General features: G+C 40.7%; 2 protein-coding genes, 1 long non-coding RNA gene and 1 pseudogene across 4 annotated transcripts in view; 1 reads left to right on the top strand and 3 right to left on the bottom strand.

The window, feature by feature from the left end:
- SNTN (sentan, cilia apical structure protein) overlaps nt 1-14,483 on the bottom strand; it is a 16,262-nt gene extending 1,779 nt beyond the window's left edge. Inside the window, exons 1-3 of the mRNA XM_068559442.1 lie at nt 14,374-14,483; nt 12,318-12,352; nt 3,937-4,076 (exon numbers count right to left, since the gene is read on the bottom strand). Coding sequence (XP_068415543.1) covers nt 3,937-4,076; nt 12,318-12,352; nt 14,374-14,483 — 285 coding nt within the window. The remainder of the gene's footprint in view (nt 1-3,936; nt 4,077-12,317; nt 12,353-14,373) is intronic.
- A 15,885-nt stretch (nt 14,484-30,368) lies between these two features.
- SYNPR (synaptoporin) lies at nt 30,369-327,054 on the bottom strand. Of its 2 annotated transcripts, none has more exons than XM_068557841.1 (6): nt 326,854-327,054; nt 326,672-326,737; nt 145,380-145,504; nt 72,874-73,072; nt 35,987-36,178; nt 30,369-31,989 (listed from the first exon to the last, which is right to left on the bottom strand). In XM_068557841.1, exons 1-6 carry the CDS (start codon nt 326,869-326,871, stop codon nt 31,732-31,734), a joined length of 858 nt encoding a protein of 285 aa, XP_068413942.1. In that variant the 5' UTR covers nt 326,872-327,054; the 3' UTR covers nt 30,369-31,731. The 2 variants fall into 2 exon arrangements, with proteins under 2 accessions (XP_068413942.1, XP_068413943.1); XM_068557842.1 differs by lacking the exons at nt 326,672-326,737; nt 326,854-327,054 and adding exons at nt 229,325-229,407; nt 320,576-320,605.
- On the bottom strand, nt 103,027-103,641 carry LOC137773988 (TM2 domain-containing protein 2 pseudogene; annotated as a pseudogene).
- Nucleotides 214,658-220,896, top strand: LOC137773291 (uncharacterized). The gene is made up of 4 exons (XR_011075662.1): nt 214,658-214,852; nt 219,000-219,125; nt 219,665-219,725; nt 220,603-220,896. It is a non-coding gene; the product is annotated as an uncharacterized lncRNA (long non-coding RNA).
- Nucleotides 327,055-576,716: the final 249,662 nt, after the last annotated feature.

The raw sequence follows: 576,716 nt of genomic DNA on the forward strand, positions 1-576,716 counted from the left end.
GGGCGGCATTGCGCCGCGGTCTGGCTGAGTCCGCTGCTAGCGATCCCAGAACGGCTGCCTTTCCCGGGTTTAGCCTACACTGAGGGACACGAGGCTGAAGGTGTCTTTCCTGGTGACTTTGGTTTTAATTCTTTTCCTCTGATGTTCTCAGAGGGATGGTGCATCACACCAGGATGATCCGTCTACTAGGTCCTCATTTTCACACTTGTGAAAAGCTCACTGAGGTTTTGCCAGGTACGCGCAGCATTCTTTTTCTCTCTAGGATCTGTCATTTCTTTCGGCCTCTGATGTAAGCTGGTGATATAGCATTTGTTCTCCCACCCTCTCTGTAAAGACTCCCCAGAACTTTGTATCTCTTGTCTAATTCTGCCTGATGTTTCTGGCTGAAAAAATAGCTTTTCTTAAAAAAATTATTTCAAAAATGATATGTGTTTAATATTGGACATTTAGAAAAAATAGGAGCATGTAAAAATAACCCTTTACCCCATTACCCAAAGATAGCTTACTATTATTAACATTTCTTTCCAGTCATTTTTCTGTGTCTCACACTGTAGTACTCTGTCTCTTTCTCTCTCTCTCTCTCTTTCACACTCACAGACACACACACACACACACACCTTTTTTAAAAAATTTATTTTAATTAATTAATTAATTAACATCTTTATTGGACTATAATTGCTTTACAATGGTGTGTTAGTTTCTGCTGTATAACGAGTGAATCAGCTATACATATACATATATCCCCATATCTCCTCCCTCTTGTGTCTCCCTCCACCCTCCCTATCCCACCCCTCTAGGTGGTCACAAAGCACCGAGCTGATCTTCCTGTGCTATGCGACTGCTTCCCACTAGCTGTCTATTTTACATTTGGTAGTATATATAAGTCCATGCTATTCTCTCACTTCGTCGCAGCTTACCCTTCCCCCTCCCCATGTCCTCAAGCCCGTTCTCTATGTCTGCGTCTTTATTCCTCTCCTGCCCCTAGGTTCTTCAGAACCTTTTTTTTTTTTTTTTTTTTAGATTCCATATATATGTGTCAGCATACAGTATTTATTTTTCTCCTTCTGACTTACTTCACTCTGTATGACTGTCTCTAAGTCCATCCACCTCACTACAAATAACTCAATTTCATTTCTTTTTATGGCTGAGTAATATTCCATTGTACATATGTGCCACATCTTCTTTATCCATGCATCTGTCGATGGACACTTAGGTTGCTTCCATGTCCTGGCTATTGTAAATAGAGCTGCAATGAACATTGTGGTACATGACTCTTTTTGAGTTATGGTTTTCTCAGGGTATATGCCCAGTAGAGGGATTGCTGGGTCATATGGCAGTTCTATTTTTAGTTTTTAAAGGAACCTCCATACTGTTCTCCATAGTGGCTGTATCAATTTACATTCCCACCAACAGTGCAAGACAGTTCCCTTTTCTCCACACCCTCTCCAGCATTTATTGTTTGTAGATTTTTTGATGATGGCCATTCTGACTGGTGTGAGGTGATACCTCATTGTGGTTTTGATTTGCATTTCTCTAATGATTAGTGATGTTGAGCATCCTTTCATGTGTTTGTTGGCAATCTGTATATCTTCTTTGGAGGAATGTCTATTTAGGTCTTCGGCCCATTTTTGGATTGGGTTGTTTGTTTTTTTGATATTGAGCTGCATGAGCTGCCTGTAAATTTTGGAGATTAATCCTTTGTCAGTTGCTTCATTTGCAAATATTTTCTCCCATTCTGAGGGTTGTCTTTTCGTCTTGTTTATGGTTTCCTTTGCTGTGCAAAAGCTTTGAAGTTTCATTAGGTCCCATTTGTTTATTTTTGCTTTTATTTCCGTTTCTCTAGGAGGTGGCTCAAAAAGGATCTTGCTGCACACACTCCTTTTTAACTTTATTATGGAATAATTGACAAATATAATTGTATATATTTAAAGTGTACAGTGTGATGGTTTAATACACATGCGTTGTGGAATGATTACCAAGATCAAGATAATTAACACATCCATCACCTCACAGAGTTAACTTGTGTGTGTGTGTGCGTGTGTGTGGGGAGAATGCCCAAGATCTACCTCAGTGACCTTCAAGCATGCAGTACCGTATTACTAGCTATAGTCACCATGCTGTGCATTAGAGCCTCAGAACTTATTCTTCTTAAAATTGGAAATTTGCACCCTCTGACCTATACCATGCCACTTTGCCCTCCCCCTAGCTCCTGGCAACCACCAATCTATTCACTGTTTCTATGAAACAGGCTTTAAAAAAAATCACTTACTTGTGGAATTAAAAAAAAAAGCCGATTTCACACACACTCTTTTGAAACAATCATAGATTCACGGGAAGTTGTACCCTTGACCCAGATTCCCCCAGTGGGTGGCACCTTATTTAACTGTGGTAGGCTAAAACCGTATATATTTATATCTTAAAGGAACTATAATACTTCTCTTTTAACCGTCTCAGAATACACATAGAACCTGAGAGACTGTTTACTTTTAAGTTTTTTCTTGCTCAATCTACCATTAAATGTTGGTGGTTTAGGTTCTGTGTGAGGCCCTCCTTTTTTCTTATGCATTTTCCCTAGGCTAGTATTTTCCAAAGTTTGAACATGTACTGCCGGTAGAATGTAACACAATTTTAGGTGATGCAAGAATAAATATTAAATAAGAATGAACAGTCATCTATATATTTTTTTACTACCTTTCACTTTTACCCACTGAATTTACATTTAAAATGGTGATCAAGGCTCCTTATAAAATAATTTAAGTAGAGTGTTCTCTTAACAAGTTCTAAGAAAATTAGAATACAGGCTATAGGCAGGTATGGGGAAAATATTGAAGATGGTATTCAGGTGGCTGAGGTTTGAGAAAGATGCCTCTAGACGGTTTAGGTCACTCCCTTCTGTTCAGTAACCATGTTCACATGGCTCACTCTCACTGTTACAGATCTCTATTCTGACCTTCCTGCTCACGTATCCTGTTGCTGTCCGAGTTTCTCCACTTGACAGTTTCAAGGACATCTTAAACTTGACACGTGCTAACAGGACTCATCACCTGCCCCCACCTCCCACCCCACCTCAAATCTGCTTATTCTCCAGCCTTCCTCTTCTCTGGAAATGGGACCACCACCCACTTCTTCCCACAGTCAGAACCGAGGTATCATTATTTGTCCCCCCTTGTTCTTCAGCCTTCATGGTTATCAGATCCCGTTCATTCCACCTTCCAGATGCCTCCCATATTTGCCACTTTAGTCCAAACCAACATCTTTTGTTTGGATTCCTTCCCCACAGTTCCCCTTTTCTTCGTTTCACTCCCCATCCCAACCATAGTCTCATCTCCTACTGCAGCTGGTGTAATTTCTTCAACCTGGATTTAGAAACTTCCCTGGCTTCCTCCTGCCCTCACGCTATGCCTCTGTAAGAAGTGGCTTCTCTCCACCTCCCCGGCCTCCTCTTCCACTGCTTCCTACTTCCCTCTCTCTTCTCACCAATACTTACTGGCCCTCGTAGGTCTTTGACACGCTTTATGCCAAATCCTCTGCTGGGAATGCCATCATTCTCATCCCGCACGCACCCCGCCCCCGGTCCCTGCTCACTCTTGAGCTCGTTCTTCAGATCTTAGCTATACCTTAATTTCCCAGGAGCTCTTTTTTGACCACCAAGCCCAAGATGGTCCCTCTGTTTTATTCTCTCACTGCATGTTCTACTCTTTCACGATTCTCTATTTCTAATTACTTTTTCAGCACATCTCTCTACTCTGCTGCATTGTTAGCTTGTTCACTGCATTAACCCCAGTGCTCAGGTCACTTCCTGGCATAGGGTAGGTGTCCAATAAACATTTGTGGAATGAAGCAACATAATGGTGCCTTTGAGCTGGAGTTGTTGACTCTTCAGGCCAGCCGTTATGGCGTGGGCCCCTGTTTCTTGGTACCTGTTAGTTCTCTTACCTCTGTGAAATTCCTAAATTGGGTTTGCAGTAGGTTTTTGGCAGTAGCTTTCCCAAGTTTACCATCAGGGTCAGAAAAGTTTCTGAAAATCATAGCGGCAGTGGCGATGGCTTTTTCCAGATCTGAACCCTTGCGTAGAGCTGTGAGAGAAGAAATGTACAACTGTGTAGCCTAGGTTAGAAATGACCCTTCCCCAGACATGAGGCTCTACCTTCCAGGGGAACTTAGGGAACAGGGCTGGAAGGTTTGTGTCAATGTGATCCTGGCCTTGGGCTCTTTGCCACCTATCTGGGAGTGGGACATGGGGGTGTCTGATCCTTGATCTTTGAACCATGGAGAACAAAAGTCCTGCAGTAGCAATTAGAATTAGTAGAATTAGGATGAGATTTATCACCCTCTTCCCCTGTGACCTTGGGAAAACACCTGACCTCTCTAAGCCTTGGTCTTCCGATGTGTAATTTCATTCAGTTAGTCAACAAATATTTATAGAGTATCTACCGTGTGCTTGGCTCAGTCCCTGGCATTAAGGATACGTCATTGAATAAGACAAAGTCCTGCTCTTGTGGAGTCTATATTCCGTGTCAGATAGAGCATCACCACATGCCAGTGTGATAAAGGAGAATGACATCCAGGACAAGTCTTTTGATACCATGATAGACAAGGAATCTCTTTGAATCATGGCCTCAATCACAGTGATCTAGCTGGTTTCTCTGATTTAAATTCCTTGAAAGGCTGGTACTAGCTCAGTCCCTTCCAGTGGGTAGCACACAGTGAACTCTGAGAACTGCACAAAGGACAGTGAAGAAATTCTTATCCTCTCTGTTCTCTCAGTCCCCAATATATCCCCTATTATAGAACTTTTCCTGCTTTACAGTTATTGCATGTTTAATCATCTTTCTCTCTAACTAGAATACAAGCTCCATGAGGCCACAGATCATAGCTTTTTTTTATCACTATATTCCCAGTGACCAGCACAAATGCCTGCTATGAAGTAGGTGCCAGTAAATGCTGTTGAATGAAAGAATAGGAAGAAGAGAAGAGAAAAACAAAATCCAACAGCTTTCTGCACAGGTAAAGTGCAACAATCATGGATTCAAAGAAAGATGATCAGTCAGATATTTGTGACTTTTGTATCAAGCACTTACTGTGTTTCTGGTACTTTCTGAGCTGTTCAGCACATAGAAGTGACACAACCAGATGTGGCCTCTGCCCTCATCTATATTACAATCTAGTGGGGTAATAAATAATAATCAAGAGGATATGTGTGTATATATATATTTGTTTTATACATATTTGATAATTATTTATTTCTCCATATACACATATATTATGCATATTTGCAACTTGTATGAGGCAAAGAAGGTATAGAAACAGAAGAAATAGAAAATTACAGAGTGGGTCTCGGAGGAAAAGTACTGAGATAGGTTGTCTTGGAGGCATCTATTATATAAGTAGATTAATATTTAAGCTAAGACCAATACGGTGGGAAGGACCTGCCATCTAAAGGGTGGGGTGGGTCAGCCTGGAATTAGGGTTGTGTTGAGTGTTGCAGGCTCAGGGAACAGCATATGTGAAGGCTCAGATCAGGAGCCTGGCACATTGGAGGAGCTGAAAGGAGACAGTTGTGGCTGGATTCTAGAAGCTGAAAGGGTGTTTCATTAGAAAGGTTGGCAGGGGCTAGACCATGCAGGGCTCCTAGGTTGTGGAAAGGAATCAGGATTTTCCATCACATGTACAGAGAAGGCTTTAAAAGATTTTAAGCATTTAGTTGTTGTTTTTTTAAAATTAAAGTTCAATACACAACATGGTTAATCAACTATACCCCAATATAAAATAAAAATTAAAAAAAAAGTTAGATGGAATGACAAGAGTTAAGAGGAATGGATGAAGGGAAAAAAACTGTGGACCTTCTCAGTTTTTACTGTATCTCTGAACAGGACTCCGACTAAATGGTAAATTGTGTATATAAACATCTGCCAAAGCATTCTAATCAACGTGTTGGCCTCTCTCTCTCTTGCAGGAGGAAATGTGTGTCCTCTCCATCCCCCCATATCATTTCACCCACAATTACACCGAAGCTTGAGGCATTCGGACTTCCTGGTCCTGCAAATGGATAACTCTTTTTTGCCCCTCACTCAAGAGTACCCACTTATTTGCTCGCAAGCTAGAGCAAGTCAAGGACAAGCTAGAGCAAATCAAGCAATCTGGTTGGGATAGGAAGTTGGAGCTACCATTTATTGTGCATCTATTGTGTGCCAGATACTTTAATAAGTTGTATATTTACTTCTCATAACCACCATAGGGATTATTATACCATTTAAATTTTTATTGTGTTTTTAAACTTTTAATTTTGACATGATTATAAATTTACAGGAAATTGCCAATAAATATGCAAAAACAATCTCCTGCACCGGTTCCCCCAAGAAACATCTTGCATAATTACAGTACAACATCCAAAGCAAGAAACTGACATTGATACGGTCCACAGTTTGTTCAGATTTTACCAGTTACATATGCACTCATCCTGTGTGTGTGTGTGTGTGTGTGTGTGTGTGTGTGTGTCTAGTTCTAGGCAATGTTACTAAATGTGTACCTTTGTGTAACTATCACCACAATCAATATACAGAACTGTACCACCAACACAAGATTCTCTCATAGTAACCCTTTATAGTTACAGCCAATCTTTCTACCTGCCCCCTCCCCCATCCCTAACCCCTGGCAATCATTAATCTGTTCTCCATCTTCATATGTTATGAAACAACAAATGTTCTGTGAATGGAATCATACAGAAGTTCTCTGAGAATGGCTTTTTAAACTCAGCATCATTCCCTTGAGTTTTTTTTCTGTTTTTATTTTTTTATTTGGGTATAGTTGCTTTACAATGTTGTGATTCCCTTGCGTTTTTTTTTTTTTAAATAAATTTATTTATTTATTTATTTGATTTTTGACTGTGTTGGGTCTCCGTTGCTGCGAGCAGGTTTTCTCTAGCTGCAGCGAGCAGAGCTACTCTTTGTTGCGGTGAGCGGGCTTCTCATTGTCGTGGCTTCTCTTGCTGTGGAGCACGGGCTCTAGGCGCATGGGCTTCAGTAGTTTGGGCACACAGGCTCAGTAGTTGTGGCGCACGGGCTTAGTTGCTCTGCGGCATGTGGGATCTTCCCGGACCAGGTCTCGAACCCATGTCCCCTGCATTGGGAGGCAGATTCTTAACAATTTCGCCACCAGGGAAGCCCCTCCCTTGCGTTTTATCCAAGTTGTTGCATGTATTGATGGTATTTTCCTTTTCATTGAGTAGTATTCCATGATATGAATGTACCACATTCACCACCGAAGGACATTTGAGATGTTTACAGTTTTGACTATTTTAGGGCTTTCCCATTCCCACATAAAGTTTAGAATAAGTTTGTCTGTTTTTTTTTAAAAAACAACTTGAATTTTGTGATATTTCATTAAACTTAGAGAGCAACTTGGGGAGAACTGATATCTAGTATGTTGACTCTTCCAACCCATGAACACAGTGCATCTCTCCATGATTATACCATTCCATAGATGAAGAAAGGATAGGATCTTGCTGAGGACACATTAATAAGTGGCAGAGGTTGAATTTGAATCCATGTTGAAAACATAAGCCTCATGAAGATAGGAATGTTTTGCCTGTCTTCTCTTCTGTGGAAACTTCAGCACTTAGAACAGTGCCTAGGACCTAGGAGGTGCTTCACAAATATCTGTGGAATCAATGTCTGCAGAACCTGTATCCTTAGCTTCTTACTCCTTGATTTCCTCTTTGGTCTCTGATCCTCAGTCTCATTCTGACCTGTGGCTTCTGTCTGCTAGTCCAGTGGCTGGCCCTCCATCTAGACTACTCTCCCAGACTCAGAAAGTTCCCTGTTTCTTTGCACTCAATTTTTAGCTCTTTTCCCTCCTATCCTTATCCACCTCTTCCCTTCACTTCTGCCACATCCTGAAACCCACATTGAAAATTGGGATGTTTTGGCTTCCCTGGTGGCGCAGTGGTTGGAGGTCTGCCTGCCAATGCAGGGGACACGCGTTCGAGCCCTGGTCCGGGAAGATCCCACATGCTGCGAAGCAACTGAGCCCGTGTGCCACAACTACTGAGCCTGCACTCTAGAGCCCGCCTGCCACAACAACTGAAGCCCACGTGCCTAGAGCCCGGGCTCTGCAACAGGAGAGGCCACCGCAATGAGAAGCCCACACACCGCAACAAAGAGTGGCCCCCGCTCACTGCAACTAGAGAAAGCCCACGCGCAGCAACGAAGACCCAACGCAGCCAAAAATAAATAAATTAATTAAATAAATTAAAAAAATAAAAATAAAAAGTAAAATTGGGATTTTTTTCCTCAATCACCCAAGACTTTCCTGCTCATCAAAAACAAGGAGATGGCATATTTCTTTTAGCTCATGTCTCCCTTTCCTGGGAGGTGGGGTTGAGGTGGTGAGGAGCTGTATGGTGGTAACTTGGCATTTACGTGGCTAAAGAATAAACTCTGTTTATAAATAGTCTTGTTTTTAAGAAGCAAAGTGCTTAGAAGAAACACCTTAATTCCTTCGGAGGTAAATATCCCTTCTGTAACTTTTATCAGTTGATTTATTTATTCATAACCCAGAATAACTAGACAGGGCTTTAGTATGGGCCTGAGACTTCTCATGGGGGACAGTAATCTCTTCCTCTCCTGGCTGTGCCCTTCTGGAAAGGAACGGGTGAGCTTCCAAGCTGTGAGTGAGCTTGCAAGTAATGATAGACACCTTTCTTGTTTACTGTGTGCCAGATGCCTTTCAAACATAAGCTTATTTAATGCTTCATAAACCCAGAAAGGTAGGTACTATTTGTGTCTCTATTTTACATATTGGAAACTGACACATGGAGAGATTAAGAATCTTAAGGTCACATTGCTGCCAGGTGGCAGAGGAAATATTCGAAAGTCTGTCTGCCTTCAAAGGCCATAGAAAGATCTGCCACTTTGGAATAACTCCTTTTAAGAGCATCTCCATGGAGGCTGTGGAACCAGACATTTCCCAGTCCTCTGATGAAGTTCAGGTCTGACTGCTCTCTAAATGGGGACTCCATCTGGACTAGCCCACTTCTCTTCCCTCTCCTCCATTCATTTTAACACAGCATGCATTTTCCCTGACTATAAAATAACATATGCTCGTGGTAAAAACCGAACTAGAAAAAAATTTAAAATAAAAGATAAAAACGAGCTCCGGTTATCCTACCGATACTGATGAGACTTTGTGAGGCGTTTTTTGGTTTCCTCTTTTTATGGTTGGGTTCTTCCCTTAATAAACTCAGCGTGTTGCCTCCTAACTCCTGCCCTGTCTGCCTCACAGAGTTGTGAGCGAATATGTGAAAGCATATTGTAAAGGGCGAAGTGCCATTAAAAATGCAAAGGATTGATGTTTCTTTTTTGGGCGTCTTTTATGGCCTCTCTTGCCTTTGGAATGGGGGTGGGGGGAGGGTGTTAATCTAGGCACTTCATGTCCACATTTCCTGCTAGCTCCTACCGCACTTTTTATGCTTTAATAATACTAAGCTGTCTGCAGCTCCTTACACACTCCGTCCTCCCAGCAAGTACTTATTGCCGGGCCTTGTCCTAGTTCTGGGGAGAGAGCAGTGAGCCACGTTAAGAGAACAACTCCTTGGTTCCTGGAGCTTGCATCGTGATGGACGATTACGGAGCCCACGCTCTGTATGCCAGCCACTTCTTTACGGGAGGCATATGATTTGACTCATTTAATTCTTACATCAGTCCTCCGAGGTGGGTTCCAGTATCACCTCCACTTTATAGATGAGGAAACTGAAGCACAGAGAGGTTAAATAGCTTGCTCAAGGTCACACAGTCAGTCTGGTTCCTCACCGTGACGCATGCTGCCCCTAGATCTTGCTTTTCAGGCAGTGTATCCTGCAGGATTCTTTCCCAAACCCTGGGATAGGGCTACCTGCCCCTCCTTTGTGCTTCTCTACTTCCCTAAACATAAGCTTGTCATAACCTTCAGACTGAAACACTGTTTATCTGTCTCAATTACCTTCTAGATCAGTGCTATCCAAAAGAAATGTAATACCAGCCCGAATTATAATGAAATTTTTTCTAAGTAGCCACATTAAAAAAGTAAAATGATGCAGATAAATTTATTTTAGAAATATATTATTTAACCCAATTTATCAAAATATCATTTCAGCCTGTGATCAACATGAACAAATTACTCAGATATGTTACACTTTTTCTTACTAAGTCTCTTAAATCTGTCATATATTTTACACTTACAGCACATTTCGATTCAAACTAACCACACTTTAAGTGTTCCATATCCACAGGTGGCTAGTGGCTACCATATTGGACAGTGCAGCTCTAGGCTGTATGTTCCCTGAGGGCAGTCACTGCATCTTATTTATCATTGCATTCATTCCCAGGCCCTGGCACGTTGTAGGCCTTAGCATAGACGTGTGCTGAACTGAGCTGACTTGAACTTAGAACAATCCCTGCCTCTTTCTCCTCACCTGCCTTGGAAAGTGGAACCTAAAATGTGAAACATTTCATCTAGTGAGTTCCTAACACTTTAGTGTAGTAGAAGCACAAACCTCAGTACAGCAAAGTGTCAGAATCACCTCATTTTAGAACTTCTCTTAATATTAGTTATTTTTTCAAAGGAAGAAATGAAGACCTACAGGAGAAACGTGGTTTTTCCCAGTTTGCATCAGTCATGTATGGCAGAACTAAAAATTAGATCTCTTCTGTTTTCTTGCTAGATCGATAGTTTCCCCAATACTCTAGCACTTTTCAAACTTTTCCACTATAAAACTACTTCGGATGCTACAGGCAAATATGTACTCAACACCCATTTCTATCCACCTCCCCCAAGAGATCAAGGGCATAAGCCCAAACAGCCAGAAGTGAAAATGTGGGTTGGTACTGACTTCTATTCCATGATCTAGCCCTGCTTGATTTCAGTGAATAACACTTAAAATTACCATTGAATAAAATACATTCTGGCAAGGTGAGCCATATTTATCCTGTGTTTTCTTAAGCCATGGGAATAAATGTGGCCCAATTGTCTACTGGAAGGAGTCTGGTGCCAGGAATGATGTGTGTGTGTGTGTGTGTGTGTGTGTGTGTATTGGTGGGCAGTGTGGATGATAGAGAGTTACACTCCCCCCTCAGCCTCCCAGAGGGGGCTGTTATATGAGAAATGTCATGGATATTTATCATGTCATGGACATGATATTTTGTCATTGACATTATCAAAAGTGCCTGAAAAAAAAAAAAAAAAAGTGCCTGAAATTGTGAAACAGAAATCATGGGTCTCTTGTGTTGTGATAGTGTAACAATAATATTCTCACCAAGTTGAAGATTTATTTAAATAGAAATATAAAGCATCTCCTCTGGAGACATAGACCAGCCATCTAGGAGGAAAAATAACTGCAATATAGTAGAATCCAGCTGTGCTTGTTACTCTATAAAGAAGCCACATGTTTTGGAATAAGATAATGATCCCAGTATATGAGTGTATTTTTTCTTATATTGTTATTTCCATGACAGTATTGTTGGCTCTAAAAATATTTTACCTATAAAATGGAGTGCTGAGGGCAAATGTTTACACCTTGGGAGTTTGCCACACTATGTTTTGCTCAATCAACAGAGGCAGTTGGGGACTGATTGCACCCTGAATACCACTGAAGGTTTATGAGTCCGATGCTGATGGTCTTGCTCTGGACACACTGAGGATACTGCCCATGGAGGGCCAACTGGCCATGGTGGGATGAACACTGAATTAGGAGTCAGGGATCCATGCTCCTATTATAGCTGGGCCTTTAAATTTGGGTGAGCTAATTCCTATCACTGGACCTCAATTCCCAAATGTTTAAAAAGAACATCAGGGACTTCCCTGATGGCGCAGTGGTTAAGAATCCGCCTACCAATGCAGGGGACACAGGTTCGAGCCCTGGTCTGGGAAGATCCCACGTGCCGAGGAGCAACTAAGCCTGTGTGCCACAAGTAGTAAGCCTGCGCTCTACAGCTCGCAAGCCACAACTATTGGAGCCTGCATGCCTAGAGCCCATGCTCCACAACAAAGGGAAGCCACCGCAATGAGAAGCCTGCACACCGCAAGGAAGAGTAGCCCCCGCTCGCCGCAACTAGAGAGAGCCCGCACGCAGCAACAAAGACCCAACGCAGCCAAAAATAAATAAATAAATAAATTTATAAAAAAATAAAAATAAGAATAAAAAGAACATCATAAATGCTTGATGATTTATCTACAAGCTCTCTTACATCGTTGGCGTTCTTTGGTGTCCTATTATTTTTAACTCTTGGCATGCTCTCATGGTAGAGAAGCAACACAGACGTCTCTGTCACCCCAGGCCTTACCTTTTTTTGAAGCCAGTTGTTTGGATATTGAAATGCTGCCAACAAAATGATAGAAACATAATGATTCTGGGAGTTTGGGTATTGATATCAGCATCTAAAGTAGAGCAGTATAATGATTTAAAAATTAATTTATTTTCAGTAAATCTGCCCTGAGTGTTCTGGTGGAGCTGCCATCTGTCTTTCAAAATCCTTTCTCCCCTTGTCACATGGTAAAGAAGTACAGTACTTGGCAATGGCTGGCCCACATATCCTAGCCTTTTGTGTAGCCTTTTGTGACCATATGACCAAATGCCCTCCAATGGAAAAGGAGCAGAAGAGAAGTGGTCACCTTCTACGCAGCCTCTTCCGTGCCCTTTCCTGTTTCCAGCCAATTAACACAGAAATTATCAGGAGTACTTTGGAAGCCGCATCTTGAAGCCACAAGCCACATCAGCCTGTGTCCCTACATGGTGGCATGGAGTAAAACTGTCACCAACCTGGAACCCCAACTCTGAACTGTCACATGAAAAAGAAAAAAATAACTTCTTGCTCTGTAAAAGACTAAGGATTTGAAGTGAATTTGTTCCAGCAGCTTAGCCTGCCTAAGAATCTACGTACTGTGCTAGGGGCTGGGGACGCATCAGTGAATGATTGAGATGTTCCCACACTCTTGGGGCTTAGAGTCTAGTGCAGAAGGCAGATGTTCAACCCGTGATTCAATACAGAGCAATGGCAGAGCGCATACAGAGGGCAGGGAAGGACTAACCCACTCTGCAGGTCAGGGTAATGGTATTTTATCCGAACCAAATGAATCATTAGGTGAAGGAGGAGGAAGAGTGTTCCAAGCAGAGGGAAGAGTGTGTGCTGAGCCCCGGAAGCGGGAGAAAGCATGGCAAGATTGAAGAACCAGAGGAAGAACAGTGTGGCTGGAACATGGAGAGGGAAGGAGATAGCGGTGGAAGAGGAGGCCGCAGTCAAGGGTCAGGACCAGAGCACTTGAAGTGAGCCTTAGGATGGACCCAGGTTGCTAACCTAAGGGTAGTGGGAAGGAAAGGGGCGGCATGATCAGATTTGCATTTGGGGAAGTTATTCCACCTGATATATGGGAAGGAGAGTGGAAAGGGACCAGATGGGAGGCAGGGAGATGGACCTTGCTGCTCCCTTATAAAAAGCAAACAACATCTGCTTGACACTTCAACCCCCAGTGGCTGGAGTGGTTTGGAGAAAGCCAGTAAGAACAGTATAACTTGGTCATATCTTTGACAGCTCTTTAAAGGGAACTTTTGGGTTCGAGATCTGGTTTGGCACTAACTAGTCAAGAGATCGTGACCTTTGGGGGCCTCATTTTTCTTCCTTGTGAAGTTAGGAAGCTGGACTCTATGATACCTTTGACCTTTCACGGTCTTCTCCATGAGCTACTCCTAATTTTCTAAGAATGCACCCTTATTACCTTTCTGCACCCTTATTATCTCCTTCATAGGATAAAGGATGTGCACTTTATCCTACGTACACTTTACACGACGTACACTTGCAACATGGCTCGTGTTATTTTCTTTTGCCACGATCTCCTCCATCAGAGCGTGAGGCCCTTGACAGCAACAGTTCTGCAGATTCTCCATATCTCCTACCCCTGGCCCAGCAGAATACCTGGCACCTGTCAAGTGTTCAAAAATTTTTTGAACTATAGCAGGTCCCCTAAAGGGAATTACGTAGGAAAGAATATTTTTCATTTATTAGGCATAATTTCACACATTTGCATGATCCGAAACCATTTCCCTCTCTCATGGATAATTTGAAAGCATATGTCATACCCTTAAAAACATTACCAATTTTGATTTACAAATGTTTTTCAAGAGGCAATCAAAGACATTTGTGTTAATTGTATCACTTTTTCAGTTTGCAATCAAAGCTGCAAATTTGTTCTCTTTAATTTTCCAACTCAATTGAAAGCAGGATTGAGGTGGGTAACAGGCACCAAACTGGCACCATTTGGGCTACCAAGTTGTAGCCATGAACTCTGGAAATAGACCTGCAAGCTTAAATGAAACTCGATAAAGGAGAGCCAAGCGCCACTGACCTTCTGGGCATTGTCCTAGGTGCTAAAGTAGACGTTGCGGCTGCAGAAGGATTGGGCTCCCCTTCCAAGTGGAGTGCTTGGTCCTGGGTACTGTGCATACAGCCACACATACTCTGGTCTCCTGTTGTGTGTCGGCCCTTCCTAAGCGACAGTTACTTGCCCACTGTTACTATTGTCATTCGTTCCATGGCAACTATACAGTGGCCCTTGTAGAAGAGCCTTTCCCTAGTGTTATTTGCAGGCAGACATTAAACCAGTTATGCAGTCAACAAATATTTGAGTATCTGCTGTGGGCCAGACACCGTACAAGGTACTGGGGACACAACAGTGAGAAAACTCAGACATGGACTTTGATCCCAGGGAGCTTAGTGGTCAAGGCTGATATTAATCACGTTATCACAAAAGAAGTCACCCCTGTGACAATACCGTGCAAGGGGGATGCTATGAGTTTGGTGTCAGTCAGGGAGGTGAGGGAGACATCCCTGGGGAGGTGATGTGTGATGCCGAGTAGGAAGGAACAAAGTAGGTGAGAGGGCAAGGGATCCACGTGGTAGGCAGATGGAACAGCCTGTGGGAAACCCAGTGGCAGGAGGGAGTGTGGTGATCGGGAGGGACTGAGAGAAGGCCAGGGTAGCTGGACCAGAGAGGCTGAGGGGGAGGGAGGCTCCAGGTGAGGAGGAAGAGGAGGCACGGTGACTGGACGACGCAGGAACTGGGAGGCCACGGTAGGGAATTTTCACTTATGTCAACAGAATAGGAAACCATTTGTGAGTTTTAGGCAAGGAGGCTGATAAACTTAGATTTACAGTCTGGAGACATCACTCTGGCTTCAGTGTGAATAATGGTTTAGAGAAAGGAACAGAGTAAATTCAGGAAGACCAGCAGGAAGGCTATTTCACTTGTGTTTGCTTAGAGCTTGTTCTGTAAAAGCTGGGGGATGTCAGCTCAGTCAAAAGAGTCTGGGTCAGGGAAGACATGACCAGCGATTACTTAGATCACTGCTGAGTTGATGGGTGAGAGGAGATAGATCTCAAGAGAAGCCAGGAATAGTCATTGTTCCAGCTTCCGCTTGGCTCCAGGGACGCTGCTGTCGTTACTGCATCACTGGTCACTGCTCCACCATATGGCCCCTCCACTTGCTCATTGCCTGCTTCCCTTTATGGTTTTCTTTTCTGTCCTCCCTCTACCTCCTAATTTCCTTAGCATTTTTCATTTAAATATGGGAGGGAGGGAGAGTTTGATTGATCTCACTAATTACTGTTGCCCATAGTGGTCAGAGTTTTAATGCCAGCCCGCCCCATCGGTTGTCAATTAACCTATGCAATTAGCTCCCTCGGAGCAGGTGATGACCCTAAGCCAGCTTCACTGCCCACGTTAAAACCAACAGCTGGTTTCCTCAGCGGAGAGCTCTGAGTAGGTTTCTGAGAATCTGGATTTGTAAGAAACACGCCAGATGAGTCTGACATGGACTGTATTGCAGAACTGTTGGCGGTGGTTAAACAGAGGCTCTGGAGTAGTTTGAATTCTGACTCTGCCATTTACTAGCTGTGTTACCTGGGATAAGATCTTTAAAATGGCTAAGTCTACTTTCTCATTTATAAAATAATACTTTCCTCATGGAAATACATTTCTCGTGGAAAGCACAGTGTCTGATACACAGGGAGCAATCAATAATAGACACGGAGAAGATGACAGTAGAGATGACGTGTCATCAGGATCCTGGCAGAACACAGACTCAAACTCGGATGGCATCAGAGACACCCATGAAGGGATCACTCAGCGGTCACGGTTAGGAAAATAAACATGGATGTCGAGGCACCCAGAGACTAGAAGCGATGGGAGACTTACCACTCTTGTCCCGAAGGAGCAAGGAGAGGAAACCAGATGATGGAGCCCAGAGAGAGCAGGATTCTTGGAGCAGGGGCCACTTGACAGAAGCCGTGGATGAAGGGAGACAGCCGCGGCTGCAAATCAGGCAAATCAGGGAGGGAGTGGGGAAAAGATACCCCAGGCTCTGATCTCCAGCCTGTGCCTCCCATTGACCAAACCAATCAGGGAACCAGCAGGAAGGAGGCCTGGGAGGTGGAGTCTGAGGAATCAACCTCCTGGGGCAGAGACTGGAATAGGAGGGTGGGGTAAACAAATGGGCAAGAAGCATGATGTTGATGGTGATGATGGTGACGATGGTGATGATGGTGATGACGATGGTGCTGATGGAAGCAAAATACTGGGAATCAGGTTTATTGATAACCTTCTCCTCAAGACTGAATCAAACTTAGGATCAAAAAGGCATAGCAGGGCTTCCCTGGTGGCGCAGTGGTTAAGAATCCACCTGCCAAGGCAGGGGACACGGGTTCGAGCCCTGGTCCAGGAAGACCCCACATGCCGCGGAGCAACTAAGCCCGTGCACCACAACTACTGAGCCTGTGAGCCACAACTACTGAGCCCACGCTGTAGAGCCCGCGAGCCACAACTACTGAACCTGCGTGTCACAACTACAGAGCGTGTCACTACAGAGCGTGTCACAACTACAGAGCTGGGCTCCAGGCACTGGGATAACGGGTATTGATTTTTTTTTTTCAAGGCCTAATCCAATTCTGTTATTCTATAGGCAGCTCTGTTCTTTTTCTGCAGTAAAAGGAGACGAGAAACTTACTTTCTTTCCTGCTGAGACAGCGTCTTATGTAGCCAGGCAATAGCAATCTAACTTTGAGATGGAAGCGTCCTTGCAGCTACTGGCACTGGCCCTTCCCTGACACTCCCCTTTTTCTTCGTTGATTTTGCCAAGCTGGTGCAAAAGGACTGTGAGGCCTACTTCTATAGCTAGATCCTCTTTCGTGAGACATAACTATAGGCAAGAAACACAAGGTGGTTCTGCTATAAATTTTATACTCCATCTCTGTACTCTATCATTTAATGAGTGTTTACTATGTTGTTGATATGGTGCAAGGTATGTTTTTAATGTATAAAATTATGGTAAAATAGATGTAACATAAAATTTACCATGTTAATCATTTAAAGTGTGCAGTTTAGTGGCATTAAGTGTGTTCACATTGTTGTGCAACCATCACTGCCATCCATCTCCAGAACTCTTTTCATCTTGCAACGTGAAACTTGGTACCCATTCAGCAATAATTGCCCACTTCCCCTTCTCCCCATTGTACGTACGTACCACCTTTTGTTTACCCATCCATCCATCAGTGGATACCTGGGGGGCTTCCACCTTTCGGCTGTTATGAATAATGGTGCTCTGACTGTGGTGTACAAATATATGTTTGAATCCTTGTTTTCAACTCTTTTGGGGTTTATAACTAGGAGTGAAATTGCTGGAGCATATGGTAATTCCATTTTTAATTTTTGGAGGAGCCACCATACTGTTTTCCATAGCAGCTACACCATTTTACATTCTTACCAGCAGTGCACGTGTTTTTGTTTCTCCACCTCCTTGCCAATACTTTATTTTTCTTCCCTCTCCTCGCTTTTTCTTTTGATAGTAGCCATTCTAATGAGGCGTTATCTTATTGTGGTTTTGGTTTGCAATTCCCTAAGGATTAGTGATGTTAAGCATCTTTTCGTGTATTTATTGGGCATTTGCCTATCTTCTTCGGAGAAATGTCTATTCCAGTTCTATTTAAAGTGTCTATTTAAAGTTCTCAACTTTAAACTGGGTTGTTCTCTCTCTTTTTTTTTTTTTTTTTTGTATTGTAAGAGTTCTTTATATACCCTAGGAAAGTTTTGTTTTTGAATATTATCTCATATAATCTTCATAATAACATGGAATAGAAGTGTCATTAACTCAACTCTATAGCCGAGGACCTTGCAATACACATAGAGAAATGAACTTGCAATTCATTCCCCCCCAAAATATTTACTGAGTCCTCACTATAAGTCTGACACTATTAAAAGTAATGAGGATACAACAGTGAAGAAACGAAACAAAGAACACTGCCCTCCTACAGCACACATTTGAGTAGGGAGATTAGATCTGCTGGCTACTAGAATTTGTTAATTCTCTTAGTCGGCATGGGGAGGGTACCTCAGTACCACCAGGTGGGGTAGAAGTCCAGGGTTCCCACATGGTCTCAACTGACACCATGCCAGGTGGGAGGACTCATTAGCGCCTTTGGAGGATCAGTGTCCTAACCGCTTTCTCAGTCTTCTCTGATACCACCTGATGTGCTGGCTGAGACCCCTCGTTACAGCCTGGGGGGTGGAGTCTAGGTTCATCACTTCATCTTTGTTGGTTTGGTTGCGGGTAGGGCATAGTTGTAATGGTGCCTGGCTGCAGTAGAATAGTTATTTCCTAAAAGTATTTTGTCCTGCTGGGCTGTTCTTTTCCTGCCCCTTTGGCTACAGAGAGACCGAGCTTTTGTTGGGGCTATTATTGTCTGTGCCCTTTGGTGTTTCAGGTGGGCGGCACCCAGCCTGGAATATATGTGGCAAAAAGAAACCCCAGGGAATCCAGTGCCTTGTGGTTCGAATCCTGAAGTCCCTTACAGTCTGTCTTCTCTCCTCCATCTTTTACACTTGTGTTTGTTTTACGTATAATGTCCAGGGTTTTTAGTTGCACTTAGTAGGAGGATTAGGGAAAATATGTCTACTCCATCTTCCCAGAAATGGAAGTCCCCGTGTAACTTTAGAAACATTAGCTTATTTAAATACTTGCAGTGTAATTACGAACAAGCTCAGAGAGCTTAAGTAACTTGCCCAAGAGCCTGTTTTCGGACCTGATACCTACAGCTTATATACCCTCACTCATGATGCTTCTTTGCCAATAATGGTACCCGCCTTTATGGAACGCCATGCATCTCGGTCAGTGTCCCAGCTGCCTCCACATACCGTGTAGCTGGGTCCTTATTTATTTATTTAGCCTCTCTAATAACTTTGGTATCTACATTTCGTTAACCTATTTCTGTCTGTCCGTGCTGTTGTGATGCCCTAATGGTTGGCACTGGAATGATCCTGTCTTTATAATGGGACCCTGCTATTAACCCCCTATGGTGACGGCCAGCACACTCCCACAGAAGGGTAGAGATTCAGGCTTTCTGAAAACACAGTTAGTACGTAGCAGAATTTGACCCTCACACGTTACATATTTTACGCGATACCTTTTTCGTCCGTCTGTTTTTAATCAAACAGTTATTTTGGATTTGTTATCCACGAGCCAGCAGGCACTGGGGCCCCAAGCTCGTCAACAATGCAAGGGGCTCCCTTGTCAGACGCTTCTCCTCTCTTTGGTTGGTCATTGTTGGCAAAACCACCTGAAAAAAACAAAACAAAAACAAAAACGTGGTTCTGCTATGGGCCGGGCTGGTGAAGTTGCCAGCAGATGGCTTAAAGCATTTAACTACCTGTCCTGATGTAGTGAAAATTGGATTTCTGAATAAGAATGCTCGATGTTTTATTGGTCTGGGCTTTAATTATTTTACAATGTAATGGGAGAAAAAGCGAGAGCCTTTCATTTTCCACTGGTGACTGTCATTTTGCAGACCTTTCTGACGCTTGCTTGAGAGGGAGAAACTGCTTCTGCTGGTCACTGGAGCAGCCTGCGGGCCCTGCGTGAATAAAACATGCCAGGTAATTTCTGTGATGCGGCCAACACACGTGTATGTAGAACGATGCTTATTATCCCGTCAATTAACAGAGATAATTAAAAAGATTTTAAGCTTTGTGATTGTCAGGAATCCCCCACTCACGAAGAGGGTCTCTAATTTCTTTGGTTAATCCTTGGGTTCTTAATTTAGGATTTTAATGCCCACGGGGCGAAGAAATCAGACGAAAATGCCCAGCTCCAGAAAATATGCTTAAAGAGGTTTGACGTTTGAAAGACTGAAGGAATTGTTCATCCTGACGATGAAATGCTTGCTTGTATTTTCTTGAGATGGTAGCTTAGGTGGGGAAAAGGCTTGCTTTCAAAGTCATCTGAGAGTGTTTAATGATATACATTCAAACTTTTGATTTATTTTTTGAATAAATATCACATTTTCAGGCTTTAAACCAAACATATAAAAGGCATAGAGTAAAAATTTCCTTGCTGTTCCTGTGCCTCATTTCCCCAGTTTTTTTCTTTCCCCTTATAACCACCTTCATCTGAATTAGTTAGAAAGTCTGAATTTTTTTTTTTTTTCTCAAAAAATCCCGTGCATGGTTCTCATACAGAATCGTGATTGTCTTACATCCTTTAGGGGACCAGGCACAGAATAAATGAGGACATAAATCCCAAACTATAAAACCAAGGATCCAGGGGAGACATGATAGAGTGATGTTTTCCCCTCTCTCTACCTTGTGGACATTTCAGAGGCTGTGTGCCTGCTGCCTGATTTCTAATAAGCCACTTCCTGTGTTTCTGAGAGTGGGAGAAGTCATAGCACTGCTCAGCTCAATAATTGGGAGTGTTTTGAGCCTTTGCTATTGTCCTGGTGGGGATCTTGGCCGTCCCCTCTGCTGTTTCCTTTACTCTTTTTTTTCACTTTTTTTTTTTATATTGAAGTATGGTTGATTTACATTGTTGTGTTAATTTCTGCTGTACAACAAAGCGATTGTTACACAAATATATACATTCTTTTTTTTCAGATTCTTTTCTATTATGGTTTATCATGGGATACTGAATATAGTTACCTGTGTTATACAGTAGGACCTTGTTGCTTATCCATTCTATATATAATAGCTTACTTATCTACTCCTGACCTGCTCTAGGGAATTGCAGGGCTCAGCCTTCATTCAGGCCTTTCTTTTTCTCAGTTTATGTCTCCAGCACATGAATTTTCAAACCCAATAGAAGCTTTTTTCTAGGCTGGTGTTAGAGTTTGAAACTAATCTGCACTGAAGAAGTAAAATACAGTATGATATAAATCTCCACTGGTGCTTCTGTGCTGAGGGGAATGTGATTTAACCTGGAGAGACTTGCATTCCCAGAATACTCGCAAGATCTATTTTCCTTTAGCACTTTTGTTTTACTCTATTTTGGACCACATTCTCACCATAGTGTGTATATGGGGTTTAAATACATGTTGTTGATCAAACTGTCCTTTTAAAACTTGAAACAGCTGGCAATATGTCTTTCTAGTGGTATGTTTGAAATTGGACGGATACAAATAAAGATAAGCAAGTTGTAAACAGAAATAGCCAATGTTGAGCCCAGCAGAGACATTAATACACTGAAGAATCTATTTGGAGGGTTCTAATCTCCCTAACACAGTATATTTCCTCCTGAGCTCTGACTCTGGGAAGTGGGGCATCAGCAAGTTGCCTTGAACCCCTTAGCGCCTGTCATGATGATAAATTGTTACACAGCATGTCTGCTTGAGCAAATCCCACTAGCAATTTTAAGTTGCTAAGCCCTTTGTAGGATTCACAGAGCACAGAGTATACCTAAAAATAACACCTAAATAAAAATGAGCTGATACCTCAGTTACCTCCGCCTGACTGTCACCGACACCACTGATCATCAAGAATTCCTATCTATTCGTACACTCTGAGATCACCTCTTTTCAAATATCTAATTTAGAACAAGTGTTACGTTTGGAAGGAACACACTTTGGAATCATTTCTTTATAGTTGCATGAGTGAGAAGAGATTCTTGCTTCATATATATATGTCCATCCATCCATCGATCCATCCATTTACAGAGTCATTCATCATTTGACGTTCACTAACCAACACAGGTTGGGTGCCAATTGTGTACCAGGCACTGTGTCAAGGGCTTAGGGCTATCTAAACGCAATAAAGTTAATTGAAAGTAAAAATTCAGTTCCTTCGTCACATTTTAAGTGATTAATAGCCACATGTGGCTGGAGGTTACCATATTGGACAGTACAGAAGTTGAATGTCTTTATCATTGTAGAAATTGCTATTGGACAGCACTGCACTAGATTTTAAATTCTGTGTTGATGGAGAATGTGTCAACTTTGTTTACTGCTGTATTTTGGGTATTAAGCACATAGTACTTAGCATACGGGTACTCAATAAACACGAATCAATTGATTGTTTAATTGGTTGAAAGGCTGTTTTGTGAGGAGAGTCAGCTCCACTCAAAAAATGAACCGAGGCTGCATAGTTACGTGTAGATAACAAACATTCAAAACATCTCTCTTATATGTGTCTTTCTAAAAGCTAATTCTGTACTGTCTGTGCTATTTCAGATGGGAATGATCTGAAACACCTGAAGGATTTAATAGCTTTCATGTTTCCTTGGCAGTCCTTTCCCTGAATGTTTTCATGTTCCAGAATTTCCAAACAGTTGTGACTAAGCAAGTCGAGACATGCTCGGGTTTGTATGTTTGCAGCAATGCATGGAGTTGGTGCTTTTCCTAAAAGCCTCTAAGCATGAGGAAAGGCCTAGCTATAAATTCAGTGAATATAAAATGTTTAGTAATCATACACTGTCACTAAAAGAAATAGCTTAAGTGTTTAAGAGCCTCTATTACAGATCACAGAAATCTGGATTTGAATCGTGGCTTCACCACTTAAAACCAATAGCATAAAAGCCCTAGTTTATTTCCCGACATCACACTATAAGGTGAATACTATTGTTACTCTCATTAAAGAAGAAAAAGGAAACCGAAGCAGAGAGGGGTTAAATTACTTGCCCAAGGTCACACAGCTAATAGTTGTGGTGGAGATGTGGATGAAACCCAGGTAGTCTGATTCCGAGGTCAGTTTTTTTAACTACAGTACTCCCATGGGTCTGATCTCAACTTCTTTGTGCCTCAGTTTCCTCATCTGTAAAATAGGAATAATGCTACCTAGCTCACATGAATTGTTACAAAGATAAAACTCTTGGACACAGTATCTGCCAGCTACTGTTGGAGTTGTTTTCTCTTAAAGGAAGGTATTCATTAAGAAAAACACTCAATCTCATCACAAAATAAATATATAAACAACAAGGTTATAACAGTTTTCTTTTACCTATGAAACTGGCAAAAACTGAAAATGAGATAACATCCTCATTTGGCTAGGGAGAGATAAAAAGGTATGCCTGTACATTGCTGGTGGGAGTATAAATGATGTAACCTCTAGGGAGGTTACATCAATTACAGGGAAGGAATTGGAAATATCTATGAAGATTAAGAATATACATATCTTTTGGCCCAAGAAACCCACTCCCATGAATTTATCTTTTAGATATTCTTGCAAATGTGCTCAAAGATATGTGTCCTAGAATATCAGTTGCTGTGATACTCGATGATCTAACAGTACAGAATTGATTTGGTAGAGAATAAACCAGGGCTTGGCACACTTTTTCTGTAAAGGGCCAGACAGTAAATGTTTTAGGCTTTGTGGGTCACAAGGTCTCTGTCATAGTGTGAAAGTAGCCACAGACAATGTACAAACGAATGGCCATGGCTGTGTTCCAATAAAACGTGACTTACCAAAACACGGGGTTGACTGCATTTGGCTGTGGGCTATCATTTGCTCACTCCTGGCCTGGATAAATTATGGTATGTCCATACAAGGGAATATTAGCCCTGCCTTCATCTCTCCTGGACCCCAGAAATCCCCTCATGACAACAAAGCAACCTCCCCACTTATTCTTTGTTTCCCAACAAATGAAGCCTCTGCTGGATCCAATAGTATATTTGGGGGAAGAAAAGCAGCCGTGGCAAAGAGAACTGGTTAGTACCAGGATAAACATCTTCTTCTAGGTTCTAAGCTTTGCTCTTTTGCACTAAACCACACCTCTGATCTGGTGTCAAAACTGTGTGTGTCATGGAGACTCAGGGCCCCTAATGACCTGGCTGAACCATTAGGGACCTTTTAGTGCACGTGAATCAAGTGAGTGAAGAACAGCATTAAAAAACAAATGAAGTACCATGGAATGGGACAGCACTGAATTTAGTGGAAAACAGAGTGTCTCGTGTGGTTAAGGTAAGACTTGTTTTGTGTAACTTTGAGTTTAGGGCTCTATGTACTGGAACACATTCAAAATGTATTTAATTGTTAAGAGTGCCTGTACCATGGAGAGATGACCCTTGCGCTTTGATGGTCCTTTTGTGATTGCCTGTAGCTTCCATATAAACATCTCACCCCTCCAGGAATCCTTTATTCCATCCCTCTTTTTCATCTCCTCCATGGCTTATCAATATCTGCAATTTGCTTACTTGCAGCTTATTGGGGGGTGAGTGGTGCAGAGGGACAGGAATGATACCATGGATAGTCCTTAACCTATGGGCTTCAGGTCATTCCTGGCTTGCGATCTGGGGGTGGTGCAGTTTGCAAACAGGGGAACGTGAGTCGGTGAGTCACGAGGGCCAGGAGTTGCGTGCCCCGCTGTGAGCTATCTGTAAACATGCTGGAAACTTTTCAAAGGAGCGTTAAGATTCTTCTTCCTCTCTGGCGAGTCGATCTGTTATATCACCTCTAAGTTTGCATATTCAAATGTATCATATTATAGTTGTTCAACAAATATTTACTGAGTACCTAGTATAGTCTAGGCACTGTTCCAGGTGTTGAGGACACAGGTGTGTACAATCTAGTAAATAAAGTCCCAGCGCTTAGTGGAGTTTATATGGGAGCGGGAGAGATCTAAGATACAAGTAAACAATGAATACATAATGTAATTTCAGGTCTGTAGGTAATCTCTCCCACTGGGCTGTAAGTACACTGAGGCAAGCATTGTATTTACCCAGCTGTTTCTCCAGTCGTGAGCTGGGCTGAAGGAATATTTGGCACCTCAAGGATTCCATCTGTAAACAATGCCTTTTAATCTACTCCAGCACCTTAGCAGGGAATGCGATAAACATTGTTTACCTGATGGGAACTCTGTCAAAGTTGGTCTCTCAGTACCCGAGCACTGAAAAGCCCTCAGTTGCCCCACATTAATGCTACAGGCCGGGTCATTTTTTCCCAGAAAAGGTAATGCTACTGATTGGAACAATTATCAGTTTTAATCATCGTTATCAGCTATTGAGCACTCTGACGAGGTGAATCTGCTATGAAATTTGCTTACGTTATATCATTGTACCCTTTACTGGTGGGATAGTGTGGCAGGTAGAATAATGCTCCCCTTCCCGCCCCCAGGATGCCCACATTCTAATCCCTGGAATCTATGGATATGTTAGGTTCTGTGGCAAAGGGAACTAAGGTTGCTGATGGAATCAAGTTTGCTAGTCAGTGGACCTTAAAATCAGGAGATTATCCTGGATTATCCAGGTTGGTCCAATGTAATCACATACTTCCTTAAAAGTGGAAGAGAGGCCAAGAGGAGGTCAGAGTGATGCAACACGCAAAGAACTTGACCTGCTGTCGCTGGCTCTGAAAATGGAGAAAGAGGGCCATCAGCAACGGCTTCTAAAAGATGGAAGAGACAAGGAAATGAGTTGTCTCCTAGAGCCTCCAGAAGGGAACAGAGTGTAGCCCACCCCTGGATTTTACCCAGTGAGACTTCTGCTGGGTTTCTCCTACAGAATAGTATGATAATACATTCGTGTTGTTTAAGCTACTAAGTTTGTGGTCATTTGTTTCAGCAGTCAGAGAAAACAGGTTGATATCTTTATCCCCCATTGTATGGATGAGAGCCGAGGCTCAGAGACTTTGGGGCACTTTCCCAGGATCACACAGCCTGGTTTCAATGATGGAACCAAGATAGGAATCTAGGTCTATCTGACTACAAGCTGATGCTTACCCACTGGTGGTAGGAATTTACATGATCAGTTAACGCTGATAAAGCTAATGACAACATCTACCAATGCCTGAAGATGTGACCCAGCTCTAAGCTCCTAGAACACAGATCTGGACCTCAGGTCTTATCTGAGGAAACTGTGATTAAAAACATGTTCCTCCTGAGTGTGTGTGGCGCCGTGTTGCAAAGTTCTGTGGAAACGTATGTCATTACTCACTGTGAAATTTTCACAGAAGGTCTAGGAGCTTTCAGAGAGCGAGATTAACAATGGACTTGTAGAAAAGGGCAGCAACGCTCAGGGCAACGTGTAAGCTATGAAATGTATCACATTCTAGAAGGAAGATGATAGTGGAGATCAATCAGAAGAAACCTGAAGGTCTGAAGAGACTAGGGGAGATAATATCAGGAGAAATGTCAATTCACAGGCAAGAAGGGAAAATACTTGAAGTAAGGAAAACTACTGAGTTTGTATTTTGCTTTTCTCTCGCTCACCAAAGTGGCATGAAAGCAAGTAACGTCACATGAGATTGTTTCTAGTAAGTAGGGAGATGACTTGAAGTTCGTATGAGCCAGTGAGTCTAAGTTCACAGCACAAGCCAGTTAGATTCTCTTAAGCTCCAAGAGGTCAGGTAATGAAAATATAAATAAAATAGCAGAGGCTCAAAGGCAAATCCTTTTTCAGCCACCAGGAAACCTATTAGACTTATTACAACCTCTTTCAAGTGTTTTGTTTGATAAACCAGGGGGCCTGCCCATTTAAGGAAAATATTCAACTGGACTTAAAATATTTCCCACAGAAACACAGGACTTCCAGGAAGCCTTCTTCTGTTCTCATCTTGGCCTTTTAATGTCCAATGTCCATTATTCATGGAGGTCCAGAGAGGACTGGAGAAGCCAGGGCCATTCTTGGAAGCACTTGCTGCCAACAGGCTCTGAAGAGCATTTAGCTGAGCCCGAAACCCCAGCAAAGCCTCAGACTCCAAGTCAAGCAGGTTAAGAAATAATTCTTCATTCAGCTGGACCTTTCACACTCTTAATGACTTAATGAACTTATTCAGTGAACTGAGTTTGATTTTATTCACGTTGGCAAATGATTCTGACAAAAGCTATCCTTATATCTATGAGGGACTCAGCATCCCTATGGAAGGTCAAATGAAGCACTTGATGGTCTGGGTTATTGTTGAATGTACCCCAGTTGGACAGACAAAGCACATCTGGCTTAAAATGTAGGAGAACAGTGGGGGGTAGCACTGTCGTGGTTTAACAAGGTTTAGAGCAAGTTGTTTTGGATGCGGAGACCTGGATTTGAATTTGGCGTCTTCCCACTTCCACTCAGTCACCTTGAGCTAAGAGGTTCCTTGATCTTTATGCATCTCAGTTTTCTCATCTGCTCAACTGGTATAAAAATAGTACTTGATCTCGCATTAAATAGGAAAGTGGAGATAAAGCGTGTGGCATTGTTCTCTGTGTAGACTAGATGCTCAGTAGATAGTAGCAATTAAGAATGATTTATATTACTGAAGGTACTCACAAGGATTTTGTTGTTATCTCACTTCCCTGACCTTTGGTTTTCTAACCTGATACATGGGAGTACTGCTAGCATCTATCTCATAGTGCTGTTATGGTTAAGTGCAAAATGCTTATCAGCTCAGGGGCTGGCACACTGTACGTGCTCAATAAATGTTAGTTGTTACTTGATAGCTGTTATTAAAAATTCTTATCTTTGGACAGCCAGATAAAAATCACATGGCATATTGAAATTAAAGTCTTATTTATATGCTGCATAGATGGGAGTTAATGGGAAAAAAAATCTCTTAGGAAAGGGAAAAGTTCTAGTATTTTTCCTGGCATTACTTGTCCATTATTTGAGCCTTTCAATCTTGAGCTCCAAGACGCCAGGAGCTGTATTTTGCTCACCTCACTGTGATTACAAGTCTTTGACTGATAAGATCTCAGGCATTTATAAGTGTGAAGTAGACATTCAATAGACAACTAATATTTGTAGAGTGCTGTACAGTTCATCAACCTTTCCCGCACACCACCAGGTCGGTTCTTGTCATTACCCTATGAAGCAGGATTATCTGCATTCCCATCTTACATTCTAAGCAATAATAGTAACGTTCATCGATCACTGATCACCGTAGTAGGTGATTTTGATGCTCTGTGCTGTTTTCTCTTGGCCAGTCTCTAACTTCAGCCGCAGTTGTGAGCGGTAGTTCCTGCTCACGTTGACAGTGACCTGCACCTTCTGTGGCTCCCCCCTTATCCTTCCTCAAGGCCACTGTCCCCAGGAATGGGGGAAATGGGGAAGGGGAGGGCGGTGATAGCACTCATGTCAGTTCCCCTCCTCCCACTGCCAGCACGCTGCCTAATAGCTGTTAGGACTCAAGGTCACAAGAGCCTGCTCAGTCTACAGGCAAGTGCAACCTGGAAACGTGGGAAAGTTATTAACCCTTTCGGCAACTCTCAACCAGTTGGGGGGACAGAGGTTGGTAGATAAATATTCCCACTCTTGTCCCTTGCTTGAAAATTGCCGGAGCCATTCTGAACACTAGTCAGAGATCCTGACGGAACTGAGCTCCTATTGTTCTTACCAGCAACAACTAATGCGCTCTTTTATTGGATGGATTTTCCTCCTTTCCTGTCTCACTCTCCCCCCTTGTCAGTCCTGCATCCTAGAATCACCTAGAACCCAGACTGAGAATGTGCCTGCTGTATGCCAGAGGCTGCTACGATGTCTTTACACGGCTTACCTCCTTCATCCTGATACCAACCCTATGAGGCAGAGCTTATCTTCATTGTAGAGACAGGGGAACTGAATGAATGAGTTTAGCATCTTGCAAAGGCATTTATTGACCTGCCCACAATCCCCAATGATCGAAGGTGGTCCCTAGGGTGTAAACTCCCCTGCGTTCCAGGGTGCACCTGCCTTCAGGTTATGGCTCCAGAGGAGCCCCTGGGCTTTGGAGAAGGCGCGGAGGAAGACAAAGGACAGGCAAGTAGATGGCAGCACAGGGATTCTATCCCAGGCGGTGGGATCTCAGAGCCCACTCTTTTTATTTGGATGCTTTACCTCCTCCGAGGAAACGAAGGCTCAGGAGGTGAAGTCACATCCTGAAATACAGCTACTGAGCAGAGAGGCTTCGAGGCCAAATGAGGTCTTCTGGAAACATAGACCCGAGGTCTCCTACCACACTGATTACTCTCCTTTTCAAAAGGCCAGATCTACTGTTCTTTTTCTTGAAACCAGAAGGAATAAAACCAGCTTAACGAAATCCCCGTTGGACTACAGCAGCATTTTACTGCAAATCTGCAGTGGACTCTGGAAGCATGCCTCTATCTGGACCAGGGCGGATAGTGCTTTCCATGACAGAGCCCCGATGTATTTTGGGACTGTTAAGGTTGGTAAAAAGAACTGCTGATTCTGAGGATTTCTCCACTTTGGAGAATTCATGACAGCGTAAGAATCAGAGGCCACTCTGTGCCCCTGGACAGTGCTGAAGAAAGCAGTCCAATCCAGCTGCTATCCCAGGAAATCAGAGGTGGATGTGGGGAGAACTCATGCCTGTTCTCCTTCTCCCACTCCCAGCCCACTGCCTAATGGGTGTTAGGTCAAGGCTATTTCCTATCCCCAGGATGTCCTCCACTCTATCCCGCACCCACCGAGATCTTGTCAAAATGCTGATCTCATCACGTCCCTCCTCTGCTTAAATCCTTCAGTGCTTTCCCTTAGCTTCTTTAGGATAAAGACAGAATTCCCGATTGTGGTGCCCAAGCGGGACTCCCCCCACCCCCATCAGCAGTGACACCTCTCTCAAAGCCCCCCTCACACATTACGCGCTACATATCCATCCTGTCTCCTGCCATCTGACAGCTTTGCAAGCCTGCTCTCTGCCTGGGATACTCTCCCTTCCACCTTGTCCTTGTGAAATTCTGTGCTGTCTTGAGGCAGATTCAAGCTCCTTGACTTTCCCCTAAGCAGCTCGAGTCCCTCTGATAAACATTCTCATGGAATCCTGTGTCTTTGTTGCACACAGTGTAACTGGGGTATGATTATTTTACTGTCTGTCTCCTCAATAGAATGTAAGCTTCCTGAGGTGGGGCATGTTTCTGCTTTCGCTATCGTATCCCCAGTGCCTGGCAGAGCAGTGGGTATACAGGAGGTCCTGGAGTGACGGAATCAACGAATGAACAGCCCTGGGCTCATAAAGCAAGGTCAGGGTGAGAGACTGGAAAGACTGTGCACTTGTCCTTCGTTCTCTCATTGTTCAAGCTCACCAGGTTCTATTGCTGTAATTCTCCATTATCCAGCCAGCACTGTATGCAATAACTTTATTAAGGTCAAAGAGATATCACAATACAGATTTATCCAACAGGATCCAGAAATGGCTTATACATATCATCTAAGACACACAGCTGTTTTGGGCTGAAATGTTTCCAACATCACAGATCACACAATGAGTTTATACATCGATAACGACTTTTATCTGGAAATACAGATGCTCAGCTTGCTCTCACTGTTGGGCCCTGGCATTTCAATTGAGTTAAAACAAAGAGGCGAAGATTAACATTTTCTTGATAATGAATACATTCTGGGGAATATTTAATGAGAGGATAGAGAGGAAGTCATTTTAAATTTATGGGTAACATTCAAATAAGACTTTGTAAGTTGAGCCGAGACTGGAGAATTTTTAATAATTGGATCTAGGACATATTAACTTTACAAATAAACAGGATTTAAAAGTTTAGCTGGTAGTGTAGGTTCCACAGACTACCCTTCATAAATCAACATGTTAGCACTATATCTTGACTATGGTGTCTGATACCTACATCTCCATTATTCTAAGGAAACAAAACTCCATCCACACTCATAGTTATTGGGCCCATTGTTCATGGTCCATAGAATAAAAGCCACAAAACACCACAGAAAGTTACAAGAATGTAAATATTTAGCTAACTAAATAAATATTGGGCAATTTCCATCTACAACACTGAATATCTACTAATCAGGGAAAAACAAAAACCCCAAACCTTAGTTACAATGCATTCAGAATTGGATAAAGCCAGAGAGACAAATTTGCAAGTATACAAAGTAGTGAATATATTTCTTTAAACGTCCATTTAACAAATTCGTGGTACAAACTGGAAAATTTTCATAAATACAGTTCAAATGTTCATTTTGTGAGAAAATGCTTATTCATGCACTAAATCATATGAGCACTGATTCATCAAATAAAAAAAAATACAGAGTAATTGTCTGAAACCAATACTTAGAGACTCACAATTCTACAGGGTCTGCAACTAAAAAATAATAATACATGCACGTTGTGATGCACCAAACAGTATTAGAGAAATCATTAAAATGTCTTTCACGTCAAAAACTGTAAGAAAACTCAATGCTGTTTAATTTACTTTATGCACATTACATACCAGAGACTTTAAGCTACAAAATACTTCTACTATCTCAACACGCATACAAAACGACCATAAAAGTATCTGTGTATATAACAAGGTGCTCTCCAATTAGCCATCTTAATGAATCATGTATCTCCTCATGTCATCTCATCTCTAAGTACCATTCATCACGACCCAGGCCTTTCTGCTTTAATGAGGACTACAGATCTCTTATTTACATTCAACACTCCCTGAATTAATAACTGATTGAAACTCTTAAATTCTCCTGCCACTGACATGGAAGGTGGTGAGGCTGTCTTTGGAAGAATGCCAACACTACCCTGTTAAATCTCATTGGTAAAAGAAGCAGGGCCACCGGGCTGTTGGCCAAACTCATCCGAGGATGGCCCCAAACTCGCCTGCTGGTTGTACCCACTGCTTGAGCCATAGCTGTCTTGGTTGTATCCGCCTTGGTTATAGCTACTGGAGTGTCTCTCCACTGGGTCTGAAAGATATCTCTGGCTCGAGGAATGCCAGCCGGTCTCCTTGAAAACAAACCAGATGTTTCCAGCCCAGAGGATAAAGTTCAAGAATCCAAAGACCTGAAGGAGGATCAAAGCAAGTGAGTTGATAGACTGGACAGAAACCCCAGAAAAATCTCAGTTTCAGAAAACTCCTTCACAACACAAAACGTCACTTTTCACCTCAATGTGGGGGCCTCTTCCAGTTTCACATTTGGAGTCACTGTTTCATTTAGAATATCTGACTTTTCATGAAGGCTTGCTACAATACATGTTAGGCACTGCATAAAAGGCTTTATGTATATCCATTCATTTAGGCAAAGAAGGTGCTATTATTACACCCATATTAAAGATGTGAAAACTGAGGTTCAGCAAAGATAAGGACCTTATTCAAGGTCACATGGCGTGGTTAGTAGTAGACCTGGGACAAGCCCTGTTTCATCTAACTCCAAAGACAGAGCGCCTACCTAATCCATCACTACCTCCCCAGATGAGGTAATCCTCATGGTGTGTAAGATATCTTCAGGGGACACAGGGTTGAGTATTTTCACTTTAATGATGGTGCATTAATTTATAAGGTTACCTTCACTTTAATGCTAGAGTTACTACTTTTCCATTTACTGAAATGATATAAATAAAATGAGTCAACCTAAAAAGTATGGAGTAAGCAATGGTACAGGTGGAATGCAGACAAGCACACGCATGGTAGTGTACACAGAGGTTGTGCTTCTTTGAATAATTGTACTTTCTGTGCCTCTCACAGTCAGAAGTGAACGTCCAAACCACACTCTGAATGAAGTTCAGGTTGCAGAGAGGTATGAAATGTTTTCTCAAGAACTGAATGTGAGACTTTCCTATGGAAACTCCTCTCACTCTCCAGAAGGGTGTCCTCGGTGAGCCAGAGAACCGGGTGTCACTTCCCTGGGGCCTGAGTGTTTGACGGAAGCAGAACTGTTTGCTTCTGTAAGAGGCCCAAACAGAACAGTTGTTCTGCAGCCTCTTCCAAGGTGGACTGATTGACTGGGAATTAAGCAAGGCAGTCAGTTTTAACAGCCCCCTTTTGGAGACAGACAACGATAGTGTGGCACAAAGCTGTGATGACATTAAAGTATATTTAATAGCCACTCCAGCACGATGCTGACCAAACAAAATGGACTTGGGCAGAGGCCATAGCTCTGGAGTAGGCTTCTAGAAGTCCCCTGCAGTGTCAAAATAATTTATCCCTTATTTGTTGGATGGTGGGATGCTTCAGAGTGCCCTGGGGGTGGGAGTAGCAGGCTAGGTAGTCAAGATGAGGGACTTCGGGGGCTTGGAACACGGGCTCCAAGCTTCAGAATTTTAGCAGCAAGTGGATCAGGGCACACTACCTGAATCTCAGCCTTGGAGCCATCCCCTCTGGCTTTGGAATTCGAGCGGCCTGGGCTCTGCAAATTTTTGCTTTATGATTCTGGACACGGCAGTTAGCCTCTGAACATCAGCATTTTAAAAATTCTATGAAATGAAGACAGTTATTCCTTCCTTGGGGGATAGTTGTGAGGATTAAAGCGGATGTGTGTGAAGCAGCTAGACAGTGCTGGACACGTTAGTAAATGCTTACTGATTGCTAAGCTGTGCTGTGAATCACTTTCTAAAATATTTCCATGAACTGTATTCAGTTGACTCTTTTGCTGAGGCATAAACTGAAGCAGGGCTTTGAGGCCATATTCTTGAGGTGTCAAGAGCCAAAACTGAGCATCTAGGCTCCTAACCAATCTCACTGAAGACTGCTTTATCCAGACCTCCCTCCCTCCCTTCCTTCTTCTCTCTCCCCATCCCATCCTTTTTTCTTCCTGTAACCTTAACTGAGATTTATTTAACATAATTTTGTGCCATGCTCTAGGCTCCTTGCTGAGGGAGATACAAAACACAAATAAGGTACTTATAGTATAATAGTTGCATGATCAAAATGAATTAGGTAATCACTGATACAACTCTAATTTACATATAGGACCTTTTAACCATGTGTACAATAGCTAGGATATTTTCCATCAAAGGGGAGAGCTTGATTAAATTACACCTCTGTAAGTATAGGTTGATATATGAGCAGAAAAAATGATCTTGGAATCTTTTCAGATATGAAGGGATGGCTCTACCCAGGACTATAATTTTACCTGTTTTCTATTCCTTGGTCCCTCCCTTTCCCCTGATGCTACTTCGTTTCTAAAAAAGGGATGTTCGAGAAGAGCCTAGAAATTAGGGAAATGCAACTTAAAAGTAAGTACATAAACAAGGCATTGCCATGGGCCTATTTAAGGAGCGGTGATGTCTTTATTGTCATCACAGAGGTATCACAGATCTCTTGCCTGGCACATTTTAGGGGCACATGAGCCCTCGAATTTGTTCTTGCCATTTTGTTGCAGCTGAAGTCAGAGTAGGGATTTTGAGTCTAGCCTAGATGTGGGACAACAGAAAGAGAGACTGGAAAACACAGTACATAACATGAGAAAGAATGAAGAGAAGACATCTAGATTATCTGAGGACATGTACCAGCATTGCTTCCGTGAAGCTGGAGGAACAGAAGTAGAAATTATGGATGGTTCATCCGTTCCTGTTACTTGTGACCCAACCATTATACCCCATATAGACATTGGTACCAGCAGTGGGATACAAAGAATGGATTTTAGGGATACGAAGACTGTTTTGCTTTAGCCAATTTAAATGGAGTTTTCTGCCACTAGGAACTGGAGCACACAAACATAGATCCAGAACGATAACAGCACCAGACCTGCCCTGCCACACACGACGTGATTTGCTTTCCATCCATTCTTCTTTTGATTTTTAAGACATACGTCACATTGTTTCTCATTCCAAATTTGCATCTCCTAGTCTAAACTTATTAGAGACATCAGAAGCAGAATTAAATGGACTGTGCAGGATGTCATAATTTACTAGAAGAACTAACAAACACACTGAATGATTTTATCTTTGTTCTCTTAGAGTCTGAGATCAGGGTTATAATAACTTTTATTAAGCACTGCCTGTAAACAAACTACAGAAGTAGTAAGAATGTATTTTAATGTACACCTCAAAGTATTCATCCATAGCTGTGGCCAGAAGTAAATAAAAATTACTGTGAGACCCTAATATATAGTTTATTTCAATGTTTACTATCTTATTACTAAGGCAAGATTCACAGTCAAATCACCAGCAGCTGATTAGCCACACTTTTTCCCTTCTTAAATGCCTTCTCAGATTAAATTCCAGAAAGCTGTAGAAACATAAGTTAACCTTGAAGCAAAGATAATTAATTTTTAAGGTTGGCTAAAGAATGTCGATCCTTTATCAAACACGGAGCCCTCTATTATTTGGTAACTACTGCTTTTTGCTGCTACTATAGCTTCTGTTTCTCAGATACAGTTTCTTTCTTTGGAATAACACAAGTTCTTACACTCATAAAATAAGAATCCAATTTAGTGGCCCTGTTATCTGTCAGGTGTTCTGTCTCCCTGTAAGAGCCATACACTTGAGGATAATATTTGACTGTTCAACTAATACAGTTCGGCTTTTCCAAAGTTATCAAGCAACTAAACCAGAAGCATGGAGAAGATTAAAAAAAATTACCATAACTATTACAGGTATTTTTTATACTTTGCATTTCTATCTGTACCCTACTGGGTCTGCGTATTTTTCTCTAGACAATCAACTGGGTGTATTCTAACTATGTGTGGCTTGAACAGTGTTTTCTTCCCAGGAAACCTCTATGCCATCAAATATTCCTTTTAACTTCCGGCAGACTTCAGACTTAAAGTTCAGATTTTATATCTGCTTCTGGCTTAGAATTCTGACTTGACTGTCATCCAAGCAACAGCTGCCAGTACCTGCTGGGCTCTTATTAAGAACTCTCTAATTGGCAGCATTAAAGTCTATGGGTAGAAAACTGGAAGGCCAAAGGATCATCTAGCCTGTGGAGTGAACTATCACCTTTTAGACTGGACTCATTTCAGAGGCAAAAATTCCCCAGAAGACTCCTGAGATGTTTTTCTGATTCCTGTGACTGGCAAACAAAGATCTGGGAGGTAAAGCATAGAGGGAAACGTACCACAGAAGTGTTTAGGCTGGACATCACAGGGCTATGGACAGCCATGCATTTGTTGGACGGCTGTTTGCAAGCTGACATCAGTAACAATACTTCTTTGGGATCCGTAGCAACCTTGACATCAGACAGCCCTTTTGCCCAAGCTGATGAACCCACCAACCACAAGAAAGAAAAGACTACAGTGACGATGAAGTCCTACAGAGACAAACAGAAAGATAAAACAGGAAGAGAAAAGTGAGTTCTAGAAACAAATTGATTCGTTTATACAACTCTTCGGTTTGCCTTTTGAAAAATTCCAAGACCCCATAGCATTGGAACCATGTTGAGAAACGAATAAAAGAAAGTTTTGTGATACTGTATTTATATTTCTAGAAAATAGACTTATTAAAATCACAATAGTAATAACTTTTACTGAGCACTTATTATGTGAAGTATTATTCCAAGTTTACATGTATTAATTCATTTGATCCTAACAACAGCACTATGAAATAGATGCGAATCCTATCCCCATTTTACAGTTGAGGAAACTGAGGCACGAAGAGGTTAAAAAAGATTCTCAGAGTCATGAGTTAGTAAGTGGTGGGGGGTGGGGGGGGGGTGGACAGGATTCTAAGCCTGGCCATCTGCTTCCAGGACCAGTGAGCTTGACTATTCTATACTGCTTTTCATGTCTGCTTTAAGGAACATTCATGTTTTTATTTAAAACAAGACATTAAGAAAGTTAAAAAGATTGAGGTCCTGCTTAAGTTAAATATGACACAATAGAATCATTTTCCATAAACAAACTTTATGGCTGAAGTTAGGACCTATGTCCTTGGAGTAAATATGTTATTTTGGGGAGCTAATGCAACCCTTTTCCCCCCTAGTACCATTTTATACAGAGGGATGGTATATTGTACTAAGGTATCTCATATGAGTTAAAAGCTCAGTCTGTCATCTATAGGCCTGGGGATGAATCCTGACTTTTCTGCTTAAGAGCTCTGTGTCCTTACGCACTTTGCTAAACTATTAATACTTGAAGCCTCAATTTAACCCTCTGTCAATTGGGATAATAACAGTATCTGTCTCACTGGATGGTGGTGAGGAGTGAAAATGTGTATGTTTGCCTCTTTTCCCCAGTAAGATGTCAGCTCCACGAGGGCAGGGCCTGTCTCTTTTGCTTATTGTTGGGTATTGGCAGAAGAGGTGCCAGCAACATTTGTTGAGAAAATAAATGAAAAAAAGAATAAATGAGTATACAAAATGGTCCCAATTGGGTTCTATAAATTTCTGTATAGGAGTTTACCAGGTGGTAATGGTAGGATTAAAGATGACTTTTGTTTTATATAAACTTGTATATTTTAAAACATTTTATAATTAGACCAAATAAAAACAGCATGGCAATGTGATCAAGGCACTGATTGATTATATCAATGGCTCGCCCAGACAGAACTTCAGGTGGCCCTATTTGTCCTTACAGCAGCACCAGGATTTATAATTAGACCAAATAATAAATGTCATTAGAATTGAGAGTTTTAGCATCAAAGGTTTCAGAAAGCAGCCTCAAGCCAAGTTCCCTATACCTGAGCAAAGTGTGACAATCTGGCAACTATGTCAAAATTCTAGCTAGAGTATAAATTAGCTTCAACTTTTTTTGGGTCTTTTGCTAAGCCTAAGTTTGAAGCTACATTCAGGGAGAGATATGGGAGCAAAGCCCTGACCCCACTTTCCTCCCATTCTTTAATCTACCAAACCAGGTTCATTTTGCCCAATGCTCAGCAAGCCAAAACCCCGACAGGCCTAGGACTGCAGCAAAGAAAAGATTTTTTTCCGCAATAGAGCCAAGCGCAGGGACGGGAGAACAAATCCCACACGCACCACCCCGCCCCCCCAGAAAGCAAGGGGCTGCTGGGTGGTGGGGTATTTATGGGATGAGGAACAAAGCAGCAGGGCGGGCAGAGGCGTGCGGGGCGTGGGGAAAGGTGATTGGAAAAAGGTGCAGGAATCCTCATTCTGCGCAGGCGTAACGAGGCTACAGGCCTCTACACGTGGCGTTTTCGACCCTCTGACGTCAAAAGATCACCTAGAGGACACTGGCGCATGCCCAGTTGAAGGGTTGTTGGTCCCATCCTCTCTTGGCCAGCCCATCTGGAACTAGACACAGCTGACTCCAAGTTCCTTCTGCCTGGAGGACAGGCAAGTCTTAAAACAACTTTGATTAAGGAAGGCAGGTGAAATGGATTTAACCCACGGTTTCCCTCCAACTGGCCAAACCCAATTGGAACCCCATGTGATCCATGCAAGTCACCTCTTGGACATAGAACGTGGTGGACAGGGCAGAGCGTCCATCAAAAGCTGTCCCAAACTAGTGGCTGTCTTAGGAAACAGCTGCTGTCACATTAAATGTGCTGTCACATTTAGAGTGCTTCCTATATGCCAGGCACTCTGTTAACCACTTACAGACATTATTCGCCTTACAGCGAGGTACTGAGGTTAGCCCTGCTTTTCTTAGGAGGAAACTGAAACACAGACAGGTCAAATACTTTCCTTGTAACTAGTGCCTGGCTTGACAACTGTGCCGTATCATGAGCTCACCCTCACCCTCAGTGTAGCTGGATTCACTTTGCTAAGTCAGCTTTCAGGAATACCAGAATGAAGCTGTGAATCAGGAAACACAGAAATCAAACAGCAAGATAGAAGCTCAGCTCACAGAAGAGCTTTGGACTTTTTGAAGAGAGTATCGCTAAGCAGTGGCTAGATGGGATAACTTTCTGGGTCCACTCACAGATTTATTTCATTATTTCATTTGGAACACTAATAAAAGTGACATACGACTTCTAGAGAATGTCTAGTTTTTAACACACCATGGCAGAAGATCATTTGATCTTCACAATAACTGCATGAAGGCGAAGACAATTATACCCATTTTACAGATTCAGGGAAGTTAAATATGTGTCTGAGTTGTCATAAGTAACAGAGATTTGAATTCAGGACATTGGGCTCCATGTTTAATGAGTGGTTTTCCATTACGCCCAGGTGTTCTGAAATTTGGGCTACCTAATTGTGGAGACACAGACATAGCAATAAATAACACTGAGCTACACAGGAAGAAATGCTTTCTCCTTCACAATTCTCTTGTAATCTGAGTAGTAAAGGAGAAAGTCTCAGCTGTATGTTAATATGTCTCTAACACCTATTTAACAAATATTGAATACCTACCTATCAAAGAAAATTGGCCCCAGGCTCAGAGCCTTCAGGCAAACAATGGTACCTGGCCGGAATACAGTACTCTTTATTTTCCAATGATTCATTTCTATGTTTATCTTCTAATTATGTCAAATAATACTGGATTTCTGTATCCAGGAGTGGTACAGGAGTTTCTTAAAAAATAAATTTTATTGAAGTTACCAAATAACTTAATTTAAAGAACAACAGTAAATAATTTCTGGCCCACGTGACAGAAGCAGGGCAGAGAATGTCTGAGGTTTGGAAAGATCTGCATGGCCACATCCTGGGCTGGGAACACTGAGACTCTAACCCAGTACTATCTCATAGGCACAGAATGGGAGCCAGAGATGCGAGTCACATATGTAACTTTCAGTTTTATAGTAAACACGTTAAAAAAAAAAGCAAAGAGAGATTGGTGCAATTAATCATATTAATACATTATATGTATTTATATAACACAGCTCAATATATAAAAATATTATCATTTCATAGATTATAAATTATAAATAAGACATTTTACTTTTTTTGGTATTAAGTCTTTAAAACCTGGTGTAATTTATACCTACAGCACATCTTAATTTGGTATTAGCTCCATTTCAAGTGTTCAGCAGTCACATGTGCTACGGGACAGCATAACTCCAATCCACAATTAACAAGTGGAAGCACTTGTTGAGGGTCCACTGAAAGTGATGCCCTTTGTCTTGTTTTGGGTCACTGATGTCACAATTTTTCTTGGTACTTGAGTCTGAGATGGCCCTGGTAGCCATCTTTCAGCTTAGCTTTTACAAGGCCAGCACTCCTCTTGCATCTGTCCTGGCCTATAGGATTTCTTACGTAGGTTGATAGGATGGCACAATCCATTGCCCCAGTGGTCTGGTGGAGGACTGAAGGCAGATCAATGACCAAAGGGAGGCGTGGGTTTTTGGTACTGGCAGCCAAGGGAAGAGATGGGCCCACAGAAACAGCTCCACTAAGTGGGAGCTACATTTCAGCCTAGATGTAGGGGGAAAGTCTGACTTGACCCCTCTATTCTCAACACATGTGCCAGGATGGTGACTGGTGAAATGGGATGAAATATGGAGTCCCATTTTACAGATGGGATAAATTACTTAAACCCAGCTTGAAAGATGCAGAACCAGGATTCGGACCCAGGGAGTTCGGCTCCAGAATCTGTGTTTTTCTTCTAAAATATTTATTGGAGGACAGTTGATTTACAATGCTGTGTTAGTTTCAGGTGTACAGCAAAGTGAATCAGTTACACATGTACATATATCAGAATCTGTGTTCTTAATCTATTATAAAAGCACTCTGTTGCTTTTAGAGGCCCATGATTTTATTGACTCATAATAAAAATTAAGTTGCAATATTCATAGTTACGGCTATCATTTACAGAGCAGTTACTACGTACCAGACACTGTGTATTTCATGTATCACTCATTTAAGTCTCATAATAACACTTTGAAGCGGCTATTATTGACCCCACTTTACAGATGAGAAAATCAATGTTCAGAAAGATCAAGTGAGTCGCTGGAGGTCTGAGAGTCACTAAGTTGCTGAGCTTTGTTTGCGACCAAGGTTTGCAGGGCTTCAAAGTCTGTGTCTCTCATCGGAAGGTGAACCTCATTATATTCCAAACCAGCTTTGACGGGGGGCGCATGGTGTGTCAGGCCTGAGGTTGATGTGCTTTACACGTTTAGCCTCAGTTCAGCCTAACCACAGCCCTATGGATTAGCGTTAGTTTTTCTATTTTACAGATGAAGGAGGAGGGCTTAGAGAAGGTAAGTGATTAGAGGAACTGGGTACCAAACTCAGATCTGACTCCAAATCCCATTGATTCGTTCATTGGTCCATCATTTTACTTGTCCCTTTTCCCAATCATATGTTCAGTATTGATTATTTTCCCACTCTGGGCTGGGTACTGTTCTAGAAATGGAGGAGGGGCTGGCAAACACTGGCCAAAGAACTGTTCTCGGCCCTCAGGTGGTTTACATCTCTGCCCTTTCTGCACTGTCTGGGTTGTTTTATGTTATTACTGCGAGATACACTATCAGCTAATCAGGATCTTGCAGAAAGAAAGCTGCAGTGGATGGGGTTGTTCTGTTACAGGGGCTGAGTAATAATCAGTCATCTGGTTCCACATGTGAAGAATCTGGCTGACAATGGAGAATCAATGTAGGATTTCATTTCTTTTTCTCTTAAGTTAAATTTGATTATGATCGACACACTGCACTTTTTCAGTCTGTTCCCAGAGAACTTTATCAATTGATTTGTGGTTGTTCAGCTGTGGAACTGAGGCCTTCTGTTTCTTCTTGTTTTAAACTTTCCTTATGAAAAGAAAAAAATTTTTTATGCATCTCTCCCTGTAGCTCAGTGAGAGACAACTGATTTCATAATCTGGGTGCAAGAAGGAGGTGTTCTTGGCTGTTTGGCGATCTTGGAGTAGATGCAAGCTCTTCCGTAGCTTGCTGCAATGCTGTTGTAAATCACAGGTTAAAAACATTCCTTACAACCTGCTCTGAATTCCAATCGATCCAGCCTAAACCTTTCATTACAAATAGCACAAACATTTCCAAACAAGTCCATAATAATATAAGAAAATTAGTAACTGCTCAAAATAAATTAATAGTAATAATATTACTAGTAGTAGCTGCTATTGATTCAGTGTTTACTATAAGCCAGGCACCGTGCTAAGAACTTTACATACATTATTCTACTTTCTTCACCAAGAATTTGTGAGGTAGGTCTTATATATAGGTTTTTAGGAAAGAATCACCTAGTAGTTCACTCTACAGTCTTTGGAATCTGGTAGCCCTGGGTTCAAATCTCAACTCTTTCTAAGTAGCTCTGGGACCCTTTAAGCCTCAGTTTTCCCATCTGTAAAAAGGGGCAATAATAACATATATTTTCATAGGGTTTTTGCTAAGGATAAATGAGTTAATTCAATAAAATGCTTTGCTCAGTGCCTGACACATAGTAAGCCCTCAATGAATTTACACACACAAACACATATATAGGCAAATTCTATACATAATAATTAAATATATAACAGTATAGAAAAGTGTATTAGTATTATTCAGTGGGTTTTGATGGTCAAATTAGGTGGTTCATTCATTTATTCAACAAATCTCTAGTAAGAACCGATTAGATGCCAGGTCTTAGGAATACAGTAGTTCATAAAAACAGACATGGCCCCAGTATTCATCCTGTTGGAGGAGAGAAACCTGACTCGCATAACCACAGAAGAATGTGTAATTGCAAATGGTGATAATGGCTTTGCAGGAAAGGGACTTCGTGTTTTTAAAACAAACAAAAAATGCGTGTGGGTCACTGGCCAGTCTAGAGGGATGGGGAAAGCTGCACAGATCTGGTTGTATCCAGAATTCTTTTAGGTTTGTTCCTTGGGTGGCTCTCAAAGCAGACTCATGTTGAATAATAAACACACTGCAAAATGACTTATCTGGAAGGCCTATGAATTGGCGTGTAGAGGGAGCTTTGGGCTTCTCTTTACTACCTGCTTAATCCATGCCCAAGAAGGATGCATGCTGACATTGGTCAGGACCAAGAGGGAAGTTTGAGTGGGAGGCGAGGAAGCTTGTTTATTGGGAATTTTGGTGGCCCACATGTCTGCTGAGGCTATCAGCTTTCTGCACTTGCTTACCTGTAATTCTCTCCCTCTAAGAAAGCCAAGCAATAAACAGAGTGAGACCCAGGGGTAAAAAGATCTAGGATGGATCTGCTTATATATCTAAATGTTGGCAGAAGAGTATTCCTGCCTTTCCAGACCCTTGTACTCTACAAGTTTGTAAGCCTAGGGAAACAACCAGGGATTATTCCTGCCTTTCCGGACCCTTGTACTCTACAAGTTTGTAAGCCTAGGGAAACAACCAGGGGTGCTACTGTTTCCAGGTGAGTCGCTAGCTTACGTAGAAAATGACACTCTTTCCAAATAGTTGCATACTGGTTTTGACACATCTACCAGTAAGTACAGAAACAAGTAAGATGCCCAAGTCTTAGACCAGAGGTGAGGCAACTGCTGAAACCAGTTTAGATGTCTTAAAAATAATTGGGAAAAATCATATTTGTAGAGTTAGTCAAGGATAAGTCTGGAAATTTAGAGATGCTTATTGAGCATCTTATCAACCTTTTTTATTTTTATGTATTATTTAGCATTTCTAAAATATTTTTGGGCCTGCCATCGAAGCAACTAGATGAAAATACTAAGGTTTAAACAATTAACCAGCTTTGTCTACTTAACATGAAACATCTGGGCATAGTAAACATATCTGGAAAACACCAGATGTCAGGCAGCATACAGATGAAACATCTGGAGGAAATGCAGTATATAGGAGACACGGTGGGAGGCTTGAAGTCAAAAGCAGCCCGATTTGAACTTCATCACTCACATGTACCTTGGACTACAATGTTCCTTCAATGTGTGAACAGATAGATAGATAGGTAGACAGATAGATATGACTTGGGAGTCATATATATGTGATAGCACATGCACACTTTTAAAAAAACAGATGACACACAACTACTTTTTTTCCTCCATACAATGGCAAACAGCAGAGACATGGATAGTTAAAATACGAGGCAATCCAAAGTAATTTCTTAAACTGTCTAAAAATTTAAGTTGCCCCACCACCAACCTACATTTAAGAATGGATACGTTTTATAGGAAATCATTTCAAGTAAGCTACACTGAGAAACTGTGACTCAGAAAATGCTAGCAGACCTTTAAGGGGCCACCTTCCGAAACAAGTCAGCTCCTTTTTGAACCCTGCTCTGTGCTCTCTTGCTATCGCCTTCCCTGAAACTGGAAAAAAAAATGCTTCTCTGGAATTACATAATATTAGAGTGAGAAGGAACTGCTGAGGAGATAAATCCGGGCTGTCAAATACTGCTTTGAAAACATAATCCTATTATTAACTTACTATTCTACACTACTGATATCTCCAGATAGGACATGGAAGAATTGATATGCATGGCTGGAAATAATACACAGACTTAGAAATTCTCTGGGCTTCAGTGTTGACATCTGTAACATGGAATAGGAGTGCCTACCTTACAGGATTGGTGTGAGGATTAAAATTAAATACAAATGTTAATCATGGAGACTGGAGTGTTTTCATTGTTGCATTTATGAAGGTGGTAAAGATGATGTAAGCTTCAAGAGACATGGCCTGATTATGTCATGGTCAGTGATATTTGACAATGAATTCAGCTGTAATGACTTGCTTTTCCCCCCTTCCCCACTCTGTATTCTGACGTTCTTTCAAAAATAGATTCACTCTGCTGAGGTTAAATTCATATGGCCAAAACTTTGTATTTTCTTAATACAGTCTAAAGTTCGAGTCAGTGGTTCTCTGCGGATAGAGCTTCAAACCTATTTGGCAACGACCAGGAGTGTGCCTGTGCGTGTGTGTGTGTGTGTGTGTGTGTGAATATATCATCCGGTTACAATACATGATAGAAAAGAACAGGGATAATTGTGTTAAGACATGAAAGGCCATTTGAAGAAGTTCTGCCTGGGATACACTGGTCACTGCTACATTCTCAGAAGGCACACAGTATGTGCTATTTAAATTCTGTTCATATGTTGACCTCATTCACTGGAATGTGAGTTCCTTGGGGATGGAACAGTCTTAGCCACCTGTGTCCCTGTGCCTAGCCAAACGTCTGGCGTGACTTCTCATCTATACCCACTGAACGCAAGAAGAAAGGGAAGAGACTTCACATTTGGCAGTCACCCAGAGTGGAAATCATTTGGATTTCAAAAATCTCACGTTTTGTAAATTATTTCAAAGATATAAGAAACTCCTAACACTGGCTGCCTATAAAAAATTACATGACTGGAAGAAAGGGATGGAAGAAGGGTTTGGGGGGGTTGTTTTTATTATTTTTCTTTATAGCTATCCCCCCGTACACCCTTTCAAATAACTGGATTTGAAAACTTTAGTATAATTTTAGAATAGGCATACTTTACTGGATTTGACCTTCGGCAATTGTGAGAAACTTTCTGTTTAGGGGAATGATTATGATTATATTTCACACTTCCCTCCCACCGACTTTTTTTTTTTTTTTTTTTTTTTTTCAAGTGAGCAAGCGGTGTTAGCACAGTTAGGTTCATGAAAAGAGCTGCTATTTTTCAAGCATTCCTTCTGCCTTCCTAGAATTGAAGACCCATTATTCTGTCATATATCAACCCATCTGTCAGCCTGCAACAGATGGTTAAAATGAAGAACTTCCAAAATACCAACGAGGAAATTATCCTGCACTTCACCATCCACAGCTTAAATTCAGCCTGACTTAAGAAAATTCCTTCGCCACTTCCCCGCTCATCATACAAAGTGAAAACGAGGGAAAATACTACATTTGAATTACAAATTAGAAGCCACTTCCCGAGAGGATGGTTATTGGATTCATCGATGTTGGCTTCACTCTGCCAGTTGGGGAGAAGACAGACCTGGGTTCAAGTCTCAGTTATGCTGGTTCTCCGCTGCGTAGCCTTTGGCAGTTTATTTGACCTTGTGGGTCCTTATTTCCTTAACTGAAATAGTAGACAGTTAATGGCCTGTCTTAGAGAGTTACTGCGGGAATGAAAAAGAATGGCTAATCTGTGGGACAATATCTTGCACAACTAGGTACCCAATAAATGATAGGTATTATTATTTTCATCATCAGTTCTTCCTTCTGTTCTTAGCCTATTTCTCATAAGTCTATTCCAGATGGAAGATTCTGTGTCTCTGGCAGGCAAGATTTGAGCAGGTGCCTAAGGACAGAAGGAAGGCAAACATGAAAAAGTGGCAAGGTGTGGATGAATCTGAGTGTGTGTCTGTGTGTCTGTCTGCAATGTGTGCTGCGTGCATAGTGTAACTCATGGAAACACGGTGTTGTTGTTTGGTGTGTGTTTGAGGAGAATGAACAGGGAGATGCGTGGAATTGAAATGTCATTGCCTTCTGCAGGAATCCGTATTTTGTAAGCCTGAAGGGACCAGGGACTTCTGCCCAAACACTCCCCCAAAGAGTCATCATATGTTTTCTTGGTTTTCGTTTTCAGTCTGGATGAAATAAATATTTGTGATTTATACCCTGTCGAGGCATAAATATTAATGGAATCATAACTTATGTTTCTTGCTTTATTTAGCTGATTCCACTTATTTTTGTCAGTTCTATCATATTCCCAACATATAACTGTTAGAATGTAACACTCACAGTTTTTTTGCAGTGGGAGTTTTGGGGAGGATAGCTTCCTTTTCCCCAGTGCTATTCTTTTCTAAGTGCCAATGTGCGTGATAAGAGAGAATGGCAGGCCTGAAAGCTCTGAGAAGCAAGGTGTGTCCAAGAGCAGAGCTTCTCCACTTTAGGTGCCATGGATCACCTGGGTATCTGGTTGAGATGTGGATTCTGATTTTGGTTCAGCAGGTCTGGCATAGGTCTGAGAGTTTGTACTTCTAACAAGCTTCCAAGTGATGCCAGGGCTGCTGTCCAGGGACAGACTTTGAGAAGCAGGGTCCTAGTCTGTGTGGAAACTTCCTCCCTAAAAGCGGCCCAGCCCACACCAGAAGCCACTGCTCTCCACTTCTGCTCTCAAGGGCTTTCCCGCTATTTTGTACACATTGCCACCCTGCCTCACTTTCATATAGGTTATGTCTCATTTTCCCACTTCAATTTTAAGATAACTTTCTTCTTATTTTCTCTCTTCCGGCATTTATTGAGTAATTGCTATCCACCAGGCACTGTGCTGAGTGTTAACCTCATTTAATTCTCAGTGATAAGGTAGGTACTATTATTACCATCAATTAACAACTGAGAATATAGAGGCACAGTGAGTTGAAAGAAATTGCCCAGGGTCACCCAGCAAGCAAGTGGTAGGCCCAGGACATATACACAGTTTGACTCCAGAGCCTGGGCCCTCAACCATTATGGCTTTGCTAAGATTATGTCTTATTGAAACTGTGTCAAATATATTTTTATACCTACTGCCACACCTAGTCCAGTATTATTTTTAATAGATATAAGCAGAGAGAATAAAAATCTATTATACAAATAAAGAAGAAACACGTATGCTCTTTTTTCCTTTTTTTTCATTTTTGCTTCCCAAACTGATGGCTTAATGAAACCTGTGGAGCTGAGTATCAGGGGATTAGGACTAACATTATCATACGAAAGTCCAATAATAGGCACTTAGCTAAAACTGCCTATTATTAGAATCTGGTCTCGAGAAGTTATGCTATCTGGACACAACTTGACCTATGGTATATTAAAATCTGCTATAATGAGATCTCATTATATACTATATTGTATCCTGTTGATGAGAGGAAGAAATGAGCTGTTAAAAAAGTGAAGGTTCTACATAAGATATTCTTAGTCACAAAGAGGACCATGATTCCACACAAATTTGCAGAAATTAGTTGAAGATGTAATAATCTCGCACCAGTTTGCAGAGCTGCCCCTGCTAAGTGCCACTCATAATATTCTTTTTTTTAAAAAGAAAAAATCTTTTCCACTATTACAAAAATGAAGCCAAATAGAAAGTAGGTTTTTATTTTGGAGCACAAAGAAAGCTGCACCCTGTTCTGGAAGTACGTATATAACACCCTGGTTCCAGATTTCAGGAACCACCCTCATTCCATTTATGCACCGTGGCAAACAGTATTGAAACTAGCGGAAAACACCTGGGAAATAAACATTTTGCAAGTACCTTGTTTTGATGATTTGGAGAGAATCTGAAAGCTAAATTACGGTACCTGTTAAAGTAATTGTGTGTAGCTTAAGGTAAAAAGAAATCCACACTTGCAATAATAATAACCTTTTAAAATGTGTTAGAAATACGAGTTGAATCATGCACAATTAGAGATGGGGTCTAAGATTTTTTTGTAATGAGAAAAATCACCGAGAGTGGAAATAATCCTTGATAAACCTTTCAAGTCTCCCACACTGAGGGCCGTCCTAGCTGTTGTGTATGCATAAGGTTGTGGGCTTGTGTTTGGAGGCCATGTATGAAACATACGGAGCTCTGAGCCCTGGAATTTCTTCAGTTCAGGGAGATGTTCCCACTGAGATGGACCATATTGCTGTGTTGATGCTTTTTGGTTGGATGGAAGACCAAGTGCCCGCAGGTTGGAAATGTTTTATGTTTCTATGTATCTTTCTTATATGTGGGCACACATTTTTTTGTTTTTGAATTGATCATTGAATGATCATATGTCAGATGCACATACAGTGCACTCGGCTATGTTGTGGGCTTGGAATGGCCATCAGGTCTGTTTGTTTGTTTGGTTTGGTTTTAGTGACAACTCCCTGCCCCTACCTTACCCAAAGGTTTCAAAACAATGGTTCCCAACCTAGGGCTCCCTTGAACCACTTTGTGAAGTGTCAATTTGGAACTGAGACTGGATAAGTCTTGTTTCTGGTTTAGTATGTAGCTTTTCTGACAATATTCAGGACAGTGGTAGAAACACACCCCTTGGAGGTCACTTCTTTACCATTTTCCCATCTCCTTAGTTTTCATTCTTTAGAGGGTCAGGAGGGCACAGGGGTTAATTGCTATAGTTTTGAAGTCAGTGCTGGATTCTTCATGGCTGATTCACTGTGTGACTTTAGCCAAGATCCCTGAACCCTCTCAACCTCAGTTTCCCCATCTGTAAAATGGTGGGACAATACCTACCTCCAAAAACTTTTGTGAGGATTAACTGAGATGTCACACACGAAACACTCATTACAGGATGCCTGACTTTCATTAACTACTCAATAAATATTGACTGTTAGCATTATTCCTTCCTAGTTCTTTGGGTGAACTAGACACAGGGCAGAATTGTTTAACGAGGAGACGTACTTGTCAAGAACGAGTTCCCAGAGCAGATCACTGGTGGCAGAGGTGCAGCCTTTCTGGAAGTGAGACTGTGGATGCTGGATGCCAGCCCACTTGACTAGAATGAGAGCCACCCATTGGCTTTCAGGGCCAGAGACTGGCTGAGTGGTAACTAAATCTAACTAGTTTTGACATCACTTTAATGAAAAGACTGACATTGGCTTCGGCTTCTTGGATGCTCAGCAGCAGTTGCCCAGCTGAATTCCTCCCACTGAGGCACCTGTACCGCACTGTGTGCCTGGCTCTTGTGGGTATTTCTTTCTGCTTATTCTGAGAGCGACACTGCCTTTTAACTCTCCACAGGCCATGCCTGACTTAGGATTTGTATTGCTATGAGCAAAGAATAGTTATTAAAGTATTTTTCCGAGTCACAGTTTCAGTTGCCCCAAGGCACTTAATTCCATGAATTTGGGAAAAGAAATGCAATCTTTCCCACAGATACTGTTGTGTTTGCTAAGCCACCTGCGTTTTATCAGTACACGTATTTTCCACAAGCAAGGCAAACTTTCTCACAACGGTGAGTCTGTCCTAAAGAGGTTTTGATTAACTTTGCTCATAAAAAAAGTAGTGAAATAGAGAGCTTTCTTTTTCTAGCATTCACCAACTTCTTCGTTTCTAAATACAAAATGGATGCAGAGGCTAATTTCACCTCAGTTATTTGGGAGCACCTACCTCCATTGGGTCATATAATAGCTATTTATGAATTTAATGAATGGGAAGACCTTGCAAATGAAAATTCCTAATTCATTTTTCATAATTTTAAATGGAACAGTCCTCTAATCCACCCCACCCCTGCCATGCTTGGCATTCAAAACTAAAGAGAAATACCAGAGTGTTCTTCCTTAAAATGATAGACATCAAGTATTCTGTTTGTTTGTTTTTGTAGCTTAATACGAGGAACCAACCTCAAAAAGAATTTGAAATTACTTACTCACTTCAAATGAGAACTAGAAAAATTAGCTAGATAATCCAGGACAATAAAAAAAACAACAAAAGAAACAAAAAAATCAGTAAACATCATTGATCATTCATTTACTTTCCACCATGTATCAAGTGGGCTCCTAGACCCTAGAAATATAGGAGTGGACAAAAGCAGACAAAAATCCCTGCCTTGTAGAGTGTACTTTCTTGTGGAGGAGACAACGAACAAGGTAAATAAGTGAAGTATGTAGTGGTTTGAATAGTGGTGAGCGTTATGGAGAAAAAATAATGCAGGGAAGAAGGAAAGGAAGGGCTGTGATGGGGATGTGGATGCTGAAATTCTAGCGGGGGTGGCCAGGGAAACCTTATTAAGAAGGGAGGTTTTGAGTAAAGACCTGTAGAAAATAAGGGAACCAGCCACGTGGACATCTGGGTAGAACTTTTCAGGCAGAGAGAAGAGCAGGCACAAGGGCTCCGAGATGGGAGAGAGCCTGGTGGGCTTATCAATCCAGAAAAATGAAAGCTTGGAGTAATTCACTTTAAATGAACAGTGGTTCTTTACCATTTTAGGGTCAGAGACCCTTTATAAGGATGTGATAGCAAATGTACATGTATTGCTCCAGGGAAATTGGATCTGGTGAAGGATGAGGAGGGGAAGTAGGAGATTGTGGTCACATTGTCAAAAAGAAGTGACAATAGTCTGAATTAGGGAAGTGTCGGTTGGATTCAAGCAAAAGATAATCAGATGGATTTAATGGAGTTTAGTGAGGGATTTGATTTAGAGGTGGAGAGAAGGTGTCATAGTAAGTACCCAGGTTTCTGGCCGGGAAGATGGGAAGTCCATTTACTGGGTACCCAACTCTGAGAATCTATGATTCCAGGATATTTCACAATAGCAAATTCTACCACCTCAGTATGTTGGCTTGGTAGACCTGCCCTGCTGAACTCAGTAAGTTTTGGGGTACGGGCGGGTCAGGCTCTTGGATGGTCATTTAATCAAGATACAGGTTTGGGATCTGTTTACCTCATTAAAATTACATGAAAAAAAGTACTAGCATATTTCTAAATGTTCTCTTTGAATAGGGATGATTCAGGAAAACCTCTCATTTATTCATTTTAAAATCTTTTAGATGGGAGGCCTTCTGATGGTCAGTTCTATTAGCTTAAGTTCGTAAGAGTTCTCTTTGAGGGCCCTTTTCTTATTTATCCCTAAAATATGGGAGTTTGTAAGGTCATAACTTCTCTTTTCACTCCCCTCTCTCCACACTCTCATCCACTGTCATGACCTCCTCTGAATTTCAGATCCGCATCCCCTTTCTTTGCTACTAGCCGCGTATGGATGTCCTACACTCCTTCAATTTAATTTGTTGGAAAAAGAAGTCCGTCTCTTTTCTAAACCTACTTCTCCATCTGCAGGTATCAGCTTGGCTGAAGGCAAAATCTCATGTTACACGGGGAAGCCTTCTTAAGCTCCTCCTCCCTATCCCTGCCTTCCTGTGGGATAGTATCGGGTGGTGACTGCCAGCCCAGGCCCTGGATCAGGCAGATCTGGTTTCACTCTTGGCTCAGCCATTCACCAGCCATGTTACTGACCTTGGACCTCTCTTGAAATGGGAATAAAAACATTTAGCTCATAGGGTTTCTGTGAGCTTTAAATGAGTCATGCATGTGAAGCCCTTGGTTCCCTGCCTGGTGCTCAAGAAAAGTTGCTCAAGAAAGAGATGATGTTATATTTAGGCTCTTATTGCTTCCTCTTTAGACTATTGCAACTGTCTGCTCTTCAGCCCCCCATCTCTAGTACCAGCATGTTATTTAATTGTTAATATAACCTTTTACAAAACACAGGTTTGCTAATACCCTTCTCTAGCTGAAAACTTCCAATTGTATAGGTAAGTGTATTAGAATTCATCGTGCCTTGGGAGTATTTTTGGGGGGGCAGGGGAGGAGGAAGGGACAGAGATCTTTTATAGAATGTAAATCTATGCTCCACAATTAGGCTCATCCCACCTCTAATAACCTCAGGTCGTACTAATCCCCCACTTTTAAATACACTCACCCTCACTCACACGTACCTACACTCACACATACACGCTCCTTTCTGCTCTCTTCTGTCTGGCCCCTCACTCCACGTCTCTCCTCATAGAGGAAGCTTCCCACCATATTTACCCATAGAAGCCAACCTATGTTCCCCTCTTTGACCTGCTCCTCAAAAAAAACTTCCCAAGTTTTTCCAGTTGAAATCAATCCCTTGTTCGTTCTTTCTTCCTCATTGCTTTTCCCTCATTTGCTTTCCCCTTATTATAGCCCTTGGCAGAGTGAATCAAAGAACTCTAAAGCTAGGACTCTATATTTCAGCTTTCTCAGAACCTAGCACAATGTTTTGCACATAACAATTTCCCAATAACTGTTTGTTGAATTCAATTAGGATGATTTCAGTTTCTGAGAGCTAAATGTAAACATCCAGACAGCATTTAAGCATTGCGTTTACCCAGCCACCTGCTGCTGCCTGGTTCACAGTTTACCTTACAACTGAGTGTGAGAATCCTATTTGCATAGCCATCTGTCTTACACATTGCCAACAGGCCCGGATTTACCCCGTCTTTGCATCACTACACCTTATGTTTAGTTCTCCCCACCAGTGAGCCTTTTGGGTGTGATTTGCCACCTGACAGTTTAGACCAGAGATTAAAAACCAGTTCATCCAGTTTGACTCTCTAAAAAACGGTATCGGTTAGGGGCAGAGGGAATGTGCAAACAGGTCACGGGTTTCTGAGGCTCACCTCTGTCCTGGTCAATATGTTTACCGATGATTGGGAAGAAGACTTAGCTAACATGTTTTCTATGCATGGGATACTGTGGTCTGGCCTGACATACTGTTAAGCAGAATGATAGCACAGTTTTAAGAAAATCAGACAGGTGCTTTTCGAAACCTGGAAAGTCACTCCAACTGAGAATTCCCTTCCTAACTCTGGGTGAGAGAAATGGCCAAGAACTTTCCAAAATTAGCACCGATTGATTCCCTTATCTTTATACAAATTACCATCTGGTGTTTGTTTCACGTACTCACAGAAAGCCAACTGGAATAGAGTATATCAACTACCAGTAACATTTTATTCTGAAAGGTCCACCTGATATCAAACTGATGTACAAAGTTGTGAAATCTCTAAATCTATACAAGGGTGATGACCTCTGTTGATTTTGTGTCAAGGAGAATCTTTTTAATCTAGTGTAGGAAGAGGCAGTGCATTACAGGCTCAGTTGGGGATTTCTCTGCTGCAGTAGTGTGTCAGATGGATTACAGAATAAAGGAAGCTATTTTACCTAAAGTTAAAGATAGTAACTTTATTGTCCCTAATATTTGCTCAGATATTATGACACTCTGGATCATAATAAAGTAGGTGTTTATTTTCACAATCACTGTCCTAAAAATTATAAACAATTGGTTCTTATTGAAAAAGAGTTTAGTATAAAAGCAAAATAAAAAGTTAACTTGAAGCCTCAATGTCTTTCTTTCAAAGCCTAGGCTTTGAGAAATCACAAACCAAACTCGTCATTTACCTTACTCTTTAGCAAGTTGCTACATAAGATCTTCCTGATCCCCCAACAAAGAATGCCTGTGGCTGAAGATAACTTTACCTACCCAGAAAGCAGGAGGCCCAGACCTTCTGTCAGGTTTCCATGGGCTTGATGATTCAATTTCCTTTGAGTAAACTGACCGCAGAGCCTGTTTGAACATTGTCTCTTCTCTAAAGTTTCTCCTTGCAATCCTAGCCAAGGTTAACCTTGCTCTTCTGTCTGTAGCCACAGTACGGCAGAAACCCCAACTGTAGTTTGGAGCCGTGAAAACCACATGTGGGAAAGGTTACTGTTTTTAAAAAAAATTTTATTTTATATTGGAGTATAGCTGATTTACAATGTTGTGTTAGTTTCAGGTGTACAGCAAAGTGATTCAGTTATACATATACATACATCTTGTTCAGGTTCTTTTCCCATATAGGTTACTATAAAATATTGAGTAGAGTTCCCTGTGCTATACAGTAGGTCCTTGTTGATTATCTATTTTATATATAGTAGTGTGTATCTGCTAATCCCAACCTCCTAAATTATCCCTACTCCACACTGGGAAAGGTTACTTTTATTTACAATCTCTAACTGGTTCCCGTGCAGGGAGGACCCCCTCGGTGACTGCGCAAGGCTAATGGGTTTGGGGATGCAAGCTGAGAGAGAGCTGCATGTTTGTGATAAAAAAGGGGAGCAGGGGGACCATGAAAGAAGCACCCTCTGGAAGGCTGGAGAGGCTGGTGGGGGGAAGTTCAAGAAGCGGAAGAGACAGGTGCTGGCCTCAGAGCACCTGCCAGAGGGTGGGCATGAAATGGGGGCCTGGGATGAAGACCCAGCCTCTGACAAAGTTTTACTTATTTATTGACATTAACTTTTTGTTGTGTGACATGCAGTGTAAACTTCTCCAGCAACTCATGCCGTCTTCCCTAGTCGAATCCCTCACGAATCCCTCATGTGTGTGGTGGTGGATTCTGTGAAGCAACAGCGCCTGCCTCCTCGTGGGTTCGCAGTAACGTGGGGGCTGTAGAAGGGTTTCACCTGTCGCCCTGCCTCGGATATTTGGAAGTGCTCACTTCCGTTCTCAAAAGTGTATCTGTTTGGAGGATAACTTACAAAGTCACACAAAATAGCTCTCTTATCTGACCATACTCTGAAGACCAGACACATTTTGTCCCTGAATTGCCTGTTTACTGATCTCCATTTCTGAGATCATGGGCTCTCTCAGGGATAGGATGCTGTCTTCATTAATTCATTCAACACTATGTATGGAGTTCTGGATTACATGTGTCAGGTACTGGGACACAATGAAAGGTAAGTGGTTTCTGCACTCAAAAATCTTACAGTATGATGAGGGAGACTGATATATCTGACATATAACCAAACAATTACAAACCAGAGAGAGCTCACCACAGGGCTCCTCTACCTCGGCACCACTGACATTTTGGACCAGATAATTCTTTACTGTGTTAGGGTGTCCTGTGCACCCTCGGATGTTTACAGCATCCTGGGCCTCTACCACTAGATGCCAGTAGCACGCCCTCCAGTAGTGACAACCAAAAATGTCTCCAAACATTACTGGATTTCATACTCCCTTTAGTCCCCCCACCCCCAGGTCCCGCCATTGAGAACCACTCGTCCCATTAAGGTTAGTCCCGAGGCATCCTGGGAGGAGCACCTAACTCAGACTTGAGCACAGTCTTGTTAATTCTTCATGCTCAACACCTAGTCAATCCTCAGTGAGTACTTGATAAGTGAATGGAATGCATAATAGCATGCTACCCTTCAGGAGTCTTAGAATGAAGTCTAGTAAGTTAGGGGGATGTTTAAGTATGAGGCCTTAGGCAGAATTTGGCCAATGAATTTCACTCCGAATCATCGGCACCAACATTGTTCCCAGACACACCCTACGTTGCCCCCAAAAGGACTGGCTGCCTAAATGTCATAGTGCAGATTTTCTAGCAGTTATTTTCCTGTTAATAAATACTGATTGTCAAGCACTTGGGCAAATATCAGGTGCTAAATATTAAATGTTAACTAGTCATTATAAAGCCACATAAATATTTTAGATTTCATCAGCCACAGCAGGGAAAGAAAAGAACCCAGATTCTAAGAGGGGAAAAAAAAAAAGCCCTGACATTCAACTAATGGCTTTACCTACTGATGCAACCCACCTGGTAGCTTGAAACCTAGTGCATCTTGGAAGTAAATGTTCTTTGCAAAATACAGTTAAATCTGTTCCAACTTTGGCTGAGGCATTCGTCCCCGAGTCAGATATTGTTTCAATGTAAATGAGGACAAAAAAAATTCACAGTACAACCCACATATTCCTTTCACACAGCCTCTGCCCTGAACCAGACTGACATGAGGAATGGGACAGCAGGGCTGATTGGCAAGACAAGCTTGATCCACATGTTGGCCTGTCTTCATGGACTTGGACGTGCTGAACAATAACGGAGCTTTCCAGAACAAGCTATGTGACTCTGGGCAAGTGACAACTTCTCTGGGTAAGACAGAGGGTGTAGAAAGCAGTGATTTCAAAGCTGCTCACAGCACTCAAGATTATATTTATAGTTTTACATCCTTAAAGATTAATGGAATTGAGGGGTTCACAGCATTAATTTTGATTTTGGGGGTGGGGAAAAAATGTCAAACAAAAGCCAGCCTGTCAATAGTCCTGACATCCCTCCTTAATAATGTAATGTCAAAACTACAATAAGGTATCACCTCACACTGGTCAGAATGGCCATCACCAAAAAGTCTACAAACAATAAATGTGGGAGAGGGCATGGAGAAAAGGGAACCCTCCTACACTGTTGGTGGGAATGTAAATTGGTACAACCACTATGGAGAACAGTATGGATGTTCCTTAGAAAACTAAACATAGAAGTACCATATGATCCAGCAATCCCACTCCTGGGCATATATCCAGAGAAAACCATACTTTGAAAAATACATGCACCTCAATGTTCACTGCAGCACTATTTACAATAGCCAAGACATGGAAGCAACCTAAATGTCCATAGACAGAGGCATGGATAAAGAAGATGTGGTACATATTGGCCAACTCTATATATATATGTGTGTGTGTGTGTGTGTGTGTGTATACACACACACATATATATACATACATACACACAATGGAATATTACTCACTCATTAAAAAAGAATGAAATAATGCCATTTGCACTAACGTGGATGGACTTAGAGATTATCATACTAAGTGAGGTAAGTCAGACAGAGAAAGACAAATATCATATGATATCACTTATATGTGGAATCTAAAAAAAATGATACAAATGAACTTATTTACAAAACAGAAACAGACTCACAGACTTCAAAAACAAATTTATGGTTACCAAAGGGGAAACACGGTGGGGGGAGGGATAAATTAGGAGTTTGGGATTAACATATACACACTACTATATATAAAATAGATAATCAACAAGGACCTACTGTATAGCACAGGGAACTCTACTCAGTATTGTGTAATAACCTATATGGGAAAAGAATCTGGGAATGAATGGATATATGTATATGTGTAACTAAATCACTTTGCTGTACATCTGAAACTAACACAATATTGTAAATCAACTCTACTCCAATATAAAATAAAAATTAAATTTAAAAAAACAGTGTGACGTGACATCTGATGAAACCTCACAGAACAGAGTTCTGAGGTCGGCAGCCACAGAGAATGAATGGGCGTGATGACTTGCTTAGTCTGAGCTAGCTCCCAGTGTCCTCTAGCTGGTATGGAGTTGACCATTATGGCACCCATGGACCGGAACATGATCCAGCTGGTAGCCCTGGGCTTTAGGTTAACAAATCTCTGGGAATTCTCTGAAACCTCTTCTTTCTCCCAAGGTAAATATTCCCAGCGACTGCACGGAGACCCACTGATGTTATTTAGAAGTTGCAATGAGTAATATTTCCCCCCTGGAGGAATTAGTTGTCCCCCTAATCGCCAAATCATCATTTCTTTGCTGACTCCCCAGAGGTTCATTTTATTTGTAGCACTGTCAAAGCACACACAAAACTGAGCAGAAGAGCTGCTTCTTTGTTTTAATATTGCTGCTAAGCTTAAAAAAAAAAAAATCTTCTCCCTCCTTTAATTCCTTCAGGAAGCATCTCATTCTCAGCATTTATTAAAAATGGGGAAGCAGTCCTAGGAGGCTTTTGGAGGTCTAAGTTCATAAGGTGAATATGCATAAAGGCAGCAGAATATCAATTTTTTATAATTATACCTTTTCATGCATACAGTTCCTGGAGTGAAATTGGCTTTGATTTAGGCTGATTTAATATAGCCTTTCTAATTTAAATCTATCCCTTCACTTCTACTTAGCTGTTTTAGACGGGAAAAATGGGTTCCTATTTCTCACTTTAACAAACCAATAAGAATTCTGTATGTCTAAACAAGAGTGATGAGATAGCATTTAATATCTGACCTCTTCCCCTAATTCAAGAGCTTTGGGGAAGGGAAGTATTTCTGTTTTGCAGAGATAAACTATTAAATGAGAGGGCAAATGAGGATGCAGAGACACAGGCTTAGGTGATGGTGCCTTGCATAATGCTTTACTCAGAGTCAGCAGGCACTAATCTTTGTTGCAAGAACAATGCCTAAGACAGGAGCAAAGGCTGAATAATCTCAGAGCAATGAGGCAGTTAAGAGCACATACAAAGAATGCACAGTTAGAAATGGAATTTTGATGGAAATGAAGGCCTGTTAGAGTAATTTGGTTCAGTAGGTAGAAAAAAACCAACTGGAAAGACTTTTGAGTTGAATTACAACGGAAAGAGCCATCTGTTCTGCTAACGCAGCACCTATGGTATAGCATGGAGAACTCTCACATAGATGTAGGATTGCCTTAAACAGACAGACAAGTGGATGTAGGGGTCGGAATTCTAGTTAAAGGACCACGTACACACACATTGGAGCTTGGAGTTCATTCCATTAATAAGCACTTAGTGAATTCCTGCTCTGACCCAGTTAGTGCTGGTTCTTCAGAGATAACAAACTCAGTCCTACCTTCAAGAAGCTCTTTTTCCAGCATAGGAAACTGACACACAAGCAGACAACTGAAAATGTGGCACTGTCCTGGGATCAGAGATGTGGAGAGAGAGGGTCACCCTGTCCTGCCATGAAAATTTTTTCTTCCAGGGAATTTCACTTGTTTCAAAGAAATAAGTTGACTTAATTTCCACTCACCCCAGCAATCCATTCATATATATATATTCTGTCATCAAATTACTTTATATCAGCAAGAGTATAAAGTCTTGGTGAATTAGCTTTATTTTATTAGGCGTGATAGAAAAGATGTTTCTTTTATTTTACAAGCACTTGGAAAAGAGCTGAATTTTGAAGATAGAATATTACCAGATCTCGACTTCTTTGTGGAGAAAATTCATATCTGAGTCTTTAAGAGAATCGCGCTTATTCAAGAGTAATTCTTTAGTTTTCCGATTACACATTTCCCAAATAATCTCCCACAAGCACAAAGCAGATAGGCATCAGTAACCAGTGGCTGAAAGGATGCTTCAGAAGTTTATAAATTTGAATTTGCCTCGATGAAGCACAATTATAAATACCTCTTTTAAATGAACAGTATGAATTAAGGCCAAGTTTCACATTTCAGAGAGGAACAAAGATGACAGGGAAGCTAGTGTACTATATTTTGATTCCATTTCCCCCTTACAAAATGCCTAATCAGAACAAAGTACATGACAGAGATACCTTAAGCTACTTTGGTTGGGCAGACTCCTTGTACGTTGTAGTATGCTTGCTGCAGGAGGAATTTCAGAAGAGCTAGGGCCCAACATTTTGAAACAGCAAGCTCAGTTTCTTCTGAGCTGAGGGATTGTCTTCGTAACAATGATGCTTATTTCGATTTCTGGGATTCTGTTGCTTGAAGTGTAGCAGTGCCGATGGATACCTCCAATATCTAGAGACCCAGATCTTGACAGACAGTGCATATTCTATATTTCTGGCGGTTCTTCCTGTGTCTCTCTTGGAATACACATTTGCTGGGTGCAGCCGGTGCTAACCACAGTTCCTGGCATACAATAGGAACTCTCAACAAATACGTGTTGAAGGAATGCACACAACAGACCCTATCCTTGATGACCAGCTTGGAAGGTCATTCGTTTCACTTTCATACTGACTTTAGGGAACTATAGCTGTGTTAGAAATAGCCCTTGCCCTTCAGATATTTGAGGTTTAGTCATGGAATCCGACAAAACAACATCTAACTCAAGTACAAAGCAGTACTTGTACAAAGAAAGATTTCCACACGGAGGTATGGAAGTTTGAGGAGGGAGAACTCAGATATCTTCTGGAGGAAGGATGTGGATGATGAGGAAATATTGCAGGGAGCAGATAGCGTTTGAGCTGGGTCTTTGAGGATGAGTCAGATTTTGATAGGTTGAGAGGGGAGGAGAGGAGAACCTTCCAGGTGGCAAGTGCTCAGTAATTATGCAGAAGTAGGCCTGTAAACAGCATGTTTAGGGAATGGTGAGTCGTCCAGTTTGGTGAAAACTTGGGATATAGGGAATGGTAGGACATGGCTCTGAAGAGTAGGTGAAGGGTTATGGCTTAGGAGGGCCTTGAAGGCTGGAGTGAGGAGAGGTGAGCCAGAGATGGACCATGGCATAAACGCAGCTGTGTTTGGAGTGATGGCTGGAAGAATGCAAGACGGGAGGTGGGGGACCACTTCATTGAGAGTCTCCACAAATATGACCTAATACGAATCAATTCTCTCCTTTCCAGAGCCCCTCTCCCTGCCCGTTCCCTATAAACTTTGCCAATCCTCCAGGCCTGAGAGTTTCATAAAGCTCAGAATGGGGTTTTCAGCAGCCAGATCTTCTAATCAGGGACACGAATCCCATATAGTTTGGTCTTGGTTTTTTTCAATCCTGAATCAACAATTTATAGAACAAGTGAAAAAAAAAAAGGGAAGGAAGGCTGTGGGATATAGCTTAACTGGGGGTTTGAAAGAAGCCACCAGATTTACGCAGAAGCTCATGGGAGGCCGAGGGCAGCCGGGCAGGGCTGGGCACAGATGCCTGCTGAGCCTGTTGCTGCCCGGCTATCTGCTGGCGTGCCACACACAGAACTGCAGGCACGAGAGACACCCCGGGATGAAACTTATAAAGCGCTTCCTTATTTTAAAAAATCATCACATGCAACTTCTGTATGTTTGTTTTCTTCTTCTGTGTGTGGCCAGAGGAGGAGTTAATGATCTTGAATTTCACTTACTGAGCCTCAGTGAGAAAGGAGATTGCCAAAGCTAAAGGTCTGCAGAGCCCAGCTCTGGGGCCAGGTGTACGCTGCCATGCAGGTTAATGCCTGCCTTGGGGATTCTCCCTAGTAATTAAAGCCTGAGCTTCTGCATCCTTACACATCGCTTGAATTGAATTTTTGATGTCCCCTTAGTATCCCAAGTTTCAAAGCAAATGTTTCAGTGGCAGCCTCCTTAAAGCAAGTGGTTTTATTTTTTCCCCCTCAGAAGAAAATATTCTCTTTGCAGATCGTTTTTGGGAGAGCTCTTCTCCAACAGCGTAAGATTGAAGGGTCTATGGTAGAATCAAAATCTGGAATCCAAATTTTTCATTCAGATCAGAGGTAATTTGTTAGGGATATATTTTATATGGACTTAAAATAGAAACTTCTATAAAAATCAAGAGAACAATCAATTTCTGAGTTTTTATCCTAAAGAAATGATTTAAAATACATGTCAAGCTGGGCATATACCCTGAGAAAACCATAGTTCAAAAAGAGTCATGTACCAAAATGTTCATTGCAGCTCTATTTACAATAGCCAGGACATGGAAGCAACCTAAATGTCCATCGACAGATGAATGGATAAAGAAGATGTGGCACATATATACAATGGAATATTACTCAGCCATAAAAAGAAATGAAATGGAGGTATTTGTAATGAGGTGGATGGAGTTAGAGTCTGTCATACAGAGTGAAGTAAGTCAGAAAGAGGAAAACAAATACAGTATGCTAACACATATATACGGAATCTAAGGAAAAAAAAAAAAAAAAAAGGCCATGAAGAACCTAGTGGCAAGACGGGAATAAAGACACAGACCTACTAGAGAATGGACTTGAGGATATGGGGAGGGGGTGGGGTGAGATGTGACAGGGTAAGAGAGTGTCATGGACATATATACACTACCAAATGTAAAATAGATAGCTAGTGGGAAGCAGCCACATAGCACAGGGAGATCAGCTCGGTGCTTTGTGACCACCTAGAGGGGTGGGATGGGGAGGGTGGGAGGGAGGGAGATGCAAGAGGGAAGAGATATGGGAACATATTGTATGTGTATAACTGATTCACTTTGTTATAAAGCAGAAGCTAACACACCACTGTAAGGCAATTATACTTCAATAAAGATGTTTAAAAAAAAATACATGTCAAGATCGAAGCACAAGGCTGATCATCACAGCATTGCTGAAGAGAGAGAAAAATTCAAAACCACACAAAATTCAAAATACAACAATGAGAGGTTGGTTAAATAGTTCGTATTATCTCGTGATAATGGAATATTATGCAGCCATTACAAATGGAAAGAACTAGAGTTAAATAATAATGAATATTGAAGTACTGCCAGAGTTATTCTATCTTATTCTTTCTTGGTCCTATGAATAAGTAAACTGTTTTTAAGCATCTACTATGTGCTTAGCACCTAACCATCATATTAGACATTTGTTATTTAATCTTAGCAAATATCTTTTGACATATGGGTTCTTATACCTTTTTTATAGAGGAGGCAGAAATTATGTATAGGTCAAGATTATTTCATTCGGCAAGTATGAGAAACCCCAAACTAGCAAGCATAATGGGAAATTCAGTAACTTACAAAAATGGATAGTCTAGAGTGTGTCTGGCTTCAGGTATGGCTAAATCCAGGTGCTCATTTTTGGTTTTGGTCAAGTCACTCTGTCTCTCTTTACCTTTCTTTCTCTCCATATCTAGGATCTGCTTATCTCTGCTCAGCTTTATTCTTTTCACAGATTCCTTCCACATTGTGGGCAGTGTGACCACTATCAACTAAACTCACATCTTCCTAGCCTCACAATTCCAGAGGAAGAACTTCACTCCATAGATAAATCCCAGAGGAGACTCTGACTGCCTGGCTTGAGTCACCTGACCATTTTATGTTATTGGGTGAGGCACCATGACTGATAGTTCAGCAGGACGATATAAGTCTACGAAGGAAGGTGGCAGGCCAACAAAAATGTCTACTATTATATTATTTCCCCCTACATTCTTGCTCAAGCCATTCCCCTAGTCAAAAAGCCCTCCCCTCCATCCAGCTGGTCTCTACTCTTTGTCAAGTCTCACAGACTCCAAAACCTTCTCTGACCACTCAAGCCAATAAATGGCACTTGCTGTTTCCCATTGATTCCTAAATGATGTCTCTATCACCAGCACTAGTAAAACACACTTCTCTTGTGCTTTTATCATGATGTGTCTTTGTCCTGTCTTATTGACTTGACTGTCAGTTGCAGCACAGTGAGGGTTTGTATATTTCATGCCCCATAAGTCTTGCACATAGGGGATGCTGAATAGGCTGATAGACATTCTTGGATTTCATTTTCATACTTCCAGGTAAAAGTGGGGTGGCAGCAGAGTACCATGATGAAGAGTGTGTCTCTGAAGCCTCACTCTCTGTGCATCACAGTACAAGTTGCTTAACCTCTGTAAATCTGATCCAGTATCTGTATCTGTAAAATGGGCACAATAATACCCGCCTTAAAGATGTTTGGAGAATTAAATGAGTTAACTACTATCTAATTTAATTTCTGGCCTGTGGAAAGTGCTCAAGAGTAAATGGCAGCTCAAAGAGTGGCATTTTAGCCTTTTTTTCCTTAGCCTCAACTGCAATTTTTCTAAGTTCTTTTTCCATTATAATAATTCCCCCCTTTTTTTTTTTTTTGGTCTTGTAATTTCTAGGTTATCAATATCTACATACTCTTCTGCCTACAGGGGTGGCTAGTCAATTGGGTAGTGGACCCACAAAGCTATAAATAAGTCACTGCAATTCAGGCTTAGGTGTTCTTGAGGCAGTATATGAATCAATTAGATCTTTCTTAGACATTTCAGAATAACTTAGAGACAGATTCCAAGTTGCAGGTCTCAGATAAGTGGGTGTTTGAGTGAAGGGGAGATCACAGCTTGCCCAGGCTCTCAGGTATTTTCAATTAACCATGTCCCTCATAAGGGATCCAAGCCAGTTTTACCTTGAGTCACATTCTCTTCTGTTCCCTGGGCAAGGTTTGAAGCTCTCCCTTGCATGGCTCTGTGGCTTTGATTAGAGTCCTGCTAATAAGCAATGGAAATGAAGATGTCCAGCTGGGAGAAAGAGCTAAGAGGGCTGCAAAAAATCCAAGCTCTGGACTTTGTGCCAATTATTTGAAAGTTTAATGAACCGTGGGTATTAGCGCAAGACATTACTGAACTGCTGAAAGCCCCAGTGAATCCAAGCTGCATGTGTGAGTGTCTGCTTGTTCTGGAATCAAAGAAATAAACTCAGCAAAGAGTAAGGATATTTTTGCCATCATGGGGGCGGGGTGAGGTGGGCGATATTTCACCACTTTCAAAAAATGATAGGAGGAGGGTAAAAGTCTGAATCTAGTTTCTCAGTTGGATGCCCCCAAACAATCAAATTTTCCAAGTTTCTACCTGTTACACCACTTTGCTCTTCACACTCCGCTATTTTCAGACTTGCCAACTGACAAGGGATTCAAGCTCCTGTTCTCTGGAGCCTGGCTTATTTAATGGAACTGTGTTCTTTCCCCCTCTTTCCCTAAAATATGAGATCTGAGTGCCAGGATGGGGGTGGGAGAGCTGAAGGGAGGGGACCTGAGTGATGGGGACAGAGTGACCCCATCTTAGGGCTGACTGCATCTGTCTCAAATGACAGCAGCTTATACTGAATTTGGAAGCTCTAAAAAACAACAAAAACAATATATAAGAGTGTTTGATGTCAACAGTGCAACAAGAAGCCTTCCAAAGCATTTCTCAAGATGAGAGTCAGTGGAGTTCGTATTTATCCACTTTGTTTTTTAGCCGATCAGTCCACTGAAATGTAATAAACTCTAGCTGCATGGACAGCACAGTATGGACACCGGGCTACATGATGGAAGATAATGGCGTGCATTCATGAGCACTTGCTCCTGTTCTAATTGCTTTCTGTGCAATAACTCATTTAATCTGATCGACGACTTTACAGGCTGGGAACCATTGTTACCTCTATCTCACAGGTGAAGAAACACAAGTACAGAGAGGTTCTATAACCCGTCCAAAGTCACACAGGTGACAGACAGTGGTGCTGAGATTTGGACACAAGCAGTATGGGTACAGAGCCTGAATTCTTAACTACTGGTACCCTACTATCTTCCCATGACAGATTTGGCCTTCAAGGGTAATAGGAATAAAGCAGGGAACTTGAGGCCAGCAGCTAGGTCTTACTCTGTGGTGTGTCCTTGGTGCCTAGCACAGGGCCCGGGACCCAGCAGGACTTAGACAGCCTTGATCATTACTCTTGAATCCAAGGAAGAGCTTTGTCTTGTAATCAAAAAGGAAACACATTTGGGGCTTTGCCAAATTTCCACTAGGTTCTGGTTTGTCTAACTGAATGATGAGTTCCCTGGAATGAGAGGAAATCTGACAAAAATGGATGGAGTTTGGACACACACTCTCTGCTAGTCCTCTGAAGGCACCGGCTCCAACGCAGGACAGGAAGAGCTCTGGGCCCCTGAAGAATCACACTAATTCCGTAAGCAGTTCACTGCTTTGATTAAGGCTATCGGACTACAGCTCGTCTCTTTGTTTAACTAGTTAATTGGAGAAATGTGGTACCAAATACGGTGGGAATTAACCCTGATCTAAACTTTAATTAAGAATCTGCTAATCATAAGAAAGCTGGAAAAGAGCTGAGGATGTAAAATCTGATCAAACGTGTAGACGTTGTGCTGGGAACATTTAAAGTGGATTAATTTATTTGCCTTCATCTGTGGTGCCGATTCTGGAACGATGTATTTGTTGATGCAAAATATATAGTAGTTTAGATTAACAGTTTGCGTAAGGTTAGGTCCATGCCCTTTTTTTTTTTTTTAACATCTTCATTGGAGTATAATTGCTTTACAATGGTGTGTTAGTTTCTGCTTTATAACAAAGTGAATCAGTTATACATACACATATATCCCCATATATCTTCCCTCTTGCATCTCCCTCCCTCCCACCCTCCCTATCCCACACCTCTAGGTGGTCACAAAGCACCGAGCTGATCTCCCTGTGCTATGCGGCTGCTTCCCACTAGCTATCTATTTTACATTTGGTAGTGTGTATATGTCCATGCCACTCTCTCACTTCCTCCCAGCTTCCCCTTCCCCTTCCCCGTGTCCTCGAATCCATTCTCTACGTCTGCCTCTTTATTCCTGTCCTGACCCTAGGTTCTTCAGAACCATTATTATTATTTTTTTAGATTCCATATATATGTGTTAGCATACGGTATTTGTTTTTCTCTTTCTGACTTACTTCACTCTGTATGACAGACTCTAGGTCCATCCACCTCACTAAAAAAACTCAATTTCGGGGCTTCCCTGGTGGCGCAGTGGTTGAGAATCTGCCTGCCAATGCAGGGGACACGGGTTCGAGCCCTGGCCTGGGAAGATCCCACATGCCGCGGGGCAACTGGGCCCGTGAGCCACAACTACTGAGCCTGTGCGTCTGGAGCTTGTGCTCTGCAACAAGAGAGGCTGCGATAGTGAGAGGCCCGCGCACCGCGATGAAGAGTGGCCCCCGCTTGCCACAACTAGAGAAAGCCCTCGCACAGAAACGAAGACCCAACACAGCCAAAAATAAATAAATAAATAAATAAAAATTTAAAAACCAACCAACCAAACAAACAAACAAACAAAAACAAACTCAATTTCGTTTCTTTTTAGGTCCATGCCCTTTTGTACTGCTAACACTTCTTGGTTTAAAGAGTGAGGAAGTGGAAACTACACACACACACACACACACACACACGCACACCCCACAAGCCAGAATGTCAGATTCTGACAGGTATGCCTACCCCTAAGAAGATATACATTTGGGAGGCTTCAAATGATGTTATTCTTTTTTTGCAACAAATACATTATACTTGAGGCAGAATTTCTAAATAATCTCCTCCGTTTATCCTCTCATCCTCCACCACATGCTGTGAAGTTGTCTTTACTATTAGCCCAGCCCACCTGGGGAGGGAGTGCCTTGGCTTCCGGGTGGAGGTTCACTTCCTCCTCCTGGTAGGTCACCAAAGCCCAACTACATAACCTCTAGCAGGTCATTTGTAGGAGAGTCATAATTATTAAATAATTTTCCTCATCAGGCTGGATGCTTTTAGTTCACCCATATACACACATTGCTTGGCCTGTTGAAGATACAATTTAAGTGAAATACACTTAGACATGAAGTATAACTAACACGATGAGAGAAGAGAGAAGAGAGAGGGAAGAAAGAGAAGAAAAGAGGGAAAAAGGGTGAGGAAGGGGAGGAGAGAGAAGAGGAGAGGCGAGAGAGGGGCTTCTCAGCAATTGCTGAATAGCTCAGAGACTGCAATTCTGATTTCCATCTCTAATGACAGCCAAGAAAGATGCAGTTGAGAGTAGGAACACGCGTTGGATTCTCTGAGCAACCAGCTCTGTGCCTGCCTCCTATTCTCCTCTCAGTGATGGCCTCAGCCCCTACTTGACAATGGGGAGCCCTATTTTGTTAGGGGGTTAAAAATCCACCTTCCAATCATCTCATAGAGCAGGTTTCCAGAAACAGAAAGGTTAACTGAAAGGCTCAACCTAGCAATTGCGATCTTAGAAGTAGTCCTGAGTCAAGCTTGATCGTGTGGGACTTGGCAGCGGGTCGGGGGCGAGGGAAGAAAGTGCCTGGGGTAAGGGGACTGGAGGAGAGTAGGATTGTGAGGGCTTCAGGCAATTAAAGGAAGGCGCCTGTAATTCCTCTTTAGGGGGCTAAGGTACTACCTAGTAATGGGCAGGAGAAAAATTAACATGGATAACAACAGGGCTACAATTAGATACCATTAATCCATCACTTGCTGGTGTGCCTCTCCCTGTGCAAAGCGCTCTGTAGGCATTAACTCTTCCTTTTCTTACAGCAGCCTTGTGACATGTGTATTATTATTAGCTTCATTCTATAGATAAAGTTGTATGCTTCCAACTGTTAAATAACAGGTCATACAGGGGGATTAAAATCCAGGACCCCATAGTTTAGCCACTACCCTCAAGATCACTGGCCTAAGAGTCTGAGTCCTTGTTCTGCCGTTAACTTCTTTGACCACAGACAAGGTCCCTAATCTCCCAGGGATTCATTTTCCCATGCCTGGTGCTTGATAAAGAGGAGTCAGTGAATCTGTAGAATGAGGCTGATTGTAATCGCTCCACGTCTCTCTCAGGATTGTTTTGAGGCTGGATGGGAAATATGAAAATATTAGGAATGCATCAGGCATAAAACAAACGTGAGCCATGGTACCACCGTGTGACCACAATGGGTAAACACTTCTAGCCCCATAAACTGCCTCTGGTCAACCTGGTCTCCTTTATGGGAAAAGGAGAGCTTCAACAACACAGCCACTTCCTTTCCCACAAAATCTTAAAGTGAATATTGATTCTACTTGACATTTAGAGTAGTTACTTTAAGCCAAATCTCTCGTGAGAAGGATTCACCAAAATGTGGGATGGTGTTTATTAGTTTTTTAAACTACTTTACATTAATATTTTAAAAAAAACCCTAAAGCCTCACATCGTCACTATTTGACATGAGATCTGAAAATGGTTCAGAACATCCTGTCTCAGAAATCTAGGCAGGAGATTTGGCTTTAAAACTGTACTCTAAGGAACATGACAGAATGATATAACCAGAGGTGACATTTCAATTCCACAATCATGCACCATTCAGGTGGCCACTTCTGCTTTCTGAGAAAGATATTTATTCATCTGTACAAGAAGGTACTCACTGTAGTGACGTACAGTAGCTGGCTGATTCTTTTGGCCTGATTTTCTCACTATTGTGTCATTCAGCATCATTAACAATTATGTTACTTCTAAAGACATGCAGACTCTCATTTTCACTTAAAGGTGGGCAATCTTGTCAAGCATATTCAGTAGAGAAAGATACCTTAAAAAATAGCCATTGATAATAGCCATTGGCTCCAGTCTGCCTGAAATTGCTCACGACGGCTTACAAATATATAGTAATCAGTCCTGGTAATCTCTGATTTATAATAGCCATTGATCTTGGGCATGTTTTAAAGCCTGTGTTCTATCACTGACATCCTTCATGTGCAACAGAGATAAACAGCAGAACCCTCAAGTTATCCTAGCATCATAGATTCACGGCAGCCATTCTATAACTCCAAATGGATTCTGAAGGCAAATTTAAAAAAAACCCTCTATGACAGTCAAATAAGCAGAAAAGTCTAGGGGTTCTAGGGTTTGGTTTCTCTATATCCTGAGCAAGAAAATAACAGGAGCTGTCCAGGTGTATAAACCAATTTGTCCTACCCACCTATGCCCCTCCAAATTTGTAGCACGTTGCCTATCAGGATTTTGGACCCTCTTGCATGGTAGTTATGAATTTGGGCCCTGGATTTGGAGAGACCTGGGTTCAAACTCTACCCTCTGACTATTAGTGATGTGACCTGGGAGAGTTAATTGGGTAACTTCGAGCCTCCCTTTCCTCATCTATAAAAGTGTATAACAATACAAGCGACGGTTGTTGTGCATATTAAATCAACTCCACACAGAGTAAGAAACTCTATCAATACCAGCCGGTATTACTGTTGTTACTATTATCAACACCATCGCCATCCTCATCACTTTCCTCCACATTGATCTGATCTATGCATGATGTATCCTGTCATGTCCTAGAGGATTATAGAGAATCCCGAACTACAGAATAAAGGGAAAAATGTGGGTTTTGTAAAAAACAAAGCAACAATAACAAAAGAATAGTTAGTGACAGGAACAGAGAGAACAAGTAATGATCAGTAGCCATCTTTCTGAATAAATAGGCTTGGCTTTAAAAAAGTACAATTAGGGGCTTCCCTGGTGGCGCAGTGGTTGAGAGTCTGCCTGCCAGTGCAGGGGATGCGGGTTCGAGCCCTGGTCTGGGAAGATCCCACATGCCGCGGAGCAGCTGGGCCCGTGAGCCACAGCTACTGAGCCTGCGCGTCTGGAGCCCGTGCTCCGCAACAAGAGAGGCCGCGACAGTGAGAAGCCCGCACGCCGTGATGAAGAGTGGCCCCCGCTCGCCGCAACTAGAGAAAGCCCTCGCACAGAAACGAAGACCCAACACAGCCAAAAATAAATAAATAAATAAATAAATAAATATATTAAAAAAAAAAAAAAGTACAATTACTGTTAGTTTAGTATTTGAAGGTTTTCTTAGGTATGAACCACCTTCTTGAGATCTTGCTCACACTGTGGATTGGCCTTAACCTACTAACTCACAGTTAAGGGTGGGTACCATAGCCCACCCCTCCTTCCCCAGTCACAGCCCCATTGTGGTGGGATTAGAACTGGAAAGGCTTGTCATTTGCAGCTGCAATGGCGTCATACTGATCCTCTACATTCCTTCTGTCTCTGTGACTCTTAGGATTCGGGCTCGCTTTTAAATTAACTTTTATCTGCTAAGTAATGAGCACATCAGTTTTTTAATATCACTGAAGTCTCACCTAGGAGCCTTTCCCTTTTTATTACTAGAATTAACTCCCCGCTCCTCCCCTTCTTCCACGATGTAATAAAACAAAACCTACCCAATGTAGTACACAATTCAGGATTTCATTATATCCTGCTTGATGGGAAAGACTATTTACACAGAGATGAAATAGCATGGCCTTACCAGATTACTTCTTATGAGGAGAATGTAGTTCTATATAACAAAATAGAGCTTTTCCCACTTTATGGGCAAACTAACTGAGTCAGTTTCTTCTCTCTGGAAGTCAGAGTATTTCCTCAGACTTTAGAATTCTATGAGAGTGTCTACATGTATCCAGGAAGGATGTACACATGTCAGTTTTATAGTATACACACACACACACACACACACACACGTATGTCAACCTCTCTGATGTATCTATCTGCACATCATGCGAGGGTTAACCCCAAGGTAGGTGACACTGTTAAAGATATTTTAAAACCATTAAGACCAGTAGCTCCAATTTGGGAGGGAAAATTTAAAAAAAGACATCTGTCCAAAGGTTCAAGTTCTGCTGATTGACTCTTCTTTTTCCACAATAACATACTGAAGTGCTATAAAACAGATCTTTCCCCAGTCCCTTCAAACTTAATCATGACGTTTTACAAATAGGGGTTTCTCCCAGTTACCCTTCAAAACATGTTGATTTTAAGTTTCTAGTCTCTATAATATATAGATTAGACTAGAGATCTGTAAAATTTATTTCACTCACATACTCCCTAAAAGAATTTGTAAAAACTGTGTGCCTATTCGTATAAAGTTGACATATAATTTTGTTTTTATTAAAAGTCTAAACAGTTGCAAGAGTGTAATGCTGGGCATAAGTATTGCTATTTAAAAATATATCCCATTGTATCAATTTTTAGATGAATTCAATGGAATTGTTATTTGATACTCTCTATTACCCATTTAAAAATTATTAAACAAATTCCTCATTAACAGTCAGAAACTTTACATGTTCTTTTTGTTCTCCTTGAACTTGTATTTCCATTATACTTCCCCCACCAAATCATAGCCTCATATAACATTTTTTTATACTGGAAAGCATTTTATCGATCACCCTGTTACATTTCTTTGCAACAAAAATATGTATATAAATTAAAATTACTCTCTGATTACCCATGACCCTAATGCTTTAAGTATCAAAAATTTTTCTTTTGAGTTGGGTAATCATTAAAAATATTATTAATGCACAATTGTCCAAAACAACATAAATATATTATACATGTTAATAATTATTAAATTTTAAAAGTAAAATTTTTATTAGAAATGTATGGGACTGTTTTTTCTTCAATTAGCTGATGTACTTTCGAGGGACAAATATTACTTACTTCTAACATGGGACTTGATTCAGCATAAATTCTATTTCCATTTCTCGTTGTACAGATGTGTTGAGAAGGTTTGCTCACAGAAATGAGTAGATGAGAATGGATGGGGTTTTGTTATAGTGATGCCATTAATTTCTCTGAATTCCTTCTGAGTAATACGTCCCAGACCACAGAGTGATCTGTCATCAAAAATTACTTTTTAATGATCTATCAGCTGACGTAGATTAGGAATTTCTATTTTATTGAAAGGAAAAAATTGGAAACCTCCTTAGATGCAAAAGGATACACTACCCAGCCATTTGAATACCTCACTTTTGTCAATACCAACACCGATATTTCAAATGGTCCTTTTTTTTTAATGACTCCAAGGCTTCGCAACCTAGCAATATCCCGAGTATGGGGATGGAAAAGAAGGATGCTTTTATTTTATAAAAGGGGAATAGGTGATTAAGAAAGAAGCAGTAACATATTTTCAGAAGCAGGGCATTCTCAGTAAGATAAGTTTTAGGCAAATGTACATGAGAAAGCTGAAAAATTTTAAATGTACTTCCTTAAAGTTATCCACGCTTACGTATCCCTCTGAGAGTTGTTGTGTCCGCCTAGGTGTCTGTGTGTCCCTATTTGGACATGCTGAGCTAGACTGGTTTCACCCAGGTGAGTCCTTGAACCATTGTATAAGGAAAAAGAAAGTGGGGGAGGGTTGGTGGTGGAAAGAGATAAGATCGAGGGGGAGAGAGAGAGAGAGAGAGAGAGAGAGAGAGAAAGAGAGATTCAGAGACAGAGAACTCCATCTTCAAACTAAACCATTCTATGACCAGTCTATCATATACCAAAGGAATAACACATTTCAATAAGTACAAGTCACATTGTCTAAACAACCAGTGAGAAACAATGGTCGACTAACTCCATAATACTGGAAATATAAATAAGTCTGCAGCAAGCCTCACTACTCTTTCCTTGATCTCATGAGATTTCCAAGCATTTATTGCAGAGGAGTTTCTAGCAACTCTTACAATACTTCTCCAGCGCAGGGGCACAAAAGAATGACAGGCATGGGCACAAAAGAATGACAGGCATCATGTTTTCGTTTTAGATCTAAGAGATTTGGATGAAAAAGAATGTGATTGCCTTTCAAACACCTGCCCTGAGGGCTCAGGTAACTCCAAAGCCTTTAAGCACTGGAAAAAAGAAATTAGAAGGGACAGAAAAAGTTATTTCATAAAGCAAACCACTTACGATGAGTGGACCCCGGTTGTTTTCTCGATACTTGTTCTGGAAGAAAATGTAAACGACAGTGGCGGCCAAGGAGTAGAGGAAGGCAAAGACAGCCACGGTGACAAAGAACTCTGCCGAAGATGAGGAGTCGCCAATCAGGGCCACCTTCTGCCGCTCCTTCCCCTCACAGGTGGGCACCTCAAACGTCACCTGGTGTAACCTAAAGTACCAGAGACACCAGAGAGGAGAATCGTTAAAATGCTATGGAGAGAAAACTCGATGCCATAAGTGAGATGTGATTTGGGACGTTCATGGCATGCCTCTGTGACAAGTTCATTAGAGAAATTACAGAGATTGTAGCTGGACTCGTGGAAGCAGATACTGCAGTTAAACATCATTCCATTAGGTTTCACAGTAGCTAGTCGCTTTAGAGAGAGGGGAGGAGGGAAGGGGAAAGTGATCCTGAAATGATGATGGGTTAGACTATGACATCCTCCCCCTGAAATTCTCCAGTGGTTTCTCATTATACTTGGACTCACACCCTAACTCTTAAATGTGACCCACCAGGTCCTGGCTTAGGGTCTTTTCACTGACTGTTCCCTTTTCCTCAATCACTCTGTCTCCTGGCATTGCCCATGGCTGGTTCCTTCTTGGCATTCAGGTGACAGCTCAAAATGTCATCTCCTGGGAAAGCCTTTTCCTGATTATTAATCTAAAATAGTTCTTTTCCCTTAGACATTTCTACCACATCTCCCTGTTCAATGTCATTCATAGCATCCATCACCAACCACACTTCCTCGGTAATGTATTTAATTACTTGGTGGTTTTTTTTTTTCTGTCTCCACTTGATTTGGGATCTTGACTTTCTTCTTCTCTGTAAATCCTGAATGCCTGACACTTGTTAGACACTCAGTACACAGGACTTGGATAAGTGAACAAACATTCTTGATTCTGTAAGATGACTGATACACCCTAGTTTGATTGAACTTTGAGAACTTCTACCTTAGAGAATAAGTTCTATCAGGACAGCATCCAGGCCCAATATATTACTTAATAGAGAAAAATAAGATTTTGGAGGGCAGTACATTCTGCTCAATAAATGACACCTAAGGAAGATGTGTTACATCTAGTACATAGCTCATGTTGTGAACTGGGTGGTGATCTGTAATTCAATATAGGAGCCAAAATTCTGCTTCTTCAGAAATGACTAAATTATTCCTTGAGGTTTAGGGAGGCACTTGGAAACAGACATGAATGACACTTAGTGATATCAGTAAAGGAACACCTGGAAAATTACCTACAAAACTAACAATGATGATAAAACCATTGACGAACACGATAAATTCCCAACTTCTGCTTAAGAAGTATTTCTCTTACTTAGCAAAACTTGATTCCTTTAAAATATATTTTTTGTGTACATTCTCTTACAATTCGGATAATGACAAAATGATAAAATAGTAATACTAATAGCAACTAACACACTGGAGCATTTATGTGCTAGATATTGTGCTTTATATGTATTGTTTCATTTAATGCTCACAGTAGCCCTAGGATGTAGGCATTTTATTGCCCCTTCCCCCTTTACACATGAAGAAACAGGCTTAGAAAAGATTAAGTAACTTGTGCTAAACCACAAAGCTAGTAAATAGGGCCAGGAACTTTTTAACTTCTACGTTAATCTGTTTCTATTAAATAATGAGAATATTAAAACTAGGATGAGTTTTTTAAAAAGTGGAGCCCATGGACAATTAGCATCATAACTATGGGTCTTGTTAAAAATGTACATTCCAGGGGCTTCCCTGGTGGCTCAGTGGTTGAGAGTCTGCCTGCTAATTCAGGGGACACGGGTTCGAGCCCTGGTCTGGGAGGATCCCACGTGCCGCGGAGCAACTAGGCCCGTGAGCCACAATTACTGAGCCTGCGTGTCTGGAGCCTGTGCTCCGCAACAAGAGAGGCCGCGATAGTGAGTGGCCCCCGCTTGCCACAGCTAGAGAAAGCCCTCGCACAGAAACGAAGACCCAACACAGCCATAAATTAAAAAAAAAAAAAAAAAAAAAAAAAGACAGCCCTCTCCACATGGCTTTCTAAAAAAAAAAAAAAAAAAAAAAATGTATATTCCAGGGTCTGTCCCAGACCTACTGAACTGAAATCTCTAGGGGTGTAGCCTAGCTGACAACCAAAGCAGAAAACTCCAGTCCCCCTAAGTTCCTTATTTCTCAGAAACCTATTCTTTTTCATTTATTGCTTGACTTGAGAAAACTGTTTACATAGTCAGCTTGATTTTGCTTATTTATACTGAAGATCCTCTTGTTTCTTGTCAACCAGAAAAGTGTACAGCTTCAGTAAAATTTGGGAAAATAGAAGCATTCATCATGGTTATGCTGTAGAGACCCTTTCCTCCCCTTGCCAGAGATACTAAGATATTTCTCAATAGCTGAGTCTGTGGGAATGCTGAAAAATGAAATAGACTGAAAAGGTAATCATGCCAATTATTCTGATAGAGGTGATTTTCAAAAAATGAAACCTTTTTTTCTATCTTGTATATGTCATCCACTCAACATATGTTTTTTTAACATCTTTATTGGAGTATAATTGCTTTACAGTGTTGTGTTAGTTTCTGCTGTATAACAAAGTGAATCAGCTACATGCATACGTATATCCCCATATCCCCTCCCTCTTGCATCTCCCTCCCACCCTCCCTATCCCACTCCTCTAGGTGGTCACAAAGCACCGCACTGATCTCCCTGTGCTATGCGGCTGTTTCCCACTAGCCATCTATTTTACATTTGGTAGTGTATATATGTCAGTGTTATTCTCTCACTTTGTCCCAGCTTACCCTTCCCCCTCCTTGTGTCCTCAAGTCCATTCTCTACATCTGTGTCTTTATTCCTGTCCTGCCCCTAGGTTCATCAGAACCATTTTTTTTTTTTTTTTAGATTCCATATATATGTGTTAGCATACAGAGAAAGTTTTTCTCTTTCTGACTTACTTCACTCTGCATGACAGAGGGAACCCTCTTGCACTGTTGGTGGGAATGTAAATTGATACAGCCACTATGGAGAACGGTATGGAGGTTCCTTGAAAAACTAAAAATAGAACTACCATACGACCCAGCAATCCCACTACTGGGCATATACCCTGAGAAATCCACAATTCAAAAAGAGTCATGTACCACAATGTTCACTGCAGCACTATTTACAATAGCCAGGACATGGACGCAACCTAAATGTCCATCGACAGATGAATGGATAAAGAAGATGTGGCACATTTATACAATGGAATATTACTCAGCCAGAAAAAGAAACACTCAACCTATATTTTTAACAAGAAGCTCTGTAGTTCACGCAATGTCTAGATTCTGGGGATAACGTAGGGAACAAAGATAGATGGGCTGGTCCCTGCTCATGTTGAACTTCAAGTTTAGAGGGAAAAGATAGCTTTTCTGAGAGGAGCCCCAGGCTAGTCTGGGGGTGGGGTGGTCAGGGTAAGAGTCCCTGTGGAAGTGATTTTTAAGCTGCAGCTTGAAAAGTGAGTAGAAATTGTCTAGATCAAAAGCCGAGAAAAAAGCACAATGAAATACGACTTCACACCTGCTAGGATGGCTACAATCAAAATGATTATAAAATTGGAATAAGAAGAGTTAGTGAGATTAGATTGGAATAACAAGATAGGATTGGAATAATAAGTTCCAATTAGAAAGCTGGGAACTTTCATACACTGTTGGTGGAAATGTGAATGGTACAGCCACTTTGGAAAAACAGTCTGGCAGTTCTACAAGGGGTTAAACATAAGAGTTATCACATGGTCTGACAATTCCACTCCTAGATACATATCCAAGAGAAATGATAACATTTGTCTGCACTAAACTTGTACTAGAATGTTCATATCAGCATTATTCATAACAGCCAAAAAGTGGAAACAACCCAAACATCTGTCAGCTGATGAATGGATAAATGAAATGTGGTATAGCCATAGGGTGGAATATTATTTGTCAATATGAAGGAATGAAGTACTGATCCAAGTTACAGCATAGATGATCCTTGAAAACATTATGCTAAGTGAAAGAAGCCCATCACAAAGGACCACACATTGTATGATTCCATGTATAGGAAACGTTCAGAATAGACAAATTTATGGAGACAAAAAGTAGGTTAGTGTTTGCCTAGGGCTGATGGGGGAGGATTGGGGATGATGGCTTAGTGGTACAGGATTTCTTCTTGGGGTAACGAAAATACTTTAGAATTGATGGTGGTGATGGACGCACACTCTGTGAATATATTAAAATCCATCCAATAGTACATTTTAAATGAATGAATTGTATGGTATGTGAATTATATTTCAATAAAGCTGTTAAAAAATAGAGATGAAAGCATGTATCAAGATCCTGCAAAGGCAAGGAGCACAGCACATGGGAACAGATGAAATATGACTAGGGATCTGGCATATGGCAGGAAAGGGGATGAGTGATGGAGGATGAGATGGAAAAGTAGCCAGAGACTCTCACTGCAGGGTCTTGTGGGTCAGGATATAGACTTGGGTCTTTATAACTTTTAAAATTTTTCCTAGTGATGACAACTTTTAGGATTTATTCTCTTAACTTTCATATATAACATATAGTATGTTATATTTATCATGTTGTACATTACATTCCCTAGTACTTATTTATCTTATAACTGGAAATTTGTACCTTTTGAATGTCTTCATCCAATTCCCCCTCCCCCCAACCTCCACCCCCCAGTACCCACAAAGCTGATCTTTTTTTCTATGAGTTTGTTTGTTTCTGAAGTATAATTGACCTACAACACTATGTTAGTTCCCATTGCACAACACAGTGATTTGATATTTCTATACATTTCAAAATGATCACCGTGATAAGTCTAGTTATGATACTACAACACAAAGATATTACATAGTTATTGACTATATTCCCCACACTGTACATTTCATATCTGTCACTCACTTATTTTGCAACTGGAAGTTTGTACCTCTTAATCTCCCTCAACTATTTCTCTCCTCCCTCCAGTCTCCTCCCTCTGGCAATCACCTGTTTGTTCTCTGTATCTATAACTCTGTTTCTGTTTTGTTATGTTTGATCATTTGTTTTGTTTTTTAGGTTCCAGATATAAGTGAAATCACACAGTATTTGTCTTTCTCTGTCTGACTTATTCCACTAAGCATAATACCCTTTAGGTTCATCCATGTTGTCGAAAATGGCAAGGTTTCATTCTTCTTCATGGCTAATATTCCACTGCATATATATCTTTATCCTTTCATCTATTAATGGGCACTTAGGTTGCTTCCATATCTTGGCTATTGTAAATAATGATGCAGTGAATACAGGGGTGCATGTATCTTTTCTACTTAGTGTTTTTGTTTTCTTTGGATAAATACCTAGGAGTGGATCTTTATCTGAAGACCAAGATTGGAAAGATTTTTTTTATAATAAACAACATGTAAAACAAAAATAGCAGGCAGGACCACGTCACGTGTGGCAACTATTTAGAAGCATGCACACTTGCTTTCCAGGTGTTAGGCTCAGCAATGCTTCCCAACGCCAGTTCCCTCAGCTCACACGTACAGACTGGGTCTGCAATTTTTGTGTACTCTGAGAGCAGCAGGAAGGGGGAGAATAAAATAATTTTTTCTATGAAGTCAGCTGAATATCAACATTTTCCTCGTTGCTAACTTATTGCATTCATTTTCAGTAAATGTTAATGGTGCTTATTGGCACACGGCAAAAAAAAAAATCACTAACAAATTTGCCGTGCTTATTAATACCAGTGATCTATAGCTTGGTATTTAGCTCTCAAGCCACATGGGGTAAATCAGGAGCAAGAGGGAAAACAGAAGTGAAGCTCTATGCTGGTGTCTATTCCGTGGAAGGGAATAGGGATCGTTTATAAAGGAAGAGCACATCAGCTCAAAATGGTCTGAGCATTATAATTCATATCACTGAACATTTTGAATGCTATGGGATGGCATCTATTACTAAATATATTTTACCAGAAAGGTTCTTTTAGGTAACAGTTACATACATATGCATAAATATATATGCTTTATTTTGGAGGGAGAGATTTTAGAGTCAGCATGTGTTTAGCAGCTATAATAACTTTGGAAGCAAATATCATTCATTTAGAACCTAAACAAGGGGAAAACTGTTCTGTACAGACAGAGCACGTCGGCTGATGGAATCTGGAAACTGACGGGGCCACCTCTGATCTTCTGAAGGACTAGTCAGGCAGCAATTGCTGAGCCTGCAAAAGGATCAAATCCAATTTGTTGATTTCAAATGTATAATTCCCTCCTCAGCTGGCCTGACTCAATCAAGGGGTAATTGCTTTTGTTGGGTTTTACTGCATTGTGTCAATCCACAAAAAAACCCTCCATGTGAGAGTAGGTTCTTCTTTTTTCTTTTAAAAATTTTACCAACACTTAAACACAGCCTTTAAAGCATTTCACTCCTGCTTCAATTAAACTAAAGGAACTGCTGGGCACCCATAGTTTTTAGTTCTGTTTGTATGGCTTGAAAAAATATTCAGCAAGTTGGTGTTGCTTCATTAATAAAAATATTTATAACACCACCACCATTTTTCAACCTTCAGGCATTGTGTTAGCTTCTTTACTGGCTCATATCTCACTTAATGCTCATAACAACTTTCTTAAGTAGGTACTATCTGTCACCCTTATACAGATGAGGAAACTGAGGCTTAAGGTGGGTAGTGAGCTTGCTGGAGGTCACGTGGTAGTGGAGGGCAGAGGTGAGTCTGAATGCAAGCAGATTAGGAGGACCTATACTAGTTAACTACGGCACATCCCTGCCTCTCTGCTTCTATACACTACCAAACGTAAAATAGATAGCTAGTGGGAAGCAGCCGCATAGCACAGGGAGATCAGCTCGGTGCTTTGTGACCACTTAGAGGGGTGGGACAGGGAGGGTGGGAGGGAGGGAGACGCAAGAGGGAAGAGATATGGGGACATATGTGTATGTATAACTGATTCACTTTGTTATAAAGCAGAAACTAACACACCATTGTAAAGTAATTATAGTCCAATAAAGATGTTAGGAAAAAAAAAAAGTTATAGCATCCTTAGATTTCCAGACAAATGTTTGTATAAAAACGACTAAGCCAGCTTTCCCATGCCATCTAATCTAATGGTAGATGGATAGTTTACACTGAATAAGATTCTAAACCAACATGCGTTCTGCTTCCACCTCGAAGCACGTGAATTAGGCATCGTACAAGGTACCTAGCAATGATGGAGTTGAATCCCTTTAGGCCGACCAACAGGAAGTCATTAAAAGCTTCCTAGTTTCCAAATTTTGTCCTGGGTTATTCTAACATTTCCTTTAGAAGCAAGTAGAGGGCAAACGAACCTGACTGCTTCACGTACTGAAATTGTGATCATCATAGTGTCCATGGTTCTTTATAGAAGGGGGGTAAAGGCAGCACAAATTCATCTTCAGATAGCACTGTACCATTAAGGGCATCTGGTAGTAAGACTTTTGAAGTTGTTGACAATATCTTTCACCGGGTGTGGAAGGAAATGGGACTAAAGCTCCTAATAGCACACCTGGGGGTGGTTCAGTGCAAGACAGTAATGACACGTCCCAAGGGTGGTGATCCCACCCAGGAGTTAATGTGGGAAGCATTAGGGTGTTGGGGAGCAAGCTGCTGCCACTGAATTTCTGACGGCCAGGATTAAAGTGGCCAAGGCGGGGACCAGAGGGCAACTGGCCAGTTGTGGTGCTGAGCACGTTTCTCTTCCCCAGATAATTTTCTACAGCCCCTGTTTCAATCCTTTTCGATCCCAGTTGATGAAGACTCTAACCCTCTTGCTCCAGTTCTTTCTCTCTTCCCAGTAGGAAATACTGGCATTTGTCTGGTTTTAGATTGACTTTTCCTTTGCTAGTCGTGTGTATGTGTGTGTGTGTGTGTGTGTATAATAAGTGCATTTGCGTGTGCATTCACACGCTCACAGACACCCCTACTCGCTCAGCCTGTATGATTCACAACGTAAATCACTACAAGATCCTGGGAGTTTACACACACTTTCACACACTACATCTCATTGTTTTTCCCCCAGCAACCTTCTCCATTTGACAGACGAGGAAGCTGGAGCTCAGACATCTGAAAAGAATCATCAAAGATCACCCAGTCGGCACAGAGAAGGCAAACTCCACTATGCTCAGGTCCTTCATTCATTCAGGAAGGATTTATTGAGCCCTGCGTGCCAGGCATCAGAGAAGCTAAGATGGGAAGGCAATGAGTTGTGAATGATGCGAGCAGAGATTATGTATAGGAGGTTGAAAAGGACAAGTCCCCTCTGACTGTCATTTCCCCTGGTTTTCCTACTGAACCTGAAACATGGCATCTGGCGACACTACTTAGGATAGTGATAACGAGTCCACCTCTACTACCACTGGGTGCTAATCACCAACTGACAACACTATTGAGCACATACTAGGCCAGGCACCATGCCAAAGGTTTTCACGTATTATCTCACTTAAACCTTCAAGCTTGATAAAGTGGGTACTATTTCCCTTCCTTTAGCAGTGAGGAAAGTGAGGAACAGAGTGGTAATACAACTTTTTGAAGCAAGGGCCTTGAAAAGAGTCTATCCAACCCCAAAGTTTTTACTCTTGGCCTCCCACATGAAAAAAATATAATGCTATTCATTGTTTTTTTTTTTATAACCAAAGATTTTCATTATTATTATTATTATTTTTTAATTTATTTATTTATTTATGGCTGTGTTGGGTCCTCGTTTCTGTGCGAGGGCCTTCTCTAGTTGTGGCGAGCGGGGGCCACTCTTCATTGCGGTGCGCGGGCCTCTCACTATTGCGGCCTCTCTTGTTGCGGAGCACAGGCTCCAGACGCGCAGGCTCAGTAGTTGTGGCTCACGGGCCTAGTTGCTCCCTGGCATGTGGGATCTTCCCAGACCAGGGCTCGAACCCGTGTCCCCTGCATTGGCAGGCAGACTCTCAACCACTGCGCCACCAGGGAAGCCCTATTCATTGTTTTTATCACTCACATATTTACTGACTTCCCACACCATGGCTGCCTTTTCTGAGAGACTTCTTATAGTCAGCTCTCTCTCTTAATCTCTCCACTTCCGGTTGTTTCTCAACAGGAGAGTGGTCACGGGCTGAATGTCTGAATGTATGGATGGGGTCCACGCTCCCCAGGCTCATGGGCGATTTCAAACTGTTTCTGAAGACTCACACGTTGATTAGAGCAAGGTTTTCCTTTACGCCACCAGCACCTCATAAGGCGTATTTATATGCTGTGGTCAAAATCTGGGGAGTGTCTCACTTCACAGAGCCTCAGGTATAGGATCTACTTGGAGTGGACAAGGCAGAAGATGGGGACAAGGTGAGGACTGAGAAGAGTCTTGGGAAATATGCTGGTTGCAGTGAGAGCTGAGAGAAGGCTCCAGCATCTGCCCTCAGGTTGCTAAAGTTGGACACAAGTTTGAAGTCCTCATCTTGCAAAGAAGACTGGAGAGACTCTGTCTGAGATACAGGACTCACTGACCATAAGTTGATAAGGATCCGTTTACCTGGAATGCCTCTGTTGACAAAAGGGGTTATTACTAGGCTCTAGCCAACATCAAAGAAACAGCAGAAATAGAAAGCAATACAGTTCACAAATATTTCTTCTAGGAGCACCTCAGGGATTTTAATGATGCTGTTTGTTCCCAGGAAGGTCAGTGGACCTGGAGGTGGTACCTACACTCCTGTCTGCTAGACCTGAGAGCTGACTTCCAGCTCCCTTATTTGCAGGTAAATGGCATTGTCTAGGCAGCCAGAATCATTTTTCTGGATATTTTTGCCCTAACCTTGGTTGAGTCAAAACCAGCTTCACCAAGACTTGCAACAAAAGCACATCAGGTGTTCACTAAAAATATTTTCCTAGAAGAAGAAATCAAAACTAAGGGAAAGACAAAATGCTGTATGCATTTCTGCTCTTAAACACAAGGGCATTTCTCCCTGGTGTGATTATATATTAAATGTACTAAAGCTTACTGTTTCCGTGGGAGGAACTTTCCATTACTTTTTGTGCTCTTCACTTCACCATCAGGGAAGATAGTTGTTTTCTTAGGGAGAGTAATAATAAATATCAGGCAGAGGGAACTGAGCTAGACACTGGAAAGTGCAATCAGGGTTACTGCAAACACTACTCTTTTCTACACAATTCACTGTGCTTGTTCACATGAGGACAAGGCTGGAAAGTGACCGGCTCTCCCCTCAGTGTGTGCGTGTCATCTCCATGGGTCACAAAGATATTTATCCAATTTACTGAAAGTGCGTTATGCTAGAAGGATCTTTTCAAATTTCATCCCTCCCCCCGCAAGTCTGCATTTATATAGATAAACATTTCAAAGTACAGAGGAAGACTCCAAGGTGATAAAAAAGGAATGGATCAGTGGAAGCCAGGGCATGGCCTGGAGTAGGACTGAAAGAAGAAAAACTCTATGAAACCCATATAATGACTTGCAAAGAGGCACTGCCATTCTCAGTAAGCTATGATTTATTAATTTTAGTTTCTTCAAATAGAATTTGAGTCATAGGGAACTCAGACTGTCCCTACATTGTCAAATTAAAATAGATAATGTGGTCATTATCTTGTATTTCAGGGAAAATCTTTTTTTTCCCCTCTTGTTTGCCTTCCCTGAACTGTGGTGCTGTGCTCAAGTGAATTATGAAACAAACAAGTCCCAGAGTTTGTTTTTACGCTTGAATGTCCAGGCAACTGCCAATCTCTGCCCATTTTATTTCGTTAGTATAGAAATGCTTCACGAATAAACAATTTAAAGGGTGTGACTAAAAGATATTTATGACATTCAGAACACACACAGGTCGCATGGGAGAGGGCAACAGAAATCTATCTGAGCTGACCTTTTGTTTAGAATTTAGGTCAAATTGATTTGATTCATTAACAGTCAAAATAGGCTATGTATAAAAATTCAGTCAATACAGAAATGATTAAAGGAGGAAAATGTAAGGTTCCTCATAATTTCATTCAGTATTAACAACTTAAAAAATGGAAATCAAACAGGTTCTTTAATCTGCTGTTTATTACCTAATAATATGACCAGTAAATACCTTATTTTTTAGGAAGGTTTAGCTTATTCTTAACAGTCATATAATATACCTACAGGATATATAAATTATATTGTATAGAATGTTCTGTATTAGCACACATTGCACAACGGTTTTCTTAATGATCCCCCAGCAGTGGAAATTTTGATTGTTTCTCATCTGTAACCATTAAAACAATGCCGTGAACGTGTATTTTTGGATATCTGTATGATTGCTTTCTTTGGATAAATTTGTAGAAGCAGAGCTGCTGGGGAAAGGAGTATATTAGTCCGGGTTCTCCAGGGACTAATAGGATAGATATTTTAAGGGATTTAAGGAATTACTCACGTGACTATGGGGGCTGGCAAGTCTGAAATGCACAGGGCAAGCCAGCAGGCTGGCGATCAGGTAAGAGTAGATGCTACCAACGAGAGTCCAAAAGCCTGGACAACTAGAATTTCTGCGTTGCAGTCCGAAGGCAGAATTCCTCTTTTCACAAGAAACCTCAGGTTTTGCTCATCAGACCTTCAACTGATTGGATGGGGCCCACTCACATTATGAGATAATATAATACATTGCATTTATTGTAGTGCTTGCATGCAATGGGCAATAACAGCTACTACTACTAGGTGAACTGCAGTTTCCAATGCTCAAAATTCAAGGTGTTAAGTCTAATTACTAAAGTTGATTTTAAAAATGCAAATGCTTTCAAAAAGCAGAATTCCGAGACCTAGAAATATGACGTGTTCTATTACTATATTGCTCTGTCAAAAAGTCACCCTATCAAGCAGTTATTTGGTCATTTTCTGCTGCTGCCTGCTGTCATTTCATTCTTCACATAATAATGACCTCGCTGAATGTTCAGGATAGGGAAACTAACAGAACTCTTGCTGGGTAGGAAATTCAATATATCTGCCAGATTATAATAAAATAAGCAGAAATCGTTTATACACATAGAACAAAATGCAATCTCCTTTAAACTACTGAAAAGCGATTGCCCTGTCAAGTGGCTATGGAATTATAAATTTCCAATTCTTCGGTGGTTAATATTGAATATTACCACAAATACACAAATGCTTTTTGGGAAAAAAAAAAAGCCTGAGGCACAAGGACACACTGTTCATCTTAGTTAACTAAACACCGTTTGTTCAATATATTTATCAGCTCAGCATGGAAAAAGTGCTCTTCGTTGTCAGCAGATATAATGTCACCCATGTTTCTGATGCTTTGCCAGTGTCAGGGGATCAATCATACTTTTTTCAAGTTGCATCTGGAACATGACAGGTAAGAATTCATTTTGCACAGCAACCAGAAATCTCTTAGAAACATAAATAGGAACGTGTCACTCCCCTGCATAAAGCTCTCCTTCAAGGCTTCCCCTCCCGCTCAGGGCCATATCCAAAGCCCTCATCGTGGCCTACGAGGACCGACATCATCTGGGTCTTGCCCACTTCTTTGCTGTCTTCGGGCCCACTTGCCACTTTCTCTTCCTGAACACAACTACCCTCACCCACCGGGGCCTCTGAACTGGCCTCCATGTTGTCCACAGTCAGCTTCCTCTCTTCATTCGGGTTTCAGTGCAAATGTCACCACCTCTGAGAGGCCTCCCGTGACCATCCAAAGTGCATGTCCCACCCCTAGTCATTATCTTCCACATTATCCCATTTCACTGCTTAATTTATCTTGTTGTTTGCTCTACTGTCTGTGTGAAATTTCCCTTCTTATTTGTGAACCCGTGTTTTGCCTGTCTCTCCCCCTAGGCGTTCTAAGTAGCATGAAAGCAGGGATCCTGTTTATTTTCGCTGCCTCTCTGTGACTGAGCACCAGGGCAAATCTGGTTCCCAGTAAAGACCCCATACGTATTTGTTAAATGAAGAAGAAAGGAGGGATGGAGGGAAGGGATGCAGGGAAGAAGACAGAGTAGAAAGAGAAGGGATAGATCTCATTAAATTCCTAAGAAGAGATATTTGTCTGGAAGCTGACCCTGCTCTTACCCTTGCAGAAGAGTAGAAAGAGATGCCTCACCTGTTGTGTCAGAGGAAACCAAGACTCAGAGAGGTGCAGGCACTGGACCAAAGTCACATACAGCAAGAATCACGACGCAAGCTCTCTGCTCCTAGATCGGGGGACCTTCCACTACGGTGAAATTCCTATGAGGAAGAAACTCTCTGGTGGCCCAGAGAGGCCATACCTGGAGGCTGGAAGAGCCAGAGGACTAGAAGCCCAAAATGGAAGGCAACCTCGGGGGCCTGGGGGCCTGCTGGAGAAGCCCAACAAAGAGCCCGACCCTCCAGGCATTCTCAGGCATTCCCCATCGACCCTGCGTGTCTGAGCCACACCTGTGCAGCTGGGTGCTGCCTTTGCCCCAGCCTGTCAGGACCAGGCTGCAGGATCACACTTCCAGCCTATCCCCCACTCATTCATTTATTCATCCAGCCAAATCCTACACGGAAACACTCTGCCAGAGATTACGGATATCAGAGTAAACAATATGGAGATGGTCTACGGATATCAGAGTAAACAATATGGAGATGGTCTCTGCTCTCAGAGTCTTTGTTCTAAGAAGAGGTAGACAACTGAACAATCCGTTTCAATAAATGGCGATGAGGGGTTTAAGTCCAGGGGTTTATAGGGGCCCTAAGCTAATCTAGGCAACCAGAGAAGGCTTCCTGGGGGAGGTGATGTTTAAGTGAAGCCTGGAGGGTGAAGAGGGTATAGTGGCTAGAGAGCTGGGGAAGGGAGGGCTCCACGCCTAGAGGTGAGAAAGTGTGTACTTTGAGGCACTGCTTTCTTTCAGAAAATGGAAACAGGATTGCCATAGTCACTTCTATCATTAATGGTGATAACAGTAACAATAACAGCTAGCAGGTATAGATCCCTGCCTTCGTGCCAGCCACCGCACTCTGTGCTTTACGTACCGTATTTCCTTTACCCTTTACCAGGGACCTGAGAGGTATAATCATTATTATCCCTATTCTACAGATGAGGAGACTGAGGCCGAGCATAGTCGTAAAAGGAATGAGCTGGCTTCCATCCCTACCTGTTCTAGCCTAATACAACTGGTCTGTCCAGAGAGACTATTCTTGCACAATGGAGCGTTCTTCACCTTGCCTCTCCCAGGCATATGTTATGCTTTCCAGCAGACAGGATGTCTCCTCAGCTATTCCCAGGGGTTCATCTGAGCCAGTTCCCTATTCACCTGTAGTGGGGAGGAGCTGGGTAAAATTTTCAGAATGGTTGATGCACGAGAAACTAGCTTGTTAAAAATTAATTGGCTGTGGTGGTGGTGGTGTGATGAATTGGGTGATTGGGATTGACATGTATACACTGATGTGTATAAAATTGATGACTAATAAGAACCTGCTATAAAAAAAAAATAAATAAAATAAAATTAAAAAAAAATTAATTGGCTGAAAAACCAATTTGCCGAAGAATCAATTAACCTGAAACTGTCAAGGAGACTTTTACCGCAGCCGTTTTGCCGCCATGTTTGAGGTTAAAGATGCTCCTCAACTGGAAGCCTGGTAAAGATGTAGGGGTGTGTGTGTGTGTGTGTGTGTGTGTGTGTGCGTGCATGCGTGCGTGTGTGTGTGTGTGTGTGTGTGTGTGTGTGTGTGTATGTTGGAGTGTGGTACAGGGCTTGGTCCAGTGCAGCTAATACACTGGAAATATTTTAGGAGAGAAAAATCTTTCAGCAAAATGATTATTTGGGGAATTGGCTCAAGGGAAATGGCTTTCTTGCATATTTGGTTCTGGTGGGAATGAACAGAGATCCTCAGGGCCACCCCACACCATCCCTGGAAAAGAACTCTTAGGGACTGACTTGGTGCCTTTAAAGCTAACATCAAGAATGAGACTTTGTCCTTCACACTGCCCAGGGGAAGGCATGAGGTAGCTTCCTCCCATCGCCCATCCTAGTCTACATACATGTTTGTGGTCCCAGGCAGTCCTTTTCTATGTCCTGCTTAATCGCACCCTGCTTATCCAAGCCAGCCTCCTGAACTTCTGTCTCCAAATAACTCACCCCAATTTGGAGCAATCTTCCATGAAAGACCGTTGTATACAATGTCTAGCAAGGATTCTACCAGAAAGACTTTGAATTTTTCAATGAGGCCAGTGATACCAAGCTATTCATTGAAGGGTCCAAAAAGTCTTCAAAAGGAAAACAGTATTTAGTCATTGGAAAGATTTCAAACAAAACAAAACCAAAAATGCTTCTCCTGTGTTTTTTTCTTCTTGAGTCATAGAATGCTTAAATGGAAGAGAGCAGAAGCTAAATCCACCTTCTTCCCCTGATAGTTAGAAATCAAGGTCTAAACCATGTGAATATATGCTGCAAATAAGTCTTGCAGTTAATTTCATATTCAATATTTTTACTTAGCTCCCTGGAAATACTTAACGTTTCTGAAAATTCTAGATCAGAACTCTTCAAACTGTGGTTCAAAGACCCCTGAGGATATCTGAAACCCTTCCAGGGGGGTCATGAAATCAAAACTATTTTCACAATAATACTATTGTGAAATAGTATTATTATATTATAATAATATATAATAATATATTATAAGATAGATAAGATATTATAATAGTATTATTATAGTAGTATAATAGTATAATAATATTATAATATATTATAATAGTATTATTATTAAATAATAATACAAAGATACTATTTGTCATTTTCAATCTCATTCTCTTGCAGGTATATGGTGGAGTTTTCCAGAAGGAAAACTGTTGTGGGATGTAGCCATTGTTCTGATGGCTAATAAAACGTGTATTTGCATATTTTTATATTTTATACATTTCTTAGCTTTGATTTCTAATACGGTAATCTTCTAAATATTCATAGACATAGTCCACACAAGTGAAAAGTTCTTTGTGGTCTTCAATCATTTTTAAGAATGTAGAGGGGTCTTGGGACTTAATGTTTGAGAATGGCTGCTCTAAATGATGATTTTTTTACTTTCCCCAAATTTTTCATTTTTCTTATGCCTGTTTTTGATATTCAAGTTATATGGGCATGCATGGCCTGATACTGAGGACCTATCATGTGCACGTCATCACACTAAGCAATCGTTTTTATTGTTATCAGCCAACGAGTGTGTAGAGTATGTATTAGCTCCCTGTCCTTGGCAAATACTGAATAAAGGGCTCTTGTATCGGAACTGTAGATGACACTACCTAGACATCCTCTATCCAGCTGACTGTGCCTGCCTCACCTAGAGGGCATACACCTTTATCTCAGATTATGAGATGAAGATTCAGATGATAATAAACATAGAATTACATGCAATATTATATGTGCCTTACTCCATAACAAGGACCAGCTCTGTGTACTCTCCAATGAGGATATTTTGCTGAATTCATGCTCCTTATGTTACAGCTCCCTTCCGTCTTCCTCTTCCCCCGTCCTTACCATGCACAGGCTCGTTTCTTTTTCTGCACTTTCCCACTTAAAGTACTACTCAAGTACATTTCCACAAAGAAGCCTTTTCTGAGGATTACATGCCTCACTACTTTCCCCATCTTTGAGTTACACGTGCTTCTGTTTTCTGCACTTAGCCCTTCATGAGTAAAGTGTTGTTTAGACCCCTAGAGTCTGACTACCCACGTTCAAACCTCCACCATTTACTTGCTTTGTCACCTTAGCAAATTTCTCAACTTCTTTGTCTGCAGAGGATGCTAATCCCAGTATCTACTTCTTAGGGTTGCTGCAAGGATTAAATGATATGATATACATAAAAAGCTTATTAGCACTGTGCCTGGTACAGAGTAAGTGCTCACTAAATACTATCATTATATCTGATGGAATGAAGAGCTGTGTGCCATGTCGCAGACACAGGTGATGCCCTGTACCGTATTTCCTTGGCCTACCTGAGTTCAGGCAGCTGCTGGAGATGTTGATAAACCTCCCATCTTACGCTCTCTTCTCTGTCTGAGGGCCTTCCTTGGCCCGAGGAAGCCTGTTCTGCTGCAGGGAAGGGCAGTTGGAAGTGTGTGCGGGGTTAACTCTCTTGAATGCAGCCTGTAAACACTTGGGGATAAAAGTCCCAGCCTCCCTGGCCCCTGGTCTTAGGAGTCTTGGGTGTGTTCCACACAGTTTCTCAGAGGAGGCCAGCAGGATTGGGTCCCAGTTGCCCATGGTGGTAACCTGCTCACTAATGCAAATTCTTTTGGCTTTTCTCCCTTCTCTGTCTCACTTTCTTCACTTTTTTGCTTGTGCCTCTTGGGATCACCTCACACAAGAGCTCCCTGTTCCCAAGTCTTTGTCACAAGGTCTGCCTTGTGGGGAACCCGAATTAAGACAGCTCCCAGCAGTTTCAACTGTTAGAGTCATTTCTCAGGGTACATTTACATAAGGCAGGGATCTCACCCTTTTTCTTTTAATTGAGGTATAATTGACATATAACCTTGTATTATTTTTAGGTATACAACATAATGATTTGATTTATGTATATATTGTGAAATTATTACCATAATAAGTTTAGTTAACATCCATGACCACATATAGTCACAATTTTTTTTCTTGTGATGAAAGCTTTTATGATCTTAGCAACTTTCAAATACAGAATACAGTATTGTTAACTACAGTCACCATGCTGTACATTATAGCCCCAGGACTTATTCATCTTATAGTTGGAAGTTTGCACCTTTCGACTGCCTTCACCCGTTTTGCCCATCCCGAACCCCTTGCCTCTGTATGGCTTGACATGTCTTGTGGACCTACACCCAAGAACTCCTTGCTGAGTGACTGATATATTTTGAGAAAATTTTTAATATTTAGATTGAAGACAAGGAAGTCCTATGATAGTTCTCATCACAGCTGATGGGCTTAATTTTCTCTTTGTATTCCTGTTAGGTGCAAGTTTGGAATACAAAGTTATGAAAGCTTGACCCCTTTTTGGAAAATTTCACCTAGGAACTGTAAATTGTGAAAATGAGCCATAAACAGCATATATTTAGAAAAGTAACTTCACACTTCGTTTGGTGGATTTTACTTTGTTGAGGAATCACCCGTCTATTGAGTGACTAGTACTAACACACAAAGATGCCAAAATATACATGACAAGCTACAGAGTCGTATATTTTTTTAAGTAATGGAAAACCTTCAAACTATGGAACTGAAGAAGAAGATGTCCTGGTGTAGAGGTGGGAACAGAAATGGGGAAAAGAGAAAAGGCCTTTGTTTCCTTCTACTAAACAATGGCTAGAATAAATTAGGAGTCTGGTCAGGTGAGGTTTATTCTTTCCAGTAAAATAGTTAGGCTCATGTTTGTTTTATTTATGGCTTACAAATGACCTGCCATTTTCAGAAATGTTTTGGGAACTGTAGATTATATAAACAATAAATAATGTTTAAAAAAGTAAAAAATAGAAAGAAAGGTATACTAATAGTGTGTAAGATTAGTATTGAAGACTGTATGGGTAAACTATTGCCATGATAAGTTTGCATAATAAATCATGCCCTAACTCAGAGGCTTATAACAACCTCCTGCCCCTGTGTGCCTAGGTTGGCTGGAGCAGCTCTGCTTGGTGTATTCATGTTATTTCTGGTGCTCAGGATGAAGGGGGGCACATCCACCTGGAGGCCTTTTCTTGCTGATGGCAGAGGCACAGGAAGGTAAGCAGCAACACGCCATGCCTGTTAAGGTCTCATCTGGAAAATGACATACCATTCTGTCCACCTTCCATTGGCCAAAGCAAGTCACCTGCCAAACTCAACATCAATGGGTAGGGAAATATAATCTGTCCTATGTGACCATGGTGACAAAAGGTGGCGTTGCAAAAACTAGTTTGGGGAAGCTGATAAAGAATTGTGACCAATAAGTCTGTCTGCCACAGGGAGTAATATTAATGATCACACTGCTTTCCAATGTTCATTATGTCCCAGTCACCCTGTTCTCCTTCAGTTTACCAAACATCTTATCACCTTTACCTTAATTATTCTCTCTGCTTGAAATTATCTCCCCTTACATTTCTTCCACTTCTATAATGTAAACTCCATGAAGGCAATTTCTTGAGGGTCTATTTTGTTCATGGATGGTGACTTCTCATCTCTCAGATGCCACCAGCTGCTTATATATTGGGATTTGAGTCCAAAAGTCTTATTGATCAAAATTCATTGTATATTCTTAATCCATTTGTCTATGTGATAACTTTGTTCAGATGTTTCAACCCACAATATGCTTAAGTAGCAGGGCATCGAGATATTGTTTTGGAAGGACAGTAATCTGGATAAAATTTATTCACCGGAGGCTCTATTTCCCACCACAAGAGACTCAAGATTCAAAGCCTAAATTATCTTGGGCCTATTGACAACCAAGGCTAAATTCTCCAATGAAATGTTTTAGGATCCTGCAACATAGCTGGTTAATTGTACAAGAGTATTCCATGCAGTAGAAAAAATTACTTGTTCATCCTAGGGAGCTCAGCTTATCCTGGGACATGTGAGAACTGAGTTAGCTTCTCACATTTAGAAGGCAAATATTTATTTATTGTAGCATTGATTTCCACAGGTAATCTGAATTCATCACACAAAAGTATTTAAAGTTTAAGTCCAAGACACTTTCTGAGATCAGACAATATCCTGATATCATAGAATCCTTCAATGCGGAAACATTAAATTTTCTATCTTTAAGCATTCGTTCATTGATTCATTCAGTAAACATTTCTAAGTACCCATTACGTGCCAGACGTCGTGCCATACCTCAAAACACGAAGACAATGCCTCAAGGAGCTTATACACTAGTGGGGACACAGACACATAAACAGATAATTACCATGGAATATGATCTTTGCTGGAAAGAAGACGTGTATAACGTTCACTGGAACCTTCAGATAAATGCAGCTCAAGGTTGAACTAGGGATTCAGGGAGATTTCCTAGTAGAGAGGACATCTAAGCCAACTCATGAAAGAGAAATAGAAAATTTACATGGCAGGAAAGGGGTTAGAGCGGGGACAGGGAAGGGAGAAGAAGTTTGTAGACGAATGGTAAGGTGAGTGGATAGGTATAGAAATGTATGAAAATAGCAAGTCTGGGGAACTACAAGTCACTCCACGAACTTACCATCACAGAGAGATAATGACTGACCATGGTTTTTAGGGTTAAGCAACAGCTTTATTGAAATATAATTAACCATAACATAATACCACAAAATTCATCCTTTTAAAGTGTGCAATTCAGTGTTTTTTTGTATATTTATAGAGTTTAGTACAGTCACAGAGCAACCTACACCACTGTCTGATTTCGGAACATTTTCATCACCCCCAAAGAAGTCTCCTATCCATTAGTAGTCATTCTCCATTCTCCCATTCCTTATCCCCTGGAAACTACTAATATACTTTGTTTCCATAAATTTGCATATTCTAGATATTTCATATAAACAGCATCAAACAATATGTAGCATTTTGTGACTGGGTTTTTTACTTAGCATAATTTTTTTTTTTTTTGGCCGTGCCACGCAGCATGCAGGATCTTAGTTTCCCGACCAGGGATCGAACCTGTGCCCCCTGCAGTGGAAGCACGGAGTCTTGATCACTGGACCGCCAGGGAAGTCCCACTTAGCATAATGTTTTCAAGGTTCCATGTTGTTGAACATTCCTTTTATATTGCTGAGTAATATTCCGTTGTATGGATATACCACCTCTTGCTTATCCATTCGTTAGCTGATGGACATTTGGGTTGTTTCCACTTTTGGACTGTTAAAAATAATGCTGCTAGGAACATTCTTGTACAGATTTTTGTTTGGATGTATGTTTTCACTTCTCTTAGGTATACACTGAGGAGTGGAATTGTTGGATCACATGATTTTACATAAACATACTCATATGTTTAACATGTGAATAAGTTAAACACATGAGTATGTTTATGTAAAATCATATGATTTAACAACCTTGGGCAAGTTACATAATTTCTCTGACTCCTATTTTCCTAATACTGAGACACTGTCAAACCATTTTCCAAGGTGGCTGTACCATTTACAATCCCGCTAGCAATGTAGGAACATCCTATTTTTCCTCATCGTCGTTAATACTTGTTATTATCTGTCTTTTTGATTTTAGACATTGTAGTGGGGTTTGATTTGCATTTCCCTAATGACTAGTGATGTTGAGCATACTTTCATGTGCTTATTGGATATCTGTATGTCTTCTTTGGATAAATGTTTATTCAAATCCTTGCCCATTTAAAAACTGAATTGCCTTTTTATTGCCAAATTGTTAGAGTTCTTTATATATTCTGGATTCAAGTTCCTTTTGCAGTTTATGATCTGCAAGATTTCTCTCCCATTCTGTGGGTTGTCTTTTCACTTTCTTGATAGTGTCTTTTGAAGCACAAAGTTGGTTGTTTTTTTTTTAATTTGATGTCATCCAATTTATCTGTTATTTCTTTTGTTGCTTATGCTTTAGGTGCCGTACCTAAAAAAATCACTGCGTAACTCGAGATCATATAGATTTACTCCTATGTTTTCTTCTAAGAGTTTTATAGATTTTTAAGCTTTTATATCATCTATGATCCATTTTGAGTTAAATTTTGGGATATGGTGTGACGTAGGGGGTCCAACTTCATTGTCTTCCATGTCAGTATTCAGTCGTCCCTATACCATTTGTTGAAAAGACTATTCTTTCTCCATTAACAAGCCTGGAACCCTCGTTGAAAAATCAATTGACTGTAAAAGTAAAGGTTTATTTCTGGACTCAATTCTATGCCATTTGTCTGTATGTCTATTCTTAGGCCAATACCACATTTTCTTGATTACCCTGATTAAAAAAAAAAATGTCAGAGAACTACATTACACCTCTACCTTTAATAAACTATTCAAGAGGCAAACAGACCCAAGGGTGGAAAAATTAATCAATTAGTTTTTTTAATCTCAATTTAGTCATAATATAACAACTGAAAACCATTTTCAGAGTAAGTAGAAAGAATTACAGGTCATCATGTTCTCTATGAAAAGCTCTTTTATGCTGATGGATCTTTTTCCCTACCCACAAACATTTCCTGGAAGTCACATTTTTGAATCACATTATAAATTCCTGCCTTTAATATGCATTTATTGAGAACCCGCTCTTTGCAAGTATATTTCATCTAAATGCTTCAGAAAATAATTTCTAAAGTTAATAACCATGTTTGTAATGGTATGTATTAATATATGTGTAGTGTATTCATTTTCCATATCAGTATTTTCTGTATTTTACTTTATTATTTTACTTTCTGCCACTTAGCTGTGCAACCTTGGGCAAGTTACATAATTTCTCTGACTCCTATTTTCCTAATACTGAGTACCTCCTCTCATTGAGTTCTTATAAATATTAAATGAGAAATGCATATAAAGATCTTAGTAGAGTGTCTGATACACAGAAGCACTTAAAAGGCTTAGACTATTAGCTTTTACTATTAGAGTATTAGTAGGAGGTGCACAATGAGTATCTGTTGAAAAAATGTAATTTTCATGTGTTAATTAAAGAACTGGAAATGGACAATAATGCAATTCCTAGAGTTCTGTTTCACTAAATAAGCTCAGTTTGTTTATCTTTCCGCCTAGCTGTAACTTGGTCCCATACCCACATGAGAAAGTAGAAAAGTGTTGACAGACATTTAGTTACCTTAATGTTTCCACCAACTCTTATCTCTGATTTAGTCTTTATTTGATGACTTCTTCCAAGATTGGTCCTTTTATCTTTCTATAAAAAAGATGGTTTTCTAAGCAATTTAACAGGTAAAAAACTCCTGAAATATGTGGGCAACACGAATGATGAATAAACTATTTGAAAGCACTTGTCCAAATGTACCGTACTTGAATTTCAAGTCTAATCTACTTAATAAATAAAAGTTTCCTAGTGTCTCATCTTTCCCATTAGCTATAAGGGAGTTTCATTCCTTTAAATAGTTTTCTGACTTGTATATTTTCCAAGGTAAACGGTAGTGGACATTAGCTGTGCTTTGGTTACCAAGCACTCATTCTCCTTTCTCTTATTAATAGCACCTTGATTTCTTTTGGAGAATCACATCTCTTGGGGGATGGCATCTGTTCTACAAAAGGAACATTCCTGAGCCAAGAGGGGTGGGTGTGTGGCCCAGCTTAGACAACTAGATTATGTTTTTGGATTTTGGACCTTGAGTGGTATTGTGTAAGAATGGGATGAGGGGCTGAGTTGAATCATTCCTATAGCAATGCACAGATTTGACTACGAAATGAAGCCATTCCTTAGCCATATATGGTTTCAACCATATATATGTCTTGAGCTGCTTTGTTTCCTGTATTTTTTGCAGCCCAGTTCCTCAGCATTCCCTTTCATTATGTGAACATCCCTAAATCCTTCCAAGAAATTACTTCACTTTTACTCAAAGGCAATTTCTGTTACTTGCAACCTCCCAAACTCTGAGGGATACAAAGTCTGCCTCCATCCCTGCCCATTCCCAGACCATCCAAAAGAAGTAGGGCTACTTTTAGCAAGTTTTCGGTATGCATTCGTTTGTTAACTCATTTAATCTCCCAAAAAACCCATCCGTAAACTCCCTTGAAAGTCTCCTTTTCCTTCTAAGTTTCAGAAACTCTTAAGAGTTCCAGAACTCTCCTCCAAAGTATTTGATTGAAACCATGTGTGATAGAGAAAGTGACATTTGATAATGATGGAGAAAACCACAAAATCCTTCTTTCCCCTCCATCCTTCAGTTTTTCAATAAATATCTAATGAGGGCATACTTGCCCTGTCCTAGATGCTAGAAATACAAAAATGACTAGGACTGAGTCTTGTCCCTGAGAGAGCCTAGAGTCTAGTAGGGGAGATAAGACACACAGAAATAGTGGTAATGCCAACAGAGACTGTGATAAGAGCTACAACTGAGGTACAGATCAAGTGCTAAAAGAGCACAAAGGAGGGAAGATTAATTCAGGCTGGAAGGACTGGGGAAGATTTCAGGGGAGGAGGTGAAACTTCCAGCCGACTAATCCTCCTGTAAGTGTCCAGTGGCCAATCATCTCCAGGAAATGGAGTTTGCAAAATTAAGCCTGGCCTGCAGAAGATCGTTTATTTTCTCTTAGCATGCCATATTACAGTTTCCAAGGTTTATGCCTTCTTGGCCAATGTACTAAATTGCTTAGGACAGGACTGAGAACATAAGGATGTCAAACCTTGCTGGTCTGTGCCTAGTATGTCTGGGGCCTGGTGTTTGCATCATTCTAGTCAGTGGGACCAAGAGACAACTGACCGTGGTCTGAATTGGGGCCAATGTGTTTCTCAGCAGTCTTTAAATATGGTTTAAAATTAACTACCACCTCCAAGTAGCCACGTGGGCTTATTTTCTTCAAATGGGGACAGCGGCTACACCAAGCCTGCAACTCGTTCTCAGCTGCCTTGAAAACAGATATTCCTTTCACACCCTTTTATTTCCACATCTTCCTTTCTTCTGCCCACATAATATGGCCAACGTTCTTCTTCATTTTAACAGAGAAAGGATGCTCTGAATAAATCTGGGATGGACAATTGGTCTGACAGAACGGGCCTGAAAAACTTATTACTGTTCACGGTCATACTGGCAGGGGTTTTGCGTGAAATGCTCCTTTCATGCTGCTAACCTTGAAGACATTAGGAGGCAGTGTTATTTGGAACACAAAATGTTGTGTACCTAGGTGACAACGAATTCATCTATCTAGCCAGAGAGTATATAATTGAAAGAGAGAAAGCCACTTCTTTTTTTAAAAAGTTCCCATTTTTCCAAGAGGACAATTAAATTTGATAAAATAAGTAGCCCAGTGTCCCCTTTCATCTACCTACAAAATTCACATTGTGGACAGTGTTTACATTAGTCTTCTATCGGACAAGAGCAAAGGGAAAAAATGGAAGGCCATTGCTTCTTACAGAGTTCAGGAAGAAAGACTTTGTACGTCATTATTTTATTGAACTCTGCTGTGTGAACACGTTAGGGATGGTGCTTCTGGGGCTCACATTCCCAGAAGCTCCTTGGAAACAACATAACATTCCTATAGAAGTCGGCAGAAAAGAGGAAAGAAGGCTTCAGTGGGAATTCTAATGCTACCCTGATTTCCCCAGCCTCAGTGCCCTGAATTTCCAGCTCAGTTCAGTGACCACTGGCATGTCCTAACGATCTTTCATACTTGGGAAGGGGTGTAGATAGAGAAGGCAGAGGTCTTCAGCGCTATGGTCCTTCATTTTTTCCCAGTGGGGAAAAAGTCACTTCTGAAGTTTATCCTATAGGGCAGAGGAGATTTCTGGGGCCCAATGGGTGCATACATATTTGCTGTTATGCGTTGAATTGAGTCCTCCATAAAAGATATGCTGAATTCTTAATTCCCAGTACCTCAGACTGTGACCTTATTTGGAAATAGGGTCACTGCAGATGTAATTAATTAAAATGATGCCATGCTGGAGTAGGATGGGCCCCTGATCCAATATGATTCGTACCCTCACAAGAAGATGGCCACGTGAAGACAGAGACACAGGGAGAACGCCATGTGACGACTAAGCCAGGGAATGCCAAGGATTGCCAGCAAACCTCCAGGAGCCAGGAAGAGGCCAGGAATGGTTCCCCTGCAGGTTTCAGGGGGAGCCTGGCCCTGTTGACACTTTGGTCTCAGACTTCTAGACTTCAGAACTATGAGATAATTAATTTCTGTTGTTTTAAGCCATGCAGTTTGTGGTACTTTGTTACGGCAGCCCTGGGAAACTCATACATTTGCTTAAAACTCTCCTAGATTGTATTTTATTGATACCTGAGACTCAGACATCCAGGTCAGTGGTCCACTTTATACCTACCTCCTCCTCCAAACCATGTCTTTTGCTCTACGCTCCCTGAGCATCTCCTAAGTTTCCCATATGCTTTCCCACTTCTGGGAGTGTGCTGCTTTCCTGGCACAGCCAGAACCCGGGACGCCGGGTCTGCGCAAAGTCTACTCAACATTCAAAGTCAGCTCAAAGGGAAAACTCCCCCATCAATCCTGAGTGAGCAAGAGTAACACTGCTCCCCAAAGCGGACTGTTTGTACCAGCACTCTGCTTGCCATTTAGCCAGCTGACTGCATGTCTAGGTTCTCTCCATATATTGTAACTCTTTAAAAGTTGAGACTGTTCACTTCCTTTTGTATCTCTGAGATGCTTGCTTCTCAAAGTACAGTCCTCAAACTAGGAGAATAAGTTCAGAGAAACTCAGTCCCCATCCCAGACCCAAATCAGGATCTGCATTGTAACAGGCTCCTGTGAGATTGCACAGATAGTAAAATTTGAGAAGCAGCCCCTAGAGGACCTTGACATACCAGCGACTATTTATTGAATGTATCCTTTGCGTCTGCTACTTAGCTGAGTGTTTTTACTGACATTATTCCAAATTAGACATCTCAACAAGACTATTGGCAATTCTTCAAGGTACGTATTTATTACCCCATTACACAGATGAGAAGATTGGAGGGAAGCTAGATTGGAAACTGCAGGGAATATTCCCACCTCTCTTCCCAGTTCAACACAACTCCCATGACTTGGCCTACCTAGTGGTTTTTCAGGCAACACTCGTAGCTGTGCAGGGGGTTGGAAGTTCAGGGGGAAATCTGAGCATCTGTTGCTGACATAGGCCTCTTTTTGCTAGCTTAACACTTAGCTGATGAACCCGTGTCTCTCCAGATACTCCATCAAAAAAGGGTTCCATGGAAACACTCATTTTGGGAAATGCTGCAAATTACACAGCCTTCTTGCATATTAATAGTGTAGAGCCACCTATTAAAGGCTTCATTCTATGACCTCGGTAAATATACCTACTTAGCTTGGTTTAACTCAGTTTTCCGTAAAGTTTATTCGACTCCAAATTAAGGTTGTGTAACAGCCATTCACATTCTGTGAAGGGCACTTTGGTTTAAAATGAGATGTTAATGACAAAGGGAGATTAAGAGAGAGGTTCAATTCATGGGTTGCTTTTTAATTGAGAGAGAAACAGACACACACACACACAGAGAGAGAGACAGAGACAGAGAGAGAAAGAGAGATTTCTCTCCTGTAGTATTCTTCGAAGTGGAAGTTTTCTCAAAATGAGGTATTAGCATGTGGGAAGAGCTAGAACCAGCATGAGCTCCTGAACCACTAGGAAGAACGGTTCATTTCTCTACGCATTATTTAATATAACGTCCTCCCTAGAATCTTCTGTTCCATGCTGTAACTCAAGACAAAGACCTTTGATAAAATTAAGTAGGATGCTAATTCTGAAGCACAATGGGAAGATAAAGTGCCACATTAAATCATACTAACTTTTAAAAATGATCACCAAGGTCATAGGCTTGACACATGGGGGGCGTGGTATTGCAAAGTAGCAGGATAAAGCCATGCAAAAGACATTAATTACCCATCAGGGTGTTGCTGGGGAGAGGGAGCAGGAAGGCTTATGCATTTGGCTACCAGAGGAAATCTCTTTTCAAGGATTCTTTTCCTCTTGAGATGAAGGACTTCGTTAAGAGCCTTTTTGCTTGGGGTGGACTCCGGATAGTTCCAAGGGTAGATTTATCTGGATTCCTGGCACTGATGAAGAGCAGCTCCTGGTCCACAGAGCTTCTCAGGGTTCTGGCAAGTAATGCCCCCATTCTCTGGAGTTTTTATCAAGGACAGGCATCCCTTTAATGCAAGTCTAGGGCAGTGGTTGGTCACTGCCTGTGCAATTACAACGGAAATGACAGGATGGGGTTTCCCAGGTATTTTCTTTTCAGAAATAAAGAGTGGATTTGAGGTTGGTTATTTGGAAGTAGGGATGTCTTCCTGAAGCTCCTCTCTGTGAGGACATGGACACAATCACCTGAAATGCCTTTTGGATGATGCATCTGCCATCTGTTATACAAAGAGACACGAAAGCAGGCAGATTGCAAGTGCTACATGGGTTTTCCACTGAAGTCCATAGATATTTTTTTTTCACGTTTAAAAAAATATTCCTTTATTCAAATAGTTTTTCAGGTTGTATCACATTTGGCCAGGGTTTGTGAATACAGAGGATGGGCATCACCTAGAAGCTGCACTGGAACTGACAAATGCGGACCATCACAGAGGAATGTAAAGATTCTCAGGCTGTCACCTAGCAGTGGAAACAACTTTGATCCCCATCACCTCTTCTGTGAGAAGGGCTTCTTCCATAAAAGAGAAACTTTAATAACTTACAGACTTTTACCTCTTTACCCAAGCTCTTCCTCCTGGAAACATTAACAATGAATGATTTTGAGTCTGAAAGCTGCCACAGTTTATTTTTTATTTTTAAAAGAAAATAGCTTTTGATGGGGTTTATGAATATCCTGAAGGAGATTTTTTTTTTTTTTTAACTTGTGAGATGAAGCAGGATTTGTGGTTTTAAAGTAGTATCTTATTTGGGGTAAGATTTCAATTTTAGTTTGTTTTCCAGATTTTTCTTAGAAGTAAGTTTTTTTTCTTTTTCTTTTTAAAAACGGGCATCCTTGAACCCTCTTAAGTTCTATGCAAAATTTTATGTTTCTATGCATTTTTCTGGGGAGAAGGTCCAGTTTCTTCATGACCCACAACAATTTAAAATATACTGCCTTAGAGTGTAGAGATTATAAGTAAGAATCTATCAATTATTACTGTTATAAAGAAGGTTAAGGTCAATGTGGTACAGAACTTTCAGGACAAAATAGAATAATCTGTTTTAACTTTTACATAATTGCCACCATTTAATACCATAAGAACAGTGGTCATATTAATCAGGGATAATGAAGCTGAAACTCTTAGGAAAACTGCTTCATAATGACAGAGCATATTCAGAGTTATTTTAACTGGGATTCTTGGTCTTTATGTCAATTATTATGAGACTAAACTTTGAGCAGTTCTACCTTAATTGTTTCTAGAATTTATAAGTTGCCCAAATAGCAGGCTCTTAGTTTGATTTACCTTCCAAACCCCATTTTTACCTTATATTTAACAGTTCTTTTCAACTCAGATTGCAAGGGATAGGAACTAAGTTTTAAAAACCACTTATAATTCAGAACATTTTCTTTTATTCCCAGTGATTTGGGAACTCAAAACCTTGGCTGTCTCTTTCCCTATGACTGACTGCTGTAGCCCACGCTGAGAGATTCTGGTACCATGCTTATTTTGACAGAATGTGTTCAGTTTCTCTTTGCCCCCCGAATCACATCCTAACTCTACCCAGCACTAAGTAGTAATATCCTTTAAGGAAGAGTCTGCTTTTCTTTCCAAGGGCACGAGGTCCCTCATATTTTCTTACCTAATCATGAAGAACAGATTTATAGTTACTTGTATGAAATCTTTTTTTTTTTTTTTTTTTTTTTACCAGTCTACAGCATGGGCTCTCTAAACTGGTAAATACTACTTTTTTGATAGGACAAGTCTGCCAAGAGGATAGCTGAACTCAGACATGTTTAGCTATCCAAAACATAATTGGAAAGAGGAAATTACTGTACTGGATATATTCCCTCTCAGGCATAATAATGATGAAACAATAGGGTTTATTAACAGGCTCAGTTCAAATGCTTAGCTTTAAGCACAACAAATATAATTTTGAGTTTCACTCTACCTACTGAAAACACCCAAATGAGCATTCCAGGTTGGCAACATTTATTCTGCAATTTAAATTCAGAAAGTCAGAATTTCAGTGTGTATTAAAATCCATCGCCGTTTCTACTTCTGCTGAAGATTTTCATTGGTTCAGCTTCCCATCTCCACCGCATGAGGACTCAGGGTCACAAAAGACACAAGGCTAAAAATATTCACTTTACTTATCCTGTTGGGTCCACTTGCTCCAAAGGATTGATTATACAGCAGCGCACAGAAATAAAGAGTATGGAAACCCTTCTGCAGCTTATAAGTTAATCACTATCCTTTATATTTTTTGTACATGAGGAAAGGTACAAACTTGATACCCACAATACTGTTTGCTTGTCATTTCTAGTCTGCAAGGTAAAGTTTGGGTTGAAAATCCACAGTCCAAAGAAACCTCCCTCGCCAAAGCCATTCCCTCCAAAGAGGAAGGCAATGGTCAGGACTGATAACAAGGAAGAGTTCTGAGCCTGTAGAGATGAATTCAGGAGACTTGCCTCTCTGGGTCACGGCAGCAGCTCTTTTTAGTAAACAGTGCACTAATTGCTGCCGTCACTTGGCGTCAGCCCTACAGGAATAAGCAAAATAAGGTCAACAAACCACCAAATCCCAAGTCCTCCAAGTGTCAAGAGCTTCCCTACTGCTGTGCCAGCGTGTCTCAGACAGAAACGACCTACTCCAGAACATCCCAGGAAGAAGGAGTCGAGCAAAGTGCTTATGAAGTACTGTCCAGTACACTTTATACAAGGTTTATTCTCTCGTAGGAAGGTCCTAGGACTGGCACATTCAATTCCGTCCAGGGCGCGGCATTGGACGGAGGTGTGTTCCACATCACTGTAGGCCTGACCACCGAACTTGAGACAGCCATAACCAAGTTCCTGGGATGCCGCTGCATTTCCAACATGGTCCACTGGGTCTTCACACTCTATAAATTCATCGGGTCGGTAAGAGCAAAGGATGACTGGAGAGTGGGGTCGCCCTAGTCCCAGCTCGCAGAGCCGGTGGGTGGCGCCAGCGGAGGTGGGCTCGGGCTCGGCGGTAGTGTTGTGCCAGTGGCTCCGAGAGACACAATGCAGCAGAAGGAGATTCCCCATCAGCAAAGCCGCCTGGTCGCAGAGAAGTAAGTAACTCACCGGGCAACCACCTGGCACCATCTTCCCGGGTCCAGGGGCGGAGACCCGGCCTCAACAGCAAACCCCGGCCAGCACCGCTGACCCAGGCCCCGCCTGGTCAGGCCTCTCCAAGCAGCCCCCCATAGATATTTTTTTCACTGTGCCCTGTGAGCTCATTTCCCTATATTATTTGCTGCTATTCTGCCTGGTGTTCCCTCTGTCCAGAATGCCTTGGCCCCCATTTCTGCCTATTGAGATCTTACCCATTCTTCAAGGCCCCATGCAAATTTCTCCTCTTCAGAGAAGGGTTTCCTGATTACCTCCAGAGAAACAAATGCTACCCTTCTGTGGTCTCTTTGGCCCTTTCGTATAGCATTGATCACATTTTGATTTCTACTGTCATAGTGCCCACGGTTATCTCCGAGGTTCACCTTTGAAAATGGGATTGGATTCTATATCTCACTTACCCCCCCGTCACACTGAGCTCATAGCTGATGTTCAGTAAATGCCAGATGAATTGTACCTCAACACTGCAAGAGACTGCAGTTGCAGGTAGGCCAAGTTTATCATTCAGCATCCTGATTTGGATGACTAGATGATATTCCCCTTACTTCTCGGCTTGTGCTTCTTTCTTTTTTTCCCGATCTGCTTCTAGACCAGTGTTTCCCAAACGCCAGTCATTCTCATCACTCTCATGAGTCATATCACATCTGTGGATCTCTTATGCTTCCACTTACTTAATATCTTTCTTTAAATTGATTCCTCTTCTCCTGACACTAACTCATTTAAAAAGTAGACCATTTACCTCGAATTAAAAGTCTAGTATCACTTGCCTTTAATAGAAGATAAATATACATATGAATACAATGAGAATAAAACCTTATTGAATTCACTCATTTGACAAATATTTATTGAGCATTCACTCTGTACTGGGCACTGTGCTAGGAACTGGGATACGGCAATGAACAAGTCCCAGCTCTTTGGGTTTACACTCTATCAGGGAAAATGGAAGATGAACCGCCAAACAGTAAATACACCACAATAAAAGCTATAAAGCAAATGAAGCAGGGCAAAGAGATGGAGAGGAAGTAGGGTACTATTTAGATAAAGAGGTCAGGAAGGGCCTCTCTGAGGAGGTGATATTTGAGCAGAGACCGGGAAGAGCAAATCAGGCAACTATAAGGAAGCAGAGGCTTAAAGAGTGCAGGTAAGAGCAGACATCATGGTCCAGAGAAGGGAATCGCTCTTGATGGTATCTCAAGGCCTCTATGGAGGTGGATTTTATCTCAAGTTCTGGAGGAGGGGAGTGTGGCTGGAGTGTACTGAGGGAGGGGAGGAGCACCAGGAAATGAGGTCAGAGACAGAAGCAAGAACAACAGCATGTCAAGCCTCATGGACTAAGGCAATGACTGATTCATAAAGGGATGGAGATTCTAGAACATGCTACTGCGCTCTGGGAAATAACGCCTTTCGTTCAGTGAAGATCTGAGGGAAATCTCCTTCGGCCTCCTAATTGGAACATCGTTCTTGGTTCATGACCAAACCCTGCAGTCAGCAGTCTTGTCTCCAAGAGATGGGGGCATTTCAGGGGACCCAAAGGGTTCATTGCCTTCTCTCTGGTTCCCTACACTCTTCATCCCTTTTGGACAGTGCCTGGCACACAGCAGACACACCTTCATCCTTTGTGGAATGAAGGAAACGTGTATTGCTTCTGCCTTCCGGATTGCGTCTCTTTGCTTTGGATACTGCTACTCACCCCACCCTGCCAGAGTGAGCAGGGAAGAGAAATATCATCAGCAAAGGCCACTGCCCTTGACTTCTCCTTCTAAAGCAGAGGTTCTCAGTGAGGGCTGTCCACCAAAACCATGTGGAGAGTTTTGTCAAGATACTGATAATGCCTGGGTCTCAGCTGCAGAGGTTCGGGCTTAACTGGTCTGGTGTAAGACCTGGGCATCTGTGGTTTCAAAAGGTCCACGGGTGATTCTTATGTGCTTCAGGCTGAGAACCACTGCTTAAAGGGAAGTAAGCATTTTCACCTCCATTTTCACAGAAGGAGAAATCAAGAATTTCAATTTCCTAGGCTTGCATAAAAACTAGTATTTTGAAGTGATATAGATACATGGGTGGGCAGGGAATAGGAACACACTAGATGTGCGATTCCCTGTGCCAGGCATAGAATATTAAACAAGACAGTATGTAAAGTGCTTTGAAACAAACATGGATTTTGTCATAGTCAGTGACCGCAAAGATCTGTGAAAAGTGTTCAGATCAGAGGGAACGGCAAGTGCAAAGGCCCTGAGGCAGTATTGTATTGGAGGAATTGCGGACAGGAGGAGAATGGTAAGAAATGAAGTCAGAGATGTCAATTTGATTCATTCCCTCTTTACTACCTCAGCAAATGAGGTTTTTTTTCTTTATAAAAATTAACCTCCTGCATAAAGTCTCTTTATCATATGCTACTCTCCAGATACATTCTGTATAGCTGGAATGTCCTTCACCCTTTCTGGTTTACCATATCCTAGTCCAGATTCTCTATGTCCTTCAAAGTTCTATTCAGTTGCCACCACCTTCAGAAAGCCTTCCGTGATCATTCCAGATGGACGCAATCTCTCTCCTCTGTAAACCACCACAGCCTATTCCTTTACCCTTCTAATGGACAGTAGCTCTCTTTGTCTTATTTATCTCTCCAGCCTGTTATGTACCCCCTACCCCCTGCCCCACTCGAAAGACTAGGTCCAGGTCTGAGGTCTCTGGAAGTCCCTTTCTCTTTGCTTAGTGCTAGACCTGCATTATACACAAAACTAGGGCTCAAAAACGTTTATTGAAGAGTTAGCTATGTGCCTCCAATTCTCTTCAACAAGAACAGCAATCCAAACAACCTAAGCACATCTACACAGTAATTAAAGCAACAAACAAAACTGTATTGGCTCTCGGACTCTGAGTGCATTCTCGACTTTCCGACAATGGTTTCTGATCATTCACCTTTGAAAGAACATATTGCAGTTGAAACGAAACATATCAAGCCAGACAGTTTCAGAAAAGCCAAGTCATTTGTTCACTAAGAAGGATCACGGGAGCCAGGAATGAAGACCACAAGGAAATGAAATGCTATCAGTTTCATCTATTTGAACAGTCACTTGGGAGCAGTGCAGAAGAAAACAGAAGGTGGCGAGATGAAAAAAAGAGAACAGATAAAAAGCATTGTTGATATAGACAGTGGGTTGGCTTGCTATGGTCAGCGGTGTGTGACTTTCTGTGGCCAACCTGATTTCTCCCATGCCTATGGATTCTCCCAGAAGGATTCCCTTTATGGTCAGGGACCCTAGTATTCAATGATTGACAAAAACAGTCTTGTTTAACCCAACCACTACTCTGAAGAATGGACAGCATCGTCCCTTTATCACAAATGCTGAAGTTGACCTGTGGCCCTTGGAGGCACCATGGCCTTGGGAATGAGGGTTCCAGCCTTGGGGCTGAATAGCTTGGGCTCCATTTCCAGCTCTGCCCACTTGCTGTGTGATCCTGAGCAATATTCAATGGTAATAATAATAATTCCTTCTTCATAGAGTTGTTTTGAGGGTGGGCCGAGTCCACATATGTAAAACACTTAGGACAGGACCACAGATACAGGTGGCATTCAGTACATGTTAACTCAGTATTCAGAGAGGTTAGGTCGCTTGTCTGAGGCTGGCAGGTGGTAGGGCTATGATTTGAATTTAGGTGTGTCTAAAGGAAAATACTTAGTAGTGATGGGCTAATGCAAATGGAGTTAGCAATGCACTTGAAAGTAGAGAACTGCTCTAATTTTGCTCCCATGCTCACTTGAGCATCACTGAATGGCCAGGGCATTTCCTTAGTACCTTCCTTTTCTTGTTTGTCCATGTTAGAGCCCTTTGCTGAGCAAGCAGGCCTCCAGGCCTGGGACACAGCTAGAGGCCTCCATAAACAAGGCTGTGTGTGCCAGGTGAAGCGGTGTGTCTGTTCCCTCCTCCAGATATTTCGAATCAAGAATTCAGGAATTTCAAGGTGTGGGTATTCCAGACATTATAGAATAATATAGGTGAGGTAAAACTTATCAAGCAAAGATGAAGATATGTCTCCTGATAAGTTTCCATTCATCCATATCCCCTGTTCCATCTCTCTCATATAGAGAAGGAGGATGGACTTAGTGGGAGAGGACATGGGTGATTCTTTGAGTTACCTGTGATCTGGGACTTTGATTTTGATGAAATATATATGCCACATGGTTCACAGAATCTCCGAAGATTCTGAAAGACCCTGGGACCACTGCTGCACTTGTGAAATCATATTGTTTCCAGCCCTCCCTCCTCAATCTGCATCATGAAGTCATTCCTTTCAGTATATGTGCATATTGTCACTCTTGCCACATTGCACCACGCTCATTCATTTCCCTATTTGTCTTCCTTTCTACATTATGAGTGCTCAAGGGCACAGAATGTATCCAGCATACAGCAATGATTAGAATCTCTGGCTTTGGCGTTGGGTATTCCCAGCTACAGCCCTCTCCCTTCTGACCCTGTTCAGATAAATGAAAATGTGTCTACAACCTCTATGTTTGGGGGCAATTTTAACCTGGAATAGATTGGTGCCCCCGAAGTTGCAGCATATGATGTGAATGTGCACGTTTCTATGGAGAATTCAAAGCTTCATCAGATTCTCAAATTGGGTGAGGGGAGGAGGGAACAAGGTTCCAAAAGAAGTTAAGAATTTCTCCTGTAATTAAATAAATTAAGTTTATGAAGTAACTCTGGGCTCTTCACAGTACTTTTTTTCTATAATAAAGAAAAAGGGATGCTATATCCTTGATGTCTACATTAGGAGAGGCAGTTTTTACATCCCTTTAATGCTTTTCCAGTACAGATTCACTTAGTGTATGATTTTTTTCTGTTTCTAAAAATATCTTTTCCTCCATGATCATCCACTGAGATCAAACTCAGGTTTGATCTCACCCTACTAAGCACTTGAAAGCACATGAACTCATTTAACCATTAGGATGATTCTCCAAGTAAACCTTACTATCCCCATTATACGGAAAAGGAAAATGAGACTTAGAGGTAAGATCAGTTCCAAAGCTGTCAATCTGTGCTGATAACCCCTATGCTATATTGTTCTCATCTCTGCTAGAGTCTTCAGTTTATGGATACAAGCTTGTCTAGTTCACTGTTTGGTTCCTAAACCATCTGCGGCTAGAGATGTCAGAATTCTCCTTAAGCATTCAGTCAATACATATGTAGAAAGATCACTCTAAAGCCCACAGTTTATTTTTCCTTTGACTCAGGACGTTAACATCCTCCAACAAGTAGTTCTTGCTTTGATAAACAGACTTTGCAAGGCAGGTTAAATGACATCCCATATATAACACTATTCAAAGCGTTCATGAATTTATATTACATTTTTAGGCAAAGAGAAAAAAGAATAATACATCAAGGATTCTAGTGAAAACATGACCTACAAGTAAAACAAGAGAAATGTTGCTTTCTAACACTTGGAAAGCCAAATGTGTACCAAACTGATATTTAAAGGGAAAGAAAAAATTGACAGAACATAAATAGAGCTAAGTGAGAGGCAGACTCTTCATGGCTTTTGGAACTCTGCTCTGAGTAGTTAAACTACAAAACTGAGTTATAGAGGGGAGTAAAGACCATGGTCTTTGGCATCAGGTAGAGATGGATTTGAATCTAGTTCAACTACAAAATGAAGGTGAAACTTCACTATCTTATAAGATTGTCAAGAGAAAACAATGTCAGCACTGTATAGGTGGTCACTAAGCATTAATATTCCTTCTTCCTTCTTTACAATTTCTCTTCTGATTTGGCCTAAAACCAGTGTAACTGCTTCCAGTGGGCGGTTCTTTAAACATGAATTTGCCTCTGATACAACTGATGTCCTAGGGATACAGGACCTTGCTGATGAGTCATGAGGAGCCCTGGACCATTCTTTAGAACCATTCTAAGAATCCAAGTGATATTTCCAAAGCATGTTCATCCAGAAAGAAGACCAATCCAGTGTTAGATGTCTAAGCTAAGGAAAGACCAGGAAAGAGACACTCTGACATGGGGTGTCCTTTTCTAACCCATCCAAGATGGGCAGCTTGAGTTAGTACCATTTTCTGGGTGTCTTTCTAAATAGCCAATGCTTACTAAACTTTTATATCCTTTGAACAGCAAATCTAACTTCAGAAATTTTTGTTGAAGAAATAATTATTTTTAAAAAACTATGCTGGCTATGTATAAAGGATGCTGATTGCAGCATTGTTTATTTTAGTCCAATTAATTGCTGGACTAGTTGATGATTGGAAACCAACTAATTGTTCACCTGTGGGAACTGGTTAAATAAGTTGTGGTCCATCTGTATAAGAGGGGGGCCTGTGGTCATGATGATGGGAAAAAAATGTAATTTAAATGTTCACAGTGCATTAAGTTTAAGCGTAAGTTAGAAAACATTATGTTCAGGTTGACCCTATTTTGTGTGTGAAAATAGATTAATATGACGATAGTATATATTATACACACAAAATTTGCAAGATGAAAACTCATGTCACATGTCTTCTCATCTGTGTGCTTTTCTGAATTATCCAAATTCTCTACAACAATTTTTTGTTGGTTTTGTAATAAAAACAGAAGTCATTTAAAAAATCTCTAAGACTGTGATCATTCACAATACACATTCTAGTGTCTCAATCTTCCCTTTTCGTTTTCCCAGGCCAAAAGCACATGGATATGCCTCAATTTCTGCTAACAGGCAACCTGGGAAAAAGAACTCAACTATATTTCCATTCTTCCACTTAAGGAAACATTGTGTTCATTATTCACACCCAGATGACTAAGAGAGAGAAAACAATGAGAGAGAAAGAGAATATGGTGATGCGAGGCTTCAAGATAATAATTAGAACCATCCCACTTAGCACTGGGACAGCACCTCACATCTTCAAAGCTGTATCACATGTTATCTAAGCAAAGCGAGGAAGACAATGACAAGAGTGGAGGATTTAATCTAAGAAGCAGGAGGGGGCCTTTGGATACTGAGGAGATGAAATTAACAGAGGGGCAGTAACAAGAGGGGCCAAGTGAGAAATTCAGTGCAAAAGTCTGAGATATCAGAAGCTCATAGAGGGCTGAAAGCAAAAATCATAAATCGAAAAGATAGAGAAGGGGGGAAAAAGGAATGATGAAACTAGTAGAAGGCTGCTGGAAAATTTAACACCACCGTATTGTTTCTAGAACCCCACATCATTAATCCATTTAATTATGCCTTGTAAATATTTGAATGCAGAACGATTCCTGCGACACTGCGACTCAGATAATTCCAAAAGCTTTAAACATTGGGCCTGCCAATAAGAATTACCGAAGACATTTCTCTCTGTTACAGGGAAAACATTAAACACACATCCCAGACCCATGTTCTTGGGGGAAGCTTTAGAGCACGGCCGGCTCCTGCCCCATGACCCAATTTAAATGCACGGAGAAAACAAGCACATCAGAGGCTATCAAAAGAGTAAGTCGTCCTAAAAGCAGAAGGTTATTCATCAGGAGCCCAAGGAAATGCTGAAATAGAAAAATGCTCATTTGGGACTCTGCAGTTCTTGGTTGGTCCAATTCTTATTTTTTAAAAAATAAATCTTTATTGTATTTATTTTTGGCCGCGTTGGGTCTTAGTTGCTGCGTGCGGGCTTTCTCTAGCGTGGCGAGCAGGGACTACTCTTCGTTGCGGTGAGCAGGCTTCTCATTGCGGTGGCTTCTCTTGTTGCGGAGCATGGGCTCTAGGCTCACGGGCTTCGGTAGATGTGGCACGTGGGCTCAGTAGTTGTGGCTCATGGGCTCTAGAGTGCAGGCTCAGTAGTTGTGGCGCATGGGCTTAGTTGCTCCGCGGCATGTGGGATCTTCCCAGACCAGGGATCGAACCCGTGTCCCCTGCATTGGCAGGCGGATTCTTAACCACTGCGCCACCAGGGAAGTCCCCCAATTCTTATTAACACGGGTTTACATTCTCACTCAATTACTGGTCCCCAGTGGCTTTATCCTACAATAAATATCAATTATTCCAATTTAATAAGATCTGTGATCTGTTCCCTCGAAGTTCTATCCAGGGTAGGAAGACGAGAGGTAGATTTTGCAATGGGCCTTGATGAGGGGAGGAAAATCCAGAAGAGGGAGTGGCAGAAGCCAAGGCCATGCGTGTGCTGAAAAGCCGAAAGCCAAAGGCAGGCATTATACTACGGTCCAGCAGTTACCACAAGCAGAGATTTCTTTAGAGTTTTGCTCCATTTTCCATGATTTTCCATGACCTACTCTGTCTCCTTCAGCAGGTTTAAGAACAGGCAGTGATACACTACACATACCCAAAACAGGCATCTCAACATCTGCTCTTCCTTTTCCCCCCACCCCCCCAAAACATTCAAGCCTGCAGTTAAAATACAGCTACCAATTACCAAGTATGAGCTTCCTGGCCCAACGGTAATTCACATATGTCAGAAGTCAGATGACAGAAAGTCCAATGCAGTAAATATACCTGTGTACTGTGATTATACCTGTATGCGTTATTGCCTTTTTTTTTGGTTTTGTTTTTAGTGCTTTACTGATCAAAAAGAATCAGATTCCTAGCTCTCTGCTTGGGATATTGTTCACTGCATTTCAATATTTGACTTGAAACAGTGAGGGTGGTGAGAGTGGAGGCATGGCCAGCTTGTGTCATCGTAGTGGACACCAAGCACGTTCTGAGCATTTTCAGCCGTTTGTGAATTAAATATAAAGGGCTTAATGCCCTACAGGGCATTGATTGAAAGGGGGCATTCAGAGGTCTCCACTGGTCATATCATGGTCTACTTTATCTGTCTTTTTTCCTCCTTCCCCCCTCCTTCCTTCCTTCTTCCCTTCCTTCCTTTCTTCCTTCCTCCCTTCCTTCCTTCCTTTGTCTACTTATTCATTCCTCTTATGCACAACCACTAAAAATCTATGATGCTATAGATCACCAGAGAGGATTCTGCCTAAGCCTTCACTTTGCTTTGTCTCTCATTTCACACTGGGTCTGCCTCTCTTCCATATATCCACTGGGAGCTGCTGACTCTGAAGTATATACTAATTTCATCATTTGTTTAAGCAAAATGGCACTAGAAGATAAAAATCACAAAGCACATTCACAGAAATGGACACTGAAATGACTCCTGTGTGCTATATGGCTTCTGTGATCTGACCTAACATTCCTCTGTCTTCCCAGATGATTGACAGCTGGCCACAAGCCAAACGGAGGAGGGCAGGAGAACCAGTTGCTTTCACAACCTGTGTTTTAGTTTCCTAGGGCTGCCATAACAAATTGCCATTAACTGGGTGGCTTAAAATAACAGAAATTTATTCTGTCACAATTCTGAGGGCCAGAAATCAGAAGTCAGGTGTCAGCAGGGTTGTTTCCTTCTAGAGGCTCTGGGGGAGAGTCTATACCATGTCTCTCCCCTAGCTTCTGGTGGCTGTTGGTAATTCTTAGCATTCCTTGGCTTGCAGAGGCATCATTTCAATCTCAGCCTCCGTCTTCACATGGCCTTCCCCTGTGTCTCTGTGAGCTCCCTTTTTCTGTACTTAATAAGGACACTTGTCATTGGATTTAGGGCCCACCCTAAATCTAGAATGATCTCATCTCAAGACCCTTAACTTAATTACATCTGCAACGACCTTGTTTCCAAATAAGGTCACATTCACAAGTACTGAGGGTTCAGACTTGCACATATTTTGCGGGGGGGCCACTATTCAACCCACTACGCCTATCCTTGTTCTTTTCTCCATTGCACCCTCACATTACCAATGTTTAGAAAAAAATCAAAATCAAGTCCTATGACATGCACAGAGATATATCGAAGGACACAACATTCAGTCTTGTTTGGAAGCAAAGACTGGAAACATCCTAAATGTCCATCAACAGGAAACACGGTTGAATGAGTTTGGTTCATCTACCCAATGGAATACCAGGCAGCTACTAAAAAGAACAAAGTAGGATTTGTATAAACTGAAATGAAAATATCCCCAAAATATGTTGTAAAGAGAAATAAGCAAATTATAGAACAAAATATATGTCACAAACCCATTCTAAAAAGCAAACTATAAACAACAAACCCACACAATCCTCCTTTGGGGGAATTGCTCTGTTCCCATGCCAGTTATGTGATTCTGAGGAGAAGGGCTGCCAATCACAGCCTCTCGATCCCCTTTCCCTGCCATAAAGAGTAATCAGATCTAGACAATTATAGTATCTGATGCTGTTGACCATGGTGCCAGGGATGGAGGTTGGCTGAAAACCAAGCTAGGCTACTCAGAAGCCTTCCAAGGATTTTTAAAAATTTTGATTTTGAGGAGAAAAAGTCTCTTGCCTTTTGGGCCCTATATTAGGTCTCTCCAGCTGCTAGAACAAATTAGCACAAACTTGGTGGCTTAAAAGAACACAAATTTATTATCTTATCATTATGTAGATCAGAAATATGACACAAGTCTCAAGGTGTCAGTAGAGCTGTGTTCCCTTCTGGAGGATCTGAGGCGGGCTGGGGGGGATCCATTTCCTTACCTTTTCCAGCTTCCAGAGGCATCCACTTCCTTGGCTCACAGCCCCATTCTTCCATCTTCAAAGGTCAGTTGATGAACAACTTTAATTCCATCTGCAATTTTAATTCTCCTTTGCCATGTTAAGACAACATATTTACAGGTTCTGGGGATTAGGATGTCCACATTTTTGCGGGGAGAAGGGGCATTATTTTGTCTTGAATCTAGAGCAAATCCAGGTCTGCAGAAAGCTATCCTCCCCAGCACCTGGGGAAAGCTAAGTGAGGGGGGAAAATGAGGCAGACGCACAGAAAGAGGACACGCCGAGAGAGAGAGATTGAGAGAGAGAGAGAGAGAGAGAGAGAGATGAGAGAAAGAAAGACTAGCCTGTTGGACACCCTGGATCTGGCCATTCTTGAAGCTTATTCACCTCAATTAAGTATGATTATGTAAGCCAAGAGATTTCTCCTATTTCTCAAAAATTTTTTGAATTGGGTTGGTCTCATTTACACTTTAAAGAGTCCTAATTACTCTTGTGTGTGTGTGTGTTAATCATATGTGTTTATATATGTCTAGAAAAATAGCAGAGAATAGAACTGAAGTGGTTGGTATGTGGTAGCTTTTATTTTATTTTTTTTGGCCGCGCTGCACGGCATGCAGGATCCTAGCTCCCGACCAGCGATTGAACCCATGCCCCTCTGCAGTGGAAGCACAGAGTCTTAACCACTGGACTGCCAGGGAAGTCCCGGGAGCTTTCATTTTTTACTTAATAGATCTGTATTATTTGAATATTGTACAATGGGCATCTATTACTTTTGTAATTTTAAAAATGAAGTAAAAATACGAGACTGTAACATAAAAAGTAAGTTCATCCAGGGCTCCAAGGCCTAGTTAAAGAGCAAAATCCTCATAAGTTTCTCTTTCATCTGGTGCTTTTAAACAGTACCTGAGTCCATTCGAGACCCCATAATTACAAGTTATTTCTTAGGCCCTGATAATATGCTTGAAAGAAAAGCTATTTAGATGGGACCACAGATGATAAAAGGGCTATGCTCAGAGCACAAACAAAGAACTTACTGGCTCATTTTTGGAGGCCTGACATGTCCCTGCCCAGGTCCACATGGCAGGCCTTGAAAACACAAGTCTGTCCTAGTTCTCTTTCTTGCCTCCTTGGACTATAAATACGTGCATTATAGGAATACAAGTGAAAAGAAAAGGAGCAGAAACAAATGCCTGCATTCCCCTTAGCAAAACAAAGGGACAAAAGCAGCCTCTATGCCAGCTGCATTAAAAAATGGGAACAGAATAGTTTGTTAAAAATGTCACAATTAAGAGATCTGAAGAATTCTCCTGCTGGACCCAGCACAGTGGGAGTTAGTATGCTGGATCCAAATTCCCTGGTCTTCTTGTTACAAAGCCTGATAGACAGAGAACCCTACACGCAGGGGGGCAGTGCAGTGTCCCTTCCTTAGAAGAGACCCTCTGAGCACCCCATCCAGTAAGCAGAGGCATCAGGATTCAAATCTGGGCCTTTCTGGCACCAGGATCTATGGTTCTCAATACCCAGTGGGCATAAGAATCACTTAGCAACCTTATGAACCACCCAGATTCTCAGGCTCCATCTTCCAAAGATTTGGAATCTAGAGATCTGGGGCTAGGTCCAAGACTCTCCATTCCAACAGGCACCCCACATAATTGGATGCAGGAAAAATACACACACAACATAGGACAAATTCCCTCTCTCTTTCTCTCTTTCTTTTTCTTTCTGTTGCACCTCCTTTCTTTTAACTTCTTTAAGGTATCTCAGACTCTGAAAAGCAGAGGTTGCAGGATTCCTTGTACACATTTCTGGCAGCCACTCTTTTCTCACATCCCAGAGCAGAAAGAACTGTGATTGGAAGGTATTTCAATGAGTAACTATTATTGACCAAAAGTTTAAAAAAACAATGAATCTCATACTCCATCACAAGGAGAGTAAACAAAATTCACAATCCTCTAGAGAGAAGAAATCAGTTTTTCAAATATGTTAAATTCACCAGGCTGTAGGTAATTATTCAAATTTCAGGGCAAGAAAGATCAAACCTTTCTGGACTCATGTCAAGAAATAGCAGTGGGCTGCATAATTTCAAAACCCTCCGTTTTCTGCTGAGATATCCTAGTCCTTATAAGATAGCTCCTGCATATTTCTGCTTCGGTTAGCTGGAGGGCTGGCTGTTCAGAATGCTATCACCTCCTTTAAACCAGACATTGAAAATGGCAGTCAGGTGTTGCCCTCTATGACGGAGCTGCACTTGACCTTATTAAGTACTAAGTAAGTCAAAGCAGAACATCGTTTTTACTTTCCCATTATTCTTTCCATTCAAAACTGTCTGTTGAAATTAAAGAATGGAAAGCACCAGAATGAAGTCATAGGTGATCTGGGTTTGATTTTTAGGTCTTGCCTCTTTTGGCTTTCCTACCCCCAGCATATCTGAGTCACCTTACTCAGCTCTGTGCCCCTCACACCCTCACTCCATAGCACTTACTATCTTCTAATTACTGTATAATTTACTTATTTACTATAGCTACTGTTTATGTCAATCACTCCCTCAAGAATGGGTGCTCCAGGAAGTTGGAAATTTTTGTCAGTTTTGTGCATAGAATAATGTCTGGAACATATAAATTCTCATAAGTGAGGGAAGGAAGGAGGAGTCTATAGTAGGAAAGAACAAAACACTCATAGGAAGAAGCAGAAATAATAAAAGATGCAAACAGAATGTGTCTTGATGGTGGTAGATGTGTGTTGTTCAATATGGTAGCCACTAGCCACGTGAGGCTATTGAGAACTGGAGAGGCAGCCAGTCTGAATTGAGACTGGCTCTTGAAGACTTAGAGCAAGAAAGAATATAAAAGATCTCAGTAATTTTCTATATTGATTATATGTTGAAATGATAATATTTTTGATATATTGAGTTAACTTACTAAAATTCATCTCCCCAATCTTTTTTTACTTTCTTTAACTTGCTCCTAGAAAATTTAAAATGACGTATGTGACTCATATTCATGGCTCACACTATATTTCTATAGGTTAGTGTGATGTTGGAGTTTCTGAATCTCATCATTTCTTTTTATTTTCCTGCTATGCTTATTTTTTAAACTAATTTTAGACTGATAGAAAATTTGCAAAAAATAGCATAAAGAGTTCATGTATATCCTTCCTCCACTTTCCCCTAATGTTAATATCTGAATATTTTTAACTAAACTATAGACCTTATTCAAATTGCAACTGTTTTCCTCTTAATGCCCCTTTTCTGTCCCAGGACACGATCCAGGATCCCACATTGCATTTAATTATTACGCCTCTTTAGTCTTCTTCAATTGGTGACAGTTTCTAGTTTCTCCCGGTCTTATGACTGTGGCACTTCTGATAATTACTAGTCAATTATTTCACAGAATGCCTCATTCTGGGTTTGCCTACTTTTTCCTCATGATTAGATTGAAGCTACGCATTTGTACCAAGAAGGCCACGGAAGCAATTCTGTGATACCAGTGCATCTTATCATGGGGTCCATGATGCCAATGCTATCTTATCTCTGGTGATGTTAACCTTGGTTAAGGTGGTGTCTGCTGGGTTTCTCCACTGTGAAGTTTAGTATTTCGTAATTTATAAATATCTTTTATAAGTATCTTAGGAGGGATATTTGAAATTAGGCAAATATCCAGTTTCTCCTCAAACTTTCCTGGACCGTTTTTAGCATCTGTCAGTGAGGATCCCATCATTTCTGAGGTGGTTCTTCTTAGACCTGAGTGACAGTGGCTGTTTCTCCATTCCTCTTGCACTGCGGTGTTTTTATACTCTGTCCACTTCATCATCGATGGTACCTGCCTGGCACTGCTGGTATTTGAGTTTGCAGCCTCCTTGAAATGGGCCCATTATCTATGAAGCCAAGGATCTCATGGCCCAGTGCTCGTGAACTGTCATATATAACAGAGTAGCTTACTTAGAATCTCAGTCATTGCACGTGATTCTCTTAAACATTAAATGGGTTCTACAACAGCAATTCCTAATACAAATCCCAATCCTCTCTTATTCTTGGGAGATGTTTATTTGACTGCCTCAGAAGAGCTCAAGTTCATCCATGTTGTCTTATTCCCCCATCTTGGTCACTATTTAGATTCTGTACTTTCTCTTCAGAGTAGGGGAAGGGAGGAAGCAAAGCTGTAAAGCCTAGTGCTTTTTCACGGGCGAGGTGTTGGGGCATAAGACTGGGACCTTCACTCATTAGTAAATTTTGTCTGGCCATATACTTATGAACTGTCTATTTACAATCAAGGAAAATGGAGGATGATTAAGACACACCTCCAATTTATAATTTGCTAATTACTTGGCCACCCAAGATAAAATTACAGGAGACATCCTTGACCCCTTCTTCCCCCTCCATTTGCATTTGACCAACACTTTTGTCACATCAGACACTTAGCAGTCCTTAGATCTTTATCCACCTCTCTCAGCATCGCCACTGAGTCAGGCCGGCAGATTTAGTACTCAATATAACACACTGATTAATGAATGGACAACATAGATTTGAATGTGTTAACCCATAGAACATCATTTCCATCCCCATCAAAGACAGATCCATAAAATGGAAAGTGTATGGGTCTGAGGCAGCACGGAAGCTTTTAATTTTTATTTTTAAATGATCCTTTTAAGAGATATAGCTCTTCTTTTGCAGCTGGAATGAAAATTCACTAATATCTAACTCAAGATTTCCAAAGTGTGTTCTGGGGAAGTCTAGTTATGTGATGTTAATAGATGTTGTATTTTTTTTTAATTAATTAATTAATTAATCTATTTATTTTTGGCTGTGTTGGGTCTTTGTTTCTGTGCCAGGGCCTTCTCTAGGTGCGGCAAGCGGGGGCCACTCTTCATCGCAGTGCGCGGGCCTCTCACTATCGTGGCCTCTCTTGTTGCGGAGCACAGGCTCCAGACGCGCAGGCTCAGTAATTGTGGCTCACGGGCCCAGTTGCTCCGCAGCATGTGGGATCCTCCCAGACCAGGGCTCGAACCCGTGCCCCCCGCACTGGCAGGCGGATTCTCAACCACTGCACCACCAGGGAAGCCCCGATGTTATATTTTAAAACAAGGTTTTATGATCAAATGAGTTAGGGAGATGCTGGGTTAACAGAGATAAACAGATGTACACAGTGTACTATTCCAGTGTGCACTGTGAAGGGGGCCAGTAAATGGTGTTTCTCAACATTTAAATTTTTTCCCCCAGTCTTTCATTATTATTTATTAATTTTTCTAGCATTATTGAGATATAATTGATACATAACATTGTGTAAATTTAAGGTGTACAGCGTGATGATTTTTTTTTTTTCAAATAAATTTATTTTATTTATTTATTTTTGGCTGTGTTGGGTCTTCGTTGCTGTGTGCGGGCTTTCTCTAGTTGCGGCGAGCGGGGGCTACTCTTCACTGCGGTGCGCGGGCTTCTCATTGTGGTGGCTTCTCTTGTTGTGGAGCACGGGCTCTAGGCGCATGGGCTTCAGTAGTTGTGGCACTTGGGCTCAGTAGTTGTGGCTCGCGGGCTCTAGAGCGCAGGCTCAGTAGCTGTGGCACACGAGCTTAGTTGCTCTGCGGCATGTGGGATCTTCCCGGACCAGGGCTTGAACCCGTGTCCCCTGCATTGGCAGGCGAATTCTTAACCACTGCGCCACCAGGGAAGCCCCAGCGTGATGATTTGATACAGGTATATATTGCAAAATGATTAGCACAGTAACGTTAGTTAACACCTCCATCACCTCGCATAATTACCTTTTTGTGTGTGTGTGGTGAGAATATTTAAGATCTTAGCAACTTTGAAGTACAGAATGCAGTACTGTTGACTATAGTCACCATGCTGTCCATTAGATCCCCAGAACCCACTCATCTTACAACTGCAAGTTTGTATCCTTTGACCAGCATCTCCCCGTTTACCTGACCCCCCCGCCCAGGCAACCACCCTCCTACTCTCTGTTTCTGAGTTTGGCTTTTTTAGATTCCACACTTAAGTGAGATCATATAGTATCTTTCTTTCTCTGTCTGATTTATTTCCCTTAGCATAATGCCCTCGAGGTCCACCCATATTGTTGCAAATGGCAAGACTTCTTTCTTTTTTATGGCTGAATAATATTCCATTGCATATATATTTATACATACATATCAATAAATCTATGTGATATATAAATATATGTGCACATATATATGAATGTGATATACATATTTTTTTTTCTTTATCCATTCATTTGTTGATGTTTCCATGTCTTGGCTATTGTGAGTAATGGGGCAATGAACATGGAAGGACAGATATTTCTTTGAGACAGTGTGAATCCTTCTTTGAAGAGCATTTCATAGGGCTAATGTTTCTCAAAAATCCCTTTGGGTATCACTGGCCAAACTTATCTACTTAGTGAGGCAAAGAGGTTTTTCTCAAAATATTTCAGAAGGGACATTCGGGGAATTTCATGGCATGCAATTGGTAAGTACTTGCATTGGGGGCACATTGTTGAGAAGTAGGAATTGCAAACTTGGAAAGATGCATGTCTCCTCCATCAGCCACCTCAGGCCTGTCCCACTGCCTCCTCAGGGTACTGGGGCCCATGTCTAGCCAACAATTCCTTTCACAGATTTGCTCTACAAGGCTCAGTCAGGAAGAGGAAAAAACACAGATGGAAGGAGGGAGGGAGGAAAGGAGGAAGCGAGAAAGGGAGGGAGGGAGGAAGGAAGGGAGGGAGGAAGGAAGGGAGAGATCAGGGGCTAAGTCTGAGGACACAATATGCACAGGAATAATCTCTGTGCTGTGTTAATCTCCAGAAGGAATGACAAGTTAAGCCCAGAACAACAGATGGAGATGCATTTATTGATGGATAGAGGTTTCAGTTCAGGGATGAAATCTTCGGGGATGTGAAAATATAAAAATCAATAGAAAGGTCTACAAAGAAGGTCCCTTACAAGACATTACTGTCATTGACGGAACACCTCTCACTGCTGGAATGCTGTTCACTGAAACTGAGAGCCAAGTGGAGTAGAGTAATTTGCATAAGACGTGAGCTATTGAGAACCCATAAAACCATGCTTTCCTAGTAGGGTGAGGGGAGATTAAAATGTCTGTCTTATATCTAAACCATGTTACAATGTAAGCATGCTATCGTAGAAATGGCCTTTACTCTACGGATTAACTTTTTTCTACAGATATAAAGTATTTAATGCAGACACATTTCAAGCTACAAAGCAGACATACAAGTAACCTGTGTATTCAAATGACTGGTTCTGCTCTATACCCAACCCTCAACCTTGCTTTGAAAAGCTCCTGGTCATTCCTTGGAGATGAACTTTGGAAAAGGAAATCATTTGTAAGTTTGGAGACGGGTACATTGTTAAAATCCTGTAGAACAAAGGAGGAAGGTGCAGGGGACGGGATTACAGAATCAGTGATGTTCCACTTGTTTTATTTTGTGAGTTATGAATTCTAAGCTAAAGCAAGTTGGTGCTTAATACCTCTTTACAGGAAGTTACTTTGGGTGCTTCAGAACGGTTCTGGAGTGTTGTTAAGAAGATCTCCATAAAGCAAAGCAGTTTCTCTCTGCTCTTAGCTGACAAGGGCTCTTCATTTAGAACCTTCTCCAAAGCTCGAATACCCAGACCTACACGTGGCCAAAACATGTGCATCCATATAAGATTTTAAAAGTTATCAACATATTATTTTATAAAATGTTTTCATTTCAAAAGTGAACTAAATTGACTCATTAAAAGGTCACCCTGTTATACATACTGTCTACTTGATGGAGATTTGGGAATGTGCATGTTATATAAGATTATTTTCAGTAAAAACCCACTGGATTCACAAATTAATACGGTATATTGTGTAGGACATGGTAATCAATAACCTACATTATTGCTGGGCATAATGGCACAACTGAAAGTATTTTACTGTTATAAATTAATCAAAATACTATTGATATTTAAACAATCCATCACTGTTTTCAGACTCATCCCCTAATTTCAGCCACTGACTCCCCCTCAAGATTATTTATAACATTAATTATAACATTAGTCATTTTTGTGTTTGCTATTTTGTTAATTTTAAGGTAAACTGTCACTTTCTCAACTCTTTCATTCAGTGGAAACAACTATGTTAAATTTTATGTTACAATGTAATGCATTTTAAATACTGTACACTAAGATATAAACAAATAACAGAACTAGATGGCCAAACTCTACCCACTTAAAATCGTGGCTTGCTATAAAACAATAAGTTTAGAAAGTGGTTTCAACAGATAAAAACTATTACAAAAATAGTTTACATTAAAATTCTGAAAAAACTTTGCTACTGTAAGATGGGCCATGATATTTTGTCAACATTTGAACTATGAAATGGCTTAGATTAGTGCTGTCTAATAGAAATATAATGCAAACCACAATGGGAGCCACAGGTTTAATTTTAAATTTTCTAGTAGCCCCATTATGAAAGTAAAAAGAAACAGGTAAAATGAGTTGAAATAATCTATTTAAACCAATATACCCCGAATATTACTATGTCAATGTCTAATCAATATAAAACATTATTAATGAAATTAAAAAATTTTTTTCACACTAAGTCTTTGAAATCTAGTATGTATTTCATACTTTACAGCATATCTCTCTTCAGACTAGCCACATTTCATGGGCTTGTGGCCACACATAGCTAGTGTATAATAGCACAAGTCTAGATTCTTATCAATAAAGAGCTTTAGGTATTCAAATCAAACCAGACGCTAATCTCTCCTGTTTCTCATGTAGTATCTTTTGAACATCTATTATTCTCTAACACTACGCTAAACTCCTATAGTATTTTCTGAACAATGGAACAGAGACAACAACACAGACAATCAATTCCGATTTAACAGAGAATTTTCTACAACTAAGAATCCTGTCATCGAACCCTGCTTTATCCAAAATACGATGTACTGTAATAAACACTGAGATAACAAAAGCTGATGCGGACAGCAAAGGCTTACGTTTATTAAGCACTTATCACGTGCCAGACACCGTTTACATGTGAGAACTTCGATTTATTTCTCACAATAACTCTAAGAGGTGGGTACTAAGATACTTGGAATCATAGACTCCTAATAGATGTCACCAATGTGAATAGCAATTCTCATCCTTCATGCAGTAAAATAATAGTGGCTGATATTTATTTAGAGCTGTCTATGGCTCAGGCACTATATTAAACAATTAACTGTCATTATTTCACTAAAATTCACAAAACCCTTGCAAAATAGGGATTATTATTTCCATTTTACAAATTAGGAAATAGATTCAGAGAGCTTTATTATCTCATACAAAGACTGTAGCCAAAAAGGGGCACTAAATCTTTGCTCATGCCACGCCGTACACTGTAAGGGACAGTCTATTTACAATGAACTCATTTGATCAAAGAAGGTACCTTCTCTGGGGGCTCCCTCATACCCTTGGGAAGACAAGGCTTGCTTGCTAGAAATAATTGAAAATTGTCTTGAGCACAGTCCAAATTGTGTGGTTCTGATAATAAGTGAAGACAAGTTTTAAGAGCTGGAGGATTCTGGAGCACAGCTTAGAGGAGAAAATATTCGTTTTGGTTTTTAAATGCCAGCTTTGCCCAAGTGGCACTTACATTAGGAACCCACAGGTACAATCATTATGGTCCACAACTACATTCTCAATAAGCACTGCAATTTGTTAGGCACTTTGTCTTTTGCAAAGCATCTGAACATATCCTGGCTTATGTGATCCCTATAATCACTTTGTAAGATGGGCAGGGAAGGTATACAATCCTTTTATTGCTGAGGGAAAAAGAGGCTGATTTGCCCAGAACTGCACAGTAGCTTCTTGGTTAAGGAGCCAAGTTCAAAGTCAGATCTTGTAAATTTGAGTCTAGTGCTTTCCTCTCTATGTCACTGTTTCCAAAAATCTGGTACTTGTAGCCCTGGTGGTTGTGGTATGATTTTAGCCACATGCAGGTCAGCTCTCTATTTTCATAGTCTGTATTTATTTTTATGAATATTAGAAAACTATGTAAATAGCAAACAAACCATTATTTCAGGGCTTTATTGCTTAGGATGAGGCAGCAGTATGTATTTAAGTTACAAAAGTGAGTTTAACTACATGAAAACATTAAGTAAATAATAGTCCAGGTGGGATGCACATTTGGTAAAACCCATGATCAAAATCTGGGAAACCTTATATAATGCCATATATTTCCTACTAGAAATCATCATTTGCAGTCTCTATTACTTGATGCAGATTCCAACAGACAAGTTGTACATTTAATTTTTTGTTTGCTTATAAAAGAACATGTAATACTAAATGGCAGATAAATAACGTTTTAACACCCTTAGCATTCCATTTGGACTTTACATAACTGTTCTTTGCATTATTATCTTCTTTCCTGGGCTGTGAACTCATTGAGGACAGTGACTTTATATGACTCATCTTTGTGGTCCTCAGTGTGTTGAGTTATTTATTTCAACTAGGTTAGTTCATAGGAAAGAAACAGCAACCCACCTAAATTACATCAAGAAAACAGCATATTTTTGGAAGGGTACCTATGGGCAGAACTAGAAAGTAAGAAAGTAGAGGCACGTCTAGGGAGCAACAACTCACCTCACATCTCCTTCTCGGGCCATGTACACTGACGACTCCTCGAGATGTATTTAACTCTTTTGATCTGATACTTTCCTTCCTCCAACTGGCTTCCTTTTTGATTCAGTTTCTGCTTCCTTATAATTCTGGCTTTGGCTCATCTGCAACTCCCTCCCTCTCTCCAGTTCCTTAGTGCACATACCACAAATAGGGAATCTGATTGGCCTACCATAGCTTTCTACAACAGGCCATTCATTCATTTGTTTTAAAACAACTGTTGCATCTAATAGGCATCTCAACTTTACATGTTCAAAATGGAACAATTGATCCATGTCCCACCAACCTCCCACTACTATCCTCCCCATTCTTGGACCCCAAGCCTTGAATCCTTCTTTGCCTTGCCTTCTCCCCACATATAGTTTCTAGAAGCCAGTTCTATGTACCATCTCTTTAAATACACCCCAAATCTTTCCAGTTTTCTCCCTCTTAATCACTAAGACCCTATTTAAGCCACTATCTTCTCTTGCCTAGATTAACTGAAAAATATATTTTGCACACAACAGCTAAAATAATTCTTAAAATATGTAAGTCAGATCATGTCACTCCTTTAGTCTTAAGCAAAGGATTCCCACTGCATCCAGAATAAAATTCAAGTACCTTACATGGCCTGTGAGGCCCTATCTCTTATTGGCCCCTGCGTGACTCACTGTACCCCACTCTCCTCTTTATCCACTGTGTTCTCCCTGTGCTGTTCTTCTATCTATTCCTCTACAGCACCAGGTTCCCTTCTGCCTTTCCACTTGCTCTTCCATCTTCACGTTCCACCTAGATCTTTTATGGTCACCCTTCTTGTCATTCTCAGCCTAAATGTCCCCTCATAAGAGAGACCTCCTTGCCTACTCCATTCCCAGTTATCAGCCACTGTATCACTCTGTTTAATTCTTGTCATCGTGCGTGTCTGACATGATCTTCGTCTTTGGCTTGTTAGCGTGTTTCTTTTCTCTATTCCTTGCCCTCACTACAATGTTAAGCTCCAGGAGAAGAAAGACCCAATGTAACTTGTTCTCCACTTGATCTCCATCACCAAGAACAGTTCCTTGCACAGACTAGGCATTCAAAAAAAATGTGCTATATATCTGGAGAAAACCATAATTCAAAAAGATACATGCACTTCAGTGTTCACTGCAGCACAGTCTACAATAGCCAAGACATGGAAGCAACCTAAATGTCCATCAACAGAGGAATGGATAAAGAAGATGTTGCATATACATATACAATGGAATATTACTCAGCCATAAAAAAGAATGAAATAATGCCATTTGCAGCAACATGATGGACCTAGAGATGATCATTCTAAGTGAAGTAAGTCAGACAGAGAAAGACAAATATCATATGATACCATTTATATGTGGAATCTAAAAAAATGATACAAATGAACTTATTTACAAAACAGAAACAGACTCACAGACTTTGAAAACAAATTTATGGTTACCAAAGGGGAAACGTGGTGGGGGGAGGGATAAATTAGGAGTTTGGGACCAGCAGATACACACTACTATATATAAAACTGATAATCAACAGGACCTACTGTATAGCACAGGGAACTTTACTCAATATTCTGTAATAACCTATATGGGAAAAGAATCTGAAAAAGAATGGATATATGTATATGTATAACTGAATTACTTTGCTGTACACCTGAAACTAACACAACATTGTAAATCAACTACACGCCAATATAAAAGAACAATTAAATTTAAAAAATGTGCTAAATGAATGAATGAGTCTCTGTTTGTCCCAGCTACCATGGACAGATTGTTGACCAACTAATAATTCAGTGCCTACCCATCATCCAATTAGCTAAGATGGGTGGGGCCCCTAGGACCCAAACATGGCTGAGTATGGGCTGGATCTGCAGCAGAGGGCAAGCACTCTACACTCACCTGGTTCATGCACTGACTGACCAAATGAGTAAATGGACAAGTTCAAAAGTTCAACAAGTCTCTGACGACTCCTGGTGATGTACAGTGAGACTCTGCAAGATGAGCTGAGTACGCTTTTCTTTTCTTTTTTTTCATACTGTCTGTATTTCTCTTCCAGAAAGCATTATAAAAAGTGTTAGAGACACACATTGTTTATTTGGCTAGCGGCATTTGGTTGAAAATTGAAGTGATTTTTAAGACTACAGAAACACAGTCATTTGGGCACTAGTGATGAGCTAGGAAGTAATTCACATCACATTTTCATTTAGTCTTGAGCAACATAAGGCATTTACATTCATTTTCTTCTATGGCGCTGTTTGTTCCAATATGGAATATTTGTGCTTTACTTTTTTTTTTAATCTGCATAAAGGAAACATTAAACTTTGTCATTTTTTTTCAGAGAACATTCGGTCTGCAGAGAGACTGAATTCCATCTCTAAAGACCATGGTAATCAGAGTAGTAATTTCAGGTTTCGAAATGGTAAAGTTCAGGTCAGTCTAAGACGATGACTTAAACTGACAGAAAATCATATTTAATGGGGCACAATTGACAGCATTTATTTTCTCTTAACAATCGCTTATGGTGACTGGTGAAAAGATCAGAGAAACCAGTCCTTTCTCACTTTGACAAGCAAGAAACTAAACACAGAGTTAAATAAGACTAAACCCTTAAAAATGAACCCTGAAGACAAATTCTTTTATGACATTTTTGTATCTGTAAGGGACCAGGGGTTGGCAAATGAGTTCTCTTTGCAATCACTATTGGGTAGACTGTTTTCAAAGCCAACATTTAATGAGGATGTGTTAAGATGAGCACCATGGCGTAAATTAATTTGATATGTGAATTCTTAAAAAGTTCTATCACACTGTGTAAATATTAATTTGTCAATTTAGGCAATTTGTTCTAGACCCCCCTGTCACTAGTAAAGATTAATAGGGCCTTAATTCTAATTATCTGCACTGTGACTCTGTGTGTTGGTGACATTGGGGAAGGATTTCAGGGACATTAGTGCAAATTCCTGTAAAATTGAGGACTTGCTCTGTGTCCTGACGAGCCACATATGTCTCAATTTCATCCTTGTCGAGTATTCTTTTAAAAGACTAAGCTCGGGCTTCCCTGGTGGCGCAGTGGTTGAGAGTCTGCCTGCCAATGCGGGGGATACGGGTTCGAGCCCTGGTCTGGGAGGATCCCACGTGCCGCGGAGCAACTGGGCCCGTGAGCCACAATTACTGAGCCTGCGCGTCTGGAGCCTGTGCTCCGCAACAAGAGAGGCCGCGATGGTGAGAGGCCCGCGCACTGCGATGAAGAGTGGCGCCCACTTGCCACAGCTGGAGAGGGCCCTCGCGCAGAAACGAAGACCCAACACAACCATAAATAAATAAATAAATAAATAAATTAAAAAAAAAAAAAGACTAAGCTCCACGGAAAGAGAACCTGTTCTCTTTTCATTTTTAAATTTCCATCATTGCCAGGCACCATGCTCAGCCCATAGTGAATGTTTCATCGATTAGCAAATCTCATCAGAGTGCACTGAGGAATGCTGCTTTAATGAGGTAACAGGGGTGGGGGGAAGTGATCAGGTGAACGTGTCAGGGATCAGATATAAAGAAAGATGAGTGGGGCTTCCCTGGTGGCGCAGTGGTTGAGAATCTGCCTGCCAATGCAGGGGACATGGGTTCAAGCCCTGGTCTGGGAAGATTCCACATGCCGCGGAGCAAGTAGGCCCGTGAGCCACAATTGCTGAGACTGCGCGTCTGGAGCCTGTGCTCCACAACAAGAGAGGCCGCGATAGTGAGAGGCCCGCGCACCGCGATGAAGAGTGGCTCCCGCTTGCCGCAACTAGAGAAAGCCCTCGCACAGAAACGAAGACCCAACACAGCCATGAATAGATAAATAAATTAAAAAAAAAAAAAAAAAGATGAGTGCACTGCTCTTCAAAAATTTTTGCCAGGAATACAAATGTCTAATAATTATATAACAACACACTCATCCTCACTAATAATTAAATATGTACCTCTATAGGATTCCATTATTGGGTAGAATGTGAAGAACCAGGCACCTTCATATCCTCCTGGTAGACATTTAATTGCTTTCTGGAGAGGAGTTTGGCAAAATCTCTGAAAATTTAAGGCTTATATACCTTTTGTCCCAGGAACTTACCTTACAAGTGAAGTTATAAAACTATGTTAATTGCAGCATTGTTTGTAACAGTGAAAAACTAAAACAACCTAAATATCTATCAATAAGTGATTGGCTTAATAAATTATGGTACAGCTATGAGGGCAAAGAATGTGGTAGGTCCATAAAAGCTGATGTGGGAGGATATTTACAGCTGTTTTTTTAAAAAATAAGAATTAATTTGCAAATGATATTTACACTGAAATCAGTTTGCATAAAAATGAGTACATTCAAAGAAAAAGTCTGAAATGATGCACATTGCAACTCTTGATAGTGATTATCTCTGAGAAGTTACATTAAGGAGGATTCTGATATTCTACTTCATTAGTTTTATACAATGGGGTTTTTATTTTTTATTGTTTGAATTTTTGAATTTCATTTTTTTTTTATACAGCAGGTTCTTATTAGTTATCCATTTTATACATATTAGCGTATATATGTCAATCCCAATCAATGGGGTTTTTTAGAACAGAAAAAATAACGTGTTCCCTTTTCTAATAAAAAAGAGATATTTAAAAATGTGGTTATAAACAACAGAATGTAAGTGTCTTAGACGATGGAATATCAAATGGTGGAAGAAAAGGTGGAAAATGAACCCCCAGTTCACTTACGTAGAGGCTGTTGAGCATAATTCTCAGCTAATTTCTAAAGAACCCTAGAGCTAATCAAGGACATCTCGGAAGAAGTCCGAACTCTGCACTTAAGGAAAAATGGTTCTCTGCACTTTTTCCTTATTTCTGATATCTCAGTGTTAGGCTTAAGGAGCGTTATAAGTAAAGATCCTTCACTGTGATCAAAGATGTTGAAGTCCCTCGATTGGTATCTGGGAAACCTCCACTCCCCAACTCCTGCTTCCCTCCACAATCCATCCCTTTGCCAGGGAAACGAGAATCTGTTGTGGCACTAAACCCTTCGGTGTAACTACATTCTTAGAAAACCCTGTCATTTATGTGAGTCCTTAACAGTCTCCAAGTGACAGCTGCTACTTTGGCATAGAATCTTTCAAATTAAAGAGTAAAATATTCTGCAAATGGTATGAGCAACAGCTCATTTCTTTCAAATTCTAGCCAGCTGCAAAAGGAAAAAGGGTGGTCATGATAGTCCCAGCCTGGGATTGTTTTGCCTTCAGAGTTTATTCCTGGACCTGGGAAACCAACTGGAAAATAAATGCCTGTAATTCTGAGTCCCAAGGAACACGATGTCCCCAAGAACCATTCCCTACATCCCTCTTGCCTGCCCAGCTTGCCTGCTGGTGGGGAGCAGACTCGAAGTCTAGGAGTGAGGAAAGAATCTCTGCTATTGTGGTGGTTTGTCAACTCAAGGACATCACTGCTGCCCCCCTCAGAGTGATGGTGAAGCACATGGCCTTTGAGGGAAGCCAAACCCAGCTGTTAAAAGTCTGGCCCTGCCACTTATTAGCTGTGTGGCCTTGGGCAAGTTATTCAACCTCAGTGAGCTTTAGTTTTCTCACCCGTCAAGTGGAGTTCAGAGTAGCTATCCCACTGGGATGTTGTCAGCACTAAAGCATACATGTGATGGGTTTTGTACAGTTCCTCACATATGGTAAAGTGACCAATAAATAGTGGCCTTTGTTTGATGATAATGATGTTGATGATGATCATCATCATTACCTTCATCATCATCTCCGTCATCATTCTTTGTTGTTAAAATAGAGGTTGGAGTAGTTGGTAAACAACTCCACTGAGACACCCACGGAAGTCACAAGACTTGGACAGGTTTCCAGGTTTGGCATTGACTAGTTGTGTAACCTTGAAAAAAGTTTTAAGGCTCTGTGTGCTATCTGCAAAATGGGGGGAAAATACTCTAGCTCTGCAGTGCTGCTTGTGACAGTCAAGGGGATAATGACCCTACCAATAACTGTCAGTCATTATATATATATGGAAATATATATATACATGTGTATGCGGGTATATACATATATACACACGTATATAAAATACACTACTACTTTTTGATTTCTGCCCTAACTACTACTTGGCCTAGGGAGGAAAGGCAACTACCACTTGCCTTTTCAGCCCCTTTTTGGGGGGACATTGTCAAAAGCACATTATGGGGGGGAGGTAGTGAAATTGCTAGTTTGTCCATTACTGCCAAATTTAAATTACCATTTGCTTTTTCATCACTTATTGTTTTTCATTCTAAGAGAAATATAGATCACAACAGGAAATTTGGGAATAACAGAAAATAGAAACATTCATTTGCTTAGTCATGGTACTTTCCTTTTTCTATTTTATCCTGTTAAGTATGATAAATAAGGCAAGTGTTTGCTTAAACCAAAGTGTAACCCCAAATATTTAAAAAAAATCTGTCAGTGTTAAATCACAAAGTATTAGGCAATTGCAAATTGAAGTTCTACCTATTTATTTCTCCTTGAATCAGCAGTTCTCCAATTTCTGTGTGCCTAGGAGTCATTTGGGACTTCGGAAGTGTCAATCCTGGGCCCCAGCAGCAGTCATGCTGATTAGGTAGGTCCGGGCTAGGATCTTGGGATCTCCATTTTTAACAAGCTTTCTACATGGTATGCAGGTTTGGGGTGGGGGGGTCCCTGAACCTGACTTTGAGAGACAGTCTAAAGTCCCGACTCAGGTCCAGGCCTCTGAATTCCCACAGCCGTATCCTGGAAGAGGAATTAGGAATGCAAAGCCCAGCCTCACAGATGTTACCATTTGATGCCCCAGGCCCCCGTGCATTTGCTTTTCCGTTCTGACTGCCCAGCATCTGGCCAGCAAGGCAGTTGAGCATTTGTCTCCTTTTTGAGCTCATGGTCCCCAGAGAATTCAATTCTGCTCACAGCTCACAAAATGCCATTCTCTGAGGGAAGGGGTGGGGCTGGGGAAGGATGGGGCACACAGGTCTCCATCACTCAAATGACACCAGCTGGACCTCCTAAAGTATACTGTGTGACTTCTGGCCACCTGCTTGATAGCTCCAGGGAATGCGAAGAATGCTCCAATATTCCTCTGGTTCCCAAAGAGAAGGAAGCAGAGACGGAGGTTAATAGGATGGAGCACGCACCTAACATTTCCAAGGGACATACAGACAGATGTGAGTGGGATGTTTCCTTCTGACATTCCTGGGCTATTGCTATAGCTGAATTCCTTTATCCTTGTCTAGGCAACTCAACCCTCGTCCCCCACCTCCTGCCCCCAATTCTAGGAAAGAAAACAGCTGAAAGGAAGAACTAGAACTTGTTTTTTATAACTTTGAAAAAAGCGATGTTTGCATTCTTCTAGGGAGTAGCGCTTCTCCCAGGTAATAAGGCTCTGCCCACCACACTGCCCCACACCTGCTCTGTAAAATGACACACAGGGAGACGGAGAACTACAGAAAAGGCTCACCCAGCATACACTGATTTAATCTCTGCCACTTGTCACCTCCCTATGGGAGCTCAACAGAAACAACAGCCTTGATTATATAACCTGCAATTATTTTCAGAAAGTGCCCAAATCCCGGTTTTAAAAGCCCTGTTCAGATTTGACCGAAATAGGATAAATATCAGAGGAAGCCCTATGAGGCTGAAAGAAAAGGACATATAGAGTAAGTCTGTTGAATTTATATATTTTCTTCTGCTCTCTCTGAAGCAGCAGTGGCTGGGGTGCTATCCGGGTTCCCAGCTGAGGTCAAGTATAACTGTTCCCCCTAAAAGGAAGTTAGGAAAATGTATTTCTGCTTTCATAGAATTAGAGGTCTAATTCTCTTAAGAAAAGTTTGCTCATTTTGTAGATGAGGAAACTGCTGTTCAGAGAGGAACTCTGTGCTGGCCATTGCCTGCTTGTTCTCAGTTCCATGACCTGCTCCTCCCCTGCTCTGCTCTGCATCTCAGGGGCCTGATTTCCTTTCCAACTGGCTTTCAGCTAGGCTGGGCCAATGGGAAGCTCTGATGGGAGGCTAGAGGGCAGGAGCAAGGGAGAAGCCAGAATATCTCTCCCCCTCTTTCTCTTGCTGCTTTGGGTCACATGCCCAGCAGTGGCTGCATCTCTACCTTGGTTCATGCTCCTCTGGACACCTCCATCCATGGTCCCAGCTTCTGTCACACAGGTGCCCCATCTTGTGCTCTAATAAGATCACCTCTCCCTTTACACCTCTTGCCCAGGGGTCAGTAAACTTCTCTTTTTAAAGGAACAGATAGTAAATACTTCAGGCTTTTCGAGCCAATGGGCAAAACCAAGGATATATTGTAGGTACTTACACAACTATAATGTTTAAAATGGAATCATTAAAAAACGTAAAGCCATTCTTAGCTCACGGACTAAGTAAAAGCAGGCTGCAGGCTGGCTGGATTTGGCTCAAGGGCTTGACTTTGCCATCCACGCTCTGGGCTTAGGGGTTGTGGTGGATTCCTAGTCCCTAATCTCTGGATTGCCTCCTGATCCAAGCCCTGCCTCCCTAGTTCCCTATATTAACTTTTTAAAATTGAATCACTTGGCATGAGGTCTCCTTTCCTGACTGGACCCTGACTGATAGAGGCAATGATTTGTTTCAAACCATATTCCATGAAGAGGAATTATTAAGTACTTCATATACTTCTTATTGCTTTCAGAAACGCATTCACACACATGTCTCGATGGAATCGTGTAAGTTTCCTTCCAAGTTAAGTCAGCTGGCTGCCTACTTGTGTTTTGACTGTCCTGGATGACATGCAGTGTTGAAAAACTAGTGACCCTTCCCAAGGGGTTGCCCACAGCTAATGCTGGGAACAAGAAACTGAAAATATTAAAGCTGATCCCCAGACTGACCAAATGCTACCCAACATCACTGGCAAAAGATGACAAACCGGGCTGGGTTGTAGATGCAAATTGCCGGAAGAGGTGAGGCGTGGATGACCATGCGAATCTGACGCGCTACGTACCACACAGTACCCTCCCCACTGCGTCCACATGTGTCTAACCCCCCACTGTCTCTTCCCTGCACAGTTGCAGCTGCCTCCTAACCGGCCTCCCTGACTTCACCCCGCCCCATGCTCCCTTAAGACTATCTTCATAGCTGCAAGCCAGATCTTTTAAAAACATAAATTGCATGGCTCCACTGCACAAAACCTCCAATGACTTCCCATCTCACTCAGTATAAAATCCCAATTCGTCACGTTATCTCACCAGACCCTGTGTGATCCAGCTGCTGCCCTCTTCTTCCAGCTCATCTCCTCCCTCCCTCCTCCTCCTCCTCCTCCTCCTTCCAACCTACAGTGCTGGTGTCCCTCGCTGGCTCCCAGACTCTCCCCAAGCTCAGATGTCAGGCCCCCGCACTGGCTCTGCCCTCTCCCCGGTACACACCCTCAGGGATCTCTGAGGAGCACAGCTCTCTCTTCTCTCTCTCTTAATTCTTGCAGGTCTGCACTCCACTGTCACTTCATCAGAGAGATTTTCCCCAGCCAGCTAATCTAATACAGCACAGTTCCACTCGTCGTCTTATCTCCTCCGCATGGCACATGCTGTTCCCTTGGCTTAGATCATTCCTCCTCTCCTCCTTTGGTTTTTTTTGGTGTGTTTTAAAATTAAAAAAAAAATTTTTTTTATTGAAGTATAGTTGATTTACAATGTTGTGTTTAATTTCTGCTGTACAGCAAAGTGATTCAGTTATACATATATATATATATATTTTTTTTTTTCATATTCTTTTCCATTATGGTTTATCACAACAGGATATTGAATATACTTCCCTGTGCTATACAGTAGGACCTTGTTGTTTATCCATCCTATATATACTAGTTTGCATCTGCTAATCCCCAACTCCCAATCCTTCCCTGCCCACCTCCCTTCTTCTCCTCTTTCAACTGATGGTTAAATGCCATCTCCTCAGGGAGGCCCTTCTGGATCATCCTATATGGATAGGTGTCCTTTAACCCTCTCCATCCCCATTTCACATTTCTGTACAATGTTCACCTTTTCTTATAAACCGCCACTACTTTAAGTGTGTGTGTGTGTGTGTGTATGAGTGTGTGTGTATGTGAGTGTGTGTGTACGTGAGTGTGTGTGTATGTGAGTGTGAGTGAGTGTGTGTGTGTTCTTTGTCTAGCTCTGTAATGTCTTCTCCCTTCCTCCCATTCCCAAATGATTGTAAATTTCATGAGGAAGAGGCTGTGTCTACTTTACCAACCAATACATACCAAGTGCCTATATAGTTCAGGGCCTTGTACACTCTTAAGTGCTCAGTAAATATTTATGGAGAGAAAGAATAAATGATCCAACATGGGATCAGTCACAGATCTAGGAGAGATGATTAAAGAGTCTCCCCAATGTATTAGAAGCCATTGGTTGCCCACTCATATCTCTCTGGTACTCACCATTTCTGTATATGATGATGGCTTTCTAAAGCAAGCATCATGATCTCTGCCTGAAGGCTTTCACGGGCTGCAAGTGCATGCTTGGTCTGCATGCACTGCTGGGGAGTTAATGCCTGTAGGAGCAGCTTTTGATGGCCAACAGGAGTTGGTAGATAATTACCCCAGCTTCATTACTTGCCAGAAGTGAAGCATGTTATCCACGCTTTCCTGGAAGTCTCAGTTGCCCCAGGGCCCACCGTGGTACCTTGCTCATTAATCCACCCTTCACTGGCTTTTTTCCCTTCCTTGTCTCACTACCCCACACCTTACTGGTATTTCCAGGGATCACCTGCCAAGAAAACTACAAATCCTTGTCTCCGCATGTGCTTTTGGGAGAACCCAAACTAAGACATCCTTCTATGGAACTCCCCACCACTGTCCTTTTGGAGAAGTGCTGCAACAAAAATGTTCCCATTCTATCAGTTACTCAGGTTGCCAGGGGAACAGTGCGGTGGGGATGGAGTAAATGAATTGGTCATTCTCTAATTTTTTAATTTAACCCATTCCGTGGCAGCAGCCAGTGTGCCACATTTTCTGTGATCTCTGCAGACATTCCCTACAAATGATAGCTCCTCTCTTTATTGTAGATATCTCCAAATAGGACTGTCCTTGGTCTACAGCTGTACTCTGTCAGTTTCTTGCACCAAATTCTATTGATACAATTAACAGCAAGGAAGATACCATTCAGTGAATACTTGATGTGCGCCAGACTCTGTTGCACAAACAACTTGTATGACCTAATTGAATGATTACAACCATACTATGAGGAAAGTACTCTCATTTTCTGCTTAGAGTAGAAAACCTAGGCCCAGAGAGACTATAACTTGCCCATCTGCTGGGTGGCAGAGCTTGGATGTGAAGCCAGGGGTGTGGCCAGAGATCCACCATTAATCCTTTGGCTATACCATCTTCCAATCTCCCCATCTGCCTGCCCCAGAGAACCACCAGGTCTCACCACATCCAAAATTTATTTGAAGGCATAACATTAAAATGAGATACTGTAGTTATAAAGTTTCTGAAATTTTAGCCAAAAAGAGTGAAACCCTCTGGTAATGAGAAACAATAAACACATGCTCAAATGTAATTGCAAATGCAGCATTTCCTGAACACAAGATATAAAAAATTGCAGCTCTTAACATTTTTATTTTCCCCAATTTGGCCTTTACGATAAAAAAGAGTTTATCACCATTGCTCTAGGACAAGGATCTTAGGGGAAAAATGTTTTTCCCCATGACAGAGCTAGCATTACCAAATAAAGGCCCAAACTCCACAGCTTTCCTGGCATCAACCTCCACTCCACCTGTCCCCACGTTCCAAACAGAAGCGGGCGAATCAGAGCAAGTGGCCAGAGTCATAGACAGAACAGTGCTTCTGCAGCCGGTGCCCAGCAAGCCGCCCCGGCTCGCCCTTCCCTCAACACAGAAGACCCATCATAAATTCTGTTTCAAGGATCACAAAGATCAGACTCAGAATCTCATTCTCCCATCCCACTCCCACCGAACAACCCCGGGAAGATCATGCTTGTGCCACTGAGTGTTTCTGTTCTGTACTTTGGGAGGCTTTCATTCTCCCATTAGTTTAATGAGAAAAAAAAATACAGGCCCGATAAGAATACCTTCCAGGGCAACCCAAATAAGCATCAAAGAGTTAAAGCAAGTTAATAAATGAGAGATAGTTAAATATGTACACATCTCTTAATGTTTGCATATTGGGAGAGAGAGGGATGGGGAAGTTCCCATTCTGCGTAAAATATAACATAATAAAGGGGTCATTTTGTCGTCTTGTGGGTCATTTTGCTAATTAACTAGAATATCTTCTTCAGCTCTCTATTTTTAATTACCTTTTCCTGGTAATGAAAGTAAAAACAATATACTAAAAGAGACTTTATTGAGTGCCAGGTCTTGTTTTAACCATTTCCTATACATGATTTATTTAATACAACATTACTATGAAATAGTTAACACTGTCTCTGTTTTCCAGACAAGGAACAGAGGTGGTAAGCAATATTCTCAACAAAACACAGCAAGGAAGTTCCAGAGTGGGGATTTGAACCCAGGCAATCCACCTCTAGAGTTCAAGCTACATTATGTTGCTTCAGTAAATTCACAGGGTAAAAAGTCATAAAACTTATTGGAGAAAATCTGGAAAATGTGGACAAGTGTACAAAGAATATTTGATGCATTCATAATCTCACCACCTAGAAATAAATTAACATGTTGACGCAGTGATCATGACATAATCTCTATAAATAGGACATAGTTTTTGTTGTTATCCCAAGTGAAAAGCTGTGTGGTTAATCACCAAATTTGGAGAATATATTTGCGGTGGACTGACAAACCATGGAGTATGTCTTAGACAAAATTCATTTTGGAGGCCTCATGGATCACCTCCCAAATCTAAGCAATCATCTATTTTTCAGAAACCAAGGTTGAGTACATGCTATTATGACTGTCAATTGGAAAAGACCTACCACATATGCTAAGATACCATGAACAGAGAAAACCAACTGTGGCTTCAAATTTGAAACCTGAACTGAAAACCACTGAAGGAGATTTCTGACCAAGCTGGTTTTCATACGAGCAACAGTGTACAACATCTTTTAGAGTGAGAGAAAATAGGGATCGACCTGTCTATCTATCTATCCACCTATCTATCTGTACCTCTCTCTCTCTTTACCTATCTATCCATCCACCTGTCCATCCATCCATCCACCCACCCACTCACCTACCCATTCATCCATCCACTTTCTTTAATGTTGGTAATTCACACAATGGTAGTGTCTTAGGTTGGATTACCCAGAAGCAGACCCTGAGATCAAGATTTGAGTGCAACTTGTTTTTGGAAGATTCATCTCTGGAAACACCAATAGGCCAGTGGAGAATTGAGACAGGAAAGGGAAAGCAGGTAGTAAAAGGTGTGTTAATGACCATGTTTCCACTGTGGGAAGTACCTGCTGGGTTCTTCTGAGAGATGGTGTGGGACCTGGCTCAGAGCTGTGCCCCAGGAGAGGTGAGGCACTTACGATATTTATCCTCCAACTCACATTTGTCATTGGATGAAGGCTGCTCCAGGAGATATTAACTCCCCAGCATTTCTGGCCTGCCCTGCATACTGACCAAGCAAGTTCCTGTGGCTTGAGAAAGCCCTTTAACAGCTATATGGGTTTACAATAAAAAGTGTAGGTGTGAATCGTGAGGGACTAACAGGTATGGGCAATGGCAGCATGTGGCTACAGCCAGCTAGTATAAAATGAAACAAAACTGGAATCATTATATATATATATATATATATATATATATATATATATATATATATATATCTCCTTAAATGTTATTTGAGGAAATGACTTTCAGTGTCTGCCTACCACATTTTATTTAACTGATTCCCTATTTTTGGACACATAAGTTATTTCTAATTTTGAGGTACTTAGAATAATTCAACAATAAATACCTTTGTACACACTTCTTTCTCTATATCTCTGGTTATTTCTTTAGGATAAATTAATCAAGGGCAATTTTGTTAATTATCTAAAGCAGGGATTACTAATCCCATATCTAGAAGAGTGCTTGACATTGATAGAAAACTCAGTATCTTTTTTTATCCTGACAGGCGACTCCAGACATAAAAGTGACATAACAACTTAATTTACTTTTTATGATGAATCTGCTGTTATTCTCTATACTCAGTTGTTCTCAAATGATGGAAGATTTTTACGCCTTTATTATGGAAACCTTTTTGACCGTCTAGCCAAGGTGGCAAGTTTATCACCCTTCATCAAATGAGCTGATTACTTTCAAGAAGCCAGAGGTGAACGCCTTCTCTATAAGAAGGTCATTAACAACCTTGCTCTCTTTCTTCACAAACATCATCTCACACAGGCTTAAGGGAAAATGGTTCGAGCCTTAGCATTTTGCATTTTACTTGTCTGAGGGAAAAACATACCGAATTCTATTTGCCATTGTCCAACAGCCTGGCATGCTTTCCTTCCTACGGAAATATCTCATGAAATTCCTTAATGACCACCATTCATTACCTCCAATGGCCTTTTAGCTTTCACTTTTCTTTGAAGTGCTGAGTGGTATCACTCATTCATGACGTATCCCTACCTTCTGTGAAGCCTACACTTGCCTGGTTGTCCCACCCCTTTTCCTTCTGGCTCTTCTTGCTCTCGCTCAGTCACTGCTCTCCTTCCTTTCTTCTAAGTGTGGGCATCTCCCAGAGCTTAGCCCTGTGTGCCCACTCTTCCATCTGTCTTGAAGACCTCTCTTCATCTAGGACTTACTTTTCACTCCATGAAGATGACTCTTGGAGCCCCATTTCCAGGCTTACCCTATCTCTTCTTACATGGGGTTCAAGCATGAAACTTCTTGATAGAAAACACAAACTCAGCATGATCAAATCCAAATTTATCTTCTCCACTTTAAAATGGTTTTCCTTATTATTCTCTCCTTACCTTCTTGGGACTCTTTCCCCATATTCAATCACATAGGAGTTCAAGGTCTTCTAAAATATTGTCCAAAGTCATCTTTCCAGCTTTATCACTTTACTCCATCATCATTTTTGGCTCTACTCAGCATGCTTCAAACAACCTGAACACTGCCTTCTTCAGTTTTTATTCAAATTAGTAGATCATATTACACAACATATGAAATCCAAAATCTTGAGTTTGATTTTCTATGTGATGCTGAACAAATTTCTCTCAGCTCAGTCTTCTCAAACGGAACCTCAGATCCCCCCTTCATAGATATGGTGCAATAATTATGTAGTATACTGTGACCCTTCAAAACTAACCTTTGCCATGAAAACTTTTATTCCCATAGTCCCTAAGCTCTCCACTCTGATTTCCTCTGTTGTGTGACAGGCATCATATATAAATGCAAAGTGTTAGGTGGCATTCCTCAAGTAGGCTTCCTCCAAATGTGTTAAATTTCTTTAAAATAAGAAACTCTACTTCCCATTTTTGTGTATAAATAAAGTGCTAAAAATATTGAACACAGAACCCCCCAAATTATCAAAATGAGTTTTCTATGAAAGTAGCATATTACAGTAGATGAGAAAAACAGTTAAATGCTGTTTGTTCATTTTAATCACAGACCAAACAGGTCAGCTGACAAATGTTTTATTCCCATAGTAAAAGGACATATTGCTGAATTAAATTCCTTCTGATAGAAGCGTGCATGAAAAATGCATACATGTGGTGGTGTGAAGGAATTACAGTTTGGGCATATTTATTGGAAGCAGCACATGAATATTTTGTAAATTATCTATCATTTTGTAAATTGACATTATCTCACATTTGATAATCTGATAAGGAAGTTAAGTAGCTTCCTTTGATCTGTCATTTACAGACTAATTGTTTTTGTTCAAATGACCTGGCATTAGAGTTTACTGTCTTCCTTGTGTTTGCAATAAACAGAATAATCAGAAACTGCTGAATACTCTCGTTTTGTTTCTAAGATTATGATCAAATCATTGACATTGGTTTGTAAAATTTTATTTATTTATTTATATTATTTTTTTAATAGATCTTTATTGGAGTATAATTGCTTCACAATACTGTGTTAGTTTCTGTTGTACAACAAAGTGAATCAGCCATATGCATACATATATTCCCATATCCCCTACCTTTTGAGCCTCCCTCCCACCCTCCCTATCCCACCTCTCTAGGTCGTCGCAAAGCACCGAGCTGATCTCCCTGTGCTATGCTGCTGCTTCCCACTAGCTGACTATTTTACATTTGGTAGTGTATATATGTCGATGCTACTCTCACTTCGCCCCAGCTTCCCCCTCCCCGCAAGTCCGTTCTCTATGTCTATGTCTTCATTCCTGCCCTGCCACTAGGTTCATCAATACCATTTTTTTTTTTTAGATTGCATATATATGTTAGCATACAGTATTTGTTTTTCTCTTTCTGACTTACTTCACTCTGTATGACAGACTCTAGGTCCATCCACCTCACTACAAATAACTCAATTTCATTTCTTTTTATGGCTGAGTAATATTCCATTGTATATATGTGCCACATCTTCTTTAACCATTCATCTGTTGGTGGACGTTTAGGTTATTTCCACGTCCTGGCTATTGTAAATAGTGCCACAATGAACACTGTGATACACGTCTCTTTTTGAATTATGGTTTTCTCAGGGTATATACCCAGTAGTGGGATTGCTGGGTCATATGGTAGTTCTATTTTTAGTTTTTTAAGGAACCTCCATACTGTTCTCCATAGTGGCTGTATCAATTTACATTCCCAGCAACAGTGCAGGAAGGTTCCCTTTTCACCACACCCTTTCCAGCATTTACTGTTTCTAGATTTTTTGATAATGGCCATTCTGACTGGTGTGAGGTGACACCTCATTGTAGTTTTGATTTGTATTTCTCTAATAATTAGTGATGTTGAGCTTCTTTTCATGTACCTCTTGGCCATCTGTATGTCTTCTTTGGTATATTTAGGTGTTCCTCCCATTTTTTGATTGGATTGTTTGTTTTTTTGATATTGAGCTCCATGAGCTGTTTGTATATTTTGGAGATTAGTCTTTTGTCCGTTGTTTCAGTTGCAAATATTTTCTCCCATTCTGTGGGTTGTCTTTTCGTCTTGTTTATGGTTTCCTTTGCTGTGCAAAGACATTGGCTTGTAAAATTTTAGAAGAAAATAACTTTTTGATGATTTCCATCACCAGCATCTTGCTAAACCACCTTACTTCTGAAACAAATGACTTCAGAGTAATCTGAATAAATTCTAGATGTGTCTCTTACTACTGTAATATTCCCCGAAAAGATAGTGGCACAATATTTTAAAGTACCCAAATGCACAAGTGAAATTGCAACTCTAGTAAAATTGGGCCTCTTTGGAATGTATATCTCCTACATGGACATTAATGGGACAAAAAGGTAAGACATTCTGTGGGAGGAGATAGGCTAATCTTGATTTCTTAAAAGTATAGACAGTAAATATTGTACAGATGTGATCTGCAGAGTGGCAAAAGCTTTCTTGCTTTTTTCTAGAATGGTGGTTTTTAAAATGCTTCTAGGAGACCTAGGGTTCTGAAGAGATATTACAAGCGTGGTACAGCTGGGGGTGGGCAATGTGTGTGGCAGGGAGAGGGCTCAGGAAGACCAGCTGGATGCTTCAAGTCCCCTTCCTCCTCTTGTTTAACTTTTTCAATGACTCATATCTGTTATATAGAGAGAGCTTCAGAGCAAGATAAGGTATGGAAGAAAAGTTCTGCTGTTAAAAAAAAAAAAAAATGGTTCATAATTTTTGTTTCAGAACCCAAGTAAAACTCTTTCAGATGAGCAGGCCACTATACTTACATATGGTAATAAACCTTTTTATCCAGTTTCTCCAGTTGTTTTTAATTGGGCCAGTAACATGGCTTAGGAAGAAAATGAAGAAGCCCAAGCCTGGAAAATGTTTGTGTGAAAGCCCTTTTCAAATTGTTCACTTAGCTAAGGGCTGCGTGAAGTTAGATATCACGCTGCTCTCCACCACCACCCCAACCTAGGCACTGGTTTTCCAACTACACAGGTTTCTTTACTGGTATCTTTTAGTTTGAGGGACAGAGAGACCTGTGTTCAATGTTCAGCGACCTGTTGCTCTTTAAATACTAAGGGACTGGGACTTCCCCAGTGGCGCAATGGTTAAGAATCCGCCTGCCAATGCAGGGGACATGGGTTCGATCCCTGGTCCAGGAAGATCCCACATGCCACGGAGCAACTGAGCCCGTGTGCCACAACTACTGAGCCTGTGCTCTAGAGCCCGCAAGCCACAACTACTGAAGCCCACGCGCCTAGAGCCCGTGCTCCGCAACAAGAGAAGCCACCGCAATGAGAAGCCCCTCCACCGTAACAAAGACCCAACACAGCCAATAAATAAATAAGTAAATAAATTTATAAAAAAAAAAAAAATTAAGGGACTGATCTTCAAGTCATCTGCTTCTACCATATCTCTTGGTGGGAAATCCTGGTAGAAAGCAATGCAGACCTTACAATGTCACGAATAATGTTACTAAGCATCCCACCCCTGTTGCTCAGCCAGAGAAAATTCTCATCTCCTCTTCTAGATCCCCTGTGTTGATGAGTAAGCATGCATGCTTGGCCATTCCACACTAAAGCCAAGGAGTTCCTCCAGAACCTTCAGATGGGTCAAGCATCCCCACTCCCACTTCCACTAGCATAGGAAGCTCTTATTACTAAATTACCAGGCATTCTATACTTAATATTTCTCTGTTTTGGACTCCTTATTAGTTAATTAGGAGAGTATCTACTTGAGCAGAGGTGTTTGCAACTTTTATCACTGTATGACTCTTAAAAACCATTTAATACATTGGTATAAATGCCCTGTCTGCGTGATTCATTGGCTGTGAACTGAGTCACTTTTGTTTTGGACTAGGAAAAGTTCACTAGATCAGTATACTAAGGATGCATTCCATGATATACAAATCTTCTGAGATGCTCAGTGAGAACGGGTTTCTGTGGCCAAATATGTTTGGGGAAATATTGTGTTCTTGGTGATTCAAAATGTGTATTAGAATGGCAAAGTGCTAAGAAGTATTTCTTAAACTTATTTTATCATATAATTTAAAAATTCTGGGACTTCCCTGGTGGCACAGTGGTTAAGAATCCGTCTGCCAATGCAGGGGACACGGGTTCGAGCCCTGGTCTGAGAAGATCCCATATGCCACTGAGCAACTAAGCCCGTGCGCCACAACTACTGAGCCTGCGCTTTAGAGCCCGCGAGCCACAACTACTGAGCCCGCGTGCAGCAACTACTGAAGCCCACGCACCCAGAGCCCATGCTCTGCAACAAGAGAAGCCACCGCAATGAGAAGCCCGCGCACCATAATGAAGAGTAGCCCCCGCTCGCCACAACTAGAGAAAGCCCATGCGCAGCAACGATGACCCAACACAGCCAAAAATAAATAAATAAATAAATAAATTTGTATTAAAAAAATTCTGCCTCCCTCCCTCCCTCTCTCCTTCCTTCCCTCTCTCCCTCTTATTCTCTATCTCTTTCTTCTTACTTTCTTCCTCTTTTCCTTTCTTTTTAGAAACATTAAATATCTAGGGATCCATGGGAAAGATTTTGGAAAACACTGTACTTGCCTATTTAAGAAAAGTTTTTAGGGGCTAATTTCTACTATTCTCTGTAATTCCAGAGCCAGCACTGTATCTGGCACAGAATGAATATTTGACAAATGTTTGCTAAATTGAAGGGCACACGTGAGAGTATATTAATAAGATGTCAAAATATTATGTTGAAAGTGTTTTACAAAATCACGCCAGTTATTTGGTACCAAGTGCTTGGTACTTTTACAGAAACAAATTATTTAGAAATTGAATTCAATTAATCCACTTTGGGTAGATGGATCAGAATCACAGGATGTCTGATGTGGGACAAGTCCTAGTAGGTATCTAGTCATCATTTTATAGACAGGTCTTACCTTTCATAGTGAACTTATAAAGAGGTTGAAAGAGTTATCTCAAGCAACTGAAGTAGATGTGAGTCCTGGGCTTAACCCGAGTGGGCTCAAACACTGACTCTGCCACCTACTGGCCAAGGGAATGTGGGCAAATGTATCTGCACCTCAGTTTCCTCATTTGAAAATGGCGATGGTACTTGTACTCCCCTCAAAAGGTCACTGTGATGACTTAATGATATTTAAGCTAAGCACAATGGCACATGGAAACAGTATTAGCTATTAATATCATGAAACGCATTACCAGCCAGGATCGCATAGTCAGTATGAAATGAGAGGTGACCACACAATTCTAGAGAGAATTTGGGAGACCTTAAAGAATTATGGACGGGGAGGAAGAAATTGTATAACTGAGGTCTCCATATTGATGGACCCCAATACTGGGCAATCTGTAGCATTTTTTTGGGGAGGGAGAGTTAATTCTCATTTGAAAGTACAACTCCCATGGAATAATTTTTCCCAGGGTAGGGTGTTAGGTGGGCATTTTACTTGTTTGGGCATTCTGCAGGCTCAGGAAGAATCCTCTCTTTTTACTCGGAAGTCCCTGGGAGATTGCATTTTTTAAAGAAACCACAGAAAGAAGAAAGTGCCCTGCCCCTCCGAGAGACGAGTGAGCACAAGTCACCATTCCCTACCTGAACGGGTAGGCAAATGCTACGTCAATGCTGAGGTTACTTTCCGTCTTGTTGACACAGTCCACACTCAGCCGCAGGCCTCCGGAATAGCCACCGCATGTTGCAAATGCAAAGATTGCAAAAAGCTGTGGAGAACAAAGAAACAAAAGAGAAGGCGGCTATTAGGATGGTGCTGATCTCACGAGATCTGTCAACAGGAGCTCAGTGTCTCACACTGAGAAAGGTTGGAGTTCTTCTAAAGTGCGGCATCTTATTTGGTTCAGGCTGGAATGAAGGCCAGGGTGATGATGGGGAATGGGGTGGTGGGGTCTGAAAAAATTGTCTGGAAAGTTGGAGTAATTTTGTTTGTAGAAAAATTAAACACAAGGACAAAATATCTGTGTTTGAGGCCAAATATCGGTGTAAAGAGCTGGCACACCTCAGAAGGTAGAGAAGGTAATCTCACATCAAAGGCTCTGGAGAGCTACACACCAAGGGATTAATGATGGATATCTCCAGGTGGGAAGAATTTGGTATGTTTCCTTGCTTGCTTCTTTTTGTTTATCTGTATTTTTTGCAATACACATGTTTTGTCTTTTGGAATAATACAGATTTTTAAAAATGCATAGTTGGAGAATTTTAGAGTTGATGGGTGGAGGAAGAGGAGGTGAGTATCTAAAATATGCTCTTCCAGAGGACAAGATCTCAGTATATGTCAGCCTCAATGCCCCTTAGGTGGTTACAACTGTATTCCTTGCTCTTTCTGAGTCAACTACTAAAAGGTTCAGCTGGTTACGAACTAATGTCATAGTCTATCCTAGTGTAGAACATGCATTTATGGGAATTAGGTACTGAAAATTAAGAGCAGGAACTCAGAGAAGTCTTCCAGAGAGAAGATACATCTGAGAAGGTGAGAATGGCCTAAGATGGGAAGGAAACAAATGCCAAACTTGGCCCACTTAGTTTGGCTAAATTCAAAAGAACTTCCTGCTCATTTCCAAAGAAAGTCAATCAAGTGCACTTAACACTCACCCATTCTGTAATACTCCCATTTATTTTATTTTAATTTTGGAACTCAGCTTCTTATAGTAGCTTGGAGTCCCCATTAGGAACACCAGATCACTTTGCATAGTGAGAGGAATTTTTGTGTAAGGGTTAAGTGCATGGGTTCTGGAATGTGACCTTGGGAAAGTTGCTTAATTCACCTGTGAAGCCGGCTGGTCCTGAACTTTTGTTTGTTGGGGTTTTTTTGATTACTGATTCAATTTCATTACTAGTGATCAGTTTGTTCAGATTTTCTGTTTCTTCCTGATTCAGTCTTTTTTGTTGTTGTTTTTTGAATTTTATTTTTTTTTATACAGGAGGTTCTTCTTAGTTATCTATTTTATACATATTAGTGTATATATGTCAATCCCAGTCTCCCAATTCATCCCATCACCACCACAAACACCCCCCCGCCCCTGCCCCATTCCTGATTCAGTCTTGGAAGATTGTATGTTTCCAGGAATTTATCCATTTCTTTGCGGTTATCTAATTTGTTGGCATATAATTGTTTGTAATAATCTCTTATGATTCTTTGTATTTCTGTGGTGTCGGTTGTAACTTCTCTTTCATTTTTGATTTTATTCATTTGGGCCCTTTCTCTTTTTTTCTTGATGAGTCTAGCTAAAGGCTTATCAATTTTGTTTATCTTCTCAAAGAACCAGCTCTTAGTTTCATTGATCTTTTCTATTGGTTTTTAGTCTCTTTCATTTATTACCACTTTGATCTCTATTATTTCTTTTTCTTCTACTAACTTTGGGCTTTGTTCTTCTTTTTCTAGTTCCTGTAGGTGTAAATGTTAGATTGTTTATTTGAGATTTTTCTTGTTTCCTGATGTAGGCCTCTATTGCTATAAACCTCCCTCTTAGATCTGCCTTTGCTGAGTCCCAAGATTTTGGAATGTTTTGTTTCTATTTTCATTTGTCTCCAGGTATTCCGTGATTTCCTCCTTGATTTCTTCAGTGATCCATGGACCAGAAGAAGCATGTTTGGTAGCATGTTGTTTAGCCTTTAAGTCTTTGTGTTTTTCACAGTTTTCTTCTTGTAACTGAGAGTCTAGTCTTATACCATTGTGGTGGGAAAAGATGCTTGAAATGATTTCAGTCTTCTTGCATTTGAGACTCATTTTTTCGTCTAACGTGATCTATCCTGGAGAATGTTCTAAGTGCATTTCAGAAAAATGCATATCCTGCTCTTTTGGGGTGGAATATTCTGTATTTATATATTAAGTCAATCAGATATAATGTGTCATTTAAGGTCAATGTTTCCTGATTGATTTTCTGTCTGGATGATCTATCCATTGATGTAAGTGGGGTGTTAAAGTCCCCTACTATTATTGTATTGCTGTCAATTTCTCCTTTTATGTCTGTTAATATTTGCTTTGCTGTTGGATCAATCTTTTCTATTATTATGTAAGGCCCTTCTTTGTCTCTTTCTACAGTCTTTGCTTTAAAGTCTATTTAATCTGATGCAAGTATTGATACCCCAGCTTTCTTTTTGTTTCCATTTGCACAGAATATCTTTTTCACTTCTTCACTGTGTGTCTTTCACTCTGAAGTGGCTTTGAGGCCTGACTGAGACTGTTGTGGGTGTGCTGGTATGTGGGGCTGGACCCCTGGAGCAGGAGACACCTGGAGGGGTGCCAGTGCCAGCTGGGGATGCCTGCTGGGTAGAACGTGGCAGCAGCTGCTTTGGGGGAGCCAGTTGGGGCAGGCAGGTTGGGCAGGGTAGGTCCTCAGGGAAATACTTGGTTGGTGCACATGGTGTTAGTTAAGTTGATGGAGAGTGACAGAAATGGTACATGCCCATGCTGGGCCTGCGAGGTGGAAGGAGAGTTTTAAAAAAAAATGGCACCTGCCACTTCTTCTGTCCCTGGAGAAAATTTCACCAGATCTCTGCCCCTCCAGTACATGCCCTAAAATTTAGTCAATGAATCTCTTTCTTCTATGACACAGGCACTTCTTAAAAAAAATTTATTTATTTTATTTTTGGCTGCGTTGGGTCTTCGTTGCTGCGTGCGGGCTTTCTCTAGTTGCAGTGAGCGGGGGCTGCTCTTTGTTGCGGTGCACGGGCTTCTCATTGCAGTGGCTTCTCTTGTTGTGGAGCACGGGCTCTAGGCACGTGGGCTTCAGTAGTTGTGGCTCGTGGGCTTAGTTGCTCCATGGCATGTGGGATCTTCCCGGACTAGGTCTCGAACCCGTGTCCCCTGCACTGGTAGGCGGATTCTTAACCACTGCACCACCAGGGAAGCCTGACACAGGCACTTTTTAAGCTGCTGCTTCTGCACTGGGACTTGGAGCAAGTGAGTATGTGTGTATGCTCTTCAAGAACTAAGTCTCAGTTTTCCACAGCCCTCCAGCTTTCCTGGACAGAAGCCGCTCTGGCTTTCAAAGCCAGACGTTATAGGGGCTCATCTTTCTGGTGCAGCTCCCCCAGGCTGGGGAGCCCGATGTGGGGCTCAAACCCCTCGCTCCTCAGGGGAAACCACCATGGCTGTGATATCCCTCCCTCTGTGGGTCAGGGCACCAGGGGTGTAGGTTCTGACTAGACCACATCTCTGCTCCTCTACCCATCTCAATGTGGCCTTTTCCTTGTATCCTTAGTTTTAGAAAACCTGTTCTGCTAGTCTTCAGGTCATTCTCAGAGATAGTTGTTCTATATGTAGTTGTAGTTTTTTTGTGTCTGTGGGAGGAGGTGAGCTCAGTATCTTCTTACTCTGCCATCTTGATCCAGAATTCACCGAGTTATTAGTTTTTAAAATCAGTATTTTAAAATAGAAACAACTTGACCAAACGATATAATAGATGTAGTAAAAGCAAAATGTGCTGATGCGCTAAAGCATTTAGAACAGATCCTGGCACAGAAAAAGCACTCAATAAATGTTAACAAGGGTTATTACTTGAACTTTTTGGTAAGATCTTGCAGGACACAAAATAGGGAATTTAGACTTACTCTCTATCTAAATCTATATGACCATCAGCCCCAGTGAACCAACATCTAAGCACTCCAGAAACACTGATCTTTTTTGCTTTGTTTGCTTTTCTTCCTAGTTTGTACCACCGATGGGACTTGAGGAGGCATTTAGAAGCTACTCCAACCCACTGTGAAATCTGAGGATGATACACACAGAACACCAAGGCTGAAGGGAATCAGATCTTTATCGCTGTGACGTGGATGTGCTCATGACCAAATGCGCTCTTTCTGTCAGCCTTTAGTACTGGTAGGAATAAGGAGGACATGATTTTAATCGCTCAATGCTGAAATCTAGATTTCATCATACAATACTGGATGTTTCAGCCCTTTGTGCCATGTCATGATAGCACCTTTGGTACGATTTCTTCTAGAAGAAAGGATGGAGTCATGCGGCCCAAAGCCCTGTGATACGTCGTGGAGATAGCCCTTTCCTCACCTGTACAACAGAGGTATCCTCTGTATCTTCCCAAATCACTGAGAGAATAAAATGAGATGGAGTATATATTTACATGTAGCCCCCTCTCAATTCATGCAGAGATTTGTGTGGTATTTACACATGTGCACTTCTCTGGGGCAAGAGTTCTAAGCGTGTAATCAACACTTGTACAGGTAAAGGTTAGGAAGAATTATCTGTTGTTGCCATTATTAACTACGTACCATGGGCTAGCTATGTGTCCATCACTTAACATATGTGATCATATTTCCTCTTGACAACAACAGAGAGTGTGTGTGTGAAGCTTAATATTCCTATATTAAAAATGTGGCAGAATAGCATAATGGTTTCAAACAGTTGTATTCTTAAAAATTCCCTGAAACGTTAAAATGTAGTGATTTAGAGGTAAAGGACCTAAAGACAAATCCTTTAAATTCAGTGCTTATATGGCTACAAAGAAACTACCTTTGGCTTTTCATTTTATATTAAAGTGCTTTACATACTCTAAGATATTATTAATACTACCATGCAGTGAACTTAAGATGGAATGATTATTATGTGTTTAAATTATGTATTTAGTTCAAAATGTTTGATGCATAGAAGGAAGGCATCAGAGTATTGAAACCACACAAACCACTATTTTTTCTTTTAACTTCTATTGATCTGTGAAAACATGAGACGTTGTACTTGAGTTAAATATGATACCTATGGGTTTTCTGGTTACCTTTCCTTCCCCACAGTCCTCACTGATTAAAGGGAAATCATACTGTGTGACCGGTATCAAACTCACATGGGTTTGGTGAGGGTTAAACAGATAATGTCTGTATAACATTGGAAGAGTCAGATCCTGCTGAGTGAATAACGTATTACAGGGATGGTTGATTCCATATTTGGGAGAGTGAAATTAACTCCTTCAGTCTATATCAGCCAGGGACCTGGTTCTGTAATTACAATACATCAGGACAGAGTGGAGAGAGAGAAATGGAAACTCTTTGGGGGTTCGAAATTCTCTTGGTGTTGCAGAAAAATGTAGAGTGGGAGGGAACTTTGGAAATCCTCTCACTGATTCCCCTTCCAGAAGTCCATCCACCCTGGTGGTACAGGGGAGCAGTTCTGGAGTCAGATGGATGTGAGCTTGAGTCCAATTCCTAGCTGTCTGACATTGAGCGGGTTATTTTAACTTCTCCAAACCTCAGTCCTAAATCCACTAAATCAGGACTAATTCACTGGCTTATTTAGCAGCTGTTTAATGGTGTATTTACCAGGTGCCAGATGGTGGGGCACAGAAAGGTAAAAAGGTCAGAGAAAAGACAAAGAAAAAGTAGGTCCCTGCCTGCTCTGGAGCTTAATGTTGGATGGGGGTTGGGACAGAAGCAAAAGAACATACAAATAAAATAATTACAAATTGTGCTCGATGTTGGGAGGGGAACCTCTTCCAGACAGGGTGTTATACCCGAGGATGTCACATTTACACTAAGACCTTGAGGATGAAGGAGAGGAAGCCACGGGTGATGGAGGGTGGGGTGGAGGGAAGAGCTCTGGGCAGAGGGCACAGCTTAAGTGAAGGCTCTGAGGGAGGAAAGGCTTGACAAGTTCAAGGATCCAATGGAAGGTCAATGTGGCAGTTGGATGGTGAACGAGGTTGAGAGTAATTTACTGCACGTGACTTTGTGTACATTAGCTGATGTGAAACATCAGGCTCAGAGCCCTCACCAAACCATTAAAGTATCCCCTCCTCTTCCTCCTCCTCCACCCCCCTCCTCCCACCACCGCACTATTGAAGAAATTGAGAACTAGAGAAGAAAATTCACTTGTCCCAACTCAGCTAGAGCAGAGTTGGAACTAGAATCCTCATCTGTAGACTCCCTCAGTCAGCAGTCTTCTAATTAGCTCTAGAATAACAGGAAGAACAATTTTTGGCCACGTGGATAGAAGGATTGTCAAATGGTCCAGGCTTCTTTGCCAAGAAATGTACCACAGGGCTTTAGTGGCCTGAGGTTTTCCATGTACTCCATTAGGGTCTCACAAACACATACTGCAAAGTCCACTGCCAAGTGGGTACTCTGCTCTGTCTTTCTCCTTTCCTTCTTTCTTTCCTTTCCTCTCTTCCTTTCTTCCTTCCTTCCTCCCCCCACCCTCTGTCCTTCCTCTTTTCACCCTTGATGGGGTGGAAGATTTTAGAAGAAGAATATTGGAAGATGCTGTAAAGAGACACAAATTTCTCAGCTTGACAAGTGTTGCTCAGAGAGGCCATCAATACTAGCAAGAGGACGGCTTGTGTGTCTTGTAGATGCTTGGCTCTGCAAGACTAATGCTGATTCCTGAGACAGACAATATCCCCTCCTGGGAGATGGAAGAGATGGGAAAACTTTGTGTTATGCAGCCAGGAAGGAATGAGAACTAGGGGTGGGTCCTGGAAGGCTCAAGAGGGAGAAGAGCCTGAGGGGACCTGTGTGTGTGAGATGTAGACAGAGATGAGAGAGACAAGCTCAAGAGAAAAATTTCCATCTGAGGCCAACTCTCTAAGGACTACACGTGACTTGATGACAGACATAAAGACACTGTGTTTGTGTGTGTGCACGTGCCCATGTGTGATTTTCTCTAAGCTCCGCGCTCTGTGTTCATCCTAAGCCAAACCTTTGCCTTCTTTCTGGTAACGCAGTGTACTTGCTCACTGCCCTAGACATCGAGGGCATGCCCAGGGGTAAAAGTCCACTTACCCAAAACAAGTGAAATCATAAGAGCTTTCTGTTCAGTCAGAATGGCCATCATCAAAAAGTCTACAAATAAATGCTGAAGAGGGTGTGGAGAAAAAGGAACCCTCCTACACTGTTGGTGGGAACGTAAATTGGTGCAGCCACTATAAAGAACAGTATTGAGATTTCTTAAAAAACTAAAAAAAGAGTTACCATATGATCCAGAGATCCTACTCCTGGGCAGATATCTGGATAAAACCACAGTTTGAAAACATACTTGCACCCCAATGTTCACAGCAGCACTATTTACAACAGCCAAGACACGGATGCAATGTAAGTGTCCATCGACAGATGAGTGGATAAAGAAGATGTGGTACATATACAATGGAATATTACTCAGTCATAAAAAAGAATGAAATAATGCCATGTGCAGCAACATGGATGGATCTAGAGATTGTCATACTAAGTGAAGCAAGTGAGAAAGAGAAAGACAAATACCATATGATATGTGCTTATATGTGGTATCTAAAAAATGATACAAAACAGAAATAGACTCACAGAAAACAAACTTATGGTTACCAGAGGGGAAAGGGCGGGGAGGGATAAATCAGGAATTTGGGAGTAAAATATATACACTACTATATATAAAATAGATAACCAACAAGGACGTACTGTACAGCACTGGAAATTCTACTCAATATCTTGTAATAACCTATAATGGAAAAGAATCTAAAAAAGAATATATATATATATATAACTGAATCACTTTGCTATACACCTGAAACTAACACAACATTGTAAATCAACTATATTTCAATAAAAATTAAAAAAGAAAAAAAAGTTCTGTGTTGCCATCTTTCCTCAAGGTCCCAATTCTCCTCAAACAGAGCAGACACCTCACCCGCCAGCACATTCTAAGATAATCAATATCATAACCACTGGCCCAATCATTCACCTCCCTTGAGTTCAGGGGACTGATATAAATCTCCTATGATGAACTCTCATTTCACTACTGTCTTGGATGATCTATGGCTCTGTTCCTAACAACAAAAATTACTCTCTAAATGGGAGAAATTAGCCAGCAGAGATTTCCCTTGCATGCAGCCTGATTAGGAATACATTCAGATGAAAGAGAACAGAAGCACTGCCTGGCACTTTCTGGCTTAATGAGCATCCACAAACGAAAATCCCCCATAGCAGAGCAGGAATATCTTTACACAGTTGACGATATCAAAGGTTTTCCCCTGGAAAGAGGTCAAGCAGCTCCCTCCTTCGAAAAAACTGAACCACACAAGGAGTATCAGTGAAAGGTGCTATTAATCCTTTTGGTTAATTTGCAAGGCATAGTTGAAAGCAATAGGTTGGAGGAGGACAGGAAATCAGGCTGATTAATGGCTCTCATGGGGATTGTGGTCTGCAGTGAAGTCAGGGAGGGGACATCTTCCAAGGCCTGATACACAGTCTCAGACATGAACATTGAAGAAATAAGTGAGAGTAAGGAGCCTGGCTGGAAAGTGAGTGGGATCCTGGGACCAACTATTGGTACTTCTCTTACCACCAAGCTGTGTGTGCTGACAATCAGATCTCCAGAGGATAAAGCTTTGGTTTATAGCATTTGCCAATATCCATGGTGTAAATACTCCCACGATGGCCAATTCCAAGCTACCAACATAACACCTCTGAACCTTGATTGGGAAGAGAGCTGCACAGTCAGCTGTGCTCTAGCACACCACTGCCACCAAAGGAATTTCCCTGACTCTCCCCTGGAGCAAGAACCATGGACTAATTTCATTGATTCACTCCTCTTTTTTCATATTTACTCTTATTTCATATCTCATATTTTCTCTTATTTCATATCACTCACCTTGGGCTTCTTTCACTGATTTCACTTCAATTATTCATTCATTTATCCATCCAATCACTTATTATTCACTTACTGATTTAGCTATTGTAGGAGAGACCGTTGATGCTCTGCTGAGATCCCCGCAGCCCACCCTACAGGCCACCTGCGTTTTCAGGGGGACAGTCCTCATACGCATCAAAGGCTCCTCCCCAAGCACTCGAGGCTCTCCGCTGAGGGCTTTCTCAGGCAGCAGGAATGCAGCCTGTGACTGGGGCACGGTGCGAGTCTCTGGGAGTCAATTTCCTGGCAGCTTCCAAACAATGTGGGATGGAAACTGGTGGATAAACCCCCAGTGTCCTTGTCTGTCTGTGGGGAAAGTTTGAGGTGTGTTCAATATAGTTTCTTCCAATGGGATTAAGCCCCTGTTGCCCACAGCAACATCTGCTCACGAAGGACACCCTTGGTGGGCGTTTTCCTTTTTCTGTCTCATTTCCCCACTCATCATTGTGCTTCCTGGCATTACTTCTCAGGTGACCTTGCTGAGTCTAAATTCTTGTATTTTCAAAAAGCAGGTCTCAGGATCTGCTTTTGAGGAATGCAACTGAGACAGTTACCAAACACGGACCCAGCACCGATTAGTCTCTAGGCAATGCAGTGGCCCTAGGACTGTATTAATGAAAGGACTGGTACCACCCAGCACACCTTAGCTCATGCCTCTCAGCTTCTAGCTCGCCACGCTCTCATCTCTGCAGGCCTCTCCAAAGAAGCTGAGCCCCTTTGCAAACAGAAAGTCTTCTTGGACTACATCGTCCAGAGGAGGGCTCCTGACCCCAGCCCACCCCACCCTGACTCCCATTATTCCCGGCCGCTGTTGTTGTTTACCTGAGCAGACATTTAAAAACCTGTATTTGTTCAGCATAGTGTATTCACCTGTTTACGTTTTGTCTGACCACTTCCCCGAGGAAAGGTAATACCCTTGTCTGTGTTTACTGATGAATCCCAGCCCTTGGCACGAAGTAGGTGCTCCCTAAACACACATTGACTAAATAAGTAAATATATTCGGCTCCCCTACCTCCAGGGAACTTGCTGTCCATTTGGGGATGCGGACCAGTGGATGAACAGGCGCAGTGACAGTGCTTTACGGTGGTGGCAGTCACTGGAGCATGCTAGAGGAAAATGTGGTGCATGCTTGCAGAGGAGTGGAGGGGATGTGAGGCGTGGAGTGGAGTCCGCAGGAATGGAGAGCTAAGCAGACACTAGGCAAGCATGCCAGGTTTAGCCAGGTAAGAGGGAGAAAATGAGTGTTTTAGGCAGAGGGAGCAACAAGTCAAAGATACTCAAGTGAGCAAGTGAGGCACATCTCGGCCGTGCAGCTGGTAGGACAGGAGCAGACATTGTAAGATGGGAAGAAAGCGGTGACTCCATTCAGGAGGCAAGAGGGATGTGTCAGGTCTGGTCTAGGAAGGATCTGAAAACTACGGCCCCTGAGCCATGTCTAGCCACATCCATTCACTCGTACATGGTCTACAGCTGCTTTCAGGTGACGATGAGAGAGCCGAGTATGGACAGTAAAGATTCTACGGTCCAGGGACTTCCCTGGTGGCACAGTGGTTAAGAATCCGCCTGCCAATGCAGGGGACATGGGTTCGAGCCCTGGTCCTGGAAGATCCCACGTGCCACGGAGCAGCTGGGCCCGTGAGCCACAACTACTGAGCCTGCGCTCTAGAGCCCACGTGCCACAACTACTGAGCCTGTGTGCCACAACTACTGAGCCCTTGCTCTTAGAGCCCGTGCTCCGCAACAAGAGAAGCCACCATAACGAGAAGCCCACGCACCGCAACGAAGAGTAGCCCCCGCTCGCCGCAACTAGAGAAAGCCGGCGCGCAGCAACAAGGACCCAACACAGCCAAAAAAAAATAAACAAATAAACAAACAAACAAACAAAAAGATTCTACAGTCCAAAAAGGCAAACCTATTTACTATCTGGTCGTTACAGAAATTGTCCGTCCGTATGAGGAAACCTGGGTTTTAGGAGGGGGTTGGGTTTTCGGCAGGGGAGGGGCGTGACAAATCTGCATTTCAGAAAAGCCACACTGGCAACAGTGGAGAGTGCGGACGGAGAGAGGGCAGGACCTGACGCTGGAAGATGAGCAAATGTCTCACTTCCCCAGACAGTCTGCAGACGCTTTGCCAGCAGGACCACACCTCAGCTCTCTTTGTATCCTTGCTGTGCCAAAACATGGTAGGCGGCTCATAAATGTTGTCAAGTGAATGAAAATATGAATGAATGAGCAAGACAAGATGAGAGGATGACGGGCTTGAAAACGTGAACCCTGGCACCGAAGCCCAGAATAATAAACACTGTGAAGGCGATGATGACGGCAATGATAACGATGATGATAGCACTAAAAAAATCAACCACATTTGATTCTCGGGGCCAGTCTCTTCAGTAAATACATTATTTATATGAGCCCATTTAATCCTCTCAACAACCCTCTGAAGTGGAAACATAACCCCTCGTTTTTCACATGAAGAAACTGGGTCAAACTGCACGCCAAGATCACATGGGTTATTGGTATGTTAAGTAGTCGTGGTTTGAACTCGGATCTGCCTTTCTCTAAAGTTTATCTTCCTTCTTCCCAACTCTCCCAGGGCTGTGAAGGGCATCTCACTTGGCTGGAGCAGACTATGGAAAGACTAATATCAATTATGGGCTAGTTAAGGCTTTCTCTGTCACATCAATGCTCAGGAAGCCAAGTGAGGACGGAATGAAGCATCTGTAAGACAAAGCCCTGATCATCCACGTGGATGCCAGTGGCAGCTCGTGGATCTTGCCTCAGCCTCACAAGCCTTCACCCTGCAGTATCACAGGACATTAGGGGGGAGGGACTTAGAATCTGGTATGATAAGAACACTGGAGAAGCCTGCCAGGAGTAGTTCTGCCAATTACATTTAACAAGCCCCTCATCCTAATTCTCAGCCACCCGTGGTGGGTCGGGGTGGGGGTTCCTCACTTTCACTCCTGTCCATCATTCAACAGCTTATAGGTGAAAGAGACCCAGTTCCTGCCTCTCTACCTGCCTCTGATGAACCCCTCTGGTGCCTTCTCCTTTTGTGATTTGTCTTGGGCTGATGAGTCATTGGTCCTTAGCACCCCTGAGGAGCATTTCTGGGAACACAGTTGTTTAAAAGAGCTGATTACTCACTAGTAGCCCTGGAAAAGTGAGGAATACACACTGTCAGGGTATTTTCTGGTGCAGAAAGAGTGTTTGGTTAACTGTGGCTTCCCTCATATCCCAGAGGCTGCCCAGGAGGCCCTCAGCTGACTGATGAACACCTCTAAAACTTAATGTTCCAATTCTACTCATTTTGGTCCAATTCTTCTTTCTTCTAGTGTTTCTTCTCTTATTGATAATTGGATTCTTCCAAAGAAATTGACAAAGCACCTATCCTTGCCATCAGTTTATGGTCACTGCAACACTCTGACCCAGAAGGTTTTTGTGAACAACCCTGTAAAATCTCAGATGAGACCTTCCCGTGAAGATAAAAACTGCAGGTCATCTCTGGAAGACAATCTAATTCTATCTTATTTGGAGGCACTGAAAACCATGGTCAAAAAGCTCTCCCCCATAGAGCTGTATGTTTTTTCTTGTCGTTGTATATAACTATCTATGTTCTCAACCAGCTCCAATATCTTCCACGCTGCTTTCCATTTCAGGCTATCTGTCAAGAATTGTATACTGTGCCCTTCTAGCTGCTTTGTGATTTATATGAAATCTTCCCAAGCAAAGGCAGCCTCATAAAATTGGTACTTCATAGTAGCACCTGAGGAATTCTGACCAGGCCCTGCAGAAGGAGAACCCCAAATTACTTATATAGCATAAGAAGTTTCTGTTTTCATTTTCTTAAACCTGTAGCCTGGAGATGGATCACTTAATAACGTATTTGGGCACAGGTAACAGAAAGCTTGATAAATAGTGGCTTAAACAAAGAGGACTTTGTTTTTCATATGTATTGAGAAGTCCAGAACTAAGTGGCTGCTGGTATGATGATGTCTGAGCCAACATCACTTTGTTTCCTGTGGTCTCTGCCTCAACACCAAAAAATGGTTGCTGCATTTCCATGGATATCCTTAGCTGCATGGGAGCCTGCGAAGTAAATATTCGGCTTTCCTGGGCTGCAGAGGGGAGGTAGGCAATGGTACAAGGGCTGGGAATGGTTATTCAGTCAGCCAGTTGCCACTGTCTGCCCCAGAAATTTATGGGAGAAAGATGAAGAAGTAAAACAAGCATTCATGGCATTTTATAAAGGCAAGATAGCATAGTCAAGCCCATTCAGCATCTAGTCATTTCCTTTTCCCTGGACAGTACCTAGAAAGTCCTGTGCCTTATATGCTAAATTTAACACTTGCCCATGAAGAGAAATGTAAATTTCTACTTGAATTTTATTTTCCAACATAAAGCCTGACATAAATCTTTAAAGTAAAATGCATGACTGAAATAGTAAAAATAAATTGGAAACCTCATGCCTATTACAAAAATAATCAAATAAATTTTGAAGTAGTCAATCAATGAACTATTATTATGCGATAGTTAAAAAGTATGAAAAGCAGTATAGAAAGTTATAGGTGAGCTTATGTAAAGCAAAAAAAAAAAAAATCAAATTGCCAAGTATGACATATGTGCATTACATTTTTGTAAAAGGAAGTATTTATACATGTATACATTTTTAATGGACTTGAAAAGGTCTAGAAAGGTTGTACTGAAAGTATTATCAGTTTTTAACATTAAGGAATGAATTTTGGAAGCAGAATCTTATTTTTAAATTATTTTTGTATTGTTTCAACTTCTTCCAAAAAGCATGTATAACTTTCGTAACTAAAAAAAAGGTTTTATTAAAGCAAACTTACCGTTACCAAAGGGGAGAGGGAGGGTGGGAAGGACAAATTAGGCGTATGGGATTAACAGATACAAACTACTATACATAAAATAGATAAGCAATAGGATTTACTGTATAGCACAGGGAATTATATTCAATATCTTGTAATAACCTACAATGGAAAATAGTCTGAAAAAATATATAACTGAATCACTTTGCTGTACATCTGAAACAAACACAATATTGTAAATCAACTATACTTCAATTTAAAAAAAAAGATCTTATTAAAATTGCAAATTTAGACAACCTCTGGGTAACTTGAACAAAGTAAATTCAGGCCTGTCATTAGACAGCGATGCTATTTTTAACTTCCATTTTGATGAAAAAATGTAAAATCAAAGAAAACCCACTCCCTTTCAGAATTATCTTCATAATACCTTCAAATTATTTACATTTGGGGGAGGGACAATATAAGAATGGGGGGGAAAGGGTTATTATGGGATCATATGAAATCATGTGTGTGAAACTTCTGAAAATTGTAAAGCACTATAGAATTTAAAGAATCTTTCATTCAATAAAAAAAGTTAAAAAATTATTTACATTTATAGAGAGTGTAAATGGAATCACATTTTTGACTTGCTCATTTATTAAAATACTTCGGCAAAGTCACTGTTTACAATCAAGGTAAGACTATTTCAAAATATACCATGGGAATATACGCTTAAGAATGTGTCAATCTTTAGTTGAGTAAAAGTGTAACTTATCTTTTGTCAGATTCAGTGATGGTCATTGTTTTTAAAGGACTCCACTCCCATTCTCTCATATCCGTCATAACGGAATAACAAGAAAAAATAAAAATTCCACAGAACTTCTCACCGAGAACTGAAACCATTTCTCTGACACCTGACTTAAAAGTCTTATGAATTAATTTCTTGCCTATTGTAGTGTTTTTGAACTTGACATTTTTCTGGAGAAATTTGATCTTAGATCACTGAAGAAAATCATTGATAGATATCTTAACTGCACACTTTTGCTTGATAGGAAAATTAGAGTAAGATAAATGCATGGAACACAGCCACTGTTCTGTAATTTAATAACATGTATAGAATATGCTGGCATGAACTATTCCTTGCCAGAAGCCATGTTTTCATGATAATGTAGAATGTTTAGAATTTTTTTAAAAACTAAAGTCACAATCCTTTAACCCCATTTTTTTTTTTTATAAAGAGCAGGCTTTAGTTACCATGTCTCTAAATAGAAAGTAAAAGTCAGGTTGGGATTCTATTCTGGATGAATTCGGTGTATTTCACGTGTCTTCTTTAAAATTCGAACATTTTATGAAACAGAGTTATATTTATATCCATAAAGCAAATTAGAATAACATAGGATTATTTGGGGGAAAAATACTGATCCATAACCAACTGGCCACATTCAATTAATTCTTTTCATTAGACTGTATGGCTCATTAAACAGAGAAGTTTCTCTCATTCGCTCTCCTTTAAAAAAAAAAATTAAAACAAAAAAACTTTGTCTTAAATGCAGCTTCACTTTAATGAAAGACAAGCACAGGGTCCCATGAAGAGAAGAGAAGGAGCTGATTTTTTCTGCTTGTTTAGCCATTTTTATGCTTGTGGCTATATTATAAATAAATAAAATCCAGGGCTTATCAACTATAAGCCAGGAATATGAACAGGCATCATATTTAAGCTCCTGAACTAAGAGGCAGAAACCCAGAATGAGTCATAAAACCATTTATTGTCAGAAGAATTTTAAAACATGCAAATAACTATGTAGAGAGATTCGAAGGCCTTTCTACATTCTACTTGCTTTACACACCTCACCGGCAAGTTGCATCTCTCTACTGTTCATACTCAAGATATTTGTGAAGTTCTGATTGTTCTGATTCTTGACCTGGGAATCAATGTCTGAACCTCCCAAACATAATGCATAGTCATCAAATCACCTCTGGAATAACAGGGCACTTGCTACCATGTATTATTTTGACTATGTAATGGAAAAGAAGCAAGCCTGACATAGGCAGTTAAAAGGTAGCATTTATTCATTTGAAAAATACCCAAAATACTAGAGTAGAAGTTCTGGAGGAACAGTTTGAAGTATATTCTAAAGTAATATTTTCTAATTATAATTCTAATCATAACAACACAACTGCTGCTACTATTTAGGGAGCTTCTACTTGTGTCCAGCAATACACTTGTCTTTAATGACTGTAATGTGCTTTACAGACATTATCTCATTAAAATCTGATAACTCTGTGAGGTAGGTATCATCATCACCCCCATTTCAGAGCTGGGTAAACCATGGCATTGAGGGGTTAAGTGACTCATCCAAGACCACACAGATAGAGAATGACGGTTTGAATCCATGAGGTCATAACTATACTAAAAGGAACAATTAATCATAAAAATCTAATTGGTCACTGTTAGAGGATACTAGTGAACTAAAACACTCGTAAATGAAAGGGAAGCATAAATCATTTATCTTGCCTTTTCTTTAAGAATGCTACTAGTAAGTGACTTAAGAGTAGAGAAGAAGTTTGCCTTCATAGAACTATTCACCTAATAATGACAAAGAATTAGAATGTCACCATTTTGCAACCTGTTATGGACTGAATATTTGTGTCCCTACCCTAATGCATATGTTGAATCCCTAACCCACTGTGGCTGTATTTGGGGATGATGCCTCTAAGGAAGTAATTCAGGTTAAATGAAGTTAAGGGTGGGGGCCCCGATCCCATACGATTAGTGTTCTTTTATTATTATTTTTTTATTGACATATAGTTGATTTGCAATGTGGTGCCAATCTCTGCTGTACAGCAAAGTGACTCAGTTGTACACATATAGACATTCTTTTTTATATTCTTTTGCATTACAGTTTATAACAGGATACTGAACATAGTTCCCTGGGCTATACATTAGGACCTTGTTGTCTGTCCATTCTAAATGTAATAGTTTGCATCTAGCAACCCCAAACTCCCAGTCCATCCCTCTCCCTCCCGCCCTCCCTTACGGCAACCAAAAGTCTGATCTCTATGTCTGTGAGTATGTTTCTGTTTTGTAGATAGGTTCATTTGTGCCATATTTTGGATTCCACATATAAGTGATATCATACGGTATTTGTCTGCAACTAGAGATTATCATACTAAGTAAAGTAAGTCAGAAAGGGAAAGGATTAGTGTTCTTAAAAGAAGAAACACCAGGGCTTGCTCCCTTTCTCTGTATCTCTCCCTGTGTGTACTGACCAAGGAAAGGAGCACACAGCAAGGTGGCAGCCACTTACAAGCCAAGAGAAGAGGCCTGAGAATGAAATCTACCTTGCAAGCATGTTAATCTTGGACTTGTCAGCCTCCAGAACTGTGAGAAATAAATTTCTAATTTTTAAGCCACCCAGTCTGTGGTACTTTGTTATGGCAGCCCAAGCTAAGACACAACCCTTAACAAATTAATCTAAGCACTGATGACTGATAACACAAAAAGAGAGACAGCCAGATATTATGTGTCTCTAATGGAAGAAGATCTTACCAGTTTTGAGGTATTCTCTGCAAAAAACAACCCAAAAGCTGAATTTGATCAAGTCTCTATGCCCAACTGCCAATTTACAAAAAAATACAGGAAAGAAAGAGAGACACGTATAAAATGACATCACAAGGGTGAAATCAGCAAAATCCAGATGCCGAGAAACTCTCCAGGTGTAAATACCTTGTTTGTTCAAGAATAACAACTATAAATTATTAAACTGTATGAATAATGACACAGAAGAGGAGACTGAGAGAGAAGAGCTTATGCATGAAAAGGTCTAATAGATATATCAAAAATCCAGATTTCAGAAAACTAAAAAAAAAGTCATGAGATTAAGAGAGATATTTGGAAATTTATAGATATTTGATAACAACTGAATTATTGCTCATTTTTAAGACATGTGAAATGGTATTGTAGTGTTTTTGTTTTCAGTACCTTTGAGAGATACACACCAATTTATTACAGAAGAAATGATCTAATGCTTGGGGAGTATAAAAGGAATAATGTTAGTTATGAGTTGATTATTGCTGGAACGATGAGGAAACAGAGGCTCATTATATTATTCTGTGTTTTTTATATGCTTGAAATTTTCCATTATTAAAAGTTTTTACAAATTTGAGATCATATTATAAACCAATCTAGATACACATATCCATGTGTAGTCAAAATTCAATAGTTTTTAAAATTTAATATGTATGTGAACAGTTTTCAAGATTTTTTGTTTAAGGATATTCAAGAATAATCTTAAATTTTCTGAGAGGATCACTTTTTAAAAAAAAATTTTATTGGATTATAGTTGCTTTACAATGTTGTGTTAGTTTCTACTGTATAGCAAAGTGAATCAGCTATATGTATACATATATCCCCTCTTTTTTGGATTTCCTTCCCATTTAGGTCACCACAGAGCATTGAGTAGAGTTCCCTGCGCTATATAGTAGGCTCTCATTAGTTATCTATTTAATACATGGTATCAATAGTGTATATATGTCAATCCCAATCTCTCAATTCATCCCACCCCCCCCCCCTTTCCCCCTTGGTATCCGTACGTTTGTTCTCTACGTCTGTGTCTCTGTTTCTGCTTTGTAAATAAGATCGTCTATACCAATTTTTTCAGATTCCACATATATACGTTAATATACGATATTTGTTCTTCTCTTTCTGACTTACTTCACTCTGTATGACAGTCTCTAGGTCCATCCACGTCCTGAGAGGATCACTTTTTAAAGTAAGGAAGTCTCATTCTGTTTTATTATTATAATACTGCAGGACTTAGAGGAAAATATATTCTCTTTTCTTTAACACAAATTTTCTTTCTTAATAATCTTTTATTGATTGTTCCAAGAACCCATTTAGTTCTGCCTCATTATGAGAGAGCAGCCTTTTCTCACTATGTTTTAATGAGATGAAAGATCACCATAGCCTGAAGGACTACACATTCTATGTAAAGGACATTATTTCTTAGACAATAAGACAAAAATTCCCACCATCATTCAGTAATGTCTTTCTATTGATTAAATTCAAGAGGTAAAAAAATATATCAAATTACTTAATATTTAACAGATTGGCTTTAGTTTCTGAGTACTAATGTTGTTAAATGGAGTTCATATAGACCATACCCATAAGTACAGACATAAATATTATCCCAACTCCAGCACTGCAGAAGAGCCTGCAAATATGTAGCCATCTAGTGACTATGGACAGGGTGACATTTTCTAAACATCTTAGCTTCTGGCACCCAAGTTAAACTTAAACCACTTTTTAACACATCTAGCAAGGTTAAAATACCATCAGAGAATCATTTTATTTTTTCATGGGACTCAAAGATGATTCTGCAAAACAAAACAAAACAAAAAGTGACACAATTCTAAAAGAAGGGATTTGCATGGGCTAGAGAAAAGTGGAAGATGTGGGAACAGAAATGTAAGTGGGAACTGTCTTGCAAATAGTAGGTGTCCAATAAAAATGCACTTAATGAATGTGAGGGATAATTCTTCCTCTAAAGAACAAGAAGTAGTCACTGGATGGGGCTCCAGGGAATCATGCTGAGTTGGAAAGGAGGGAAATTGAGGAGTCCTATGTGAAAGGATCTTAATTTTCTTAGTGGATGGATCAGTGAAATCAAATAATGAATGGAAGTGAAGGAGGAGATGAGGAATTTGAGGAACTAGGAAAAAAAGCTCAAATACCTACTGAAGAGGTGGAAAGAAATGAACTAAAAATGAAACAAGAATTACAAAAGGGCATGATGTCGTTATGCTATTTGCCTTGCTTGGTTGGAAGCCCTCTGAGGGCAGGGACCATCTCTTGGTTATCTTCACATCCCCCATATTGCAGAAGTGCTCTCATCATGTCTGTAAATTAAATAATCTCCTCAATTCGTGCAAGTACACCCAGAGCACACCTCCAGGACCTGTCAGATACACACAGAAGTAAGCTAAGAAGTAGGATAGAATAGTAGAGCCAAAGTTCTTTGATGAAGGTAAATAAAGAGCAGCATGTCAGAACTGTCATCAGGGTAAACGTAATACTTAGCTCATAGCAGGCATTTCATAGTAATTTTTTGAACTAATGGAAATACATCCCTTATCTCCCTCCAAACAGGGCGGGACCCACAAGTTTATATCAAAGTACTTGGTGCGAGGGTGGGTAGGGGGTCCACCAGAAGTGGTTAAAGTAAAAGAGTCTGGAAAGAAATAAGTAGAACTAGAAGAGGGGACCTCTTTTGACCTCACTGAGCCTTACCATCGCATCTGGCAGATGCTGGGATGGAATCCAGAATCCTAAGAGAACCAGTGGTCTGTGGGGAGAGGATTAGAAGCGATATTTTGACACAAGCCCAGGAAAAGGCCGGAACAAAGATGTAAGAAGGTGTCAGACTTGCTCAAGTAAAAGGAGGAAGCTGCTGCATTTGGCTTTTATCGGTTGATGTGTTTATATTCCCTGGGAAGAAATGGTTGACAAACGCCAGAGGGAAGTAGAAAGAGCTGGGTAATGTAGAGCTTGCTTCATAGGAAGCTGATCTCTTTAACGGTTATGATAATTACAGTGTTCTCATTTCTTAATGCTACAAGTTCAATGAAACGTTGGAAATGAAATAACAAACCCATTTACCTGGTATGGCATAGAGACTCCGGGCTTAATGAGTATTGAAAGGCTGTGTTCCCATGAAGGTGACTCCTAGCACCCATGAGAACAGCCTCCTTTGAGATATGCTCCACTAAGCCCATGGTACCTCCTTCTGTCCCATCATCAAAGTCAAAAACCTGAGAGTCCTCCTTCACCTCATTCATTCAAACAGTCCCCTGGCTTTGTTGGTTCTGCATTCTTAATATTGATCAGAGCTTCTCTATTCACTTGCTACTTCTTTGACCCAGGCCACCATCACCACTGGCCCAGAGTAATGGTGTGGTCTCCTCTCAGCTGTACCTGCCTTCAACCTTGCCCCAGGACATCCAGGCTCCATTCTGCTGCAAGGGCCACCTTTCCAGAATCCAAGTTTAACTACCTTGCTTCCCTTTTCCACTTATCACCATTGAATGGCCCTCCACTGCCTACCAGATCAAGTGTGGCTTCCTTAGCATGGCACGCAAGGCCTTCTATCTTCGGGTCCCTCCCTCCCGGCCTCTCTGGCCTCATCTCTCATTATTTTCTGTGAACAACAAATTACTTACGACCCACCCCGCCAGGTTATTAGCCATTCTTTGCATATAAGCCCTCACCTATGTGAGTGGCCTTCATCATCTTTGTGTTTTAAGACTCAGTCCAAGTGCCACTTTCTCCATGAAGCTATCCTTATATCACTCCTTTATAACTTGGTGGTAGACAGAATAATGACTCCCCCCACCCCCAAGGATATCCACGTACTAATCTCCTAACATGTAATTATCTTACACAGTAAAAGGGACTTGGCAAATGTAATTAAATTAAGGACACTGAGATGGGGAGATTATGCTGGATTATCTGGGTGGGCTCAATGCAAGCACAAGGGTCCGTATAAGAGGGAGACAGGTCAGAGTCAGAGAAGAGGATGTCATGGCAGAAGGAGAGGTGAGAGAGGGAGAGAGAGAGCGAATTTAAAGGTGGCTGAACCAGGCTACCAGTTTTGAAGCTAGAAGAAGGGGCCACAAGGAATGCAGGAGGCTTCTAGAAATTGGAAAAAAGCAAAGAAAAATAATTCTCCCCTAGAGCCTCCAGAAGGAATGCAGCCCCAATGACACCTTGATTTTAAGATTTCTCATCTCCAGAACTCTAAGATAAACTTCCATTGTTTTGTCACAAATTTTGTGGTAACTGCGGCCATGGGAAATTAATACACATTCCCTGCCCTTCCTTCCCTCCACCACAAGGGAAAATTGACCCTTCTGTCTTTACACCTCTCTTGGACCCTTCATACTTTATAATTTACATACCTTCGTCTCCTAACAAGAATATAAATGCTTAAAGGCAGAAACTGCATCTCTTGCATATTTATGCATGAGCATAGGGCTAGAACATACACGGCCATTCATTCATTCATTCGTTCACTCATTTTCTCCTTCAAATATATACTATTTATTGAGTGTTTAACATGCACCAGACACTGCTATGTTCAGTAAATGCACTGAAGAGCAAAAACAGAGGCTTCCTGTCTTCAAGGAGCTTATAGCTTGATGGAAGAGTGAACATCAATTAAATCACCCCCAAAAGAATCTGAGGTGACTGAAGGATGTATAAAAGTGGATGAAAGGTACTCAGGGTGGGCAGAGGGAACGGAACACGCAAAGGCTCTGTGGGAAGATGGAGCATTTGAGGAGCTGAGCTGGATGAAGCAGGTCAGTAGGGGCACGATGGGAGGGCATGATCTGGAGCAGCAGGCAGGGGCTGGATGCCACAGGGTCTATGGCTTCCATTAAAGATACTGACCTCTAACCTAACACTGAAAATTTATTGGAAAGTTTTAAGCAGGGGAGCTGGATGAGCAGCCTTGAATTGAGAAATGATCGCTCTTGTCACTAAGTGGAGAATGCTTGGAGGATGATGTGGGTGGGCAGAAGAGTGAAAAATGGTGAGACCTTTTATGGGAAGTTGCAAGAGAACAAGGGAAAGCGAGAGAGAGTGGAGATGGAGAGAACTAGACAGATGAAGGGATATTCCGGAGGCAAAAGTGACAGGATTTAGTGTTCAGTTGGATGTTGATGGGCAAGCGAGGTGTCAAGGACAATGTTTTTGAATGAGGGAAGGCAGTGTGTTCCTAGAGCTTGGAGGTAGAGAAATCATAGTAGAGTACTGGACAGGTTGCAAAAATGGGTGAAATGCTTTGCAGCTACTCCCATCAAGAGGTAGAGTCTATTTTTCCAACTCTTGAATTTGTGGTGGCCTTGTGACTTGCCTTGAGCAATAGACTGTGATGAAAGTGACATTCTGTGATTTTCAAGCTTAAGCCTTTAAAGCGCTTGCAGCTTTCATGCTCACTCTTGGAACCTCAAGATTGCTATGGAAACAAACCTAAGCTAGCCTCCTAGATGTTGAGAGGTAGGTTGCCCAGTCATCGCCATTTTCCCAAGTGAGAGATGGTTCAGATAACCTCTAGAAAGAAAACCATCTTATTAACTAGAAGATGACCATAGATGCATCATGAGTGAGCTGGTCAAGACCAGCAGACATAGTACTTAGCTGAGCTCAGGCCAACTTGTTGAGCCACAGAATCATGAGCTACATAAATAGTGTGGATTGAAGCCATGAAGTTCTGGGGTGGTTTGTTATGCAGCAAAAACTAACTGATACATAAACTCTGAGAGAGAGACAGAGAGAGAGAGGAGAAAAAGCAGAGGGCAGTGCTATCTAAGTAAACTATATAAATTCAAGGAAGAATGAACCTTGTTAGTAGATTTTATGTGACTTTATTAATGTAACAATTCAATGACCTTATCATATATCAAAAACAAACTTTTAGGGTCCCAAATATCCTGATTTTCATAAAAGGTGTGTGCACAACTAGGATTAGGAGTAGACGAGGTAAGAAGAAAATTAATTGAAGGTCTCGAAAGGAGAGTACGATTCATAAGAAGTAGGTTGAAAATTCCTCCATTTAGAGTAAACAAAGGCAAGTCGGGCAAGCCAATACAAACTTATTGTGGTCAGTGATATCCAAATCATCAGCCAGGAGTAAGGTAATTACATAACCTTCCATGTGCCAGGCATGAGCAGTGTCCAGGCAGTGGAGACTTGCCCCTTCCTGGACCAATACTTGCTAAGTATTCAATGTGCCCTTAATAGAGTTTGAGCTCTGTGGGCCTGTGTAATTCTTCAGGGAACCTTTTCCCTCTTTCTAAGGTAATGCAAATTAGAGTTTGCTCCACTGAGACTTGTGACCCTTTATTAAGTGCAGGAGTTTAATGACTTTCTTATTCTGCAAGTTCTTTTCACTTCTTCCTGTTTTCTAGCTAATAAAGTCAGTTTGTTAGATGTTGGGGCACTTGAAGCTCTCTTCAATCTTACTGTGACCTAATTTATTACAGCGGATGCAAGAAACTTCACCGAAGAACTCATTAAAATGACCCTTCTGTGCTTCTCATGCTATGCGTATTGGTGAATTCTCACATGTCCTTAATTGCTTAGGGGAAAAACAATGACCTATTAGAACTTTAAGGAAGAAAAAGGAAATAATAAAAAAAGGATCATTCTAAGTGGAAATATCAATTCAAGAGAACGAAGTTACTAGAATAAAAAACCTAACTGGAATTGAAAACTATCCTTGGCAAGTCAGGGTTTACACAAAAACACAGAGGGGTTTACCAGGAAGATGATTCTTGCCCTGAGAGAGGGAAAACAACAGCGCTCAGGCATGTATCAGAGCCTCAGATAACTCCCAGAGAGGTACTCTGAGGCAAGCTAGGGAAGACATTCTTAGCTTGGAGAATGATGACCCCAGATAAAGAGAAATGAGCAAAGGCCCAGGACGATAAGTGTACCAACTTAACCCCCAGCTGGGCTGGCCCTGCAGCACAGCCCAGGGGAGGCCACTGTTGAGATGCCACTCAGCAAAGAGGGGATCTTCCCCGGGTCTACCAATTCTGGCAGAAAATACAGGGCACTTTTTGTTGGTATTTGTGTTTGGTCCTCATTTGGGGTGCACAGCTCCAATCTTACAACAGCTGAGGGGGGTCTCAGGATGGATTTGAGGAAAAGGACTTCAAGGCAGGGGAAAACAAATGAACAAACAAACACAACCAAAGAGACTAGTAGCTACCAAAGGGGAGAGGGAAAGAGGGAGGGGCAAATTAGGGGTATGGGATTAAGAGATACAAACTACTATGTATAAAACAAATAAGCAACAAGGATATATTGTATAGCACAGGGAATTATAGCCATTAACTTGTAATAACTTTTAATGGAGTATAATCTGTAAAAATACTGAATCACAATGCTGTACACCTGAGACTAATATAATATTGTAAATCAACTATACTTCAATAACAAACACAGTTAAACAGATAAACAAACAACCCCCCACACAAAAACAAACAAACAGAAATCGGCTGGCCGGAGAGTGGGTTCACCTGAGGAGTCTTAAAGGTACTGATGCAATGGAATGTTCCTGCTGAAAGAGCAAATTCTACATGGTTGTCAGTTATTCATTCGACAAACATTTACTGAGGGCCTCCTCTCTGCCAAGCACCAGGACTCAGAGACGGTGGAATGACAGCAAAAAGAACAGGGCCTTGATATTTGGGGTTTATTTCAGAGTAAACAATTTAATGGGAACAGGATAAAATACTTGACGTTTAGCATTGAGATTACTGAAGATACACACACACACACACACACACACACACACACACACACACACACGACTATACACAAAGCAAAATGAGAGGAAAAATGGGGGCATGTTTTTTGAGGTTTAGTACAACCAACTTACTGTGTGAATAAATATACAAATCAGTTGGTGGATTCAGCAGACTGTGGCTATTACCAACTTTCCATAAGAATTCAACATGCTGCAGGAATTAATTTTTTTTTAAAGAGGGAATAAGAACAGTGATTAATCCAACAAGTACAAAGAGCAGGGTTTTTTTTAAAGAGCTTCTACTGTGTTTGCAAATAATAAAATATTATTATTTTCTAACACCATCAGGTCCCTCTACTCTTTTTTTTTTTTAACTGTGGAAAGAGCACTTAATATGAGATCTACCCTCTTAATAAATTTTTCAGTGTACAATATATTATAGTTGACTAAGGTACAACGTTGTACAGCAGCTCTATAGAGCTTATTCCTCTAACTTGACTGAAACCTTATGCCCAGGTCTCTCTACTCTTGATATGTTCTGATTTCTAGCTCCAACCCATCTGCACATGGCAGACACCAAAGCTAACCATGATGAACTATAGCTCTTAGCTTTGAGGACCTAGAAGAATGAGGCTAAAGAAAGATGCTTTCAGAACATTACTGTCTTTAAAATTATGATTACAGGGAAAATTGTCCTTCAATCATGCTGCATTATTTATGAACCAATTTCTTTTTAACCGACAATCTTAACTTAAAGTTGACACATTTCTGGATACATATCTGCCTTGTCAGAACTTTGGGGCCACATACATTAGAAAACCATGTGTACTATGTCTTTAGCTGTTTGTACTGCCATCAAGGATGGCTGCATACACTGGGTGTTTCCTAAATTTTATGTTCCGTATGTAGTTGGGGGGAAAAATGTAGCATTGTGTGCATGAGTAACAAAGACATGACCAATTATGACAGTAGAAAATTTCATTATTTCATTAGAGAAATAATTGCAAGCGGAGTTTGAACAGTGTAATGTGAATTTTAACCTCAATGTAATAAGATGAGAAAATTAATGAGGTTGTTCTAGAGTCCAGAGGTAGCCATGGCTCCAATGGAGCCCAGTTGTGTTCTAATCGTGCTGGAAGAGTTAACATAGTAGTTAGATCCACTTCTAATATTCTTCTCTTTTAACATATTCCATCTAATATCTTCATTATTAGAGTGTAGCATTGTTTGTGGACTAGTGAGAGAATAAGAAGTAGAAATGTTACAGCTTCAAGGTACATTTGGATGTTTAGCTGGTAGAATTCACTAGGATATAATTCCAATTTTGAGTCAGTAAGAATAAACTGTTCCTAAATTTTAATCAGAAGGTGTTAAGAGAGCAGTATTAGGAATAAAAGGCTTTAAAATACCATTCTAAAACTTAAGTAAAGTTGCTTTGGAAAATTCCATATGTTCCAAACTGTTTTGAAGCTGATGTTCCATGCTTCATAAATTCCATTTGCCATTATATTATTGAATTCCATTTTCATTCTCAGCACCATCATATTTAGACAATGGTAAGAGCTTAAGCCTAAAATAACCTCAACAAGTCCCCACATTGCAGACCAATATTCTAGAGCCCTGACCTTTATTTTACAAGGCTTTGTAGAGATCGTCAAATAAGGAGAGATTCTGCGGTAGAGTCCATTGTTGAATTCGGGGGGAGAGGATCTTTGCATCATCACTGACCAGTGGTAAACCTCTGGTCAATTGAAAATGGTTTTTCTGGGCCATAGTTTCCCTCCCTTGACAGAAAACTCAATAAACAACTAATCTGTTTGTTTCCTGGGGTTACTGTTAGTATCACATGGAATGATGCACGACTTTGCCAACTTTAAGGAAGATGGAAAGGTGGTACCATTGGTCACTAAGTCTTGAACCAATTTAAGTTTTTCCAACAGGCTGATTCTTCATTTTAAAGAAAACCTAAAGATGAAATCCTAAAATTCACGAATGTGAAAAATAGTTATGTACACTACTAAAACTTTTCTGGAGGTTTCCCTTGATAAATTTACTGTTTAATTCAATTTATAAAAATATGGGTTTGAAAGAACAGCCCATTCCCTCTACCTGATTTATCTAACAGCTCTGCCCACTATCTAACATTTTCTTTTCTTTGTTTATTATTGCCCATCTCCACCCTGCTGAGTAACATGAAATACTGCTGCATCTCCAGTGCCTGGGGAAGTCCCTTGCACTTAGTAGACTCTTAATAAATGTTTGTTGAATGAATAAATAAATGAATGAATGAAATGATAAGATATACATGCTAAATTAAGTTAAACATCACTTCTAAAGTATTCCAAGTAGGTTTTTCTTTATAGCAACTAATCTATAATTCCATAATTATGTCATGATAATATAGATAATTTGAGAGTACTGACTTTATGAAACTTCATTCAACAACCAATGATATAATTACAATCTATTTAGTGTAGTACTCCATGCCACATACTTATATACACTATTGAGAACCTCACAACAGCATCTCCCTCCTCCAATGGTGAGAATCCTTTCCTCATTTCACAGATGTTAAGTCACTTAATTAAAAATCACACAGCTAGTGGGGAATGGGAACCAGAATCTGAAACCAAGGTCTGGATGGATCATTCCACAGAGATAGTTCCTCCCAAAAGAGGATTCATTAAATGTAAAAATTAAATGTGATTTAATGTAATCTGATAATGTCTTTACTGCATCCTTGTTCTGGATAAAAACCTTAGGAAGGATATTCAATGTTAATCTGACAGTCGTTTTCTCCTGGTGTTTGAAGACATTGTTACACTATGTATTTTGGCATTTACTGCTGTTCTGAGAAGTCTACTTCCAATCTAGCCATCATTTTAAATGAATTCCCCAGGTGATTCTGATATAGGTGGTCCACGGACCACAGCAGCAAAAACAATTCTGGAGATAAAAGAGAGACTCAGAGCTTCTACAGAACCTTCCCCCACAACAGCTCCAGGCTCTTCCACGGGATGACCCATGATCCCATCCACGAGGAGGGTTGAAGTCATCCCCACTGAAGACACAGAGCAAAGAAAATCTGGGGAGCTCAGACAACTGGTCACTTAGTATCACAACCAGAGCTGAAAGCTGAAAGCCCAGTCTCTTAACTTGTTCTAGAGCTGAGCTTGTGAAACTTAACTGTGCATGTGAACCATATGGAGATCACCTAAATGTGAATTTCAGTACTCCGTAGGTCTGGGGCGTTAACTGGAGAGTCTGCATTTCTAACAAGCTCCCAGGCGATGCTGGTCCTCAGTCCATGCTTTGAATAGGAAGTTGTAGAAGCAGCTGGTTGTCCCCCTTGGAATATGCTTAAGGATTAAGCATATGTAAGGACACAACACTCCCGGTCCCACAAGCTCTGATTTACTCCAAGAAGGATCACTGTATTTCTTACTCAGATGCACATGAACATAACCCTCTCTGTCCCCATTCTAGAGTATTTTCCAGAATAGGAACCAAATGAGGAATGTCCTAATCAGCCTTTCACAGGTTATCATCGTGTCTAAGAGCCCAGGCTTGGGGTCAAACACACCTAAGCTATAGTCTCAGAATCACCACTCATAAAATGTGTGACCTTGTGACCTTGGACAAGCGGCTCAGGCTCTCTACATCTCCTTTTCCCCACCTTGAAAATACTAATAGCAATCCCTCAGGATGCTGTTGGGAAGGTTCAGACTGTGTGAGATGCAGAGCACAGCGCCTGGTAAACAGTAAGTGCTGTCTAAACGTCAGCTACGTGAACTCTTAGCATCACGTTGTGTGACCCTCATTCCAATATTCCTAGGCTTATGAAAGGAGTCCAAGCTTTTCAGGATTTTATGAGCTCTAATCCTTCCCTCTTCAAACCCCCTCAAAGAGTTATTATGAGGATTAAATGAATTAATATGCATGAAACACTTGGAGCTGTGCCTGTCACATAATTAGTACCCAAGATGGCTTAGCTTTTATTTTTAGCCCTTACTACAATGATAATTAAGTCACCTTTGAGGGATTTTTAAATTGCCTCTTCCCTCATTACACTGCACATCTTAGGAGAGTAGGGACTACATCTGTTTTAGTCACCTCTGTATCCTACATCTTAACACTGTGCCTAGCACACAGTTGCTGCTCAATAAATATACAGTAGAAACATAAATGAATGAGTGTGAGAACAAATGAATGAGTGAATGATTGAGAAAACATGCTTGCCTTCCTGAAGAGATCCACAGGGGAAAAAAAAAGCCTTGAGAAACACTCTCTTACAGTGTAGAGGCAGTTGGAGAGAGAGAAGGCAAGCATATTGGGAAACTGGTCTGGGGGAGGGTTGGAGGCGATGTCTTCCAAACTCCTCGGAGGATGAGGAATTTATAAATACCACTCAGAGGAAAGAGGTGAGTCGAGGGAAGGAGACTGGGAGAGGGCTGCCAGCAGATAACGCTCTTGGAAAAAATACCAGCTAACCAAGTTTTTGGATCAAATGTGTCAGGAGATGCTCTGAGGTAAATAAAATATGAGAAATGAGAAACCTTTGAATTTCCTACATCAGGGGCTAATGAGAAACTCAGGGTGGGCAGCAGGAGGCTTTCCCTGAGCTTTGATCCTTAGGGAGGAAAAAACTGGGATTTGTCAATTCGCCTGAGGAGCTCTCTCAGGTGGAGAGAGAAGAGGGTTAAGGTCACACAATATTAGGTCAGAGATCATGTCAACCCCCCTCTTCCCAACCCATCATAACGAATGGATTATGCCTGGACAGATGGCAGGGAAAGGCTTCCGAGGAAGTTGAAAGGGAAACACAGAAGCATTCCCTGAGCTGAGCTGATCACAGGGAATTGCTTTATCCATATTGCATTTGGTTTTATTATAGTTATTCTTCAGTGAAGATACTCTGTCTCTGCAATTTATAATATGGACATAAGTCTCTGCTTGAGATAGAATTACTCATCAAACCATTGATAGACTACTTTAGACCCATCCCATAACTGCAGTCATTTTCTTGGTAGACTGGGGAAACATTCCCCCTCACCTCATGCACACATCAAGGGCACCGAGTGAAAACTGACAGCAGAATGAACTTTGATTACAGAGGGAAGGACATAATGATACAATCGTCTAGGCCCACGTGGTCTCAAAAGGGTTTTCTCATATCATTTATGAGAGCGATCCTCTCCAGAACTCTGGGGAGGGGACCCATTATTTCCATTTTACAGATGTAGAGACTGAGGCCCAGAGAAGACTAATGAATTGTCTAAGACCATGAGTGGCAGAGCCAGGATCTGGATCTATTTCCTCTCATTCTAAGTTCAGTTCTTTAAGACAATGCAGGCAGAAGATAGCTTTCTTGATGGGCATTCTGCCAGAGCAATACGCTTGGAATGCCTCTTATCTTGGCAAAAGCCACAAAGGTCTCAATAGTGACAGATACCTTTTAAAAGTTCATCAGATGATGAAGGATGTGGGCCCAGGTACAGTTGGAGGCCTTCTCCTGGGAAAGCCCTGCATCTACCCAAGCTCAGGAGTACGTGTGATGAGCACCATTGCAAATTACTACCTGTCTTTAATGTGTTCCAGATTCGTGTCCACAACTCTTTTAAGATCCATCCAGGAGCTCAATGTCTCCTGTAGCCTCTAATGAAGCTGAAATATGGTTAAACTAACCCCAAAGATTCTTGGGTGTACCCAATTCAAAATCTAGGGTCCGATCTCAGGCACTCAGACTTCTGGTGATAAGCCAGAACACACACATTTCTGGTATGTGCCAGATCCATAAACTGGCCATTCTCCATTTGAAATGATTCTTCAGCTCATTGGATTGGAAGCACACTGAGCTCTGCTTTTATCATCCTTCTGTACTGATTTCACCATAAGGCCTGCAGAAACACAACTCACCTTTCAGGGCTTCAATTTTCTGACTTCAAGAAATTAAGGTTTAATGTTTTACTGTCACTGGCAAGAGGTCAGGTGGTTTGAGGATGTCATCTCTTCCTGCTGGGATGCTGACTCATACAGTAGGTACATCTGACTTCAAAGCCCGTGCCCCATCCACTCTGCTGGACTGATCTCTAGAGCTTCCTGTGGTTTTCGTGACGTATCACTCCACATTCCTTGAACTACTGAGGATGGGAATGAAGAAGGGATGCTGCTATTTGCTATTTGCACTAAGAGTGCAAAACCACCCAGTTAGCAAATACTTAGTAAGGAGCCAAGCCTGTGGACCTCCATCCACGGCTACATTGCTGTTATTTCCAGTACAGCCTCAAAGAGAGAGTGTGCTTTAAAAATATTTACCTTGGTTTTCTCATTAAATTTTATAACTCTGTAGAAAAACACTGGATTTTTGTGTCAGGACATCTGCGTATGAATCTAAGCTCTATCCACTATTAGTTGCAAGAATTTGGGCCTATAACAATTCTAAATGTCCATTTATTCATCTGTTAAAAGGTTATAGTATTTTCCTATTGCCTCATTTGTTGATTGCTGGAATCAAATGAGACAAAATGTGAGGCAAATGAACATGGTAAAAAGTGTTATACAGAAGGGATATAATAGTAAAAAAAAAAAAGACTTAGAGATGCCTTACTTGTCTTTGTTAGACAAGTTGTACAGAATATTTGGGGAAAACCACTGAAAAATCCTGGAGTTAACCATGTAGCAGTGTATCTGAAAGTCAGGGAAGTAGAAATGCTAAGGGAAGATTCGGTCAAAGCTGGTGGTTATTACTCAGTTTCTTGCAAGGTTTTAACTAGGGATTATCTGGCATTGTCTGGAGATAATTTTGGTTCTTACAACTTGGTGGGTTGGGGGGGCACTTGGCTACTGACATCTAGTGGGTAGAGGCAAGGGATGCTGCAAAACACCCTGCAATGCTTATAACAGCCCCACATCAATGAATTATCCGGGCCAAAATGTTAATAGTGTTGAAGTTGAGAACTCCTGGCCTACTAGAAGTTGCTTGAGTTCAGAAACTAGTATACCGTATTTATTCCTGTGTTCTAGCACCTAGTGCTGCACTTGGCACAGAGTGGACACCATATATATATTCTGAATAAATGAACAAGTGAATGAACACCCACAGAGAACCCGATAATGCCAGTTAGAACTAATTCATACTGCCAGTGCAAGTCTTATTTCCTCTAGGCACCCTCTCTGTCTACTCTTCTAGCTTCTTTACTTTTCTGTCCTGTTGTAGCTTCATCCCTCTTTCCTCCTCCCAACATTGGGCAAGAGTGAGAACAGCGTATCAAATCTGAGGATGCCTTGTAGCGATAAATAGTGTTTAGAAGGCACAACTACAAGACTTCCCCTGGCTCCCCACCTTCAGACCAGAAGAATAATCACATCAGTAAATAAATGGATTCACTCTCTGAAGGAAATGGATTCCTTCACTGAGCATAAACAGACAGGACCAAAAGCACATATTTCCTGCAAATGTCTTACTAGAACAGTTCAATTATGCTTTTAAAAAGACACATCCTGAGCCATGAAAAAGAAACTAGGTTTAGATGAGAAAAAGGAAAATGAAGGCATTTAGTTCTGGGAGCACAGATATTATGTCGATCTGTTCATCACGGCATCTCCGAAGCCTAGCATGGTACCTGGCACTTGGTAGGCATCCTTAAATATTTGCTGAATGCAAGAATAGCCTGGTGAAGTCAACACTCCAAGCCTTCCCTCAAATCTGCCCCCAGTTAAAAAAAATTATTTTTTGGTCTCAACCATTCAATTTCATAGGAAGGCAAATTGAATGTCATAGGGTTTGAAAAATTATATCCCGTTTCTTCCCTTATCCAAAGCTAGATAAAGATATACGGGTTCATCATTGAGAGGTAGATGTCACTATGGTGACTCGAAAAGTCCTCAAGTAATAATCTATATTGGGCACAAATGTTCTTAAAGCCATTTTTTACCAGAAATAAAACAAGTCTAAAATATTTGTCATATCTTTGCCAGAAAGCCTACACAGAGACAATGTGTGGTAATTTGGGAGGATTTAAAGATTCTGTAAGCAGGGCTAGAGAAGTCACATGGGGACTATCAATAGAAGCCTTTTACCCCCAGCCTCCCAGTCCCACCAAAAAACCCTGATGAAATGATTACCCGCTCACATTTGGCCAACCCAAAGCTCCACAGTGAACTGATTGCCCTGTGTTGGGAATAAGCTTTACAGAAACCGTAGTGGAATGCGTTTGACGTTGCCCAGGAAACATTTTCCATTAAGACTTTTGGCTAGAATCTGTTCAAAAATGATCACTGTAAAATATATTAATTATGCAGATCCATTAGTCTGCAGAGTAGAGTGACTGAGGTGCTTCCATTTTCAACTCATCCCTAATCTTTAAACATTTAAAGGCACACCAATGACCAAGAGCCTCTTCTAGAGGATTGAATGCCTCATGTGTTCCTTTCAGGCTCAAAATCCTCCCTGATTCCATCTTCTTAGACAAGGATGGCACAGGACCACCAGCTCTGTTTGTACACCAGCTTAGAATGTTTGATGACAAATTCAAGCCTCGTCCCACGCTCATTATGTCTTAACACCAGATGCTATTCCTGCATACTCAATAGATCATTTTTAAGCTCTTAAGGATCAACTTGATTAAGTACACACATCCACAGCCAAAGAAAAGGCAGAAGGAAATGTAGGTAAGATGAAAGACAATCTCTACTGTGATTTATTTTGGATTTGGTCTCCTCTCGGAAGAAAGCTCTATCTTGTAGATGGAGACTGACATACAGATATGCTTTATAAAATTGTCTCTAAGTTTAGTTTTAAGGGATAAGCCTATATTTCATGAACGCTGTGGATGAGTACAACATATTTCTTTAAAGTAAAAGTGCTCATTTGATGACTGTTAATATATTTAAAACTCTCATAAATGCTGGTGGAAAACGCAGATTGATTTAAATTTCTTTATCCTGACTGGCTCTAATACCACAGTCTCTGATTAAACCATCCAATTATTATTTTTTAAGAGCAAGAAAAAGAGGTCAATAAGTTTTGCCTCTGACAAAAATGACTATCATTTTGGAAACACATCTTACTGAGTACTGCACTCTGATCTCTTTAATTTACTCTACACCAGGAGTAATCCAAAAGCTATCACTATTAGATGCCGCAGACCACACCAAGAAGTCAATATTGTGTCAACACTTCAAAACTGGACTCTTAATGCTCCCAATTTGGGATGGGTTGTTTTTGTTGGTTTGTTTGTTCATTTGTGTTTTTAGATCCCTCTGGTTTGGGGTGAAATAGAGCAAAAGCGTCCTAAGCTAGGCGCTCTCTTATAGCAACATTTTCATCACTCACAATCCTTTCTCTCTCACTGAGGGAAGAAAATGCAGCATTTCACAGGCTCACCTCATGACGGGTGTGCCCTGCTTCTAGTCTGAAAACTGCCAGTGGAGGAGAAATTTCAAACATATTGATTCTACTCAGTTGCATTTTCCTCCTAGAAGATCCAGTTGAATTTTATTGGCTTAAATGGATTTCAAATGGAGAGTTCAGTGCTCAGGTGCAAAAGAATGCATCTGGGGCCTCTGAATTTCAACTTTGTCACACTTCTCAGCATGCTTATTGGCAGCTGTTTTCATTTTTTAATTACCCAGGTGGTACAGGCACTTTGCAATATTCTACCTGAAGGGCCACGTCAGTGCTTTCCAGCTGGCCACAAAGTGCAAGAAACGCATGCTGGGGGTGAGTAAAAAAAAAAAAAAGGTGAGAATTCTACAAAGTCTCCACAAATACATCAATTCAGTAGCAACTGCTTTTTATATTTTGCATCAGTGATAAACCAGATACCTTGAGGTATTGATATGTGTGTTATCATCACATCTTAATTTTGACTCTAGGTTCGAAAGATTGAAAACCAAAGGGATGGGTTTCTTGTGATCAATTAAAAAAAGCTACCTTAATTCAGCCACTTCTGCATATAGCTCTCCCTAGACTGGCTCCCTCTTGTCAGATCCACATCTTTAGAGTTGAGTGGAAATACAATGCACACTCGCTAGTTACAAACACATAATTAGCTTGGAGTCACAAAAGCAGAGCCTGAGAAGGAGGCTATGTAGCTTCAGAGGGGGGAAAAGCACTAATGAAAATATGGTGTAAAAAAAAATATGGTGTGTTATGGTACGCCCCTGCAAATCACTGCAGACTAGGAGTTGGCTGTAGATTGTACTGATGAAGTGAAACCCTGGCTGAGGGGAGAGATGAAGAGCTTGACTCTGGAATGAGCCTGTCTGGCTCTGAGTTTCATCATTATCACTGTGTTGCCACAAACAAATGGCACACTTGCCCTCTGTCTCCATTTTCTTGTCTGTAAAACGGGGATTTATCTGTAAATCTCCCTCCTGGGATGGCTGTGAAGATTCAAGGAAACAAGCCACGTAAAATGCTTAGCACAGTGCCAGGCATATAGTAGGTATTTACTAAATGGAAATGACGACTGCATTCCTCATCTTGCTAAAAAGAATAAGTGGTCTCATCGTGAAATCAAAATTCCCTTTGTTATTCTCCCCTACATGGCACAGATTTTTATTCCTTTGAAGAGATTACAACAGTTTTGGGGGTAATGGCATTCTGGACTTTTCCAAAGGGATGCTTTCAAGACCAGGCACGTTCATCCTAAATCACACAAAAGGTCTTGACCTCTTCAAGATACAGACGCCCCACTGTCCTTCCTATATCAGTGGGTGCGAGCCTGCTGGGAGCCCTAACAGTTTTGTAAACTGGCAACCCACAGGACAAGACAGATGCTTTCACCTGCAGGGTGCCCCCCCACCCCCAGATCTGCATTCATTTCTGTTACCAAACAGCTTCAGAGGATGATCAACTCCGTTTACAGCTAGCGACTTTGTACATAACCTGTTAATGACAGCCATGTAAGGAGAAGGATGACAAAAATATTAAGGGATGTTGGGGGAGTGGGTGTTTGGGGAGACAAAGACAGATGTTCAGTGCTGTTGAGTTTCCTTAGCGGTAAATGCCAACAGCCCAAGGATAGAAGTTTTCCTTTTTCAACAAACTACCAACTAAGGAACACTTGGTTCTCGTGAGGGTTTATGGCATCTAAGGCTGTTATAAGGAACATGCTTCTTGTGACCAGTAAGAGGCAATGTAAGTTCATATGGGTTTAGAAGATTTTTAAAAAATGTATAATAGTTTATTACCATACATTCAAATGAATACCTTAAATGTAGTCTTATTGTTTTAAAATTTTTACTGGAGGATTTTTGAGGCTGAACTCAATTAACCAAAATGCAAAATTCTGTTTGTCAGAATGAGTAGTTCCATTCCAGCTTGCAAAGGGTGTGTGAGGGGCAGAATGCCCAAAAGAAGTGGACGTGAGGACCACATTCCTAGATTCCCAGACACTAGTGTTTCCATGAGCTGCCCCTAGAGTACTTCAGGATCTGAATCATTGCTCTTCCGAAAAAGAATTCTATGCCTTAGAGGTCTAGGCACACATGACGTTCCTAACTTTACTTTCAAAATCTCTGAAGAATAGATAGTCAGACCCCCTCTTGCTTCTTATTCAGTGGTGCCTTTAACTTTCATTATAAATATATTCTCTAATCCATTTCACCATGAAAAAGACTACGCAGATTTGTTGATTGTGTAACAAAAAGAGAAGATGAAAACCTCAGTTTATTTCCATTAGAGCAATTATTTAATCATCCAATCATCTCGGTCTAGGAGAATTATATTGACAGACTTTCTCTCAGACTTCTGAATTAACAACAAAGAATTCAGATCCTCTAACACTCTGGAAAAACAGATAGAAAAAAAGCAGTTAACCAGGTAATGCCTTTAAAAATCATAACTAGCAGTGGTGAGCAGATCGCGGTATGGCACTAGTTTGAATTGAATAACAGCAACTTTTCTCTTGATCAGCGTCAGATACAGAAACATGAGAGCCAGGGCTGGGCATCTGACAGACGGTGGCACAAACACACAGTGCAAAGACAGACAGAAGAGAAGCAACAGCCACTTGTGATTAGATCTTTTCACGGAATTCTAGAGATGACATCTAATGATCTGAACACTTTTCATAAATTCAGTTCTTTTAAAGGTGCACATACCTCATCTTAGAGGAAACTCATCTCATCCATTCTACCCTGGCTTAAGGCCTCATGAAATTAGCACACCTCTGCTTGGCACAGCACAAAATATTTGGTGGCTATTTATGGAGTTTACGAAATTCTTGCTCTGACATTGAGGAAGAAACTTTAATTAAAATGATATGCAGATTATGGCACAATGAACATACTTAAGACATTAAACACTCCCGGTGGGAGGCAGAATGACATTACATTTTTATGAAGCCAAATGTAAGTTTGCTTAAATAGTTTCCTTACTATGTTCAGAGGAACCCAGCGCATCCTTCAACAACTAAGGTAAGCATCACACTATTACACAGCAGAGCTCTTTGGCTTAAACAGATGAATACGAGCAAGCAAAGTAAGAAAAAAAAAACGACATTATCCCTAAAGATTTCAGAAAATGATATTTGGAAAGATAAGTGACTGTACAGTCTAAATCTATGCAAACACACACACACACACACACACACACACACACACACACACACACACACACACACACACACACACACACACCCCCAGCCAGCTGTAAATCAAGAGAGATATAAACTTACCGGAGCAAATATCACCATACACATTTACAAAAGAATTGATAATCCAACTTCCCTCTCCTGAAAGAAAATAGAGGCTCTCTCATACTAGAAATCAAGCTTCTCTGTCCACAGCACGAGCCACTGGTCCCTCTTTTTATGAAGCAAAGGAGGAGAACAAGAAAATCAATGAGGAGGGTAAGTGAGATGTTATACCAATCAGGTAGCAGCTTCTGCCTTATTTGCAGAGAGATGGCAAAACGGTCATATTATTAGACAGTGACAACCCACAGCCGAAGTACGGCAACCTGATACTTCCCTCTGGTGAAAGGCTGCCTGCTTTTTGGGAGGTGGTTACCATCCCACACTTGGCTCTTTGCTCCCAACTGCAAGGGCAGGACCGGCTGCTTTGAGCAAGCCAGGCTGCATCACCCAGGGAGCACCATCTCCCCCTTGAATCTGCAAGCTCCCTCCTCCCTCCACCCAGTGCTTAAAAACAAACTGGGAAATCAGAAGGAGCTGGGATTTTGTGTGTCCGGGGTGCGTGGGGGAAGTGGTGGTTTTAGAAAAATCCTTATGAATAGATTTGCATAGATTAAGGAGATGTGTATACGTTTACTTAGAAAAAACTGCCCTCGTTTTTATGGAAGTGCCTGGATACGATGCCTGATGCCCATTTGGGAAATTCATACACCACCCAAGGCGATGGTACCTGAAGACAGGCTTTTCGGGCTCTGGCAACTGGGGAAGGGATGAATTATGACTCGGTTGCTTACTCGTCCCAGGAGTGTGACTTAAGGTCTCCCCAGCCAAATCTGAAAATCGAAAAGGTTTCAGAGGTTTCAGTGTGACCTGGGTCTGCTTTGTCTACAAATGGGCCTCTCTAGGAGGGAGATGAGCTTGACAAGTTCAAGGGGCCGAAAGCATGGCATCCTGAGGCAGCACGATTTGGAGGGATTGGCACTGAATTCACGGACAGGGTGCCCACAGGTTAGACACTCTCCGCACGCTGGCTTCCTGAGGACCCCTTCTCTCTGAGGTCTATACCACAGCAAAGGAGTAAGAAACCCACATGCCTCTTCCCTTCACATTCCCCATCAGGAGCCCACTCGGGACAGGAATAGTGTTAGGACGGCCCAGGCGTCTCCGCTTTATCTTTTGTACGGTCGGTGATGGCCCGACGGAAACTCACCTCGGCTGGCCAGCCTTTTTATTGGTGCTTGTTAATTCGGACTCTGTCCTGAGTGTTTCTTTGGGTCCCTCTCTCTGTCTCTGTCTCACATACACACCAGCACGGCAACAGCAGTCATTACCATCACATCTCCCTCCTCCCTCTCCTCCTCCAAACACACGGTAACAACTCAAGGAGGTCGGGAACCAAACAAACAAACCAAAGCTGATGAGGAGTCAGGCCACCCGGGTTCCAGCCCCAGCCTTCCACTGACTCGTCATGTGACTTGGGAAGTACCTTAAGGTCTCCGAGCCTCAGTTTGTCTTCTGTGAAATGGGCACGCTAACACCTCATAGAGCTGCTGGTGGAGGGGAGGGGAACAGATGAAAAATGGCTAAGGCTTTCAATGCACGCACAACCTGGGCTCAGCATCCTGCAGCCGTGTTTCCTCCTCCCCCTCCTGTGAAGTGCCTGCTCCTCACACATCACCCTCCAGGAGACTCTTGAAAGTTTCAACCTGTACGCGGTCCCTTTGCAATTCTGATTGGAATCTCATTCCCCCCACACTCTCACCTCCACTCTCCCCACTGCCACTCCTCACCTGCCAGTTGAAAGATCACCGCATTTCAAGGAGAGAAGTTACTCAGGGGAGTAAATTAAGCAAATGAACCCAGTTGAAGCAAGAAAAAAAAAAAAAAGTCTGAGAACCACCAGGCAGATCCATTAGCTCTCAGTAGGCATTTGTGGAATAAATGAATGAAAGACTGACTGAAGGAATCGGGTCCCTGTGCTAAAGGCCACAGTTCCTGCCGGGCGGCTGGTGACCCGCCGTGTTAGAGCCGAGTTAAAGCGATGCAGTTCCAGCCACGCACCTGTAGGGCAGAAGCACTCTTAACAGTTTCTTCAGGGTGGAGAGTTGAGTCACTTTTATCAGGGCTTTGAATATTAAGAGCCCCGTTTCCAGTAAAAGAAGTTTTGAATTCCATATAATGATGCCAAACATTTCTTGAATATCTGTTTGTGTCAGGTACTAGTCTAAGTTGTTTGTTTGTTTGTATCAGTGTGTTATCCTATGTGGGCCTCCCAAAACCAAGAAAAGTTACGATTTTCATTCCGGTTTACTGAAGAGGAAACCAAGACCCAAAGAGTGAAGTAACTTATCCAAAGGCACACAGTCAACAATGGGTAAAGCCAAGATTGGAACTCAGTTGGATGCCAGGCACCAAGCCCTTAACCTCTCTGTTCTAGATGTCACGTTGCGGCATTTACATTTTTATTGACTCAGCCTCCAGGGTGTGCATGATCTGCATACGGCTCCACGGACCCTGGCATAACCACAGCTCTTCCCACTGCTTGGATTCACACCTCACACCACAGAGACCGGGAGGCCCAACTGCAGAAAGGGGGCCTACCAAGCTGCCACAGCCCCCGCCCGGGGTCTGCTGCATTCTGTGTGGACTTGACCTCGTTTAAGCCCCTGGAAGACGGGAGGCACGAGGCTCAGTCTCGGGATTGCCGGTGGCCTGCTCAGTGACCCTGGGCGTGTCCCTTCATTTGTCCTTCTTTCAGGTTTTCTCACGTTAAACGGAAGGGTTTCCACTGAGTGATCTCTAAAGGACTTGTGGGGTCAACTTTGACCAGATAAGGTTCTAAGACTAATGGTATGATTCTATTCTGCTGCTGGGGTCCGCTCTTCCTGCCTCCTATTTTGTTCCAGATAAAGCGTCAACGTTCTCTCCGGCTCCCCGCCACCCCCTCCCCCTCCCTTCATCTCTCACCTGGGCCACTGTGACAGACCCCCTGCAGATCTCCCTGCCTTCACTCTTATCCCGATAAAGCATTCTCCATATGTTATCCAGATTGAGCTATTTAGAATATAAATTAGATCATATCACTCATCTGGGAAAAATATTTCCGTCACCGTCCGGTAGGTTGCACGTAAAACTCAAACTCTTTACTGTGTCTCCAAAGACTTATGTGACCCGGCTCCCATCTGCCTTTTTGTTTTTAATCTAATTCCAACCCTCTGCCTCTCTACTCTTCAGCCACACTAGCCTTTTATACCTTTGCACTCGCTATTTCTTCTGCCTGGAACATTGTTTCCTCAGATCTTTGCCTGGTCTCTTCCTTTGTCACTGGATACTTAGTTCTATCGTCCACTCTTTAGAGGGTCCTTCTTCCCTGACCACCAGACCTAAAAACACCCTCTCTCTCCCCAGTCACTCTTTTTCATGTTACCTTGTATTTTGTTGTTGTGGTGGCAGTGCTGCTGGTGGTGGTGGTGATAGTGTGTGTGTGTGTGTCATGTGGGTTTTTTGTACCTCTTATTGCCTTTTTGTTCTTGTCTACTTGTTTGTTTAATTATCTTCTTTCACTAGGAGATAACCTCTGGGAAAGTAGGAAGTCTGTTTGTTTTGCATAACACTGTATCCTCAGTGTCTAAGAGAATGCTTGACACTTAGTAGATGCTTAATGAATGAATGAATCAATCAACATGAGAACAGGTTAGTCTTGAGACAGAGGAAAAGAAACCTGCTTCTCAAAAGACCTTAGACTTGAAATGCAGCACAGGTGAACAAAGGTGATTGACTGACTCATATTAATGGACACAGACTTCTTGTGCTTCCTCATTCGGGGAACCTTCTTGAAAGGTTGCAGATTTCTGTATCATGTTGATTTAAGTGGAGGCCGTGTCAAAGACAGTGGAGAGCTCCTTTTGTAAACCATATGGATCAGGTGTTCTACAGAAGCTTGGGTGCCCAGGGTTCAGTTTATCTAGGCCCACACAGATATTTGGATATTTGAATACTTGACTGTAAGTTTGTCATCAGAGAGCAAATAGTCTTGTCAGCCAGCCACTTACACTGTCCTGACTTCCATTCTAGCAGACAGTTCAGATAGTCGGCTACCACTCTGTAACGTGCCATTGGAACTGACATGAATAAAGCAATATGCCATTGTTTGATGGTTCTTGGTTGGAAAAAATGATATTAGCGTTGTCACTACTGCCTTCAAAATAACATTTACCCATTATTAGACTATTAAAAATAGTACAGTGTTCTCTGAGTTGGGTATTTATAGAGAAGGTTAAATAGATGAAAATAATCTGTGATTCTCTGAAAACATCATCAGCAATGCTAACTTCCAATACGGTCAGATCTTCACCTCTGATCTTTCAACTGAGCGTGGCCTTCAGACAACTTCAAATGAATTTGTTTTCTAAACCGAAATGCTTGTCTCCCCTTTGGTGGACACACCTCCTGGTAAATGCAATAGCTCCTTTCCCTTACAGCTTCTATTTCCAAACATCTGGCTTCTCACAAGGGGTCCTTTCAGGCCTGTCTGCTTCAGGTTGGGACGGTGGGAGGTCTAGCTTTCTAAGCATTTAGCAAACACTGAAAGGAAAATTGCAGCGCCATGAGTATCTCTCCCTCCATTGCTGCAGGGGGAGGAAAGTAATCCAAGACAAGAAGACTACTCTGGCCACACTAATAAATGACTGAGGGCATTAGCTAAGTTTCTTCCATTTTGCTCCCAAAACAATTTCCACTCTTTCAAGCTATAGTAATGAGAGCACTTATATTCAATCTATTTACGGAACAACCTTGAAATCTTTAATGGTGCCTTCCTTACTCTGACTGCAAACAGCTCCTGGCAGGAATAAAAGGCCATTTATTCTGACATGGACAGGTAAATAGGGTCAGGGCAGAACTTTCTAGACCTCTTGTTATTTATTTCTCTGGAGGGAGAAAGAGTGTTTTCCTCCAACTCTGTCTCTTATCTTTTTCAAAGACAATGAGATAAAGTAATATCAATAACATTTGAACATTTATTAGGTTATTAGCTTTCCTCAGGAGAGTTCAAGGCTGGCAAACAGAAGCTGAACACAGAGAAGAAGTTTGTGGAAACAAGAGAAACTAAGAAATATAGTGGAACAAGGTTTGAGGAGTGTTTGGATATTGGGGTGGAAACACAGCCCTGCCTAGGAGGACAAGGGAGACAAATGATAACGAACATAGCAAATGAAGCAGACAGAGAAAACAAACTTATGCTTACCAAAGGAGAAAGGCAGGGGAGGGATGGATTAGGAGTTTGGGATGAACAGATACAACTATATATAAACTAGATAACCAACAAGGACCTACTGTAGAGCACAGGGAGCTATAGTAATGGAAAAGAATCTGCATAAGAATATATATATAACTGAATCACTTTACTGTAGACCTTAAACATTGTAAATCAACTATACTTCAATAAAAAATGATAAAATTTAAAACAAGAAACAAAAAAAACCCCAGCAAGTGAAAAATGTTTGACAAATTCTCTGAAAACTTTGAGTCTAAGCAGGATCACACCTTATCCATCTCTGTACCCTCAAAGCAAAGTGCCTGACACAGAGTAGACAAGCAAAGACGATTTGCTGAATGCGGGAGGACAGAAGGACTGGGGGGTAGCATATGTATGGTGAAGTGCACGACGACCTTTCGGGCAGACACTGTGCTGGACAGCTTCTATTTGTCCCTCCAGCTCCCCTTTCCGCCCCCCCTCTGTGTCCCAGGCTGACCTTACTGGACCACATGAATGAGCTCCCGTCTCCTGAGGCATCCCAGTGGAGGCACAGCCAATGGGAAGTACTGCCAGGAGGTCTGAGGCCAAGAGGAGACTGAAGCCTGGGTACTTATTCTCTCGGTCCCTCCTGATGGGTTTCTAAGTGGGTTCTGTCCCTCTAGCAAAGGCCACAGGTGCTGTAAAGTTGCCTTCTCCACACACTTTGTCTCTCTTTCTGTCTCTCCTCCCCTGCTTCACTTGACCCTTTGGGCCTGGGGGGGGGTAACAGCTCATCTCAGTTGCTATCCTTAAGGTGCTGCATGGGCACCATCCCTTTTTGCTTTACTTAAGTCTTTCCTACTCCTTTTTAATAAGTCCCCTCCCCTTAAAAAAAAAAAAACAAACTCCCCCTAATCACCCAGTTTGAGTGTGCCAGCTCTTTCCTACCTGGAGCCTGACTACGCAAACAGGGGGATCTGAGTTCCAGTTCTGTCCCTTACTCCATGCCGTCTTTTCACTCGCCGTCACCTATAAGATCGAGTACTTGTAAACTGCTGCATGCAGAGTGTAAGTACAGAGCAAACGTACAGCATCTAACAAGGTGGGGACACTTATACTCTTGATAGTGATACTCTTTGCCAGGTCCTCTTTGCTTTATAGAGATGATGCCGGGCTGTTTCATTTCTCCTTTAGAGGGAAGAGATGGTCAGGTTATGGAAAGAAAAGGACAGCCCATGCCTTGTTCAGAAAGACTTAACATATTTTCCTCAACTATGAGGGAGTTATACAAATGACACTGAGGCATAAGGCTTAAAGTAAATAAGTATTTGTTGAAAATGATTTTGAATCTTGACATTTCTGAATATTCATAGTATATACATGGGTCCATCTACTCGGTCTACAGAGCAGGTCTTTGGAGAGTTGCTTCCTTCTGACACTTCATGGAGGGCAGTCTAGGGATTCCGCAATATCCATCCATGATCTCCTGGACCTCAGGCAATAACTCCAGAACTATTATATGCTGGGTAATTTCTGCTTTCATTCCTGCTCTAATTAAATATTTCAAGCCAATGGAGGGATTGAGTACCTTTAGAACTCTCTAGAGAGCCCAGAAAAACTAACTCTGGAGAGAAGGGGACTCAGGTTTTATATATCACAGCTAAAGCCTACTCGGGGCTCATGTTTTCAATAGGGAAGAACAATCCTCAAATCCACGAGAACTTTGTTATTCTCCCACAATGAAAGGACAGTCATTCATTAGTCTAAAATTTCAGTTCAACAATTGTTCATGGAGTGAGTGCTATATGTCAGGCATGTGCTAAGTTCGGTGGATTCAGTGGTGAAAAAGATAAATAACAGTCCCTGCCTGATAGGTTCTTAGGATCTTTCTGATTTATCTGCATAAGTCAGGAACCTACCGGGGCTTGGTGTATAAATAGCGCTCAAAACATATTTGTTTAATGATTGAATGAATAGTGCTGAATTACTCTGATGTACTTCTTAATTATAGAGGTAAACACGTGAACATATTGGCCTACCCTCACATGTAAAATATAACCATAAAATAAATATTGCTGTTAAATTCTTGTATGTACCAGAATATAGATAGCACATCCAAATGACCAGATCATCTCAGCTCACAATGTAATTATAAGGATAATCTTTAATATCATAGCTTTCAAGCTGAATGCCAGGAATTCCATGGAGCTGCTCCTTGGCACACAATGGAGGTGGGAAGATGGTGCAGGGGGCTCCACACCCTTCTTTGCTCCAACCCCTCCACTCCACTCCACTGGTTGCTATTCTATATCCCAGGCTTCTATATACGGTGGTATAAGAACAGAAAGTTCTATGTCTTAAGCAAAAAAGCATGGAGAACCACTGATGCAATGGAGGACTTTGGCAATTGTTATTTTTTTTTTTAGCTGTAATAAACTCTCTAAATCTACATCTTAATTATGACTTAAAAAATTTTTTTTATTGGCGTATAATTGATTTACAAGGTTGTGTTAGTTTCAGGTGTACAGCAAAGTGAATCAGTTATACATATACATATATCCACTCTTCTTTTTTTTTTTTTGATTCTTTTCCCATAAAGGCCATTACAGAGTATTGAGTAGAGTTCCCTGTGTTATACGGCAGGTTCTTATTAGTTATCTATTTTACATGTAGTAGTGTGTATGTGTCAATCCCAATCTTCCAATTTATCCCTCCCCCACCTTATACCCTGGTAACCATAAGTTTGTTTTCTACATCCGTGACTCTACTTCTGTTTTGTAAATAAGTTCATTTGTACCCTTATTTTTGGATTCCACGTATAAGCAGTATCATATGATATTTGTCTTTCTGTGTCCGACTTACTTCACTCAGTATGACAATCTCTAGGCCCATCCATATTGCTGCAAATGGCATTATTTCATTCCTTTTTATGGCTGAGTAATATTCCACTGTAGATCTGCACCACATCTTCTTTATCCATTCCTCTGTTTGGCAATTGCCATTTCTTGCAGTGGGCCTTTGTGATACAAACAACGATGCTAATGTTTATTCCTGGGTATTAGCCTAAGCTCTGTTCATGCACTATCTCATGTGATTATCATTCAACCCTGTGATCTAGAAGCTATTGTTATTTTCATTTTACCAATGAGGAACCTAACGTTTACTGCAGTTCAGAACTTGGCCCAAATCTGCACAGATAAACAGTGTTAGAGCTAGGGTTTGAACCTAGGTTGTCTGACTCAAAAGTCCTGGTTGTAAATCTCATTACCTGCCTTGCTAATGTGTGCAATTTTAGCATGTACTGTATATCCAAGGTGGGCAGCTGTCCGTCACTTCTCTGACTGAGCTTATACTTACTGGAAAACAAAAATGATGATGTATTTCAATGGCATAATTTCTGATGATAATATCTGCTGTTCTGTTGTAGAGGGTTAAAAGTGGTCTCACCAGAAACCTCTAGACAATAGACTCATTCTTCCCACTAATCTTGCATAGCACCCAATTACTGCTCTGCATATGGTAGGTACTAAATACGTCTTTGTTAAATCAGGAAGAGAAAATGAATGAACTTTCTTAAGCCCACATTCATAATTCTAATTCTCTAAACAGAGACACAGCTCTCTGTTTTCCTATCATTTTTTTTTTTTTATAATAGAGAGAGCTCCATCAGCTTACAAGTTTGGCTGTTCCTGACACATATTTCTTAAAGCCTGGTGTGGAACTACAAGATGAATACGGGTTGCTATGATTAAGGATTAAGACTTTATATCAGAAAGAATCCCTGAGGTCCATTTTTTACATGAATCTTGCTGGTAATGTAATAAGAGGGAGGAAAGAAAAACATGGAGACTATTTTCAATAATCTTGCTCAATACACTGAGAAATGAATAGTAAATCAGGTCATGAGCTATGTGACTTCACTGATGGGCTCCCCATGAAGAGAGGGGTCATGACCAAGTGTGTACACTTGTGGGCCCCTTTGAGCCTCTCTAAACTTCAATTTCTTCACCTGTAAAATGGGAATGATAATGCTGATGCTAATGTGTTATAAATAACACAGGGGAGGAAGCCTGATGGTAATTATAACAACGCGAGTGTCTTGCACTGTCTCTCCCTGCTAACGCTTAAGGCCAGATAGATTTAAGAATCAAATCCGTGCAAAATGGCTTTCAGGTTTTCCTTTCCTTCCCAACAAACATGCCTCCAAAACCCACACTAAATTACAGCTCTTAATAAAATAGGGCGTCGGTAGGAAAGAGAATGAGGTCTGCGTCCACCCCACGTAGTTTGCAAAATGTAGAATTTGAAAAATGAGAGCCGTGGAGCTCCAAGGATACTAGCCATGGCCCATGGCCTACTTGGTTGATTCCATCTGAAACTATGCCGAGTCCGTCCCACCTTCCCACCGCAGCCCCAGCTTAGGGATGTGATTTGTTATGATGGGGTGCAGCAAGAGAATGGTGTCCGTCAAAGAGACCTGGAGCATTATTTTAACTTAAGGGCTTAGGAATCTTTGAAAAACCTCTCTTTTTGGCCTGAGTATGTCCTACCCAGAGGTGTCTCTGGATTCCTGTGATATGGGATTTGGCCATTTGGCTTAAAGCAAATTAAGTCTCTGTGGGCCAATTCATCTGGCCAATAAAATCTCTCCTAATTTTACAAAGCCAAAAGATCCCTCCTATCTGGGGATGCTTCCTGCATTCTTAATTTATATTTTTCCCAAATCCTTGGATTCAGGACTACCAAGAAAGATGTTGCAGCCTTGGCTATCTCACAGGGCAGTTGTGATGCCAACACAAGACATCTTTGGTGACAATACTGTGAGAACTGAAATTTACAATTCTAAAGAGAGTTCCTGTTCATGTCTGTGCTCAGTGTCTGCCTCCATAAACACATTATGCAACCATTCCTACTGTATTAGTTGATTATTTATTATTGCAGGCCAGCTTAGAATGGTTCAACATGCCACGTGCACTCACACAGAGGGAAACCAGTTTTCTTTTTCAGCTGTGCATCTATTTTTAAAACAGGCTGCTTTACCAATGTCTCCCTTAAAATGTTAGCTCCTTCATAAACCATCCCCGAGTTGTTAAATGACACAAATTAAGAGAGTTAAGCTGAAGAACAGGACATTCTGATATTTGCAGAATGTCACTTATCTCAACTCTAAGAGCAGCCCTTTTCCTCCCATCTCTAGGGAACTGTGGGCACAGAAACTCCCTGTAAGGAACTAGAAACACAACTTGTTCTGACATTAGCTGTAGTAGTCTAAGGGAAGTCAGCCTTGCATTCTGTTCAGAAAAAGAAAAAGAGTCCACCCTTTCTGTTCGGATACCACGTTGCTCTGGGATGTGGATCCTGGGGATCAAAGCCACTGAGAAGTACGGTTCTCAAACCTGGCTGCACATCTGGATCACCTGAGCAGCTCAGACGAATCAGGAATTACCAGTTCCAAACTCAGACCTCCTGAATCATAAGCCAGAAGGGTGCCCACCTCATTCTCCCCAGTGGGAATCTGATAGGACACAGGTGTTAGCGACCCCCTGCACAGTGGATGAGGTCACTGCTTGGATTAAATTATAGTCAACACAGCCATGATGCTTGTCACACAAGGCGAGATCCATATTCACCCAAGGCTCTGAGTAGGAAGAAGAGTCTCACCTCCAGCAGAAAGGAAGGCTGCCTTCCAGAATCTGTGCCGTGGCGGTGGGAGTGAGATTTCAGTAAGCACGCTCTCACACACACAGACAAGAGGGGAGACCAATACAAAGATAATGATGGCAATGACCATGGCGGGTATTTATGTGCCAGGCCCCGGCCTGAACACTTCATATGAATTAACTCATTTCATCCTTCTGAAAATATAACCAACTAAAAAACTCAAAGTCCCCCAAACAACAAAAATGCTCCTTGAGCCATTTCCCAGAATCAGCTTGGATCCTGCCCTCTCCCGTGAAACCAGCCCCAACCCTTTCCAGGAGCCAGGAGCAGGCTGTCTTCAGTTGTCTTCTCCAGCAAGCTTCCTCCTGAGACAATACTCTAAGGGCAAGTAGTTTATTCGGAAGGTGATTCGAGGAAAGGCAGGGAGGGATTGAGTCGGGGAAGGGAAGGGAGCTAGCAAAGGATGCATTAATGGGTAGGTCACCATGAGGTGCAGGAAGCTGGCCCAGTTATTCTCCAATCCTTTTCCGGCTCCCGCAAGCATTAAACACCCTGCCAATCCCACTTGAGGGGCTAAAGCCCTCAGGCTGAGAGGCCGGGTCCCAGTAGAATGACACCAAGGGCCTATGTTGGTGCAGTGAGTGCTCAGGATAAGGCACGGCCTTGACACTGACTGCTGCACAGCCTACAGGTACCTTTGAAAGGTCTAAGTCATCAGCAGGAAAGGAAAAAAAAGGGAAGAAGGAAACCAAGACTTTTTTTTATGAGGGCATCAAGGAAAGACTATGTTGGTTGTTGCTCTGTTTCTCCTGTGTGATTTGTTTCTTTGTGTTTGTTTGGTTTTTAAGGGGCTTGGTGAGTTTTGGAACAGACCAAGCTTCTCTTTTCACCTGTTTGCTTTAATGTTTCTGCCCCTTTGCTTGTGCTGTTCCTGCCAATAAAATGCCTTCACTTTTCCTCTTGGGTAACTACATCCCTACTAGCCCTTCAAAGACCAATGCAATTGCCTCTGCTATCCATTTTAGTTTGTTTGTTTTTTTCATTTATAGTCCCTATTTCCTTTGGTCTGACTCACAGTTAACCATCTTGATGTTTGTCTCTCCCTTTTAATCCAATTTTTTTGCAAGTGATAGGTGCTCAATAAATGCATATTAAATAGATGGAGGTGCTCAATAAATGCATATTAAATAGATGGACAGACTACTTCTAAATAAAGAGATTTCAAGCTTCTTCCCTATGATTTATCTTCAGACTCTAGGCATATGATGGTGGAAGGGATATCTTGTCTCTCTGTGTACAATTTCAAATTCTGTTAGTTCATTCAGTGTTACAGATTTCTAGCATTTTCCTCCCCTTCCTTCATAAAGGCCCAATACTGTCTGATTGCAATGAGGGCTCAAATAACGTTTTAGTAGTGAGGTGGTGCAGGTGAGTTGACAAATCACACTAGTCAGTGAACTAGCTTTACTGAAGACAGTGAAAGAAATAGAGAAGCATTGTTGACTTTGTTGAGAAGGGCAACAGCCTCACAAATCACCCTCCACTTTCAAAAGCAAATCTCCACGTGTTTTTTGTTGAAAAGCCTCTTTCCCTGTTGGGGATTTGTTATTTGGTTTGGTTTGTGAACTCCTACTCATCCTTTGAAACCCAGCTCATTTGTCACCCCTCTGGTGAAGAGGAAAAGGATAAAGGAGCTGACATTTGTGGAGCACTTATTCTTTTCCAGGCACTGTGTGGGGCACTTATGTTCTTTTATTTTATTCTCCCAACAACACCACAAGGCAGGCATTAGCCCCATTCTCCAGAAAAGAAAAGTGGGGCTAAGCAAAAACCTAGCTAATATGTGATGAAATCAAGATTTGAATCCAAGTCTTGCCTTATATATAATACTTTATATAATAAGCTTTGAGTTTACATGTCCTTACTCAGGGTTATAATTAAATCCTCACAATAAAGCTGTTAGTTGGATATTATCAACCACACTTTACAGGGACAGAGAGACCTAGGGGGTCTTTTCTTGCCTCCATTTTCTCTTCTTCCATAGTGGCTGACATGTCTCAGTTATGGTATTTGTTTTAATACTTCACAATTATGTGCTTGTATTTCTATTTTCCAAATGACAATATAGTTTCCACGTGGACAGGGTTTCTCTCACTGTGTGTATGCACACACATGTGCACACACACACATCTTCAGAGTAGGAGTAAATAAATGAATGTGTGGAATGAATGAACAAACTCACCCTGCACCCTAAATTATCATGTAAAAATAAGTCAATGCTTTGGAAAAGTCCATAATTTATGTGACAAACTAACCTTTGGCAAAACAGGGTTATGGAATGCTTAACGTCCTTAGCACAGTGAGCCCACCTAGAATGTATTTTATTTATTCATTCCGGTCGCTCATATCTTTACCTCCTTGACACCTGATAATGTGCTTTGGATTTAATGTGCTTTGGATTCCCAGATCTGGCTCTTGTCTTTCCTTGGATAGAGGCAAGACCAAGAAAATAAGCAGCCAAAGGACATGTTACCAAGCTTCTGTACACTAAAGGTCATACACCTTACTCAGATTAGAGGCTTCCTGGTCCTTACTCAGGGCATAATTACTCTTATCCTACAAATAATCTTAATAAAGTGGGTTTTTCTAAGATGACAGCATATTAGAAGAGGCCAAGTAAAATGGAACAAACTGTCAGAGGCAGGCACTCTTAAAGCCCATGGGAGCAAGAGAGAGCACGGAAAAAATAAAAAGGGCATAAATGAGAACTTGAAAGCATAACATTCTCAGAATATTTTATGTAAGGGTGAAGAAACACTACTTTGCTCCACAAAGAACTGAAGATGTCATTGCATTATGGAAAAGAACAATATTGTCAAAAACTATGTTATGTTCAAATGGTTTTTATCAACTCTATTTTAAAACACAAGGACATGAACAACTTATACTTTTAAAGAATGACTTCTGTTCAAAATAGTTACAATCTTTTTTTAAAAAGGAACTAAAATTTTGGTTCTTAAATGGGCAAAACTTCAACTATCAGAAATCATGGCAATTAAAGAACGAATTGTTCCCTGGGGGTTCCAGAGATTGCTAAAGCCTTAACAGATCTGAGACAGTGCCAGCTCTGGTAATATGCGGAGTGTGCAGAGGGCTAAGAATAATTGTATATCTCATGGCTAAATTCCACTTGAGATCCAAGGCCACTGGATGTACCTTAGAGAACTACTTTGCTTTGGCAATTTCAGGATCTTTCCATTGTTACCCACTTGCATGCAAGAAGAGAAGGCTATATTGATTGGTTTGTGATATGCAAATTATGGATCCAATTCTCTCAGTATAGTGAGTAATGAAGTGGTTGATCTTATTCTCACTGTGGTTCCTCTTACTGTGTTTTTGCTTTCAATCACTGTTTATTGCACCAACAATGTTATAGCTACCTACATGAAATAACAAAGTCATAAAGGAAAAGGAAAAAAAGCCCACAGCCCTAACCTGTGAACACGTCTTTGCTTTTTAAAAATATGTCGTCCAGTTCTTGTTCATATATGTGGTATATTGATGCAAAAAAAGTGATGCTCTTATTCCTTTCATCCACGCTCATTCAGTGAGACTTTGCAGCTCTTCTTAGGTAAGAAATAGAGTCCATTTCTGCCCTGCTTGAATCTGGACTCACTGATTACTTGCTTTGGTCAATAGAATGTGGCAGAAGTGAAGTTGTGCCCGTTCTCAGCCTAGGTCTCAACTTATCTTGCAGCTTCCACTCTTTCTTGGAAGTTTTCCAAGCATGTGAATAATGCTGGGATAGCCTGATGAATGATTTGGAAAAGACCCATGGTCTAGTCACTACCATTGCCCAGCCAACAGCCAGCTGACCGCTTAAATATGGCCATGAGGTTGTTCTAGACTAGTGAGTCTCTGGCTGACTTGACAGCTGACTATAGACATAAGAGCAAGCCCAGCTCATCATCAGTAAGCCTGTTTATCCATAGGTCAATGAGAAATAATAAATGCCTACTGTTATGTGGTTTGTTATGTAGCAATAGCTGACAACATATGCATGCATATAGTTGACCTCGTGGTAATCATGTTATAAGTCATGCTTTTTAATGGCTCTCTGACATATCATACAATGGATATACAAAAATTTATTTAAATATTCCCTCTATTGCTGGATATTTAAACTGTCTACAGTTACTTAGGAGAGGCAATGATGCAGTGCAATGAGCATGTTATTGGTCTTCTAATTTGCTGCAATGGCTCACAGAACTCAGGGAAGCGCTTCACTTGCTATTACTGGTTTATTATAAAGGATATTATCAAGGATGCAAACGAACAGCCAGATGAAGAGGTACATAGGGCAAGGTCTGGGAGGATCCTGAGCACAGGAGCTTCTATTCCTGCGGAGTTGGAGTTATGCTACCCTTCTAGCATGTGGATGCAGTCACAAACCCGGGAGTTCTTTTTTTTTTTTAATTAATCAATTAATCAATTAATTTTTGGCAGCATTGGGTCTTCGTTGCTGCGCGTGGGCTTTCTCTAGTTGCAGCGAGCGGGGGCTACTCTTCGTTATGGTGCGTGGGCTTCTCATTGCAGTGGCTTCTCTTGTTGCGGAGCATGGGCTCTAGAGCACGGGCTTCAGTAGTTGTGGCTCGTGGGCTCAGTAGTTGTGGCGCATGGGCTTAGTTGCTCCACAGCATGTGGGATCTTCCTGGACCAGGGCTCAAACCCGTGTCCCCTGCATTGGCAGGCAGATTCTTAACCACTGAGCCACCAGGGAAGTCCCCCCAGGAGTTCTTTAAACCCCATCATTTAGGGGTTTTTATGAAGGTTTCATCACACAGGCGTGATGGATTATTAACTCAATCTTTAGCCCTTTTCCAGTCTCTGGAGGTTGGGGAGTGGGGCTGAAAGTTTTAAGCTTCTTATCAAGATTTGGTCTTTTGGGGCTTCCCTGGTGGTGCAGTGGTTGAGAATCTGCCTGCCAATGCAGGGGACACGGGTTCGAACCCTGGTCTGGGAGGATCCCACATGCCGCAGAGCAACTGGGCCCGTGAGCCACAACTACTGAGCCTGAGCGTCTGGAGCCTGTGCTCCGCAACAAGAGAGGCCGCGATAGAGAGAGGCCCGCGCACCGCGATGAAGAGTGGCCCCCGCTTGCCGCAGCTAGAGAAAGCCCTCGCACAGAAACGAAGACCCAACACAGCCAAAAATAAATAAATAAAAGATTTGGTCTTTCTGGTGACCAGCCCCCATCTTGAAGCTATCTTGGGGCCTGCCTCATGAGAACAATATACATTCCTATCAGTCAGGAAATTGCAAGGGATTTAGGAGCTCTGTGTAAGACAGTCCTATCAGCCCCATCACTCAGACATTTACAAGGTTTTAGGATCGCCGCGCAAAAAACTGGGGATGAAGACCAAAATATATATTTCTTGTGATATCATAATATCACACGTTAAATATAAATAAGCAGATAGACAACAATGCATCTGAGGAAACCAGTGCTTAGAGGGAATTACGGGTTTACTCAGCTTCCATTTCATCTATTCAGCTTTTATTGAGATGAGGAGCACTGCAAGAATCAGTGTCCGACAACAGTACAACTGTCCTGGACCTTGTAAGTAAGAAGTCAGCAGTCAGCAGTCTGGTGGTTTCCAAACACCAGTGCCCGGCAAGAACGAAGTGGGTATACAAGCGTGAGCCAATGAACTTATTTAACATACAGATTCTTGAGAGGCACAAAGCCAAAGATTCTGAGGCATTAATAGGTCTGGAGTTGGGTCCAAGAATCTGTATGTTTTAAGATTTTGCCCATGTGATTCTGCTATACAGCCAGTTTGGGGAATCACTGCCTTATTAACCACGCTCTCCTCATTTTTCAGGTGGAAGATCAAGACCAAGAAAGATGAAAGAAGAAGCTCAAATCTCCTTAGGGAATCAAGCAATGGCTGAGCTGGGATTGGAACCTACGCCTTGGGACTTCTGGGCCACTGTTCCCATATGGCTTACAACTGGGAGAGTAATTCTGAGTTCATCAAAGGACAGAAATCTGCTGAGACCCTTGTTCCAAGCACTTAACTTTTCTTCCCAAGGCCAGCCTTCACCTCATCTTCATTGACACATACGTTATACACTGGGGAAATGATTAATGTGAATATTTTTTTTTCTTCACTGAGAACATGTCCTTTGAACTGTAACCAAATTAACTGACTTTCAGACAAGTTGAAATATACCAAGACCTAGTTTATCTTGTATATCAATATAGAGCTCAGTGTTAGCTTTCAAAAAAAAACAGCAGTAAATAAAATCAAGACAACAGATTCTTCTAAATTTTATTGTCTCCATGAAGCTTTGTAATACTTTTTTTTTTAAGATAAAGAGTTTACCGCTCCATATAACTCATCCTTTCAAACAAATAGCACAAGATTTGTTTTGTCTTCCAAATTCAAGGTTTGGGAAGACATTCTTTTGTCATGTTATTTCTTTAAGAAATGGAGCTGTCAAGATAGGTATCACAACAAGAGTATTTATTTTGGTATACCTGGAAGGATTGATAGGGTTTTAGAGTTATTTAAAAATTATTTTAAATTAATTTGGAAGTTGAATTCCAGCTCAAAGCAAGTCAAATTATTTACAGAGACAAAAAGAAAAATTCCAGCCCAACTTAATTATCTGTAAAGTCTTAAGCTCCATGTGGTTTAGCAAGGAAAGTAATTCCTAGTATAATGATTAAAAGCTTGACACTTGAGAAGACAAGTGTGTGAATGCTTCTCTACTTAGAGGCAAGTGACCTTGGAAAATAACTCAGCTTCTCTGAGCCTTAACACCTTCATCCATATAATGGGGATAATTATAGCACACTTTTTTTGAATGGTCAACATTTACCGCATATCATTATTTCATCTATTACTTATAAGAACTCTGATGTAGGTGCTACTATTATCCCCATTTTATAGATGCAGAGACTGAGGCTCAGAGGGGTTAACTCGTCTAGGTCACATAGGCAGTGAGGGATAAATTTGAAACTAGGCAGGCTGATTCTGGAACCTAAGCTTGTAGCAACTAGGCTACAGTGAATCGGTCTTTATGAAGTGCTACAAGGAATAAATAAGATGTTCTCTACCAAGTGCTTGGAAATGTGCTTGGAAATAGTGAAAGCTCAAAAACGGTGGTTCTAATACCATTATTGGCAGAGGAGTACCTTGAGATGGATTACTTAATGGGGAACCCTCTGCTAGAGCTGTAAGCTACCTTCATGTGTGCCTTTAATGATTCCTAGTGCATATACCTATAATAATAAATTAACTTACACCTGCGTCTTTTCCTTCTCTTTCAAATTCTGTCTATTATGGTCAGAAATATGCAGAAAAGTATTCACCAAATCCCACCGTTCAGATAAATACACTTTTAGTGAAGAGTAGATCTTTCCAGTCTTTTCTCTATGCAAATGAATATTCGCTCATTTTTTTTTTTTTAACCAAAATGTGAATTACTCTACACATAGGATTTAATCTTGCCTTCCCTTCCTGATGATTATATTCTAAGTATTTCCCCCATTCCACATACTAGTCTGTGAAAACAGGAGTTTTCAATGGCACATCGTTTCATTTTATAAACAAACCGTGTAGAGAGGTAGGCAGACTCTGCCCTTTCCCTCTCCTGCCTCCTTAGAGGATGGGGCTAATGTGACTGGGATCCTGTACACACCCTAGTAAGAAAGATCACAGTGTTAAATACTCACACCCAGGGCTCTTGCTTTCCCCTTGTCTCCCTCCCTTAATTTGGCTGAAGGAGGAAGATAACCGTCATTTGCACTTTTTCCTTTGTTCTCTCTTCTCTCTGGATAGAGCGTGGTGTAATGAGATTTGGCTTTGGATTTATGAAGAGTGGGAGAGAAAATTCTCCTGCGTAAACATAATGTCTAGTATACCTTACGGATATGCCTCCACTCTCCAAAGTGTCCCATATTGTCAAAGGGACTGTTAACATTGTGTACGTTTTACACACATTTACAAACATTATGTGTGTTTGTTAATAGAGGGATTAGAAGCCTGTCCTGGGGCATTGGTATATTAAACTCAGACAATTCAAGCTTGCTTTTTTTAAAAAATAATTAATTAATTAATTATTTTTGGCTGCGTTGGGTCTTTGTTGCTGCGCGTGGGCTTTCTCTATTTGCAGCGAGTGGGGGCTACTCTTCCTTGCGGTGCGTGGGCTTCTCATTGCGGTGGCTTCTCTTGTTGTGGAGCACGGGCTCTAGGCGGACGGGCTTCAGTAGTTGTGGCTCGCGGGCTCTAGAGCCCATGCTCAGTAGTTGTGGCGTACGGGCTTAGTTGCTCCGTGGGATCTTCCACGGAGCAACTAAGGGATCTTAGTTGTGGCATGTGGGATCTTCCTGGACCAGGGCTTGAACCCGTGTCCCCTGCATTGGCAGGTGGATTCTTAACCACTGCACCACCAGGGAAGTCCCAAGCTTGCTTTTTTTTAAAAAAACAAATATGGATTCTGGATACTATGGTTTTCTTACCTGATACAAAACACATCTGAGGTAACAATAATTATAATAAAATTGGAGTTATAAGTACCTCTCTGCATCTCTCTCAACTTCTGACCCTGGTATGATAAACAAAATTCTAAGACGGCTCTCAAGTTTCCCCACAGGTATACATATCCTATGCAATCCTCTCACCTTGAACATGAATGAGACCTGTACAGAGGATGGAACAGCACTCCAGTGATTACGTTACATATGTGGCAAAGGTGAAGAAATTTTGCAAATATAATTAGGGTTCCTAATCAGTGGACTTAAGGTTCCCAATCAGGCTGATTAACTTGATTAAGTTAATCAAAAGGAAGGTCATCCCAGATGGGTCTGATCTAATCATGTGAGCCCTTTAAAAGAGGTTCTAAAGGTCAGAGAAAGAAACCACAAAGATTTGAAAAAGCAGACAAGAAGAACCAAACTGCAGTGTTGTAGAGACAGCCACATAACAAAGACAGCTGCCTGCAGAGTTTAGGGTCTCAATCCTACAGCTGCCAAGGAACTGAATTCTACCAACAACCAGAGAGTTTGAAAGAGGACCCAGAGCCTCAGAAGAGTTTGCAGCCCTGATTTCAGCCTGAGCAGATAACTCAGCTAACTGCTGTCCCATGGGAACTGTGAGATAATAAATGTGTTGCTTTAGGTCTGTCAGTTTGTTATAATTATCATGCAGTAATGGAAAATGAATACACCACGTAACAACTGATCTGCTTTCTTTCACCAAAGATCAGTTTGCATTTTCTAGATTTTTTAAATTAATGGAATCATTCAGCATATACTTTTTTTCCCCCTTTGGTCTGGATTTTCACTCAGCATAATAATTTTTCAGATTCACCCATTTTGTTGTATATCAGTACTTAGTTTCTATTCAGTGTATGGATACACCACATTTTGTCTATACATTAATGGACATTTAGGGAGTTTCCAGTTTTTTGGAAATTACAAATAAAACCACAAGTCTTGTGTGGACATATGTTTTCATCTCTCTTATTTTAATTTTCTTGATTGGTACCATTGATTAATTTTTCCTATTTTATTGCCTCCTTGAGTGTCCTCTCCTGTGAATGGCCTCTTACTATCTTCTGCCATTTTTCTATTGGGTTATTTTGTGGTTTTTGCCTCACTGATTCGTAAGAGTTCTTCATGTATTACAAATGCAAGTTCTTTGTTTATCCTTATACATGTTGAAAACGTCTTTTCCAAGTTGACTACTGTCTTTTAACTTTGTTTAAGATATCCTTTGTCATATAAAATTTTAATTTCAATAAAGTCTAAGTAATTTATCTTAAAAATGTTTTTTTTTTTAAATGTTTGTTTTTATTACTTGTTTTAAGAAACCCCTCCCAGACATGTTATAAAGATATTTTCTTAATTTTTTTTTTTATCATAGTTTTAAGAGTTTTGTTTTTCCCATTAACATCTTTAATCCTTCTGGAGTTTATTTTTGTATGAAGAGAGGTAGGGGCACAATTATTTTTTTTCTGTAAGGAAAGCCAATTTTCTTAACTCTACTTATCAAATAGTTCATTCTTATTCCACTGATTTTCAATGTCTGATATAACAATTCTCATATGTGCATGGATCTATTTTTCAGCTTTCTATTCTGATGCACTGGTGTACTTGATTATTAGTGAACTAATATGACACTGTTTTAAATATAATATCTTTGCAATCAGCTTCATATGACATGACATTTGCTACTCTTTCATCTTTTTTTTTTTAATTTGTAGACTTAAAAAAATTTTTTTTATTTTTAACATCTTGGAGTATAACTGCTTTACAATGGTGTGTTAGTTTCTGCTGTATAACAAAGTGAATCAGCTATACATATACATATATCCCCATATTTCCTCCCTCTTGCATCTCCCTCCCACCCTCCCTATCCCACCCATCTAGGTGGTCACAAAGCACCAAGCTGATCTCCCTGTGCTACGCGGCTGCTTCCCATGAGCTATCTATTTTACATTTGGTAGTATAGATAAGTCCATGCCACTCTCTCACTTTGTCCCAGCTTACCCTTCCCCCTCCCCATGTCCTCAAGTCCATTCTCTACGTCTGTGTCTTTATTCCTGTCCTGTCCCTACCTATGTTCTTCAGAACCTTTTTTTTTTTAGATTCCATATATATGTGTTAGCATACGGTATTTCTTTTTCTCTTTCTGACTTACTTCACTCTGTATGACAGGCTCTAGGTCCATCCACCTCACTACAAATAACTCAATTTCGTTTCTTTTTATGGCTGAGTAATATTCCATTGTATATATGTGTCACATCTTCTTTATCCATTCATCTGTCGATGGACACTTAGGTTGCTTCCATGTCCTGGGTATTGCAAATAGAGCTGCAATGAACATTGTGGTGCATGACTCTTTTTGAATTACGGTTTTCTCAGGGTATATGCCCAGTAGTGGGATTGCTGAGTCGTATGGTAATTCTATTTTTAGTTTTTTAAGGAACCTCCATACTGTTCTCCATAGTGGCTGTATCAGTTTACATTCCCACCAACAGTGCAAAAGGGTTCCCTTTTCTCCATACCCTCTCCAGCATTTATTGTTTGTAGAATTTATCCATTTGTTCCAGGTTGTCCATTTTATTGGCATAGAGTTGCTTGTAGTAATCTCTCATGTTCCTTTGTATTTCTCCAGTGTCAGTTGTTACTTCTCCTTTTTCATTTCTAATTCTATTGATTTGAGTCTTCTCCCTTTTTTTCTTGATGAGTCTGGCTAATGGTTTATCAATTTTGTTTATCTTCTCAAAGAACCAGCTTTTAGTTTTATTGATCTTTGCTATCGTTTCCTTCCTTTCTTTTTCATTTATTTCTGATCTGATCTTTATGATTTCTTTCCTTCTGCTAACTTTGGGGGTTTTTTGTTCTTCTTTCTCTAATTGCTTTAGGTGCAAGGTTAGGTTGTTTATTTGAGATGTTTCCTGTTTCTAAAGGTAGGATTGTATTGCTATAAACTTCCCTCTTAGAACTGCTTTTGCTGCATCCCATAGGTTTTGGGTAGTCGTGTCTCCATTGTCATTTATTTCTAGGTATTTTTTGATTTCCCCTTTGATTTCTTCAGTGATCACTTCGTTATTAAGTAGTGTATTGTTTAGCCTCCATGTGTTTGTATTTTTTACAGATCTTTTCCTGTAATTGATATCTAGTCTCATAGCGTTGTGGTCGGAAAAGATACTTGATATGATTTCAATTTTCTTAAATTTACCAAGGCTTGAATTGTGATCCAAGATATGATCTATCCTGGAGAATGTTCCATGAGCACTTGAGAAGAAAGTGTATTCTGTTGTTTTTGGATGGAATGTCTTATAAATATCAATTAAGTCCATCTTGTTTAATGTAACATTTAAAGCTTTTGTTTCCTTATTTATTTTCATTTTGGATGATCTGTCCATTGGTGAAAGTGGGGTGTTAAAGTCCCCTACTATGATTGTGTTACTGTCGATTTCCCCTTTAATGGCTGTTAGTATTTGCCTTATGTATTGAGGTGCTCCTATGTTGGGTGCATAAATATTTACTGTTGTTATATCTTCTTCTTGGATTGATCCCTTGATCATTATGTAGTGTCCTTCTTTGACTCTTTAATAGTCTTTATTTTAAAGTCTATTTTGTCTGATATGAGAATTGCTACTCCAGCTTTCTTTTGATTTCTGTTTGCATGGAATATCTTTTTCCATCCCCTCACTTTCAGTCTGTATGTGTCCCTAGGTCTGAAGTGGGTCTCTTGTAGACAGCATATATATGGGTCCTGTTTTTGTGTCCATTCAAGCAGTCTATGTCTTTTGGTTGGAGCGCTTAATCCATTTACAGTTAAGGTAATTATCGATATGTATGTTCCTATTACCATTTTCTTAATTGTTTTGGGTTTATTATTGTATGTCTTTTCGTTGTCTTGTGTTTCCTGCCTAGAGAAGTTCCTTTAGCATTTTTTTGTAAAGCTGGTTTGGTGGTGCTGAATTCTCTTAGCTTTTGCTTGTCTGTAAAGGTTTTAATTTCTCTGCCGAATCTGAATGAGATCCTTGCTGGCTAGAGTCATCTTGGTTGTATGTTTTTCCCTTTCATCACTTTAAATATGTCCTGCCACTCTCTTCTGGCTTGCAGAGTTTCTGCTGAAAGATCAGCTGTTAACCTTGTGGGGATTCACTTGTATGTTATTTGTTGCCTTTCCCTTGCTGCTTTTAATATTTTTTCTTTGTACTTAATTTTTGATAGCTTGATTAATATGTGTCTTGGCATGTTTCTCCTTGGATTTATCCTGTATGGGACTCTCTGTGTTACTGGACTTGATTGACTATTTCCTTTCCCATATTAGGGAAGTTTTCAACTATAATCTCTTCAAATATTTTCTCAGTCCCTTTCTTTTTCTCTTTTTCTTCTGGGACCCCTGTAATTTGAATGTTGGCGTGTTTAATGTTGTCCCAGAGGTCTCTAAGACTGTCCTCAATTCTTTTCATTCTTTTTTCTTTATTCTGCTCTGCGGTAGTTATTTCCACTATTTTATCTTCCAGGTCACTTATCTGCCTCAGTTATTCTGCTATTGATTCCTTCTAGAGAACTTTTAATTTCATTTATTGTGTTGTTCATCATTGCCTGTTTGCTCTTTAGTTCTTCTAGGTCCTTGTTAAACATTTCTTGTATTTTCTCCATTCTATTTCCAAGATTTTGGATCATCTTTACCATCATTACTCTGAATTTTTTTCAGGTAGACTGCCTATTTCCTCTTAGTTTGTTTGGCCTGGTGGGTTTTTACCTTGCTCCTTCATCTGCTGCGTATTTCTCTGTCGTCTCATTTTGCTTAACTTACTGTGTTTGGGGTCTCCTTTTTGCAGGCTGCAGTTTCGTAGTTCCCGTTGTTTTTGGTGTCTGCTCCCAGTGGGTAAGGTTGGTTCAGTGGGTTGTGGAGGCTTCCTGGTGGAGGTGACTGGTGCCTGTGTTCTGGTGGATGAGGCTGGACCTTGTCTTTCTGGTGGGCAGGACCGCGTCCGGTGGTGTGTTTTGGGGTGTCTGTGAACTTAGTATGATTTTAGGCAGCCTCTCTGCTAATGGGTGGGGTGGTGTTCATCTCTTGCTAGTTGTTTGGCATGGGGTGTCCAGCACTGGAGCTTGCTGGTCATTGAGTCAAGCTGTGTCTTAGCGTTGAGACGGAGATCTCTGGGATAGCTCTTGCCAGTTGATATTACGTGGGTCCAGGAGGTCTCTGGTGGCCCAATGTCCTGAACTTGGCTCTCCCACCTCAGAGGCTCAGGCCTGACACCTGGCCAGAGCACCAAAACCCTGTCAGCCACATGGCCAGGTACGTGGGGAGTTTCTTGTCTTTTGGGAAGTCTGAGGTCTTCTGCCAGCGTTCAGTAGGTGTTCTGTAGGAGTTGTTCCACGTGTAGATGTAGTTTTGATGTATTTGTGTGGAGGGAGGTGATCTCCATGTCTTAGTCCTCAGCCATCTTGAAGGTCCCTATCTCTTTCATCTTCTCTTTCAGAATTATCTTGGCCTTTCCTGGATTTTACTTCTTCAGATAAAGTGGAAAATAAATTTATCTAAAAACATTTGATGCATTTTTAAAAATTTGAATTGCACTGAATTTATAGACCAATTTAGAGAAATTTGCATCTTTACAATATTGAGTCTTCTCACCACGGGTATTTTTTTTATCTAACCAATTTTTCTTATCTTCTTTTAGATGTCTTAATAAAACTTTGCATTTTTTTCCCATAAGATCTTAGACTTCCTTTGTTAGATTTATTCCTATGTAGATACAGTCTTAAAATTTTATGCAAACCATCATAGCTATTTCCCTAGGAAGGTTTTTTTTTTTTAAAGATTGATTGATTGATTGATTGATTACTATGTTGGGTCTTCGTTTCTGCGCTAGGGCTTCCTGTAGTTGCGGCAAGCGGGGGCTACTCTTCATTGCGGTGCACGGGCCTCTCACTATAGTGGCCTCTTTTGTTGCGGAGCACAGGCTCCAGACGCGCAGGCTCAGCAGTTGTGGCTCACGGGCCTAGTTGCTCCGTGGCATGTGGGATCTTCCCAGGCCAGGGCGCGAACCCGTGTCCCCTGCATTAGCAGGCAGACTCTCAACCACTGCGCCACCAGGGAAGCCCCCTAGGAAGGTTTTACTGTGAAGAAACTGGAATTTCACCAAGTGGACTACTTTCAACAAAGAAAATGAACCTACTCCTGGTATTGTTTATAAGCTGATGTCTACAATGATATTTTCTCTATCTTATGTTTAGAAAGTAGAGTGTTGTGATGCCTCACGTGAGAGTTCCATATGTCTTTCCTGGAAAATCATCTCCTATAGTCAGGATTCAAGGTATGATTATCCTATAACGTCCCTGACCCACTTAATGGAGGCAGCAGCTACTAGGCCCCAGATCCCACTGCAATCAGGAAATGTGAGGAATAAGGTTGCTAGACCTCAATTTTTCAAGAAAAGCTGGCAATCCAATATGAAATTTTGACTTTTAAACACTGGCAAATAATTTTTAAAAATCACTAAACGTTATATGGGACAAATTATCAGGCTTGAGACCTGATATGACACAAGGGCTGCCAGTTTGCAACCCTAGGGGTAGCTCTGTCACCACAAGATTCTCAGTTTAGCGCCCCTCCTCCCCTTGCACCACTCTCCTTGAGCCCAGGAGGGTGGGCAAGGCAGTAATAACGTGCCTGGGAAACACTCTGTAGTTCTAAGTATCTGACATCACAGAGTGTGAGCTCTAAGGGATATTAGACTAGACTTTGTCTAGTCCTACTTCCATTTTGATGGTTATAGCAATTTTGAGGCTAAGGCAGGGAAACACCTAGTCCAGGTCAACCCAGTGACCTAGAGGCAAGGCCAGACCTAGAACTCAGGTGGGCTGAGTCCACATCCAGTAGGCGTACCATTACTCACACTGTCTGATTATTTAGAGAGCCTTCGAGGGCCAGGCTGTGGCCCTTCCCACAAGCCCTCAAATAAATAAGAGTTTGTTTAACAGGTGAGATACTACTAAGGTACAGGTCCTTTTCAGCATGCATGTGGAGGAACCCTAGACAAAGTGGGAAGAATGCACAGGTACATAAATGTTGCCCTTCAAGATGAAATTAAAAATGCATACAAACTATTAAGGCTCTATTAAGCCAAATATTCCATTAAATCTTAGTGGCTCATGGGCCTAAAATCTGGGCGGTTGTAACGAGACTTTCCAGATTATTGGGTGGAAAGACTGAGAACAGTGAGAATGTTCAGACCTTATGCATGTTTGATACATATCCTGTGTATGAGTATATCTATGTAGCTACACATAAACACACTCATATAAAATAGAATGAAATACAATATAATGCCAAGCTTCTTACTACATATAGCGATGTGAACTGAAATGGAATAATACAACACACGTGAATCACCCTAAGAGCACAGATTACAGTAAGAGGTAGTGAAATAATTAGAAAATGGTGACTTTTACGTGTTTATTCTTTTTTTAATATAACCTATTCAGTTCTAAGTCTATATGATTTAATTTTTTAAAATGACCATGTTTAACAACCAGCTCACAGAGTGCTTGAAAACTGGACCATTGGCTCTTGCGAGCCAGGACAAGCCTCCTGCACACATCATTGAGCTTAGGAAATATTCACTGCTGAGAGAGAGAAAAAGAAAGCACTTTACTACCTTACTATAAGTTAGAAAGTGGTAAATTTCAAAATATACACATACACTTAAGGGGAAGACTTAAGCACGAACATGTGTGCTAAAGGACGTCATCTCATGTGCAAATGATTTGGTTGAATTACTATATATCTAACCTGAAAAGCTGCCGTTTATACAGTCAGTCAGCAATCAGACTCTCATACTCTCCATGCCAAATACATTCTCTTTTAATAACAACAACAACAACAAAACACCTCAGTAGCAGGTGGATTTCATCTTGATTGTTTCAAAATATTTAGTGGATAAATCTTCCAGTTTTTCATTAGTGGTGGGTGGTTTTGAAAGTTACTGTAATCACCTTGAATATTCACAATATTTATAAATTGCAATAATGAAGAGACAGGGGTAGGTTTTTTTTTTGCCCCAGCATTACTGACATCTTACTATCATTGTTCCCATGATGAAGGCACTTGGCGGATTTGCTGTGTAAAATCTCTTTTTACACTTCTTCCAATTCAATAGACTTAGAACCCAGGCTCAGGGGAAACGTTCACAGCTCAATAAAACTCCAAAGAGTAAGGAGTTCATCAGATGGGTTTCTACTGTGTGTGAGTTTTTTTAAAAAGATATTGAATGTTTAATGTTGTTAAGAAAAAAGAAACACAAAACTAATTACTGTCAACTATATTTTAAGTTTTCAACTACCCAGCCAGCAGAAAGCTGTTATTAAACCACTGTAAACCTCCTTTGTTTTTCTTCCCACATAAGAATCATTTTTTATTCACAATATTGGCTTCATAACAGAGGCTGTCAATCAAGATACTCAAGTTACCACCTGAAAAACAACCATGGGTCTTTGTTTTTATTTCAGAGATATATATATGTTTTTTCCTCTTGGAGATTCTTATTCTCACCTCCAATTGTCACTAAAGAAATAAACGGAGAAGTTTCCTTATTTGATGATACTGCGGCTCGTTGCTTTCAAAAGATCATTTCTTTTGTTAATGTTCAACTCCCCCATAATTTCCATAGCACCAGAACCTTTTAGCATCTGGGCAGCGTGGAAAACACATTTGGTGGTGATGTTTTTCCCCAGTCCCTTATTTCCTCTTTCCCAAGCAGCAATCACCATGAGCAGCAGCTGCCGGCAACTTACATGTAACAACATACAAAAAGACCAGCACTCACAGTGATTTGAATAGGGTAAGCCAGAAGCATCCATAGTAGTGCTATTTGAAGTCCCAGCTTAGCATAGCTGTTCTCTGCTGAAGTGGTACTTGGGGCTCTATTTGTTCCAAGTATCTTGTCTTAATTTTTGTCCTCATCACCTACGTCAATGAAGAAAATGGTTTTAGCCTAACTAGCAAAACTTAATTTTCTGTCTTGCTTTATTGGTGGACCAAATAAGTCATTACATAAGCCTGCAGGGACTCCTTCTCAGAATTTGTTCTCAATTATTTACTCATTTAAATTAAGACCAAACAAACCCAAACTTTTACCTCCGATAGCTACCTTCTGAGCCTTTGGCAAATTGTGGCAGAATGATGTCAGAGGACTTCATAGTTCAAGTCACCTATAGTCAAGACATGGAGAGTCATGGAATATGACAGAAGGTAATCTACATCAATTAAAGAGAGATTAAAGACACACCGTGCCTTGTTCCAAATTTGCTTTGTGATGAGAATATGGTTGCTTAATGAGGAAGGTTATTTTACGGCTTCTAACAAGTGAGCAAGCCAATGACATTTTGTGATCGTTATCTAATTTAACTGTGAAAAGGATGAAGTATGCATTTTCTAACTGCCATGCTTCACGTGAGATAAGATAATGACATGGACACTTGGAACCGTAAAGGTACTAATAAATATAAAATCCTCTACCGAAAAGATGCAGAGAGCAAGTTTGGATATTGGAGATTGATCTCTTGTTAAAGCCATCCACCTATCTATGCAAGACACAAATCTGATTCCATTCTCCCATTCTTGAAATGCTTCTGTGACACCTGGCAATCTTTAGGTTAAAGTTAAAAATGTTTATAGGATTGCTGATACCAGGATTCTGCCTAAATCTCTAGCCTCACCTTCTACTACTGCCCAGCCCCCAATTCCCTTATTTCAGCCTTACTTAATAATATTGGTGACTCCTTAAGAACAATGTACTGACCGATGTCTCTAAGCCTTTGCAGCACTATCCTCCATTCTCAGAACAAAACTCATACCTGTACCTCAACCCTAAAATACGCCCTCCAAAATGCGCCTTTCTAAAGACTTCTGTCCGTACCTCCAGTACTTACATTTTATTATGCTCGTGTCTTGACTCTTCTACTTCACAACTATACTATACGCTCCTCTAAGTCCGCGTCCCCTTCTTGTCTCTGTATGCCCACACTTGGTGCAAAGTCTATGCTCGATAAAACTGCAATGAATAAATGGGTGAATGTACCAAACTTGGGTTTTTCAGTCTGCATTTAGTCAGATTGTAGTTTCAGAAGATTCTGATTTTTTCTTCCCCAGTTTTGTGGAGTTTTTAAAATTTTATTTATTTTTAATTGAAGTATAGTTGATTACAATATTGTATCAGTTACGGGTATACTGCATAGTCATTCAGTATTTTTGCAGATTATATTCCATTATAGGTTATTACAAGATAATGGGTATAATTCCCTGTGCTATACAGTATATCCTTGTTGCTTATCTATTTTATATATGGCATTAAGAAAATGTGGTATATATATACAATGAAATATTTAAAAAATTACTCAGCTGTAAAAAGGAATGAAACACTGCCATTTGCAGCAATGTGGATGGACCTAGAGAATATTTCGCTTAGTGAGATAAGTCAGACAGGGAAAGACAAATACTATGTGATATCACTTATTTGCGGGATCTAAAAATTAATACAAATGAATGTATATGCAAAACAGAAACAGACTTACTGACACAGAAAGCAAACTTGTGGTTACCAAAGGGGAGAGGGGAGGGGGAAGGGACAAATTAGGGGTATGGGATTAACAGAAGATTCTGCTTTTGAGATCAACAGAGAGATATCTCCAGGGCAAAACTCTCCATGGAGCTTCAGATCTTCATATTCAGCTACCTCTGTACTTACTTCCTCCCTTGAATGTTACAAAGACACCCCAGTCTCAGCATGTAGTGTCCCTGCTCTTTTGTTGCTCAAACTGTTGCTATTCCAATGGTCCTTATGTAAGTTGCCCAAGTCATAAAAGCTGGGGCCCACAAATCACATATCTAGCTCATTGTGAAGTTCATTGATTTTCCTCCTCTCCATCTCTCCAATCACTCTACCCTTCTCCATCTCTCCTGCCAATGCCCTAGCCTGATCTAGCAACCCACTCATGCCTAGACTATTGCAATAGGCTCCTAATTCACTTTCTTGTATTCATTCCACTCCTGGACCACATACTCTGTCCCCACTATAATCAGCATGGCATTTCAGAATGCAAATTTGGCAGTGTTAGCGCATGACTTAATTCAAGAGCCTCCTGTTGATTTTAGGAAAAAGATCAAGATCCTTAATAGAGCTTCTGGACTCTACATGGTTTTCCCTGACTCTGCTGTATCACTACAGCCTTACCTCACTCCATTATCACCTTTTCTGTTCCCCTCAATCTCATCAGGTTTATAGTTCTTCAAATAGACCATGTTCACTCTGTCTCTGGCATCTGTGCACATGCTGCTCACGTCTACTGGAATGTTCTACTGCTGTGTCCCACCCCCTGCTTGTCCTTACTCTTCTGATCTCAGCTCCAAAATCACCTCCTCAGGAAGGCTTCGCTGCTCTCCCACACTTGGTCATGTCATCCTATTATATGCACTTAGAACATCACTTTCTTTTATTATTCGTTTGTAATTGTGTATTTGTTCATTAGTGCAATCATTTGATTATGACCAGCCTTCCCATTACATAAAACTATTGGGATTATGCCTGTTTTATCCACCATTATATCCTCCGGTGCCCAGCGTGGAGCCAGGCCCACAGTCTGTGCTCTCTAAATATTTGTTGAACGACTAAATGAGTGGATCTAAGAGTCATGGGCCTGCAGAAGGATGCTGTTCACCCCAATTTGTTCATGGGGAACCCGAGGCTCGCCTCCTTTTCAACCCTTCCCACCTTTGATCTCAGATTTCCTAGACTTTAATTCTCCACCCTCCCACCCACGTGCCTTTTAGATTAGCCATTTGCTGCTCTCTTTCCCCAGGATCTGGCTGGAAACTTTTCTGACTCAGCTTCCACACTGCGTCAGTTGGGGCTCTTCCTTACAAGAAGCAGAAGCTGACTGTGGCTGATTAAGCAGAAAACAAGTTCATTAAAGGACAGTGGGTAGCTCACAGAATTATTGGGACGTTTAGAGAACTGGGCTTAATGCCAAACGTCCAGGAATAATGTCCCAAATCATGTTCTAGAAATAGCCTGATGAGAAGCACGCTGCTCCCCCCCAGCAGGGGTACTACTGAAGGAGCTGCTTTCAACACTGCAGCCTCATTACAGATGCGACACACATGCCAGGCACTCACCCCTGCCAGCACTGCTCTCAACACCGGGACCTCTCTGTTGCCCCTCCCCAGCTAAACGGATTCCACAGTAAGCCTTCTCCCTCTGATTGCTCATTTCTGAATTAAAGACTAGAGGGGGTGAGTCTGCTTGGTAGAGAATTGTTATATGGCTCTGTGTTCTAGCTGCAAAGGAGGCTGGAAGTGAGTTTTCGGGCTCCCACACTGGGGAGGTGGGAACCATCAAGTGGGAGAATCCTGTAAACATAACAAGAGGATTTAAAAGATGCTAGGCAGCCAGAAAACATGACTGATGCCTTTCCCATAAAACATGGCCAAAGTTCTGGCATCTTGTTCAACCTCTCTTTGGTGGTGAGTCTAAGTTGTTTTACTTTGTCCATTACAACTGAACTGACAACACGTAAGGAATTTAGCCTGCTATGCTAAGATAGACGAGACCCAGCCCCTGAAAGATTTTTAAAAACCAATTGTAAACTATTCTAGAAATCTCTATTTGAGATAGTAGAATGTAGCATTTCAGAGCACAAACTCTGGAATCCAATGGTTTAAGTATGAAACCCAACTTAATCATTTCATTAAGTGCATGACTTTAGTGGATAAGTTGTCAGAGGCTATAACAACAAGTATCATGCTTTGTTTTTGCAGTACCTACCCCATATCTGGCACAGAGTAGATATTCACTAATCATTTGTTGAATGAGTTAATGGATAAATAACGGCATGAATGAGTGACTTCTGTATTAATCAGGATGATCAAGGTCAAGTTAGGCTTACAAACAACCTCCAAAACCCAGTGGCTTAAAGCAACAAAGTTATCTTTCTTGTGTGTTATTACCTGTCCACTAAGGGTTAGACAGGGCTCTGCTCTATGTCATCCTTATTCCAGGATGTAAGTGAACTGAGTTTCCACCACCTGGAACACATTGTTGAGACACAGAGAAAGAGAGCATGGTGAATTGTGCATTGACTCTCAGAGTTTCACCCATAAGTAACATGCATCACTTCTACTCATATTTACCAAATAAATTATATAGGTATACTTAATACCAAGGGGGTAGAACAGCACTTAAAAGGGGAGCTGAAAATGTGATGAACAGCAAAAATGATGGCCTCAACTTTTCTGAATCTCAGTTTCCTCATCTGTAAAATAAGGATGAAAGATGTTGTGATGAATGAGTGTGAACTTCAGGAAACCCACATCACACTGGTCCTCATATTATATCTTCGTGAGGGTATGATAAGCAGAGCCCAGGGATCAGTGTCAGCATGGAGTCAAAGACAGGGCCCAACTTGCTGAAACCTGAAAATGGGACTCAGAATGAGCGGATGTAATGTAGCATGATAGGATCTTAAAACATCCATCATTGTACTTTTCTTCCTTTCCTTGATTATGACCCTTCATCCTGTCAGTCAGAAGCACCACATTGCCTCAAGGAGAACTAGTGTGGTTATAGCAGAAATGTAAAAAGCACAAAAGAAATTGATGTTCAGTGTTTCTGAATTCCAAACTATGTTCTTGAAGCCCACATCAGAAACAACAGCTTTGAAACCATGGCTTTTGATATATAAGGAATGCTGTTGAGAGAAGAAAGGGCTTTTGAGAATCAAAATGGAAGCCTCTGAGGAAGGAAGGAAGGAGATCGGGTTTACGCTCTGATCTTATCAGAACGAGAAGAAAGCAAGCTGCAGATTGATCCATCTGTAGGGAGACAAGACAAGGGTGCCTCAGCCCCAGAGGGTAGAGAAGAGAGGAAGAGAGGAGTGGGGCTCAAAATCCCGAGGGACGGTGGTGGAGTCACAGAGGAGAGACTTCATGAAGAGGAGTAGAGGGTAGAGCGAGCAGGGAGACTGCACACGCTCTCTGTGGGCAGCCATGGGGAAGCCAAGCCAAAGCCTATGGACTTCCACGGGTGAGTGCTCCGTGTCCCCTTTCCCAGAAGCCCAGTTAGCCAGTGTGCTAAAGATGCCTGTGAATCATTCAATAGAAAGATGCCCTTAGTAGGTCCAGCGTCTTTGCTGACCCCAATCCGAGTGGACAGTTTCAGCCCCTTCAAATGGACCTGGGTAGTCTAACCTTCTGAAAGACAGGCCATCAATATCAACATGGTGTTACTGCCGGGAGAGCCCAAGCATCTGTACTTGGGTGGGAAAATGGAGACACCCACTCTGGGTTATAGTCTAACATCCAAGTACCCTTTCTATTCACCCCGTTTGTTTTGCTCCCCAACAAGATTAGACTGCACCTCTGGATCCACCTCTCAAAAGAATGATTTCTGCATGTGTATTTCTTTTTCTTCTCTTGAGCAAAGGTATCTTTGGGAAATGATAGAAGATTATATATAAATAAGGCATCTCACTTGTAAGTTATTAAAACTGACAAATAAGTAACAGCTAACACATTGAGCACTTACTATACATCAGGCCTTACTCAGCACTTGAAGTGGAATATCTTACCACAGTATTATTTCCATTATACAGGGGAGAAAACTGAAGGCAAGAGAGCTAAATGTCAAACACGTAGCTAGGATGATGTGAACCTAGACAATCTGATCTCAGCATCCAGAGGCTTGACCACTAAACTACACTGCCTCACTATACAGGAATAAGTTGCTCATCATTCCTGCTACTCTTCATTCATTCAAGCATTTTTCGAGAGCTTGCCGTAAATTAGACCCTCTGTCAGTCACAGGGATAAAGAAGCCACCTGGACAGAGCATTACTACTCTTGAACCACTCCTGGTCTGTGCTGCAATGGGTTATTGCTGCTGTAGCCGTAAACGGTTCAGGTGACTGCTCCATGGAAAGCCAAGATGCAATGGAAATAACTCTGTGTAAGCTTTACCACCAGGGACATGTGTGACTTTCAATAAGTAAATAAATTATTTAAACTGCCAGTGCTTCAGGCCTCCAATTTTAAGACCCTGGGGAAGGACAGATGGACTGTGGGTCGAGGTATCATCTGCTCCAAGGAAACTCAGAGGTGAGCTAACATTCCTTGGACTCTCAATTATTCAACAAGGACTGATCTTTAACAATCCAAAGGGCACCAAGCCACTTCGACCAGCAGTAAAAATATCTAGACTGGAACTTAGGTTCTGGTCCTGACTTCTAATTGTTGTGGAGTTCAAAGTGGGGCCCTAAAGCTAATAGAACACACGCTATCAAGGAACTTGGCACCAATGCAAAGAGAGGAGAAGCCTGTTATTCTAATGAGACCTGCTGTGGGATTGCCCAGCTCTAAATTCTACGCTCATTAAAGCTTTCCTTTTTCTTCTCTACTTTTTGCATCCTTGTTTCTTTCTGCACCATGGTCTACCTGCCTTGCACACCTCTGTCTTACTTTTCTCTTCGAGAGGCAGCGCTGTGCTCTGGAAAGAGAACAAGAGCCTGGCTGGGCTCTGCCCTGTCCTAGTGGAATGACCTTGGACATAAAGCTAAACCACTGTCAATCTTGGGTTCTGAATCCATCAAATGGAACCACACCTCCTGCCTCCTAGAGTTTCTTAGAAGATTAAAAAGAATACATCCCCTGCACCTGGCAGAGTGAGAAATAAAAATGAAGCACCTAGAAAAGTACCTGGTATAGGTAAAGTACTGGATACCTAATCCATGCTTAGACTGGTAAATATTTGATTTCTTCCCTCTTTTTCTCTTTCCCACCCCAAACCTATGTCTTCTCCATAGCAAAAGGAATAAATCTCATTGAAAACCCAAGGATATTGGTCCTGACAAGTAAACAGAGTATTGGTAGTAAAAAAACAAAACAAAACTACACTCTTAGCCCACATACCTCAAGACTCAGATGTTATATGAATCCCATTATTGGTCTCCAACATTTATTTCCAGCAAGGACATGGGCTCTGGAGTCAGACTGCCAGCACTCAAATCACGGCTCTGCCACCTACTCGTAGTGTGATCCTGGGCAAGAGATTCAGCTTCCCTGGTCCCTAGTTTTCTCTCTCTATCCCTGACAGTGTCTAATTTATGGTGGTGGTGTGAAGATTAAATAAGAAGTGTTAATCAAAAGTGCTCTTCATGGAGTAGACACACAATAAGTGCCATTATTATGATCACTGTTATTATTTTGGTATTATTGTTGAACCCAGCGCATCGAAATGTTCTCCAGTAACACAGAAGTCAAGCTACAGTAAACCAAGTTTTGTGGATTCTGTTACTTAATGCTCTCTTCAAATCCATTTACTCTTTTTTACCCCTTAGCTCCAGCCACCACCATCTCCTACCCAGGATCTCGCAGGAAGGAGCCTCCAAACCACTCTCCCTGATGACAGCCTTGGTCTTTCCAAACCACTCAGCACATGGCAGCCTGGAGGAGCCTCCTCAAAGGTTAATCTGATCTGTTCGCTCTCTTGCTCAACACTTTTTATCTGCTTCTGATTGCTCTTAAGATAAAGTCCTGGCTGTCACAGGGTCCTAAACTTAGCTGAATACAACACTAAACATAGCCTCCTCCATCTTTCACAAGCTGGCCTTACACAACTATTTTCACTTCCTTGTGGGGGTCCCACACTCTTGCCTTCAGTGCTCTGCATCTGATGTTCACTCTTGCCCTACCTCTGCAGTTGGTACCACCTTCTATCAGTTGATAGGCCATTTCTTCTGGAAAGGTTTCCTTAACCCTTGTTGTATACCATCCATGTGATCCACAGTTTCAGGTATTTCTTCTGTTAGACTATTGATCACACCTATTGCATTCTGAAGACCCCCCATAGATGGTTATGGACAGGGACTGAGCCTCTCTTGTTCATCACTGTATGTCAACCGCGTTTCTCAACTGGGATAGGGGAGGGACAGCCATCACCTGGGCTGCAGTAGCTGTGGTAGGGAGCCACTAATACCGATGGCAATATGTCCTTTTCCCTTAGGAATGTCACCAAGTAATGGTGTGGATTACTGCCCACTCCTCTTCCGTGACACGTGACACTGGTAGGTCTGAAACAAATATTTTTGAATGAATGACTAAATAAATGCTAGGATGTTCTTTGACACTGCCTACTGGTAATTTGTGATTACAAAGAATTAGAGCAATGCTTTTCCCTTCTGTAGATTTTTAAATTCCAGATTGAGAGGGTAGATTAATCTTGCCTTACCTTCAAGGTTTATATGAAATGTGTTAAATACATGAAGCAGATGCTCTATTTAAAAGAATCAAGTGACTTGATTCTTTTAAATAGAACATCCTTTAAATAAATAAATAAGGAGGGCTCCTTCAATATTAAAAAAAAGAATAAATATCTGCCTTAAATATTGATACTCCAAATTGTGATTTTAAAAAACACTAAAAATAAATTAAATAAAAATGTCTTATGAAATGGATGATCATAGAAGTTATTGCAGAACCAGAGTCTCTGTAGTAGATAAAAAGCATGTAATTAAAATATCATTAAAATGATACGTTTATAAAATCTGTGATATGACCCAGTTCTAAGGAAAATCAGAAGGATACAGCCTAAAATATTCCAATGAAACCCTGAGGCAGAGATTTAAGATAATTGGTTTTCTTTTAAATAAGGGATCCTGTCTCAAAACCTCTTTTTTATGATTTTCCTCAATATATCCTATATACTTCATGTGTGACTATTATCATCGTTACACTCCTTTGTTAAGAAACCTATTTTACTCTAATTCTATTCACTGTAATTTTCTTAGTAACAGGCTGCTCTCTTTTTCTCTTAAAAACTATTAAAATGTCATTCACATCACATTCTAGATGTGGATCCAGCTATTCCCAATAACTATTCAAAAAACATAATCACCATGATTACTGTTGACATCTAATTAACATTCAGCTTCCTTTCTACAGCATCTACAACTGGACAAACCATCTAATCCAGGATAAAAACTAATGCTGTTGCCTTTTCTTGAAAAAAAAAAAACAAACCAGGATGCTATGCATCTCGGCTCAGTATTTTTGTTCTCCCTGTAAATGGTGGTTGGGGGCTTCCCTGGTGGCGCAGTGGTTGAGACTCCGCCTGCCAATGCAGGGGACACGGGTTCGAGCCCTGGTCTGGGAAGATCCCACATGCCGCAGAGCAACTAGGCCCGTGTGCCACAATTACTGAGCCTGCGCATCTGGAGCCTGTGCTCCGCAACAAGAGAGGCCACCACAATGAGAGGCCCGCGCACTGCGATGAAGAGTGGCCCCCACTCGCCGCAACTAGAGAAAGCCCTCGCACAGAAACGAAGACTCAACACAGCCAAAAATAAATAAATAAATTTTAAAAAAAAGAGAAAATGATGGTTGAAGGTAGGACAGCTACCATGAACACCTTTCTAAATATCACCAACTGATAAATTGGACCTGGTCATAAGAAATTAAATCCACCCAATGGCTTATGGGAAGGCTGATGTTAAGCTGCAATGTGAGAGTTGTGTTCCATTACAGATGACTCCCAGAGTTTGCTAATGATGGTCTTTTGATGAGGTCTTCCTTGATCATCTTCCTTTCTATCCGGCTTACTTCATCCCTCGCCACCCTCTTCTTTGTTCTCTCCCCATAATCCACCTGGACTCCTTCCAGCTTCCAACATCATGTTCTCTCTCACCTCTGCGACACCACCTCTGTCTTCCTCCATTAGTGCGATGGTTCAGGGTGCGGCTCTAATATGAGAACATTCAGTTTCACATCTCAGCTCTCCATACCACGAGCAGTATGACCTCGAACAAGTTAGCTTAGCCTCTGGGTACCCATTTGGTTTTCTCATTTGTTAAATGGCGATGGTGTCCAACAAAGGTACCCACTTCGTGGGGTTACTGCGAGGATTAAATGGGTTAATATATACATTCTAGAATATATATATAGCTGTTTACTGTTTTAGTCTTTACTCCTGGCCAAAGCCTTCTGGTCTCATATCATATTATGAGACAGTTTAGATCTCCAAGCTCTGTGCTCACTCCCACGGCCCCCTGTATTTCCACATTTGCAATACCATCACACTTGTAATGACCATGTCAAGCACAGTATGCTGTACTCATTTGTACAACATAGATTGTTTGAGCTGCCACTCAGTGCCAGGTACAAGGAATACAGCAATGAATGAAAAAGATAAGGTCCTTGCCCCAGTGGGGCTCACACTCTACTTGTTTGGAAATAGGAAATAAGTACGTGCTCAAACTAAGAAAACAAATTCAGAGGTTAAATATTATGGTAAAAAAAAAAAAGCAACAGAATAATGAGATAAGGCATGATTGAGGGGGTGCACTATTTTTGGTTGGGTGGTCTCTGAAAAAGTGACAGAACTGAGCCCTGTTTGATCAAAAAGAACTAGCCATATGCAGATCTGTGAGAAGAGAGCTCCAGGCAAAGGAAAGAGCTAAAGCAAAGGCTTGAAGGTGGGACTGACCTTAGACTTGTGGCCCTTACTTGCTTCCCTCTCCTTCAGTGAATGCACAGTCCATACCCCACCCACTCCCTCCATCTTGGAGTTACCAGAATGGGAGGGAGCCTCCCCAGCTCTACCCACAAACAGACTGGGCCTTTCTCCTGTTAGGGGGAAGCTGCCAGAGGGGTTAATGCAGAAAAAAATGATGAAAGGGCAGTTTCTAGAATCCTTCAGTGCTCTGATCATCATGGACAAACATGTTACAAAATACTTTTTCATTTTTGAGATGGGAGCTGGAATTCATTTTGGAATTCAATCCTGTGATTTTTATCATTTAGAGCAGTGGTTTTCAACTGAGGGAGATTCTGCATCCTTTAAACACCCCAGGAAACTTGACAATATGCGAAGACATGTTTGATTGTCACAACTTAGTGGGGAGCGCTACTGGTGTCCAGAGGATAAGGTGCTAAGCATCTGATAATGCACAGGATGGACCCCACAACAAAGAATTATCCAGCCCCAAATGCCAATATTACCTGATGTAGAAAGTGGTCTTCTTCAAACCCCTTTTGCTACTTCCACCTGCATCTTTAACTAGAACAGCAGGGGCTCCTTCTTCTGCAATAGTCCTCTTTCTTCATGAGTAGACAGGCTTGAACATATGAAATTAAGGATGAACAGCAGGGGCCTCTTTGTCTCAAGGGAGCAGTGTGTGTCTCTGAGGATCAGCAGATTGGAGAATACTGTCTTCTCTGGTGTCTCCCTTTCCAAGGATGCTGCTTTCTTCATCTCCTACTGACCAAGAATTCCTCAACTTTCAGAGAGACTGATCTAGGGATGGCAAATAGGGCTCACCCTGCAACAACTCTGATCGACTGGAGCAACTCTGTTTGGAGCACCATTTTGATTCCCATAAGGATTCCCATGACCACATTCAGACTTGCAAAAAAGTGCAATCAACTAGTGATGTCTGCCATGAATGCAGGCACAGTACCAGGGATGTGCTATCCCTTCCTGACAGAACAGCTAAGTCTTCATTCTATCATCGACTTGATCCTGCAGTTTGTTTTCTGCTCTGGGCTAGATGCAGGGCCCTCTGCAAAGTTCACAGTTCATGACATTCAAACTTTGCACAGACAACCTAGGTAAGTCGGCGAGCGGATAACAGTGCTTTATTTCGTTTCCCCCCTACCCCCTTGCTGTTTGTCCTTAAGCCAGTTCCCCTGTGACATGGTGGGAGGTAGCAAGGCCTGAGCACCAGTGGCCCGTGATTGAAGTAGCACTTCCTGGCCTCACTTTGGTAGAGTTCCACTTGGTGGTGAACACCACGAGCATCATCACCCTTTTCTTCTTATTTCTAATTGACCATAGCAATGGCATGCTCTTAACTGAATGGCTCTGATCGAGCACTTATTTGATTCCTGGCCTGTGTGTTGAGTGCACGCCTACACTACAGGCCACTCATCAGCAAATCCAATCATCTTCTTCGATGCCTGCTTTGCCTTTCACTTGCAGCTGCCACCCTCCTCCCAGACTTCCTCATAATACCTTTATGAGTGCATGAATTCCATCTTTCTATCTCTCTTCCTTTATCCACCTGCATTATAGGTTTTAAAGCACTGTAGGATTTATAAACATATGCCTCTCAAGCTGGAATCTCTTCTTCATCAGCATCATAATTAAACCTTCTGTGTGTATTACATCTAGTTCTTGTGCCCTGACCTTGCCTCTGCCATTGGTCACTCTACTGCCAATTTTGCTTTCTTCTGGACAATCTCAGAGGATCTTCCATCACAGTATATCTGTCAGTATACAGTATATCTGTCTTGCTGGAGCTCTTACACACATTACCCTATTCCTTTTCCTCAGGGCATATCAAGGGAGTCTAAGCCTACTTTACATGACATTTCCTCCTTTTGTGTTTATTTTTTGATTTCTCTGCTTCCACTTCCCCTTCCTTTAGCATTTTATTTTGAGAAATAACTCAAATATTTTTGGGGGGGGGAATTACCTTATTTTATTTTGGGGAACTACCTCTCCTGCATTTTGTTTGATTCAATGATCTCTTAATCTAGTACCTGCCTGTGGGGCTTTAAAATATGTCCAGATTCTTTGACACACCTACTTTTGAATGGTGGAGCGGAATTCTCCTCCCCGTAAGTGGGGGCTAAACCTGGAGACTTTTTTCAAAGGAATAGAATGTTGCAACAGTCATGGTGGCCGACTTCCCAATCCATCACCAAGAAGGAATTGGGGCCCCCTCTTTGAGCTCTCTCTTGGGGAACTTCTTGCTGTGGGAAAGGCCAGCTGCCAGGGTTGTGAGGACACATGAGCAGGGAAGTCCGTGTGACAAGGAAATGAGGTGTTCTGCCAACAGACAGCTCCAGCTTACCATCCATGTGAGTAAGCTATCTTGGAAGTAAACCACCCAGCCCTTCAGGTAGTTGTAGCCCTGGCTGACATCTTAACTGTGGCTTCATATAAAACCCCAAGTCAGATCCTTTCAACTAAGCTGCTTCTGGATGCCTGACCCCCAGAAATTATTTGAGATAATAAAAACTTACTATTATTTTGAGCCTTTAAGTTTGGGCTAATTTGCTATGCAGTGACAGATAACTAATACACTGTATCTCATTGAGAAAACAAGCTATTGCTGTGTAAGAGCCCCCAGATCTTGTTTGCATATACGTATCAGCATTCTTTTCCTCACACATCTACAGGTCAGGTGGGATGGCTTGGTTGATCTTGGCTGAGCTCACTCATTTCTCTACAGAATTTGTTGGGGGTTGGCTCAGCTTCCAGTGACTCTCATGTCCATTGAACAATAAAGGTATTGCCTTCTCACAGAAGTAGCAGAGGAACAAAAGAACAAGCAGAAATATGGGAAACCTTTCAAGGCCTAGACTAGGAATTGACACGTCACTTCTACCTCTTTCGATTGGACAAAGCAACCTACATAGCTGAATACAAAGTCAAGACACAAAAAATATATAATTTAGTGAAACGAACTACAAAGGCACGTGGCAATGACTGTGGATGTATAATTCTGTTACTTGGGAGGAGGTAAAGTGTTGGCATGATAATCTAGTCTACCACAGCCAGATCCTCGATGCACTAGGCATTGTGACCTAAGCTGATCTAATCAGACAGTTTCCGCATGGGTTCTGCATCTCAGACTGAATGGTTCAAGGTTGGAGAAACTTTCTCCAGCATCTTGCATCTCATTTGTTCTAGCTGTAGGTCCTGGTGAGCTTTTCCTACCATAAAAGCAGTCATGTGTTCCTGCTTCCTCGCCCAAGAAATGTCTTCGTTTCTGCCTATTTCCCAGCCTGGGTCTCGTTCAAACATTCCTCATGGGATGTGTTCTTTTTATTTATTTATTTATTTAATTAATTTATTTATTTTTGGCTGCGTTGGGTCTTCGTTGCTGCACGCAGGCTTTCTCTAGTTGTGATGAGCGGGGGCTACTCTTCATTGTGGTGTGCTGGCTTCTCATTGCGGTGGCTTCTCTTGTTGCGGAGCACGGGCTCCAGGCACGTGGGCCTTAGTAGTTGTGGTTCGCGGGCTCTAGAGCGCAGGCTCAGTAGTTGTGGCGCACGGGCTTAGTTGCTCTGCGGCATGTGGGATCTTCCCGGACCAGGGCTTGAACCCGTGTCCCCTGCGCTGGCAGGTGGATTCTTAACCACTGCACCACCAGGGAAGTCCCATGGGATGTGTTCTTCATTCCTGCCTCATTTAGTTGTCATCATCTGATAGATCCCTCTGAAAGAATACTCTCAAGTGGTCAGATTCAAATACAGTTTTTCGTGCATGTTTGAAGCAGCAGAGAGTAAAGAGAGAATATCTCTTTGTCATAGAGACCAGGCTTTTGTTAACAGAGCCCAAGATGCCATTTGCTTTTACTGATCACTCAAAATCTTTTTATAAGGCACTGCTCCTAAGACGCTTCCTCCATACTCTATTTACACAGTCAAATTTGTCACCGCTTGAAATGAAGAGTCCTTCCTTCCTTTGGCAACTGACTTCATTTACAGATGGCGAAGAACAATCAAACTTGGGCTAAGTCACGCTCCCAAGAGCCAAATTGGTTACTTGATCATTTTGTATCCTAGGTTCTTCTAAGAAAGCTTTCAACCTCCTCTTCATAAAACCCTCTTGGAACAGCAAAAAGCTTCTCCCTCCTCTGTCCATCTCCAAGGATAACTGGAGATTCTGTTTTCCATTATGTTATGAGTATGTTACATACCCCCAAATGATTTCTTTGCCAAAGCTACCGGAATGCCTATCTCAGTGTCACTTTTTACTTACTTCAAAGACAATTCTTGGGACACAGGAAAGAAGAGAATTAATATCTCTTGAACACTGGTCATGGGCTTTATTACTTTTTGTTTTTTGAGGAAGCATTCATCTTCCTCAGAAGAGAAAAGGGTTTTTGTAAAGAAGATAACTGACTTGTCCAACGTTCTATGGCTAGCCCATGGCAGAGCATGGATTGAAACCCAAGTCTGCCTAATTCCCAAGTTGACAGTCCTTTTTTCTACACCATGCTCAATGGCCTAATACTGACCTGGCTTCTGACATCAAAAATCTTCAGAACTAGTAAGACCTTAGGAATTGCTGAAAGCCATGATTTCCTAACTGTGGCAATCTGGGTCCAAGAGTTCCTCAAAGGTACCTCAGAAGCTGCCAGAAGAGGAGAATGGGGGAGTAATCGGAGGAGGGGAAAGGAAAGGAAGAAATAAGTGAAATGAAGGCCCAAGGACTCTGGGCCCCTCAGTTCTACTTCAACCAGAGTAGCTCGATTTCTGTCTGTTCCATACATCAGAGTTCCAAGTAAGAGTTTGTTAAAGGGTTCCACTGCATTAAAAAGTTTAAAAACTATCAATTTGAATCAACTCTCTCATTTTCTAGATCCATGACTGGAGAGAGGTTAAGTGGTGGGCTCCAGGCCTCAGTAAACGCAGTGCCAAGACTACTCCCAGATACCTTGTCACCCAGCAAAACACTTCCTCTTCTCTCCCTTCTTTAAAGCCTCTTAGAGCTAACCTACTCCACCATATTTTCATGTCAATGCCCTTAAGGCTTCAGACTGCTCCCTTATTCTATTACTAGAGAATCATAAGCAGAGAGTTCTCACAGAAAACAAAATAAAACACAGGTATGAAATATTTAACTTTTACTGTTTGCCTCTTTGTCAGATTTTGAGTACTGGTGGTCCCTGAGCTGGAGGGAGAACTCAGCCCCCCATCACACATCTTTTCAAACCAAAGACCTGACAGCCCAGAGACTTAATCAGGAGTGTTCTTGACGGGTTAAGATGTTGTCAGTCTGGGAACTGAAGATGTTGGTTGGAAAAAGGCGATACCTGAACCAATATTGTTTCTGAAAGGGAAGTTGATTTAAGGATGTCTCGGGAAGGAGTGATTGAAAACTTCTCCCGCACCCTCTCCCTCTAGACGTGGGATATTGACTAGCCCACAGAGTTGGTTTTATAATTTTCTTCCTCGGGTTTCTATAAAACCTGTTTTGTCAGAAAGGGAGCTCTCGAAGTTTCATTTTTAGACTAATAGCTTTTCTTGGAAGAAAGATCTTGAGGAGTCTTGTGATATGATGAATCACTGAACTGAAGGGCAGAGAGTCCTTTCCTGGAGAGGGCATGCCAGCCTCAGAATTAATTAATTGTGGAGCTGACGTCATACAAGGGACTGTCCAATGTGCGGGTATAATCACCCCAAGGGGGTAAATACGCAGCCAGCAACAGCTGGTCGCTGTCTGGGCAGGAGTTCAACTGTAGATGGCTGGTTATGCTTGAGTGGTTATTATTAGGTTATTCTTAAGTAATAGCTAACTTTATTAGGCTTCTTACCATGGGCTGGGAATGCTCTCAGTGCTTTCCATGTTTTCACTCATTAAATCCTTAAAAAGGATGAGGAAATTGGATATTGAATAGGAGAGATGCTCACCTTTACAATTAAGAAACATTTTTTTTAACCCCAAGGGATGATTTTGTACACACTAAATAAGAAAAAGAGAAGAAGATAGAAAGAAAATTTGAAGTACAATATCCAATGCAGATAAAATTATAAAGTTAAATACATTAAAAAGATAATGTACAGATAATATATCTATATAATATAGATAATATAGATAATATATAATGTCTATACATGCAATACTTGGTATATATTAAACATTCAATACTTGTTATCTGTTATTGCTAGTTAATACTACTATTACTTCACATGTAATGGAGAGACAACACTTATGAGCTGTGTGACCTTAGGGAACTTGATTAGTCTCTCTGATTCTCTGAATCTCATCACCTCCATCCGGAAATAGGCATAATTATAGTACCTATGACACAGGGTTGTTGGGAGGTTCAGAAAAGATAATGTGTGTGTAAAGTGCTTAGCACAGTGCCTAACACACAACAACCACTCAACAAACAGAAGCTAGTCGTTTTGTTACGGTTATTATTATTATTGCAGATATTTGGCAGCAGCATTGAAAATGTGTGCCACCCTTCTGGAAAAACACTAGGATAAATTCACATACTAAGAGTCATAAAGAGGCTATTTCTACTTCTGGAAATTTATTATAAGGAAATAATTTAACAGAGTAAAGAAGCAACATGCAAATTGCCTTTGGTAGCATTATCTTCAATAATCTTGTGGTTGAGGCAAAGAAGGATGGACATCCAACACAACTCTCTGAATAACATGGAAACCGGAGCCAGAAACCAGCAACCAGTATGATTTTCCCTTCAAGCATCAAAACTGTTTAATAATCAGTAGTCAAGCCCTGAAGCAAGTCTGATTTAAACTTATTATTACCCACCATGTGTGGGTTATAATAGCGCACTGCTTTTCATATGGTGGTATAAACTAGTAGATTCATATCCTGATGAATGTGCCTATTTAAACTGAAGATTTTTTCAGATAAACTTTGCCCCATAAATATGAGATAATTGTAAACTTTATCTGATGCTAAAGCTCAGAATTGCTTTAGCGGTTAATATTGGCTTTTGGCTAAAGCACTATTTAAAGCATGATTACTTAAGACATTTTTATTTCTTTGAACATATTTCTATTCTCTCAGAGGTAAAATCCTGGAGAAGTGATTCTGAACAGAATGAGACTTGGTATTTCAGCTTTCTTTGGTTAGATATTGGCAGTGTGGCCTATAGCAATTCAACATACTTACCGCCCACGGAAATCTGGGGAGCATTTCCTCTTTAGAAGAAAGCTGAATGGCTCCTTTGATCCAAAAAGGTTGCAAATGGTTTGCTTTAAAGGTAAGAGATTTCACCATGATTAAAAAAAAAATGTGGATGCAATTGCCTAATTCTTAAGAAAGCAAGAACAAAAAGTTAAGTACACTTAGAATCTCATTCAATATTGTCCTCAGGGACCAAACCAGGAGATCCTCAATATGAATGTAGTTTTCCAGTTTTTCTAGTAATAATCCCTTGGACAGAGTCAAAACAAGATTTAATTTAGACCAAATTCTGGATTAGAATGAGTAGAGTTAAAAACTAGACTCCAACATCAAATTAAACAAAAAGGAAGAACAAGCAGAAAATAGAATTACAAAATGTGTTACAGGTAAGGAAAAAGGCTAAGAGAGCTTTAAAAGACTTGTTCAAGGTCACTTGAGACTTGTTCCAAAGCTCATATGATCACCAAGCATATATTTATTTTTTACCTACTATGTGATAGTGCTATGATCTGGGGAAAAGTATTGGCTAAGATGAAACACAATCCTGACGTTGGGGAGATTACATTCTGACAGGAGAAACAGATATAAAAAACTATGATTAGTCAAATAATTAATTAGCATTATGCCAGATGCAATGAAGGAAAAGCACACGGTGTCTTGAAGGAGTATACCAAGAGAACTGATCTGATCTGGGAGGTCAAAAAAGATTTCCCTGAGGAGGAGACATTTATGTAAGGACATGAAGTATGAAAAGGAAAATTTTATTTATATACACTTTTAGATAGGTGTTAAAATTTTGCCTACTTAGAAAGTATTTATAATATGTATATAACAGACCAAAAATAGGAGCCATAATATGTAAAGAACTTTTTTTCAATGAAAAAAAGAAAATGTTCTGTAGACAAATAAACAAAGGCTATGAAATGAAAAGCTCTCCATCAACAAGGAGATAGCAATGGCATACCATTTATTATTCATTAAATTAGCAAACATAAAGAAATACGTCAATATTTCCATGAAAATGTGGGGGAATAGTCACTCTCTAACACTGATGAAAGGAGTAAATATAAAATGTGCAGCCACTTCAGAGACCTGTATACTCTGTGACCCAATAACTGTACTTAGTATTTACCTTAGGAAAACACTCACATAACATGCAGAAGGAAACATGCATGAGACTATTTATTGTAGCCTTATCTATGTTACAGAGAGAGAGAGAGAGAGAGAGAGAGAGAGAGAGAGAGAGAGAGAGAGAGAGAGAGAAAGAAAGAAAGAAAGAAAGAAAGAAAGAAAGAAAGAAAGAAAGAAAGAAAGAAAGAAAGAAAGAGAAAGAAAGAAAGAAAGGAAGGAAGGAAGGAAGGAAGGGAGAAAGAAAGAGAAAAAGAAAGAAAGAAAGAAAGAAAGAAAGAAAGAAAGAAAGAAAGAAAGAAAGAAAGAAAGAAAAAGAAAGAAAGAAAGAAAGAAAAAGAAAGAAAGAAAGAAAGAAAAGGAGAGAGAGAGGGAGGAAGGAAGGAAGGAAGGGAGGGAGGAAGGAAGCTATTTAACAGTAAGAAGAGGGATAAAATATATGTTGGTGTATTTGATCCTGTTCAAAATCACACAGCTTTTCCAATGAATGGTTTATGTCTCTATGTAACAAAATAATAAATGTCCAAGCATATTTCTAGTGATTTATAGTTGAGTCCAGCTACAGAACAATGCATATAGAACGATATCATTTACGCTAGATTCCCACCCATACCATTTAGTTTTCCAGGGCCATATACATATAGAAAAGCATAAAAAATGTCTAGAAGAATCAAAATAGACTCACTATAGTGCTTGCCTCTGAGGAAGGAGGCCAGATGGGAAGTGGGATGTGAATCAAGAAAAACTGGAGATTTACCTATGCTATTTTAATATAGTTTTTTTCCCAAGAATAATTCATTCATACATTACTTGTGTTAAGAAAAGCTAATAAAAAGAAAATGTTGCTTACTGAGTGACAGCATTAAGAAAATGGAGGCCTCGTTCATTATCACTTTACAGAAAAAGCAGAGTTTCCACTTGGGCTGGATATTATGGCTGAACCATCAGGCACCTGAGGTATAACTGAATTCCTGGGATGATGATGAATAATAACACTTTCCATTTGTTCAGCGCTTTGCAGTTTTCAAAGTTCTTCCCCCATACATTATCTCCCCAGATTCTCACAGCAGCCTTATAAGGATGCAGCTCTATTCCCCAGATGATGCTCAAAACCACAGAGAAGGCACCAGATTTCCAAAATTCCATAAACAGACACACACAGACACACAATGCCATTTCTTCAAGGATCATGAAGAGCCTTATTTTAGGGGTCCTTCTGTGTATATGGTCATCCCTCTGGTTGGGCAAATGTGGGATGGAAAACAGTAATTTGGAGAGTTTGTGTACAATAGTGTAACCTGAGAATCTATTTGATTTTTGCCTCTGAAACCAGAGAGCAGTATCATCTCTGAAAACTTGACTGCCTGGAATTAGGCAATCTAATATCCCACTCTGAGTATACTAATGCGAGACCTTGAAGGAGGGATGTGCGGTGCCATTACTGGGACTGATTCTTGTGTCTTCTCTTCTCCATGATAAACGTAACATTACACAAATATTAATTATTGATGGGCATTTAGTTAGGCAATAGAGTTGCTAGTCCTAATGGAGTTGGAGATGACTGATAACATAAGCTCACACTTAGAAGGTTCTGTTCATCCCTCACGTCTGGTAAGAGGCAGCACAGCTTAGGGAAGAGCAATAGACATGGTCATCAAGGACCACCAAAGTTGGGCATACTTGAATTATTATTTTGCCTCTGTTATTTTTTAGCCATTAGACTTCGGGTACATAAAATTACTTTCATAAGTTACAGTCTCCTCATCTGTCAAATGGGGTTAGCAGAGGAGTTCAAGCAGACTCTGAACCCATTCATCTGGGTTCACACCTCAGCTCTGCTACTACCTTCCTGTGATCTCCAACGAGCTACTTAATATTTTTTTTTTGCCTCATTTTTCTCACCTTTAGGAGAGGTAATAATTGCACCCACCTCATAAGGTTGTTGTGAGAATTAAGCCAGTATGTATTTATACACACACACACCCACAAACACACAGACATACCTAATGTGTGTGTGGCACATAAATTCTCATAGGTATTAGCAATTATTATGATTGCCCTAATATAGTATACAGCACATAGTAAGTCCTCAACAAATGGTAGTGGGTGCTAATGGTGCTATTGATATTACTGACCCTCAGAAACAGAATTCTTCAAATTCAGATAAACATGAGGCCGGATTCCTCTATCCAGGGAGAGGTGCAAAGTGGTACTCAGTAGATTCCTGTTACCTGAATGACTAACAGATACAAATGTCCTCAGGAAGCCAAAATAAAGGCCTATATGAAATGGAGAGTCACAAAGACACACTGGTGCCAGTTTTACGGACTTGCCGTGTCACAGTGAGGCAGAGTCTGCAGTGGCCTAGGGCGGGCCCCAGGGAGGGACTGAAGGACGGGTGGCAGGTAGGAGTCCACCAGCCCATTTTGAAGCCTGGCTAGAATGTTCAGTAGAGATGGAGAGGACTCTAGGAAGGTCCATCCCCGATGCTTTCCCCCATAAATAGGCCAAAAGCTTATAATTAGAAAAAGCTGGGTTGTGATGAAATTCAGTATATCTAATTTTAATGATAATTAATCCATTCAAAAAATATTGAGGACTTACTATGGCCCAGCACTATCCTTGGCATTGAGCATACACTTGGGAGTACAGTAGATATGATCCCAAGCTTCACGGGCGCACAGTCTACGGGGAAACACAAGAAAGAGGGCAGAGGGTTCTGGAGCAGCACAGTGAACTGTGGAGGCATCAGGAAACCCAGGGAGCACAGAGAACTTCCAAGGAGGAGTAGCTGGGAGAAGTTAGAGATGAGCATTCCAGGCAGAGCAAATGCTGTGAGAGAAGGCATTGAGGAAAGGTGTGTTTTTAAGAGAATTAAAGAAAAAAATCAGGCTGGAGCCAGAGGATGACTAGGAATGTGTGAAAGGATGAAGACTCCGAGGTCTAGGGCATTAAAACATTTTGCCCAAGTTCACACAAGAGGATGCTTGCCCACAATTGTCCGACCACAACACTGCTCTATTTCCTCTTACATGGTGCTGTTGGCATTATATTCCCACGATGGCAAAAGAGATACATGTCCTCAGAAAGCAATCATCAATGACACTGTATCCTATTTCAGAGATCAGCCCAGATTCCTTTCTTTCAGGTGTAAAGTCTCATTTATCTCTAACCTTTCAGTCACTCACATCAAAACCCATCACACTTGAATTTCATAGTCATTCATCCCTTTCTGGGTTTCCTGCCTTTGAGGTATTTAACAGCCACCTGGGTACCATCTGGAGAACGTATTCTTGCTACTCTGATTTGTTAAATGCACCATCAAGAGAAAGTCCTGACTGAAATTCTATCTACTTCTGTTCAATCTTTTGACTAAGATTCAAAATTGGGCTGCAAAACATATTTGTTGATCATGATCTTTAGAGAGAGAACTATTTCCCTGTTGCCAATTTGTGTGCAGGGTGGAAAATGCTGAGATATCACATGTTTTTCCCTTCATGGTGCTAGGACAACGTTAACTATCCTATGAAAAGATGGATGTCATTAGTGCTTGGTCCACTTTAAAGGCTTTTCATAGGTTCCTAATGGAAAGTGAGATAATACTGTGGAAACAGAATAGAACCCAGAGTGTGCTTGCTATTAACTGTAATGATAGTTCTTAATTAGTGAGCACCCCCTATGTTTCAAAGAGCTTTTATGTACACATCAACAACTATCATAACACCAATCCTGCCTAATCAGAATTATCAGCCCCATTTTATATATGAGAACAGTGAGGGAAAAAGAATTGAAGTAATTTGCCAAATAAAAGTGGCAGAGGTGTAATTTTCACTTTGGTATGAAAGGATGGTAGATGTTAGGTGTTTTATCTGACTGGCATCCACATACCCCATATATCACAGCCAAAGAGCATCAGTCCCAGAGTTGGCTGGAACCATTGATAGGGGAGACACTCTTTCTGTTCAGTACTTAAACTGGGATGATGTAAGCCCACGATCATCAATAGCCATCTTAGGGGGAACCTGCCTGAGCATGGAGCCAACCTGATAACATCATTTGGACTGGGCCCCAGTCAGGATGAGCCTCACAATTTTCTCTTTCCTCTCTTTTTTATGCTTAAGATATGCTTTGTTTATTTGGAGCCCCCCAAAAAATTTTGTCTGGAGTCCAAACTCACACTCCATCCATTTAACGCCACGTTTCTCCATGTACTATGCACAAGGGGAGCTCAATGAAACATACTCTTTTATTCCTAACTTCTCTCACAGCAGTTTCAAAGATACCACCACTCTTACTCTTGCTGATCATAATTTGATAAAAATAAAAGCCCAGTTGTAGCCAAAATTCTAAATCTCCTCATACAAAGGCCAAAAAGATCTAATTTCAGAGATCAGGACCACTATTTTTTTAAAATATAATAAAAACCATTTCTCCCTACCCCTTTTTTTCTACTTATGGAAATTTGTGTTGTGTGAGCAGGTATCAATTAATAGCTTTGGGAATCTAATATTAAATTTCTGGGTATAAATCTAATAACTCCCTGGACCTCACGGGGCTCAGTCTCTGCACAGCCACTGTTTAAATGTACCATTAAAAAAAATATATACATATAGCTTGAAAAGTAACTCCAGATTTTACTTGAATATTAAATGGCATCCAGTTCATAATGCACAGTATGGTGGATGCTGTGAAGGGCCACCCAGATAGCCCTTCAGGAAGAAGCGACCTATTAACCCAAGCTGTGGGTCATGCCGCCAGCAGACAGCACCCGGCTGGCAGCCCCTTCAGGGATGGCTTCAGATGAAGAGGGCCGCCTTGCCCAGAGTCCTCTCCTCCTTTCCTGGGACAACCCACAATCAATGGCTGACTGATGGTGGGGACAGCTCTGAAGGGTCATCCTGCCTTCAGAACTCCTGCAGGCTCAGCTGAAGTCTTTTTCTGACTAGACTGTGGCTCATCTTCTTCCTCTGCCTGACCCTGCTTCCTCTCCCCAGGTGTTGACTCAAGTCCTTGCTGATAAATGTCCTGAGTACTCATCTCTGACTCAGGGTCAACTTCCTGGGAAACTCAACCGTTCACACACAGTGATATACCCATCCCCAAGATGTTTCCCTCCCCTCGAGCTCTCACACCCACAGCGGCTTCGCACCTCTCATTTCAAACCCCCAGCTCCCTCCATAGCCCCCGCCCCCTTTTTCCTGTTTCCCCGGCTCCCCCTTCTGGCCCAGCTCTTTGATAAACTTGGCCTCTTTGACTATGATTGTGTTCCTATATTCCTTCCCGCTCTGTCTTTCTCTACCCACACTCCAAATTCTGAAGCTAGGTTAGTAAAGAGGAGTCTTTGGCTGGATGAGAAAGATTTAGGAGAATACATTCAAAGTTGTTCTAATCACATAGGATCACAGCAGTGCTAAAGTTCTCTTAACATAGTGGTAAACTTAAGTATGGAAAGAGGCAGGGGCTGCAGTGACATTTAGAGATCATTACGATGAACTTGCCAGTGGAAAATTCTAAAGGTTAAGAGACGTAAAGCCCATCTATGAGAAAATCACAGATTTGTACCCTTCCTTCCGAATATTTTGGCGCTCTACATTTTTACATTTATTTAAAAAGTAGTGATTGAAAAAAAAAATACTGTTGTCTACTTGGATACGAGGTAGTACATGGATGTAATGAAAATTGCAAAGGTGGTATGCAAATAACTAAATGAGAGGAAACCCTCTCTTGTGGGGCTGTTGTGGGGATCAGGTCAAATCATTACGTGAGCATAACGCTGTGTGTGAGTGCCGGAGTTTGCTTTGCTCTATGAAACATCGCATGATCTATTAAAGGATAGTCCCGATTTAGAGAGATGGCAGTTCTCCTAAGAGGACTACCAGGCCAGATACAACCTGACCCCAGAGAAATGGGATTCTTGAGGCGCAAGACCATTTGTTTTGAAAAATCCTAATTATCTGGAAAGAAGAGCCGAGGCCAGTTGGCAGGGTCCCCACTGTCTTGTCAAGGTTCTCCTGTGGCCAAGATGCAGAAGCGTCCTCTGGCACAGCCTGATGTGCTGACCTTGGGCAGCCCTACGCTGCGTTCCGCAGGACCAGCCCCCTGCGCCCAGCAGGTTGACCCTGGCTGGCTGTACAGCCACATCCCTTAAGGGTGAGCCCAGGTCAGTCACCAGCAACGGAGGCTCATCGGAACACAGTGAGTCACAGTCAGATTTGCATGTTAAGAAAAAAAAAAAACAAAAGAAAAAGAAAAAAGGAAGTAAATATAATCCAACTCTGCTCTGACTCTCATAGAAGATAATTACAGCCAAACAAGAAAATTAAATGTCAAAGTGCCAGACTATATTATAATTAAACAAACACACAGCAGGTTCCAGGAGCATTAAGAATGCCATCGAAAAGATTCAAGCAAAGCCTGTTAACGAGGAAGGCAGACACCTTGTCATTACTCCAGAACTCAGCACTGCCCCATGCCTTCTAAGATGGCAGGCGGCAAAGGAACACGTGGACTCCTACAGGGGAGGAGAAGTTTATTTCTTTATTTTGGGGGTGAGACAATCAAGCTCAACAGCCAAGGCAGAAGCCATGGGGTCAATTAAAACAGGGTTCAAATGCCACTCAGCATAGGCACACTCTGTGCCTCCATTTCTTACCCGTAGAATAAGAACGAATAACAGGCGGTTATGAGAAACGTGGGAAGCCATCCACCGTGGAGCTTCATCTGTAACAAGTACTCTGAATATGTTAGCTGTGTGCTACCACAATAATTAGTACGGACCATAGACCTGATGCATTATAGGGAGCCCGGAGGTGCTGAACAAGACGAAATTAAGGTTAATGACCTTCTAGCTAGTTACGATTCCCAAGATATAATTCAGCATTCATCGGGTATGCTCTTGATAGGGCGAACGTTTGGTCTTGAGTCTCTCAGCTTTGAAAGTCTATGCAGGACTTTTAGTTCTGAGAGGTTAAGAACCATATTTGTTTTTTCTCCATAGAGTGACTTACATATAGCACGTGCTTCAAAAGAGTTGTTGACTGACTCCATCACTAAAAGAGCATTAAACAGCATATCATGTATGTTTTCCCAAACTTGAAATAGAGGGTTTTCTCTTGGCCTCATAGAAAGTCTAACCACATACTCCCAGTCCTCAGCCACTACCTCATTTGAAAACATTTTCTAGATAATTTTTGGAAAAGTATAAATCAATGGTAGCAGAGAGGAGAGCTAGCGGTGCTATTAATGTTACAGCCAAATTATGAGTTTATGTTTCTTCAGTGTGAAGGGAAGAGTTCTAAAAGAAATTTCCAGTTTACTGAGTGATTTCATTTCCATGCTTCCATTTGATTTTGATGAACATTCTCAAAGAGTTTAAGCCAATGATCTTCAAATTGTGGGGCACATTCTTAGAATGAGAGGTAATATTAGGTGATACACAATATTAAATGACATTGAACCACACTATCAAAAATTACTCCCTTTTCCATTATTTTTCAGTATTTCTTATTACACCCAGGACAAAGTCTCAGTTTGGTGCTAGCACATCTTTAACACCTCCGTAATACTTACTAAATAACCTTCAAGAGAGAAAGGGAAGGAGAGAAGAAGGGAGAGAAGGCAATGAAAGGATGGGGGGAACATATGATTGTCACCTTCAAAGCAGTGAGTAGTATTTAGGAAGATATTAATAATACTTTCTTCTTCATTGTAGTTACCTTCAGAGTTATCTACTCAAAGAAGGGTATCAAGTACATACTGAGTAAATAATAATACTGGAGGTATCAGTATAATGCAAAAACCGAGGAAGTGGTTTTAGGTGAGTAAAGTTTATATTTGCTGTTAAGTATGAAAGCTGGGGCCAGGGGGTCCTCTCAAATCTAAATCTTATGCTCTTCCCCATTTGCAGCAACATGGATGCAACTAGAGATTATCACACTAAGTGAAGTAAGTCAGAAAGAGAAAAACAAATACCATATGATATCACTTATAAGTGGAATCTAAAATATGACACAAGTAAACCTATCTATGAAACAGAAACAGACTCACAGACATAGAGAACAGACTTGTGGTTGCCAAGGGGGAGTGGGTTTGGGGAGGAATGGAGTGGGAGGCTGGGGTTAGCAGATGTAAGCTATTATACACAGAATGGATAAACAACAAGGTCTTACCGTATAGCACAGGGAAATATATTCAGTATCCTATGATAAACCATGATGGAAAAGAATACTTAAAAAGAATGTATATATATATATATATATATATATATATATGTATAAATGAATCACTTTATTGTACAGCAGAAATTAACACAACATTGTAAACCAACTCTACTTCAACTAAAAAATTTTTTTTAAAAATCTTGTGCTCTTTCCACCTCAAGAATGCCTTCTAAATTATTAAGTCATTTCAAGGACAAGTGTGAATAGAGGTTAAGAGTTCTCCTCTCTAGTTAGAAAGATCTGAAATTGAATCCAGTTTCAAAGCCAGTAGCTATGCTTCACTGGACAAGTTACTTAACATCTCTAACCCTTGGTCTCTATTTTTTAGTAAAGGAGGTAATAATAGCACCTAACTCACAGGGTTGTTATGGTGTCTGAAAGAGAAAAATCAGTATCAAGCATTTGGCACAGTCCACGCACATAGGAACTCCATAAATTTCTACTAAAAAATACTGATTACATAGCTGGAGGCATCACACTTCCTTCTTCATACTATATTACAAACTGTGTTACAGCTACAGTCATTAAAACAGTATGGTACAGGCATAAAAACAGACACATATACCAATGGAACAGAATCAAGAACCCAGAAATAAACCCATGCATATACAGTCAGCAAATCTTTGACAAGGGCACCAAGAACATACAATGAGGAAAGGATAGCCTCTTCAATAAATGGTGTTAGGAAAACTGGATATCCACATGCAAAGGGATGAAACTGGATTCCTATCTTCATATTCAAAAAACTTAACTCAAAATGGATTAAAAACTTAAATGTAAGACCTGAAATGGTAAAAATCCTAAAAGAAAACATAGGGAAAAACCAACTTGACGTTGGTCTTGGCAGTGATTTTTTTAGATATGATACCCAAAGAACAGGCAACAAAAACAAAAATAAACCAGTGGGACTACATCAAACTGAAAAGCGTCTGCACAGCATACGAAATAACCAACCAAACGAAAAAGCAACCTAAGGAATGGGAGAAAATATTTGCAAACCAAAAATATGATAAGGCATTAACGTTCAAAATATATAAGGAATTCCTACAACTCTATAGCAAAAAAAACAAACAACCCAATTAAAAAATGGGCAAAGGACCTGAACACACATTTTCCAAAGAAGACATGCAAATGGCCAACAGGTACATGAAAAGGTGCTCTACATCATTAACCACCAGGGAAATGCAGATCAAAACCACAATGCCATGTCACCTCGCATCTGTTAGGATGGATATTACCAAAAAAGACAAGAGATGACAGGTTGGGTGGGATGCAGGGAAAAGAAAACCTTTGTACATTATGGATGGGAATGTAAATTGGTCCAGCCATTATGGAAAACAGTAATGGAGGCTCCTCAAGAAATTAAAAATAGAATTACCATATGATCCAGCAACCTCCCTTCTGGATGTATATCCAAAGAAAATGAAATCTCTATCTCGAAGAGATATCTGCACTCCAGTGTTCACTGTTCCATTATTATGGAACCAACCAAAGTATCCATCAACATATGAATGAAGAAAATGTGATATATTCAAATACATATATATAGTTCACCTATATCTATAAAAGACATATAATGAAATATTATTTATCCATATCAGAGAAGGAAATCCTGCCATTTGCATGAACCTGGAGGACATTACGCTAAGTAAAATAAGCCAGACACAAATAGGTAAATGCTCTGTGATTTCACTTACATACGGAATCTGAAAAAGTTGAACTCATAAAACCAGAGAGTAGAACGGTGGTTTCCAGAGGCTCGGACGTGGGCAAAATGGGGAGATGCTGGTCAAAGGGTACAAACTTCCAGTTATACGATGAATGAGTTCTGGGGATCTAATGTACAGCATGGTGACTATAGTTAATACTATACTGTATACTTGAAATTCACTAAGAAAAGCTAACTATGTGAGGTAATGGATGTGTTCATTAAACTTGATTGTAGTAATCATTTCACAATACATATGTATATTAAATCATCATGTACGACACTTTAAAAAAATCACGTGTACAACCTAAATATATACAATTTTTATTTGTCATTCATACCTCAACAAACTGGAAAAAATACTGACTGAAAGGCTTAACATCAGAACTTTGCCAAATGCTTGAACATTCTAGCATTATAATGGGTGGTTATTTTTACCACCATGAACCGGTCTACCTTAGGACATACCGTTAATTTCCTTTCTAGGACAAATTCTAACCATGGTTAAGGAATTCTAAGGCTTTTTCCTGAGACTGACTAGTTGAGATATAGGAAACTTGAAAACACATTTCGGTCAGGCAAAGATAATGTCATAAACAGACTCTGGGGAAGAAAGGAGGTGAGAAATTGACCTTAATTGAATCTCAACAAAGGATGCTCTATTTAGAAGTAAAAGATACTATTTTGCAGGATGTAGATTAGTATCCAACAAATTTTAGGAATGTTTAAGAAGCACTCACTCTGGGCTGCACTCTCCACTAGGTGCTGGGGATACAGCAATAAATAAGAGAGACCCGGGCCCTGCCTTCACAGTGCTGCAATGAAACGTTCTCAGACTCTAGCCCTGAGGTCACACAACCTTCCTAGCACTATTCGAGAAAAAAGCATAGCCAGAAAGGAGCAACCAAGTAGGCATTAGGTAACTGGAGTTCAGATCCAGCACTGACTGCCTTCAAATCATGTGATGCTTTGGACAAGGCATTTTTCCTCTCTGGGTGTCCACGTCGATACAACAATGTCATTAGGTGTTTAATCTGAGTATCACAAATATTAAGCATTTACCTAATGCTTAGTTATTATACAATTATTGTCATAGCTATATTTCACCGTACTGTTCTTTACCTTTACACTCTTTATATTACTTCATGTTTTTATTTTAATACATTTATTTTTCAAAAGAAAGCCTCTATCACTATCATAATTAAAAACTGGTATCTTATGACATAAACAGAAGTCATCTGTAAAAAACAAACATTTTACTAAACTTTAGTAAAATTGTATTGACAGCTCCCCATTAAACTGTTGTAGAGGAGAAAGACAGGAAGTCAAGACGTGCTTCTGGGGATGGCAAGGAGGAGAGCTGTCACTACATACCGGCAGGAGTCCTACTAGGGTAACTAATGGCCTCTTCCATCCCTTTGCTCATGCTGCTCCAGGAGAGCTAGACTGACTTATCTGCTTAATAAATGTGGGAAGGATAAAGCAAAATCTTGGTTCAGATCCACTTCTTTCTCCTGGGAGCTAATGAGTCTCACGCTAAGTTGTTTTCCCCAATTAACCCTTCAATGGCGGCCACGTGCTTGCTACTCCTCAATTTTACGATCAGTTTTGTTCAGAATGCCACTGGGTAAAAGGTGGGCTATTTTATCAGCACCAAAAGAGAACTGAATGTGAAAGTCATCAGAGAAAGTTGATAGGAAACTACATAATGGATGAGTAAAGCCAACAACTCCTTAGCTCTCCGATAAATCTGTACTTCCCTGAAAGTAAGAGGTCCAGATTTTTAGCATCTCCCAGTGTGACGGTCACAGCACCATCTACAAAATATCCGTCTAAAGAATTAAACCCAAAACTAATCAAGTCTCTGGTTCTGTCAGCCTATGGAAATACAGGAAATAGAAGAACCTACTAAATGATACATAAAAATGCAATCAGCAATCCAGAATGTCGGAAATTCTTCAAAACAAACAAAAAAATAAAAACACTCCTTTTTCCAACAAATAAATGGCAGGAGAAGGGGATGAGGTGAGAACATAAAAACCAGCCGAGGGGGAAGATGGGAGTAGGCATTGTTTTCATTATTCCTCGCGCAAAGTACAACTACAAACCCTGGAAATTATATGGAAAACAGACATAAGAAGACTCTGAAAGGGGGAAAGGAAAAGGCAGGCTGCTAGGGAGCTTGGAACTGAAGAAACCACATGGCGGTGAGTTCCCTGGGTTTGCTTTTTGCCTATTTTATCCCAGACACAGAGATGAAGGAACCAGCACCCTGAAAACACCAAGGGGTGCAGATTAAAACGTCCCTACTCTGTTTAGACAAAGGGCCAGGAAAAGAGCAGGGTCTCTCTCATCTGATGATACTCCAAATCCCTGCTTTAACTGGCTTCCTTCTGATACCGCTCTAGGAGGGGTTGGGGAGGAGAAAGCTGCCTCATTATTGCCAGATGGGAGGAGAAGTCCAAGTTCCCCACCGGGCCTCCAGTGACACCTAAGGAGCGGAGGGTTACTTGTTAGTGTTGGTGGGAGGGGGAAATCCAGCCTCTGCCTAGGTCTCTGATGATCCTCCCTGGCTTGGGGCAGTACGAGTGGCTGGTGACTGCTCCCTCCACCGAGGAGGAGTGGGGAGCACAGGTGCATCAGGGGATGCATTACAGGGGAGTGGGGCACAGGTGCATCACTACTAGGCTTCTTCTGACCCACTTCAGCAGGGATGGAAATCCAGGCTCCTTAGGTGGTTTTCTGGAGCCTGCAGGGGGGTGGGGTGGGGCTTTGTTACTGCCCAGCAGGCAGGGAAGTCCTGGCTACCTACACAGCCTTCTCCTGTCACCCTGGTTGGGGGTGAGGAGTAGGTGCTTAGGGCTCCTCATTACAGCCCGGCGAACTTGGAAGTCTAGCCTTCCCACTTGACCTTTGCTGGCTGGGGGGAAGGTGGGGTCCACAGCTGTTGTCAGTGGTGTTTGGTGTAGAATAGCTAGTGTCTAAAAGTTTTCTGTCTTGCTGATTGAACAGAGACTCAGGGATTTGTGGGACTAAAACAAAAGATCTAACGCTCATGTCATTGGAGTCCCAGAAGGAGAGAAGAAAGAGGATAGAGCTGAAAAAGCGCTCCAAAGAATTATGGCTGAAAATTTCTAAAATTTAGCAAGAGCCATGAACTTGGGTGATCAGTGTGTGAACATACTATTCTCTCTTTTGTTTGTGCTTGCAAAATTCCACAATAGTTTTAAAGAGAGAAAGAATTTGACAGTGAATACCTTTTCCAGTCTATGATTTAATGTTATTTAATGCTATGACTTTGGGCAACATAAAGTCACATAATGAAATATTGTATTAGATATCCAGTTATAATACTAATATTATAAATATCTGTAATTTTATCTAAATACACATATGGAGTTATTCCTTGTTGAAAATAGTCTACTAGATTGTATCATTTTTCTTTATAAAATGTTTGATTTTATGCTTATAGTAAATTAATATGGATCCATAGATCAACTCTAAAGAATCATAACTTGAACTTTTTATTCTTTACTTTCTGAACCAATACTAATGAGACTTTTTAGTGAAGTTGATCTGTTTAATATTTTGTGCCTATTTATTCTAACAGTCCAAGTTTCTTATTTTCCTCCAGTTTCCATTCTACTTGTTTATTAAAGATTCAACTTGGCAGTAAGGGTAAAAAAATCACAAAACACTGAACATTCTGTATAATAACTCTACAGTGCTCTGTTTAGTATAAAACCATACAATTAATGTTTTTGTTTAATAACATAGATTCCAATTTTCTGGAGCATTGTGACTTCATGAAGCAGGTTTTTTAAAGCATCTAAAACGTATCTCACTTGGTATGCTTCACCCTTGCTGTTTGATTCTTTAAAAAATTTTTTCATCTTTTATTTTTATAGTACACTAAAACAAAGACTTTAACTCAAAGTATGTGATTTCATTAAAGATGATACGTTGGCATTACCTTATTGAAATCTGCTATTGTCCTGAAGCTATTTTATTGTACCTTTCCAGGCCGTCAGTTTCACTTAAACCTGATAATTATACTTATAAAATAAGACTTCTTTTCTTACCTGAAAGTGACTTCTAACATGGAGCAAGTTGCCCTTTAAACCTACAATTGTTAACTTTGTCTGTTTAAGCTTCAGGAAACTAGAGAACCACTGGCTAAAAAGCTGGAAGTAAAATGCCATATTGTGTAGAGAGATCTCAGTAAGAAAACATTTTTCTGGTGCTTAAATATTTATTTTTCATGTGCTCTTTGCTAAATAAATGTTTAAATCATTGACCAGCAGATGCTTTTCAAAAATGTTATCTCTCTTATATAGCATCAGAATCTATAAACTCTATCGACATATATTAATCCTGGTTTTTCTTTAACCTTTTTACTGACGATTTAGAGATGAACTATCGGGGCTTCCCTGGTGGCGCAGTGGTTAAGAATCCGCCTGCCAATTCAGGGGACACGGGTTCGAGCCCTGGTCTGGGAAGATCCCACATGCCGTGGAGCAACTAAGCCCGTGAGCCACAACTACTGAGCCTGCGCGTCTGGAGCCTGTGCTCCGCAACGGGAGAGGCCGCGACAGTGAGAGGCCTGTGCACCGCGATGAAGAGTGGCCCCCTCTCGCCGCAACTGGAGAAAGCCCTCGCACAGAAACGAAGACCCAACACAACCAAAAATAAATAAATAAATTTTTAAAAAAAGGAAATGAACTATCACCTCAACTCATACAGAGCTAAGTAAGCTGAAGTTGGTAAAAGGGGATATTTAAGAGGGAATGGTAAGGAGGGAAATTAGTCTAAGGCATGACTTTGTGGAAACCACTAAAATGAGCATACAACACTGACATGACTCTGCTTCTAAGCATTTATTATGTGCCAGGAGCTGTGTTATGCACTAGGAATATAATAGCAAATAAGACAAGTAGGGTCTTTGTTTTTGTAAAGCTTACATTGTAGTGGAGGAAAGAGTCAGTAAACAAAGAAAGAAAGAAAGAAAGAAAGAATTTTTAGATGGTAACTAGTTGCATGAATCAAATATAACGGAAGTGATAGAAAGAGAAGGGGGATGTATGCAGCTACTTTGGATGAGATGATCAAGAAAGGTCACTCCCATAACTTGGTACCTGAGCTAAAGCCTGAATGAGGAGAAAGACCTCATCAGGGGAAGAAATGAAAGAGAAGGGGAGTGGTAGGCAGGGCATTGTTTTGGGCTGAAATTCAGCAAGTGCAAAGGCACTGGGGTGGGAAGTTTTACGTATTTACAGAAATAGAAAGAGGCTCAGGGTGAAGGGAGAATAGTGACTAAGGTAGAGAGAGGTGTATAATGAGGTAGAGAGGTGGGCAAGAGGTCATATCATGTAGGACCATGTTACAGAGTCTGTATTTCATCCTAAGTGTAAGGAGAAACCATAAGAGGTTTCACAGGGAAGTGATGTGAACTGATTCATACTATAACAAGATCATTCCTGAAGCTGTTAAGGGAAATGGATTTTAAGGGACAAGAGTACAAGAAGGTTCAGGTTAGAAGACTAATGCAGGGGAGGGGCAAGATAGGAGTAGAGGATTAAGAGGTACCAAATACTCCATATAAAATAAATAAGCTACAAGGATATATTGTATAGCACAGAGAATGTAGCCAATATTTTACAGTAACAATAAATGGTGTATAATCTATAAAAATTTTGAATCACAAAAAAATAAAAATAAAAAAGAAGACTATTGCAAGAGCCCTTTTGAAAGATGGTGATGGCTTGGACTAGGGTAGGAGTAGTGAAGATGGAGAGAAGCAGATGGATTTGAGATATGTCCAGAAAGTGCTATTGACAGCACTTGCTGATGAATTTGAAAGGGAAGGGAGAGAAAAGGAAAGAAACCAAGGTTGACTCTTAGGTTTGGGGCTGTTTAGTTGGGTGGTTGGTGGTGCTATGTCCTGACAGGAGAAGAATTCTGGAGGAGCAGGTTTTAAGGCAGAAACCAAGAATTCCTTTTTGGACATGTTAATTTTTAGATGCCTTAAGACATCCAAGTAGACGTGTCTGGTGGACAATTACATATTCAAGTCTGGAATTTCAAGGGCAGGTCAGGGCTGGCGATAGGAGTTTTGCACACACTGGCATCTAGATAATATTTTTTTTAAAGTAGTACCCAATGAAATCACTATACTGACATTAAATATCATGTCAGGGAGACTGTGTAGAATAGAATTTAACTGTAAACCTAAGTCTTCAGCAAAAACTGATGGTAGGCACTTCCATTTATACCAACTATAATCAAAATATCATATAAGTGTAACTGGAAACCCTGCAGGACTTGGAGACTCAGGGTCTAAAAGTGCTTTAATCATACAATCAAAAATGAGATTACTTAAATTTTCATTCAGCGATGTGGCTTGGAGGATATTTTCTGAGCTTCTGAATGTACTCTATTTATACAGGATTCTTCAACTCAGCACTAAATTTTTACAAGGTTCTCACTCACGAATTCAGAGCTCAACCTGATAGTATAAAATATAAAATTTGAAAATTTCCCCTTATTTTGAAACCCAAAATGTGCCAAAAGATCCATCCTGCAGTTTTGCCTCTGACCTAGAAATTTCCAACTATGCACACAAATCATATAGAAAAAGCCATGTGGCATTGGTCCACTTTCATCCCAGCGTGAAATGGGCACATTTAAGTTCCAGGATAATATTTGGGATAAGGACAAATTTTGTTTTCAGATCTCTACAGAAGATTATGAAGTTCTATTAAAAGAAAGTGTCCAACAGATTCTTTATTGGTACACTAAACAGCTTGTCAATACGTTTTTCTTTTTTTAAACCTACCTAAAGGATGATCAAAAGATTAAAGAAATCCCAGATATAGGCAGAGTCAATCCTTTCAGAACACTCTCAAGGGCCTGGTTTTTCTAAATGAAATCTTGCCAAATATTTTAAAATATCATTGTTCTCATCTTGGGCTAGATTTGGGGAAAGCTTCTGCCATAGGACAGAGAACTCAGAGGATAAAGGAGGATTAACATATCCACTGCATGTTGACATCTACAAATGCACAACTCGTCTACACCACTCCTCCATCTCTCTAGCCACTTGCTGATTATGTGGGCTTTAACAAGCCAGAAAGAATGTGACTAATCCACAAGGACGAAGCCACACAAACCACTTTCGAATTTTATTCTCTGCTTCAGATAGGAAGATTCAAATAAGCTAACGTGAAGGAGTTCATCCACGACAAATCTCATGGGACAAGAAAAGGACTTGGACAAGCTCTGAGTTTCTGAATCTCTGGATACTGTGGGTGGGGAAGGAAAATCTGCTTAGTCTTCACTGGCCTGAATCAATCTCAGAATTTCATATAATGATGAAGAAACAAGAAGGGAGTCTAAAAAATGCTTTAAAGTGGTAAGTAAAATATAGTACTAGATGACAGAGAAATATCCCAATTATGAGCAAATTAAGAAAAGGACATAGAAGGCCTTGAGAGCAATATCTCTCTCATTCACCTTCACACCAATGGATAGCAATTTATTAAATAACAACAGCCACAAAAAGGCAGCAGAATGGAAAAAGAGATCAGACCTTAGGGAGTTTGAACACCTGGCTCCAAATTTCAAAGGAATGGATGGGTGTGTTCAGTGGAAAAAGACAAGAATTGAAATGTTTTAAGAAAAGTAAATGATCAAGAAATATCACATCGGTCAGGTTATTTGGCAATAAGCACTTAATTGTTTTAATTTCTCAACTGACTTTATACTGCTTCTGCATGTACAGTGTTCTTTTCCAGGCTGTCCCTCTTTGCACATTTACCCTTGTCCCCGCCTTGCAGACTGCCTTAGTCAGCTCTGGCTGCCAGAATACCACACACTGGGGGTTTACACAACAGAAATTTACTTTCTCACAATTCTAGAGGCTCGAAGTCCAAGAGAATGTGTGAGGAGTGTTGGTTTCTCCTGAGGCCTCTCCCTGTGGCTTGCAGATGACTGTCCTCTTGCTGCCTCATGACGTGCTCACCCACTGTGCACACACACCTTTGGCATCTTTCTCTTCTTGTAAGGACACCGGTCATATTGGGTTTGGACCCCATCCTATTGGCTCATTTTAATTCAATCAACCCTTTAAAGACCTTACTTCCAAATACAGCTAAATTCTGAGTTACTAGGGGTTGGGACATCAACATGCGAATTTGGGGGAACAAAATTCAGCCCACAACACAGACCATAAGCACGGATGCTTTATTTTTTCCTAATCTTGAAAATAATGGCATCCTCACATAAAACTTCCTTCTCAACTCTAAGAAACCCCCGGGCTCAGGTCTGCTTTGAGTATCTATCAACTAGAGGTCATCATTTTCACACTACAATCCCCGCAGCAAGTCTTTGCAATCTACTTGAAGCAACACCATATAAATAAAATAGCTCTTTCCAAAGCTACCGATAAAGTTCTTTGGCCACATTCAAGGACCATTTCTCCATCCTACTTCCCCTGGTTCATTCTGTAGCACTGGACACTGTTCGCTGCCTTCTTTTGGAAATACATTGCTTCCTTTGGGACCGTAACTTTCCACACCGAAGGGCTCCTCACTCTTCCGGGTCTTCTCTGTTCTCACTTTCCTTAAGAAAACTCTGCCCTTTTCACTTCAACCATCACCTTCTACACAGGTGGCCCTGAAGTGATATCTCCAGACCTGAACTGCCTCCGAACTTGAGTCTCTTATATTCAATGCTAGGCTCTGCATCCGCAATTGTTTTAACATACACACACTAGTATATATAAAATAGATAACCAACAAGGAGCTGCTGTATAGCACAGGGAACTCTACTCAATATTCTGTAACAACCTATATGGGTAAAGAATCTGAAAAAGAATGAATATACATATATGTATAACTGAGTCACTGTGCTGTACACCTGAAACTAACACAACATTGTAAATCAACTATACTCCAATAAAAAAAAAAAAAAGAATCTGCAAAATCACATTCCTCTTTCCCTCAAACCAGCGCTCTTGCCAGCACTCTCTTTGTTTCTGTGCAGGATGCTCAGGCTGGCAGCCTGGCATTATCTTGGACATTCATGAATGTATCCTACAAGTGTTTGGAGAGCCCTGCTGGGACATACACTCTGTGCTAAGCAATGCAGATACCAGTTGAATGAAAGAGACACAGCCCTTAGCCTTGTACCTGCTCTTGGTCTAGCCAACCCTCCTTTTCATGCCCCACAGCCTGATATTAATTTCCATAGAGCCTTCCTTCTACACATCACTCAGGCCCATCTCCTCTTTTTTTTTTTTTTTTTTTTAACCATTCCTTATTGTCAAAACCCACATCTTGTTTCTCATTACATCACTTTTATCCCACTTGATGGATGTGATCATCTCCAAACTGATCCTACGCCCCTAATCTCTACCTGACTTGACCTTCACCAGCCAGTCTCTCCAAAATATCACTACAATGCCAGCCTTTAACCACAGTGTTGTCACCGTCACCCCCTGCAGAAATTTTTCAGTGAGTATACCAGCCCTCTGAAGAACAAAATCCAAACTCCAGAGCTAGGAAGCCTGAGCAAAAAGGACAGATTTGAGTTCCCGCTTTGCCATTTCAATGTCTGGTGTCCCCAGGCAAGTCATTTACCCTCACTGGGCCTGTTTCTCAACTGAAATATTAGGATCAAAACTGCTAAGGAGGGCTTCCCTGGTGGCGCAGTGGTTGAGAGTCTGCCTGCCAATGCAGGGGACACGGGTTCAAGCCCTGGTCTGGGAAGATCCCACATGCCGCGGAGCAGCTGGGCCCGTGAGCCACAATTACTGAGCCTGCGCGTCTGGAGCCTGTGCTCCCCAACAAGAGAGGCCATGATAGTGAGAGGCCCGCGCACCGCGATGAAGAGTGGCCCCCGCTTGCCACAACTAGAGAAAGCCCTCGCACAGAAACAAAGACCCAACACAGCCAAAAATAAATAATAAATAAAACTCAGCCCAGCTCCATAAAAAAAAAAAACTGCTAAGGAGCTCATGGGGTTGATATGAAGGACACTGGCATGTGGTATTACTACTGCCACTGCCACCAACTGCTGTACAAGCTGACGCTCCAGAAGCACATCATGTGCCAGGCACTGTGACTACTGCTTACTATTTAGTATCTCATTTAATCCTCACTCTGTACACTCGCTGTGTGACACTGGGCAAGTTTCTTAACCACTCTTGGGTGTTTTTTATTTTCAAAATGGGACATTGTAAGGAGTGAATGTGATAATATATGCAAGTGACAGTGCCTGGCACAGAGTAAGTTCTCACTAATGGTCCTATGACTCTTACTCAGCAACACTCATTGTAACTCCAGCATAGAGACTGTAAAACTATGTGTGTTCCAAGTGTATCCATCTCCTATTTCCTAGCCTAGACTGATGAGCTGCCAGCAAGAAGGATCTGTGTCTTCTATGTACCCTGTTTTCTGAACAGGAGCAAACAGCATATAGAAAGTACAATAAACCCTTGCTCAGTGAATGGCAATGAATGATTTACCAGATGACAACGTTATCTTTAAAGATGTACATTCTTTACTTGAAGATGTGATCCAGAAGTTTCTGAGAGCGACCTTTTTTGGTTTATATCATATTTGGCTTTTTTTCCTTTCATAGCATAGTGAAGTTACTCTCTTCTAGCCCTATAATTGTAGTGATAAAGATTGTCTAAATTTATCCAAGACAATAAATATTCCTCTCCTCACCCCATCTCTAGATAAAATTAGCATTTTAGAAGAAAAAGAAACCTATAGGGAAAAAGAAAACCCTCAATTTTATCCCAGGGAAGTCTTGAAAAGATTTAAATTCTAATTGAATTCAATACATAATCAGAGAATATATATGGGTTAATGAGTGCCAGGAGTAAAACTAAATAAGATTCTGCCTCTTTTGCAGAAAATAAAATAGGTTCAGCGTAATTGTCTCCCATATCTTTTATTGATATAATCACTAAATGCAAATATTAATGAATTATACAGACAATGTTCAGTATCATTTAAAATAGCAAAGAGCTGTTGCTGCAACAAAGGAAATCAGGGAAGAGAACATCAAAAGCTTCGCACAGATCATTTGCTCACCACGTTTATGTGAGAAATAATCAGAAGATGAGGCAAGTCCTTATTATAGACTCATCACGCTGAAGTGGTACCAAGGGTCAAAACATTTGCATTGTTTTTCAGCTAAATAGAAAATGTAATAAAAGAACAATTTCATCCAGAAGATAGATAGATAGATAGATAGATAGATAGATAGATAGATAGATAGATAGATAGAGGCAGGCCTTTTTTTTTGCCCTGGGTAACAGTTTTTCCCCAAATTAATGGAAAGAGTGCTGTATATGTTTCTTTCCTCTTTTAGCATCCTCTGGAGAAAATATACCCTGATGATATTTTTGACAGCAAATTGTAAGGCTGACAGACTTTTCAGGAATTCTTCAGCTTTATTTCCCCACGTTAAATTTTAATCAACCAGATTTAAAATTAAATTTCCCATACAAGCCTCTATTTGGACACCTAAAGTGTAAAAGAGATATTAGCAGAGCTGCTAGGGTTGAAGCTCCCTTGGGGGCAGGAGTGCTCAGCACCATCAACTGCCTCCCCGACACAACCCCGAGTCAGGAAGCCTCCCTGTGGAACCCTGAGATCCACGCAACTCTGTTTGAGTACCTCTGAACTAGACTGTTGTATATCATTTGAACTCTAAATTTCATTTTTCTAGAAGGACATTCTGGTTGTTGAACACACAGGGTGTCACTTGGTGGAATCTGCGGGGTAAGTCATAAACTGTATAGTTGAACTCTCGTCCCTTGGCAAATATCCTGTGCATCAGCTCACATTTGCTGGGTTGGAAGCCACAGCCCTCTGCTGGCACGTTTTTACTTTGCAGTCAGCTGACCTCTAAATATTTTTTGTAATGACTGATCTTAAGCTATCACTCCCCCTTCCTGTACTTGTGCCGATGGCTTTCCAGACCCTCCAAAGTAAACCTTTGCACTTACCCCCATTTTTTGATGTCATTTCATTAAACTTGGCCCTTGTTTCAGTTTATCCAGGTCACTTGAGATTACAATTCAGCCACCTAATGTATTCATTTACCCTCCAAGCTAATGTCATTTACAAGACTGATGAAAGTAACTTCTTTAAAGTAGAGCACCCCAGGTCCCATCTCATGCCCACAGAATCGTAATCTCCAACATTAGATCTAAGTAGCTTTATCTCCCCCATGTGCCCCTGGTAATTCAAATGTTTGGGAACCACTCCTTGAGGTCTTAATACAAGTCGTTGGTGGCAGGGCATGGATCAGGACCAAGGACAGAGACCATCTGAACTCTGGTGGCTTTTAATTTACAGTTTATGTTTGACAGCTCAACCAATTTAGAAGTCACTGACTCTGTTATTCAAGCTGACAACAAGAATTTCTTGAGTGATTTTTCCAAATACCTTACTTACATCCAGACATATCCATTCAAAATTTCTTTTGATCTAACCTTAATTTTTTAAAGAGGCAGTGAAGTTTATACTTCTGGTTTACCTTCTTCCTTCTCTATGTGCTCATAAGCCATCTATCTATTGGATTATCTAAAATTTGCCACTGGATTGACATTAAGCTCCTGAATCTGTAAGTCGTACTATCTACTTACCTCTCCCACCCCTTTTTAAAAAGCATCACCAATATCCAAACAAACTGAGAAGCTCGCTTATTACCTTGCACAAAAGTACAATTCATCTAGAACAGACAAATGGACTCATCCAGATTTCTGCCACTTCACATCAATGTAGATGCAATATCCTTAGCAGTGATGTGTTTTACATTTCTAGACTGATGGTCCCTCTTTTTGACAGAGAAAATGGGAAAAAGAACAGGAGCTGAGTATGGGCAAGCTTTTGCAGATGGTAACTTCAATATTATTATTACTCAGTGGTATTTGTTAACATTTTCTCATCCTTCCAAATCCAGGAACCTGCTTCGTTGGGGATAATAGTGCCAACAATAGTAATAAGGTAGTGGTGATAAATTTCCTTTCATACTTAATGCTCTTCCTCATTATCATACACAATTTTCATAATTGGTGCAGGCAATGATTCTACAGAGGAGGTTATAAAAAAAGAGCAGAAGGAAATACTATTACGTGAGCCTTAAAGCACTTTCACTGTTACCTACTAGTCTGAATGTTACATAAAAGCAAAGACTGTCTTATTGAGGGCTGTATTCTGAGTATCTAGACATTACCTGAAACTGCGTGGGGTTCAAATAATACTTAAATGAATAAGTAAATAAATGATTACATGAGTACAAAGCAGCTCATCTTGTTTAATCCCTACAATAGCCCCAGGAGTTCGCTATCATTTTCTGCGTTCTAGATGAGGAAAATGGGGCTCAGAAAGGTTAAGTGACTTGCCTAAGATCACAGAGAGAATCAGTGTAAGAGCAACAACACAAGCCCATGGATGTCAGCTGCCAGATTTTGAAAACACCTCATCTGTCTCTAAGCCATGGTTTCAAGAGAATTGAATTTGCTTTGCTCTTCAGTCACCTACCAGCTATAGTCCCTGGGAAAGTCTCAGAAACTTCCAGAGTCTCGGTATTCATACACAAAGGAAAGGAGAAAATGTTGCTGGCTCTGCTTATCTATTTTTTTTAACACTCAAAGGAGAAAATGTGTAGTTAAACATGAGAAATTATTATTATTATTATTACTATTTCTCTTATCTTCCTTAGAAGAAAATAGCTAAATAGCTAAACATCAAAGATCTGATATTTCCTCCTATAACACAGATGGTGTGCATGGAGAATTTTTTAAATTGCAGCACCGGATAGCAATACAACTAATAATTATGGGAAATGATGCTGGCTTCCAATATTTTAAGTACACAAGAACATTACTCTCGATGGTATAAAAACCTAAAGCTGTATTTGCTACCATGCAGATTAGTTGCACATAAATACTGTAGAAATTTTTGCGTCATACTCACTACTACCCAGTCTCCATATTCAGGGAACTGTTTGGAATTCAGGTAATTTTACTGGTGCTAACAGTCACTCTCCTCGGGAATCATTCAGATAATGGCTTTGCCTCTCCATGAAATTTTGTCTTATTACTTGTCTACCAAGAGGCTGAAGGTATAGAGCAAGTTTTAGAAGGAAAGGACTGAAAGGAACAGATGTCAGAAAGTAGAATCAATATATAGTCATCCCTCCATACCCATGGGGGATTGATTCCAAGATACCTTCCTCCAGGCTCCCATACCAAAATCCATGGATGCTCAAGTCCCTTACATAAAATGGTGTAGTATTTGCATATAACCTGTGCTCCTGTATACTTCAAATCATCTCAACGTTATTTATAATACCTATCACAATGTAAATACTATGTAAATAGTTGTAAATGCAGTGTAAATACTATTTAAATAGTTACCTGCCCATGGCAAACTCAAGTTTTGATTATTGGAAATTTCTGGAGTTTTTTTTCGAATATATTGACCCAAGGTTGGTTGAATCCATAGTCTATTCAATGACTATGGAGGAGGGTCAAGTGCCAAGTAAAGGGGAGAGAGCTACACAGTGCGTTTGGAGAGGTAGCCAGTGTCTGGATAATGTTGGGTCCTGTAGGCCAAACTCAAGATGTTGGATTTTATTTTTAATGAAATGGAAAGTCATTAGAGGGTTCAAGGATAAGTGACATGTTTTAGTTTTGTTTTTAAAATAATTAATGTGACTTCTTTGCATAGAATAGAATTGGGACAGGGGCAAGAAGTGAAGCTGGGAGAAGAGATAAGAGGTCATTGCAATGGTCCAGTTAAGGTAGGAGGGCTTCTGTGTGGTTGACGAGTGGGAGGTGAGACGTGGTGAGAATCAGGTATAGGTTGAAGGCACGACTGAAAGAATTTGCTGATGGACCGGATGTGAGGTGTGAGTAGAAGACAACGAAGATGTCTATAAGATTTTTGGCTAAAGTAACTGGATGAAAACGGATATGATTACAAAAATAGGGATGGCCAGGATTTGGAGGAAGAAGCAAATTTTATTTTATAAATATTAATTTTAAGATGCCTGTTATAACTCTAGGTGGAGATTTCACATGGCAGTTGGATATGTAACTCTGGATTTCAGAAGAGGGGTACAAACTAGGATGTATATTTGACAATCTGATGAGACTAGCTTTTAATTCCTAATTCATGAATCCCCAGGACTGCTTAATTGTCATTCTTTGAGTCTGCTTCTTTGTATTTTCACTAGATCTACCCATAGATTATGGGTAGATAACCTATGGGATCCCATAGATTATGGGATAACCCAAGTTATCCCATAATCTTCAAATAAATTCTCCACCTTGTGTCCCCTTACATTTATGAAAATAAGTTTCTGTTGCTTGCAACCAGAAACTGATGCATATAATTATATTTATCCCCATTCTGTAAATATGCATATAATTATTATTATTATCCCCATTCTGTAAATATGAATACTGAAGTTCAGAGACATTAAGAAACTTGACTAAAATCACTAAGGTAGTCACAAAGAGCTGGGACTTGAAACCAGGTGTGTTTGTAAGATAACCACCTCTCTAAAGTCAGAATATTACACAGCTGCTGCCTGGTCTCCTTAGCAAGAAGTTTTCAAAGGCCTGGAGCCAACAGTGCAGTTCAAAGTGACTTCCTGGTGGTAAGGAGGGGCTGGAGAGAGGCACAACTTCAAACAGAAAAGAGCATCTCTCTGGGAGAGCCAGCAGTTGCCAACCTGAAATTTCAGGAGGCATCTCAAAGCCACAGGGAGTTTGCTTTTCCTCCTTCGGCAGCACACTGTGATTTTACACTGAGCCTCTGTCGCGAAGTGCAAACAATCCAACTTTGAGGTGAATTTTCCTAACAGTAGAGCTATTCGGAGGGGGGCAAGCTATTATTCTGTGGCCAGGTATAGACATTCAATTCACATTCAAATACTTAGAGGTGGGTATACTCTCTCGCTGGGAGAATCTGATAAAATTCATCTACATGAAGTACAAGATAAGGTCCTATGGAGATCTTATTGAAGGCCAGCCTCTCATTAGGTTACTACCTAGAAGAAGGAGAAGGGTGTTTCTCTTGTTCACTCATGTGCTCCTCAGAGCCTGGCACAGTGCCTGGTATTCAGCATTTTACTGTGTATATGTTGAAGAAAAACATGGAAAATATTTGCATTTCTTAATATAAAATAGAAGGCTTTTTACAAACTCTTAGTATCATCAAAAATTAATGGAAGGACATTAAATTTTATTTGAGACTCTTGAGGAAGAAGAGGTAGATCATGAAGTGCTTACCTTCAGTGGTTCTAATGTCAAACTGCCTGGGCTACTATCCTAGCTCAGCCAGAAACTAGCTAGGCCAGGCTCCAAGGTACAAGTGGAGATTCCAGAGAGGTTGGTAAGAGGCAGCCTAAAGTGGGAGGGATCTTTGGGTCTCAGATGGGAAAGCATACCATGGGACCAGGGAACAGGGAGCGGGTGAGAGCCTTAGGGCAGCAGTAGAGCTAAGGTCTGTTCACCCCCCAGGCACAACCAGGGACAGAGCTAGGACACAGGATCCAAACCCTGCCAAAGCCAAGAAAGCCCATTCCAATTCCAGAGAAGTGAGAAACAGGTCTCTGATGTCTGGGCCAAGTCACAAAGATTTGTATAACGATAGTTACTATTTGCAAGGCATTTTTTATGTGAAAAGCACTGTTTTAAGCATTTTTTACACGTTAAGTCATTTCGGTCTTACAACAAGTCAATGAAGGTATAGATTTTATCACTTCTGCTTTGCTTACCTCTACTGATTTCCTTGCTTAGTTTCATTTGCCTTAATCTATTGGGAAAATCCTTCTTTTTCCATTTCTATAGCTGCTTATGGGTTTGTATTGGGACAAATATATTTCATATTCAGTGAACATTAATTGGGTACTTGATATGTAGACATGGGGACTCGAAAGATGAGTGAGACCATTGGCTCTCACAGTCTCATGAGGAGAGGGGCAGTAATGACAATGACACATGTCCTGAGTCCTTTGGGAGCACAGCAAAATGAGGAGGGCACTGACCCAGTCTTGGGGATTCAGGGAAGACACCATTGCCTATTGACCTTGAACAAACTGTTTTACCTGTCTCTCTCAGTTTTATTCCCCCATCAGCAATAGAGAGAATGATAACAGAATCCTAATAGGGTTATTCTGAGGTTTAAATGAGATAATGTTTGTAAAGCATTTAGGATAGTGTCTAACACATAGTAAGTGTCTAATAAATGCCATGCGATTGTTGTATTCCTTGAACAAAGTTCCAAAGAACCCCACAGAAGTTAGCCAAACAGACCAGGGTGATGAAACACTCTTGATGCCTTGTGATTCCAATGTTGTTTAGTGAAACAACTCTAACCAAGCTTCTTCACCAGCCCCTGTGCTGGCTGCTAGCAATACAATGAGCACGGCCGTCATTGCCAAGTTCACGGAGCTTACCGATTTCTACAAAAGGCAGACAATGAATAAAAAAGTTACAACTGTGGAAAGTACTACAGAAGAGAAGGATGAGGCATGACCAGACTAACAATGCCATGTCCTGCTCCTTAAGGAGACAGGCTTGAGCTGAGACCAAGGATGAGTAGGAGGGAATTTGGCGTCCCAAGGCTGGGTGGCATGCAGGGAAGGTCACAGGCTGACGAGCCACATCCTACCTGTGGCGGCATCATACCCAACAGAGGGTCACAGCTTTGACAAGAGCTATTAATGCAGGTGAACAGCCCTGAGAGAATGCAGGCAATAAGGAACTGACCTTCGGGGAGGACAGGGCACCTTCCTTGAGGAAGTGGTCTTCCAGGTTACAACATGGTAGATGAGTCAAACAACCAGGTGGAGAGCCAGGGAGAGGGGGAGAGAGGCCCAGGCATGAGGAAGAACATTTGCAAAGGTCTCATGCTAAGGAAGGGGCCTGAGCAAGGGCTGGGGAAGTCAGAGCACCCAGAGGCAAGGGAGAATGGGAGGGGATGCAGGATGCAAAGCAAAGTAGGACCTGGAACATCAGGGTCTCGGAGGAGATGTTAAGAATCTTAAGATTTCTGAAAGTAATAGTGACTTGTTCAAGATTCTATGCAGGTGAGTAGCATGCTCAAAATTGCATTTTTAAAGAATCACCCTGGCTGATGAGTGTAGAATGGATTGGGAAGTGGGGCCAGTGAAGATCTGGGACAACCAGTGGGAAAACTATTATCAATGGCCATTATCTTAGCCCTGGAAATCTGAATGATCTGGGAGGCGTGGGCTTAGGGCCTGCAGTAGATGCTGGTCTCACTGCCGCAGGCTTTGAAGCCAGACAAACCTTGGGTGAAATCCTAAGATCTCTTGCCCTGTAAGTCTGCATCTGTGAGCTTCTGCCTCCTTAATTGCAAAAGGCAAAGTCATTCGCACTTCCCAGCTTTACTGTGAAGGTCACATTACATAATGGATATGAAAACACACTCAACAAATATTGATGATGGTTATTATAAACATGCATGTCCCTAGCTTATAAAGCAGGCTCCATTCTGTCTCAAGATGCTAATGATCATTCCTGCAAAATTTTCTAGACCAAGACGACATTAGAAAAAGAATGGTGATAAGAAACAAGTACTGATATAGTATTTACTATGTATCAGGCATCTTTCTAAGCACTTAACACATATTCATATATTTAATTCCCACAATAACATTATGTGTTGTGTGCATTATTTGTCTCCATTCTTCACTCCTCCCCGTAGCCACTCCCTTTGCCATATGACTTTGCAGTTCCTTTTACTGAAGGGGCAGAGCATATAACTCTGCCCTTTGAGTTTGGGCTTGGCCATGTGCTTTGGTCAACAGGACAAGGCAGAAGTAATGGTGTGCCAATTCCAAGCCTATCTCTTAACAGACCTTATGTGCTTTTATTTTATGACTTTGCCATCACCATAAGAAGTGCTAGTCTGCTGGTCCAGGGAGTAGCAAACCCTAACTTGCAGTTTGGAGCGGAACCAGCCGAGGTGATCTCAGCTCAGCGTAATCCACTGACCTCCAACTGACTCTTATTTATACAACTCAACCTCTGAGTCATAGGGTAGCCTGTTATGCAGCACTTTTATGGCAACTGCTAACTGATGCACTCTATAAGATGGTTATTATTACTAGAGCTCCTACAAAGAGGAAACTGAAGCAGAGAGAAGTTCAGCAACTTGCCTAAGTTCTTGTAGCGAGGAAGTGCCAGAGCTGAGATTTGAACACAGGCAGCGTGACTTCAGAATCTGTGTTCTTACCTTTCCTACATACAACCTCATAAGAAAGCCAAACCCTTCAAATTTAAAGTGTCAGTTGGTCTTTCTAAACATAACACAAAAAATAGATAATCAACAAGGACCTACTGTATAGCACAGGGAACTCTACTCAATATTCTGTAATAACCTATATGAGAAAAGAATCTAAAAAAGAATAGATATATGCATATGTATAACTAAATCGCTTTGCTTTACGTCAGAAACTAACAACATTGTAAATCAACTATACCCCAATATAAAATAAAAATTAAAAAAATAAATAAATGTAACATAAAGCATGAAGAGCAAGTAAGTGAAAAACAAGGAGCTGACAGCACTCTACTTTTGTGTATTAAAATTCACACAAAAAATTAGATCTCTCCATGCTAAGACAATGCCTCTTCATGGATTCCTATCATATCACCACCCCCAGCATTAAGAAGCCCGCCTCAGTCACCTAGCTGGATGCATTCACAGCTTAGAGTGATGTAAAACGTTTGTAAGTGGAGGGGATGGTTTGTTTCGAGTGGAGCTGAGATGAGGAGGGTTGGAGTCACCAGTGAGTCAGGCAGGAGTGTGACTACGGAGGGCCGGAATCATCCAACTGACCTGTCCTCACTGTGATCCAACTCCTGGCTAATCCCCAAAGCTCCACTCCAGTGCTGCATGACCGAGGACTCTATAACCCATCATGAATGGCACATAAGCCCAGAATGTGCTGCTTAAACCACAGGAGGCTCAAGGCCAAAGTCAGAGGTTCCATTTTAGAAGGTAGCCCATGGCACGCCTAACTATATGCAGCCTGGTGAACTCTCTCTCACTGTCAAGGAAGACGAATAATGATGATCCGGCTTATTCCTAGGAGGACATCTCGATTCCTGTGGGCGGATAGCAATCTCTTTTTCCTCTGAATTCCCCTAACAAACTAGTTGTGCCTATCTTCCCTGGTTATATGTTTCCTTAAGATGAAGACTCTTTGGTGGATTTCTATTTCACCCCCAGCACCTTGTATACAGTAGGTGTTCATAAATGTTTGCTCAATTAACAAATAAAGGTACATGGAGAAAGGAAGATATGGTTTTAAAAGGACTCTCTTGTCTATCACTGTATCACCAGTGCCTAGCACAATGCCTGGCCCTTGGGAGATGCTTAATAACTATGTGGTAATGAAAGGGTAAATAGCACTGGGAGGCAGAGTACCTGGCTTGGACTTGATCTCTACACTGCAGTGTCTTGAAAAGATGCCCCATTGTTTCTGCAAATCTAGCTGCCTAGAACATCTTTGGGTCTCATTAATCAACTTCCCCTTGTTCCATTAGCTCCCCAGCTGCCTTCCATAAACTCTCTGTTTACTTCACTTAGCTGGAGTTGAAATCTGTTGCTTGCAACCACAGAACCCTAACTGATAAATCAGCGTTTTCTCAAAATGTGGTCCACGGACCCCTTGCAAAGGGAAGCCATAGAGCTTCAAGAGACAGATCCATAGGCCTCACCTTAGACCTTTGAATCAAAATTTCCAGCAGACTCTGCCTACTTACAAGCTCCTTGGGAGATTCTTTTGCGAGCTTCAAGAACAACGGGTGGATGACACTAAAACTACAATTTTACGAGGCAAACAGCAGCTCCTTGCCAACACCTGCACGTCTTGGTGCAAGGTTCCTCACCACCTCTTTCAGTATATTTTCATCCTCTCTCTTCCCAGCTCTCCTCACTCCAGCTTCACTGGCATCCTTCCCACCCCAGGACCGTCATACTTGCTGTCCCCTCTGTCTGGAACCCCCTCCTCCAAGTCTTTGCCTGGCTGGCTCCTGCCTTCCATTCAGGTCAGCTCCAATGCCACCTCCTCAGAGAGCACGTTTCACATCACCTGAACCACACTGCCCCTCAACCTCCACACTGTCTATCATAGCATCTTAGCAGCTATAACTACCCGAATCGGTCATCATTCGTTTGTTCACTTGTTTTACTTCACCCTTACTTAGAATGTAAGTTGCATGGCCACATGGATGAGCTTTTTCTTGTCTCTGCAGTATGCCCAGTGCCTAGAACTTTACTTATCATATAGCAAGTTCTTAGTTTGAGTTCAAATTAGTTGAATAAAGGAAACCATGAATATTAGATAATCTTTGAACACCATGCTACATAGGACATTACTCTAAAACTAGCCTGGGATTAACAAAACCAAATGTCACATTTACCTTTAGAAATTTGTCGTCTCGGTTAATATTTCTCAGTATATCATCCACTGCTCCCAAATTTGATCTCTATTGCCTAAAAGTGCAAAAAAACCACTGTTTCTACTTTATCAGCTAGGACAAACCTGGCCCAAATTTCCTTAAAGCAACAAACAACCAAGAATTCTTGCTTCTTGGAGCATTAGAGGAAAGCCAGCTGAAATGATTTCCCCGCTACTGCACACTCACACACTTGATTTGAAAAGCACACCTGCCCTCTACTGGATGTATATCATATTGCAGCTTGAACTCAAACTGTCAAACCCATTAGGCACAGAGTGTCCTTTTACCCCTGAAACCAGATGAAGTAAGCAGATGAAAAGAGCAAGACCTGCAACAAATAAACGAGCAGTACTCACGGTGCCTATCTGTTCTGAGGCTTAAATTCACCAAGACCAAGTGAGTGGATCACTCAGAATTCTGACCTATGAGACACTAAGCATATGTCTTCCTGTAAAACCAACAAAGATGAGGGATAACTGGTCACTTTAGGACAATCTAAGAAACAATTAGGATTAAGTACTAGAGGGAAAAATATGCAAGAGGGAAGCAAAGTGTCTCAGAAAAGGCACAGAGTCAAGAAAGTGAGGATTTGACCTCAGGTAACCCCAGTGGGGGTCAAATTCCTCACTGGTGAAACAAGGAGGGCTTAAGAGGTGCCCACGAGTAGCTAGCTGTGCCTTGATGAGAGGTCAAGAAATCACTCACTGATGGGCTCTGGGGCAGCTCCAGGCTACAGACATGGTTCAGCCCACAAACTGCTGGTTATGAGAGGTCAAGAAATCACTCACTGATGGGCTCTGGGGCAGCTCCAGGCTACAGACATGGTTCAGCCCACAAACTGCTGGTTATTAAACTATTAACCACGAGAGGCAAGGGCTCTCCAAGTTGCCCCAGTGTGTCTGTCTCTCGTGTGCACACATGCACACTTCTGTGATGTCACTATTGAGTGCAAGAGTCATTTCTATTTCACACATTGATGGTTTTCTAACAGCCAGCCTGCTTCCTGCATCATGTGACCTGCCTGGCCCCTGAGGCACCTGACTTTACACTTTTGCCTGATGCCTTTGGGATGTTCTGTATAATGGTGAAACATCTCTGTCCTCTTCACCACAAAGCACATGTGCGCATGCACATGCATGCACACACACTCACACACACACACACGACTTTAGCAATATGGATTTTCTTTCTCCTTCTACCATGGTATACTCTGAAGTCCTCATTTGCCAAAAAAAAAAAAAAAAAATGAAGAAGACAGAACTCCCCTATTCCTTGTCTCTCATCCCCAGCAAAGACCTTGTAGGCGATTTAGCGAGCATGAGAAACTAGGATGATACAGTTTCTTATTGTAAGGAAAAATCTCCCTGTCCACTGAAAAGTTAATAAGTGTGTGTGTGTGTGTGTGTGTGTGTGTGTGTGTGTGTGTTTGGGGGGGGGGATTAACCTACATGTTTTCCCTTCTCCTTAATATTTGGAGTACTAATTATAATTGTAAATGTGATAATTAAGATTCCTTTCCTACAATGCCATAGAAGGGATACTGAAATGGAAAATCATGACATGTTAGCTCTTCTTACCAGTTTCTGCATGAAGGGACTACAAAAGACCTGCCTTTTGGAAATATAATGCCAGGGTATTAAGAACAGCTTACAGTTTAAGCCTTCATTAGCTTAAATATAATTGGACAAACTCAATGGCTTATTCCGATTTTTTGCATTTTACCTTTAAGAGACAGACAAGAAAAAGAACCAGAATGGAACTAAAAGACAAATATCGAAAGCAAGGCAAAACAGCATCATTTGGTACCTGAGACAGGTACAACTGATTCACCCATGCTCTGCCACCTACTGGGCAAAGAGAATTGTTTAAAATGAGGCAGAAGGTCCTTCAGTTCTCAAACCAATAGAAAGAGGTCCGAGTAGATTCAGCAATAGTTTACTTACAGAAGGACTCTGGTAGGTGTGGAATTCAGGCAGAAGATAAATAGGTCTTCATAAACCATCTCTAATCGTCCAGAAACTAGCCTGCCTCCTGCCGAAATTCAAACTGGAAATGCTGGAATTTATCCACAGCAACCAGATGAAAATGTTTTTCAACAACACATTTGCATTTCATTATTGCTGAATCATGCCTTTAATCTACTACCTAGTAGTCTGACTTAGAGTAATCGTCAGTTAAGATAGCTCTTTAGGGACTTCCCTGGTGGTCCAATGGCTAAGACTCTGCGCTCCCTATGCAGAACCCTCTCAATGCAGGGTTCCATCCCTGGTCAGAGAACTAGATCCCATGTGTCACAACTAAGAGTCCACACGCCGCAACTAAAAAGATCCTGCATGCCACAACTAAAATACGGTGCAGCCAAATAAATAAATTCTTTTAAAAAAATAGTTCTTTAAAGAAATGGATTATTTAGGGCCATTGAGAAACCTTATAAATAATTAACATAAACCAAATGACATTAGGTACTTAGAATGTCCTCAGTTTTGTGTTAATTACCTTCTCTCAATTTTTCTCAGTAATTCTCTGAAGTAAGTACAAGTATTATTCTTATTCTACAGATGAAGAAACTGAGATCTAGATAGTTTTAGCATCATATATCTGAACAAGAGAATGTTTCCCTCACAAAATTATTCCTGAATTAAACAGGAATAGCCTTACATGTATATCATTATAAAATCTCTCAAATTATAGGGTATTCCATCACCAAGTGCCACTTGGGGAAGGCACAACAGTTCTGAAGTGACCTCAATCAATCCTACTTTTGTACACTTATTAAGGCAAGCTGATAGAACTGGTCAAAAGAGAAGCAAAGAAATTTAATACATATTTCTTACTTTCTATTAGTATGACCTCTCAAGTAGAAGGAACAAATACCATTAAAAATAACCTCTTAAAATCATTTTTAGAAATAAAACAGTAAGTAGTTACATAGCGAAGTATATAAACATAATTTATCTATAAGAAGAATGAAAAGATAATAATATGTGAAAGTCTATTTGTGACTTGGGTAAAAAATTCCAGTAATAGGATCATAGACAGATTTAGAAGTTCTATATTTAAAAAGTGAAGATCTCATAAAACCATATTAGGTGACTCAAACATGGCTCTAGTGATGAAAACAAAATTGATGCATGAATAGAGTTCAAATAAAATAGTTTCAGGAAATGAAAGGCAATATTTCAAAATTAATATTTTAGGATAGAAATCTTTTAAAAACATATGAATTTGTCTCTCCAGATCCACCTCCCAACTTTCTCTCCCCTATCCTCTCCCCAGGAGATAACCTAGGTAGACCACACCCATGGGCTCCCTTGGGCTCTGTTATGGGTTGGATTCAGCCAACGGGAGCCCAGCCAGAGATCAGAGGATGGGGAAGAGGGGGAGAGTGATTGATTCCTCAGCCTTGTTGCCTGCAAGGGCCCCTTGACCAGGCTATGCCCCTCACTGGAGGTCACCACTCTCGCATGACAGCTCCCTTTTTCCAGATTCCACAGGTGCTTCTTCCTGCATCCCTCTGGGCTTATGATAAGAACCTCTCTGCTGCTACAAACCCCAGGCAAATGCCCTGCCCCATGTGGTCCCCCTATACCAACTACACTCTTATTAATACTCCCTTTGTAGTGAACCATCTTCTTTGACTCTGCAACTGTTTCCCACTGGGATCTGAATACATTAAAGAAGGAATTAATCTAAATATTAATATGATAAGATTTAATATTATAATTACATATTAACTATTGCCTCTATATTTCAAAAAGTTTATGCATTGGAGTTGACCAAAAGAAATTTTGGGGGGACTTTCATATTAAGAAAAAAAGCAGAGCTTCTAAAATGAGGATCCAGGGCTTTCTGACTTGTGAGGTCAAGTGTCTGCCTCCTTACGAATCATAAAATAGGTAAGGAAAAGGGAGAGGCTGCAGACAATTGGACAATTGGGTCAAGTGGAAAATGGTGTATTCCATTATCTAAAGGACTGTTGATACTTTGGATCTTTTTTTCTTTTTTTTAATGCCAGGTTTGTTATTATAAGCAAATTCTGTTGAACACAAGAAGTTTGGTTATTACCTTTTTTTTTTTTTTTCTCCCTCCTCTTTCCTTCCCTCACCACACATCCACTCATAATTTGGGTCTACTAATTTTTTTTTTTAAATTTTATTTATTTATTTATTTTTGGCTGTGTTGGGTCTTCGTTTCTGTGCGAGGGCTTTCGCTAGTTGCGGCAAGCGGGGGCCACTCTTCACCGCGGTGCGCGGGCCTCTCACTATCGCGGCCTCTCTTGTTGCGGAGCACAGGCTCCAGACGCGCAGGCTCAGTAGTTGTGGCTCACGGGCCTAGTTGCTCCGCGGCATGTGGGATCTTCCCAGACCAGGGCTCGAACCCGTGTCCCCTGCATCGGCAGGCAGATTCTCAACTACTGCGCCACCAGGGAAGCCCTGGTTATTACCTTTTATCAAAGTGTCAGGAGGGCAGATTTCAAAGGGAGCTAGACAATGTGAGAGAACTTTCTTCCCGAAAACAGAATCTTTGAAATTGATTGCAAATGAATCACCTCTGAACAGCATAGGAGTGAGGCTGAGAGCTTTCCTAATGATGTACATCTGTGAGGCTTCACTTGGGGTTTGGCTGCATTTCCATCACTATAAACTCTGCAATTACAGCTCGATCCGTTTCCGGCACTGACACGAAGAATACGAATTGCAACAGCGGGTTTCCTGGCTTGGATTTCTGCCAGGAGCCTGAGTCACCGTCCCAGACATCTGTAGCACATTAAACTGTACTCTTGTTATCTCTCAAAACTGAACAATGGCCTAAAGCTCTGAGAAAACAAACGGCTGAAGCCTTTTTGAGAAACCCTCTAACGTGAGGCTGTGAATTATGAGCCTGTACAAAAATTTTAGGGTTGTTAACTCTGTAGAAGAAAAGCCAGAATAGTGTTGCTCTGGTTTTTGATTGTCTGATCTTTATTTAAACTTCAGAGATTTAGATGGTCTGAACTGCAGACTGAATGTCTGTGTCCCCCCAAAACTCATGTTAAATCCTCATTTCCAATGTGATAGTATTTGGAGGTGGGGTCTTTGGGAGGTGAGGAGGTTATAAATGGGATTAATACCCTTAAAAAGAGACCCCAGAAAGCTTCCCCACCTCTTCTGCCATGTGAGGACTGAGAAAGAAGATGGCACTCTTATCAGTCAGGGAACAGACCCCAAACCTGCCCCAATCTTGATCCTGGACTTCCCAGACTCCAGAACTATGAGAAATAAATTTCTGTTGTTTATAAGCCACCCAGTCTATGGTCCTTCTGGACAGAAGAAAAGAAAAAATATAGCTGAAATGACTTTTGATGGTCTGAACTTTATTTCAACTTTGCAAATTTAGATGGTCTGAAAAAAAGTAACTGTGCTGAAAGAGCAACCAAAAAGTATGGCTAATCCTCGTCCTCAAGAGAAGAAGTTCAGGCCAGTTGGGCAAAGAGGGATAGAAACAGTATCTTCAAACCATGTTCCCACTCTGGCTCCAACTCTCCATCTTCCCAGCTACCCCTGGGAGCCAAGCCACCATCCTTTTGGAGAGAAAACTGCCAACTCTTCATCACTTGTCTTCTGATTCGTGGCTCTCCTGGCATCCATTCCCCACATAGCAGCCATAACGATCTTTTATCAATATAAATTCAGGCATGGTTTCTCCTGCTTTAAACCATGCAACGATGTCCCACTTCTACAATAACATCTAAGGTCCTTCCCATGGCCCGAAGCCACCACATTCTCTAACCCCAGTCCTCCTCTCTCTTACTGCTTTTCCTACTCCGGCTGTTTTTCTCTTCCTTAAACATGCCAAGCTTGTCCCCTCCTCTGGGCCTTTGCACTGACGTCTCCCTCTGCCAGGAATGCTTTCTCCAGTTATCCACGGCTGGCTCCTTCAGATCTTAACTCACCTATCGCCTCCTTGGAGAGGCCTTTCCTTATCATCCTTGTTTTACTTTATTCGTAACACTTATTATTTAAAAGCATGTGCAAAAGAATAATAAGGGAATATGACAAATAACTTTATACTCATAAATTCTACAGCTTAGAAGAAATGGACCAATTCTCCAAAACAATAAACTACCAAAACTCAATCAACGTGAAATAAACAATCTGGATAATGCTATAGCCATTAAAGAAACTGAATTTATAATTAAAGAACTTCCAATAAAGAAATCCTCATCCCAGAAGGTTTCACTAGAAATTCTACCAAACATTTAAAAAATAATTAACACCAATTTTACACCATCTCTTCCAGAAAATAGAAGGGAACACTTTTCAACTCATTTTATGAGGCCAGCATCACCCTGACAAAGACATTACAGAATTTAAAACTGCAGACCAATATCCCCCATGAATCTATGCATAAAATCTTCAACAAAACATTAGCAAACTTTGTCCAACAATGTAGATAAATAATTATATACCATGACTAAGTGTATACCTGGTCACTACTTGGTCACTGGTCATGACCAAGTATGTACCTGAAATTTATCCTAGGTATGCAAATTTGACTCATCACTCATCAGTCAATGTGACTCACCATATCAACAAACTAAACAAATAAAATTGTACAATCATATCAATCATTTGACAAAATCCAACAGCCATTCATGATTAAAAACTCCAGGCAAACTAGGACTAAAGAGGAACTTCTTCAGGTTGGTAAAGAACACCTACAATAATCAATACAATGCGGTATAGGAGACAGAATAGATGACTAGACCAATGGAATTGATCAGAGAGCCCAGAAATAGACCTGCATCAATAGAGTCAACTGATTTTGACAAAGGAACAAAGGCAATTCAATGAAGAAACAATAGCGTTTTCAACAAATGATGCTGGAGCAAGTACTTACTCCCGTGCAAAAAAAAAAAAAAAAAAAAAATCTAAACATGGACCTTACAACTTTCACAAAATTAACTTGAGTGAATCATACATCTCAATATAAAATGCAAAACTATAATATTTCTAGAAGATGACAAGAGAAGATCTAGTTGGTTTGGATTTGGTAAAAACTTCTTAGATACAACACTAAAAACACAATGCATGAAAGAAAATAACTGATAAGTTGGGCTTCATTAAAAGTTAAAAACTTTTGCTCTGTAAAAGACACTGTTAATAAAATGAAGAGGCATGACACAGAATAGGAGAACATATTTGCAAAACACTGTCTGATAAAGAACTTGTATCCAAAATATACAAAGAACTCTGAAAACTCAACAATAAAAAAACCAAACAACCCAATGAAAACTGGGTAAAAGGTCTGAACAGATATCTCACAGACAGCAAAAAAAAGCATATGAAAAGATGCTCAACATGAAATGTCATTAGGGAATTGCAAATTAAAGCTGTGAGATACCACATCAATGAGTGGTTAAAATTCAAACACTCCCAACACCAAATGCTGATGAGGATGTGGAGCAACAGGAACTCTCGTTCATTGATGGTGGGAATACAAAATGGTACAATCATTCTAGAACACAGTTGGGCAGTTTCTCACAAAGCTGAACCCGGTCTACCATCCAATCCAGCAATTGTGTCCCCAGTACTCACTCCAATGAGTTGAAGCATACATTCACACAAAAACTGCCCACAAATGTTTATAGCAGTCTTATTGATAATTGCCAGAAACTAAAAGCAACCAGGATATCCTTCAATAGTTGAATGGATAAACAAACTGGGGTACCGCCAACAACGGAATATTATTCAGCAATAAAAAGAAAGGAGCTCTGAAGCCATGAAAGACATGGAAGAACCTTAAATGTACATTGGGAAGTGAAAGAAGCCAGTCTGAGAGGCCACATATTGTATAATTTCAGAGACAGTAAAAAGATCAGTGGTTGTCAGGGATCCCAGCGGGGAGGAAGGGAGGGATGAACTGGCAGAGCACAGAGGATTTTTAGGGTGCTGAAACTATTTTGTATGATACAGTAAAGGTGTATACACGACACTGTGCGTTTGACAAAACTCGTAAGACTATGATACAGAGTGAAAACCTAATGTAAACTATGGACTTTAGTCAATAATAATCTATCAATATTGGTTTATTAATTGTAACAAATATAGCACATGAATGCAAGATATAAATAACAGGGGAAAGTGTATACAGAGGAGGACGGGTATATGGAAACCCTCTACACTATCTGGTCAACCGTTCTGTAAACCAAGTACTGCTTTAAAAATAAAGCCTATTAATTAAAAAATTAATGATAGAATCTGGGTAGTGGGTATATAGGTGTTCACTGAAATTGTTTCAACCTTGCCTTATGTTTGAAACATTTTATAATAAAATATTGAGAGGAAAAAAACTTACAGTCACACAAAACCTATACACAAATGTGCATTTTTAACAGCCATGAACCAAAACCAGCCTAGATATTCTTCAGTGAGTGAATTCTTAAGACAAACTGGGCTCCACCTATACCATCGACTACTTACTACTCAGCAATTAAAAGGACTAAATATTGATACACAGAACAACCTGGATCAATCTGAAGGGAATTACCCTGACTGAAGAAAGCCAGACCCCAAAGGTTACACACTGAAAGAGTCCATTTATATAACATTCTTAAAAAAGAAAAAATTATAGAAAAAGAGAACAGATCACTGGTTGCCAGGGGTTCAGGACAAGATGGGAAAGGGAGGTGAATATGGTTATAAAGGCAACACAAGAGATCCTTGATCCTTTTCTGTCTTGACTGTGGTGGAGGATACATGAGCCTGCACATGATAAAATCATATAGATGTGTAGACACACACACACACACACACACACAAGTACAAGTAAAACTGAGGAAGTCTTAAAAAGAAGGTGGACTGTATCAGTGTCACTATCCTGGTTGTGATTTTGTACTATGATGTTGCTGTTGGAAGACAGTTTAATTCTGGAACAGGAACTGAGCCCCCAATATGGGTCCTGCACTGTCTCACATCCGGGATATATATTTCTTACACATGCATGTGAATCTACAATTATCTCAACAAAAATTCAATTAAACAATTAAATGCACTACAAAATTTGTTAATTTGCTTACTCTCTGTCTCTTCCCAGCAGAAAACAAGCACCACGTGAGCAGGGACATTGCCTGCTGTATCCCCATCATGGCTCCGCAGAATTTAGTAGGTGCTTCATAAAAATGTGCTTAATAAACGACAATGACAACATGTAAGCATGAAATGACTGTTATGATAGAGGTATTATTCCATTCATTCACTTATTCATCCGACAGAAGTTTATTGAGTGCTACCCAAGCACCTGACAGTGTACCAGATAACAGAGATGAAGCCAAGAAAAGTCATCGTCTTCAGGGAATTAAAAGCCAAAGCATGAGGCAAGGGTTCTAGAAAAGGGACTGTCTGCCTGACCTTAAATCATCAGTAGTGTCTCGACTGGGGGAGAAGGGAGGGTACCCTAACATTCACTGGCGTGGTCACCCCACTTTGGACAGTGATGGAGCTGCAATGCAAAGTAAGAGTTGAAGGAGGCAAGCAAAGCCAGAAAACGAGTTGGCATGTGGTGGGACTGCTGGATTCTGAGATGTCCCTGCCTCTGGGAAGCCCGTCTGAACAGAGCAGAGACGATGATCACTGGTCCCTGCAGTGTCACTATGTGTGTTCACCAGCTATGTGTCCTTTGGGGCAAACTACTCAGACTCCTTGAGCTGCAATTTTTCTCAGGTATAAACGGAATTAATAACCCTACTCCTGTGTGTATGTAACTCTTAGATTAGGATCTGGCCCATGGTTCTCTAATGGTTCTTACACATCAGGCTGTTGACAGAGATAAGCTCGAATTTGGAGCCTCTGAAAAACATTCAGAAGGCCTCTGAGAAGGCTTCTCAGACAGATCTCCTACTGGGAGATTTACTCTACTGTCATCAACTTGATTCGTTGTTTGAAGATGTTCAAAAAAGAAGAGAAGGGATGACCAAGAAAGCCAGATGCCCCCACCCCCAGGTGCTTTCTTTGGTATTTTGAGGGAACTAGACATCTAGACTTCCCCCCGCTTATGACTTGCCGTCTCATGAATGTGAGTGGGTGAGAAGCCAGACTGGTATGCCACAGGGCCAAATGTCAGAAGAGAGTTTTCGAAGGGTTTATTGGAGGCCAGATTTCTTTCTAAAAAAATGAACAGATTTTTATTTCTCAGAGCAGTTTTAGGTTTACATAAAAATTGAACAGATAATTCCCATACGTTCCCTCTCTCCACTGCCCCCCTCCACCATAAAACACATTTCTCCTATTATTAACATCTTGCACTGGTGTGGACATTTGTTACAGCTAGGAAACCAATACTGACACAATATTATTAACTAAAGTCCATACTTCACACTAGGGCTCACTCTTTGTGATATATATTCTATGGGTTTTGTCAAATGCATGATGTCATGTATACACCATTATGGTATCACACAGAATAGTTTCACTGCCCTAAACATCCCTTAAGCTTCACCTATTCATCCCTCCCGAAGCCCTGGCAACCACTGATCATTTTACTATCTCTACAGTTTTGCCTTCCCTAAAATGTCATATAATTGGAATCACACACTATGTAGCCTCTTCAGACCAGCTTCTTTCACTTAGCAATATATGTTTAAGGTTCTTCCATGTCTTTTGTGGCTTGATAGCTCATTTCTTTTTATTGCTGAATAATATTTCAGTGTTCAGAGGTACCACAGTTTGTTTATCCATCCAACTATTGAAGGATATCTTGGTTGCTTCCAGTATTTGGCAATTGTGAATAAGGCTGCTATAAACATTTGTGGGCCATGTTTTGTGTATACATAAGTTTTCCACTCATGTGGGTAAATATCTAGGGCACACTTGCTTCATCATATAGTGGGCTAGGTTTAGCTGTGTAAGAAACCGACAAACTGCCTTCCAGAGTAGAGACTATAAGCAGAGACTGCCTTCCACAGTGGCTGTAGAATTTTGCATTCCTTCCATCAATGAATGAGAGTTCCTGTTGCTCCACATCCTCACCAGCATTTGGTGTTGTCATTGTTTTGCATTTTAGCTAATCTAACAGGCATGTAGTGGTATCTCATTGTTGTTTTAATTTGCAGTTCTCTAATGACATCTGATGTTGACCATCTTTTCATATGCGCATTTTCCATTTACAGTCTTCCTAAGCTAGGTGTCAATACAGTCTTTCATTGTTCTGTTATTGTTGTTTCAAGATTTAAAAAATATATATATATCTTGGTTAGTAGGCCTTTATCAGATATGTGTTCTACAAATTTTTTCTCCCAGTCTGTGACTTATCTTTTCATTTTCTTAACAGTACCCTTCCCAGAGGAGAGAGAAGTTTTTAAAATTAGTAAAGTTGAATTTTTCAGTTTTTTTTCTTTCATAGATCATATTTTTGGTGTTGTATCTAAAAAGTCATCACTAAACCCAAGGTCATCTAGACTTCCTCCTATGTTCTCTTTTAGAAGTTATATAATTTTGATCTTACATTTAGGTCTCTGATCCATTTTGACTTGAATTTTGTGAAAGGCATAAGTCAGTGTTTAGTTTTATTTTTTTTTTAATAAATGTCCAGTTGCTCCAGCACCATTTGTTGAAAACACTATCCTTTCTCCATTGGATTGCCTTGAGGCTAGATTTAAAAAGAAATTTTTTAGGTTATAAAATATTAAACGTTTATGAATACCCAGAGGCGATCACTGTTAACATTTTGGTGAATATTTCATCAGTCTTTTACTCCATGTAGTGTGTGTATATGTGTATTTTATGTATTTGGAATCCTGTTATGTATGATCTCTACCCCTCCACCCACTGTCCTCACTCAGTACTTTCTCGGGACAATTTCTAGTTTCATCCTAAAGCAGCAATTTGTGGCAGTGGCCACTGGAATATGTTACGCATACTCTTTTATAATCTAATTTTTTGCTTAACTAAATATTATGAATATATTTTTAAGCAATTTTATATGTCATCACTTTTTGCTGTTGCCTGTCATCCCATGATATATTTAACCAAATTCTAATGGTCAGACATTTAGGCTGTATCCAATATTTCTGTTTGTTGATAAATGAGACATAAGAAAGGAAGCTACTGTGAACTTGAGTGCAGCCAGGAAAGTGGCCTTTAAAAAAGATAGGAGACAGGCAAGCAGAAGGGTCTGTAGAGAACAATGGCCCAGAGAGAACGTACAAGGCCAGGAGGGTGAGAGAGTTTTGTTAATCAAGAGAACACATGAGTTAAGGCTACTGAGCTCAGAAGAAGCCCTCAGATGAACAGTTTTCCAAAGGCATGACCACTCCTAGGGCACTGGGTCAACCAAACTCAAGGAAGGTGGAAAGCTCGTGGACTTCCAGATCTGGTGGGTTCTACTGGCCCAGCCCTCCTTCATGCCCACTTGCACTTGGTGCTCTGTCTCCATAGCACCAAACCCAACACTGACATGACCACTGTTTCCCCTGGACTTTGTACCCCCGAGTACAGGGCTATTTCTCAGTTGGCTTTATATTCCAGATGTTAGAGCAGGGCCCATTTTGGGGGCTCAGTCCCTGTTCCAGAATTAAACCGTCTTCCAGTAGCATGATTTCTAAGCATCTCCTAATGGAACGAATTTCAGCAGCTACAAAGAAGCAAAGGAAACACTCATTAGCAAGAGGCTGGGTCAGGAGTGACTGCAGGGAAATAGCAATTATGAATCAGCCCAGGATTCAAAATCTGCACAATGGGTTTGTAAAAGCAAGAGAAGCATTTTCCTCTGAGGCAGCCAGCTTTCACTCTGAGTGCCTGTGACTAGTGAAGGGGCCTCTAAGCACCATCATCTGCCTAGAGACACACACACACACACACACACACACACACACACACACACACACACTCCACTGTGACAACTCAGGCCAAACTTTAGCAGAGGAGCTAATGAAAGGTAGCCGTGACAATGGCTGTTATGTGTACCTACCTGGTGTCTCTTGACTATATCCTTTGCCACACCAGGCAAACAGCAGTCATCTCCCATCTCACCAGAAACCAGCACCAGCAACCTCGTCCAAGCCATACCCTTTCCAGGTGGGCCACATTTTACAGTCACCCAAGGTTAACTTTCTGATTGTAAGAGTCAAAGCCAATTCCTGATGGAGGTCTTATAAGCATATGGATTGCCTCTGCCCCCGTTCCTGCCTGCAGGAGGCTCTTACATGCCAGAAGAAAAGCTGTATTAGCTATTCTGAATTCCACTGCTAAACCATTTGTAATTATATACTCCTGCCCTGCTCATTAAAACAGTTGTGAGCCAAAAATACTTTATAGTACGTGACTGAAATAGCACAGATTATTCTTTTTAAAAAAATTAATAGTAACCCTGTTTAAACTCTAAGAAGCTTTAATAGGGTCCACCACCAGGTGTCACTAATTTCTCTATTACTATAGACCATTGCTTCGTTCTTTAAATAGAGTTTGTTTAGAAAATCTTTCAGTGAAACATTTCAGCTTTTAAAACAATTCCCCTTTGCACTGGATGTGAATAAACATATAAAAATGAGTTAGCTGGAAAAGACAAAATTTAGTTGCAGATTAAGTTTTATAATTGTCTTTGGACTAGTGACTGCCATGAACGAAAAAGAGGTAATCTGACAGCAAATCAGAAATTCCCCCTTCAGTCTGAGCCATTACTTTCGTGCTTGGCTTCCCTTGAAATTGAGGCTATTGTCTTTGCTGTTCCGATTCAAAGACGACACCAGGCTGAACTGAGGACAACAGAAACTTTCTACTTGTCAAGTTTCTGAAAAGTCCAAAGAGAGAGTGTAACCAGTGAAGAGTTCACCAGATTTGAAAGTTTCCTTAATTTGAATTCAGCAAAGGAAGGTTAAGATAAACATAAGGATGAGGAAAAAGGCCGTTCTTGAGAAAGTATGAATTTCAATCTGCTGCTTTTAGGATGTGGCTTATTCTTCTCTGACAGTGGTTCTCAGCCAGGGATGATTTTGTCTCCCAGGGGGACACTGGTCCTGTCTGGAAACATTTTTGGAAATGGTGGTAGGGGATGCTGCAACTGGCATCTGTGAGTCGAGGCCAGGGATGCTGCTAAACATCCTACAGGGCACAAGGGAGTCCCAACAATAAAGGATTACGCGGCCCCACATGTCAATAGAGCCAATGGTAAGAAACTCCGCTCTTGAATGATATAGACTCCAGGAAGAACCTTGGAGTCAGACAGACTGAGGTGATACATCCTCTATGCATCACCTGATAGCAGAGTGATTTTAGGTGAGTTATGAAACCTTTCTGGGCTTTGATCTCTTATTTACAAAATAGGAATGATGAAACCCACATCTGAGGGAAATGAGAGAAGCAGCCTGGGACATCATAAGGGATCAATAAATGTTAGTCTCATTTTCATAATTATTATTAAGGTTAAGACCGTAAGTTGTATACTCTTCTTTTCTCTTGCATCCTCCTTCCCTTCTTTCTTCCTCCAATAAATATATTGAAGGGGTACTCTGAGCAAAGTACTGAACTAAGTCCTGGAGATCCAACAGGAGAAGGGACAGACATATTTTGACCCTCGTGGAGTTTACACTCCGGGGTGAGAAACAATCATTAAATGATCAGTTACTTTATGAGCCTAACACAGGTGAGCTGCCCAGGGCCACACAGGCAATAAAGGGGACCAAATTTGAGGGCAGGAGTGGGAGGTGGCCATCAGGGAACACTTTCCTGCTGAAGGGAGGTTGGAGCTTCATGTAAAGGATGAGTCAGAGACATGAGCAAAGAGAAAGTCATGCCCTGGGAACCACAAGCCTCAAGTTTCCAAGGCAAGGAGGCATGAGACTCCAGGAAGTTCAATTAGAAGACTCAGCCTTCTTATTCCCTTCCTCACTTGCTTGGTTTGGAACTTTTTATTCTAGATCTATATGCTAGATATCATTTGAAAGAGAACACAGCCTGGAGAGGATGAAAGCACAGCCCTCAAGATTGCCCACAAGCTAAAGGTAACTTCAGGATTCATAGAGCACCTACTTGTTACCTCATCAGTGTTTTTATTCGTCCTGTCTCGCCAATTAGAAAGTACATGCCAGATAGAAACACTGTCTTAAGCCTCTTTCAAACCCTCAGCTTCTAGGTTTGAACACACAACCTGGACTGGAAAAGCTCAGTATATATTTGTAGATTTGTTGCTAGAAGCCTGAGATCCAGGACCCAATTCTGTTACTTGCAGCTGTGTAACTTTAGAAAAGCCTCTTGAACTCTCTGAGTTTCCATTTTCTCATAAAGGAAGTGGGAGAGTGTACTACCCAGAGTTTCTGAGAACAGGTTCAGGCCCTGTAAAGAATTTATTTCAAGCTCCCCAGGTAAAAATATGTACCTGGGTTTATAGTGGAGCCCTAGACCCCTTCGAGACTGCTGGCTTGTCTCAGGGGTCCTAATGGAATGCACTTCAGAGAGTGGGTACAAATGTATATGTACATATAAGAAGAGGGGTTTATGGTATGTGATCACTATTTCTGTTCTTATTAGAAGAGGAGGAAAAAGGACGGAACAAACCAAACAGTCTGGCAGGATGAACTGGAGTATCGGTTAGAGAATTCTTGAAGGATTCTTAGAACTACACTTGCTCATAGCAACTAATAAACTCTTGTGATTATGCTTTGTAATTACGCTTTCTGGCTGCCTCAGCTGCCTCAGAAGAATTCTGAATCATTAGCCTTGGAAATGTCTTTAGCGATCTTTTAATCCTAGAATGGCAAAAGGTTTAATTTTCACTTGTAAACTCTGTCCAATTAGCAAGGCTCCCTGGATTAGTGTGTGGAGAAGGATCCTGAGGCTGCATCCAGATTTAAGGGACAAATAATGTGATGATAGATTAGCAATGTCTGCCAGGGGAATAGAATGGGCATAATGGTGGTTGTGGTATGTGTGTTGTATATTTCAGATCCTCATCTAGGCCAGTACTTTCCTTATAAAGAGGATGAAGAATTGGAGGGTTCAGTAACCTGTACAGGTATGATTTAGATCTAGTGGACAATGTTAGTGACCTCTATTATTGTTAGTTTTTTTGTCTGAACAGAAAGTTTTATTTTAGAAAACTTTCTTCCTCATCTGGTGGAGCTATCCATTATATGCCTCTATGGTACAGTGGGATATCCATAGTTAGACTCCCTGGGTTCAAATATCAGCTCACCTAAAGAAGATGTGGTACATATATACAATGGAATACTACTCAGCCATCAAAAAGAATGAAATAATGCCATTTGCAGCACATTGGATGGACCTCGAGATTATCATACTAAGCAAAGTATTAATAAGTCAGAAAGAGAAAGACAAATATCATAAGATATCACTTATATGTGGAATCTAAAATACAGTACAAATCAACATATGTATGAAACAAAAACAGATTCACAGACATAAAGAACAGATTTCTGGTTGCCAACAGGGAGGGAGGGGAGGGGAGGGAAGGAATGGGAGTTTGGGATTAGCAGAGGCAAACTATTATATATAGGATGGATAAAAAACAAGGTTCTACTGTATAGCACAGGGAACTACATTCAATATCCTGTGACAAACCATAATGGAAAAGAATATGAAAAAGAATATATGTATGTATAACTGAGTCACTTTGCTGTACAGAAGAAATTAACACATTGTAAATCAACTATACTTCAATAAAATTTTTAAAAAATCAGCTCACCAATTACAAGCTATATGACCTTAAACAAATTAATCTGTTTGTACCTCAGTTTCCTTATCTGTAAAATAGAGATAGTAATACTAATAATAATTTTTCTTTCATATAGCTTATGGAGAGATTAGTGAACTAATACATGTGAATAAAGTATTAAACTGTGACTAGCATATAAAAACACTTCTTAAGTGTTCACCATCTCCTCTTTTATCTCTTGTTGGGTTAGAGCATTTATCTAAGGGCTGAAATGCACACAGAGAGCAGTGGTCTCTTTTTCTGAGGTCTCAAGCATGAAGAACTATGGAAGCTTGGACCTGGTTGTGATCATTGTGGCTGCGTGTGATGAAACTGTCTACAATTACAGGGGAGAACAGCCAAGAGATGGAGAAAGACAGATCCCAAAGACATCATTTGAAATCCTGGAACTAGCCATATCTCATGCAGGAATCTGAACCCAGAGTTTAAAGGATTTTTTATTTGTCTGTTTGTTTTGCCTAAGCCAGTTGAGGAATGTTTTTAACACTCACAATTAGAAGAGTCCTCACTATTCCCATGAGGGGCGTTTAACGCTTATGTAGAGGTCTGTTCCTGAAGTCGTGTGTTTCAGAAGAATGCACGCAAAGGACCTGGAGGAGACTGACCAGTCCCACCAGCAAGGACTGACAGGGCCCCAGGACTGCTTTTCTGTAGGGTACATGGGCTGGATAAAAGGCTCCTGAGGGCTGAGAAGCACTTTAAAGCCCAGAAAGGGTCATTGAGCTTCCTGACAACACCAGGCACAGCTGAGCTGACACGTGTCAGATCACAGGATTCTCTCAGCTCAGCCAGCCCAAATTGATGCTAAAATCTCTGCCCAGATGCCCATAGCCCTGGGAACAAGGTGTTACATGGCCCCCTGCAGGCCATCTGATTTCAAGACTGTGCTGTTACTTCCCTGCTCTAATAAGGGGAAGGTAAGAGAGGGGGCTGCTTGGCCAACCAAGGATCCCCTTTGTGGGTAAAACCCAGAGGTGCCTGGACAGCTTGTTTCTAGTCAAGCTGCAGCCTGGTCTTGATCCTGAAAGTCCAGGGTCAGATGAAGAAACTGGTCTCATCCTTGATAGATTCTAGACACCTGAGCTTTAATTGAGAAGTCTGGACATCTTTGGCAAAGACAAATATGTTCATAGGGTAACCATATAGTTTATTGTCCTGAGACACTTTAGTGAGTGAAAAGGAATACTGTGAACTGTTCCAGGCCCCAGGTGTAAACCAGGATGGTCCTAAGACTCGTAATCAACCTTACTAGTCATTAGGAAGTACAGTCCTCTCCTCAAGAAATGTGTTGCATTACATTTGGAGATTCGGTCTGATTCAAGAAATAATTTGTATTAAGAACAAATTCATTCCATTTTCTTCCAAATTACAACATCATGATGACTTGCTTAGCAGGTTAGCAAATTATAACATCATGATGACTTGTAAAAGTTAGCAGAGCAGGTTGGTTAAAGGATTAGACTATTTCAGATATATTTATCTATTTTAGATCCTGGGTTCAAGTACTGACTTGACCACTAAATGGCTGTACCATTTTAGGCAAGTTACCTCTCTGTGCCTCAGTTTTCTCACCTGTAAAATAGGCCTAAGAAGAGTAGTTACCTCTTTGGGTTATTGTGAAAATTAAATTATAATGTAGGTTAAGCGGTTAGTGGCTGATACATAGTGAGCTTTCAATTATTATTAGCTATTATTTTTAATATTTAAAAAACCCTCGACTGTGAATTGAGAGCTCTGGAGCCAGTCTGCTGAATAGTCCAAGTCTTTCATTTATTTGCTTGCACAGGCAGTGTATTTTTCTAGGCTCATTGATAATAATTATTACTTTTGCACTAAGGACCTTGAGGACTGGCCCTAGTTTCCAGAACTGAGAGAGATGAGATCATCTGCAGGTTGGATTTGACTTACAGATTGTATTCAAATCATTCAAATAAGAAATATAATGTGCAGTTATTATAGTGCATCTTATTTGATAAATGTTGGAGATATGACAGTAAATTTGGAAAAACAGGTCCTGGCCTCTCCTGGACATTATAATAAGTAAAAGGCAGAAAAAAAGTAAAGCCATCCAATACTCGTGTCTACACACAAGCCATTAACAAACGTGGCAGGTTTATTTAATCATAGTGGATTCAGACACCAGCTCTCGGGAATTCGGTTCTTCAGAGGTCACATCCATCCTCCGGTCATGTGCTGGTTTGCATGACCACAGTGCACAAGCCTCCACAGCTTTCCTGCTCAGCCCTGGAGCATTTCATTCTTCCCAGGACTGCTGGCTACTATTCTTAGTCACCAGCAATTTTGCTTTTATGCTCATCCTCTTGTCCATTTAAAAAACACATGATTGTGAGTCAAAGCCAGAGAGAACAGGCATGTTAGGGGAACTGGGGCCCGGAGCTCTCAACCCAGTGATTAAGCTTTTCGATCATGCTGGTACATTATGAATTCCTCCTTTTAAATATAGACCAGTTTCATTTGATATGAAATGGGCTGACTCAGGCTAGGAATGCTAAACGGGTCACCTAATTGTAGTGAAATGTGCTGCCTGAATAAAAGAATCTGGACAGACCCAAAGAGGGAGAGGACAGCTCTGAGCTTCTGGAGCCTGGGGATAAAGGGAAAAGTGAGAAGGAACTCTCTGCTTCTATCACAGTTTTTCTGAGGGTATGTATATTTTTTATGGCTTAGTATTGAACATCTTGAATGATATATCTGGTCTTATGACAGATATGAAATTTGTAGACTTCTGTAAAAGTAATGCTAACACCTAGTGATGGGCCCATGAAAATCTATTTTAGATTCAGCATACGTGACAGTCTACGTTTGAATAAAATTTCACAATTTATATCTTATTCATTTGTTAACAATATTTAGTTTGCCCTGCTTTTTCCATCTGGGCCTCTCCTGGTCCTTTTCACACACTGCCCTTTGCAAAGCAAATTTCTTGACCTATTACATACAGAAAAGTGCAAAAGAGCTCAAAGAATTTTTACAGAGTGAACACATCTATCGACTCAGTTCCTAGATCAACAAAAAGAAAATAACAGAACCCCAGAAGTCCCATCCTACCCTCTTCCCAGCAAAGTTAGCTATTGTCTTGACTTCCAAGACCGTAGATCATTTTTAAAATTGAATTACCTACTATATTCTCTCCTGTATCTAGTTTCTTTTTATTTTTTGTGTGAAATTCATCCATGTTATGTGAACTCATAGTCTGATCATTCTTCTTGCTGTAAGTAGTTCAGTGTATAAATACACCACAATGGATGTGCCTATCATGCTACTGATGAACATGTGTGGTTTTACAAATAGTCTGTTATGAACATATTTATTTGTATCTTTTGGGGAACACATACTTAAGAACTGCTTGGCCGTATAAGTTACATTATATATAATAATATATAATATTACTGTATATAATATATATTATATACAATTACATACTGCATATATATGATATACCTACATATATTCCACATGAATCTATATATATATTTACTTTAGTAGGTACTACTAAATAGTTATCCAAAGTCACATCCACTGACATCCCCAACCAGCAATGTAAGAAAGCTTTCATTCTTCTATAACCTTGTAATCACGTAATTCTTCTATAACCTTGTTATCACGTAGTATTGTTTTGTTCATTTTAGTCATTTTGGTGGAGGCACATTTCCTTTTATAGTGTGTATATTCATCTCCATTCGTGATAGTCAGTGGCTATTTTCCCCCTTCCAATTTGCACAAATGATTGCAACTTTAACATAGCTAGTAATTAATATATATCAAGTCACTGAAAAAGAAAACAAAATGCTAAAAATAAAATGTCAGTGGTTCATTTTATTTCTAGAAGGGATTTAGTCTTCTAATGGATTGAGAAAACATCACTACTAATTTTGGTAAAAGTTAGGAGTGGGGAAATAGATCTGATGGTCATTTAAATCCAAGATATTTCCATATTAGCAAGAGTACAGGCACAACCCTTCAATTACTTCCATGAGTTACTGAGTCCAATTCTTGCCATGGACTTCTGCTTTCTTCTGAAGATCTCCAAGTTATTAACAACCACAACTCCCTTTCTTGGTGCTATTTAACAGAGAGACACCAATGGGGGATGAAGAAGACACGGGTATCGGGGCATCATTGTGGGAAGGTGAAGACCAAGGTCCAGAATCTAGGCTTCCAGGCTTTCAGTTTCATCATGACAGGATATCACCTTTGGGACAAAACTGGCCACTCGGTGATCTGGAGTAAACAAAGTAAAATCCCAACCAGTGACCTTCTGAAGCTCCTTTTAATCCACAAGAAATGGTGATGTCCTTTGGAATCCCAGCATAATCCCATTTGTATGAAGGAGACTTTCACAACACTGACATGGCTTAACTACTGCTCCTGATAGCTGATAATGGAAGAATAAAGTCGTTCCATCACAAGGTAATTTGGTTCATACAATAGTCCCAAATACATACCCTGAGAAATAAGTTCTATGTGATTAACATAAGCCAGCCTCTGCCTCTACTACTTGTAGAGTAATGGGTAAGAGCTCGCCGTTTGCAGTCAAACAGCTCTGTCCAAACTCCTGCACCGCTGCTGGCTTTAGTGGGACCTCTAATATGTCCCTTAACTTTTCAAGGCCTCATTTTTCTCATTAAAGTCATTGTTTCCATGACCAAGAGGTGCTGTGGAGATTAGAGATCACCCATGTGTGGCAGAATCATAATTTGAGGTCTTTACCAATCTCTTCTTTTACTCTCCCTGCCTCAGCCCCATTCAGGTGGGGAGACATGGGTCACCATTTGTCCTGGGGCTGGAGTCCTCAGAAGTGGACCAATGAATAAAAATGACAATTTCTCAGCTTCTGGTTCCATCTCAGACACACGGGTATGGAGACGAAATCAATCTCCTCTTATAGTCCCAAGACCTCCAGAGCCCTAAAGTGTTGTGAGGATGGGACCTGCAAAATTTCCCCTGGGTCTTAAGGGGGAAGTGAAAGTTGGCTGAGGAGGAGAGGTAAATGGACCTGTACCAGGTCCTGTTACAGGCACAAGGAGCTAAGTGTCAGATGCCCGCTGTGTAGATAGTTTCCACTGGGAATAACGGGAGGATTGAGCTTCACCTCACCAGGTTATCTGAGCCAGGAGTCTAATGGGGACCAGTCAGAACTGGCAGAGTATCTGGTCTCTATTTGCAGGTTTATAAAGATCTGATTAAGTGAATTTACATTGAGTGTAGGAGGCTAGCAGAGGGCCTGCAGGTCCAGACAGAGAGGTGGACACCCACTCCCTACTGTCACCAGGTTGGCACTTTAGTAAGCTCTCCTGGGCTTACTACCCTCCCCGGGTCAAAAGGAGGAATACACTGGAGGAAGGGTGATTCTGAACATGATTGAATCCCAAACCTGGCCTGACTAACACATTTCAGAATCACACCTTTCTTCAAAGTATGTGGATGATGTTCTGATCACTAGGTAGATTGTGGGCTCAAATTATTTTATCAAAGAAACTGTTAAGTTATGTTTCTTGTATACCCCAAGTGAGTCATGCTGAGAATTCATACCTTTTACATGTGAAAAAAAATGCCTGGTACTAGTCAGTGGTCATTACCATTATCTGAGAGATCTAATTAACATCCTGTCTCTCGTCATCCCAGAATTAAGTTGTAATTGCACTGGCTGTTCTGCCATGCTATAAATAGTTTTTACTAATACTGTACAAGCAGAGAATTTTTCAGCTTCTTACCTGCTGGGAGGACTTTTTGGCTATCAGGATATACAAATCCAGACAACCTACCAGATGGCCTCATTAAAAGAAAATCTGATTTGTATAAAGCATTCTTCATCATTATCAATCTGAGTTCATATAACTGAGATAAAATGGGAAGAAAATACCTTGAGAGAATCAGAAACACACAACGCAAGGTTCCTGAGTCTATGGGAAGCCATGCGCCTCTCTCTTGGGATATTTGTTGTGTTCTCTCTCGAGGTCCGTGGACAACAGCCAGTTACCCATCACCATCTGGCCAGGCTAATTCTGGGTGGCTGCAGCTGCAACCCAGTGTCTGGTAATCACAGCTCCAGGTTCTCTCCATACTAAATAGCTCCTAGCTCAAGGGCCAGCAGATTCACTAAAGGCAGCCTCTCTCTCTAGCAAGAGATCCAGATTTTAAGGCACCAAAGAGCCACCCTTATCATTCATAGACCCAATACCGAATGCTTCCTGTCTCTCCTCCCAGGGGTCTCTATTGCACTTTCAGCTTTCAGGACCAACCACCTGGACCACACATCTCACCTGGATAGGACCTCTTACATGGACTCTTGCAGTAGGTCCTAAAACTGCTCTCTCTCTTCTGATTTTCCATTCTATCAATATAATCTATCCAATGCCAGTTCCAGGTTAATCATTCAAAAGCCCAGATCAAGCCATATCATCTCCCAGCTCACAAACCTTAATATTTCCATGTTAGCTACAGGAGTCATCTGGTCCCAGTCTTAGGAAGCAATACAATGTAATGGTTGAGGTCACTGATACTGATTCAGATCTGCTGCTTCCTTAACATCCTTTTATCAAGTTAGTTACTCTCTCAGTTTACTCATCTTAAAATGAGATTAATGATACTTACACAACTGTGGTGGGGATCAAGTCAGATCAAAGTAATTTGCCTCGTACCTTTACACTGAAAATACTCCTTGGAGGCAGGTGATAGTTATAATAATTACTATTAAATTTTCAGTAGTATTACTTCTTGCTATTGGCCAATATTCCAGCCACAAAGGACTATCTACTGAGGCAGTATATTGTCCGTGGCTAAACATTAGGATTTTGCAATCAGATCGGGGTTAAATGATGAGTCTGCTGTCTACTGTGTGACTTGAGCAAGTTATTTAACCTTTCTGGGCCTCACCGTCCTCGTCAGTAAAATGCAAATAATAATACCTATCTCATGGAGAGGTTCTGAGTATTAAATGAGAGAATGCATGTGAAAAACTTAACGTAATTCTTGGAACAAAGTAAGTGCTGAAGGAAAGTCAAGCATTACTTCCTGTCCTATTTTGAACTTACTTTAATATAATCTCTTTGAATGTACCTTCTTTCATTTGTGTCTTTTGCTTTTGCTTTTCCCCCCCCATTCTAGAACCACCATCCTCTCTATTTATAACTCACCAGGTCCTATAGTCTTTAAATCCAGAACAACTACTCAAATGTTTCCTCCTCCAAGAAGCCTTTCCTGATGTCTTAGCAGGAAATCACCTCTCAGGAATAAATAACTCTGTGAGTATAAAGGAGTACTTTCCAACAGAACTGAGGCATTCTGGTGTGGACAAAGAATGTTGCCTGCTATTTCAGTAAACAAAGAATGTTGCCTGCCATTCCCCGCAACAAGCCATCAGCCACTGGAGCCACCTTAACGGTGCACCCCGAGGGGAATTCAGGATGGAGAAAAACAGGATACTGGCCCTAGATAGCTGAGATGCAAATCAAAGAAATAATTTCAATGAGCCCAGACTGAGATCATTAACTTGAGATTTCTGTTTTTTTGTGATTAGCAGTAATCTTTTGATGTTTGACTACAAGTCTTCCCCCACCCCAACCCTGAGCAAAAACTCCTATATATCCTGGTTCCTCCCTTACCTCTTGGGAATAGTTCCTCAGAGCTATCTGGGAGGTTGTTTCCTGGGCCATAGTCCTAAGTAATGTCCAGGAATAAAACATAACTGTCAGCTTGTAGGCTGTGCATTTTTTTAGTTGACAATGAACTGTGTATAATTTTTTGGAATTTTATTTTATTTTTTTTATACAGCAGGTTCTTATTAGTTACCTATTTTATACATATTAGTGTATATATGTCAATCCAATCTCCCAATTCATCCCACCACCACCAACCCCCTCCCCGCTTTTCCCCCTTGGTGTCCATATGTTTGTTCTCTACATCTGTGTCTCTATTTCTGCCTTGCAAACTGGTTCATCTGTACCATTTTTCTAGATTCCACATATATGCGATAATATACGATATTTGTTTTTCTATTTCTGACTTACTTCACTCTGTATGACAGTCTCTAGGTCCATCCATGTCTCTACAAATGACCTAATTTCGTTCCTTTTTATGGCTAATATTCCATTGTGTATATGTACCACATCTTCTTTATCCATTCGTCTGTCGATGGGCATTTAGGTTGCTTCCATGACTTGGCTATTGTAAATAGTGCTGCGATGAACATTGGGGTGCATGTGTCTTTTTGAATTATGGTTTTCTCTGGGTATATGCCCAGGAGTGGGATTGCTGGGTCATATGGTAATTTTATTTTTAGTTTTTTAAGGAACCTCCATACTGTTCTCTATGGTGGCTGTATCAATTTACATTCCCACCAACAGGGCAAGAGGGTTCTCTTTTCTCCACACCCTCTCCAGCATTTGTTGTTTGTAGATTTTCTGATGATGCCCATTCTAACCTGTGTGAGGTGATACCTCATTGTAGTTTTCATTTGAATTTCTCTAATAATTAGTGATGTTGAGCAGCTTTTCATGTGCCTCTTGGCCATGTGTAGGTCTTCTTTGGAGAAATGTCTATTTAGGTCTTCTGTGCATTTTTTGATTGGGTTGTTTTTTTTTTAACATTGAGCTGCATGAGCTATTTATATATTTTGGAGATTAATCCTTTGTCCGTTGATTCGTTTGCAAATATTTTCTCCCATTCTGAGGGTTGTCTTTCATCTTTTTTATAGTTTCCTTTGCTGTGCAAAAGCTTTTAAGTTTCATTAGGTCCCATGTGTTTATTTTTGTTTTTATTTCCATTACTGTAGGAGGTGGGTCAAAAAAGATCTTGCTGTGATTTATGTCAAAGAGTGTTCTTCCTATGTTTTCCTCTAAGAGTTTTATAGTGTCCAGTCTTACATTTAGGTCTTTAATCCATTTAAAGTTTATTTTTGTGTATGGTGTTAGGGAGTGTTCTAATTTCATGCTTTTACATGTAGCTGTCCAGTTTTCCCAGCACCACTTACTGAAGAGACTGTCTTTTCTCCATTGTATATCCTTGCATCCTTTGTCATAGATTAGTTGACCATAGGTGCGTGGGTTTATCTCTGGGCTTTCTATGCTGTTCCATTGATCTATATTTCTGTTTTTGTGCCAGTACCATATTGTCTTGATTACTGTAGCTTTGTAGTATAGTCTGAAGTCAGGGAGTCTGATTCCTCCAGCTCCGTTTTTTTCCCATCAAGATTGCTTTGGCTATTTGGGGTCTTTTGTGTCCCATACAAATTGTGAAGTTTTTTTGTTCTAGTTCTGTAAAAAATGCCATTGGTAATTTGATAGGGATTGCATTGAATCTGTAGATTGCTTTGGGTAGTATAGTCATTTTCACAATATTGATTCTTCCAATCCAAGAACATGGTATATCTCTCCATCTGTTTGTGTCATCTTTGATTTCTTTCATCAGTGTCTTATAGTTTTCTGAGTACAAGTCTTTTACCTCCTTAGGTAGGTTTACTCCTAGGTATTTTATTCTTTTGTTGCAATGGTGAATGGGATTGTTTCCTTAATTTCTCTTTCTGATCTTTTGTTGTTAGTATATAGGAATGCAAGAGATTTCTTTGCATTAATTTTGCATCCTGCTACTTTACCAAATTCATTGATTAGCTCTAGTAGTTTTCTGGTGGCATCTTTAGGATTCTCTATGTATAGTATCATGTCATCTGCAAACAGTGACAGCTTTACTTCTTCTTTTCCAATTCGGATTCCTTTTATTTCTTTTTCTTCTCTGACTGCCGTGGCTAGGACTTCCAAAACTACGTTGAATAATAGTGGCAAAAGTGGACATCCTTGTCTTGTTCCTGATCTTAGAGGAAATGCTTTCAGTTTTTCACCATTGAGAATGATGTTTCCTGTGGGTTTGTCATATATGGCCTTTATTATGTTGAGGTAGGTTCCCTCTATGCCCACTTTCTGGAGAGTTTTTATCAGAAATGGGTGTTGAATTTTGTCAAAAGCTTTTTCTGCATCTATTGAGATGATCATATGGTTTTTATTCTTCAATTTGTTAATATGGTGTATCACATTGATTGATTTGCGTATACTGAAGAATCCTTGCATCCCTGGGATAAATCCCACTTGATCGTGGTGTATGATCCTTTTAACGTGTTGTTGGATTCTGTTTGCTAGTATTTTGTTGAGGATTTTTGCATCTATATTCATCAGTGATATTGGTCTGTAATTTTCTTTTTTTGTAGTATCTTTGTCTGGTTTTGGTATCACGGTGATGGTGGCCTCGTAGAATGAGTTTGGGAGTGTTCCTCCCTCTGCAATTTTTTGGAAGAGTTTGAGTAAGATGGGTGTTAGCTCTTCTCTAAATGTTTGATAGAATTCACCTGTGAAGCCATCTGGTCCTGGACTTTGGTTTGTTGGAAGATTTTTAATCACAGTTTCAATTTCATTACTTGTGATTGGTCTGTTCATATCTTCTATTTCTTCCTGGTTCAGTCTTGGAGGGTTATACCTTTCTAAGAATCTGTCCATTTCTTCCAGGTTGTCCATTTTATTGGCATAGAGTTGTTTGTAGTAGTCTCTTATGATGCTTTGCATTTCTGCGGTGTCCATTGTAACTTCTCCTTTCTCATTTCTAATTTTATTGAGTCCTCTCCCTCTTTTTCTTGATGAGTCTGGCTAAAGGTTTATTGATTTTGTTTATCTTCGCAAAGAACCAGCTTTTAGTTTTCTTGATCTTTGCTATTGTTTTCTTTTTTCCTATTTCATTTATTTGTGCTCTGATCTTTATGATTTCTTTCCTTCTACTAACTTTGGGTTTTGTTAGTTCTTCTTTCTCTAGTTCTTTTACGTGTAAGGTTAGATTGTTTACTTGAAATTTTTCTTGTATCTTGAGGTAGGATTTTATTGCTATAAGCTTCCCTCTTAGAACTGCTGTTGCTGCACCCCATAGATTTCGGATCGTCGTGTTTTTGTTGTCATTTGTCTCTAGGTATTTTTTGATTTCCTCTTTGATTTCTTCAGTGACCTCTTGCTTATTTAGTAACGTATTGTTTAGCCTCCATGTGTTTGTGTTTTTTACGTTTTTTTCCTGTAACTGATTTCTAATCTCATAGCATTGTGGTCGGAAAAGATGCTTGATATGATTTCAATTTTCTTAAATTTACCAAGGCTTGATTTGTGACCCAAGATGTGATCTATCCTGGAGAATGTTCCGTGTGCACTTGAGAAGAAAGTGTAATCTGCTGTTTTTGGATGGAATGTCCTATAAATATCAATTAAATATATCTGGTCTACTGTGTCATTTAAATCTCATGTTTCCTTACTAATTTTCTGTCTGGATGATCTGTCCATTGGTGTAAGTGAGGTGTTAAAGTCCCTCACTGTTATTGTGTTACTGTCGATTTTCTCCTTTAAAGCTGTTAGCATTTGCCTTATGTACTGAGGTGCTCCTATGTTGGGTGCATATATATTTATAATTGTTATATCTTCTTCTTGGATTGATCCCTTGATCATTATGTAGTGTCCTTCCTTGTCTCTTGTAACACTCCTTATTTTATTTATTTTTTTATTAAACCTTTAAAAAAATTACATATGTATTTATTTTTGGCTGTGTTGGGTCTTCATTGCTACATGTGGGCTTTCTCTACTTGCAGTGAGTGGGGGCTACTCTTTGTTGCGGTGCGCGGTCTTCTCACTGTGGTGGCTTTTCTTCTTGAGGAGCACATGTTCTAGGTGCGCAAGTTTCAGTAGTTGTGGTACACGGGCTCAGTAGTTGTGGCTTGCAGGCTCTAGAGCGCAGGCTCTGTAGTTGTGGTGCACAGGTTTAGTTGCTCCGCAGCATATGGGATCTTCCCAGACCAGGGATTGAACCCATGTCCCCTGCATTGGCAGGCGGATTTTTAACCACTGCACCACCAGGGAAGTCCCAACACTCTTTATTTTAAAGTCTATTTTATCTGATATGAGTATTGCTACTCCAGCTTTCTTTTGATTTCCACTTGCATGGAATATCTTTTTCCATCCTCTCAGTTTCCGTCTGTATGTGTTCCTAGGTCTGAAGTGGGTCTCTTGAAGACAGCATATATATGGGTCTTGTTTTTGTATCCATTCAGCAAGCCTGTGTCTTTTGTTTGGGGCATTTAATCCATTCACATTTAAGGTAATTATCAATATGTATGTTCCCATTACCATTTTCTTAATTGTTTTGGGTTTGTTTTTGTAGGTCCTTTTCTTCTCTGTGTTTCCCACTTAAAGAAGTTCCTTTAGCATTTGTTGTAGAGCTGATTTGGTGGTGCTGAATTCTCTTAGCTTTTGCTTGTCTGTAAAGCTTTTGATTTCTCCATCGAATCTGAATGAGATCCTTGCTGGGTAGAGTAGTCTTGGTTGTAGGCTTTTCCCTTTCATCACTTTAAATATATCATGCCACTCCCTTCTGGCTTGTAGAGTTTCTGCTGAGAAATCAGCTGTTAACCTTATGGGAGTTCCCTGGTATGTTATTTGTTGTTTTTCCTTTGTTGCTTTTAATAATTTTTCTTTGTCTTTAATTTTCGGCAATTTGATTACTATGTGTCTTGGCGTGTTTCTCCTAGGGTTTATCCTGCCTGGGACTCTCTGTGCTTCCTGGACTTGGGTGGCTATTTCCTTTCCCATGTTAGGGAAGTTTTCGACTATAATCTCTTCAAATATTTTCTTGGTCCTTTCTCTCTCTCTTCTCCTTTTGGGACCCCTATAATGCGAATGTTGTTGCATTTAATGTTGTCCCAGAGGTCTCTTAGGCTGTCTTCATTTCTTTTCATTCTTTTTTCTTTAGTCTGTTCCGCAGCAGTGAATTCCACCATTCTGTCTTCCAGGTCACTTACCCATTCTTTTGCCTCAGTTATTCTGCTATTGATTCCTTCTAGTGTAGTTTTCATTTCAGTTACTGTATTGTTCATTTCTGTTTGTTTGTTCTTTAATTCTTCTAGGTCTTTGTTAAATATTTCTTGCATCTTCTCGATCTTTGCCTCCATTCTTATTCCAAGGTCCTGGATCATCTTCACTATCATTATTCTGAATTCTTTTTCTGGAAGGTTGCCTATCTCCACTTCATTTCCTTGTTTTTCTGGGGTTTTATCTTGTTCCTTCATCTGGTACATAGCCCTCTGCCTTTTCATCTTGTCTATCTTTCTGTGAATGTGGTTTTTGTTCCACAGGCTGCAGGATTGTAGTTCTTCTTGCTTCTGCTGTCTGCCCTCTGGTGGATGAGGGTATCTAAGAGGCTTATGCAAGTTTCCTGATGGGAGGGACTGGTGGTGGGTAGAGTTGACTGTTGCTATGGTGGATAGAGCTCAGTAAACCTTTAATCCGCTTGACTGCTGATGGGTGGGGCTGGCTTCCCTCCCTGTTGGTTGTTTGGCCTGAGGCAACCCAACACTGGAGCCTACCTGGGCTCTTTGGTGGGGCTAATGGCGGACTCTGGGAGGGCTCACGCTAAGAAGTACTTCCCAGAACTTCTGCTGCCAGTGTCCTTGTCCCCACGGTGAGCCACAGCCACCCCCCGCCTCTGCAGGAGACCCCCCAACACTAGCACATAGGTCTGGTTCAGTCTCCCCTGTTGTCACTGCTCCTTCCCCTGGGTCCTGATGCACACACTACTTTGTGTGTGCCCTCCAAGAGTGGAGTCTCTGTTTCCCCAGTTCTGTTGAAGTCCTGCAATCAAATCCCAGTAGCCTTCAAAGTCTGATTCTCTAGGAATTCCTCCTCTGGTTGCCGGACCCCCAGGTTGGGAAGCCTGACGTGGGTCTCAGAACCTTCACTCCAGTGGGTGGACTTCTGTGGTATAAGTGTTCTCCAGTCTGTGAGTCACACACCCAGCAGTTATGGGATTTGATTTTATTGTGATTGTGCCCCTCCTACCATCTCATTGTGGCTTCTCCTTTGTCTTTGGATGTGGGGTATCTTTTTTGGTGAGTTCCAGTGTCTTCTTGTTGATGACTGTTCAGCAGTTAGTTGTGATTCTGGTGCTCTTGGAAAAGGGAGTGAGCACACATCCTTCCACTCCGCCATCTTAACTGAATCACTGAACTGTGTATATTTTATCTCAACAATTATCAAGTTCAAGGACAGAGACTTAATTTCATCTTTCATCTTTCTATCACAGTAGGAGTTCAGTGAATGCTCGTGGAACTGACTATGTTTCATCCAGTTCCCAGCTGTTTTGCCAAAGGACCCAGAAGTTTAGAAACTGAAACCACAAAATGAAGAGAAAAATGGTGGACTGTCCATTGCAAAGTGAGCATCGTTAATCCTTGAGTCAATCTATATTATTCCGTTGGCCCTTTCTTATTTCCTCTGGTGCCAGCTTTTGAGCATTTTGCCCTTGAGAGAAAGCTTGCTAAGGATTCAAAAACTCTGTTGTTGTTTCAAAAGGAACCAATGTCAAAAGATCTGCCCTGACAAATGGCACAGTGGCTCTGCAGCTAGAGTCTTGCTACTTGAATTCTACTGATGTGCTTAAACTACTCTTTCTGTTTGAGCCTCTCCTGGATCTTGAAAAAGAGGTCTCTTTGAGGTTTAAGGTCTTATCTTCTGATCTTTTCTTTTCAGTGTCTACCTGAGCAAGCTCTTACTAGATCATGCCCAATGAATGGCCTCGCCCCGTTCCTTAAGGGGATGATTATGCAGGAGAAATGCCCCATGGACAGGTGGCTCTTACCGTGACTTTGCAGCCTCTTCCAGAAAAGATCACTCTTAAGAAGCAAGTAAGTCTTAGATGGGGACTTGTAAATCTCTTTACATCTGTGTCTATTCATCTCTGTGAGGAGCTTCTCAAGGGCAGGGGAGACACTGGGATTGAGTGAAAAGGGCTTGGCCTTTGACCCCACACAGATCTAAGCTGTAACACCGAAAGGCTGAGTGTCATGGGCAAGTGACTTGGCTCTTAGCACTTTAGTTTTTCCTTTGTAGGATGGGGACGGAGTCACCTAACTCACAGAATCATTGTGGGGATTAAAGACCTAAAGACGTATATTAAAAAAAGCCTTTATATGATCAGTAATGTAACACTTCTAAATACATTTATATTTGTGGAGGCGGTACAGACCAGTGGTCAAGCATGCAGATTTTTTGGGTACCAAGTGGATGTGGATCCAAGCTCTCTTTTATCCTCTTCAAACTATATGACCTCAAGAGAGTGCTTCTCCTCTATGACTTTGTTTCCTCATCTGGAAAGTGGAAATACCACCACTTACTTGAAAATCTATAGGAAATCAGTGAGTTAGAGAAAGTAAAGTGCCTACCACAGTAACCAGTCCATATGTGGCTCTCAAAAGTGTGTGTCCATCTCTTCTGTTACATGTGCTCGTATCTTCAGCATCTATACAAATGTTTGCTGGTGATATCATGGGAACCCTATATTCCTCTAAGCCCTGAATGCAGAGGATTGCTGTGAACCTCTCCAACTGGTGTCGGTTCTCCTACTATTCCTCCATTAGGAATAATTTCCTAGCATTCTGGCCAAGCAGGGACACTGCAAGGCAACATCTCTCCCCACTGACTGTTGTCACAGACCTCACTGGGTGAGTAACAAGGGTGGACTGCCTTGGTGACAAGAACAGCCACAACATTAACCTCCTTAGAGCTGAGAACTGCAAATTCCCTGGCAGCCAGCATGACATGGCTGCTTTTTAGCTGCCCCCTTCAAGGGAAACTTCAGAGGGCCCACTGGGAGCTTCTAATGTTAGGGCACAAGGAAACCTTCAGCTGATTTTATTCAAGGGGTGTTTTCTTTGTGTTCAGACTGGCTACCCACACGGAGACATGTGTGTACACACACAGAGAACTTCCATGCATATACAAAGGGCTAGAAATTTAAACTCTTCTCCCTAAAAGGGAAGCAGAGAGAGTTTCTCCTGCTCTAGATGATAAAGCGTAAGCACCTACCATGTGCTAAGCAATGAACTGGGTATTGGAATGACAGACAAAATAAAGCACAATCCACATTTTTAAGAAACCAGCAAACTCGCAGGAGATTTGGACACACATACCACTCATCCTTCAGGGGCTCAAAATTAATTGCTCCTTTCTCTGTGCCCACAACTTGACTTTCATAATCTTTGTAACAGTAATCACATTAATCTATTCCAGAAATAGAAATGGATTCTTACTGAAATATGTGACCCTCACAATTGTCAACAAAGCAAGATTAGAGAGAGAATAAAGCACACTTTCCTCTTTGATCTTTTCCCCAGGAGCCTCATTTTCCTACAATAAAATAAGTTTTACTTACATACTAAGATGATAAAGAAAAGTGTTACTGTATTTATAGGTCAGAATTGGACTAAGCCCCCGAAGGCATATTTTGACAAAATGAAAAGGCTATAAAATGTTGATATTTAAAAAAAAATAAGTCCAAAACATGTAAAATCTTTTCTATAATTGAAAGAAATTTCTGATGGGTATAAACTTCCAAATGCAGTCTAAGTAATTAGGTTATTTTGAGTTAAGAATCCAATCCACATCCAGCGTGCTTATCCAAACAATGCCCTTTGTTCTCCTGACTTTTCCATAATACATGTTTTCTAGCACTGTTACTGCTCCTGGCTTTTGGATTACAATTTCTTTGAAATGGTAGGAATTTCTGTAAAACCGAGTCCTGCATCTTCATTTTACAGAGGGGGAAACAGAGAACAACAAGGTCACAGAGTAAAGCATAAAACTACGATTAAAAATTTCTGTCTCTCAAAGTGATGCCATTTCCATGCAGAAAGTCAGTAAAAAAATTAGTAATTACAATTCCTGAAATGTACGGATAAGTTGTTAGGGTCTAAAAGTTCTGTTACACCAACCAGCTAATAATGGTTCATTCCCTCACTCAGTCATTCACTAAACATCTCATAACTTACTGGACTCAAAGTAGAGTGACAAAAATAAAATGACCTTACAGAATTAAGTAGTTTTTCTAAATCCCAAATTCACATGTCTGTGAAAATGTGTTACTTAAAACCTCTTGAATAGGCTACAACAAGTTTTGACTCGGCAGAACGTTGTCAGAACTCTCCAGTGTTATATCATATCCATGAAGTAAGGGCAATTTCAAATGGAAATTCTTCCATATTAATTTCTTACCACACAAGTAAGGAAAAGGGTTAAATTCATATAACATATTAAAATGTCTATTCATATCTTACTTTTCAGGTGAACGTGTATGTGACATTCAATTGGTTCTGAGAAGACAGTGCAAACTTTTCAAGAAGACCTGGATTAGAATCATGAAGACTTTGGGGTAATACCACAAAATTTAATCTCTAAATGTTTACGAGTCTGGCCTAGATAAAACATTAGGTCAGGGGGCTTCCCTGGTGGCGCCGTGGTTAACAATCCGCCTGCCAATGCAGGGGACACGGGTTCGATCCCTGGTCTGGGAAGATCCCACATGCCGCAGAGCAACTAAGCCCATGCGCCACAACTACTGAGCCTGCACTCTAGAGCTCACGAGCCACAACTACTGAGCCCATGTGCTGCAACTACTGAAGCCCGCACGCCTAGAGCGCGTGCTCTGCAACAAGAGAAGCCACTGCAGTGAGAAGCCCGTGCACCGCAACGGAGAGTAGCCCCCGCTCACCGCAACTAGAGGAAGCCCGCGTGCAGCAACGAAGATCCAACTCAGCCAAAAATAAATAAATAAATAAATAAAATTTATTTTTAAAAACCCCAAAAAACAAAAAAACATTAGGTCAACTTTTCTTCAAGTGAAATGTTTCCCAAGTTAGGAAGATATTTGTTCATTCATTCATTCATTCATTCATTCGATCAACACATGATAACAGTATTTGGTACTCTGCTTGGCCCTGAGTATACCTTAGTTGTTAAAACAGAGTTTCTGCCGTTATGAAGTTTCTAACTCTGTGAGAGAGACAAGAACAAAGGAACAACCCAAGAATCCTACAATGTCTACTGTGATCACTGCTGTGAAAGAAACAAGTGTGGTACTGATATAGAATCTATCAAGGTGAAGAGACATCTCCTGAGACTGTTACAGAAGCACTTGCAAAGGAAATGGAAATGTGAAAGATGGAATGTGGCCAGCCCTGGGGAGAGTGGAGGAAAGATCATTTCAGAAACAGGGACAAGAACGAGTCCTAGGACAGGAAAGAAGTTGCCCTTTTCAAAGAACTGAGATGGGGCTAGTGGGCCGGGAGTGGAGACCTTTGGGGAGCTCAGTACAGCAGACTTGGATGGGGCAAGGCCACTCTGGGAGAGGCAGGGAGCCAGGACACAGGTGGACAGAACAGTAATGAGCAGGCCTGGAACCTCTTTCACAAAGGAAGGAGAAAAGGATGTGCGTGAACACGGGTAAGTTATGTAAGTGGGCTTTACAGCAGGAAATTGAAAGAAACGGGTTCTCTCTTCTCTGGAAGTAGGAAATGAGTGCGTCTGCAGGCAGGGAAGGGAGAGATGGATGTGGCTGAAGTTTAAGATGTGGCCCAGCTTGAAACAGTCCCCCTAAACAGCAGAGAGAGCTGACTAAGGAAACAGAGAGCATGCTGGGCAGCACCTAGATCCCAGCTGGTAAAAGGCCGTGAATTTATAGTTTTAGTAAGAGCAAATTAAGTCTTTGACCAGCAAGTTACAGAACAGCAAGTATAGTCAATCTTAACATATGTAAAATCATATGCATGTATCTTTGGGCACAGAGGCAAAGAAAATCCTAGATGGAATTTCATCAACATGTCCAACACTATCCACTTACACGGTGAGTGACTTTGATGTACACATTATTCTTTGTTGTTTGAATTATTCTATATGACTCACTTCAATGTTAGATTTATTTCCTAGTTGCACAGCATTGGACTTTATGATATTCCCAATGGGAGGGTCTAGAGAACCATGGAATTCTAGATCTGAAAGGGACCATCTTGTCCTGCCTTTTCCTTTTAAAAATGAGGAAAGTGAGGCTCAGAAAGAGGAAGGTTTTTTTTTTTTAAGTCTTACAAGGATTGAACTGCAGAGATAAATGTGTCCCAGGCCTCCTAACTGCCACACAAGGGTCTTTCCTATGCTAAGTTTAGATAGAGTATTAAATTGAAAATAATGCATAGAAAACTGGCTTTAACATGGGTGTTGAAGGTATTTTTTAGATAAATACATATCCTGTGTAATATTTCAAAGTATGCATAGATGGATATGAATACGTGTATATATTTGTACATATATATGTTCACACATACATACACACAACTTTAAATTCAGATTGCATTATGTACATCATCTATTTTACCTTTAGGATCACCTATTTCTACAGATGCCACACTGGGCATGTCCATGGAAAAGTCTATCAGATTTCCTTCACCATCATTTTCCCCACCGTCAGCCAGTGGTTGTCAGAGGCACAGATGAAATTTCTCAAACTAACAACTGAGATTCTCTTATGAATGTAATTACATCTCATTTCTTCTTAGAGTAAGATGTTAAGGGGAAAGCCAGAAGTTAATTAAAAACACAAAGAAAGCAAAAAGATTTTTAAATGAAACTAAGCAACAAAACAACAAAAATACTACCACCGTCTCTTGCCTTCTGTTCACACGTGCACACTCAACATTACACATCTGATTTTTGGCAGAATGTGGGAAGGACACCTGCATTAAATGATGTGTGTGTGTGTATTCTGGATGGCCTTGAGCTAGCTAGGCAAGAGAGTGCAGGGAACAGCCCACCAGCAGCCCCTCTAACACACTGGTCTGTACGTGTTTACCTCAGGCATCTGAAGCAAGACACTCTCATGGTCTGAGCTGCTCCCATGTGCCCCTTTCCTAATTTTATCAGGAAAACAAGGCCTCCCAACATTCATGCTGTGGTTCAGGTAGGACCCCCCTGCTGGTTCTAAGGCCTAAGCCAGCCAGTGCCCCACAGCAGCCTCAGGATTGGCTCAGTGTTGGGCACGTGAGTCCATCAGAGCCAATGGGGCAGCATGAACCTTTTGTTAAGACCTTAGAGAACAAGAGTAGACATTTTTTCCAGTGGACTTGGACCTGAGAAGGCATAGGCTGGGGCTGCCATAGCCATCTTGACAACATGAGGTAGAATCCGTCTGACACAGAAAGCAAACTTATAGTTACCAAAGGAGAAAAGGCTGGGGAGGGGGGAATAATTAGGAGTTTGGGATTAGCAGATACAAACTACTGTATATGAAATAGATAAAGAACAAGGTCCTATTGTATAGCACAGGGAACTATATTCAATATCCTGCGATAAACCATAATGGAAAATAATATAAAAAAGAATGTATACATATGTATAACTGAAAGCTTTATATGCTGAGAACTATAAAACATTAATAAAGGAAACTGAAGATGATTCAAAGAAATGGAAAGATATCCCATGCGCCTGGATTGGAAGAATTAATCTCCTTAAAATGGCCATATTACCTAAGCAGTCTACAGATTTAATGCGATCCCTGTCAAATTACCTGTACTTTTTTCACAGAATTAGAACAAATAATCCTAAAATTTATATGGAACCACAAAAGACCCAGAATTGCTGAAGCAATCCTGAGGAAAAAGAACAAAGCAGGAGGCATAACTCTCCCAGACTTTAGACAATATTACAAAGCTACAGTAATCAAAATAGTGTGGTATTGGCACAAAAACAGACATATGGATCAATGGAACAGAATAGAGAGCCCAAAATAAACCCACACACTTACGGTCGATTAATGCTCGACAAAGGAGGCAATAATATACAACGGAAAAAAGACGGTCTCTTCAGCAAGTGGTGTTGGGAAAGTTGGACAGCATGTAAATCAATGAAGTTAGAACACACCCTCACACCATACACAAAAATGAACTCAAAATGCCTTAAAGACTTAAGTATAAGACGTGACACCATAAAACTCCTAGAAGAGAACACAGGCAAAACATTCTCTGACATAAATCGTACCAATGTTTTCTTAGTTCTATTATTTCTTATATTTAATGGATACTTAGGCCCTCAGTCTTCCTCTTCCTTAATATTTTCTAATATTATTAAAGATAATCTTCCTTTACTCTTTGTCCTTCAAAGTCCTTAACTTTGGTAAAAATCCTTATTCATTATTTTTCCCTAATGTGAGCCATGAACTATGCCCTTCCCAAGTCTGATATCAGATCTCTATTAGCCCCTTAATACCAACTGCAATTAGACCAGAGTCTAGCTTTTATTTGAAAGTGACCTTTTTAAATAGACTCCCCCTAGGAATCTTATTGACACAGGATGTCTCCCTTCATCTCATTGTGTGACCTCTGTTAAGACAATTTAATATATGAAAATCGAAATTTATAGAACTTGTAAATTGAGGGCTGATTATCTGCATGAGAAAGGATTTTCATGAAGAAATTTCTTCAACTAAAAATTGTTTGGCAGAGGTGAGATGACAGGGAAAGGAAAGACCACAAAACTGCCAGCTAGAGGCCGAGGAAGCTGCTAATTAAAGGGCAAGGAGAAAGGAGGATGAAACATTTCTGAAATTATATGTCGGTCAATAAGAAAATATGAATAATTAGTGTACAACTTCTGGGGAAACAAACATATTAAGGAATAAAGGAATTAAAGTGAACTTGATACTTTGTCAATGTGTTAGTAACCATTTTTTAAATGATTTATCTAGAAGCAAATTGATTTCAATAGAAACCTCTTGTTTAAGAAGGTGGTGAGGGTGGTGGAGTAATGCAGTAGCTATGAACTTGGGTTTGGAAGTCGGACTGCCTGGGTTTGAATCCTGGATGATTCTTGTAGCTTGTGTGTGACCCCTGGGTGAGGCACTTCATCTCAGAGTCTCTATCTCCTCACTTGCAAAATGGAGACAGTAACTCCTCCTTTGTCTTACTGGGAAAAACTAAGTTGAATAAAGCACTATCCGACATTGGATAAAGCACAAGACTACTTTAAATTCACAAAGGGATCATAGTGAGAAACTTCACCCAAAAGAGATGCATTCACTTAGCACAGATCCTAGAACAGACTAAGTATTCAATACATGACAACGAGTATTATTATTATTGCCCAGAAATGTCCTCCAGTTATTCTGCCTTCACCAGGGAGACTGTACATTTTATATTTTAGGAGAGCAAGCACAATAAAAATGAAAACAGTTGACTGGGCACATACCCAGAGAAAACCATAATTCAAAAAACACATGCACCCCAATGTTAATTGCAGCACTATTTACAATAGCCAGGTCATGGAAGCAACCTAAATGTCCATCGACAGATGAATGGGTAAAGAAGATGTGGTACATATATACAATGGAATATTACTCCGCCATAAAAAAGGAACAAAACTGGGTCATTTGTAGAGACGTGGATGGACCTAGAGACTGTCATATAGAGTGAAGAAAGTCAGAAAGAGAAAAACAAATATCTTATATTAACGCATATATGCGGAATCTAGAAAAATGGTAGAGGTGAACCAGTTTGCAAGGCAGAAATAGAGACACGGATGTTAGAGAACAAACATATGGACACCAAGGGGGGAAGCAGGGGTGGGGGGGGATGAATTGGGAGATTGGGATTGACATATATACACCAATATGTATAAAATAGATAACTAATAAGAACCTGCTGTATAGCACAGGGAACTCCACTTTGCTGTATAGTACAAACTAACACAACATTGTAAAACAACTATATCCCAATTAAAAAAAAAAATGAAGACAGTTGAAAAGCCTCCCTCCCCTCCCTAGATCAACTGAATGAATTTGCCTTCCTCAAGTCGAAACTGAGTTGACGTCAAACCCATGATTAAAATTACCTGTCCCCCAAATGCAGTCTTCTTTTTGTATAGAATCCATCTGAAGCTGGGCATAGACAACTTCATCCTTTTCAAGGATGAGAGAGTGCTTTGATGGATTTCTTTGCATTTTGAAGTGGTAATTAAGCATATTGAGTTCCCTGCTACTTTGATCTTTATCATTATAATGAACTCCTTGGCAAATTTTAATGGGCCATCTACAAATTAATTTTATATTGTTTTTCATCATGGGTAAATCTGACAGACAGAGGTTGGGTATAAGTGGCAGTCCCTAGGAAAATGTCAGTTCACGCTGCCAGTGAGGAACTGTCAGGTGTCAGGAAAGAAGTCACCTGCCTTTGTGCAGCGTCCTATTCATAATGGCAGCCTATTTACTGTTTCCAGAGTGAGGAATACAGGATTGCTTTAAATTCCAACATACTGAAAGGGAGCATATTAAGAAACCTCACTAAAGAGAGAGGCTTTCTTCCCTGCCCCAAAGGTTTGCTCCTCGGGGCTGCAGCAAGCTGGCACCTGATCTTGAATCCACACTTCAAATCAAAGAGCCTGACATTATGAGATGAATAAGACAGCAGTTCTTGCCTCCAGGAGTTTACAAAGGATAAAGAAGATACAAATGTTACTTTTATAAGATGCTGTAAAAGGAAACATGCTCTGAGAATCTAAAGGCTCTCAGGATTTTCAGGGGAACCCGAAAAGCTGTCTGGAATGGAGACATGGCATCTGAACTGGGCCTTGAAGGTTGGGTGAGACGCTGACAGGTAGAGATGCAGAAATTGGGGTGAAGAGGGCATTCTGGTTGCAGAGGGTGGTATGGGAAGTTGCAAAAATGACGAATCCTCCTAGTGAGCCCACAATTGAGGGATTTCCTGGGACATAGGATTAGACCTGGGAAAGTCCATGGCAAACCAGGATGGACTGTCCTTGTAAGATATACAAGAAGGACTGGAGTTGGTTCTGAGAGAAACAGCTAAGCTGGACAAGGGCAGAGTTTCTGTGAGGTGGTGTGTGGGTGCTTGTTAAAAAGAAAGATGCCTAAGCCCTGGCCTTGATTTATTAAGTCAGAATTTCTGGTGGTGGGGCCCAGGTATACTGTTTTTAAGCAAGTTCTCCAGGTGATTATTAATCACAATATAGTTTGAGAACTGACAGAAAACATAGGGTTTAGGTAAGGAAGAAAATCTAAGACACAAATCTCGTATACTCCCTACTTAAATATTCAACAAGTTTTCAAATGTGTAGAGTACAAGAAATACTCTTCTTCCTGTCGTCATGCATGTTGGTTATCAACTGCTACGTAGCAAATTAGCTCAAAAATTAGCCACTTAAAATACCAAACATTTACTATTTCACATACTTTCTGGGCCAGGAACCCAGGAATGCTGAGCTGATGATTCTGGCTCAGGGTGTGTCAGGAGACTCAGTCAAACTGTCAGCTTGGGCTAGAGGCATCTCAAGGCTCAACTCAGGTCTGGAGAATACACTTTCAAGGTCATTCATGTGATGTTTTGCAGGCCTCCTTTCCCCTCTGGCTGTTGGCTGGAGGTTTCAGTTTTCTGCCTCCCAGGCCTCTGCAACGGACAGACCAATTCGGGGGAGTGTGGGAGGGGACCACACAAAGATGTGAACACCAGGAGGGAGGGTCATTGGGGACCATCCTGGAGACCAGCTAGTACATAATGTCATTCCAAAACTTGACCCATTATATACCTCTGGAAACTGAGGCTCAGAAAGAATATAACACTTTCCCCGTTGTTCTATCGGTAACGTGGCAGGGTCAAGACTGAAATCAAGATCTATCTTATCCTTAAACTTTTTTTTTTTTTTGGCCACACCGCATGGCTCGTGGGATTTTAGTTCCCTGACCAGGTATTGAACCTGGGCCCTATCGGCAGTGAGAGCGAGGAGTCCTAACCACTGGACCACCAGGGAATTCCCTTTTTTTTTTTTTAACTTTTTTTTCCCCGATCCTTAACTTGTGTAAAATCTTGTAATAACTATTGTAGTCTTCTTCACAAGATGCATTTAATAAAAATTATCATATGAAATCATACTTACTAAGACACTAATTTGTCTTATCACTAAACAATACAATTATACATTTTATATTAAACAACTTAATTAATAAAATTAAGTAACAGAAATTTAACTTCCAGACAGGCCAACCCTTCATTACCAATCCTCTCCTTCCAGTGAGACATACGTGACGTTTTCATTAAAAAAGAGTGGGGGAGATTGTGATACTTATAGTCCCAAGAGGAAGAAAATGTCAAGTATTTTTTCATGAGTCATTCATACAATTCTCACTAGTGATATTTTTAAATCAGAGAACTCCAACTAGGAGGCTCTGAGAGAAAGACAAAATCTTTTAACAAGAAATGAAAGGTTGTAGCATGCCCTGCAACCTGAAGGATCAATTGCCTTGTAAGTTATGCCATTTCTCTGGCCTGGTCTTTCCTTTGCTCTTAGCAATTCTGACATTGTTTAAAGAGACAAACTACATCCAAATGACCAGTAATTTAAAATTTCTTTGACACCCACACTTTTCTTACTCAAGGTGAGTGATTCTCAAGGTGACTGAAGGCCTTACAGTTGTTTGGGAAGCTGGGCTGGCAGTGGTGATACCTTTCTCTCTCCCCTTAGTTCCCAAATGCTTTCTCCTATAACAGAATCCACTTGCAGAAAAGGATCTGCTAGCAGCCATTTACAATGCAATATAAAATGAACCCAGCTGTTACTTGTTTCAAGAAAATTTGCCATTCAAATGCTATCACTGACTGTGGAATGAACGGCTTTTTTGAACAGTCCTAGAATAAGAAAAGAAGCAAAGAAACACCAAAAGCACTCATTGGAGAATTCATGTGATGTTTCAAGGTAAAGTTGGTTGGTGCAGCTTTTTATGCTGGATCAGTTCTACAGCCCTTGGTAACAGCAGACTTTTGCTCCTCAGCTGCCCAGAATTACCCACTGAGAGGGTTTCATTAACTACAGAGGATCTCATTGGGCCATGAACCCTTCAGCCCTTAACCCTCACAGAAGATCATGATGGCCAATGTCTGCAGATAACTCAGCTTTCTCTTGCTAAAACTCAAAAGGACCATTCAGCTTTATAGGAGATGACTGGGTAACACCAAACAATGATGTAGCTTTTTTCAAAACCTCACCCAAAATTGCTAGCAAGGTCTAACATGTCTGTGAAGTGAAAATGGATTTTTTTAAAAGGAGAAATAGAAGAAACTAAAGTCCTCATTCTTCATAACTCTTTACAGTAGCTAGCCTTTGCCGAGTACTTATCCTAAGTATTTTACATGCATTTGAAAATTTCATGGTCACACTAAATGTCTGAGGTAAGTATCTTAATCCCAGTTTTACAGATAAGATGAAAAACTTTCCCACACGTGGAAGTAACTGAGTTCAAACTTGAAAATGAATCTGTCGGACTCCACAGGATGAATTACCTTCTGTGCATACAGAGTTTAGTAGGCATGATCACACACATGGCTCATATACTATTTGATCTCCAAAATCTGGGCAATAAGCTAAGCAGGTACCACTCACAGAGAGAAGTGGTTTGCCCAGGATCTTAACAGCTAGTACATGGCAGAGCCAGGACCAGAATCAAGGTCTTCTGATGAACAAACTCAGGCCTCCCTCCCTCTACGTCACCCTGCTTGAAAGGGAAACTTGCATATAGGGAACCATGAAAATAGCAGTGATGTTTATAAGATAAGGTCATACAGAGCATTTTATTCTCAGATTTTTTTTCTGAGTTCTGAATTACAGGGTAGAATATTTCTAAAGCCAGTATTTCTATATGAATGTTTTGCAACTTTTTATACCTGATGATCTTCACCTCTGAAAATATACGTTTCTGAAAGTGAATTCTTTACTGTACTCACTGTTCACTTCTAAATTTAGGATGATGACCATCTGTTACATTTATATTTAGAAAAAAATATTTTTAAATGAATAGGATAAATTATGCACATTTATTCAATGTGGCTGTTGAATATTATCGATGCTTTATTTCAATAATGAAAACCAATACATTAAAATTTTTGATAAAAATTATCTTTTACTGAAGAATGTAATATATGCCTAGATAATCTGAAGACTATTGAAATAAACTGCTGCAGAGGATTGCATAATAAACTTGGGGTCAGGCCCAATAAGATTTAATTCTGTTCCAATGACTTATAGTCCTGTGGCTTTGGACATAATGTTCATTATGTTTGAATAATAACAGGAAGAGAGTCCTGCTGCAAAGCCTAGTTTATGTTGGGAAACACCAGCCTTACTCATTAGGGCAGACACTGAAACCGTGAGTCTCCCAAAACAGAGGAAGAAATTTCTTTCATGAAAGTTCAAGTAAGTAAAAGGAACAATCTGAGAATCTGACATGGTTCTAGAAGAATAGGTAAAATTTCAACAGGGGAAAAAATGATCACACAAGGGATGCTGATGAGGAATGGCATTCCAGGTGGGAAAAGGACTAATTCGTTTATTCATACATCCATTCATTTAGGAAATATCTGAGTGCCTGCAATGAAACAGGCACAGCTCTAGGTAATGGAATTGTACAGGTGAAGTTCACAGATAGGCTTATCCTCATGAAGCATACATTCCAGTGAAGCGTGTGGTAACATTCAATATTAGAGTGAAATGAATTCATTAGACAGACAACAGGTGAGCAGCTGCTGCAGAAGATAAGATGGGAACTTGACAAAATCCAAAGGCATCAGAAAGTTACACAAATTCATGTCATAAGCATCCATTTGCTAGTTACTGCTAAGCTTCTATGGAGAATTTTCTAAAATAGTTCAACTCTCCTCCTTAAATCATATGTATTTAAGCATAAGCCTGCAGCAATAAATGTGGAAGAGTTGTATATGTTACAACATGTCATTTCCAGAAGATTCATATCACAGCCTCAGGACAGAAGGTCTTTTACTCTGATGAAGGAATTCTGTAGGAAATTTTAATTGTTGATACACTTCAGAACAAAAATAAATTTATCAAACTAGTGAATGTTGGTATATGCATGAAACTCAGTATGAGATGGTAAACCATGTCCTCTACCCATTTCTTCCCTACCAGTCCAACTTAAAAAAAAATAGCTAAATCCTTGTAATGGAACCTTTTCTAGATTTTGTTCTATGGCTTGAGCTGTCTCTGAAGTGAGCCAATAGTTACAAACATATGCCTTTTTAAGTATAAATATTTTTAAAGAGTTGCTCAAAATTCACAACACTTTTAAGGGCCCACTCTACATTAGGTATAATAAGCACATCTTATTCTAAAGGTCATTCAAAACATTATCTAAATATCCAGATCTACTTCTCCAACTTGTCACAGTAACACTACTGAAAAAAAAAGGATGTGTCTACAAAACACCAGATTCGCAAGAGATGATGAAGGAAAGATCACTATATACTCCTATTTTCCCAACGAGGGAGCAGAGGCTCAGAAAGTGACTTGTTTAAGGTTATGTGGGGGAACAGAGATTCAAGCCTGGATTTTCAAATCCAGTTCTCTTTTCACTAAATCTTATTTCACTGCATTTAATAGAACTATTTCCAACCCTCCACAGCTTCCTTCGCCAATACGCTTTTTAAAAAAATAGGGTCTAACTGCAGTAATATCCCTATCTTTGAACAGGTTCCCTAGAGGTAGAGCCTGAGACAGAGACTGGAGTGCTCTTGATTTACCAGGGAAGTGCTCTCCAGGAAACAGCAGAGAGCTGTTTCCTGGAGAGCTCAAGGAAGGGGATGCTCAAGGATGTGGTGTCAGCCAGAGGCCGGCTTCAGTCTGGCCCTGCCAGCTGCTCTCAAGTGTGAATTGTACCAGACATGATCCCACCCTGAGGCCAGGGACCCAGTCTTTTGTGTACCCCAGTATTAGACAGTTACCAGCTGTAGGTTTCCCCTGGGGCAGAGAATAAGTTCCTGGTTTTGGTGGCTTTCATTCAGCCAAAGGCAATTTTCTGGGTAGGGGACAGTTGTGATCTGTTAGCAATCAACATTCACAATAGCTAAAGGAGGAAGACAGCCGTGCACGAGCCTGGTAAAGGGGATCTGGGCAGGAGACCATCAGAGCCCAGCACAATTATTTTATCCTTAAAGCATACCTGAAGTCTGGCATCAAGCTAGTGAATACCAACACCGTGCCACATTTTTTTAAACCAAAGCATTTGAGTCAGCAGATCCATGCTGACATTACCTTAGAATGAAGATGGATGGATGGATGAATGGATGGAGAGAGAGAGAGAATGTACGTTCTAGAATTCACACTCAGAACTCAGAACACAGGTAGCATTTTTAAAGGGGGTTCTGGGTAACAAATGTTATAAAATGTCACTTGCCAAAGTACAATTTGCAAGGCATCACTTGGAGGTGAGCCATATTCCTGCCTTCCTCCACTCCCCATTTCTGTACCCCAACCAGCTCTTCTGTGAAGAGTTCTTCTGAAACTGGCAGGGAGACTTGGAACAGTTATCAAAAATATATCCCAATCACTCTGGAGCACCACAAGTGAAAAACATATTCCAATTCTGCAATCAAGGACACTCATCATCTGCTGCTAATTTTAATACCAAGCACCTCTAATGATTAATGAATTCAACAATGCCATGTTCAAAACATGGAAGAGCATGAAAAGGAGTGTCCCCAACATCTAAGTGGTGGTCACCACCCACAGAGACACCTCATTTGTGCTCATTTCTCAATGATTGTGGAACTACTACCACCATTCTCCTGGGAGTTTGTGATTCAGCAATGATTACCAACTGCCTTGGGATTCTGCTTTCTTATAAATGTTGCAATTTCTCATACTTGAAGAAAGTCACTCTCAGTGAAGTAGAGATAGCAACCCTTTTCTCCCCACTCATTGCCCCTTCTAGAAGAATCTCCTTCCCTCCAACACTGGCTAGCCTCTGTACACTATGTGGTCCTACTCCTTTGCCCAGATCTGGGGATAGAACCTTAGCTGAACCACACCACAGGTGAGGCTGAGTCAGCCATTCTCCGTCTCTCGAGAATCTGTGCCAAGAGCAACAGTGTTGGATGCTCCTACTGTGTGGTTAGAATCAGGCAGGGGGCAGATGGTGCCTTCCTTGAATACGAAAAGCAGAGCAAGATACTGACAGTAAAAGTCAGAGAAATGGAGCCAAGATATAAAGAGGAGCGAAGAGCAGATGAAACAAGGGCGCAGCAAGACGATGGCGGGATTTTTCACATCCCAGCTCTCCCTTTCCTTTTCCTCTCTCTCGTGAAGCCTGACTAATCTTGTTTTTTGATAACCCTGATTCCTTCCAATATATCCTATTTTTCCCCTAAGCCAGTTTGAATGGGTTCCTGTTCCTTGCAACCAAATGATTTCTGCTTAATGATCTCTGATAAGGATCAGAAAAGATTTTTTTTTTAATATTAATTCAGCCAAAGCAAAGTGGAGAATTCAGCAACTATTTGAAAAATATCTGTTGAGTAGCTGTGTCAGAAACTGGTAACTCCCCAAGACCCAGTCTCTTCCTCTTCTTTAGTAACAGTTCTGTTGGAGGTATCAACACATCCAGCTACAAACTACATTTTCCAGCCTCTTCAGAAATAGCAAGGTGACACAATTATAGCCAATGAGTGTTCTACGCTGGCCTCCAGTATCTCCCGCTGGGATTAACCTTCAATTGCCAATGGTGGTAACATTTTAAATAATGTGTTCTCTATTGCCTTCCATTTCCTGTCCCATTTCTCCACCCCCTTACCGGTGTTTGCGGGAATTACCTGCCAAAGAAACCACTGTCATCCTTACCTCAGAGTCTGCTTTTGGGAAACTCAAACTAAGACAGGAGTTACTTTCCATGAGGCCACCCCTGAGTAACAGGGGTGGGAGCCAAAAGGTTACTATTTCCCCCTTTTGTCCCCAAGGTACTTAGTTCTGAGATGCATTGCATGAAGCTTGCTCAGGAAGCCCTATGAGTTATTGGTTATGCCTCCTTCCCCATCCCCATTTCATTTCCCTGGTTCCTCATTCCTATTCCCTGGGATCACTTCCCAGTAAATTACCCTCATAGATGCTGCTTTTGACTTAGGTGTTGCTCTCAAGGGAACCCAAACAAAGACACTGCAAAACTAGGACACTAGGGCCAACATGAAAATTCTATACTATCTATGGGTGACTGAAACGGCGGGCAAGGAGGGTGTGAGACACGCAGACTTGCTCATTTTCAGGTCTTGTTCATATGGCTGACACCACAATAGTGATGCATCTGTACCACTGTTGCTCTCTTAATCTGATTACCATGCTCTTATTCCTCTTAAATGTACACTTGCATGCTAATTATACTGCTCATATGGCCACTGTCAAAACATTACCAGACTACCTTGCTTATCATGGAAAAAATAAGTGTCAACATGATTTCTTGATAACTAAACCTTAAAGAAATTAATTTTTCTGCATAACATGATATTGAGTAATCTATGTAACTTTTAGCCTGCTTCCCAAATAAAATGCATATCCTCATTAAAAAATAGTAACTATTATTATGAGATATTCTTGTGCTAACAAATTAGTACAAATTTTAACAACTGTCATCTTGCTTCATATCAGGGGGCAAATGGAAAAGGTTATTAGTTTGTTTTATCTTTTTATTTCAATCTATAAAATTGACGTATAAATGTATAAAGTTCACAAACATATGGAAATACATAAAATGCATAAAAAGCATAAACAGCTGGTAAAGCTCGGAAAATTCAGGGTCTGATAAATTTCTAGAAGTTGGCTTGAAAAACTCCCTGCCACCAACTGTATGATGTGTGTTGAAAAATAAATGTAAAATTGAATGTTTTAAAGAACAGAGCCAGTCCCTATTAAGTTTTTTGCTGAAGTTTAGCACATCGCCCTTGCAAAACAGATAGATGGTCTGATTCTCTGCACACGGGCTGTCCAATATGGTAACCACTAGCTATTTAAATTTAAATTAATTATAAATAAATTAAATTAAAAATTTGGTTGCTCAGTTTCAAGTGATCCATAGCCACACATGGCTAGTGACTGCTGCATTGGACAGTGAAGAATAGAACATTTCCATTACTGCAGAATGTTCTATTGGACACTCCTACTCTAGATAAATATACAGAATTCTCCCCCATTATTCACTGATTCCTTAAACTATAAACAATTAAACTGCACTTTTTATGAACAGAATTCTTTGAGATTACACTGGTTGACTGAGAAATTCAGTTCTTCTCAATGCACTGTCTGGGACCCAGAGCTGTATTACTAACTTATCCTACATTGCTACTAGGAGCCATGGGCTCCATTCCCATTATGGTTTTGGTCCAAGACATAGACCTTATATTTTTATGCCTCCTAGATATTTAGTGAAAATAAATTTTTATTTTATCTGAGAAAAGGCAAAAGGGATCCTTGAAGTCACTAATTCCATCATTTCAAAAACCAAGCTAGGGTTAATTTCTGAACACCAAAGTTCCCATTCATCCTTCAGTCAAATAGTTCCTGAGAACTTTCTGTGGAAGAGGAACTGGGCCAGGTCCTTGGCGGCATAGAGACAAAGCCTCCAGGTGCCAGGATTCTGGGGTTCAGTGGGAACAAGCTGGAGACTGTGGGCTACATCCAGAAGTCAGCCATGCTTTGTGTATTCTGCAAAGTATGGGCCTCCCGGTGTTTGAAAAATAGAAGACAGTTCCAATGTTAAAACCTCCCAAGGAGGGGCTTCCCTGGTGGCGCAGTGGTTAAGAATCCACCTGCCAATGCAGGGGACACGGGTTCAAGCCCTGGTCCGGGAAGATCCCACATGCCGCCGAGCAACTAAGCCTGTGCACCACAACTACTGAGCCTGCGCTCTAGAGCCTGTGAGCCACAACTACTGAAGCCCGCGCTCCACAAGAGAAGCCACCACATTGAGAAGCCCATGCACTGCGAAAAGTAGCCCCTGCTCACCGCAACTAGAGAAAGCCTGCCAGTAGCAGCAAAGACCCAACGCAGCCAAAAATAAATAAATAAAATAAATACATTAAAAAAAAAAAAAAAAACCTCCCAAGGATAGCACCAGAATTCTTATTGCTGTTTTCTTAAGAAAAGTGGAAACATCTAGACACTTTAGGCCTATGCTCCTGCTCAGCAACAACTGGCTAGAGTGGAAGCAGCTGCATCTATAGGCAGAAATGCCATCACCTCTGGTCAGCAGTGTTGCCTCTTATGGCAGCCTGCTTCCTGCTTCCTCACACATTAGCTGCCTGGCCCCCAGCAGACCTGGTTTGCATTCTGGCCCCAACATTTACCAGCCAGATGGCCATGGGCATGTTCCCCAGGTTCTTCCGAGGCAGGCTAACCAGTATGGGAGAGGAAACTGAGTGTCGCCCAAAACAAGGCAATAAAACAAAAGGTTTACAAGCTCAAGGATCTTTGCATTTTTACAAGCAGATGGGGGTCAGTTAAAGGGTGGCGGAGACCTTCTTGACAAACTGAAAAGGCAGGGAGCAACCAGTCCCCGGCTCTTTTTGAGTATTTTCCATCCTTTGCCTAGGCCACTGTGGTGCTGATTTCTACAAATCAGAATTGCTTTTATAATTCAAAGCAAATAAAAACCATGCTTTCTTTCATTTATTGTTTTATCAAGTGAATTCATTAGACATGCTTTTTTTAAAAAAGTACTCGCCTTTGAACTGCAAAGAGAACTCAAGAATTATGCTCTGCCGGCCCACAAGAGAATTCCCCACCTAACTGAGACAAATAAGTAGGTTTAGTCAAACCACCACCTTGGTGGATTTTGCCCTGATAGGTACCATTGGTCTGGCTAAATGGTTGGGCCTTTCCCTCAGTTGGGTTCACTTAGGGCTATAGACAGCAGCCCTGTTGGCTGGGATGGTTCTTCCCATAGGGATCTGGTCTCTGGGAGAGAATGGGAACTCTTCTTCCTCTACAACTGCTAGGTGAAGCACACAGGATCTTTTTGAAGTACTGAAGACCTGGGTTCAAATCTCAGCTCTTTTGTTATCAACTACACACACTTAAACCATACACAACTAAACTTGTTTTTCTAATCTTCAGATTTCTTGCCTAAAGAAGGGGAAATAATGATGTATGCTTGTAATAGAGTTGCTAGAATTAAATGGCATACTTGTTGAAAGCATTTTGCACAGGGCCTGGAGCTCAGTAAGTATACAATGAATGTTAACAACTGTTATTTTAATTCAGAGAGGCCAAGGTGGCCCAAAATAGCCCTGTGTGAGGCAGAGGCAGAGTGCATCCATAATGTTACAATTGTTAATAGCAAGTGTGGTCAGGAATGTGATCCAAGAAAGAGAGGAAATGCCCTTGGCATCAGGCAGCTGCTGAATTCATTTTATTTTATTGATAGGGCTTTCTACATTCATGAGCCAGATACACCCCATGATTCCTCAGATGATGCAATAGCAGCCCATCCACTCTGCCTTTCCCTCAAAAGAATTATTAAAGTTCCAAGTGCCTCAAACCCGAAGAAGGTATGGTATAAATCTGTATGCTTAAGTCACTACACACATATGCGTGAGCTTCACATTTCAGAAAGGTACTGAGTATGGACCAACACTTATGAGTATCATTTAAGGTAAAATAAGTTACTGATGATAAATAAGTTTAATATTAAAAATATAAATAAGTGCAAATTGGATGATACATTTAGATTATAAAATTATATTATTAAAGATTCATAACACAGAAGTTAACTTCGGTATGCTAAAAATTACATAAATCTATTCTTATATAATGATTCAGAGAAAGGAAGGCTCAGTATTTGCCTCTCTACCCAAGTCAGAGTACAGCAATCTAAGTAATTTCCAAATGGTGGAGTAGTACAATGACCAAGAAAGATTAAGGCAGCAGCTTATATAAAAGCCCACGTTAACAGCATCATGAATTTGGCAGCCTCAGCTACTGCTTTACAAATCCATTCTGTCCATTAAAATGTTTCCAAATGAAAATGAGAATATAAACAATCTTATAAAAAAATGTGCAATCTCACTGCAAATTAAAGAAGTACAAATTTAATCAAGATTACATTTTTGTCTATGAAATTGGAAAACCTTTTAACTGGAAATGCCCACAGTGGAAGCACCTCACTGGAGGGCAATCTGGCATTTGTTTCAAATACCTTAAAAATGCATAACCTTTTGAACAAGAAATTCTACATCTGGAAACTAAGTAAATAATAATAGAGGTACAGTAAACATTTATCTTTAAGAAGGGATTCTTTGCAGGTTTTAAAAATAATATCCATTTAAAAACTATTAAAATTAGAGACTAGTTAAATAATTTCTAGTATAGGCATACAGTGTAATAATACACAGCCATTAAAATAGTGAAGAAAGATATTTTATCTAGTGGCAAAGCAGATGACAAAGTAGTGTCTATTCTAAGAACCCATCTGTTATGGGTTGAAGTGTGTCCTTCCAAGATTCATATGTTGAAATCCTTACTTTTAGTACCTAAGAATGTGACCTTATTTGGGAATAGGGCCATTGCAGATGTAATTAGTGAAGATGAAGTCACACTGGCATTGGGTGGGCCCTAATCCAATATGACTTGTGTTATATAAAGAGGGAAATCTGGACACAGATACACACACAGGGAGAACACCATGTGAAGACAAAGGCAGAAATTCAGGCAATACATCATCTACAAGTTAAGGAACACCAAAGATTGACAGCAAACCCCCAGAAACGAGGAGAAAGGTAAAGAACAGATTCTCCCTCGTGGCCTTCAGAAGGAACCAACTCTATCCACACCTTGATCTCAGACCTCTGGTCTCCAGAACTGAGACAATAAATTTCTGTTGTTAAAGCCACCCAGTTTGTGGTACTATGTTATGGCAGCCCTAGCAATCTAACACATCATTTTTTTTTTCAGGGAAAAAAGGTACATCAACATGTCTGAAAGAATACTTTTCCAAATATTAACCTTAGTTGTCTCTCAGTAGAAGGACACTGGGTAATTTTGATTTACTAACTTTTGCTTATAGTTTTGTGATTTTAAATTACTAAACAAATAACTTATGCATAAAAATGGCTGTAAATAGCAAGTCAAAAGAAATCCACCCCCCAATACCCATATACGTAGTATGTTTAGATCACAGCAGCGTGGGAGAGGCAGGAGGTCAAACATACGTGGCTTGAAATCCTGCCTTGGTCATCTATCAGCTCTGTAGCTTTGGGCAAGTGGACCTTATGAGGTCAATGTAAGAGTTGAATAAAATTGTATATATAATGTACATAGCACTGATTTAGGAGAGCCTGGCACATAACAAGAGCTCATTTATTTACAGCCATTTAGTGAACTCCCACTGTTTATGGGGGCTTTTTCTTTAAAATAAAAAAGTATGTTATTCCTTTCAGAAAAGCATCACAAATTCATGGTCATCTAGCCGAAGCCTGCAGACAGCCTGGGGCTCCAATGTGTCTGGTACACTGATCTAGGACTTGATGATCTACTCTAATCATTCTCTCCTTGCCAACCACACCTTCCAGATCATACTGTCCCATTCGAATTCATTGGGCTTAGGTACCTGCTCTTTATGGCCTTTAGTACAAAGAATGCGTGTGTGTGCGTGTGCGTGTGTGTGTGTGTGTGTATGAGAGAGAGAGAGAGAGAGAGAGAGAGAGAACATGAGAACACCGAGGAACACCTAGAGAAACAAAAAGACTCTTGTGAAATTTTCCAGAATTTCACAAATTCTTTAGAAATTTACATTGGCAGTAAAACACATTCTGAGGGAAAGAAAAGGAAATAAAAATGTATTGAGTGCTTGCTATGAGCCATCACTCTTTGCAAGTGTTATCTCATTTAACCAACACAATAATTCTTCCTGCTAATTATTATTATATCTACTCTTATATATATGAAAGGCCTGAAGGGGTTAAGTAAGGTGCCCAAGGTTACCTAGCTTGTCAGTGGTGGAGCTGACAGTCAAACCCAGTCATTCTTTCTGTTACCAAATGAGGGAAATGTAATGAATAAAGCCAGGCATTAAAAAGAAAACAAAAAGGAGCCAGCAATTTAAAATAGTAATAAAAAGTATAAACAATATTTATACTTCAAATTTATCATTCTTGCTAATAAGCATAGTCTTTGCCCCAGAAAGACTATACTTTTCCCTCTAAACTCTAGGGTAGAGTTTAATGCCACAAACAATTTCATACATATTCTTTGTTTTTTTTAACCAATGAAGCACATCATCTAAAATAGATTTCAAATACGTATATTCATGTTTTGCTTTCAGCTGCTTCATAAATAGAATCTGTGATGTGATTCTGACGACAGAAGTTCTTCTACACAGTCTAGTCAATGATTATGAAACATGAACATATGCCTTCTCCCTTTCCTCAGATAACTGCAGCCGTAGATGAAAAGTAAAGGTAACACATCAGGCATTGCTCCTATAGTAAAGAGTCCCCAGACACCTGAGCTTTAGTTTTCTAGGTTTGGGAACATTCAATATTTATTGAGCCCTCTTATGGGAACTTTCATACATGTTGGCTCAGCTTACTTCACAAGTCTGTGTTCTAGATTTTACCCTCATTTTACAGTTCAAGAAGTTGAGAGTCAGGGACAGAAAGGGTGTGTCCAAGGGTTTTTAGTCATGAATTCATTTTTATCATGTAAAGATATCTTTTAGGTAAGTAAAATCCCCGAGGAGCTTGAGACTCGGTAAGGTTGATTTGCCCTTGAACACACTCAAGGTCTATGGTTGAACCCAAGCTAGTATGGCTCTAAAGGCAGCACATTCCAAATCACAGTCACAATCTCTACTCATCAAGCCACCCCCTTTTCTAGCTTAAGTATCTCCCAGGATCTCCATTCTTCACTCAGACGATGGGCTTGTGCCTACTAATTTTCTGGTATCTCTTTTTCCTCTAATCTAACCCTTCTACCTTCCCAATTCTTCTAGATCTCTGCTTCAGGAAGGATCCCGCAGGTAATGCCAACTATCTATCAGGTGCAGGCAAAGCCATCAGGTGAATTAAGGGCATGAAAGCACAGCCGAGCAGTCTCATGGTAGACGAGACGGATGTGTGAGCGCTTCTTGTTAAAGCCATAGGGGGTACGTCTTATTTGGCACACAAATCCTTCAAAGTAACAAATCCAAAGGATGGCAGCTCACACACACACATACACACACACACACACAATGGGCAGACAATTCATTTGCTCTTCCTGCATCCATGATGGAATCTGTTTGACTCAAGTAATTTATCAGGCATCCAAAAAGAATTTAAGTGTTCATCATCTTGCTAAATATCTGGATCCTTTCTGACTTCTACAAAACTCTTTATAGGGATGTTTCAACAACACGTTCCTAAACCTGAATTTCTTTATGCAATGGATCAGTGAATAAAGATTTTGTTAGAAAAGATACACAGATCAGTAAAATTTTCTCAGGGTTCAGGAGTATTTTTGAGAAGGAAAAAGGTCCCTGAGAAGGTCTGGACATCCTTAGTCATTATGGGGATGAGCATTTATATTTTTCTTTGTGCTCTGACAACATGAGATAGCAGAAAGGGACCTGAATGAGGAATAAGAAGACATGACTTTAAGAAGCAATTATATATATTGTCCTGGCTATTTTCATTGGGGAAATCATTTAACTTCAAGATTCAGAGGTAATGAGTGATCACTACTAATGGGTGGTGATATGGAAAAATGATTAAGATTAAGGGGCCTGGCATCCAGTTGCCTGGGTTCAAGTCCTAGCTCTCTCACATGCTTGCTGTATGATTTTAAGCAAGTTGTTTGCCCTCTCTAGGCCTCAGTTCCTTCACATATAAAAAGGGTTATTATTTGGTCCTTCAAAAGTAAAGTGAGATCAAGTGAAATAACACATGTAGGGCACTTAGGTTAAGTCCTTGTCTCTATGTATTAGTGTTACTACTACCTGTGTATATTTTATGATTATCTCACAATGAAGAGAGAAGAATAGAAATAAAAAACAATACGATGATAATATATTGAGCAAACTTTATGTTTATACTCTCCTGAAAAATTCTGGAATGCTTAATTTTATTTACAGATAGCATATCATTGTCTTTAACAACCTCTTCCTTAGTTACAGTTAGGGAGCCTCAATATAAACCAGGTGCTCTGCTGGGGGTTTTATAAACACTGTCTTACTGAACCCTCACAGTAACCCAAAGATGTGACTTTCATGACCTTCATTTGATGGTCTCGGACCTGAGGACAAGCACAATCATGTAATCTGCTCAGCGTCCCATGGCTGGAGAGAAGAGCCAGCCTTCCAGCAAAAAGTTCATTCCAAAGCCCAGGCTCCTTCAAGCCCCACGCTACCTTCCAGGTTTTTCATGGGATTCTTGCTTGTCAACCAATTCCTCCCCCATACCCTCCTGAAACAAACAGGACCCATCACACCAGGCAACCCAATGACTCTCCCATGAGTAAACATTCAGGATAAAAAATTTTATTTGCATAGGGATATTAAATTAAAAACAAACCAACCCCCCCCATCCATTCATGCATTCATGTTTTTCTACCATGTTAATAAACACAAGCAGATAACTGAGGTACTCATTAATGTAGTCTTCTACTGTTAAGGGCCAGGGTTGAATTAACCTACCAATTTATGAACAAAGATGAAGTATGTGTGGTTTGGTGTTATATGTTTTCCTTCACGAATGGGCTATCTCATGACTAGGGAAAAACCCCATCGTTATTCTCACAAAGAGGCTTTTCAACTGATGAACAAGTGGCACAAGCTGGCAGAGCCCACGTGTTGAAGGGGCAAAGGCACAGCCCCTCCAGATCGCATTATCAGTGTGGATCCCCCCCAATGGCCCCTCGTCAGAGCGAATTCCAGGAAGCCTGCTCCCCAAATCTCAAAGAGGCAATGCCTTCTCCTTAAGAAAATGACCAGTTCTGCCTTCTTCGTCCACCAGACACATACACCTCTCCCTGTGCCTAAAGTGCCCGGGACTTAAAGAACAGTCTAGGGGGCATGTTTTGAATCTCATGACACTGTATTCAGGCCACAAGTGACAGCGACTCGCAGTGAACCTCTGGCCCAGGGCAGCCAATCCATAGCCTGATATCGCCTGGGGCCGACGGCTGTGTCCCCTGAACAAATAATCTGCCGAGCCAATCGTATTCCTTCTCTTAGGACGTGAGATGAGAATCACAGAAAGAACGCGCTCAATGAGCAGCAGAAAGGGAACACACCACGAAGGCGGTGGGACGGCGGCCAAGGCGCGATACCGGCAACACTCTTGCTAAGGCGCTGCCTTGAACCCAAGACCTGCAGCCTGGGCCTGGGCCAGTCCTCGCGCGATTATTTCCCTAAGAGTTCTTTCTCCTTCCGCGCTGTGCAGTGGACGTGCCTGCAGCTGCCCTCTTTCCTTGACAGTTGAGTCAGGAGTTACTCTCCTCCACAACCAAGACTGACAGCTAAACCTCTGTTTCTATGGGAGTCCCTACAATTCCTCTTCACAATGGAGATCATGAAAGGTACTTGACACTCCACCCAATGTGTTCTCAAGGATTCATTTATTCATTCTCTATTCTCTTTCCTCCCTCCTTTTTTCCCTCACTTCCTTCAGCCAATACTTACTAAGCACCTACTGCCTGGATGTTTTGGGTTTTTTATTGAAGTACAGTTGATCTATAGTGTTGTGTTAATTTCTGCTGTACAGCAAAGTGATTCAGTTATACATATATATATTCTTTTTTATATTCTTTTCCATTATGGTTTATCTCAGGATATTGCATATCATCAATTGCCTGCTTCCTACGTTCAATTGCCTGGGTGTTTTGGTGGGACTTATGAATGCCCCTGGAGGTGTTCCTACCATGTGTCAAGCACTGTGTTAGATACTTAGAATGTACTGATGAACAAGACAAACAAGATCCTTGTTTTCACAGAGTCTTTAGTCTGGTTGAGGAGCTAAAATGTAAAAAAAAAAAGTCATTAAACAGTGTGCTCTGGGAGCCATCAGGAGGCTGACTTCATCTGGAGGGACCTCCCCACTCAGAGAGGCCGTCCCAAAATAAGTGATGTTGGACTTCCCTGGTGCTGCAGTGGTTAAGAATCCACCTGCCAACGCAGGGGGCATGGGTTCGATCCCTGGTCCGGGAAGATCCCACATGCCACAGAGCAACTAAGCCCGTGTGCCACAACTACTGAGCCTGTGCTCTAGAGCCTGTGAGCCACAACTACTGAAGCCCACGAGCCACAACTACTGAGCCCGTGTGCCACAACTACTGAAGCCCACGCACCTAGAGCCCGTACTCCTCAGCAAGAGAAGCCATTGCAGTGAGAAGCCCGCACACCGCAATGAAGAGTAGCCCCCGCTCACCGCAACTAGAGAAAGCCCACGTGCAGCAACAAAGACCCAATGCAGCCAAAAATAAATAAATTAAAAAAAAAAAAAGAAGTCCAAAAGAAGTGATGTCTAAACTGACACCTGAAAAGAGAAGAGGAATTTGCCAGCCAAAGGGGGTTTGATGAAAAAAGAGAGTGTGTGTTCTAAGCACAGGAAGGGGCATGTGCAAAAGTCCATCAGCCCAGCAAGAGACCATCACCAGGCCCCCCAAATATCTAATAAATGTGAAATGTGTACAGAGCAAGAAACAGGCTTTTAGTATGAGAGCTAAAAGGGTTGAGGGTGGATTTCCTCCAAGTTTTGATGATGCATCAGTTTCAACAGACAGCAACATTCTCTCTTGCGGGTTCCAAAGAGACCAAAAAGACTGGGGCAAAAGCTAGAGGATGGAGAGCGGTTGAGAAGAGCTCAGCCCCGCAGGGAGCAGAGATACTTCACACCCCAGTCTTCACCAATTATCTCATGATATCCAGAGTCTCCTAGATTGGAAAAAACTGCTCCTTATCTTCACCATCATCATGATCACAACTATCTTTTACTTTTGGAGGACACTTAGTAGTTTACAAAGTGTTTTATTTGCTTGTTCTTACTTAAAATTTCCAAAACTATGAGAAGGTAGGCAAGGGGCGTTGTCCCCAAAATTCAGTGAGGAAGTGAGGTTCTCACAGGATGGCTAAGCTAACAGAATGAACGAGAATAATTACAAATACAGCTGAGGTCAAAGACATGCCTGCAGAAGGTGAAGACTCAAAGGAAAGTCATTGTTCTTTAGATGTATTCCTTAGAGGCTTTTTATTATTTTTTAATATTAACATAAGACTATTTTTCTTACCTGAATCAGGAAGAAATGTGAATCCTCTGGGGAACAGAGAACTAAGGGTGATGTTTCTACTTGAGCATGAGAGCAGGGTTCTTCTCCTATTTTTATCTGGATGATTCCCAAGAGCCAGGTGTACCTGGGTATTAGGGTGTGGTTAGTAAGTGCCTTATAGTGGTTGATGCTATAAGAACCTTTGTCTACACCCTGGAGAATTCAGTTGGATACATGTAACTCTTTCAAGAATAAGCAATGTCTATGGATTATGATTTCAGAAAGATAAGGAAAACTGTCTCCCCACACCTCAACAAAAAAATTCCTGAGAACTAAGTTCCTGCAATTCTTCTTTTCCTTTAGGTCCAACACTGGCCTCTCTGGAATGTTCCTTGAATGCAATTATTCCAAGGAGCAATTCCCTAGAGAGTCACACATGCTATGGTAAAAAAAAAAAATCCCTGGCAGCAAGGTATAAGGGGTGAGGGGCTCAAAAGAGGCACACACATAAGTGTGAATATAGATTTTCTATGTCAGAACCTTGCCAAGACTCTAACTTGCAAGAAGTTGCCATAATGTTATAAATTACTCTCCGGTAGATTTCTACTTCTTCCTTTTTCATCGTTCCCAGAATCTCTCAAATTGTTATCATCATTATCACCATCATCATCATCATCACTATCATCATCATCACCTTCACAATCATTTGTTGAGCACTTTTTATAGCCCAGGCACTGTGCAAGGTGGTTTATGTGAATTAAGACATTTATAGCAATCCTTTGAAGTAGCAACTATTGATGTTATCAATCCCATTTTACAGATGAGAAAAAAATGATACCTAATAAAGTTAAATAACTTCCCAAGGTCACCAAGCTAGTGGAAGAATAAAATTGGGATTCAAATCCATAAGTAGTATTTTAATCTTTTTTTCTGTACTCGTGGGGTGAAATACCAATGTCTTGATGAAACTCAGAAAAGCATGAAGGGACAAATCCATTAGCCCACTGGGGAGCTGCTCTTTTATGAAAAGTATATTTATTGATTCATATTTCATTTACACATGATATTTGTTACTTGAGAAGCTAGAAGTTATAATTAAATCCAAATTAATGTGGCTTTGAAATTACATCCCACCCTCAATGGCAGATTGCTGCTCATAATTTAAACAAGTTGTATGTTAGAATTCCTGTCTTATTTATGCTTAGAAAAAAAAAATTGTCTGACTCATGCACAGGTATTTTTAAGAAAATAGAAAAAAAAGACACATAAAATAAGATTAAATTACTGGCTTTATAATCAAAATCTTTTTCTATATATTTTAAATGAAAAGATACTGATTTTTAATTAGAACCTACTCTACCTTGGTTAATTAATAACCAACAGAAAATAAAACAATATCAAAGACAATTGATGTCTCTTGAGTTAGTCTCTAAATATAAACACTCCTTGGCATTTTCAGAAAAGGCCTGAAATACATATCAGAGTGGGTGATATAAACACTGCAAAATCGGATAGCATCTGCCTTTTAACGTTTCTGAGGATTAGGGATAAGTTACGGCAGGTGCCTGTCGCATTGAAGGAAGCAGGAGAGTGTAACATTTAAGAGAACACAGTTTGGAGTGACAATGTCAAATCTTGGCTTTGCCACTTCCTACAATTTTGTCCCTGATGAGTTATAAACATTCCCTGAATTCCGTGGTGAAATGGGAATGTAAGCCATACAGATTCAATACGATGATGTATGGAAAGCACTGGAATATAGTGCCTCATATGAAGCCTGCATGACAGAGGTAGCTACTGTTACTTCTCTCCTTAAGAGTTTAAAATGATAACTATATTATATTATATCATAAACATGCTTACTGTGTTATTATCAATAACATGATCAGAAATACTATTCTTATCAAGCAAGCAGTATGACGTTTGAAAAACATAGATCAGAATTTAGATTCAGGAATGAAGATTAGGGAAGCAGGTGCCTCCATTTAAATCAAGGAGCTCTATGCCTCGTACGTCAGACATGCTGCATCTCTGGATAAGCTGGCCTCCTTTGGAAAGGCAGAAAGGAAAGGCAGAATGGAGATATGGAGTCCAGGGGTTGTAGCAGAAATAGTAGCAAAATGGGGGATGGAGGTCAGAGAATAAGAATTAGAGGAATCAAGCAAGTTGCCCCAGCAGTTAATTTTAGAGGGATGGAGTCTGGACCTGCCAGCCAAGCAAATATAATTTGGGGGAGCTGAAGTCCCTTTGATGCCCTTACATGTGCACCAATTCTAGTCCTGGACAATTTGGAACTGTTGGGGTCCCTACATTCCATACACATAAATCCACAGGTGCAAATCCAGAGCCTTGTAAATAGTAGAGAGAAGAAAGAATGTATTAAGAAAAATGCTTTAAAAGGAAAAAAAAAAGGCAGGCCAAAATTCTACTGGCAAAGAATTGAAGTAGCAAAATAAGAATGATCAGTGGAAGGCAGGATTCTACACCAATTTAGTAAGTCTGAGAAATAAAGGTAAGTTCAATTAAAAATAATTTTTTTACCATCTCCAAATGATGGTTTAAGACATTTTTCTGGACCTATTTTATCATCAGGGAATAAACAAAACAGACCACCAGAGTCAGTGCTGTGTCCTGAATTTTGGTTTTGACCCAAAAGATAGCGGAAAGTCCCCTGACCTCATTTAAGTAGAGATTAAGGATTTGGAAGTTTTGCCTCAAGGTCTTTGAAATTGGCTAAAGCTTTTTCCCTGAAGCCTTGACTTTTATATGTTTTTTAAGCTTTAAATCTACTGTATACATGAGCCTTTCCTAAGCAAAGAACACATCAATAAAGTGCATTTCCCCCCCAAGGCAATAAATCTCAAAGTGGAGGCTGTATTTAGAAGTAATACTGCTTCATATGGTCAATCCATAGAAAATCATTTAAAATGTAAGCTTTTTTTTTAAAAATTATTCATGTGCACAACTGTGGACAAGTGATATGCCTGTGATTCTTCCTGAAGACCACAGCTTTCCTTCACCCTCTCCTCTCCCCACTGAACCTCAAATTACACCCTTTGGGAAAAACATCAGTTTTAACAGTTCAGAGGTATACATCTATGGTTATACAAATTACAAACACACGCACCCACATTCACACACAAAACTATATTTTCCTTTTTTATTTTTACAAAAATATTGTATGCTATACATTAGTCTGAAATCTGACTGAATACATTTTCCATGTGTTGATTAAAAGAAGGAAAACCGAAACCGCTTTTTTCCATATAACAATTTCATCAAATACTAAGAATGAAACTCATTTTTCTGCACTTAATTTTATCAAACACAATTACCTATGCTGACTGCCAGCGCAATGCATATTAATTTAACCCATCTTTTTAATGACAGTATAATATTTCACAGCATGCATGAATCATACATTAATGATTTTCCTATTAACAGACTTACTAATTGTTTCCAGTTCTTTCCTCTACAAAGGATGTTGCAGTAAATAGCCTTGAACATAGATCTTTACATACACTTTTACTTCTACAGAATAAATACTGAAAAATAAAAAGGATTGTAGTTCAAAGTCTTTCAAGACTACCAACTTTGAAGCTGTTGCCCCACAGAACAGGAGAAACCAGGTGTTTTAGTGCTCTGCCATGCTCAATTTACACTTTTTGCTGATCACTACTGTTTACAGAGCACCATGAAAGACACCTGGGGGGAACACAGAAGCAAACAGAACAAATTTCCTGCCATCCAAGAGCTAGAACTCTCTCATCACTATCTCCCACAGAAAACAAAGACCTCAGAGTGACTCTTCACCCATGGCATGCACAGAAGAGATATTTTCCTTTCTCCATTTTGATAAACTTTCTCAAAGCTTCTATGTCCCTGCTCTCATCTCTTGACCTTAGCTCTTTCAAAAGGTAGTGATCAACTAACTTATCTGACCTTTTAAGGTTTCATTGGTCCCTTATTCGGGTTCTCTCCCACAAATGAGAGGCTAATCACTGATTTACAAGCAAAATCCCTTCTTCCTTAGAGCCTTAGAGGCCCAGAAGAGAGAGAGGAAACCAACTATACATAAATCAAAAGAATATTTTAAATGTAATAAGTTCTCTCTCCCTCTCTCTCTCTCTCTCACACACACACAACCAAGAAAAAACTATAAGGCAGTGTGATAAATTCTCACGAATAAATGAATGGATAAGATGTAATGGAAGCTCAAAGAATGGGGTGAATCATTCAGTTTGGGGTAGAGGAAAGGGGAAGAACCAAATATGAGAGAAATCTTCACTGAGGAGGTAATATTTAAGCTGAGGTTAAAAGACAAACATTTGTTCTTGGCTTGGGCTGTGAGGGCATTCCATATAGTATTAATAAGAATAACAAGAACCTTAAGGTAAAAAGCGCTTTGGAGTTTGGGGGGTTCCTTGTATAGCTTAGGGTGGTAGTCCTCTAACTTTAATGTGCATAAGAATTATCCTGGGAGCTTGTTTAAAATGCAGATTCCTGGGCACCCACCTTCCCAATATTTTTATTTCGTGTCCAGAAATCTGCATGGAAAAAAAATTCATCCAGGTTTACCACACTCTGAAATATACTCATAGAGGCTGTGTGTGGGGAGTGACATGAAATAACATTGCAACAGGACTGAAGGGGATACAAACTAATGTTTCAGGTGAGTGACAGTGACAGTGTGAAACAATAAGAGATTATGTCAGAAATGATGTCAGGTCTTTGAATTTTGTTTTGAGAGACAATGGCTTGACAATGGAGCCTTTACACTGAGCAAAAACAATCACTCTTCCACAGAGAATGTTTGTTGAATGGCTGAATGATCGAATGTGGACAGAATTCTGAGAAAGTCAACTGAAAGCTGCCCAGACTGTGAGTCCTGCTTGCTTTAACCTGGCTGTGAGGAAAACAGTTTTAGAATAGCTATCCCCAAACCAATAATTCAAGCCTTCCAAATGCTGTCCTGATGTTATGTCTGGTTGATATATTCGTGCATTTTTATGCAGGTTTACAAACAAGGCAAATGCGATTACCCTGTAGATCATCCACGTAAGCATGTACCACAGTTTGTGTTGCCAAAGCTGGATACTGGGCCTTGGAGCTAAGATCTGGGAGGACAGAACATGCTCTTACATAACTTCCCAGCTAGTCAGTGATAGGGCCTGTGATTAATGCTACATGACGGGGCTCTGAACTTTCTGTTCAGATAGGTTCGCTTGCCTTTCAGAGCTCCTAGCAAGAGAATGTGTGACCCGCAGATTTCACTCTGAATAACCATCATGCAAGCAGCGACACTAACATTGCTCTGTGGCCCCCTGGGTAACTGTTTCTGCGCCTCCCTCCTCTGCCAACAGACAAGTTGCCCTAGGACTAGCAAGTTGTTTTTTAAGGGGACAGAACAGAAGAGTACTATAACTTCCTAAAGCCCCGTCGCTGAAGCAAGCTCCACAGAGAAGGCTGGGAGGTTCCAGAAGAAATCAGAAAAGCCCTCGAGAGCAGCCAGACTAAGAGAAGCTCTGAGATGGGAAGAAGGAGTCCCGCTCTCGACGGCAGTATCTTTCACAGCCTCGAAGCTTCTCTCTCCCTGGAGCTCCGGCTGCGGAGCGCGGATCGCAGCGCTTCCAAGCATCCCGGGCGGGGCGGAGAGCTGCCCCAGTGCTCACCAACTTTCTCAGCTTGGCAAAGCCCTCCCCGCTCGCTACTCCGCTCAGCCCCGGGTCCCTCCTCTCACGCCCTCACCCCCGCAATAATCCAGGTGAGCAGCCAGAGCCCAGCGGCAGCTCCCGCATCTGCTCCCCTCCCGGTCTCCCCAGGAGGCTTCTTTCCCCAGCCCCTGAGCGTGTGCAAGCGCCTCGGTGACATGAGACATGACACCTCGTCCAAGCGCCTGCAAAAACTCGTCCACGCTCCCGCCTCCAAGCCGGGACCCTACATCCTGTCCCCGCCATGCCATCCCGGAATGGCACCTGGGGAGTGGGGAGGATTGAAGGAAGCGGCTTTTGCATCCCAGGCTTGGAGCAGAACCGAGCAGACAGCACCGCACCCGACCTCTCCTCACCTACTGGTTCGCTGCCTCGGTCCCCTCCCCGCACACACACCGCTACTCACCAATTCCAGGGCTCGCAGGAAGGCAAGGGGCTCCTTCAGCACCCGGAAGGTGCCTGCCGAGGCCAGCTGTGGACCAAGGAGGCAAGAGAGAGAAAGAGACAGCGTGAGGAAGGGGCTGGAGACGCAGCATCCGGAGCCCGGGGGTCCCGCGGCCATCACCCGCGCTGCCCAGTCGGTCCTACCTGGCTCACGGGGTCCATAGCTCGCCTCGCTCGGGCTTCTCACCCAGCGGTGCCTTTGAAAATGAAGTTCGAGGGCCACCACCGTCCTCGTCCTCAGAGCCAGAAGCCCCCTTTAGGAAAGAGCCGGAGGAGCTAGGCCGGGGAGAGCTGGGCGCCCGGCGCGGGCTCGCGGACGCTGGGTTCTCGAAGCCTGCGCACGGGTGCGGTGAGCACAGGCGGCGAGGGTGGGAGGGGCGGGCGAGGAGGCGGAGCGGCGGTGGAGGCGGGAGACCGGGATGGGGCGGGAACCCGCGAACCCGCCCAGCGGCCCGGCGGAGGCTGCAATTGGCCAGCTGCGAGGTCCTGAGGGGAGGGCGAGGAGGTGGGCGAGGCCCAACCGCGACCTTGGGACTGGCGTCGCCCCTCGCGCCCGGTGCCCTGAGGCTCCAGGGCAACTTTGGGGCTGTAGGTTTGGGGAAAGCAGGCTGGCACCCTCAGGAAGACGGTCCCCTACCTGAGGACGGGGTTTCCAGGTAAGAGAGAGAGAGGCACCCCACAGCTTACGTGGGGAGGTGTGTGCGTTCTGGTGACTTCTGAACACCAAAGAAAGACTGCTGACTCGGTCATTTCTCTGAGCCTTCATGGAACGTTCTCCATGTGACCAAGCAGTGCCAGGTGCTGGGATACATCAAGGAACAGGATAAACACTGCCCGTTCCCTCAGGGGTAAGCAGAGGGTCAGGTCAGGGGGAAGGGAGCTAGAGGCGGAGAGGGGAAACGAATGAATCAGGAAAATATGGGACAGTGTGCCAGGCAGGTAATCCCATGGCCACTGTGTGAGGTCAGGAGAGAATTATAAGGTCCATTTTTTAAAGTAGGAAAAAAAAAAAAAGTTAGAAAATAGACTTCGCGAGGCTGAATTAGCCAAGCTAACATAGCTCATGAGGGGCTAAACAGGGATTGGAATTCAAGTTCCTTTAAAACTCATGCTGTTTCTACTGAGATCCTTTGCCTAAGATACAACCCTCGAATGAAGCTCCCCCAATCCATCATAAATAGGCCTGAGTGCATCCCCACCTCAACTCATACTCTTTCTCCCTTAGTCTGCTAAGCTTGCCGAAACTAGTAAACAACAAAACAATTGAGTTCTTTCTATGAATCAGAAATTGTGTTAAGGGCTTTATAAACATTACTTCATTAAATATTCACAAAACCCCCTTGGGTTAGTAGTAGTGTTATTCTCATTTTAGAGATGATGGAATTGAGGGCCATGGAAGGGGAGTGCAGAGAATGAAGCCAGAGTTGAATTCAAAATAATCAGAAAAGAAGGAGGAGGAGTCTTCAGCACTCTTAGCCATTCCACCATGTAGTTGATATGTCCCCTTCCTTCTCAATCCCTTTGGACTGGATCCCATGTATGAAGTGGTATCCCAGCAACACAGATAGCCCATCTGTTTACTAATAAGATTTGCCAGAAAGGTCTGGAGTTGGGGGATGGGGGGAAGAGGAGGAGGGAGAGTAATTAATATTCAGGAGTTGGGGAGAAAGATGCAAATGAATAGTTTAGAGTCTGAGAAGGGGAGGCAGCAGGCCAAAACTGGGTAAGAAAGAGTGTCCATTGTAGATGCCCCCTGCCCATGGATTTTGTTGGAGAAAAACTAGAAAGTTAGTGAGTCAGAACTCCAAAGGGCTAGTTGCACCATCTGCAGCCAGCCAGTTTTGTTCCTACTGCTCTTCCTACATGCAGATAGAGTCTAAAACAATTAGAAACAAGTTGTTTCAAAAATAAGCCATTATGCAACTACAAATACTGTGTGTCCTGCAATTTTGGTATATGATTTTGTGTGTGAGGTTATTTAACGTCCTCAAGACCTCAGGTTTTTAAAAATCTGTCAAAGGGAGCCAACAACATTAATTTAGCTGGTTGTTATGAGGACTCGATGAGGTTTTGTAGATAAGGTATCTTGGGCAGAGTCTGGTACATCATAATCTCTCCATGTGTATTAGTTGAATTTCTGACTGCTAACACTTCTACAGAAGCAAAGGTGAAGGCTCAGAGGCCCACATTAGAGGCGTAGTTGATTGTGGCACCGTCTTGTCACTCTCTGCACCATCCCTCCACTATATATCCTTGCCCCTTTGAACTCAGGAGTTGCAATGTTACTTGCTTTGGCCAATGGTTGTGGGCAGAAGTGATGAATGCATTTCTGAGCGGAAGTTTTAAGCACCCCTTCATGATTTGCCATCTTGTTAATTTCCTTCTACTATGATGAATACAATGTACAATATTACACAGAGGCTGCACTCACAGCCTGGGTCTTGGCATAAGATTGATGTAGTGTAGAGCTGCAACTGGACCTTGATGGATGTGGAGCTGAGCAAGAAATGAAGTTGTAGTTGTAAGCAACTGAGATGTTAAAGTCTTTTGTTACTACAATGCAGCATAACCTAGGCTGATTGATACAAGGGTTCACACAGCTAGTAAGTAGCTGAACCAAGATTCCACCCTGTATGACTTCATTGTCCTTGAATCCTTCCTCTTTCCATTATTGTCAACTAGCTTATGCGGTATAACACCTCCTGCATATGTTTAATAATGATGATAATTATCATAATAGCTTATATCAATTTAGTTCTCGCTACATGCCAGCCACTGTGCTAGGTACTTTAAATACATCATCTAAGCATCACCGCCATCCCCTCTTTTATGGAGAGTATATCCAGGTTAGAAAGGCTAAGTAATGTGCCCAAGGTCATCTAAACATTTGTATCTCTATAGACAGAGAGATTGATTTATTTAAAAATACCACCCACTTGCATTTCATTTGAGCTGAGAACTTGGCGAGGATGAAGTGTGATGACTGAGCCTATTCCCCCAGGCCTGTCTTCACACCCAACATTCCTCCTTGCTAATATGGTGGCAAATTTTCCAAGTCCTCCAAACACCATGTGAAGGGAGCCAGAACTGTGGCAAATGGCAATGTAGTCGCTTAGACAACAATTGCACATTGTCAGAGGATGCTTCTCACGTTCCAGAAATGTATGAGATGCCAACAGCTGCGTCACCAAAATAACCCAGAGTTCCATATCCCATTTGCAATGTTAAATACTTTGTAGACATTGGGGCTAGAACCTCTATATTCGGACCTGGAAATAACATTAGGTTCCTTTAAGAACTAGGTTGGGAGAAGTAGGAGGGATGATAAAACACTGCCACAATATTACTCTCAGTGACTGAGGGTGACCCCTTCTCTTCTGCCCCGTGATGACGAAAGATAATTTCCCTCTTACAATAACAAATCTCTCGAAATGATTCAACAATCCTGTTAACATTGGTGGAGAGTAAATGATCCATTTTAGTGCCCTGTATTGATTATGTAAATCAAATAGCTTCCAAATTCTTCATTCGTCCAGGAACTTATAGTTTGGAAGATTTCCTTTGACATGTCAAGGCAATACATTCATTTGCTGCAGTGGTTTCAATAAAGGGCAACGTGGACCCTTCCCTCCCCCAAGAGACATTTGGCAATAATTGGAGACATTTGAGGTTGTCACAGCTGGGCGGGGTGGGTCGGTGCTACTGACACCTACTGGCATCTAGAGGGTAGAGGCCAACGATGTTGTTCAACATCCTACAATGCAGAAGACAGCTGCCCACAACGAAGAATCAAATGGAAAATGTCAGTAGTTGCCAAGGTCGAGAAACCTTGACTTATGCATTCGACAAGTAAGGACTGCCTGCTAATGTGTGTTAGTATTGCTCTGTAAACTATAAACAGCTTGACAAAATTCCTGAATTCACAGATCTTACCTTGTAGTGGGATATACCATAAGCCCAATTTGTTCAAGCTCCAATATTTGATGACAAGAAAATAAACAAAATTCAAAAAACCATTTTGAATCTCAAAGAGGGTTAATCCGGAATCAAAACTACCAAAAACCAAAGTAGCAACCTGCTGTAGACAGACTTGAGTTATTCAGGCAAATTAAATCTCATTCTCAGGGAATAACATACCTGGGTTTAATCTTCCTATATCTCTTGTGGCAAAAAGGAAAAAGTAATTTAAAATTTTATCCATAGCAACTTAATACAGGAGGAAATACTACCCACACGTTATTATATTTAAAATACTGGAAGTACGTAATGAGTGAAAGTCATTCAAAATATTACATATTTCACCCTCTACTCATACTACTAACCTTATCTTTCCAAATCTTTTCTTAACTAGTGAGGGTGAAAGCAAAAGCCAGTAGCGTGTTTGTGTAATATTTATTTGTGTGTTTGGTTTGCATGGGGTCACTGGTACACAGGACAGGAGATGGTGTGGAAGTATTTTCAAGATCTCTAATTTTACAATAAAGACAGCATTATCTCTCCACCCAATGATCAGGTAAAGCCATCTTTACTTACCTATGTTTCAGTCTTAAATGGCTTCAATAACATGTAAGGATGTGTGTTTTTTGTTTGGCTTAAAACTTCGTCACAAAATAAGATTCCATAGGCTTCCTGTGGAATTTTTAGCATTCAAGTAGGATCATTCTTAATTAACTATCAGAACTGATATAAAATTTCAAGGGTGGTTGGCCAAGGTGAACTCGCATCACAAAATGCTTTTGCTATTTCTACTTCCATCTTTGTTTTAAACAAAAGTTATCTGTGTCAGTATGACCAGGCTTTAATACCTGCTCAATAGAGGACCAAAACTCATGTCAAAGGACTTACCATTGACCGCAGGGAATAATGGTAACAGTAATCATAATAATGACTCTTGCAATGTGTTAAGTAGTAAGTAGTTGCTAGACAGAATGCTAAGCACCCCTATAGGCATACCTCATTTAATATCCTCATCAACCATATAAGTATGTACTGCTGTTTCTTGTTCAGACAAGAAAACACAGGCTCAAAGAAATTTAAAAATCTCAGCTAAGCTTTTATGGATAGTAAACAGCAGAGTCATGATTTTTCTCCCACCCTCATAACTTTCCAAGAAAAAGAGGATATGCAGTTTCCATTGCAAATCTGAAAAAGTCACAAGCTTTAGGCAAAAATATTTTTCTTGCTGAAACATAAACAAAATTCCTCTGCAGAAAGAAAGTAAAGATGGGCACCATTGTCTATTACTACTCTTATGACTACTACTACTGTTATTCCATGAACACAAGTAGAAAAATACCCTCTCCTCTCAAAGGCTCAATCATTCTAATTATTTTTGTCGTTCGTCATTAGCTGTGTTTTCCAAAACGCTCATCTTTTTTGACGTTCTCCTTGGATCACTCCCTTGTTTTCACAGACTCATGGATCACAACAGCATTGAGTTAATCTAACACCACTCACTGCAATTTTTGAATGAGGTAAATTCTTCTTCCCCAGGCAAGAGTCCAGCATGAAAGGTGGTGACACAAGTTCTGGAATCAGATTCACTGAGTTCATCATATGCTGGCTTGATCACTAACTAGGTGTGTGATCTTGAACAAGTAAGTCCCTTAAACTCTTGTCACTCAGTTTCCTTATCTGTAAAATGGGCTTAATAACTATACCACCCACATCACTTTGTAAGAAAGAATAAAGGAGTTACAAGTTAAGCACTCAGAAGAATCTAATACAGAAAGCTGCTAAAAGGCCAAGAAACATGACCTACCCCAGTGGTAAGGAGATGGTCTATGATATTTGCACCCCAAGTAGTTATCACACAACCACTACTTACAATAAACACTTTAGAAAAATCATTTGTTTTCTTCTATTTCCTTTCTTCTTTTCAGAATTCATATTTCTTTTCCCCCAAAATACTGCTCTCTTTCTGGTTGGTAAGAATATTGACTCATTCAAAACATTTTTGGGAGGGAGGCTTCCTGATACACCCCAAAAAATAACAGTTCAATATGAAAGTTTTTTTTATTTCTTTAATGTTTATAACTAGAGCTTTGGCAGGGATTTTTATAATTTTCTTAAAAAATAGTTTTACTTGGCAGTGTTTGCAATCTCTAATAATTTTATTCTTGTTTTAAGAAACATTTATATATAAAAAACTTACAGATGGTGAAGATAGAAAAGATCAGATCGATTCTCTCATATCTTTAATAAAAGTATGTAATCCAAATTGTATTGCATCCTTTTAATTTTAATAAATTCTCCAGATGGTCTTTAGACCTTGTGTTGCAATATGACAAAATGGCTTTTGCATCTGCTCTGAACGAGGCAAAAGAAAACCTTACCCTGTACAGTGATTCTAAGAACACATTTACTTATTCCTTCCTAATCTAAACCTTTAAGTAAAAAAAAAAATTAAGTCAAATATGAAACATTAGAAAATTGACTCTTTTGGTCCTTCATGATCATATTCTCTGCTGGCCTAGGTTCTTTCACAGGGCTTGACAGCTGTGTGAGGACCCTGCTGGAGCCACTCACACAGAGAGAAGCACAAATCCAGAACCTAAAATTAGGTTTTACTAAATTATATTGCACTGCACTTTTACACCTGCTTGGCAAATAATACCCAGAAGAAAGGTACAATTACACAGGCTCTTTGCCAGAAATAGAAGACAGGTTTAAAAAATAATACTAAAAAAGAGAGAAGGAAGGAATCTAGAAAAAAAGGAAGAGAGAAAGAGGGAGATGAGACAGAAAATGAAAGAATCCTTTCCCCAAACTATGGTCAGCAGTTATCATCAACAGCATCCCTGGAAGTTACTTCTATTGAGAGTTTGCTATGTGCCAGGCACTATGATAAGCTCCTTATAACACTATGGGTTAGTTATTATCCATATTTCACAAATAATGAAACTGAAGCATCGACAGATGAATCGCTTGCCCAAGTTCATACAACTAAATGGAAGTGAAGCCAAGTTTGAAGCCAGTAATTCTTGAGAGTTTGAACTTATTTTAATACCTTCTAATTATCCAAAGTCTAAAATATGCATCTCTCAGACCACAGCTGGAAACTGGAGATATTGATGAGCCTTTTATTTCGTTACCAAGCCCAATTACCTAATTAAATATTAGGGAGATGATCACCTACATTCTCAACTGTTTCTAATTGTGGTAAAGAACACATGGATATCCAGCCTCCCCAACACCTTTTGTTGAAGAGATTATCCTTTCCCGATTATGTAATCTTGGCAATCTTGTCGAAGATCTGTTAAATGTAAATGCCTGTGTTTATTTCTGGGTTCTCTGTTTTGTTCCATTGGTCTACGTCTGTCTTTATGTGGGTACCAACTATTTTAATTGCTGTAACTTTATAATGTATTTTGAAATCAGGAAGCATGATACCTTCAGATTTGTTCTTCTTTCTAAAGATTGTTTTGGTTATTTAAGGTCTTTGTGATTCCATATGCATTTTAAAATTTTTTTCTGTTTCTGTGGAAAATGCACTTGGGATTTAAATAGGGATTGCGTTGATTGTAGATTGATTGCTTTGGGTGCTATGGACATTTTTAACCTTATTAAGGATTCTAATCCATGAACACAGATGTCTTTCTGTTTATTTATGCCTTTGATTTCTTTCATCAGTATTTGTAATTTTCACTGTAAAAGTCTTTTACCTCCTTGGTTAAGTTTATTCTTATATATTCCATGTTCTCAATCTTTATATGCTCTTTAGTTTCAGTCTTCCTAGTAATGATTTTTGGAACATCATTTGTTCTCAAGAAAAGCACTGTTCTCATTTATTTTTCAAGATATCCAAAGGATATCTTGTTTTACCTTAGTGTTATAGGACGTTAAATACTAATGAGGTGACATGAACATGCTTGATTAAAAAAATTAATTGAGCTACTAATTCATGAAAAGACATGGAGGAACCTTAAATGTACGTTTAAACATTGGAAGCCAATCTGAAAAGGCTGCATACTGTATGATTCCAGCTATATGACATTCTGGAAAAGGCAATACTATGGAGACAGGAAAAACAAGAGTGGTTTCCAGAGGTTAGGGTGGAGGGAGGGATGAATAGGTGGCACACAGAGGATTTTTAAGGCAATGAAGACACTCTGAATGATACCATAATGATGGATACATGTCATACATTTTTCCAATCCCATCTAATATGCAACACCAAGAGTGACCATAATGTGAACTATGGACTTTGGGTGATTATGTTGTGTCAGTGTAGCTTCATCAATTGTGAAAATTATACCACTCAGGTAGTGGAAGTTGATAACAGGGGAGGCTATGCTCATGGGAGTGGGGAGCAGGGGGTATATGAGAAATCGCTGTGCCTTCTGCTTAATTTTGCTGTGAACCTAAAACTGCTCTAAAAAATAATTTAATTTTAAAATATGATAGATCTAGCAATCCCAGGTTGATGTCTTGAAGTTAAAAAAAAATGTTAATCACTACTTAGTGCTGTTATTTCTCTAGCCAAGGACCTATTGAGCTCAATGGTAGAATAAGAAATGGAGCATGTTTATGAAAGTCTTCATTTAACGAAATGAGTGTTGGATTACTTTTTCCTTAGCATGGTTTAAATTAACCAAGAGAAAATGTAATTTTCTCTGACGGCTTTTATCTCGCTGTATAAAGATTAATTAAAGGTAATGTTTTTTGGTTTTATGTGTAAGTTGCACGTGTTTGTGCATATGGAGAGTTTATGGAGAGAAATACAAGCACATTAACACTTCTGGTAGCCTTTCTTCTCTTTATTTTACAGATATTTTAAGAGTAATACATATAAAATTTCAAATAATATAGAACTACTTAAGGTAGAAATCCCTCTTTTCTACCTGCTACTTCCATTGCCCAGAAGAATATACAATCTCCTGTATAGAGATATATGTGCATGTGTGTGTATATATAAGTGCATATATTAGATATATATGCATATATACACATAAAATATATGAATATATTTGCATATATTATGTGTGTACATATGCATATATTATATATGTATATGTATATATCCCCCAAATATAATATACATGCACTATTATATATTTCAAATTGTATATATGCTATATTTTACAGAAATGAGATAATACCATATAGATTATTACATGGCCTACATTTTTCACTTAACATTTTATCATGGTGGGATCTTAGTTCCCCGACCAGGGATCGAACCTGCGTCCCCTGCATTGGACCACCAGGGAAGTCCCAGGCTTTCCATATTTTAAAAGCAGTTGTGTGAATACTCATTTCAACTTGAACCCTCACAACTACCTTTCCATGGTCAAGCATTTGTGAGGAAAATTCATCATTATCATTATTTTCTGTATTCATAAGCACATCATATCTTTATATTATTAGGAAAATAGAATTTATGCTTATATTATAATTGGTATAATATATATTGGGGATACTTAAATATATAAATGGATTCTTAGTCATTTATTTTTTATTTTTATTTTTTATAAATTTATTTATTTATTTGTTTTTATTTTTGGCTGTGTTGGGTCTTCGTTGCTGTGTGCGGGCTTCTCATTGTCATGGCTTCTCTTGTCGCAGAGCACGGGCTCTAGGTGCGCAGGCTTCAGTAGTTGTGGCTGGTGGGCTCAGTAGTTGTGGCTTGCAGGCTCTAGAGCGCAGGCTCAGTAGTTGTGGCACACAGGCTTAGTTGCTCTGTGGCATGTGGGGTCCTCCCAGGCCAGGGATCAAACCTGTGTCCCCTGCATTGGCAGGCAGATTCTTAACCACTGCGCCACCAGGGAAGCCCTAGATTCTTAGTCATTTATTATCGCTAAAGTTATTTAAAAAATATTTTTCACAAATATTTCATATAAGTAAAATTACCTAGAAATTGAAGATTGACACAGTGAAGACATTACAAAAAATAGTATATTTGGGGGACTCACTTTGAATGCTAAACAACTCCATTCAACTCCCCCATAAGAAAACAGGTTTGATATTAAGTTCTCTAAATTTTCAAAATATTCCATATTTTCCATGAATATTTTTATATAAACAGAAATGATCACAATCAAACACATGCCTTGTATGTATCAAGAATGGACTGATTGATGTGATCAACGATCTACAACATGAAGTGGGGATTTGCTCAATCCCCAGTCTTTCTGCTGCCTGGATGTCGTGTTATTATTGACTGGCACCTTCCTCTCTATAAAGGCTCTTTGGGAACTCTTTTGCCTCACATATGACTTGGCATGTAAAGTCACGTGTTAAATTCTGTGCTCATTTTGTCTGTTTGTTTGCATGAAGAATGATTATTCCATGGTGTGAAATAATGAATATTCAAGTGACAGGAAATCTGAATTTGTGAAACCATTTCTGAAATTCTTAACCATGTCAGAATATTTTTGCTGAAATGGATGATACTGAACAAATTGCCAGGTTTGGTTTTGTTTTGTTTCCCTTCCCTTGATCCTTTTAAAATGCATTTGATGGAGGCGGGGAAGGTCCCTGAGGCCCCTGAAACAAACCTCAGGCATGACTGGATTGCTCTCTTAATAAAATGTTAGATGGTCATTTAAAATAGTCTTGATTCTGAAATGTAGACTTCCCATTCCCATATAATCATCAAAATGGCAAAACTGAGTAGAAGTTTACTCATCTCCGATGCCCCAGCCAGGACCTAATGCAGGAAAGAAGCCTACACATGGTGGAGGATGGTGTGGTTTGCTTCTTCTTCCTTTTTCTGGCCCTTCCTCTTCCCCTTGTTAACATCTTCTGACAAAAACAAACAGAGGTCAGTGGAGCAGGAAGGCTCTTAGTTAACTGACATTGTTATAAATTGCTTTATTCTCTTTCAGCCTGAACGATTTTCTCTTCTTCAAAATGACACTCCCAACTCCTGTTAGGGACCACTCACCTGGCCCCCCTTAAGCTGAGGCGTGTGCCCCTACCTTAGCTGGTCATGTCCTCCTTCTGCAGCTGCTTAGGAACCTGGCAGTCCCTTCAGGCACCCTTTTGTTGGGGTCTTATTGACAGTCCAGGAAAGCCCTATGACATTCCCCTTAAATGCGGCCCAGGATTGGTCCACGGGAAAAACGTATGACTCCTTTTTCCCAACAAACTTTGAGAGAGCACGTCCCCCACAGTTTCCACCACTGGCTTTGACTTCCCCACCATTACCTAACCCAGGATATTTGTCATATGGGAGCCAGACATCAGCTCACTTTTTCCAACTGCCAGGGACACCCATTGAGCCCCAATTTTCAATGAGCTCAGTGCACTCCTGTAGGGTCATCTGTTCTTCAAGCAGCCTAGGAGAGCCCAGGGCCAAATCATGATTTTCTTGGACCCCGGGAAGTTTTGCTTTCATGGGCCCTTTCTCTACAGAAACATTGACAACTGTATTTTATGACTCTGTTGGTATAAGGATGAATGTAATCCAATCTGGATTGTTTCTTTTTTTCTACTGATTTTAAAAGAAATGAAACCATCTTCATGGTTCCTAGTCATTGTGCCTCTTGAGCAGAGTGGGGAAACCAGTCTCCATAGACGTAACCAGTATATAGAACAAGTGAGACTCAGGAGGTTGCTGTAACAAATACAACTTTATATTTGTTTTCTTCCTGTTAAACTACAGGGTACCAGGAACTCTGGTAACAAACACAACAGATACTTTTCAACATTTGAATGTAGCAGTTAAAAAAAAGTGATGTAAAGATAGAATAGTAAGGCTAATGGTGCTTTAAAAAAAAGAAAAAGAAAAAAGAAATAACAAATGCTTGAATTTGTTTATGTGATAAATTCTCCTCTATTCCAGGCCACACCCCACTTGGGGGAATGTGGGCACATGTTTGGTTTGGTAAGGGGTAGTCATGTTTCAAACTGATAATGAGGATAGCAACGTCTTTGTTCACTTGGATGGAGGTCTGCCTGGTTTGAATCACTACAACATCTGCGAACATTGGCAAGGTTTGCTAGATTTTGTGATTCTACGCTCCATTTCTTAATTTGTAACAAAGGTTTAGAAGAGATGGTCTCTAAGGTGCCTGTTTCTCTGTAACAAGTAAAGGAAGCAAGGTAAAGTATATTTTTAAATATAGATGAATCTGATTTAAATCCATTAAGTGGACATAGATTAGGACTAAATATTGTTTCTTGAAACAAATGAAACATCTCATTCATTCAACAATTGTTTATTGAGTGTCTCCTTAACACAAACACAATACTAAGTATTGGCATTACAAAAATGAATGCAGACAGCAACAGTCAGCTCTACCCACCACCAGAGCCTCCCATCAAGCCTCTTAGATAGCCTCAACCACCAGAGGGCAGACAGCAGAAGCAAGAAAAACTACAATCCTGCAGCCCGTGGAACAAAAACCACATTCACAGAAAGATAGACAAGATGAAAAGGCAGAGGGCTATGTACCAGATGAAGGAACAAGATAAAACCCCAGAAAAACAACTAAATGAAGTGGAGATAGGCAACCTTCCAGAAAAAGAATTCAGAATAATGATAGTGAAGATGATCCAGGACCTCGGAATAAGAATGGAGGCAAAGATTGAGAAGATGCAAGAAATGATTAACAAAGACCTAGAAGAATTAAAGAACAAACAAACAGAGATGACCAATACAATAACTGAAATGAAAACTACACTAGAAGGAATCAATAGCAGAATAACTGAGGCAGAAGAACGGATAAGTGACCTGGAAGACAGAATGGTGGAATTCACTGCTGCGGAACAGACTAAAGAAAAAAGAATGAAAAGAAATGAAGACAGCCTAAGAGACCTCTGGGACAACATTAAACGCAACAACATACGCATTATAGGGGTCCCAGAAGGAGAAGAGAGAGAGAAAGGACCAGAGAAAATATTTGAAGAGATTATAGTCGAAAACTTCCCTAACATGGGAAAGGAAATAGCCACCCAAGTCCAGGAAGCGCAGAGAGTCCCATACAGAATAAACCCAAGGAGAAACACGCCGAGACACATAGTAATCAAAGTGGCAAAAATTAAAGACAAAGAAAAATTATTGAAAGCAGCAAGGGAAAAACGACAAATAACCTACAAGGGAACTCCCATAAGGTTAACCGCTGATTTCTCAGCAGAAACTCTGCAAGCCAGAAGGGAGTGGCATGATATACTTAAAGTGATGAAAGGGAAGAACCTACAACCAAGATTACTCTACCCAGCAAGGATCTCATTTAGATTTGATGGAGAAATCAAAAGCTTTACAGACAAGCAAAAGCTAAGAGAATTCAGCACCACCAAACCAGCTCTACAACAAATGCTAAAGGAACTTCTCTAAGTGGGAAACACAAGAGAAGACAAGGACCTACAAAAACAAACCCAAAACAATTAAGAAAATGGTCATAGGAACATACATATCGATAATTACCTTAAACATGAATGGATTAAATGCCCCAACCAAAAGACATAGACTGGCTGAATGGATACAAAAACAAGACCCATATATATGCTGTCTACAAGAGACCCACTTTAGACCTAGGGACACATACAGACTGAAAGTGAGGGGATGGAAAAAGATATTCCATGCAAATGGAAATCAAAAGAAAGCTGGAGTAGCTATACTCATATCAGATAAAATAGACTTTAAAATAAAGAATGTTACAAGAGACAAGGAAGGACACTACATAATGATCCAGGGAGCAATCCAAGAAGAAGATATAACAATTATAAATATATATGCACCCAACATAGGAGCACCTCAATACATAAGGCAACTGCTAACAGCTATAAAAGACGAAATCGACAGTAACACAGTAATAGTGGGGGACTTTAACACCTCACTTACACCAATGGACAGATCATCCAAAATGAAAATAAATAAGGAAACAGAAGCTTTAAATGACACAATAGACCAGATAGATTTAATTGATATATATAGGACATTCCATCCAAAAACAGCAGATTACACGTTCTTCTCAAGTGCGCACGGAACATTCTCCAGGATAGATCACATCTTGGGTCACAAATCAAGCCTCAGTAAATTTAAGAAAATTGAAATCATATCAAGCATCTTTTCTGACCACAACGCTATGAGATTAGAAATGAATTACAGGGAAAAAAACGTAAAAAAGACAAACACATGGAGGCTAAACAATACGTTACTAAATAACCAAGAGATCACTGAAGAAATCAAAGAGGAAATAAAAAAATACCTAGAGACAAATGACAATGAAAACACGACGACCCAAAACCTATGGGATGCAGCAAAAGCAGTTCTAAGAGGGAAGTTTATAGCTATACAAGCCTACCTAAAGAAACAAGAAAAATCTCAAGTAAACAATCTAACCTTACACCTAAAGAAACTAGAGAAAGAAGAACAAACAAAACCCAAAGTTAGCAGAAGGAAAGAAATCATAAAGATCAGAGCAGAAATAAATGAAATAGAAACAAAGAAAACAATAGCAAAGATCAATAAAACTAAAAGTTGGTTCTTTGAGAAGATAAACAAAATTGATAAGCCATTAGCCACACTCATCAAGAAAAAGAGGGAGAGGACTCAAATCAATAAAATCAGAAATGAAAAAGGAGAAGTTACAACAGACACTGCAGAAATACAAAGCATCCTAAGAGACTACTACAAGCAACTTTATGCCAATAAAATGGACAACCTGGAAGAAATGGACAAATTCTTAGAAAGGTATAACCTTCCAAGACTGAACCAGGAAGAAACAGAAAATATGAACAGACCAATCACAAGTAATGAAATTGAAACTGTGATTAAAAATCTTCCAACAAACAAAAGTCCAGGACCAGATGGCTTCACAGGTGAATTCTATCAAACATTTAGAGAAGAGCTAACACCCATCCTTCTCAAACTCTTCCAAAAAATTGCAGAGGAAGGAACACTCCCAAACTCATTCTATGAGGCCACCATCACCCTGATACCAAAACCAGACAAAGACACTACAAAAAAAGAAAATTACAGACCAATATCACTGATGAATATAGATGCAAAAATCCTCAACAAAATACTAGCAAACAGAATCCAACAACACATTAAAAGGATCATACACCACGATCAAGTGGGACTTATCCCAGGGATGCAAGGATTCTTCAATATACGCAAATCAATCAATGTGATACACCATATTAACAAATTGAAGAAGAAAAACCATATGATCATCTCAATAGATGCAGAAAAAGCTTTTGACAAAATTCAACACCCATTTATGATAAAAACTCTCCAGAAAGTGGGCATAGAGGGAACCTACCTCAACATAATAAAGGCCATATATGACAAACCCACAGCAAACATCATTCTCAATGGTGAAAAACTGAAAGCATTTCCTCTAAGATCAGGAACGAGACAAGGATGTCCACTCTCACCACTATTATTCAACATAGTTCTGGAAGTCCTAGCCACGGCAATCAGAGAAGAAAAAGAAATAAAAGGAATACAAATTGGAAAAGAAGAAGTAAAACTGTCACTGTTTGCGGATGACATGATACTATACATAGAGAATCCTAAAACTGCCACCAGAAAACTGCTAGAGCTAATTAATGAATATGGTAAAGTTGCAGGATACAAAATTAATGCACAGAAATCTCTTGCATTCCTATACACTAATGATGAAAAATCTGAAAGAGAAATTATGGAAACACTCCCATTTACCATTGCAACAAAAAGAATAAAATACCTAGGAATAAACCTACCTAGGGAGACAAAAGACCTGTATGCAGAAAACTATAAGACATTGATGAAAGAAATTAAAGATGATACCAACAGATGGAGAGATATACCATGTTCTTGGATTGGAAGAATCAACATTGTGAAAATGAGTATACTACCCAAAGCAATCTACAGATTCAATGCAATCCCTATCAAATTACCAATGGCATTTTTTACGGAGCTAGAACAAATCATCTTAAAATTTGTATGGAGACACAAAAGACCCCGAATAGCCAAAGCAGTCTTGAGGGAAAAAAATGGAGCTGGAGGAATCAGACTCCCTGACTTCAGACTATACTACAAAGCTACAGTAATCAAGACAATATGGTACTGGCACAAAAACAGAAACATAGATCAATGGAACAAGATAGAAAGCCCAGAGATTAACCCACGCACCTATGGTCAACTAATCTATGACAAAGGAGGCAAAGATATACAATGGAGAAAAGACAGTCTCTTCAATAAGTGGTGCTGGGAAAACTGGACAGCTACATGTAAAAGAATGAAATTAGAATACTCCCTAACACCATACACAAAAATAAACTCAAAATGGATTAGAGACCTAAATATAAGACTGGACACTATAAAACTCTTAGAGGAAAACATAGGAAGAACACTCTTTGACATAAATCACAGCAAGATCTTTTTTGATCCACCTCCTAGAGTAATGGAAATAAAAACAAAAATAAACAAGTGGGACCTAATGAAACTTCAAAGCTTTTGCACAGCAAAGGAAACCATAAACAAGACGAAAAGACAACCCTCAGAATGGGAGAAAATATTTGCAAATGAATCAACGGACAAAGGATTAATCTCCAAAATATATAAACAGCTCATTCAGCTCAATATTAAAGAAACAAACACCCCAATCCAAAAATGGGCAGAAGACCTAAATAGACATTTCTCCAAAGAAGACATACAGACGGCCACGAAGCACATGAAAAGATGCTCAACATCACTAATTATTAGAGAAATGCAAATCAAAACTACAATGAGGTATCACCTCACCCCGTTAGAATGGGCATCATCAGAAAATCTACAAACAACAAATGCTGGAGAGGGTGTGGAGAAAAGGGAACCCTCTTGCACTGTTGGTGGGAATGTAAATTGGTACAGCCACTATGGAGAACAATATGGAGGTTCCTTAAAAAACTAAAAATAGAATTACCATATGACCCAGCAATCCCACTACTGGGCATATACCCAGAGAAAACCGTAATTCAAAAAGACACATGCACCCGAATGTTCATTGCAGCACTATTTACAATAGCCAGGTCATGGAAGCAACCTAAATGCCCATCAACAGACGAATGGATAAAGAAGAAGTGGTACATATATACAATGGAATATTACTCAGCCATAAAAAGGAACGAAATTGAGTCATTTGTTGAGACGTGGATGGATCTAGAGAGTGTCATACAGAGTGAAGTAAGTCAGAAAGAGAAAAACAAATATCGTATATTAATGCATGTATGTGGAACCTAGAAAAATGGTACAGATGAGCCAGTTTGCAGGGCAGAAGTTGAGACACAGATGTAGAGAATGGACATATGGACACCAAGGGGGGAAAACTGCGGTGGGTTGGGGATGGTGGTGTGCTGAATTGGGCGATTGGGATTGACATGTATACACTGATGTGTATAAAATTGATGCCTAATAAGAACCTGCAGTATAAAAAAAACAAACAAAACAACTAATACTAAACTTTCATTGGGTTATTTGTATGGAAATATGTTAATATAAATGTTTCAGACATTACATGAAATTTCTAAAAAAAAAAAAAAAAAAAAAATGAATGCAACAGGCATTGTCCCAGCAGTGCAGATGGAGTGTGAACGTCTGGTGATCAAATACATCATCTTGTTCTCCACATGTTAGTGTACTGTACATCATGGAAGCCAAGATTTTTATTACTGACTGAAAAATAAAAGCAGTCCTTACCTAAGGAGACAAAAGACCTGTATGCAGAAAACTATAAGACACTGATGAAAGAAATTAAAGATGATACAAACAGATGGAGAGATATACCATGTTCTTGGATTGGAAGAATCAACATTGTGAAAATGACTATACTACCCAAAGCACTCTACAGATTAATGCAATCCCTATCAAACTACCAATGGCATTTTTCACAGAACTAGAACAAAAAATTTCACAATTTGTATGGAAACACAAAAGACCCTGAATAGCCAAAGCAATCTTCAGAAAGAAAACGGAGCTGGAGGAATCAGGCTCCTGGACTTCAGACTATACTACAAAGCTACAGTCATCAAGACAGTATGGTACTGGCACAAAAACAGAAATATAGATCAATGGAACAGGATAGAAAGCCCAGAGATAAACCCACGCACCTATTGTCACCTTATTTTTGATAAAGGAGGCAAGAATATATAATGGAGAAAAGACAGCCTCTTCAATAAGTGGTGCTGGGAAAACTGGACAGCTACATGTAAAAGAATGAAATTAGAACACTCCCTAACACCATACACAAAAATAAACTCAAAATGGATTAAAGACCTAAATGTAAGGCCAGACACTATAAAACTCTTAGAGGAAAACATAGGCAGAACACTCTATGACATAAATCACAGCAAGATCCTTTTTGACCCACCTCCCACAGTAATGGAAATAAAAACAAAAATAAACAAATGGGACCTAATGAAACTTAAAAACTTTTGCACAGCAAAGGAAACCATAAACAAGACTAAAAGACAACCCTCAGAATGGGAGAAAATATTTGCAAATGAAGCAACTGACAAAGGATTAATGTCCAAAATTTATAAGCAGCTCATGCAGCTCAATATCAAAAAAACAAACAACCCAATCCAAAAATGGGCAGAAGACCTAAATAGACATTTCTCCAAAGAAGATATACAGATTGCCAACAAACACATGAAAGGATGCTCAACATCACTAATCATCAGAGAAATGCAAATCAAAACTACAATGAGGTATCACCTCACACCAGTCAGAATGGCCATCATCAAAAAATCTACAAACAATAAATGCTGGAGAGGGTGTGGAGAAAAGGGAATCCTCTTGCACCGTTGGTGGGAATGTAAATTGATACAGCCACTATGGAGAACAGTATGGAGTTTCCTTAAAAAACTAAAAATAGAACTGCCATATGACCCAGCAATCCCTCTACTGGGCATATACCCTGAGAAAACCATAATTCAAAAAGAGTCATGTACCACAATGTTCATTGCAGGACTATTTACAATAGCCAGGACATGGAAGCAACCTAAGTGTCCATTGACAGATGAATGGATAAAGAAGATGTGGCACATATATACAATGGACTATTACTCAGCCATAAAAATAAATGAAATTGAGTTATTTGTAGTGAGGTGGATGGATCTAGAGACTGTGATACAGAGTGAAGTAAGTCAGAAAGAGAAAAACAAATATCATATGCTAACATATATATGGAATCTAAAAAAAAAAAAAAAGAAAATGGTTCTGAAGAACCTAGGGGCAGGACAGGAATAAAGACGCAGACATAGAGAATGAACTTGAGGACACGGGGAGGGGGAAGGGTAAGCTGGGACAAAGTGAGAGAGTGGCATGGACATATATACACTACCAAATGTAAAATAGTCAGCTAGTGGGAAGCAGCCACATAGCACAGGGAGATCAGCCTGGTGCTTTGTGACTACCTAGAAGGGTGGGATAGGGAGGGTGGGAGGGAGACGCAAGAGGGAGGAGATATGGGGATATATGTATATGTATAGCTGATTCACTTTGTTATAAACAGACATGAACACACCATTGTAAAGCAATTATCCAATAAAGATGTAAAAAAACCCAAAAAACAACAAAAAAACAGTCCTTACATTGTTTCTCAGGGTTAAAGAGTTTTTGTTTTTTAAAAACAGAAAGCACACCTTTCGAAGTTAAAGAATGTCGTTGGAAACCAAACTGCCACTCTACGCTGAACACTTGAAAACACATTTATTTCTATGACTTTGCATGGCTCCTGTGTTTTCCTTCTAGGAAGAAATTTGTTCTGTCAACAAGCCAATAATGTGTCTTGCACCCTACTGAATTTTGAATATTTTTATATTTTGTGTTAGAGAGCAAAGGTTATTTTCAAAGGGTAGAACTGAGTTTCATGTTGAATATCTAAGTACCAGTTATAATTAAAATCACAGAAAAAAATACTGGACCCTATTTAGTATTCAGTTCTGGAGACATAAGAAAAAAACACACATACCCCTGCTATGTGCTGATAGGGCTTGTTTCAGCTTATAATACAATTACTTTTCACTTAGAGCATTTTTCCTCTTAAAGGCTCAAAGAATTTCAGTTCATGCTTAAGGGATGTGCATCTCTACCTGGCATAATTTTTTCAAAACAGTTAATAAGTCAAGAGTGACTTTCTTATTATGATTTTGCTTCAATTCAAGCATCATATTGATCATGTATCTGCTAATCCTTCCATATTTCTTCCACAGATTTCTGAGCTCCTTCACCTTTTCATCTACTCACTATCAGATGAGATCCCTACCCATATTTTTCTCAATTTATGGAACTCCTGGGTCATTTACCCTCAAGCAGCAAATCCTGACTATAAATTATGAAGGCTGTAGAGTTTTTTTTTTTTTTAGAAATTCACGTTCTTTTATTTATTTATTTATTTATTTATTTATTTATTTATGACTGTGTTGAGTCTTCGTTTCTGTGCGAGGGCTTTCTCCAGTTGCGGCAAGTGGGGACCACTCTTCATCGCGGTGCGCGGGCCTCTCACCATCGCTGCCTCTCTTGTTGCGGAGCACAGGCTCCAGACGCGCAGGCTCAGTAATTGTGGCTCACGGGCCCAGTTGCTCCGTGGCATGTGGGAGCTTCCCAGACCAGGGCTCGAACCCGCGTCCCCTGCATTGGCAGGCAGATTCTCAACCACTGTGCCACCAGGGAAGCCCTAGAGTTTTATATAGAGTTTTATAATCACAAGAAGAGACAGAACAGCAGCGTCACTGGAGCCTGGCTGTGGACAAAGGAAGACCTGGACTCAGGTCTTCGGTGACATGTAAAAGCTGCGTGACCTTGGGAAAAATTGATGAATATCTCTTTGTGTCAGTTGCCTTGTCTATAAGATTGGGATGTATTAATAGAAAATACACCTCATGTGGTTATTTGAAGGTGTGTTAGTTTGAAACATGGCCCCCCAATTTTTGGACACTTCTCTCATCAAATGAGTAGAGTCAGTGTCTCCTCCTATTTAATCTGGGCTTTATGGTCACTTCACCAGTGGAATACATGGTGTCAGATTCTGGAGCCTTAAGAAACTAGCAGCTCCACTTACTATCTCTTGGGATGCTTGTTCTAGGAACCCATCCACCCAGCCATGCTGAGAAGTCCTAGAAACTCATGGAGAGGAGTGGTGTCTCCTTGCCCTTGGCCATGACTGAGCTCCCAGCTGGCAGCCGCACCAACTTGCCAGCCATGCAGTAACACATCCTGACAGCAGATTCTCCAACCCCAGTGAAGCTGCCCCAACTGACGTAACATGGAACAGACGTGAGCCTTCTCTGTTGATTGCTGTTTGAGCTCAAAATTCGTGAACTAAGTAAGTAATTGCTGTGGTTTTGAGCCACTATGTTTTAGAATGGTTTGTTATGCAGCAATTTTAATTGGAACAAAGATTACATGAGATACTATAGTAAAGTGTTCACAGAATTCCAGCATACAGTCATCACTTAAAAATATTATCTGGGAAAAATATTTGAAAAGACAATTAAACTTGGACTTCAATATTTCAGAGAATGTTAAGGTTGAACGGATCTTAGAGACCATCTAGGTGAGAGATGACCAATTGGTGGTCCAAATGGCTGACAAGTGTATTGTGTTTGCTCAATACGTTTTTGCTGAATAATGAATGCTTGACTAAAAATATATAAGTGAAACAGTTTGATAAAATCATACCTATGCCGATTACATTTGATGCACTCTGGTATTTTCTCTTGTGTATTTTTAATATTGGTTGCAACCACTAAATTGGTTTCATGACCCACTTTATTTTTTTTTGAATTTTATTTATTTTTTTATACAGCAGGTTCTTACTAGTTATCTATTTTATACATATTAGTGTATATATGTCAATCCCAATCTCCCAGTTCATCCCGCCACCACCAACACCCTCCCCGCTTTCCCCCTTTGGTGTCCATATGTTTGTTCTCTACATCTTTGTCTCTATTTCTGCCTTGCAAACCGGTTCATCTGTACCGTTTTTCTAGATTCTACATATATGCAATAATATATGATATTTGTTTTTCTCTTTCTGACTTACTTCACTCTGTATGACAGTCTCTAGGTCCATCCACATCTCTACAAGTGACCCAATTTCGTTCCGTTTTGTGGCCGAGTAATATTCCATTGCATATGTGTACCACATCTTCTTTATCCATTTGTCTGTCGATGGGCATTTTGGTTGCTTCCATGACCTGGCTATTGTAAATGGTGCTGCAATGAACATTGGGGTGCATGTGTCTTTTTGAATTATGGTTTTCTCTGGGTATTTTCCCAGTAGTGGGATTGCTGGGTCATATGGTAATTTTATTTTTAGTTTTTGAAGGACCCTCCATACTGTTCTCCATAGTGGCAGTATCAATTTACATTCCCACCAACAGTGCAAGAGGATTCCCTTTTCTCCACACCCTCTCCAGCATTTGTTGTTTGTAGATTTTCTGATGATGCCCATTCTAACCAGTGTGAAGTGATACTTCATTGTAGTTTTGATTTGCATTTCTCTAATAATTAGTGATGTTGAACATCTTTTCATGCGCCTCTTGGCCATCTATATGTCTTCTTTGGTGAAATGTCTATTTAGGTCTTCTGCCCATTTTTTGATTGGGTTGTTTGTTTTTTTAATATTGAGCTGCATGAGCTATGTATATATTTTGGAGATTAATCCTTTGTCCATTGATTTGTTTGCAAATATTTTCTCCCATTCTGAGGGTTGTCTTTTCGTCTTGTTTACAGTTTCCTTTGCTGTGCAAAAGCTTTTAAGTTTTATTAGGTCCCATGTGTTTATTTTTGTTTTTATTTCCATTACTGTGGGAGGTGGGTCAAAAAAGATCTTGCTGTGATTTATGTCAAAGAGTGTTCTTCCTATGTTTTCTTCTAAGAGTTTTATAGTGTCCGGTCTTACATTTAGGTCTTTAATCCATTTTAAGTTTATTTTTGTGTATGGTGTCAGGGAATGTTCCAGTTTCATTCTTTTACATGTAGCTATCCAGTTTTCCCAGCATCACTTACTGAAGAGACTTTCTTTTCTCCATTATATATCCTTGCCTCCTTTGTCATAGATTAGTTGACCATAGGTGCCTGGGTTTATCTCTGGGCTCTCTATGCGTTTCCATTGATCTATATTTCTGTTTTTGTGCCAGTACCATATTGTCTTGATTACTGTAGCTTTGTAGTATAATCTGAAGTCAGGATGTCTGATTCCTCCAGCTCTGTTTTTTTCCCTCAAGATTGCTCTGGCTATTCGGTCATGACCCACTTTAAATGCTGATCTAAAGTATTTAGAAATATAGCTTTAAAAATCTTGTAGTTCCATATTTTAAAAGAATTTAATATAGCAAATGCTACTGTAAGTCATTAGGTTGGTTTTTAACAGACAAGATAAAATTTATTCATCAAAATTAATTTAAAGTATTATGTTAGGAAGACAATGCAGTTGTTCAAAGGATGCTATAGTTTGTAAAACACTCAAGTTTCTTTGGGGGCTAGGCATTGTTTCCTTCAGCACTGTAGAGCAGTCATGTTATTTTAGTTATACCATGCTTTTTTTTTTACTGTAAATTTATTATCTAAATTGACTGACTGCCTTATTCGCCATACTTGACTCTAAATGGCCTTTGAGTGCTATTAAAATTTAAATTTATCCTTAAAGGGTGATGATTTGGCACCTGCTAGGTCATTCAAAACAATGTGCCATAACGGTGAAAGTAATTCCCCCCAAAATGACTTATTAAATGTTTTCTGTGACTTGTAATAACTATAGGATGACTTTGAAGGAACCATTCTTTATATGCATATGTAAATTTTGATGATATGCCCAGTGTCTGTGACCTGTATGTTTGACCATATGCTAGAGTGTATGAAAATGTATGACTTTGTCCAATTCTTCAAATTATGCCTCCTTATTCTAGTTATTGACACATTTTTAAGAAAGTTTTCTGTAGCTTTGTGGTGAGACAAGTTTGCATATCCACTTTTACAGAAATGATGGAGAGAGGGCAGTTTTCCCTTAAGGCAGATTGCAACATCTCTTCTCACTGAAAAAGAAAACCAAATGAATTCTCTTTGGCAGCTTTATGCTATACTCAAAAGATGTTAAAGACACATTTTCATCCTATATTCTGAAATTATCAAAATAAATGCTACATAAATGGAATTCTAATTAAATGTAATGGATCGCAAAACATGACTTAAGGATAAAGAGGATATTTTATTACATATGATAAATATGTATCATAAAATAATATAAGCTCTTGGTTTAAAAGAAATCTTTATAAAATGGTATTAAATGAAGAGTCTCAGTTTCTAGAGGAAATCACAGTTAATCATTTCTTCCATATCCTGGGAACAGTTAGAACATATAACATTTTTGTGCAAATGGAATGCACACTACTCAAATTGTTCTTTCTCTTGCCTTTTTTACTTAAAGTTTATCTTGCAGATCTTTCACATTGGAGCATATATACTTGCCTCATTACTTTCAATAGCTGCACATTACTTCATGGTATGTGAAGTGAGTGACTCTCTCATCCCACTAACTCAGGCAAGGAAGACATTCAGTCAACCTTATTTTTCTTTAATTCAACTTAATTTTATTTTAGGATTCTATTCCCCTGGGCAGTCCAAACTTAATATCTGCCAATACTGGGTCTGGCATTTAGCTGAGTTCCACGAGGCTTAGGTAGGACAGAGTTCGTGGCTGCAGGGTCTTGTCCTTGGTTGTTGACTTTCCATGCTGACAAATGCTGAGATGTATTTGTCCCATCTGGTCCTCCACCCTAGTAGATCTCTGATGATCATCTCTGGCTCTCACTCCAGTCCCGTTAGATCCTTCGGATCTCCTTCATGTGTATATGTCACTCTCACACACACGGGATTACTTTGTCATGCTGTGACTTGGAGGAGGTCTTGCAAGCTCTTTAGACCCATCTTTTAGTTACACCAGGCAGCCATTCCGTCCCTACTCTTTTAACACTATGTCAGGATACTCTCAAAATGGTGGGGAGGGGATCAGGAGAGGGCTTGGTCGTTTCTAGGCATCTACCTAACGAGCAAATTTTCTTTTCGCTCAGACTCAGCAAAGTAGTCTGTAGCTTTTGTTACTTCCCACCCCTGGATTCAGCCTTCAATGGAAGCTCCTTTCCAGAGCACGTATATGCTCCCCTTCTGACTCCCTCATTTCCCCAAGCCAGGAAGTTTTTAATTTATGGGGCCAGATAGGTAAGTTTCTCTTATTTACTGCACAAGCTTCTAAATATCAGGGTCAAGGCTTTTGAAACTTTTTGAAACTCAGAAGCCAAACATTTTCTACTTATTTGACATTTGCATTCTGCTGTGCCCTTTGATCCCTGAAGCAAGGCATGCAGTATACCAGAGAGAAAAGAAATTCAAGCAAACAGCCCTCCCTAAACAGCTAACATTACCAAATATTATCTCACATATGTGCGTATATCCTATTTATGACTCTTTATAGTTAATAATTTATGTTGTTTCCATATGTTGTTGCTGTTACAAGCTACAGTAAATGTCCTTGCCCACATAGCTTGCAAGTTTATGTACAGATATTGACAATAAAAATCCTAGCGTTGGAATTCGTGGAAAAAATGGGCAAGGGCAGGTGTACGGTAAATTAGTAATGGACATCACCACATCTCCTTTCCAGAAAGGTTACAAAACCACAATCTTGTATAGAAATGCCTGTTTCTCCATAGTGTCATCCACTAAGTTTTCATCACATGTTTAAATTTTTTCCAAACTGATAGCTGAAGATATTATCTCTTTATTTTCTGATTTTCCGTGTCTTTAATTAAAAGAGAGATTGAACATATTCTTACAGATGTTCCAGCATTTTGCACCTTGTGTTCCCTCAATTGCTTTTTTTTCTATTTGTTTGCTTTTTAAAAATTTTATTAAAGTATAGTTGATTTACAGTGTTGTATTTAATTCTGCTATATAGCAAAGTGACTCAGTTGTACATGTATATATGTTCTTTTCCATTATAGTTTATAACAGGATATTGAATATAGTTCCCTGTGCTATACAGTAGGACCTTGTAGTTTATCCACTCTATATATGTTTTCATCGCCTTAATTGCTTATTGATATGAAAACATGGTATTAAATAATTCTCAAGTGGTTTAAATAGAATTTTTCTCAAGAGTTATATACTGATTGATTGAATGAGTTTTGTTTTGGGAGGCAGGTTGTATAGAGTTTAAGGCAACTACTACTTCCCAGTCTTTACTGCATTTGACAGCAGCTGACTAAGTATTATATAAGGTTAGGAACAAAATAAATCTGAATATGAAAAACTGAGTCACCAACACAGAGGCAATAATTATGCTCCAACAATGTTGTAATATCTCCACTCTGTAAACACGGAGCTAGTTCTCATCAAAATGGCATTCGGTCCAATGGTCACATGATAGCAGACATGGGAGACAGCTAACAAAGCCAGTGAATGGCCCTTGAGCATGTGTAATTATGCAAAGATTCCAATAACTAATTAGCACAATGGATTTTGGTCTCAATTCAAGTGTTGCAGAACATCCATTCACATGTCCCATGATGTCACTGCTTCAAAGAATTGCCACTATAATAGATTTGCTGGCAGTAAGAATTCCACAGAGAAGCTAAGACACGTAAGAACTTTAGGAGCAATGAATGAGAACTGATTGCCAACTGCGTGATTACGTTTTCAACACCTTAATCAAATCACGTAACATCTAAAATATCTGACTTCTCCCTCTTCAGATCTTCTCCATGTCCATTTCTTATATTTTCGATTTCATACTTACCTGTATCTTAACCAAATCAGCATCCTGTCTTCCAGCTAGAAAGCACCTTACAATCTGAGTAACTCCTTACAACCAGCACCCTGCCCCTTTTTCTTGATGATAATTGCTACCATGTCCTGAAGCCATACTGTGTGCCAGGCAACCCTGCTAGCTCATTATCATTACCCCCATTTTATAAATAGAGCCTGACACTCAAGAGAGGTTGGAAAACTTGCCCAAAGTCAACATCCAGTAAGTTGCAGAATCAGCAGTAGCAGGTTTTGAGGTCTGATACATTCTGCAAGGGAAAAGGAAGGAGATTTTTAATATGAGCTGCAGCATTTCTCAGAATAGACTTTGCTGGAACTGCTACTTAATAGCTAGCAATGCCGAAGCCTCTCTGTACATGATTTTGCCTCTGGGCAGTTAACTGTCCCTTCAATGCTCTGACTAGTTCTGTTTAATCCCATTTAAAGATTATATGGATGGGTAAGGCAGTCTGTGCTGTATGACCCTTAGACAGCTTTTCAAACACGGAGAAAGATGCCTTATAAGGAATAGACTAGATTCCTGACTCCTCATCTCATTTTTTGGCCGCATTTTCCTCATGGAGATGGCTGTAGATGGACCCTTTCCTCTGCTGCCTTCTCCTTCTTGGTTCGCCCTCCCCCCACAGCCTTGTGACCCTTCATCTGACCATATTTAGGCTGATTCATGGAAAGAGCTTGGAAAAATGGCTTTCCCTCTAGAGGCAGAAAGGGAAGGAGTAGGATTTGGGGAGAAAGGTTGGAAGGAGAATTAACCCTGTGGAAGGGACCCAAAAGTAGTCCAAGTGTTGGACTTAGACCTGGATGATGGAGCCCTTTGAAAATATCTCAAGAAGACAAGAATTTGGGGAAAGCATTGCTCTTGAGGTAAATGTAAATTGGGCAACCTTTTGGGATAGCACCTTGGCTGTACTATCACACTCCACAGCCAGTGGTCTTAGCCACCGAATTCCATGCTTTGTAATTCAGCCCCAAGCAAGCCTAATGGTCAAGTCCCTCATTACCCTTATCAGAAGTAAATATATATATTACATTTAGAATGGATAAACAGCAAGGTCCTAATGTATAGCACAGGGAACTATATTCAATATGCTGTGATAAACTATAATGCAAAAGAATATTAAAAAAACAAATGTCTGTATGTGTATAACTGAGTCACTTTGCTGCACAGCAGAGATGGGCACCACATTGCAAATCAACTATACTTCAATTAAAAAAGGAGGTAAATATAAAATTTCATTTTCAGGAATTTTCAGACAGGGAAACTAGCTCTCATACTACCTTGAAGACTTTAGACTGAAGTGACTGGTTTAACTTAATTTCCTCATTTTGCAAAACTTAAGGTTCATAAAGGGAAAACAGCTTATTCAGGACCACACAGAAAAAGAAACATTTCTACTTACGTTATAATTTTGGACTAATATTAGAAGAGAGTTCCAGTTCAACATTCATGTGATCCATTTCAATACATAAATGTTGCAGAAAACTCAAGTGTCCCTGAGAAGCATTTTTTCCCTGGTCATAGCTAACGTTTATTGAACTCAGCACAATGCCAATTACAATTAATATCTTTGTCTGCACTCTCACTTAGTCTTTACAGTAACACTGGGAAGAAGGAAGTTGTAGGAATCCCCATTTTATAGGTGAGAAAATAAAGGCTCAGAGATTTCAAATAATTTGTCACTTGCTAATATACAGAATCTTATCCAAGTTTTCGAATTCCAAAAGTCAAGCGAGGTCTTAACTACTGTGTCATGCTGAGCCTCTAGACAGCATTTGAAATATTTAAAGGGTCCAATCTCAGAGAGCTTGCCCATGCTCTTCCTTCCACCTGGAATACTCTTTCTCTAAATACCCCACGAGGTTTAAACTTTCACTGACCTCAAGTCTCTGCTCAAATGTCACCTTATCAGTGAGGACATTTCCAACCACTTTGTATAAAATACCCACCTGCTGTACACCCACGCTTCTGATCCCCTTCACCCTGCCTCATTTTTCTACATAGAATTTATCATCGGGCATATTCTGTACGTATTTCTGCATTGTATCCATCTTTCCTAGCTAGAAATGTCATCTCTATGAGGTTGGGAACTTGGATCTGTTCCCTGGATCTCCAGTAGCTGGAAGAGTGCCTGGCACACAATAGATGCTCACAAAATATCTGTAGCATGAATGAGTGTGTGAATGAATGAATCAATCAAACAACTTCAGTAACATCTCCCTCATCAGCCTCATACAGTATCTATCAGGAGCAGCTGGGGGACTCCAGGAAGTCTGATTTAAAAGGTGTCCGATTTTCTTTTTAAAAAATCCAGTTGAATAAAAGAATGTTTAATTGTGTCAGTGGCTGGTATTAGAGCATACGAGGGCATCCATTTTTTCTTCAAGCACTGACAGCTGGGAGAAGAATATACAAGTCTGCTCTCCTTATCTGTCCTTGTGTTCCCTTCCTCCTTGCATAGCTCTGTATATTTAAATCATTGGAAATACTCATTCTGAGAAATGTGGAAGCAGCATTTTTTCCCCTTTTCATAAGCCAACACTTATTCCCAGTGGGTAACATTTAGCAATGAAGTGTTTTTTGACTCCAGCACTTATCAGTGTTTCTGAAATATACAGTATAATTAAATTACTCGGAGGTGGTACTTTAATCAGGAGCAAATTTAATGAATATTCAAGCTGTTCACTGTTAGGAAATGAAAAAAGATTGTAGGAATTACAGCCTCAACAGTCATACAGAAGAGGGTGCTAACATGCTTTATGAAATATACACACGCACACACACAAACACACACACACGCTCAAGAAAGCTTTCTTACATAACTGATCAAGTGATACCAACTATATGCACTGAACATTAAGTAGAGAATTTATAAACTCAGGCAGTTCAAAAGTCAAAATCATTGCCTAACAATAGCACTAAATTTTTTTAAATTTGGGACAGTTTATAAAATCTACCTCAGTTTTAGACAGATTAGTTAACAGTTAACCACATCACCACCAAAAGTAGCATATTTTCAATCCCGGAAATGCCCGTCAGAGTCGATGCTGTGATATTTCATTAAACCGTTCACCTCTATCAAAGCTAAAAGAAGATGAACAAAAGAAAAAATATTTTGGATAAAATTTCATATTATAGCCCTTGATATCTTTTAAATAAAAAATAACATTCTTTTTATTTGATTAACTGCATATTCTTTGTTCAAAGGCTTTTCTTTTGAGGGTAGATAAAGATGACTACCAGTTATTGCTTAACTCTGATTCCAGAAAAATCATGTTATAGTTTCTGGTTATCTACTCCAAAGGAAAACAGAGTTTTAACATTGACATCTTTTCTGGTTCACTTACTCTAAAATAAAATTTCAGGAAGGATGAAGTTTCTGTGAAGTAAGTAAATCTCAAAATTCTCTTCTACTTGTGCTTTAGAGATGTTATTTGAAGATAGCCATGGCAAAAACCCCTTTCACTTATGTTTCAAATGTGCCCTAATTTCTCTTCCTTCTCCCAGGTTTTCTAAGCTCCTGCCTTTATAGTTCAAGCAAATTGTATTTTGATTATTTCTTTGAAGCAGAACAGTCACGTGAACTGTAAATTTTCTGTGGGCAAAATAAATGCAAATAAGAGGAACTTTTGATATCTGCCTAAATGAGTTACTTAGAATACAAATAAAAAAAGCCATTCCAACAGGGAAAGCTACTTTTATACTCCACTATAAGTTTCTAGGCGTAGCAGCTTTGAGAGGATATATGTATTACACAAAGCTCCATAGATGGATGGTCTTAAATGAAGTTCCCATTTGTAGAGCTTGATTGGAAGAAGGCAAAGCCTTTTCCTGAAAGAGGAGTTCGTTTAGTCATTCACACCCAAAATGCACGTGTCATTTTCAAGCCACCACTGACTAGCCAGCTAAAGCGGAGGAACTCAGGCAGATGGGAGAGTTAGAGAACAGAGCAGACACTGAACAGACCTCTCACACTGAACACGTCTGCCCTTACGCTCAAAGCCATTGCAGCCACTCACCTGAACTCATCAGCTAAGGGTGAGCTGGGTCCATCCCTTGACTTTTGTTCTCAGATCTATTCTCTGCCCTTCTTTCCTCGGTTGTGTACTGGAGGACACTACATTTCCCAGGCTCTGTCGCTTTCTGCTTTTAGATGGGTTTAGCTAATAGAAGACTCTGGGTGCAAGTGTGGAGAGCAAGAAGGGAAAAAGCCAGGATAGCCCCCATTCTGTTTCAGGTGGCAACTCCAGTACTTGCTGTAATACCTGTGTGGCTCCAGTTCCTAGAGGATGTCCCCTCTCTCCATGGTCTCAGTTTTCTTCAGACAGGCCCACCAGGGACCCTGACTCCTGAGCTCTGATACAACCACCTCCTGCTTTTCACACTCCAGCCCTAGGTTGGTGGTAGCTTCCTTGCTTTCGCTAAATGCAGGGTCGCTTCATAATACTGTTTAGTTCCTTAGCTATTCTATCATCTGAGTAAGCAGTCCCTTGTATTAGATTCTTTTGGTTTGAGATACTTAAAGGGCTCTCTTTTTACTGATACGGAAGACCATCTTTTGTGCTGTAGGAATATTTGGAAAGGACTCACTGTCCTAGTTTAACCCAAATATTTTATTGCATAACTTCTTTAAATCAGTCTGGTTGGGCAGTGAGAAAACAAAGATTTGGTTAAAGATATATCTACTCCACCAGTTTCTACCTTGCTCACTGTACACACAAAACAACCATATATATAACTCTGAAGCACTTACCACAATATGACACTTCTGGGGCGGTTATAGTTGACACATATTTTGTATTATTATTCAACTTCCAAATGTTTATGGATTATTAAATATATGTCAGGAAAGAAACAACCTCCAAGCTTCACTCTTGATGAAGGTATGGTAAGAGATAGAGTTACAGGTAGAATTGTTTATGCCTCACCACTTTGAATATGTTATTCCATTGTCTTTTATTCATTGTTCTGTATTTATATGTGAAATGGGGATAGTAAGGTATTTTCCCCATCAGATTGTTATGAACATTAAATAAGAGATACTGAAAATACTGCCCAGCCTACAGCAACTACTCAAAAATATCAGCTCTTATTGCTGACTAGAAGTCTTTTGTCAGTCGAATGAATAGTCATTCCTTTGTAGGAATATGTCTCTTAGTCTCTGGTAGCTTTTAAGAATTTCGCCTGTCTTTGACAGTCTGCAGTTTTATCACAATGATTCTTTTAGACGTGAATTTGCTTGTATCTGTCCTATATGGAAATTGGGGTACTCTTTAAACCTTAGGATGCCTTAGATGACTATTTTTCAATTCTGGAAAATTCTCAACCATTTTCTCTTATAACATTAGGTCTCCCTCATTCACTTTGTTTTATCCTAGAACTCCTATCGGACATATATTAGACTCCATCTTCCTATCTTGCATGCCTCAACTTCTCTTGTTTTTATTTCTCTCTTCCACACTCTAGGTCACTTCCTTAGATCTGTGTTCCAATATATACATTATTTTTGTGTGTGTATTTTTACTGTTGTTCAACTAGTTAATTGATTTTTAAGAATTGCAGTGATTTTGTGATTGTCATTTAAAGATTTCCATTGTATCCTTTCCCATTTCTCAAATCTGTCCTTTTTATACTGTTTTGTGCTTGCTTTATCTTTATTGTTTCCTCTTTACCTATTTAAACATTTAAAACAATACTTATTTAAATCTTCTTTTAGATAATTCTATTATTTCTTGTTCGTAAAAGTTTTTCTTTCTGTCGCACCATCCTGTTCTCCTTCTCAGTGATTCACTTCCTTCCATGGTTTGAATCTTCAACTGGGAGCTCGTCTTCAGTTGAGGCTTACTTCCCTGGCATCCTGGGCTCCCTGAGCTGTGGAATTTTCCCTCTTGTGTTATGTTGGCTTTGCCGCTTCTCAGAGTCCACAGGTTTCACTCATTCTGGGTCAGTTTTCATGTTGATTTCTCAGTTAGGAGCTTCTGCTCCACACTGATGGCATGAATTTGGACCTGCTCATTCACGTGATGATGCGTTTGAATTTCCTTGGGTTACTTTTCTCTAAATTCAACCTTGGATATAAAACAAGCTTCCTTGCTGATTCCCCCACCTGGTGGGGCTGGAGTCTGCCCGTCCCCGTGACGCCTGGCTTGTTGCAGGTATCACAGCTCTAGTTCCCTGTATAAATAGTGTCTGTGTCCTAGACTAGCTTCTCTGCACAGGCATCCAAACCCCCAAATGCAGCTATTAGGGCCTACACCTGCTTCTCATAAAGCTCTAATACATTTTCACCTAAGCCCCTTCCCACCTCTCTGATTTTGAGTTTGCTTTGCAATTCTGAAAATGGGTATTTCTATCTTCTGGTTTTGAATTTGCATATGTGTTCACCTAATTTTTACTTTCTTATATAATATTTTATCTATTCAGAGTCTAATTCGGGAGATCCTTTCCTCAGTTTTATTCCCCATATTGACCATGCTGAAAGAAAAAAATGCTTGATAATTACAGAAAGATTCTTTCATAGAGTGTCATCTGTGCAATCTCAGAACCACCTGGAATGGGGTGTAGGTACAGTCCATTACCAGAAAGAAGATACTGTTACTCCTCGCTGATCATGAATCCACAAGAAGTCCATGAAATGATGCAAAAGATTTCTTTTCTCATCAGGTAGTTAATTCATTTGGTATGCTTTCGGCTGAAGGTAACAGAAAATTCAACTAAAATTGGCTTAAACAATGAGAAAGATTTTTTTTCTTATCTATCCAAGAGCTAAAAATAGGGCCATTTCAGAGTCGGTTAACTGAGTGTCTCGACCTCATTATTGCTGCAGCTTAAATTCTTCTTATATCTCTTGCTTTCCCCGCACGGTCACGAGATGACAGTAACAGTTCCAGGCGTGTCAACCTGAATATCTATCAAGATGGAGGAAAGGGGAGCAGAGAATTTAGTTCTTCCGTAAGCGTATCTTTTTAAGAGAAAGGAAGAATGTCTAGAAGTCCTCATGGTGTAACCCTCATCTCTAATTAGAAATGTGTCATAGGCCCGTTCTCAAACCGATCCCTGACAAGGGAAGTAGAGTTACCACAAATGGCAGAGATCAAGTTAGACCCACTCTGGGGTTGGTAATGAGTCCAGGCTTCCCTGAGGTACAGGGTTGCCCCACGACTGAACAGGATCAGGAATCTCTTACCTTGGAGAGCGGGAAATAGCTCCTGGGCAAGGTCAGGTCTCTCAGAGTCGGCATTAGGAGAGGTTCGGCAGGTTCAGTCTCTGGGCTCCTTTCCCTCTGTGTTTGCCATCCCCTTTTCCTCCCCCAACGCCAGCCCCTGCTAAGGCACAAGCAACCTTCGACACTACCACTGTTTCTGTCTCTATCCTGTAAGAGTGAAGGTGGAACCTTGTGATTGGTACCACCTTGCAGCCTATGGAAAGCCTAGATGTTTTTCACATCTTCAGAGTGAACCATGTATGAGCTAAATAGGGGCCATACTCATCCCTGTCCTGCTTCAGAACTTGGTCTTCAGAGGTCCCATGGCATTGTCTAGAGGTGCACACACAGGGAGCCTTTGGATGGGGACAGTATAAAGTCTCACGGCATAGGGAGATGCTGCCACCGTGGGGAAGTCAGCTGGTGATGTGCTGGTATGAAGTGAACAGGGCTTCCATCCGGTACAAACTGGAGTCCCAACTGGCACAGGCTGCATGGCCTGCATTATGAATAATGGGAAATTCTCACACGAAGGCTATGTGGGTGACTGGCAATGACTCCAAGACACTGCAGGTCGTAGGCCTTTTAACATGTCCTTTACAATGATCCTCGTCTTGCTTCACTCACTGGGCATGTCACAGGTTATGATACAGTGCCCTCTGGAACGAGTGCCCCAGGGTCAGATCACTTGTATTTATCAATCACCTCACTTATTTCCCCACCTCCAGACACACCTCCAGACCGTCTTTATCGCTCCACACAAAAGGTGTGTCTCTTGGTTTATTTCCTTCTAGACTTCAGGGGACCATACATCCAGAGCACAGATCCTAAGTCGCAGGAAAAATTTTCTCTTTCCATAAGTGCAGGGGAAACTGCCTTTAACATTGTCTGCATGGTGAGGGAAAGCATTTGTTTTTCTCCTAGAGTGTAGACAGTGGAGGTGAGGGCTCTGTTAAAATGGGATGAATGCTTCTAATACAAAAAAAGGGAAAAACAGAAAACAGCTAAGTTTTTAGAGTAAAGAAGATTGTACATTTTTATCCTGCTAAATAAGTAAATTCTTCTCTTGCCAATATTGATTGATTTGTATGTTATGGCCTTAATGCATTTTATATTTTTTAAAAATAGTAAAAAAAAACCCAAAACTCATGAGGGGTGAGGAAGTAAGATATAAATAAAGGAATAAAAGCGATGCAGAATATCAGACACCTGCCCCATCTCACATATAACCCCAGCCTAATTAAACTGAATCTCCTTAGCCCAATAGGGATAGAAAGAAAGAAATGAGATTGTCAAGGACCTAAGTCCATCTCATAAGTCTTTTAAGCATTAAACCGTTGCTTGACAATGGTAAGATGACTACGTAACACCTGTCATACTTTCCCAGTCAAGGGGGAGGGAAGGTGGATTTGAAGGACCAGTGCCAGAGTATTAGACGAAAATGTCAGCAAAGACAGATACTGAGTCCACATCTATAGAGAGAGCTGGAAAACACACACTACAACTTACACTCAAAGGACAAGAGCCTGCACCTTACGGCCTAATTAGTGGTCAGCTCCATAGGAAGACAGAGTTTGTTTCCCTTCATTCTGTAAAACAATATTGCTCAATCTTGGTTTTGATCACACCTAAAAATCTTAACTCTAAACTTTCTGAAAGTTCAAACTAAATGAACTATTATGATTAAAAACATAACAAAGCAGTGATAATTTTAGAATCCAGTCTTTAAAAATACTATAGTTTCCTCCACGATACGAATATACTGAATTATCCTCTACACACTTCAAAACTCACTGTTAGGAAATAACATCCTCACTTCTTTGCTCTCTGAAATTATGCCTTTAGGGCTCTGTTTTGTTTCACTTTGATCCCTAATGAAATACAAATAACCGCTAAGAGTGTTGAAACATACAAGCTCCATCAGTCACTAAAATTAAGTGAATAAATGTCAGATCTCTTCTTATTGGAAATCACAGAATTCATTTAATAGTACTACAAAACCACTGGTACCTAAAGCTCCCTGTTTTGTAGCTGCCTTTGTGTTTAACCTAACATGGAAGCTGTTTTATTTTGTGTTTCTGCATTCCCTGCCACTGGTTTCTCCTGTTTAAAAATCATTCCAAAATTATACCTCCGTAGATGGGAGGGTTAAAGGGGGGGGCAAGTAAGGGGAGGTGGAGAGTGGAAAAAGAAGGAACTGCTGAGGAGGAAAAGGGGCAAAACCAATAAGGCGAATGAATGTTGCCCCTTCCCTATGGCAGATGGAAACTGACTCACAGAAAAAATGGTGTGAATTATTTGTTTCAGTTGAGTTTTTTCCTTCCTTAAAATGAAATAGAGTGACTTCGGGTCAGAGCGAGATGGCGTAGATGAGTTTCTCCCTGCTCCTCCCCACTCCACAGAAATATAAACCCTGGAAACAGCACAAGAGACAACCAAGGAGAATGCTGAAAGGGTGTAAGAGGAAGGTGAGATGGTTTCCTCAGGACTTAAGGAGTAAAATAGTGGCAGGTGTCCCCTAACAGGGGCAGATGGCCTGGACCCATCATATCCCAATCCCTGACCTAACAAGAGAAGGCAGCCCAGGTAGGGTCATTCTTCTCCCAGATGGAAAAGGAGTCATGCTTGCAACATCAGGCATAAACCAAGCAGACCAAACAAATACCACAAAGGCTCTGAAAATTAAACTGCCATTGAAACCACAGCCCACAAAGTAGGCCAAGATCTATAAGTGAAATCTAAACAGGTGACTGCCTGTTAAAATGGAAGATTTAGATGGGACCTAGAGTCTCCTAACATAATAGAAAAAATGTCTGCAATACAACTTGAAATCATGTCATACCAAGAACCAAGAAAATCACAACTTGAATGACAGAAGACAGCCAATGGATGGCAACATCCACAGACATAAATCAGATGTTGGATAATTATCTGACCAGAATTTTAGAGCAGTCATCATAAAAATGATTCAGCAATCAATTATAAAGTCTCTTGAAATAAATGGAAAAATAGAAAGTTTCAGCAAGGAAATAAAATTATCTTAAAAAAAAACAAATGGAAATTATAGAACTCAAAAATACAACATCACCAATGAATCACTCAGTGGATCGTATCAAGAGTAGAGTGGAGATGACAGAGGATGAAAGTGGTGATCTTGAGGACACAGTAGAATTCACCCAATCTGCATAAGAGAGAAAATAGACTGAAAAAATAAGGCAAAGTGTATAAGGATCTCTCTGTATTATTTCTTACAGTTACATGTGAGCCTACAATTACATCAAGAAAAACTTTGTTAAGAAAGGAAATAGCTTTTCAGTATCACATTAATAATTGAAATTTTTGCTACTGCATTTAACTATCGCCTGTAACATGTACAAAACAACATCTTTTATGAGAAACAAGCAATCAGCACAGGCCAGCTGGCCCAGAGCAGAACATACTGCACTCTGTTAACAAGAACTCTGCTTACAGGCAAGTCATCATTTCAATAGATATTGAAAAATACATTTCAGAGCTTAGAAAGTCGACTTTTCTCATTTAACAGTTCTGCAGAGGGGCATCTCCAGAGTTTCTAGAGAGCTGGGTCTTCTTAGAGGCAGCCCTTTGTTCATTTTATAAATTGGGGAGAGCTAAACTGCTAAAAGACTACAACATCAGAATATGATTCCTTTTCTTCCATCTTGACCCCGAAACAATGCAGGGCAGAAGTTCTTGGTTAGGATGCCTGTTCTGTAGTCCTAAACCTTCCCTCCAGTGGTACCCAAAGATCTAGCCACAGTCTCCAACCAAGCTTTTGTCAGAAATAAAGTTGACATTTTGATCTTTATTTATACTTGCCCTGGGTCTATTGCTCAAGTATTTCAAAACTTAGGTAAAGACGAAGGGGGCTTGAGGTCAGCCATGTGATTGGAAAGGGGAATGGCCATGGCCATTGGCAACATTGCTATAGGCTGTCTCTGCACAGCAAACACTTGGAAAAAGTGGCGTATGGAAATGGGATAGAATAAATGCAGCCTGCAGAACAACGCTTGATGCTCCTGCCGTTGATCTCAATTTTGTGTAGCATTATCCTTTTCAGTTTCATTAATGGTAAATAAAAATGGAATGATATTTCCAATCAAATTTAAGTTGGAGGAAGGCATATTCCATGTAGAGTGAATAACGTTTAAATATGCGGAATCAATTGCATAGATTTCTAGGTGGAATTTAACGGTGGCAATAGTATCAATACGGGGCAGAGGCAAAGAGTAATAGAAGCACCAGGGCCTGGTGGCTGGGATGTAGGGTCTGGACCGTGAAGCGCCGTGTGTGCTGTGCAAAGGAACATGATCCTTATCTTGGAGTTGCCAGGGAACTGATGTTGTATTTGTTTTCCACTTCTTGAGATGAAGAAAAGAGAATTTAACTTTGTACCTCTCCTCAAGGCTTAGAGATTTGCCTCCTAACTACACACTAGATTTATGATAATGCTCACATTCATACCATGCCTCTCAGGGAGCTAGAACATTGGTTTTTGAATTCCAGTGGGTTTAGGAATTAGCTGAGCTCTCAGTTAACTGTGCTGACCCCTAGACCCTACCCTCAAAGAGCCTGGTTGAGTTGCTCTTGAGTGGGCTCTGGCAAGCTGGGTTAATTCTGAGGGCCCAGGTCTTTGGATTACACTTTGAGGACTGTAAATGATTACAATTTAAACAAAACTCCCCCTACTCCTGTCCTGTGAACAAAAGATCTGAATGTACTTTCAGATGGAATTAGCAACATTGCTTCCAGTCTCCACTAGAGGGTAATATATCAGAATTTTGAGTTTTGAACAAAACTTGTTTAAATTGTACGATTTTGTTGTTGTTGTTTTGGGGTGTTTTTTGTTTTTTGTTTTTTGAGAATCAGAGGGTTTAAAACTTTTTTTTAATGTGGATTTTTTCCCACATGGAAATGTTAAAAGAAAAAGCATTCTTTGGAAAACTTATTCCCCCTTTGTTATTTTCTAGTTTAATCAAATGACTTGCTCAGATTAAAATATTTCCTCAGTTGCTAACACATTGTCATTCTGGGTGATGCAATTATAGGATGTTAGTGATAATACCTCCTCTGTTTTACAGATGAGAGACATGAGCCCCAGGAATAAACTAGCTCAAGGCCTCTACGGTTAGTAGTGGAGTTGAGGATAGACCCCAGGTGGCCTGACCATCAATTCAACATCATTTTTCATAAACCATCTTATAAAAAGTTTAGATAATTTTGGGAGTGCTGGGGATGGAGAAAGGAATGCTGCATTATCAAATTTTAGTTCCTTTAGCTACAGTCCTAATGAGAGTCAGAACCTGAAATATTCATTTGAAACAGACTTGAGAGCTGTATGAAGTAACCATGCTTAATGACTTTATAAATCTGGTGTCTCCTCTGTAGATGAAGCTCCCCACTTCTCTTTTTCTTTTTTTCTGCTGGATTATACCAGTTTTGAGTTAAAACTCTTTGATTTCTGTCTTTTGATCCTGTGCACATGGCTTTATTGTTGTTGTTTTTAAATGGTGGAAACATAGCTTCCAAGTAAGGACAAAACGAATTAGGATTTAAAAGAACAATAGCAAGTGAGCATTGTCAAATAAGGGAAGTGGGTATAAATGTTCCAGTAAATCAGCCAGTTTATATTTTAAGTTGTCTTGGCTTTGATAAAGAAATCTGTGCAAAAGGGTTGCACTTTCTTTCTCTCTCTCTCTTTTTTTTTTTTTTTTTTTTTTCTTTCTTTTCTGACATGAGGCATTTGCTTCCCTGAATGGCTTAGTGTCTGGTGAAGCCATGTGCTTTTTTTTTTTTTTTTTTTGGCATGGTTCTCACCCCCAAGAGCTGCTAAAAGAAAAAATGGCCTTTTCTTAGAAGAATGTTGACCACTTTCAATCTAGGTGCTAGTATTTGGCCAGCCCAACAATGGTATTATGGTATTATCCCCATGAGGAAGTAGCAATAGTGTTACTTCTTTGTTGTGATGGGAGTGATTTCCTGAGATGGAAGATTTAAGAATTTAATTGGGGTATAAGAAGGAGTCACTAGGCAGTAACCTAACATTTTCCCCTTTTTAGTGGGAAACCACCGGTCATTTCATGCCCTTTAAAATGGTATCTCCTGAGCATCCCACTTATATAAAACCCTAAATTCCCAAGGTGTAAACCAGCCTTACTATTATAATAAAAACTAATTTTGCCAAGCTCCTGGTAAGTGTAAAGCAAGGGGCTAAGAGGTTAGTCCATCAGATCTTATTTATCCCTCATAACAACCTTATGAGGTAGTTGCTATTATTATCCCCATTTTACAGATGATGAAACTGAGACTGACATGGACTAAGGAATTAATATTAAAAAACTAGAAGTAGATGAGTTGTTACTTAAATCCAGGCAGGCAAAGTACAAGTGCCTGCACTTCACCACTCTGTTATCCCATGCTTAGTTTACATACAGCCCCTAGGATGGCAACACAGAGAGAAATGTATCCAGTGGTGCAGAACCGCATTTAAAATTGAAACATGATGTGTATCTATCTTCTCTTTAAGGTTAACATGTTCTTAGCAGGGGGAAAAAAGGTTAATTATTGGCCACACCTCAGCCAGTAAGAATAGCCTGCAAAAGCTGAGATAGGGTTAATGTCTAGGATAAAATTCAAGCCAGACCTGATTTTCATGCTCTATTTACTGTAGCAGACCAGAATCCTTCCTTCAGAATCTCTGAAAACAGAAAGAATAAATAGCAAATATATTAAAAAGACCAGAACCTAGACATGCAATGCATATTCACATTAGAGACAGGTATTATTTCGGATATAGCTTAAATTACATTTCTGGGGCATCAAGGTATGTGCCTCACTTCACAAGAGTTTAAAGCTCCATCTTTACAAGGTTATCTAGAGCGCTCACTGAAACATGCAAGAGGGAAAAGAAAAGCACTGGAAGGAAAGAGAAACACTGAAATTCCTACTCCAAGGATTGGCCTGGGTATATACTGGGTGGTGCATGTACCACAGGTGGTGTCTGAGATGATGCAAGATGGTACATGGATACATTTTTATAGAGAAATGTTAATAGTTGCATAATAATTAAATGAGTTTTAGGGGGGGAAACCTAGCATCTAAAATCAGTGGTTTTTATGGATAGTTCTTAGGACAAGTCTGGGTTTTAAGGAGTGAGCAAACAAATTTGATTTGAACAAAAGTATTAAGTGAATAATATTCATAGAGATAGACATATATGGGAAGAATTTTGAAGGTGTTATACAAGAAGGATTGAAGTTTGGGAAACTTTAGTATGGCAGAATCAGTATATGATAAAGGCTCTAGATACGTGGGTCCAATTTCTTGTTCTGAAATGGACCAACCATATGACCGTGGGTAAACCATTTCACACCTCTAATCCAGAGTAGCTTTGACTATAAAATGAGAGGTCTAGACCAGATCAGGGAGGCCCTTCCAGGGACCATGGACCCATAGAAGACCTTGGCATTACCACAAAGGATCTGAGAACTCATGTACTCAGTAAGCAATGACTTGGGACTCAATCAGTACATCCTAATGGTAAACATATGACTGATTTACAAAAGCATATAGATGCTGTCATGATTAGTTAGGAATTTAATTAACTTGAACTAACTTAAGTGAAAACTCTACTGAATGCATAGGTACTTGAACTTAATGTACATTCTCCAAGAAACAGATACTAAAAGTACAATTGATATTTTTGATATCGTCACACGTCCATGCAGATTTTCCCTATTAATACAGTTTAAACTTCCGTACTGTGGAAAAATTACAACTGTGCACAACACAGAAAGGTGGCCCAAGAGATGGCGAATGGAAGCTGATGAGTTCCCCTGTTACATGATAGTGCTGAGGGGAAAATACCCTCATTTGATCTTTTATCTGACCTAGAATATCTGCACACAGAAGAGACCATCCTAATGACCTTACATACCCAGGCCAAATTTCAAAAAAGTAGATTTGTAGATAACTGTTTTGGATGGAAATTAGCTTAATGATAACAATGGTAATAAGGATTGAATTGCACCCATTTATTTAGTATATAATGTGTGTGTGTGTATATATCAGATGCTGTGCTCAGTATTTTATGCATCTCTAATCTTGCAGTGTATGAATACCCTTAATTTGTAGTTGATGAAACTGTAAGTCAGGGAGGCTGAGGTTTGTGCCCAAGACCATAAATCCATAAGGTGCCAATACCAGGATTCAAATCCAGAGCTCTTTGGTTCCAAGTGTCTACTATACTACCCTGTTTTCTGATATAATGAAAGTGGAGAATTCTAAACAGACATAGGCATAGAAGAAAGAGCTATAAGTATAAGTTCAGCAGAATTTTCTTGGAAGGAAGATAAAGGCTCTGAAGTTAAAAGAAGAGATGATTCAATCATATAAGACCCATTGGTGGTCACTGTTAGCTTTAGGCCAGGACTGAGAGTGAGTATTAAATTTTCACAGCTAAGGTCCCATTACTGTATCTCCTGCCTATTATTGAAAAGGCTTTCTCAAAAGTTAGGCTACTGAGATAATGACAGGATTCTGATGGCTGTCCCCATACTTATAGAACTGTTCAGACATATTTTTTTGCAGCATCAGTTGGCATCATCCAACAACCTGGTAATTTGAGGGACTAGACTGATGTAGAAAGCTTATTGCTGATTGCTTGAATCAAACATTGTAATCATCATATATCCGTAGTTGTTCTCCTATGTCAAGGAAACGCCTATGAGACAAGCCCAATGGGAAAGGAGTTAAATAATATTCTGGGTACACAATCACTTGTAGAATGGCTTGGGACATGGTTTGTTTGCACTCCAGCTACGCTGAATGGAAAAGAAAGGAAACTCATTCATCCTTTCATTCAAAATACATTTGATGAGTTCCTATCATGTAGGGGTTACTAATTACTAAAGAATGCCAGTAAATGATACAGGAATCAGAGTCAGAGAAGTCCCAATCTTTATCCCTCACGGATTATCAAGACTGATTTTCTAATTAAAAGTGCATGATTTATTCCGGCCACTGTTGTCTATATATAACAGTGATTTATGATACCATAGTTGTCAGAACACTGGACAAAGAACCAGGGAGAAGTGATCAAGTCCCAGTTTTCCTGCCTACCAGCTATAGGACCTTGGATAAATCAGGGAAACTCTCTGGGATTCAGAATATATGGAGATAAGAATATTTCAAGTCAAAGAAAGATCTAAAGCAATGATCCTTTCCCCCATCTTATAAAGACTATTTACTCTCCTCCAACTCTACATGAGAGAATCCCAGGGTTCAGAGAAGCTCATGAAGTAACATCACTGCAAGATGTATGCAATCAAGCTATTTTCTGGTGTCTGGTGTCTCAGGTGGGCAGGAAGCAAAAACAAGTTTTACTTTTTCCTGTGCAACTCCTGGAGTAGCCTCTTGGTGGTGCCAGATGGCCTGTGTTTATTTGCAGACAAAAACTTCCAGAAACATTTTTTTTTCTATACTTATAAGGCTACCGGGGAGTTCTCGCCTCTTTGCTATTTATACATATCTTCAGTCAGGATTTAACCCATAAAAAAGTATTGAAGGGGAGATCTGGAAATCTTAAGAGCGTAGTAAACTGAGGAGAAAATAAAGGAGAAATGAAACTAAGGAGAAAGGTAGAGGAAGGAAACAAATGTAATACTCAGCAAAGTGTCACAAATGTCAGATTCAGAAACAAATTCAAGTAATTGCCTTTAATCATAAGTTAAAGAGGTGGTATGGTCGCTCGCAGCTGCAACTGCCTCATCTATAAAATGAAGATAATGATACCTTATCTTCCTAGAGGGAAGGCTAGCTTCCAGCTCCAAGACCGCAGGCTCTGTTAAAGGGACTGATCAAATTGAGACCGTGTTTACCTATCAGGATCCTCTCTCCCCTCATGGTAGGAGGAGTCTAAGCAGAACGGGTTTATCTGGCCGAGATGGCAGTTACACGTTCAAGTTTGGAGAGTCTTCATAAACCCCGTGTGCACTGCTGCCCCTGTCACCTGAGCCATCTCATCTCCCTGGTGACCTACGACAACAGCCTCCTGTATGGCTTCCCCCCTCCCTCCCTTCCTCTCTATAACCCATCCTGCATCCAACTGCCTGAGTCAATTCAATCATGCACTCTCCTCCTTCACACCCTTCGATGGCCACCCGTCACAGTTAGAATAAAATCCAAACTCCTTCCTGTGGATGCCACGGTCCTACGTGATCTGGTGTCTGCCTGCCTGTGGCAGGCAGTGCTGGTTGACTATCCAATACTGTATCAATGTTCTCTTCTTTCTTGTGAGCAGAAATCTGATGCTGTGGGTGACAGCACGAGCTCAGTCATAAACTCTCAACTCCCTGGATTCATGTGAGTTAGGAGTAGCCAGACAACCCATTTCTAGCTGATGAAGTATGAGGGGAAGACTTCTGGTGAGGTCCTTCTGGGAAAGCTTTTGTTCCCCATCATTTCCAAAAAGGACAAATTCAGCATGCATGGGTCTTTTACCCTTCACCTATCTTCTTCCTGCCTTGATTAGGAATGGAATACCCATAGGGAGAGTGACTATTTCATGACCATGAGGATATAGCCTACATGCTCAATATAGAGAAGCAAAAGATAAAGGTATCTTGAGGCCCTGATAGCACAGAATATGATACCACCTTGGACCCCATACCTCTAGATTTTTTCTAATGTGATAAAAATACACCCATTTTCAGTTAAGGGACTGTTGTCTGGTTTTTGTTTCAAGTTGCCAAAAATAATTTTATGTAATATTCTCTCTCTGATTTTGTCTTTTACGTTTCCCCCTTACTCATCCCACTTGGTACAGGTGTGCTGTGTGTGTTGTGCATCCCAGATCTTCCCCTTCAAACAGAAAGGTCTATTTTCCTACCTTTTAGGAAGATTAAGTGACAGTATTCACCTCTTAGACTTAGAGGATGGCCTTGTTTGAAGAGAGCCGTCTTTCTGAAAGTATCACACTCTTTCTGAGGCAGCCCACATGCAATGTCTAAGAGACTTAGGGATAGAAATCCCAGCCTCATCCTTTTTCCAAAGGGGACAACCATGAAGGACTATTCCAAATTCAGAGTTATTGTGGGGTTGGATGAGGCCTTTGTTGAGACTGTGTCATAGCCCAACTACTCTCTCTTCCCAACTTTGCTTCTTCCCTTCCCTTCCAAAAATGTTGATCCCCAAAGTATTCCCTAATAAACCTCCTGCGTGGTTTTTTTTTTTTTTTTTTTTTGCAACCTATATATTTTATTAATCCTCCTGCATGTTACTCACCATCTATGAGTCTTCTCAGGGAGCCCAACTTTCAAGGACCCATGTCCCTTCCAGGCTCAAGCAGTAAAACCTCCCTGTGTTCTCGTGGAGCCTCTTCCCTTTCCGTGAGGAGTGTGGAGCCCAGGTTTGAGAGGTGGGAACATAAGATCTCTGAGTCACTACATGGAGTACAGCAGCCGAGGGAGTGCTTGATCTACAGCAGATTTTGAGTCATCAAGAAATACATTCTTATGTGGTAAACCACTGAGATTTGGGAGTTGTTACCAATGCCTAAAACTAGCCTAGCCTGTTACAGGGTTTTGACTACACAAATGCAACAAAAGCTTTCCGGCACTTATTCTGAAATGCCTTTTGCTCATCAAGATAAAAATAATGTGATTGGTCTTTTTTCAGCCACCTATAGACTCCCCCTTATACCTTGAGTTAAAAATCACAGGACAGAGGTCAGGAGGCATTTTGTAAGAGATGAGAATCATTTTAAAATTTGAAATAGACCCTTTTCCTCAAACTCAAGGCGTAACACCAGTTCTGACCTCCTCCGGATCAGTCTTTCTAAATTTTCACGGTATTGTTCTAGTCTTAGGTTCTGCCATTTACCACCTTCCTTTTGGGTTTGGCTGAGCCATGAATTATCCTGAAACTTTGCAGTACACTGTATAAGGAGTTGACCTCTTTCATCTAGACAGCCGAGGCCATGCTCACAGCTGTTCACTGCTGGTCCCTTTATTAGGAAGAATATTTTGCTTAAAGGATCTCTAAAGTGGCAGAAGCTTGACACACAACTTCCATTAAACAAAAAGTTTACAGTAAGGAGCCATGCTCTGCTCAGCACTTTGCAAGCAGCTATTGGGTATGGCCTCTTGCACAGAGGCGTATAGGATATTCTTCTACTACTGTTCTGATGGCTGCCTTAACTACTACCATCAGCTGCCACTTATTGATAATCAACAATGTGCCTGGCTCTGTGCTCACCCCTTTAGAGATGTTACTTAATTTGGTTCTCCCTACAGCAGTGTATGGTACAAATTCTTATTCCTATTTTACCACCAAGGAAACTGAGACTCAGAAAAGGCAAACTTTCCTAAAATTCTACAGCTGCATAACATTAATGCCAGGATTCAAATCTGGTTTTGCCGACTTAAGAGCCCATGCATTTAACCACAGAACTCTGCCGACTTCCATGTGGGGAAAGAGGAGAGTCACAAATGCAGGGCTGAGATATTCCTCTCCTCAGTCCGTCTGTTTCTCTCCTGGCTGCTTTGTACTTTGCTTAGGATCCTAGAAGGTCCGACACAGGAGATACGTTTTCAGCTTGGAAGGATTCATTTTAAATAAAAAAGAGTAGTTTGATAGCCCTTACTTCAGGGAAGGGAAAGGCATTTTAAAGCTAGTACAAGTGAGTTTTCCCCTTGAATTCAGTGTTAAATGGCTCTTGCAAGGACTCCCTGAAAGTTTTTTCCCCCCACCAGCCAGATTTTGGCTGGCAGATTACATCTCTGCCTGAGAAGATGCTGCCAGGCTAAACCCCCTCACACCGTGCTCCTTTGTGCCAATGGCGTGTTGCCAGGGATGAGGATGCAACCAGCAAGCACGGCCAGAGAGGCTGAGATAGAGTCATACAGACCATCTGCATGGCTCTCCAGCTTGCTGGGCTGCTTTGAGATCCTCCCAAGGACATCCTTTACACTGGGGTATTATCCACCAAGCACTGAAGAAGATTCTCCCCTTTCTGTAAGACACTCTCTGTCAGGGACTGGTGTTCATCTGTATCCTTCTTAAATTGTCAGTGACACTGCAGAGAAGACAGACACCTGTAAGACTGAACTTGGGTGGTGTCAGGTGGATGGTGACATCTGCTACATTATACAGCTAGCAGTTCAGCTCTTGCAGCTGACAGCAAAATGTCTTCACACGTTGCAGGGGTGATTCTGTTCCCTGCTCTCCTTTCCTGGGAGGCTGCCCTTCAGCATCTGGGTCTGAGAATGCCCGTCGGTCCAACATAGCCCGCAAGGAGGACCGTGTTCTCAGTGGTCCAGAGGAGGCCCCCAGGGCCTGGCTGCTCACCACACTGCCTTCCCCTGCAGCATCCCTTGCATGGCTGAAGGGGAGCAGGATTAGACCAGTGTTTCCTAAAATATATTTGATTCTTTCTCATAACAATTGTTGATTCACAGTGAGCATAAACATATTGAATAGCTACTCAATCCTAGGGCTCCTTTTTCCTCTCTCTCTAGGTGAAATCTCTTTTAATCTCTTTCCATTCTCTTTCAAGGTGAAATCATCCAGTCCCGTGGATCAAAAGTCTTGACTCCCCAAATTACGTATCATTTAACCTTCTCCTTGGAACACTAAACTTATCTACCCTAGTGTCTGCTTGACAGCGCCACTTGTAGTTATCACAGGCTTTCAAACTAAAGATATTTAGTTCCAAATTCTTCACTTCTTCCCCTTCAGTTTGATTTGTGCATCTTCCAGTCTTTCCCATACTCCTCTCAATCCAATCAGAAGCCAAGTGGATCGAGCAGAGTCCAGTTGGGAGAGAGAAACCACAACAGTGATTTGAACAGAGACTTGTTCAAATACAAAGATATATTTGTATTTGATATATAGGTATAGAGTTGTTAACCAGATAATTGACAAAGACCAAAGAACACCAAGTTACTATAGAAGTGGCCGTTGAAGGAACAGTCACTAGCTGGAGAACCAAGAGAAAAGGTCAGAGTTCATTAAAGTTAGAGGTGAACAGACGTAGAGAACAAATGTATGGCCACCAAGGGGGGAGGGGGGTGGGATGGATTGGGAGATTGGGATTGACATATATACACTACTATGTATGAAGACGGCTGGTGAGGGCCTACTGTGTAGCACAGGGGGGAAAAAAAGAAGGTGCAATCTGTTTGCAGGACATATATTAAGTTAACGTTTAAAATGCATTCCAATATACATTCAATGCAGACAAATACCGTTTGATTCCACTTCTACGAGGTACCTAGAATAGTCAAATTCATAGAGTCATAAAGTACATTGGCCAGGGGCCAGGGGGGGAGGGGGGAGGGGGAGTTAGTGTTTAATGGGGACAGAGTTTCAGTTTAGGAAGGTGAAAAATCGGGAGATGGATGATGGTGAGAGTTGCACAACAATGTGAATGTACTTAGTGCCACTGAACTGTACAGTTAAATAGGGTTAAAATAGGATGTTTTATATTATGTGACTTCTACCACAATAAAAAACATTAAGAAAAAATTAGAGGTGAAGGTCAGACACCCAAGGAAGTAGTGCCAGTTGGCACTGGTGTCTCTGAAAGGAGGGCCATGAGGCTGGTTCTGTGAGTGTCAGAAAACTGCCACCTGGGTTAGCCCTTGCCATGGGCAGAAAGAGCTTCTAGGGTCAAGAAGTCGGAGGCTGGAGTGATTTTTATGGGAGCAGAAAGCCTACAGGAAGGACCTGGGCCCTTCTCTTTCCTCCTGCTTTTCAGTCTCTCTGTCACACTTGCTATTGGCAGAGATTGACAGGGAGCAGCTGGGAGAGCAGAAAGGTGGTTTGTTGAGTTCCAGCCTCAGAACCATACGGCGGAGTGTAGCAGGGCAGCCTTCAAGCTGAGAGACAGTAACCTAATAATCAACCTATCCATTATTAGCCACTTGATAATTCAGTTATCCTTGGTTCTTTCTTCCTGTTTAACTACAGCAGCAAATCCACCAGGAAGTCCTGATACTACTGTCTCCAAAAGAGTCCTTAATTTTGTTGACTTTTTTCCTTCTTCCCCGACATAAACTTGATCTAAAGCTCCATAACCTCTAACCTGGACTCTGGCAATATCTGTCTAACTGGATTTCTAAATTTCACTCTTGCTCTCCTCCAAATTACATAGTCATTCAAAAAAGGTTTATTGGGCACCTATTATGCACCAGGAACCGACCCAGTCACTTTGATTACAACAGTGAACAAAACAGATGAAGCCCTGTCCTTGTAGAGCTTTCATTTTAGTCACTCATGTCTATCCAGAGCAGCAAGGTGGCTCTATTAAAATTTACTTTACATTGTGTAGCTTCAGAGGCTTTTCTATTTCAAATACTATAGAAAAAAAGCCAAACTCTATGAAGTATAAAGTCTGGTATGATCTGATGACTTCCCACCTCTTCAGACTCCGTGCTGTCCCTCTTCTTCTGTATGCTCTGAACACAGCACAGCGGCCAAATTTCAGTTTCTTGGACATGCCAGAATTTTAAGTAATTATCTTCCTTGTTAGACATATGTCTCCCCCACTAGACTGAAAGTTTCATGAGAGCAGGATCAGTGTCTATAGTCTAGCAAGTAGTGCAGTGCCAGCTACTCTATAAATATTTGTAGAATGAATTAATCAATTAAAAGCTCCAAGAAGTCAGTTTAATGTTGTTTAACCCAGCAATATCCAAACTTATTTGGCCACAGAATCATTCTTAACGTAATATCTCTCAACCCTCCTGAAGAACTCATGTTTTGTTAATACACATTGGGGAACACAAGCTTTCAGCTGGATCTTCTCTGGCCCCTTGCTTAACTCCAGTAAAAACACCTTTCAACCACAGAGTACTTAGAATCAAGTTTTACTCTCTCAAAATGCAAAGGGAAAAGGATTTGTGGGTCCTTTTTATGAGACCCCAGGAGGCATCCTAGGTTGGAGACAAAGCTATGGTCACTGAGTTCTAAAACGATTGGATTCCAATGCCAACTCTCATCTGTAAAGTGAAGATTACAGTTCTGACATTTCAGGATAGTTGGAAAGGTATAATGAAATAAAACACACAAAGCACCTGGTATAATATGTGGCACAGAGTAGGTTCTCAATAAATATTAATCCCCACACTTTCACCTTTTCCCTTTTGTCCATCTATTGAGACATAAATAGCTAACAGTCTGCAGGGAATAATGGAGAAATAGACAGCAAAACCTTGGTACAGATTTTATTAACTAGTGGACAGGGTTATCAGCGAATGCATTTTTATAGTTTTTCATCTGTATAATTTGCTCAGCTCTCCAGTAAATGTAAGACGTGGTCCTGCCCTTGAGAAGTTAAAAATAACTGGGGACAAACAACTAAATGAAAAGAAATAACTAGAGAGAGCAAGATGCCAATGAGAAATAAGAGTCATAAGAGAGGAGGCATAAGGTTTGACATATCTGAGTTTCCCTCTTAAAGGCACGGATTTGCCGATTCCTCTTAGGGAGCCTCCTATACAGAGCAGTTTCACAAACACTTTTGGATGGAGTTGGGGAAATCCACCCCAAATGAAAGGAAATTCTGATTTAACAATGCATCCTTCCAAGATCATGGCACCTATTAAGGAGTCTGTCCTCAAAAATCCCCAACTAAAGAAAGATCCAAACTACTTTCTAAAACCTGGCTTCTCAGCAGAATACTTCATGACAATCCCTGGTGAAATCATTGGGTAATGATTACCCAATCATTAGTTAAGTCCATGTCACCTGTAACCTGCCTTCGCTAATCAAGGTCGTTTTACTTGTTGCTACCAAAGCCTTGCTTGTCCTCCAAGGGGCACGTAAGCTTAAACCATAAGACGTCCACCTGAGTTGTTTGCCAGGAACTTGGACTCAGCTGTGTCTAGTTCTAGCTGAGCCTGTTAACGCCAGGATAGGCCCACTGAGCCTCCAACTGGGCATGTGCCAGCGTCCGCTCGGTGAACTGTTGACGTCAGAGGGCGGAAAACTCCACCCTCAGATCGTGCTAAGCACCTCCAGTTGCACGTGCGGAGCCCTGTAGCCTAGTTACGCCTACGCAGAAGGAAGATTCCTGCACGTTTTTCCAATCACCTTTCCCCACGCCCCGCACGCCTCTACCCGCCCTGCTGCTTTATTCCGCATCCCGTAAATGCCCCAGCCTAGGTAACTATCCCTCTCCAGCCTTTTGCCTTCCGGGCGGGCGGTGGGTTTGAGAGGTGTTCTTCTGTCTTCTCTCTTGGCTGTCTCCCTACTAAACCTCCTTTATGCTACAAAATCTCGGCGTCTGGGCGTTTTGGGTTTGCTGAGTGCCGGGCAAAACGAAGCCGGTTCAGTAACACTGGGAAGTTCAAGTGGCAGGCTAATTTTTCTTCTTCACCAAAATTGAAAATCGCTTGAACTCTGAAAAGTCTCTGTTCTCTACTAAGGCAGCTGGAAACTGAAGGGAACAAAATGACAGCAGAACTAACCTGTGGAGAGAGAGAGAGGTCTAGAAAGGATTCCACAGAATACAGTTTCTGCAAAAGGCTATCACTTTGGGTCTACCTTAGAAAAAGACGTGGTCCCTGTCCCGCAAGCCTAATTTGTGAAAGTAAATGAGATTAGAGTTTGGGGAAGAGGCTGAAGGGTGGCCATAAGAGTTTGTTGCATACCGAGTGTGAGGTATTGGTGAAGCACCCAGGAAGACGTTAAGTATGAAGTTAGATTACCAAAAGTGCTATTCGTCTACCATTAGGATAAAATTAAATCCGGTTTTTGAAATGGGTTCTGCTGAACTTTATAATTTATTGAGGGGACACGGGGGAAAGAGAATGGGCAAATCAGATATAGCCTGCACCTCTCTGTCAGCTCAAGCAGCTCTAGTCTGTCGTCTTACTGTCTTAATTCTGTGTCCGAAAAATGTGTTCACTGCTTTCAAAAGACAAAGTTACAATACTAGGTGACTTTAGGATTCTCCAGATTCTAAGTATGGATCTACAGAACTCTGGGAGAGTTTCCAGTGCAAAACAGACCCTGCCCAAATTTCCCCTAAAGGTGGTTACCTTCTGGGATTATGGCTTTTCTTCTGTGAGGTGGTTTTCCACATTGCATTTCTTCAGTTTCCTATGACCTACTGACTTGATTACAGCTTTCAGTATTAGAAAGGCAGAAATTTTTCTATTAAACAGTCTAATGAAGAGAATCTTACATGGGATTTCTCAAATATAAACAAAGTCCGAGTTTAATGAATTGGCTAATGATTCATCTTTAAATTTTTGGTAGGAATGTGTGTTGGGCATACAAACGCTTGAGAATCCACAAAACGGTATATTGGTGAGAGAGAACAGATAAAACAGCCATCAGATATTTACTAAGAAAATCCAAAGGAAGAGGATATATACAGGAAGATGGAAAGAAGCAAGGGTTAAAAAATGAAATGAGGGAGGGGGGAAAAGGAATGCAAAAATAGCTTATAGAAAATCAAGATAGATGGCTTTTTTTTTTTAAAACTAAAACCTAAGTGGCTTTACCTTCCTCCATCATTCTTCAGCCATTCTCCTGTTGCTCAGTCTTCTGAACAGCTGGTTAAAAGGGCAGAAATGGTGATTGTGAAAATGACTGAAAAGGAAAGGAAAAGAGAATGGAAAATAAGATTGTAGGAACCCAGACCAAGCAAATCTACTTTACTTGCCGCAAACATGATTTAGAGCAACCTTGCCAAACTCTGATCCTGAGATACCGAGAAAAGAGGGAATTCAAAGGAGAGAACTTGTATAAAACGATTTTCATCGACAATCTGTTTCACTTAGAATGAGATTTCTCTTAGGGCCTGATCAGTCCTAATTTCCATGAGGATTTAGCTTTCGGCTGGATTACTTGCTCCTGGAGGAAAGCAATCACTAAAAATAGCCTTTTCTTTATTCTTAGCACCAGGGCGTAGTTAGCGGGTGCAGCTGAGTTAAATAAAAGTACTTAACTAATGCTGACCAGAGATATAAAAGTAAAGAAAATAATGACTTTCATTAGTGAAATAGGTACAACTGAAATCTCTTTTAATTACTCAAATGGTTTCCACAATGATGTTTGACTGTTTTTTCTCTTAGTAAAAACAATATCCTGTTAGGGAAAAAATGTTAGCTAACATGAGTTCTATGGAGTTTTCCAAGCCCCATTTAATTGGAAAATCTGAATGAATCCAAGAAATAAAAAAAAGCCCCTCAAGCACAGGATTTTAGGCAGCACTGAGCAAGACCAACACCATCTATGTCTTGTGGAGCTTCCAGTCTATAGAGAAGATGGTTATTAGGCAAATAATTACCTAATTATTTGATTAAAATTGTGATGAATGCTACAGAGGAAGAAGGCGATGTAGCTGAACCCGTTAGCAAGGGAGAAGTAGCACCAAAAGGGTCTGAGAGGATGACAGAGGCCTTATAAGATTGAGAAGCTGTCCCTAGCTGTGTCTTGTTTTAAGCTGAGCCCCAAATTACTCAGAAGTTTCCGTGGTAAGCCCTGGATTGTACATTAAAATTGTCAGTGTCTTGAACTTGTGACACAGCTGATTCTGGGGTAAAAGGACTTATCTATTCTAAAATTTCTCCCATCGTTTACCTTTTCCTGACCTTTCAAATATAAAATGCTATGTAGATTTCCAGACTAGGTGTGTATTTTTGAATGATAGCTGAGTTTAGGTTTATAAAAAATTCTGTTACTGAAGGAATAAAGTAAACCTTAGAGAATGCAGGACAATAATCATTATCAACTTATGGTCTGTGAATGTAATACGGTGCTGTTACCAAGTCCAAGTTTCTACTTCTCGCCACAGGACTGGCCAGTAAGTCGAGAGACAAGGGGCAAGGAATAACGACTTTGTTCAGAAAGCCAGCAAACCGAGAAGACGTCGGACTAAGGTCCTAGAGAACCATCTTTGCTAGGAGTAGAATTTAGGCTTCTTTTACACTAAGGGAAAAAGGGGAAGCAGGAGGGTTCAAGATTAAAGGGTAAAGGCGGATTGCAGTCTTGGAGCCACCTGGGCTTCAAGGGAAGCTTAACACTTTGTTCTTCTCACATAGGCTAGATCACAAGGCTTCTGTAAAACGTCAAGTTGTTAACAGTTATTTTCACTACGATTCTTGACTCTGCTTATTTGCAAGGTTTCCGGGCTGCAAACTTCTCTACAAGAAGTAATAGCTACAACTAACTCGGAACTGCGGGATGGAAACTTTAAGGGAACTTAATGAGCTCTTTGGGCACAAGCAACATTTCTCTAATGTTTAGCTCTTGACATGCAGGGCTAAAGTAATAGAATGCATACCCTAAAGAATGAGGGAGGCAGTTAAAACATGGCATTAGTTCTCTTCTTCCTCTGTTGCAGTGTTAACCAAAGAACTTTTTTTTTTTTAAGGTAAAACCTTTGGGGGAAATAGTAGGCTAAATAAAGGTAAATAGTTCCTTATCGAAGACTTCCTGAGCCTTTACTATTCTATCTAATCCATGTTTCTTACTAAGCTACTATATACCAATGTCACACTGAGCCCAGGGGTATAGAATGACTGTGAAAGACATAGTCCCTGACCTCATGTAGCAAGGGGGATTGTGATCCTCCAGGAGGGAAATAGCCTTTGCAGGACTTCCCAAGATTACTTGAGTGCAGAATATTTTTTTTTCATCAGAGCATCTCAGAACGTTATTTGAGAAATGCTTGCTAGTCCTATCTAGAAGAATCAGTACTAGGCATCCCCCAAACAAACACGTAGATTGAGTTTTATGGAAATATATTTAAAAAAATGCCAGACAAGACCTTGTTTCTAGGAGGCAAACCAGATGACATGTGGTAGGATGCCCTTTTAACTAATGAAGTAGCATCATTAGAAGACCATATGTGCCCCAGAGTGAGAAATGATAACTCCTATGCTGGATTTGATAGCAGCATTAGGGAGTTCTCGGGATAAGCATAGAAACCCACATCTTTCCTCATACCAACTCTGGAGACAAATCAGTTAATGTTTCCCAAGTAATTTAAACCCCATGCCAGTTTTGCAATAATTAGGTCCTGGTGTGGTGTCTGTTGGATGCAATTTTAATTCAGAGAAGGGTATTACTCTAGATGTGAAGCTAATTAAGACAACCATCTCTGTCCTCTAAAAGCAAACATATGTGGAAGTTGATGACTCTGTGTGTGTGTGTGTGTGTGTGTGTGTGTGTGTGTGTAAAAGTAATGAAACACTTATCTTCTGGCCATCTCGAACCCAAGATCTTCTCTGAAGGGCTCTTCCCAGAGAACAAACACCAAATTGTCATTGCCCAAATAAATGAAAATGGGCATCTTGCTGGGGTAGAGCAGCAGAAAGGGCTGCTTAGTTTTCATATTATTTTAGGTCTGTTAAAGTTCATCATGCTTGATGGTGAGTTTTTGAATAGAAATTTCTTTTTTGTCTAAACTAAAGACAGTAATTAGTCAGATTTACTGATATTAGAATTAAGAGACCAGATGATGACTTGTCTTTCAATTCTAGCATCTCAGTTTTCCTTTCTGATGAACTATTTTTTCAAGAATTTTACTTGTCGATCCTCACAATTCACACTACATTGAGTTATGGGTATTGTTTTGTGATTTTGTTTAGGATACAAAAGATGGTTTATTTCAGAAATCCATGTCATGAAGATGTCTCAGTACATAAAAGGGGCTTAAGAATGCTTATTCAGTTGTTAAATCTTGTTAGCGACAAATGTTGCCTATGAGTCATTTTCCCTTTGGTGACAATGCCATAAGTCGTCAAGTCAAAGATTAACTCCACCTGCTCTGGTTCCTGATTTCAAATATACTTTTAAGAGAATTAGTATTTTCAAACAATATGACAGGAGAAACCAGACCAGAACACATACAGGAAAATTAATATTGAGTTGAACACTTAAATACATGTCAGGCTGGTACATGCCATTGAATAAAAACACAATGAGATGTGTGGAGCCTTCATCCTCCCTACCTCATTCATCACCCAATTAATTCTGCACTTTTATTAACAAAAACCTTGGTTACAAAGATAAGAATACAAAAACTAAATGGCATTCTTTTACCAAAAGATATTGCACTTTGCCCATCAGACCTGGTACCTGATACTGGAAAATCAGTAACTAAACTTCCTCCTTCTCCCTGAGAGCCTCGTGCTTCTTTTTATGCATGCATGTCATTCTGTCTTCATTCTGTTCTCTTCTGCAGAATGGTTTTCTCTACTTCTCTGTTGCAACTGGAGCAAGACGATAGCCATAAACCCAATCCCAGCCACAGCCCTAGATGTTACTCCTGATTCCTGTTCTCAAACCTAATTTTAATTGGGTTAATCTGATTGGCCCAGCTCAGATCAGGTGCCTACTTCTAGTGGCATGATCTATGACCAGGATCAGTGCTGCTCACACAAGGAGAGGCATGGTATGCAAAGTGATTGGCGTGTCCCTTACACTTTACATTCCGTTTTGAATCTAAATGCACTTCTATGTCGCATTTAAAGTTTTAGCTCCAACAATGCAAACTTTAAATGATTCAAATAAATCATAAAACCTAAATATTGTAATTTTTCTATTGGGATGAATTGATAAAGTATTCATTGAAGAAATCTTACTGTAGATTTTTATCTTAAACTGGTCATTAAATTTTAGGGCACGTAAGAATCCCCCATAATTTTGTTAAAAAGGAGGATTCCTCTGCCCTACCTTGGGAAGTCTAAGTCTGGGGAGAAATTAAGATTTGGACATGCTCTCACTAGGTGATTCAGTTGTAAATGGGCCGCAGTTTGAAAAAACATGAATCTAGAGTAAATAAAAGAACACGGGCTAAGAATTTCAGAGAAGGATCTTCAGTGGAAGGAAGAACAGAAGAAAAGCAGTCATATTTCTGGGAAATCCTTTCCTTGCTAAAAACTTTCTCAACCACCAGGAGAACCATCAAACCCTTATTCCTGAACCAAGCTTACCCAGTGTATTTTCACCACTGTCTTTAACATGCTCCTGGGGCTTGTGGTCAGACTCGTCCAGTTATTCCCATGAAAGGATGTGCAACATCTCATTTCAGGGGAGTTTCTAACTGAGCTAGATAGCACATTACGTACTCCTGCCAGGCTGGGAACAGACCTATTGCTCATACAAGCTGTCGATACAAAGGCAGCTTTGCGATCAGAGCTCGGTTCTCCTTAGAGATCCACTGAATGAAAATGATGCAGCTTCTCTTTTCAAGCATCTGTTAAGGGAAGAGCATACACGCTCCACAAAGGGGCTACAGACAGGAGCTGGCACTCAGAAGTGTGCTGATCATTTCACTGTTTTGCAAGAGTCAACTTTAACAATGACAGGAACTTAACAGCGACTCCAAAATTCCAGAGGCACACCCAGCCCTCCACCTGAGTGAGGAGGAACACACCACACTGAGGGCGGTTCTGTTTCTTTCGTTTTAGGCGCTAGGTGGTACGTGAAAAGGTAGAGACTTCTTTCTGGAATGTCTGTTCAGAAAGGCTCTAATTTCATTGATTTTAGTGATTCATTTGTCTATTCACATACATTATGTGGTAAACGTTATCAAGGCACAGTTTTCACTAAGCTGTTCTGGGAACTGTGCTCAGTGCTAGGGATACACCTGGATGCAGAACTGACACAGCCCCTGTCTGTGACAAAGGAAGGTGAGGAAGACGACGTGAGGAGTCACAGGTATAATAGAAAATAACAAGTGGGGTAAATGCTATGGGACAGTATTGTGCAAGGCTAGGAAATGGAGCAGTGACCCTGGGAAAGAGCAATAGGGTAATGGTTGGAGTAACCGGCTGAAGAATAGCCGGAAGGAAAAGTGTTTGCAGGGGTCCTGGGATGAAGGGTGTGGAGGAGATATCTAAGTAATTCAAGAAGTTGATGAAGACTCCTAACAGAGAGCAAGGTGTTGTTTTGGGTTAATCATGTCCCCCCAAAAGATATGCTGAAGTCCTAACCACTCCGTACCTCAAAATGTGCCCTTACTTGGAAGTAGGGTGATTGCAGATGTAACTGGCTAAGGTGAGGTCAGACTGGAGTAGGGTTTGTTGGTTAATCCAGTGTGATTGGTGTCATTATCAGACAAGGAAACAGAAAATGACCACGTGAAGACGGAGGTAGAGATTGGAGTTGTGCTGTAGTGAGGCAGGGGACACCTGGACGCCCCAGAAGATGGAAAAGCAAGAAAGGATGCTCCCCTACAGGCCTCAGAGGGAACACGGCCCTGTCAACACTTTGATTGCAGACTTGTAGCCTCGAGAACCGTGAGAATAAATTTACGTTGCTGTAAGCCTTCCGATTTGTGGTAGTTTGTTATGGCAGCCCCAGAAAACGAGCATGTGAATTAAGACTGGTGTTTAACCAGTTGGAGCACAGATGAGGCCAGACCACACAGGGCCTAGAAGATCTTGTTAAAGGTCTTTCTCTTAAGAACAAGGGGGAGTTAAATTAATGTTTTGAAGCAATGAGGCAATAATGACTAGGTACTGTGTGAGGACCAGTGTGCTTTTTTGCTCACCTGCATGTTTCTTCAGTAAATGAATTGGAAAGATGTGAGACTTAGTTAGCCAACGTTGCAAATCACTGACCTTGCAAAACAGCCACCCAAAGAGATCAGTTTTTTTCCCCCAACTACCCCAGATTACAGGAATCAAGCTTTCTGTATTCACTAATACAGAACACCTGAACCGATGTCTCCAAATGGTGTTCCATGGAACACGAGTTCCGAGAAACACGTTTTAGAAAATGTTCCATAGTCCAAGAAGAGTTAAACACTGTTTCTTAGTGTTTCCTCTTGCTTGCAGAGTCATAATATGTATTAACATGAAGTCTCTGGGAAGTTCTACAGTAAAGAAAGAGTTGAACCCCAAATGTGTTTGATCATGAAATGCCCTTGGGTCAAACCAAAACCAGAAATAGGTAAGACTACCTGTTAACATCCTAACGAATTCACTTTGGGACATTCAGAGAGGGTTTTAAAAAATATTTTCATGCTCTCAACCCACTTTGGGAACCAGGGAATTCTACCCAGTCCTGAGTTTGAAAGCTTGCCTCTACTCTTACTCTCTTCCCTGAGTATGTGGCCTGCTGGGGGGATAGCTGCTTGCGATCTGTGAAGCTCAAATCTCCTTTCCCCTTCTCTTCTCCCATCTGAGTCTCATTTGAGGGATCTGCCCTCAAGCAATTCTACAAGCAGAGTATGGGGAAAAATAAGTCGAACAAAAGGAATTGTAATGCTTTTTCAAAGGACGGGTTCAAATGCGATTTGAAATGGGTAGCCCCAAACTTCAAAATGTTGGCCATCATAACCAAGACCAACAATGCTGGAAAGGCTTTTAGGAGTCATGTGGTTAAATAATGCTCATTTTGCTCATAAATAAATTAAGGCATAGATAGCCAGAGACAGCACCAGAGCCACACAGCTGATCAGATAGACAGCTGGAAGGAGATCAGAGCTGTCTCCTCCCAGCCCCCCTTCTCTTGAAATATGTTTTCTGGGGCTTTTTAAAAAACTCCTGACAGCCTTTGATCCTGACATTAATAGCTAATGTAAAGAAGATCACCAAAAAGGCAATCTAATTAATTCGAGTCTCAATAGCACATACCTTCTCTGTGAGTGATGCTAATCAATGCAATAAACCAATTCAGTAACACATGGAAGAAAATTTGGCACATAGTAAAAAATAATACCCTAGAAAGTTTTATGTACTAGTTACCCATGTACCACATAAATGATACCCTTTAAGTTACCACAAAATAACCCCTTTGACACTTTGACATATTCATTATAAGTTCTCTATTCTTGAAGGAGTTTATTTCCTTTAAACGAAATGTTAAAATGACTCTGAAAATTACCTCCTTTTCCTTTTTCTTTTCTCTCTTTCCCTTCTGCAATTTCTGGTTGCAGATAGCAAGTATCTCCCAATCAGTATCACCCATTTAAGAGAGGAAAGTCATGTTTTGCTATCTCTGCTCTTTCTGCCATCCAGGCTGCTAAAAATCCTTATCAATGCGTTTATGGGAGTCAATTTCAGCTCATTCTGTCACTGCTGCCCCACACAGATACATGTATTGCATTTGTAATTCAACACCTAAGCCTTTCAGACAAGGTGATGGGGCCACAGCAGGAAGAAAGCTACATCCCTGGAGATGGTGCTGCCTGAGCATGAGTTTTGGCTGGGAGACATGCACAGGCGTCTCTCCGGATGTGCACAGCTTAGCCACTCAGAGAAGCAGTATCCATGCCACGCAGCCCCTTCGCACAAACCTGCTTCTCCACCTTGTACTCCACTGAAGGAAGAGCGCTTTGTTCTAATACTGGAGCATAGCCAGGCTTAGGGAACCCGAGACAATGGTTCAGTAACCATTTCATCTTTCTCAGGAATTTTTAAGGATCATTTTGGCTCTATGCAATTTTCTCTTTCACTAGCTAGTTTTAGAACCTAATCCACACACAAAATGTATACTTCCAGATGGAATTGCACCAGGATTAAACAGGAGTGATAGCACCTGGATACACCTAGAGTTACTCATGCCCATCTGCCTCTTGCTGGCCCATTTTGCTGCTTCTATTAAGACAACATTGGTATCGTCCCTTTGGGCCAACTTAAAAGCACATCCAGGTCCTAATGTTTGCTCATCTCAGAAAGCAGATAAATCTTCCAAAATGCTTGGGGAGCTGCCTTTAAAATGCTGCCACACCCATGGCAATAAACACCTTGAAGTTGGAGTCAGTATTTCTTTCTCTGATTCAGGTAGCAGCCCAGTGTAGGGCAAGACTGAAAAATTAAAAAGAAGCAAGAGTCTAAATCACGGTCCCACTACTTACTGGCTGAGGGACCTTGGATAAATGTCTTCATTATTCTGAGCTTGTTTCCCCATCTGTAAAATAAGTGATAATATTTACTCAGAATATTGTTGGGACCAGCAACTGAGGCTTTACAAAATCTTTTCAGTTGCTGGCACATCAAAGCTCTCAGCGTGTACGCTTCCCCTTCCTTTCTCTGGCTCCTTTGAACTTCAGTATTCAACCCAAGTAGCTTCAGAAATTAAATGCCAGCTGTGTATCTAAAAGAAAGTTCTTTGTGAAAGTTTAACCTAAAGGAATCTGTCATCCAGAGTCTGTAATATCTAGAGTTAAATACAATATCATTAGAGCAATGCATTGAGGAAAAAATACAGAATAGACAAATTGACTTCATGGAATGGCATAGTGAGGGCTAAGCTCCATGAATAAGAGGTTAAGAAAATCAAAATATTCAGTGCAGCATATAGGCCATATCAATTCCACTATTACCTACAGAGAGAAGAATCATGGGGTTATTGGACAGATCCAGGATGCAATTAAATGCAGTGATTAATGGCATACATTTGGAGTCAAATACAGCTATGTTCCAGTCTCAGCTCTGCCACATACTAGCTGTGCCTGCTTAAGCAAGCTATTTAACCTCTGTGAGTTTGAGTTTTCTCATCTGTAGAAAAGGGGTAATATAAGAGTATTTAATTTATGGAGTTGTTTTGGGGAGTAATATTGTGATGAATACAATATAGTGCTCTGCACAATATCAACCAAGTAGCAGGTGTTCAGTAAATGCTATCAGTAGTTATTGCCGTTCATGTTATTTTTCTTTTTTTGACACACTTAAGGTCAAGTTTGATTCACCTGTAATCCGAGCTTCAGCCTTTCAGCGCCCCCAAATGCATAATAGGAACCCAATGCTTGGGGACAGAAACAAAAGAAAATCCTCCTCTCTGGTGGATGCTTCTCCTCCTCTAAACAGTCAGGAAATTAGATGGTGACTATCAGTAGGGCAGGACAAATCTGAAGAACTATTTCTAGCCATCAAGAAACATACAGTTAAGACAGAGTCCATGCTCTACAACCATCACACATGAGGTGTGAGTCTTGTGAAGCATGCTTGCTTTTTAGCTCGATTGTCAGCTTTTCTTCTAGAGCAAAACTAAGGTACTTAGCCGTGTAACCAGTGGGGAAGTTTTTGTCTTAGTCCTAGCCAAATGGCTGATATGACAGCTGAAATAATAGCACTTCTTTTTAGATACCTAAAAAAGATAGGAAATCTAATCTGTGTTAAATGGCGAGTATTCGAAGAGAAATCCAGCAGATGTACCCATGTTTCATGGGTAAAAGCAAAGTAATTTTTTTCAGAAGGATCCCAGTTTTCCTTTACCTCATGCGAACATTGACAGCAAGTTGTTAATCATCATGGTGCAAGGATGAAACATCTCAGCCCCAGTCTAGAGCAGTGCAGGGGTTTAGCAAGGAAGACCAGTGTGATGTGGGATGAAAACGAAAGGAAATGTTTATTACATTACTGCTTTGTGTGAATACCAGTTGGGAAAAGAATATTTGGGGGAAAAAGTCCAATGAATGAAGTCAAACTCAAATGGATAGCTCTTGCTGATCCTAGACTGGATGTCCCAGGAGTCAATAGTTGAAAACATTTTAATAATTTTACATTATTAAGTAGCAGGTATATATGGAAATTCATGTTATTTAAGCGTATGTTTATGTGTGTGTGTATACATATAATTTGACATTGAGGAGGCTAATTTGAAGTCTTAAAAGTACTGAAGTACTGTGAAATTATAGAATTTATAAAATCCAAATGAGAATGCCTCTGGGTTGGCTTTATACACAAATGTTTGACAGCTTTATTCATAATCGTCAAAAGCTAGAAAAACCCAAATATTTTTCAGCCTATGAATGGATAAACAAAATGTAGCATATCCATACCGTGGAATGCTACACAGTATAAAAGGAACAAATTAATAAAACACATAACAACGTGAATGAATCCGAGAAGCATTACGCTGAGTGAAAGAAGCCGACTCAACAGGCTACATACTCTAGGAATATACTTATCTGACTTTCTGGAATAGGCAGGAAACCTAATCAGTGATCGCCAGGGGCCAGAGGTCGGGGTACGGATTGTCTACAAAGGGGCATGAGAATTTGGGGAGATGTTATATATCATGATTATGGTGATGTTTATGAAAGCTCATAGAACCATGGACTAAAAAGGATAAATTTATCTACCTAAATTATATCTCAAATTTTAAACAAACTTGAGTTTAACAAAATTCCATTGGATTCCAGCTGCTCAGACATAGCTGTGAATAGCCGAGGCCCCTTCCTAAGGCAACCTACGTGACTAAGCAAGGCCTTATTTATTGAATTGCAGTTACCAGCTTGCTGACCAGGCTGTAAATCACTTCCACTTGGCCTCAGTGCTCGGCCACAAGCACCAGTGAAGGTGGCAACAATTGCCCACCTGAGACACTGAGTTTCTCCCGCCTTCCCTTTGGAGGCCCCACGCTCCAGGCCACAGCTGGATACTTTTGGTCCCCGTGTCAGGGCTTCTTCCCAGCTTCAGCACGTTAGTGACTCAACTCAGATGCTGTCCAGATTCCTGGGCAGTCTCTTCCCTGAGACTTCTCCTTGTCTCCGTATACTAAAAAGCACCAGCAGGAGAAACCAACCTCCCACATCAGCCCACATTTCTAGACCCCTGCAAGGCCTTAGGCACTGCAAGTGCCCCTTGTTTGAAACAGCAGAAAAACTCTTTGCTTTAGTTCTTCCAGAATAAATCAAAGGAAGAAAACAAGACTAGAATTAGGGCTCAGGTGCGTGAGAGACTAAGCCTCAGGGCCTCCCAATGAAAAGTGCATTAATTAGGTAGGACTCAAGAGTTAAGTAACAGGAATCAACTTGAGGTAGAGTGGTAATATTATATCTCAATGTGTTAGTCTGTGCCCTGTATATATTTCCTTCTTCTAGAATGCCAAGGATATTGGCTTCCCTCTCCTAGTTCATACAGAAACAAAGGCAAAGGCTGAAAAATGCTTATTATGTTGTATACCTGAAACTGAATGTTATGTCAATTGTATCTAATAAATATTCTGCCTCATGCTTAGGTCAGAATATTTATTAATTAGATACACTTGACAACATTATTAGTTTCAGGTATACAAAATAATGATTTGATATTTGTATGTATTGCAAAATGATCACCACAGTAAGTCTAGTTAACATTCATTCTCACACAGTTATGATTTTTTTTTCTTGTGATGAGAAATTCTAAAATCTACTCTCAGCAACTTTCAAATATGCAATATAGTATTACTAACTGTAGTCATCATGCTGTGCTTAATATCCCCATGACTTATTTATTTTGTAACTAGAAGTTTGTATCTTCTGACCACCTTCACCACTTTGTCCACACCCCACCCACTGTTTCTGGCAACCAAAACCCTCTTCTCTGTATTTATGAGTTAATTTTTTGTTTGGTTGGTTGGTTGGTTTTTAAGATTCCACATATAAGTGAGATCTTTGTCTTTCTCTGACTTATTTCACTTAGCATCCATTATGCTATCACAAATGGCAAGATTTCCTTTTTTATAGCTGAATAATAATCTGTTGTGTGTATATTTATATATACAAAATTATAATATTTAGTCATCTGTCAGTAGACACTTAGGTTACTTCCAAATCTTGGGTATTGTAGATATAATGCTGCAATGAACATGGGGGGGTGCATAATCTTTAAGTTCTTGGTTTTGTTTCCTTCAGATAAATTCCCAGAAGTGGGATTGCTGGGTGGTATGGTAACTCTATTTTTAATTTTTTGAGGAAACTCCATACTGCTTTCCACAGTGGCTGTACCAGTTTACATTCCCACCAACAGTGTAAAAGGGTTCCCTTTCTTCCATGTCCTTACCAACATTTGTTATTTGTTTTTTTGATAATAGCCATTCTAACAGGTGAGGTGTATGTCCTTGTGGTTTTGACTTGCATTTCCCTGATTATTAGTGATGTTGAGGCAGAACTATTTAAATGCAGTTTTTATCAGCTAGTTCAAATTGAGATCTGCTATAGATGAAAAATACATACGCATATTTTGAAGACTTGGTGCAAAAAAGATAAAATAATTCAATTTTTCTATTTTCATGTTGAATTGGTAACCTTTGGATATATTGAGTTAAATATATTTTAAAAATTAATTTCTTAGACTTTTTAATGTGGCTCTAGAAAAATATTAATTGCCTATGAAATCTAAAATTTGTAGTAAAAAATCAAATGTGAAATTTTGTGAGTCACATATTTCTGTTTGCTAGCACAGCTCTATAACCTTAGTAAATGACTGAAGTTGTTTCCTCTTTTGTAAATTGTTGTAAGGATCAAAACTAATGAAGGTTAAGAACTTGGCGTAGTGTCTGGATCATAGGGAACTTTCAGAAGTGGTTGCTATAATTAACACAAAACTATAGATTTAAGTACTTATTTACATACCGTCCAGGGCTTTCAAGAAGTGTTTAATTATTAAATGACTATCATATAGAGAGAAATTTCGGTAGAGCCAGATTATAGAGTTTAATTACCTTTCTTTGTAATTCATTAAAAGGCAAATTCCTTCAAAAGGCTTTGTAGGCAAGTCAGAGTTGTCACCCAGAGGGAGTGCGGGGCGGCGGGGGCGGGGAGCATCATACAGAAATCTGGAAGGGCTCTATTTGAGGAAGAAAGCATATTCTCTGGAGTTTGGCAACACTGAGGCACTAAGTGGTGCTAGGGATGGTAGGGACCTGAATCCCACTCCGTGAACCACCCACAGGTCACAGAGCCCTGAAAGGAGAAAGCTGCATAAAGCGAGGCCCCGGGGAGCTGGGTGGAGTTCAGAGTCATGGGGAACCTCAACCCCAAGCTTTGCACAGAGAACATGGAGATCAAGCTGACAGCACTAGAAGAGGCACCCTGGGGGACTGAGGACTAGGGACCCTTCCCCCTATTTCTGGATTCAATAAATCCAAACATTTCTATATGATTTTAAGGTAGGAAAGGAAACACACACACACTGGCAAGTGACTGAACTGGTTTAGAAAAATAAAGGATGTTATATTTCATGCACCTCAAGTTCTATCTTACATACAGTGGATTCCCAGATACAATTTTGTATACTCGTGGGAAAATATTTTGGTATATTTTCAAGTGTCATCATTCATTGTCTCTTGGGATGGGGTAGAAACTAGAGAGGGTTTCAATTTACTGTGTCGCTTTTCTATATGTTTTGAGGACAGTGAAACTTAGGCATTGCTATAATAATGATGATGATAATAATACCATTTGGGAAAAAATAAGCCCACAGTAAAAGCTTTGAGTTGTCAGTAATGTTTCTTGGACCTTCTCAGACTTAGATAAGAGTTTGTTTGCTAGTCTCCTGAGGGTTCTAGATGTCCTCAGATATTTGGTCTGTAGCTACGAACTGAAAAGGACATGCCTTTCACTGGTCACACCCTGAGCGGCCCCAGGGATCAGGGTATTGCCACTTGGAATGGGAGGGGCTGGGCTCTTAGCTTCAGAAGTTCCTCCTTAAGGCACAGAATATAGTCAAGCCCAGCTCTGGCTTTCATGGTTAGTCATTCAGGTAGCTCAGGGCATCAATCGTTGGCCCATCTGCTTACGAACTCTTGCCAGGAACTGTCTGCAGGAGTGAGTTCCGTGTTCTGCTGTGTCACCATGCACCTCTCACCATACTGGTCCACGGCTAGACACCTGGCTCAAACAGGGGCAGTCTGATTCTCTGTCTCACAGTAATTTGATGGGGATGAAAAGGGTGTTGGTCTCAGACAGCCTCAGTGGTCTCAGACATGCATACTTACAGGCAGCAGAGAAAACTTTGAGAAAGCGGGAAGAAAGGATGGCAGCTGAGTGAGAAATGGGGGCAATTAGAACACCAGTCCTGATGGCTCAGCTGTGCCAAGTTCCAGTCTCTGCCCAAGGGCCCATGGTCTTTGGGTTCTGTGAGGAACCCCTGTACCTTGGAAAAATTTCACTCATTTTGCTCAAATTGAATTCATTTGGTTTCAGTTGATTACAATCAAAGGGTCCTAAGGAAGGAATGAAAAAACTCATCTACTCACAGCTTAAACAAGTGAGAAATACAGTTGACCCTTGAGGAAGGCAGAGGTTAGGGATGCCGACATTGTGTATAGTGGAAAATTGGAATATAAATTACAGTCAGCTCTGGTACCCAAGGTTCCTGTGAATCCACGGCTGCACATTCACTGATTCAACCAACTGCAGATTGTGGAGTACTGTAGTATTTACTATTGAAAAATCCATGTATAAGTGGACCCACACAGTTCAAACCCTTGTTGCTAAAGGGTCAACTGTAATCCTCACTTGGGAGGGTCCATAAATAGGGAGAAAGATTTGTCTCCGCCTTTTCACCGATAATAAGGGCTCATGGTACATTTCTTCCCTGTGCAAATTATGAATTTATAGGAAAGACCAAAAGTATTTGCTAGAGAATTTTGACAAACAATAGGATATTCTGACAATGCTGTGTAGACTGTTACCGAGTCCAAGCTCTTACCACTCACAGGACAGGCCAATCGAGAGACCAGGTGTTAGGGCAAGGAATAGCGACTTTATTCAGAAAACCAGCAGATGGAGAAGATGGTGGACTGGTGTCCCAAAGAACCATCTTGCCTGAGTTTGGGTGTTGGGCATGGTCAGGATGTTTCCTATGAGCTAAACAAAGGTATTTTAGCTTTACTCGTAGGCGTGGGAGGCAGGGTTCCTGGAGATGGACCATTAGGTGTACTTTAAGCTATAGGCAACATCCCTGTAGTGATTAACTTGTAGCAAAAGCAATAGAATACAAAGCTGAAAGTAAAAGAAACAGATCCAATATGGGGTCAGATTTGTTCTTCCCTCTTAATACGTCCAGTCCACTCTCAGCATCCTTTAGCTACCCTGGCAGTTAGAGGTGATGCTAACAGCACCCTACTTTCCTCCGTATCTTATACAGAATAACTGCATCTGACTTTTCAGCCTAAGATATAATAATCTGCACTACTACTGTCAGGAAACAGAAGAGGGCACCCTACGAATATTTAAGCAGCAGCGAACAGTACCTCCAAAGTAGTTTAAAGTATACAATGAATGTTTTTTCTTAAGCATAGGAAAGCAAAGCATGGTCAGTTTTGCAACTAAAATTATTCTACAGAGCTCCATGATGAAGGGATAAAGAGCAAGAATGCCCAAGTTCATCTCTGAGAAATAAGGCAAGGCCTAAAATAAAACTTACTATCTGCCAAACATGGTATATTCTCAAATAATCTAATTGAATTGTCACACTGGTTTAGTGAAAAAGGGTGCTCAGAGTTATTACTGTTTAATTAGTATGGAGAAGGAAATAATCAAACTTTTATAGAGCAATTTATATATGCCAAACATATGTCTATGAACATGATTGAATATTCTACAGCAACTCAGAGGTAGGCACCGAACCCCCCTCCCCCCAAACTTCAGTAAGGAAAGGATCATTGTCACTAGCCCCTCTTCAGGCTGATCCAAATAGTCTCCTCCATAAGGATAGGATCTGAAATAAACAGATAATTTAAGAAATTTACATTGAATTAAGAGGATTGAGAAACAAAGAGGAAGGAGAGATGAAGATAACGAGAAGAAGGAAGGATAGGACCAGGCAGGTGGAGAGAAAGGAGGGGTGGGGGGAACAAATGAAGAAGAAGGAGAGAAGAGACAGAGCAACAAAGGGAAAGAGAAGGAGGGAGGGGAGACTGGGGGGGAAAGCTGCTCCTGAGCCTTCAAAAAGGCCTCCATAGATCTGAGTGACCAACGTTCCCTTTATTCTCATACACACAAACAGCCCAAATACACATTTCAGAGGCCCAACATGATACCAGACAATGTTCACATAGGCTCCAATGTCCACGCCTACTAGTGAATGCTTAGGAGGCAGCCAAAATGCAGCTACTAGAAGGGGAACCATGAAGAGGAGGGTATTACTTGAGCAAGCTCGGGAAGCAGCCTTCACAGAAAGGCTTACCCGTCTCCAGCTGTTCATTAGTTAATGAATATGAAATATTGACTCAAGGATGGTCCCACAGGTGTTCAGGAAAACAATCTCATTTCAAACCAGTCAATTGCCCTGAGCCGGAGGCTAGGTGGGTGGGGGAGGGAGAGAGTCCTTTACCGGTCCCCCTTTACCTCTCCCCAGAGCCTCAGGATAAGCTGGGTCATTGGATCCTCCCCTTCCTCCCCTTCTCTTCTGGGGGGGGGGTCCTGAAATAAAGACAAAGGAGCACATCTGTTCCCCCTCCTCTTTCTTAACACTTCAGGACAGGGACAAATTGAGTCCCAAGGTTTGGCAATTGCGGTAGGTAAACCACCCCTCTACTCCCTTTTAAAAAAAATTAACTCCTGTGAATTTATTTCAAAGTATATTTGAAGAAAAATAAACTGGCACATGAAGCCCTCAATTTCACAACTATTGTGAAAGGAGCCAAAGGAGCCACTTATATCTTTTTAAAGTAGATATTCTAAAAAATTAGACAAAGTAGTGTGTAGTTATGACTATAAATATTGAGACCAGAGGGTTAATGGCTGCAGTTTGAGAAACACGGATTTAAGACAGATCAACTAGGAGTGTTGGAAAAATGGGTGGGTGGGTAGATGTGTAGATGATTCAGGAGTGTTAGATGGATAGATGAGTGGATGGATGGATGGTTGGACTATTGGATGGTTGGATGAGGGATAAGTGTGTGATGTAAGATGTTCCCTTAGCTTAATTATTTGCCGGTGCAAAGTGGGTGCTACTTGATTGAGAGGAAATGGAAAGGAGTGCATCTGATTCCCATCCAGTGCACCTTGACAAATAAGGGTGGGGTAATCCCTTCATAACTGAGCTGGCAACCTATGTTAATTAAAATGTTTATTTTTCTTATGATCTCAGGATCTCACCAAAATTGTTAAGAGTGTGGGCTCTGGAATCAGATTTCCTTTGTTAACTTCTAGCTCTCACTTGCTGTTGACCTTGGGCAAGTTGCCTTACCTCAGTGCCCATGCCCCCTCAGCTGTAGAATGAGGCCCATCTTAGAACCTGCTCTGAAGTGTTGCTGTGAAGTTGACAAATAAAGGCATCCAAAACAATCAACCTATACAATCCAAATTGACATTAATTGATGGATGATTTTGTTTTGCTGGTATTAAATTGATGGAGTATAATAAAATGAAAAGATATTTGCATGTTTTAAGTTTCCCTTGTCAGTTTGAATTGATTATCGATTTTGTTGTTTTTTCCATTTTAACAATGAAGTTATTTTTCATCTCTAATCATTAGTTTGATAAGCCATTCAATTTAATTGTGTACCCCCAAATACAGTATTGAATTTTTAAGTAGCTGTCTAATGAAAGATTTATTTTGAGTTATATACTACTTTAAAATAACTTTTTTTGGTAGGCAGACTCTAAAATAGTTCCCAACCACCCCTCCTTGTTCCCACACTTTTGTGTAATCCCTTCCTCTTAGGTGTGGGCTAGACTAAGGGTCTCAGATCTAATGAATAGAATGTGGTAAAAGTGAGGGGATAGATCACTTCTGTGATTAGGCTATAAAAGACTCCAGTTTCCATCCCTCGTTCTCTTTCCCTCTGACCCCTGGCTCTGGGGAAAGCAAGCTGTGATGTCATGAGTAGCCTTATGGAGAGGTTCACATGGCAGGAGCTGGTATCTCTGGCCAATAGCCCATAACACCTGCCAACCGGTGAGTAAATGGTGGTGGAAGCAGGTCCTCCACCAGTCCAGTCTTGAAGTGACTAGAGCGCCACTGATACTGTGATCACAGCTTTGTGAGAGACCCTGAGTCGGAGGCCTTGCCTCAGAGAAACTGTGGGATAGTGTACGTTGTCTGAAATTGCTAAATTTGGGGGTAATTTGTTATGCAGCAACAGAGAGCTAATACATTATCAAAATTTAAGAACCTATAGAACCTTTAAGAAACACTGTACTAAGTCACTAAGGTTCTTCAACCTATTGTGCATATAAGCTTTGGCCATTAACGCAACCTTTTTGAATACTATTTCCTCATCCATGATATGGGAATAATAAACCCCATAACCCCACAAAATTGTTCATTTATTTAACCTTTGCTGTAAAACTGGTAGTAGAGTTTCTTACTCTACAAAGAAGTTTGTGAAAACACGAGCTCCCTGTTTGCTACATTCTGTGAAGGTGGAAAGGGATGGCCTTTGTGAGGTTACAGAATTTAAGTACGAGTTTTTGGGACTTCCCTGGTGGCGTAGTGGTTAAGAATCCACCTGCCAATGCAGGGGACAAGGGTTTGAGCCCTGCTCCGGGAAGATCCCACATGTTGTGGAGCAACAAAGCCCGTGCCACACAACTACTGAGCCTGCGCTCTAGAGCCCGTGAGCCACAACTGCTGAGCCTGCGTGCCACAACTATTGAAGCCCGTGCGCCTAGGGCCCGTGCTCTGCAACAAGAGAAGCCACCACAATGAGAGGCCCATGCACCGCAGCAAAGAGTAGCCCCCGCTCGCCGCAACTAGAGAAAGCCCGTGCACAGCAACGAAGACCCAACGCAGCCAAAAATAAATAAATAAAATAAAAAACAACAGTTTTTGAAATGGGTGTTTTGTCTTGGGAAAACTAAACCTAGATCAGTGTGCTCAACCTGACTTTGAGTCCAAACAGGAATTCAAGTCCAAATTAAGTCTGACTCAACCGTCACCTCCTTAAGGAGGTCTATCCAGATGACCTGGCAGGAAGTAACTCCTCTTTTTATCTCTTCATGGCATTTAGCAGTTATGGAATTTATTGCGTTCATTTGTTTCTTCTCCTCCCTCAGGAAAGTTAATATTTTGAGGGCAGGGACCTCTCTGCCTGGTTCATGGCTAGAACATTGCCAACAAGCACTAGGAGCTCAATACAAAGGTATTGAGATTGCCTGCCTGACATGGAGGGGGGAAATGTGCTTCCTGCCTTTATCATCCTGCCAAGAAAGAGTCACTGAGCCTTTAGGGTAAAGGACAGGATTAAAAATAAAGAAATCATCATTATGTTCAATTCAGGATTTTTCTGGTTTTCATAGGATTCAGTATAGATTATAGTAGAGAGGCTGTAAAAACTGTTAAAATCTGTAGCCCAGAAAGTGAGATGGACCAAAAGATTTGAGGCCCTTCTATCTGCTAGCAATACCCTTTTGAAACACTTGTGTTTCAAGGAAGGAAATTGCCATGTTTTCCCTTCGCTGTCATTGTTAATATTTGCTTAGGAAATAGACCCATTCCTGGTTCATAGGTGGTTAAGTATCCATGTTCAGAACTTGTAATTGAGAGAAAGAGAGGTTAACTTCTGAAATTCTTATTTGGAAGGCGTTAATTTTCTTCTACAGAACCTCCATTTACCCTCTTCCTGGACTATATCCTTTGAGTGAGTAGGTGTGTGCATTCGTGTGTGTGTGTGTGTGTGTGTGTGTGTGTGTGTGTGTTTGAGGGTTGGGGAGCTTTGAAAGAAAGAATGAAGGGGAAACGTGGATGTGTTCACATTTTTAAAAGTACCATAGTTGAAAAGCATTTTCATGTAACATTCTGGAAAAAGTACATCACTTATATCACTCCATTTGAGGCCCTGAAAAGATAACATGCAGTTGTACTAAATAAGTTGCTTTAGAAAGATGTTTAGAAAATAACAGCTCTATAGTCATCTCTTCTTCATCTCAGGGAGTTCACTGAGTCTTTAGCCTAAACAAAGGTCTAGCCTTCTCATTTAGTTTACCTTCTAAAGTAAACATCACAAGATGAAACATTAATTTTGTGTTTTCACAGAGGTGGGAAAGGGTGAGGGGGAGCTGCTTTCCGTCTTACTTAACCCTTCTTCCCTCAGGCCTGATTCCGGATCTGAATAAAGACAATATGTTCCAAATTGCCAATCGCATTCGTCTCTGTGTGGGCTGCTTAAAACATGCAAACGGCTCTGAAAAATGCCTCTCATCCTACAAAGATAAATGAAGGTCTGCATCACCATCAATTGCAGTGGAAGTCAAAGGAGGACAGAAAGCATTGATAAACGAGGAATCTTTGCCTCTCCTCATAGACAAACATTCTGTAAGGAAACACGAGTGTTGATGGATGACATCAGCCTCCTGACTGTCTGCACACCTGTAACCTCCACTGCAACCTGCCCTCCCTAGCATTGCCGGAGAAATCTCCCTAAAGGACAGCTTTGTTTACTTTCATGCTCAAACATCTTCATTGACTCCCTACTGTCCAGTAAGGAAATAAAGCCCTACTTTTTCATCCCAGTGTTCAAGGCCCCAATCAACCTGGCCATCCTTATTAGCCACAGCTTCTCAATGTATTGCTTATATACTGGCCAAAGTCAACTACAAGGGATCCTTATTACCTGAGTATGTATCAGAGTCTCCGTAGTGATGATGTTCCCAAAGGGAATCAAAACTCTAAGTTTTATGACCTCTTCATGGCCAATCTGTGAAAGTCAAGTATGAAGTGAAAGAGGTCAGTCATCTCATGTTACCATACAGTTGTGACAAAAGTATTTCACACACACACACACACACACCCCTCAGCCTTGATCCATCGTTTAAGACTTAGCAAATTTCTGTGATTATAACTGACAGATTGTAAAATATAAACTTACTTTGTAAGTTTTTGTTTCATTTTTGAGAAATTTCCAATCAAATTTTCCTCTATTTAGGAACTTTTGGTTCACACTTGAAGTGGATTCCCTTTAATAACATAGGAGCAAGGACCAAAGGAAATTGCTATGTCAAAATATTCCATACTTTTCTATTCTTGCTGAAGTGCGCATCTTCCTTATCCTCCTAGGTACAGCTCAGGTACTACTTCTTCTAAAAATCTTTCCTAACCTGTAATAAAAAGGAACCTTTCCTCGAAACACCCAGCAGATTTTGCTTGTAGCAGCTACAGAACATTTCAGATGTTGCCTTGAGGTATAGGTACTTGACTACATAGGCTAGGCCAAGGATAGGTTCATTCATTCATTCAGCTAATATTTGTTGAACTCTTTATGTATGAATCAGTGCTCTGGGGTTGGGGGGAAGATAATATCCTAAACCATATCTATATTGAATTCTATTTATCCAACAAAGGGCAGAGAAGAAACTGGAAATTTACATTTCCATTCTATGGGCTTTCCAAACAAGAACAGAACAGTTAGAGACTTGCATGTCACTTAGACAAAGGGAGATGGATTACTTTGCACTGTGGACCTCTGTATAAAGGGAAAAGGTGGGGGCTGACAGCTCCTCCTTGCAGGGGACCCGCACACTGGCCAGCTCCCGTCTTGTCTTAGTCCCACTGCATGGTTGCTGGTGATCTGCAGCTCAGCCTATGTGTGGCCAAAAAAACAGAATCGGGCAGCTGGTGCTCTGGTGGAGTGGTGTCAGATGGAGCCACAGGTCCCATCCCTGGTGAATCCTGTAGTTAGTTTGGGTTAGTTTCTGCAGAATTGGAAAGCTGTTTCTCAGCATAACGTTGGACAATAATTCACAAGTTGATCCAAGTTTGTGTCCCAAGATCCTTCGAGGAGAGGATAGAGAAGGTGGTTCTTGGCTGGAATCTCTATAACACTGTTCAGCGTTCCACGTCCACCTTTGTAGAGAATCCAGAATTTAAAATGCCAAAGAACAGAGTTTAGTGGTCATGAATCACTCAGTGACTGTTGAGACCAATCGTGTGACATGAGTGCATCAAGCGGCCTCGGTGTAGTAATGAGGACTGTGCTAGGGTGAGCCAGAGATTGCACACCCCTTTTAAAGGGGTTCAAATTCAATTTTTTTGTAAACTTGTGTGCTTAACACAACATAATTTGGGGTTTGATGTGGCCTACGGATGCCAGTTTGCAAATCCTAATTTGACAACAATGAATCTTTATTTAAAAAATATTTTTCCTTCCTCCCTCCCTCCCTCCCCCTCCCCCTCTCCCTCCCTCCCTCCCTTCGATTTTTGCTGCTGAGGCGTCTTCCCAATATCTCTTTGTACTGAGAGCAAGGTCATTTTTCCTTACGACAAATAATCAGTTCTTCTACTAAAGCGAAGGGGAAGGTGGTGGATATGTTACCCTAGAGTTTTAAATGTTGAACTCCAAGCTCGTGTGCATGCTTGGAACCAGCGCTGGGACTACAAACTGATTCTTGTAAATCTACTAACATGATAGGAAATGTGTAGACTGCTGCTCAGTGCTGCGGTGGCCCCAATGGCAGGCTGAAGCTGGAAGCGTGGCTGAACCCCCAGGGGTGTTTCTAGCTGTCTTTAGGAGGGGACTGTAGAAAAGATAGGCCTCGGTCGGCATCCCGTCTCCTGTTCACAAGGAGTGAGCTTCTCAGGAGGGGGGAAGCCACAGGATACCTCCTTCCTGTCGTTACTAGGACAAAGTGTCATGAAAGTTTAAGTAGTTTGTCACTGAAGGTTTATCCCTTGCCACCAAATGTCATAAATATAATTGTAAAGGCTGCGTAATGTTATGTGTACATGTGATCATTTATTAAAATAGTCCTCTACACTTACACATTTTGGTAAATTTACCAAAGTAAAGTTAATTTAATTTTAGTTTTTTAAACAGCAGGTTCTTATTAGTTATCTATTTTATACATATTAGTGTATACATGTCAATCCCAGTCTCCCAATTCATCCCCCCACCACCACCCCCCGCCTGCCCCTTGCTTTCCCCCCTTGGTGTCCATACGTTTGTTCTCTACATCAAACATGCTATAATATTAATAAGCATTTTTTGTACATTCCAAAAAGACCTACATTTTATTTGTTCACTTATAAAACCTCATTAGTTTACTATACCCCTTAAGTCAGTAAAAACCTTAATTTATTTTCATCTTGCATAATTTCCTTTATAAATGTAACAAAATGGAATGTACTCGTGGATTATAAACCATGTCACACTGCAGGACATACTGCAGAAGAATCATCTAGAGAGATTCTGAGCAATACAGGTTCCTGGATTCGTTCCGTAGGAAACTCACATTTGTGAGATTGGATCTAGAGTCGGAACCTCTGTATTTTAGCAGAGGCTGCCCAGGTGTGGCCAGTCTGTGTTCAGGCTTGGGTACCACTGTAATGTGTTATTATGAGAATGTCTCCTTAACTCTCATGTGCATACATATCATCATCCTTCTTAAACTTGACACCTCTTATTTATAGCCAGCAACTCAAGAATTATTTGACCATGATGCTCCTTTTAAAATTATAATGGATTGATGAAGCATCAAATGCTTATAAATTAAAATTCATGATAGGATTAAAGTAAAATGTTCTTGCAGGTGAAATAACTGTGGTAAGGAACAATGAACATGTGACTATTCTGTTTAATATAGAATAAAATATAATATCACAAATATGTTAGAATTATAAGGCATAAGATACATAACAGAGACCAGAGATCATTAATAGGGTGGTATACCAGTCTAGGGTGAGCTGGTAAGTGTGTCTCAAGCATTAATTTACAGATTAATAGTATTGATGAATTGGGTATAGCCTTTCATGTTCCTTTTGATCTTGAGAATGGTGCCCCATTTCCCAAGTCAGTTACGTGTTTTTATTATGATACACTTACGTGCGTGTGTGCATGCATATTAGAGAAACTTTGGAGAAAAAAATGAATGTTATCTTTAGAATACCTATACACTACAGAGAGCACTAGTACCAAGAAATGCAGTTTGGGAAATACTGAATTAGGGCATGTACTGTTGCAAAGGGGAATACATTCAAACTAAGTCACACAACGAAGAGGTTTAAGGAAAGAATATAAGAACATTTCACACGAACCAGTAACGACAGCATCACAACTAGCTAGCACACAGTAGGTCCTTGCTAGGTTTAGTTGTTGAGATGGTGAACGCATTTCCCTGTAGACACCTGGAAATCAAAATACCAAGCTACGTAAGGTTTCAGATTTAGTCTATCTCAGGAGAGAAATGAAGAAATGAACTCCAAGTTTCTGGGTGGAATGTGGTTCCATGTATTAGGCTAACAAATGGGAATAGCATTTGGAAGATTATTCAAAAACCCAGAAGAGTAAGATAGGTAAAGTGGCAAACAATTATCTTTGTGATTTTTGAATGCAGACACACACAATGGCTCCCAGCAGTGTCCTGTTTTTCGTTTAGCCACTACTGTTTGAATTCCAAGTGGAAAGGAAGACTTCTGTCAGTAGAAGTATGTCCTGGTGAATAATTCAGGAATGATAAAGTTGTGTTTTTTTTCTTTTTTTTTAGACACTGAGTTTTTCTCTTTAAAAGGACGAAATTTTTTCTCTGAATATATATAATCATTCTAAAAATATCTAGTGAAAATCTCTTGCATCTCAAATCTACCGCTCCCAGAATTAATCACTAGTAGTCATTCAAGGTATGTATATACATACATTCTGTGGGCATATAGATTTAGTATTGATGGGCTAATACCATACAATTATTCTATAATCTGCTTTTTTCACTTGATGTATTATTGACACCATATCAATAAACAGATATGGCTGCAAAATTTTCCATCCTGCAGATGGACTATAATTTTTTTGACCACAGCCTTTTCATGGACATTGCTTTTCCTCCTGAATTGTTGCTATTATAAATATCTGCACAATAAGTTGCAATCATATACATTTACCTCCTCGTATTCTTGGGTAATTCTTAAAAGTGGAATTTCTGGATCGGTATCCGATTAGTTTGTGCCCAAGTCTCTGTGGCAGGCAGAACGATGTGCACCCCCTCCCCAAAGATGTTTATATCCTAATTCCCAGAACCTGAAAAAATGTTAGGTTACGTGGCAAGGAGGAATTAAGGTTGCAGATGAAGTTAAGGTTGCTAATTAGATAAATGTTTAAAAGTGGAGATTATCCTGGATTATTTGGATGGGCCCAACATAATCAGGAAGCAAAAGAGAAAGTCAGAAGATGTGAGCACAGAAGGAAGGCACAGAGAGGTGCAACTTTGTTGGCTTTAAAGATGAAGGAAGAAATGAATGAATGAATGAAAGGAAGAAAGATGAAGTAAGAGACCATGAGCCAAGGAATGTGGGCAGCCTGTAGCTGGAAAGGGCAAGGACGTGGATTCTCCCCTAGAGCTTCCAGAAAGGAGCACAGCTCTGCCAACATCCTGATTTTTAGCCCAGTGAGACCGATGTCAGACCTCTAACCTACAGAACTGTCAGGCGATAAATTTGTGTTGTTTTAATTCACTAAATTTGTGGTGATTTGTTACAGCAACGATAGAAAGCTAATACAATCTACTCCCTGATTAACCGAGTCAGAGTCAGCATCATTTCTCGACTGGTTTTTATTTTTTGTTCCACTTTAGGGTGAAAGGATGGCTTCAGGGATCTCATGATACCATGGACTGTGGGCCTCCTCAAAAGGGGCCTTAAGTATCATAAAGGGATGAGATTTGGGAGGCTCATAAATATGATTTTCCAAGTCTCACACAGAGAGTTGACGGTGACAATTATAACCTACGTCTCTGGGTTTCAGCCCATTGCCTTTTCCCCCACCATGTCTCCCCAGGCCCCAGCTGTGGCAGACGCCAGATGGCTTTGCTGAACCGCCAGTAACAACTCCCTTGGTCCTTACCTTCGTGTACTAGAAGCTGTAAAAGCCTCTGCACTACCTTGCATGTGACATGACGTGGCTCTGTTCTGGCCAGTGAATGGAAGTCAGCCACCACACCTTCCTTCCTCATTTTTCCTACCTTGATTAAAGACACAAAGGCTAGATCTCCAACATCCATCTTGCAATAATCAGGGAAAGACCACAAGAATATCAGACATGCTGGCCCCGACATCACTGGGTCCCTGGGACAGATATCTTTACGTGAGAAAAATAAACTCCTATTTGCTTAAGCTACTGTTAATTATTTATCCGATGATTTGCGTTCCTACCAGATAGATTCCCTTTCTATTCTTTACTCATACCCTACCCTCTTCTTCTCTTCCAATCTAATCTTATCCATCCTCAGTCAACCTCCCTCACGAAGGTTCCTTTGCATTAAGGCTCGTGAAAATTTCCACCTTCTCCCAACCTCTCCAGCACCATTTAAGCTTGCTATTTTATGTTGTGTATTTTTCTGACTGCCTCATGTGTCTCATCCTTGGCCGCTCTCTAGAGCAGTGCTGTCCAATGGAACTTTCTGCCATGAGGGGAATTTCTGTATCTGTGCCGTCCGATACGGTAATCACTAGCCACATGTGGTCACTGAGTACTTGCAATGTGGCTAGTGTGACTGAGGAAATCAAATTTCATTTAATTTCATTTAAAATAGTTACATGTGGCAAGTGGCTACGATATTGGTTAGGCCAGCCCTCGAGTGACAGTTCCTTAAAAGAAACAATGATGATTCGTACACTTGTTTGCTCTAGCACAGGGGTAAACAACAAGTACATAGTAAATCATTCTTAGATGACCTTTAATTATTCCACATCACCCACAGCTGAAGGGTGAATCAATATGGTCAAATATTCCCATTTTTCAGGAAAATCTGGAGTTCAGGATGCTTGGCTGAAAACATAAGATTTTTTAATGTTGGTAATTCAAAACATCAGAGAAAACAGCTCCGGGTCGCACACATAAAAGACGTATATTGGCCAAATGTGGCCAGAGGCCCACTAGTTTGAGGCCTCTGGCCCATAAGGTAAATTTCAGATTTTCCCCAACATGGGCGAACTGCTGCCAGCCCAGGCTGGACTTCTGCTGTTCCTCCCCAGTGGCTCTAGCGCGCCTGCCGTTCCCCAACCCCAAACACATCCTGCACTCGTATTCCTTGATGCCTTTGCTTCTGCCATTCTCGGTGCTTCTACAACACCCTCCCCTATGCATACCTCAATACCCTTGTCTTCATAGGAAAATTCCATTTATTACTCAAGGTTCAGCTCAGTCATCTTTCCTTCTATAAAGTCTTCTGAATCTGCACAAAACCAAAAGTCTAACATAGCCCATTGCACAGACAGCTGCTATTTGATTTCTTCTGTATTAGAGTTAGTTGCTTATCAAGCAGCTTTAGTAATAATTACTGCCAGTTTCCAAGCACTGTGCTAGGTGACCTGCATAACTAACTGTGCTAAGGGGTCTGCATAACTTATTACCTGTTCTCCCCAGGGTTAATTAAGTCTCAGTTGCTACTTCCTTCTCTGCAAAGAATAGGTAATGATAGTAACTACCTCCTGAGCTGGTGAAGAATAAAAGAGATAATGCATGTCCGGTGCCTAGTACAGTGTCTGGAGCACAGTAACCTCTCAGTTTGCCCTCTTGGTCATCTCTTACCCTGGATATAGAGTATGCCCATATGGTCATGTGATCTGACTTAAGTTAGTTGGATGGTCTGACTTACGATTTAAGATCCAAATTTGGTGGAAAATCCATGCAACTATTTTAACCTGAAATAGCAAGTAGATAAAACAATGTTGTTGATACAGAATGTCCAAAGCCACAGGGGTGTTAAAGCAGGGATTTAAACTCAGGTCTGTTTGAAATCGAAGCCCGACAGTGGTAAAGCCCAGGAGATGGGCTGATCACCTATTTCCCAGGCTGGGAAAGCGACTAAAACCGTAACAGCTACGGGACTTAGCAAGGGTTACGCTGCCAGAGCAGGAACCCGAGTCCAGGTGTCCTGACTCCATGGCCTTCTTCCATTCTAGCCAGAGGCTTCTCCCTGCCTAAAAAGCGGTTTGCATTCAGGACCATCCTAAAGGAGGGATGGAGCTTCTGGGCGGCCTTTGTATTTCCTTAAGACACAGTCCTTGGAATAACAGCCTGGAGCAGACCCGAGGATCATCCTGCAAGGCACTCAGGCTCTGAAGATGCCACAGGGCACGGCTGCCCTCCATGACAGCCAGCCCAAAGGGGAAGGGGCACCGGCCTGAATTCAAAGATGATAAGCAGACCTCTCAGGAGACTCAGCCCAGCTCTTCTTTGTTTCTTCTTGGGCCTTTGAAAAACCTGGAATATCTAGAAAGATCTGTTTCATGCCAAAAAGAGCAGGCCCTCTGCCTCCCAAAAAGAATAGCTTCGTTTCTTAGAGGAATAGCATTCATAAGGCTGTGAGGCCTTTGGCTTCCAAGAATTCTTGAGTGGTAGAAAGTCACAATAAATCCTTTCTTATTTCCTTGGGGGGAGAGGAAATGGATTTATTTTTTTATTGCAGTAAGAATGCTTAACACAAGATCTAGTCTCTTAAATTTTAAGTGCACAGCACAGCATTGTTAATACAGGCACGATATTGTAATGCTGCATATCTGTAGAACTGATTCATCTTGTATGACTGAAACTTTATACCCCTTGAGAAGCAACTTCTCATTCCCCCCTCCTCGTAATCCCTGGCAACCACCTTTCTACTCTGTTTCGGAGTCTGACTATTTTAGATACTTCATATAAGTGGAATTATGCGGTATTTGTCTTTCTGTGACTGGGTAATTTTTCTTAGCATAATATCCTCCAGTTCCATCCAGCTTGTCACATACAGCAGGATTTCTTTCTTTTCTAAGGCTAATGATATTCCATTGTGTGTGTATACCAAATTTTTTTACCCGGTCATCTGTCAATGACATTTAGGTTGTTTCTGTAGCTTGGTTATTGTGAATAATGCTACAACGAACATGGGAGGGCTAATATCTCTTCAAGATCCTGATTTCCATTCTTCTGGATATATACCCAGGAATGGGAGCGCTGGACGATATGGTAATACTGTTTTCAACTCGAGGAAGCTAGATACTGTTTTCCCTAGTGAGCACAGCGTTTTACATTCCCACCAACCGTGTACAAGAGTTCCAATTTCTCTACACTTATTACCTTTTGTTTTTTGATAATTGCCACCCTAACAGGTGTGAGATGATATCTCATTGTGGTTTTGGTTTGCATTTCCCTGATGATTAGTGATGTTGAACATCTTTTCATCTATCTGTTGGCCATTGGTATGCTTCTTTAGAGAGATGCCTAGTCAAGTCCTTTGCCAATATTTTAAAATGAGTTGCTGTTATGCTATTGAATTATGAGAGTTTCTTTTTTTTCTTGGATATTAACCCCTTACCAGATATGTGACTAGCAAATATTTTCTCCCTTTCCATAAGTTCCGTTTTCACTCCATTGACTGTTTCCTTTGCTATGTAGAAGGTTTACAGTTTGATGTAGTCCCATTTGCCTATTTTTGCTTTTGTTGCCTGTGCTCTTGGTATCATATCCAGAAAAATCATTGCCTAGGTTGTCATCATGAAGCTTTCCCCCACGTTTTCTTTTAAGAATTTTATCAAAAATAAAAACACAAAACTTGCAGGCTACAGCAAAAGCAGTACTAAGAGAAAAGCGATAAATACCTACATTAAAAAAAAAAAGATCTTAATTTTACATCTGTAGAAACTAGAAAAAGGAGAACAAACTAGTCCCACAGTTAGTAGAAGGAAAGAAATGATGAAGATTGGAACAAAAATAGAGAAAAGAAAAACAGGAAAATCAACAAAACTAAGAGTTGGTTTTTGAGAGATAAAATTGAAATGTTTAGTTAGATTAACTAATAAAGGAAAATGAAGACTCAAAATAAAAATTGAATTGAGACATTGCAACTGATGCCACAGAAATAAGGATCACAAGGGTCTGCCATGAACAATTACACACCAACAAATTTGTTAACCTAGTAGAAATGGATAGATTCCTAGAGACATACACCCTGCTGAGACTGAATCATAAGGAAATGGAAAATCTGAACAGACCAATGACAAGAAGACTGAATCAGTAATCAAAAACCTGCCAACAAAGAAAAACCCAGGACAAGATGGCTTCACTGGTGAATTCTACCAAACGTTTAAAGAAGACTAGGAGAGAATACAGATACTCCTGACCACAGCCCCAGACTGATGTTCACATGTTTGCCAGCCCGTCTTCCCTTCCTGGAGGATGAGCCGTGTGTCTACACTCCTGCTTCCCCAGCATCCAGCAGAGCACCCGGTGAACATACAGGAACTAGAAGATACACAGTGCTTGGCGAATGTTGAATGAATGAACAACCCATTTCACAGGAAGGAGTTAAAGGAGTCTTCTCCCTAATAGCAGCACCCTTCCTCTCTCATCTTTATTTTTACACCATCCAGCAAAGGCCCAGAGGAATCTGAGCATAATCACAACCCCACTTCAATAATTGTGTCATTTCCAGATAAGACCATGTACACCGAGTCTCAGCCTCAGTGCCCTGGACTTTGTCTGCAGTGTAGGGTTCTCACGGTGACAGCTCCTACAGAAGAGAGCTGGGTGCTTTGGTGCAGGGCCTCCATGGTTAACCGCTGGGGGAGTGACCCCAGCAGCCCCTGCTCAGAGGTCCACATTGCCATTCAGAGCTCTGCCTAGGGAGATGAAAAAGTAACCACAGTCCCCAGGAGCTGAAAGCTCAAAGTCTGAAAAAATCTCTGCTTTGAGAAACAGACACCTGACAGGAGCTGCGAAGTCGGCAAATCTAATTTTAGACTACCTAGGGGAAAAAAAAAATAGGATCCCAAATTCAGCTATAATGGCTTTGAGGAGAATTCAGAGGGCCTGGCGAGCACAAATGTACATGTGAGCTGTGATTAGGAAGGCAGCTCCTTCCGAGAGCAGCCCAGACCTTGTGGGGGCCTCTCTCACCTTCACTGGGAATCATAGCAAACCAGAACTAAAGGGAACTTGGACTGTCACATCTACCCGTCTCATTTCACACCTGAGCAAGCCAAGGAAGGACAGGAAAGAAACCACTTTGCAAAGAGACACCGTTAGGCAGGGACATTTGCCTATCAGCTAATGGGTACATTTGTTCCCCCTAAAGCAACAGGTTGCATGAATCTGCTTCTCTGGCCTTGGGTGACCTAGGAACTTGAACTCTACAAATCTACTAAATGGCCTGACATTCAAAAAGTCTGATCAACTTTCCCAGGGAAGAATCACTCCACACGAAGTGCTGAAGTTCCTTATAGTATCTCTCATCAAGCTTTCTTGATAGCCAGCATTAGTTTAAAAAGAATATTAACTCATCCATGAATTTCCATCCAGACTCTGTGCTTGGAGGTAGCAGATACCTTTTAGCTTACACGTTCAACTCGTGGTGATACCCTTTCTCTGAGAAATACTCCTCTCCATACCCCCAAAGGACTTCTGCACACCCACTCCTATGCATATTTGTATCATGTGACTGTTTCGCTGCTCACCGTTGATTGGACCATGGATAATACCTAACTCAAGCTGAGCCAGTCAGATCCTCCTTTCTATGGATTGTGAAACCTGAGGGATTTAAGCAATTAGCCAGTCATCTGAGCTGGTCTCTTAAATGGAGAAAGTATAATCTGGAGAGCTGTGAGGAAGGCTTAGCTATGAACATGAAAAGCAAAGAAAGCCAGTGGAAGGGAGAATAATAAGAGAGGAAGAGAATGATAAAAAGAGTGAGAGAGAGAGAGAGGGGGAGAAAAGGGAGCAAGAAAGGAAGAAACAGAGTGATGGAAGGAGACAGAGCCAGAGGCAAAGACACAGAGGGCAAAGGGCTGGGTGTGAGAGATTACGAGATTAAAAACTACCTGTTTCAGATTTCTTTTTCAAGTCATTTAAGAGGCCCAGGTGCTCTGGAGTTCCATGTTCTCACAACGTTAACACAGTGTTCTCTCAATAATTCCCCCTTCTATAATTTGAGCTTTTGTTGTTTTCTGTTCATTGCAATGAAGAGTTTTAACTCTAAACAGCTTGGCACTCATTCAAACAGTAGTGCTGGTGAAAAAGAAAAAAGAAAAAGAGTACAAGCCAAAAAGTGACACATGATGGATTATGATGTATTTGGAGACTACTTAGGCTGCTTCTTATCCATTCAAACACTACCTAATTATCTTAGGTTAATGAAAACCTTCACCATCAAAAGCAATTTAATTCAGCTCTGCCACTGGGAATGTCAATTGAAAATTCTTTTGCTAGAACCATATGATGGGTTGAGCAAGTGAATGTATCCAAGTTTAAAGGAAATAGAACGGATATGGCTAAAGAGAGCCGCATGCTTAGTTAACATACTAGAGCCCAGCCACAGGTGCTGAAGGCTTCTTGGAGAAAGTACCTTTGGAAACCAAAGTGGGAAGTAGGGGAACTCACTGGGTACCAGGAAGGTGGGGGCTGATGAATGGGGATTAACCCATTGTGTCGTCGCTGTGTGTCGTGTATGGCGTCATCTGGCCACACTGTATACTATTTACAGTCACTCCCTCGGACTCAACCTTTGCATCCTCAATGCCTAAACACATCGTGCAGTTATGCGGTTTCATACATCCATCTGTCTGTTTCTACCTTGCCTTTTCTCCACGATGCTCGTAACTTATTCCTCCATAGATTAACCCTGGTGCACCTTCCAAGGCTCTGCTTGAAACATCGCCCCCTCTGGTGCCTTCACCAGCCCACCCTGGACAAATTGGGTCACCTCTTCATCTGTTACCTCCATTTCATTCAGCATTTGATGTCTATCATCTGCCAGGCACAGTTCTAAATGATGGGAACAGAGCAAGAAGCAAAACCCTTGCTTCACTCGCGCCTATATTCTACTTTGGGAGACAGTAGGCGCATAAGCAAATAAATATATATTTTTCGGTATTGATGAATACTATGAAAAAAGCTGTGTAAGGTAGTGATTGATGGGGAAAGGAATGGGATCTTTTTTAACATCTTTATTGGAGTATAATTGCTTTACAGTGGTGTGTTAGTTTCTGCTGTATAACAAAGTGAATCAGCTATATGTATGCATACATCCCCATATCCCCTCCCTCTTGCGTCTCCCTCTCGTCCTCCCTATCCCACCCCTCTAGGTGGTCACAAAGCACCGAGGCTCCCTGTGCTGTGCGGCTGCTTCCCACTAGCTATCGGTTTTACATTTGGTAGTGTACATATGTCCATGCCACTCTCTCACTTCGTCCCAGCTTACCCCCCACCCCTCCCCGTGTCCTAAGTCCATAAGGAATGGGATCTTATTCTAGTAATTTTCATGTGTTAGATCTAGCTGTCTCTGTGGCTGTTCCACCAACTATGAGCTCTGAGAAGATCTTTGCCTGGGAAGTAGCACGTGCTCAGTAAATTCATAATAAAATTAGGACACATCAAGGCCACAAATTCAGTGTTTCACAGTGACTGCTGTTCCAGGTTTTACAGACAGTAAGTGAGCTAGAGAGTTAACTGATTTCTCAGTGAATGACTAAAAATTATTTTGTTCCCTGAAAAATGTATCATATTTCTCTCTGATTTCACCCAGGAATGTAATTAACTGGAAAGCTCTCAGTACTGGTACCAAACATCAATATTCCATTTCTCAGTTTCATAAATAGCTGTGTAGACTTGGCCCCATGTTCCACTTTCACTGGCTTCAATTATTTAATGCCATGCTTTCCCGTCCCAAACCTGCTGTTTATTATCTATGTGTCTCGCATTCGTTTTTCAGCCACCAACCCAGCTAGGTTGTAACTTTCAGTTCCAGTACACTGGGGTTTGTTGTCTGACTTCCATTCCAAATACTGGTTGATTTGGCTTTGGGGAACCTTGAGGGGCCGAACTACTTGGCTGGAATAGGATGCATTTTGTTGAGCGAGAATATCCAACTCATTTCTGATTACAGGCATGAGGATGGAAGTATAGAAAATGCTCAGTAAGTTAGAGCATAGCATTAAAGAAGGCAGAGTCCGAGATTTGCAAGGCAGCAAAGGGCATAGGTTTTGGGACCATCTAGACCCCGGTTTGAATTTCTATTCTGCAACTTATTATTAAGGTGTTCTTGGACAAACCAATCCAGGTTCCTCCTCTCAAAATGAGGAAAATAATACCTCCTTTTCAGTGTTGCTGCAACAATCAAATATAGTGTCTGCAAAACACCTAGCGGACTATCTCACACATAATATGCACCTATAAAATTATTAATAGACCTCGACCAAAGTGGACAATAATGTTAGAAGGAAATCTACATTCTATACAGTCTCCCTCGAGATCGTATCTCAAAACTGTGTCCAGTCATAGACAGCATAATATACTAGTACACTCTTGGTATCAAAGTAGAGAGAGGTATTCAAGAACACACTGCAGGACCACAGAGCCTAGGAACAAATTACTTAACCTTGCAGTGAGTTCCTGTCTCCTCATCTATAAAACGGAAATAGTCATGGTACCTATTTCATAAGATTATTGTGAGGTTGAGTGAATACATTCACATTACTAAGCATAGGAATCGGGAACACCAACTGCTAGTTGCAGTGACACCAGGATCAGAAATAGGACCTTAGACAAAGTTACTTAGCTCCCCTGTGCCTTCAGGTTTCCTGTGGGAAATTAAGGAACTGGAACTCAAGGATTGTGATGCTGCTTGAGATGAAGCTAGGTTTATTGCATCCCTCGGTTTAGCACTGTTAGAGAAATCTTCAGTGACCCATGCATTCTCTGTTCAAATGACCTGACCACTTTGTACTACTCAAAATTTCCTGGGTAGGTAATGTCCTCATCTCAGCTAGGTGGACAGTTATCTAAAGGCAGGGACAGTGCTCATTTTGTATTCCTTCTAATGCCAGATTGTGAAAAAACTTGATTTTTATCTGCTTCATCTAAATAGGACAATATTTACTTTTTGAACAGAAAGAGACAGAGACAGAAAGAAGTATTGACAGAAGTGAAATCTTGTCACTCTGGAAGAATATACTCAGAGACCATCGCACAATCCCAGATTCACAATGTAAAAAGCTTTGTACAGACTTACCATCTTCCAACATGGAAAACTCAGGATTCCTAGGTTGAAACTATACCACAAGTAAACCTCATTTTAATATTTTTTTAAAAACATGTTAATTTTTTAACATTTTAAATCTTTCTCTGATCATTTAAAAAAATCTTTTTTGGAACCCTTACTAAAACAATGTTATAAACCCACCATTTGTTTAATTATAAAGGGCTAGTTCAAGTCATAGAATTAAGCCACTGACAAATTTAACATTCTGTTTTTTAACTTATGCTAAACGTCTGACAACGCACCTTCTATTTTATAGACTTTTCACTTTTTTGTTGATGTCAACAGGCCTAGCCCTTTTACTAGGACACTCTTTTATTAATTTCTTCTCAATTGTTATTCCCTACACTAGTAGGAGGCATAAAGAGAAAGCTCCATTGCTGTGTGGATGTTGGGAAGCCAACTAGACTCGCTCATTAACCAAGAGATTCACCCTACATTAGTAGAGTTCTTCAGTGGCAAGCAACAGAAATCAATTCTGCCAACATGGAATTTCCTTAGAAGGATGAGGAGATCACAGAGTAAAAAGGAAAACCTGTGAATCAAGTGGTTGAGACAGAGACCTAATGCCCCACAAATCCTAAAATATTTGCTAGCTGGCCTTTTACAGAAAAAGTTTTGGTGATCCCTACTCCAAATAACGGAAATGGATGGACAGTATTTTCAGGATATCACAATGGGGCTAGATCTTCCTCAATCACTTTCCATCCTTATATCTCTTATTTCAAGTTTCAGATTCCTAGGAGAGAGAGTCCAGCTGATTGAACTTGGGTCACATGACCAGACCCTTCTCAGGGTTCCTTGACTGACATTCCCACTATAGCAGTATCCAACACAGTGCCTCAAAGTAAACCCAAGAGCTCTTACTGAAGGATGGAGAATAGGTGCCAGGCAGGCAAAAACAACAGATGTACAGTACACACACTCCCACACAGCAGCCTTGTTGCAACTCAGACTCGTGCTTCAGTAAAAATGAAAATATATGCACACATGCTACAAGTCAGGGAGCTTCAGGTTGTTCACAAGTAGTTAAAAACAGAAATGGTAACTTTGAATTCCAAGGGTCTAATATATATTCCATTTCTCCTAGTCCCAAAGGCATTAGAAATAGCTCCTAAGGGTAAAACTGAACAGCACTGAATAGGCCTGACACTGATAAGCAAATCATGTCACCTCCCAAGAATCAGTTTCCCCAACCTTCCTTGCCTACCTAGCAGAGGTGGGGTAAGGTTCAGAGTCAGGTATGGAATGGGTGCTCCCTAATTATTTGTAAAATGGTTGAGGATCTCATATGAATAAAGGGCATTATGTACGGAAAATTATTAGAAAAAGTAAGGCATGATTAAAAATCCAAAGCAAGCCCTTTATAGTAGCGTTTGACTGTCTCTAAATGCAGTATGCTACACTTCACACATTCTTTGCTTGTCAATCATTTCTTTCTATAGCCTGTAAGTATCAAGACTTTTCTCTCCCTCCCCCCCACCCCAAACCTGTCCTCATCTCTCGTGGGTGTGTCCCACCAGGGTAACATGGTAAACTTGGACACCAGTCCTATTTGTAGGATACAAGGAAATAATACTGACTTCAAGATACCTACTGCCTTCTTGGGAGTAGACAATGCCTCAAGCTCAGTTCATTGGAAGAAGTTTTCACAAAACTTTGCACAGACTGGACTCCTGAATAGCACAACCTTCAAGATGCCCACTCAGGTCAGCCTCACTTCTATCACCATAGCAACCTACTTTCTCATTATTCAGTGATGGTTGTTAATCTGATTTTGTATTCCTCACCAGAGCTCCTAAGACCCTGGTATGTGCAGCCCCAAGACTAATCAGTGCTTTAGATCCATCTAGTAATAGTAACAACCACAAATCCCTAACATTGTACCAAGCATTGTGTTAAGACTATCTATTTCATTTACTTGATACAAGGTACTTAGTTTTCCCATTTGTTAAATGGTGCTGAGACCAAGAAATATGTGACAAGCTGAAGGCCATACAGTTTGTAAGTGCTGGCACTCGGATTCAAGTCTAGATTGTCACACAGGAGTTCTATCGGGGACAGTGTTTCATCATTTAAGTCATCAGCAGTATCAAAGAAAAGGAGAGCACTAATGTTATGTAGATTAGGAAAAAATAAATATGGAAAGCAGTAAAGCATTCCAATTGAAATCAATTTCCTTTACCTTAGTCATAAAATAAGAAAACACCAACTATAGATAGAGAAATGCAGAAAGTTATAATTATGTACCACTCTAATATGTAGACTGAACAGGCCAGGGTGAAGTACGTTTGACATCTGTGTTGCATGCCTCCGCTTTAAGCTAGGTGTTCAGTAGAACTGACCCTAGGCCTGGACTACTGGTAACTACTTTTTATCACTTCTTAACACAGTGTTCTTGGGTTCTGAAAAAAGGAAAGAAGGAAGAAAGAAAGAAAGAAAGGTAGTAGAAGGTCTGCTAGTTGACTCCTTCACAAACAAGGTGACTTCATCTGTCTGAAAACTGCCCTACCCTCTGGTCAATGGTGTATGGATAGAACTGGTAAATTGAACAGGGATATTCCGGAGGGAATGGGAAAGGCTGGATCCTGGCCTGAAAAGAAAACCACTTATGCAGCCAGTCACAGGCATGGCATGATTAAGCTTGGCAGCAGAGCGATGGCCTGGGTTGGTAGCTTTTCACCCAGTCTATGCCAGAGGGCATTTAGAAGCATGGGTCTGCATTCTCAGGACTTTCATATTTCTCCAGCCCATATCTTGATTCTCTAGCCAACTGCCTTCTTGATAGCTCCATCTGAATGTCAGTTTCAACATGTCACAACAGTATATTTTTATTTCCCTTACAAACTTGTTCCAGTTTCCTCATTTCTGTAATCAGCAGAACCACCCTTCTAATTGCTCAAGCCAGAAATCTTGGAATCCTTCCTAATTATAATTATTCTATCAGTGAATCCTGTCAGTTTCCTGTCCTCTGCGGTAGCTTCCTCTTTCCATTTTTGACACTTAACGACCCATTGGCAAAAGAGACCTTTATAAAGCATAATATCTGATCCCATCATTCTCCTGCCTAAATGCCTTCTGTCACTTTCCATGGCTCAGAATCAAAGCCAACACCCTTCATGGTCTACATGTTTTGTTTTTTTTTAATCTCGTGTGCCTGCCCTCTCTCTCTTCATCAGGCTCCTCTAGGCATACTTGTCTTCCTTGAGTTGCTTTTTGCTTGGGACCTGCCTGTGTACCCCTTTATCTGCTGGTCTGACTCCATCCCACCCTCCAGGCTCAACTTTCCATACCAGGAAGGCTTACCCATTCAGCTCTTACTGTTTGTTTCTCTCACGATGTCCTGTTCCTCTCCTTTCTAGCACTTATTACAGAGGTGTTAACTGTTTGCTTACTTGTTTAATATATGTCTCCCCTGTCAGGCTGCCAGCTTCACAAAGATGGGGGGCGCCTCAACTGTCTGATTTATCACTAATCTCCAGCCTTGAACACAGTGCCTAACACGTTCTAGACACTCAATAAATATTAAATGAGTAAATAATGAAAGACCAAATCTACTTTTGATTTTTTACGGTTTCTATTGTCTCATTTATGGTTTCACCAATTTGCTTCCTCCCATCTGCTTAGAGATTTATAGTTTGTAAAGCCCTTTCACTGTCTTTCTCTTACCTGTGAAGAAAGCAGAAAAGATGAGCTTATCCTTTTGATACAACTGGAAAAAAATAAGGTTTGGTTTGTTTAAGGGACTTGCTTAAGGCCTAAGAACAGCAAGCATGTGGCAGAACCAAAACTGGAACCCAAGATTTCAGACCTTTCCTTTAGTTCTCTTAAGCTGCATTAAATGCCTTGACTTGTCTCTCCTAAGGGGTAAATGTTATCAACACAGAATTAAAAATACAATGAAACACAGAAAAGGATATTCAAATAGAGATAGGAAAAAGCAGGAGTCCTATTTAGTCTCATTTGCATTGTTTGTCTTTTCAGGTAACAAGCAAATAAGGCTCATTTATGCATTCTGCTCTAAGCAAAGCTAGACAGAAAAGCCTATCTCTGGAATTCAGAATTGAAAACTCTTTTCAGGTTTTATGAAGATATATTACAAGTGAGACATTATCGTGGGTAATAAAGCTAGCTTCATTGACTGCAGCAATGATGAAAAGTAATTAAAAACTGTGGCCATACTAGATTTTAATTATTGTAATGGACATGGCTAAAATGCAGGTATATCCATTCATTATTCTCTGAGAGTTCCATATTCTTGAAAGCATTAATGTGCAAAAGTATATCCCGAGACAGAATGGCTATGTATAATGGATTATTTTAAACATGGACATTATTTTAAATTTTGGCTGAGGACAGTTAATATTTTCAGAAATATCATCTAGGTCATTTTTTATTTAACATCTTTATTGGAGTATAATTGCTTTACAATGGTGTGTTAGTTTCTGCTTTATAACAAAGTGAATCAGCTATATGCATACATATATCCCCATATCCCCTCCCTCTTGCGTCTCCCTCCCACCCTCCCTATCCCACCCCTCTAGGTGGACACAAGGCACCGAGCTGACCTCCGTGTGCTATGCGGCTGCTTCCCACTAGCTATCTCTTTTACACTTGGTAGTGTATATATAGGTCATCTTTAACGAAAAGTTTCCATTATCATAGAGCCACATTAGCCCCCTTCTTCCTCCATTAGCTTTCTACAGAAGCAGCTTATCCCTTTCCTATTTGTAGGAAAGAACATCAGCACTGTGTCCGAGCATGGCTCTTCAAATATCATAATTGAGCCATTTATTTTTATCTTTGAAATTAACATCATGTGTGCAAAACAAGGTGCCTCCTCCCCAGTCACCCTTCTTGACTTTTCCAAGGATAATCTAACCCACAGAAATATTTTAGTTCCAAAATACACGAATGGAATTATCTGGTTTAGTTACCCGAAATGATTGAATTATCAAATGTAGATTGTCTGTAAAGATGGATGCCAGCAATTTCTCCCAGGCTTGTCCTGTCAATCCTTCCCTTGGAACCTGTTCTCTCTCCTTGAATCTGAGCTGGGCCTGCAAGTTGCTTTAACCGAGAGAAGGTAACAGAAGTGACATGGTGAATTCCAAACAACGAGGCCTTAAGACTATTAGCAGCTTTCGGTTTTGTCCCTTTGGGATCTAGGACCCATGTCAAGGAGCTCAGGTGATGCTACTAAATGACGCCTGGAGAGAGAGGTCCAGCCAGCCCCAGCCATTGCTGCCAATGCGGCTGAGATGCCAGACACATGAGTGAATCTTAGATGTTCTAGTTCTCGCTGGACTCTCAGCTCAAGGAAGCCACATGTGTGACCTCAGCCAACATCCCATAACATAGGGACAAGCTGTACCCACTTGCCATGCTCTAGCCTCAGAATCATAAAAAAAGAAATAGTTATTGTTTTAAGCCACCATACTTAGGGGTGGGTTTTTTTAGCCATCTGAAACACCAAGATAATCACGCTTATCTCTGTTCCATGTAGACATAAGCTGAGTTGGTCAGTTCAATACACACTTATTGAACAACTACTATGAGTGCTGGGGATACAACGATGACTAATCCATGGTTCTAATCTTTAAGTAGCTTCTTGTCTAAAGGAGGATACGGAAGTACAATTGCAGAATCACAACATGTTTGAAGGGTTAACACGGAGCTGGGCAGTTGAGGACCATGAAGGCCAACCTACTAAATCAGAGAAGGCTGTGGGAAGGAACAGTTGAGCTGAGTCTTGAAAAATAAGTAAGCATTAACCAGATGTAAAAAGAGGTTATAGAAAAAGCAATTTAGAAGAGAGTGCTGGGCAGGGGGCATGTTGAGGTAGGGGCACAGTGGAGGAACGAAAAGGAGTTGGGTATGTATAGAGTGTGACAGGAAACTGGGAGTGATGGGAGGGAAGCCTGAGGAAGATGCAGAATGTGGTCAACCTCGTGTCATAATAAGGGCCTGGTCTATTCAGCATATGGAATAGATTGGACATTGAACATGGATCAGAACTAATTTTCTAAAGGGAGTCATCAGAATACATACATTAATGGGATCCACATTTATCATTGTAGTAGCCTGGACTCTTAGTTGTAACAGAATCTCAGTTCAAATTGCACTAAGTGAAACAGAATATATATATTTTTGGACTATGTGGCAGTGAAGGAAACTGAGGCAGCTCACAGATTGGAAGAAGAGCTGGAGAAACCTGGGACTCAAAGAACACAACGAGAAACCCCAAATCACCAGGACATACTCAACACCCCCAAGATACATTCACTTACTATCTCTTGATCTCCCCAGGGGCAACTACTGAAAACCCTTTAGCTGTTTCTTCTGGTTATTTTCCTATATTTTCTAAAAAAAAAAAAAAAAATGCCTAAGCTTCTTCTTGAATTCTCAAATTTAGACATTGTCCATCACTTCCTCTTTAGATAGATGATGTTAGTACTATTACATTCCATTTCCTTTACCTCTACCCCTTTCAATATAATTACATCACAATTTTTGATTAACTACACATCAGTGCTTTCACTATTATGACTATGTAAATACTTCTCACTGCTCAGTGAAGTAGTGTATCATCATTACATTTAATCTCTTATCCCACTTTTGTCTCACCTGGAGTTAAAATTGACTGCTTTTTATTGCTCCGTTTTATGTACATCAATGAAATGTCTCCACACCTTGTAATAACTCTTCAAAACACTTTTCAGTGACAAAGTTAGAATCTGTTAGTTTCAGCAGTTTCTTGAAGACACTTCTCCTTGTGCCCTCAATTCTGCTTTAATCGACCCCGCTATCTCTGTAGCGTAACTTGAACCCCGGGGTTTCTCTTAGCTAACGTTATGGAAATTCCCTTAACCTGGGTTGAAGCTCCTCCTCTCTGGATTCCATTCCTCTAGCTTAGTTCATTCTTCCATCTTGCCAGAACAAAGAAAAAAGGTGCGTTGAAGGTAATTATTTTGAAACGTGAAAGTCTTAAAAGTGTCCCTCCGCTGTGGCCCCCGCACACTTATACTTGATTGATAGTTTAGAAGGCATAAAATTTGAGGTCCAATAACTTTGCCAGAATTTTGAAACTATTCTTTCATTCTCTCCTAACTTCCCCTAATGCCTTTCTGATTTCCTTTTTTTTTTTTTTTTAATGTGAATTGTACCCCCGCCCACTCTGGATAATTTGATGGTCTTATTTTCATCCCTGGTCTTCTGAAATGTCATGACACGTCAGCATAGGTCTGTCTGTTGCCATTATGATGTGTACCTAGTTGGGTCTTTGAATCTGGAGACTCATGTTTTCCAGTCCTTGAAAATTTCGTAACCTTCTTTTTTTCTTCTGCCCAAACTTGAGGCAGTGAATTTTATGCTTTAATTGAACACTTTATTGCTTATTGCTTTGCACTGCCCTTTAACTGTCTCAGATGTGTCCATGTTGTCCCCCTACACTGGAAGTCTCCTCACTCTGAGAACTGTGTCACAACATCTTCTCTGGGCCTCACAGTGGATGGCATATTCTATAGTAAAGATACTTGTTTAATGGAATGATCCTAATTTACTTTAAAAACCTGAATAGACCAATCAGAGGTGCCTAGTTATTTCATCCAACCTTATGTAAACTCTATTTTTTTTTCAGATTAAAACCTAGGTGTATTTTACTCCAAAGTATGCAGTATTCTTCGATTATTTTTGTAGCAGATGCTGATACTGTGTTTCCCTGTCCGTATCCTCTCAGCATTTGCCTCCACACCAAAGGTTACTGTAGTAGGTGGAATAGTGTCCCCTCTAAATTCATGTCCACCTGGAACTTCAGAATGTGACCTTATTTGGAAATAAACTCTTTGCAGATGTAGTTAGGTTAAGGATTGAGATGTGACCGTATTAGGTTAGGGTTGGCCCTAAATCCAATGGCCAGTGTCCTCACAAGGAGAGGAGAGGACACAGACACAGAAAAGGCAATTTGACAATGGAGGGAGAGATTGGAGTGATGTGTCCAAGCCAAGGAATGCCTAGGATTGCCAACAACCACCTGAAGCTAGGGGAGAGGAATAGAATTGTTTCTCCCTATGCTTTCAGAGGGAACCAGTCCTGCCCACACCTTGATTTTGGACTTCTGGCCTCCTGAGCTGTGAGAAAATAAATTTGTTGCATTTAACCACTCAGTTTTGAGGTAATTTGTTACAGTAGCCCTAGAAAACATACACAGCTACTTATTGTAAACTTCTGTGACTTTATCCATGAGTGATTTCTTTTTTTCTGGCCATGGAAACACATTTGGCTTACATGTGAACAAGCCAAGTATCCCTGGAAGCTACCCTCAAACAGTGGAAAATTTTTCCCTACCCTCCTTTGCAGCTGGGATCCCAAGTCTGAAGCCTCTTTGGTTCATTTCCATCAGGGACCATTCTTTTCATCTTGTGAAGGGTCTTAGAGATAGAGGTCTTGGGACCTGCAGGTACAATTGTTCCTTATACTGACTTTGAAGAACATATTCCTGTTTTCAATCGCTACCTGACTGCCACAATCTGAAAAACCAGGTGCCTTCAATTCCTGAGCTTTCGTGAGGTTCTTCAGTGCAATCTGACATCTGAGTAAATGGTCATTTACCATACCTACATATCTGCTTTCTGTTTTCGTATGTTGTGGTTTGGGAGTTATATATTTAATCAAAGGTGGTTTAATCCAAGGTGGAGTTTGTATTTCTGTATTCCTTGAAATTCTGGGGGTGATTTTCAAAAGGAGGAAGTTGACTTTACATAAAGTAAATAAATGGTGAAGCCAACTGATTTAAAAGGAGGTAATTTTTACATTAATTAGAAATAGGGACTTCCCTGGTGGTGCAGTGGTTAAGAATCCGCCTGCCAATGCAGGGGACATGGGTTTGATCCCTGGTCCGGGAAGATCCCACATGCTGTGGATCTAAGCCCGTGCGCCACAACTACTGAGCCTGTGCTCTAGAGCCCGTGAGCCACAACTACTGAGCCCACATGCCACAACTACTGAAACCCGCGCACCTAGAGACTGTGCTCCACAACAAGAGAAGCCACTGCAATGAGAAGCCTGCACACCGCAATCAAGAGTAGCCCCCGCTCGCCGCAACTTGAGAAAGCTCGCACGCAGCAACGAAGACCCAACGCAGCCAAAAGAATAAATAAAATTAAAAAAAAAAAAAGAAACGGAGACTAAAAATGGGAGCAATTTAAATAGAATCTTGTTCCTGTCTTACTACTTTTTGCATGTAAACTTATAATCGTAAGGTCTTAGAGGGCAGGGAACCCACACACTTCTATTATTTTTCACACTACTCCTAGCTATTTGATAAGTATTATATAAGGTAAATTAAGAATGGATAAAAAACCCACACATGCCTATAATTTTCCTCCAGGTTTAAACATTGCCAGAGCACCATTCACATTGCCACCTTTGCAAACCCAATTTTCCCATTTATTTCTTATCCACGGGGGCTTCTGCAATTTGCAAAATGGAAAGCTGACTTCACCTCCGTGTTTCAGAACGAAACTCTGCAACTCTTCAGGAAACAGCCACTGTCTCATATGTTAAGTCCAAACTATCAGTGACTCAATCCTCTATAAAAAGCAATTCACACCTCCCTCCACCCCTCTCAGAGTCCATAAACAAGAAGAGCTTCTGAAAAAGAAAAAATTTCATGACTTTTCAAGATGATCAGATAAGGAATGGCATGAGTACAATACATGAGGCCTGATTCCCAGGGAGAGAAGACAAACCAGCAGTCATAGAAGGGCAGCCAAAGAGATGTCCAATAGAGAAAGCAACCCGTGTCACATACGTTTGTCAATCACTGAATAAGTGTCCCCTTCTGGAAGAGTCTGAGTCCATTAAAGGCTCTGAGAAGTCCTGTAGTAAATAAAAATGCTCAAATTGGTTTAATTAAGGGATTCCAAAATATATTTGAGAATATAACTTATTTTTTTCAAAATGATAATTAACCACTCCAAGACTTGGTTTCCTCTTCTATAAAATAAAGGTAATCTAGTTCAAAAGAACATTTTAAATATTTAATAAGGTAGCTTTAAAAATAATATTTAAGTGGTGCCTGGTTGATAAAAAGCCTTCAGTAAATTTTAAATGTGGTAGTTTGTTGAATTATAGTTTAGTTGTGGTAGTTATGGGTTTTATTGTTGTTAATAATAATAATATAATACAGAATATGCCCTGGGAAATGCTATATGAGAAGTATGTCAATATTTGCATACCACAGTCAATGAAACTTGGTAAGTGAGTAATCCTGAGACTATTGCAAGTCTCCCACAGGATCGAAGGTTTCAGTATGTCCCCTGAAGTCCTCTGACTTAATGGTTTAAGCATGCTATTCATGCTATTGGATCCTGTCGGTGTCCAATCTGACCTGGGTATCAGAGTCATGAAATCATCATACTGGGACTTCAGGAATACAATGTGGATGTGTGGAAAGAACATCAATTTTGGAGCCCGAACACATCTGGGCCCAGATCCTAGGTCTACTCTTCGCTCTCTGTGTGATCAGAGATAGTTTCCTTAACCTCTCTGGGCCTTAACTTTCTCTGCTAGAAAATGAGAAAAGCTATTTCTAGTTGATCAAGTGGTTGGGTAGACGAACTGGGATTATTTGTAGAAAGTGAGTGACTTAGTGCCTGTCCCTACGAGGTTAATTCCTGCTCAGTTTCTTGTATATTGTGGCCTTCATGTTACTTATGCTGATGGCCCCTGCTCTACTGCTGGAATCTAGAAACTTAATCCTGCTGGTTACACAGAAGGATACCGATTGTCTGTTGACTACACCTCTCCCTATGCTCATATCACCTCCCCAGCCTGTGTCTTCTGAGCTCAACCACGTAGGGCATTAACCATGAGGATCCAAGCACTAAAATCTCACCACCTTAGCACAACTCCATGGTGGCTGTACCATTTGCAGAGGTTCCCATAAGGGAAAACATTGGGAGCATTAGGGCCTTTTTGCACAACCAGGAAAATTTATATTCTAATTGACTCCAACATAAGACTTGTATATACAAGCCTTGTCTCATTTCACATGCATAACAGCCCCATAAAGTAGATGCATCACTTTTTGTTATCCTCTATGTACAGAAGGAGAAAACAACTTCAGAATTGGTTTAGGATTTCCCCAAGGTCATATTATGCAGTGGAGCTAGTGCTAGAATCAAGTCTTTTGAACCCAAATAATACATACCAATAATACATTAACTACTATGACAAGGACCACCTTGGAGAGTTCAAGCCCTTCACTTGCATATCACCATTCATCCCGAAAAACATCTCTAGGAGAAAGATAACATTATCTCCCTTTCATAGGTGAAGAAACAGGGGCAGCTGGAAAGTGGCAGAGCCAGGATTTGAATTGATGTCTGTATGACTCCAAAGCCCTTGTCCTGCCCACTAAATTAAGTGAACTCCAGATAGAACCCTTGGATCCTGTTAACGGCATAAAGGCCTTCAGTTATATGTACTCCAGTAAACTAGCACCCAGGGCTGCAAATGAGTTTTGATGAATACTTACTGTATACACACATCTCGTTGGCTGTTCTCTAAATACAGGTTTTGAGGTGCCTGGAAGACCGGCAGAGTGAACAAGCTTTCATTAGGACTGAGTCAGCCACATCGCAAAAATCTGCTAATGGCTGAGTCAGTGTTTGCCCAGCCCCCTTGGTTTTCTGGGTTCCACCCTCAGCCTCTGTTGATCCTGCTGTGCCCACCCTTGCACAGGACACTCCGCATGCTGGGCTGCTTTGATTCTTTGCTTCATTTTTTCAGATCAGAAATAGACAATGATGGTAACAGTGAACATTTCCAGAGAACTTACCATGAGGCAGGCACCACGCAAAACTCTTTACCATCATTATTCTGCTCAACATGCCTAAGTCTTCAGGGAGCTCCTCTTCTCTCAGCCCAGTTTTGTCAACAAGAAAACAGATTTGGGGATGCTGTGTAACTTGCACAGGGTCACATAGCGTGTACATGGTAGGAGCACGATTTAAACCTTGTCAGTCTAATTGCAAATTGCAGCCTTTCTGCCATTTTACTCGACTACCTCTTCTTTAGAGAGAATGCAAAAAATATCACATTAAAAAACAACCCACAGGGCTTCCCTGGTGGTGCAGTGGTTAAGAATCCGCCTGCCAATGCAGGGGACACGGGTTCGAGCCCTGGTCCGGGAAGATCCCACATGCCGCAGAGCAACTAAGCCCGTGTGCCACAACTACTGAAGCCTGTGTGCCTAGAGCCCGTGCTCCGCAACAAGAGAGGCCACCGCAATGAGCGGTCTGTGCACCGCAATGAAGAGTAGCCCCTGCTCACCGCAACTAAAAGAAAGCCCGCGCACAGCAACAAAGACCCAATGCAGACAAAAATAAAATAAATTAAACAACAACAGCCCACAAGAAGTACCAGCTGCCTTGTCATTTATCTTCAAACACTGATTCCAATAAAACTAGAGAGGGGGGCCGAGAGCAGTTTAGATGACTTTGGAAGCATATACGAGAAGTGAAATTGATGATTTTTTTTTTTTTTTTTTACCAAATTTTACCTCCAGAACCCTCCACCTCTGTGTCTTCCTGTGGATTACAACCACCCAGGGGAGATACTATAGATGCATCCATCAAACACTGTGTCTTAAGTTCTTAAAAGACTCACTCGCATATGCAGGCTGCCCAGAGAAACATGAGTAAATAATCCACCTTGCAAAGTGTAATTGCTTCACTTCATTTGAGAATCCTATGTATATTTCTTGCTGGATTATCTTGGTTTTAGAGTGTATTTGTTTTCTATTGCTGCTATAACAAATTATCACAAAGTTGTTGGTTTAAAACAACACAAATGTACTGTCTTACAGTTCTGGAGGTCAGAAGTCTGAAATGGATCTCACTGAGCTAAACTCAAGGTGTCATCAGGGCTGCATTGCCTTCTGAAGGCTCTAGGGAAAATCCCTTTTCTTGTCCTTTTTCAAATTCTAGAGGCTGTGGCTCCTTCCTCCACCTTCAAAGTCAACAATGACCTGTCGGTCCTGTGTTTCTCATGTTGCATCACTCTGATACTGACTGTACCACCTCTCTCTTCCACATTTAAGGACCCTTGTTAATGACAGCTGATTACCAACTTTGCCATGTAACATAACATAATTCTAAATTCTAGAAATTAAGATATGGGCATCTTTGGGGGACCATTCTTCTGCCTATCACATGGAGCTGTTTGTAAATTCTGTCTTCGGATGGAATGCCTCAGCAGTGTTCATAGTTGAGAACATAAATGAGAACCTAAGCTAGAAAGATACTGATTTCAATGAAATGTAATGTAAAACACATCATTAGCAGCATCCTTTATTTTCAGGAGCATTTCAGCATACAAAGCATTGTTGCATGTTAACTCGTTAATCTGCACTGCAAAACTCTAAGGTGGTCACTGCCCACAGCGCTTTAAGGCTGAAAGAATCCAAGGCCCAGAGGTAACACAGGAGCTGTGGCCAAGCTGGGTGCAAACCTAGGACACAGGACCCCATGACCTGCTCTCTGCCTACTACACACAACTACTCCAAGGAAAGGTTCCCACCTTGCAAGGTGTATTTATTGACAAAGGTCACTGCCTGCTGCGACTGAAAGTGCTGATTAACTAAAGCATATCTTGTAGGGTCAGGGCATATGGGAACTAGATGCTCAGGGCGTCTTCAGCTGGAACATCCCCAGGTCTGGCCTTCCATGCTCATCTCATGGAAGAGCTGCTAAGGCCACAGGCTTCTCCTGGTTTCTTAGCTTCTCTGAATCCTGAGACAAGGTCTGTTCTCTTTGGGAATTTGGTGGGAAGGAGTCTGCAGCCCCAATTCTCTTTTCCTATTTGCCAGTCAAGGACAAACGTCCTAGGCTTCCCACTTGCCAATGCCTGTGGAAGGTAGGGAGAACAGCCTAACTTCCAGTTTTTAAAATGAGAAAGTCCTGGGGAAGCCAAGGTATGTTGGTCACCCTAATAGGAGGAGAGACAATATTTTTTACAGAGTCCTGAATTGGACCCTGGTGTTCTTTCTAAAATACCCATGGACTCTAATTGTTAAATCTTTATGGATATTAAAGTGAATATGTGTGGCTTCTCCTCTGATATATCTGGGTCAAAATCCAGCTCTGCTACTTACTAGCTGTGTAACCTTGGACGAGATGCTAAACTGTGCTGGCCCTCACTTTCCTCATCTGTGAAATGAGCATTTCCATCCTAAAGTCAGTGTGAGGATTGAATGAGATGACGCATGTAAGTTTAGCATAGCACCAGGCTCTGAGTCGTCAGTAGTAATTGCTACTTTTACCTAATTGGTTCAGTAAATATTTAAAAATTCCCCAATAAGAGTGGTCAGGGCAGCACAGTGCCAGGAGTGTGGCTACCTAGTCACACAAGTCTTTGTTCAAACTCCAACTTCTTTATTCCTTGAAGGATGACTGATGACACATTTTTACCTTCACTGAACCTCTTCTGTAGGAGAGAATGATAGTATCTCCCTCAAAATGTTATTGCTTTAAGAAATAAATGAGATGATATTTAGGTCTTAGCACATGTCCTGGCATGTTATATTCAATAAGAGATGGACATTCTTTTTTTTTTTTTTTTTTTTCCAGAGTTTCACTCCACCCCCGGAGTTTCTGATTGGGTACGTCTAGGTAGGGCTGGAGAATTTGCATTTCTTTTTTTTTTCTTTTTTTTTAAAGTTATACAATTTATTTATTTATTTATTTATTTATATTTATGGCTGTGTTGGATCTTCGTTTCTGTGCGAGGGCTTTCTCTAGTTGCGGCAAGTGGGGGCCACTCTTCATCGCGGTGCGCGGGCCTCTCACTATCGCGGCCTCTCTTGTTGCGGAGCACAGGCTCCAGACGCGCAGGCTCAGTAGTTGTGGCTCACGGGCCTAGTTGCTCTGCGGCATGTGGGATCCTCCCAGACCAGGGCTCGAACCCGTGTCCCCTGCATTGGCAGGCAGACTCTCAACCACTGCGCCACCAGGGAAGCCCAAGAGATGGACATTCTTACTTAGGTTAGTATATTAGGACTTCTTGATTGCAACTAGGAAAACCAAAGTAGGGATTTTATTGCCTTATGGCTTTCAAAATCCAGGGATACAGCTGGCCTGAATCATGCTGGACTTCCTAGATGCAAATAATGACATCACCAGGGATCTCTCTCTCTCCATGTCTGGGCACCATTTCGCTTTGGTGATAACTTCACTCTCAGCAAACTTCCCATATGATGGAAGGAGCCTAGCAAACCCTAGAGAAGGAAAACTGCTTCCAACAAAATTTGGGAATTGACTATCACTGAACCAGTATGACTTCTGTGCCTGTCCCAGCACCAGTCACTGTGGCTAGAATAATGGAATATGCTGATGGGCCGGGCCTGGGCCACCTGACCATGTCTGGACCTGAAGGAATGGATTAAAATCGTCAGTTCCACGTGGACTAAGAGAGGTGAATGGGGGTTCCCAAGTGAAATTAGAAGAAAGTGGAATGGATCCTAGGCAGGCAAAACGGTAGTTATTCTCCATCATTGCATTATTATCACAGAATTATTTGAATTTTTTTAAAAGCCAACCCTGGCCAAGGAATAAAGGGCTATCAAACTGCCACCTAATGTGACACCTGAAAAAAAATTTCATGCAGTACAATTTTGCCAATCTGGTTCTTTGTGCTGGCTTGAATTTCCCCCTTAGTGGATAATGTTTAAGCCAACCAAAGAGCAGGGCTGTGGTGGTTTTAACATGTGTCCATCAGTTCCTCGACATTCCTCCTTTCAAGATTTGGAGCTTAATTCCACTCCTCTTGAAAAAAGGTGGGACTTAATGAATCACTGCAAATGAATAGAATATGGGAGGAGTGATGGTGTGTGACTTCTGAGCTAGGTCATAAAAGGCACTGCAGCTTCCTCGTGGCTCTCCCTCTTGAAAGAGTTTTTGGGGGAGATGAGCTGCCGTGTCGTGAAGACACTCGAGCAGTCCTCGGGACAGTTCCATGTGGCGAAGAAGGGAAGCTTCCTATCAACAGCCAGTGAGAAATGAAGGCCTCCAGTCAACAGCCAAGAGAGCACACCATGTTGGAAGGGGGTTCTCCCATTCCAGTCCAGCCTTTATGCCCACAGCACCAGCCCACATCCTGACTGCAACCTCAAGAGAGACTCTGGGCCAGAAAGATCCAGCCAAGCCTCTCCCTAACACCCAGAAACTGTGAGAAATTACGAGTGTTACTGTAAACCACTAATGGTTAAGGTAACTTGTTATGCAGAAATAGGTAACTAATACAAGGACACCAGACTAAAGAGAATTGGAGTAATAGCATGGGGTAAGTATTAGAAGAAGTTTCAGGAGATGTGAGTTTGTGTTTTGGATCTAAAATTAAGCATCACTATCTTTGCGCTAATGACTTAGTTTCTCTGAGCTTTAGTTTCTCCAAATGTGAGCTGGGAAAACAGTACATCCCTGCATATTTCACAGGAACTAGTGATGATCCAACTATATAATGTAGGCATCACTTAAGATACTGAAACAAACTTTGCAATTACCTTATTAATTTCATATAATCATATCACAATAGGGGAAAAAACTTTTATTCTATAAAGAACTGGGTCTTAGGATTGTAAGAGACCTCAATGTGTAGTTCTTTCACTTGTGCTTTTGGCATTTAAGATTTGTCTTTTAGTCACAAGGTCCAAGAAAGTTAAATGAATAGTTCAAGGTCACAGAGAAGCAACAGGGGAATGCAAGGCGGAGAAAAATCACACGTCAATCATTTTTATCCTTCATCACTCTTCATGGGTTGGCTTCTCCTTGAAGTAGACTCTGAGACAAAGTTGAACATGTAAAGATTTTTTTTAAGGAGGGAGCTTGTGACAAACCCCTGTTGAGGGGAAGGAAACAGGATTGGGCAGAGGGAAACGTGGAGCTGCCACACAGGTCCAATGCCAGCCTGAGCCGACCCCACAGGAAACTCTGACATCAAAATGGCCCATCAAAGCTCGTGACCTTGGGGAAGGCAGCTCTCTGCAGCTGAGGCAAGTCCTAAAGGAGCTGATGAGAGAAGGCTGTCTGCCAAGGGCACTTTGAGCAGCTGCAGTGACAGCTTGCAGGGGGACCTGGGTGGCTCGTCACGGTGTTCACCACACTCGTGAAATATGTGCCTGGCACCTCATAGGCAATTAATAACTAAGAGCCACTAGCTGGCTCTGGCTCCAGGCCACTTTGTACAGCATTGCTGTGATCTCTGTCCCTGTAACCATGAGCCTCAAACTGCAGGGAGCCCAAACTCCCCGCAGCCTCAAACTGCAGCCTCAAACTGCAGGGAGCCCAAACTGAAACCGGTGGACACAGAGTGAGTCTAGGAAACCCACACAATCGGAGGAGACTGCCCTTTCAATGTCCTAATGTTTACTAGGCAGGGAGTCTTGTTCTAAATGGGCCATTTCTAGGAGCTCTAGACCATGCAGGGATCTTGCTGGAATGCCTGAGATCTGGCGCAGAAAAGGACGCACTAGTGTGTGTGCTGCCAGGCACTATGTTTCCTTCCCCAGATTTTCTTCCTTGGTCTTCAGTTAGTACTGAAGCTGCTGACCTCGCCAATGGCGGTCTATAGTCCGAGCCAATAAAGCAGGCGACTGTCCACACTGGAGGTGTAGGGCTGTCCGTCGGGGAAGTCTCAGCCAGCATCTCCAGTGCAGGCACGGGCAAGCCTGCATCTCCAGTGCAGACACGGACAAGCCTGCTAATCCTCAGCTGCCACACTGTACAGGAGAAATCAGGTCAAAGGAACATCACAGGCAGCCTTGAAGGAAAAGAGAAATGACCAGCGCTGAGCCTCCGGGACATGTGAAAAGGGAGGATGGCTGATTTTTCTTCCCTGGGAATGAAGGGTTTATGAGCAGATTACACTTAGAAGCTGATTAACTCTCTGTTCCCTCTGCCTCTCTGAGGCATTGCCAGGAATTTATGGGCAGCGTTGGAGTGATCATCATTTTGTAATGACTGAGGGGCAGCTGTGAGCACACCACCACAGCAGGGACTTTCATTCATGTATTCATTCAGCAAATATGCCACACTAGGCCTAGGGCTGCAGCAGGAAACAGACAGCAGTCCATTGTCTTAGCCACAGACTGTGATATTATAGGTCCTGTGTCTTGCAGCTGAAATTTGCCCCCCACGTTAAGAGCGTTGACCTCAAGTCTCTATAATCATCACTACCACCCTATCATCTCCACCTCACCACCTCCCACCATGGATCTCTTCCCCCTCACCATTTTATTTTTTGTTGTTTACAGCATCTAAAAGCCCAAGGTTTGTTGCATGTCAGACTTACTGTAGAAAGACAGGCAGCCTTGGAATTCCTAAGAAAGGAAAATGCCTACATCGCACACTTGTTGGAATAATGGAATTATAGACCCTCAGCATTGGAAGGGCCCCAACACACCATGAGATCCAGTCCTCCCTCTCTCCTTCTACCCTGTCTCCTGCTTCATTTCTTTAACCAATATTTTTCTTGAGGGTCACCCAGCTTCTCACAACCTTTGTTCATCAGCAGGCCAGTTCATCTTTGGACAGATCTGAGTGGCAGAATTGTATTATTTACACTCAGCTAGAATCAATTTGCTCTCACAGCCTACCTCCATGGTCTGGCTTCTGCTTCCTTCCAATCTCTCCTCCAAGTGTCGCCCTTTTCTGCTTAGGCTACTGGCTTCCTTTCAGGTCCTTGGAGGTACCAAATTCTTTGCACCTTTTCTGTTCCCTCTGCTTGACATGCTTATCTCTTCTGTTCATCTGGCTGCGATGAAGGCATCCTTCAGGTCTAAATTTAAACGTCACTTCCTCAGGAAAACCTTTCATGAATCCTACAATTAGATTAAAATACTGAGTCCTGTGACTCTCTCCTTCCAGTTTGTTAGTTTGTTAGGGTAGGCGAATGGAATGGGTAGTGATTTTTTACTCATGACTTTTGATTCCGTCTTTGGGGCTTCACTGAATAGGCTTGGTTCCACTTCTTTACGGGATCCCTTCCATTATTTGCAGAATGAGTTTATACCCTGTCTGACTTTTTTTTTTACCATCTAAACATCCTCAGCACCTTCTGTCTTCCATTGCATATCAAAGCATCAGCATGGCCTCTGTGTTGTCCATAAGGCACCTCTCATAGTTATATTTGATTCAAGCTGGTTTTGAACAGAATGGAATTTAATGCATGGGGGGAAAAGAATCCTTGACAGAGGCCAGCTGTGAATTGAAAGGAGCAAGGGATGGAAACAAGGACAGGAAATCAATATAGTAATATTGCCAAGAGCAGCTAAGTATAGAAAAGACTCACATTTATGTTATTTATAACATTCTTGCAAATATCTGAAGACGTTTTACCAGCCAGCCCTTTCCCCAGGAGGTCAAAATTTCCTCCTGATAGGGGGATGGTGAGTCTATATGTAAAACTGACTGACTTTAAATAATAATGGCTTAGAGCCTTTTCTAACTTCTTTACTTTTAATGTTTGTAAAAGTGTTGAAGTCATACTGCCTAGGTCCTCCTCCTGTCTCTTAATCCTTCTTTAGATCTAGAATCTCGCTTGAAAGAATCATTTCATCTCTGAGAGTCAATTTCCTCACCTGTTGAAAAGAGGATGGTAGCCCCTGTGTTAGTTGCCCCTAAAAGATCAAATGATGTAAAACAAAAGTGCTTTGCAAGCTGTGATGCACCATACAAATAGAAGGTATGTTTAGGGAGATGATTTTACTTAGTGAATAAGATGAAACACATTTTAAGTGAACCACCACGTTTTAAATGAATGTAACTCTGGGAAGGATTTAATGTAAACTCTAAGCAGGTCACATTTCACAAGTGGGATATTGATGGATGTTTCTAGGGCTGTTGATTTGGTTTCAGAAGGCAGTCAGTGTGTGGTAAGATCAGCAAGAAAGATTCTCTGATGGTGAATTCCGGTTTATGGAGGCCAACATCTCACACCCAGAAGTGTGACTTTTCCTAACACACACAGAATCAGATTGTGGGCAGAGAAATCCTTGAAAGAATTTTGCTACTTCCGTGTTGACATGAGTCAAGATCAAAAAATGAGTTTAAAACAATGATGGGATGCATTTTTAATCTGTAATATGAACTTATCAACATCATTTGATAAAACTGCCCTCAAATACACTGTGGAATCAATGTTTTATCAGATTTTTAACCCTTGATCTTGTTCTTGAAGCTACTGAGATACTCTGCAGAAAAATGATACTGGAAGCATTTAAGGTACCCCAACTCCCCCTGAGCCATCCACCCAACGCCAAATCTCAAGACTCAGTGTAACTGGTGTCTCCAGTTCCCCTCTTCCCCCCTTATCCATTCCCACAAGGCAGCCAAAGCGATCCCCTTAAAACACCGACTAGATCATGTTACCTTCATTCCCACCGACATTGCCGTGTTGCCTAAAATCCTGCTATGACTTTTCCTTATATTTAAAATACAGTTCAGACTCCCTACCATAGCCCATAAGGTCTGTCCGACTTTCTCACCTCTCCAGACTCATTCTGTGCTGGGGTTTCCATTGCTCAGTGTTGTGTAGACACCCCAGATTTAGAACAACACTAAGAACAAACCAAGGGTTCCTCTCTACCTGGAGCACTCCCCTTCCCCGTCTTCATCCTACCCTGATCCCCCAAAGTTCAAGTTCAATGTCCCCTACTTCAGCGAGGCTTTCTCTAACAAGCTTATCTAAGAGCGTGCCCAATCCCCTTACCCTCTATCAAGGTACTTTGTGTCTGTCTTAAACACTTGTTACAGCTGTCATTATTTTACTTATTTACACATTCACTGGCTTTTGGTCTAGCTCCGCGTAATAAATATAAGCTTCATGAAAACGGGAACCAGATCTTGAATCCAGAACACTGGGCATGAGCATCACATAGTGTTTGGCTTATAGAAAAGCACTTAATGAAAATCGTTATATGACTAATGGAATAAATCCAAGTTTCACCTCTTTTCCTTCATGGCCGGCCCATGAAGACAACAGCCTGGCAGATTGATCACCACTTGGTGGTGTTTATTCACTCAGTGTTTATTCACTTGAGAGGAAACACTTGCACATCACAGCCAAGCTTTCTCGGCAAATTAAGAGAAAAATTGAAGTTGTGAATGTGGCCCATGGATTGCTAATGTAAATTCTCACAGTTAACCCTGGTGCAGTCAGATTAATTCCCTCCTTCCCCAACTCAGCCAAGAATGCAGAGGAAGGGGCAGGTCTAGGTTTTGGGGTGTGAAGCTTATATAGAGGGGGGTGGGGTGTCCATGGAGGCACGCTGCTCACATTTACCTTCCAGAGAAAATGCTGCAGGTGTCTGGGGGCCTGACAGTCTTCAGCTGCAGCACCTTTAGACCCCCTGGGACATCCTTGCCGAGGCCTTGCTTTCCTCTGGTTGTTCCAGCCAATAACTGAGCGCAAGAGAGGTTCCAAAGCCCTACCCATTCTGCTTGATGCCACGCTCCTCTAAGGAGTAACCTTCTTCAAGGAACCTTGGCCTGGCCAAGGCTTTCTTATAACTTGACTATGTTCTGAGGTTCTTTCCACCCAATCCCAACTCTTCCTTTTTTCTCTCCCTTCATAGGTGTCAGGCCTGAATTGCAATCTAAAGGCTCTACCCACCTCCTCCTGCTTTCTCTCCCCTTTATCCTTCCTCAGTAAACTCTCTTGCTGTCCACATCTCAGAGGACCCAAACTGACTGAAGGGGCCTTCTCTGAGAAAAATAAATCATAAATACAAATTTAAATACACATCTTTGTAAGCAATCTGTGTGGAAATGGCGAGCCCTGAGGCTTAAGCTTCATTGCACCAGAGCAAAGTCTCCTCTGGCAGAGGATGCAGATCAGGCTTCCCAAATGTGGGTGTATATTGGAATCACTGGGGAGCTTTGAAAATACTGATACCTGTTTCCCACCTGAGTCTGGAGTGTGGCTTTGGCATCAAGGTGATTGAAAGCTGAAAGGATGATTCTGATGTTGGCCAAGGTTGAGAGCTACAGCTCTTCTTGGATTCCTGGAGAGGCAGCTGACCATAAGAATTTCCGATTTCTGGATTTACTTGTTTAGAAGATAGGACAAAATTCTGCTGCAGTGTTGCTTCCTCTAAACAGCAACATGATGCCGAGCAAGACCCATACTTTCTGAGGTTTTCTACACAGACCTGGAAAGTCGGAGTTGTATTACCAGGAAACAATGAGTATTACAACACTTTTGGAATTACATTTGGGTTATTAACAATGGTGATGCAATGTGAATCTTGCCAGATACAAGTGTCTTTATAAACATGGTGTAGGAATAAGGATGTCCGGTAGAGATATATAAAACTTCCTGATCACTTAATTCATTGAGAATATTTATTCCTTTGGAGGCACGGATCATCTTGAGTATTTGGAGGTACCAATCAGTAATAGGTAATGACAGTACATTATAGGGAGACAATTCGTTTTTGCTAAAATGAGCTAGACTGGTATTAATTTCTCTTGGGTATTTCCTCTGCATCAGATCATCTTGGAGGTGCTGGTTTAAAATGTGGGTGCTTGAGCCCGTGTAAGACATTCAAAATAAGGATGAGGGAAGGTGAGGGATGGGGGAAGAGTTTGCATTTTTAATAAACACCCCAGGTGATTCTTAAGCAAACCAAGGTGCCACCTCACTTCTGTGCTTGGAGCCTAGTTAAAATGACAATGCCCTCCATTTCCTTGTGATAAATTCATTTCATCACAAACCTATTTTCGCACGAAATCCAGCCCCCTTGAAAGGACCACTTGCTTGCAAATTATTTGATCAAGAGTAGAATTGATTTTGTGCGTTAAAATGAAAATAATTTTGAAACGGGTTTAAGAATGCAGTGGATACAAAAAAAAAAAAAAGAATGCAGTGGATACAGAAATAAACATTCAGCAGACGTACTGTGCTATTTAAGGATATAAATCTAAAATTCTTCATTCTGTAGCATTGATCCAGAGGAATCAGGAAAGTAAAAGAATAAGTCTTTTTATTGCTCCCTAGCACTTGACACAGTAAATCTAATTCCTGTTTTCACCATTTCTCACGTGGATATTGAAATATCTTCCTAAATGGTTTCCTGCCTAAGTCTTCCCCACCTCCTATGCCTAATAGGACCATCCCAGTACAGCGGGGTGATGTTGCTGGAATATCTGAGTATTCCCTGCTTCATTGTCTTCAATGCTTCAATCTTTGTTCCTCAAAGCATGGGCTATGGGCCACCAGCACTGGCATCACCACAGAGCTTGTGAGAAATGCAGAGTCCCCAGAGGTACTGAATCAGAATCTACAAGCAAGATTCCCAGATGATTTGTATGTTATTACAATGTGAGAAACCTTAGTCTACAGCATGAGGTACAAGCTTAGCTTGGTAGGCCCAGCTCCTCGTGGTATGGCCCCTGCTCCTCCCTCTAGCTCTGCCCCATGCCTTACTTTCCTTTTACTTTCAGCAACTGCAAACCATCCGCGGTTCTGCAAACCTACTCTGCTCTTCCACTTCCACTTTCACACTTGCTGTTCCCACTGCCTAGAACTTGCCTGAGCATTCCTCTTCTGTGAAGCCCACCCTTGATTTCCCCAAGGGAGTTAGTGACTTTCCCCTCGGACATTCTTCTGTATCATCTATATCACATGATGTTGTGATTGTTTCTCATTGGTTTGCTTTCCTAGGTTGTGACCATTTTATTTTGAATCTTTGTATCCTTTGCCTAGTGCAATCTCTGGCATAGAAATGTGACTCGATCAATACTTAATGAATTGAGTTGAACACAGGAGATAAGTTGCTCAAGGACTTGGTGACTTTGAAGATCAGGGTCCACTGCATATGGTTATATAATGCAAACTGTGTTGTGTCTATCACCCCCTTGTGTTGTGCAGTGAACCACCATACATGGCAGCTCTGGTAAAGACGAAGTTTGGTCTCTGTACTAGTTAAGTATCTGTGATGACAAGTGACAGAAACCACTCTGGTTTCTTGGCTAGCTTATGCCAAGAATGGGAACTTATTCTGAGAATAAAGGAATGACTTGGGGAATATAACCAGAATTTATGAAACCTACCTGGAACCAGAAATTCAAAACCTTTCAGGACATCCTCTTTATTTCTCATGGCTGTTTTCCTTTGCATGCCAGTATTATTTGTCTTCTAGATGCAGACAGATTTTATTTGTTCCTTGTTGCATACAAATTTACGGCCACCACATAGCTCCCAAGTTTAGGTATTACTGGTTCAGCCAATCACAAGGACAGAGATAGGGCATACAAAATTGCCAGGGAAAATAATCTGATTGGCCCAGCTTGGGTTAGTGTTAATCCATTGACTAACCAGCTATGTCTTGGGAAAGGGCTATACAGTTCAAATATGACTGCTAGGGGCCTATTTCTGTGGATGTGTGCATAGCAGTGTCCCCTGAAAGATGGAATTATACCCCAAAGAAATGGTGTTCATTACACTGTAATTATGTAACAGACTGTCTTTGCCTGCTTAACACTAGTAGTACTAAGGCAGGGGCCATAGGTTCCATCCCCACATGAGCAAGGGAGATTTGCTTGGCTATTTGCCAAATATCACATTGAGCCTTGAATTGTTGTCTCAATAATGCTTTAGTTAAGAGTCTCCCTTCATTCCTTTCCTAGTCTAGCTTCCACAAACTATAGAGAAGGAATGAAAAGTGAGGAGTAACAGACTCCAAGCATATAAAGACCAAAATCTTCTGATGGACTTCACTGAGGGCAGGAAATGTATCTTATTTAATCTTTGTGTTCCTTTCCCTTCCCGGGAACTATAACACTTCATGGGCTATATGAATCTTCTAGTGGATTGAATTAAAATGAACTGGACCAAGCCATTTTTACTCCAGACACAGAGTCCGATTAGAACACTATTGAAAGCAATGTGTAAGCAGAATGACATGAATTGTTGAATATGAAACAACTACCTTATAAACTTTGTTTTAGTGGCTTCTAAATGAATGGGGCCTTACGTTATTATGAATGTAATCGTGGTTTTGGATTCAGGTGCACTGATGTTTATATTGACTTTGCCATCTGCTAGCTTTGTCTCCAGGCAAATTATTTAACCCATCCAACCCTCATTTTCATCACCTACAAAATGGAGATGATAATTATACCTACCTTGTAGGATACTTGTGAGGATGGAATGGGAAAATGTGTATATCGTGTACATGGCACAGTGCTTAGCATAAAATGAGCATTCAACAATTAACTATTATTGTTTTTATATACTTATTTCAAACATTGGCTAGCTAAGGGAAACTTTGCCAAGCCTCTAGGTACCCACGTGAGGGGGTTAATTTTTCTGGGTTACATCATAATCCCAAAGCAACCATGATGGCTTGGATACAATAATAATGCTTCAAACCTAACTAATTTGCCACTAGGGAGATTAACGAAGATAACACTTAATGAGAAAATGTACAACCAATCTGCGTGTATTAGTTCTAGAGCCTCCTGCCCAATTGCCAAGGGACAAAAAGTCCAAGTCAATATTAAAGTGTTTTAGAAGCTAAAAACATTGCAGAGGAAAAGCTAATGGCAGAATAACCAATTTTCTCTTTCAGTATGCCCCAAGCATCTACCTCCCTGTCTAATCTCCTCTAAATCACCTTGACTAAAACCTTGCCACTGTTTAGGTCGGGAAGTAAATACCATCCCTTCTAATTAGAAACTCTGGCATTCCAGAAATCTTGACCAAGCTCTCTTGGCTTCTTTTTTAGCATCTGTCAGCTAAAAGGTCCTCAGTGCATTCTTCAGTCTTTTCAATTATGTCTCTGAAATAGATGCTCCAATTGCCAATGGGGTTGTCTAAAACCAGAAAGCTGCAGTCTGAATAATTTTCTTAATAAAGAATGAGGAGGCAGAGAGACAACTCACCAAACTGAAAGAAAACCCAGTGACAACTGGTCCAATATTCTATAAGCAGGTTCTGTCTAAAGATCCAAAGTAAATTGGATTGGGTCAATTTACTGAAGGTATATAAAATATGAACCAGCCAACTATAACAAACTGAAACATTTCTAGTTCATTCCCCCCATCTACTTTTATTCATTTGTGTTTTGTCTATTTCCTCCATAATACCTCAAGCTCCATGGGGCAGAAACCACAGTGTATCATTTTACTGCTGAGAACCCACTGCCTAGTACAGTGCCTGGCATATAATAGGCACTCAAGAATGTGTCGGTTAAATATGGATTATTTGGTGTTAACGGGAATATAAGTTTCTGTCACAGGTTGTGTTCTCTGGGAGCAGATTTTGAGTCAGAATTTGAGGTGCAATATTTTTATTGGGGATCAATATTACTGAAAAGAAGGGAGAGGTCCAGGTTGGGCAGAGAGAAGCCAAACTGTGTTGCAGATCTAACAACACTCGCCAACTTGGCAGGGAATCTTTGGAGCCAGTTTTGCCTATCAGAGTGTCTTGATCACCAAGATGGTAGCCCTTTATATCGCCAACTTGCTGAATCACTCCCTGCAGGCTTCCCCAGGAAGGGCATAACCTCAGGTAGGGAAGCTCTCTGCAACCGAGGGCAACCTTGAAAGAGGTGAAATCTAGAGTCTGTCTGTTGACCCCATTCTCCCACAGCTAGACAGCGAGTCCTCCCTTGAAGGAGTAGCTGGGTGGTACATCTTTGTATATGCCACAGTCTCTGTTACCAGAGCAGCAGGCTGTCTGTTGGCTGAACACATTAATGAATCTCCAGGTGGGAAAGGAGAGCAATAATGAATCTCCAGATGTGTAAGAGAGATCCCAAACTGAATTTAGAGTGTGACTCAGAGAGAGATGAACTTTTCTTTATAATAAAGTAGGAGGCTTCTTTTTTTCCTAATTGTTGGAGGTTAATGAGTAAAGAATGGATGAAAGCAGAAAGTCAAGAAATTGAGCTGAAGACTGATGCTTGATGTCTGAATTAGCAGAAATGGTTAAAGAAGTTAAGCCCTGAAACACATAATAGTTAGTTTTAAATTATCTGCATGCAAAGCTGCAGCATCACTTCCCAACTTCAGTGACGGTTACTCTGTTCCTTTATTTAAAAAGTATGCTTCCTGGGAGATCAGCTCAGTGCTTTGTGACCACCTAGAGGGGTGGGATAGGGAGGGTGGGAGGGAGACCCAAGAAGGAGGGGATATGGGGATATATGTATACGTATAGCTGATTCACTTTGCTATACAGCGGCAACTAACACAACAATGTAAAGCAATTATACTCCAATAAAGATGTTTAAAAAAAAAAAAAGTATGCTTCCTATCTACATGTATCTGTTTAGTCCATTGGGATACATTCAAAAGGTCAAGCTCTACACATTTTAGCTTAAAAAAAACACACACTATATTAGTGTTAAGGATGTACAGCAGAGATGTAGCCAGAAAACATGGAGAAGATATCCACCAAACAGAGACACTTACAAGTCTATGAAAATGAATCTACCAAGATAACAGAACTGGAGCAGCCCCAAATGAACCTGGCAATTACCCAATCTGATGAGGCTCTGTTTTCACCCTCCCTTTCCAGTGTGTGGGTCCAGGGGACATTGATCAATGTGATAGGTTCACCTGAGCCAACAAATCAAGCTTCAAACCCAACAGTGACTGAATGAATACATATGAGCACACATAGCCGTGTCTGCCTTTTAGTGACCACCCTTGTAGGGTTCATAGTCTGGGCACGTCCCCACGCCCACTGAGACCCCAAAAGTGATTTCATGGAAATCAGGAAAAGAGAATTGAGTTTCATATGTGGGTCACATAGAACAGAGAAAAAGACACATCTGGGGAAGTTTAAACATCCACAGAGAGCAGGAAATTTCGTCACGGGACCTTCCCCTTCTCCTTCTTCCTCATCTTTACCCACCAACTCTTCCAAAATATAAAAACCATTCTTAGATCACAGGCCATATAAAACCAGGCCTGTGGCTACACTGGGCCTTGGGGCTGTATTTTGTTGACCCTACGCTTCCCTGGCTTAAATCACTATGTGCTTACAGGAAAAGTTTGCTGATTCCTATGATAAAAGAGTGATTATAAGATATAAAATACTGAATATGGTAGGAGAGCTGAGGGAAAGTACCAAAAAAAGGACAGACTTTGCCCCCTTCTCAAGGCTGGTGTTGAGTCGTCACCAGAGAAGGTATAGTTGCAGCTCACTAGATGGTAGGAAAGTTCCCTGGTTTGTTGGGCCAGAGCTGGTCCACAGTGGCTGGGCAAGCAGGCAGCAACTCTTGGGGCAAGGTGGTGTGGAGCTGCTAACTGGGCGTGCAAGCTTGCAGAAGGAGTTGGAAGGTTGGGGCAGGGAGTCGAGATGTCAGTGTCCTATTGAAAGGACCTTGGGAAGGTGAGACTAACTGGGGCTACTAGGTCACTGAGGACCTCATGTTCTGGGCTCACCACAGGGGCAGAACCCCACCAGATGTCCCCCCATCCATACAGTGACTGCCAGTGCCACAGCTGGAACCACCAGGAGAGCCCATTTCCTCCTGAAATGTCCCTCCAGTGCCCTCTACAGAGAAAGCTTATCGTTGTGCTCACTGTAAAAGAGAAATGCTTAAATTCCATCCATTATCACGGAACAGGTACTGAAGGGTGAATTGGGAGCTGAGGGGCAGTACATGGATAACTGGCACACGTGTAATTTTTCATAATCCTCATAATCACCCAGTAAGGAAGGAATAAAAATTTCTCAGATTTTATAGCTGAGATTCAAATAAATAATTTTTCCACAGTCATACATGTAGGAAGATTCAAACCCAAGGAGACTGATTTCAGAGCCTGTGTTCCACAGGTACTGGCACACCGTGCCATTGCTCATATATATTTACATGCGTGTATATTGCTTCGTGTGTGTGTGTGCATAGTATATATATATATATATATCATTGGATAACTCATTGTCAATTGAAGAGTTACCTCTGTTTTTTAGGGGAGGTGGGTATACCCGTGAAGCCTTTAAAAAAATTGTCTCCCAAATGCAGCAAAGTAACATGCACCTGGCCAGCCAACTTGGCACTGGCCTGTCTTTCCCAATGGCTCCTCCTCTTCCTTCGTGTGTTGGATGTTGCCCATGGCTGGAAACACCCCAGGAAATATGTAGAGATCAGAATAGAGGATCACATCACCATTCCTTTTTTCTCTTCAACTCTCAAGAACCTGTTATTGCTCCTTTGGTCAAAAATGTTGAGATGTTGAACGTAAAAAGTATCGCCTCTTTGAAAAGCTTCACTTTTCTAGAGCTTCAAGGAGAAATGAAAGCGTGCTTTTAAAATTCCGATCACAGACACATCGATATTTTTATTCAATTTTATTACGGTCACAAATATTCAAAGTACTAACGAACAGGAGATGGGTTTCCTGGAATTTGAGCATCTCTGAGCTTTGGTCTAAAATCTCATTCATCACCCTATTTATAACTTGGTCCTTGGACACTCGTATCTTATTTTGCAAAGCTCATGAAATGATCATTTCCACACTTACTAAGTGCCTCTCCCTCATGAATCTTGCTTTACCAATACCAATAGAAGCTGAAAACACACCTTGGGAAATAACATTTATGGGGTGTAAAGTGAATGTCAAGGTCCCTCGATTCCCATGGCCACTTTTTTGTTTTGACATTTGTATTAAATAGGCATTTGTAGACATGGGGTTTCTTTTTGTGAATTTGCTGGGACTGGGTTCTCTTACTTCTAAATTAATAGAATTGATTTTTAAATAAAAGCATCTGTATAAAAACTTAGCTTTAATTAGTTTTAAAACTTAGGTGAAAATACCTTTATAAATGTAACAAAAGCATATTGCCAAAAACTGAAACAATGCAGAAAAATATTTTAAAAAATCCAACCACATTTTCACTACTCAGAGTCAGCCATGGTTAACATTTTGGAGTGTTTCCTTTCAGGCTTTTTCTTTCTAGGTGTGAAAGTTTAGCATGGTTGTGATAAAGCTCTCAATAAAGTTTAGATTCTGCTTTTCTACAAAGGAGTTTTGTTTACCTCCTCTGAACTTTATATTAGAATATAATATACATACAGAAAAGTGCTCACTTCATACATGTACAAGCTGATGCATTTCCACCGACTAAACTTGCCCACGTGACCACCATCCAGACCAAGAAACAGAGGTCATTCGCATCCTCGCATCCTCCCATCCCCAGCTCCTCCCCACCCCACCCCCACCCGATGCCCTGCAGTTGCTACCCTGTCACAGGAGCAACCAGGATCCTTATTTCCATCCCCATAGATGAGTTTGGCCTATTTTACAACTTTATATAAATGGTACCATGCAGTGTGTACTTTATCGTGTTTGGCTTTGTTTATTTAACAATTTATGGGTGAGATCACCCAAGATGTGTAGTAGCCCTTAGTTCATTCTCATTACTGTATACAAAGAACTTTTAAAAAATATGCAGGTGAGAAGAGTGAAGGTGTTGTTTATCCTAGTTCAGAAAACTGATATCTGCTATCTCCCAGTGAGGCAGTGTTGTTCAGAATTATTTCTCTGAAGAGCTTCAGAGTGACTTTTTATTTGAGTGGAGGGCTAAAATGAAAAAGTATGGAAGATAACTTCCACAACCACCTCCAAAGATTATGTACTATGTATGTTTCCAAGAGTCCCTATGTCAGAGAGAGTTTTCTTTCTTAGAAATATGTGTTAAAAGCAGAATGCATAAAACATTGGGAGTAGAAAGAGCAAATTAATGAACTCCCAAGAACTTCCTTTATTCTGGGTACCTCTGTGGTGTGCTCACAGCTCAGAGATCTGTCAATTCATAAGACGGTTCCTTTCATGATCAGTTACAGCAGCAGTGCTACTCAGTGTGGTCCTTAGCTGGCAACATCAGCTTCATAGCAGAGCTTGTTAGAAATGCAAATTCTTGAGCCCCATCCTAGACTTACAGAATCAGAATCTCTGGGTACAGGGCCTAGAAATCTGGGTTTTAATGAGCCCTCCAGGCGATTGAGAAGCTGGTTGAGATTTGAGAAGCCCTGTTTTGGAGCAGGAGAGGGCAGTGGTGAAGCACCTGGATTTTGAAGTTGAGGTGGGGTGGGTTTAAATTCAATTTCTGCCATTTAAAGTATTTGATCCTGGCAAATTTCTTGACCTGCTGTGTTATGTATAAAGTGAGATCATAATCCCTACCTCGTAGGGTTTCTGTGAATTTCAGACAAAGACGATACACCTGAAGGGCTCACCGCAGTGCTCAGCAAGAGGTTCTTCACATTAGGCTTGAGTTTCCTGAGGGTCCGTATTTGGGCTTGAGGGTTTCCAATCTCTGACGGAACCCTATGTGGACAAAATGGGCCAAATTTAGCTGATCCTGGGGATTTGGAGTCCCCAAAGATATGAGAATTTCAGTCTTCATTCACCGTTTGACTTGTGCATGTCAAGGGCAGGTGAATGAGGAAGCCCGGGGCAGCCATCTTCTGCATGTACAGAGATGGAGATATGGCAGGAGTGCTGGAAAAGAAAAACATGAAGCTGAGGTGCAGAAATAAGGGGAAGTGAGAGACCATCTGACCTCAGAAAGACAGAGAGTAGATGTTGGATTTCTCAGCCCAGTCTCTTCAGAGGTCAGACTGTCATTTAACACCACTGTATTCCATTAAATGCTCCTGGACCCTTGTACTATAACCCCCTTCATGTTTCGTCTAATTTGGGGGGAGGGCATATGTTACTTGTAACACACAAAGTACAATTTCAACCTTGTCCCAACAAAAGCCCACTGCTACCACTACCCGAACCAGCACCTGCCAGCAGGAAGGTCTTACCTGGTGCCTTGCTCCTGATGCGCCTATCTTCTTGCATCAGCATCTTGAAAATAGAGCATCTCTGGCCAGCCGCACTAATAATCATAGCAGGGGGAATATTTACATGTTCACCATAGCTGCCTGGAAGAATAAAGGTGGAGATGAGGTTGTCTGTGGTTCATAGAGAAATAGGCCGTAATTCTCTCTTATAATAATGAGAGATATTTATCCCCTGGAGTCTAATAATAACAAAGTGGCAGATAAGTCTGCTCATTAGGCTATTTTTTTTAATTCAACAAATTTATTTCTAGCTTTCATGACATGTCTGGTAATGTAGGGACTCTGCTTATTCACAGTCCTCAAGGAAAGAGGCTGACAGAGGCTTTGACACCTTCAACCGGCACCACTGGGAACATGTGACAGGGAAAAAGGGATGGATGAGACACACAAACTGTTAACTACCTCAGCTCAGAAAGTAACACAAGTCACATCTGCTCACAGATCATTGGCTATATCTAGTCACATAGCCCCATTCTAACTGCACGTGTTACCGAGTCCAAGCTCGTACTGCTCGCCACACAACAGGCCAATAAACTGCTGGGGCAAGGAATAGCAACTTTATTTGGAAAGCCAGCAGATCGAGAAGATGGTGGACCAGCACCCCCAAAGAACCATCTTCCCTGAGTTAGAATTCAGGCTTCTTTTCTACTAAAAGCGTAGGGTGTTAAAGTCCCTGGCCAGACTCCGGAGGGGATGTGTTAATTTCTTCCTGCCTGCAGCCATTCACAGGTGGGCCTGGTCAGGATGTTTCCTGTGAGCTAAACAAAGGTATGTTAGCTTAACGCTCATTACCTGAGAGGCAGGGCTCCCAGAGATGGGCCACTATGTATAATTTAAGCTGATAGGCAGCATCCCTTTAGTGATTAGAGTACTTATTTATCTTATATTTGGAAGTTTGTCCCTTTTGACTGCATTAGGGTATTTTTTTTTAAATAAATTTATTTATTTATTTATTTATTTTTGGCTGTGTTGGGTCTTCGTTTCTGTGCGAGGGCTTTCTCTAGTTGCGGCAAGTGGGGGCCACTCTTCATCGCGGTGCGCGGGCCTCTCTCTATCGCGGCCTCTCTTGTTGCGGAGCACAGACTCCAGACGCGCAGGCTCAGTAGTTGTGGCTCACGGGTCTAGTTGCTCCGCGGCATGTGGGATCTTCCCGGACCAGGGCTCGAACCCGTGTCCCCTGCATTGGCAGGCAGATTCTCAACCACTGCGCCACCAGGGAAGCCCATATTAGGGTATTTTTGGTGACTTTTTTTGCTAGTACCAGGGTTTGATGGGGGGGAATCCTTTTCTTAAAAGTTGCAGATTATTTAGAGATGTAACAAATACTCGCAACAAATCTGTCTCCTATATCTGATTTGCCTCTTCCCTAACCTGATTGACAGCTGACAAAACAGCACTTGGGCTCCTACCTGGGCTTGCTTAGGCACAAGTGAAGTTGGGTTTTAGCCCTCTTCACAGGGTAGGTATTGATTACACCTACAGACGATGCATTGAATGGAAAATGGAAAGAAGCTTCTCTCCCAAGCCCACCACATGTGGGCTCCTTGAGAGCAAGAATCCAGACTATACTTAGAGTCCAGTAGAGCACCTGGATTATTCAAGGAGACTCCAGGGAGCTGGTGACATATGAAGTGGTGAATTTTCTCTTTGCCTTGCAGGGGGTAGGAATAAAATTAACAAAATATGACTATTAAACTCTCTGGGCGCCACCAAAGAAATTAAATTAGACATAAAAAAGGGAATGAAATGTGTAATATTTGCAAGATCCTTCTAAAAACTTCTTTTGTCCAGAAATTATGCTTACTTGCTGTCGAATGTTTCCATTAAGAGAAGAAGTTATACAAGTGGCATTTAGCCAATGCCATTATTGCCTAAAATTTCTGCTCTTGATAAAGTAATAAAAAAGGGGGTCAGAGGTGGGGTGGCCTGCTAACCAGATATCCTAATCCACCAGATTGTCCCAGTGACTTACAGCGTGGGAAAGAGTAGTGAAAAGAAGGGGCGTCCAAGATGGCTCGGGCATTCAAAACAATCACACCTTCATCATAGGGCGGATGACAGTGGCCATAATAGCTCAATGATGATTTTCATACAAAAGACAACTTAGAGACAGAATAAAGATGCAATTAAACTAATTTTTTAGAATGCTTGATTAATGTCTGTCTTGTCTACTTCTACATGTCCTGTAATTGTGTTTGAAAGAATCAAATTAAAGCTCATCCATGGAGTGAAGTTTTGTTTTGTTAAGTTTTAAAACATTTGTTCATTTCCACATTCACTTGTTCTACTAATTCTTTAGAAAGTATCTACTTCAACATCCTCATAACACAGGTTAAAAGAAACCTGAGGTCAAGGAAGGTAAAGCAGCCTCATCCAAACTAGCAAATGTCAGAGACATAACCCTAACCCAATCTTCCTTATTCTCGGGCAATGGTGTTTTTCCCTTGTATCATAGTTTTACTTCAGGCTGACCCTTGCTCTGTCCAAGATATGCTTAATACAGCTTTAAAAAATCCTGCAAATAAGACTTTTCAAGTGATTGAAATGCTCATTGAGAGGTAAGATATTACACACTGGGCGCCTTCTTCACTATGTCTGAGTCGTTCTCTAGATGTAGGTTAAGCCCCAGAACAGCAAGTTTCCTTTTACTTCCAACACAGAAACAAGGCCATGTCCTAGGAAGAAAAGCTGGAGGCGGGCCCAAGGGCCTTGATCATCAACCGTCAAACCGAAACTAAAGAAACCATTTTATGCCAAGAAGGTGCCTGTTGTTAAACTTTCTAGAAAGATAAGAATTATATATTTTTAAAATGTTTTGCCTCAGGAAAAGGGTTTGTCTTATATTAAACATGTAGTTTATGCTTGTTTCATGAATATTATTTTTCATTCTCTTTTCTCAGAATCCTTTGGGGACTTTCCCCTGACTCTGACCCTAGGTGATTCTAGTGGGAGGTCAATCATGGGGTCCAGAGTCCCTGACTACAACTTAGGTGAAGGTCCCAAGAACTGATGACAAATCAAGTCTCTTCCTCCAGGAATTTGAATCGTGGACAATTATATACATGAAGTGGCTGAGGCTGAATGACTGGATGGAAAAATCTTGGAGAGACTATTAATGAGGTCCTGCCACCAAGACCGCTGAAGATGCTTGTTCCCTTCTCTCCCAATGCCTAGGTCTTCAGCTCTTCCTTCAATTCATTAGTTGTCCAGTAACCATCTTATTTGTCTGTCTATTTATGTGTCTATTGCTTAATCTACATGGGATTGCTGTTGCTTGCAATCAAGTAACACCAGCCTTGCTCAACTGCTGAATAGGGATGTGATCCTGAGCAATTTCCTTCCCCTCTCTGGGCCTCAATATTCTTATCTATATAATGGGCATGATAAATTGGATTGGATGGTCTCTATACATGAGCAAATAAGGGAGTATGCGTAAGATGATGAGCAAATTTTAAAAAGAAGAATGCCTATTTTAAGCTTTGTGCTAAGCCCAGAGGACTACGATGATAAATAAGACACAGATGAGTGTTAAGACTCCACTGTATCATTCTGGGCATCTAACTTTTTAGGTAACTGGCATAATAGAGCCAGTATTTCCAAATTTTCCTGATTGAAATAAGGAATTTTATTGTATAGAAATGATGAGGAACCACAAAAGGGCTCACAGAGTGAAATACCTTGAGTATAGATATTTGCTGCAGGCAGTCTCTTGGTCCCTATTAGCCTTCCTGGCACCCCTGACGGAAGGATGGGCACACTGTTGCTGACTTGATGCCTCTGGAAACAGTGACTCTTATCCTAGAGCAGCTCCCACCGTGCATCTCAAAGCTTTGAACCTTCACTGATGAATGCTTGGCTCAGCCAGGGCAGCTGTCAGTGGGTTGGCCCTATTTAATCCTGACATTGATGTTCATGATATCGGGCAGGTTTTGAAGCTCTTACACACAGCTATGTACTCAATCTGAATTTAAGAGAAAAACAGGAAATGCTACTTCATCACTTGCCTCCAAATTGGTCTTTTTTACTTATCTTTAGCAAACCCCAAATGACAGCCACTATGGGTGTATGGGTGAAAGTAGCCAGATAGCTGGAGCCTCCTTTGAAGACGTGGCTTATGGCCCACAATCACCCCACCCCACATCTGAACCTTCACCCATCTTCAGACTCAAGAGGGAGAATCTATAAGCATAAGCTTTCTTTTCTGAATTAATCAGATGAGTCAAGATGTATGAAACACCATATTTTATATATCTCCTTTAAACTCACAAGAACCCAGTGAGGTAAGCATTACCCTGGTTTTCCAGTTGGGTAATCTGAGACTTAGTATCTACCCAGAGGAAAGCCAAGATTTGAATCCAAGTTGTCTGACTTCAACCTCTTGGCTTATCTTAACCACTCTATTTTTCTGCCTTTTGCCTCTTCCTTTGGTAATGGGAAGCAGGGGAGGGAAATTGATAAATAACCAGAGACAAGGTTAATAACTATACTCTTATGCTCTATGTGGCATGATTATGTAAGATTCATTACTAATAAACACTGGAAGCATTCCTACCTGAGCTTAAGCATAAATGTTAGACTTTGGAGCTGAGATCTTGGTGAGGCCATCCAAGAAATAAAAGGCACTTGACTTTGTCTCCCATTCCTGCACCTTTAGACATTCAGCTTTCAATTATCCACAGTAACATTTTGAATTCCAGACAGTTTCACCCCAACACTCATGGAACTTTGGAGATGAATTTCTCTTGTCCTCCTTTCCCTCTAGGTACAAATTCTATTTAATATTGAATTGTGAAAAAAACCTAATAGAAAAGCAAACAATACACTCCTGCTAAATCCTACCATGCATTACAAAATTGAACAAAAAGATTGTGAGCAACTGATTCTCTGCTAGTCAATCGTATTGGCAGAAAAAATAATCATTCAGACCTCCAGGTTAGAATAACATGAGTACACAAGTACAACTGGAGAAAGTCCTTCAAAGTTATTAGCATACTTGCTATTGGGTTTTCTTGAGGCCTTCTATCATGGATCTAATTTTCATATATTATAATTATTACCACTTAGTAAGCGCCAACTGTGTGCCAAACAGTGTGCAGAATTGCATATGAATACCACTACGTTTAAGAGAAAAGCAAGAGGTAGATAGATAACAAATGCTTCTATTACCCTTGGGAAATTGAGGCATAGACATTTGCCCCAATAAATGGCACAGTCAAGACTCAAAGCCAGGAAAGTCTAATTTCAAAGCCTATATTCCTAAGCCCTGTGCTAGATGACTTCCACTCTTCCAAGAAAGGAAGTGTTGCTAGGTTTAGAAATCATTCTACCGATGGGTTCAATGTCATGCACTTTACAAATATTCCACCTCCCTCACTCCTACTTATCAGGCAATAGAGGAAACATATAAAAATATCCAGTCACATTTGTCAAACATGATCTGTTTTTCATGACTGCAGTAAAGACTCAGTAGATTTCCACTGATATCAGCTGGAGAAATAATCAATTCCACTGCAAACTCACCTTGCACTTAATGTCATTCGTTTGCCCTTGTAGATGATTTAATAGACTTTCTGGAGACCTAAGTGTTCATACTATAAAAGGCCAATATTGAGAGATGTAAGAACGTGCTAGGAAAAAAAAAGATTCTACTTTCAAAAAGTCTCAGCTTCCTAGCACATTCTTTATGCCTATGTGAACTGGGTGACAATTAATAGGGCATAGTATTAGGGACTTCAGTTGGACCCAGGATACTGAGGGGCATGAGCTCTCAGGGACAGTGCAAAGGACAGTGCTTCATGAAAAGGCTGAGATCTCAGTCCAGCCTCTTTCACTTCTTCAGGATACAAAGTGTTTTCTCTCTTTCTTCCCTCTGCATCAATGTCACAACAGATCCAAAACAGCTAGACCCATAGCGAAGAACCAGCAGGGACACTGTCTCCACTGATGACCTGACTACTTGATATTTGGTCAATTACCTCCTTTCCACAGAAAGTAGCTTAGATTTTCCTTCTATGCATTTGATAAAAGCAAAAGTAACCGTCTCAACACCTGTCATATCAGGAAGACATTTTTTTTTTTTTTACTGAAAATAGTGTCTATTACAGAAAATGACAATAGCAACAAAAATAAAGCAGCAAAAAAAAAACATGCTTCAGCCGTGCTGAGTCCCAGCTTGGGATCGTCTTCAGTGACTATTAGTATGCCATCTTCCATCACCTATATTTTTCTGCCATTGGCTGCTGTGTTGGTAATTGAGTCTATTATTCAACTATTAAAAAATTGCCCAAGAGGCGAGTTTGAGACAGGTTCTGATGATACAAGTAGATAATGCTTGCCTTGTCTCCAACAGTTTATTCAGATGTCCAGTGTCTTCAGAATTGAAAAGCTATCATTAAAATGACCCTAAAGGGACTTCTTGGATTAGCTACATAGAGCTAAGGGTGCAAGGAAATTGAATGAACTAAAATTCTAGAAAGTGATAAGACCTTCCTAAGAGAGAGGAGAACAAATAGTTATTTTATCCTTAGTAGAATTGTGGTGGGGGAGAGGAATCTGTGAAAACATGGATTAAGATAAACCAGCCAAACATTTAACAAACGTTTAATGGCTGCATGCGAGCTGGCAGGAGAAATGAGAATCTAAGAAGCCTCAACCATGGAGAAATTCTGCACCCATTCATCAACTCTTTCCCATAGGCTTTCACTAAATGCTTGAGGGTGTGATGCTGAAGACTGAAAATGGTGAGGGAGAGGTGACAGAAATTCTTTCAAGGGATCCCAGACTTTGAACAAGCTGTACTTCAGTGGTCCTCCAAAGGCTGAGGATGGGGTAGGAGGCCAAGGGAAATCCCCCAAGTACCCAGCACTGAGAGCAAAGAGAACTTCTCTGAGATCAAAATGCTGAGAGAGGCCATAAAACAGAGAGGTCCAAGAAGTCTTTTACAGGACTCTGATCTCAAGCCCTTCTGAAGGGAAAACCCTTCAGGTGAACTGAATCTAACTAAAGTTAAGTCAAAGCTAAATATAGATTAAATTGACTCAGCTCCAGATATGATTAGCCCCACAGAATAAGGAACATACCATTTTCAGGAGACAAATAATATTTACTTATATTTCTGCTGGTCTTTGGACACAGTATGTAGGACACAATAAAAAATGTGAGACCTTTTGAAGAAGCAAGAGCATGTGACCTATGGTCAAATAAGAAATAATCAATAGACAAAAAACTCAGAGATGACCCAAATGTTAGTAATATAAGACAGGGAATTTAAAATAATGATGAAAATGGATTAAAGAGCTAGAAGGAATGGTGGACAATGTGTGTGAACAGATGGGGAATTTTAGCAGAAACTATAAAAAGAACCAAATTGAAATGCTAGAAATTAAAAAAAAAAAAAAGTCAGAAGTAGAAAATTCATTTGGCTTTAACAGAAGACTAAATACAATAAATGCAGGGATCAACAAGCTTGAAGATAGGTCAAGAAAAGTTGCCCACACTGACCCAAAGAGAAAAAGAATGCAAAACATAAAACAAAGCATCAGCAATCTGTGGATCACTATCAAAACCATCTACCATATATGTAACTGGAGTCCCAGAAAAAGGAGAGAGAGAGAGAGAATAAGACAAAAAATACCTGAAGATTGATGAAAATCAACCCACAAATCTAGTCACCAGGATAAATCAGAAGGTACCCATTACTAGGCACAGAGAGGTCAAACTGCTAAAAAACAAAAATAAAGGAAAAAATTTAAAAGAAGCCAAAGTGAGAAAAAGAAATACTACATCTTGAGGAACAATAATACAAATTATAGGTGACTTCTTACCAGAAAGAATAGAGGCAGAAGACAGCAAAACAACATCTTTAAAGTACTGAAAGAACAAACAGTCAAACTAGACTATGTTTAATGAAAATATTCTTCAAAAATGAAGGTAAAATAGAGACACTTTCAGACATATAAAAGTTGAGAATTCATTTTCAGCATGTCTGTATATTAAGAATGCTAAAAGAAATTTTTTCAGCTGAAAAGAAACATTAGATGAAAAGCCTGAATCTTTGGGAATGGAGAGCATCAGAAAGAATAAATATGTAGGTAAATGTAAAGACCTTTTTATGACCTATTTGTATATCTACAATAATACCTTTCTTTAAAAATGTTTGGCTGTTTAAAAGAAGAAAGAATAAGAATATTCTGTGGGGCTTACAGAATATGCAGAAGTAAAATATGAAAACAAGAAGACAAAAGATGAGAGATGGAAATGGAAGGGTACTGTTGTAATATACTACATCATGAAATAGTTCCATAGTATTTGAAGGTTGATAACACTAAGTTAAAAGTGAACATTCTGGCCTCTGGAGCTATCACTGAAAAAATAACATAAAGATATAAAACTAAAGAATTTTAAAAAGAGAGAAAATTCTAAAACCATTTCTATTCATCCAAAGACAGGAAGGAGAAACACACACACACACACACAAACAGATGGGTCAAATAGAAAACAAATATCAAGATGGTAGGCTTAAACCCAACTATATCAATAATTACATAAAATGTAAACAGATTATATTCTTCAATTAAAAGTGAGAGGTTATCAGACTGGATTTTGAAATGATGTTTGGAAGAAACACCACTTTAAGTATGATGACACAGACAGGCTGAAAATACGAGGGTGGAAAAGATAAACTATGCAAACACTTAGCATAAGAAAGCTGTAAGCACTACATTAATGTCAGACAAGGTAGACTTCAAGAAAAAGAGTATTACCAGACATAAGAGGGCAAATTACCTAATTAAAAAGGGTCAACTCATCAAAAAGCCATAACCCGTTAAATTTATATGCATCCAATTCCAAGCTTTAAAATATGTAAAGCAAAATCTGACAGAACTAAGGAAAGAAATAGACAATTTCTGTCTCATGAATTAATAGAACACAAAGACCAAAAAACGGCCCAGCAAGCATAGAGAAAAGTTGAACAATTCTTTCAACCAACTTTATCTAATAAACATTTCTAAAACACTATACCCAACAACTGCAGAATATATATGATTTTCAAATGCACATGGCACGTTCATTGTAAAATATACTGAGACTTGTTTTATGACCCAGTCCTAAGACTGAAATTCTCTTTACTGCAACAATATTGTTAGAAGTTATTAACAGTAAGATGTCCAGAAAACTCAGACATCTGGAAATTAAACAACACCCTTATAAATAATCCATGGATCAAAATGGAAATCTCAAGGGAAATTAAAACATATTTTGAAGAGAAGTAAAATGAAAACACAGTAAATGAAAATTTGTGGGATGCAGCAAAAGTAGTGCTGATAGTGGAATATATAGGTTTCCAATGCCTATATTAGTAAACAAGAAAGCTCTAAAATCAACTGAGTAAGCTTCCATCTTCAGAAGCTAGTAAGAAGGACAGATTAAACCCAAATATAAGTAGAAGGCTCAACTAATCCAATTCCGTCACCTTTCAGATGAAGAAACTTTCAGATGCCCAAAGTTAAGTAATTCACATGAGGTCACACAACTAATCAAGAATGAAAGCAAAACTTTTAAAAACCCATTTCTTACAGATAATGTGCCTCCTCTCATACCTCAGCCTTCTGTTCTTCCATTTTACTTCCTGTGATTTAAAATTCTTCCTTTAAAGGGCCCTGTTTCTTCCTGTAATGGGCAGCAGAACCCATCCAACCATCATTGGGAAGTAAGGAAACTGAGCTTTCTTGTAGCAGTTTGGGGTTGTGACCAAACTCACAGATGCATTTCTGCTGAGGAGATGTCACCCTGCTAAGTTCTGAAATGGAAGTCTTGCTGCAGGCCTTAGACCAGAGGCCAGAAAGGAAAAACTTCATTTTCTTTATGTGTCCTAATTTCAGTCATGATGAGGCTACTAGTGACCTAGAATGGAAAGCATGGACTTTTACTACCTCCCTTTCAGCTTCAAAACCCAGCACAGCATCCTAAGCTGTAACTGGGAAATCCATGGACTCAGCACTCGTTCACTCTTCTGAGGGCAGCCCCCCAGTTTTTCCTCGAATAATCCCCCCAATCCACTTAGAGTCCACCTTATTTATTTACTTAGCCGCACTGCTGGGCATGCAGGATCCTAGTTCCCCCACCAGGGATAGAACCCGTGCCCCTTGCAGTGGAAGCGGAGTCTTAACCACTGGACCGCCAGGGAAGTCCGAGGCCACCCTGTTTATGTGATATTGGTTTTAACTCATCTCTAGCGAGTTACTGAATCGTACCTATTTGAGCATTTCATCGCCTCCACGCTCAACCCAACAACTGAGATTGGATCAGGAATGGGCACATAACCCAATATGAGCCTTTAAGACACAGTCTGACTTCCTTTTGCTAGGGTTTATGTCTTGTTGAAGGATAGAGGCATAGTTTGTCTTTTTGCTAAACTTAGAAACGTTAAAATGTAAGCTCTCAGCTTGCATGGGCTATATGAGAAAGGATTTTACGTGAGAGTGACTAACACAGAGGAGAGCTGAGCCCAGAGCAAAAGAGAGAAAGCTGCTGGCACTCCATAACACTGCTAGTACTCTGAATCGAGCATAAATGTTTCCTTTCATTTTTAAACTGGTTTCTCCTGTTGGATTTTTATTTATTTACTTATTTATGGCTGCATTGGGTCTTTGTTGCTGCGCGCGGGCTTTCTCTAGTTGCGGCGAGCAGGGGCTACTCCTCGTTGCGGTGCGTGGGCTTCTCATCGCGGTGGCTTCTCTTGTTGCGGAGCACAGGCTCTAGGCATGTGGGCCTCAGTAGTAGCGGCACGTGGGCTCAGTAGTTGTGGCTTGCAGGCTCTAGAGCACAGCCTCAGTAGTTGTGGCGCACGGGCCTAGCTGCTCTGCGGCACGTGGGCTCCTCCAGGACCAGGGATCGAACCCGTGTCCCCTGCATTGGCAGGCAGACTCTCAACCACTGCGCCACCAGGAAGTCCCTCATGTTGGATTTTTAAAAATCATATTCAACTAAAAGAGTCCCAACGGATGAAGAGCCCAAAAAAGGACGATGTCTTAGAGACATATAAACTTCTAGATAGTATTCAAACTCGAGAGAGGCATGGAACCAGCTCTATTCCAAGGAGGGTGAGTACCCTGCCCAAAGCCCAGGCAGTGGGCCTGGGTTAGGCGCTGGATGTAAAGGCAGCCAGTGAGCTGACTAACTGGATTCTTGCTCTCACCAATTTTAATTAGAAAACTCAAAAAAAAAAAAAAAAATGAGATGGTGGGTATTCTGGGCTGAATGTTTGTGTCCCCTCAAAATATGTAAAATTTAACCCTACCCCTCAATGTGATGGTATTAGAAGATGGGGCCTTTGGGAGGTAATTAGGATTAGATGGGGTCATGAGGGCAGAGCCCTCTTGAATGGGATTAGTGCCCTTATAAGAATCACAAGACAGCTGCTTCACTGCTTTCTTTCCACTACGTGAGGATACAACAAGAAGTTAGCCATTAGCTGTCTCCAACCCGGAAGAGGATTCTCACCAGAACTCAACTATGCTGGCTCTGAGCTCAGACTTCCAGCCTCCTGAACTGTGAGAAATCAATGTTTATAAGCTCTTCAGTCTATGGTTTTGTTTTTGTTTTTTGTAGCAGCCCAAACTGACTAATATTGTTGGCAATAGGAACTAAAACTTAAGGTATTAAATAGGTGTTTTTCTTCAAAGATGAAGGTATAAGGTAGATTTAGTCCTCTGAGGTAGAATTAGGATGCAAGAGTCATGGTAACTCCAAGTTATGAAGCAGCAGGATCCATAAGGAAGTGGAAGTCATGAAGTATAGAAAACAAATTGAGAGAAGAGGGAAGGAATAGGCAAGTCAAGAGTGCAAGATAAACAGAAGATTAGCAAAAATAACAGAAGACCATGTGGTCCATGAGAGAGAAAGATGGAGAGAGAAATAAGATCTGAGATAATACTAAGTGTATTTCAAATTCCATTTCTCACCAGACCTAGCTTGTCTCCAGCAGTCCTTGGTTTTTGGATTCTACTAGACATAAGGACTCTGTTTTCATGTGGTCCTATATTCTCAGCTCAGTTCCTGTGCCTACTAACTTGGCGATCTTGAGCTAGTAATTTAGAATTCACTATGACGCCTTTTCCTTGCCTGTAAAGTGGGATAATGATGGTACAAGCTTCACTGGATTGTTGTAAAGATAAACTAATCCATGTAAGGGTATTAGCATAGTAATTGGCACACAGTAAGTAATCAATGGAGCTTTTTTCACTTGTATTATTGTTTTTTTATTATTCATTCAAATATATGTTGAGACTCTAATTTTGATAGTCCTCTACACACTGGGGATACAGTGATGAATGAAAACAAGACCCCTGTCCCACGGAAAATAAAACAAAGCGAAGCATATAAGCCATGAAGGGTACATGTTATCTTTCCTGTTTCATTTATTATCCTCCAAAAACATCCTCAATGGTAGTTCACAACTCACCTCATTTGAATTGTCTTCTTTAAGACTCTATTCTTTTATCCAAAAATGTGTAACCAAAACCAGCAGCCTGGTAGAATGGAGATGTTAGGAATCTGGGCACATGCCTCTGGATCTAAAATGTCTCCTTTTGAAATTTTCTCAAATTCTCCATACCCTAATTGGCTTACATGGGAAATAAACAAAGTACATGAAAAATAAGTCATGGGGATTTTTTTGACCTCATTGGAAGAAAGATACTAGTTAGACTCAAGAAATTATAGTTATTTATCCATGTTACTATCAGTATTATTTCTACCATTCATGATTTAAAACTCCAAAGCATGCACATTTAAGAAAATTTGTGGAGTATTTGTGACAGGAGCTCAGAGTCCAAAAATATTATTTTTCTTAATAATCTTGATTAAGAAGTCAGACATCCAAGGGTTGACAACATCAAAAAAAAACAAACAAACAAAAAACAAAAACCAGCTCGGGTGAGGTATATAGACAGAGAAATCTGATCCTTCTTGTACTTGAAAACTGTTATTCTCCTGTCCTTATTTTTGATGAGCCGATCAAAATCTGAAACTGTGTTTCTGCCAGAAGATCAATCATTGAAAAATGGTGACTCAGATCTCATGAGCCAAAGAGAATTGTGCCTATTGTGACCTTTAGTTTTATATTCCATTTCATTAACTTATGTCTGAAAAGAATGAGAAATCAACAGCAAGTCTAGACTGAGCTCCAGCATCAGCCATAATTGTGGAAAATAATGTGCCTGACTGCTCTTGTTTTATAACCATGCATCATTGAAGCCCAGTAAATGGGCATGTCAGACACCAAGTTCACTAGACAGAAGAAAGTTCCTGAGACTCCATGGGAACAGACAATACCCTATACTCAGTAGATTTCCCAGTGGAGACGAGCATCATACTGGAGATCAGGAGAATTCAGTGTGATTCTTGGCTGCCATTGGCTCTTCTTGCTTATGGACGTGTCACATTACCTGCTAAGTCTCTATTCCTCCTTTGTAGGTTGAGTTATAATACCTACTAGTTGTGAGGTTCAGCATCAAAATGAGACAGTAAACATGTCTGGAAAGCACTAATTCTGTAGCGAGTATATGTTGAATGAAGTATGATACAAATGGGTTGGAGAACACTGTAAAAAGGGAATATATTTGAGCCAGCTGAGTAATTTCCATGAGAGACTTCAAAAATAGTGCTAAAATAATCTATTATATATTACAGATTAATATATTAATTTCTTGTTGGGCTTTATACAAATTCCCTAAAAACTATGTCTCAATTTCCCATATGAGCAATAGATGAAAATGACAGCAATCACATATACATACACACACATATGCACACACACATATAAAATATACCCACATGAGTGCTAAATTTCTTTTAAAATTCCTATATTCAGTCATTCACTCAACCATTCAGCAGATACTTTTTAAATTTCTGCTGCCTGCCCAGCACTGTGCTAGCCACAATAGACACAGCAAACAACGAGACCCAAAGTTTGCCCCTCGTGGAGTTTACACTGTAGTATATTTGAACAAAAGAATTGAGCACCATGTGATGGCTGGTGACAGGGGAAGTACGTGGGTTGTGTGCGATTGCATCGGGAGCCCTTGCCCTACTACATATTTCACTAAGAAAATCCCTCGAACCCAAACATTTCAGTGCTCTGGCTTTTCTAGGTAAGAGTTAATACCATCATCAAAGACTAGCAGTCTCCTTGAGCTCAGCTGTCTGCTGTGACATCTCTCACTGCAGATGACACTGGCTGTCAGAAACAATTGCTTCTTTAAGAAAGGATGAAGAAAATTCCCCCTCTGGCTCTTAAGCGAGTGTGCCAGGTGTCAGTGTTATGCAGGAGGGGACTTTTCAAATCAGCAGCTACAGCAGAACTCAGAACAGCCTAGAAAGCAGCAGACCCATCCATCAGGTGGCTGGCAAGCCTCCCTGATGGAATGATGTATATTCTGTGCCACTGAGGGAACGGGCCCTATTTATATCCAGTAGTGCACAGATCTTTCTTACAGGTTTATGTACAGAATTTTATTCTTTTGCCTGCCCACAATTCACCAACCCCCATCTTTAGTAAAATACTCAAACTGTCTTGAGGAAATCACTCTCCTCTTTACTGACATGACATGATTTGTGGGAGAGCTGGGCACAGGCCTATATCTTGAAGCACCCTATCCTCTTAACCAGAGTGAATGGCTGGAGAAATGGGGACATTACCTAGGCCAAGCCAACATCTTCAATCAAAACTAACCCAGTACTTTGCTCTGGGGAAAAAAAAAAGGAAATAAGGCATTGCAGTTTTGAAGTTGAAACTGAATATAAGACTGGACTGACTTGCAGCCATCTTGTCACCCCATTAGGAAAGTGCATTTTTTAGTTTTTTAAGGAACCCCCATACTGTTCTCCATAATGGTTGTATCAATTTACATTCCCACCAGCAGTGTAAGAGGGTTCCCTTTTCTCCACACCCTCTCCAGCCTTTATTGGAATAGAGCTACCATATGATGCAGTAAACCCACTCCTGGTCATATATCTGGAGGAAACCACAATTGGAAAAGACACCTGCACCCCAGTGTTTATTGCAGCACTACTTACAATAGTCAAGACATGGAAACAAGCTAAATGTCCATTGACAGAGGAATGGATAAAGAAGATGTGGTACATATATACAATAGACTATTACTCAGCCATAAAAAAGAATAAAATAATGCCATTTGCCCCAACATGGATGGGCCTAGAGATTATCATTCTAAGTGAAGTAAGTCAGACAGAGAAAGACAAATATCATTTGGCATCATTTATAGGTGGAATCTAAAAAAAAATGATACAAATGAACTTATTTACAAAACAGAAACAGACTCACAAAACAGAAACAGACTCACAGACTTCGAAAACAAACTTATGATTACCAAAGGGGAAATGTGGGGAGGAGGGGAGTGGGATAAGTTAGGAGTTTGGTATTAACATATACACACTACTATATATAAAATAGATAATCAATGAGGACCTACTGTATAGCACAGGGAACTCTACTCAATATTCCTATATGGAAAAGAATCTGAAAAAAGAATGGATATATGTATGTAACTGAATCGTTTTGCTGTACACCTGAAACTAACACGACATTGTAAATCAACTATAATATCAAATAAAAATTTTAAAAAAAGAATGGAGCCAACAGGGAACAAAGCGTAGCCAAAAGAAACAGAGAGAGAACCTGGATCCCCATGAAATAATTTTCAGCTTGGAGCCCACTGTGCCTAAAACAGAACTCATTTTTTTTTTAAAAGAATTTGAATTGAATTTTTTATTGTTTGCATTTGAGAAAATTATGGTGGGTCTGGATGGTACATGTCTAATCACTACTACGGCAAATGCTCTGGGTTACAGGATGGTTTGAATTGTTTTATCCACCTTCTTTCTACACAAACCAACTATGAGATAGCTGAATTTGTACCCAGAGTTGTATGATTCCACAGCCCAGATACATAACTGTTCTGTTAGACTTGCCTTCCTATCAATTAACATAGTCAGTCATCCTACCCAAGGACATTTGAATTTTAAAAAGTGACACTTGGTTAAGAATTACATATCCCAAAGGGATGCATCTTTTTAACAATATTTGTAAGATGATTGAAATGTCTTCCCTTCCTCTCTCCTTATTGTTTATTGCTAAATCAAAATATATCTGAAAAATCTTAAGAAAAGAAACGTTATAAAATGGTTTTCCAAATCATACTACAGTTAGAACTTGCATTTCTCCCCCTTACCTCTAGCCAAAGATTTACCAAATGGCTGGATTTCAGGCATACAGTTTGGGAATCGTATTAGTAAATGATCCTTAGCTTCTAGTTTAATGTGGATAAGTCTTATGAAGACTGGTTGTGCTGAAATATCAGGGGCTTGTAGAAACCCCTGACTGTACTCAGGCCAGGCTGGAGCCCTCCATCACTATGCCAGAGTCGAGAAATCAGTCAGAGCCTTCTGATTGCCCATAGTGGGTGTAGACAGAATGCCAAATTGTTGAAACACATAGGCTCTGAAGTTAGACAGCCCTCAGGTTAAATTCTAGCTCAGAAAACTAATACTTAACCCTTCTAAGCCTTGATGTCCTCTTCAGCAAAAGGGGTATAATCATAGGGCCTATCACATAGGGCTGTTGGGAAGATTAAATAAGATAATATAGGTAAAGAACTTGGGAACAGAAGAAAGGCTTAATCAACTTTAGCCGTCATTAAAATATACAAATTATGCTGAAAGCCTTGAAGGAGTCCTCATTCATCAGAGTGCTATATTTCACTGCATTTGAGCCTTGAGAAGAGACAGGAAGGCTCTAAGAACTGACTTCCATGGCCCACTGGGTGTGAAACTAGAACCTTTTCCTCCATACTCGGAGTTCACTGTCTTTTTCTGCACTGGAGTAGGTCACCAGCAGGGGTTCCTTTGCAGCCAGGGAATGGCCAGACTCCAGTGTTTGGAGGCTCTTAGTGTACAAAATACCAACACGTGATTCTAAACAATAGTGGTGTGCATATGAATATATATAATTGTTTACATTAACAATTCACAGTGTACTTCAGGCAATGTGGTCCAGTAACAGGGCACAGGCACAAGGCTGAAAGATAAGCCTTTCTTTCTGTCTTGTCACTGTGCCTCCATAACTATATGGTAACCTTATCTTCACATAATTTTAAGTGACCCTCATGCTTCACTTCTCCTACCCCATGCTGGGTCCATATCACCAGAAGTGGAATTGGTGTGTAAAGGAAAAATATTATAATATCACTAATCAACCATTTATTAGTTAAGTATAAGAAGCCGTACATCAGATTTTTTCCTTCCCTTGTAGAATATGTTTTGTGACATTTAAGATGTAGCACAAGATAGAAAATAAAACACAAAGAAAGTTGCGTTCTTATTCCCCAGAGTAAGAAATAAAACATTACTAATATACTCGAAGGCTCTGTTCATAACATATTTTTTTTAAGTGGGTCTGCTTGAACTACAGAGAAATAGAAGGCATATTTCATTCATTCCCTCATAATTACATAATCCATCGAGAGCACATCTTAATATGAAGGCAGAAAGGGTTTTGTTGTACCGCTTCGGAGGCCAGAAGCCTTCCTGGCTCCACAAATTACACCCCTCCTCTCCAGATCTCCCTCTCTTCCCTGCGACTTAAACATCCTGAGCCCCCTTCCTCCCACATTATAGAAACTGCAGCCTGAAACACTGCAGTGTGAGTATTGATCCAATGGCAATCTCTCAAGCCATAGCAGATCCTCGTGGGACCTGGCTGAAAATGGCAAATCATCCAACAATAGGACTGAACTTAGGATTTAGGTGCCATTCAGGTCTGAGCTTCTATCTATAAATTCCCTATGTCCCCTTTGGACTTTTCATAAAGCACAGTGTGCCAGCTACTACTACAAAAACAACTTTGGCCTGGGAGATTAACCTGAAAAAACATATTTTGGGTCTGGATTAGACATGATCCCCACCTCTGGCTTTCAGGAATGAATATCAGTCACTAGGTATTACAGTTGTCTGACGACTCCTTAGTCGCACTCTAGCTTTCATCTCAGCTGAAGGATGAGAAACGGGTACAGACCTAGGGTTCAGGGTGAGTGCTTAAATGGATAGAACTATAGTGATATTCAGGATGCCCCTGGGCTCTGTGGTCTGTAGGTCTTGCTGGGTGGACCACACTTACCCACTAAAAACACTTTACTCAGTGTTATCCGATACATCGACAGAAATGAAAACTTTGTTAATCTTTTTTTTTTTAAACCACAGTTTTCAGCCTATTCAGCTGGCATTTGAAAGTGTGCAATAACATCTGTGAAATCACTTTATAAACTCAACATCTCCATGCCGGAGCAAGGAATTCTCATTGTTATGAAAAGCAATTTTCATTGACTTCTGTGTGGCAAACCATCTTGAATCGTTCAATGCAAATGTGCCATGACCAACAAAGAGGAGGAGGGTGGTATGACTTGTGAGTCCTGGGGAAGCCAGTCAAGCATAAATCTGTCTTCTGGGATATAAATTTCCATAAAGGCAACCTCAGATATGATTATTAAGTGAGCCTATGCCTTGCTGAAAGTCCCTAAAGGCAACATACGCTGCTGAAAGGGATGGCAAATCGCCTTCCATGATGATTTGCCTACAAATTAGATTCTTTGTAATAAACAATTGGTTGTATGGAAAGGTACTTAAGATGATGGTACCTTGTTAGCATCTAGCCTCTTCAATTCCACACTTGTTTAGTTAACACCTAATATGTCTCTGCCAGAGTGCTAGGCACTGCTGGGGATGCAGCTATGAAAAAGACACAATCCCCAAATTTAAATAAGCTACATTCTAATACAGTTGACCCTTGAACAACATGGGTTTGAACTGCATGGGTCCACTTATATGTGGATTTTTTTCAATAAATATCTACAATAGTACTACATGATCCAATAGTCGATTGAATCCGACGATGCACAACTGCCACATGGAGGGCTGACTGTAAAGTCATACATGGAATTTTGACTGTGAGGAGGTCATCACCTCTAACCCCAGAGTTGTTCAAGGGTCAACTGTAGTTACATCCTAAACCAAGAACGCAAATGGCTATAATTCCATCAGAGATATCCTGAAAACTATTAGGGATTACAAGGATGAAGAGATTATGCAGTTGAGGGCTTCAAAAGAAAAAAAAATTAATGAAGTTTGTTTATATAATATAGACCTTGAAGGCTGCAGAGGATATTGACAGGTGATGATGAAAGAGAAAGACATTACAATCAGAACAAACATGAGCAAGATACAGAGATTTGAGCTGTGGGATACTTTTAGGAAAAAAGCAAGTAGTCCATTTTAATTACATCACAGATATCCACTAGGAAAAAAATGGAAAATGATGACAACGTCAAGAAAACAGCAGTAGGGAGTTCCCCGGCGGTCCAGTGGTTGAGACTCTGCGCTTCCACTGCAAGGGGTACAGGTTTGATTCCTGGTCAGGGAAAAAAATCCCACATGCTGCATGGTATGGACAAAAAAAAAAGGGGGTGAATTTTTGTACAGCAGAGATTGGCATAACATTGTAAATCAACTATACTTCAATAAAAAAATTTTTTTTTAAACAGCAGTAATTGAATAATGGTGACAGTGAGCACAATAGAAACATTTATTGAGCTGGGCATCGTTCTAAGTTCTTTCTATTTAATAATCATAGACTAGGTGAGGAAATCAGCACATTTATACACCGTGTAGATACAGTCATCCCTTGTTATCCGTGGAGGGATTGGTTCTGGGACCCCCAAGGATACCAAAATCCATGGATGCTCAAGTGCCTTATATAAAATGGGGTAGTATTTGCATCTAACCTACGTACATCCTTTCCTATAATTAAATCATCTCTATATTACTTATAATACCCAATACAATGTAAATCTATGTATATAGTTCCTGGGACGTGGCAAATTTAAGTTCTGCTTTTTGGAAATTTCTGTAATTAGGAAATATATACATTTGCCATTTGCGGTTGGTTGAATCTGTGGATGCAGAACCTGTGGATAGGGAGGGCTGACTGTACCTTCTTTCTTGGTGTCAGTTTGTTAATATGAATTCAGTAGACCTTGTTGGTTCACAAACTGACCCCTCTCACTGAAGTGCAAAGAGAGACTGAAGAAGGAGGTGGGCCACTCCAGATTGATAGGTGGTAGGTTTTAACAAGCAAGGGAACTTACTTACAAGGTTTTTCTTGGGTGTCACAAAACAAGTAGATTTTTGCACCCCACCTGCCTTAATGGGGTTCAGTCGCATAAACCATCCAGATGGTCTCAACAACACCTTACTCTCTCCAGGCCGTGTCCTTGAAAATGGCTCCCACTGTGGGACGGGTGGGCAGAGCTTTCCTCCCAAGGATGGGGAGGGGGTGAGGAGCCTCTGATTGCTCAGGCCTCAATCTAGGGTCAATCAGTGGTTACATCCTCTTGGTTATCTTCTCCAGCACACCTAAAGAAAAAAATACACACACACATTTAGATCCACCAGTTCCCTTTAAACTTACTCTAAGGGAAGAGTCACATAAGTGCAGAGAGAGATGTGTACAAGAATGTTCACTGCAGCACTGTTTACGAAATCAAAGATTTGGAATCAAATTGCCCAACTGTAGGTAATTGAGGAAACAATTCTTGGAATATTATCCAGGCATTAAAAATTATAAAATACATGAATTGAACTTTAAAGATCTTTCCAAATAGGTGGTAAGAGTGAAACAGAAGATCTGTTGATAATTTGTAAAACAAATGTGTTTTCTTTTTGGATATTAAACAGAAAAAAAAATTCTGAAGGATATAAACAAAATTCCTAAAACAATTAACTATGAATATTTCGTATAAGCTGGATATTTATTTTCTCCTTTGTCTATCATAATTATACAGTGTTTTTATAAGTATAACAAAGTAAGATTTAAAGTGTAATGACAATAGTAATATAAAAAATGAATTTGTGCTTTTAAGCAGATAGATCCTACTCTATATGTTTTCCTGGAATCATTGGTAGCTTATCTAAAGGATCTTAGGGTGTCTGAGGATTTGGGGATCTCTATCACAGGGCGCAAAGCAGCTGTCAGACCTTTAACTTAATAGGAGGGAATCTGAATTCATAGATCAGGTCAACTACATCCTTTCACATTCTCAAAATTCTGTGAGCTCTATGTTTAGGTGATGCAAACGTTAGATGAGGGCGGAAGTGGTCACGAATAATTTCAATGGAATCTGAAAACCAGGAAGGATTTTGAAGGATGATAGTTGGACTGAAAGACTTTCAGATTGGGGAGACCTGGAAAACACAGCAGATAAACTTCATGGAAGGACCTGAGGATGCTCGTTGTTTTAAATGCATTATTTTTATTTAACTTTTACCACACCTGGATGAACTAAATACTATTATACTAATCTTGTAGATGAAGAAACTAAAGCTCGGAACTTGTAACTTTCCAGAGGTCCCTCAACAGGAGGAAGTTGGAGCTTGCATACAACGCAAGCATGTAGAAATGATGGAGAAGTAGATTTCAGTTAAGCACAGAGAAGGGCAAGTAGGAAATGGACCTCTACTGTATGTAGTGAGCTCCACAAGTTTGGTGGCAATCAAGTTCAGCTTAGATTCCTTTTAGGCAATGATTCAGAGGAGGAGACTATGTATCACTGATGGTGTGACACCATTTGAACATACAGTTCCTTACAACCCTGAGAATTCTGTCATCTGACCTTCCTGTGCCAAGAATAAAATTAGGTCCCCTCCTAACATTCAGACAAAAAAGAGTTCAGAACCTCCCTTAGGGGCCTAAAATTCTAGGAATTGACAAAGGAGTATTTTCCACATATTTCTCCTTTATCCTCACTACTATAATGTTCTTTTTCTTTTTATTCTTATTGTCCCTCGTCCAAATTGCCTTATTCCATATCTGCTTCCTTTCCCCCCCCCCACCTCCATTCTGTCTCATGCTCTGTAGGAGACATCCTATGATTTCAGTTTTCCCTTTGCAGTACCCTTTTTAGACACTTTCAATCAATACACAGCAGCAAGGATGCAGGAAACAGCATACAATGGGAGAAATAATGTCATCAAATACTGTTAGAAGTGCTCAGAACTCCTTTGTTCATGGAACTCAAAGCCAAGTTCTGCTATTTTCTCCCAGCCAATGTCCCGGAAGCCATTCTTGCACTGTTAGAGCAGGAATAGTGATCAAGGCCTGCTGTGATCTTACAGTTTAAAAAAAAGACAAAGGGGTAACTGGAACCAAAAAGGAAACAAAGTGACACACAACCTTCCCTCAGATCTTCTCTACAGAAACAAGAGTTCAGGGTGGTCCTTGCTTTGTCCACCCATTCATTTGTTTCTTCATCAATTATATAAAAGATTCCACACCAAAGGAACCAAGTAAGACTTGGAAGAACAAAGGTGACCAGAGAGGAGGCAGGAGGAAAACAGCCTCCAGCAATAAATTCAAAGATAAATAAACGTCACAGGAAAAGCCACTGTAGAAGAGTTGACATTTGTGGCCACTGTCTGTTAGCCATAACAGACATCATAACATGATAGACAGTCATAACATGGATTCATTCAATCCCTCTGACTCTACAAGGAAAATCTTCTGGATCCCCATTTATAGATGAATTACATGAGATTCAAAGAGGCTAAAAGACAAAACAAAACACCCTTAAGGTCACACAGCCCAGAAATGGACGGATCTGGATTGGAATCTGTCTCCAAATTCTATGCTCTTGGCACGAGAGGTGAGGAGAAGTGAAAGAGTATGTATCTCTATGCTTTAGGGAAATTTGTTTTCACCACCACTGGTTCCTGCCTTGAGGAAGCAGAAAGGCAAGATGAGAAATAAGGGCAGGATGGAGAGCCAAAGAAAAAAAGAACAGGAGCCATTCCTGGCTTCCCTTGTCCCACAGCCCTTCCATCACATGCAGGGACGCAGGTATTAGCCCCACCGTGCTCTTAACCTCTCCCACTCACTGCATCTTGTTTCTCTTCCTTGACTATCTTTCCTAAATACTTAGGTCCTATCAAGGGAGACAAATTTGGATTGAAACTCTGATTTTCATCAAATCCATATTTATTTATTTATTTATTTATTTATTTTAAAGATTTTTTTTTTTTTGATGTGGACCATTTTTAAAGTCTTTTTTGAACTTGTTACAATATTGCTTCTGTTTTATGTTTTGGTTTTTTGGCTGCAAGGCATGTGGGATCCTAGCTCCCCAACCAGGGATCGAACCCACACCCCCTGCATTGGAAGGCGAAGTCTGAACCACTGGGCCGCCAGGGAAGTCCCCATTAAATCCATATTTAGACTATCGCTGATTGTTTTAGTTCAGAGTAGCACTCTTTTCTGAACTAAAATTCTATTAGATCCTACTAAATCCTGCCATTGGAATGACCTTGAATTTATACACAAACATAGCTTGTCTAACAACTCTACCTGAAAAACCCAGAAAACAGAGATCTTGGTTTCCATGTCTTGATTTCCTGTTTTATAGCACGCCTGGGCACAGAGATTTTTTTAAAAAAACTTCCTTGAAAGATACAATTGAGAACAGTTGGAAAAAATTGATAGTAGAACGTGAGTGGAAGCCATGTGGCAGCTCAATGCAGTTGGCCAAGATGTAACATTCTTTTTTTTTAAATTGAAATATAGTTGATTTACAATGTTGTTAATTACTGCTGTACAGCAAAGTGATTCAGTTATACATATATACCCTTTTTTGGGGGGGGGGGGCGGCCACACCACAGGGCTTGCAGGATCTTAGTTCCCCGACCAGGGATCTAACCCAGGCCCCAGCAGTGACAGCGCCAGGTCCTAATCACTGGACCGCCAAGGAATTCCCTGTATATTTTTAAAAAATATTTTCTATTATGGTTTATCATAGGATATTGAATTTAGTTCTCTGTGCTATACAGTAGGACCTTGTTGTTTATCTATTCTATATATAAAAGCTTCCAAGACCTAACATTCTTAGGGTGTGGTTTCAGGCTTGATCAATCCAAGCCATCTCCAGGAGGCACTAGAAAGGACTGGTAGAGTCTCCATTCTGGAGGCTTGACTGACTGACAGCAGGAATGATAAACAATCCAAGCCTTGTCATGTCATCTCTGAGCTCTGTCAGATCCAGCCTGTTAAGCTGTAATGGGGACTGAGGCCTCAGCCAGGGAGGGACCTCAGAGTGAAACAAAGAGGCTGGTTCCCAGTTGATCAGTGTTTCTCCCCAGGGGTTTTGGTTTTGTTTCTAAATAATCCAGAGAATTCTGAACTTGGGAGGAGTTTGCATATGGGAGTGGGGAGGAAAATACTGATGGCCTGGTCAACAGAAAATGAGGAATTGGAGAACACTGCTCAAAAAGTGAAAGAATATTTTGTTCCATTTTTTGATTGCTAATCCAATGGAACAGGTCCTGATACGAGACATTTTTCAGCCGAATTTGCAGTATTAATATTCTCTCCATAACTTTCTTAAGTTTTAGACAATCAACAAAACAATAAATCAAGCCCTGATTTGTAGCCTCTGCCGATTTCTGTGGTGTACATACTCCCACCATGTCCTCTTTCAAGCTACCAACGTGATATCCTGATGCTGGAATTAGAAAGAGGTAACACCTTGCATAACCCATAGGGACGATCACGGCCATGCAGTAATTAGAAAACGAAGTTTTGAGTACTTACTGCTTTTGTTTTTAATTCAGTTTATTTAATTTTAAGTTGACATAAATTAAATTTTAATAAAGGCTGTGTTTAACAACCAGCTTAAAAATCTCCTGAAAATTCAGCAGTCAGCTCTCGCAAGCAAGTACAAGCCAATTCCAGAACAGGAACTATTCCCTCTTACACTAGTAACTTTCTCATTATATTGAGACTTTTCATTATATACTTAGCAAAATCTAATATTACAGCATTTCTTTTGTACTTTAGTGTCTGTTTCCCGCACATCTATAGAGCAGACCCCACAAGAGAAGCAGCCTTGCTGTGCTTCATTGGATTGTATTACCAGCACCTGAAACAGCCCTGGCGCTATAGTACAATGCTCAATGAATATCTACCAGAGTCTGAATAAATAGAGAATATGTTATACCTGCCAGTTAATGTGAAAAAGACAAGTAAACTAATACGATCTGGTTTAGGGAGCTAGCAGGCATTTCAGGTGAAGAAATTCATAAGGCCATAAACATAGGACAAGATGATCAACCTCAGCTAGAATTAAGAAAATGTCTTTATTACAATTACTCTACACCCTGCCCACAGCTGGGGACTGTTTCTCACCACACCTTCTCATTTGAAGATACACCTTTGAGCATCACTCTTTTAAAATAAGCAGTGTGTCTATAAGAGATTCTGACTCAGGTGGCCCGTGACTGTATTTTTAACAAGTACCTTAGATGACTCTGATTTTCAAGGTAAAATTACTCTCTGGTAATTCAAGGAGCTCTTCTTTGAGAAGCACAGTTGACCGATGATGCAGTGTTCTTAACCCTGGCTGAGCTTAAGCATTACCTGGGCGAGGAGGGGCAGAAGGGGGGGAAAAGGGAGGTGGGATGGGTGGGGGAGGGAAGGGGGAGAAGTGATGAGGAGGGCGGGGAGAGAGGTGAGGAGAAGGGAGTGGGGAGAGAGGTGAGGAGAAGGGAGTGGGGAGGGAGGGTATTAAAGATAGACACCTGGCCCCCATTGCTTCTTCTCATACACATTCATTGAAAATCTTTCCCTGAGCTTATTAAGGATCAGTTTCATGTGTGTGTGTGTGTGAGTGTGGTTCCTTGCTCCCTGGTGAAATCTAAAGCCTAACATATAGCTAGAGTCTAACCTATAAGAAAATAGCCCTAGTTAAGCAACACTTCCTGTTTTATCTCTGTTAAGTATAAATACTACTGAAAGAATGAGTTTACTGAGCTAAAGAATTATAAAGCCACGTGTCTTAAAAAATGTATTTCAGATTTTTCACCACTTAGGCTGACCTTTTCCATTGTCTATTCTGAAATATGTCTATTCATGAAACACACATATGTATGTCTTCAGCTTTGTAGCAATAGTTGCCTATGATTCTTCAGAGTGTGGACTGCCTGGGATGGAATCCTAGCTCTGCCCCAAGCCAGCCCTGTGATTTTGAAGAGATTCCCTAACCCCTCATGCCTCAGTTTCCCCCACAGGTTTGTTGTGAGGATTAAGCAACTCAACACATCTGAAGTCTTAGTATAGTACCTGGAAGGGAATGAGGGCTCTGTTAGTATTCCTGTTAGATCGTCAATCATCAGGATAGCCATAGCTCCATAAGTGCGTATTCTCAGAGGAGAGGAAAAGGCTGATACTAAAGACGAAAAACCAACTGATGATTTGTTTTAAAATTGCACCAATCCGCATGCATCAGCACCTGCACTCCCTGGCCCTTGCTCACTTGATAATAACTGTGACTGAGCATTTATATAAACCACGTGATGGGTTGCATAGGTTATCAGCAACTCTGCAAAATAATGCGATTTTCTTCAGGTCTTCCAATGAGATGAACTTCAAGTGATCTTTTATTATTCCAGAACCAGTCAAAATTTCAAGTGGCAGCCAGCACGATCTTTCAAGTGACTTCTCAAAAATGGGGGAAATGACACCATTTTCACTTCATATCATTTCACCAGGGAATGGAAGCAGATTTGAAAAGGGAACCAGGGTCACCAAAAGAAATTCTAAAGACCATTGATATGGTACTGCTGTCATCGTCCTGGAGGCAAATGATCAAATTTTCCTGTATTCCCCCAAAGCCTTAGGGTTTTTGATAGTTCAGTTTACAAAGTAAAATACTAATATGGTTTATCCTACGTAATATAGTTTGGCTTCAAATAGGTTTTGTACTTTATATAAATAGCCTTATACTAGATGTATTTCTGCTACATTGTTTTCTTGCCAAAATTATGTTTTTGAGAATCACCTTGCTGATTCATATGACCAGTTTATTTCAATCATCTTTATTTTCCCTTTGTATGAATTGACTGAAACTTATTAGTTATTATCTTTTTGATGGATATTTGGGTTTATGTCCAGTTTTTGGTTATTACAACCAATACTGGTATAATCTTTATTGTATATACCCATGTGTTAAAATTATAAAGAAAAGCAAGAGAATGATAAACAAAAAATTCAGGACAGTGTTTCCTCTTGGAGGTGAGAAAGGGAAATTGGCGTTAGAAAGAGGGATGCAGGACCATCAAAGGAATGATAATGTTCTACGTTCTTAAGGTGGATGTCTAAATAGAGTTTTATAGTGTGTGTTTATACATATATATAGAGAGATATACCCGTAAAATACAAATATACTTTGAAAAAACTTTAATTCTGAGATAATTTTAAGATAATTCATATTGAGTTGTATGAAATAATAGAGATCCCATATATTCTTCCCCCAAGTTTCCCCCAATAGTAACATCTTATATAACTGTAGTATTACAATATCAAAACCATGAAATTGCTATTAGTACTATCTATAGATTTGATTCACCTGTTTTGCATACACTTATTTGTGTATGTATAGTTACTTGTATGCAATTCTATCATAAGTATAGATTCATATTACTACCACAGTCAAGATACAGAACTGTGCCATCATAAAGGTCCCTCATGCTATGTTTTTATAACCATAGCCACCTCTTTCCCTTCCCCTCTTCCTAACCCCTGGCAACCACTAGTATGTTCTCCATCTCTATAATTTTGTCATTTCAAGAATGCCGTTGTTGACTTAGAACAAATAGACTGCCAGTTATTTCCCCAGCAAAAATGGGTTTATTTGATATCAGCAAAAAATTGCATTTTGAGGTCTATAATCATGATGAGCCACATGGAAGTTCCCTCCGCAAACCCAACAAGGAAAGAATTCTTTTAAAGAGGGGAAAGGAAGTTGGGAGGGCTACAGCAAACAAAGAGTTCATTGGAGGAATTGAGAGTTCAAAGCAGAATGACTTCTCATTGGCAAAGTTGTGAAGGTCTCTCATTGGCTGAGTTCTTGCCAGGCGAAAAGAGGAAGTCTTTCTTCTTCCTGTGGTGCATGAGATTTCCTGCTTCTGGCCTTCTGACTCTATTTTAATTGAGGTCTCTGTTTACTAATTTTTGATACTCAATATATGAACCAAACATATATAATCTTTGGAGACTGGCTTTTTTAAAAAATTTATTTATTTTATTTATTCTTTTTTTTTTTGGCTACGTTGGGTCTTTGCTGCTGTGTGTGGGCCCTCTCTAGTTGAGGCGAGTGGGGGCCACTCTGCGCCGCGGTGCGCGGGCTTCTCATTGCAGTGGCCTCCCCGTTGCAGAGCACGGTCTCTAGGCGCACGGGCCTCAGTAATTGTGGCTCGCAGGTTCTAGAGCTCAGGCTCAGTAGTTGTGGCGCATGGGCTTCAGTGCTCCACGGCATGTGGGATCTTCCCAGACCAGGGCTCGAACCCATGTCCCCTGCATTGGCAGGCGGATTCTTAACCATTGTGCCACCAGGGAAGCCCAGAGACTGGCTTTTGAAACACAGCAAGTTTAAAGATGCACCCAAGTTATTGTGTGTATCAACAGTCAATGCCTTTTTATTGCTGAGTAGTCGTCCATACATGTACGTTTAAACTGTACCATTATAAAAAAGGAAAGTATAACTGGGTGCATTAGATGGTAGAGTTAAAAGGTTGAGATTAAACAACAGGAGAGAAGATTTTCAACCACCGTTGCTTTTTAAATCACCATATTTCAAAGCAAGAAAAAAAATGTATAATTGGCTGCCTGGGGGATGTGTGGACTAGGAAGAACTGTATGTGGCCTTAGCAATCTGACTCTGAGATTTTGATTTCTGTTAATACATGATCAAGTGAATACTACTAATAATTTTCTACCACCATAATCAGTGAAAACCATAGTTTTCTTCAAAGAAGGTAAATAGTGTTGCTCTGAGTTCATTGCCTGGAAATGACTCTAAGAGGGTGGGGTGCTAAGATATGGGGCCTAGTAATTCTAATACAATTTGCAAATCTTGGTAAGATGTTTAAGTCAAGGGAGGGAAAGTTCTCTGAGGTGTCTGTCATCCTATCATTTTTATTTTACTCATTCATGTAAGAATTCATCAATTCATTCATTCAAAAAACATGTCTTGAGTGCCAATTGTGTGCCAGCTCTAGACTTCCTGCCATAAAATACCAGATGATGTAATAAAGGAGAAGGACCAAAAGAATTGCAGTTCTCTCTCACCAAGTCCTCTGCTCTTTGACCAATATTTTTCTCCAGTTCATAGATGAGAAAATCAAGGCACAAAGAAGGGAAGCATTTTATCCAGGCTCAGTAGTTGTGGCGCATGGGCTTGGTTGCTCCGTGGCATGTGGGATCTTCCCGGACCAGGGATCGAACCCTTGTCCCCTGCATTGGCAGGCGTATTCTTATCCACTGTGCCACCAGGAAAGTCCCTAGTGCTAGTTATTGAAGCAAATCCCTTTTAGGTATTGACACCAGCCTGTAATTTAAATGTCATAGATTTTGATAAGAAATATGGAGAGGGGGCTTCCTTAAATGTAGAAGTTGGAACTAGTGTATACAGTGGATGAGGAGGGGTGTAGGGTGAGGCACAGTCTGCCACAGGTGCAGGCAATAAGGGGGTACATTGTCAGTGGGTAATTTCAAAAGAATAACAATCTAGACTAATAATAATCTAAACTAAAATGAGTCTTTTTTTAATTATCACCAAGTATCAGAAATTCTAAACAATGTCATGGATCAAACACTTCTCCCCACCCCTGGGGTATATCACTTCCATTACCAACCCCACACCTTGCCACTGGATGGAACAACTTTTCAAAAACCAGGCACTTTCTTTATGTATATTAACTCATTTAATAATTTTAGCAACAAACTATGAGGAAGGTATTCATGTTATCCCCATTTTATGGATGAGAATACTGAGAACCAAAGAAGCTTATCAATGTGCCCACAGTCACACAGCTAGTAAGTGATAGAGAGCTGAGACCTGAACCCAGAAGTCAAGCCCCAGGGTCTATGCTCATCATCACAAACCCAGATGGCCTTCAGTTATACACCACTGCCCCCCACCCCAAATTACAGCTGAGTAAATCTTTTGAGGAACCGTATCTCAATTCCCCTAATACATTAGGCATCTTTCTATCAGAAAATAGAGCAGCTTCAATGTTGACTAAATTTCCCTATAATACTAATATTAGGAAAATGTAACAATACAGCAAGTTGTCGGGTTCCCAGAGTTACAAGCCTGTAGGTCGGAGCCATGATTCCATTGCCCAGATATCTGCAGCAGCAGACACAGAGCAAGCGCCTGAATAAATGTTTGTTGACGGAATAAGTGTTTGCTGAGTCAGGTAGAGAAATGCTCAAAGGTCTGGCTCCTACTCATGTTTTCGCTTGCTTGTGGGCAGAAAGCAACATCTGCCACCCAGATCCCTAGGATTTCCCCAGATATTGAGAGGACACTAATCTGAGGTTGGTTTGTCTCAGTGTGGGTAAACGTGTACTCTGGCTTCTTCTGTGCTGAATAACGGTTTCATAGGGTCTATTTTCACAGATAAAAAGCAATATCGATCATTCTATTCTACAATTGGGCACAGAGGTTTTGGAGCAGAAATTAGCGTGGTGTAACTCCAGGGAGGAATAATTCGGATTCCCTTGGAAATATCCTGCTTCTAAATTTGCTCCTGAAGACAACGTAGGGAAATCAAATGTGTGAGTCAGGCAAGGTTGTAACCATGAGCCCTAAGCTAATTAAATGACAAACAAGCAAAGGGTTAAATGTGGGACGCTCACTCATCAAGGAAAGACTTGAGGTGAGGTGCCCCCCCCTCACCTCCTCCATGACAGAGCTGTGCAGTGATAATTAATACCATTTCCCCATAAGATGGAATAAAATGAGAGAGGTTGAAAAGGGCTTACCTCTTTACCCATAGAGAGGTGGTCAATGAAAATACCGTTTATCTGATATTTCAAAGAGATGAGCAGCACCATTTCAGTGTATTTTCAGATAGCAGAAGGGCCAACATTTCACTTTAATCATTCTTTTTGGAAGCTCTCTGTGTTACCCATTTTCCTACCATCCTAAGAAAAGCCCACAGCATTTTTGTGCTGATTTGGGGCTTACATAATGGTAATTAGCTATAGGACTGTGCATAACAAAATAATACTCTCCAGTGTTCCTGACTCATTTTTCCCTTAAGCTTATACTAAATGGCTCCAGCCTGCTGTCCTTAGAGCTCATCTATCTTTGCTGTGTGTGTCACTTCCCCCGATGCCTGTGGGTTTGTTTCTGATGGTCTTGCCTTCTGGTCTATTCTTCATGCCTCTGCTCTTCTGTTGAAGTCTGGGAATCCAGATCACTACGCCTGTTAGAACTATTCTGAACATAAGAGTGAACAGGTTCTAGATGAAGCAGTGGAAGGCTCTCCTATGAGTGCGGGGAAGAATTACATTGCCTTGATGATGACTATTTTCAATCTTGAGCCTTCATCAGCCCCAGGAGAATGAGATCAAATCAACCTCAGATTAGTTTGCTTTTACTGTATTTTGTAAATAAAATTAATCTTGTCATTTATCCATTAAAAAAAGAATATCTAGGTCAAATTATGTTTCCGAGTTTTACATTCAGCACTGAATTCTAAACACAGAACACTCTTGACCTGCTGAGGCAGATAATCTTATTCCATGTTTTCAGATAATGAAATGACTCAAAGGGTTAACCAATTTGCTGAGAGCAGGCAAAGGGCTAGATCAAGAGCATAGGTATTCAAACTTGACTGTGTATTAGAACACTGAGGACGGGTCCTCATCCCAGATGAATTATATCAGCATCTCTAGGGAGTACGGTCCACTCTCAGCATTGTTTAAAAGCTGCCCAGGTACCATGTTCAATAGCATCAAAGAATAAATCTAACAAAAGATTGCAAGACTATTTACTACCAAAAACTATAAAACACTATACAAGAAAACTTAAGTAAATATACCATGTACATGAGTAGGAAAAAGACAATATTCTAAATTGTCAAGTCTCCCAAACTGATCAACATATCTAATGCAGTCCCAGTCAGAATTGCAACAGGTTCTTTTGTGTAAAAATTGGAAAGTTGATGCTAAACTTATAATGAAATGCAAAGAGTCAAGTGTAACCAAGACCATCTTGAAGAAGAACAAATCTGTAGGACTTACGCTCAGGCTCATAATAGGTCTTGCTATCTATCAGAGTTAAGCTAGTGTCGTATTGGTGCGAGGACACACAAATAGGAAGATGGAACAGAATAGAGTCCAGAAACAGATACACACATGTATGGTCACCTGATTTATAACAAAGGAAGACTAGTGAGTTGGGAAAGGTAAAGGAAGCTGGATCAGCTGGATATCCAAATGGAAAAAAAAAAATGTATCTTGACCCCTACTTCACACTGTATTCAAATGCTGATTCCAAAAGGATTTCATGTCTAAAAGAAGAAAGTAAAATAAGAAAACTTTTAGAAGAAAAAGTAAAACAAATATTACCATGAAGTAGACAAAAACTTTGTGAAATGACGCTAAAAGCACTAACTATAAAGAAATACATGATAAATCAGACTATATTAAAATTAAGAACTCTGTTCATTGAAACTGGGCAATAAGAAAGTTTAAATGTAAACCCTATAGTGGAAGAAGATATTTATAATACATAAATCCATCAGTGACTCATATCCAGAATGTGTTAAGAACTCCCACAAATCAGGGAGAAAAAGACAGGAAACCCAATAGGAAATGGGGCAAAAGACTAGAGCAGTAAATTTGAAACAGTGGTTATATAAAGGATCAGTAAGCATAGGAAAAGGTACTCAACTTCATTATTCATCAGGGAAGTGCACCTTAAAACTACAAAGCAATATGACTGCATACTCACCAAAAAGGTGCAAATGACAAAGACACTCAAAACTAAGTGTAGATGAGGATGTGGAGCAACCAGACTCTTCTACACTGCAGGTGGGTATGGACAACAGTGGGACAATTGCTTTGGAAAACTGCTTGGCAAATCTACTAAAGCTGAACTTACACGCGCCCTATGACCTAGAAATTTCACTCCTAACAGAGATATATCCCAACAGAAATCTCCCTGTGCATGCCAAAAGACATATCCAAAAATGTTCACAACCGTACTATTCAAAATAGCCAAAAAAGAATATGAGCCAATTGCCTTTGAAGAGTACATAAATTTTGCATTCACACAAAGGAACACAATAAACAATGAGTATGAACAAACGAATGCTCCACACAGTATCTCAAACCTAATATTGAGTGAAAGAAGCCAGACAGCAGAGTATATGCTGATAATTCCAATATGTATATTTGCAAAACAGCCAAAACTCATCTGGAAGTCCAGAGAGTGTTTCCCCTTTGTCCTGGGAGATGACTGGAAAGGGGCATAGGGGGAGCTTCTGAGATGCTGATGATAATCTGTTTCTTAATGTGTGTCCATCAAGCTGTACACTAATGTGTGGACAGTTCTCTTTATGCTTGTTATATTCAGTAAAAATTAAAATGCGCAGAACCTCTCTCAGTGAGTCTGATATGCAGGCAGTTGAAAACCATCTATCGCTAGCTCAGATCAGGTTTCTTCCCTCTGTTTATTCCTTCCCTCCGCAGGTCCACCCTCTCAAGTCTTCCTCTCCGTAAGTCTCTGGCTCCACAGTATCAAGTGCTGTTCTAGGTACAAAGGATACAGAGAGGAAGAAGCTATTATCCCTACTTTCAAGAAGCTAAATGTTTTCTCGTCTATAACTTCAGCCTGCCACTTGACAGTAAGATTCACCTGTCTACACTGCAGTTGTTACAAGGTGAAGTTAGTACTAATTCCAGCTGCAAGAAAAAGCCCCATGACCATCCTGAATAATTACAGTGCAAGCGCACAGGACATGACCACATTATGAGCAAGCTCAAGTTCAACAGAAATTAATCACCTAGGATTGCATTGGGTACCATTTGACCCCAGGTGTAACAGAATTAGCAGAATAATGGGCTGAGTTGCTGGCACAAGAGATCTAGAACCCGTTGATGTTTCAGTCGTATATGGCATAAGGATCATTCTACTCCCAGTGGGACAGTCCTATTCCCAGTCAACACCACATGCTTTCCTGAACACACATTGCGATCATCCTCAATCTCTTGGTCTGTCTTTTGCAAGCAGTGTATGAATGTTAGGCTTTCTTCCATTTATTATTTCTTCTGCCTCTCTCAACACTCTCGCGCTGAAGTAAATAAATAAATAAATAAGCAAGCAAGCAAGCAGTGTCTCTGCAGAATCTAGACTTTGCATTTCCAGATCACGTCTCCATGCTCCTATCTTTGTCCTCAGGCACTCCCAATAACCAAGGCACCGGCTGACATAGAAAGTCAAAGCAAATCATCTTTATCTTTCACAGCACACTCTGTCTTTTAAGAACCTGGCTGTTGATTACTTGACCATGGTCATTATTGCAAGGTTTGGCTTTATAAACAAACAAAAGATGATCTAACCTTGGCCTGAATCCTGCCTTGATTTCATACTCCCTCTGATGGCTGTAACCAGAAAGCCTAAATACTTAGGTGGCAAAGGGCTCTGAGAAGTTACCAATGGCTTCAACTTTGGGCACAAATTCCCTTCTGCCTATGTCTCCTCTCTAACATAGATAAACCATCCTGACAAGAAAATTTAAAATGTTTCCCAGGTATGGCTGTTCATTATTTCACTGATTCCTGCTCACCCTCCAGGTCCCAAAGTATATGTTACTTTCTAGGGCAGCCCTCCTGAACCCTTCTGGAATAGTTTAGGTCCCCAGATTAAAAACTTTCACAGAATCATATAATTTTCCTTCACAGCACTTAGTTCAATTGCAACTAATCAGTTTTTGTGATTATTTGTCTCACTCACTGATGAATCTCCAGCACCTTGCACAATGCCTGCCTCATAGATGTTCAGTAAATATTGTTGAGTGAATGACTGAACAAATGCATGAATGTGAGCCTCCTGAAGAATGTATGCTACTTTTTTCATTGTTGGGAGATTGTTTTTCTTCTCTAAAATTATTTTCTCTGGCTCTAGATAAAGTACATCCCCTCCTGCTCTGTCCTCAGTAGAGATGAATAGCAAACAGGTGGCCAGCAGCTTCCATGTCAGAGCCCTTCATATAATCATAAATCATGACAGAGATACTCATTCTGAGGTGTTTTTTTAATAAATTTACTTATTTTTTTTTTTTAATTTTTAAATTTTTGGCTGCATTGGGTCTTTGTTGCACGTGGGCTTTCTCTAGTTGAGGCGAGCAGGGGCTGCTCTTCATTGCAGTGTGCAGGCTTCTCATAGCGGTGGCTTCTCTTGTCGTGGAGCACAGGCTCTAGGCACGTGGGCTTCAGTAGTTGTGGCTCGCGGGCTTCAGTAGTTGTCACTCGCGGGCTCTAGAGCGCAGGCTCAGTAGTTGTGGCGCACGGGCTTAGTTGCTCCACGGCACGTGGGATCTTCCCGGACAAGGGCTCGAACCCGTGTCCCCTGCGTTGGTAGGCGGATTCTTAACCACTGTGCCACCACGGAAGTCTTAATCTGAGGTTTTTGTCTTGATGATTTTCTCTGAAGGAGACCTAGGTCATGGTGTCAAACTCCAAGAGAAAGGAGGGGTGAGGAATAGAGTCATCTATATCCTCTGTTCATTGGCATTAGATTAGTAATTGGGACCGTGGTGTGTCTGAGACTTTCCTCCAGATCTTGACTAAGTCCTTCCCACTCTCTACTCTTGAGTCTCTTATCCACAAATCATGAAACTGGACTGGATCAAAACGAAGGGTACCCCGCACATATGAAGCTCTATACCTTTGCTTGTTCATCCATTCAATAAGAGAATAAAACGTGCTTAGTCTGCACTAGGCTGTAGAGACCTACCAGTGATCTAGAGAAGCAGAGTCCTGCCTTGAAGGGATCCAGTCAAGACTGGGGAGAAGAGGGTGGTTAGGGAAGTCTTTCTGGCATAGGTGTTGCCTAGGTCCGTGGTTCAGCATCTATCATAATCAACGGCAGGGCTCGTTAAAACCCAGATTGCTGGACCCTACCCCCAGCTTCTGATTGTCCAGAGTGGGCCTGAGATTCTGCATTTTTAACATGTTTCCAGGTGCTGCTGCTGCTGCTACTGATGTGGGGACCACACTTTGAGGGCCACGGACCTGATGACATGGAATATTAAGTTAGAACACAGTTAGGCTTAATAAATATTTGGATGGATAAATGAATGGATGGATCAATGAACCAATCAAGGCAAATCCATCACTACATCAATAGCGTAAAGTCCTGATAAAAGGAGGCCACAGAGATAGCTTTTACAGTGGTTGTTTTTTTAATTGCAAAGCCATGAAAGGCTCTGCCCCTTCTCTCCCTGTGGTCTTTCACGTGACTCATGGCTAATAAAAATGGTATGACTGGAATTTGTCAAGCTGCTTTTCCCCTATTTCTGCCTTGCTCTATGTGGAGTTGCAATGGGCATTGCCTCCTCGGGAGTGTAATTCAGGGTGACTCATTTCCCAAGTCACTGATGGGAAGGTCAGCGTGGCTCCAATTCACAGCTGAAGGCATATCAGGAGCTACTGATCACGAGTTGCACATCAGAGACATTACCAGCTTCCTTTGTGTTCTTTCTTGGCCGTCTTGCCAAGAATCCAGCAGGTCAGTTGAATTAAAGGTTAAAAACTCACATTGAATGATACATGCAGTCAGCAGCAGAGAAAATTACACTAGTCAAATAGAGAGTGCTTAAGTGCATAAGCTTTGTTTATATCCAGACAGATATGCATAGGTCCTGATTCTGTCACCTAAGAGTTACACAATCAACACCTCTAATCCTCAATTCCTTCACATAGGAGATGGACATAACAGTAATAATTAAGTCATAGGATTGTTGCACATAATGTGCATAATGTGTTTAGCCCAAAACTGACTTCGTATTAACCATTCAACACATTTTAGCTAGCATTATTATTCATAAGCTTCTCAAACTTTCTTCGTCACATCTATTAATGCTTTTATACATTATCTTTTGTAAATAATAAACTGAGACTCGGCATGTACCCTTCAATTACCTTTAGACTGGATCTGTAGGAGGAATTTCAGTATTTTCAATTCCGAGCCAGAGAATGGAGTGATTCATACTCAGCTAATTTCTCTTTGCCACACAGTATAAAGATTCCCACACTGGGCCAACATTCATTCCCTGTTAAAGGTATCAAGAAGAGAGCTGTAGAAGAGATAGCTGTCTTCCTGAAAATCAGCTTTAAAAGGTAAAGACATAATTCTTCGAGTTCCCCTTTCCTTGTCCTCCAAACTTCTTGAATCTAGCAGTATTACCTAGGATATGAACAAGTGAATGAGAAACATTCCATATCAGCTTGGGGGTCAGACACCCCTGGTTTCTAGTCCTTGTTCCACCAGTATAAGCTGTGTGATCTTGGAAAAGTTACTTATGCTCTCTGTTTCTCTGTTCTCTCATTCTTAAAATAATAAGCTTACTAATAATTATTGTGAGGATTAAATCAGTCAATGCATTTTCCAGTACCTGAAAAGGACTAGTGCTACATAAATGTCAGGTATATGAACTCTTAGCATCTTATCCTGTTGTGTGACCCTCATTTTAATATCTTTGGGTTTGTTGAAGGAGTCCATGCCCTTCAGGATTGGAATGGTTTCAATTATATCTCCTTTTAACCTCCTCTTTTTAATATAAAAGCCCTAATCCTTTTAGAGAGTCCACATTTCTTTCATTCTTTTGAATGGTGTAGTCGCCTGGTAATTTTTCCTAGAGCTGCCTTTTCAGTCTTTCTGGCTTCACTACATAAGATCTTTCTAAGGTAGGCCTTTCATCTACCCTGCCAGATGCAGGGCCTTGTCCATAATAGGCACTCGATAAATATTTGTTGAATAGATGAATGAATAAAGACAGCCAAGACATTCAAAAGTAATCGTGGCACTAAGCTAAAAATAAGGGCAGCTTTGTTCTTCTGTAAATATGCAGTGGGGCTAGATTACCACATCCCTTTCAAAGAATTGTTCCAAATCAGTCATTCATGAGGAATTGTACAAAGCCCTATTAATCATAATGCTGTTACAAAACACAAGGGTGGAAAAGGGGACATCTCCTCTGCATTAGACATCTTTTGGTTCTTATCCTGGCCAAAAATCCACATCACCTAGACAGAGCCAAGATCGAAGGGAAAACACCTCGGCTGTCATCTCCAGGTGCCTTGGTTGACTAAAACTTGGCAGAAGCTCAACTATAGTTTTGAACCCTGTGGACTGCTAGTGAGCTCTTAAAAAGATAAATTAGATTATTTTACCCCCCTAATTAAAACTATCCAATGACATTCTGTGACACTTAAAACCTAAACTCTTTTCCATGGTCTAAAAGGCCCTATGTCATCTGGGTCCTGCCTGTCTTTTCACTCAAGTATCGTTTTCTCACAGAGCCATCTCTTCACCCCACCACCAGACACTCTATCTTTTAAGATAGACTTTCCTGTGAAGGGACGGATAGTAAATATGTTAGACTTTGGGGACCATATCATCTCTGTGACTATATCATCTCTTACTCAATTTTTCCATTGTTGTATGAGAGCATCGATAGAATGCATATAAATTCATGAGTTAGCCTGTGCTCCGATAAAATTTTATTTACAAAAACAGGTGGTCATCTGGATTGGGTCCATGTTCCATAATTTGTCAACACCTCTCCTAAGATAAGACCCCTTCCATAACTTGCTACCCCCATATCCTCCTTTAGTTTTTGTTACATATTTTCACATTTGTTTGTTACTTGTCTGGTTCAGTCACTAGAATATGAGCTTCATTTAGGATGGGACCTTTGTTTTGTGGACAGCCATGTCTCCAGCACCTAGGACAGTTCCTAGCACCTCTGTGTGTTCAGTGACTATTTGTTGAATGAATGACCTCATCTCCTGTGGCATTTGCTGTCATGAACTACCATGACCTTCCTTCAGTTCTCAGGATACTCCAGAGTCATTCTTGCCTCCTGGCCTTTGCACTTGCCTTTGTCCTCTGCCTTAGTATCCTTCCCCCTTATCTTTACACATCTACCTCTTCTCTTCATTTGGGTCTCAGATCTTTGGAGTAGCCTTTCCCAATCATGCTGAATAAAGTTTCCCAGGAGCCTCAGCCACGCTTGTCTTATTTTCTTACTAAAACTTATTAATAACTGGAGTTATTTTTTACTTGATTCTTATAAATTCTCCTGCATGAATCCAGAAAGTTTCTCAGCTTCTTTTAAAGCCTAGAAAAGTATGTGACACAGAGGAGGTTTTCAATAAATATGTGTCTAGAACAGTGCTTTTCAAACTTTAATGTGTATTTGAATCACCTAAGTATCTTATTAAAATGCAAGTTCTGAGTTAGTAGGTTTGGGGTGGGGCGTGTCTTGAAATTCTGCATGTCTAACAAGCTCCCAGAAGATGCTCATCCTGATGGTCCATGGACCACTCTTTGAGCAGAGAGAGTCTAGTGAATATTTTTACTGCTTCACCTATAGGGCAGGAAGTGTACTGTAAGCTGAGGATCCTTGAAAAAAACATTAGAGTTGTTTGCCATCCTCCCGAAGACCAAAGCAAAAGAGCAGTCCCATCTTTAAAAAGCACATCCAACGCAAAATGATAAGGACAGATTTTCCTGAGTCACTTATGTGGTTTTGGCGTCAGGCATCAGGTCTTCAGTGAGCAGGAACTGGCAACATTTCCCGTATTAAATTCACCTTGAAAATGCTGAATCACCCATGGGAACCAAAATGAATCTATCTTCATTCCCTACTCAGTTATGTCTCCCTCTCTTTCAATCACTCTGTTGCATGCGTTAGGGAGTTACGTGCTTTACACCTCGTGTAGTAACGCTGAGAGACCTCATGTTTCTGTAGAAGAGTGCACCATGCTGGTAGTGTAATATGGTAGTGGCTTGACCGAAAAGAGGGCTCCCACATCAAAACTGAAACGAAATGTATCCAACAGGGAAACACAATATGGCAGACCGATTAAGAGCTGTTGGTCTGCAATCTGATTACCGCTTAATCTCTGTGTGACCTGGAGCATAGTACCTACACTTTTAATGCATCAATTTCTTGTTCTTAAATGGGACGTAATGGTGTCTGATTCATAGCACTGTTGTAATAATTAAGGGAAGCAATTCTTGTAAAGAAATTTGGCATACTTCATGCATGTGTGCATATTAATGAATATTAGCTAGAATTCTTATTCTGGTCCTCCATAGAATATTGTTACTGTATTTATTGAAAGTAACATTTTAGAATCCAGCAATTCCAATTCTGGGTATATACCAAAAGGAAATAGAAACGAGAGTTTGACTAGATATATGCATTCCCATGTTTATCATAGCATTATTCACAATAGCCAAGATACGAAAACAACCCAACAGACTAATGGATAAAAAAGATGAGATATATATACACAGTGGAAGATTATTCAGCCATGAGAAAGGAGGATATCTTGCCATTTGCAATGACATGGATGGGCCTTGAGCACATTATGCTTAGTGAGGTATGTCAGACAAAGAAAGACAAGTACTGTATGATATCACTTATCTGTGGAATCCAAAAAGTCAAAACAATAGCAACAACAAAAACCAGAGAGTAAAATGATGGCTACCAGGGGATGGGGGCCAGGAGGATAAGACTGATGGCATTTAAGGGTACAAACTTGCAATTAAATAAGGCATAGAGATCTAATACACAGTATATTGAACATGGACAATCATATTGCTTTGTAAGTATGTAACGTGATAAATATCATTATTACAACAACCATATTACAATATATAAATGTGTCAAGGTAACATGTTGTACACCTTAAATTTACACAATATTGTATGTCTAATATATCCAATTAAAAAGAATTTGCAACTGGCTTTGAGCACAATATTCAACACAGCTTTTATAATATTAATAGTTAAGGCGTGGAATGTTTACCATGTACCAGGAAATATATTCAGTGCTTCTTTGTCTCATTTAATACTGAAAATAAATCTATGAAGTAGACATGAGTCCCTCCGCTTTGCAGATAGGGGAAACTGAGGCTTAGATTGGTGAAGGTTTGTGAAAGATCACTCAACTAGTAGGGTAGGAGTCAATATTTGAGCCCAGGTCTGGATGACCTCAGGGCTCCAGCAATACTATACCACATTGCTTGTTATGTCATTCATATAAGTAGAGACTTGTATGTCTTGGCTCCTGAACGGGAAATATTTCCATCACAACACCAACTCTTGGGGTGGTTTCCTCTTCTATAAATGAGAGAGTTCTGGTTGATGATCATCAGATGTACTTCCAATTCTAGCAGCCTAAAGTGCCGAGTTCTATTCTAAAGGATTTAGTTAGTTTATGTTCCATTTGTTTAGTGTTAGCCATTGTAAATATGTCCTGTTTGAAAGAGCTTTGGCCCAATGAACACCATCATGTCTTGAAGGCTCAGGGAATGCTCCCTGATAGCTATGCTGTCCCTGATGTTCTAGTTATCTATTGCTAATGATTAGCAACCATCTCAAATTTTAGTGGTGTAAAACAACAGCAGACTCTGAGTCGGGAATTTGGAAAGGGCATAATAGTTACAGCTCTTCTGTGCTTATAACATCTGCAGCCCTAGTTGAAAATGCTTTGGAGCTAGGAGGTGACTGTCTTATCTAGAGCCTGGAGTCATCTAGCAGTATCTTCACTCACATGCCTGGCACTTGGGCCAGGATGACTCAAAGGCTGGGATCGGCTGGGACCATGAACTGCACCTACCTGTGGGCTTTTCATGTAGCGTGGGCTTCTCTCAGCATGGCAGCTCAGTTCTGTGAGATAGTATCCCAAGTGGGAGCATCTGGAGAACGAGTGTTCACTCCAGTCTTCAGAGGCATCTTTGGTGTCACTTCCTTTGTACTCTGTGGTAAAAGTGGATCACTAAGAAATGCCCAGATTCAAGGGGAGAGGAATTAGATTCTACCTCTTGATGGAGGGGGAAGCAAGGTCACAAGGCTGAAGAACATATGGAATGGGAGATATTGCTGTGTCAATCTTTGGAAAATACAGTCTGTTACAATCTTCAACTTTACATTTTCCCTATTTTATCATATTGAATATCAAACACCTTGCAAGAGGCTAATAACTTCCCTGCCAGCCTCAAATGATCTGGCAATGAGGAGAAAAAGAGCTTATCCAATGTCTTGAACTCTCCCAGAAAAAAATTACCCTCTGTATGGAGCATGCCTTAATTCATGAGCAGTAGTACTTAATGGAGGCTTCTGGAATTATCAAAAGGTCCTAAGTAACTGGTGGTAGCCAAGGATGTCCTAAAGTGAGAAAAATTCCTATAAAAGAACTTTAATAAATAACTCTACCATTTATTTGCACTTTCCTGGCTACTCTTAATGTGCGTATAATCCTCACAAGCCAATAGGTAAATAATATTCCAAGTTCTCTATACTAAGAAGAAAATTGAGGATTGGAAACCTTAGGTAACAGTTCAAGTTTCACCCAGATAAGAAGTGGTACAGCAAGGGTTCAGGTCCAGCTCTTTCAGACAACCATAGATGTTCAGTGACAACCTGGTGATATTCCTTGGACATCAGTTAGTCTCAAACTCTTTTTTTTCAGTCAGGACTCTTTTTGCTTCAGGTGATGAAAACATAACCAACCTTGGCTCATGTAAGTGGCAAGTCATGCCAGTTATAGGAGCTTCAGACATGGCTGGATCCAGGAGCTCCAACTGTGTCCTTGTGAGTCTGTCCCTCTCCAACTCTTGGTTCTCCTTCCTTGTCTTTTGGTTTCATTCTCAAGCAGCATCTCCCTGTGTGGTGATAAAGATGGCCACCACCAGTTACAGGCCTATATCTTACCATTGGAGCAAAGCCAACAGGTATTTATCTTGCCTGCTCTATAAATTTAAGAAAGCCTCTTTAACTTCTTATTTGGATTAACTCCAACTGATCTCAGTTGGATCACAGATCCATTCTTGAATCAACCACCTGTGAGCTGGGAGATGAAATCAGATGGTCGACCACATTTAAGTCAGACCTTCACAAGCAATATGGACTGTGCATGGGGGAGGAGTGGTTTCCCAAAGGAATATCAGGGTGAAGGATCAAATGGCAAAGTAATGGTCATCGAGCACGCAAAAACATCAGGTGCTGACTATATCTTCATTTTGCAGATGGATAATCTTATAGCTGGAAGACTGATCCTTATTCCATTTTTATGAGTTCCTTCCCTCTGGCTCCCAGTGTTCTAGTACTGCATCTGTTCCTCCTTCCTTGAGGAAAAGAGTTGACAAATTTATACACACTAAGGTGTGAGTCACTCAGTCACCAAGAATGCTTGTATTCTAGTTTCTATAATAAGCATTCACTTATTTGACTAGTATCTGTTGAGCATTCACTATGTGACAAGCCTGTGCTAGGTAAACACTGCAGATGCAGAAGTGCAATAAGACAGGTCTGACTTACATAGATTTGAGTATGTATTAATATTTTAATGGAAAAAAATAAACTATTTTCATTTTTTAAATGTTGAGGTCATCAGGCAAAGGGCAAATACTCAGGTATTGTCAAATTGGAGGACTCCATAAATATTGCTTGGAGCTGCTTTCTGTCCTCCAACCCCTCAGAGATTTGATTGAGTCAGTCTGGAAGTTAAGATCCAGGAATCTGAATTTTTACAAAGCATTCCCAGGAAATTTTGATGAAGATGGTTCAGGGACCTTACTTTGAATCCCACTGGCTTAACCCAAAGGAATTATTCTCTAATGACTGTATGTCTAGAATATAGAAATCTCTGAATTTTTCCGGAAAAACAGAAACCTTGGAGCAAGAATGCCTTTCCCTTCAAAGCACACTGCATAAGAAGTGTTGAATCCGGTCTCTTCATAAGCGTCCACCCCGATTTCCTTTGTGTTGGGATTTGCAAGGTGGATAAATGATGCTGTCAGGGCCCTGCCCAGTACCAATCTCTTCACATTGAAGGCTGCTTACTCTGACACCTGAGCCTCTGTCTGATGGTTCTGGGGGGTTACCTATTTTTTTTATTGAAGTATAGTTGATTTACAATGTTGTGTTAATTTCTGCTGTACACAAAGTGACTAAGTTATACACATATATACATTCTTTTTTATATTCTTTTCCATTATGGTTTATCCCAGGATATTAGTTTCCTGTGCTATACAGTAGGACCTTGTTGTTTTTCCATTCTATATGTAATAGTTTGCATCTACTAACCCCCAACTCCCAGTCCATCCCTCCCACACCTCTCCTCCCCTCTTGGCAATCATAAGTCTGTTCTCTATAACTGTGAGTCTGTTTCTGTTTGGTCGATCGGTTTATTTGTGCCATATTTTAGATTCCACATATAGGTGATATCACATGATATTTGTCTTTCTCTTTCTGACTTACTTCACTTAGTATGGTAATCTCTAGTTGCATCCATGTTGCTGCAATGACATTACTTCGTTTCTTTAATGGCTGAGTAATATTCCATTGTATTTATGTACCACATCTTCTTTATCCATTCATCTGTCGATGGACATTTAGGTTGTTTCCATGTCTTGGCTATTGTGAATAGTGCTGCTATGAGCATAGGAGAGCATGTATCTTTCTGAATTATAGTTTTGTCTGGATGTCTGAGGGTATTTTTGTCTGGCCGTGGAGACAAACTTCACTTAGGTGTGTCCAGGTGAAAGACTGAAGAATAAATGCCCCTAAGGCTGCCCTCAACCAACGTCAGTTGGTAAATACATACCCCAACTCTCTCCTTCTTCATTGGGGTATTCCATTGTTCTACATCGTCTCTCAGGATCCCCCCAAAGTATCAAGCTGCAGTTGTCCACCATGGTAACTGGCATGTGAAAGTTTGTTCCAGTGGCTTTCTTCCCTATTCCTCTACTGTTTCCTGTGATCATTTCCCTTATAAATGGGCACACTCTAATCCTTATCTCAGAGTCATGTTCTTGGGAAGCCCTAAGAAACACACATGTATGTCTAATTGTAAAATTCCTGTGCTGTGCTTCCATTGTTGTTAGAGATATTAAGTGCTGACAGTTGCCTTCAGATTATATCAAGGAAGAGGTTCCAGTCAACTGTCTGAAGGAATCAAGCAAAGCCTTAAATTACAATGGATTCCTCAATATCTGACACAGAAACTAGTACACACACTCAGCTATCAAGCAGAAGATGGAGACCTTATTACTATTATTACTACTTTTACCATTAACTCTGAAAAAAGCATTCAGCCCAAATCATGCTAAATAGTTATTCCAAAGAATGATGTGAGGAAGGAACAGACTGATATTAAAATGTTATTGTACTAAAATAGTCATCGAAAGTGCAAAGAGTGTGTTGATTATGCAGAATGCATCCGAGCATGATTAGATGTTTGGCAGAAGAGAAACTAGGAAGGAGTGGAAAAAGCCAAGCAAAAGCCAGCCAGACCCAAAGACTTACTCAAAAATAAATGGATAGAAAACCGTTTCTTGGAATTTGAATGTTGATGAATAACTGGCATCTCCGTTCTTCATCTACTTTCAGATGGTAACAAGTCATTCTGATGATAAGTTCAGAATGTGCCTATTTTTGGCAATCTGATGGCCATGGAGATCATCCCATTTTGTGTTCTATTGATTACCGCCCCCCAGGCTTTTAGAAGAATCTGAGAATAAACAGTAGCATCATGCTTTGTTCTCTGACATAAAGAGAAAAAGAAAAGAAAAATACTTGTTGAATGAATGAACACATAAGTAACAAGACAAAAACTTAAGTATGGAAGATAAGTTTATATATACATATATATATAAACTCATATATACAATACACAAGTATATATATACATATATATAGCAGGGGAGGGGCAAGGAGCGCTCTTTCAGACAAACATTCAGTATACCTGTTTCTGTTCTTGCTAGAACTATCAGGGAGAGATCAGTTTGGAAATTTGTTTTCAGTTCTACTGTCCAGGCATCGATTGGGTTGTAGAGGAAAATACACAGTTGAAAAGCTTTGAAAACAATTGTGCTGTATTTTTTTCTGAGAATTTCAGATAATGCTACTCTTCTGAAACCATTTATTAGATATTTTCAGAAATCATATCATTAAATCCCTTCTTCTACATCTAATTATAATAAAACCAACTATTTCAGTTAGGATTCTCAGTTTGCAAGCAACAGAAATTGATTGGATCTGTCTAACTTGAGCACAAAGTAAGTCATTGAGAGTTCTGGGGGAAATGTTCAGATTTAAGGGAAAAGCTGAAGAACCAGACAGAGAAAAGGCTACCAGGAACCACTGATGCTCTGAGAATCCTGGCAGCAAGAACAAACTGACAAATTTCAGCCACCAGAGCTGGAATGAACCATCTCCAACTGCTTTTGCAGCCTTCATGTCATGCCATTAAAGATTTAGAATACTAAGAAAAAAGAAAATTTGTCCAGCTTGGGTTACAGGTCTACCTCTTGGCAAGGGAGGGTGGTATACCTGGAATGACAATTCCACCAAAATGGCATGCAGTGGAGGAGAACTCATTCCTCCAAAAGAAAACTAGTTACTGGAACCAGAAGAAGAGGGCTATAGAGCTAGGGCTACAGGTATTGATAAATGATTAATGAGTGAACAAGTTTGTTTAAAAAAAAACCAAACCAGTCTTAGAGCTTTGCCTTACTATTGCATGGTCTTGCTATTTTTCTGCCTTGTCCAAAATACATCCTTTATAGCCCTAATAATTATCACAGTAACATTAGAATTTTTTGGAAAGGCATCACTTTTGGAAGACACCCCCCTCTTACCACTAGCTGGCTTTTGCCCCCAAGCCCTGAAGCTTCACTACTCTTTCTCATTTATCCCTCCAAACTCTAAACACAGAGTAGCCCTTCCCATCTGCTCAACCTCTGCACGCTGTGGCCTTAAAGACTCAAGTTTAAGGCACAAATTGTGAATCTCTGAGTTCGAATACATGACCAACTGCTATGTGCTAGAAATTTGACATTATATTCCCTGTGTTAGGTATTTTACATTTATATTCACCTTTGTGCAGATAAACCCTATAGCATAAAACAAAAAGTAATGACAGTAATACGACAGCCCTTGAAAGCTCAGTGGGATATTTTCTGAGGCCTTTGAAAACTACCACATTCTCACGTATATCCCTTTGAATTATATTTTTCCCCACAAAATGCAGTAAAGCAGAGTGGAGAAACTATAAGTAATCCCCTTGGTCTTTAATGATTCTAGAAATACAGGACTAAAGTCATTTACACAGCCATTAGAATAAATACTGGCTGGAGCACTCACTGAAACAATTTCACAAATCTTTGTTCTTGCTTTCCTAATAGTACAGAGATCTGACTCACTGCCAAATATAACATCTCCCCTTCCATGTCTTCAATACATGGAATGTCTAGAAGAAGTCCCAATTGTGTAAAGCTCTTCATGTCGACCACAAATGCTGGAAGGAGGAAGTAAGCAAGGAGTTGGGCTATGGAGTTTGACTTCCCAGGTTCAAATCCAGGCTGCACCACCTAGTACTGTGTGAACTTGACAAGACCTCTCTTGAGTAAGCCTCGTTTCCCTCACCTGGAAAATGGTGTCATGACAGCATCTCCATGTGACATTTATTTTAAGCACTTCGTTAAGTGTCTGGTACTTCATAAATGCTCAGTATACATTAGCAACTACTTTTTAAAAAGGCTTTAAAAAATTATATTAGGAAAGCAATTGCTTCTGCAACAATGAATAGAGAACAGCAAAGCACCTTAAAATATATATGCTGGTTTTTCAGCGAAGCCCATTTACCAGCTAGATGACTCATCCCACACACACAACTTATATTTGTGTCCTAGAAAAATTTAAGATTCCTTTATGGTATTAACCTTCAGGGTCCCTTACAAATAACTGAAATCCTAAATCCATATGCACCCAGGATCTAATGCAGAGTTGACAAATAATTGGGAAGTAAAATAGTGAACTTTTAGAAGGAATGTCCCTGAAATACCATCTGGCTTTGTGACAAAGACAAAAACATATTAATGTCTAACAAAGTAATTTAAAACATAACTGAGCTACAGAATGCTGTACTATGAAATTATGTAATCCTCTGAGTGACTTATTAGAACTTCAAGATTAATACCAGGACAAGTAGATTGTTCAGCTCACTGAAGCAATCATCCCATAATGATAATGTAGGGTTTCCCAGGAAACACATCAGAGTTGCCGAAATGGAGACAGAGCATAAAAAATAAGTCAAAGTCCCATGATTTTCTGTCTTCTTCAAAGAGGTGGCTTTAAAATATCATGGGAAACACATTCATGGTAAAGTCTATATTACTACTAATATCATAGTAAAAGCACTAACTGATGACAGCTATTTGGTGGCAAGAATTTCCCATTAATTTCCATGGAACATATTCTCCCGAGTTTACAATAGAAAAGTAGAAATGTGAACTCAAACACGGAGCTTGTGTCTGTACAGAATTTGCATCAATAGAATGTGGTACAGTTTATAAATGGCTTTAGAGAAGATATATGACTCCAATTAAATAAGGAACCAAAAGATGTCAAATAAATATTCCTCTCGAAGACTCCTCTCAGGCCAAGAAGCCCAGGAGATTTATCTAGAAGGAAATTTACTAGTAAGCACGTTACCTCTTTGGCAACACTACAGAGGAATAGCTTTCCAGCAAGGGAGCTTTGCTTGATCTAGTGCTGGGCGTTGCCACGCTGCCTTGGGTCTCATTGGTCCACAGATATCTCTGCTCCTTCATCCAGGTGTCACAGCACCACAACATACCGGCATTATTCCTTCACTCCTTGGGGTTACCCATTCTTGCAGCAGATCTTACGTAAAATACAAATACTCCTGGGAGGAGGCAACACATTATTACTATTGCCTTAGTATGAATTAATTCAGAGTAACCAAATCCCATTAACACATGGGGAATAGGCATAGAATGTCTATTGGTGCTCTAGAAGGGATGGTGGTGCCACTGCGAAGCAAAAAAGGATGCAGTAAAAATAATTAGGTGGACACTTAAAGAAAATGCTGTTTTACTTGGATGCCAAATTTCCAAATTATGATAGGTGAGATTATTTTCAGCAAATACTTACTTCCCTTCTTTGAGTGGAACACTTCCTGCCTCATTGACTTTGGGCCTGGACATGTGACTCATTTCGTCCAATAGAATGTGGACATGAAGTTAGTATCTCTTATGTTGGCATGCTTTGGTTTGCTCTCTTGCACTCCTGCCATTCATCATAAGAAGGAACATCCCCAGGTAGACACTGATCCAGGGAGGATGAGCAGAACTGAACACAACCCATCGCCTTGAGTGAGCCAAGACCAGTCAACCCACATCACAACACAGAACCTCTCCAGCTGACCCTCAGGCCCATGGGCAAGAAAAATAAATGCTTGCTACTGTAAGCTATTGAGTTAGGTGATTTTTTTTGTGCAGCATTACTGCACAATAGTTGACAGATTAATAGCAACAGCTAATACCAACTGAGCTCTTCCACTGTGCCAGGCACTGAACTAAGGACTTAACATTCATGATTTTTAAAAAAATTTTAAACAATCTGGGGGGGTAGGAGTGATTCTCCTATTTAAAAAGTTAAGGGAGTGTCCTGAAGGCACGATTAGCAAGCAGCAGAATCAAGCTTCAAATCCAGGGCAATCTGATTCTAGCGCCTAGTTACCTGCTACACCATCTCTGTAAGCATTCATATCAGTGTTGAGGGGGCAAGACTCCATCTTTCTACTGGTCTTGAATTCATTTGTCTTACATTAATAATTATTTATTGTGTACCTACTACATACGAGGCATTGAGTCTTGCGTATAGTAAGCACTCACTGCTTAAATGTATGGTACCTATTATTTTATCATGTAAGTATGGGAAAAAATTTTAAATGGACAATGAGATCTTAAAACAAAAAAGGGAGAAAATAATGTGGTTTTATGAAAAATATATTTGATATAATTGAAGATAGAAACCACTTCTAGTTGTTCATGTTAAATGATTGATTGCCACCAAATAAAATCTCAGATTTAATTTCATTATCAGACCAAATAAATTCATCTGAAACCTAGAAAAAAATTATATTCTAATTTTATCACCTTTTTAACTGACAGCTTTTATATTCTAAATTATCTCTTGGGCCCTAAGCTCGTTTAAAAAATACAAACAAAAAACTGCCACAACAACATATAATCTCCTCAATCATCAATCTCTGTCTCTGTCTTTCTCTTTTTCTCCTTCTCCTGCTTCTAACATGAGGAGGAATTATATGGAGGCCAGAATATCTCTATATAGGAAAAACTGTCTATATACCAAGCACTATTCTAGGGTGTACAAGGAAGACATTCTTCATAAGACTTTTCAAAGCTTTTAAGAGTTAGAAAGGACAAAATATTTCTTGAATAACTACTAGTTATCAGGTACTAATATAAATTCTGGGAATCTTAGCACTAATAAAACACCTTTGTTTTACATTTAAGAAAATCACAAAAAGTACTCAATGTCCCTGGTCACAGAGCTAGGCATAGTCAATGGAGACTTAGAATCAAAGTTCCCCTAATATAGCAAATAAATCATCTTGTTTTGCCAGAACCAGATCAGAACAAAGAAAAGTGATAAAAGTTGATCTGGTCTTGGAGCCAAAAATGCCAACATTTGCAAAGGTCATTGAGGTAAAGTAAATGAATGAAGGTGGCCAGGGGTAGTACCCCTGAAGAGGATTTGTGATAAGATAGAGAGCACAAACCCTGTAGCCGTCCCTGTTGATTGCTCAGGACAAGTCACTCCTGAAACCCTTTCTCTTGCTAACAGAACCCTGACTGTTCAGGTCATAGTGTTCTCAACCCCCAGGGATAAATCAGCATTGATGTAAACAAATGATTATATCCCGTTACCCTTTGCTAGTAGCTAGGGGTGGACATGTGACCCAGCATCTGGCCAATGAAATGCAGAGAAAGACTTTGAGGTGGCTTCTCAGAAATCTTTCTCTTCCTTAAAAAAGAGGTAAATGGGAAGGAGCGCTCCCTTGAATGACCCCTTTCCCTTCTTATTGATATGATAGCAAAGAAAAAGAAAAAACCCAACACACTGAGAATGGCAGCAAAAGATAGAAAGATACCATTGTTAAAGCTCTTGAATGAAGCCCCCAAACCTACCTTCAGATTCCTTAAGCAAGCAATAGATGTCCCTGTGGGTTATGCCTCTATTACTTGCAGCAGAATGCATCCCTAACTGCTCCATGCCCCAACTACAGAGGCAGCTGCTATTCAGCTCCTGCTGACTACTGATTACAGGAATGTGGGCCCACTGTTGCCACATCTTCCATTAAGTAGAAATCTAGATTTTTTTAAAATGTGAAATCATTCACTTTTAAAATACTGGCAACTCTATCAAATTAGTAAAACACTGTGCATGCCAAACAAAACACACCTCCAAGCCAGGTCTGAGAGCTACAATTCTGCAGTTCTTGAGCACTATGCATGTCAAGTTTGTAAACTCTGTCTTAAATTAACTACCCCCTTTTCAGGTTGGTCTTATAGGAAACCCACAAAAGGATCACCAAAAAACAATTATTATGTGAACACTAAATCCTGCAGATATAAGAAGCCAGATTTGCCTTCCTAGACTCAAGAAGAAAAGGAACAGCTTCTCCATAAAATTCTAGTCTTGGATTTATAAAGTCGAATCATTAGGTCATAGAGAGGATTGAATCTGTTCACACATTTCAATGGGTCTGTCTTCCAACTTGATTTGTCATCCTTTTGACAAGATCTCAGAAACTGATTGCAGAGCTACTTGGAGTTCAAGCTTCATGTAACTCATCAAAAGAGAAAGAAAAAAAACACTCTCTATGTCAATAATCAAACCAGGGACTGGCTGCTAATCTCAGGTTTATTGTGTGGCTTTGGATACCGCCCCGGGGCTGGAGTAAAAATAGCAGTAATGCTAGCAACTGCAACAATAACAGCAATGGCTTCCATCTAATCTAAGCACTGAAGGAGATCTCTGTTGTTTTCATGTTGGTGAAGTGCCCTCCCCTGCCCCATATGGTACCAATGGAACTGTAAATCCCAGGGGCTTGCCTACCTTACACATGCAAGGGAAAGCACGTGACCCAGACATGGCCAGTTATCTTCCAGTCCCTGACAATACCACTTAATTCCCAAATCCAATGGTGCCTGAAAAATGTTCATCCCTTGGACATTCCAATTAAGTAAGCCAATGAATTCCGGAAGAATATTGCTAAAAACTTAGAATAAAAAGTAACCATGCGCTGAGGTGATGGAGCAATTAAATGTGAACTCTAATTGACTGACTAGGGTGGGTGGAAGGACAGTTTTAATCCAGACGCCTATCAGAGAATTCTCAGTGCAAGGACAAGGAGCGTTGATAGGAAACAAAACAAAAAGAAGTTATACAGTACACAGAAATGACATATGATAATAATAAAAAAAAATTCTCTGCTACCTCTTCTTTAAAAATGACCCTATCTTGAATTGTTGTCTTCTTTTTACTTCTTTTCTCCCCACTCCCTCCGAATGCGGTGTGTATTGTGCAGACAAAAAGAGTATGACCTCCAGTGGATGATGATCTGCGGACAAGCATCTTGCAGGCCATAGAAATCCTGTGTCTTTCTCAAGCCTTGTTCCTTGCTGATTGTTAACAAATTATTTCAATGTCAAGGGAGAATGACCACCTCATTCATTCTGAACCCAGGTGTTACGGTCAGGTAGATTTTGTTCAGGGTCTCAGCTCTGCCCCTAAGTAGCTGTGATTCTTAGGTAAATTACTTAAATTCTATGAGTCTCGGTCTTCTCAACAGTAATATAGGTTTTGGTGAGCATTACACAAGCTATCGTGTGTAAAAACACACAGCACAATGCCTTGCACATTGTATGAGCTCAAATCAAGAGGTTTTGGATGCTCGGTCCTTTTTTTCTCAGTTACTTTTTTGGCCCTCAGACTCTCAACCTCTTGGCTTTCTTTTCCTGTTATTTCTCTCTTTACCAACGTTTCTGTGACCATACTTCTTTTGCTTCCTTCCCAAAATAGAGCATATTGGAGAACACAGAATGGCGTTCCGTAAATTCCCTGCCCCAACACATGCCTCGAGCTCCCATGTTCTATCTTCAACTGCATCCTTGATGTCTCCACTTAGATCTCCCATAGGCACCTGGAATTTAACATAGCCAAAATAGAACTCTTGATTTCCTTCATAGCCCCAGGACTGGTCTTCCCTCCGTCTTCCCCAGCTGAGGAAATGGCACCACCACCTAGCCAGTGCCCAACTGAGTTGGCTCTTTTATTCATCCCCCATATCCAAATCAGCAGCAAGTCTTACTGGTCCTGCCTCCTAGATACATAATGACCCCACTTCTTCCATTACTGCCAATACTATCACCCTAGTTCAAGTCACCATCACCTGTTGCCTGGTCTCCTAGCAGCCTAACTAGTCTATCATTGAGTTCTGAGTTGCCCTAAACTGGTGACCATGGGACGGTTCTGATAAAGACAGAGGTGATTTCCAACATCAATACTGTTTTCCCTTGGACACCTTGAAGATCATATTCAACCAAGGATTATTTGCTGCAAGCTAGAAAAGTCAAAGCGCTATGTAGTGAATTTTCTCAAAGCAGGACAAAGTCCAGGAATTCTTGGGAATCAGGAATCTGAGTGTCATGCTGAAGAAACTTGAGCTGACATAACCTGGCACCAGGTCACATATATCCTTTCAAGCTTAGCCATTCTTCCTAGGGTTATTTTCCCACCCCCGTAACTCTAGGAGGGAGACCTGGCTTCTTAAGCTCTTGAGAAGTTCACCAGGAACCTGGTGAATTAATTAGACTCTTGTGAAGTTCAATCAATCACTGCCCAAAGCACTGAAAAGAATAGTAGTAATTAATCTCAGGTTTCTACTGCTCAAACAAGAGCATCTAGGCTACACAGAATTTTGACAATTACAGCTACCCTTTAGGAACAATAATATTCAGTGGAGCCATATGAAATTGCCATCTTTGTAGGTCAAAATGGTTGAATAATAGCAATTTATATTATTTAACCTAATAATAACAAATGTTTATTCATTGTTTACTATGTGGTAGGAAATATATCAGATGCTTTATATGCATTATATGAAAGGACTTAACACAATTAAAGAGATTTATAATGACTGGCAGTAATTATAGTAGTTAATAATGCATCACTCAACCCCATAGTACTCCTACAGAGTATTATTACCTCATTTTGTAGATCAGGAAACTGAGAGTGAGAGAAGGCTAAGTGACTTGCCCAAATCTGACCTACTGATAAATGGCTGAGTCAGAAATATTGACAGGTCTCTCAGTAGCTAAAGGCTGTGAGTTACTGCTTTCTTGAGTACCTACTATGTACTGGGCACTTAGAATATACTATTTCTAACTTTTACAAAAAGTGCATGACAAGTAAAGATCATCCTCATTTTGAACAGAAGGTAATGGAACCTCCAAGAGGTTAGGCGGTCTAAATCCAGATAATACATGGCATAGCTGTGATTTAAACTCAGAGCTATCTGATTCTATAGTACTCACTTTTTTTCAGTATGCCAAACTGCCTTTCATACATGGAAGAAACTGTTTTGGGGATGGGGGATAAACACACATGTGCATGCATACACACACATATGTGTGTACACATAAATAAGTGTGTGTGTGCTTTGTTAAGATGAATCAGCTGGATTTATAACAAAAGAAACCCATTTCCTTTCACTTTTGGAGACTATATGATTTGTATCATTGTCCCAAGAGTACAATGTCCAGGCTAATCAGCATGGCACTCAGGAATGAAAGCCAGGACCCTGTTCCCCAAGTTTGTTCTGGATAAAAGTGCTGCTGGTGGCTTCCTGCTCCCCAGTGAACTTCCAAGCCCTTCACTCTGGCTCGGAAGCCTTCCTGCCTCCTTCACCTCCCCTCGGGGAACCAATGCCAACAATGTATGTGGAATGACTCACCGCAATGTTGTGAAAAATGAATAGATCTTTCCGAGGCTGTCAGCCAACACTGAGAAATTTGGTACAGACCGTCAGCCGCATGGAACTCGATTCATCTAATATTAGGATGACGGGAATGAGTCAATTCTTGGGAGCCTCGAACCTTTTATTTCAATTAGTCCCAATAATGTAAAGCAAATGCTTTTAAACCACTAGAATTCAACAAGCTGCCCACATCTCCCCATAAACACTCCACCTCCACTCTCCCCCTGCTTCCCTTTTCACAGACACAAGAGAATGCTGAAGTCCAAGGAGGGCCCTTGACTAGAATCAAGTTCTCTCTACTCACATGCTGACGAAAGTCTAGAGTTGCCAGCATTCTCATCCTGTTAGCCACAATCTTTTCCATAAGATCACCCTAGGTGAAGAACTCAAAAGAGGAGAATTAGGGATCACCCCTGAAATCGAAAAAGAGGTGGTTTGGAGTAATTCTTTACATCCTGGATAAACACAGGATAAATTATCCATTATGTGAAGGCATTTGCACGTTTGCTCCGTGTATTCATCATAACATGTGTTGACTCTGAAATCAGACAGTCCTGGGTTCAAATTCTGCCTCTAGCACATACTAGCTGTGTAGACACAGGTGATTTTCTTAGAAACACCTCACCTCAATTCTCTCACCTGTCAAGTGGGACTGAATATTAGTTCCTAGTTCATAGGATTTTTTTTTTTTTTGAAGATGTGGAATTTTTTTTTTTAATTAATTATTTTTTATTTTTGGCTGTGTTGGGTCTTCGTTTCTGTGCAAGGGCTTTCTCCAGCTGCAGCAAGCAGGGGCCACTCTTCATCGCGGTGCGTGGGCCTCTCACTATCGCGGCCTCTCTTGTTGCAGAGCACAGGCTTCAGACGCGCAGGCTCAGTAGTTGTGGCACACAGGCTTAGTTGCTCCGCGGCATGTGGGATCCTCCCAGACCAGGGCTCGAACCCGTGTCCCCTGCATTGGCAGGCAGATTCTCAACCACTGCGCCACCAGGGAAGCCCTCATAGGATATTTTGTAAAGATTAAATGAAATATAAAGTTTGTGAAGTGCTTTAGAACAATGTCTGGCACATAATAAGTGCTCAACAGGTGTTATATAGTATCTTATCATCCAGATGTTAGACAATAATCTCTTTGTTGTAAGAAAGAGAAATCCCACTTAAACAGGTTAAAGCCAAAAATCACATAAAACAAAGATAAAAATAATAAAATGTAAATCTGTAGACTCACATAACTTGCAAGTCTAGGGAATTGTTAGGTTCAGACATAGCTGGGTCCAGAAGCTCAACTTATATCATTAAGAGTGTGAGTACTCACCAGCAGCTTATTTTTACCCTTGGAAATTGAATCCTTTCCCCTCGGTCCACAGAAAGTCCTAGGCCTGGCATACAGTGAGCTAAAATGCTTACCTAACCATCTCTAAACTTAATTGTCGTGGCTCTTATTATCCACGGCTGCCTCATGTTTCTGAGCCCAGAGGCAGTGGGAGGGAGCAAACCCCACCTGAACTCCATGGTCTAAGCATGTGGGAAAAATAAGTCTCCAAAATAAAACTGAGATGCCATTACCAGATGAAGGAGGTATGGGGCCAGAAAGGCAAATGTAGCAGATGGTCACTCAAGCCTCCAGGAGTTAAAACAGGTTTGAGATATAAAGTCAAGCCAGGCAAGTTTCTTGTGATTCATCATGTAGAAATCAGAGAACTTTGATGATGACAAGAGTCTCTTTTTTTTTCTAAAAGCCATTCTCCATTTTGAACCCATTCTTAATGCACCAGATCAAGTAAATCATCTTTAGACTATTTTAAATTCTTTTCAAAGCTGCTGTAGTATGAATGGCCGCATGTAGAATGGCATTTCCCAGGTCAGTTAAAATCACTTATAAATGTATGAGAATCTGGAGACGGCTTCCCTTGTGGACAGAAAGGTTATAGCCTGCATCTCTAAGTAGGTTATCACCATTTTACAGATGAGGAAACTGACAGTTGTCAGCTTTGAATGAATTGCCAAAGCCATGCAGATGTGAACATGACCTGGTTGTGTTTCCAATCCAAAGTTGTCAGACTCCAAAGCTGATACTTTCCCTACAATAACGGGCCATTGTGCTTCTCGGAAAGAGTCATGAATACTTCCTCGCCTTTTTGGCTGCGTGTTCCATATTTGAAATGCTTTGTTAAAGAGGTGACATAATCCTGAATGAATCTGAGACGCTCCACACACAAGCGCTCTTTTTGTAATGACACCAAATACAGGTGAAAAGGCCATTTCACAATGGCTACAGCTCTGCCACTTTGGAAAAAACAGCCACCCTCTTCAAACTGGAATGTCTCGCTCTCCATCTCAGCTCAAGGACAGGTGCTCTTAAAACATCGCAGGAAAATCCTTTGAGCCATTTTGAGTCGGGCAAGTGTGAGAGAGCAGACATTCTCCATTCCACGAAGAGCCTGTCCTACATTTCCTGTACTCATGTCACTATGGAAATTCTAACTCTCACAACAACTAGTTTGACATGGGCAGAGATTGTGCTGAAGGGAAATACATCTTGCTGTAAGAATTGTTTTGTAGTTGTTGTTGAAGGATTTTATATTTATTGTCTTTTGAGTTGACAAGCACAGTGGTCATGGGCACCTCTTGCATTGATGAACAGGTGTGGGATGTTTCTGGGAAATTTTACAAATGAGAGGAATTCCCGATTCAGGAGATTGTTTTTCAGAGATGATAGTTTAGCTGAGACAACTGCTTTCCTTGAAATGTGACTCAGATCTCAGATTACTTTATGTTACTCAAGGATTCCCGCCACGTAATTCCTCATTGACGTTCTCATTTAAGATGTAGAAAGCTTTAAAGCTGGATTTCCTGCCTCCAGAAGAATCGAAGAACATTCTAGAATGTGTCCCTCATCCTGTGAGGCTGAGGATAGGCACCATCCATCCATTTCTTCATTCACTTTATTTCTAGAGCTCTCAGCTGCATGACTGCCCACAGCCCATTCTCCATACAGTGACAGATGTGGCAGAAGGCTGCTGGGCATGGTGACCCTAATGGTTACCTTGATTACTTCTTTGCCAGCAACTCTTCAGGGGTGGAATGCATTGGACCCTGGGGAGTATGCACATGGAAGCTGAGATTATCAACTGTTCAAAAACATGCTACGTGTATTTCCTTCAAAATGTGTGTAGGTGGTAGGAAGATACACACATACACATCAGATACATAGATAGTCCACCAAGTTGGAACTAATAGTAAATATCAACACTATCAGCCTATAGATTTTTCTCTCAGGCCTACAATTAACATGAGAACTAAAAATAAATGAATATTTCCATTCTTTCTTCATTTCAAAGCAGGCCATGAAATGCAGAAATTGACTTTTTAAAATTTGGGGTGCTCAGTGCATAGCTGTATGTATGAGTTTGGCAGCTGCTCAATAAGTAATTGTTAAATGAAAGAAAGAACAACTTAGACAGCTTAGATTCCTTGGCATTTGGTGATTTCTTGTGGCATTTCTGGAATGTGTAAAAAATGTTTAATGTTTAAGGTTTTCTTAGTTTCCCTGGTAGTAGTCCACAAGACAAGGACTAGAGTTAAGTAACTTGAGGGGTGACTCCAGGAAGTACCAGTAAGGAGAGGAAGTGAAATATAGCTAGGGGGGATGAGGAATGGGAGAATGGGGGAAAACTAGTAAAGTGTGCTTTCACAAATAGTTACCACCCTGTGGAGCTAAAGCTCAATGCCCACAGGGGCATCAGAGAAGCAGTGTAGCCTCAGAGTCCTGGAGTATTTATTCAACTACTCCCATCCTTTACAGATTGAGTTCTGTTCCTGGAGACAGTACCTCCCCCAGCGCTCTGGTCTGTCCCACCTGTGAGCCAGGCATGCCCTTGTGGCCAGAGAAAGACCTTGGTGAGTTGCAAGTTCTTGAGATGGTTTGCCATCGCGTGTACTAGAAAGGTGTGTGCATCGTGTACCTGCGATGTATTCGTAGCCCACAGCCTCCAAGATGACTCCACGCACCAGTGCTCCTTTTGGTATGTAGACCCTTGTGTAATCCTTTTTTCTGGAGCGTGGGCTGGATCTAATGACTCAAGTCTAAGGAAGAGAATATGGCAAAAGTGAGAGGATGCCATTTCCTGGCTGAAGTTACCAAAAAACTGTCGTGCTCCCCCTTGCTCTCTCTCTGTCTCTCATGGGAAAAGTGAAGAGCCTTGCTGTGAGCAGCCCCTTGGAGAGGCCCATGTGACATGGCCTTCAGACCAATAGCCCACAAGGGATGAAGACTGCTGACAACCATGGGAGTGAGCTTGGAAGTGGATCCAGTTTTGAGACAACCGCAAGCCAGACTGCCAGCTTGACTACAAACTGGGAGGGAGGGACCCTGGGCCAGAGGCACCTGATTCAGTCACACCCAGATTCCTGACCTACAGAAACTGTGAGATGATAAATATTTGTTGGTTTCAGCTGCTAAATTCTGGGGTAATTTGTTACACAGCAATATGTAACTAATACAGCTGCACTATAAAGACCAAAAACTTTTTCTACGACTTTCTAATGACAAAGAGCTTCAGAAGAGGTATTAATTTTGTTTTTGTTTTTGTTTTTGTTTTTACTACTAAGGCACACTAGCTTTCAAAAGAATTTCAGAGGAAGGTTTTAAACAGGTCAGTGACGCACTTGCCCAGCTTTCTGTAACTTTTTTATTGATTTAATTGGGCCTAACTTACCATCTAGAACAATGACTTGCTTATTGGACATAGTAACTGAAGTTATTATCTGAACAAATGTATTTGAACTAAAATGTGTTACAGCCAAATGAGATTCAATTAACTTTACACAATTGATTCCTGACTCTTACATTTAGTATGTGTTTGTCAAACCTATCGAGTGAAACCCTGAGCCCTGCTACTCTTATTCTTGAAAAACTAAATCTAGGAAAACAGCCTTTAAATAACATAAAGTCTGGGTATATACAATATTGAAATACAGTTTGGAAGGTTGTAAACTTGGGAGTCTAGGGATTTGTTTCTTAACTTGGGATGGAGCCATCATATAACACTTCAATTTCATTTCAAACTTGAGCATCCTACCTTATCCTAAAAGGTAGTTAGTAAGCCAAGTTATTTTATTATGAAATGTACCTATTTTGAATACCTTCTTTTGATTCCACTAGTGAAGGAATCTCCGCCCTAGGGTTATGGGGGTGACCAAAAACATGTCACTTGATACTGGACAGATGAGATTGACAGCAGTTTATTAGTCAGCTATGATCTGCAGACTGGGGGAGGAGGACACCATGTGCCATACAGGGCCATATGGGGGCTGTGCGTGGGGATGGAGTGAATAGTCAGGGACCTCGGGAGGCAGGCTTTGTAGTATCAAGAAGGTGCGGTGACCCCGGTTCCTATGAGAGGATGTAGTTGGCCGGTTGGGGAAATTCCATGGGCTGGCAGGGAACTGAAACCCACTACTCAGGAGAAGTAGGAACTGCATTTGGTCCATTTGATAAGAAGTTGAGTGGACCCTTTCCATGGAGGAAAGTGGGGCCATTAGAGACTCCCCTGATTTCATCAGATATCAAGGAAGAGCATTATGTTAATTTTATGTCTCATGCTACAATACCCTTGGGACATGTCCCATCAAAAGACCAAGGAGTCTCTGTTCACAGTTCCTCTTGAGAGGTTGATGGGATAAACAGGCTGTATAAGCTGTTAGATTTAAGTAAGACATAATAGGATTTACATTCACTTTACTTGAAGATAAGCCAAATACCAAAGGACATACATATTCCTTTTCCAAATCCCCTGCTCACATCCCTTTTTGGTTTAGAAAACTTACTTGCTTGATTTTTATGATTTTACAAAAGACACTCAAGGTCATCCCTCAAGGTTGCAGATGACATTAAAGACTATTATTTGAAGCCTGGACCCACAATTTCAGCACTGCAGGGAAAGAGGCAGGAGGCTGCATTTGCCTGGTCACGTTCACAGTCACGACTGCAGAGTTAAAGGCAACCCCTCTGTGTCTGCCCCCAGCAGTGAGACAGCTTGGCTCATTCTGGTGTCCAAGACCAATTGGGAAAATGAAGAATTCAGAGAGAGCAGTTCTGGAAATTTTCTATATTGCCGAGCACTAGATTTGATAGGGAATAAAGGCATAGTCAGTTCCTCCCGGCAAGTTTCTGTTCCTTCTTAGTCCTGATAATAAGTATCAGTTGTAATCTTGCTTGAAGAAAGGAGGTGTCCTTAATTGGGGTAAAACACCCCTTGATGATATAGTCAAGGAAACAGAGCCAGCAGGGTGAAAGCTGCTTGAAGATCCCGCAGCTGGTTAATTGCTTTTAAAGGGTCTGTTCTCCAGGACACTGGGCAGTGTGTTAAGAGGAGCAAGGCATGAGCGTTGCAGTAAATGTCATCGGCATTTGAATCCCAGCTCTCCTGTGCACCCAAAATGCTACAATGAGCCCGTGATCTGAAGTTTCCTCTTGGGTATGAAAAACTGGACAGAGTACAATGCCTGACCCGGAGACTGTGTATATATTCACATACTTATATTTTAATTTTCGTTGAGGTAAAGTGACAGTAAAATGCCTGTGATCAACACAGTTAAGGCAGAACTTGCTGTCTGGGACGTGTGCCTCTCAATTCCTGAGCTCTTGGCACTGTGCACACAGTTTCTCATTGAAGAGCGACCATGCCACCAGTCAAACCTCTCAGAGTGTTTTAGCACCGACAAAGTCACAGAGAGACACGGCATCACCAGAAAAATGTACTGGGAATATATTAGGACCTCGAAATTAGTACTTTTTTCGCCAGTAACACTGACATGCTTTTCATCTCTTTGAGGAACACTCCCAAGGTGATAAATGAATATCTATTTTGATTGTAAGTGTATCTAAAGCTAGAAAGCAAAGATAGATGATAGGTTAATGGGTAGATAGGTTGTAATAGATCTGGAATCATCTGAGTTCAAAAGCCTTTTGCACCTGTAATAGCACTTTACAGTTTGCAATGCCTCTTCATAGAATTTTAAACATTTATTCCAGGAATAATTACTGCATGTCTACTATGCCTGTTATGTGCCAGGCACTGTTCTATCTGCCAAGAATATAGCAGTAGACAAAATAAGACAAAACACCCTAACCTCATTCAGCTTAAATCCCAGTGGACAGATAGAGAGGCTATAAACAAATGAGGAAATAAAAGCTGTTATCCAACAGATCACGGATGATAAGTGCTATGTTGGAAACTGAAGCAGGGAAAGAAGAAAAGGTGTGTTGAGGGTGAGCGTTGAAATTTGAAATATGGTGATCTGAGAAGGTTGCTCTGAGATGACATTTGAGCTAAGACTGGAAAGAGTTAAAAGATCAAGGGTGTTTCTGATATCCACAACAGCAAATGCAAAGGTCCTGGGGCAGAAGCGGAGCTGTACTTGTTGTTGTGTGTTCCAGGAGAAGCAAGGAGATCAATGTGGCTGAGGGCAGTGTCCATGGATGGAAGGCCAGGGCAGACTGTGGGGGACTTACAGGCCATGGTGAAGACTTTAGCTCCTGCTCCAAGTCAGATGGGAGGGTTAGGACATGGAAGTGGCATGGTCCAATGTATGTTTTAAAGGATCACTCTGGTTGCCGGGCTGGGAAAAGATTGGGAGATGATGCAGAATAGAAGGAGGGAGAACTGGATAGGGGGCCAAGGCAGAATCCAAGGGAGAGATAATGTTGGTTTCGATCACGATGGGAAGAGTGGGGTTGGCGAGAAGAAATGTGATTCTAGAAATATTTTAAAGGTAGAACCAACGGGATGTGCTGAGATGAGAAGAGTAAAAGGAAGAGAAGATTTGTGGGCGACTCCGAAGGTTTTGGCCAGAGCAACTACAAGGAGCAAGCGGCATCTGAGTATGAGGAGAGGAAGGTGTCCATGAGATGGGGCGGGGAGTTAGGAGTTGGTGGACGTGCTAAGTTTGAAATGCCTATTAGATGACCCAGTGGAGGATTTAAGGAGACAGCTGTAAGGAGTATGGACTTCAGCAAAGAGGGCCAGATTAAGAGATCTCCATTTGAAGACAAGGGCCTGAGCTCTGGGGCTTCCGGTGTTTGGGAGGGAGGTGAGGAGAAACCAGAGCTCACAGCTTCACCTGAATCTTCTTCATGACGCACAGAGCTTGGTTTGTCACCAGAATGTGTTCTTTCCGGAGCCTCCATTTCTCTGCAGGGACCAGGAAAGGCCCAGATGGGAAGCCTGGCTGGTAAAGAACACTTCTGAGGCAAGACAGAGACAAATTAGGAGGCACCTATGTCAGTGTCCCACAGCCTGTGGCCAAGCCACCGAAGATGTAGCTCCCGTTCACTTCAGGCAGAGCAGAGGGAAAGGGACTTGTTTATTTGGGCTTAAGGACAAGAAGGAAGCCGCCCCTGTCACTCAAGCCCCGTTCTCCCACCCCTGCGCTCAGGACTGCTGTGGAAAGCACTGAGTATTTTTCCACTAGAGGAAGGCTTAGAGTGGATGCGCTGGTAAAGCTCCTCCTTGAAGATGACTCAGCTGCTCTGGTCTTCTGCCAAAGTCCTGTTCAGGAGAGCTGAAGGAGGCTCCAGACAGGGAGGGTAGACTGCCTGCAGCAGGAACTTCTATGGTGAGGAAGTCCACCGTTTACACACCCCTCCCCCAGGCATCTGCGTAAACACGGCTCCTGTTTCCCCAGGGCACATTGGGTTCCAGAGGCACAAAATGCCATCTTAGAGGCGAGAAAAGACAGCATAGAGAATTAGTGAGCTGACACATCCAAGGTCCTTCTGAGCCTGTGCTCTGGACCCCCATGCTTTTGGCCTTTCTGAGCAGAACCGATTCCTCCTGGTGCCCTCCCCTCAGGTGTCTTGATATCAGGAACTCAGAGCTCTCTTTGCCTCCCTTCTCTGTTAGAGAATGCCAGAGGCTTTTTACTAATGGCTCAGCTGCTAACTCCTTTGTAAGGAAACAGTTTTGGGGGGAAAAGGGCAAAGCACACTTCTGGATAAGTCATTTCACCTTTGCAAAGCTACCTGTGATGTAGAATAGACTTGAAGCCCCAAACCTGCCTGTGTTTGGAACTCAAAACATTGGTAGCATGACATTGCTTGTTTTCCTAGGAGAGAAAAACCCAAGTATATCAAAAATCCCTCTGTTTGGCTTGATACTTGGTTCACCACTTGATCTCAACTCCCCAGTGTATATCATTGCTGCCATAAATACAGAGGTTCTCCCAGGTAAGAGCATCTGTCATTGGAAGTTGCACGGAATGAAGAGGCCTCTTGGCTATGTCTCCTCACCTTCTCTGCCCCGCCAGGGCCCTGAGCTGCACTGTTCTCAGATCCAGGGTAAAGAATGATTTTTTACCCCAAATGGGAACAATGTTTCTGTATTTATAAATCCCAGAGACTCAGACACATCTGCTCATATTTATATCGATTGTGCTGCGGCTGTAAAATTGCATATGCTATTTTTTTTTTAACTTTTTTTGGGGTTTATTTATTTATTTTTGGCTGTGTTGGGTCTTCGTTTCTGTGCGAGGGCCCCCTCTAGTTGCGGCGAGTGGGGGCCACTCTTCATCGCGGTGCGCGGGCCTCCCACTGTCGTGGCCTCGCTTGTTGCGGAGCACAGGCTCCAGACGCGCAGGCTCAGTAAATTGTGGCTCACGGGCCTAGTTGCTCCGCGGCATGTGGGATCTTCCCAGACCAGGGCTCGAACCCGTGTCCCCTGCATTGGCAGGCAGATTGTCAACCACTGCGCCAGGGAAGCCCGCATATGCTATTTTGATGAAACTTTATCTTAATTTCATTACCAGTCTGAGTAATGATGTGTTAATTGCCTGATTTCCAAGTAACTGGGCAAAAATGTTATTTAGGGTTTTTTTTTTAAGTTTCTCTTTTTAGACCCATGGCTTTAATAAAATATTAGGCTATTTGACCTTCCTAAGTGGAAGTCAAAGTAATACATTTTCAAGCTGCTCATGAGTCTATACTTTGAGGGGAAAATGTTTGAATTTACCTTTAAGAGGGGGTCATTGATGGTCCTGGTGATGGTCCAATCCAGGCACAGAGAGCCCATCAACGTCCATTTGAAGTAAGAAAAGTATAAGAAAGAGCTCAAGATTTTGCATCAGATAGATCTGGGGCTGCAGCCAATTGCCTTCACTAAGTAATCATATCATCTTATGCAAATAAATCTGATAACTTCTCTGAGCTTTGTTTTTCTCATCTAGAAAAAGGGCTTAAAAATTCCCATCTTCTGTGAATTTAGCAATTCCGAATATCAGGTACTTAGGATGATATCTAGGCATTACAGGTGCTTGATAAATGATAGCTTTAAATATTTTTATTATCACCTTCCAAACCGGTGCATATTCTGTTGTATCCAAACTGCTTGATGTATTGTGGTAAGAGATTTTTATCCAGTTCATCTGATTGAGACAATACATTGTTTTGCTGATTGCACTACACTTCCCTTGTTGGAATAGGAAACCAGGGCTACCACGTTGCACAACCCCACTCCAGAGTGTGCCATTCACATTTTAGTCCATGTGAATATCCTCTCTTTGAGTTAAGCATTGCAAAACCTGGAGGAACTTACCCTGGAACTCAGCAACCTATATAGATCCCAAAAGACCCCTCTCGCCTTCCAGGCTGACCCTGTCCTGCTGGCAGGCTTTGGGACCACCTGGAATCATGATGCTGCTACTCTATGGATTTTAAGTAGTCACTGGGAAGGAATCTCCTGTTGCCACACCTCACTCACCAGGCTGGGTTCCTTGGCTATGACCTTGGTTGAAATCAGCCTGAGTCCGTTATAACCCATTGGACATCTTCCTTAAGGCCGTCCGTGGTGGAAGCAAGCCCTACAATCCTACAGACTGACTAGTTATCTCTAGCTCCAGTTCTGCCTAGTCTGTCCTACCTTTCAGGTCGAAATATGCATTAGAGGCTATACATGTATAACACTTCTTTTGGTTTCAATTCAGACAAAACTGGGAAGTAGGCACCTTGAGTTCTAGTCCTAGTTCTTCTACAAATCAAAGGTGTGATTTTAGAAGTATTGCAAATTGCAAAATAATCACAAAGTCCTTTTCGTCTGTGTGCACAATCATTTGCCATGTGACTTTGCATCCCATCCCATCCCATCCCATCCCATCCCATCCCATCCCATCCCATCCCATTCGGTCCCATCAAGAGGTATAATCTCTTTCTCCACCCCTTGAAGCCAGGCTTGGCTAAGTAATGTGTTTCAGTCAATGGAACATTAGGAAATAAATGTAAGCAGAGGTTTGAAAGTGCTTGCACACTGGTCTTTGCTGTCTCTGGTGGCTGAGACCCATTCTGCCATATGTGAGAAAGTTCAGCCTGCTTGATGATGCTTGAATTTAAGCCTATAGCCAGACTGTGAATGAATGATGTCCCACTAGACTAACCAGCATCCAAATGTGAATGAGACTATTCTAGATCATTTGACCCTAGTCAAGTCAACCCAAACCAGAAAACCCACCCAGGCAACCCACAAAATCATGAGCAAACACATGATTGTCCTTTTAAGCACAATGATGTTGGGGAAAGATTGTAAGCAGCTACAGCCAACTGATACAGTAAGTCAGTTTCTTTCTCATGTCACATCTAGAAAATGAGAATACTGAAGTTGATCAATGCTGGTAGGTACAAGACAGAGGAACCACCATCCTCCTCACCCAAGGCCACATGAAATATTGTTAACTGAATAGTACACTTTCTCACTGGACCCAGAAACAGTGATAGAATTATTCCCATTCCAACCCTCCAGTAGTTACATCCAATTTACAGTGTCAGCAGTGGGATGACACCCATTTGTCACCTTTGTTCCAAACCAGTAATTCCCAGACCTGACCAATCATCACAATCACCCAGGGAGAGGTATAGTACATCAGATTGTCTGGTTCTACTTTGTTGAAATAACATTCAGTAGTTTTGGGTCAGCCTGGGACTGTACATTGGTTGAAAGCTTTCCAGGTGATTCTGATCATGAGACAGGTTTGAGAACAGTAGACCAAATGAGGCCTTTGGTGTTTTTCCAACTCTCTTCTTTGATTATTCTTAGCAAAGCATTTTCCTTAGTCTTAGATTTGAGTAGATAATGACAATATCTTCTACCCCTCAGTAATCCTATGCAAATATACGTGTGAATCTTCACGTGAATTATCCACATCCCTTAGAGTAACATGAGGTTTTCCTCTAATATTCTTCTTTCAGTATGCAATAAGCCAGAATGAGAAGACCTTCTTGGGCATTCAGAGGTAGGAGAGAGCAAGAGAGATTCCCAGATTCAGGGAAAGGGAATTAACTGGTTTCTTCTCTGGAGGCATATACGATGGAGCCTGCTCTGGGAGAGTTCAGAGTATTGTCAAGAAGGCAATGAATCCATACGTGAGCTTCCTAACCTAGCATTTGAGATAGATGCAGTTACCTGCAAACCAAGGCTTCCAGATGAGAATACTGAAAGACAACCATGAACTCGCAGCAATAATAATGACATCTAATGTTTATTAAGCTTCTAGTGTGTGCCAAGACCTTCTGTGTCATCTCACTGGACCATCTCAATAACTGCATGAGATGGATACTTTTATTATCCCCATTTAATGGATGAAGAAAGTGGGTTCCAGAGGTGGAAGTAACTTACCAGGAGTCACATAGCTAGTGAGTGGCAGAGCCAGGCAGGGTACCCATAGGTCTGACTCCCCCACTCCACATCAGTGTGCCATACAACCTCAGGACGATGCCTCCATTAAAGCAAAGGAAACACAAGCAAGTTCCTGAAAGACATTCTTCTAAAACACAACTCTGACAGAATGTTAAATCAAATTCAAAACCATGCAAAGAAAATAAAGCCCTGATTCTTTCCCCTTACATTTTCTCATCAAAATTCACAATCCCATTATGTGTATTGCTCCCTTTGTTCCAGTTTCTTCTTACAAAGAAGTTTTGATTGACAACTTCTTGGAAGTCACTATAATTCAATCTACTTACCTTCTCTTTTATCATTTTACTTTGTTTCCTCTCTCAACTGTTTCTGTACAAAGGGAGAAAAATATCACTTTTCTTTCACTTTTTCTGCCTTGATCTAGTTGGAAAATCTTGAACAGCTTTGTATGTTTTTCTTGACTTTTCCAAATTCTACCATTTCCAGGAAGAAAATCGTATATTCTAGAGGATGAAAAGCAGGGGAGCTTGGCTCCAATTATTTGTTTTTCAAATAATTAGCTAACAGAGGAAAAGACTAGGGGTGAGAATGTGCTAGGCAGAGAGAATAGCTCATGCAAGAGAATAGCTCCCCGTGGGGAGAAGGGTTTAAAAGAAGACCAGAGTCATAACAGCAGAAAATGAGGCAGTGAGTGTGCTATGACCCAAGAAGACAAGGAGACAGACAGCCATTCTGGACATGGAGATCAGGATGTGGATTTTGGATTTTATCTCCAGAACAATGAACATATTGAAGGATGATAACACAGAGAGGATGGTTCACTCAGATTTGGATTGTGCCAAGATCACTCTAGCTGTAGTGATTTATAAAATAGTTTCCCGTAGAAAGACCTGGCTCATCATCATGAATTTTGGCACACCAAAGCAAGCCTCAGACAATTATTTTCCAGTGGACAGAGATCTTGGCTTAAGTGGGATGATCTCAGGAACCTTAGTTCTCAAAATCCTTGCTACTGAGTTGAGCAGTGAAGGAATATACCCAAATACCATGTCATAGACAAAGAAGACAGCATCCTAAGCTCCCAAGAGCTAAGACGATCTTAGCCAGGATTTGTTTCTCTATTTCTTGCAGTGATCAAGGCCCTTTGGAAATCATCATGATCATCAGCAGGATCTCGACATTTAAGTAGCTCTTCCAGAGTTTATGAAACACTTTCACAGCTATTACTTGAAATTAATAATTATAACCTACACTTGAGAACTAATCAAGTATGCCCAACTACCCTTATTTAATCCTTACCATATCTTGTAGGTAGGTAGAGAACACTTATGCTCATTTTAGAGATGAGGAATCTGAAATGAAGAGAGATGCAGTGAATTACTGAAGGTGACTCAGCTTACAACTGACCAGCCTGGAAAATCTCCGACGGCTTTGTATGTTTTTATTTACTTTCCCAGGTCTGCTGACTTCTAGTTGGAAACTTTACGACTACATATGTCAGCAGTTTATGGACTGCCTGGACTTAACTCTTGCCTTTACCATTTACTAACCATATGAACTTGAGCAAGTTTTTAACCTTTTCGAGGTTCAGCTTCCTGATCTATAAATGTAGATAATAGTAGAACAACTTAAAAGAGTTATAAAAATTAAATATATTAATAATTCATAACACACTTAGAACAGCTTAATACATAGTAAAGGCTCAATGAATCTTAGTTATTATTATTATCATTATTAGTAGTATATATTCCACTATACCATGCTATTTTGGGTGGTGCAGGGAAATGCCTAAAAATAATAAAAATTTAAAGTGGCTAAAATTTTTCAGGCACATATTCTTAGTGTTTAAAGTGTTTACAATGAGGTAGGCAACATTATTATTCTCTTTTTTACTGAGGAAGACATTGAGATTAAAAGTAACTTATTCAGAGCCCCTAAGCTAAGCTTAGCCCCTAAGCTAAATGTGGCAGGGCCAATTTTTGGAGCCAGATAAATCTGGTCTCCAAGGCAGCAGTCCTGGAAACCTTACCAGTCTGCCTGAAAGCACCTAGATCTATGGAGAGGACCACAAAAATGAAAAGACCCAGGTGGCAAAGGTAGCACAAGGGAACCAGGAACTGAGAGCTGAGGGAAGAGAAGCTTGTTGGAAATGGATTTTCCTTCTCACTAGTTGAGTAACCTTAGAAAGTTTTTAGAGGCTGAGAATTTTAAAGACATACACATCTATCAGGGAAGAACAGGATGATAATGAAAACATAAAATGTCTTTGTCAATAAGAGATTAGACACTTTTAGATGAAATGAACAAGCTAAAGCTTAGAAACTAAGGCCTAAAGGCTTCCCAGATAAGAAAAACAAGACAGAGTATGTTTCCAATTGAAGGGATTATCCAGTGATCTAATATGGAATTGATTTTGTTTGTTTCCAATGCATATTTTTTGTTTTTCCTTCTTAAAACCCTTTCTTGCTATTCACCCTGGCTTAACTCCATGCCTCAGGTTAGAAGGTTTAATTACTATTACTTGTTCAATAAGATTGCTTTTGTTCCCAAGTCTGTGTCAAACAATGCTAGTCCCACTTTTTTATTTATTTTATTTTTATTTATTTTTGGCTGCGTTGGGTCTTTGTTGCTGCGTGGGCTTTCTGTAGTTGCAGCCAATGGGGGCTACTTTTCATTGTGGTGTGCAGGCTTCTCATTGCGGTGGCTTCTCTTGTTGGGGAGCACGGGCTCTAGGCGCGCGGGCTTCAGTAGTTGTGGCTCGCGGGCTTCTGTAGTTGTGGCTTGCGGGCTCTGGAGCGCAGGCTCTGTAGTTGTGGCGCACGGGCTTAGTTGCTCCACGGCATGTGGGATCTTCCCAGACCAGGGCTTGAACCCATGTCCCCTGCATTGGCAGGCGGATTCTTTTTTTTTTTTTTTTTTTTTTTATTTATTTATGGCTGTGTTGGTTCTTCGTTTCTGTGCGAGGGCTTTCTCTAGTTGCGGCAAGTGGGGGCCACTCTTCATCACAGTGCGCGGGCCTCTCATTATTGCGGCCTCTCTTGTTGCGGAGCACAGGCTCCAGACGCGCAGGCTCAGTAATTGTGGCTCACGGGCCTAGTCGCTCTGCGGCATGTGGGATCTTCCCAGACCAGGGCTCGAACCCGTGTCCCCTGCATTGGCAGGCAGATTCTTAACCACTGCGCCACCAGCGAAGCCCTAGTCCCACTTTTTTAAAATGAATAGGTAATACCAACTCTCTTTGAAGAGTAAACATCGTATTCATTTGACTGAAGAATGAAAATCTGATCCCTCAAACTGAGGTCTGACTGTTCTCTGGGCCATCTGAAGCTGAGAGATGGTCTTGTGGAATTCCTCTGCATGCCCCTCGGTTTTAGGAACATTTCCATTTTGTTCTTCATGATGCCACCAAATTTAAGATTTAGTCACAGACCTGTGAGCCTCTCTTTATGGTGGGAAATGATCACTGTCAATACTGAGTAAAATAATTAGATAAGAATCAACAAGAGAACAACTGGCCCTGTTGAAAAAAAAAAAAAGTCTTTATGAATTTTTAATGCAGTTTGCCCATGTGGTCAAAATTGATTGATTTTATTTAAAAAATATGTTGGGATTGGACTACAAATGAATATTGTATAATTTCCCATTTAGAGCTTTCATAAAGACCATATTATATGCTGGCAATGTTATCATGTGCCATTCCCTTTATTTGACCATAATCATATTTTGCCCTTAAGTGTTATTTACCTTACTGTGAAGGATAAGTGAGTATAATAAACAAGCAGGCATTTCATAAAACACTCTAAATAATTCTAAATTATGCTGTTATAATACTTTAGCAGGAAATGCTTGGTTCTTTCAAAAGATCTTATTATACGTGTCCATGTCTGAGCACATTTACCGTCTATAATTTATAGAAGGTAAGACCATCTCAGCTTTACCTAAACTACATGATCTTTCTTATATAAAGACAAAGCTAAAGACCCATTAGTGTATCAAGACCTTGTGCATTAAATTTTCTCCCACTAGTAGTTATAGGTCACAAAAATATTTTTAAATTCCTATTAAGGTACTTTAATCCCTCTAAAAAGGTTGTGAAAGGCCATAACAAATAGCATGAATTTCAAGATGGTGAATCAAGGTTAAGAGGGCAGTGAGTGGTCATCAAGGCTCAATCTTTTTCCATGTGAACCCTATCACCCATTCAATGTCAAATTCAAGTTTTGACCTCATTAGAACTCATTAGCTGAGAATCATAAATCTATAGACAAGGCCCTTCTTGCAATCTAAGAAAAACCCTGGATGTCTCTTCTCCTACCCAGTAATTACCAGTTGCTAAGTTGGGTTGTATGCATGTAAAAATAAAAAAGAATGAATTAGAGTGAGGCTAAATATAGAAGCCAAGATCCAGATTCTATTGTATTAGAATTCCACATGACTCAACCAACTCCCATAGGTTAACAACCAGTCTAATTTTAAAACTATAGAGACTTTATAGCTGTAAAAAGTATTTCCTAATTAGGTAAGAAATTCGCCTGTCATTCTCCACTTTTGGTAGTTACCATAAGGAAGTCATTTACATTTTGAACTCAACATTCAAATTGAAACTCCGAGAGTTTCCAGTTTTGTTCCAGGCCCCATTTGACTTCCAAGAACTGTGCCTAATTGTTTTACCTGTGGTTGAATCACTAAACAGGGTGGGAACTGAGGGGGAATTTCCAGTAAGCAGAGATTTAGCTACAATGAAAAGACTTAAGTGTCACTCATGCTGACCAAATCTCAAAAGCATAGTAAATGATAGAACCTCATTTAATTACCATTTATTCTTTCGTGACAGTAAAAATTATAATAAATTATGCAGATAAGTAATTCATCATCGGGGATGTGCCCAAAAAGTTTGTGATGTTAAATAATGTTGACTCAGGGCTTTGTGAAAATTAAAATTATAGAGCAAGAGGATAAATTTTGCCCTAATAATAGGTACAAATGAAGTCTCTTGTCTTGTTTGAATATCTCTAGTCTTATCTACTCTACAATCATTGTTCAATTGTGCAGTGCAAAGAGGTACTAAAAAATTCACAAAAATTTACTTCAAACCAATTGATGAGGTATTTATTCATCATCTACTATGCACAGAGCCTTGCATTAAGCTCTGGTTCATAGGGCCACTTTGGTCTCATTGGAATTCAAGGTTGTGCTGCCAGTCTATTTCTTAGAGTGGTAAATAACAGCTCTTCCCTTATCCCAACAAAATTTCTCCTAAATTCTTGATATTTCAGCTTTCCAAATTCAGAAGGATTTGTTAAAATTTTTTCATTTGACCAAAATCTGAAGTCCCAGCTTGTGTGTTAGTGAACGAGATGTTTGCCTTCAAGTTCAGTGAGTTTTCCCTTACACAAGATGGCTTCTTCTAAAGTTGTACCAATGGAACTGATCATGAAGGCCAGCACTATGACAGATCTAAGAGGCATGGGACCAGCAAGCTGTGATAAGGAGTAACAAGGCATTGTGAGGGGGAGAGAAGCCTTAGGGTGACACTACTGTGGAGTGTAGGAGAACCAGAGAGAAGCAACAGTACCATGGGAAGTCTTAAGAACTGGGATACTCCTTCAAGGAAAGAACACTGCAAAAGAAAGATGACAACAATGACCAGTACTACCAGCATTTGTGAATGCATAATGTCCCAGGAATTGTACTAAGCCTTTAATATGCATTATCTCATTAAATCCTCAACATAACAGCCGTTCTGTACTGCTCATTTTTCAGTTGAGAAAACTGAGCCATAGAGAGGTTGATAAACTTGCCGAAGGACACACACAGCTGAGAAGTGGCAGAGCCAGGATTCAAACCCAAATCTGCCTCCAGAGTTCAAATTCTTATGCACTAGATTCTAGTCCCTCACAAATACAGATGTTACAAATCCAAGGGTTGGCAGTGCTTGGATCATGACAGTACAGGGGTGTGGATTTAGTCTCCACTCAGTAAATGGCACCTCAAGTAGCCCAAGTGAAAACCTAGGAGCAATCCCTGAATAACTCTGTTCCATCTTTTACCCCCAACTTCCAGTTCATCTTGTCAGTTCTACCTCCAAAGTGTATTCCAAATCTGTCCACCATTCTCCAGCTCCAGTGTGTTGTCCTGAACCCCGGAAGCCATCGTCTCTTCCCTAGACTACTATGATGCATTCTAAATGGTCTCCTTGCTTTCACTCTCAACTCCCTACTCATTCTGCCAGAGCAATAATTTTTTAAAGTAAATCACATTATGACAGTACTGTGTTTAGAATTCTCCAATGGCTTCCCATTACTTAACAGAATAAGATCCCAAATGCTTCCCACAGTTTGGCAGGTCCTTCAGCATCTGCTGTGTCAAGTTCATATTCATCTTCAATAACTCTTATCCTATTACACTTTAATCCAGTTATAGTGGTCTTTCTGTTCCTTGAAGGTGCCAGGATGGGTTCCATACTGGAGCCATTGCTCCTCCCTTTACTAAGTGTGTTTTCCTCCACATCTTCTCCAGACAGGCTCTTCTTTGTCACTCAGGTTCCTGTTAAAACATCATTTCCTTCATGAATCCTTCTTTTAACCCTCAGTCTCATTAGCCCCCTTCTCCTAGACACCTTGGCTTTGTTTCTTCATAGAACTTATAGTATGCCATTCATTACATATTTATTATCTGCCCCTCCCAATTTCAAATATAATTTCCATGACAGTAAGGTCCTAGTCTGTCTTTTTCCCCTCCATTTTCCAACACTAAGAACACTACCTGGAAAATATTAGTTGCTCACAAAATACCAAAGGTTGTATGACTGAATGAATAAATGAATGGAAAAAGTAAGGCTCAGAGAAATTAAGTGAGACTTAATCTACGGTTCCATGGCCAGAACAAGGTGATGCAAGCTAAGGCCCAGAAGGTGCTGAGATCTCGAAGTGCTAGGGAGCACAGAGCTCAGGGGGTCAGGGGAGAGTTGGTATTAGTTAAGTCTTAAAGAGAGTAGTGTTTTGTAGTGAAGTCATTGAGAGTGGGGCAATCTAAGCAGAGGGAACAGCGTGGGCAAAGGCAGAGAGGTGAAGAGGTTCAGGGCTGGCATTTTCCCCTACAAGAACAAAATATCAAGTTGGCTGAGATGAGCAAAGAGAAAGAGGCTGCCACAGCCTCCCACTCTGCAGCCTTCAAGCTTGTGGGAGAATTTTTGCAACTGACACAGGAGGTAAGAGATTCTTAATTGTACATTTTAATTTTTTAGCTCGTCTATTGCCGTGCCTAGGCTACTTCTATTCTGTCTCCATCATGAAACTCTCACACAGGTCAGATTTAAGTACCACTAGGTTGCTTTAGACTCTGATAACACAGTTCTGGCAAAACTTGGTGGTGGGTGGGAAGGAATGATCATCAAGAGATGTGGGTTCTTAACTTACCTTGGGACCTTGAGCAGATGTTTTCACCTCTGTATATATCAGTTTACTCTCCTGGTGAGATCTAGCTACATGTTAAATTTCTAAAACTCTGTGGTTTGATGTAGAGAATTGGTTACCACTCAACGAGTCCTCAAGTCATTCATTTATCTGTTCATGCATGCAGTGTTTAGTGGTTGTCTTCTTTTAAGGGGAATGTTTTTTTTTTTTTTAGGGCTACCATAACATAGCCCCACAAATTGGGTGGCTTAAAACAATAGGAATCTACTTTCTCATATTTCTGGAGGCCAGAAGTCCTAAATCAAGGTGTTTATATACAGAACCTCAAAGAATGCTTACCCTGATCGCGATACCCCAGATGCTTTCTGTAGCTGAAGCAGCTGCATTTTCCTTCTAAGATACAAGACCTGGTCTCTGCTTGCTTCTCCAGCCTCGTTATTCATGAATTCATTCAGTAGATATTCTGGAGCAACAAGGCTGATCAATTAAATATCATGCAATCTTTTCGACACTGAGCACACTTCCAGTGACTCATCAGGTTTCTCAAATAGAGATTTTTCTAGAATTTTTGAGTTCTGTCAGAGAATCCCAAGGAACTGGACCATGGCCTCTTTAGGCTACTATAGGGCATGATCTCTCAAGATACAGGCCAAACGTGACAGACATGTTTTGTCCCTTCTGGAAAATTACACGTCTACAATATTGCATCATGAGGAGGGAGAGTAGGGTGGGATTTCTGAGAGCGGACTAGAGAAAGCTCACTTTCTGGAGCTTATCAATTTTTTCCCTGGGTGTTTCAGGTTTGGTCTGTGTCACTGTCCTTGTTGTAGCCCCTAAGATCCTGCTGTTGGAACAAATGCCTTAATTTATATTACCCCATAGCTCTGGAGACCAAGGTTAGAGCACGGCCCTGGGACTTTTCCATCACCTTCATTTGACTTAAACCTCCATAATGATGGCAGCAACTGTGTCCGTTTTGTTTATCATCATGCCTGCCTCCTGGGATACAATCAGTATCTCAGCAAGTGTTCTTTGTGAAAAGAAGAGAGGAAGGAAGAAAGGTAAAAAGGAAAGGAAGGAAGAAAAGAAAGAAGGAAAGGATTATATCAAATACTCGTGACTCAGCTATGTTCCTTGCTCTGCTGTGACTTCCTAGCTCTCTGCCCTGTTGGTATTACCTTCATCTTCTAGCTGGTACTTTCTCGTGATTTTAGATTCCTTCCAGCTACAGCTTACCATGATCTAACCCTGCTAGGGCCTCTCTACTTAACCTTATTACAGCCTTGACTCCTACTAATTACCTCCTTCTCTCTCTGTCTCCCAGTTCAAACTCCCAAGAGATAATCACATTGGCTCATTTTCTCTTTTCTGTTTTTTAATCCTGCCACCTCACAAGTCATTAGACATTAATGGCTTGACTCAGTTTATGTCAGATGCTCACCCTTAGGCCAGTCAGCTGTGGTTAGATTTATTAGGCAATTTGCAAGATGTAATATTTACTTTTTTTTTTTTTTTTTAGTTTTATTTATTTATGTATTTATTTATGGCTGTGTTGGGTCTTCGTTTCTGTGCGAGGGCTTTCTCTAGTTGTGGCAAGCAGGGGCCACTCTTCGTCGCGGTGCGCAGGCCTCTCACTATCGCGGCCTCTCTTGTTGCGGAGCACAGGCTCCAGACGTGCAGGCTCAGTAGTTGTGGCTCACGGGCCTAGTTGCTCCGCAGCATGTGGGATCTTCCCAGACCAGGGCTCGAACCCGTGTCCCCTGCATTGGCAGGCGGATTCTCAACCACTGCGCCACCAGGGAAGCCCTATAATATTTACTTTATAAACATTTTCTGAAGAGAAATGCAAAGCTTCCAAGATGAGTCCACTCAATGGCATACCAATTTTTAGCAGCAGTAGCTCATTGCCACGTTGGCCAATATATTTTAAAAAGACAGATACATCTGAGACCAGAATCATCTTATTAGAATGACAGTGAAACCAAGAACACACATCATCCATATAGCTTAGGAGGCTAAGCCTGATTCATTCCTAGAAAACTGGCCCAATGGGAGTGCCTATAAAATCCTTCTCTGTTCCCCCACTCACCACTCTGCATTATGTCCACATCAGTGAATTATTTTTGCACAGTGAAAGTACCCATATAGGAAAATTTTCCAAATGTAAATATGCTCACTCCCATTTGAGGAGAACTTTATTGGCTTCTTTATTTCACAGAGTGCAACTTACACCATTTTCCCTGTTGCTCCAGCCACTGGCACCAGTGGAGAGAACCGGGTATGAAATAAATTGTCAGTTTCAAAGACATCATTGCCCTTTGGATAATAAAAAGGCCTAATGTTGGGGCAAACTTGAAAAAATAGTAAATTTTTCTAATTTTTAGATGCTGAGATATGTATCTAAGTGGAGAATTTGTGGCAATTAAGGAATCAACAAAGCAGAAATGATGCTTTTGTAATGATACCAGAATCTGTGCTCAGCACGCACCGCGTCCAGCTCTCCAAACCTCCCTTAAGCTTACAAATGATATTTCATTATTTTAAATCAATCAAGTGTCCCTAGAGGATTCCACCAGAAACCCAAATATAATTACATAAACACACAGGCTTCTTAGCTACGCATGTGTTATGCCAACAGAAAAATACAGCTTACGTGCAATGCAGAAAAAGTAAAGGTTTATAAAATGCATTCCAATGTCTTATGAATAACAGTATTAGAATTAGAGTTGGATACATATACCTTAACAACAAAAAAAAAAAGAATATGCACAGAGGTTACGATTAGACCCTTAGTGTGGTTGGAATTACACAAGAGTACCCTCTCTTCATTTAAATGAAGTTTATTGTTTCATTTAGCCTTCATTTCAGTAACATACTTATTCATATCCTAGAAAATGGCTAACTTCATCAGCACTAGGCAATACAAGGGCCCAAGGATACAGCAAGTCTTTTATTTATTCATTAGATTTATATAACATCTCTATTCCAAAGAGCTCCGGGCACTGTAGAGAACGTTTAACTGATGTTAGACCAAGATTTCATGGAAATGAGAAGTGGAACTGTGTCTCTAGGGAGAAGTGACAAAAGAGGAGAGAAAACAAGAAGGAACAGGGAGAGGAAATGGAGAAGCTTATGATGGGGGGAGGACAGAGCTGTCTTTAAAATGCCAAAATGAAAATGTGAAATCCCAATGCCAACTCTCTGTAGTTAGTCCAGAAAACACTGTGATGACAGAAGTTCTCCTTCTATGAAGGAACACAGTGGAATCTCTTTCTTAGAATGATACATGTAGATTAAGCTTCTAGGAATCTCATTTTTAACAGACATGTTAAATTCACAAGCTATATGCTGATAAAATTTAATGTTCATATCCAGTAATATTTATGTTAACACGTTTAATATGTCCTTATTTAATGAATAAAATTCCATCCCACTTCTCTTGAGTCAGATGTGACCAAGTTTTTTTCACACCATTTAGAAAGTTCACGCCATTTAGAAAGTACTGAAAGTCAGAAAGGAGAATGCATGGACAGTGGCAGAGTTCCTATTTAATAGACTGTAAAAGTCCGTAGTTACCTGGAAACTCTAGTGTGGCACGTTCCCACATGTCATGCTCCTTACCAGGCCATGGAGTAGTAGGGGGGACTTCAGGTGTGATTCTTCACATAGAAGAGCCATCGTACTTCTTCTATGACATTTAATCTCTGCAAAATTTAGTGAATAGTGGATCCAGCCAGGCTTATGCCAATTTCAACAGTAAAGAGAAAGTAAGGGAGTGGATTATGATGAGATGATGGGAAATGGGTAGCATTTTAAAAACTTTATTTGTGAGAAAAACAGGGGCTGGAATAGTTTACACATTTTACACCCTTGTTGATATTAAACATTATTTATTAAAGCACTGATAATCACTGGCTTTAAAAATTAAACACTGACATTTCAACAAATTACATGTAAATAATTAAGTCTAGTGCTGATGAAGAGGAATCAGAAAGGACAGACCCTGGGATTTTTTCTTAAACTTTGAGAGCCTGGCTAGTGGAAGATTAAAAATACGAGGATGTCTTACTCCTAGACAAATACTTTTTTCAGAACCATGTTGGGGAATCATGGAGAGACCAGTGCTTTTCTCTTCGATGAGCATTTTGGGTCAATTTAATTTAGTGCAATTCACTATTTGTTGGCTGCCTACACTGTGCTTGGAGCTAAGGCATGTCCCCAGCTCACACTGCTTGAAATATGAGTGGTGCCAGAGAGAAGCTTGACATGCCATACTATAAAATGTGTTTTCAGGGGTTTCTTTGTATTTTCAGACAACCTCTGTTATCAGAACATTATAAGAAACCAGTAAAATAAGAATCTTTGCTCTCCATGAGCATTTTTTGAGTGGTTGAACAAAGAGCGTGACAAATTTTTATTCCCATTCTTTTAGAGAACAAATTTATCTTCATTGGCTCTCTGGAGAAAACTCATGTTTTACTCCACAGATCAGTAAATGAATTCCAAATCAGATGAATTAATTAGTAATGGTTTATTTATTGCCATTTAGTAAACACTTTTCCAATTCATTATCTGCCAATTTATTGGCCCAACAAAATAAATGTTTAAGAATATCATGGCGAATGGAATGCAGGTAACTGAAATGAAAGTAAGAAACTTTAGCTCTCGCCCATTCTTTTAAAAGAAACTTAAAACCAAGTCCTTATAACCAAAGGAGTCCATTAGAAAGCTGGATTAGGCTAAAGCTGACATTGTATTACCTAAACTCAGCCATGTAGGCTCTCTGTTCCAGGTGTGTGAATCTTGAGTAAGTAGCAGAAAAGCAGAAGGAGTGGCTGATGGGGGGACTTACCCCAGCAAGTGTCCAGTTACAGACTCTCCCTGCCCCCGCAAAGATGTGTCCGGAGTCCTGGCTCTCTGCAGTTGCCTTAGAGCCTTCCTGTGCCCAGATCATGCCCCTGCAACTTTCATAGGTTTCACAGACTTCTGATGACCTTGCAGTACATTTACTTTTGCTTAAGATAGGATGCCCAGAGTTGGTTTCTGTTGCCTAAAACCAGGAAACTTGGTCAAATATGTGTGAGATGGTCACCTGACTTTTTGTGGATTTCCAAATAATGAGATGTCTAGAGGAGGAGATGCTTTAATTTGGGGGCTTCCCTACCACACTTCTTGGGGTTGTGAGAGTCAGAGGGAAAGAGGAGCTTGTTTATTTACTGACACGTGTTACTCTGAACAGTGGTCAGTGAAGAGCATGAGAAGACCGTTGGGTGTCCTTCGATCAAGCAGCCATCTTCCTTCTTGGTGATTTCTGACTGGCTTGCCCCTTTCAGTCCAAACTGCACCCAGGAAACTGAAACCAATGATCAAGGCTTAAAGAGATCAAAACGAACCTCTCAAAAGCATTTACTCAGGAATTTCCAAATCTAGGTTATGATGGATAGATTGAGAACTGAGTGGAGTTTCTTGATTTTTGCCCATTAAATTTGAAAAAAAGAGAGAAGGGACAAAATGACAGGCCTTAGATATAATTGTGATGCTTATGTATTTCTTGACAGTTAAAATGGTGTTACTGTTGCAGCAAAAATAGAAATGAGATTTTTCTGATAAACAAGGAAAATAAGGAAACAATGAACAGGCTGGGGAAACAATATAAACAGGGAGCCAGATTTGGCAACATCACTTTACCCTCCTGTGATGTGTGGGGGGGAAGAAAAACAGAATGTCAAATTATATAACATATAATTAGAAATATTTAATTCTAGTAAAATCATTGGTGTGTCTCTGGGGGATTTAAAGACATTTTACACACTTGTTTTAAAAAAAGCAGTCCTGAGAGTATTTTCAGATCATGCAGTGATACAAGTGTTTACACAGGTAATGGATTCCATTTTTAATTTTAACTGCTCTTATTTTTCCCCTTTGTTTCCTTTTTAATTTGCTGGTGGATACTTTTTTTTTCTTAACTAGAATTCCACCTGGATGGCCCTTTCTTTTTGAGCACAGTCCAATTCAAAAGAGAACATTGCTTTCATATTCCTAGGTTGTTCTTCGTTGCTTCTTACCTGCAATTGATCTCAATAGAGACTTAATTAGCCATTTACAAGCCAACATGCTAAGATTTCTAATTAATGGTGGCTTGCCTTTCAAGTTAATGTCCTTGCAAATTATCTCCTTCTAGAGATTATTACCATTTGCAGATGAAAAGCCATTATTTATTATGTAGGGGCCTTAACAGACACTAATTTTAAACATCAAGCAGAGGTGTCTCTAACCATGAAAAGGTAAGCTCCAAAGACAGAATGTAAGATGAGAAATATGTGTAGTCAAATTTACCCCCTTGACCAGCCCTTCAATGGCACTGCATTGGAGATCAACATTCTGGAGTCCATCAGGACTGCACACCCACACAGACCACCCTTTTCTCTGGAATAGCAATGCACTGGCATTTAGGAGACACGTTGAATGAAAAATGATTACTTTTAAATACTGGAATCCCATTAAGCATGGCAAGGTGCCCAACCTATGAGATAAACATAGAAATAGTAGGTTCCCACCACAGTAGGTTCCCATCACATCTCAAGCTCAATCCAGAGGAGGCATACTGATGGAATACGGCCTGAATTTCCTGCATTATTTAAATTGTTCACTTTTTGTATCGCCTCCTTCCTACCCACTACCTTTCTCTCTCTTTGCCAAGCCTATACAGATGAAATTAAGTAAGTTAAATAGGTACAGGATATGATACCACTGTAATATATTTTTAAGAAATTATAATACTGATAGTTTCACGGCTTAACTTTGGCTCTCAGAGGTTGCCCTATTTTTATATTTGTATTATTTCTTTCATTAATAAAACCTATACTCCAATTTAAAATTTTCTACCAGAGCCTATACATCAAAGTTTCAAAAGAAACCAAAGAACTTTACTTAAAATCAATTGGGATGGATAGATACCCAGTGGATTGTCCATGATCTGAGGTCTGATGAGTACTCACTCAAGAGAACCCCAAAGTTAGTTGAGAAACTTATTTTCAAGACAGGTAAGTCATCTGCAGCTGGAAATGTTCCCTTTGTCATTTTCTCCCAGAGATTTACGATGCACTGGCATTCCTGTAAGTTCTCAGAAAACATTTATTGAATGGAAAAGGAGGACAGGGAGAGAAGTAGGGAAAGAAGAACGGATGAAGGAAAGAAGAAGAAAGGAGAGAGTGAGGAGAGAAGGAAAGAAAGAAGGGAAGGAGTTAATGAGTTTGGGGGCTGGTTCTGCACACGTGGAACTCTATGACGTTGGGCAACTTACACTTCCTCTTTGATACTCAGTGCATAGAGAGAAGTAAAATGCCTGGCACGTAGGGAGTCAGTAAATGGGAGTTCGACCTACTCAGCAGTTATCACTGGGCCATATTTAGCATTTTGACCATTTTGAAACCTCACATATCTGCTCTATTCATAAAAAGTAAATTTATAAATGTTTATGTCTGCAGACTAAAGAGTTGGCCAGTAAGTAGTTGTGTTGTCATGAACAGTCTGCTCACAAAGACCATCACGAAGCATGCAAAATCTTCTGAAAGACCATCAAAAGATGGTCACAGGCGAAGAGCACATAGTCAGGAAAAAGTGATATAACACTGTGAAATCATTACTAATGTTACCAAACACAAGCCTGCGTGCTCAAGGCACAGTGAGGCCAAACAAACTGAAACATCAGAGTTTGGAGCAGAGAAAGGTTTATTGCAGGGCCATGCAAGGAGATGGGTGGCTCGTGCCCCCAAAAAACCCCTAATCCTTGAAGGGTTTCAGCAAAGCACTTTTAAAGGCAAGGTGAGGGGGGGGCATGGTTAGTTGCAAACTTCTTGGTGTCACAATCCTTTGTTCTTGTAGCTGTCCATGTAGGTCAGGTCATGACATTGCTGTAAACCTCTCATAAAACAAATGTTATTCTCTGTTCTGCAACTTTCTGTCTCTGTATGAATGGACTCTTAAAGGTCAGAGCCTTGGATTGTAGGGGAGGAGTCAAGATGGTGGTGTGGGAAGACACGGAGTTAGCGTCTCCCCACAATTAGGGTGCCTGCCGGCCACTAATGGGGGATTCTGACCCCCAAGAAGATGGGAGGAACCCCAGAGTGAACTGGTAGGACGTAGGGGGACTGAGGGGGGAGGAGAAATGGGCATAGAGGGAACCTACCTCAACATAATATAGGCCATGTATGACAAACCCACAGCAAGCATCATACTCAATGGTGAAAAACTGAAAGCATTTCCTCTAAGATCAGCAATAAGACAAGGTTGTCCACTCTCACCACTCTTATTCAACTTAGTTTTGGAAGTCCTAGCCACAGCAATCAGAGAACAAAAAGAAATAAAAGGCATACAAATTGGAAAAGAAGAAGTAAAACTGTCACTGTTTGCAGATGACATGATACTATACATAGAAAATCCTAAAGATGCCACCAGAAAACTACTAGAACTTATCAATGAATTTGGTAAGGTTGCAGGATACAAAATTAATGCACAGAAATCTCTGGCATTCCTATACACCAACAACGAAAAATCAGAAAGAGAAATTAAGGAAACACTCCCATTTACCACTGCAACAAAATGAATAAAATACTTAGGAATAAACCTGCCTAAGGAGATGAGAAACTTGTACTCAGAAAACTATAAAACACTGGTGAAAGAAATCAAAGATGACATAAACAGATGGAGAAATATACCATGTTCTCGGAATGGAAGAATCAATATTGTGAAAATGACTATACTACCCAAAGCAATCTACAGATTCAATACAGTCCATATCAAACTACCAATGGCATTCTTCACAGAATTAGAACAAAAAATTTCACAATTTGTATGGAAACATAAAAGACGCCAAATAGCCAAAGCAATCTTGAGAAAGAAAAACGGAGCTGGAGGAATCAGACTCCCTGACTTCAAACTATACCACAAAGCTACAGTAATCAAGACAGTACAGTACTGGCACAAAAACAGAAATATAGATCAATGGTACAGAATAGAATGCCCGGAGGTAAACGCATGCACATGTGGTCACCTTATCTTTGATAAAGGAGGCAAAAACATACAATGGAGAAAAGACAGCCTCTTCAATAAGTGGTGCTGGGAAAACTGGACAGCTACGTGTAAAATAAACTCCAAATGGATTAAAGACTTAAATGTAAGACCAGACACTAAAAAATTTTTGAAGGAAAACATAGGAAAAACACTCTTTGAGATAAACCACAGCAAGATCTTTTTTGACTCACCTCGTAGAGTAATGGAAATAAAAACAGAAATAAACAAATGGGACCTAATGAAACTCAAAAGCTTTTGCACAGCAAAGGAAACCATAAACAAGACAAAAGGACAACCCTCAGAATGGGAGAAAATATTTGCAAATGAAACAACAGACAAAGGATTAATCTCCAAAATATACAAACAGCTCATGGAGCTCAATATCAAAAAAACAAACAATCCAGTTAAAAAATGGGTGGAAAACCTAAATAGACATTTCACCAAAGAAGACATACAGATGGCCAACAGGCACATGAAAAGATGCTCAACATCACTAATTATTAGAGAAATGCAAATCAAAACTACAATGAGGTATCACCTCACGCCCGTCAGAATGGCCATTATCAAAAAATCTAGAAACAATAAATGCTGGAAAGGGTGTGGTGAAAAGGGAACCCTCCTGCACTGTGGTGGGAATGTAAACTGATACAACCACTATGGAGAACAGTATGGAGGTTCCTTAAAAAAACTAAAAATAGAACTGCCATATGACCCAGCATTCCTACTACTGGGCATGTACCCTAAGAAAACCATAATTCAGAAAGAGACAGGCACCACAATGTTCACTGCAGCACTATTTACAATAGCCAGGACATGGAACCAACCTAAATGTCCATCAACAGATGAATGGATAAAGAAGATGTGGCACATATATACAATGGAATATTACTCAGCCATAAAAAGAAACAAAACTGAGTTATTTGTTGTGAGGTGGATGGACCTAGAGTCTGTCATACAGAGTGAAGTAAGTCAGAAAGAGAAAAACAAATACCGTATGCTAACGCATATATATGGAATCTAAAAAAAAAAAGGTACTGATGAACCTAGTTGCAGGGCAGGAATAAAGAGGTAGACATAGAGAATGGACTTGATGACATGGGGTAGGAGGGTGAAGCTGGGGCGAAGTGAGAGTAGCATCAACATATATACACTAACGAATGTAAAATAGTTGGCTGGTGGGAAGCAGCAGCATAGCACAGGGAGATCCACTCCGTGCTTTGCGATGACCTAGAGGGGTGGGATAGAGAGGGTAGGAGGAAGGCTCAAGAGGGAGGGGATATGGGGACACGTATATGCATATGGCTGATTTGCTTTGTTGTGCAACAGAAACTAACACGGTATTGTAAAGCAATTATACTCCCATAAAGATCTATTAAAAAAAAAAAAAGGTCAGAGCCTTGAGAATAGGCTATCCTGTATATTTCAGGCTATAGGCAACGTTCTTTTACAAAAGGTGCAGAGCCAGCATGACTAAGCACAGGCAATAGAGCACAAAGTTTAAAGTAAAAAGGAATAGATATGATACGGATTCAGATTTGTTCTTCCCTGTTACACTAATAGAGCTGTGACTTGCTCTCATGTGCCACACATGTAGTAGTCATCCTCATACCACTCAGTAAGGGAAGTGTAACTATTCTCATTTTTTAAAAATATTTATTTATTTATTTATTTATTTATTTGGTTGCACCGGGTCTTAGTTGCGGCTCGCCAGCTCCTTAGTTGCAGCATTCGGACTCTTAGGTGTGGCACGCATGTGGAATCTAGTTCCCTGATCAGTGATCGAACCTGGGCCCCCTCGTCTGGGAGTGTGGAGTCTTAGCCACTGCCACCAGGCAAGTCCCTCTCATTTTTCAGATAAGGAAATGGAATTCAGAGAAGTTGAGTAGCTTCCCCAAGGTCACATAGGTGATAAGTGTCAAAGCCTACATTCAATCTCCCCTCCCCTGACAGCGCCACGCCCAGGCTTTTTCTCCCACACTGTTCTCACTCTCCTTAGTGTAAGCCACCAGATTAACTCTACAGAAAGTATTCAGCCGTGCAAAGTAGACTGTTTATTGGAGAAATAGCACTAGTAAAGAGATTGAGTATAGTTGTAGGTGTTGAAAGAAAGAGCTAAACATAATACAAGTGCACTCGTTCCCAGGTGTCCTTGGAGGACTTTTGTTTTGCCAATATAAAGCACTGGCAAGTAATACTGAAGGACCCTGTACACACAGGTCCTTGAATACTTATTATGTGCCAGGCGCTGTTCTACATACTCTTATAGGTAGTAACTCACTTCATCCTTACAGTTAACTCTTGGGAGCAGATACTGAAGCCCAGAATGTTGATATAACCTATAAGTAAAAGATAGAGTTGGTATTGAAACAAAAGCAATCTGGTTCCAATGACTTTGTTCTAAATAGCAATATGTGTTGGTCTGATGTTTGTTTTCCCATGCCAGGTCTGCCTCAAAGGGCTGGTGGGGAGATGGGACAGCACAACACAGGCATTATTGAGCCAGGGCTTCCTGAGAATGCTGATGTGGAAGTCAGAAAATCTGGGACCTGCCATCTTCCATTTTCTAAGCCTTAATTACTTCATCCATAACGTATGGCTTATCATGCCCAGCTACACGACTTCCATGAGGATGATCATGCATACAAAGCCCGATAAGAAACACAAAATGTAATTGTTAAAGCACAGGTGCCCAAATCAGACTGCCTGGGTTTGAATCCTGGCTCTACAATTTAGCAGCTGTGTGACCTTGCATAAGTTACTTAACCTCTCTGTGCCTCAGTTTCCTTACCTCCGAATAGTATCTACCTCATAGGGTTGTTTATAATATTATACATTCAGCGGCTGGGGGGTAGGAAGCAAACAGTGCTATGAGTATCATTATTATTCCCTGTGAAGGATTTATACATTTAGGAAGGGAGCACCATCAGTATTTCATATATAAGTCAAGTTTAGATCAACAATGCAGGCAGTCCCTATTCTTACTCGAAGCACTGTTGCTTTTTCCAAAAGCATTTGAAGCTGAGATAACAGAGAGAAATAGTATAAGGAGGAACGCAGTGGGTATGGGAAGGGGATCTTTCATCTGCTCTCTGCTTTGCTGCCTGAAAGAAAACCGCTTCAAACATGTCCTCTGCTGGTTGACATGCACTGCTTTCAAAGCCAAGTTTACATCTTGTCTGGCTTATATTAACACATTTGCGGTGTCCCTCTTGGTACAATAAAGAGATGGCAGCCTCTGGGCTCCCCAAATTCACTGAATGGTTAGAAAAACATTTGTAGTATAAGAGTAGTAGGACATTATGAGAAAAGGCGGGGGGCGGGGGGCAAAGGGGAAGAAGGCTGTACAATCATTTCCTCTTTGTTTAAAAACAGCACCCCAAATTTCCTCAATAAATAATCCCTTCCTCACTCACAGTCAATATGGTTTGGGTGAAATTAACATTACTCACCACTTCTTCCTTGATTGAGGGACAGGAATTGACTCAGGGCTGGCCAATCAACATGTTCCATCCTCGTGGTGACTGAGGTTGGTCCAGGGATAGGCACTTGAGCCAAGTTAGACCAATGAGAATCAGCTCCGGAACATTTATTGATGGAATTGGCAAAGAGAGGGTCTTCTTCCTGCTGAGGTCACTAGCTGGAAAAAATAGCAAGTTGGAGGGACTTCCCTGGTGGCGCAGTGGTTGGGTCTGTCTGCCAATGCAGGGGATACAGGTTTGAGCCCTGGGCCAGGAAGATTCCACATGCCGTGGAGCAGCTAAGCCTGTGCGCCACAACTACTGAGCCTGTGCTCTAGAGCCCGCGAGTGACAACTACTGAAGCCCGCGTGCCGCAACTACTGAAGCTCTCATGCCTAGAGCCTGTGCCCTGCGACAAGAGAAGCCACCACTATGAGAGGCCCGCGCATCGCAACGAAGAGTAGCCCCCGCTCATCACAACCAGAGAAAACCTGCGTGCAGCAACGAAGACCCAATTTAGCCAAAAATAAAATAAATAAATTTATTAAAAAAAAATAGAAAGTTGGAGAGATTGGCAGCCATCATGCCACCAGTTTAGGGACAACCTCATTGAAAATGAAGCCAAGCAAGAAGGAAGTAGAATTTTGAGAAAGTGAGATGGTTTCATGTGAACCTCTGGATCAAACAACACCTGAGCCAGAACTGCCTCTAGACTTCTTATTTACAGGATCAGTAAATTCTCTCTGCTTTCTCTCTCTCTCTGCCTTCCTCCCTCTATTTCTCTCCCTTCCTTTCTTGGTTCTGGTTGGGATTCTTGTCAGAGTGATGTGTGTTCTCAACTTCACCTCATGTCTGGCTCCAACCTTCCCAAGGTTATGGAAAGGCTGCATCTCTCTGTGGGCTCTGCAGCTCTATTCAAAAAATTCAAGCACAAGACATCAGAACAATTGAAAGACTAACAGCTCAAGCAGAATCTTATTTTCCTGGGGGAATTGGTTCTCCAAATTAATAAAAATATCCATGTCTACATTGGAAACACAAACTCATTTTCCCAGGTTTATAAACCTCCAGATATATACCCAACTCTATTAAAGTGCTGATGGCTTTTATGAAGCTACACTGAAAAGGGGAAAAACAGATGCTTCCCTATGTGATAAGCTCGTGGGGCCCTTGAGTCCCATTCGTCATTTCAGAGGTAACACAAGGAACATTGAGGGTGTTGGAGAAGTGAGGGGAACAACAAGGGGTCCTTTTCAAATCATTTCACTGTTCAAGCTGAAGTTGGAAAACAATAAGCCCAGTTTTCATTGTGTCCATCTTGCCTTTCAGATGGAGAATACAAACCAAATTAGATTTGAAACATGATTGAAGAGAGAAGAAACTACACATAGCTTCTTAGGAGTCAGTGTCCTTTTGAACATTCCTAATAAAATAACCACAGCTGCTTGGTAATGTACAGCATTGTGACTCTTATAGATGTCTAGTACTGTTACTTTATAGATTTTTTGTTAAGTTCTGGGGTGATTGGCATACAATTGAAAAGTTTAAAAAGGAAAAGAGAAAGGTTTTGCTTGGAAAATTATTGAATTTGGGTTTTCTTCTTTGGCTTGATATCAGACATTAGTTCCATTTGTTCAATATATATTTATTTCTTGAGCATTTACCACGTGCCAAGCACAGTTCCAGGTTCTGGGCTATAGCAAGAGGCCAGTACAGTCAAGGCCACTGTTCACGTGGAATTCACTTTCTAGGTGGAGACATCTGAAACAGGAAAGCCCTACAAATGAAAGTGTAAGGTCACTTCAGAGTGTTAGTGCTTTGATAAACAGCGTGTCAAGACAGAGTGACTGGTGGGCGTGGCATCTTTAGAGAGGTGATTAGGTGATGCCTCCCTGGGCAAGTGAGAGAGGAGGGACCCAGGCTGAGAAACAGCAAGTGTAAGTGTCTGGGTTGGCCAACTAAAATACAGGACACCCAGTTGAAAGTGATTTTCAGATAAACACATACTTTTTATACTTGTAGTAACAAAAGGGCTTTTTAAATCTAGCAACTCTAAAAAGACAAAGGCTCAGAAGCAGGACTAAGCTTGGTATGATCAGCAGGGCTGGGACGGCTGGAGTTTGGGGGGAGGAGGAGAGTGATGGGACGTGAGGCTGAAAACTGGAAGTAATCAAGGTGAGAGGCTGGGATACTAGTGTTAACGTGAGGGAAAGTCACTGGGGGCCTTTATAGGGTGAATGGCCTCATCTGACTTGGCAGTTTTAAGTGATGAAGGAGGCTAGGTCGTGGCAGGTGGGAACACTGAAGCTGGGAGCCAGGCAGAGGCTATTGTACTGGTCCAGTTGTGAGATGGTGGGTCCTCAGTCTGGGGGGATAGCAGTGGAAAAGAGAAGTGACCTGCATCTGTCGGGGATTTTAGTTGTCAGCGCTAGAAACTGACTCTGGCACCTCTAGGACCAAAGGGAGTTTGGGCAAGGGTTGGGGCAGGGGAGCTGGATATGTGTGAAGGCTGAAGAAGTAAACTCTGCAGATGCTCAGGGACTAAAGAAATATAGGCAGCAGGAACCAGCCAAGGCCACGCCATAAAAATAGCACAGGTGCAAGCAGCACACCTTGGCCCTTCAAAGCTGTATTCTCCATGTCACCGCCTCCCTGTGAATATGTTTGCACTTTTACTGTATCTTCACATTGTTTCCTTAAGATTTTATGGCCCCAGCAGGACCATCTGAATGGCCAGTCCAGTCACAGGCCCGTACCTAGGCTGCCAGGGGCATGGAGAGGAATTCTTTGCTTCCTTTGGGTTTTGTAGGAGGAGGCTGGGGGCTCTGCTCCCCACCATGATTCAGTCTCATGATTTACCCCAAAGGAATCATGCCCAAACTGGGTGGTTCCAAAAATGGCCAATATCCGCTACATGGATGATCGTTCTTCAGGATAGAAAAGTGAGCAAAATAGCATAATTCTTGGAACTATCTATAGTTTATCAAAGAACAAAGATCATAACAATGAGATGGAATATTTTTAATAAAACACTGTGTCCAAAAGTGCCACCTGTGTGAGTAGATAAGGGAGGAAATAAGACTTCTCAGTAGCATGTATGAAAAAAGGATGGGGGATTTTAATGGCTGGTAGGCATATTCTGAGTCAACAGTGAGCTGTGGCTGACAAAACAGCATAAATCCCCATAGAAACGAAGCCAAAAGGGATTAGGAACCTAGAACAAAAAAACATACTTGAGGCTCTCTGTTCAATTCCTGGTTGACCCAGGTATTTTTCCAGAGTTTATTTTTATGGCTGAAATGAATGCTCTGAATGCTCTGACCATTACTGAGCTCCCATTCTTTCTGGGATTATGAAGCTAAAGAATGAAGTTGAAACTTTGCAAGGAAGTTAATATTTTAGGCTCTGTAGTCAGACAGACCTGAATTGGGCAAGTGATTTAACCTATGTCTTAGGGTTTTTTTTTTTTATTGAAATAGAGTTGATTTACAATATTATATTAGTTTCAGGTGGGCAACATAGTGATTCAATAATTTTATAGATTATACACAATACAAAGTTATTGTAAAATATTGTTTATATTTCCTGGGCTGTATATTACATCCCTGTGACTTACTAATTTAATAACTGGTAGTTTGTACCTCTTAATCACCTTCACTTGTTTCACCTGTCCTCCCACTCCTCCCCTCTGGTAACCACTAGTTTGTTCTCTTTATCTGTGAGTCTGTTTCTTTTTTTTTTTTTAATTTATTTATTTTATTTTATTATTTATTTTCGGCCACATTGGGTATTCGTTGCTGCATCTGGCTTTCTCTAGTTGTGGCAAGCAGGGGCTACTCTTTGTTGCGGTGCACAGGCTTCTCATTGCAGTGGCTTCTCTTGCTGCGGAGCACAGGCTCTAGGTGCGTGGGCTTCAGTAGTTGTGGCACGTGGGCTCAGTAGTTGTGGCTCATGGGCTCTAGATGCAGGCTCAGTAGTTGTGGCGCACAGGCTTCGTTGCTCCGCAGCATGTGGGATCTTCCCGGACCAGGGCTGGAACCTGTGTCCCCTGCATTGGCAGGTGGATTCTTAACCACAGCACCACCAGGGAAGCCCTGTGAGTCTGTTTCTGTTTTTTTATATTTGTCAATTTGTTTCGGTTTTTAGATCCACATATAAGTGAAAATATATTTGTCATTCTCTGACTTATTTCTCTAAGTATAATACCCTCCGGGTCTATCCATGTTGTCACAAATGGCAAGATTTAATTCTTTCTGGCTGAGTAATATTCCACTGTGTGTATGTGTGTGTGTGTGTGTGTGTGTGTGTGTGATTATCACACATAACTTTTTATCCATTCATCTGTTGATAGGAAGCACTTAGGTTGCATCCATATCTTGGCTATTGTAAATAATGCTGGTATGAACATTGGGGTGCATACATCTTTTTGAATTAGTAACTTCTTTGGCTAAATACCCAGGAGTAGAATTGCTGGATTGTATCCAATTTAAAAATGGGCAAAGGACCTGAATAGGTATTTTTGCGAAGAAGGCATACAGATGGCCAACAGCCACATGAAAAGATGCTCAGCCTCATGAAACATCAGGGGATGCAAATCAAAACCACTATGTGATACCATCTCATACCTTTCTATTGTGAGAAAAACAAGAAATAACAAGAGTTGGCAAGGATGTGGAAAAAAGGGAACCCTAGTACACTGTCGGTGGGAATGTAAATCAGTACAACCACTAAGGAAAGCAGTATGGAGGTTCCTCAAAAAATTAAACATAGAACTATCTAAGTCTTAGGTTAAAGGAAGACCCAAACTGGTAAAGTTATTGTAACACCTAAGTGAGATAATACATGTAAATTAAGGTCTAGTGCCTAGCATGTAGTAAGTGTTCAATAAATGTCAGTTATTGCTTTCACAAAGAATGTTTTGCAGCTTCTAATAGCTAGTTGTGTCTCAGAATTGGACCCACATGGGCCAATTAATACATATTCATTGAGTTGAAATATCTGCCTAGACTTGCCTAGGGAAAGAAAAGGAGATTTGAAAACAAACACATACACAAAGGAAAGAACCTGGATGACCCAGTGTTAATATGTTTCTCATCTCAGGAGGAGGGTCTCTTTGCATTGACAGGCTATTACTCAAAATTTACTTATCAAAGTCATTGTTTCTGTGGTTCTAACATAATCGGTAGAAACTCTACAAACATCCAAACCGGATGTAGCCACAATCAACGTGGACGTTGCATGCATGGGCATTGATTTTGGCTCTGGATCATACCCCATCTATTTCCACCTGGCCTTTTCAGCCAGCTACCTAGAAATCTAGAATCAAATAATCATAAATAAAATTCACAATCTGCCCTTACACGTTCTACTCATACCCCATTTTATGAGAATTTTGGAGGACAAAGTGGAGTAACAGTTGTTCAATTTGATGCAACAAGGAATATTTTATAGAGGGGAAATGCGCCCGGTTACATCAAAACCAGAATATTGACAGCAGAATTCATCATATTCATTTACTGTCGTGTATATGGTTTACGTATTCTGCTTGATACTTTATACAAATATTTCAAATAAATCCTTAACTTTATAAGGGTTGGACAATGTTTGCCTTATTCATCTGACACTTTAATTTTTCTCTTTCATGAAAAACTGATCAGTAGAGCAGCTGGAAAGGAAGGCAGTAGGCAAGCTTTCTGAGCTTGGGAGCAGCAGGCATTCATGGGGGATATAAAACCACATGCATTAAATTCTAGGCCAAAGTTCCACAAAGTATATACATTGTCCCGGAAAAAAAAAAAATTGTTTTTTAATAAGCCACAAGCGAGGGCATACTTGACTTGGCTGTATTTTCTGTGGGCTATCATGTAAACCATCTTTAATATCAAGTTTCTTTTTATCGTCTACATTCAGCCAGGGCTTATACTCGTCTCTGCAGGGCATTTTGATGGAGTCAATAAATTGAATTTCCAGCCAGCATCAGTAAGGAGTAATCAGAAATCAGATCTAGGAAAGACTACATTCCTATTCAGCTCCAAGTCAGAGAGGCAGCAGGAAGGAGCTTTTTGTTTTGTTTTGTTTGTTTTAATGTTTCCAGTGAACAGTAAGGCATTTTCCCGTAGTTCAGTTTATTTCTCTCTGAACTTCAGCTTTCCTCTGTTATTTTGGTCACTGGCTTCTTAATGATGACTCTTTTGTTCTGACTATAATTTAGTTCTTTATTCATTTACTCATTCATTCATTCAATATGGATTTGAGGACAAGATGATGATAGGGAGTGTGCTGAGTGCCGGACAGGCATAGAATAGACCCTGCCTTCCAGCAGTTCTTAAGAACTGAATGCTTTAAAATTAAATATAATACTCATGATTTTATCCCCCATGGACCTGAATATTCCCATGACTTTAGTCATTGAGTGGTTTTGTGGGCTGGGAGTCTGAAGCCATATTTGTAGTGTCAGATCTGTCATTACTCCCCCCCTAGGACCTTAGATAAATCAATGAGCTCATCTAGACTTCAACATCTTCATCTCAAAAATAAGTAGTTGGGATGAGAGATTCTCTAAATTCTCTTACGATTTCAAATTGGTTTGTGTTTCTGGTGCAAATCTTTTATAGGACTTGGCCAAGCCCTCCCAGCTAGGGAGTGGAAAGGAGAGACTGAAAAGTAAGCCTCCTGACTGTATTACCTACCAAGCCAGAGGCAACATCTTGGTAGGGAACTGAATAAATACAGCCATAGACCTAAGTTTTTGGTGAAGAAGGTGTTCTGTGTGCTTGTTTGTTTAGTTGAATTAATTGACAGTACATAAACATTGGGAGATTTAATAAAACATGGATTCATGGCTTCCCTTACAAAGTAAGAACCTAGAAATACGGAGTTACATTCCCATGTGTCAATAATTGACAGGAGATAATTAGCAGCAACTCCTTCAAGTGATCTGTTCAGGCAAGTTTGCTGTAATCCTTCCTACTCCCTATTGTCTTACATAGAGTTTTTTCTCCTCCTTTATGTTACTTCCCTTGTCTTTAAAGCAATGAGTTTGCAAACCCTATACTAAACTATAAATGGATATGTGAGTTTGTGTGTGTGCATGAGTGTGTGGGAGTGAAGAGGAAGGGAATATATCTTCATATACGATTTACAACTATTATATCTGAACTAACAAAAGAACTAGGAAAAAAAAACACGGATAGGTTTTATCTCCAGCTAAAAAGTAATTAAAATTTTGGACTTAACATCTTTGAATCAACAGAACAGAAATGGAAATGCCATTCAAAACTTAGTTATCATTTAAATTACTCGCCAGCTTAGCTTTATAGATATTTCTGCTTTGATTCGTCCAATCCAATAACCACAATGCATATAGAGATACTTTCAGGTAAAACCCACGCTACAAAGGTAGAAAGCTTGATCATGAGAAATGATAGACTTCTCGTTGTTTGAGATTGTTTTCTTTAATGTCTGCCTTTGTAAAAAGGATCACACAGCTAAAGTGATCATTTTCAATCTCCTTAAACACTTTAAACAGATTATCTTGCTAGCAGCTCAGGTTGGTTAATTAAAGAAGGAAATGAGGAAAATGCTCTCATCTCATTTTAGTTCTATAATTCTTTTTTTAAAGTGCAAGCCATCTTCTTTATAGTTTTATTTAGTATTTCACTCCTGGTTGAGGTCAGTATGACTTAGTATTTATTTTCTTTTGGGCTTCTATTTTTCTTTTCCTCAGTGAAAGATAAAGTAGTTAATTAAATGTTTATATTAAAGATAGTGTGTTTAAGAGAAGAAATCACTTTCTTCTCACTTGAATTTGCTCCCTTCTGGACATTTTTCATTATTTTTCGAATTAAACAGTCATCATTAACTGCACCTCATTCTTCTTATATATTTTTGGCCTCTATCAATAAAAAAAAAATTTCTCACCTTATTCTCCACCACCACTCCCAATGTCCCAATGATGTTTAGTCTTTCCTGTCTCTGAGTCCACTAAAGGAATTAAGATTAAAAGATTATCAGTTAGCAGACTTTTTTGTTCTTGTTGACAGTTTGTTTGACACAAAGATCCGAGGAAAGGTGCAAATTGTGCAGTGTTTCTTTCTCTCCAAGGAAAAAATTTTTAAGGCAAAAACACCGCTCTACCCATGTGAAGATCAGTCATTTGAATTCAGTGCAACCTTTCTCAAGATTATGATTTCTACTCTGATGCTGAGAATTTCTACAAATGTTATGCAAGGTCTTAAAATATCTTTGGTCTTTCCTCTGACAGCTTGTTGTTCTGTATCATTTACTGCTTTCAAACAATGTTTTTTAAAGAGATGGCAGTTTTTCTAAGGAAAAGTGACAATGCATATAAGACATTTTCCCCTTATCCATAGATAAGAAAGGTATAATTTTGAGATTGAGTTTCTTTCCTCTAGCATCTGCAAGATGAGTTTCCCACAATATGCAATTATGTGGCTCAAGGCAGATAATTTCCCGGGTATAGCAGACTCAAGCTGACTGGAGAAAAGACGTTGGTGACATTTCATGAAAAGGTACATGATGCATAACTCAAACATATGAGGACATTGAAAAGAATTCTAGAAAGTATGACTATTTCTATTCAACCTTTGCTGATCAATCTGCCTTTCCTCGCTATCAGTCTGTTTGCTCTTCCCTTCACCATCATAAGGAAGAATGGAGCAAATTAAGATCCACTGGCCATGGGAAAAATAGTTGTTTTCAGGCTTTCAGGTACCATTCATTTCTGTCCATTCTGGTATTTAAATTCAAGGGATACTTTTATTTGTTTTTTACTCTGAAGAAGATGGAAAGCCATTAGCAGCCTCTGAACAGAGGAGTGATTTTATCCGACTTATGTATTATCGGAATCATTCTGGCTTCTGGTTTAACAAAGACTGCGGAGGTGGAGGGGCAGAAACCAGGAGACCATGGCAACAGGAGACCACTGAAACAATACCCATGAGAGATGCTCATGGCTGGGGCCACAAGAGATTGTAAGTGGTTGAATTCTCATACATTTAGAGGGAACAGTAGGATTTGCCAATGGATTAGAGATGGAACATGAGAGCCAGGAAGGAGCCTAGCATGACTCTAAGGTTTTTCTCCTGAGCAAGTGAAAAAAAATTGAGTCCTATTGACTAAGATGGGAGGAATGGTATGAAGGAAATCAGGAGTTCTGATTCAGCTATGGTGAGTTTGAGAGGCCTGTTAGGAATTCAAGTGGAAATGTCAAATAAGCAGTTGGATATGTGAATATGGAATTCAGGGGAGATATTGGGACTGGAGATAGAAGTTGGGAGTTGCTGATATATAGTTAATATAAAGCCTTGAGACTAGACAAAAATCACTTAGAGTAATTGTTCCCAATGCTGGCTGTGCATTATAATCACCTGGGGAGCTTTCAGAAAGTGTGAGGACTGAGCCCTGCCCCAGACTAATTAAATCAAAACCTCTGAGGGTGATGCCAAGGCATCAGTATTTTTAAAAAGCCTCCCAAGTGATTCTAAAAAGCAGCTGGGGTTGAGAAACATTGACCTACAGAGTCAATGAAGAGAGGAAGGGATGTATAAGAAGTAAGCCCTGAAAGGCTCTAGACGTCCTAAATCTGGAAGATGAGAAGGGGCCAGCACAGGAGCCAAACACCAAGATAAGTGGAATGTAGAGCAGGGGTCAGAAAACTATTTGTAAAGAGGCAGATAGCAAAGTTTTTTTGGCTTTGTGGGCCATACAGACCCTGTCGCCCTTATGAATTCTGCTGTTGTAGCATGAGAGCAGCCTTAGTACGTAAATGAATGAAGGTGGCTGTGTGCCAATAAAACTTTATTTACAAGAGCAGCCGGTGGGCTACATTTGGCCCACGGACAATAGTTTGCCAGCCTTGGATGTTGAGCATCACAGGATTATTTTAGTGGTCTCCTAGTAAGATTACAACTGTGAGCTGGTGAGGTGAGAATGAAAAAGGAGCCCTTGCTGTGGCCTGGGTGTCCTCTTCAGGGCCGCTCGTGAAGATATCAAAGCCGTTGGAAGAGCCGTTACTGGAGAATGTGGGCACTCATTTAAATGTTTCAGAAAATTTTTCATTGAATCTTTTGTGTCTAATGTAATGCTTATAGGTGGAAATTCAGTAATAGGTTTGTGTTTTTATAATTTCACAGAAGTCTTGCTCAAATAAGGCAGAACAAAATGAGAAAACATAATAAAGTGGACCTATGAACTCACTGGTTAGTGTTTCCCCTTTAATGTTGAATATACTGATACTTTTAACATGGAGTGAGGGTGCACTATTCTCTCAAGAGCTCCTGTTTGGGGTTTCCCTGGAGAAGTTTAATTATTCTTCTCACTACACTTGCTAAAATGAGGCAGAATGTATTTCGTCTTACTTATAGGTCGTCCCAGACACGCAGGGGTAAACGCATATTACCAATGTTGGAACCAGAAGCCTCTGGAAATTTGTGAGGAACCCATTGAAAATACAGCTTCCCACATAAGGAAAAAAAATCACAAAGGAAGTGATTTTTTTTGGTGACCCAGACTGCTGCTTTCACTCGGTTAGCAGCTAAATTATAATGATAATCATGGTAATTTACAGCTTTATAGGACCTTTAACTCAAATACCTCAAAGGGTTTTGGAAACCCAAACAAGCCTTATCATACCTCTGTGGCTAAAAAGCATGCAGTCTACAGAGACATGAAGGAAACAGCAGCAAGGCTGAAGTAAGTAATTACTCTAAGCGGTCAGAGAGAAGGACAGGTAGAAGCAAATTCTAGGAAAAGGATTTCAGAAATCTGGCCAATCCTAGATACAAGTGAGGTGCCATGCCCGTGTGAGTGCTAGAATTCCATAGGTGGCCTGGGGACTCCTGCACAAAGTCATGAGAGGAATCCTTACACCGTAAGGCTACAAAAAGAATTGGCTAGTTGAAAGTATACCAATCAGGTAATCAAGTCACAACTCTTCAACAATATACAGGTGGGTCAAATCAAGCAAAGCTTGGATTCTAAATCAACTAGCACTTACTGAGCACCTACTGTGTGACAGCCCTCAGTTGGGTTATACTATTAAATGTTGATATTAAAACAGAATGGAGCAGAGGACTCCCAGTTCTGGGGAAGATGGAGTAGCCCCACGCCATCCAAGCTCTCCTTACAACTAAAAATCCCTGGACATGATATAATACACAGCATAAGAAAACTCTGAAAAGTGGAAGGAAGGATGCAGACTGCTTAGGAATCTTAAAAATTGAGGAATGACACAGCAGTTAGTTACTTGGGCTTCCTTATTTCTTCCCACCTATGCAGGACAGGGCACTTCAGAAGCCCTCAGCTATGCACCACCAAACAGTACAGCCTAAAAAGCTTCCAGAAAAACCTGTTTTCCCCAACCAAAGGATGAGGAAAAAAGTAGGCTAACAACAGCAGAGCTTTTTGGTTATGCCCACCCTACACCAACCAAAAGCCAATAGAACAAATGCGTCCTCCTCAAGCCCAACCCATCCAGGGCCCAAGCAAGGGGCATTCTGATTCCCCCACCCAAGTGGTGTAGGTGAGGCCAAGTGGGAAGCTGTTTTCCCATCCCTCGACTGGCTTGGTAGAAGTAGGCAGTTCTCAAATTCCCCTGCCAGGTGGTATCAACAACCCAAGCCAGGAGCCTGGTTCTGACTACTATTGCCATGGACTATCTTGCCCGTTCTTGAGCTTCATATAAATGGAAACATACAGTGTGTATTCTTTTGTTTCTGGCTTCTTTCGTGTAGCAGAACATTTTTGAGATTTGTCCAAGTAGTTGCACGTATCAGTAGTTAGCTCTTTTTTTTAGTGAATAGTATTTTACTGTATGGATAGACACAATTTGTTTATTCATTCCCCTGTTGATTGACAGTTGCTTTGTTTGCAGTTTGGGGCTATTATTAAAAGCTACTGTGAACATTCTTGTGCAATCTTTGTACAGACGTAACTGACTTTGATTTGATGGCATAGACAACATTTCAGCTATATATCAATCTCCTGGGTGTTTTCATTTACTTTAACGATCTCTTTTAACTACAGTAACCAGATAATTCTTAAATTTTATATCATTTCTTGCTGTTTAAAATCAACCTCAAAAGGAGAAAAAGAATGGGAGAATTAAGGGATATGAACCCAGTGTGGTTAAAATCTATTTAAGGTCAAACTAATTCTATAAAGTAAAGGTTTGTATTTCATTTAGTCAACCAACTTACTGAATCTAATTAAGTAGCAACATGTTACGATGAATGGAGTTCCATCCTTGCTGCTGATATGCTCACAGCCAAGTTACTTGATAGTATAAAAGTTAAACTACTTGATTTGAGGGAGTTTGGGGATTAGGGGGATATGTTACTGAATTCTCAGTCTTTGAATATTATTCTTCTATGAACATTTTCTGAAGTTGGAAGTGATGAAATTTCATGCAGAGCAAGAAAATAGATAAGCTTGTAAGATCAACAAACCAAAGGGAGTGATAAGAATTGAAATGGTCTCCATTCTTGGAAAAGCAGAAGTTGATGTTAGGTGATGGGTAGAATGTCAATTCATCTTCACTGTCGGGCCATTCCTAAGGTATTCTATTCTCTCCTCCATGAAAGAAAGAAAGAGAGTGGTAGGTAAGTCATTTTCAAAATAGACCAATGACATAGAGAACCCATTCCTCCTAACAATTTAAAATCTACTGTACTTTGCCATAATTTAAAAGCTAGTCCTTGTAAGAGAATGTATTTTGAAGTAGAAATTAGAATGCCTGGCAACTGTGATTCAAGAAGGAAAAACGTCTTTTAAACACATACGGGGGAAGTGAATCCCAGCAATAACATTATCCCAATTTCTATCTTCATTCACAATTTTTAGTCGCATCCCTGCACCATACCCCCTCCCTAAGGACCCATTACGCTTCCATTATGGACTAGATTCAGAGTTTGCCTGGCATTTCTCTTAAAGGTTTGGTACGCATTTCCTGTTAGATGCTGCTAAGTGCTAATCATTTTTATTAAGGAAGACATGGTTCAGCAGTAAAAGTCCTGCAGAAAGGAGCCTAAGCACAATGGGCGGCATTTCTAAACCCTTTAGACTAATTAGGCTTATTCTCAAGGGATCCCTGAAGGAGGAACTTGAATTACCTTGTTTCTGAGAAACTCTGTGGACTCAAGTCCTGAACTGCTTTATTCTGACCTTCACAATATGCTTTTCTATTGATATGGTGCATCTTTGTGTGGTAAATTCACTTGAAGTACAATAAAGTCTTGATCAACTAAATTAAAAATAGTGGTTTCTTCCCTCTCATGCATCCTGCAAATTGCCTTTTGCCCATTAGCTAGTAATGGTTTCCCTTTCATTTTGCATGTCTTTACAGTTTGGGAGATCTCTCTGGGTCCTCTCTGCACTCTACTTCTATGTTCTGCTTTTGGCCTATCACCTCCACATGACTTTTTGCTTCTTTATTTGGTAGGAAAGAAAATTCCCCAGTTGTCATAGTGGAAAAGGTTAGCCATTTCTTCCCGTGTAAAAGCTTTAAGTACCACTTGGCCATAACATCTTAGGACCATGACAATCATTTTATATCATATAATCAATCATTTTTAATCTACCCATGAAGGAATGACATGGTAGTAAGTTCCCTGAGCTCCCAAGTTGGTCACAGATACTATAACTGATTCTCTCTTTGAAATCTCCCATACCTATTGTGTTTCCTGTTACTAGAGGTAGGACATGCCTTAAACCTCTTTTCTAAGCCAAATGTAGTTTAAAGGCCACTAGCCTGACATTCAATTACAAGTGCCAAAGCCAGGTACAGCTACTCTAGCCTAAGTGTCATTCTGCAGCAAATCCTGTTATAATGAGATTGCACTGTGCAATATTTTCGAAAAATCAAGGCATCCTGACAATTACCATAACAGCAAACATTCTAAATAAGAGGACACAAACCATTTGAATGACTGTTTGAGACATTCAAGATGACAAGCTTTGGTAGCTTAAGCTCTGGCTTATCCTGGATAAAATGAAAATTGCCTCCTGGCTGGTCTTGCATAAATTTGGATCGCAGGTAATAAGTGACAAGATGAATTTTCCTTTCCAGTCAAATCACTTGTCACCCTTCAGTCCACCTTCAATTACTTGTGCTATCTTTAGCATTCAAGAAATATTTCTATTTATATAACAAATTGTGGGAAACTATTTTGGAGCTAGATTGGAATTTTCTTATGCTGATCTTTTTTGTATCCCCTGAATTGCAAAGTCATACATTTATGGTTTATTTCAATTCAAATCAACTCTACTGCTTAGTGAACATTTATTGAATGCCTACTTTGTTTAAACAAACAAACAAAATGCTGCTAATTCACCCAGTGTGTATCACACTCTTGTGACTTTTGTGTTTATAGCCCTGTATCAGTTTACCTATATTCTCTTGATTCAGTATTACTCTGATTAGCAATGAATACTTGAATTTCTTTCCTTGTGGATATTTAAACAGCATCACCACCTATTTGCCTGGCCACTTGATCGATGTGTTTCACCTCTTGGTCACTAGTTGGGACACCTTAGAGTCATCCATACATTTTTGTCTATAGGTTTTGCCAACATGCTTTGACCGTGACTGGCTCACCTACATGCTTACACTGATTATTTAAAATAGCAAGTGTAATGGTAGCATTTCAAACTAGCATAGATGAGATCCTGCAAGTTGGATCTGCCTGCGTCGTGAGTCCACTGTGCTGTGCTAGGTACCATGGAGACACAAAGATGAGCCTTGTGCAGTTCCCAAATTCAAGAAGATCCCACCCTGATGTGGGAGGAAGACAGTACAGGATAAAGCACAAGGAACAAGGCAGTGAATGTCTTAAGCAGAGCAGAGGAAGAGGTTAAATCCGAGGACAATCCTAGAAGCTAAAGGGAGGATGTGGCATTTGAGCCGGCCCTGAAAAGATAGGTAGGATGGTAAGGGGGATAAGTGGAGGGTAAGGTAAGTCCAGACAGAGCAAACATAAGCAAACTCTCGGAGCTGGGAAAGGGCAGATGTGTTCAGGGAAGGAGAAGATGCTGGAAGTTGCTACTGATGGGTTAAAGAGGGGGGCGTGTTGCAGAGGGGCAAGAGGAAGACGAGTAGGATAGGGCCAATCTGGATGTGAAGCCCAGCTCTGCCTCTTGTGTGGCCTTGGACGCTGAACTCAACCTCGTTAAGGCTCCCTGGCCTCATTTTTTGAATAGGGAAAATAACACTGTCTCATAGGATGGTTGTGAGGATTAAATGAGCTGAGGTGTCCATTGCATGTTAATACCCTTCCCTCATACCTCATTTTTCTTCTGAAATCACTGTACCTCCAAAGAAAGCAAAAGAAGAATTTAAATACTGATTTTTTTTCAAAATGTAAGATAACGGTCAGTGTCTATTGAGTGTTCAGTATATGCCAGACACTGGGCTAAGTATTCCATATGCATCCTCTCCAAGAGTTCTGTTCTATTTTCATATCCATTTTGCAGAGGAGGAAGAGGGGGCTCATAGAGATGAAGTGAACGTCCCCAAACTATTAAGCAGTAGAACAGGAATTTTGAGCTGGGCACTCTGTCTGCATGGTCCCTGTTCTCAAACACCCCACTGACTTCTGCCCTGTTCAAGTCCATCCATTTATTCAACAGAAATCCATTTGACACATAGTATGTGTCAGGCCCTGTCAGTGAACCCAAGAGACAAAGATCTCTGGCCTCTTGAACCTCTGGTCTTTACAGGAAGGTGGCCAATAGACAAATAAGCAAGTTGCGTAATATTTTGGAAGATGTTAAGTGCTGTGGAGCAAGAGGAAAGCAGGAGCAGACAGTAGAGAGTGTAGGAGGGGATTACAGTGTTCAGATATAGCGGCCTCAGGGAAGGTTACTGAGCCAAGGTGACACTGAGCAAAAACTTCAAGGAAGTCAAGGGGGGCCCTTGAGGATGCCTGGGAGACAACATGAAAGGGTCCTGAAGGGCGAGCAGGCTGGGCACCTTGTAGAAAGAACAAGGAGGTCAGTGTGGCTGCAGAGGGGTGAGTGAGGAGGAGAGCGGCCAACCAAACCTTGGAAGGTCTATGGGCCCTGTAAAGACTTGGGCTTTTTTAAGAAGGAGCTGGGAGCCACGGGTGGGTTTTGAGCAGAGGAAGGGCATGATCTCATATTGCAAGAACATCTGTCTGCCTTTGCTTTTGAGGCTCATGGAGCCATTTACAAGTACTGCAGCCGCTCAGGCAAAATGAAGATGACATAGATGGGAACAGCAGCGGAAAGAAGTGGCAAGGGTCACATGATGTATCATGAAGGTGGAGCCAGTAGGGTTTGCTGATGGGTTAAATGGCAGGGTATGAGAGAAAAGTAGAGTCTGCCGATGAAGCCAAGGGTTTTTTGGACCCTCCGTAACCGGACTGCTCCCTGGCGCTCCAGTCATCACGTGCTGGCTCCCACTAACCAGCTTACTCCACCAAGACAGGGAAACCTGCTCTCCTAGGACTCTCGCTTTGGGGTAATAACCTGGAGACAGTGAAAATAAGGCTTAGTGGAACACAGGTGTGCCAGGGTAGAGCACAAAGTGACTGCAAAGTATGGAATTTGGGCTGCTGTTATTGCCCCTAAATAGAACAATAGAACTGTGTCTTCAGTCTCCCTGGCGCACGCAAAGCTATTCAGTTTGAGAGGGAAGTGGCAGCCACTGATAGAACGTGGAATGTCTATCTGGGGAGTTTTGCTACAAGTTTTGCTTTAATTACTCTACATTTTTTTTAAGCTGCAGAAGATAATCAAGGCTTACCTAGTCAGCCCAGCTTTCCCTCCGTGTCTTGGAAAAAGCCATTTCCTTTCACCTAATCTCTCCTTCTTCTCTACGCAAATGCGTGCGTATTCTCCTTGAGGAGAATCCAGGGTTTCTGTACACAAGCATGTGGTCACACACATATCTTTAGTACCCACACGTATCAAATGAGGAGCGATGCCATTTTTGGACCAGGTGCTTTCACACAGATCATTAAAAGAGACTGTATATACCATTGGCCCTGGGTATCCACAGGGGTATTGATTCCAGAACCCCCGCCCCATACCAAGATCCCCAGATGCTCAAGTCCCTGATATGAAACGGATGGTACAGTCAGCCCTCTGTATCTGTGGTTTCATATATTCTGACATGGAGGGCAGCTGTATACGGACTGGTTCTCCGAATTACATGCTCTTTGCTCTAAGCCAAGTTCCTTAACCTAGAGGTACTCTTTGTCTTATTTGTATCGTGGGGCCATTGATAACACCAACCTCTTAGGGTTTTTTGGTTTTTTTTTTTTAAATTTTATTTATTTATTTATTTATTTATGGCTGTGTTGGGTCTTCGTTTCTGTGCGAGGGCTTTCTCTAGTTGTGGCAAGCGGGGGCCACTCTTCATCGCGGTGCGCGGGCCTCTCATCATCGCGGCCTCTCTTGTTGCGGAGCACAGGCTCCAGACGCGCAGGCTCAGCAATTGTGGCTCACGGGCCTAGTTGCTCCGCAGCATGTGGGATCCTCCCAGACCAGGGCTCGAACCCGTGTCCCCTGCATTGGCAGGCAGATTCTCAACCACTGCGCCACCAGGGAAGCCCCCTCTTAGGGTTTTTATGAAGACTGAAAGAAAACACATAAATCCTTTAACTCGGACCTGGCACCTAAAAAGTCCTCAATAAATAGTCTTTGCCATTTTATTATGATCATAGTTATGTTTGTGGTTAACCTTATGTATAAGCTTAATTAGATGGCGGAAATTAAGTAGGTGCTAAATAAATATTAATCCATTCTCTTTCTCTCTCGACAATATTGGGATCAGAATCTTCCAAAACACCCAGGCCTCTAGAGGCCTAGACTTGGAGCTGGCCCACCGTCGTCTCTCCTACCACATTCTATTGAATATTTGCCGGAGCCAGTCTGTCAACTATTGGCCATGCAATGAACGTGGATAAGGGGGAGAGAAGGTAGGAAGGACTGAGGCCATTTTACAATCGATTGCAGTTAATTACACATCAACTTATGCAAGTCAATGCCTGCGTGGAAAGGAGAGGGCGTCAACCTATAACCCCAGTCTCCTCTTGTGCTCAAGCTGGGTCACCCTGCTACAGACTTAGGACAGACTGACGGCCAATCATGAGAGTTATTCGTGTCCTTCCTAATGATGGAAAAGTGGAGTTTTCAGCTACTTTCAGGCAGGAATCCTGTCCAACCTTCACCACCATCTCAGAGAACTCCACTTCACGGAGGCGATATTGAAAAGTTGGATGCAGATCCAACTGATATAAATTGATCCTATTTCCCCAGAGCGCTGTTATGTTTGTTCTCATCATTTCTGATTGATCTTGGCGGGATCTGTGGGTCTCTGATGTCCACTAACCCTTAGCTTCCAGATTTCTCTGATCCCAGCCTCTCTGACAAGCTGATTTGTAAATGATTTGTCAACAAACACTTCCATTTATTGAAGGTGTTTGTTTGTAAAGCAATTTGGTGACAAATCCTTGCTTCAGTCACCTGTCTGCTTTGGGAAATAGGATTTTTTTTTTAAATGAAGGCAGCCCTGGACATATTCCTTGGTAGATGTGGAAATCAGAGTAACTGCCTGAGCAGTGATTCCACTGAGGTTTCACCTAGAATCAAAATGTCATCCTTAAACCAATGAACTACTGCTTGGTGATTAAGTGACTGATTGAATGGTCCCTTAAGTGAATGTGCAGAAACCACCTTCCAAGTAGACTAAGTAGACGGTTTCCTTACAAACTGTAATTTTAAGGCTATGAAAAATACATCCATTCATCTGCTCAGTGACAGCTGAAATTGATAGCACAGGCTCTTTTACATAATTAAATAAAGACTTAAATTGCAAATATCCTTGTTGGCTCGAACACAGAGTCTTGCGTGCATATTAATGATATAATATGATTAAATAAGAAGATAGATTGATAGAGAGACTGATACTCTGTCATCTATTTCTTTACTCACCAAATATATTCTGAGCACCTACTGTGTGTTCAGGTCCTTCCTTGCCTCTACTTTTTTTCTTTAAAAAAATCCGTTCCTTCTTGCTCCCATTCTTCCTTTCTTCTTTCCTTTTCATTTTTTTTCTTTTCAATCCGAAGTGTCATGATGTTTTTTCCAATCCTCAGTGCAGAACTCTCATCCTTTAGAAAGGACAAGTAAGGATGTCATCTGGTGAGCTAGTTAGCCCTTATGTAGAAAGCATGTCTTTTTATTCTGATGCTTTGACATCTTGGGGCCTTGCTGACACTGGAAAGGACTGCCCTTCCCAGAGTCAGTTAATTCCTAGAGAAAGCAAACAACTCCCCAAGACTGCACCTTTTACATGGAAAGTAACCATCCAGCACCCAGATTCCCCAACCACGTCCTTTACCTAGCTCTTATGTTCTAGGTCGACATCCACCTGTCCCAATCACCCCAGGCCAGGTAACAGACAACTAAGGTCAGCCCCCATGCCACAGAGTCTGCTAAAATTATTCAAACTAGCCAATCCTAAGCCTGTTTGCCCTGTCTCATACGTTTCTTCCTGCAGAAACTACAGTAAAGGGTCTCTCCACATTCCACCCCCTCCTTCTGGCTCCTAAATGACCCTGGTGCTTCCCTATGTAGCCCTTTGTGGGAGTGATGTGTTTCCTGGTTCTAGGTATCTGTGAGATTTTAAAACTTCTTCCTTCATGACTGTCATTTTTGTGTCTGCATGTCTTACCACATCGAATTCCAGCTGTGTTTTAAAAACCTTAACATCTGGAGTCAAACAGAAGATGAGAAGTGTCAGTTTTTCCATCTCCCAGTTCCTCTTCCCAGGCCCACACGAGTCAGCTCTGATCACCACAGTATGAAAAAAGTGGGCCCAAGGGATACCTACGAGTGACAAGGCAAATAGCCAAAGCAAGAGATGCATTAAGAGATTCTCAGTACCCAACACCTAAGTTGCCTAAGCTTCCTGCCCCAGGAGAGGAGGAGTGCCTGCGTTTCCATGCCAGGCATAAAGCAGTGATGTGCTGAGTGTCAGTTCATATTCTCTCTTCAGTGAAAAGTTTGGAGACAGAAAATTGAACATGTCCCTGCCCTGAAGGGGATCACCTGCTGGCGAGGGAGAGGGACAGTACATGAGAGAACTGCTGTAAGCATATCACTGCCCCACACAGCTCTCAGGGGAGCTGCCGGTACAGGTGGAATTTGCACTGGATCTTGAAGGGTGAGCAGAAGATTACTTGAAGACGGTCAGGTTGGATATCTTAGACAGAGGAGCATTATTTCTTTGCAAGAAAAAAAAGTGTGGGAAAGAGTCAGTTTTTAGAAACCTGATAGTGTTTCTGTGGTTTTACATTTTTCCTTAGCTTGTATTTTCTCCCTCAGCCACTGCCATGTCAGCAAATCGCAAAAGTAGAGCAGAAGTGCGGCATTGCAGTGTGTCAGTCTCAGGATTGTGAGTTTGCAGATATGGGGAAGATCCTTCCCTCTTTCCAGAGCTCAGACCCTGTCTCAAGCGTCTAGGGTGCAGGGGGTAGGCAAGAGGGAGAAAGAAGGTGGTTTGCATGTGTCTGGCCCTTTAAGAGCCACTTGAAATAATACCAAGAAGAGAAAAATGAGCTGGTGAATTTTTAGCAGCAGATTCACACTCCACATTAGTAGCCTTGATTCTTCAGCAAACTGTTATGTGTCCAACCCAAAATATTGGGTGCGAGTGCGGGGGTAGCATTCTCAAGATGCCAGCTATTAAGCACAGCGGTCATATTTTTTGCAGTGGCCCAGATCTTTGACACTCACTGATGTTCACCAGTTCCTAAATTCCAAAGGTTTACCAAATGTAGCCCTCTTAACAGACTTAAGGCACTCCATGACTTTCAAATTGCTCTACTCTGTCCAGACCCAAGCTGTACTCACTTCCAAAGGAAATGACTCTTGAGAACCTGAAGAGCCTCAGTTACTCTAAATCACTCTACAAGGCAAACACAAAATTAATCGGGGCTCCTGTGTTTGGCATCAGTCAGGCATGCAACAGAGAATGCCATAAATAAAAACACTGAGTCTGACTGTTGGCCAAACCTCGGGGAAGTCTGTTTTCAACTGGGTAAAAGAAAGCCATGCCAACCTTTCAACACATTCTTCTGTGAGAGGAAAAACTAGAAAATGTCTCAAACAAACAAAGCCCTGATTAGTGAAGGAGTTGCCCCTTTGCTGTTAACCCATTAACAGAGATATTGGCTAATTTTCTTAAAATGTTAAATAATCATCCTTATTTCCTGCTATTGGGTCAGCAGTGTTTCCAGCTAAACAATACTCAAGGTTTAGGGTCTTTTCATGCACATGACCACCACAGGGGCTAAAACACCTTTGGTCCTTTGCTGGCACTTGCTTCCTTGTTCATGTTTTAGAATTTGAGGATGCTTCAAGTGGAAGAGACCTTGGCTGTCTCCTTTGCAGAGGAGAGAAACACACACACATGAAAAAAAAAATTCAGAAGATAAATCATCATCCTAAGCTTTTACCAAGCATTTATTATGTGTGAGACACTCTGATAAAAGCTTTATATGGCAACTCTTGAATTCTCACAACAGCCTTATGAAGGAAGGCCTTTTATTGCCCCCATTTTATATATGGGAAACCTACACAGACTAAGTAATCCATCCAGGATGACACAACTCAGAAGTGGAGAAGCAGGGATTCAAGCCAAGTTCCTCTGCCCTCCAACCACAGGGCTGGACCACACTGGGTGCTGGGATAGGATAGGTGATAGGACCGGGAGGCGTGGTGGACCAGAATGAGGACCCAGCCCTTCCAAATCCATTTACTTCTCCTCACAAAAGACTGGCTAGTAGAGTCACAGGACAAGAATATGCATCCTTTACTTTCAGCCCAGCTCAGATTAAGAGCTTCTTGGAGAAGATACTATGTTTCTTCTAATTGTATGCCCAACACCTACTATAGTCAGGCCTTAGATTGTGGAACAACCAATGTTGGTTGAATAAGGGAATGAATGAATTTAACCAAAAGTTATGTTCCCTTTGACACTTCTCAAGTTTCAGGTAAACAACACAAACAAGTTCCAGAGATAAAAATCCCAGATACAATTTGGCTTCCAAAAGTATCCATGTATCCACTTAAAAAGCAGAGTCATTCCAAACTATCATCAATGTTCCACCCATCCTAACATGTATATTAGGCAGCAGGTGGACCAAAGGAACTCAGCGTAATTATAGGGCTGTCCTGGACAAGATGCTTGAATTTAAATGAAACTCAACCCCACTGGGGACAGATTCCTGGCCTCTGTCTCAGACGTAATTCAGCTGAGGGATAGAGGGGAGAATTGCAGTTGAAAATACAAGAGAATGTATTCAGGGAAGTTTCTTATTTCTCAAGGAAAACTACCTATAAAAAATACTGAAAATGTAAAGTTGATTATTCAATAGATAGCTTTCAAAAATAATTCCATGATAAGTAGGAGTTCTCATTAATTTTATATACTCAGCCCATTTTGTTTCTTTTCAGAACCGTAGCCACTCAATCCCCAAACACACCTTATATCAGACTAACTAGGGGTCATTTCCCTTACCTAGTCTTGTGGATATATTCATAAAGGACTGTTTTCTGGAAGAAAGTGATGGAGGTGCAAGAATTAAGAACAGGGCAACTGAAATCAGTCTTTGAATCTTTTCCCTGCCACTTAGCAACTGTGGGACTTGGGCAAGTTATTTTATATCTTTGTGCCTTATTTTCCTTAGTTGTAAATAGGGATAATAATGAGAGTACCAAAGTACCCAATCCCATAGAGATGGCCTAAGGATTGAATAAAAAGATACATGCAGGACTTATAAAACAATGGCTGACCCATGGTAAATTCTTCAGAAAGGTTAAATATCATTATTGATTTTCTGTTACTAATAATTTACTTTATTTCCTTAGTTCTCATTTGGAATAATGTGAATTGAGAGGGCTCTACCATTCAAAAGTTAGCTTTGATAATAAAGCCGTCACCTTATTTGCCAGTTTAATCTGTTAGAGATGCAAGTACCATTTCCACAGCCCAGACAAGATGCTATCACCATATGCTCAACATAAATGTACCTGAGTTGTCTGGGGATAAACTGAAGAAAACAAACAAAAATGATCTTACCTAAATATAGGAATAATAAAAGTGACCAATTATGATGACCTACTTTGTATTGGAATTTTATATAATTTCGAATCCTCACCACCTGAAAGGGTAGATATTATTGTTCTATTTCATTTTATTTATTTATTTTTTGGCCACGTGCCCCTCAGCTTGCAGGATCTTTGTTTCCCGGCCAGGGATCTAACCTGGGCTCCCAGCAGTGGAAGCATGGAGTCCTAACCACTGGACTGCCAGGGAATTCCCTTATTATTCTATTTAATAAATGTAAACTCTGAAGCTGGGACAGGTTAAGTATTCTGCACCAGGTCACATAGCTTGCAAGTGACTGAGATGGGTTTTGAATCCTGCTTTTTCTGACCAAAGCCCACATTATATTATATATACACCCCTCCGTAAGACAGAGGTTCTCAGCCTTGAAAACTATCGATACTCAGGACTCATCTGAAACAACTGAATCACCTCAGCAGGGGGTGGAGGGAAAATAGGCACCTGTAATTTATAAACGTTTCCAGGTGGTTCTACTGTGCTGGCAGGTCTGAGAACCACTTATCTAGACTGCTCTCTTCTGAAATGTGTAAAATAAATATTAACCTAAAGCAACATCTTTCCCATTATGTATTCCATTAATTAGTTTAAAGTAGCTGAAGTGAAGACTCATTTACATCATTTACTCAATGAATTAATTTTCACTGTTTAGAAAGTCATCCATCCAAATTTGGATGAGGAATCTCATGTCACTCTGTTTCTAGATTATGAGCCATACAATCATTTCTGGTGATTTTTTTCATTCAAAAAGTATTTTTGAGAGCCCTCTTTGTGTCCTTATTGTTACTTATGAGAGACAGAAAGAAATATGAGCCACTGTTCTTCTCAGAGTTGGTGATCATTATTACAACATGTACCTATAGAGCATTTTATTGATACTGGTCACTGTAAAACCCATCAGGTATATAGTGGCAAACAATGTACGTGTAGCTACTATCCTCTTGGAACTTACATGCTAGTACAGAGATAGGAGATAAACATGTAAATTGGTAAATAAATAGGTAGTTACAAATTATGGCAAATGTTATGAAGAAGTAAACAGAGAGGGTCTCCTTTAGATTGGGTGATCAGGGATAGTTTCCATGCAACAGCTTCAAAATCATGAGTCTCTTTGAGAATTGTCTGGTGTATTCCTAATAGTTAATTTTATAACAATGGGTACGCCCAGTATATCCTCTCTTGTGTCTGACTTCTTTACCTCAGCATAACGTTTTTGAGATGCATCATGTTACTGAGTGCATTAACAGTTCATTTCTTATTATTGCTAAGCAGAATTCGATTGTATGAATACACTCTCGGTGATGTTTATGCACATGAAAATTTAAGAATCACTGAATTCGATTGTTGCTTCTTTAAGGGCAGGAACAATGCCTAATACATTTATCGTACTTTCCAAAAAAATTGGCACAGGAGATTGCAGTTAGTAGGTATTCAATACACATTAGCTGATTGGATGAATTTTGATGCTCGAGGATGAGACCTATTGTTCTCTCTCTAGTGTCCCTACCCACAATAATCATATGACTCTTTAAAAAAAATAATAATGAAGTTGACGTTAATTTGAGCCAACAAAAGACAAGAGTGATTGAGCATTTTCACACAATGCAGATGATTCATTTGAGGCGAAGGCAAGGAATCACATCAACAGCAGTGAGCCTGTTTATTCTCAGGATTCTTTAAAATCAAATGTGTGTCTACCAAATGTAAAATCGATGGTGGGAAACAGCCGCATAGCCCAGGGAGATCAGCTCAGTGCTTTGTGACCACATAGAGGGGTGGGATAGGGAGGGTGGGAGGGAGATGCAAGAGGGAGGAGATATGGGGATATATATATATGTATAGCTGATTCGCTTTGTTATAAAGCAGAAACTAACACACCAGTGTAAAGCAATTATACTCCAGTAAAGATGTTAAAAAAAGTCAAATGTGTGTAACGCAGGTAGACATTGCCACATTCATAAATGTGTCCGTGGCTGGTTCTGACACTTCAGCTGTGACGCTAATTAATTACGCAAAATTCAGATGCATTGAGAGGTGAGGATGTTACTGTAAGTTCCTAAGAAAACGGAGCTCACCTTTATTCATCTGTGCTTCCGCTACAGGCTGAGTCACAGCATCTAGAATCTAGTAGGTGCTCAACAAAGGTTTCTGGAATTGAACTGAATGTAGACAAATTGCTTTAATACCAAATACAAATGTTTACAATGCGCTTATCCATAATAATTAGTTTGGGAACATTCAAAGAAACCCTCACCCAGCCTGCATTTTAATGCAGGGTACATTTCTGAGCTGAGACTGATGTTCTCCGTAATGATTCCCCTGAAACCAGGCTAACATTTAAAACAGGGTGCCAGAAGCAGTCTGGGAAATGTCAGTGTGGTTTGCGATTACGAGCTGGTCTAGATGAAGAAAACAAGCTCCCTTTAATAAACTGAAGCTTTATACAGACTGCAGAAATTTATTAAAATGAAAGGAGGAGGGCTTGACTAAACTAAAAGGCTTAGACATATTGTCTATTAAAATTTATTCATGAATTACAGGCTAAAACCATCAAGAGTGATTCCATTATGATAGGAGGCAGTTAGAAGATAGTTGTTGGGTGTTTTGAGCTCTGCAGTCTGAATTAGGTCTGCCATGTCCCACCTGAGACCTAGGGCAATCCACCTAACCTCTGTGACCCTTCGTTCCCTGACCTACAAAGAGGTGATAACATTAACCACCTCACTGGGCTGTACTCTGATTGAATTATATAACTCATTGTATAATGTCTTTAGACAAGTTGTGGACAGAAGTTCAGCACATCTGCATCATCTAAGAGCTTATTAGGAATGCAGAATCTTAAGTCCAACCCCAGACCTATTGAATCAGAAACTGCATCTTAGCAAGATCCCCAGCTGACTCTCATGCACATTAGAGTGTGAGAAGAGTGGATCTGAAGCACTTATACATGCCAGGCACACAGTAAATGCTCCATAAATATTTGCTATTACTATTGTAAGGAAAATTTTAGAAATATAAATAAAATATAGTTTCACCCTCTCCCCAAAGATAGTCAGATGCATTTCTTTACCATATTGTACATGTCTTTCATCTTCTTAAAATTGTTTCACCATTGCAAAGATCAATATACAACATTCAGTGTAAACACTGACTCTCTTAATTTTGACGATCATTTATAAAACCAGGGTTGAATGGTAGACACTGATCACCTAAAAAGCAGGCTAGATTTCTTTGTGGACTGCAAACATGCAGCTTTATCAGAATTGGCAGGCTGACGTTAACATGAAATTGTTAATTGACCTTTCTTCTTCCTCACAGCCACAGACAGATATATTGGTTTTAAACAGATTCTTGACACTCTGGTAGCTTGGTTCCCGCTTTCCACACCTACAATTGACCAAATAAGATGAAACATAAGGGAACAAATAGTAAAAATTTAAGAGGTGATCATTTCTAGTTTTCTTGAGCCTATTTTAACAAAGATTGGGGGACAACAGCGCTTTCCTCATGGTTTTTTTTCCCCTCTGCATCAATACGCTTGTGTGTGCTCTCTGAAAACCTCTAAGAGAAATAAGTAGTTCACCATTTGTCTTTAAGAATCCTCTATCTCAGCTGAGTAGGAGCTGAGAGCATAGCAAAGACAATGCATTTCGTATGAACTTCAAATGAAAAGTACAAACCACTGAAATTTTTCAGGGCAGGAAGTTAGCCCCAAAGCAAATGGGCTGAAGATGTCAAGCTGGAAAAAGTTAATCTACTATACTCTCTTCTATGAACAGTCAAGTCATTTTAAATTCTAATGCAACATGTCTGTACAGTGCCTCCCCAACCGTAGCTGAACTGAAGAAATAGGAGGCATTTACAATGGACACTTTATAAAAGCAGACTGAGAAGTTTGTCTTCCTGGTTGTGTGCTGATCTGAGCTGTTATCCCTCTCTGCCTTCACTGAGAATGTTTTCTGGAATCCTAAGAGTTGTACAGCCCACTGCATGGAGAGGAGATCTCCTGCACATTGTGGACTGTTATCTGATCGTCAAAATTGAGACAGTTCAATTTGTCTTCAGCGACCATTCCCTACACACACACACACACACACACACACACACACCCATGGGTGCACACATATTCCCTTCTTGGGTCCTTTGACCCCACTTTTAACAAATTTACCTTCATGGGGCCCTCAGGTTGTCCCAAGTCCCTCTTATCACAGATATGGTGAATCAAATAAAATAATTCACATTGCAATATCTGCATCAGATAACATCTATCTTTTAAAACATTTTGAGATGTTGAAGGCATACACAAAAGGCACAAAGAATAGAGCTTTTCTACAAAACATACTCCAAAGACTTCTTATCTCACAGAGGATAAACCCAAATTCCCGACACGGCCTTCCAGCCTTCCGTGAGATGCTTTCCCTACCTCCCACTGTTCTGGTCCTACCCCTCTCCACTCGGCCACTGCTGCTTCCCTGGTTAGGGCCCAGAACATTATCACAGAATGTTCTCTTTACCTTCAGTACTCTCCTCCTAAATATCTGTTGGACTCCTTCCCCTGATTTCTTCAGCTCTCTCTGAAATGTCTCCTTATCTGAAAGGCCTTTCCTGACGACCCTGAACAGCTGTCTCTCCCCAGCGCCAGGCTCAGTATCTCATATCCTCTTAGCCTGCTTTGTTTTTCTCCATAGCACCAATCACATACAGTGTATATTTAGTTGTGTACTTAAATACTGTCTGGTGGTCCTAACTAAAATGTTAGTTCCAGGAAGTCAGGGCTTTCGTCTGTTTTTTTCCTGCTATATTCCCAAAATCTAGAAAAGAACCTGAGACACAGTAGGTGCTCAATGAATAAGTGTAATGAATGAATGATTTCAACTTTTTCTGCTCCCACCCTCCAGCTCAAGAAACATATAAATACATATAATCTAAATAAAATAAAAATTATGTATGTGTGTGTGTTACCCATGTAACTCATGTTTTCTTCCTGGTTTTAGGTACCTTCCTCTCTCCTGGAAGTAATCACTATCTTGAATCTAGTGCTTATCATTTCCATGCATTTCTTTATCTTACATATATGTGTATTCTTAAGCAGTACATAACACTAAGTAGTTGTATACTATATACTAAAGCATAGCAAAGCACAACATGGCATAGTGGAGTATTAAAGTATAACATAATCTGGTATAATCATATAAAAAAGAACAGCAGTTCTCAAACTTTGATTCATATCAGAATTACCAGGGCAGCTTTAAAAAAATCCCAGTCCCTCTATGAGTTTTATCTGAAAATCCTTGGCGGTGGGACCTCAGCAGTTTCTTTCAAACTCCTAGCTGATTCCAATGGCAGCTGGGTTGGAGGACTAGTGGTATTGCCCTCAACAGAGTGTAGTGGTCAGGAGTCAAGCTCAGGAGCCAGCCTGCCAGGGGTGCAATCCTGCCCCCAAATCTCTCCAGAGTTTCTAAAGTTCGCCACACACCACACTCGGCCACCCCTGGTGGAGCAGCCCACAGAATCCCTTCTCAGAGATACTGGCCAGAATCCAAAGCCATCCCTTCAACTAACCTCTCTTTGGCATTTTTCTGAAATACTCAACTCTCAGTCATTTTAATATGGTCTTCCATCTAAGTCATTTGCAATCCCCCCCCACCAAAAAAAAAAGGTCAATTCCTTGCTTCAAAACACTCACTGGTGTCTCTGAATTTGTAAAATCTTTATTGAAATACAATGGATAAATCATTGCTGTATGGCCTGGTGAATTTTCACAAACTGAACATGCACAGAACAAGCACCTAGATCAAGAAACAACATCCCCAGCCCCCAGGGCCCCTCTCAGGTCTCCTCCAGGCGCGACCCTCCCAAGAGTAACAACTCACTTGCCATTGAAAAATGGATTAATTTCCCCTGTTTTTGAACTTCACACAAATAAAATGATAAAGTATATACTCTTGCACCTGGTTCTTTCATTTAACATAATACATATTCTTAATATCCTTTAGATTAAAAAAAAAAAGATGTATAAAAAGTAAAACCATGCAGGAAAGAAAGCAAAGAATAATTATGAATAATGTATCTGATTCACTACCTAGAAAAATCGGAGAAACCATGTAAAAGGTTCTACAGTAATTTATTTCTTTTTTTTTTTTTTAATTTTATTTTGCTTTATTACAAATATGCCAACTCTCAGTTATCCAGGGTAGAGTTAATTGACTTGGAGATTAAACATGGTAAAAAGTAATAATAGTTCATATGTTAAAAAATTAAAATAATTAAAAATTCTGGCATATAGCAAAAAACCTTCTGTTTATCAGAAAGAGTCTATTTTCAATGGAAGCATGTAATAACTTACATCTATCATATACATCAAACAAGTATCAAATTGTATCTACTTGGGAACATTTTTCCTTCTTGTCAATCAGAAGTGTACAATAGAAATTTGGAATCCAAGCAAAAAAGCAGAATGGTTAAAGAAATCATAAAATAGAGAAAAGGGTAACATTTCTTCTTTACAGCCTGTTACTGGGGAACAAACAAATTTTTGTTTGAAAAAAATTTTCATTTGCATTCTGAGTTCAAGTGGATCGAAAAAGTTAAAGCATGATAAGATATCCTCTTTTGAAATCCAGGATGAAACTTGGTTCCATTAACAATGGTTAGAGAACTGCTGCTAAATAAGAAAAAAAGTTTATTTGAAGCTGTGTAACAGATATCTCTATCCCTCTTTCCTGATAATAGACTCAGGTTTTCCTTTCAAGAGTTTTCCCTCTCCTACTTGCAGTCCACGTGATTCAGATGGGCCTGATTGCTCTTCTAGCTTTAGAGGGTGTCACAAGCATCAAGCTTGAATGATTGGTGTATTCCATATCCCTGGCTACAGTCACTGGTTCAGGGATGAGCTCACAACCCAAGCTGACTTGGTCAATATTAATGCTAGGACTTCAGTTGGAACTCTTGGAACAAAGTATGCATTTTAGCTGGGGTTGATCGGCTTGGTAGAATATAAAACTGTGGCTGCGAGTGGCGTTCTTGCTAGAGGCAGGTTAACTCAATGAAAATCAATTCTACAAAAACTAATCTTCTGAAATTAAATTAAATTAAAAAACAGTTACCCTTTTTTCTTTAAAGAGTAGAGAAACTTTTAGATTGCCTATTGTATCAACTCATTCATAGACCTGTCAGTGTGCTTTTTTGCATAATGTATATTACCTAGAAAACAGCGTGTATATAGATTATTTGTAAAGGCAGTGCTAGAAAGGCAGGTGAGGCCAACTTTGCGTGCCCTGTTAGTAGATTATAATTAGTCCATAATCTAAGTTCATGTTTATTTCATCTAGGGGTGTATGCTTTCAGGGATAAACGTGAACTCACATTGATCATTTTAAGCTAACAAAAATACTAGTCTGAAATACCTCTTGATTCATTTATTCAACACATTTTGAGCACTAGTAATACACTGTTGACCAAATAGAAACTTGGTCCCTCCCCTAATGGATTATACAGTCTGGTGAGAGACAGATATTAATCAAAGAATCATGCAAATAAATTTAAACTTAATGCTAATGGCCGAGTGAAGGCAAGCACAGCCCTATGAGAGTATATCAAAAGGGTCGACTGACTTGATTGGGAAAGTCAGAGACAGTTTTCCCAAGGAAGTGACAGTGGAGCTGATAATTCAAAAGCAGGATAACAAAAGAGTAGTGCTGGAACTTAAAAAGAGCCTTGAAGGTTTATCAACTACATAAACAGAAATTGAGTACAACATCTGCAGGTTCTGTTTGCCTACAATATTCTCCATTATTCTCACTAGTATTGACTGCACGCACGCACAAACACTTTGCTGTCTAGCTTTTACGCAACCTCAGGTGTCAGATGCAATTTCTCTTTCTTAAGGAAGAAGTTCCTGAATGTTCTTCATGCACCTAAAGTAGGTCAGGGTCCCCAGTTTCATGCTATTGTTCCTCACATCTTCTCTGTAGCATTTGTGATAGATACTTCCCCCTTTGTTTGTAAGGAATAACATGAGATTATCTGTGTTTCACACAGTGCCTTGCACACCATGAATATGCAGCAAACAGTAGGTCTTTGTGCATTTAATGTGTACAGTCTCTGCAAAAACACTCTAAGCTCTATGAGGGCAGGAACTATATGTCATGTTTTCTCCAGTAACCCCAATACTTGGCAGGGTGCTGGCACGAGTAGGCCAGCACAGCACAGTGCTAAGTGTGAGAACTGGGGTCAGACTGTCTGGGTTTGAATTCAGGGCTAGCAGCGTGACCTTGGGCAATTTGTTCAAGTTCTCTTGTCTACATGTCCCATCAGAAACTAGACTCCATGATAAAACCTACCTCATAGGTCTGTGAGTGTCAAATGAGTTCATGTTTATAAATTGGAAGGAATTATCCTTAGGGATTCAATCACTACTACCATTCCACTCTGCCTCCTTTAACGCTATGCTAATAATATACTGTCAGAATCCAAGAAAATGAGAATTGAAACCTACAACACGGTTCACCCAGGGCCGCCTCATGCTTCCTGGGCCCTCCTCAGCTGAGTTAACTGAGCCTTGGGGTTGATCCATGAACCTCAGCAGGACTTATTTGGAAAAAACTTAAATTAAGAGCCTCATGGAAAGAACTTCTACTTTTTAAAAACAGTTGCTTTATTGAAGTATACTTGATTTACAATGTTGTGTTAATTTCTACTGTACAGCAAAGTGATTTGGTTATATATGTATATATACACATTCTTTTTCATATTCTTTTCCATTATGGTTTATCACAGCATATTGAATATAATTCCCTGTGCTATACAGTAGGACTTTGTTGTTTATCCATTCTACACATGATAGTTTTTATAAGAACTTCTACTTTTAAACACTTTCTCTTTCTTTCTCTCTTTTCACTTTCCCAGCTGGGTTCCTTTCCATCTAACACATGGCTTCATGCTCTTCAATTTCAAATGAATTCCAGGATTTTATATCTGCAAAGGAGCTGAGGCATCATCTACTCCAGCATCAGTAACTTATTTATGAAGAAACTGAGGCCCAGAGACAAACAGTGAGTGGAACAAGGTGCCACTGTGAGGCAACAGCAGGTCAGAGATGAACAGGCACGCCCCTTGACTCCAAAAACAGTGTTCTTTCTAACATACCATATATGTCCTCATTGCTTTGGTTAATATTGTATCAATCTTCATTTTTAGAACAAACCAGAGGAACTTGGCTACAGTGGAATCAAAGGCATGATAATAGCGTTTTGGTATTTTCCCAAGTGAAAATTGTAGCATAGATAATAAATATGCAAAGTGATAATTTATACACATTGACCGCATTAAGAGCTAGCATTTATTGCATACTATGGTGTGTCATTGTGTGAAGCACAAGGAATGTATTAAGTCATGTTATCCTTAAAAAAGAAAGGAACAAAAGATGAACATTACTATTATAAGTTTCACTCCACCCAGAGAGGTTAAACGACCTGCCTAAGGTCACACAGCTTATAAGAGCTAAGATTTGAACTAGATGAGTCCACTCCAGAGCAGGGCTATCCAACAGAAATATAATGCAAGGCATATAATACAATTTAAAATTTTCTACTAACTATATTTAAAAGTAAAAAGAACCAGGTGAAATTAATTTTAATGATAGTTTCTACTTAACCCAATATATCGAAAATACCATTTCAATATATGATCAATGTAATGATTATTAATGAGATATTTAACATTCCTTTTAATCATATGAAGTTTTGAAATCCAGTGTGTATTTTGTACCTAGAGCACATCTCCATTTGAATGCTAAATTTCCAGCAGAAATACTTCATCTGTATTTCAATTTCATAAAACTTACAGATGAAAATTAAGATAAACATACACAAATTGTTCCAAGCATACTTAAAAGTTTCTGATTACTGAACTGGGTAGCCACTTTTTAATTTAAGTTTAATTTGATACTAAATAAAATTAAACATTCAGTTCTTCAGTTCCTGTAGTCACAGGTCAAGTACTCAGTGACTGCAGCTGGAGTATTGGCCAGCACAGCTCCTGAGCCCATGTCCAAACCATTACTCACTCTGCTTCCTTCATCACTACACCGTTATCATCATCCTGCTGTAAATCCATGTCTACAGAATCCAGAAAAATGAGACTTGGATTCTATACTGGCTCACCTGGGGCCATTTCATGCATTTTAGGCCCTCCTCAGCTGAGTTAACTGAGGCTTGGAGTAGACCCATGAACTCATCAGGACTCACTTGAAAAGGGCCTGAATTAATAACTCAATGAAGTCATCAACAGTAGAGTTTCAGTGAAGCAAAGTGTACGTACTATTGAAACGAATCTCTCTACGAAGACACTAATACATGGGACTTCTGAAGCAAAGAGGAGAACTTATTATAAAAAAGAGAAGCCATAATTCTCTCTGAGGTTAAGAGACCCAATGGATCACCTCTCCCCTTTCAATTTGAGAGCACTTTTAATTAGTTGGAAATTGTATGTTCTGACCATTTCAGTGTAAAAATTCCAACATGGTGAGAAGTGGGTCTGGAAATGTTAGATATTCCTCATAAAGCATTTATCACACGAATCACCCAGAACATCAGAGAATTGCTTCTTTAATTTGTGTTTATATTTTTCATTTAATAAACACTTATTGAAAAGATACATGTGTTAAATACTTTGCACATACTCTCTCATGGGACTCATTACATCAACCCCATAGGGAACATGCTGTTATTATTCCCAGTTTACAGATAGTGGAATTGAGGCTCTCTTTCTCTAGATCTAGAGCTATGTTATGCCAATGTAGACAAAGCACATAGATAAGAAAAATTATAATGCACTGAAGGGATCCAAGGAAATTGGGTATCCCCAGAGGGAAGAAGCTCAGAATAAGAACTATATGGGTCAGATCCTCTGCTAAGCTAAGCCATGTGAATTTATCTTGAAGAAAATGAGAAGCTACTAGGGGATTTTAAAACAGAAGACTGATAGGATGTTATTGTTGTTTTATAGCATATCAGCTAAAACTCTTTTTGTTGAAAGCAAAAGAAAATCCAATCCAAACTGGAAACATTAAAAAATATTTATTGGTTCATGTCATTGAAAAGCTCAACAGGCTTCAGGTAAGCTTTGATCTAGGTGCTGAAAAATGTGTTACCAGGACTTAGTTTCTCTCTTTCCATTTCTTAATTCTGATTCCTCATTGCTGGATCTGTTTTGGGCAACCTCACTCCATGTGCTCCCAACATAAACAGCAACACTTTTCAGACTATATGATTCCTTATCTACGTCCAGTGGGAGGGAGAGTGCCTGCTTCTCTAGGAGCTTACAAGAAATGCCTTTAGTTGAACCTCTGCCCTGATTTGGTGCTGTACCCATTTCTTATACAGGCAAGGGGAACAATCCTTCAATTGGCATAGGCCTGGGTCACAAGATCTGCACCTGGAGCTGGAGGGGGACTCAACTTCACCCAGATACACTCAGCTAAGATTGGAGCAGTCCCCGAGGAAGTTCAGAATCCTGGCTTAAGGTACCATTTTTGCTCTTAAGGAAATTGAAAGTGGTTGGCTGCTCTATGCCCCCTGATGACACCAGGCAAAGGGTGGTGGGTGCCTCTAGATACCTGATGCCATGGTCAAAGCTTCATCTTTTGATATGACTTGCAGGAAAATTTATTTATTTATTTGTTTGTTTGTTTGTTTATTTGGTAAGAACATTTTTATTCTGAAAAGATAAATTTCTGATGTGATGGTTATGTTAATTACCTAAATGGGGAGAATCTTTTTACAATGTATACATACATCAAATCATCACAATGTACACTTTAAATATCTTACAATTTTATGGGTCAGTTATACCTATATGCCTATGGAATTCCTTTTTTTATAAAAAAGGAGAATTTCAGAAGTAGTAAGTGATACTGTGGTTGGTTAACTAATAGTCCAATAAAGGGCAGAGGGAGAGAAGAAGTGGTACAAAGCAAAGGGAAAATAGGTTGGATGTGGTTTGTCATTTCTACTGGTCAGGAGAAGAAATTCATCAATCTCCCCTCAAAATTGTAGCTATGGGACTTCCCTGGCGGTCCAGTGGTTAAGACTTCGCCTTCCAATGCAGGGGTTGCAGGTTCCATCCCTGGTCCGGGAGCTCAGATCCCACATACCTTGTGGCCAAAAAACCAAAACATAAAACAGAATCAGTACTGTAACAAATTCAATAAGACTTTAAAAATTGTCCACATCAAAAAAATCTTAAAAAAATTTTTAGCCGTGGCCAAAGGAGACATTTCATCATTATCATCACCATGATTGGTTAGCCCTTTTCTATTGACAGTAACAATCTCTGTTGAGAACTAATGGCTAAATGAACTACCATTCTCAGCTCTTATAAGAAGCATTAAATTTCAACAGGAAAAAAAGAATCTTTATGTAAAACAAAACCAGCAAATATCTCCAACTAGGGAAGTTCGGTTTGAGAGAAAACTAGAGAAATTAAAGAGTGAGTTTCAGGCTGTGAATTACGTGCTTTATTTTCTAGTACTGATTTTTGCTGATTAATTAGAATGATTCCTTATTAAACACTTGCCCCAAGGGATTTGGTAAATCTTTACTGTACTTTTTTATATTCCCAACAAATAAATTATATTTCCTTGTATTATTTCTACTTTTATGCCCTAACATTTTTCATAACAGATGCTTATAGAAACTGGTAGTTAATAAAACAGATTCTAATGAAATCTTGACAGAACAGTTTCTAGCAGGATCCAAATTCTCTTGGATGGAGAAGTTTAAAAGAAAAAAATAAAGCTATTTTAAAATAAAGCTATTTTATGAACTTTTTACAGTTCTGATATTATATTTCAGTTTCTGCCCTCATGCAAAGTAAAACAGAGGAATCAAGACACAAGGGCAAAATAAACAGATTGCCCCATATTTTATTGCACCTTGATGTTAAGAACATCTGCTTGATGAAGCTATAAAATTCATATTTAAATCCCACTAGACTAGAACATTAGCCTGATGAGGACAGGGATGGTTCTGCTTATTTTCACTCTATCAACGTCTTGCCCATAACAGAAGTTTAAGAAATTTGTTGAGCAAATAAATTTAAGATGAGGAAACTGATTTCTACGGGTTAATTGAATATGCAAGTCTTAGAGCTATGAGAGGATCACAATTATGACATGAGTCTCTTAATTTACCCCAACCCAATGTTCTATTATCTAATTAGAATGATAATAATAAAAAAATAACATGCCTGGGCATACTACTGTATCCCCAGCATCATTTCCTTTTCTGCTTTCCCATTAGCTCCCAGTTTTCACTGGAGAGACACAGGATCTTTAAAAATCTGATTCCATTCCCAACTCCAGGAATACATGACCTAAGTTAAGCCAATCAGTGCGTTCCACCTTCTAGCTGCAGTGATTGGTTCAGAGAAGGCATGTGACCTAAGCCAATCCAATTAGACTGACTCTCAGAACATCAACAAGAAATGTTCTTGCATATGCTTTCTTCCTCTAGATAGAACGGAGTGCCTGAGTGAGTCCTAGAACTTAGGCAGGGATGTATAGAATAAGGCCTGTGGCTGATGCAGTCAGCCTTGTCATCATGTTGGAAGCCAGTCAGATGAAAATTCAGATTCACCTGGAGGGTATAACTAAGAAAATTAAGGGAAGAAGAACCAGAGTCCGTTGTAAATCTCTAGATCAAGCCACACCTAAAATTTTGACATATCTTAGAATGTTCTGCCGTGTGAAACAACACATTTCACTTTATTGTCTGAGTTGAATTTTGGAGGGAAAAGGACTTATGATCAACTCAGTGAAATCTGTAGAGCTCTTACCATGTGCAGGTATGGTGATAAGCACTTAACATGCAATATTTTATTTAACCTTTACAAAATCTATATGAGGTAGTAGTTTCATTATCCCATTTTACAGATGAAGAAACTAAGACTCCAAGAAAGTTAAATGATGTGCCCAAGATTACAGAGTGGTAAATTCTGGCTTCAGAGCCCACCCAATTAACTACTGTTCTAAAATCCCTAAAAGCACATTGCCTCCTTTCAGACCCTCCTTCCTACTTAATGCCTTTTAATTTCTATTTCTCCCTGCTTAATTAAGAAGTTTGTTCTTGTCATTCATGTCTCAAGTCAGTTAACAACTCTGAAGTGGCCTCCCCTGACCACCTAATCTAAAGTAGCTTCCTCCCAGGAACTCTGTATCCCATCATCCTGTTTGTTTCCTTCAGTATAGTCTTCTCATTCTGTGTTTATTCCCCACTAGAATGTAAACTCCATGCAGGCAGAAATCTTGAAACTTGTTCACTCTTGTATTTTCAGTGCCTTGTCTAGAGCTTGGCATGGGGCTGGCACTCAATACATGTTTAATATTTTTGAATGAATAAATATCTCAATTAATTTAAAATGATTATGATTATTTAGATAATAATTTCACTCCCATTAACATATGTTAATGAAATAAAGCAGGGATGAAGAGAATTAGAGAGAAAGAGAGATGCTTTAGAGCCCTTGGAGACCGTGATCGTTGGTAGATATGTTTTGCTGTGGCACTTAAGCAGCTTGATGAGTCAGCTGGTCTACATTCATCTGTGAATAGCCAAGTTATCGTTTTAAATGTCCTCTGTATCCAGTCATATGCCTTGCTGCCCAAACAGCTATTTAAGGGAAGAGGGGAAGGAGTTGACTCCAGGCTCTGTGTGATTCATGGGCACAAGGAGACTGAGGGGAAGGAAAATGGAATGAAAATGAGAGCTGAACAAGATCAGCCCTTGGCCAGGTCTGTGTAAACTCTGAGGACCTCTGTTTAGCATGCTCCTTCCTCAAACCCACTTCTGCCAGAGCACTCTCAGAAAAACTTCCAGCCTACAGCTGTGCCCTGCAACACATCCCCTAAGCCCACCCAACTTCAGAACCTCTGTGATGGACAGTTCCATGCATATGGACAATATCCCACCTTAAGCACACACGCCTGGGGAAGTCTATCCACTTTTCTGCCTCAGAAGGAGAAATGGCCCCAAAATGTGGGGTAATTTGTGTCTGAGGCGTAATCCTCAACCAGTGGAGGGTGAAAGTCAGAAGTGCCCCAGTCTCCCATTCTTTGACTGACAATTTGTGCAAATTTTCCTCAGAGGGTCCTCAGAGGAATTGAGCTCTAGTTGCCAACAGTGTGAAGCAGCTTACTAATGTAAACTCTACTGACTTTTTCCCTCCCTGTATCACTCTTTCTTTTTCACTGTGCTTTCTGGTGTCTCCTCCCAAATAAACTACTTGTTTCCAAGTCCTTGTCACAGGATTTGATTTTAGGGAAGATGTTGAACATATTACAAAAAAATTCTCCCAGATGTGTGTGAATGCAAACAGGAGACCACCCTGGTGGAAAAATTACAAAAAGCAAAAACGCACCTCTTCCTTTGGGCCGACATAGACCCTCCCCGCCATAAGCATAGCTTGTATTTTAGCCCACCTGGTCTGTCTCCCAGATGATTTTGTGCAGCCCCAAAATGCACAACGGTACATGGCCTTCCTATCCTAGTCTCTTTCTGTATCTCTTCAGATGTAGCAAAAACATTTCTGAGGTTTATCAACTTTTATCAAATTTCAAAGTGACCATATGCCCCCCAATCCAGTTTTTCCCATAGTAAATCTACTACGTGTGAATGTGTATATTTAAACCTCTTCTTATAGACAACAATAACGATTACAGTAAAGGTTACATGTGTTTAGGTTTTGTTAACAAATTGCTATACCATACATTACCTCACAAGTTCATCACATGTGGATATTATTCCCATCGTACAGATGAGAATATTGAGACTCAGAGAGAATAACTAACTTGCCCAAAACAAAAGCTAGCTAGTAATCTAGGATATGATTAACCCAATATTTTAACCCGGTCTTATGATTCCAAATCTTAAAACCTTTCCACCAGCCCAGGCAGCCTCAACAAGCAGCTCATGAGACAACCAGATATTTTTAGAACTTGACTATCGGTTTTCTTACTCGACTGAGTTCTATAAATTTCCTGCTGATTTGCAAAGTAATTTTGAGGGGCAAGGATCTGGCATGTAAAACTCAGTATATATTTTTTCACTGAATGGATGAATGACTGAAAGGATGATTAAGGGGAGAATGGAAATGCTCCCTTATTGATTCCCTAATATTGCAAATTAAAACCCAAATGATTAATTTATGACAACTACCATTTACCAAGAGACTCAAAAATGTAAAAAAAAAAAAGTATCCATTCTTTTTTTATAAAACATATCTGGATACTTTATGGGTATAACAATCACTTTGCTGTATACCTGTAACTAACACAACATTGTTAATCAACTATACTCCAATATAAAATAAAAATTAAAAAAAAAAAGATTCCAGACCAGAACTGGAATCTTTCCACTTATTAACATCAAGATTTTGAGCAATTTACCTCACAGGGTTGCACTGAGAATTAAATGAAGTAATATTTTCCCCAATGTCTAGGGCAATTTCGGGAACATAGTAGACTCTCAACAATGAGATGTTTTAATTACTATATATTAAGTGTCTGCTCTATGCCAGTCACTGTGCAAGCCACAGCGGGGAGCTAGGAGAAGACAGTCCCTGCCCTCAATGAGCCCACAGTCTGTGCTGTGTAGATTTGAAATGCTCTTGAGTTTGGAATGTCCCCTGGCCATGTGTTACAGTAAACATGCCCCTCATTGCCTTGTCACTCTCCTGTGAGTTCCAGGGAAATCACTCAGCTACTGTTTTGTTCAGGGTTGTGTATGAATGATGGTTTGTGCTAGGTTTCTCCGTCCCTTTCCCATTTTGGATCAGTCTGTATTTATCAAAGCCAACTGACTCAGGAAAGACCTGGAGCACAGAATCAAACAGCTAGAGAATTTCCCACACTTCCCAGCTGTGGATTCTCAGAAGAGGAGTAAATAGGCTAAATGGACAGAGCCAGAGGTCCTGAGTTTTAACTAGTTCCGGTCCTGTGGCTAATGAAGACAGAAAGTATGATTTTCAGTTCATGAGCTTAGCTACGCAAAAAAAAAAAAAACAAGAGGGAGAGAGAGAAAGATACCACAAAGCAAAACAAACAAAACAAAACAAAATCCCTCTTTTCTTTATCTTCCTTCAATCTACTTGCTTCTAATTCAGAGTCCACACCTCCTGGCTAACTGGTAGAGAATGAGCTATTAGAGAGTTTCCTTCCTAGAGATGATGGACATCCTAGAGGCTGTGTAGCATCACAACCTCAGGAAAGCTTCTCTGATCATGAACTTTAACCCGTCCTAGTTAGCACTGAGAGTCCATGGTGCCTGCAGCCCACACCATCCCCCCAGTTCTGATGGCACCACTTCCTCAGGGCCACGCCTAGGGTCTTTGGGAAGGCTGGAGCTTCTGGGGTCTCCAACGACCCCAAGCACTCATTCCTCTTGGCAGTCGGGACATCTTCCAAGGCCGCTTCCAGGGACAGCTCAAATTTCTACTCCTTAGAGCAGGTGCGCGCACGCGCACACGCGCACACACACACACACACACACACACACACAGCTCTGTCTCAAAAAATCCGTTTTTTAATCCAAAGTAAAAAATTTCTTCTTTTCTACTCCTGTTTCCCATAGAGGCTCCTCTCCCTCTTCTCTCCCTGCCAGAAAGAGATCTAGTATCATCTATTAAGTGGACATAGACTTTTGAGATCCAAAGCCCAAAAGGGAACTGTCCCTCTCCTTTCTTTTTTGCTGCTAGCATTCCCAGAGGCAAGAGAGCAAACCTTGTTACCTACTTGAGTGAGGGAAGGGAAAAGAAAAATGTATGGGAAAACCATGCACATTAACATGTCTGTAGATGATTCTACCACAGCTCTATGCTACTTGGGTTTCAATGCAGCAAGCAGGGTAGTCAAGTAGGGTTTTGACTACCTAAATGTTTGATATTATATATCAAAGGAGGAGAACCATCTCATAATAGCATGTGTTTATAGATAATTAGAAGTTAGTCATAAAAGGAAATTGCTGCTACAATGTTTGTATTTGAGGAAGTGTTTTATGACCTACTTCAGGAGGGGGAAGGTCAGAGTGACCTTCCTACTGCTGCCATTTTCTCAAACTCCTTCATCTTATAATATTCCATATGCCAAGGTACCATATTTGGGGGTGGCATGTCCGGAACCCCATCAACATCAAGGTAACTCTATTCTTTCTCTTCAAAATCTTTATAGAATGAAGCATTCTCTGTCATTCACTTTCCCACAAGTGATTAAATTCACTTAAGCAGTTTTAACCCTGTTCTTCCCCTCCCCCAGCCCCCAGTTTGGTTTTTATGTCTAGATTCATCCAGAATACAATAGTTAACGGTTAATAAGCACCTAGTTTGTGCACACTGCAGGAATGGGAAGTAGAAACAGCTAAGCCATCCAGAGGCTCTCAGTGCCTTATGTCTACCACTTGGGCCTCACCACCTCAGTCCCTCTGCCTGCTTCCAGTGGACAGCAGTGGCCTCTCTTTAGTCAGAAATACCTAAAATTAACAGACACCCCTACGGGAGCCCTTGACCGATGACTGAGTGATGGTAGTTGGTGTATAAAGTCACCAGTACCCACAGCTCTCAGTGGGATCCTTCTGAGGCACATTTTCTACACCATTCCTCAGAGTTCCACAGCAGGATTAAACTCCAGGAGCTCTCTAGTGGTAGCTAGATGCTACCTACGTCATGACAACACAGCAAGATGTCACTGCCTTCTCTTCCCTCTCTTGTTTCCTCGCTGCTCTACTGATTTCCTCACCCCCCAAATAAACTACTGACACTCGAATCTTTGCTTCAGAGATCTGTGTCTTAGGAAACAAAATTAAGGCATGTGTCATTCCCGACCTTGAAGAATTTATAATCTATTAAATACTCAATTGACACACACATAACATAAACATGCATGCAGATTTTCAATGTTCATCCAGGCTTTCTTTGAAATCAAATAAATAATAAATGAAAATTTCAGCTTAGCTCTTAGCCGTCTGTGGCTCCCACAGGGGGTTGTTAGCTAATCCCATCAAAGGCTGTCCTTCTTGCTGAGGGAGCACAGCCCTCCTCCTGTTTCCTCCACCCTTTCCCAGCAGGGGCCATGCCACCATTAGCACCTCATTGATGGCAAATTCAGCAACTAGAGAAACAGAGAAAGGCTCCTTCTGGGAACCAAGAACACTGTTCCTGCTTTGGTCTCAGAATCAAAGAGAGGTTTCAATGTCAGAAGCTATGATGGAAATGATAAACCTTTCTTTGAAAGTTTAAGAAAAAGTCACTTTCAGCGCCAGTTCTTTCTGAATAGCCAGGAGGGAAACAGACACACACACACACACACACACACACACACACACACACACACAGTAAGGAAGATGTTCATTGTCCAGAAATCTGGAGAGTAAGAAAAATAATAAAAATAATACAATAATAGTTAACCTTTTCTGAGTATTTGCAATGTACCTATCGCTCTCCTTACGTCAACCCTAAGCGTTAGGCATTTTTATCCCCATTTTTTTTTTAATGAATTTATTTATTTATTTTTGGCTGTGTTGGGTCTTCGTTTCTGTGCGAGGGCTTTCTCTAGTTGCGGCGAGTGGGGGCCACTCTTCATCGCGGTGCACGGGCCTCTCACTATCGCGGCCTCTCTTGGTGCGGAGCAC

The sequence above is a fragment of the Eschrichtius robustus genome, chromosome 12, assembly GCF_028021215.1.
Source record: "Eschrichtius robustus isolate mEscRob2 chromosome 12, mEscRob2.pri, whole genome shotgun sequence".
Taxonomy (NCBI): Eukaryota; Metazoa; Chordata; class Mammalia; order Artiodactyla; family Eschrichtiidae; genus Eschrichtius; species Eschrichtius robustus.

Bases quoted from the DNA above. Each gene is read 5' to 3' on its own strand.
- SYNPR (XM_068557841.1), bottom strand. The intron at 145,505-326,671 runs GTGAGTAGCGGT...TGTTCTCCACAG, and splicing joins TCCTGCGAGCCCTGGAATTG to CTTTTTGCAATCTTTGCATT. The intron at 73,073-145,379 runs GTAGGGAATGGT...CTGGTACTTTAG, and splicing joins GCATTTGCCTACCCGTTCAG to GTTACACCAGGTGACGTTTG.